At 42.8% G+C, this 576,716-nt stretch overlaps 1 protein-coding gene across 2 annotated transcripts; it reads right to left on the reverse strand.

Annotated features, from left to right (window-relative positions):
* Window positions 1–103,316: 103,316 nt before the first annotated feature.
* Window positions 103,317–385,779, reverse strand: TRPC4 (transient receptor potential cation channel subfamily C member 4). Of its 2 annotated transcripts, XM_070741812.1 has the most exons (11): window positions 385,580–385,779; window positions 366,189–366,593; window positions 335,874–336,392; window positions 335,006–335,342; window positions 327,674–327,813; window positions 310,857–311,170; window positions 289,738–289,933; window positions 250,002–250,196; window positions 117,712–117,753; window positions 104,363–104,452; window positions 103,317–104,167 (listed from the first exon to the last, which is right to left on the reverse strand). In XM_070741812.1, the coding sequence occupies exons 2-11, from the start codon at window positions 366,564–366,566 to the stop codon at window positions 103,478–103,480; spliced, it is 2,901 nt and encodes a 966-aa protein (XP_070597913.1). In that variant the 5' UTR covers window positions 366,567–366,593; window positions 385,580–385,779; the 3' UTR covers window positions 103,317–103,477. The 2 variants fall into 2 exon arrangements, with proteins under 2 accessions (XP_070597913.1, XP_070597914.1); XM_070741813.1 differs by lacking the exon at window positions 117,712–117,753.
* Window positions 385,780–576,716: the final 190,937 nt, after the last annotated feature.

Raw genomic sequence — 576,716 nt, forward strand, 5'->3', positions numbered from 1 at the left:
AAAGTCTCTTTCCCTGTGCCCACATGTCCATAACATGGTTCAATCAATCCACTGTTCCAACTGGAGATGCCTCCCAGTCACGCCTCTCTAGGTACAGGCTGAATGTCCTTGACTCCCAGGGAAAGAATATTGTTATAGCTAAACATCTCTACCAACTCCAACTCCTCCTCCCATTTCCCCAGAGCACTAAGTGTGGCAGATCCAAAGAAAAAGATGGCCTCCAGGGCTGACAACACCCCTGTCTGAGATTATCCAGTCTCGCAGCCCTTGAAGCCTTCATATGCTGCACAAAATCTTGCTAGAGTATGTGTAAAGCAGATTTTGGGGCAAGCTGCAAATGTACTTGCTAAGAGAAAAGGTTGGTGACAACTTAGATCACTGTTCCCAGAAATTTCTGGTAGCTCAACATTTTCTTCCAGGGTGCTTTGGGGTTGGTAACTGGCTGCAGTAACCCTGGCATCTTTCTTTTTTAAAAAATATTTTTTATTTACAAGACTATATACAAAGACATAACAACATATAAACATCAATATACAATATACAATAACAACGGAAAATACATTTAAAAGGTTGGACGGGTGAACAGCAGATCTATGATAATAAGTTGTACTATGAATATTCTCAATATCCTGATATAGTATAGTTAAATAATTACATTGTACATAAATAAAAGATAAAGTTGAGTATGAAATAGCAGAAAAATTATAAATAGATAGGTTTGGCTTTCGTAAATATCATATTTCATTCTTTTACTAAAAATAGAATAAACACCAGACTGTTATTTTTTATACATACAATCACAACTGTTAGTTAATCAGATTTTCTTCTCTCTTTTTTTCCTAGAAAGAGTCCCAGCAATGATAAAAGACAGAATCTTCGTTATTTCTAAGTTCCATAGTTAGTTTGGTCATTTCTGCGCAGCTTCTAATCTTTTCTAATATTAGTCCATCATGTGGCATGTCATTATTTTTCCACCATTGTGCGAATGCTAGTCTGGCCGCTGTAGTAATATGTATAACTAGATAGATTTGATTTTTTTTCAAATTTTGTCTTATAATACCCAAGAGGAAACATTCTGGAGTTTTATCTATCTCTATGTTGAGGATTTCATCTAGCCACATTCCTATTTTTTTCCAGTATGCCTGGGATTTTTTGCATTGTCACCATAGGTGAAAGTATGTACCTTGTTCCTTTAAACATTTCCAGCAGGTGGGAGATAGTTTCTTGTCTACTTTCGCTAATTTTACAGAGCTAATGTGCCATCTATAATACATTTTAATTAAATTTTCTTTATATGGAATGGCTAGTGTCATTTTAAAGTTCCTGCTCCACATAAGTTGCCATTCATCAGAGTGAATTTCATGTTTCAGATCTAGATTCCATTTTTTAATATTAGTTTTAACTTTAGTTGTGTCTAGATTGTTAATTGTTAAACAGCAATAAAAAATTTTAATTAGTTTTTCCTGTGGACCAGTGAATATTTTATCTAACATATTGTCTTTTTCAATACCTGGTGTGTGTTTATGTTTTGAAAATTTAGATTGAATTTGAAGGTATTCCCACCACTCTGTCTTCTGGCCTATGGTTTCCAATTCTAGTCTTGACTTAATTTCTCCATTATGGTCCATTATATCTTTATATCTTATTATAATATTCCTTTTTTGTAGATTAGGGTGAACATAAGCTTCTAAGGGTATATACCAAGTTGGGATTCCTTTATAGAATCATGTCCTAATTTTTAACCAGATATTAAAGAGGGATTTTCTAATAAGGTGATTAGTAAAGTATTTATGGATTTTTAATCTATTTTCTAATGGATAGAAATGCCAGCCTCTAGGCTTAGTAATCTGGTATTAGTCAGAAGTATCCATTCTTGTAACCATACTAACGATGCGGCATTATAATATTCCTTCCAAATCGGCACGGCAAGACCTCCTTCTTCCTTCCTGTCCTGCATATATTTGAGCATTTATTTTGCCAAATAAAGTTACTTGTCATTTGATTTAGTTTTATAAAGTAGTCATGGTCTAAATAAATCGGAATTATTTGGAAGAGGAATAAAATTTTTGGTAAGACGCTCATTTTGATTGCTGCGATTCTTCCTAGTAATGACAGCTATAGTTTTACCCATTTCTCTATGTCCGTTTTTATTTTTATTTTATTTTTATTTTTACATTTAATTTGTCGTAGTTATCTTCTTTTAAACTTTGAGTCTTTGAGGTCAAATTAATACCTAAATATTTTTGGTTATTCGAATGTTTAGTTTTTCAGATAGGGTAGTTTTTTGAGTTTCCTTTATATTTTTAACTAGAATTTGAGTTTTAAGTTTGTTAATTTTTAGTCCTGCCACACTGCCATATTCATCTAAAATTTTGATCAAAATTGGGCCAGAGTTCAGCGGATCTTCTATAATAAATACTAGGTCATCCGCGAACGGAGTTAGCCGTACCAGGGGAACGAGGGATCGTTGCTTAATAACGATCCCTTGTTCTGGCTCCGTGAGCCCAATCTTGGGTACTGGTGATGAGTGTAACTCTAGCCCTGGGCTCAGGTTGCTGCTGCTTAATGCCAGGTCGGTGGTAAATAAAGCTCTCCTCATCCAGGATCTGATCCTGGATGAGGAGGCCGACCTGGCATGTATTACTGAAACCTGGCTGGGCCCAGAGGGAGGTGTTCCTCTCTCTGAAATTTGCCCAGTCGGGTTTCAGATATGGCATCAACCTCGACCCCAGGGAAGAAGGGGAGGAGTGGCTATTATAGCCAGGGAGAGCTTTTGCCTACGTAGACTCATTGCTCCGGAAATTGCGGGTTGCGAGTCACTCTTGATGAAGTTGGACTTAGGGGTTCAGGTGGGCTTATTTCTCACGTACCTGCCTCCCAGATGCGTGTCAAAAGCCCTGCCTGTGCTACTCGAGGAGGTAGCCGGGTTGGCGGTGGAGTTCCCCGGACTTATTGTCCTGGGGGACTTCAACCTGCTGTCACTCAGCGAAACCTCTGGGTTGGCACAGGAGTTCATGGCCACCATGACAGCCATGGACCTGACTCAAGTAGTTCAGGGTCCGACTCACGAGGGAGGGCACGCACCTGACATGGTATTCCTTTCCGAGCAATTGAGTAATGGTCTGAGACTAAGGGGCTTAGAAGCATTGCCTTTGTCATGGTCAGACCATTTTCTACTACGGCTTGACTTCCTGGCGCCAATCCTTCCCCGCAGGGAGGCGAAACCAATTAAGATGTTCCGCCCCAGACGCCTGATGGACCCAGAGGGCTTTCAGACGGCGCTTGGGGTTATTCCAGAGGCACTCGTCCACAGTTCGGCAGAGTCCCTTGCGGAAGCCTGGAACAAGGCTGCAGCGGAGGCTCTTGACCGGATTGCGCCTTTGCAACCTCTCCGTGGCGCTAGACCCCGTAGAGCTCCATGGTTCAACGAGGAGCTCCGGGAGTTGAAACGCCAGAAGAGACGTCTAGAGAAGCGATGGAGGAAGAGTACGTCTGAATCTGATCGAACACTTGTAAGAGCTTTTATTAAGACTTACAAAGTGGCGCTCAAGGCGACAAGATGCGCGTGCCATGCCGCCTTGATTGCATCAGCGGAATCCCGTCCGGCCCCGCTGTTTAGGGTGACCTGCTCCCTTCTTAATCAGAGGGGAGTTGGGGAGCCCTTGCAGAGCAGTGCCGAGGATTGTAACACGTCTTTCGCTGATAAAATCGCTCAGATCTGGGTATATAATGGCTTCTGTTGGTGAAATCCATTTTGGGATGCAGAGGTAGTGGGTTTTTTTAATGAAGTGCCAGGTGTTAATTAAGGTTTTTCGGATGTAGTGTGATCTGAAATATGTTGGTATTTTATCTATGTCTGTCATCAGAAACTTGTGCCACCCGGATTGAAGGTCATAGCCTTCAAGTGTTAATATTCTAGAATTTTTAAGTATTATCCATTCTTTCAGTAGGTTTACAATTGAGGCATGGTAGTATAGTTCCATGTTTGGTAACCCAAATCCACCCCTTGACCTATGGTCTTGTAGGTCCTTAAGTTTTATCCTGGCCTTTTTTTTTGTCCATATGAATTTGCGAATTTTTTTGTGTAAGTTTTTGAAAAAGGTCCTATTTAGTTTAATGGGTGCAGTTTGGAAAAGGTATAGAAATCTAGGAAGTATATTGCTTTTAATTACAGCAATTTTCCCCATTATAGAGAGTGGGAGTTTCGACCATCTGCAAAAATCTTTGTCCATTTCATTGATTAATTTATCGTAATTGTCTTTCTTGATAGTGCTGGAATTTGCGGTAATCCATAATCCTAAGTATTTAACTTTTTTGGCGGTTTTTATTTTAGTGGATTCTTCTAATTTCGATATCTGCTGTTTTGTCATATTTTTTGTTATCATTTTTGTTTTTTCTCTATTAATTTTTAATCCAGCAATCTCTCCAAATTTATTTATTTCATTAATTAGGATAGGTGCAGATTTTAAGGGGTCTTGTACAATGAACACCATGTCATCAGCAAAAGCTTGAAGTTTATAGTGTTCATTTTTAATTTTTAATCCTTGGATTTCCTTATTGTGTCTTATTTTTTTGTCTTATTTTATTTAGTAGAACTTCTAGTGAAAAGATAAAAATCGGGGGCTAAGGGACAGCCCTGCCTCACTCCTTTTTTTATACTTATTGTTTCTGTCATATCATTGTTTATCAGTATTTTGGCTGTTTGTGTTGAGTATATAGTTTTAATGAGTTCTGTAAATTTATTACCAAATTGCATTGACGCTATTTGTGTTGTAAAGAATTGCCAGTATAAACTATCAAAAGCTTTCTGTAGATCTACGAATAGGAATGCTACTGGTTTATCTATGTTTTTATCGTAGTATTCTAAAGAGTCCAAAATAATCCTTGTGTTTGTTGTTATGTTTCTTGCCGGAAGGAAGCCATTTTGGTCTGTATGTATTCTAACAGTTAATATTCGTTTAAATCTTTCGGCTATGATGGATGCAAAGATTTTATAATCTGAGTTAAGCAGGGATATTGGACGATAATTTTGAATGTGAGCTCTATTTTGTGTATCTTTAGGTATTAAAGTTATGTAGGCCTCGTTCCAGGAGGAAGGAAGTTTTGGACCCTCGAGAATTTCATTAACAAGGGGTAACATTATAGGCTCCAGAATTTCTTGAAATTGTTTATAGAATTCGGCAGGTATACCGTCTGTGCCCGGGGTTTTATTATTTTTTTGTTTTGTAATTGCACTAGTTAGTTCCATTGATGTTATTTTGTCATTTAGCATATCCTGATCTTCCTTATTTATTTTTTCTGTATTTTCTAAGTTCTTGAATAGATTATTTATTAATTGTTCATTTACGTCATCTTTTTTATATAATTCCTCAAAGAAAGATTTAATTATTTGTTTTTTATCTCTGAGTGTTGTTTTTAAAGCATCTGTATGATCATATAATGCCTCTATAATTTTATCTGCTTTTTGGTGAGCGAGTTTTGAGGCTAACCATCACCCAGGTTTGTTTGCAAATTCAAAGTGCTTTTGTTTGGCAATCCTTAATTTATGTGAGAGTTCTTCTTGAGTTTGCAGGTTTATGTAATGTTTTGTAATATTCAATTCTCCTAAAATTTCGGCGTTGTCTGGTTTCATTTGTAGGGTTTTTTCAAGGTTCTGAAGTTTTATTTTTAGTGTGGATAGGCTGTTTTGTTTCTGTTTTTTCTTTTTATTTTGGTATGCATTAACCCCTGATAAAATTATAACATACGACCAACTACTAAACGAAAATAATGAACTAATCTCTAAGCAAAAACTCATGGAAAAAGGTATTAAAGTAGATTGGTTACACTACCTACAAATAAAATCAAAATATAATGAAGATAAGAACAAATCAGACTTCCAAAAAAATAACCCCCTCGATAAAATAATTTTTGGTCCACAAAAAAAGCAAATATCAAATATATACAATATCCTCCTTCAACACGATACTGTTGAAGAAATAGTTAAAGGAACTATGATAGCATGGTCACAAAACTTTGGGTACACAATTTATTTAAACGAATGGGAAAAAATTTGGACTGCTAACTATAAATTAACGATGGCAACCTCATATAAGGAAAACCATTATAAAATGTTCTACAGATGGCACTTGCCACCTGCTAGACTTGCAAAAATGTATCCAAATCTATCACCATTATGTTGGAAATGCAGAGAAAAACCAGATACATATTACCACACCTGGTGGACATGTGAAACCACCCAAAAATATTGGGGAAAAATTAAAACTATACTAGAACAAATTACTTCTCAGACTATCCATGCGAAACCCGAACTATTTCTACTAGGAATCACAAGACAAAATTTTAGTAAAGAAAACAGATATATTATAATCCATATTATTACAGCCGCACGGATTTTATATGCACAATTTTGGAAGCAAGAAAAAAACCCAACTACTCTATCACTCGATTAAAATAATGGAATGCGCAGAAATGTCCAAACTAACAATGGAACTGCAAAACAAGGATGAGACAGATTTCTACAAAGCTTGGGATAAATGGTACCTCTGGTTAAAAAAAAGGAATTATCTAAAAATTATTCATCAAGAAAAATATCAAACAAAAACAACTTGAAAAAATAGCAATTTACATCACAAATCATAACATCAAATTGAAACAACAAACTGTAAACATCGATCGACACGAACTCCAACTTTACAAAGAAAATAAACCCCTAAATGAATTATATACAGTGGTACCTCGAGATACGAGTTTAATTCGTTCCGGACCTGGGCTCTTAAGTCGAGCAGCTCTTATCTCGAACGACTTTTCCCCATAGGAATTAATGTAAATAATTTTAATTGGTTCCAGCCCTCAAAAAACTCACAAAGTTAGTCTAAATTATGCAGAAAGACAAGTTTTTAATGAAGAAATGTACATGTACATATAAATGAATAATGAAGTTTCTTTCACTTAACTTGTAAACTTTCTTAAACTTTTAAATTTACATATGTTCAACTTCTCTGCCACCCAATCATGTAGGACAGAGGTCCCCAACCCTTTTTGCACCAGGGACCGGCTTTAAGCGATCAAGAGAGGAATGGGTGAATGAATGGACGGAGGGTGGGAAGGAAGGAAAGAAAGAAAGGGGGAAGGGACAGGAACAGAGGAAGGAAGCAAGGAAACTTATGAAAGGGGAGAGTAAGAGAGGAATGAGTGAAGGGAGGGAGGGAGGGAAGAAGGTGGGAAGGAGAAAGAAAAGAAGAAATAGAGGAAGGGAAGGTAAAAGAGAGAAAGAAAAAGAGCAAGAAAGAAAGCTGCAAGCACCCCCCCGAACCCCCCAGGCCGGCTGCAACCTTTTAAAACACGCGCGCCGCTTCGCAGCTGTCTCCTGAAGCCGAACGCGGAAGTTAGCGTTTGGCTTCAGGAGACAGCTCCTTGGCGCTTGTATCTCGAATTTGGGCTTGTAAGTAGAACAAAAATATCTCTCCCCTCCCAGCTCTTATCTCGAGTTGCTCTTAAGTAGAGCAGCTCTTATGTCGGGGTTCCACTGTATATTGGCACTAAAAACTACTTTCAAAACATATTGATAAAGCCTTAGGGTAAAACACACCAACTACGAGCTCAAACTACAGGCCACAAATCATGAAAGACCCAGCTCTAACGCTGGTTTTCGCTTCTCTATCCCCCCCTTCTTTTCCCTATCCCCCTTCCTTCTATATCTACTTCCCTCCCTTCACAACCCCCTTCTCCCACTCCCCAATTACTACATAAGTAGAGTGTAAAAAATGTACAATATGCATATCTCTTTTGTCTTTCTGTATTTGGTTTTTATTGTATATATTTAATAAATTTATTTTCAAAATCGCTCAGATCTGGGCCGACCTCGACTCCAAATGGAAAACAGAGTCGACTGACAAAGAGTCAGTCAAGGTGACTGGGGCACGTACTCATCCACCTGTCTGGGAAGAGTTTGATCTGGTGACACCTGATGAAGTGGACAAGGCCATTGGATCTGTGAGTTCCGCCACCTGTTTACTGGATCCGTGTCCCTCCTGGTTGGTCTCGGCCAGCAGGGAGGTGACATGGAGATTACCAACGCTTCCTTGGGGAGGGGAGTTTTTCCAACACTCTATAAAGAGGCGCTCGTGCGCCCCCTCCTCAAGAAGCCTTCCCTGGACCCAGCCGTACTTAATAACTATCGTCCAGTCTCCAACCTTCCCTTTATGGGGAAGGTTGTTGAGAAGGTGGTGGTGCTCCAGCTCCAGCGGTCCTTGGAAGAAGCCGATTATCTATGTTCCCAGCAGTCGGGTTTCAGGCCCGGTTACATCACGGAAACTGCTTTGGTCGCGTTGATGGATGATCTCTGGCGGGCCCGGGACAGGGGTTTATCCTCTGTCCTGGTGCTCCTTGACCTCTCAGCGGCTTTCGATACCATCGACCATGGTATCCTCCTGCGCCGGCTGGAGGGGTTGGGAGTGGGAGGCACTGTTCTTCAGTGGTTCTCCTCCTACCTCTCCGGTTGGTTGCAGTTGGTGTTAGTGGGGGGTCAGAGGCCGACTCCGAGGTCTCTCCGAGGTCTCTGCCTCAGGGGTCAGTCCTCTCCCCCCTGCTATTTAATATCTACATGAAACCGCTGGGTGAGATCATCCAAGGGCATGGGGTGAGGTATCATCAGTACGCTGATGATACCCAGCTTTACATCTCCACCCCATGTCCAGTCAACGAAGCAGCGGAAGTGATGTGCCGGTGTCTGGAGGCTGTTGGGGCCTGGATGGGTGTCAACAGACTCAAACTCAACCCGGATAAGACGGAGTGGCTGTGGGTTTTGCCTCCCAAGGACAATTCCATCTGTCCGTCCATTACCCTGGGGAGGGGAATTATTGACCCCCTTGGAGAGGGTCCGCAACTTGGGCGTCCTCCTCGATCCACAGCTCACTTTAGAGAACCATCTTTCAGCTGTGGCGAGGGGGGCGTTTGCCCAGGTTCGCCTGGTGCACCAGTTGCAGCCCTATCTGGACCGGGACTCATTGCTCACAGTCACTCATGCCCTCATCACCTCGAGGTTCAACTACTGTAATGCTCTCTACATGGGGCTACCTTTGAAAAGTGTTCGGAAACTTCAGATTGTGCAGAATGCAGCTGCGAGAGCAGTCATGGGCTTACCTAGGTATGCCCATGTTTCGCCATCACTCCGCAGTCTGCATTGGCTGCCGATCAATTTCCGGTCACAATTCAAAGTGTTGGTTATGACCTTTAAAGCCCTTCATGGCACTGGACCAGAATATCTCCGAGACCGCCTCCTGCCGCACGAATCCCAGCGACCGATTAGGTCCCACAGAGTGGGCCTTCTCCGGGTCCCGTCAACTAAACAATGTCGGTTGGCGGGCCCCAGGGGAAGAGCCTTCTCTGTGGCGGCCCCGACTCTCTGGAACCAACTCCCCCCAGAGATTAGAACTGCCCCTACTCTCCCTGCCTTCCGTAAACTCCTTAAAACCCACCTTTGCCGTCAGGCATGGGGAAACTAAAACACCTCCCCCGGGCATGTACAATTTATGCATGGTATGTTTGTGTGTGTGTGTGTGTTAGTATATTGGGATTCTTTTTAAACTTTTTAAATATTTAAATTTATTTGGATTTGTTACGATTTGTTGTGTCTTGTTGTGAGCCGCCCTGAGTCTGCGGAGAGGGGCGGCATACAAATCTAAATAATAAATAAATAATAATAAATAAATAAATGTATATGATTCTTTTTTACAATTTAGTCCCTTTATCTGTTCATTTTTCCTAACAATTCTAGTAAGGACTTCCAACATTAATATAAAAAGTAAGGGGGAGAGAGGACAGCCTTGTCTTGTGCCTTTACTAATATTAACTCTAGTTGTTACATCTCCATTTATGGGCAGACTGTTGGGTATATATGGCTCTAATTGCGTTTATGAAATTCTTACCAAAATCCATGTATTCCAATTGTTTGAGCATAAAATTCCAGGAAACATTGTCGAAGGCCTTTTTGGCATCGAGAAAGATTACAGCCACCTGTTTTTCATTATGGACTTCATAACATTCAAGGATGTCTATTATCGTCCTTATATTATTTCTTAGTTGCCTGCCTGGAAGGAAGCCATTTTGGTCCGGATGTATAAAATAATTTAAGTATCTTTTGATCCTGTTTGCTAATATGGAGGTAAATATTTTATAGTCCACGTTTAGTAACGAAATAGGCCTATAATTTGAAATTTCCATCGGGTCGGTATCTTTTTTTGCTATTAAAGCCAAATTGGCATCAATCCAGATCAATGGTATTTTGCCTTTCTCTAAAGCATCATTATATACTTCTAATAAAATCTCTATTGCTTTATCTGGTAAAATTTTATATAGTTCCAATGGAAGACTGTCCAGACCTGGTGCTTTATTTATATTTTGTTTTTTAATTGTCTCTTTTAGTTCTGTAATTGAGATTTCTTTATTTAACAGTTCTTTAGTTTCATTTGAAATCTTAGGGAGATTGGCCTGGTTGAATAGCTCTAAAAAAAATTGATTTTGACTTTCATCATTTCCCCTTTCTTGATTTTCATATAATTTGCTATAAAAATCTCTGGCAATTTGTTTCCCCCCCCCCACCAAATCATGGCATAGTTCTTCTTTTGTTTTAAGGCAATTTATTAGTTTCTTTTCTTTTTGTTTCTTAAGTTTGTTTGCTAGCCATTTTCTGGGTTTGTTAGCATTTTCAAAGTTAAATTGTTTGGTGCTTTTTATTTGTTGGGCTAGTTTTTCATTATCGAGCAGGTTTAATTGGTGCTTTGTCCAAGACATTTTCTCTTTTATATCACTATTTTGTGGATATTTTTGGAATTCTTCTTCTAGTACTCTATATTCTTCTTCCAAATTTTCGGTTTTTACTCTTTTTCTTTTATAAACCTTGGCCATGTATGAAATTGTAATTCCCCTAATCACAGCTTTAGCTGTATCCCATAGGTTTTGGAAGTTAGTGTGTTCTTTTAAGTTCTCTTGGAAGAAGAGATTTATTTCTTTTTCTAGTTTTTGTTTGAAGTCTTCATATTTTAAAATCGATTTTTGAAATGTCCATCTATATCCCTTTTTTTGACCTTGCCAGATTACTCTTAATATGTTATGATCAGATATCAAGTTTGGCTCTATCTCAATTGTTTCTATTTGTGTATTAAGTACAGTCGTTGCCCAAAACATGTCTATTAGAATAATGGGTACATTTTTTAATTTGCCATTTCCTTTTTCTCCAACAATCCTTAAGTTTAAAGTCCTTGACTAATTCAAAAAAAGAGTTTGGGAGAGTTCTCTTATTTTGTTTTGCTTTCCCTCCATTTTTATAGTCCAGATCTTTATTAATTATTCCATTAAAGTCTCCCATCATGCAAATGTTTTCTTTAGCATGTTCTCTAACTATCGTCTGCAGGTTTTTGTAAAATTTATCTTGGCCTTCATTTGGGGCATACAGGTTAATTAAAGTTATAATTTCTTTATCTTTCTGGATTTCGACTATAAGGATCCTCCCTTCTGAATCTTTATATTTTAAACTAGCTTGGATATTTGGGTTGATATAAAAAATCACACCTCTTTTCTTTTCTTGTGCTAATGATGAAAAAAGATTTCCTAATTTATCTCTTTTTAGTAGATATTCAAATTTACTTTTTATGTGAACTTCTTGTAGCGCAATTATATCTAAGTTCTTTTTGGATAGTTTATTAAGGAGTTTTTTCCTTTTGCTTGGCGAGTTTAAGCCATTTATATTAACAGAATAAAGTTCCAGTCCTGATTTTATTTTATTTTTGCGGAGCACTGTCGTGCCTATCTATATTTGGGTATAGTTGCTCTTGTACTTCTAGTTTCTTTTGAGCCTTCTGCGTAGCCATCTTTCCTGTCATCTTTTTTCTCTTTGTCAATTGTCACGTGTTTATTCCTTTCCTGGTCTTCTAGTCTTTCTATTGTAGTTGAGGGGTCATTTGTTTCAGTTAAGTATCTTGTGTCTAGTGCTCGGTCTTCGTTAAAGTGTTTTCCGTAAAATTCTTCTGCCTTATCAATCAAGTCAATTTTTATTTTCTTGTCTTGCCATGTCACCAGAATTCCTTCTGGGACTAACCACTTGAAGATAATAATGTTGTGTCTAGTTAGTTTGGCAGACAAAAAAGCATAGGGTTTGCATAGGTCTCTGACCCGTTTCGGAACCTGTTTTAGGATCATTAATTGTCTCCCCCTATATTCTATGGGGTCTTCTCTGGCCCTATGAAGAATTTCGTCTCTGACTGATTTTTTAATTAATTTAATATGTACTTCTACAATTTATGAATGGTATGTTTGTATGCATGATTTGTTTTTAAAATAAGGGTTTTTAGCTGTTTTAGTATTGGATTGTCGCATGTTGTTTTTACCACTGTTGTTAGCCGCCCCGAGTCTACGGAGTGGGGCGGCATAGAAATCCAATAAATAAATAAATTTATTCTGTACACCTCATCAAGCTCATTAAGCATTTCTTCCTTCTCAGTTCCTAAGGCTTTAGATAAAATGTCTGTCATTATGTCAGGAAGGTCCTCACTTTTTTTCTTCTTTTAAATTTTGAAATCAAAGGTAATGGTTAGCTTTCTCTGTTTCTAATTGGATTACTGTACTTTCTAGGTCCCTATTCGCCTGTAATAATTTATCGTTTATTTCTTCCATGCGTTTATGGTCTTGTTCTAGTTTATCCTCTAATTCCTGGATTTTTTGTTCATGTTTAAGAATCTGTTGTTGAAATATTTCGTGTTTATTGTCCATGTTTTGCATTTTTTCTTTTAGTTCAGTGGTGTCATTCCTAACTTCTCCAATTTCCTTTTTGATGTCATGATGATTTTTAGTCATTATATCCTGCATTTGTAGAAGCATTTGTTGTAAATCTATAAAAGAATTAGATCTTTTCCTAGGGAGCATATCCTGTAAGGATCTTTGGGTGGAGGGACTAGGTATAGCAGATGTAGATTGGTTTATCACCCACCTCCCTGAACCAAGCCTAGCTAAATTAGACAGGCTAGTAATTTTAAATAATTTCCAACTAGTTTTTTTGTGGGTCCTTCCACAATTTTAAGAAGAATTATAGTTTAAGTCTTAATCTCAGGATAATATGGCTTTAGTAGAAAGTTAATATTATAAATGTTGATATTATCACTTTATGAAATAAGTTCAAGTTCAATTCTTACATTAAATAGAGATTAAGAAAAGTCAAAGTGGGAGGAGAGTTGAGAGATAAAGAATTAGAGAAAGAAGTTTATTTACACTCAGGCTTTCAGTAAATGCACTCCAGAGAAGTAAAGAGGAAAAGAGGAAGGAAAGGAGAGAGGGAAAGAGAAATATTTAAACTTTTCTTCTTTTTTATTTCTGAAAACAATAAAGATACTTTATAAAAAAAAATAAACTTAGAGAAAGACCTTTATAATATAATATAACAGACTTATTAATTCAATTCTATATCAATCATTTCAAAGGTAGAAGATATATCAACAGTTTTTTAGGTATTTAGAGTGGATTTCTAAATTTACCAAAAATTAAAATATATTGACAGTTATATATTAGAGAGAAATTAGACTATTAATTAATTTTTCTAAAATGTTGATATGCAGTTTTAACAATTCATTGCGGGATAGGACTTAAGTAGCGCAATTAGTTAGTTAATATGTTCTATAAGTAAATTAATAAGCTTAATCTATTTATTAGTCTATTAAACAATTTCTAAAATACTAGAATATGGCTACTAAGTATATATTCTATCTTATTCAATATAAGCTATATAATTAACATAGCTATAGTCAATATAGCTATGTTAAATATATAGATCAATTTTACAGTTTTACAATTTAACTGACAGTGAATACTGATGTTGTATTAATATATATATGAATTTATAATATATATATATTGTTAAGATTTTTTTAATGTATATATAGGAGTCAGTTCTTACAAATAGTATATGTATATGTGTATATATATGTGTGTGTGTGTGTGTGTATGTATATATATATAAACTTCCCTTGTCCAGCACATTAAAAAAACAGGACATGAATTGACTTCAAAAAAACTAAATTACTTTCCAAAACAGAACACGTATATAAAAGAATAATCATGGAAGCCATAGAGATAGAAAAACACCCCCTCAGCATGAATAAACGTGATGACACGTCCCGCCTACCAGAAATTTGGAAACCAGCCCTAAACAAAAAAAAAATCATAATCATCACCATGTCAATCCTTCAACTAAATGTGATTCCACCAACTAATCAAATCACTAAAACATAGCCACCCAATCTACTTGCTACATTCAAACCAAATCTCCACCACCACCACTATTTATAAGAAACAAATGGCAGTTGCAAACAAACTATATCTACAGCAGCACGAAGCTTACAACTTCAGCCTGATGATGGTGAATGTGATTTCACCGAAACGTCGCACAGACACTCAAAATATTACACGGGGCAAAACCCGAACTCAGAACAATCTACATATATATATATATATTTGTATTGCCAAAAAATTAAATACTCATACCAGTGCGTGATTTAACAATATTCAGTGATGAAGATAGTCAAAAAAGAAAAGAAACATAGGCAAAAAAAAATAGGAAGTGATCAGTTGAAGTAAATATGTAGTAGAACAAAGTCCAGAAGGTTCTAAAGAGTTCCTGCAAGTTCAGTGAATTATTTAAGGTCTCTTTCAGTTCTTATCTTCTATATGTTAACGCTCAATAGCAGTACCCTGGCATCTTTCCAGGGCAGCCTTTTGCTGCTGCACACACTGGAGAGCTAGCAACATATTGTTCTATATCCTTCATGTTGGTCCACCATAATTAATGTTTTATTAAATGGATGGTTCTGACAAACTCAAAGTATCCCACAGATTTTGATTCATGGCTTAAGTATAGGATGGATAGCCATTGGCTTTCGGGCACATAGAGTTGATTTCTCACCCAAGCGAGGCCATTATTTGTCTGATTGGTGGTGGGTGAACCAATTATCACAAGTTAAGGATGTTTTCAGTACCTGTATGAAATTGTTAATCATTTGAGACATTACCTTAGTCTGTGATCTCATCTCAGAGCTTCTCACAGACCTGCCAGCTACATGGAGGGAATGACTGAGTTAATATCAATAGCACTTAGACTTATATACCACTTTACAGTGCTTTACAGTCCTCTATATGGAGTCATCATATTGCTCTCTGTACAGAGTCAGCATATTGCCCCCAGCATCCTCTTTGGTGGTGTTGTACTGTGGTAGTCTGGAGGTGGCATCCACCAAGAAATTATTTCTCCTGGATAAATAGCATAGGGTGAAATTGAAATGATTAAAATACTGCACCCACCATACTTGTTTTGGAGATAGCTTTTGATGTGTTTTAAATGCCTTTATATTCCTGTGGTCCATATACACCACCTTGCTATCTTCCAAAAAATGTCTCTAGTTGAGAAGTGGCCACTAGGCTTCCTTTTTCCAGACTGCTCACCTGCACTCCTTGTCCGAGAGCTTTTGGGAGCTGCAGGGTCCCTTCTTTATTTTTCTATATGAGAACAACCCCCACTGCTACATCACTAGTATCAGTCTGGATGACAAAATGTACATTGGGGTATGGGTTCTCAAGGATGGGTTCTGTAGCAAACAAGCATTTAAGCTTCTTGAAAGCTGCTTGGCATGCTATAGACCATTTAAATAGTTGAGATTTCTCCTCTTTATTTTCAGGAGATTGATGATTGGGAGGGCTATTTGGAGGAAAGAGAGGACAAACTTGATAAAAGCAAAGCTGAGGAAGCTATTCAGTTGTTTCTGGGTGCTTGGGGTTTCTCATTCTAATACAGCATTCACTTTCTCAGGGTCCATTTCTACTTCATGAAAAATTTGGTAGCTTAAATAGTCTATTTTACTTTTATGGAACTCACAGTTGGACAGTTTCACATACAGCTGTGCAGCACATAGTTTTTTCCAGTACTTCTCTGACTTCTGTGTTCTTCCGAAGACCACTGTTAATAATAAAGGCTTGCTAAATGCAGAGATTTGTAAAAACAAAACATCTTTATTTTTCTTCCTTCTGTTACACACTGCATCATGTGGGCACGTGGCGCTCTCTTATCTCAGTTTTTAGTAGTCAAGGCAACATCAAAATCATCAAAGCATTCCACAAGTCATTCTAAAGTTTATGGCTAGGCAGCGTTAGCCCAGGGTAATAAAAACACATAAAGCAAAGCTTAATTTCGGAGCCGCTGAAAGACACCTCCATATTTCTTAATAGCAGATTGAGAACTCCACCCTTCTCTTCCGCTGACACCTGTTCTCCACTGCACTGCTACAGAGAGTCCAATGTGGGTTATTCTTCAGCCTCATTGGCAGGGACTGAGTTAAAAATTAACATATTTATTATGTCCTGCCCCTTAGCTGCCCCATTAGGTCAGTCTTAAAAACTCAGTCATAGTGTAGGGACTGTGAGTTTGTTCTCTGCAATAAAGTCTAATTATTTGGGGTTTTTTTTCTTGTTTTCACAGGTCCAACGACCGAAATATCAGATGAACAGAGGATCGAGAGAGCCACTGCCCTCTGGGGCATTGCTCTCCATCGCTTCACTCCCTGAGAGGCTTCTTCTCTCCGGAAGCATAGCCTTGATGACAGGGATCGCTGGCTTTGGGTCCCTGACGTTCGCGATCAGACCCCCCTCCCCCCTCCCAGCGACAATGAACTGGCCGTCAGAGAAAACAAGTCCGGATCAGCTGTTTGGCGGCTACGTTTATTTTCATAGTTTGACGGCCGTCGGGGTGAGAGAGAGGGAGGCCGAACAGAGCTAACATTACTGACATCAAGAGTTGGTATTTTCATGTCACCCTTACCCGCCCGAAGTTGCACCCGCCATTTTGGGGGCGTTTCCGGGCAAAATGAATCCACGGGCTCCTTACAATAGCGCCAGCCATGTTGGATTCCAAGTTTATTGCCCACGTCATCAAGCATTTCACTTAGGTGTTTCTATGGCAACTGGGCTGAGGGCCAACCTCCCTGGCTAGGCAGCGACCAGCAATAGGGAGACCGGGAAATGACAGGCAGGCAAGAGCCTCAAGGAGGCTCGCGGGCACACCCACATCGCCATTTTGCCAGCGTTCTCGGCACGAACAAGTGAGGCACTTTTTTCTCTCCGGTGGTTTTTACCTGTGAATACATTATTTTCATAATGTCGCAGTCTCAAACAAAATCAAGTGGTTAAAGAGAAGGGAAAGGACCATGCCTCCAAGACAAAAAGTAAGACCTCCCAATCCTCTACAGCTCTGAAAGAGGCAGAGAAAAAAAATCAAGGCCCTTGAAGCCCAACTGGAGGTAGCACGAAACAGGCCCAGGACCAGCCCATCGCTTAGTGCCCTCCCTACCCAACAACTGAGTCCCTCAGCCCCAGCTACCCTGTCATCATTACCTTATGAAAGGCTCAATAGGCAAGGAGATCTGTCCCCAGATCGTCCTCTAAGCGCCCCCTTACTCTCGGAAGGGGCCCAAAGACCGGACTGGACCAGGCCATCATCACAGTCTTGGCAACAATTTGCCCAGCCCCCCCCCCCCCCCCGCACCAGCAACATTTACTCCAACTGCAGCAGGATTTCGTGGCCCTATGGATTCTTGGCAAACCATGTCCTCATCACTGCAGGACATGATTGTCTCAGCCTATTCACAAGGCATTGCGCTTGGGGCACAACAGCGCCCACTCCAGGTCCCACCACGGACCAGTCGCCAAGACCTCTGGGCAGCACCAGATCCACCCCCCTCTCAGCATGACTCCTTCCAGGAGGACCAGATGCCAAGAGAGGCTGCCACAGAACTGGAAGATGATCTTTCCGATGATGAAAGGAACCTGCCTGAGCAACCTACTTTGGCTGCTCTCTTTAAACCATTCCTCTACCGCATCCTACTAAAAAAGGCAAAACAAGCGATGACATTAGAGACCACAGAAAAATCAGCAGGTCAATCTGTAGGCATTCTACCTGCTGCCCGACTCCTTACGTACCTCAGCCAGATTCGGAGCACATTCCCTCATCTCCCATCTTTGCTGACAACATAAAAAGGTCTTGGCAACACGCAGCCGCAGCACTGGGACCTGCGATAGATAAGAAGTTTTACACCTTCGACCCGGACATAGAAGGGCAGGACATAATAAATATGTTAATTTTTAACTCAGTCCCTGCCAATGAGGCTGAAGAATAACCCACATTGGACTCTCCTCGCAGTGCATCGAGAAGACCGTTCAGGTAAGTCCAACGGTCCTTCTGGTTTCTGATAGAACTTTAGCTATTAAAAATAACTCTTCCGGGTGAGGATCAAGCCGCGCTGGGAGGACGGGGATAGAGCTCCGTCCCCGTTGCTTCCTTTTTTCACGTTGGGGGATCGCCGTTTGCGATTTAATTGAGCTTGGAGGGCTCAATCTGGAACGGGGTCGCCTGGTCCCAAGGGGTGGATCGCCCACACCCCGGAGGGTGAGGATAACCCCGCAGCCCCAAACAATGAAGAACTGCACCTCCGTTCCAGCTGGGACGCAGCCATAGCGGCTTGCTCATGAAGGAGGAAGCACAAGTATTCAAATAGAAGTCAATAGAATAAATATCATCAGAAAAGAAGAGTAAGCACAGAATAAGGTATATTCTTTTGGATTTCATAACATTAAGGAAAATAAAAGAACTTGAAATAAACAAGGTGAACAAAGAAAAGTTTTTTTCATTAAGAATTATATCCTTGGGCATAAACTTAAGCTACAACCGGATCTACTTTTCTATTTTTTCTCCAAACCATTTACTGTTTTATATTTCAACGAACTTTAATATCTCACTTAATATCTCACATCTTTATTTATTTATTTTATTTATTTATTAGATTTGTATGCTGCCCCTCTCCGCAGACTCGGGGCAGCTCACAACAGTGATAAAAAACAATATATATTGACAAATCTAATAATTTAAAATCTAAAATAGCAATTGTACATTTAAAAAATCTAAAAATAAGGAACCCCAATACAAAAACATACATACAGTCATATCATGCACTAAAACTACATAGGCAGGGGGAGATGTCTCAGTTCCCCCACGCTTGATGACAGAGGTGGGTTTTGAGGAGTTTACAAAAGGCAAGGAGGATAGGGGCAGTTCTAATCTCTGGAGGGAGCTGATTCCAGAGGGTTGGAGCCACAGAGAAGGCTCTTCCCCTGGGTCCCGCCAGACGACATTGTTTAGTCAACAGGACCCAGAGAAGGCCAACTCTGTGGGACCTGACCGGTCGCTGGGATTCGTGCGGCAGAAGGTGGTCTCGCAGGTATCCTGGTCTGGTGCCATGAAGGGCTTTATAGGTAATAACCAACACTTTGAATTGTGACCAGAAACTGATCGGCAACCAGTTCAGACTGCGGGCATATTTGGAAAAGCCCATGATTGCTCTCGCAGCTGTATTCTGCATGATCTGAAGTTTCCAAACATTCTTCAAAGGTAGCCCCATGTAGAGAGCGTTACAGTAGTCGAGCCTTGAGGTGATGAGGGCATGAGTGACTGTGAGCAATGACTCCTGGTCCAAATAGGGCCGCAACTGGTGCACCAGGCGAACCTGGGCATCCACCCCCCTCGCCACAGCTGAAAGATGTTTCTCTAATGTGAGCTGTGGATCGAGGAGGACGTCCAAGTTGCGGACCCTCTCTGAGGGGGTCATTAATTCCCCCCTCAGGGTGATGGACGGACAGATGGAATTGTCCTTGGGAGGCAAAACCCACAGCCACTCCGTCTTATCAGGGTTGAGTTTGAGTCTGTTGACACCCATCCAGGCCCCAACAGCCTCCAGACACCAGCACATCACTTCCACTGCTTCGTTCTGGACATGGGGTGGAGATGTAAAGCTGGTTATCATCTGCATACTGATGATACCTCACCCCATGCCCTTGGATGATCTCACCCAGCGGTTTCATGTATATACTAAATAGCAGGGGGGAGAGGACCGACCCCTGAGGCACCCCACAAGGGAGAGACCTCAGGGTTGACCTCTGACCCCCACTAACACCGACTGCGACCAACCGGAGAGGTAGGAGGAGAACCACCGGAGAACAGTACCTCCCACTCCCAACCCCTCCAGTTGGCGCAGAAGGATACCATGGCCGATGGTATCGAAAGCCACTGAGAGGTCAAGAAGCACCAGGACAGAGGATAAACCCCTGTCCTGGGCCCGCCAGAGATCATCCATCAATGCGACCAAAGCAGTTTCCATGCTGTAGCCGGGCCTGAAACCTGACTGCTGAGGACCTAGATAATCGGCTTCTTCCAAGGACCGCTGGAGCGCCACCACCTTCTCGACAACCTTCCCCATAAAGGGAAGGTTGGAGACTGGACGATAGTTATTAAATATGGCTGGGTCCAGGGAAGGCATCTTGAGGAGGTGGCGCACAAGTGCCTCCTTATAAGGAGCTGGAAAGGACCCCCTCCCCAAGGAGGCGTTGACAATCTCCTGGACCCAGCTCCGTGTCACCTCCCTGCTGGCTGAAACCAGCCAGGAGGGACACGGATCCAGTAAACAGGTGGCAGAACTCACAGCTCCAATGGCCTTGTCCACTTCATCAGGTGTCACCAGATCAAACTCTTCCCAGACAGATGGACAAGTACAGGCCCCAGTCACTTCGACTGACTCATTGTCAGTCAACTCTGCAATCCAATCGAAGTCGAGGTCCGCCCGGATCTGAGCGATTTTATCAGCGAAAAATGTGTTAAAGTCCTCGGCACTACTCTGTAAGGGCTCCCCAACTCCCCCCTGGTTAAGAAGGGAGCGGGTCACCCTAAAGAGAGTGGCCGGGCGAGATTCCGCTGATGCAATCAAAGCGGCATGGTACGCGCATCTTGCCGCCTTGAGCGCCACTTTGTAAGTTTTAATAAAAGCTCTTACAAGTGTTCGATCAGATTCAGACTTACTCTTCCTCCATCGCTTCTCTAGACGTCTCTTCTGGCGTTTCAACTCCCGGAGCTCCTCGTTGAATCATGGAGCTCTATGGGGTCTAGTGCCGCGGAGAGGTTGCAACGGCACAATCTGGTCAAGAGCCTCTGCTGCAGCCTTGTTCCAGGCCTCAGCAAGAGACTCAGCCGAACTGTGGACGAGTGTATCTGGAATAACCCCAAGCGCCCTCTGAAAGCCCTCTGGGTCCATCAGGCGTCTGGGGCGGAACATCCTAATTGGTTCCGCCTCCCTGTGGGGAAGGATTGCAGCCAGGAAGTTAAGCCGCAGTAGAAAATGGTCTGACCATGACACCCCTGGAAAGAATAACAAAATTGTTTTGTAATAGGGAATGAAATTTAAACAAAAGGGGAATTTAACCGACTGAAAATACTATATATTTAATGATTTCCGGTTTCAGAAGAATAATGCCATTTTAAAAGAATATCATGCACAATTTGGATTAAAAATTAATGCTCGACTTTGGAAAGCACTGATCAATTTTTGACGAGATAAATTAACCTGATTTAATTTGATTTTACTGCATAAAACGGACTTTTGAGATTTAGATGAATTTGTAGAAGGACTTTTTACAAGCGGCTGCAGCGTAAGGATTAAATGGACTAAATGGACTAAAAACCTTTCTCTACTTTTTATTGTTCATTTTTTCTTCCTTTTCTTTCTTTCTTTTTTTTTTTGCAGATTGTGGACTGAAGATTGATTTTAAGCTATTCTTTTGGATTTTGCCTTTGACTTTCTTTTAAGGATTAAAAAACAATTGTGAACTTGACAACGTAAAAATAGAACGAAGAATAAGAATAAGGATTAAAGGACTTAAGAAGGACCTAAGAAGAACTAATTTTTTTTTAAAAAAAACACCTTATTTTTTCTTTTTGCTACGTCTGGAATTACTTATATTGAATATATTATTCAAGCATTTACTGACTTCCTTTTTCTCTTTTTACATTTTCCCCTCTCCTTTGTTATATCTCATATAGGGGTTTTTTTCTTTCCATTATAGATTCTTAAGTTATGATGTGCTAGATTTTTAATTTCCCTCCTCTTGATCTGGTATACCCCCAAATTTACATAGTCAGATTGTTCCTTATAGGATTAAGATTTACCACTAATTGATTAATTATATAACATTGTATCTTTTTTCTCCTCTTCTATTCTTTTTTTATATCTCCTTTAATTTTATCTTATTTAATCTCATTTTTTATTTTTATTTTATTTTTTTCCTTCCTTTAATTTTCTTATATATATATACAGTATATATATATATATATATATATGTAGATTGTTCTGAGTTCGGGTTTTAAAAATTTCGTGGATAAGTGTATTGATAGATATTTGACTTATTGATGTGTAAACAATGAATTCAGAGTGTGTTCTAAAAAATTATAGACATAGGTTTTTTTAATTAAGCTTTTTTCTCTTGCTGGATTACTTATTAGTATTTTCTTTTTTATTGTCTTGTCCTTTTATTATATTACTAATTAGTTTGACTATAGTTGTTTTAAATAACATAACTTTATTATTAACTAAAATAGAAAGTAAGTTAAGATACTATATAACAAATTTGATGCTAGGTTGAAAATCTCTGGAGACATGAGAGGTTCTTCTAGGATGCAAAGTACGACTACCATCACAACAACAACAAAAAAACAGAAATCCACCCCAACTTCTACCCCAAAGGTATCCCCAGTATCATCTCCACTACAACAAAGATCAATAACAACAATGTTGGCCAACGATAAAGAAAAAGAAAAGGAGAAAACTATGACAGAACCAAACTTTCAGACTATTCAAGATACCTTGGCCACTATCCAAGACTTCATGCAGAAAACTAAAATCTCAATGGACACAAATAGAGAAGAAGTGAAAAAATATCTGGAAGAAATGAAAAATGAGATAGGAGATCTGAAAATTGAAATGGGTGACCTCAAAACTGATACGGGAGATGTAAAAGGAAGTATGAATGAGATGGATGGAAACATAAAAGTTATACAACAAAATTTACATGAGAATGAAAAAAGAATGAAAAAATGGAAGATAAAGTAGAGGATGTAGGACAAAAGATGGAAGAATACGAAGAACATAGTTACGTAATCAACAGAGGCTTCGATGAAGCAATAACCAATCTGGAACTACGATCTGCCTCACATGGATTGAGATTTCAAAATATAAGTGAGGAGAAGGAGGAAGATTTTACAGCAAAAATGGCAGAGATAATAGGAGAAATTTTACAAATGGACCCACAAGAACTTATAAGAGAGATAGATGAAATTTATAGAGTGCAGACCGGCTATGCACGGACGCACAACTTAGCAAGAGAGGTCCACATTAAGTTCTCCAGGAGAATAATTAGAGATGATGTTTTAAAACAGGCAAGAAATCAAACTTGGAAACATAAAGGGAAAGATATTATAATTTTGAAACAAGTTCCAAAAAGAGTAAGAGAAAGCAGAAGAGAATATTGCAGAATGCAGTTGCGAGAGCAATCATGGGCTTTCCCAAATATGCCCATGTTACACCAACACTCTGCAGTCTGCATTGGTTGCCGATCAGTTTCCAGTCACAATTCAAAGTGTTGGTTATGACCTATAAAGCCCTTCATGGCACCGGACCATATTATCTCAGGGACCGCCTTCTGCTGCACGAATCCCAGCGACCAGTTAGGTCCCACAGAGTGGGTCTTCTCCAGGTCCCGTCAACTAAACAATGCCACTTGGCGGGACCCGGGGGAAGAGCCTTTTCTGTGGCGGCCCCAGCCCTCTGGAACCAACTCCCCCCCAGAGATTAGAATTGCCCCCACCCTCCTTGCCTTTCATAAGCTACTTAAAACCCACCTCTGCCGCCAGGCCTTTAAAGTTTCATGTCTGTATGTATGTTTGGTTTTTATATTAATGGGTTTTTAATCATTTTTAGTATTTATTGGATTATTATTGTACATTGTTTTATTATTGCTGTTAGCCGCCCCGAGTCTCCGGAGAGGAGCGGCATACAAATCCAATAAATAAATAAATATTACTTCCTTACAAGTGTATTAATAAAAGAAAACATAGCTTTCCCATGGTTGGTACCAGAAGGACTCTCCTTATTTTGGCAAGGATCGAGAATCAAGATAGAGAATGTAGAAGAAGCAAGAGCCTTTTTTGCACAAAGTGGACTGAACAGAACAGAACAACCACATAAAGAATCCAAAGATAAAGAATAAGAACAGAGGGCTGCCTGTAAAGAGAGGGAGGAAATACAAGATGTCAGAACCACCACAAAATCAACAAGAATTGCTGTTCGGTAGTAGACTATGAGAACCCAAAGAAACAAAAAAAATACTATAAATAGAGATGTCACAAGATCTAAAAATCTTTTCAATCAATGTAAATGAATTGAATAATCCCAGGAAAAGAAATCAAATATTGACTAAACTCAAAAAACAAAGAGCACAAATAATTTTTCTACAAGACGTTCATATTAAAAAATCAAATAGAAAATTACTCAAACCAAAGTTAGGGAAAATTTATACAAGCTTAGCAGATCAAAAAAAAGAGGTGTGGCAATGTATATTGACAAAACAATGGAGTCAAAACAAATATATAGCGATTGTGAAGGTAGAATTTTAATTGTACAATTAGACTTGGAACCAAAATGACAACCAAAAACAATTTTACAAGGAATTACATGATAAAATAATAGAATTATCAATAGAAAATATGATAATAATAGGTGATTTTAATGCAATTTCAAACAGTCAAAGGGGGAAAGAAAGAAAAGAAAAAAAGGTAATTTTACCCACAACTTTCTGGAAAATGAGCAGAGAATTATTATTAAAAGATGTATGGCGCAAATGCCATCCACAAAATAAACAATACACCTTCTACTCAAACCCCCACAAAATTTGGACTAGGATAGACATGGCCTGGGCACCAGCATACACAATGGAAAAGATTAGGGACATCGAAATAGAAACTAACAGTTGGGCAGACGATAATCCATTAGTTATATACTGGAAAGGTAAGGAAAAACCTAACAATTGGCATATGAATAGAAATGTTTTGCATGACCCTGAATATAAAGAATGGATGGAAAAAGAATTGGAATTTTTTTAAAATAAACAAAAATAATGATACAACCCCACAAAATCTTTGGGATACAACAAAGGCATATATTTGGGGTCTGACTATCAGTGTTCCCTCTAATTTTTTTTCGGTGTGGGCGGAAAAGTATAGTGTCTGAGCGACAGTCCCTTTGGGACTGGGCGGCATAGAAGTCCTAAATAAATAAATAAATTATATTTCTTTTTATTAAAAGAAATTAATAATAAAACAAAAGCAAAATCTATTACTATTAAAATTAAAAAAACCAGCAAAACTAAAAACACAACTATTAATAAATCCATGCTTTAAAATCTTCATTTCTTAAATATTTATCATAGTATTATAGTAACTATAGTAACTATGAAAATCTATCTGAACACCAATGCATCAATTAATACATTTCCATATTTACTTTTCTATAATTTCATTCAATATTTCCAAGCTCAATTACTTTTCAGGCACTTAGCATTTACTATTATTAACTTTCATCAATCCTCTACATTTCCAAGTATATTTTAAATTCATAATGCAAACTCATAAAACCATACTGTACATATCATAAACCCCTTATTTATCCTATGTATCTTCCATTAATTTTACCTATGTAATTCTATATAGTTCTAAAATTCTAATCCAATTTTACAAATTAATACATCCTAATATTAAACAACAAAATTAAATTAAAAACAAAACATAAACATATATGAATTTCAGACTTCTTCCCCCCCTTCTAAATAGTACATTCCCATTTTGTATTCTTTTGAAATATCCTGGGCACCAGGGTATTACCAGAGGAGCAGCTGTGGTTCCCATCTTAAAAAAAAAAAGGATGGGGACAAATCCAGAAACTATAGATGAATCAGCTTGACATCAATATCTGGGAAGATCATTGAGAAGATAATCAGGCAACACCTAAAAGCAAGCAAAGTTATAACCAGAAGCCAACACAGGTTTGTCAAACATGGTTCAAACAAATCTTATTCCATTCTTTCATGACAAAGTGATTAAATTAATGAACCAGCAAAATGTGCCCATAGTATATTTGGAGTTCAATAAAGCTTTTGACAAAGTAGATCACAAACTACTTTTTGCTAAGCTAGAAAAAGATGGGATAGACAGCATCACTCCCAGATGAATTTGCAAGTGGCAGACAAAGCGCACTCAACACAGCTCTTAATAGAAGTACATCTACATGTTTATGTTTGTTTATTTGTTTATTTAGATTTGTATGCCGCCCCTCTCCGCATACTCGGGGCGGCTCACAACAGAATAACAAAAAACAATTTACAACAAATCTAAATTTCTACTAAAAACATTTTAAAAACCCCATTTTCTAAACACACATACATACACACATGCCATTCATAAATTGTATATGCCCGGGGGAGATGTCTCAGTTCCCCCATGCCTGACGACACAGGTGGGTCTTAAGGAGCTTACGAAAGGCAAGGAGAGTAGGGGCAGTTCTAATCTTCGGGGGGAGAGTTGGTTCCAGAGGGTCGGGGCCGCCACAGAGAAGGCTCTTCCCCTGGGGCCCGCCAACCGACATTGTTTAGTTGACGGGACACGGAGAAGGCCCACTCTGTGGGATCTAATCGGTCGCTGGGATTCGTGCGGCAGCAGGCAGTCTCGGAGATATTCTGGTCCAGTGCCATGCAGGGCTTTAAAGGTCATAACCATGCTGTAGCTGGGCCTGAATCCAGATTGCTGAGGGGCTACATAATCGGCTTCTTCCAAGGACCGCTGCAGTTGGAGTGTCACCACCTTCTCAACAACCTTCCCCATAAACAGAAGGTTGGAGACTGGACGGTAGTTATTAAGCACGGCTAGGTCCAGGGAAGGCTTCTTGATGAGGGGGCGCACAAGTGCCTCCTTATAAGGAGCTGAAAAGGACCCCCTCCCCAAAGAGGCATTGACAATCTCCTAGACCCAGCTCGGTTTCACCTCTCAGCTGGCCGAAACCAACCAAGAGGGACACGGATCCAGTAAACAGGTGCCATAACTCACAGCTCCAATGGCCTTCTCCACTTCATCACATGTCACCAAGTCAAACTCCTCCCAGACCGGTGGACAAAGATGTTTAGCCCCAGTCACCTCAACTGACTTGTCAGCCGATACTGCTATACAATTGGAGTCGAGGTCCGCCCAGATCCGAGCGACTTTATCAGCGAAAAATGAGTTAAATTCCTTGGCACTGCCCTGCAAGGGCTCCCCAACTCCCTCCTGATTTAGAAGGGAGCAGGTCACCCTAAACAGAGCAGCCAGGCGGGATTCTGCTGATGCAATCAAGGCGGCATTTTGCCGCCTTGAGTGTCACTTTGTAGGTCTTAATAAAAGCTCTTACAACTGTTCGGTCGGATTTGGACTTACTCTTTCTCCATCGCTTCTCTAGACGTCTCTTCTGGCGTTTCAACTCCCGGAGCTCCTCGTTGAACCATGGAGCTCTATGGGGTCTAGTGCCACAGAGGGGTCGCAAAGGCGCAATTTGGTCAAGAGCGTCCGCTGCAGCTTTGTTCCAAGCCTCAGCAATCCACCGAACTGTGGATGAGTTTCTCTGGAATAACCCCACGCGCCTTCTGAAAGCCCTCTGGGTCCATCAGGCGTCTGGGGTGGAACATCCTAATCGGTTCCACCTCCCTGCAGGGAAGGATTGGAGTCAGGATGTCAAGCTGTAGTAGAAAATGGTCTGACCATGACAAAGGCAACACTTCTAAGCCCCTTAGTCTCAGACCATTACTCAATTTGCTCAGAGAGGAATACCATGTTGGGTGTGTGCCCCCCCCTCATGAGTTGGATCCTGTACTACTTGAGTCAGGTCCATGGCTGTCATGGTGGCCATGAACTCCTGCGCTAACCCAGAGGTTTCACCAAGCGACGGTAGGTTAATGTCCCCCAAGACAATAAGTCTGGAGAAACCCCACCGCCAGCCCGGCTGCCTCCTCGAACAGCACAGGCAGGGCTGTTGACATGCAGCTGGGAGGCAGCTCTGTGAGCAACAAGCCCACCTGAACCTCTAAGTCCAACTTCATTAGGAGGGACTCACATCCTGCAATCTCTGGAGCAATGAGTCTACGCAGGCAAAGGTTCTCCCTGGCTATAATAGCCACTCCTCCCCCCCTTCCCTGAGATCATGGCTGATGCCATATCTGAAACCTGGCTGGGAAAATTTCAGAGAGAGGAACTCCTCCCTCTGGGCCCAGCCAGGTTTCAGTTACACATGCCAGGTCGGCCTCCTCATCCAGGATCAAATCCCGGATGAGGAGAGCTTTATTTACCACCGACCTGGCATTGAGTAGCAACAACTTGAGTCCAGGGCCAGAGTTACACTCATCGCTAGTACCCTGGGTGGAGTTCACAGAGACGGAACGAGGGATCATTATTAAGCAGTGATCTCTCATTCCCCTGGAACGGCTAGTTCTGTTGCTCCCGCCATATCTGCCTCTCCCCAGCAACACTGGAATATTCCGACCCTCTGACACCCCAGAGATCGGTGCCTCCTCCCCTCCCAGCTCTCTCTCATCAGGTGGGCCATATAAATCATTCATATCATGCATAATCCCACCCATCCCATTCGTACCACTCACTCATTCCATACATACTATTACACCTACCCCAATTATCCATCAATTAAAAATTAAAAATCTAGATATTACTACAAAAAATTAATATTAAAAAGTCTAAAAAGTTAATATTAAAATTAAAAGGTTAAAAGATTAAGAAATAGATTAAAAGATTCATTAATCAGTAATAGTCAATTAGTCTAAAATCAGTTCTATATAAAATATAATCAAACAATTAGTCATTCCAGGTCAGTAGATAGACAATGTCTTCCATTAGGTCTTAAATCTGCTATATATCAAATCATCCACCAGGGGCACAGTTCCTCTGTAACGTTCTTCAAAAAGAGTGGGAAGATGGAGATGGGAGAGGAGGCGGCGGGGGGGAAATGACAGGCAAGCTCTAATACTGGCTGCTACCCCCAGTCAATCAGCCTTGATGATTAGGCAGTTCAGCACATTGATCGCTTCCTTCCCCAGCACTGGTCGTTCTCCCTCCATTCTCTCACCAGTCAACTCCCTCAGTCCATATGGTGGTCCTCAGCCAGCCTCGGCTTCCTTCCTCCGTTCCACTGTCCACCCGTTTCCTTTGTCCCGTCCCCCCCCGGGCACGGGCAGCTCTCACTCACCGGAGCCATACAGGGGAATGGGTTGTTGTTCCTTGCCCAGCATCATCGGCAGCCATCACCAGCCGCAATCCCTGGCTGTTAGATCTCCTCAGTTGCCCTCCGATGACGACAGCAGACCGCTCACACTGTTCTGCATCCTCTGTGTCCTCGGCTCCACTCAATGAGCAAATTTGTCCCATTCACCACTCTAATCTCCGCTCCATTGCCTCCATCACCTTAACCCCCGTCGCTCCCACTCCCTGGTGCTGTGCACAGTTCACGGCAGGATCTTTCTGCCATTAATTCTTTCCCTCGGCATCAAGGAGCGGCATCGAGGAGCGGCCGCCATCTTCCGCGCCCCAGCTGATCTTCTTGGCCAGCTTCTCGGCGTTGTTGTCCCGGCGCCCCCAGAGCAAGATAGCAGCATTTATGTTCTGAGACCCCAAACGAAGGGCCCAGCAGCAAAGAAGTGAGTGCAATAATGTGTATAGGATAAATGATTGGTGTGAGTGGGGTGGATGGGATGGGTGGAGTTATGGCATGGATGAGATGATTGGAAATGGTATGAATGATATATTTGGCCCAACTGATGCTGGAGAGGCAGGAGGGGAGGGGGCACCGATCTCTGGAGTGGCAGAGGGTCAGAATATCCCGGTGTTGCTGGGGAGAGGCAGATATGGTGGGAGCTATGGAGTTAGCCATTCCAGGAGAATGAGGGATCGCTGTCTAATAACGATTCCTTGTTCTGGTTCCGTGAGCTCAACCCTGGACACTAGTGACGAGTGTAAGTCTGGCCCTGGGCTCAGGTTGCTGCTGGCTGAGGCCTGGAACAAGGCTGCAGTGGAGGCCCTTGACCGAATTGCGCTGCAGCGACCTCTCCGCGGCACTAGACCCCGTAGAGCTTCATGGTTCAACGAGGAGCTCCGGGAGTTGAAACGCCAGAAGAAACGTCTAGAGAAGCAATGGAGGAAGAGTAAGTCCGAATCCGATCGAACACTTGTAAGAGCTCATATTATGACTTACAAAGTGGCGCTCAAGGCGGCAAGATGCGTGTATCATGCCGCCTTGATTGCATCAGCAGAATCCCACCCAGCCACTTTGTTTAGGGTAACCCGCTCCCTTCTTAACCAGGGGGGAGTTGGGGAGCCCTTGCAGAGTAGTGCCAAGGATTTTAACACGTTTTTCGCTGATAAAATCGCTCGGATTCGAGCGGACCTCGACTCCATTTGTAAAACAGTCGACTGACAACGAGTCAGTTGAGGTGACTGGGGCTAAACGTCTTTGTCCATCTGTTTGGGAGGAGTTTGACTTGGTGACACCTGATGAAGTGGACAAGGCCATTGGAGCTGTGAGTTCTGCCACCTATCTACTGGATCCGTGTCCCTCTTGGAGCTGGGTCCAGGAGATTGTCAACACCTCCTTGGGGAGGGGGTCCTTTCTGGCTCCTTATAAGGAGGCACTTGTGCGCCCCCTCCTCAAGAAGCCTTCCCTGGACCCAGCCATGCTCAATAACTACCGTCCAGTCTCCAACCTTCCCTTTATGGGGAAGGTTGTTGAGAAGGTGTTGGCATTTCAACTCCAGCGGTCCTTGGAAGAAGCCGATTATCTAGGTCCTCAGCAGTCTGGATTCAGGCCCGGCTACAGCACGGAAACTGCTTTGGTCGCGTTGATGGATGATCTCTGGCGGGCCCAGGACAGGGGCTTGTCCTCTGTCCTGGTGCTTCTTGACCTCTCAGAGGCTTTCGATACCATCGACCATGTTATCCTTCTGCACCGGCTGGAGGGGTTGGGAGTGGGAGACACTATTCTTCAGTGGTTCTCCTCCTACCTCTCTGGTCGGTCGCAATCGGTGTTAGTGGGGGGTCAGAGGTTGACCCCTGGATCTCTCCCTTGTGGGGTGCCTCGGGTCAGTCCTCTCCCCCCTGCTTTTTAATATCTACATCAAACCGCTGGGTGAGATCATTTAAGGGCATGGGGTGAGGTATCATCAATATGCCGATGATACCCAGTTATACATATTCTCCCCATGTCCAGCCAACGAAGCTGTGGAAGTGATGTGCCGGTGCATGGAGGCTGTTGGGGCCTGGATGAGTGTCAACAAACTCAAACTCAACCCCAAGGACAATTCCATCTGTCCGTCCATTACCCTGGGGGGAGAATCACTGACCCCCTCAGAGAAGGTTAGCAACTTGGGCGTCCTCCTCGATCCACAGCTCACATTCCAGAAACATGTTTCAGCTGTGGTGAGGGGGTGTTCACCCAGGTTCGGCTTGTGCACGAGTTGCGACCCTACTTGGACCAGGAGTCACTGCTCACAGTCACTCATGCCGTCATCACCTCGAGGCTCGACTACTGTAACGCTCTCTACATGGGGCTACTTTTGAAAAATGTTCGGAAACTTCAGATCGTGCAGAATGCAGCTGCGAGAGCAATCATGGGCTTTCCCAAATATGCCCATGTTACACCAACACTCTGCAGTCTGCATTGGTTGCCGATCAGTTTCCGGTCACAATTCAAAGTGTTTGTTATGACCTATAAAGCCCTTCATGGCACCGGACCAGATTATCTCAGGGACCTCCTTCTGCTGCATGAATCCCAGCGACCAGTTAGGTCCCACAGAGTGGATCTTCTCCGGGTCCCGTCAACTAAACAATGTCGCTTGGCGGGACCCAGGGGAAAATGCCTTCTCTGTGGCGGCCCCGGCCCTCTGGAACCAACTCCCCCCAGAGATTAGAATTGCCCCCACCCTCCTTGCCTTTCGTAAGCTACTTAAAACCCACCTCTGCCGTCAGGCATGGGGGAATTGAGATCCTCTTTCCCCTAGGCCTTTACAATTCTATGCATGGTATATATGTATGTATGTTTGGTTTTTATATTAATGGGTTTTTAATCGTTTTTAGTATTAGATTACTATTGTACACTGTTTTATTGTTGCTGTTAGCCGCCCCGATTCTCCGGAGAGGGGCAGCATACAAATCCAATAAATAAATAAAATAAATAAATAAAGAAGACATGGGCAGCAACCGGCCCAGAATGAGTCATTGTTTGGGGTCCTCTACACAATCTCAGAGGGGCGGCAGATCCACCATCCTCTCGCCACTCAGACCGGAACCGGGGCGTGTATAACAGCTGCCATTTCTGCTGTTACCGTGTCAGCTACGAGGATTCAAAACACAGCTCTTTCGCAGAGCTTCTCCCTCGGTAGGCACACGGATGGAATCCTCTGGCATTAAGGGACCCACTGATGTAAGTAGAAACCCTGGAACAAACCTGACTAAACTGAAAGATGTTCTACCGTTGTTCTCGGCGGTGGAGCTCTCCTTTCTTCCTCCAGTAGGCTCTCCACCGGAACCGGGGGGGAAAAGGTATATCCCATTTTGGACTCTCCTTAGCAGCACATTGGAGAAGTACCGTTGACTTACCTGAATGGTCTTCTCGATGTGCTGTGTGGAGAGTCCAAGCCCACCTGGCCTGTTTGGCCCAGGGTCGCAGCTTCATTGTGTTGTTTATTCTTCTTGTTAATAAAGTTCTTTGTTGACTTTCACTATGCCTTTGTTTACAACTGACCTTCTGAGAAGCTAGGGGATGTTAATTAATTAAATATTTAAATTTAAACTCAGTCCCTACCAATCAGACTGAAGTATGACCCATGTTGGACTCTCCACGCAGCGCATTGAGAAGACCATTCAGATAAGTCAACGGTACTTTTCCAGTGAAATCATTAGGGGCCACTTTGGGTTCCTAAAAATATTGCACCTAGCGCAGAGGCAGTTCTGGTGGCCAAGATGAGAGCAGAAGTTGAAGACTATGTAAGGAGCCTGTGCCACTAGGAAACATAGACCCGACAAACCTCCTGGGTTGCTGCAGCAAGTCGCCAACTCCAGTAGATCCTAGGAAAAAATAGCCATGGATTTCATTGTGGAACTCCCCTAGAGCATGGATAATAGAGTTATTTCGATTGTTGTTGATTTATTCTCTAAACAAGCTCATTTCATCTGGCTAAGCTATTCCTAAAACACATTTACATATTGCATGGAGTCCCCCATAGAATCATATCAGATGGGGGGGGGGAGTTTCCAGTTCATGGCCAGATTCTGGAGAGAATTCATTTGCGCCATTGGCTCCACCAAGAATTTAGCTCAGCTTTCCACCCTTCCACTAATGGAGCTGCTGAAAAGGCTAATGCCCTAGTGGAACAATACCTCATATGTTATATGGGCTACCTGCAGGACAATTGGGCTGAACTACTGCCTTTTGCAGAAGAAGAGTACAACCACTCAATACACAGCTGCATGGGACTAACTCCTTTCCAGGTCATCAGTGGACAAGATTTTGTCCCCCTGCCTGAACTACCTACAGAACCTCCCTGGTCCATAACATTGACAGAGTGGATGGAGAAACTAAAGAAAGGATGGGAGGACACCAAGAAGGTGCTTGTTGAGTCAGCAGAAGCCTACAAGGACCAAGCAGACAAACATTGATCACTCCAATCCCCTTTTATAATAGGGAATAAGGATTAATGTAAGGATTTTCTGTCAACCAAGTACATTCGGTTAAAACTGCCTAGCAAAAACCTAGGCCCAAAATTTCTAGGCCCTTTTCCAATTGTGAAAGTGATCAACCCGGTCACATTGCAGCTTGCATTACCTAGAATCCTAGGAAAAATCCACCCTGTATTCGACTGCAGCCTGCTTAAACCAGTGGTTGGATCCAACATTCGGCCACATACACAGCCCCCCCCTTCCCTGTAGTAATGAAACTATGAGGTGAAAAAGATTTTGGATTCCTGCATTTTCCGGGGTCAATTACAATACTTAATTCATTGGAAGGGGGCTACCTGGGTTAAGAGTCAGGATTCCATGAAAAATACCCAACCAAGCCTAAGGGTCCCCCAAGGGGGGGGGGGAAGAAGGGGTTAAAAGTGATATTAATCCCCGTGTGTTTTATTCTATTGTTTCAGGAGTTGCTGCTTCTTTGCGATTGGGGGCCACCTGTCAGGCCAAAGCCATCATTTCGAGTTAGAGACTTTGGCCTGCCACTGTAGAATAGTATCATGGGAACTGTGAGGGGTAGTTGCATGAGGGAGAAAGTTACTAGCCACAATAAATTCCTTTTTTAAGAGTCCAAGATCATCGTTTGTTCTGCAGCAGCTGATGTAAGGAGGAGGTCGGTGTAATCCCTGCACTCAGACTGGTCCTTATGATGAACTTGTGGGTGTGGGGATGGGGGGGGATGAACCTTAACCTGGGTGGAGTACTGGAAGGAAGTTAGTATCAGGATGGCAACAGTGTGACCAACATAGCTCTGGTAATAAATCGAATCTTGGATGAGAGGTTTGGACTGGAATCTAATTTATTTCTCAGATGCTATTTGGGGTGCTGACACTTGGCATAGGTTTCTAGTTTGTATCATGACTCTTGAATCTTGCATCGTCACTCCTGAATCTTGACTCCAGTTTCCAGTTGGCATCATGACTCCTGAATCTTGACTCCTGTGTTTCCAGTTTGCATTGTCGTTACTGAATCTTCCATGGTTCCAGTTTGCACTCCAGCCCAGATCTGGTTTCTTGCATTGTGGTTTCTGAATCTTGACTCCTGTGTGACCAGTTTGCATTCCAATCTTATTTCTTGCAAACATGGCTTCTGAACCTTGACTTCAGCGTTTCCACTTTGCAGTCCAGTACAGATCTTGCATCTTGTATTTTCTAGTTTGGGGACTTGTGCCAAGTACAATGACTTGCCAATTATCTCTTGGACTTTGGCCAGCTGTTAAGATAGTGAATTAACAACTCGGTTTTTTTTTAACAAAGTGGTTTCTGCCTATCTTGTTCTGCATGCATGTCTAAGAAGTTATTATGAGATTTTCCTTTACTGACTAAAACAAACTGTGGGTGTTTGTGTGTTGCATAATTATTTGGGGCTTGGCACTGGGGCAGAACTCCTTTGGAGTTAGTCCAGGGCACCCGAACCATGGTGGTGCTGTGGTTAGAATGCAGCACTGCAGGCTACATCTGCTGATCATCAGTTGCCAGCAGTTTGGTAGATTCAATCTCACTAGGCTCAAGGGTGACTTATCCTTCCACCCTTCCAAAGTGGGTAAAATGGGGACCCAGATATGTAGGGGGCAATATATGCTGACTCTGTAAACCACTTAGAGAGGGCTGTAAAGTACTGTGAAGCAGTATATAGATCTAAATGCTCATGCTATTTCATATATAGGCTGAAATCCCATTCAAAAAGAAAAGTTCGATTTTGAGACAGATCTCCATTTGAAAAGCAGACATGTATTCATGTTCTCCCAGGCTATGAGAAGCAGAACAAAAACAAAAACCCAATTTTCAGGATCCAATGCTTCTCTAAGTAGATAGCTCAAGGCATATTTAGGCAGAACTACCATTCAGAAAGAAAAGTTCAACATTGAGACAATTTTATTGTACATCTTTCATGGCCAAATCGTATTGAATGGTATGTGTTGATTGGATTGTTGAGTCATGGGTTTTAATTGGGGTTATTGTTTTAATTTACATTTGACTTTTTATCGTATATTTATTTTTATATTGTTGTAAGCCGCCCTGAGTCCTCAGGGATTGGGCAGCATAGAAGTCGAATTAATGCTGCTGCTGCTGATGAGGATGATGATGAGGATGATGATGAGGATGATGATGATGATGATGATGATGATTATTATTATTATTATTATTATTATGTCAATACAACACAGCAAACAAGATCACTATGCTGGATTTTGTATTTCATCACCAGTCAGGCGCTTCCCAAGCACCTAGGACTGCATGATGTAGTGGTGAATTATGTGTGCCAGTCCCAGTAAAGCGGCCTTTTGCAATCAAGATGTCTTAGGTTTAGGTTTAGGTTTATTGGATTTATATGCCGCCCCTCTCCGCAAACTCGGGGCGGCTCACAACAATAATTAAAAAACAGTACACAATACCAAATCCAATGCCCACCCATCCAGTTCCAATTTAAATTAATAATCTCATAAAAAACAGTATATATAAAAAACAGGCACACAGTCAATCAATCAACAAAACAACATGGGCAAGGGGGAGGTGTTTTAGTTCCCCCATGCCTGACGGCAAAGGTGGGTCTTAAGGAGTTTACGAAAGGCAGGGAGGGTGGGGGCAATCCTAATCTCAGGGGGGAGCTGGTTCCAGAGGGTCGGGCCCCCCACAGAGAAGGCTCTTCCCCTGGGTCCCACCAGACGACATTGTTTAGTCGACGGGACCCGGAGAAGGCCAACTCTGTGGGACCTAACCGGTCGCTGGGATTCGTGCGGCAGGAGGCGGTCCCGAAGATATTCTGGTCCGGTGCCATGAAGGGCTTTATAGGTCATAACCAACACTTTGAATTGTGACCATAAACTGATCGGCAGCCAATGCAGACTGCGGAGTGTTGGAGTGATATGGGCATACTTGGAGAAGCCCATAATTGCTCTCGCAGCTGCATTCTGCACGATCTGAAGTTTCCGAACACTTTTCAAAGGTAGCCCCATGTAGAGAGCGTTACAGTAGTCGAGCCTCGAGGTGATGAGGGCATGAGTGACTGTGAGCAATGACTCCCGGTCCAAATAGGGCCGCAACTGGCGCACCAAGCGAACCTGGGCAAACGCCCCCCTCGCCACAGCTGAAAGGTGTTTTTCTAATGTGAGCTGTGGATCGAGGAGGACGCCCAAGTTGTGGACCCTCTCTGAGGGGGTCAATAATTCCCCCCCCCAGGGTAATGGACGGACAGATAGAATTGTCCTTGGGAGGCAAAACCCACAGCCACTCCGTCTTGTCTGGGTTGAGTTTGAGTTTGTTGACACCCATCCAGGCCCCAACAACCTCCAGGCACCGGCACATCACTTCCACTGCTTCGTTGACTGGACATGGGGTGGAGATGTACAACTGGGTATCATCGGCATATTGATGATACCTCACACCATGCCCTTGGATGATCTCACCCAGCGGTTTCATGTAGATATTAAATAGCAGGGGGGAGAGGACCGACCCCTGAGGCACCCCACAATGGAGAAACCTTGGGGTCGACCTCTGACCCCCCACTAACACCGACTGCGACCGACCGGAGAGGTAGGAGGAGAACCACTGAAGAACAGTGCCTCCCACTCCCAACCCCTCCAGCCGGCGCAGAAGGATACCATGGTCAATGGTATCGAAAGCCGCTGAGAGGTCAAGGAGCACCAGGACAGAGGACAAGCCCCTGTCCCGGGCCCGCCAGAGATCATCCATCAACGCGACCAAAGCAGTTTCCGTGCTGTAGCCGGGCCTGAATCCAGACTGCTGAGGACCTAGATAATCGGCTTCATCCAAGGACCGCTGGAGTTGAAGTGCCACCACCTTCTCAACAACCTTCTCCATGAAGGGAAGGTTGGAGACTGGACGGTAGTTATTAAGCACGGCTGGGTCCAGGGAATGCTTCTTGAGGAGGGGGCACACAACCGCCTCCTTATAAAGTGGCGGAAAGGACCCCCTCCCCAAGGAGGCGTTGACAATCTCCTGGACCCAGCTCCGTGTCACCCCTCGACTGGCCGAAACCAGCCAAGAGGGACACGGATCCAGTAATCAGGTGGCGGAACTCACAGCTCCAATGGCCTTGTCCACTTCATCAGGTGTCACCAAGTCAAACTCCTCCCAGACAGATGGACAAAGACGTTTAGCCCCAGTCACCTCGACTGACTCATTGTCAGTCGACTCTGTTTCACAATTGGAGTCGAGGTCCGCTCGGATCCGGGCGATTTTATCAGCGAAAAATGTGTTAAAATCCTCGGCACTACTCTGCAAGGGCTCCCCAACTCCCCTCTGATTAAGAAGGGAGCGGGTTACCCTAAACAGAGCGGCCGGGCGGGATTCCGCTGATGCAATCAAGGCGGCATGATACGCGCATCTTGCCGTCTTGAGCGCCACTTTATAAGTCTTAATATGAGCTCTTACATCTGTTCGATCGGATTCGGACTTACTCTTCCTCCATCGCTTCTCCAGACGTCTCTTCTGGCGCTTCAACACCCGGAGCTCCTCGTTGAACCATGGAGCTCTACGGGGTCTAGTGCCGCGGAGAGGTCGCAACGGCGCAATCCGGTGAAGAGCCTCCCCTGTAGCCTTGTTCCAGGCCTCAGCAAGAGACTCTGCCGAACTGTGGACAAGTGTATCTGGAATAACCCCAAGCGCCATCTGGAAGCCTTCTGGATCCATCAGGCGTCTGGGGCGGAACCTCCTAATTGGTTCCGCCTCCCTGCGGGGAAGGATTGGAGCCAGGAAGTTAAGCCGCAGTAGGAAATGATCTGACCACGACAAAGGCAACACTTCTAAGCCCCTTAATCTCAGATCATTACTCAGTTGCTCAGAGAGGAATATCATATCGGGTGCGCGCCCACCCTCGTGAGTCGGACCCTGAACTACTTGAGTCAGGTCCATGGCTGTCATGGTGGCTATGAACTCCTGTGCCAGTCCAGAGGAACCGCCGAGCGACGGCAGATTGAAGTCCCCCAGGACGATAAGTCCGGGGAACTCCACCGCCAGCCCGGCCACCTCCTCGAGCAGCACTGGCAGGGCTGTTGACACGCAGCTGGGAGGCAGGTACGTGAGTAACAAGCCCACCTGAACCCCTAAGTCCAACTTCACCAGGAGGGACTCGCAACCCGCAACCTCTGGAGCAATGAGCCTACGCAGGCCAAGACTCTCCCTGGCTATAATAGCCACTCCTCCCCCCCTTCCCTGGGGTTGAGGTTGGTGCGATATCCGAAACCCAGCTGGGCAAATTTCAGAGAGAGGAACTCCTCCCTCCGGGCCCAGCCAGGTTTCGGTCACACAAGCAGGTCGGCCTCCTCATCCAGGATCAGATCCCGGATGAGGAGAGCTTTATTTACCACCGACCTGGCATTGAGTAGCAACAACTTGAGCCCAGGGCCAGAATTACACTCATCACCAGTGCTTTGAGTTAAGCTCATGGAGCCTGAAGAAGGGATCGCTACTAAGCAGCGATTCCTCCTTCCCCTGGAACGGCTAGCTCCATGGCTTCCGCCATACCTGCCTCTCCCCAGCAAGACCGGGATATTTTGACCCTCTGCCACCCCAGAGATAAGTGTCCCCTCCCCTCCTGCCCCTCCAGCGTCAGGTGTGCCAAAAATTCCATTCATGTCATATTCATTCATTCCATACATATTATAATCCCTCCCACCCACTCCATTCCATCTATCACCCCCCTCCCATTCATTTTCATTCACAGTATTCCATTCATTCCAATAATTACTAAAATAGTCCCATTCATTCATGCCATCACTACCATCCTCCCATCCACTTAAAAATCCCCACAATAATTTAATTAAAAAGAGTTAATATAAAATTAATAGGGTCATATTATTAAAATATTAATTATTAAAAATATAGATAAATATAAGTAATAAAAATAAAAATATAGGTAGAAGATATTTCAACTGGTCAGTTAATTAATCAATTAAGCCAAGTTCATATAGATATCATCCAGTCTAAAAAGGTGAGTCTGAGGGATGTATGATGTTATTAGTAGGACAAACAGTCCTGAGTATAAACTCTGTCCTCTGTCCTCCCAGGTTTTCTCTTTGCCACTGTCGTTATCAGCTTTCTCACCTCCACAACACCCCCGGTCTCTCATGGGTCGCCCCAAATGTCTACCAGTACCTCTGCTGTTATTTGAGAGGTATCTCTGTATCTCCTGGTCTTCAGTTATAGCATCCAGCAGCCACAAGGTTTTCATACTGTCAATTTCAATCTGGCAGTTTCTTTCTCACAATCTCCTTGTTCACTATAATGGCAGACCCTCCTTCTTCCAGGCACTCCAGCACCGAGTATGTCCACCGCAAAGCCCTCCGACGTCAAGCGTGCCCACCATGTAACCACTCGGCGTCCAGCGTCTATCCGGTAGATCCCGTTGTTTTTGGGAACGTCCTGCTGTTGTGGGGGACGTTTTCCTCCATCTACTTTCCTCCTCAGCCCGTGCACAGTCGGCCCAGCATGCTTGCCCTGAGCATTCACACACTCGCTCGCTCCTTCTCAGTCCCTCTCCACCTCTCCTTTTCCACCTCTGTCCGTGTCAGTATGAGTCAATGCTGGGCGGCAACCCCCACTCTTCTTATCTGCCAGCCCCCGGGTTGAGCCTCAATGTAATTGCAACAATACAGCTCACCCCACTGCAGAATGCTCTTAAAAAGTGTGGATTCAGGGCAGAATCAAGCCAGCTCGGTCACGATCGCCATTTTCCGAGCCCCAGCTGATCGGGGCTCCCAGCTTTCTCACAGCAGGAAATAAAGAGAAAAGCACTGCCGAGACACAAGGTAACACGATCCTCCGAAACGGGAGAGTCTAATCCTTCTGAACTATCTGTTGTTTTTCAAAATTAACTGAAAAATTTCCCTATATTTGATCTTAATGCCGTAGTCCAGCGGAGCAGCAGTCTCTTCCCTCCCTCCTGCTATTCAACCGGAACCGGATATAACTTGTGTGTTATGTTTCAAAATTTGGTCAGTCAGAAGTCCCACAGTAGTTTTGTTTGATCATTTTCAACCACTTTTTCTGGCTTATGATCCCACCCAGTTCTTTGCCCCTATAGCTGGCACATGTTCCAGTGGATCATGTCTATGCTTATAGTCAGTCTGTGCAATCTTTTTGCAGCAGCTGATTATGTGATCGATTGTTTCATCTGTTTCTTTACAGAGTCTGCACTTTGGATCGTCTGTTGATTTTTCAATTCTGGCTTTGACAGTATTCGTCCTAATGGCCTGTTCTTGTGCAGCCAGTATTAGTCCTTCTGTCTCCTTTTTGAGTGTTCCACTTGTAAGCCATGACCAAGTCTTTTCTTTATCCACTTTGCCTTCAATCTTCTCCAAGAACTGGCCATGCAATGCTTTGTTCCGCCAACTGTCCATACGACATTCAGTTACAGTTTTTCTGTACTGGTCCTTAGTTTGCTTCACCTTGAGAAGCTTCCTATTGTTGACCTCCATCAACACTGACTGTTTGCTCTCCTTCACATAGTCAGCTAATGCATGCTTCTCTTCTTCCACTGTCTGCTTCACTTGCAAAAGTCCTCTGCCACCTATTTTCCTTGGTAAATATAGCCTGTCCACATCACTGCGGGGGTGTAGTGCATGATGGATTGTCATTAATTTTCTGGTTTCCCTGTCCAGGTTGTCCAGCTCTGCTTGAGTCCAGTTCACTATGCCAGCTGTGTATCTAATGACAGGTATGGCCCAAGTATTTATAGCCTTGATAGTGTTGCCACCATTCAGTTTGCTCTTCAAAAATTTTTCTGGTCCTCTGGATGTACACTTTGCTGATCACAGTTTTCACATGACCATGCTTGATACTATCCAGTTGCAAGATGCCCAAGTATCTGTAGGCTTCTGGCTGGTGGCACTTGATGGTTTGACCAATTGACATTTCAATGCCCTCACTTTCAGTGATTTTCCCCCTTTTCAGCGCCACTATGGCATATTTATCTAGGCCAAACTCCATGCTGATGTCATTGCTGAAGATTCACACAGTGTTGGTTAGTGACTGTATCTCAGTTTCTCATTTTCCATACAACTACAGGTCATCCATGTACAGCAGGTGTGAAATTTTGGGTGAATTCCTAGCAGTTTGGTAGCCTAGGTTTGTTTTCTGTTGGATGAGTGACAGCGGGATTATAGCGATGATGAATAGCAATGGGGACAAAGAGTCCCCCTGGAAGATGCCCCTTCTGATGTTGATCAGTCCATAGCTTTCATTCCCAACAAAAAGCTCAGTCTTCCAATATTTCATCGCCTTTTCTATGAATTTCCTGATGTTTTCATTGACTCCAATGACTTCCAGGCATTTTATGATCCAGCTGTGTGGCAATGAGTCAAAGGCTTTCTTTTAGTCAATCCAGGTCATGTTTTCCTGTTCTTACAGTTCTCCAAAATCATTTTATCAATTAGGAGTTGGTCTTTCATACATCATCATCATCATCATTATTTGAAAAGCTCACATGTATTCATGTTCTCACAGGCCACAAAAAGCAGAAAAACACTTGTTTTCAAAACCCAATGTTTCCCTGAGCAGATAGCCCATAATCACGTATTCATATTCTCCCAGGCCAGAATCAGAAAAACTATTTTTCAACACCCAATGCTTCCCTGTGGAAATGTCCAAGGAATATATATAGGTTTAAATCCCAATCAGAAAGAAAAGTTCAATTTTGAGTTCCAATTTGAAAAGCAGAGATGCATTCCTGTTCTCCCAGGCTATGAGAAGCAAAACAAAAACAAAACCCCACATTTCAGGATCCAATGCTTTCCTAAGTAGATAGCCTAATATCTGTTCAATACTGAGGGCAAGCTCCAATTTGAAAAACAATCACGTAAACATGTACTCTCAGACCAGGAGAAGCAGAAACACCACACACTAGCCAGAAGATTCAGAAAAACAACTTCATTCAATGCTTCCCTATTGAGTTAGTGTAAGGCATATATAGGCTGAAATTCCATTCAGAGAGAAAATTTCAATTTTGAGAGAGAGCTTCCATTTAAAAAAAAACACATATTCATGGGATATACACATATACACATGGGGCTGTCTTTGAAAAACATTTGGAAACTCCAGTTGGTTCAAAAGGCAGCCACGTGAGCCATGGTGGGTGTACCAAGATACACCCACCTCACTCCAACTCTCTGTGGACTGCATTGGTTGCCAGTCGGCCTCCAAGTGCAATTCAAGGTGTTGGTTTTCACCTTTAAACTCCTACATGGCTTAGGGCCAGACTACTTACAGAACTGCCTTCTACCTCATACTTCGCTACGACCAATAAGGGCCCACAAAACTGGCCTTCTCCAGCTCCTGTCCGCCAAACAATGTTGGTTTGCGAGACCTCAATGAAGGACCTTCTCTCTGGTAGTTCTGACACTTTGCAACCAACTGCCTCTGGAGATCTCCACCCTAAAGGGCTTCCGGAAAACCATCACGAATGAGTGTATGTATAGCTTTTGGGGGTTATATTGTATTTTCTACTGTTTTGTTGTATTTGTTGTTCTTACTTATTTTACATTGTTGGTAGTTATGATCATTACTGTAAGCCAGCCAGAGTCTGATTGGAGTTGGGTGGCAGATAAATCCCATAAATAAATAATAAATAAATAAATGTTCTCCCAGGTCACAAAAAGCAGAAAAACAGCTTCTTTTCGAAATCCAAGCTCCCATATATTCATGTTCTCCCAGACCAGGAGAATTAGAAAAACAACTATTTTTCTTTTCTTTTTTTTAAATTTCTTTTTATTGTTTTCATAAGTACATATATCACATTTTGTTTGTTCAGTTTACAGATTTTTCAAGATCAGTTGTTTCCAGTGAAGGACTACCAAAACTTTTACTACCACACTGTGGGTGTGGCTTATGCAGGACCTCCATTTTCACTACCCCACTGTGTGTGTCCCCCGTCCCCGTCCGGGCAGCAGCCCACCCCTGGTTATTCCTCTGTTGAGTTAGTCCAAAGCATGTCTTGGGAGAATGCCCTTTAATGAAGAATACTTCAATTTTAAGAAAGTTGCAATTTGAAAAACAGACATGTATTCATGTTTTCCCAGGCCAGTAGATGGTTTGGATGGTTTCCTGAGGAGTTAGCGCAAGGCATATTCTTATGACTCAGGTGGACAAGATTAGGCAGGCCTCCTGAGTCTTATTTCCTCTGGAAAGGGTTAAACAATTGACACACACACACACACCACTGACTGGTCAGGCTCCACCTTCAGTCCCCCAAACAACAGCCTATAAATTACCAAACCAGTCCAAAAAGCAGAAGTTCAGACAGAAAGCAAGGGCAGGGCTCAGAGCAAGGCAAATGTCCAAGACAAGAAACAGTTTGCCCAAAGGGGCACAGTGAAACAATAGGCAAATGCAATTCACAAACAAGGGCACAATTCAAACAAAAAGATCAAGAGCATTTCTGGAAACAAGATGGTCCAAGACAAGGCAGGAAAAGGCAAGAAAAGCCCTAAAAAGAAGGCAAAACCAATCTTTGAAACAAAGCAGTCTAAGTCATAGCTGAATGAGTACAATCTGAAAACAAACACATATTTCTGGAAAAAGGGCCTTCTCGCAGCGTTATTCTCCAGGTGAACCTTGTGAGGAGTTGTGGGGTACCCTCCTCCCAGCTACTTGGGTCACCCTGCGCTGACTTTGCCTTCTCTCCAAATATTCACATATTCATGTTCCACTGGCTCTGGAAAGCATAAAAATCACTTCATTTTCTATCCAAGCTTTCCCTGAGGAGTTAGTCCAAGGCATCTCTCAGTATAACTCAATTCAGCTAGAAAATGTTTTATGTAGAACTTAGATTTGGAAAAGAAATACCTTCATGTTCCCCTGAGTCTGGGAAGCCAAAAAACCACTTCATTTTAATTTCTGAGCTTTCTCTTGCAGCCATATCTCAGAATTGATGGTAGACCTTTTGAAAAGCAAACACATATTGTTGTTCCCCTGGCTTTGGAAAGCTTAAAAACCATTTTTGATATTTCCCTAAGGAGTTAGCCCAAGGCTTGTCTAAGCATTGGTGGTAGAACTCAATTCAACCAGAAAACTTGGGTTTTTGCACAGAGCTCAGGGGGGTTTTTTGGGGGGGGGGGGTATTTAAGCTAAATGGTCTAGCTCAGGGGTCCCCAAACTTTTTACACAGTGGGCCAGTTCATTGTCCCTCGGACTGCTGGAGGGCCAGACTATAAAATAAACTATGAACAAATCTCTATGCACACTGCACATACCTTATTTTAAAGTAAAAAAACAAAATGGGAACATATTTTTTAGAGGGGGAGAGAAGTCTGAAATTCATATACCGTATAAGACATGTGTATAAGATGCACCGGTGTATAAGGCGCACCTAGATTTTAGAGGAGGAAAACAAGGAAAAAAGTATTCTGAACCAAATGGTGCAATATTACATTATTTAATAAAATACCATTGTAGCAGAATAATTTTTACAACAATGTATGCTGTTTAAAACCATGTACACTCTTTAAAACCATGTATGCTTTTAAAAACCGTGTACACTTTTTACAAACTTCAAACTTGACAGCTTTAAGACTTATTGACTTCAACTCCTAGAATTCCTCATTCAATCATGCTACCTCAGGAATGGGAGCTGAAGTCCACAAGCCTTAAACTTGCCAGGTTTGAAGACCCTTACACTCCTAACCCCTAACTCAGAGGTTTTCAAATTTGACAGCTTTAAGACTTGTGGACTTCAACTCCCAGATTTCCTCCTTCAGTCACAAGCCTTAAACTTGCCAGGTTTGAAGACCCTTGTACTCCTAACTCAGGGGGTCTTCCAACTTGGAAGTTGGTCTTCAAACCTGTCAGGCAGCTTGCTTCAGGCAGGGGAAGCAGTGGCGGCTCCTCAGATAAAGGCTTTTTCCAGTGGCACCCAGCAGCGGCTTTTCTGAGTGATCAGCAGCAGCGGTAGCAGCTTTCCTATTTTGCAAGCTGGGGAAGGAAAAGTGGGTGCTCTCGATCTCTACACATGAGACAAACCTACCAAGGGAGAGAGGCACCCACGTGACAGAAGATAGAAGCTCGGCTTTCCCCCATGCTGTGAAAGCAAGCATGGGGGAAAGCTGAGCTTCTGTCCTCCATTGTGTGGGCGCCTCTCTCCCTTGGTAGGTTTGTCTTGCATGTACAGATCGAGAGCACCCACCTTTCCTTTCCCCTCCCGGCCTCCGAAGAGAGCAGTGTGGCGCTTGCAATGAGAGCCATTTCGGTTGCCCTCCCCATTGCGACCCTTGCATGCTTAGAAAAGGTGCTGCCGCTGCCGCTGACCCACCCCACTTGCACAAAAGGCAGGATCCGAGGAAGCGGCAGCTGTAAGATTGGGAGCCTCGCGCCAAACGTTACCGCGGGAATGAGTTGGTGCCTAAGTCAGCTCGGCAAGTGCTGGTTTTTGAGTCTTTTGGGATGGTGGGGGTTGTGGTGAAAGACTGACCTGCAGCCCTAACTAGCGCACAGCTTGCTGGGAGGAATCGGTGCTGAATTCCTTGCTGAATTCAGCGCGGATCTTTTTTTATTTGTATCCTTGGGGAGAGGAGCCTGCAAGCAGGTCCAGGAGTCTATAATAAGGGATTGCAGAGAGGCGGCTTCCCACCACTGGACTACGGGAAAGCAGCTACCACCACTGCTGGCCGCAATCTTCGGCCAGGCAAAAGATGCGGCGGCGGATGTTCTTAGGCGTCCTCCAGCGCTGCCGTGTCTTTTGCCTGTGAGAAGAATGTTGGAAGCGCCTCTGTTCTCCCCACCCCAATAGAAGACCGTTGGTACTAAACGGAGAGAAAAGCGCTTTTGTAGCACAGGATGAAATGGGGAGGGAGGGGTGAGATGTCCCCAAGGCTGCCCATCTGCAGATCAGCTGTTGGGCGGGAGAAACGACGCCGGCTCTACCATGCGGGGTTTGAAAAACTTGCACAGAGTTTGTTGAACAGTGGCCAGGAGCACAGGTTGCAGACACTGTCACGCTGTAGGTTGACAGCCTCCAAAGACATTAAGAAACATCCTGTAGTTAAATGGTTAACTCTGTTTGTTAATGTAGCTCCTCCCTTTCTATGACGTAACACTGCTTTGCTCACTTCCTCCCTCATGCAGGAAGAGAAGCTGCAGCCATACTTCTCTTCTTAGTTGTTAAGATGTGAAGACATGTTTTTATGCCGCTCCAGGCAATATAATCTTTTTTTACTTTTTCTAATAAAAGTTAACTTTGTTCTAAAAATGCTTGCTTGTAACTTAATCGACCTCCGGGAAACCTCACTTCAGCTCTAACAGGCTGATTTCTCTCAGTGAGCTCCTCTTCCCGTCATGGTAAGCATCGGGCGGTTTATACCTACCTGAGCTACTGGGCGCACCCAAATGCCGGCTAAACGGAAGAAAAATAGACTTTTCTCCCAGAGCTTCATTGATGAAATTTATGAAGATCAGCTAGCTGACCTCAAATTCCTCATCCACACTTCGGAAGAGAAAAGAAACCTCATCATTTCTGAACAGCATTTGCTGGAAGCTCTTCAAGCGGCTGATTCTCATCAAACTGTAAGTCATATTTCTTACATGATTGAGAAGGGGGATAAAGAAAGTAAAACTGTCATGGGAATCCCCATAGAAAGTTCTTCTGCCCAACTAAGTGAGGAAGAAGGAGAGGACACCCTTGTCGCCTCCCAAAGCCTGAGCTTTCAATCATCAAGCCTTCCATTAAAGGCAACTGCTAAAACAAAGCACCTTGATGATGAAGTGTCTCAAACTTCCAACAAAAGCAGGCAGACTCCCTCAGATCTTGATAGGCTAGAGGGAATGATTGCTAAGCTTGAGAGTGAAATCCGTGATTTAGAATCATTCTGTATTCATTTGGATAATCTACCTGGAAGGAAAACTGTGCAGCAGCTAGATTCTTATGAATGTTATTTGCAAGAAGTAACAGCTTCTAGAAAGGAATTGAGAGACTTGAGAAAATTGCAGTTTAAACTTTTAACTGATCAAATGGGATTTGTTTCTATTGCAAACTCCGAGCATGCGCAAATCAAGACTACTGATAGCATTAGAATTCCATTGTCCTCTGTAGCTCAAAGCCATCATGCGCAATTCGATCAGAATACTGCCACATATACAATCTCAAAAAGGCCTTTGTCTGCTGAAATCCAGACTGAACATGCGCCGATTATCTCTCACTATTTTCCTGCTGCATTTCGGCCAGATAACTCCATGCTGGAATGCCAGAGGAGGGGGGTCACTTCCCCCACCGAAGCAGCTGCAGAAACTTACAGTGCAGCAGCGGCCTCTAGTGGATGGCATGGCTATAAATCAAAGCCAATTCCTGAAGTTAAAGATTTTTCTCAATCTTTTACAAATGAGATGCTTAATCAATCTTTTGTTAAGCCAAGATTCTCACAGGCATCCCAGGCTGCCCAGATGCAACGGGACAGACCTCCACAAGTTCCAGCAACCACTGTACCGCAACAGAGACCACCAGTCCTCACTCCTCATCTGCCACAACCAGCCCAGGCTCCTCAACCTGCTGTCTTGCCACCGGCTATTGTGCCTCAAGCGCAACAGCCACCAGCAGCCATGCCAGCTGCATCTACAAGGCAAGCTATCACCTCATCAGTTCTGAAAGGTGAGTCAATGTTGAAGGGGAATGGACACAATTATAGAATATGGCTCCATAAGATGAGACTGCTCTTACTCACACATCAGATAGACCATATGGTTTTTAATCCACCAGTAAGGCGTTGGACTGAAGAAGAAAGAGAGGCGGACATAAAAGCCACGCTCCTCATTCTTATGTCTATTGACTCTGATTTATCAGTCAGGTACTCACCTGATATTACTTCTGCTGAGTTACTTGAGTCACTCGATGGGTTGTTCAGGCCTATTTCAGAAGAAGGCAACTTCCTTCTGCTATCACAATTCCATAGTGCCAAATTTAAGTCTGGGGATGAAATTGCTCCACATCTGTCCAAGATGTTATCAATGCACAAGGACTTAACGGAGCGGGGCTACAACATGGACTTTTTGCAAGTCAATGCAGCCATCATAAATTCCCTTGGCTCTGAATGGAAGGAGGCAGTTTTCAAATTTAACAGCTTCCCATTGGCCCATAGAACTACACAGAGACTCTGTAACATGCTAATTGAAGAAGGTTTTCTGCACACTAGGCTTAGACCAATGTCAGCTGCATACAAACCTACCTTGGCCAAGAGCGGTCAACAGAAAAGTAACACACCGAGATACACACGCCAGAAGCAATCTAAGAAAGATGACACTCAGAAATCCCAATCCAGTGATTTGCAAAGTGTTCAATCTGGCGAATCTGAATCTCCCACATATCCAACACAACCCAAAGGGGTGCAAAAGAAAGGATCCAGAGGAAGAGGCTCCGGAGGTGCCAAGTCAACTCCAAAAGACTCCAAAGGTGAGAAACGTGTTCATGTTAACACTCTCCTCCTCAACACTGTTCCTGACAAGAGTCCACAGTACGACATTCGTCACTTATGGACATTGAACAGTGGAGCAGCCATGCACATCGCATACCAGAAGGGATTCTTCACCGAGCTCCACCAGACAGATGTCAAAGAGGTGGTTGGAGTAGCAGAATATCTCTGCAAAGTGGAAGGAGAAGGAACTATCTATGTCAAAGAACTGGACAGACACATCTCACGTGTTTTCTACGTTCCAAGTGCCAAGAACAACATTCTCAGCGTGTACCGCCTGAATGAAGAATTAGGAACTACAGTAACCCAAGAACTTTCAGAAGCTTACATTATGAGGGATGGCAAAATCCTTGCCACTGGTATCCCTATTAGAGGTGTTTACTATTTAAAACCTAAACCTCCACCTAAGGGTGATGTAAGTATAAAAGTTCCAAAGGGCGAAAGCACAGGTCCAGAGAGAAAACCTGGTGCCACTATAGATCCAGAGGCTCATAAAGCCAATGAAGTCTCCGAGGTTCCTAATGCTATTTCTAATGTTAAACCTGTATTAACAAACAAATCTTTCATTCCAGGTGTATTCACAGATGGCACCGTCGCTTGGGCCATGCATCTTATCCAGTTTTAGCAAAGATGCCTGAGTTTGTGAATGGTTTTAAAGTTGATGGTGATTGCAAAGTTCATCTTGACTGTAAGGTGTGCAACTCAGCCAAATCTCATGTGGCTCCAGTCGCAAAGTTTGCCCTTCGATTGTCCACACGCATTTTTGAATTGGTCCATACCGACGTTGTCGGTCCATTTCGGCCTACTAAAGGTAACAGTAAGTATTTCTTAACTATTGTTGACAATTACTCACAATATGGTTTTGTGTTTCTAATAAAACAGAAATCTGAGGCGTTCCAGGTCTTTAAAGACTTTGCTGCAGAGGTACTTACCCAATACGATGTCTGGATCAAGCGAATTCAAAGTGACCGTGGTGGAGAATTTATGTCTCAACAGTTCCATGGATGGATGAAAAGGAATGGAATCCGTCAACAGACGTCTCCTCACTCGCCTCCTCAGAATGGTATTGCAGAGAGAAGAAATGGCATTTTGCAGACAATGTTTCGTTGTCTCCTTGAGGATGCAGGCATAGACTTTTCATATTGGGGCGAAGCATTAAGGTATGCTAATTACATTGTTAACAGAACATGGAGTAGCGTTATACAAGGGACTCCTTATTACTTGCTTCATGCAAAGAAGCCTGATGTTCAAAACATCCACATTTTTTGTTGTTATGCCACTGTTAACATTCCACTTGACCAAAGAAGAAAAGGAGGTCCTGTGTCAGAAAGAATGAGATTCATTGGCTTTGATGAAAGCTCTAAGTACTACAAATTTGCTGACACTTACCATAGAGCTGTTATTTCCAATTCAGCCAAATTTGAGGAAGACACTAATTGGTCCAGTATACATAGTAATGATACTTCAGTTTATTTTCCTAAGGATGACACAGACGGTGCGGCGAAACCTGATTCCCAGGCAGCTGTTCCAGATGATCCTGATGTTCCAGATGATGAACAGTCTTCAACAGTCACAGAGGAAATCCCTGATGATGAACTTGGAGACGGAGATGATGCTGAACAATGGACCAAGGTTCCTAGGCGTTCAAAGAGAACCACCAAAGGAACTCCTCTAAAGAGATATGCACAGCAAGTATCTCAATCTCATTTTTCTTTCTTGTGTAACAATCTTACACTTCCACCTGAACATTTTCATCAGATAAGACTTTTACCTGAATCTGAACAAGAGAAGTGGTATGAGGCTATGGAACATGAACTGGACTGTTTAAAGAAACTTAAGGTGTTCCAACAGGTGGAGCCTCCAACAGACAAGAAAATTATTGGCACACGTTGGGTATACAGAGTCAAACAAAAACCTAATGAAGGAAAGCTGTACAAAGCTAGACTCGTAGCTCAAGGATTTTCACAAATTTATCCAGATGACTACACTGATACATTTTCACCCACTGTCAGAAATGAAAGTGTCAAAATTGCCCTGATCACTGCTATTGCTTTGAACTTAGAGGTTTTTCAGTTCGATGTAGAGACTGCCTATCTGAACGCTGATCTGAATGAAGAGATCTATGTCAAGAGTGCTCCCGGGTTCCAGGACCGAGAAGGTGATGTCTGGTACCTGCACAAAAGTCTCTATGAAACAGAGCGCCCTCATGTGGTACCGCTGCCTCATTCAAAAGCTAAATTTAATGGGCTTTATTAAGTCCGTCTCAGATGAATGTGTGTTCACAAAAGGGCAAGGTAAGGTTTATGAAATTGTTCTTGTTTATGTTGATGATATTGTTTACATTGGTCCCAACAAACGCATGAGTGAAACTTTTGCTAAGGGTCTTGAGAAACATTTCACTTTAAAAAGCCTAGGGCATATTAATGATTATCTAGGTGTTCAGATTGAGAAAACTGAGAAGGGGTTCTCTCTTTCGCAAGAAAGTAAGGTTGACCAGCTTTTGCAGAATTGTAATATGTCTGATGCGAACACTTGTCGTTCTCCTATGCAGACTGATTTTTACAGGTTAGCCCAAGAAGAACATCCTGAGTTTGAGAACCAAACGCTGTATCGGTCAGTGATTGGATCGCTATTGTACATCAGCAGTTGGACAAGACCTGACATTTCACTGAGCGTGAATCTACTGTCCAGATACGTTGGCCAAGCGACTACATTTCATTGGTCTTGCATAAAGAGACTGTTGAGATACATGAAGCTTACAAAGGACATGAAGTTGTTCCTTGAGCTGAAACATGATAAGTACCCTGAAGTGATTTGCTACGCAGATGCTGACTGGGCTGTTGATGTAGAAACACGAAAAAGTACTTCTGGTTACATACTGTTTTTAAATGGTTGTCCTATCTTTTGGAAAGTTAGGAAACAGAAGTTTATTTCTTGCTCTTCAACTGAGGCTGAATATGCATGTGTTTCTGATTGTTGTAATGCATTAACCTCTGTTTCTGCTCTCATTGATAGTATTTGGGAATGTCCAAAGAAACCAATTGTTATCATGGAAGATAATGTTTCAGTTACATACATTACTGAAGCTGAATGTGTTGGAGCTCGTTCACGGCACATTGACATCCGGTATAGAAATACCAGAGAGAGTGTGAAAGAAGGATTCGTGAAAATACAGTATGTGCCTACTACTGAACAGATCGCTGACCTGCTGAATAAGCCGTTGCCAGCTGACCAACATGAATACCTCTCCAAGAAAATGTGCCTTAAGTGAACTGATGTCTTGATGTCCCTCATGTCTCTGATGGCTGCCAAAGAAGGGGTGTCACGCTGTGGGTTGACAGCCTCCAAAGACATTAAGAAACATCCTGTAGTTAAATGGTTAACTCTGTTTGTTAATGTAGCTCCTCCCTTTCTATGATGTAACACTGCTTTGCTCACTTCCTCCCTCACGCAGGAAGAGAAGCTGCAGCCATACTTCTCTTCTTAGTTGTTAAGATGTGAAGACATGTTTTTATGCCGCTCCAGGCAATATAATCTTTTTTTACTTTTTCTAATAAAAGTTAACTTCCTTCTAAAAATGCCTGCCTGTAGCTTAATGCCATCGACCTCTGGGAAACCTCACTTCAGCTCTAACAGGCTGATTTCTCTCAGTGAGTTCCTCTTCCCATCAGACACATCCTGTGCTCCTGTCACTCACCCACGGGCTGGATAAATGGCCTCAGTTTGGGGACCACTGGTCTAGCTTATAAACCACTTCATTTTCAGATCCAAGCTTTCCCTGAGGAATTAGCTCAAGGCATATCTCAGAATTGGTGGCAGAACTCAACTGAGCCAGAAAAACTTTCACTAAGAGCTCAGATTTGAGAAACAAATATAATGTTGCTTCCCTGGCTCTGGAAAGCTTAAAAACTATTTCCTTTTCGGAGCCAAACTTTCCCTGAGGAGTTAGACTAAGGTATACCTCAGAATTGGGAGTAGAACTTAATTCACCTAGAAAACTTGAGTTTTGACCCTGAGCTCAGATTCAAGAAAAGCATATTCATATTAGCACCAGCTCCTACTGAGTTGCAAGCTCTTTTATTGTTACTCTCTGAGAAGAATGTTTTTCAAACCCTGTCTTTGTAAGTTTTTTTTTCATTCTCTTTTTAAAAAAAAATATTTTTATTGATTTTTTCAAAGTAACAAACACAACAAACAAAACATATAACACTTAATGGAGCTACAGTCGCTCCACTCAAAGTAGAAGTCTTCATATAAAAGTATAAAAATTATCTATAAAATACATATTGTTATTAGAGTAAAAAATTCAATCTTAATATAAATCTAAATCAGTATCAAAATTTATAAAGATATATATGAAAAGGAAAAAGTTTTAATGAAAAGACAAAGAGAAAAAAAAGGAAGAAAGAGAAAAAGGATGAAAGAAATGTGTATTTGTACTAATAATTACCATCTTATACAATTCTAGTACTAAATTCAAATATGCAAAATAATATAGTAACACACTCATCTCTTATTCCTTGTTTCCCACCAGATATATACCTTCTGCCAGATATCATAAAATTCTGATTCTTCTTGATTATTTAACCGTCTCGTCATCATATCTAATTCGGCACAGTCTAAGATGTTCTTAAAAATATCTGTTTCTTTTGGAATCTCACTATCTTTCCATTTTTGTGCAAAAACTAACCTAGCTGCTACTAATATATGAACTATTAAATAATATATGTCTTTTTTATATTTATAATTTGATATACCCAATTAAAAAAATTCTGGTGCTTTCTTGATATCTAATTGAGTTATTGCTTTCAGCCATTTTTCTATCATGTTCCAGTACTCTTTAGCTTTTGGGCACGTCCACCAACAGTGATAATAGCTACCTATTTCTATTTTACATTTCCAGCAATTAGGCGAATTAGTTTGGTACATTTTTGCGATTCTACTTGGTGGTAAGTGCCATCTATAAAACATCTTGATCTGGTTTTCTTTATAGGCAATTGACTTTGTTATTTTCCAGTTATACGTCCAGACCTTTCCCCAGGTATTCAGATCTATCTCTCTATTTAAATTTCTACACCAACTAATCATGTTGTCCTTTAATATCCATTCTATATTTTTACTATTAATCAGAAATTTATATGTTTTCCCTATCAATTTTCTTTGATCTGTGGTTAATAATTTACCTAATATATTATTATCCTTCCTAAGTATATATGTTGTTTTATCTTTATGAAATCTCGACTTGATCTGTGTATATTGCCACCAGTCTATTGCCAGACCCGATTCCAGCAGTTCCTGCTTTGTTTTCAAATTCCACTGATTATCTACTAAATCTTTATATCTCCAGATCTTATCCTCTTGTAATAAATTTGGAAAAGTTATGGCTTCAATGGGAGATATCCATTCCGGCATGACTAAAAAGTGATCTTTTTTAACCTCATTCCAAACATCTATAAGTGCTTTCCTAATGATATATCTTTTGAAGTAGGAATGTATTTTATACTTTTCATACCATATAAAGGCGTGCCATCCTAACATTAAATCATGTCCTTCTAAATTTAGTAATCTTCTGTTTTGTAAAGTAAGCCATTCTTTGGTCCAAGTCAAAGTTGCGGCTTGATAATATAACTTCCAATTTGGACAGGCAAGGCCTCCTCGTTCTTTTATATCTTCTAAAGCACTCTGTCTTATTCTAGGTTTTTTGTCTTGCCATATAAATTTTTTTGTTATTCTATTTAACTCTATAAAAAAATCTTTCCCTGGGTTAATTGGAATTACTTGAAATACAAATAGAACTTTGGGTAAAATATTCATTTTGATTGTGGAAATCCTACCTAGTAGAGACAATTGCAAATTGCTCCAGGTCTTTAAATCATTTTTGATTTGTTTTAAAAGTTTAGTATAATTATCTTCTTTTAATGTCATAGATTTTGCTGTTATCCAAATACCTAAATACTTAACTTTTTTTGTTATTTTCATATTTGATTTTGTTTCTAGTTGTTGAATCTGAGAATCTATCATGTTTTTAGTTAATATGTGTGTCTTATTTTTATTTATTTTCAAACCGGCCAACGTTCCGTATTCTTCTAACTGATCTATTAACTTTAAAATAGAGTTTAATGGATCTTCTAATATAAAAACAACATCGTCAGCGAAAGCCTGTAGTTTATATATTTCTTTCTTGATTTGTAAACCTTTTATATTTTTATCTTTCCTTATCTTTATCAATAAAACTTCTAGTGATAGAATAAATAATAATGGAGAGATAGGACAACCTTGTCTAACGCCTTTTTGTATTTCAAATTTTTCTGTTTGGTCATTATTTAAAATATTTTTTGCTGTTTGAGCAGAGTATATGGCATCGATTATATTAAAAAATTTGGTTCCAAAGTTCATTTTGTTAAGTAATAATTTCATAAATAGCCAATCCACATTATCGAATGCTTTTTGTGCATCTAAAAATATTAATGCCATTTGTTTTCCGGGGTGCTGTTCATAATATTCTAATATATTTATGATTGCTCTCATATTATTTTTAATCTGTCTATTTGGAAGAAACCCATTTTGATCCTCATGTATTAATCCAGACATAATATTTTTAAATCTATAAGCGTATACTGAAACAAAAATTTTATAATCCACATTTAATAATGAAATTGGTCTATAGTTTTGGATTTTTTCTCTCTTAGTATCGGATTTATGTATTAAAGTTATTAATGCTTCAGACCATGTTTTGGGAATTTTGCCATCTAATATTATATTATTAAATGTTTCTAACATATTTGTTATAAGTATGTTACTGTTTAGTTTATAAAACTCCGCAGGTATAGCATCTGGGCCGGTGGCCTTGTTATTTTTCTGACATTTAAGTGCTTGCTGTAGTTCTATCATGGTAAATGGTGAATTTAATTTCTGTTGCTGGTCTTCAGTTAAGACAGGTAAGTCTATTGAACTTAGGAAGTTGAAGACTTCATCTTCAATTTTATCTTCTTTTTGATATAAATTTTTATAAAATTCTAAGGCAATTGCTCTTTTCCTCAATTCTATGTTTAAGTATGCCTTTACTATCTTCTAGTTTTTTTATTATTTTTGCCTCTTTTTGGTTCCTTAGTTTAAATGCTAACCAGCACCCTGGTTTGTTAGCATGCTCAAAATATTCTTGTTTAGCCTGTTTAATTTTTTCAGCTACCTGTTCTTGTTCTATTAAATTTATTTTGTGTTTAAGTAGCTCTCTTTTCTTTTTATTCTCATCTTCACCTTGATTATTTTGTAATATTATTTCTAAGTCTTTTAATTCTGTCCTCAATTTTTGAAGTTGACATTTCTTTTCTTTATTTTTTTTGCTGTATAAGATATTGTTAATCCACGTATATAAGCTTTTACTGTATCCCATAAATTTTGTGCAGTAGTATCTATATTATTATTTAAATTGAAAAAGATTTGCAATTCTTTTTCTATCCAATCTTTATATTGAGAGTCTCGTAAAATGTTTCTGTTCATTCTCCAATATCTTGGTTTTTTACTTCCCTTCCAAGTAATTGTCAATGGATTGTGATCCGCCCAATCATTTAATTCGATTTCAACATTTGAAACATACTCAGAGATCTGAGTTGAAATCCATACCATATCTATTCTAGTCCATATTTTGTGCGGATTCGGAAAAAAAGTATATTGTTTATCTGTGGGGTGGCGCTCTCACCATAAATCTTGTAATATTAATTCTGACTTAAGTTTCCAAAAAGTTACAGGCAGAATCATTTTCTTTTTTTAATTTTTCTTATTACCTGAATAGTCCATTTTACTATCAGCTATTGCATTAAAGTCTCCGATTATGATCATATTATCAACAGATAATTCTGTTATTTTCTCATGTAGTTCTTTGTAGAATAATTTTTGATTTTCATTTGGAGCATAAATCGAAATAATGACGAGAGGTCCTGTTTCTAGGTTTATTTGTAAAATTAAAATTCTACCATCATCATCACTATAGAGTTGTTTGACCTCAATCATTTCATCAATATATACCGCTATACCTCTCCTTTTTTTCACAGCTAGACTGGTAAACAAATTACCTAATTTGGAATTACATAGTAAATCTCTATTCGTATTTTTAATATGAACTTCTTGTAAAATCATAATTTGAGCTCTTAGTTTTTTAAGTTTTGAAAATATTTGTTTTCTTTTTCTTGGGTGATTCAATCCATTTACATTTACAGAGAAAATTTTTAAGTCTGAGTACATTTCTGTTAATAGTACTTTTTAGCTTCTCTAGGTTCTCGAGGTCTAGTACTTAGTACCAATTCTTCTTGTGATTGAGATTGCTTGTTCTTAGGGTCTTGAGTTACTTCCTCCTCCCTTGTGGTTGCTCCCCTTTCCTCTCCTCCTGCTCCAATTTCTTTATATAATATATCATGCCTACTCAGTCCAAATTGTTCATAAAAGACTCTTGCTTCTTCGACTGTTTCTATTTTTATTCTGGATCTTTGCCAAAAAAAAGAAAGAAATTCCTTCTGGAATCAACCATCTGAAAATTATTTTTTCTTTAATTAGAATTCTCGTTAGGAAGTAATATTCCCTCCTGCTTTCACGAACTCTTCTTGGTATCTGTTTTAATATTATGATGTCTTTACCTCCATATTTTAAACTTTCGTCTCTTGACCAGTGCAGGATGTCATCTCTTGCGGTTTTCCTAATAAATTTGATGTGTACTTCCCTTGGTAAGTTGTGTTTTCTCGCATAGCTAGTTGAAACTCTGTAAATTTTGTCAATCTCTTTGATTACATCCTGAGGATCCATCTGTAGAATTTCACCCACTATTTCAGCCATTTTTGAGCCTAAGTTTTCATCTTTTTCTTCGTGCACATTTTGGAACCTCAGCCTGTGTGAGGTTCGTTGTAATTCAAGATTGGTGATGGCTTCATCAAATCTTCTGTTAGCCACTATACTGTGATCCTCGAATTTATCCATTCTCTTTTCGGCTTTCTCTATTTTGTCGTCCACCTTGTTCTTCCATTGTTCATTTTCTTTTAAGGTTTGTTGCATCGCTTCAATTTTCCCGTCCATTGCTTGGACACTTCCTTTCACATTTTCCATCTCAGACTTCAAGTTGCTCATTTCTGCTTTTATACCTTCATAGTGTTTCTGGGCCTCTTCCCGTGCATCATCTCTGTTAGCTTGTATAGAAACTTGAAGCAAGGCCAGTGTATCTTGAATAGTCTGCAGAGTTGGTTGTGCTGAAGCTTTTTCTTTTTCTTTCTCCTTGGCCAGCATACTTGTTATTGTTCTTTGTGGGAGAGAGGGTGGCGATGGAGAAGGGGAGCTTTGTGGTGTAGCAGTTGGAGTTGTAGATTGCTTCTTTGAAGTTTTTATAATGGTCGAGATGGTGGACATCTTCGACGCTTTTCTGAGTCTTCTGAAATCTGTGAGTTTTAATCTTTTCCAAAGTGGCATCAATTTAATAGTCGTTCAATCTTTAGTATTACTATTATAAAATTAATATTAATATTAAAATTCAGTGAAAACAATAAAACAGAAAGATTTAAGAAAGAGGGGAAAAAAGGTACAAGGAAGAATATATCAACAATATAGCAATGTATCAATATATCTAATAGTGTTCAAAATACCTTCAATGTTATGTAAAATCAATTTCAGTTAAAAAGAAAAAAGAAATGTGTAGTTATAGTATCAAATAGTTTCAAATAGTTTCAAATAACTAAATCTCTAATAAGCACTTACTTAAAATCTATTTAAAATAAGAATAAGAAAATCTATTTAAAATATTTAAAAGAATAAATCCCCCCCAAAAAAAGAGGAGGAAAAGAAGAGAAAAAAGGAAAAAGTGCAAATCTACTTTAAAAAATAGAGAAAACAATTAAAAGAACAATTAATAAAACACTTACAATTCTATATATATATTGTATCAATCTAAACAATCTTAAAACCTAAGAAAAAAAGAATAAAGAAAAAAAACACGAAAGATAAAGAAACACACAGGTAATATCAAAAAATATATAAAAAGGGGATAAAGAGGTACGGGGGGCAATCAAACAAGGGAGGGAGGAAGAAGGAAATTTAGCAATTCATTTGTAGACTTAGAAGGAGAGAAAAAAAATCCAAAATGTATTTAAATTCTTTAGTTGCTCAGTGTTCAAAGTTCCAATATCATTTAATTCATTTGATATTTGTAAGTCCAGTTCCAAAAATACCAAAAAAATACCAAAAATAATAAAAAGAAAAAGGCAGACAGATTTTAGTTCCAAATCGTCCAAATAATCCAAATAGTAATTCAAAGAAGTCCAAATAATAATCCAATTGGTTCCAATAGTCCAAGTAAATAATCCAAATGGCACTTTAATTTCAGGTAGAAAAAAAGAATATCTTCATTAGTAATGCTTCTCAGAAACCAGTCAAAAAGAGAAAAGCCAGAAGTAATGTTCTACAATACAAACAGAATATAATATAATATTCAAAAAGGAAAAAAGAAAAAAAATGATAATAATAATAAAGGAAAAGGAAAAAAGAGGAAGAAGAATCAATTTAACGTAACCAAAACTAGTCCGGCAGCTCCTTTGTTCTTAAAATATTAATCCTCCATCTTGGATATTAGATCTTATTTCTTTCTATGTTGCAATCAAACACTACAAACGTCTCATACGCAGTCCACTTCAAGGCAAAAAGTAAAAAAGAGTATTATATATAACTTAGACAATTTTTACTCCCTCGATTTCGATGGTAAGGAAAAAACCTTCCAGGAATAACGTTTAAAAAAAAAGTTTTAGATTGGTGATTTTTTTTTCTTTTTGCCACTTTAAATTACGTAAGCTACAGCCATTTCCGCTTTCTTGAAGTCCGCTCACGTAGGCAGAAATTTCTTTTGTTTAATCTTCTTCGCCTTACTTCTAATAAATTCAATTATTTATTTATTTATTCTTTTTATGGGGAGTAATATTCACAATACCTTTATCTCACTCTTTTTGACTTCTTCGATCTTTCTTTGTACTTCCTCTTTGTGGAGTCACCGCTATGGCCGGGCGCTGAAAGAATCCGGTCCCGGATCTTTGCGCTGGCACTGCGGGGCAATCCTGCACCTGGGGGTAGCGGCGGGCACCCCCTCCGACGCAGAAAAGCCCCCTGTTCTTGATCGGGCTCTTCATGCCCGATCGCACCGCTGGAAACGCGACCGCCAAAGCAAAAACGGAGGTCTGGGGACGGAGCTCCGTCGCCAGCCTCCCGACATGGCTTGCAGCCACCGGAAGTCCTTTTTTTTTTTTCCCCCATTCTCTACTTGCTTCAAATGTTTCTTTCCAGCCCTGACCAGGTGCTAACAATGTTCCTGTCTTACCATCTTGCAAGCACTTTTTTTTTCTTTTTTTAGGGGGTGGTGGTGGTTATAAATGTTTTATTTTTTCTCCACACTTTACAGAAATTCACAATTCTTAATTATAACTCTTACTTATATACCATATTTTTCAGAGTATAAGACACACCTTTTTCCTCACTGAAAGAGGCTGAAAATTCAGGTGCGTTTTATACTCTGAATGCAGCTTTTTTCAAAGCTTCTTTTCCCCAGCCCTAACTAGGTGCTAGCAATTTTCCCAGCACTTATCTTGCAGGTTCTTTTATTATTACTGTCTGTGAAGAATGTTTTCCAAACTCTAAGTCTTTGCAGAGTTTTTTTCATTACTCTAACTTGCTCCAAGTAAGTTTCTTTCCATCCCTAACCAGCTGCTAACAATGTTCCCCGCTCTTACTGGCTTGAAAGCTCTTTCATTGTTACTCTCTGCTAAGACTAGACTAAAGATGCTGGCCAGATGATTTTCTCTATTTTCCTCCCCAAAAACCAAGGTGTGTCTTACACTTCCCCCAAAATTGTATCTATTTTGTTTTGGTATAAATGATTTATCTTATGCTACCTCCTTAATTTTGTCATCTGGATTTCAATGATTGTTTTCTTTTTTTCATTTGGGTTCAAAACTCTATTACCTATCAAAATTTATATTTTCTATTTGCTTTTTTCTACTAAATGTATGCCATAGTGCTTCAGTCCATTTCTTATATCCTTACTTATCTCATTCATGTTTTTTAACCCGCATTTTAATATAACTGCCCTTTAAGAGGAAAATTTACTTCTCTTCAAACAACAAAAAACATATCATATATATTTTATATATATTAGCTATTTCATGCCTTAAATCTAATTATAACAATAGCACTATAGGTGAAAAACAAAAATTATTATCAAGAGTTTAAATTGCATTATCTTCTTTCTGTGCTTATGCATTATATCATTTATTTCCTTTTGCAAATATATCATCCCTCTGGCGGGACCAGGACAGGGGCTTGTCCTCTGTCCTGGTGCTTCTTGACCTCTCAACAGCTTTCGATACCATTGACCATGGTATCCTTCTGCGCCGGCTGGAGGGGTTGGGAGTGGGACGCACTGTTCTCCAGTGGTTCTCCTCCTACCTCTCCGATTGGTCACAGTCGGTGTTAGTGGGAGGTCAGAGGTTGACCTCTAGGTCTCTCCCTTGTGGGGTGCCTCAGGGGTTGGTCCTCTCCCCCCTGCTATTTAATATCTACATCAAACTGCTGGGTGAGATCATCCAAGGACATGGGGTGAGGTATCATCAGTATACTGATGATACCCAGTTATACATCTCCATCTAATGTCCAGTCAACGAAGCAGTGGAAGTGATGTGCCAGTGCCTGGAGGCTGTTGGGGTCTGGATGGCTGTCAACAGGCTCAAACTCAACCCAGACAAGACAGAGTGGCTGTGGATCTTGCCTCCCAAGGACAATTCCATCTGTCTGTCCATTACCCTGGGGGGAGGAATTATTGACCCCCTCAAAGAGGGTTCGCAACTTGGGTATCCTCCTTGATCTACAGCTAACATTGGAACACCATCTTTCAGCTGTGGTGAGGAGAGCGTTTGCCCAGGTTTGCCTGGTGCACCAGTTCCGGCCCTATTTGGACAGGGAGTCATTGCTCACAGTCTCTCATGCCCTCATCACCTCGAGGTTCGATTACTGAAATGCTCGCTACATGGGGCTATCTTTGAAAAGTGTTCGGAAACTTCAGATCGTGCAGAATGCGGCCGCAAGAGCCATCGTGGGGGTTTCCAGATTCGCCGACGTTTCTAGAACACTCCGTGGCCTGCACTGGCTGCCGATCAGTTTCCGGTCACAATTCAAAGTGTTGGTTATGACCTTTAAAGCCCTACATGGCATTGAACCAGAGTACCTCCGGAACCACCCGCTACCGCACAAATCCCAGCGACCAATAAGGTCCCACGGAGTTGGCCTTCTCCGGGTCCTGTCGACTAAATAATGTCATTTGGCGGGCCCCAGGAGAAGAGCCTTCTCTGTGGTGGCCCTGGCCCTCTGGAATCAACTCCCTCTGGAGATTTGAACTGCCCCCACCCTCCTTGTCTTTCGTAAATTACTCAAGACTCACCTATATCGCCAGGCATGGGGGAAATGAGACACCTCCCCCAGGCTTTTATATTTTATGTTTGGTATGTATGTGTTGTTTGGTTTTAAATGATGGGGCTTTATATATTTTTTCTCTTTTAATATTAGATTTGTTCCATTGTAACATTGTTTTTATTATTGTTGTGATCCGCCCCAAGTCTTCAGAGAGGGGCGGCATACAAATCTAATAAATTATTATTATTATTATTATTATTATTTCAAATTTAGCAAATCATAATTATAACATAACATATTTTTCTATTTATTTTTCACTGAAAGGATCTTCCATTGTCAATCCTAATATAATAATCTTCCCTAATCTATTTTTCCACTGATCATCTCAGTGTGATAGTCTTCCCTCATCAAGTCTCCGGAGAGGGGCGGCATACAAATCCAAATAATAAATAAATAAATAAATAAATAAATAAATAAATTTATTTTCACTGTCTTTCCTAATATAATTATCTTCCCCAATCTATTCAGTTAAAATCCCAGATACTTCCCAAAATGTTAATCATACTCTATATTGTTTATTCTTCCCAAATTAGTCCTCCTTTAATAATCATCAATAATAATCAATAATAATCCTTATTATATCAATTTTCCCTTTCCCCCTGCTTCTCTTTTATATTATAATTCCTATTATAATAATCTAATAGGTCAGATAATAAATTCAAATTTATATCTACAGATCCATTTAAAAAGCCTTATACAATTATAAATTTATCATTGTCCAAATCTTCTTCCACCTGCTCCTTCTTCTTTCAGCTTTTTAAAAATTTATTGTTTAAATTTACCAAGTACCTGCTACATTTTCTCAATGTGATTTTAGTATTGGAAATAAGGTCTATCTCACAATTCAATTAAGCGTTAAATTCAAATTTATCTCTATATGTCCATTTAACAATCTTATACATTTATAGCTTTATCATTGTCCAAATCTCCTTCCACATGCTCCTTATTTTAGCTTTGATTTTATTTTCTTGCTTTTGTTTTTAAAATGCTTACTGCCCTTTCTCAGTTCAGATTCTGTGCTGCAAATAAAATGTGTAATATCCACAAAGTTAAATGTAATATTGCATATATTTCTGTAATTCTGTAGAATAATCCTTCTGGAACAATGTAAATTCTCCTCTTCAAAGTGTCTCCAGATGGAAATAATTAGAAGACTTCCGTGTGAAGCTCGGATCGCGCTGGGTGGACGGAGACATCGCTCCATCTCTGTTCTTCTCTTTTCATCGTTGCAGGGCGCAATTTGCACTTTGTTCGGGTCCGGAGGGCCCAGCATTGACCAGGGGGTCTCCTGGATTCCTAGGGGCAGAACGCCACTGCCCCGAAGGGTAAGGAAAACCCCACAGCTGCAGCATGAAGAACCGTGCCCCGGCATATGCAGCATTGCGGCCATAGCGATCCATTCACGGAGGAAGAACAAGAATTGAAAACAGAAGTCAACAATAAGAAGATCAACAGAAAGAAGAGAAAGATTTAAGCACTAAACGAGGTAAAATTTTGGAATCATTAAAAAAAAAGCAAAGAACTTGAACCGAAAAGGTGAACAGTGGAAAGTTTATTTTCCAGAATCAGACCCTTCCACAAAAAGTAAGAAACGGCTGGATCTACTTTCCTTTGTTTAACTGCCTAGTTCTTTAAACAAAAAACAATAAAGAGACAATCATATACTTTAATTATTACACTTTGGGTTCTGATTTTGATAATTATTTACTGATCTCCTTCAATATAAACTATCCAGATTCTATAAAATGAACTTTTATAAACTTGTCTGAGATCCTGATAAACTCCAATTAGGACTATTTTAAAAGGAACTGTGGCACATGGATTAAATTTTTCTTAAGAACTTATACATCAATGAATTGAATACTAACTTTCCAATTTTTTAATTTTCAATTTGATTGCACCTGACTTTTTCGTGTAAGAAGGATTTTGATGACTTGGAGGTTTTCACAGAGGGACTATTTTATAAATGACAACAACACAAGGATTAAACAGGACAAAATGGACTAAAGTTTTTCCTTTTTTGCTATTTCTTTTTACTTTCTATTTGAAATATTTCTGTTCCCATGTTTTTCCCTTTTCCTCCCTCTTGATTTGGTATACCCCATAAATCTACAATACATTTTAGATTATATTTTATATTTACTCTCTTCTTTTTTTTATCCTTTACTCCTTTTATATATAGAACAATTCCAGTGTAAAGCGTTTTTGATTTAGATTGTATTTTAAAACTAGTGTTATAACCCTCCCTGTAATTAATCTTTTTCTCTCTTTTTAATCTTATCTCTTTTATTTTATAACCCTTTACTTTTTAAAATTACACTGTTCATCAATAATATTGGGATTCCTTGTTTGATTGTATTGCCTCTTTGATTGTTGTTTGATGTATTGTTGTCCCTTCTTATTGCATAATTAAATAGTCTGAATAATTTAAATTTATAGAGGTTTTTAATCTTGTTATTAATTGAAAAGCAAAGTAAATCAAGATATTACATAATAGTCTGTAAATCTCTGAGACATGAAAGGTTCTTTCAGGGCCCAAAATGTGACTTCTGTTACAACAACAACCCGAAAACAAACATCCACTCCAACTTCAACTCCTACTCCAAAAGCATCCCCTACATCATCACCATTACAACAAAGATCAATAACAACAATGCTTGCCAAAGAAAAAGAAAAGGAGAAAACTCCGATAGAGCTGGAATAACCCCAACCGCCTTCTAAAAACCCTCTGAATCCATCAGGCGTCTGGGACGGAACAATCTAATCGGTTCCGCCTCCCTGCGGGGAAGGATTGGAGCCAGGAAGTCAAGACGCAATAGAAAATGGTCTGACCATGACAAAGGCAACACTTCTAAGCCTCTTAGTCTCAGACCATTACTCAATTGCTCAGAGAGGAATACCAAGTCAGGTGCGTGCCCCCCCTCATGAATCGGACCCTGTACTACTTGGGTCAGGTCCATGGCTGTCATGGTGGCCATGAACTCCTGTGCCAGTCCAGAGGCTCCGCCGAGTGATGGCAGGTTAAAGTCCCCCAAGACAATAAGTCTGGGGAACCCCACCGCCAACCCGGCTACCTCCTCGAGTAGCACAGGCAGGGCTTGTGACACGTAGCTGGGAGACAGGTATGTGAGAAACAAGCCCACCTGAACCCCTAAGTCCAACTTCACCAGGAGGGACTCGCAGCCCGCAATCTCTGGAGCAATGAGTCTATACAGGCAAACGCTCTCCCTGGATATAATAGCCACTCCTCCCCCCCCTTCCCTGGGGTCGAGGCTGATGCCATATCTGAAACCCGGCTGGGCAAATTTCAGAGAGAGGAACTCCTCCCTCCGGGCCCAGCCAGGTTTCAGTTACACATGCCAGGTCGGCCTCCTCATCCAGGATCAAATCCCGGAAGAGGAGAGCTTTGTTTACTGTTGTGTTTGGCCCTGGGCCAGCCATTGCTCCCACAGATGGGAGAGACGCGGCACAAAGTGAATGCGAAAGCCTGGCTGGCAGCCAGGAAGATGTGGCAGACAGCCAGGAAGATGTGGCAGACAGCCAGGAAGACGTGGCAGACAGCCAGGGGGATGAGGCCACTGGGACGCAGGATTCATCAGACAGCCCAGGGGATTTGGCATGCAGTCCCTCAGACAGTCTTTCGTCCCTGGGTTCTTCTGCTGTGGGGAGGTGGGTCACTTTGACGCTCCTGCTCAACAGTTCCAAGCAACCCTGCTGGGAAATGACCAGAGCCCAGCCTAGTGGAAACATTAGGTCAGGCAGGCACCAAGCCCAGTTCCAGTTCTACAGAGAGGACCCTGGACCCACGAGACAACTGATTCTAGCAACCAAGATATTGCTTACCAATCAGACCCAAGCCACCCCAGCACACACCTTGGTGGATTTTGGAGCCACCACCAACTTATGGATGAGGCCTTCTCTCATCAGCACGCTTTACTGTTGTGCCCAAACTACTCATGATTGTTGAGACAATTAATGGTCATGTGTTACTCCTCAAGAAGCCCTCCCTGGACCCAGCTGTGCTTAATAACTACCGTCCAGTCTCCAACATTCCCTTTATGGGGAAGGTTGTTGAGAAGGTGGTGGCACTCCAGCTCCAGCGGTCCTTGGAAGAAGCCGATTATCTAGGTCCCCAGCAGTCGGGTTTCAGGCCCGGTTACAGCACGGAAACCGCTTTGGTCGCGTTGATGGATGATCTCTGGCGGGCCCGGGACAGGGGTTTATCCTCTGTCCTGGTGCTCCTTGACCTCTCAGCGGCTTTCGATACCACCGACCATGGTATCCTTCTGCGCCGGCTGGAGGGGTTGGGAGTGGGAGGCACTGTTCTTCAGTGGTCCTCCTCCTACCTCTCTGGCCGGTTGCAGTCGGTGTTAGTGGGGGGACAGAGGTCGACTCCTAGGTCTCTCCCTTGTGGGGTGCCTCAGGGGTCGGTCCTCTCCCCCCTGCTATTTAACATCTACATGAAACCACTGGGTGAGATCATCCAAGGACATGGGGTGAGGTATCATCAATATGCCGATGATACCCAGCTTTACATCTCCACCCCATGCCCAGTCAACGAAGCGGTGGAAGTGATGTGCCGGTGCCTGGAGGCTGTTGGGGCCTGGATGGGTGTCAACAGACTCAAACTCAACCCGGATAAGATGGAGTGGCTGTGGGTTTTGCCTCCCAAGGACAACTCCATCTGTCCGTCCATTACCCTGGGGGGGGAATTATTGACCCCCTCAGAGAGGGTCCGCAACTTGGGCGTCCTCCTCGATCCACAGCTCACATTAGAACAACATCTCGCAGCTGTGGCGAGGGGGACGTTTGCCCAGGTTCGCCTGGTGCACCAGTTGCGGCCCTATCTGGACCGGGACTCACTGCTCACAGTCACTCATGCCCTCATCACCTCGAGGTTCGACTACTGTAATGCTCTCTACATGGGGCTACCTTTGAAAAGTGTTCGGAAACTCCAGATCGTGCAGAATGCAGCTGCGAGAGCAGTCATGGGCTTACCCAGGTATGCCCATGTTTCACCATCACTCCGCAGTCTGCACTGGCTGCCGATCAGTTTCCGGTCACAATTCAAAGTGTTGGTTATGACCTTTAAAGCCCTTCATGGCACTGGACCAGAATATCTCCGAGACCGCCTCCTGCCGCACGAATCCCAGCGACCAATTAGGTCCCACAGAGTGGGCCTTCTCCGGGTCCCGTCAACTAAGCAATGTCGGTTGGCGGGCCCCAGGGGAAGAGCCTTCTCTGTGGCGGCACCGGCCCTCTGGAACCAACTCCCCCCCGGAGATTAGAACTGCCCCTACTCTTCCTGCCTTCCACAAACTTCTTAAAACCCACCTTTGCCGTCAGGCATGAGGGAATTGAAACATCCCCCCCCCCTGGGCACGTTGAATTTATATATGGTATGCTTGTGTGTGAGTCTGTTAGTTTGTGGGGTTTTTTAAATCTTTAAAATTTTAAATTGTTGATTACTTATGATTTGTCTTTTACATGTTGTGAGCCGCCCCGAGTCTTCGGAGAGGGGCGGCATACAAATCCAAGTAATAAATAAAATAAATAATAAATAAATACTGTCTGGACCTATCAAATTTATGATCCAACCTCTATGCCTGATCATCGGACAACAGGAACAGGCTGTCTAGTTTTATGTCACCAAAGGACTTCATTTCCCCTTGGTCCTTAGCCTGGCCTGGATGAGAACTCATGACCCTTATATTGTATGGTCACAGAATTGTGTGTAATTGCAGTGTGTGGACCACATACGTCAAATCATCTTGCTGGCTGACCTCTTGGACTTTGCAGATGTGTTTAACAAGAAAGAGGCAAACCAGTTGCCCATGCACCAATCTTATGACTTTGCCATTGATTTGCTACCAAACGCCTAGCTTCCAGGGAGACGCCTTTACTCCATGTCAGAGCCCGAATTGGCCGCGTTAAGGACTTTTTAGATAATTACCCATGTGTCGCCAAGGATTTTTTGAAGAGGTTTTTAAAAGTTGATAGAAACCCCCCAAAACTCCCTTAAACTTCTTAAAAAGTGGATAGAAAGGAAGAGAAATTAAAGGAGAATAAAGAGAGGTGAAGAAAAATGTTTGGAAAAGGTGGATGCTGCTGGATGCCGTAGGATTCTGAAATTGGAAAACAGTGAGTAAAACACAAAGAAAAGATGGCGGAGGAAGGAGCCAACCCAGGGGAAGGCATGGAAGGAAAGATAGATAAATTGTTACTGATATTTGGTTCTATGGAGGAGAGATTTAAAGCGATGGGATGTGCATCCAGGGGCCTTATTAATAATGTGCAAGGGCTTAAAAAGCAAAAAGAGAAAATTAAAATAATTGAAAAAGAAATGAAAGACAAAGTTAGAAGGGCCAATGATATAACAAAACAGCAAAACTGCAGACTTGCCAATTTAAAAGATCACCAGAGGGGACGGAACTTATGCTTCTGTGGTTTTAAGCAGGGCTTTGGAGAAGGGATGAGATTACCTGAAGCAATTCAACAATGGTTCAAAGCAAATGATGTGGACATTGATGTAGATGATATAGAGAGGGCTCACGGGAATATCAGCTGCAAAGACGCGCAAAGACAAAGAGACGTTGTTGATTTTGCAAGTGAAAGGAAGGCTGAAAAGCTTTATAAACATTTGAGAAGCATCACAGATCTTAAGCAGGATGAAAATGAGGTAAGGGTTTTTATCCGCCCAACTCCCTAGTGACTCTAGATGGCTCACAACCAAAAATATAAAACATCTAAAAACAGTTGAAATTTTTTTTCAATATAACAGTTAAACCAATGCATAAAATTATGGCTGGATCTCGATGGTTACAACATCAGATCAATGGCCCCAAGCCTGCCAGAAAAGTCAAATCTTTACTGCTTTCCAGAAGGCCAGTAGGGTGGGGGTAATCCGGATCTGTAAGAAACGTATAGGGCCTAGACATACAATCACTCTTCTAACGTACTGAACTTCCGAACCTTGGTTTGAGGAATAGCAGGTCTTGCCAAACAGGAGGAAACATGACTATGTTTGGATATAAAATTCTTAGGAACGATGTCCATGATGAAATATGGTGGAATAACAGAAAAACAACTCCATATATGGACAAACAATGGACAGAAAGAAGGGGGGTAAGAAACCTATATAAGATGATCCTTATAGTTGGGTACTTTACCTTCAGAGGGACACAGGTACCCTTCCCGTGACCTCTCCAGGTCCTTGTATGATCATGTCGGTCAAATGTGTTCTATGTTTTAAAAATCTGTCTATATTTTCTGTATTATGTTGTTAATAAAGACTTTTGCTTTTATTCTCTTGGTCTGGGGAATATTTCTAACAGGATCTCAGGAGGTAACTGGTTTCAGATAGTCGGAGCAGCCACAGAGAAGGGCCTCCCACATGGACCCACCAGCTGACACTGTTTAGCTGACAGGACCCAGAGAAGACCAACTCTCTGGGCCTTTACTGGTCGCTGGGAGCTATGTGGTAGAAGGCTGTCTTGAAGATAGTCTGGCCCTAAGCCATGTAGGGTTTTAAAGGTAATGGCCAACACCTTGAATTGTGTCCAGAGGCCAATCGGGAACCAGTCCAGTCTGCGGAGGATTGGTGTAATGTTGGTGTACTTAGGTGCACCCATAACAGCTTGTGTGGCTGTATTTTGGACAAACTGAAGTCTTTCAGATCACAGAGAAGGAGGAGAGAAAGGTAGCACTTTTTAAGACATTTTGTATTTTTTGAATTCAAGGAGGTTGGGCAGATATTGCTGGCTGTAAGGGACAATTTTATTGGCAGTTTGAGTTCAAGCTGTGAGGGACAATTTTATTGGCAACTTGAGTTTAAGCACAGACCACTCACAGATTAGTCTGTGGCAGGACTAGATTGGGAAGGATAAAAAGGAGGGGAAAGACATTTTAAATCGCACTTTCAGATCACGGAGATGGAGGAGAGAAAGTTAGTGCTTTTTAAGACATTTTGTATTTTTTTAATTCAAGGAGATTGGGCAGATATTACTGTCTGTAAGGGACAATTTTATTGGCAGTTTGAGTTCAAGCACAGACCACTCACAGATTAGGCTGGGGCGGGACTAGATTGGAAAGGATAAAAAGGAGGGGAAAGCCATTTTAAATTGCACTTTCATTATATAACTATATCATATAACTATAAACCAAAATCAGCAAAGTTTGGTAGTGATAAGGGTTGTTGATTTTCTTGCTAAGTACAGTAATACCTTGTCTTACGAACTTAATTGGTTCCGGGAGGAGGTTCGTAAGGCGAAAAGTTTGTAAGAGAAAACAATGTTTCCCATAGGAAATAATGTAAAATCAATTAATGTGTGCAAGCAACACCCCCCCCCCCCCCGCAAAAATGGTGCTCTGCTGGGTGCCGCAGCCCAGCTGTCACCTTTTGAAACAGCCGGGCGCTTCTCAGCATTCTCCTGAATGCCGAACCAGGAAGTTCAGCAAAAGTTTGAGTTCGGGAGGCCGCCAAGAAGCTGCGCCGCCTGGCTGTCACCTTTTGAAATAGCCGGGGGGCTTCTCGGCATTCCTCCGAATGCCGAACCCGAACTTTTGCCGAACTTCCGGGTTCAGCGTTCGGGAGGCCGCCAAGAAGCCCCACTGCCCAGCTGTCACCTTTTGAAACAGCTGGGGGCTTCTCAGCGTTCTCCCAAACGCTGAACCTGGACGTTCGGTAAAAGTTTGGGTTCGGGGTTTGGGTTCGGGAGGCTGCCGAGAAGCCTCGGCACCTGGCTGTCACCTTGCCAGAAGAGCCACGTAGCTGTCGGCCGGTCGGGAGGCTCAAATGGAGGTGGGGAATCCCAATAGGGAATTCCATGGACGGAGCTTTGACGTCATGAAGATATCCTTCCTGGCCAGCCAAAACGTAGACTCCAGGAAGGACGTCTCCGTGATGTCAAAGCTCCACCCATGGAATTCCCTATTGGGATTCCCCACCTCCGTTTGAGCCTCCCGACCGGCCGACAAGGTGACAGCCAGGTGGCAGGGCTTCTCAGCGGCCTCCCAAACCCAAACGCCAAAAGTAATGTTGCAGCACCACCTAGTGACCAATTTAAGCAATTGTCCAAATGGAATCCATCGCCAAACCTCTGCTCCCTACACACCAACTCATAATGGAGTGATAGAACGACAACAAGGTGTTTTACAGACTGTTTCATTGTCTTTTAGAATATGGTAATCTCAACAATTTCTATTGGGGTGAAGCATTGAGGTATGCCAATTACATTGTTAACCGTATTTGGAGCAGTGTTATAAATCAAACTCCTTTTTACATGATGCACGGATACAAGCCTGATATCTGAAACCTCCACATTTTTGGCTCGTATGCCATGGTCAACATTCCAGTGGTCCAGAGAACGAAAGGAGGTCCAGTAGCAGAAAGACTGAGATTTATAGGTTTTGATCAAAGTTCTAAGTATTATAAGTTTGCTGATTCTAATCATAAAGTTGTTGTTTCTAATTCAGCTAAATTTGAAGAAGATACAGATTGGTCCAGAATCCATAGTAATGACACTTCAGTTTACTTTCCCAGAGATGATATCAAAGGTACAGCGCAACCTGATGACCCAGATTCTCAGGCAGTTTTTCCAGATGTTGTTTCTCCAAAAGATAAAGTACAGTCTTCACGAGTCGCGGATGATGTTCCTAGTGATGAAGTTGGAGACGGAGATGACCAAGATGAAGGTTGGACTACAGTTCTAAGACGTTCCAAGAGAACCACAAAAGGAGTTCCTCCAAAGAGATACCAACAGCAAATATCACAAAAATCTTTTCCTTTTCTTTGCAACAATGTTACAATTCCTCCTGAAAATTTTTCTCAAATAAGACATTTACCTGAGTCTCAGCAAGAAAAATGGTATGAGGCAATGGAAATTGAACTGGACTGTTTAAAGAAACTTAAGTTGTTTACACATGTTGAGCCTCCAACGAACAAGAAGATTATTGGTACTCGATGGGTCTACAGAATTAAACAAAAACCAAATGGTGAGAAAATATACAAAGCGAGATTAATAGCACAAGGTTACTCCCAAGTTTATCCTGAAGATTACACAGATACGTTTTCACCTACAGTTAAAAATGAAAGTCTTAAAATTGCTTTAACCACAGGTATTGCTTTGAATTGAGAAGTATTCCAATTTGATGTTGAGACTGCTTATCTGAACGCTGATTTAAATGAAGAGATCTACGTCAAAGGTGCACCAGGTTTCCAGGATCGAGAAGGAGATGTCTGGTTCCTGCAAAGAAGTCTTTATGGTTTGAAACAATCTGCTCTAATGTGGCATAGATGTCTCATTGACAAGCTAAATTCAATGGGCTTTATTAAGTCCGATTCTGATGAATTCGTGTTTACAAAATGGCAAGGTAATATTTATGAAATCAGACTTGTGTACATTGATGACATTGTGTACATTGGTCCAAACAAACACATGAGTGAAGTTTTTGCAAAAGGTTTAGAGAGACACTTTACATTGAAAAGCTTAGGACACATTCATGATTACCTAGGTGTTCGGATTGAAAAAACTCAGAAGGGGTTTAGCCTCTCACAAGAAAACAAAATTGATCAACTTTTGCAAAATTGCTACATGATTGACGCACACCCATGTCGCTCTCCAATGCAAACAGATTTTTACAACTTGACACAACAGAGTAGTCCTGAATTTGAAGATCAAACACTTTATTGTTCAGTCATTGGGTCACTGTTATACATTAGCAGTTGGACAAGACACAACATTTCACTTAGTGTTAATCTTTTGTCACGGTACGTTGGCAAAGCAACTAAATTTCATTGGACATGCATAAAGAGATTGCTGAGATACATGAAGCACACAAAAGACATGAAATTGTTCTTAGAACCAGAACACAACAAGTTTCCTCAGTTAATTTGTTACGCAGACTCTGATTGGGCAGGTGACAAAGAAACACGAAAAAGTACTTCAGGTTACATAATGTTTTTAAATGGTTGTCCAATTTATTGGAAAGTTAGAAAGCAGAATTTTATCTCTTGTTCTTCTACTGAGTAAGAATATGCCTGCATTTCTGACTGTTGCAATGCTTTAACCTGTGTTTCTGCTCTTGTTGATAGTATTTGGAGTGATCCTATGAAACCAATTGTAATAATGGAGGACAATATTTCCGTTACCTTCATATCTGAAACTGAATATGTGGGAGCGTGTTCACGGCACATCGACATAAGATATAAGAATGTGCCTTATGTGAACAATGTCACTGAAAACTGTCAAAGAAGGGGTGTCATGCTGTATATTGACAGCCACTCAGAGACATTCAGTAATGAAACAGTTAACTAATGTGTGCCTTATTAGATCCTCCTATTATGATGCAATATCCTGCCAATCTCACTCAACTTCCTCTCTTTTTCTCCTTCTAGAATCTCCATGATGTAAGACGTATATGTTATGTTGTCCCTCGAGACAATATTTTATTTGTTTATTTCTGTTTTTTTAAATAAATATCTTGCTTGAAAGAAAATGACTAAGGCTTTTATCCATCGATCTCTGCGGAGTTAAGGTCCTAACAGACTTTAACTTTTTCTACAAACCGCGACAGAAATTGCCAAATCTGTAAAGAAGGGGGATAAAACCTTCTTCAGATATGTTAGTGATAGGAAGAAGAAAAACTGCAGCATCATGAAGCTTAGTACCGGGAATAATACATGCATTGATGGGAATAAGGAGATCGCTGACCATTTCAATAGCTACTTCTGTTCAGTTTTCTCAAAAGACACCTTACAATATAATACTTCCAGCTGTACAGATTCAGTTCCAGCGATCTTAGAAGCCGATGTCTTAGAAGAACTTGAACGATTAAAGATAAATAAGGCAATGGGTCCAGATGGCATCCACCCCAGAGTTCTTAAAGAACTCAGATTTATCATTGCTATCCCCCTGACTGATTTGTTTAACCAATACCTGTTAACAGGAGATGTTCCTGAGGATTGGAGAATGGCCAGTGTTGTGCCTATCCACAAGAAGGGCAGTAGAGAAGAAGCTGGTAACTACAGGCCAGTTAGCTTGACATCAGTTATAGTTAAAATGATGGAGACTCTACTCAAAAACAGGATAAATCAGCACCTGAAAAACAATAACTTATTGGACCCAAATCAGCATGGCTTTACTGAAGGCAAATCATGTCAGACTAATCTCATTGATTTTTTTGACTATGTCACAAAGGTGTTGGATCCAGGTGGTGCTGTGGATATTGCCTATCTGGACTTCATCAAAACCTTTGATACAGTTCCACATAATGAGATAAATTAGTGAAGATTGGACTTAATCCCTGGATAGTTCAGTGGATTTGCAGCTGGCTGAAGCGTAGACATCAGAGAGTTATTGTTAATGGTGAGTATTCTGAGCAGAGACAGGTTACAAGCGGTGTGCCACAAGGATCTGTTCTGGGTCCTATTCTTTTTAATATGTTTGTGAGTGACATAGGGGAAGGTTTGGTAGGGAAGGTTTGCCTATTTGCCGATGACTCTAAAGTGTGCAATAGGGTAGATATTCCTGGAGGCGTCTGTAATATGGTAAATGATTTAGCTTTACTAGATAAATGGTCAAAGCAATGGTAACTGCAGTTTAATGTTTCCAAATGTAAAAGGAATCCTCAATCTGAGTATTGTATTGTCAGTTTTGTGTTAGCAAAAACTTCAGAAGAGAAGGATTTAGGGGTAGTGATTTCTGACAGTCTCAAAATGGATGAGCAGTGTGGTTGGGCGGTAGGGAAAGCAAGTAGGATACTTGGCTGCATAGCTAGAGGTATAACAAGCAGGAAGAGGGAGATTGTGATCCCGCTATATAGAGCGCTGGTAAGACCACATTTGGAATAGTATTGTGTTCAGTTTTGGAGACCTCACCTACAAAAAGATATTGACAAAATTGAACGGGTCCAAAGACGGGCTACAAGAATGGTGGAAGGCCTTAAGCATAAAACATATCAGGAAAGACTTAATGAACTCAATCTGTATAGTCTGGAGGACAGAAGGAAAAAGGGGGACATGATCGAAACATTTAAATATGTCAAAGGGTTAAATAAGGTTCAGGAGGGAAGTGTTTTTAATAGGAAAGTGAACACAAGAACAAGGGGAGACAATCTGAAGTTAGTTGAGGGAAAGATCAAAAGCAACATAAGAAAATATTATTTTACTGAAAGAGTAGTAGATCCTTGGAACAAACTTCCAGCAGACGTGGTTGGTAAATCCACAGTAACATGTCTGGGATAAACATATTACCATCCTAAGATAAAATACAAAAAATAGTATAAGGGCAGACTAGATGGATCATGAGGTCTTTTTCTGCCATCAGTCTTCTTTGTTTCTATGTTTCTATGTTTGAACACTCTTCAGGGGTAGCCCCATTTAGAGCTTGTTGCAGTAATCCAGCCGTGAGATGACAAGAGCATGAGTGACTGTGAGAAGAACCTCCTGATCCAAGTAGGGCTGCAATTGGTGCAATAAGTGAACCTGTGCAAAGGTTCCCTCTAGCTACAGCTGTCAAACGTTGCCCTAATCCAGTGTTTTTGAACCTTTTTTCTCCAGGGGAACTCTTTGGTATCGTCAAATTTCTGACGGAGCCCTGGTTGAAAAACACTGCATTAAGCTGTACATCCTGAAGCTGAAATAGAATTCTTTTATTGGCCAAGTATGATTGGACACACAAGGAATTTGTCTTTGGTGTGTATGCTCTCAGTGTACACAAAAAAGATACATTTGTCAAGAATCCTATGACACAATGATTGCCATAGGAGTCAAATAAGCAATCAAGAAACATGGGTAGGCCCATGACTGCTCTCGCAGCTGCATTCTGCACGATCTGAAGTTTCCGAACACTTTTCAAAGGTAGCCCCTCTTCCTGCCCTCTCAGGCTCTGAGTGTGAGAGGAGTAGTAGGGCATGCTGTCTTACAGTGCCCTGCTCAGGGAAAAGGGAGATAATGAGTTGGCTGCTTGGCCAAGCATGGCGTTGTGTACACAGGGATGGGAAGGAGACATAAGGAGGAGCAGGAGAGAATCTTGTGGTGCTGGAGCATGCGTCTTCCTCTTTGTCCTTCTCCTGCCGCTGCAGCCCACGCTTTGGCCCCGCTGCTGCAGCAAGGGGCTAGAGGGGCACTGCTCCTGCTGTCGGCACCAATGTTGCCACCACTGCCACTTCTCCTCCTGCTTGGCAGCTGCTGCAGTCACAGAACCCCTGGTTGACCCTTGGGTTCCATGGAACCCTGGTTGAAAAACACTGGTCTAATCTTAGCTGTGAGTCTAGGTTGAAGCTGAATGAATGGTTTTTTAATGCTTTAGCCTTTTAAGAATGGTTTTAGATTAGTTATTTATATTAATTGGATTTCAGATGTCTTATTGTATATTGTTTTTTTAATATGTTGGGAGCTGCCCCAAGTCTACGGAGAGGGGAGGCATATAAGTTCAATTAATAAATAAAATAAATAAAAATAACAAATTGTGAACCTGTTCTGAGGGGGGTAATTTTCCCCCTGCCAGAACCAAGATGGACAGTCAATATTGTCTTTCGGAGGCAATACCCACAGCTACTCGGTCTTGTCAGGGTTAAGTCTGAGCCTGTTAACTCCCATCCAGACCCTCACAGTATCCAGGCACCAGCACAGTATCCACTGCTTCACTGAACTGACACGGGTAGAGATACATAACTGGGTGTCATCACCATATTGCTGATACCTCATCCCATGTCATTGGATGATCTCATCCAGTGGTCCCATGTAGATGTTAAATAGGAGAGGACCAAACCCTGAGGCACCCTCAAAAGAGGGGTCTGGGGGTCAGCCTCTGTCCTCTTACCAACAGTGACTGTGACCGGACAGAGAGATAGGAGAACCAGCATATCACAGTGCTTTCTACTCCCAACTCCATTAGTTGTTGCAAAACGATGTTGCTGAGAGGTCAAGTAGCACCAAGATAGAGGAATGACCCCAATCTCAGGCTCACCAGAAATCATCTATCAGAGTGACCAAAGTAGTTTCCATGCTGTAGCCAGGTCTGAGGTCCAATCGAAAGGGGTCTAGACCAGTGATGGTGAAACTTTTTTGGTTTGCATGGCAAAAGTGGTGTGTGGGAGTGTGCTAGCATACATGCATGTGCCCACACCCCTTCCTTTCCCCCGCATGTGCACTCCCTGCATTGCCCCCCACATATATGTACAGGCCTTTCCAAAGCCTGTTAGGCACTGGTGGGTTCATACCGGTGTGGTCCAGAGTGCCGCACCAGTAGGAAACTACTGATGTAAACTTTGGTGATTTTTTCTGGCATCTCTATGTTGGAAGAAATCCTCCAGCCTGCCTTCATTTTAATGTCTTCATCCGAAGCACAGTTGAGAAGCTCCTTCTCAGGAGATGCTGGGGAAAAAATTGCCAAATATTGCATCAGTGGGTTCCCACTGGTGCAGCACTCCGGACCACACCAGTATAAACCCACCATTGCTGGTAAGTGAAAAAAATGCCCAAAGAGGCAAACCAGAAATGCGTTTTTTAGAACTTCCAGTTTGTCCATTGGGGGATTTCTTTGCCTTGGGGCTTCAGGAAAGCTTCCCTGAATGATCCAGAGGACAAAATGGCCTTTTCATGCATGCTGGAGCTGAAACCTGGAAAAGTCTCATGTACCCTTCCATATGGCTGCATGTGCCAACTGTGGCACATGTGCCATAGGCTCGCCATTACGAATCTAGATAATCAGTTTCATCCAATGACCATAGGAGCTGGAGTGCTACCACTTTCTCTACAACTTTTCCCATAAAGGGTACGTTGGAGACTGGACAAAAGTTCCTTAATTCAGCTGTACCCAGGGAAGGCTTTTTGAGAAGGGGCCTCACAATCACTTCCTTTAATGGTTGCGGGAAGGACTCCTCCCTCAAGGAGGTGTTAACCAAAGCCTGGAGCCAGCCTTGTGTCACCTCCCTGCTGGCCAAAACCAACAAGGAGGGGCAAGGAGAAAATCTTGTTCCAGGGTTCGGTTGCTGCCTGAATGGGGAGGAACACAGTGAGGTAGTGAAAATGGAGCTCCATCCCAGAGCAGTGTTCCCTCTAAGGCACGCAGCGTGCTATAGTGCGCAGGTCTTTAGCGCTCAGCTCGGGAATTTTAAATTCCAGCGCAGAGGACCTTCCCCTCGGCTCCCTGCTTTGGCATCGGCGGCCAGGGTCGAGGCTGCCCCGGCTCTGATAACTACCCGTGCGGCATCAGAGGAGGCATTAGCCTCCTCCCCCACCGCCACGCTGGGGGCTGTCCCTTGGAGCTGGGGGCGATGGGCCCGGCCTCAGCCTACTCGGCCCCAGTGTGGCTGAACCGCGGGGCAGAGTAGGCGGTGGTGGCTGCTGCTGCTCCGGGCCCATCCATGAGCTTCTCACACTGGGACTGCCCCCTGCAGCCGGGGCAATGGGCCCAGCCTTGACCTACTTGGCCAAAGCACAGGGTGTAGTAAGCGGTGGCAGCGGCTGCTCCGGGCCGATCCATGAGCTTTCTTTCCTCCCACACTGCTGTGCTGGGGTCTGTCCCCCCGCCAGGTTCCCTCCACCGCCCAATCCCGGTATTGGAGCCCAGAGCAACGTGCCCAGCCTCGGCCTACTCAGCCCTGAACGTCACCTCCTCTCCCGCCACTGCACTGGGGGCTGCCCGCCACCACCATTGGATCTCCTCCACCACCAAAGATGAGTACGAGATGGTGGCAGTCCGCATCAAGAGCATGGTCCCAGCCACCGTTGGAGGTGATTTTTAACTGAGTGAAATTCTTAATTCTGGTTCCTCTTCATTTCCCGCTTTGGCATATTAGGCTGTTTCAATTCCTTCTGTTTTCTAAATCTTTCCGATTTGGATGCTCTTGGCTTTCCCCTTTTTATATTTGTAAGTTCATTTTTTAAAAATCTCATTTCTGCACAAACACAGGGGTCGGAAGGCACTCTAGTGCACTTATGCATGCTAAACAGGTAGGAAGAGGGGGCAAGAGGGGGTGAGAGAAAGAGGGGGGTGTCAGATTATAAGTGATTAATCACAGCCCGCGTGAGCTGCAATGAATCTAATCCGGAGGCAATGAATAAAGTTACAGAAAAGGATTCAAAATGAAGTTACTTTTATTAATAAAACAATAAATCAGCTATGCCTGGTCACAGGCTTCTGCTATGCATCTACATTGCTTGAGAGTTAAAAGCAAGATGGGGATTTTTCTCCTTCATCAGGAGAAGAGGAAGTGATGCTGGCTATCTAGACAGGATTTACATCATAATGGGCGGAGATAAATTAACATACATTGAGTTAACTATTTAATTACTGAATGTCTCTGAATGTCTCTGGGGCTGGCAATACACAGCGTGACGGGGAGAGAGAAAGGGGGAGAGAGAAAGAGGGGGGAGGAAGAAGGGGCAGAGAGAAAGGGAGCAAGTGGGGGAGAGAGAAAGATAAACAGAGAAAGAAAGCAAGAGAGAGAGAGTGAGGAAGGAAGAAAGGGAGAAATGAAGGCAAAAAGGGGGGGGGAAAGAAATTAGAAAATGATTGAGGCAGGGAATGAGAGGAAAGAGAGAAACAAAAGAGAGAGAGAAGTGACTCTTGATTTAAATCATATGGTAAAAAGCACCCAAATAACAACAGAAAAAAAACCCCAGCCCTCACCTGTTTTTGGAAATGGTTCAAGAATTCACACACACACATACAAGGGGGGAAGAGACAGGGATGGAAAAAGAGATGAGAATTGAGAGAGGGAAGGAATGAGAGAAAAAGGGAGGAAGAGGGAGAAATTAGAAACAAATGAAAGAGAAAAGGGGGAGAGATAGGAGAGGTACCCAGAAATGAGAACAGTGGTAGAAATTCGAGGAGGGGTGATTGATTATTAAATATGGATTGACTATGGAATATTGGTAAAATGTATATTTAGGTGTTGTTTAATATTAGGATTTATTAATTCATAAAATTGGATTAGAATTTTAGAACTATATAGAATTACATAGGTAAAATTAATGGAAGATACATATGATAAATAAGGGGTTTGTGATATGTACTATATGATTTTATGACTTTGCATTATGAATTTAAAATATACTTGGAAATGTAGAGGATTGATGAAAGTTGATAATAGTAAATGGTAAATGCCTGAAAATTAATTGCGCTTGGAAATATTGAATGAAATTATAGAAAAGTATAATTTATGGAAATATATTAATTGATGCATTGGTGTTCAGATAGATTTTCATAGTAGTACTAGATTACTATAATACTATGATAAATATTTAAGAAATGAAGATTTTAAAGAATGGGTTTATTAATAATTGTGTTTTTGGTTTTGCTGGTTGTTTTAGTTTTAATAGTAATAGATTTTGGTTTTGTTTTATTATTAATTTATTTTAATAAAAAAGAAGGGAATTTCCCCCCCAATTTATTTATTTGTTTATTTGTTTATTTATTTATTTATACTTCTATGCCGCCCAGTCCCGAAGGACTGTCGCTCAGACACTATACTTTTCCCCCACACCGAAAAAAATTAGAGGGAACACTGTCCCAGAGCACCCAATTTGCACTGAAAGATGTTGAATGAAAATGCAGGGCATCCTGCATAAGCCACACCCACACTGTGGTTGTAAAATTTTTGGTAGCCCTTCACTGCCTTGTTCACATTGTCAGGAGTCACAGGATCAAATTCATCCCACACAATAGGACTAAGACCTACCCCTGTCAACTTGGTCAGAATTGCCCATTCAGAGTAAGATAAGTAAACTTGTTATAAGAAAACTATTAGAGCACAACTGGAAATGGAATATAGAAAATTAGAAAAGAAGTTACAACTATACTTAGTTGTAAATAGAAGTTTTTTCTATTTCTACTAGTTTTTTCTCATCATTCCTATCATCCTTTTCCTCCCTCTTAGGACTGTATGACTGGAACTTGTTGCTTGTATCCTAAGATTTTTATTAATATAGATTGTTTCTTAATTGCTTATTTGACCCCTATGACAATCATTAAGTGTTGTACCACATGATTCTTGACAAATGTATCTTTTTCTTTTATGTACACTGAGACCATAGGCACCAAGACAAATTCCTTGTGTGTCCAATCACACTTGGCCAATAAAGAATTCTATAAAGAATTCTATATCCGCAAGACTTGAAAACACAAGAAATGACGGACTTGAAGAAACATACATACATGATAGAAAATGAAGAGGTTGCAAGAAATATTAAATTATCAAATCAGAACTTTTATGAATATCAGAATAAACTGGGAAGATGGTTGGCTTATAAAATGAGGAAAGAAGAATAGATAAAATGGATAAAACAATTAGAAAATGAAGAGGGAGAATTACAACATAATGAAGAAAATAATAGGAAATAGTATGGAGATATTGTAAAAAATTATATAAACAAGAGAAAACACGATGAAAAAATATGTCAATATTTGAAAAGGCAGAGTCACCTAAAATGCCAGAAAAACATTTTAAATAGCCTTGAAGAAAAGTTACAATGATGGAATTGGTGGAAACTATTAAGAAACAGAAAAATGGGAAATTACTAGGGCCAGATGGATTACCAGCAGAAGGTTATAAAATCTTTGAGGAAGTATTTGGATTGGTAAATGCTGGATTTATTTAATGAATTGATCTTAGAAGTTAAAATCCCAGAGACATGGACAGAGGCTTTTATTACTTTGATAATAATAATGGCGATAAGAAGAAGAAGAAGTTATGGACATACAAAAAGTCAAAATTATATACCTATTTCATTATTGAATGTGGATGATAAAATATTTGTATCCATAATAGCGAATAAGCTCAAAAGACTTAATGAATTTATTCAGATGGATCAAAATGGATTTCTTCCCAAAAGACAGATAAGATATAAAATGCATATAATCTTAAATATCATAGAGTACTATGAAAAACATTCTGAGAAGCAAATGGTTTTAATGTTCTTTTATTTTAATTATCTTTAAAATATTATTTTATTTCTTTTATTTAAATTATTAAATGCGCAGAAAGCATTTGATAATTTAAATTGGCAGTTTATGAATAGATAATTACAGTATATGGACTTTGGGGCAAGATTTTTAGGTGTTATATATGCAATTTCTACTAAACAAACATCAAGAATAATAATAAATGGAGAAATGACTGATGAAGTTGATATTGCCAGAAGAACAGGGCAAGGATACCCATTATCTCCACTGTGGTTTATTTTGATGTTAGATATATTAAATAGGATTGTAAGATATGACAGAGAGATTACAGGATTTAAAATCAGAAAAGAAGAATATAAACTGCAAGTATTTGCAGATGATTTAGTGTTTATACTTAAAAATCTACTAATTTCAGGATTAAAACTCTTGTATCAAATTGAAAATTATGGAGAGGTGGCTGGATTGAAAATAAATAAAAGATTAAAATGATTGTAAAAAATATGCCAGAAAAATAAAAAATGGAACTGACAGAAGTTCTAGATATACAAATAATAAAAAGTGAGATATTTGGGGATCCAACTATCAGCAAGGGGTTTAACACTTAAAGACAACAATTATTTGAAATTTAAAAAACAGATTGAGAAAGACTTGGAAAAATGGAAAAATCTCCAACTGTCATTAATGGCCAGAATTGCATTGATTAAGATGAACATCTTACCACACGTACTTTTCTTATTCTCGATGATACCAATAAAACTAGATTTTAAACATTATTTAATGAGATTAACAAAATAATATCACATTTTATTTGGTTTGAAAATATTACAGAACATTATCAAGCACAGCAATGACATGGATTAAGGAATGGATTCTGCTTAGAAACAAAAGATTTTTAATACTAGAAGGACATGACTTGCAAATTAAATTAAATTAAAACAAATTAAATTAAAACCAAGACCCAAAACCATCCCACCATACAATTCACCATCAACCATGAACAACCCACCATAAACCTCAACCCTCAAACAACTACCGCTCAAATCCATCCTAACTACCTGCCCATCTCCAACCAAAACCAACTCCCATTCAACCAAGACTAGGAATGCACGCCCCTTACTTCCTCATCATCAACCACTTCTAACATTAAATGTAAACTAATAAACCCAAGAAGCATTGCTAACAAAATACCTGAACTCCTTCTCCTACTAAAAACCACCAAATTTGACATCATGGTTAACTACATCCCTTCCCGACTCCATTATCACTACAAAAGACTACCACATTTTCTGATCTGATCATGCAACCCATAGAGGAGGTGGAATTGCAATCTTCTACAAGAAATCACTCAACATAAAGCAACTCCAAGTTAAGCAAGAACTTTACCTCCCTGAAACTATTATCTGTGAACTAACCTCAGACACCACGCTCCGCTTCCTCCTATTCTATAGAGCCCCTGATTATGACATTTCAAACATGAACAAGTTAACCTCACTACTAACGTGGGCAACCTCCTACCAACATCCCCTCATATTTCTTGGCAACCTAAACCTACCACATATTAACTGGTCCCTAAATGAATGCACAACTGAACCCATTCACTCAATCCTCTACAATGCTATCACTAGTCTAGGGCTAGTGCAACTAGTTACTGACAACACCAGACTCAACAACTGCCTAGACCTCATCTTCTGCAACAGTTTACACTCAATTTATGGACTCCAAGTAAGAGAACCTTTTTCTAACAGTGACCACAGCACAATCAACTTTTGCCTCAACGTACATCCTCTCATAAACAACACCAAAAGCAGAACAACCAATTTCAACTTTAAGAAGGCCAATTATGACAACATAGACTCTGACCTCTCATCTCTTGATTGGAACACAATATTCTCCAGCTGTATCACTGTAGATGACTATTACAATAAATTTCTGCTCGAGATCCAAAGAGTCATAAAATCACATGTACCGCTAATATACACCAAAAACAAGATAAATAAATTACCCATAAAAATAAGAAAGCTACAATCCAGAGAAAGATTACTTTGGGGTAAAAACAAAACAGGCTATGTTGCAAACTTTAAAAACCAACTCTATCTATCGGACCTGACGGACTATGTGCATACTTCTTTAAAAAACTCTCCTCAACTCTGGCTAAACCCCTAAGCATAATTTTCAAAATATCTTCTACAACTAGCTCCCTACCTAAACTCTGGTCTCTGGCTACGATCATCCCTATTTTCAAAAAGGGTGATCCGAGTAATGTTGAAAATTATAGACCAATCTCCTTGACCTGCGTCACTTGCAAAGTCATGGAATCCATCATTAACCAATCCATTACACTCCACCTTGAAACAAATAATCTACTTTCCAACAAACAATTTGGTTTCAGAAAAAAATTATCCTGCATCCTGCAATTTTTACAGTGCAAAAACATATGGACTACCCAAATTGACTAGGGTAAATCAATTGATGCAATCTACATAGACTTTTGCAAAGCCTTTGATTCAGTAGTTCATGACAAACTCCACAATTGGATATCAGCGTTCCTGTCAAACAGACAACAGGTGGTCAAAATAGGTAATGCCATATCTAATCCTGCTCCAGTTAACAGTGGCGTTCCCCAAGGCAGTGTCCTAGGACCTACTCTCTTTATACTCTACATAAATGATCTCTGTGACAATATTACAAGCAATTGTGTTCTCTTTGCTGATGATGTTAAGCTATTTAATACCTCTGATCAATGTTCCCTCTAATTTTTTTTCTGTGTGGGCGGAAAAGTATAGTGTCTGAGCGGCAGTCTCTTTGGGACTGGGCGGCATAGAAGTATAAACAAACAAACAAATAAATAAATAAATAAATTGGGGAAAAATTCCCTTCCTTTTTATTAAAAGAAATTAATAATAAAACAAAATCTTTGCCAGCCTCCACACTTTATTCGCTTCCTGTCCTCAACTCCAACACCCTGCTCTGTTGCACGGTCTTGGACCGGTTGTGTGGGGGGTAGTTTTTGGGTGCACGACCACATGGCCATGCGCCTTAGAGGGAACATTGCCTCCAATAATACTTCTACCCTTCAAAAGGACCTTGACCATGTAGCTGAATGGTCTAACAACTGGCAATTGCAAATCTCATCCAACAAATGCTCTGCAGTTTTTCAGCTTCCCTTTCACTGAAAACTGCCTTAAGATCCCAATATTCCCTGTGGATTTTTTCCTCGCCTGCAATTTTCTCCACTGGGAGGGGGGGGAGCTTTCCTTCCCAATTCTGCCAGTACAAATCCCAGTTCCTCTTTCCTCTTGTAGGAGATCGTGACTGCTCCAGTATGCCAGTTTACTTGTGGATTCCATTTCTGTAGCCAGGGAAGTCCCAAAATGATTGCGCTATCAAGCACAGGTCCCACAATGAATTGCATAGTCTCTTGGTGGGTGCCCATGGTCATAATTAAAGTCCCTGTCTCCTGAGTGGAGGGCTTCCCCCCTGCTATAGTTCCATCCAGCTGGGTGAAAGACATGGGGTCCCTTAATTTCTTGAGTTTGAGGCCCAAACTCTCCGCCACCTCAGGGGACATCAAATTCCTGGTGCAGCCCGAATCCAGTAGGGCTACCATGCTTCCCCTCGTCCCCCCATTCAGGTCCCTTATAGTTAGGGGAATGTATACACAGCTGGGGGGGACTTACCTAGAAGGCTTCTTCCGGCTCGCTTTCCAGGATGTTAGGACGATCTGGAGATCCCAACTCCTCCCTTTTTGGGGGGGGGCGACCTCTACAGTTTCCTTTCCACTTTTGGCAGCCTCTGGGGATTTCTTAATCCGTTGCTCTGACTTTTCCCCGCCACTAGGTGTCACCTTCGGCACAGGTTTGGCAAAGCATTCCGCAGCTGGGTGACCTTTTTCCCCACAATGGAAACATGCTGTAGATTTTGGCTTGTCTGGGAATTTTCGGGGTGTTTTCTTCAGGATCCTCTCTCCCCTGAGGGGGGGGGCTTTTCTCCCGTTGGCTTCTCTGGAGATCTATCTCCACCTCTGCCGCCAGCTCGAACCATCTGCTAAGGTTTCTAGGGGTTGCTCTGCCTCTGCAATGCCGGTAAACCTCATCATCCAACCTATCTATGTAGTATCCCATCAGAATATTCATTGGGTATGAGTTCACATAAGCCATCAGTTCCCTGAACTCCTGTGTGTATTCAGTAACTGTTCTCCCTCCCTGCTTCAGGGTTTTCAGCTTTGATCTAGCTTTCCTCTCCGCCTGGAGATCCTCAAAACGCGCTCTGAGTGCTGTCATAAGCTGATCAAAATTCCTGAGGACGGGGTCTCTCCTCTCACGCAATGACGCCATCCAATTTGCGGCTTCGGCATCCAACGCCCGGGTCACCACCCTAACCCGGGTTGGGTCATTGGGGAATTCATCCTCATAATCTTCCATGTATTGATTTACATGGGCCAGGAAATACCTCAGCCCTGCCGGCGCTCCATCGTAACGCTGGGTGAAGGGGGGGGCGGTTGGGGCCTTGCTTCTTCGAGCTTCCCCCCTCTGTGCAGGGCGTCTTGGGCTCATGGGGCTTTGGCCTCTGGGGGGGGAGGGCTCTGGGCGGCTGCCTTTTGACGCTGTTCCCCCTGGCCTGAGGGTCCTGGCATCTGATCCTCCTCCCCGTCTTCCTCACTCAGAACGACTTTTAGGGAAGCCTGACTTTTCTTTTCCACCACTGACAGGACATCCCTAATTCCTGAAACCAATTCTGTCAGTAGATTTTCTTCCTGGTTAACCACCCACTTCTCCTTACTTTTCTTTTTCCGATGTGTCACATTTGCATCCGTATCTCTCATTCCCTCTCCAAGGAGACCTTCTGAGTCTACCCCGATGGACCATCATGGAACCCGTCTGACAGGATCGTCTCCTCTGAGGTCTAATGTTTCCTCTTTCTCCAGGCTAAGGGGGTCCGGGCTCTTAAGAGCAACTTCTTCTGAAGTCACCCCCTCACTTTCATTTCGAGACATTTTTTGCCAGTCCCTGGTAGATTGCTCTCCAGGAGTGACTGTTAAGGCAGACTTTGCTTAATGTTAAGGCTGTCAGTCAGAATTCAGACAAATAAAACTCAGAGTCCTTTCATTTAAGGTTCAAAGTGAATTTTTCAAAATCAGAATTTGAAGCATCAAAAGCAAAACAAAGTCTGAAGAAAACGGCGTGTACCCCACATACTAAAAACCCTTTTTCCACCCTCATGTTGGGCATCTGCCCAATCTCCATTGTCCAGACACATCAGGTGGTCCAAGATGCTCCTCCCAGGCTTCTCAGGAATTTGCCCATCTAACGGTCTCTGCGGACACTTGGGAAATAGAAACTTATCCTAACAAAACTTTTCTCCTCCTGCACACTTTCCAACCCCCCTTGATAGCTACCCCTCCCCGTCTCTCTGACAACCAAGCAAAGAATGCAGCAGCAGGAAGTGCAGGTTGACAGTTATATTGCCAGAAAAAAATTAATAAAGAAGAAATGTATGCATGTAATAACAGCTGCTAAAATAGTGTATGTGCAAAATTGGAAATTGAACAGAATACCTTCGGAGAGAGAAGTGCTTAAGAAGATAATGGACTGTGCCGAAATGAATAGATTGACAATGAAAATTAAACATAAGGAGGATTCAGAATTCTATAAAGTTTGGGTAAAATTTTATGATTGGTTTGAAGAAGAATATAAAGACTCAATTACTAAATTTAAAATGAATGGGATAAAAGAGGTTGTGAAACAATTGGTGTATTATTTCGATGATGAAAGTAAACAGAGGAGTAGACATCAGATAAATAACATATACTTAAGGATAAAATATAAATAGAATGAATACAGTCATACCTCGTCTTACGAACCTAATTGGTTCCAGGGGGAGGTTCGTAAGACGAAAGGTTCGTAAGACGAAACATTGTTTCCCATAGGAAACAATGTAAAGTCAATTAATCTGTGCAACCAAAAAAAAACCCCCGCAAAAAACCGCTGCCACCCGGCTGTCACCTTTTAAAACAGCCTGGGGGCTTCTCAGCAACCACCCGAACGCCGAACGCCAAACCCAAACTTCCGGGTTCGGTGTTCGGGAGGCTGCCGAGAAGCCCCCAGACTGTTTTAAAAGGTGACAGCCGGGCGGCGGGGCTTCCCAGCAGCCTCCGAACGCCGAACACGGAAGTTCGGGTTTGCCGTTCGGCTTCGGGAGGCTGCTGGGAAGCCGCCCGGCTGTTTTAAAAGGTGACAGCCAGGCTGGAGGGCTTCCCAGCAGCCTCCCGAACCCGGAACTTTTGCCGAACTTCCAGGTTCGGGGTTCGGGAGGCTGCTGGGAAGCCCCCCAGCCCGGCTGTCACCTTTTAAAACAGCCGGGGGGCTTCCCAGCAGCCGCCGAACACCGAACGCGGAAGTTCGGGTTTGGCCTTTGGCTTCGGGAGGCTGCTGGGAAGCCGCCCGGCTGTTTTAAAAGGTTGTAGCCGGGCTGGGGGGCTTCCCAGCAGCCTCCAGAACCCCGAACTTTTGCCGAACTTCTGGGTTCGGGGTTCGGGAGGCTGCTGGGAAGCCCCCCAGCCCGGCTGTCACCTTTTAAAACAGCCCGGGGGGCTTCCCAGAAGCCGCCGAACGCCGAGAGCGGAAGTTCGGGTTTGGCGTTCAGCTTTGGGAGTTTGAGTTTGAGTTTAATCAGATTTGTATGCCGCCCCTCTCCGCAGACTCGGGGCGGCTCACAGCAACACAATACAATGTAAAACAAATCTAATATTTAAGTTAATTTAAAAAACACCACAAATTAAAACCAATCATACATACTAGCGTACCATGCATAAATTTTATAAGCCTAGGGGGAGGGAATATGTCAATTCCCCCATGCCTGATGACAGAGGTGGGTTTTAAGGAGCTTACAAAAGGCTAGGAGGGTGGGGGGAGTTGGTTCCAAAGGGTTGGGGCCACCACAGAGAAGGCTCTTCCCCTGGGTCCCGCCAAACGACATTGTTTAGTTGATGGGACCCGGAGAAGGCCAACTCTGTGGGACCTAACTGGTCGCTGGGATTCGTGCGGCAGAAGGCGGTCCCGGAGATATTCTGGTCCAGTGCCATGAAGGGCTTTATAGGTCATAACCAACACTTTGAATTGTGACCGGAAACTGATCGGCAACCAATGCAGACTGCGGAGTGTTGGTGTGACATGGGCATATTTAGGAAAGCCCATGATAGCTCTCGCACTGCATTCTGCACGATCTGAAGTTTCCGAACACTTTTCAAAGGTAGCCCCATGTAGAGAGCATTACAGTAGTCGAGCCTTGAGGTGATGAGGGCATGAGTGACTGTGAGCAGTGACTCCCGGTCCAAATAGGGCCGCAACTGGTGCACCAGGCGAACCTGGGCAAACGCCCCCCTCGCTCCAGCTGAAAGATGTTTCTCTAATGTGAGCTGTGGATCGAGGAGGATGCCCAAGTTGCAAACCCTCTCTGAGGGGGTTAGTGACTCCCCCCCCCAGGATGATGGATGGACAGAAGGAATTGTCCTTGGGAGGCAAAACCCACAGCCATTCCGTCTTGTCTGGGTTGAGCTTGAGTCTGTTGACACCCATCCAGACCCCAACAGCCTCCAGGCACTGGCACAACACTTCCACTGCTTCGCTGACTGGACATGGGGTGCAGATGTACAGCTGGGTATCATCTGCATACTGATGATACCTCACACCATGCCCTTGGATGATCTCACCCAGTGGTTTCATGTAGATATTAAATAGTAGGGGGGGAGAGGACCGACCCCTGAGGCACCCCACAAGGGAGTAACCTAGAGGTCGACCTCTGACCCCCCACTAACACCGACTGCGACCGACCAGATAGGTAGGAGGAGAACCACTGAAGGACAGTGCCTCCCACTCCCAACCCCTCCAGCCGGCGCAGAAGGATACCATGGTCAATGGTATCGAAAGCCGCTGAGAGGTCAAGAAGCACCAGGACAGAGGATAAACCCCTGTCCCGGGCCCGCCAGAGATCATCCATCAGCGCGACCAAAGCAGTTTCCGTGCTGTAGCCGGGCCTGAATCCTGACTGCTGAGAACCTAGATAATCGGATTCTTCCAAGGACCGCTTGAGCTGGAGCGCCACCACCTTCTCAACAACCTTCCCCATAAAGGGAAGGTTGGAGACTGGTCGATAGTTATTGAGAATGGCTGGGTCCAGGGAAGGCTTCTTGAGGAGGGGGCGCACAAGTGCCTCCTTGTAGGGATCCAGAAAGGACCCCCTCCCCAAAGAAGCGTTGACAATCTCCTGGACCCAGCTCCGTGTCACCTCCTTGCTGGCCGAAACCAGCCAGGAGGGACACGGATCCAGTAAACAGGTGGCGGAACTCACAGCTCCAATGGCCTTGTCCACTTCATCAGGTGTCACCAGATCAAACTCTCCCCAGACAGGTGGACAAGTACGTGCCCCAGTCACCTCAACTGACTCATTGTCAGTCGACTCTGTATTCCAATTAGAGTCGAGGTCCGCTCGGATCCGGGCGATTTTATCAGCGAAAAATGTGTTAAAATCCTCGGCACTACTCTGCAAGGGCTCCCCAACTGTGAGCAGTGACTCCCAGTCCAAATAGGGCCGCAACTGGTGCACCAGGCGAACCTGGGTGAATGCCCTCCTCCCACAGCCAAAAGAAGTTGTTTTAATGTTAGCTGTGGATCAAGGAGGATGCCCAAGTTGCAGCCCCTCTACAAGGGGGGTCAGTAATTCCCCCTCCCCCAGGGTAATGGACAGACAGATGGAATTGTCCTTGGGAGGCAAAACCCACAGCCACTCCATCTTGTCAGGGTTGAGTTTGAGCTTGTTGACACCCATCCAGACCCCAACAGCCTCCAGGCACTGGCACAACACTTCCACTGCTTCGCTGACTGGACATGGGGTGGAGATGTACAGCTGGGTATCATCAGCATACTGATGATACCTCACCCCATGCTCCTGGATAATCTCACCCAGCAGTTTCATGTAGATATTAAATATCAGGGGGGGAGAGGACCAACCCCTGAGGCACCCCACAAGGGAGAGACCTAGAGGTCGATTTTTGACCCCCCACCAACACCGACTGCGACCAACCGGAGAGGTAGGAGGAGAACCACTGAAGAACAGTGCCCCCCACTCCCAACCCCTCAACCAGCGCAGAAGAATACCATGGTCAATGATATCAAAAGCCACTGAGAGGTCAAGAAGCACCAGGACAGAGGATAAACCCCAGTCCTGGGCCCACCAGAGATCATCCATCAGCGCGACCAAAGCAGTTTCCATGCTGTAGCCGGGCCTGAATCCTGACTGTTGAGGGCCTAGGTAATTGATGTGGAAGTCAAGATGGCAATGAGGGTGGACGTATAACCACATAGCAGGAGACGGAGAACAGAAAAAAGACGGAAATAACCAGGGAGAAAAGACTGCATTACCAGAAAAAAAGGTAAAGGGATAAAAGGATAGATATCCCACCTTCAACTACAATGAAAGATAAACTGCAAAGCAGCTCTCAGAGACTTGGAGGCATCAGGAGTGGCGGTGGATAAGAAGAGACGGAAGAGACGGATGGCGGTGGATAAGCAGAGACGGAAGAGATGGGAAGGGAAGGAGGGAGCGCCAATTTTAAAACCACAAACGGCAGGGGAGATAACTTGTGCTCGAGGCCAGTTGCCCAGCCGATTCCTCCCGACACCAGGCAGACTCCTCAATCCCTTCAGAATCTTCAGTGACCCCCCCAGCAACCCTACACCCTGCTGCTTCTACTAAAGAGCCATGGTGCTGCAAATTCCCCCCCCCCCAGCCTCTACAGCCCTCCGGTAACCTCCCCAGAGCCCCAACGCCCAGCTGACAAGACCGCGAGGCCAGGCATATTCCCCCGGATTTTCTTGAACCTTCCGACCCCCAGCTGATCCCTCCCAGGAGCGGCGACATCCCCAAAGCCTTGGAGCACCTCCGCCACCCCTGCAGAGCCCCGATGCCTAGCTGATTCCTCCCAAGAGTGGGGAGGACAGGCAGATTCCCCCGGAGCCTCGGAGCCCGCCAGCAACCTCCTCAGAGCCCCCAACACCCAGCTAATTACCCCACCTTCATAGCAGCAAGGGATTCCCCCTCCAGCCCCAACGCGACTTCTAAGGACCCAAGGAAACTGACTGGTCGCCATTGCAGCAAGCAGACCATGTGGACGATCAAGGATTCAAGAGATCATGTGACCCTGCTAAAGAACCCGGCAGTGTCAATCAGAAACCTACAACCCCTGCAAAACTTGTCCTGAACTCACCAGCGTCCTCCCAACCAAGCTACACATACACTAGGTCCCCCTAAAGAAAAGCACGAGAAGATGCAAGTGACAAATAACAACTAATTCAAAAACAACTAACAATAAATAAATCTACAACAACCAAAAGGCAACTAAAGCACAATAAAAAGACATCAACAGCACCGGCCTGAACACCACCAGACACAACTGGACACTGAACCCCAGCTAACCAAGATATAACTCTCGACCACACCCCCACACTCTTACACCCCTCACACCACACTTGCACACACCCTGAAAATATGCCTAGCAAACTAAAAGCAGAACTGTCACCACTGCATTCTACCACACCCACCCTGAAACTTACCACACACATGAAGAATTACCTACACACAGAGAGAGAAGATGCATCAACCATGCACATGGAAGACCTACCCCCCCTCAAGCAAAGATGAAGACGGAACTGACTGTATGGTGTGCTGTAGATTGTGCTCCATGTACACACTCCTCCCCTCAAACCTCCAAAACTATACTTGCAATAAATGCAAACTTATCCAATTACTTGAAGAAAAAATCGAAAACTTAGAGAAAAACCTAAAAACTCTGAAACACCAACACCAAAATGAGAAAGACCAACATACTCCCAACAAAGCCAACACCTCAGAGGAGCAAAGCCGAATCAAAACCCCCGAGGTAGCAAATGGCTGGACACACATCAATCAAAGAAGAAAAAAAGAAACAAAACACCAAACCTCCACCAACTCCAACCCACCTCCTCCCAACCCCACTGCCTACAAGCTACAAATATTCAATACTCTTGGCACAAGAAAACCAGCAAACTTCTGATAAGGAACCACCAAGAACCAAGCACAACACAACAACACCAAATGCCTCCACAACAAAAGCTAAATCCCCCCCCTAACCCAACCAAAAAGAATAGGAGAGTACTGGTAATTGGAGACTCAATCCTCAGAGGAACTGAACCTGCCATCTGCAGACCTGACAATCAATCAAGAGAAGTGTGCTGCCTCCCTGGAGCTAAAATCTCTGATATAACGCAAAACCTTACCAAAATATTAAATCCCACTGACTACTACTCCCTACTGGTGATCCATGTGGGAACCAACGACACAGGGAAAGACATGAATCAAATAATGAAAGACTACGCCACTTGGGCTACACAGTCAAAAAGATAGGTGTACAGGTTGTTTTTTCTTCCATTCTACCCACAAGAGGACGACACCTGCCAGAGAACACAAAAGCCCGCAAATAAACCACTGGCTAAGGGGATGGTTTCGCCAAAGTAACTTTGGCTTCCTCGACCACGGCCTACAATATCTCCAAGAAGGGCTTCTAGCAAGAGATGGGCTACACCTCACTAGAGCTGGGAAGAACTTCCTAGGTAATCGACTAGCCCAACTTATCAGGAGGGCTTTAAACTAGTTCCGAGAAGGGCAGGTGACCAAACTAAGAGACTGAACAATGAACAAAATAAGGAAGAGGAACAAGTCAAGCCTACAAGCAAATCAGAGGATTATTTATTTATTTATTTATTTATTTATTTATTTATTTATTTATTTATTTATTTATTTATTTATTAATAGAGTTGAAAGGGACCGTTAGGTCATCGAGTCCAACCCCCTGCCTGAGCAGGAAACCCTACAGCACCCCAGCCAAATGGAAGTCCAATCTCCTCTTGAAGGTGTCCAGAGTTGGGGAGTTCACCACCTCCCCTGGCAGGCAGTTCCATTGGTTGATCGGTCTGACCATCAGGAAGTTCTTCCTTATTTCCAGGTTGAATCTCTCCTTGGTCAGCTTCCAACCATTGTTCCTCGTCCGGCCCTCCGGTGCCCTGGGGAATAAAGAGACCCCCTCCTCACCGTGGCAACCCCTCAAGTATCTGTAAACTGCTATCATGTCCCCTCTAGACCTTCTTTTTTCTAGGCTGTCCATGCCCAGTTCTCTCAATTAAAAATGTCTACCCAGATTTAGACACAAACACTAATGCACAAAGCCTAGGGAACAAAGAGGATGAACTGGAATTACTAATGCACGAGGGCCAATACAATCTAATTGGAATTACAGAAACCTGGTGGGATGAAACACACAACTGGAACATGCAGATAAAGTGTTACAGCCTCTTCAAGAAAAATACGTCAAATAAGAAAGGAGGTGGAGTTGCACTATACGTAAAAGACCACTACACTGCCACAGAGCTATACCCAACCAAAGAAGACAACCCCCTAGAAATCATATTGGTCAACATAAAAGAAAAGAAGTGCAACACCACAATTGGAGTATACTACAGACCACCCAACCAAACAGACACAATGGACAACCTCTTAACAAGCCAACTAACAGAAATATGCAACAAACACAGCACAACAATAATGGGGGATTTCAACTACCCTGACATCAACTGGAAAACAAACTCAGCACCAAGAGGAAAGTCTGCTAGATTTCTCTCCAGTCTCACTGATAATTTTCTAGCCCAAAAATCTGAAACAGGAACCAGAGGGACTGCAATACTAGACCTAATACTAACAGGGAAGAAACAATAGAGAAAATAGAAGAAGGGATCCTGGGTGAGAGTGACCATGTCATCCTAAAATTCAACATCGTGCAATCACTAACTGCTATACCCAACACCACTAGAGTCCCAGTCTTCAGAAAAGCAGACTTTAACAAGCTCAGAGTGAACCTGGAAAAAAAACCCTGGAAGGAACTTCTAAAGAGTAAAACCACACAGGAAGCCTGGGAGGCCCTAAAAAACACTATCATAGAAGTCCAAAACAATACAATCCCCATGAAAAAGAAAAGCAGGAAAACTAAAATGAAAACAGCATGGCTAAACAAAGAACTCGCAGACAACATAAAAGACAAAAAGACCAAATACAAAAAATGGAAAGAAGGACTCATAACCAAAGTGGAATATCAGCAAACAGCCAAAACCTGCAAACAAAAAATATAAACAGCAAAGGCCCAACATGAACAATACCAAAGACAACAAAAAAAGTTTCTTCCAGCACATAAACAACAAGAAGAAAATCAAGGAAATAGTCACTACACTAAAAAACAAAGACAGTAATGAAATCATAGATAACAGAAACAAAGCACAGCTGCTCAATGCCTACTTTGCATCAGTCTTCACACAAAATGGAACCACCTACCAACCTACCTGCAAGTCAACTGCAATAAATACCCCTGGAACTGAACTCAACATAGACAAAAACACAATAAGGGACTACTTGTGGGAGCTCAATGAGTATAAATTGCCAGGACCAGATGGACTACACCCGAGAGTCCTAAAAGAACTAGCAGACACTATTGCGGAACCACTACTCCTTATCTATAAAAAATCCTGGACCACTGGAGACCTTCTGGAAGACTGGAAATGAGCTGATATAGTCCCCATCCACAAAAAAGGTAAAAAGACTGACCCAGGCAACTACAGACCAATCAGGCTGACTTCTATACCTGGAAAAATGCTGGAAAAAATAATTAAAAAACAGCTTTGCCACTACCTAGAAACAAACAACATTATATTCAACAGCCAGCACGGGTTTGTCAGAAACAAATCATGCCAAACCAACCTCATATAATTTTTCAACACCATAGCCAAATCAGTGGACCAACACAATGCAGTAGACGTCATATACTTGAACTTCAGGAAAGCTAAAAAAGCTTGATAAAGTTGATCAAAATCTCCTAATCCACAAATTAGAAAAAAACGGGGTAGATTACAACACACGCAGATGGATAAACAGTTGGCTGACCAACCGCACGCAATGGCTCCAAATCCACCTGGAAGAAGGTAGGCAGTGGGATACCACAGTGTTCTGTCCTGGGCCCTGTACTCTTCAATATTTTCATCAATGATCTGGACAAGGGAGTAGAAGGGGAACTAATCAAATTCACAGACGACACCAAGCTGGCCGGGGTAGCCAACACCCTAGAGCAGTGTTTCCCAACCTTTTTTGAACCGCGGCACATTATTCATATTTTCAAAATTCTGGGGAACACTGAACGGGGGGGGGGGGGGGGCGGGAGGGCTAAAGAAAAGTTTGGACAAAAAAAATATCTCTTCCTCTATTTCTCCCTCCCTCTATCTCTCTCTTCCTTCCTTCCCTTCTTTCTCTCTCTCCATCCCTCTTTCTTTCTTTCTTCCTCTCTTTTTTGCTCTCTTTCTCTCTCCCTCCTTCCCTCCCACTATGTCTTTCCCTTTCCCTCCTTCCCCCCTCTCTTTCTCTTTCTCTCTTGCTTTCTTTCCCTCTCTTTCTCTTTCTTTCTTTCTCTCTCATTCTCTCTCCCCTCCTTTTTCTCTCTCGTTCACCACGCCGGCAACAGAGAGAAAAGGAAAGAGAGAGAGAGAGCCGGAGAGAGAGTGGAGGGCGCCGTTGTCTTCGCCTCCGCCCGCCGGCTCTGCAGCTAAGAGGCAGCAGCCATCAGCTCCCTCGCCCTCCCAGACGTCCCCAGCGCCCGGCCACGCACCGCCTCTCGTTAGCCCGGCCGACTTTTCCCTGCTGCCATTTTCTCTTCATGGCGCAAAGCCACACAGTCCTGGACTCCCGGATCGCTCGTATCTCCAGCCAGAAAGCCGGCTGCACGGAAAAGCATCACGCTTTTTCAATGCGCGGCGCTTTCCTGGGCAGATGGATTTGCTGACCGGAGAAGCGAGCGATCCAGGAGTCTGGGACTGTGTGGCTTTGCGCCATGAAGAGAAAATGGCTCCGGCAGCAGGGAAAAGTCGGCCGTTTTCTCTTCATGGCGCAAAGCCACACAGTCCCGGACTCCCGGATTGCTAGCTCCAAGGCAGGAGGCGGCGGAGGAGAGGGGGCGGATTGTGCCTCAAGGCAGGAGGCGGCAGCGGTGGAGAGGGGGCAGATCGCGCCCCAAGACAGGAGGCGGCGGCGGAGGAGAGTGGGCGGATCGAGCGGGCAATGGGGCAGGGCGGAGAAGCCAGGGGCGTGTTTGGCCGGAGGCACCGTGGGGAGGTAGGGGCGGCCGCAGCTCCCTTTACTCCTACTGCCGCACTTCCCCGCCCCTGCCTCCTTTTTCCCGCCTTCCTTCTTTGGGGCCCAGCAGGAGAGCGCCGAAAACAGCAGTAGCCGGGGGACAGCTGCGAGTGGGAGCTCAAGGTCTGAGGTACCGGCGGTCCGGCACCGGCAGCGCCCCGCCCAGCTGGAGCTTCCCTAGGAGCTTTGCGGCACACCTGACCGTGTCTCGCGGCACACTAGTGTGCCGCGGCACACCGGTTGGGAAACGCTGCCCTAGAGGACAGGCTCAAAATACAGAAAGATCTAGGCAGATTAACACTCCGGGCTCACATTAACAAAATGATGCTCCACATCAACAAGAGCAATGTCCTTCACCTAGGTAAAAAAAAAACTAGACACACATACAGCCTGGGAGAAACCCTACTTAGCAGAAGCGACTGCAAAAGAGATCTTGGAGTCTTGGTGGATAATCAACTAAACATGAGCCAGCAATGTGCAGCAATGGCCCAAAAAGCCAACACTATCCTAAGCTGTATCTACAGGGGGATACACTCCAAGACCAGGGAAGTATTAATACCACTCTACTATGCCCTGCTCAGACCACATCTGGAGTACTGCATCAAGTTCTGGTCACCACACTTCAAAAGAGACATTGAAACTCTGGAGAAGGTGCAGAAAAGAGCAACCAAAATGATTAGGGGACTTGAAACCAAGACTTACGAAGAGAGATTGCGGGAACTGGGCATGGATAGCCTAGAGAAAAGGAGGGCCAGAGGGGACATGATAGTAGTATACAGGTATATGAGGGGTTGCCACAGCGAGGAAGGGGGTCACTCTATTCTCCAGAGCACCAGAGGGCCGGACGAGAAACAACGGCTGGAAGCTGACCAAGGAGAGATTCAACCTAGAAATAAGGAAGAACTTCCTGACGGTCAGAGCGATCAATCAGTGGAACAACCTGCCTGCGGAGGTTGTGAACTCCCCAACTCTGGACACTTTCAAGAGGAGATTCGACTGCCACTTGACTGGGGTTCTATAGGATTCCTGCTCAGGCAGGGGGTTTGACTTGATGACCTGCATGGTCCCTTTCAACTATAATAAATAAGTAAGTAAGTAAGTAGTTAGTAAGTAAGTAAGTAAGTAAGTAAGTAAGTAAGTAAGTAAGTAAGTAAGTAAGTAAGTAAGTAAGTAAGTAAATAAATAATTGGCTTCTTCCAAGGACCATTGGAGCTGGGGCGACACCACCTTCTCGACAACCTTCTCCATAAAGGAAAGTTTGGAGACTGGACGATAGTTGTTAAGTATAGCTGGGTCCAGGAAAGGCTTCATGAGGAGGGGGCACACAAGTGCCTCCTTGTAGGGAGCCAGAAAGGACCCCCTCCCCAAAGAGGCATTGACAATCTGCTGGACCCAGCTCTGTGTCACCTCCCTACTGGCCGAAACTAACCTGGAGGGACATGGATCCAGTAAACAGGTGGCGGAATTCACAGCTCCAATGGCCTTGTCCACTTCATCAGGTGTCACCAAATCAAACTCCTCCCAGACAGATGGACAAGAATGGGCCCCAGTCACCTCGACTGACTCATTGTCAGTCGACTCTATGCATTATCTTTGCTTTGGGATGGGGTGGAAGTGAGGTTTTTGCAATATCTTTGCTCTGGAATGGGGTGGAAAGGAGGATTTTTTTTTTCACCACCCTTCCAGGGTGGCTTTAGCTTCTTTCAGAACCCTTTAATGTGGAGAACTTAGTGTGGGAGTGTGGAGATCCAGTTCCTTATGACTGATATTGCCACGATGTCAGTCGAAAGTCATCAATTCCAGCTTTATGTGGAGGCTGTGGCCAATGTTCCCTCTAATTTTTTTTTGGTGTGGGAGGAAAAGTATAGTATCTGAGTGGCAGTCCCCTTGGGACTGGGCAGCATAGAAGTATGTATGTATGTATGTATGTATGTATGTATGTATGTATGTATGAATGAATGAATGAATGAATGAATGAATGAATAAATAAATAAATGTTGTGGTTAGCTCTGGCCCTGCTCCTGCCCCAAGGACTGTGGATGTAGGGGAGACATCCACATGCTGCAGGCCTGTTTTATCCCCGGTGGAATCTGCTGATGAAGGCTACTCTGACCAAGAAGACATGAGTGACAGGGAGGAGGAGAGTGTGGCAGACAGCTCAGAAGGAGATCAATTATCTAGCGCCTCCTTGGATTCAGAACAAGAGTTAATGATACAGCCACGCATGCGGAGAGCGATGCATAGGCAACAACAACTGAGAGATTATTATCAAAGAAAATGAGGCCACCTGTGGTTGGGTAGGGCTGTGGTAATTAGTGAGGCTGCTATAAATAGCAGCCCGTGGGTTTGGCCATTGTGAAGGATTATCTGATCGTTGTGTTTCATGACTGCTTTGCTGACTTTGATCTTTGTGTGCTGATTTCCCCCGCTTTAAAACTAACCCAGAGCAAAGTGTGTTTCACTTTGTGAAAGGAAAAGGACTGTGAATTGCCTCACAGCTGCAAGCTAAGTATCACAGAACTGATAAGGGACTTGTACAAATTACCAATTTGTTTGCAGACGAGTGCTCTTTGCTATACAAAAAGAGTGCTCTGTTTATTTGCATTTTCGGTATAAAGAACATTGTTTTGAATTTTCAAACGTGTGTTTGTCTGAAATTGTATCTGTGCATTTTTGGGAGGATTCTACCAGAGAGCTCAACAGAACAAATAAATAAGGAAAGAAATTAATAAAAAAACAAACAAAATCCATTACTATTAAAAATAAAACAACCAGGAAAACCAAAAACATAACTATTAATAAAAACAGGCGAGGGCTGGGTTTTTTTCTCTGTTATTATTTAAGTGCTTTTACCATATGCTTCAAATCAAGAGTCACTTCTCTCTCTGTTTCTCTCTTTCCTGTCATTCTCTGCCTCAATCATTTTCTCATTTCTCTTTTTTTCTCCCATTTTCTCTCTCTCTCTCTTCCTTCCACTCTTCTCTCTCTCTTGCTTCTTCTCTCTCACTCTCTCTCACTCTCTTCCTTCCTCTCTCATCTCTCTCTTTCTTTCTTTCTTTCTTTCTTGCTCTCTCTCACTCTCTCTCCCTTCCTCTCTTCTCTCTCTTTCTTTCTCTCTGTCTCTTTCTCTCTCTCCCCCTCTTGCTCCTCTCTCTTTTTCTCACTTTCTCTCTCTTGTTTTCTTTCTCTCTCTCTTGCTTTCTCTCTCACTCTTTCTCCCTTGTTTTCTTTCTCTCACACACTTTCTCTCTCTTGTTCTCTCTCTCTTGCTATCTCTCTTTCTCTCCCCCTCTTTCTCTTGCTCACTCTCTTTCTCACTTTCTCTCTATCTTGCTCTATCTGTTGCTCTCACTTTCTCTCGTTCTCTCTCCGTTCTTCTCACAGCAAAGGCCAGTGAAGGTGATTTTCAATGTCGGGCGCGCAGGCACGCACGCTCCCCATCCCCCTGCCAGTCCGCCCGGAACATTCAAAATAATGTTCCAGGCAGACTGGCAGGGGGATGGGGAGCGTGCGCGCCCATGCGGCCGACATTGAAAATCACCTTTGCTGGCCTCCGCTGTGAGAAGAATGCCTGCCCCGCCTCTCCTGCAGCCCCCTCGCTGACAGCCTGGGACGAAAGCGCTCTCGGAGAAGGGACTGCGAGAGGGGCAGGGCAGATGTTCCCAAAGTGCTCGGAGCGGCTAGCTGCAGGAGGAGCCGCACCCCAAGGCGGGAAGTGGAGGAGGAGAAAGAGAGGCAGATTGGGCGGGTGGGCGGGGGGCAGCAGTGAGAAGCCAGGGGCATGAAGGGGCCGGAGGCGCTGGGGGGGGGGGCGGCCGCGGCTCCTTCCGCACCCTTGGAAAAGGGTGTGCGGGGGGGTGTTTTGGGGGGTGCGCACACATGCGCGCAGCCTAGAGTGAACAGTGGCTGTGGTTGAAGGCATTTTCTTTATGAAAGGAACAGATTGTGAAACTAAATATCCTTTCACAGGGGTCAGATGCTTGATTAGTATTACTTCAGATAAGCATTTTCTCTTCTAGGGTGGATAAATGCCCCCATTTCTTTGCTTATATGGGGGCTTTCTTATAACAAGTTTCCAAATAACTGAAAAATCAGAATTGAAAAAGGTGGCTACTTCATGTTGTCCCTACTAAGAAAAATCTGGAAATGATCAATTACTAAAAATAAAAATTCTAATGTTCTCAATAAGATATCTTTTCAACATTTTATATCCTTCTAGCAGTACTTTCCAATCACAGATGCCATCAACCAAGTTTGGGTAATGGCAACAATATGATTATTTTTCCTCTTGTACTAAGATCTTGTACTAAGAATTGAAAAAGGTTGCTGCCTCTACTAAGGAAAATTGTTATTAACTAATTTGAAAATATAATTTTCCATTAAACTCATTAATTCATCTATTTTTAATTGACATCCAAAAACTGAATAATAGCAATGATTATTTGAGCTGTTAAAGAGTAATTATTAGCAAGCAAATTTATATCTCCTTTAAAATTACCTCTATTATAGACAATATGCTCTCCTCTATCTACTATTAAAATCTAATTTTCAGAGGAAGGACAATCATCCAGTTCTAATGAGAATAAGAATTTTTAATAAAGGTTACAAGGTGGGAAGGAGAAGGAAAGGGGTGAGAGGTGGGATTCAGCAGGTTCTGACCAGTTTGAATAACCAGCAGTGGAAGATTTGAGTAGTTCTCATTAGAACTGGATGATTGCCCTTCCTCTGAAAATTAGATTTTAATAGTAGATCTTTGTCTAGCCCCACCCAATCTATTCCTTGCGTCCTGAGTCTCAGCTGATTGAGAGAAAATGGGGATTTAGCGGTAATCTTCCCTTGGAACGGGGAGGGAATGGAGATGTTATAGTATTCTTCCCCATAACTAATGCTATGGCTTGGTGCCACGCCCACCAAGCCATAACATTAGCAATATCATTTAGATTTATATACCACTTCACAGTGCTTTACAGCCCTCTCTAAGCTTTTTACAGAGAGTAAGCATATTGCCCCCAACAATCTGGGTCCTCATTTTACCAACCTTGGAAGAATGGAAGGCTGAGTCAACCTTGAGCCTACTGAGATTTAACTGCCAAACTGCTGGCAGCCAGTAAGCAGCAGAAGTAGCTTGCAGTACTGTACTGCACTCTAACCACTGTGCCACCAAGGCTCCCACCAAGCTACACCACTCCCACCAAGCCGCTCCCACAGAATCGGTAGTAAAAAAATTGAATCCCACCTCTGATACATACTATACTCCATATTGGTTCACACTTTTATTAAGCTATGTTTATTTGCATAGAAAAATATTTACTAACTATAGGCATCAACTATCACAGAGAAAATGTTTTTTAATTCAAATTGAAAAATATATCTATAAATCTGTGTTTGTTGCAACAATACAAGACTATCAGACAGTCCTGCTTAATAAAATATGTAAAAGTAATTGTGAAAACAAAAATGAGTTACATTCTCAGGCATCAGAAAAGATTTTTCTGTTTATTTTTTGTCACAGAATTATATTACAATATTTTGTCCTACAGTTTTTGAGTATTCTAATACTATATTTGGTAGGTTGGTTTAAATATTTCTGCTTCAAAGGATTTTACAATTTATACATACTTTTACAGGTTCTACCTGTTTTCATCACAACCTTGTCATATAGCTGCTGTGAATATTTATTTCTTCCTTTATGATGCTGATGTCTTGCTCTCTGTTTAGCAAATCACTTTCTCTGGGAAAATCTGAGCCCTGCCCCTTGGTGGTTTTCCAGTCAGAAAGAGCAGTGTTCTTATTCAGCCTAGAGTTGAAAGCCTCCTTTCTACCTTGATTATTACTGGGAATTGTGCACTTTGCTCTGAGATCCTGCTTGTTTAGCTCACTGTTCACAGCCAATGATTTATCTCCCATTTTAATTACTTTCTTATGTTCTTCTGCTGGGTGATGGGAAATTTCTTCAGAAATTGAATAAATTTTATTAGTACCATGCTCAGAAGAGCTATTATTTGATTGCCTATGAAACAACCTAAGCTTCTTTACATCAGCTACAAAATTTACTTTCTTTTGTTTTTCCTTTGTGGACTCAGTTGGCATCATTGCTGACCCATTGCTTTGGTTGTGTGCTTTTGCTCTTGGGTGAATCATTGTAGTTATTTTGAAAAGACTGAGGTTTTTCTTCCTGATTTTTTCATTTCCTCCACTTTCACTTCCTTCATCAGATTCTGTCAAAGAGGAGACTTCTGTGCTAGTTTTATTGTGTTGTAAATTAGCCAATTTGTTTCCTTTTAAAAGGCCCAATACTTCAAAGCGAAAACTGGAAATATCTTGCTTTAATTCCTGAAGAGATAGAAGAAAATAAATGTTGCATGCTACTTAAAAAAACCTGTATTAGAAAATGAGTTGTTTTGAAAGATTGATTGAACAATTATTAATAACATTATATATTAATAATTTAAAGTTATACATTAAACAGGTCTCATTTGAAACTTTGCAAATTGTTGATGTAAAATTGTTCATTATATGAACAGTTACCTTAAAATTCTCTTCTGTTAGTCCCTCTTCAGTTTTAGCATCTCTTATCATTGCTGCTACGTATCTCTTAACCAAATTCCTCATCACCTCCTGAAATAAAAGTACAATGTTGTCAAGATTGTTTATTAGTATTTAATTAACATGACAGTTGTTCTGAAAAGTCCAAGTGGTGAACCTCTATGGCTCTTCATCACACCGGCAAGGGAATTTTTGTTGCCTCAGTATTGTCTTCCATGTCCTAAAGATTAGGATATCTGTAGAGATTCTCAGTCATCCAAGGTCATGCTTATTTCAGGAGGCAATTGGACTTTTTTGTTTTTTTCTCTTTGAAGACATTTTGTTTCACATCCAAAAAGCTTCTTCAGCTCTGATAGGATAATGGGGAATGGAAGGATTTATACATATTTCCATTCCCCACTATTCTGTCAGAGCTGAAGAATCTTCTTGGATCTAAAGTGAAATGTTTTCGAGGGGAAAAAAAGAAAGTACAGTTCCTCCTGAAAAAAAACTTTAGGATAAAGATTGGGACATAGCTAATTATGATTGGTAGAACAGAGTGCAATATTTATTATCATCTGCTGAAAAATACTCTTGCAGAAATCAAAAGACAAAGTGTTCCCCAATCTACCTTATCATAGTGAATAAAAGATGAATAGCTCTCTGTCTCTCCTGATGTTCAGCTTTAATTATACTAGGTTGTGCACAAAGCAGTGACAAAATGCACTTGAGTATTACATGTGTAGCAAGGATTTTTCAATTCCTTTGTTATAATTTACATAATAGGAGGCATATTCAGGTATATTTACTGCCTTCAGTTATTTATAAAAATAATAAAGGTGGGATATCAATACATAAAAAAATAAAATGAAGTTAAAATCAAGATAACATCTTCTTGACTCTTGATCTTTGCACACTGCAAATATAGATATGTTAAATTAGGACTGGAATTCATAGTCATATTTTGCCATTACTATTTAAATATATCATAGCATTTAGTGACTATCTTTTAAATAACCACATGTTGATAGGCTTATGGGATAGGCTCATTTATTTATTTAAGGTCTCTTATCAATAAGGGTCCTAAAATAACATTTGTCTAATTAGACAAATATGCTTTTTAAGGGATTTTTGAAAATAGGCTTAAAATGTTTCCATCTGTCGCTACTACTGACCACTTTTAATAAAAAGAATATCTTTAAGATGTTCTTCCATTAAAAGTAATCAGTGGCATCCATGGATGAAGACATTTTTCAAATATATCTTTTAAAAGCACATTCAGATTTGTTTTTTAAAAATAAAAATGTTTTTCTCAAAGAAATACTTCAATTTTTTTTATTTTAAAATTAAATTTTTTAACAAGTAGCCTAAATCCGCAAAGATGTCATCAGGAAAGCTAAGGCTCATAATGAGCTAAAACTTGCAACAAATTTCAGAAATAATAATTAGTAATCATTCAAAGTTATAACAGCATTGAAAAAAAGAGACGTGCCTATTTTTAACACCTACAATCACTGCAGCATCCTTGTTGTCATGTGATCAAAATTCAGATTATTGGCAACTTACTTTGATAATTGCAGAGTCATGTGATCATTTTTTGCGACCTTATGAGAAGCAAGGTCAAAGAAGAAGCCAAATTTAGTTAACAACTATGATACTAACTTAACAATGTAGTAATTCATTTAACAACTGTGGCAACAGTCATTATAAAATGGGGGGAAACTCACTTGTCTTGCTTAGCAATGCAAATATTGGGGTCAATTGTGATTGGAAGTCAAGGACTACCTACATTCATAATGCATTTTTCACTTTCAAAGAAATCCAGTTGAAATTTACCACCAAATACATTGTCATACACTGTCATCTCACATCTGCATTCTTCTTCTATTTGGTGCCAGTCTGCATGGACCCTGTGGGGAGGGGGCAATGTGTCTGCATGTACAAATACAATCAAGATATGAAAAGGATGCTAAAATACATGGTTTTTATAAAGAAACAACAGAATAGGATTCTAATAGGAACTGATGAGAAACTAAAAAAATGTATATTTACTGAGCGGAAGAAGAGCAAGTAAAGGAAACAATAGAAGTGTGGGCTAAAACCTTTGGTTATGCTATAAAATTGGATAAATAGCAAAAGTTGTGGGATAGAAATTATAAATTAACAATATCTATTATGTATAAAGAAAACTTATACAAAATGTTTTAGAGATGGCACTTCCCACCAGCAAGATGTTTAAAGATATATCTGCTTATCGTTAGAAGTATAATCAGATCCTGCGCTTGTATTACCACATGTGGTGGACATGCCCAAAGGATACTGGACAAAAATACATACCTAGATAGAAAAAATGATAAAGGAACATATAGAGCTAAAATTAGAAATATTTGTTGGGTATTGTACTAGAAAAATATAATAAAGGGAATATGTAATTATTACTACATGTGTTAACAGAGGCTAGAATTGTATTTGCACAACATTGGAAAGGTGTGGAACTCTCTATAGAAATTAAAGAGAAGGAAGACATGGAAAAATGTGAAATATAGGATTTGTTTTCTCGATGGTTAGCTAATAGAAACAAGTTAGAACATTTAAAATTACAAGAGAAGTACTAACTTTACTATGATGGCTTAATCTGATATGTTTATTATTAATAATTAGTATCAATATTGATATAGTATTGATGATTAGCATCAATAATTAATTAATATTATGATGAGAGAATACTGTTATTATATGACTACTGCTAATTAATATTATTATTATTATTATTGCTCAAACTAATTATAATCAGACAACACACTGTTTATATAGACGTCGAAACTGTTATTGCTATAACTAACGATTGCTATATCTATATAGATATAGCAAAAAATTTTAAAAAATCTCTCAGCCCTGGGAGCAGAGCTTGAGACTGGCCAGGAATCAGCAACCTGTCCCTTCTCCACCCCAACCGGTGGTATTGATGGGCATGGGACAAGGAGCTGTGGGTCCTTCATGGGTGGCTGTCCCCTCTCCGGCAACCACAGGGCTTCCTGCAGCAGTAGCAGTAGGAATCAGCACCATTGATGGTGGGATTGCCACCTGGCTACATATAAAGTTGGGCAAGTGCCGCTGGCAGGGAAAATGAAAGTGAAGCCAGTTGATGCAGTAGCTGAAAGAGAGCAAGCAGAACCAAACATCCCAAAAGAATATCAAGATTGAGCAGAAGTAATTAGTGAGAGATAATTGACTTGCTCTCTCTTTATGGCCTGCACAATTGACATACTGCCTGGGGCCAAAATTAAAGTTATTTATTTATTTATTTATTTATTTATTTATTTATTTATTTATTTATTCATTTACTTACTTACTTACTTACTTATTTATATGCCGCCCCTCTCCGACAACTCTGGGTGGCTTATAACATATAAAAGAAACAATGGTATACAATAGTTAATCCAATTAATTAAATTAAATAAGCTAATCTTATTAAATCCCAATTTAATTAAAATCAATCATACCCATTCCAGCAACAATCACACATGACATTCGTCGGCCAGGGCCTAAGATCTAATCGCCCCAAGCCTGTTGGTATAAATGATGGGGATGGGGACAGTGCAAATCTATGGGGGGAGCTGATTCCAGAGGGCTGGGCCCCCCACAGAGAAGGCTCTTCCCCTAGGCCCCACTAAGCAACATTGTCTAGTTGACAGGTCCTGGAGAAGGCCAACTCTATGGGATCTAACCATTTGCTGGGACTCATACGACAAAAGGCTACCCCACAAGTAATCTGATCCAATGTCATGTAGAACTTTATAGGTCATTACCAATACTTTGAATTGTGTCCAGAAGCCAATCGGCAACCAATGCAGACCACAGAAATTTGGAGAGACCTGGCCATATCTAGGAAGGCCAATGACTGCTCACGTGGCTGCATTTTGCACGATTTGTAGTTTCTGAACACTTTTCAAAGGTAGCCTCATGCAGTAGTCAAACTTCGAGGTGATAAGGGCATGAGCTACTGTGAGTAGAGACTTCCTGTCCAAATAGGGCTGCAACTGCTGCACCAGGTGAACTTGGGCAAACATTCCCCTTGCCACAGCCGAAAGATGATGGTCCAAAGTCAGCTGTGGATCGAGGAGACCCAAGTTGCGGACCTTCTCTGAGGGGGTCAAAAGCTCGCCCTCCAGAGTAACAGATGGACAGATGGAATTGTCCTTGAGAGGGAGGACCCGCAGCCATTCCATCTTGTCGGGGTTGAGTCTGAGTCTGTTAACACCCTAACAGCCTCCAGACACTGGCACATCACTTCCACTGCTTCACTGAGAGGATACGGGGTGGAGATGTATAGCTGAGTATCATCAGCGTACTGATGGTAACTCACACTGTGCCTTCAGATGATCTCACCCAGCGGTTTCATGTAGATATTAACAGCAGGGGGGAGAGGCCCAACCCCTGTGGAACCCCACAAGGGAGGAACCTAAGAGTCAACCTCTGATCCCCTGCTAACACTGACTGTGACCAACCAGAAAGGTAGGAGTGGGAGCCATAAAACGGTGGCTCCCACTCTCAACCCCTCCAGCTGGTGCAGAAGGATACCATGGTTTATGGTATTGAAAGCCGCTGAAAGGTCAAGAAGCACCAGGATAGAGGATAAACCCTTATCCCAGGCCTGCCACAGATCATCCATCAGCGCGACCAAAGCAGTTTCCATGCTGTAGCCGGGTGTGAATCCTGACTGTTGAGGGCCCAGATAATTGGCTTCATCCAATGACCGTTGGAGCTGGAGCTGGGGTGACAGCATCTTCTCAACAACCTTCCCCATGAAGGGAAGGTTGGAGACCAGACAATAGTTATGAAGTACAGCTTAATATACTCAGTACATATACTCAATGACTTAGAGGGAGATGGGGGAATCTAGGATCTTCCTGGATAAAAATCTATCCAGTGGCTTAATCCACCCAGCGAAGTCCAGAGTGATGGTCCCAGTGTTCTTCAAAGAGTAGAAAAATGGGTCTCTGAAATTATGTGTGGATTTTTGGGGAATGGGGGTCTGCATAGAAAATATATACCTGCTTCCCCTTTTGAAGGACATGCTGAGATAGCTATCCAAGGGGAAGGTGTTCACCAAGATGGATTTGAGGGAAGCATACTATCAAGGGAAGAGTAAGGAGGGAGTTGAATGGAAGACAGCTTAGGGTGCTTGAAATTCCGTGTGATGTCCTTTGGGCTGCAGAGATCACCCACAGAATTCATATAGCTCATAAATGAGGTACTGCATGAGCAATACACAAAGGGATGCTGTATCTGATGAGATTCTCATTTATTCTAAAACACTGGAAAATCATATGACATTAGTGTGGGAAGTACTGAAGAAGCTATGCCAAACAATCCCATTGTGATGTGACTTCCATAAAACTAGCTTGGGTTATTGGGGTACTGAGTGTCCAATGAGGGAGGGAGTCTTGTAGCGTGAAAAGAATCTTGGGAGCTGAGATCGACCTGTGGAAGACCAAAATTACCAGTCAGATCATTGAAGACTTCTGGGTGCAGATGCCACTCCATGTGGTTGACTTCCAACCTGGATGTTGGACTCCTCAGAGATGTGAGCAGCCAAATAGAGAGGAGGAGATGCTCTGCTCATAGTCTTTTTGCCCCCCACAAGAGAGAATGAGATTTTGTACCCCCCTGCCTGTTGATGTGGGCCTTTGCGCTCATGTTGTCTGTGAGCACCAGGATGTGTTTGCCAGAATCCGAGGAGCAGAGCTGGCTAAGGGCCAGGAATATGGCCTGTAATTCTAAACTGTTGATGCTGTGGCAAGCTTCCACCTCAGTCCAATGAGCTGAACCATAGTGTTCTGGGAGTGAGGCTCCCAAACCAATAGGCTGGCGTCCATGATTATAGTGAGCCCCTCCAGCTCATGGAAAAGGCACCCCCTTGAGCAGTGATGGTGAACCCTTTTTTCCTTGGGTGCCAAAAGAGCATGGGTGTGTGCTATTGCGCAGGCATGAGTGCCCACATCCACAATTCAATGCGTGGGGAGGCCCTCTGGAGGCTGGAAACAGTCTGTTTCCTAACTTCTGATGAGCTCAGTAGGCTTATGTTTCACCCTCCCCAGGCTCCAAAAGCTTCACTGGAGTGGGGGAGGGTAAAATGCCCTTCCCCATTCCCCAGAGGCCCTCTGGAAGCCAAAAATGCCCTTTTAGAGCCTCTGTGTGAGCCAAAAATCAGCTGGCAGGCACACACATGCATGTTGGAGCTGAGATAGGGCAACAGCTCGTGTGCCAGGAAATATGTCTCAGCATGCCACCTAAGGCTCCCGTGCCATAGGTTCGCCATCACAACCCTAAAGAAAGCTCCTGAGGATCACCAGAGGAGGGAATTTCATACTTCTGATGGGAGGGAAACCTTCACTAATGAGAAGGTTTTCCCCAACCACTGAAATGGCAGCAGAAACCATTGAAGTCCCTGGAGTGTAAATGTGCCCAAGGAATTATTGCTATGCACAAGATCACTTTTCCCAGAAGCATACAGAGAGTTTGCAGGGAAACCCAGCATTGAGTCTGGACTGCAGAGATTGATTGTCTGATGCTGCCTTGTTGCTCCTGGGAAAGATAAACCCTACACTCCAGAGAGTTCACAACTGCTCCCACGTGGTTCAACTGCATGAGAGGAGATAGGTGACTTTTCTCCAAATTAATGGAAAACCCCAGATGCCTGAGAGTGAATAGGGTAGCCTGGATGTCCCACACTACTTGAGGCCTGGATGGAGCCTGAATCAAGATAGCATTGGATGTGAATCAGGACACCCCTGAGGTGGGCCATCATGACCAACAGGACTTTGGTAAAGACCTTGGGGGCTGAGGATAGACCAAATGGAAGAGCAACATATTGGGAGAGCACACCTGCATTGTAAAACTGGAGATATTAATAATGAGCCGATCAAATCAGAATATGCAGGTGCACTTCAGTGAGGTCTATCAAGACTAAGAAACTTCCCTCCTAATGCTACTAAGGATTGTAGCCAAAGAGTGCATTTTAAACCACCTGTAGCAAACAAGACGGTTGAGACATTTTAGATCAAGAATCACCCTCCCCCCCAAGGATTTGGGGATCACAAAAAGAATGGAATAATACCCCTGTCCAATTTGGTCTGCAGGAACCTTTTGGATGGCTTTTATGTCCAGAAGGTGTGTGATAGCTGAATTCATGAGAACTCATTTAGTGGGATTCCTGCAGATTGGACAACATAGAAAAAACCCGTGGGTGGGTGAGTGGGAGAGATAAATTCAATGGAGAGACCTGATTGAATAGTCTCTATAATGCAGGCATCTGATGTAATCTCTTCCCATCTGTCCACATAAAGGGCCAGTTGACCACTGATGGGAGGTCAGATGGAGAAAAGATGAGAACCACCAGACTAGATTGAAGAGGACCTGCCCAATGATGCATGCCCTGCACGATGTCTTGACTGATGGCTGCAGATATAATGGCCTACATCTCAGCTGACATCCGTGAACCCTGGAGACTAGAAGAACCAGGTTGAGCAGTGGTAACTGAGGAAGTGAAAGCAACAGAAATCTCCTCCTGGGCAGAGGTCTCTGTCATGGCTGCTGCGAACCCCGCAGGCATTCCCCAAACCTACAAAGGGGTAACCTGGACACGATGCTGGTCCAACGATCAGTAGGCAATGCAGAAACAGGGGACAGTGTCGGGGCCTCCTCGCTACTTGGTCGAAGATTGGGTGCCTTGCCTGCATGAGGACACAACTTTTCTAGTACTCTATCTCTCAGCAGTTTTTGATCCCCAGTCTGACGATGAAGGCTGTGGGAATCTTTACAAGAGCTGGAAGGACCAAATTTGTCTGGATTGGCTACTGGCCAAGGGGTATGCTTTGATTTGCAGGTGTGCTTGCCACCATTTTTGGTCTTGTCAGGCTTGCCTGCTTGAGAGATCATGATGAAAGCAGGTCAGATTGGAAAACACACTTCCCCTGAATTCTGTTGAAAAGTGATGACAAGATTATCCCTTGAATTCATTAAAGTTAACATTATATAATCATTCATGCATACTGTCTTTTTTCCCCTTTTTGCTTTGTGTTTGTTTTTTCATTTTTCATTTTGAATTAATAAATTGATTTGTTGGTGCCTGCTGAATGGTCTTAGCAAGGCAGCAATCTGAGCCAGTAAGCAAAGGAGAACCAGCCACGGTTTGGCAACAGCATATAAAGCCATTAACTGTAGCAATACTGAATGCCATAGAAGCTCCAAACAGAAAGACAGTCTCAAACAGTATTAAGCAGGTTGTCCAGCTGGGGTGATTTAGAAGTTTGACCCCTGTTCTGCCAGCGTGTTTCAACTGCCCGTAATTACAGAATAATTAGTCCAGGAAGACACACACCACATGATAAAAGGAAAAGACAAAGGTTTTTATAAACAGAAAAACAGAAACAGCTCCCCTTTTAAATGTCAAAGGGATTTTCTGGTACACACAAGGCACAGGTTAAATGCAATCCAATTGCTCACCCAATAACTGGGAAATTGAGTCCAATTCTAAATTCCAGAGAGTCCACACACAATCTTGAACAGCACAAAAACCATGATCTTGACGAAACAATGAATCAGATAAACTGCCATGAGGCTAAAACACCAAGCTGCGCTTTTATATGTAGCACTAATTACAGCAGCCCCACCCAACCACAGGTGGCCTCATTTTCTCTTGTAATAATCCTTCAGTTGTTGTCTCCTATGCATCACTCTACATATGCGTGGATGTGTCATTAATTCTTGTTCAGAATCCAGGGATGATACAGATGATTGATCTCCTCCTGGGCTGTCTGCCAAACTCCCCTCTTCCCTGTCACTCACGCTTCCTTGGTCAGAGGAGGCTTTGTCGGCAGATTCCATCGGGAGCAAAACAGGCCTGCGGCATGTGGATGTTTCCCCCACATCTACCTGCACATTCCTTGGGGCAGGAGCTGGGCCAGAGCTAACCACAACAGCCCCTAAACAAGGCAGGCATGAGAAGCAAAAGAGTGAAAACACCACATGGTAACCTGCGCCTATTGATATTTCCAGATTGCCTCACCAATGTGGTAGTTTCCAAAATGGCGGCCTCAGACTCACCCATTTTTAAAATAGTGGCTGCAAGCTCACCTGGCTTCAAAATAGCATCCATGACATCACCTGCTTTCAAAATGGCACCTGTGAGCTTTCTAGCCCTTAAAATGGCATCTGCACTTGGCCATGAGGTTAGAGGATGAAAAACAGCTTCACTTGAAAGACTTTGCCTGCACACTTAACTAATTTCAATGTGGAGAATTAAACTCCAATGGTCAAAAAGTCCACATAGGACCGCAGCTGATAGGGCTGGGTTCCCCCAGTTTCCAGATTTAGAGAACAAGCTGCAACACATACTTTGAGTGAATAAAACTCCTCCAACCACCTTAGTAGTCTCAATTGAAAGCACTCTTCAGCAAGGCTCCCTTCAGCAAGAAAAAAACCTTTAAACTTCCATCCTCTGATAAATGGAGAGATTAAATCCAGCAACAGCATGGAAGGCCAAAAATAAATTACATAAGTTTGAACAAATGATTAAGCAGAATTTGATAGGATTCTACAAATCCTACATATTCTAAATCCTTCTCTGAGTGGATAATTCCTTGAGTGGATATTTCTAATTCAACTACAAATCAATCTATTTGATAGGACAAGGAAGAAATTTTATTGCAATATGACAATGTTACAGTCTTACATCTATAACTAGAGTACTGCATCCAGTTTGGCTCACCACACTACAAAAAAGATATTGAAACTCTAGAGAAAGTGCAGAAGAGAGCAACCAGGATGATAAGGGGACTGGAAACTAAAACATACTAAGAGAGGTTGCAGCAATTGGGATGGACAGTCTAGCGAAAAGAAGAACCAGTGGTGACATTATACCAGTGTCCCAATACTTAAGGGGCTGCCAGAGAGAGGAGGGGATCAGCAGCAGAAGGCCAAATGAGGAATAATGGATATAACTTGACCAAGGAGAGATTCAACCTGGAAATAAGGAGGAACTTTCTGACACTGTTCACTGTAAGCTGCATGCGTGCGCATGCGCATGCCCCAAAATATCCCCGGCGCACCCTTTTCCACGGGCGTGCACTCCCCATACCCCTGCCAGCCCATGGGGGGGCGGGGGGGCGCCGGCAGTAGACATGGGTGGAAGGAAAGGGAGCCGCGGCTGCCCCTGCCTCCCCACAGTGCCTCCGGCCCCTTTGCGTCCCTGGCCTCATGGCGCTGCCCCCCGCCTGCCCGATCCACCCCCTCTCGGCTTTCTCCTCCTCCGCCTCCTGCCTTGGGGCACGACTTCTCCCACGGCGTTTGCTGTAGCGGCTGCGGCTTCTCCTCCTCATCCACGCTCCCAGCCAGGGGGCTGAGAGAGAGGGTTTTCTCCGCGCACTTAAGGAATGCCCGCCCCACCCCACTTGCAGCCCCTTCGCTGAGAACGTTTTCATCCCGGACTTTCAGCAAGGGGGCTGCAGTAGAGCCAGGGCAGGCATTCCCGAAGTGCTCGGAGAAAGCGCTCTCGCAGCCCCCTCGCTGACAGAGAGAGAGCAACAGACAGAGCAAGATGGAAAGAGAGAGGGAGAGAGAAAGTAAGTGAGAAAGAGAGAGGGGGGAGAGAGAGATAGCAAGAGAGAGAACAAGGGAAAGAAAGCAAGAGAGATAGAAAGAAAGAGTGAGAGAGAAAGAAAGAAAGAAAGAAAGCAATAGAGAGAGAGAGAAAGAAAAGAAAAGAGAAAGAGTGAGAAAGAAAGAGAGAGAGAGAGAGCAACAGACAGAGCGACATAGAAAGAGGGAGAGAGAAAGTGAGAAAAAAAGAGGGAGAGCAAGATGGGGAGAGAGAAAGAGAGAGAAATGACTCTTGATTTAAAGCATATGGTAAAAAGCACCCAAATAATAACAGAGAAAAAAAACCCCAGCCGTGTGTGTGTGTGTGTGTGTGTGTGCACGTGAACTCTTGAACCATTTCCAATAGCCCTCACCTGTTATTGGAAATGGTTCAAGAGTTCACACACACACACACAAGGGGGGAGGAGACAGGGATAGAAAAAGAGGAGAAGTTAGTAATAATAGTAATAGATTTTGGTTTTGTTTTATTATTAATTTCTTTTAATAAAAAAGAAGAGAATTTTTCTATTTATTTATTTATTTATTTATTCATTCATTCATTCATTCATTCATTCATTCATTCATTCTTCTATGCCACCCAGACCCAAAGGGACTGCCGCTCAGACACTATACTTTTCCGCCCACACCGAAAAAAAATTAGAGGGAACATTGCTTTCTGACAATGAGAGCAATCAACCAGTAGAACAGCTTGCCTGCAGAGGTTGTAAGCGCTCCAACACTTGAGACTTTCAAAGGGATATTGGACTTTCATTTGTCCAAAATAGTGTAGGAACTCCCGCTTGAGTGAGGGGTTGGACTAGATTACCTACAAGGTCCGTTCCAACTCTAAATCTCTCATGAGCCATCCTAGAAGCTATTGTAAATATAGATCTCATTGTCTTATACCATTGCCATACAGTTCAGATGTACTTCTACCTTTTCTCAAAATTTGTGAGCATCTTTTTGACTCCCAGAAGGGACAGTAAGGGACAAAGTATGGAGTTTTATTTTTATTTATTTTATTTTATTTATTTATTTTGTCATTCAAATATAGTATTGTATTGTAGTATGTTTAACATAATATAAGGATAAAGTAGAGATAGAAAAGATAAAAAAGACATTAGGACAGGAATGGTAGGTACAAAGGTGCACTTATGCACACCCCTTTGAGTTCATTATTAGTTCTTCATAATGGCTCTAAGAAACTTGCCCATTACTAAAAGAAGAGTGTAATGAATGGTAGGGAAAAATGCAGTTAATACAAATACTCATTCCAAGGATTTACCCCCCTATTTCATATATTAACAATCTATATTTAAACTAAAGTAATAGAGTTGGAACTATTTCATTCCTCATTCCTCTTTGACGAAGTAATAACATTAGTGGACCAGAGGAATGCTGTTGATATAATTTACTTGGATTTCAGTAAGTCATTCAATAAAATAAACCACAACCTACAATTTGATAAGACAGAAAAATGTGGGTTAGACAGCATCACTAACAGATAGATTCGTAATTGACTGAACAACTGCACTCAACATTCAATGGAACTGCATCTACATGGAAGAAAGTATTCAACGGGGTACCCCAATGTTCTGTTTTAGGCCCAGTACTCTTCAAAATCTTCATTGATGATTTGGACAAGGGGATAGATGGGAAACTCATCAAACTAGCATACAACACCAAGCTGGCAGGAATGCTCCAGAAGACAGGCTTAAGATACAGAAAGATCTTGACAGACTTAATCATTGGGTGCTATCTAACAAAATGAAATTCAATGGTGAAAAAAGTAAGTTTCTACATTTAATAAAAAAACCAAAATGCATGAGTACAGTATATCTCACACAATAGTAGTAACCATGAGAGGAATCTTGGAGTCCTAGTGGACAATCATTTAAATATGAGCCAGCAGTGTGCTACAGCTGCCAAAAAAAGCCAACACAGGCTGCATGCAGAGGATAGAATCAAGTTCATATGAAGTGTTAATACTACTTTATAATGCCTTAGAAAGGCCACACTTAGAATACTGCATCCAGTTTTGGTCACCACAATGTAAAAAAGATGTTGAGACTTGGAGTGCAGAGAAGAGCAACAAAGATGATTAGAGGACTGGCTGCAGGAACTGGGCATGTCCAGTTTAATGAAAAAAGGACTAGGGGTGACATGATAGCAGTGTTCCAATATCTCACGGCTTGCCACAAAGAAAAGGGAGACAAGCTATTTTCAAAGCAAGACAAGAGGCAATGGGTGGAAACTAATCAAGGAGAGAAGCAACCTAGAACTAAGAATACTTTTTTTGATAGACCGATTAATCAGTGGAACAAACTGCCTCCAGAAGTGTGAATGCTCCAACACTGGAAGATTTTAAGAAGAGGTTGAACAACTATTTATCTGAAATGGCATAAGGTTTCCTGCCTAAGCTATGGGTTGAACTAGAAGACCTCCAAGGTCCCTTCAAACTTCCATTCCATTCCATTGTTTTATCTTAAATTTCTTGTATAAATATATGCCCATCAAATGAAATAATTCTATCTTTTACCAGAAAATGTATTTTTCTCAGTATCTGAGTCCTTCGGGAGTGGGCAGCATACAAATTTAATTAATTAATTAATAAATAATAAGTCTAAACTCTAGTGACATAATGTCAAATGCATCTGACTTTGTGACAGTAATCAATTAAATTGTACAGGACAAAATAAGAAATTTGTCACCTGATACTGATGGTGTCTTCTCAAATTATCTGCTGCACGTCTCTGAAAATGAAAAACATGTCATAAATTGGTACATACGAGCAGACGAAATGATCAATAGGTCCCATATGTTTTCGTGAAAACTGAGTTTGATCTTTGTAATATTTTAATCAAAACTTTCAAAGAGGGACAATTCTCTAATATGGCATGCTGAGCAGTAATGGTGGCTAACGAATAGCCGAATAGCTAAAGCAGGTTTCTTAGCATTCAGCTTCCTAGATCGAATAGGAGCGGCTAGGGAATGACTAAAGATGACTCTTAGATCAGGGGTGTCCAAATGTTTGGACCTCAGGGAACACCAACGTCATAATTTTAAAGTTGTATATGGCTTAGGACCAAACTATATCTGGGATTGCCTCCTACCTCCTAACTCCCAGTAGGCCTGGGAGCTGTGAATACTATCATCTGTCACAGCCGAATTGCATTGATCGGATAGATATGTATATTTGGTTGATTAGATTGTTGTGGATTTATAATAGGATTTTATTCTTTTTATTATTTTAATGTGTTTAGTATTAATATTGACTTCTTCTATTATTGTATTATATTGTGTTTTTATATTGTTGTAAGCCGCCCTGAGTCCCACGGGATTGGGTGACATAGAAGTCAAATAAATGAATAAATAAATAAATAATTTTAAATCCCACAGACCACCAAATTCATAATTTAAAATCCCATGGAACCTAATTCATAATGTTATGTCCTGCAGGCCACTAATATGATTTTTTTTAAAAAAAAAATTAAATACATTTGTAAAATAATGATAAGAGAACTTCCATTTTATTAATATGAAATGCACCTACTTAACATAACAAAATTATAAATACTTATTTAATCTTAACAAAATCTTTAAAAGTTGTTTAATTGTAACAAAACTATTAAAGGTAGTACACATTAAAAAATAAGTGAAGCTTATTTGATGGTGGCTTGCTGCTTGCTGCTTGCAGTCAGCCCCATATTCCAGAGCTGTAACTGTCATATTTTTTACAGTCAAGTTTGGAGCAGTTAATATTAAGTTTAAATCTGTTGTGTGCTCTTGTGTTGTTGCGGGTTTTTTTAAATAATATTTTTATTGGTTTTGCACATTTGTATATAACATAAAACAAACATAAGACAGTGCACAGTGCATGTGCCCATCACCAGATTGACAATACCCACCACCACCACCAATTAGGGGGGTTCAAATATTTACTAGTTTATTTCCTTTATTTCCTTAGCTCTAATTTGCATTTGTTTACTATTCAAAGAGTGATTGTAATTTATTTTTCACATTTTCATCACAAATTCTACTCAACATATAATCTTTCACCTTATTCCATCGTACCATCAGCTGCTCCAATTTGTTTTCATCAAAATTGTTTAATCTTATTTCCATGATTTCAAAATGAATGTGTTCCACCATGTACCGGCACCAATTCTGTAATGTCCATTTTTTAGACTCTTTCCAACCCAATACCACTACCGCTTGAGCACCTTCCAATGCTGCAGTTTTTATTTCTTTGAAGTCTCTTAATTCTCTTTGTTTAACTAATATCACTATTTCTTTTGTAATTATCCACTTAATATTTAATTAACATTTTATTTATTTCATTCTGCACTTCCTTCCAAAATTTCTGAACTTCGACACACTCCCAGAACATATGCATAAAGATTCCTTTCTTTTGGCAACCATGCCAACAATTACTTTTCTCTTTCCTCTGGAAGTGTGAAAGTTGTGCTGGTGTATAGTACCATTTGTGTAAAATTTTTCTTCTCATCTCTCTAACTCTTGTATTCTTAATTTTATGTATGTTTTCTACTATTTCTTTCATTTCTGTTTCATCGATTTGTAAATCGTTTTGCCAGCATCTTGTCAAGCCTTTTATTACTCCCTCTTCCACTTGTAATAACATTCTGTATATATTACTTGCCTGTGCTTTTGTATCATTAATCTTTTCTTTTAATATTTTCTCTAAGCAATTTTCTTCTCTCAAAAAGACTTCTTTATTCTCATTTTTGTTTAAATATTTACATATTGCATTAATCTGCAGCCATTTCTGTTGACCCAACCACCATTCCAACCGAGCTCTGTTAACTTTTCCATCCTTCTCATATAATTGTTCTATTCTCATTATCCCTTTATAATTTAATTCTGCTTAAGTTAACGTCATTATTTGCATTCAATACGTGCAATGTTGATAATTTTGAGTTTCTAATTCCCAATTTCCCCTGCCATTTTGACCATATTTCTTTTTTTTTTTTTTGGAAAAAGTTTATTAAATATTTACAATAAAATCACACAACTACAATACATATAATACAACAATACATACAGAAAGATTTAAATAGAAAAAAGAAAAAAGGTGAGTAAAAAGAGAGATAGGTGTGAAAGAAAGTAAAAAAGAGAGTAAAGCATTCTGCTTTATCTATTACATTTTTGATATCGTTATTTACATTTAAACTACTCTAAGAGTAGTGAATTTGATATGCAGCTTAAGTCTGATCCATAAAGGAAAATCTTCCTTTTATTGCTTTGTTATACATCGGTTACATAAATACATTTCCAATTCTTCATGTCATTTTGTCAATCATATATCCGTCTTGTTTCAATGGTATAATGATGCTATGGTATATTAATGTATATAAATAGTATTTAAGTTTATTACTTTTGAATTTGGTATTGGGGTTCCTGATTTTAACCTAGATTAATTGAATTTTTATTCTAATTTATTTTTTGCAACCCAGATATACCACCTGTCCCAGCTTTTATGGAAGTCTTCCATGTCCTTATTTTGCAATTCATAGGTCAATTTTGTCATTTCAACTACCTGGTACACTTTAGTTATCACATTGTAAATTGTGGGTGTGAGTTCCTCCTTCCAACATTGAGCATACGTGATTCTAGCCGCCGTTGTGATATGCAATACAGTGGAACCCCGACATAAGAGCTGCTCTACTTAAGAGCAACTCGAGATAAGAGCTGGGAGGGGAGAGATATTTTTGTTCTACTTACAAGCCCAAATTCGAGATACAAGCGCCAAGGAGCTGTCTCCTGAAGCCAAACGCTAACTTCCGCGTTCGGCTTCAGGAGACAGCTGCGAAGCGGCGCGCGTGTTTTAAAAGTTTGCAGCCGGCCTGGGGGGCTCGGGGGGGGGGTGCTTGCAGCTTTCTTTCTTGCTCTTTTTCTTTCTCTCTTTTACCTTCCCTTCCTCTATTTCTTCTTTTCTTTCTCCTTCCCACCTTCTTCCCTCCCTCCCTCCCTTCACTCATTCCTCTCTTATTCTCCCCTTTCATAAGTTTCCTTGCTTCCTTCCTCTGTTCCTGTCCCTTCCCCCTTTCTTTCTTTCTTTCTTTCTTTCTTTCTTGCTCTTTTTCTTTCTCTCTTTTACCTTCCCTTCCTCTATTTCTTCTTTTCTTTCTCCTTCCCACCTCCTTCCCTCCCTCCCTCCCTTCACTCATTCCTCTCTTACTCTCCCCTTTCATAAGTTTCCTTGCTTCCTTCCTCTGTTCCTGTCCCTTCCCTCTTTCCTTCCTTCCCACCCTCCGTCCATTCATTCACCCATTCCTCTCTTGATCGCTTAAAGCCGGTCCCTGGTGCAAAAAGGGTTGGGGACCTCTGTCCTACAGGATTGGGTGGCAGAGAAGTTGAACATATGTAAATTTAAAAGTTTAAGAAAGTTTACAAGTTAAGTGAAAGAAACTTCATTATTCATTTATATGTACATGTACATTTCTTCATTAAAAACATGCCTTTCTGCATAATTTAGACTAACTTTGTGAGTTTTTTGAGGGCTGGAACCAATTAAAATTATTTACATTAATTCCTATGGGGAAAAGTCATTCGAGATAAGAGCTGCTCGACTTAAGAGCCCAGGTCCGGAACGAATTAAACTCGTATCTCGAGGTACCACTGTATTACGTGTCTGTCATGCTTTGTAAAATGTTGCCTGAATATTCCCAATAAAAAAAGTTCTGGTCTTATGTTTATTTCCTTCCTTATAATTCCTTCAATCATGTTTCTAATTTTCCCCCAAAATTGCTTGACTGATGGGCATGTCCACCACATGTGATAGTAAGTGCCTGGTTTTTCCTGACACTTCCAGCAGATGGGGGAGAGTTTTGGGTACATCTTAGACAGGCGGGCTGGGGGGAGGTGCCATCTGTAGAACATCTTGTATATATTCTCCTTGTATGGGATTGAAAGTGTTATTTTATAATTGTTTACCCAAATTTTTTCCCAGTCTGGTAAATTTATCGTATAGCCGAAATTTTGCCCCCAGGCTATCATGTTACCTTTTACTTCCTCCTCGGCAAGTTCTTGGTAGAGCAGATATTTGTATATGTTAGAAATTTGTTTCTCATCTGTGCCCAATAGAATTTTATCAAATGCACCAATTTTTTGGAATCCTTGCCTTTCTCTGTCCTCTTTATATTTAGATCTAATTTGGTAGTATTGGATCCAATCCAGTTTGATCCCTTTGTCCTGGAGGTCTGATTTGGAGATTAGTATGTCATTTTCATTTAATAATTGATCATATGTTATCTTATTTTTTTAAATCATTGTTTTGGGGTATGTTATGGCCTTGTTTGGTGAGAGCCATCTTGGTGTCTGCAAGTATTGAGACTTTTGCACTGATTGCCACGTTTCTATTAAACTTTTTCTCATGAAATGCTGTTTGAAATGTGTGAGCAATTTGCCCTTTTCCCCAATTAAGTATGAGTGCCATCCAAATTCAAGGTTATAGCCTTCCAAGGCTAGTATTCTAAAACTGCTTTCAGAGGGTCGGTTAAACTATTAATTTCTATTTTACTCCATTTTTAAAATAATAATTCATTATTTATATTGCTGATCTCATTTTCCAATTTCATTCACTCCCCCCCCCCCCAATAACTGCAGTTCTATTAATCTTTCTATTTGAAATGCTTCCCTATATAACTCTAAGCTCAGGCTCCCCCACCCCCCTCTTTCTCATTGGCAAACTATTGGCAATTCTATTAGGATTTTTTTAATAACCAAACTCCTAAATATTTCATTTTTTTCCATCCTAATTTCAATACTGAAAATTTTCGTATCTTGATTTGCTCTTTAGGACCTGTATTTAAGCAAATCATCTCTGATTTCTCTATATTAACTGAAAGACCCAATTGATCTTTAAATTCCTGAAGTAAAACCATTATTCTTTTCATCATTTCAATTGGGGTTTCAGTCAATACTACAGTGATCCCCCGGTTATTGCGTCCCCGACCATTGCGAACAGGCTAATTTGCGATTTTTCAACCCGGAAGTCAAAACACCATCTGCGCATGCGTGCCCTTTTTTCTATGGGCACGCATGCGTACATGGCGCCGGGCAGATCAGCTGCTGGGCGGCTTCCCTGGGTCTTCCCCCTCTTACTGGCGGGAGGGCGAAGCCCCCCCCAGCACCCGTTCGCCCGCCGTTCGCCCGGCCACCCGCCGTTCGCCACTCGCCCGCCCTTCGCCCGGCCACCTGCCGTTCGCCCCGCCGCTCGCCCGCCCTTCGCCCTTCGCCCGGGAAGTTCGCCAGGAGTCAGCGGAGAAGCGGCGCGCCTGTTTTAAAACGATCGGAGCCGGCCTGGGAGGGCTTTCCAGCAACCCCCGAGCCCCCAACCCGGGCTCGGGGGTTGCTGGAAAGCCCACCCAGGCCGGCTCCGATCGTTTTAAAACAGGCGCGCCGCTTCTCCGCTGACTCCTAAAGCGGGGAAGTTCGCCAGGAGTCAGCGGAGAAGCGGCGCGCCTGTTTTAAAACGATCGGAGCCGGCCTGGGGGATCGGAGCCGGCCTGGGGGGGCTTTCCCTTTCAGGGCGGGCGAGCGGCGGGCGCGGCAGCAGCGAGGAGTTTGCGTGGGCGGCGGGGAAACCCCAATCTTCGGCTCCTCGCTGCTGGGAAGTAAAAACACCATCTGCGCATGCGCAGATGGTGTTTTTACTTCCGCAGCGCTACTTCGCGAAAACCCGCTCGTTGCGGGGGGTCCTGGAACGGAACCCCCGCAATGATCGGGGGATCACTGTATAGCATAATCTGCAAAAAGATTTAATTTTAATTCAAGTTTTCCTATTTGGTAACCTCTCCAGTCCTTGTCGTTTCTAATTTTATTTGCTAAGACTTCAATTGCCAATGCAAATAGCATTGGGGATAGTGGATAGCCCTGCTTAGTTCCATTTTGGATTTTAGCCTTCTCTGTTCTATTTCCATTTACCCTAATATATGCCATATTATCCTTATAAATTGCTCTTATAATTTGACAAAAATTATCTCCCATATTTAAGTCCTTACACAACTAAAACAAATAATTATGGTTAACTTTATCAAAAGCTTTATACACATCTAACTTTAAAATACATAATTTCCTTTTGGTAGTGGTAGCATGGTGTAACGCATTAACAACGTTTCTAATTGGTTCATAAATCTTTCTTCCTTTAACAAATCCATATTGATCTTCTCCAATTATCTTTGGTAAAATATTTTCTATCCTATTTGCCAATATTTTCATAAATATTTTGTAATCCTGATTAAATAAACTGATGGGACGATAGGAACCTGGATCCATTAAATCGCGATCCGGCTTTGGGATAGTTATGATCTCCAAGGTCTTCCATGACTGTGGAATATCAAAGGTTTGGAAAACATTATTAAACAATTTCTCCAGATGCGGTAACAATTCATTCATATAAGTCTTATAATATTCACCAGTAAAACCATCCGGGCCTGGAGCCTTAGCAGATTTTAGCCCTTTAATAACTCTAGATATTTCATCCTTTGTTATCTTTGCATTTAATATTTGTCTATCTTCTTCCGTTAGTTTCTCCTTAACTTCTATAGTTTGCATTATGACTTGTTCTTTTTTATATAAATTTTCATTAAAATATTTCATTATTTTTTCCAGTTCAATATTGCTACGTTTTATTTCACCATCCTTATTGTTTAAAGCAGGGATACAAGATTTCTCCTTTCTTTTTTTCAAATAATGTACCATTTGTTTCATTGATTTGTTCCCCCATCCCATAATTCTCTGTTTTACAATTGTCTTCATTTTATTCCATTGCTGCTCGTCAAGAAATTTCAGTTTCTTTTTCTTAATTAGTAATAAGTTATTCCAATCTCTATTTCTTGTAATTCTCAGACTCTCTTGAATTAAATCTATTTCTTTAATTATTTTTTCTCTTTCTACTTCCCATCTTTTTTTAATGTTTCAGTACTAATACAGTTGCCTCTCATGAAAGCCTTATGTGCATCCCAAATTATTGTTTGCTTGATTTCTCCTGTATCATTTATGTTAAAAAATTCACAAATTGACTGAAACAACAGAGTTATATCTCCAAATCCTTTGTTGTCTGCTTAAATCACTGCTAATAATGGAGCATGATCTGATAACCAGATACTTTTAACTTCAGCTCTCTTGAGATGTATATTCCCCATTTTATTCATTAGAATATAATCAATACAACTGAATTTATTATGTCTTGCTGATAAAAACGTATCCCTATTTGCCATGTTTGCATGGAGGTCCAACATATTAATTTTATTTAAGTGCAACTTTTTCTTTCCCCTCTTTTCTGTTGTTAATTCCAAATTAAAATCTCCTGCAAGGATCACTATGCCTTCTGCAAAGTTATCTAACTTACGTTTTACATTCATTATGAATTGCTTTGTATTTACATTTGGAGCATAAATTACTGCTAAGGTTATCACCTTATAATTTATTTCCCCTTAATGAATAACATTCTTCCATCTTTATCACTTTTAATATGAGTTAACTCAAAAGGAACTCTTTGATGAATAAGTATTGCTACCCCTCTGCTTTTTGTATTCCCCCGAGACTCATAAATTCATTTCCAATCACTATTGTTAACTAATTTATATGATCTTTTCCTTCCTTTGTGAGTTTCTGATAAAAACAAAAAATCAACTCTACTATCCCTGGCCAACTTCATAATTCTGTAACTTTTTTTTGCAACGCCATTCCATTCACGTTTAGTGACATTAAAATCCTTTCACCCATTATACATACTTTTAAGTGTATTTCCCCCTCCTGCAAAACAGAGCCTAATGGAAAATTCTTTGTTAATTATCTTAAACCCCCACCCTAGTACTCCTTCCCCTGCTCCCCCCAAAAGGGGGTCAACAAAAAGAAAATCCGTTGATCCGAAGAGGCACCCATGGATTTGCTAACCCACTAAGGACGCTCCCAACATTTCCCCTTTAAGAACAGTAAAGAACCCCCCCCTCCTTCCCCCTTTTCTCCCTGTTAATTAGAAGAGAATACACAAAGAAGCAAATCAACTGAGAACAATAATACCACTTTAACAATTCAGTTCTTATTTCTTCTTTTGATGCGTGGTTCTGGGTTCTTCTTTCTTCTCTTTCTCCTGGAGTAACGCCAATTCCTTTTATAAACCCGCAATCTCCATCTTTCTCACGTTGGTCTACGATGCAGAGTGGTTCAGCTGTAAACAAATCCTGAATCAGATCTTCAGTTCCTCTCCCTCCTTCCGCTCTGACTATCTCCTTTGCTGGCGATGCCTGCTGGTTTAAATTCAGATCAATCCCCAGTTGCTGGAGCATTTCCCCCCCTCCTCCAAAGATCTTGCTTGAAGAACTTTTGTATCTTTAAAAACCATTATCGTAGCCGGATGCTTCCAGGTAAAGTAAACTCCATTTTGAAATAGAAGATTCGCGATAGGTCTCAATTGGTTTCTTGCCTGCAGTGTCTGAGCAGAAAGATCCTTTAAAATGTGTATTGGAGTGCCTTTATAATGTAGATTTGAAATTTGCTTCAATTCTCTGTAGATCTCAGCAGCCCTCCTTTCCGAGATAAATCTCACAATGATATCTCTCTGGTTGCCTGGATTCCAAGGGCTGAAAACCCATTGAGCTCTTTCAAATTCATTTAAATCAGCTTTGATCTTATTTTCCTGAAGCCACTGATGGATCGCTTGAATAAGTCTTTTGCTTTCAGCAAAGTCTTGTTTAAAACCTCTTAAATGTAAGTTAGATCTCCTTTGTCCATCTTCCAAATTATTTACATGTAACTCATGATGGCTTTTCCCCTCCTCTAGTTTCGCAATCCTCCCATCCTGTGATTTAGACTGGTCTTTTAACTCCTTAACTCCTGCACTCACTGCCATTTGCATCTCTTTAAGTTGTTGTCCCATATTTGCAAATGCCATTAAAAGTGAATCCATTTTTTCCCCCAAATCAGGAGTAGTCACCATTTTCTCTTTGTTCTCTTTTTTACTCACAGTTTAAAACGATGACTTTCTAGTTGCTTCTCTTTTGAGATGATCCAAGCACGTTTTCGAGATCTCGATTTGATTCTCCCTCTCAATCCACTTTTTGCCAAGTCTGAGAGGGTTATCAGGGGTTAATATTTACTTTTCCAATTCACATTTAAGAGCGTCCCCATAGAGGCGTCTAACTCAGTCGACGCATGCGCAAATCCCCTTGTGTTGTTGTGATTGAAGCTGAAGTAGTCGCCGACAGGCAGGACATTGCAGCATATGATCTTGTGGGCAATACTTAGATCTTGTTTAAGGCATCTTAGTTCTAAACTTTCTAGGCCCAGGATTGAAAGTCTAGTCTCGTAGGGTATTCTATTTTGAGTGGAGGAGTGAAGGGCTCTTCTGGTGAAGTATCTTTGGACATTTTCAAGGGTGTTAATTTCTGAGATGCGATATGGGTTCCAAACAGATGAGCTGTATTCAAGGATGGGTCTGGCAAAAGTTTTGTAAGCTCTGGTAAGTAGTGTGAGATTGCCAGAGCAGAAGCTACGTAGGATTAGGTTTACAATTCTTGAAGTCTTGAAGTTTCTAGATGGAGAGTAATTGATTTGTTTATAATTGATTCCATGACTTTGCATGGGCCGCAGCATAGTGAAATTGGTCTGTAGTTATCGACAAGAGAGGGGTCTCCTTTTTTGAAGATGGGGACGACCATTGCTTTCGACCATAGCTTAGGAAGTGTGCTGGTTCTGAAGGATTTTTCAAAAATTATGCTTAGTGGTTCAGCTATGGCAGAAGAGAGCTTTTTTAGGAAGTAAGCACATAGACCACCTGTTCCGACTGATAGAGAAGGTTTAAGGTCACTTAATGCTTTTTCAACTTGGTCTTCAGTGAAGTCTACTGGGTTAAGTTGTTGAGGGAGGTGCGATTGATGAAATTGGGGGATGAGCCATTGCTGTTAACAAAGACAGAGCCAAAGAAAGAGTTGAGAAGGATGGCTTATATATAAAATATATATAAAATATAGGAGAGACAATTGGACAGGGGACGGAAGGCACACTAGTGCACTTATGCTCGCCCCTTACTGACCTCTAAGGCAGAGGTCCCCAACCTTTTTTGCACCAGGGACCGGCTTTCAGCTAGACCAGTTTTCCATGGCCCGGTGGGGGGGGGAGCTAGCTGTCAGCGGCGCCGTAAAAGGGGCGATCAAGAGAGGAATGGGTGAATGAATGGACGGAGGGTGGGAAGGAAGGAAGGAAAGAGGGAAGGTACAGGAACAGAAGAAGGGTGCAAAGAAGCAAAGAAAGGTGTGAAAGGGGAGAGTAAGAGAGGAAGGAGTGAAAGAAGGGAATGAGGGAGGAAAGAAGGGAGGAAGGAAAAGGAAAGCAAGAAATGGAGGGAGGAAAGGAAGGGAGGAAAGGAAGGAAGGAAGGAAGAAAGAAGGAAAGAGGGAAGGGACAGGAACAGAGGAAGGAAGCAAGGAAACTTATGAAAGGGGAGAGTAAGAGAGGAAGGACTGGAGGGAGGGAGGGAAGAAGGTAGGAAGGAGAAAGAAAAGAAATAGAGGAAGGAAAGGTAAAAGAGAGAAAGAAAAAGAGCAAGAAAGAAAGAAAGAGAAAGAAAGAAAGAAAGAAAGAAAGAAAGAAAGGCAACTTCAAAGAAAGGCTCACTGAGCATCTCTCACTCTCTCTCTCTTTCTATCCCTCTTTCTTTCTTTCTCTTCCTTTCTCTCTCTCCTCTTCCTTTATCTCCTCTTTCTCTCCCCCCTCTCTCTTTCTCTCTCTCTCCCTCTCTTTTTCTCTCTTCTTCTCACTTTCTCTCTCTTGTTTTCTTTCTGTCTCTTTTGCTTTCTCTCTCTCTCACTCTTTCTCTCTTGTTTTGTTTCTCACGCTCTTTCTCTCTCTTGTTCTCTCTCTCTTGCTATCTCTTTCTCTCCCCCCCTTTCTCTCACTCTCTCTTTCTCACTTTCTCTCTATCTTGCTGTCTGTTGCTTTCACTCACTCTCGTTCTCTCTCCGTTCTTCTCAGCGGTGACGCGCGCACGCCCTGCCCGCCTCACATTTGCCGAGAGGACTTTCGCCCCGGGCTCTCAGCAAGGGGGTTTGCATGAGAGGAGGGGCCGGCGGAAGGTGATATTCAATGTCGGGGGCGCATGAGCGGTTTTGCGCGCGCTCCCTATCTCCCTGCTAGCCCACTCGGAATACGTATTCAAAATAAGAAAAGCCTTTGCCGGCGAAGGCTTTTCTTATTTTGAATACAGTATTCCGAGTGGGCTAGCAGGGAGATAGGGAGCGCGCGCAAAACCGCCCATTCGCCCCCGACATTGAATATCACCTTCCGCCGGCCCCGCCTCTCATGCAGCCCCCTTGCTGAGAGCCCGGGGCGAAAGTCCTCTCGGCAAATGTGAGGCGGGCAGGGCGTGCGTTCCGGGTGCGGGAGGAGCTGCGGTGAAAGGCAGGAGGTGGCAGAGGAGCAGAGGGGGCAAATCGGGCGGGCGGTGGGCAGCGCGGAAAGGCCGAGGGGGCCCTGGCGCCGCGGACCGGCTGAAAACCCCCAACGGCCCGGTCCCGGTCCGCGGACCGGCGGTTGGAGACCCCTGCTCTAAGGAATCTGGAGAAGTCAACCGTGGAAAGTCTAAGGGAAAAACGTTGGGGGTTGGGGGTTGACACCACGGAGTCTGGTAATGAGTTCCATGCTTCAACAACTCAATTGCTAAAGTCATATTTTTTACAGTCAAGTTTGGAGTGGTTGATATTAAGTTTGAACCTGTTGCGTGCTCTTGTGTTATTGCGATTGAAGCTGAAGTAGTTGTTGACAGGCAGGATGTTGCAGCATATGATCTTGTGGGAAATACTTAGATCATGTTTAAGGCATCATAGTTCTAAGTTTTCTAGACCCAGGATTGTAAGTCTAGTTTCGTAGGGTATTCTGTTTCGAGTGGTGGAGTGAAGGGCTCTTCTGGTGAAGTATCGTTGGACTTTTTCCAGGGTGTTGATGTCCGAAATTCGGTGTGGGTTCCAGACAGGTGAGCTGTATTCGAAGATGGGTCTGGCGAAAGTTTTGTAAGCTCTGGTGAGTAGTGTGAGATTGCCAGAGCAGAAGCTACATAGGATCAGGTTGACAATTTTAGAAGCCTTTTTGGCGATATTGTTGCAGTGGGATTTGGCACTTAGGTAATTTGATATTAGTATTCCAAGGTCTTTTACTGCGTGGGGGTTGTTTGTCAGATTTTGTTTATTTAGTTTGTATATGAGGTTCAGATTTTTTTTGCTGATGTGGAGAACAGAGCATTTGCTAGATGATATTTGAAGTTGCCAAGTGTTAGACCAATCTGAGATGAAGTCAAGGTCTTTTTGGAGAATAGTTGTGTTGTCTGTGGCATTGAAAAGTTTTACATGGTCGGCAAAAAGAACACAGTTGCTTATGATATGATCACAGAGGTCGTTGATGGAGAGAATGAAAAGAGTAGGTCCTATTACGCTGCCTTGGGAACACCACTTTTAACAGGGATGGGGGTGGAAATGGTGCTTCCAATTTTGACAACTTGTTGTCTGTTTAACAGGAATGCTGTAATCCAGCTGTGGAGGAATCCTGAGATGCCATAGGATTTAAGTTTTAGGAGTAGTTTGTCATGGACCACTAAATCAAAGGCTTTACGGAAGTCAATATAAATTGCATCAATAGATTTTCCTTGATCTAGGTGGGTAGTCCATATGTTTTTGCAGTGAAGTAGTTGTAGGTTGCAGGATAATTTCCTTCTGCATTCAAATTGTTTGTTAGAGAGTAGATTATTAGATTCTAAGTGAAGAGTAATTTATTGATTTATAATTGATTCCATGACTTTACATGAGACGCAGCATAGTGATCTTGGTCTGTAGTTATCGACGAGAGAAGGATCCCCTTTTTTGAAGATGGGGATGACTAGTGCTTTTAACCATAGCTTGGGAAGTGTGCTGGTCCTGAAGGATTTTTGGAATATAATGCTTAGAGGTTCGGCTATAGCAGAAGAAAGCTGTTTTAGGAAGTATGCACAAAGACTGTCAGGTCCGACTGATAGGGAAGGTTTGAGATCTTGTATTGCTTTTTCAATGCAGTCTACAGTGAAGTCAATTTGGGTTTGGTCGTTGAGTGGGTTAGAGGTGCGATTTGTGAAGATGGGGGATGTGCCGTTACTGTTAACAAAGACAGAGCCAAAGAAAGAGTTGAAAAGTTGGCTTTGGATGGACCATCATGGTATTCTTTGTTGTTGGGTCCAATGAAAGGTGGGATAGGTCTAGACATCTTTGAATTTGTTGTTGACGAAGTTCTAGAAGGCACAGTTAGATTTAGTGCGGAGGAAGTTTTCCTCTTGTTTGCTATGATAGTTGAGACATTCTGCTTTTATTCGGTGGCATATGCTTTTGTAGCGGCTTTTGAAGTTGGTTACTTGGCCTTTTTTGTTTTTACACCAGAGAGATCTTTTTTTTGTTTGTAGTTTCCTTATTGAGACAGGGAAATTATTTTTCCTTTTACCTTCGGTTGATGTTAATGGTACATGTAGTCTGATAAGTCTTTTAATTAGAGTAAGAATGTGTTGTAGAGATCATCAATAGTGTTGCAGTTTGAAAATAAAGTTTGCCAGTTAAGAATTGAGAGATTGGCATCTATGAGTTCATAGTTGGCTTTCCTGAAATTGTACTTAGGTGTCTCATTGTTCAGATGGGTGTCAGGTTGGTATAGATTGAGATTGAAGTTAATCATACTATGATCGCTGTTGGAAAAGGGTTCCTTTACATGCAATCCATAGATAGCGCTTTTGCTATTACAGAATATGAGGTCAAGACAGTTGTTGAGTCTAGTATTGTTTGATACTAATTGGTCAAGTCCCAGGCTGGTGACGTCATTGAATAAAGTAGTATGGATTGATTCTGTGCTACATTCATTTAGGGTCCAGTTGATGTGTGGTAGGTTGAGATCACCAAGGAAGATAGTGGGGAAGATAGCAGGAGGTTGCTCACGTTAGTAGTGAAGCTAATTTGGTTGCATGGGTGATGTCATAGTCAGGAGCTCGGTAGCATAGTAGGAAGCGGAGTGTGTTATTCAGGGAAAGATCACATATAATGGTTTCAGGGAGGATAAGATCATGTGCAATTTGGATGTTTTTTAGATTGAGTGTTTTTTTAATAGAATATAGCTACACCGCCTCCTCTGTGGGATTCTCGGTCAGATCGGAAAACAAGGTAGTTATTTGATGTGATGATGGAGTTAGGATAGGATGAATTTAGCCATGTTTCACAGACAAAGATTATGTCAAATATGTTGGTGTTTAGTAATAGGAGGAATTCAGACAACTTGTTGGTTATACTTCTTGCATTGATTAGTTTACATTTAAAATTGATTTTGGGTTCAGGATTGAAATAGGGTTGAGTTGGATTGAAATTGGATTGTCTTGAAGTAGTAAGGGGGGCGCTTCCCTATTCATGGCTGGAAGTGTTAGGGATGTCCGTTTGCTGGTGAGGAATGGTAGGGATAGAAGTGTGGGATGGCTGAAAAATGAAGGGAGGGTTGTGGGTCTTGGTTTTGATGCATTCAGTGCGGTAATCTATGTATAGGTTAGTTTCACCAAGATCTTGACGTCTCTTAAGTTCGGCCCGAAGTTCATGAGAGCGGATGCGTTGAAGTAGAGATAGATCTGGTCTGGATCTAAGTTTCCTGTAGTTGGTGTTATTTCTGACGATGGAGTTCATAGTCTTGATGAACTGTTGTTTGGTAGTTTTACTTTTACAAACAACTCTACAGAATCGGGGAGCCATTGATCCATCACTGTACCTGTTCTGTCTGGGTCACTCCGGAAGCCAAAAGTAACCCAAAAAGAGAATCCAGACACACTGGTAAAAGGCAAAGGCAGTTTATAAAATTCAAGAAAAACACAGGTAACAGAAAATGTCCTTACAAACAGGAAAACTCTGTATCTTCAAATATATCCACGAAGGCAAAAGTCCATGCAGCAATACAGGATTCTTGCTGCCAAGACGAGGCTGTAGATAGCAGACCTACACCTCCCACGGGTCTTCCAAACTGCTGGGCCACAAGCCAGGAACAGAGACGTCAAGAACAAAGCAGGTCACCATAACTCCAACTGATAACACTCCACATAGCTTCAAGGGCTTGCCTGCCTTTTAAACCCTGCTAAGGAGGACCACACCCAAGCCCAGCTGTTCCTAATTCAGTGCTGATAATACTTCTTTAATTGCTCCTTTCTTTGATCTGAACGTCTCTGTCGCATGTCAATGACGGCTTGTGCTTCATCACCTAATGACTCCAAGCTACTGGCTGGGGAGAGGGCCCCCCCGGGGCTCTCATGCTGTTCTCCTTCATCCCATTCTTGACTTTCCTCTCCCCCGTCCGACTGCTCAGCCCCCTCCTCTTCGCTGTCATCCTCCTCCGGGCATGGAGCCAGCAGAGACACAGCCGGTCCCTGAGCAGCCTCAGGCTGAACCACAACATGTACCTAAGTACAGGGCCGTTTCTAGTGACCTCTAAGATATCATCAGGGACAATTGTTCGAGGATGTTGGCTGCGAATGATGTTACGTACACTTGCTACATCAGATTCCCCATTTTCCTCGAGGCCAAATAGGATGGCATTCTGTTGCTTTTGTTCATGCTCCATGGCATCTTTAACGAGGGTAGAGATGTCGGCAGTTGGGTTTGGAGGTAGTGGATGTGGAGGCCTTGGTGGAGAATAAACTGGTGGTGGTGGAGTGGTGTAGGGTTTGGTGGTTTAGCATTTATCAAATCTTGGATGTTTTTTTCTATGGAGGCAAGCCGAGGTTAGATGTTTTCTATGTATGCTTGTTGTGTTTTAGAGAATGCTATTAGGGTGAGGATGTAATCAGATGAGTAGCTGAAGGAGTCAGGTTTTGGAATACAAGATGGGCAGAAAAAGTAGAACAAGGAATTATCTTGAAGAAAAGCCGCAATATGTTTATTTTTGTTGAGGCAGGTATGATGAGCTGCTTTGTTGCAGGAGTGACATTTTTTAGATCCTTCTTGTACATTAATTGAATCATTGCATTTAAAGCAAAGGTTGCTGGAGTTATCAGGATTATTTTCCTGGGAGTTTTGGGACTTTTTTTTAGCTGGCATATCTGGGCACAGGATTATTGTTTGCTGATATAGCTTTATTGCTATACAGTGATCCCTCGATTATAGCGGGGGTTACGTTCCAAGACCTCCCGCGATAATCGATTTTCCGCGGTATAGTGGTGCGGAAGTAAAAACACCATCTGCACATGCGCGGGGAGGTGGATTCGCCGCCCCCACCAGCCCGATCTCCCTCTGGTGGCTGGGGAGGTGGATTCACCGCCCCCACCAGCCCGATCTCCCTCGTGGCTGGGGAGGTGGATTCGCCGCCCCCACCAGCCCAATCTCCCTCCGGTGGCTGGGGAGGTGGATTCGCCGCCTCGCTTCGCCTCAGCTGCTGCCCGCTGCCTTCATCTTCTCCCCAAACTCCTCCTTCCCCGCCCAAGCAGCCACCGCAGTCGAGCGCGTGAGCGATGCAGGGCAGCCCAATGCCGCCGGGAGGGGAATCCAAGCCGGTGGCTGGGGACGCGGATCCACTGCCCTTGCAGCCCAATCTCCCTCTGTGGGGGGGGCGACGAACCGACGATCGGGGGCTGTCCGTCCCTGTTGGGTGGTGCAGGGCAGGCATAGGGAGGGAGAGAAAGGAAAGGGAGGGAGAGAAAATTGAATGAAGGAGGGAGAGAAAGAAAGAGTAAGAGGTAGAAAGGATAGAGAAAAAGGAAGAGAAAGGGAGAGAGAAGTGACTCTTGGTGATGACGCATGACGTCATCGGGTGGGAAAAACCGTGGTATAGCAAAAAAACCGTGGAGTATTTTTTAATTATTATTTTTTGAAAAACCGTGGTATAGCGTTTCGCGAAAATCGAGACCGCGAAAATCGAGGGATCACTGTATAGCGATTGGATAGAATATAGATATATATATATCTGAAAATGTGATTGATAGGATCCTTCATAACCACTAGGGGGAGCTGGAGCGTTGCTGCCAGATTAAGTGACTTTTCAAGTTGTTAGAAGCTTTCACTTCCGAGACCACAGGAAGTCTCTTGGTTTTTGTTAAATTGATGAACCACGTGGTAATGGAGGACTCCTAATACAGCTACTGAAGCAGGACAGTTTCAGAATCCTGAATTGGGTTTTGGGAAGGCTCAGGCGTTTGCAGAGTCAGTTGGCTCCTAACGCTGTTGAAATGAGCTGCAGGAGGCTGATAGCTCTTCGCAGATCTCAGAGCTGGAGACTCGTCTGCACTTCTTTGCAAGCTCCCAGGTAACTTTGTTGGGCTTATTGGAGTCAGTTGTGCAGCACTGGATAGGGAATAGGGCTCTTGGCGGTTCACCTTTCACCCACCCTGTTGTATCCTGTAATGGCTACCTTGTATCTCTGTAAATAGTTTGTTCCTTGCTAAAGCGCTGTCTGAGCTGGAAATCAGGAAGTCGCTCCTGATTGGCTCAGACGCGCCCTGCCCTTGCTTTGGCGGGAACCGCAAATGTATAAAAGAAGCGGTTTCTCCCAAGCAGAGCAGACGGTACTCGCTGAAAGTCACTTACCTATGCTGAGCTGAATAAAAGTACCGTTCTAACCAACCCTGCCTCTGGGTTTACTTCACACCCAAATTAAATCGCAGGGCTGGGGAATCGGCTGTGCCTGGGAACTCTGCAGGACTTTAAGAATCAGACGGGAATCTGGCTTTTAAAATCAGCTGGGAAGCACTGGGGAACGCCTGGGCGGAATAGGGCTTCAGGGGATTATGAATCAGGCTTCAGAGGTTTGAATCAGGCTTCTGATGTTTTCAAATCAGCTGGGAAGCTGGGATCGGGCTACGGTGAGATGAATTAAACAGTTGAGAAGTGGGAATGTACCTTTGTTATGTCCTGTAGCCTTGTGATTGCTTTGTAGTCTAGCGGTTGTTTGTTGAGCCTCCTGGGATTTCAGAATCGTTGCTTGATAGTAAGGGAGTTCATTTACTTCTTTTCAGATTTTTCCTGTCTCTGAATTGGGTTTTATAACTTTTTAAAAGACTTTACTATACCTAGTGAAGTGACTATGCATCTCACTCAAATCGCCATCTTGGAATCACTTTTAATTTGGTTCTTATTTTTAAACTTAACTGACTGGTTGAAGACTGATTTACTCTAACTTCCTGCTGGATGTTAATATTTGTCTGTGAAATACTTTCACTTTCCATATGGAAACTAACAGCAACTTTCTGAATAGTGAAACTGACCAAATTGTACTTACCTCTACAGCAGGGGTGTCAAACTTTTTATTTTATTGTATTTATTTATTTTGTCCAATACACAATAATACACAATGAAGCTTATAGAGGATATAGTAGAGAAGATATAGGAGATATAGGAGAGACTATAGGATGGGACGGAAGGCACTCTAATGCACTTATGCTCGCCCCTTACTGACCTCTTAGGAATCTGGAGAGGTCAACTGTGGATAGTCTAAGGGTAAAGTGTTGGGGGTTAGGGGATGACACTACAGAGTCCAGTAATGAGTTCCACACTTCAACAACTCGATTACTAAAGTCATATTTTTTACGGAGTGGTTAATATTAAGCTTGAATCTGTTGTGTGCTCTTGTGTTGTTGTGGTTGAAGCTGAAGTAGTCTTTGATAAGCAGGACATTGCAGCATATTATCTTGTGGGCAATACTTAGATCATGTTTAAGGCATCGTAGTGCTAAGTTTTCAAGACCCAGGATTATAAATCTAGTTTCGTAGGGTATTCTGTTTCGGGTAGAGGAGTAAAGGGCTCTTCTGGTGAAGTATCTTTGGACATTTTCGAGGGTGTTAATGTCAGAAATGTGGCATGGGTTCCAAACATATGAGCTGTATTCTAGGATGGGTCTGGTGAAAGTTTTGTAAGCTCTGGTAAGTAGTGTGAGATTTCTAGAGCAGAAGCTACGTAGGATTAGATTAACAACTCTTGAGGCCTTCTTGGTGATGTTGTTGCAGTGGGCTTTGGCACTTAGATTTTATTGAGGGCCACATCAGGACTGTGGTTGACCTCGGGGGGGGAGGCTGGTGGGCATGGCCAATTGGGTAGGCTTGATGTCACTTACTAAGCATGGGCAAGTGTGTGTGTGTGGTTGACTTGGGATGGCTGACTTGGGATGGAAGTAATACTGGCTAACAATGTGGGGACAGCTAAGTCCATGAGCACACATACATTCCAAATTTGGGGACTTTTATTCTGATAGGAAAGAGAGGTCTTTATCCTCGAGCCCAGGTATGATTGGCAATTTCTAAGCTCAGATGTGGATAAAAGTCTCCAAAAGTCAGAGACTTTTGTGTGTGAGTGAGTGTGTGTGTGCACACACAACACACCAAAGGAGATGTTCTTCTCCCAGTCCCAGACATCATTGGCATTTCCATGTCTGATGCACCCTTGCAACCAAGGAAGAGACAGAGGATGTCCCTGTTGTATGTGGAAAGTTTGCAGGAATCAGTTTTCTCCGAGTCCAACTTCTGCCTTGACAGATCTCTGGAGATCAAGAGGACGCAGCAGGGTAGCAGTGCTCCTGGTCCTGCTTGAGGGAGGGAATGCCTGTTTCCAATTATGAGTAGTAAGGACGCTAGCTTGTCGGGGCAGCCTTCCCTCATACTGCTTCCCACCATCCCTTCCTCTCTCCAGAGATCTTTCAAGGTAGAAGTTGGACTCGGAGGAAACTGCTACCTGCAAACTTTCACTACATCAGCATTATGGTTGTGCTCAAAGGCCTGGTTACACGTAAGACTATTGTACCATATTAGTTCAGAAGTATATTCAGAAGCCGAGGAGAACATTGTGAAGGCTGCCGGCTTGTGACGAGGTTTGCAGAGACTGAATGGTGGCGGTATGGCTGTGCGGTGTTACGGAAGGACTGGAGGACTAGAGATGTCGCCCAACAACTGCAGAGACATGGGGAAGAGGCTAGGCTGAACATCGAGAGCCGAGCGGTACTGTTGAGACAGAGGGGCCGAGATCGGTGGCTGAAGCATAGAGAGAGAGCTAAAAAGCCTGCCTCAGAGACTTTGGAAGACAGAACTCATATAGTTAGGAGAACCCAGATAAAGACCTGAGAGTGCCAGCCTGTGGCAGGGGCTGGCACCAAAAACCTGAATAACAATACGCTAGGACTTTTTCCTGAACATCTTTCCCCTGAACATCCCCCCCCCAAAAAATTCACCTTTTACAATTGATGTTGTATTGCTGACTTGATGGACAATTGATCTTTAATTACTTCCTATATTTTTAGCACTTTAGAACTTTGCACTTTACCAATTTTTAATAATTAATATGTTATTCTTTTAAGATCTTAAGAGTAACTTAATGCAATTTGATATTCTAGTTTAGATTAATTGATGCTTATATTAACTATTAATAAGAATTTATATAGAGTTTTTAAATTAATTATTAATATTTTAACTAATTTATTGTAGGTTTTTTTTTAATTAGATGGATTATTGGAGTGGCTGTGATAATATGTGTGATATGAATGACTGTTATGGGTGGGTTGGGTAGGATTTTGGTATGGATGAAACAAATGAAAATGGTATGAATGATTTAATTAGTGTACCTGACACTGGAGAGGCAGGAGGGGAGGGGGCACTGATGTCTGGGGTGGCGGAGGGTCAGAATATCTTGGGGAGAATAGGCAGATATGGCAGGGACCACAGAGCTAACCATTCCAGGGAAACGAGGGATCGCTGCTTAATAATGATCCCTTGTTCTGGCTCTGTGAGCCCATCCTTGGGTACTGGTGATGAGTATAATTCTGGCCCAGGGCTCAAGCTGCTGCTACTCAATGCCAGGTCAGTGGTAAATAAAGCTCTCCTCATCCGGGATTTAATCCTGGATGAGGAGGCCGACCTGGCTTGTGTAACAGAAACCTGGCTGGGCCCGAAGGGAGGAGTTCCTCTCTCTGAAATTTGCCCAGACGGATTTCAGATATGGCATCAGCCCCTACCCCAGGGAAGGGGTGGAGGAGTGGCTATTATAGCCACGGAGAGCCTTGGCCTGCGTAAACTCATTGCTCCAAAGATTGTGGGTTGCGAGTCCCTCCTTGTGAAGCTTCCTCCTTCCTCCTTCTAAGCCCCTAGTCTCAAACCATTACTCAATTGCTCAGAGAGGAATACCATGTCGGATGTGTGGCCCCCTCATGAGTCGGACCCTGTACTACTTGAATCAGGTCCATGGCTGTCATGGTGGCCATGAACTCCTGCGCTAGCCCAGAGGTTTCACCGAGTGATGGTAGGTTAAAGTCCCCCAAGACAATCAGTCTGGGGAACCCTACTGCCAGCCCGGCTACCTCCTCAAGCACCACAGGCAGGTCTGTTGACACGCAGCTGGGAGGCAGGTACGTGAGCAACAAGCCCACCTGAACCCCTAAGTCCAACTTCACCAGGAGGGACTCACAACCCGCAATCTCTGGAGCAATGAGTCTACGCAGGCAAAGGCTCTCCCTGGCTATGATAGCCACTCCTTCCTCCCTTCCCTGGGGTTGAGGCTGATGCCATACCTGAAACCCGGCTGGGCAGATTTCAGAGAGGAACTCCTCCCTTCAGGCCCAGCCAGGTTTCAGTCACATATGCCAGGTCGGCCTCCTTCTCCAGGATCAGATCCCGGATGAGGAGAGTTTTATTTACCACTGATCTGGCATTGAGTAGCAGCAGCCTGAGCCCAGGGCCAGGATTACACTCATCACCAGTATCCTGGGCTGAGCTCATGGAGCCGGAACAAGGGATCGCTATTAAGCAGCGATCCCTCCTTCCCCTGGAATGGCTAGCTCCGTGGCTCCCGCCATATCTACCTCTTCCCAGCAGCACAGGGATATTCTGACCCTCTGCCACCCCAGAGATAGGTGCCCCCTCCTCTTCTGCTTCTCCAACGTCAGGTGGGCCAAATATGTCATTCATACTATTCCCATCTACCTCATCCATACCATAATCCCACCTATCCCACCCATTCCACCCATACCAATTATTCATTCCAAACATATTACTACACCCGCCCCAATTATCCATCAATTAACCCCCCCAATAATTTAATTAAAATATAGATTAAATTAATAATAGTTAAAACACTAATAAAAAATAAGTAAAATATATATAAAATATAAAACTCATAATAAATTAGTATCAATGAATGTAAAATCAGTTCTTAGTCACTAGTGCAAATTCATCAGTCAATCAATCAATCCAGGTATAATGTCCTCTATAGATCTTCCATAAGGTCTTAGAGTCTTAAAGTCTGCTATCTTATACGATCTTCCCACTAGGAGCGCAGTTCTTCTGTGATCTTTCGTAGTAAATAGGAAGTTGGGGGAGGGGAGATGACAAAAGATGACAAAGCAAGAATTAAACATTGATTAATACCCCCAGTCTAATTAGCCTTGATGTTCCTAGGCAGTTCATTCCATCATTCTCACCCCCGACACTAGTCACTCTGGTCGCTCTAGTCCATTGTTATAATATCAGCCAATGCCTTCTACTCCACGGGGCAGCCCCAACTCACCTCAGCCATCTTTCTGCTCTTGCTGGCAGTCTGTCTCCTTCATCCCCATTCGTCCCCCTCGGCACCAGCAGCTCTCACCCACTGGTGCCATGCAGGGGACTGGGTCATTGCTCCTAGTTGTTCCTCGCTCACCATATCTCCGCAGACATCCTCTGATGCTGACAGCAGGTCGCTCCCACCAGCTTAGATCCTCGGTGTCTTTGGCCTCACAATGCAGGTGAATTTGCCTCGGTCTTGGTGCTGGTCTCTGCTTCGTTCCATCACCCCTTCGCCTCCACTGCCTTAGCACTGGTCACTCTCACTCACCGGTGCCGCACCGAGAGGCTTGGTTCGGTCATGGCTCGGTTCTCTCAGCTCTCCCAACTCCTTCCTTTTCGGTGTTCAGCATCCGGGAGCAGCCACTATCTTCCGCACCCCAGCTGATCACCCTGCTGAACTCTCTCGGTGCCGCAGTCCCTGGCGCCCCCATAAACAGCATGGTAACACTCAATTTCGAACCCCCAAAACGGGGGACACAGCGGCAGATAGACCTCGGACAATATCCAGCCTGGGTAGATTCGACTCCGATTGGATAACAGAGTCAACTGACAATGAATCAGTCGAGGTGACTGGGGCCCGTACTTGTCCATCTGTCTGGGAAGAGATTGATCTGGTGACACCTGATGAAGTGGACAAGGCCACTGGAGCTGTGAGTTCTGCCACCTGTTTACTGGATCCATGTCCCTCCTGGCTGGTTTTGGCTAGCAGGGAGGTGACATGGAGCTGGGTCCAGGAGATTGTCAATGCTTCTCTGGGCAGGGGGTCCTTCCCAGCTCTCTACATGGAGGCACTTGTGTGCCCCCTCCTTAAGCAGCCGTCCCTGGACGCAGCCATTCTCAACAACTATCGTCCAGTATTCAACCTTCCTTTATGGTTGCTGAGAAGGTTGCTGAGAAGGTGGTGGTGCTCCAGCTCCAGCGGTCCTTGGAAGAAGCCGATTATCTAGGCCCTTAATAGTCAGGTTTCAGGCGTGGCTATAACATAGAAACTGCTTTGGTCGCATTGATGGATGATCTCTGGAAGGTCTGGGATAGGGGTTTATCCTCTGTCCTGGTGCTACTTGACCTCTCAGCCACTTTTGATACCATCGACCATGGTATCCTTCTGCACCGGCTGGAGGGGTTGGGAGTGGGAGGCACTGTTTTACAGTGGTTCTCCTCCTACCTCTCCGGTCGGTCGCAGTCGGTGTTAGTGGGGGGTCAGAGGTCGACCTCTAGGTCTCTCCCTTGTGGGGTGCCTCAGGGGTCGTTCCTCTCTCCCCTGCTATTTAATATCTACATGAAACCGCTGGGCGAGATCATCCAAGGGCATGGGATGAGGTATCACCAGTATGCGGATGATACCTAGTTATACATCTCCACCCCATGTCCAGTCAACGAAGCAGTGGATGTGATGTGCCGGTGCCTGGAGGCTGTTGGGGTCTGGATGGCTGTCAACAGACTCAAACTCAACCCTGATAAGATGGAGTGGCTGTGGGTTTTGCCTTCCAAGGACAATTCCATCTGTCTGTCCATTACCCTGGGGGGGGAACATTGACCCCCCTCAGAGAGGGTCCCCAACTTGGGCGTCCTCCTCGATCCACAGCTCACATTAAAGAAACATCTTTCAGCTGTGGCGAGGGGGGCGTTTGCCCAGATTCGCCTGGTGCACCAGTTGCGGCCCTATTTGGACCGGGAGTCACTGCTCACAGTCACACATGCCCTCATCACCTCGAGGCTCGACTACTGTAACGTTCTCTACATGGGGCTACCTTTGAAGAATGTGCGGAAACTTCAGATCATGCAGAATGCAGCTATGAGATCAATCATGGGCTTCCCCAGGTATGCCCATATTACAACAACACTCCGCAGTTTGTATTGGTTGCCGATCAGTTTCCGGTCACAATTTAAAGTGTTGGTTATGACCTAATAAAGCCCTTCATGGCATCGAATCAGAATAACTTTGGGACCGCCTTCTGTCGCACAAATCTCAGTGACTGGTTAGTTCCCACAGAGTTGGCCTTCTCCGGGTCTTGTCGACAAAACAATGTTGTCTGCCGGGACCAAGGGGAAGAGCCTTCTCTGTGGTCGCCCCGACCCTCTGGAATCAACTCCCCCCAGAGATTAGGATTGCCCCCACCCTCCTTGTCTTTCGTAAGCTCCTTAAAACCCACCTCTGTCGTCAGGCATGGGGAAATTGATTCCCCTGGGGTGTTTCCATTTTATGTATGGTTTGTATGAGATGTATGATTGTCTTTTATATTAAGGGTTTTAAACTGTTTTAATTATTGGATTTGTACTGTTTTGGTTGTTGTGAGCCACCCTGAGTCTACAGAGAGGGGCAGCAGACAAATCTAATAAATAATAATAATAATAATAATGAGCCCCACTGATGGGTACGCCTTGTCGTGGTAGTGGGGCTTGTGTGCTTCAATGAAACTGAGAACTGTCCCGGCAGTAGTGTAAACTACTGATAGGTCTAACCTTGCTGGAGTGGTCAAAGCAGAGGAGCCAGACTAAACGTACCTAACCCATTTAAACTAACAGAAAGACAAAACAAAAATAAGTCCATACTGGCTCGGTCGTCGCCCAGGATAAAAAGGACGGTGGTGGCTGCTGTGGAACCTGGGCACCCATCGACAAATGAGCTACAGGAACAAAACAAACAAAGCTTACAAATCAAAAAGCGGCAGAAATTCTCAATGTCGGAGAATCACACAATCATGAAGTGTTATTACAACTCGGAGCCTGAAAAACGTGGATGTCAAAGACGGATGTACCAATTATGGAAACAAGAACATGCAGACTCAAAAATAACGGAACTTCGACTGGCCGATCAGTGACGACTCATAATCAGTGAAGTCGAATTAGAAGAAATACAGAAAATTTGTAAAATAGAAACACCAAAATCTGATCTGGCACCAGTAGAATCTCCAGTAAGATCTGGAGTCACTGCAGAACTGGAACCTGATGAAAACTTGGAAAGACAGCAAGACGCTGCAGATGAGACACTTGGCACTATAACTCAAAGGCAGCAAGAACTGAAAGACCAAATACTTGCTCGTGCAGGGTCCAAGGCAGAGCGAAAGAGATTGCCAGCCTTAAAAAACATAAGCAAGAAACGACTTGTCCCACTGATGGAAGATATTAACTCTGCACTTGCAACTGTCAATGTAACTTCAATTGAAGAATTGAATCAGCTTGCCTACAGTACAGCTGTGATAGTAACTGAAGAACTAGGGTTACTGCAATAGAAACCAATTGGAAAACCAACTGGAAAACCAAAATGGAAAATCCGACTAGAACTGAAAATCAAAAGCTTGAGATCAGATGCAAGTAACTCATTATGGAACAGAAACTGAACAATCAGAAGATCAAAGACTATTTGACAAAAAAGTACTGGCTTAGTACAAGAAAGATCGAGGAAGCTCTGGAAATTGTAAAGCAGCAGATAATAGGCTTGGGGGGAACTGAACTACCCTTTTCCCCCTAGGCCTATACAATTTATGCATGGTATGTTTGTGTGTATGTTTGGTTTTAATAAGGGTTTTTTAATTATTTTAAACATTAGATTTGTTACATGCTGTTTATTATTGTTGTTAGCCGCCCCGAGTCTATGGAGAGAGGGGGCATACAAATCTAATAAATAAATAAATAAATAAATAAATAAATAAATAAATAAATAAATAACGACAGCCAGGAAAATTGAGCGATATGAAGTTAGGATCACCCAGTACAGGCAGAATCAAACATTTCAATCCAACCAGAGGCAGTTCTACCAGAACCTGCATCAGCAAACAGGTAAGAAAATTGAAAAGCCAGAGGTGAAAATAACAGCAAAATTCTGGAAAGATCTCTGGGACATCAAAAAGGACTATAACAAAACAGCTGGGTGGATAAAGGAGTTTGAGAAAAAATTCTCAAAGAGCAATATGCAGCAGCTGGAAATAACAGCTGAAATGATTGCAAAAAGAATGAAGAAAGTAAAGAACTGGACATCCCCTGGCACTGATCAGGTGCATGGTTTTTGGCTGAAATACCTGACCAGCCTGCATGCAAAAATGGCTGAATTGTTCAACAAAATGCTGCAGACAGGAAATATCAGTGAATGGCTTACAACTGGCAGAACATATTTAATACAGAAAGACCCAGCGAAAGGAACCATACCAGGAAACTACAGGCCAATAACATGTTTGCCGACCATGCTCAAACTTCTGACAGGTATCATAGCTGACAGAATTCAGGACTACCTAGAAGAAAAGGACATCATGCCAGTGGAGCAAAAGGGCAATAAAAGACGAAGCAGAGGTATGAAAGACCAGCTCCTAATTGATAAAATGATTTCAGAAAACTGTAAGAACAGGAAAATAAACCTATACATGACCTGGATTGACTACAAGAAAGCCTTTGACCCATTGCAACACAGCTGGATCATAAAATGCCTAGAAGTCATTGGAGTCAGTGAAAACATCAGGAAATTCATAGAAAAGGCGATGAAATTTTGGAAGACTGAGCTTTTTGTTGGGAATGAAAGCTATGGAGTGATCAACATCAGAAGGGGCATCTTCCAGGGGGACTCTTTGTCCCCATTGTTATTCATCATTGCTATAATCCCACTGTCACTCATCCAACAGAAAACAAACCTAGGCTACCAAACTGCTAGGAATTCACCCAAAATTTCACACCTGCTGTAGATGGATGAACTGAAGTTGTACGAAAAATCAGAAACTGAGATAGAGTCACTAACCAACACTGCGAATCTTCAGCAATGACATCAGCATGGAGTTTGGCCTGGATAAATGTGCCACAGTGGCACTGAAAAAAGGGGAAATCACTGAAAGTGGGGGCATTGAAATGTCAAATGATCAAACCATCAAGTGCCACCAGCCAGAATCCTACAGATACTTGGGCATCTTGCAACTGGATAATATCAAGCATGGCCATGTGAAAACTGTGATCAGCAAAGAGTACATCCAGAGGACCAGAGAAATTTTTGAAGAGCAAACTGAATGGTGGCAACACTATCAAGGCTATAAATACTTGGGCCATACCTGTCATTAGATACACAGCTGGCATAGTGAACTGGACTCAAGCAGAGCTGGACAACTTGTACCGGAAAACCAGAAAATTAATGACGATCCATCATGCACTACACCCCCGCAGTGACGTTGACAAGGAAAATAGGCGGAAGAGGACTTTTGCAAGTGAAACAGACAGTGGAAGAAGAGAAGCATGCATTAGTTGATTATGTGAAGGAGAGCAAAGAGTCAGCGTTGATGGAGGTCAACAATATGAAGCTTCTCAAGGTGAAGCAAACTAAGGACTAGTACAGAAAAACTGTAACTCAATGTTGTATGGACAGTTGGCGGAACAAAGCATTGCATGGCCAGTTCTTGGAGAAGATTGAAGGCAAAGTGGATAAAGAAAAGACCTGGTCATGGCTTACAAGTGGAACACTCAAAAAGGAGACAGAAGGATTAATATTGGTGGCACAATAACAGGCCATTAGAACAAATGCTGTCAAAGCCAGAATTGAAAAATCAACAGACGATCCAAAGTGCAGACTCTGTAAAGAAACAGATGAAACAATCAATCACATACTCACCTGCTGCAAAAAGATCCCACAGACTGACTACAAGCATAGACACGATGCTGGGGCACAGATGATCCACTGGAACCTGTGCCGGAACTACCATTTACCAGTGGCAAAGAACTGGTGGGATCATCAGCCCGAAAAAGTGGTCGAAAATGAGGAAGCAAAACTACTGTGGGATTTCCAACTTCAGACTGACCGAATTCTGAAGCATAACACACCAGACATTGTGATCGTGGAGAAAAAGAAAGTATGGATCATCGACATTGCAATCCCAGGGGACAGCAGAATTGAGGAGAAGCAGCTAGAGAAATTAGTGAAATACGAAGATCTAAAAATCGAGCTGCAACGACTCTGGCATAAGCCAGCAAAAGTGGTCCCAGTGGTACTTGGCACGCTGGGTGCAGTGCCAAAGGATCTCAGCGGACATTTGAAAACCATTGGAATTGACAAAATCTCCATCTGTCAATTGCAAAAGGCCGCTTTACTGGGATCGGCAAACATAATTCGCCGCTACATCACACAGTCCTAGGTGCTTCGGAAGCGCCCGACTGGTGATGAAATACAATAATAGTAGTAGTAGTAGTAGTAGTAGTAGTAATAATAATAATAATAATAATAATAATAAAAGCAAATTTAAAACAAAGAACAAATGTATGTTTGTTATGCAAAAACAAATTTAAAACAAAGCAAAAACATAAGCCTTTTAGTTTTCTCTCTCTCTCATGCTGCTTTGTCTGAGCTGGATGCTTGGCATCTTTTATTGGCTACATGTTCATCCATGTTAGGTTCCGAGTTAGTGAGATTTTCAGGATACAGTGAAGATGTGCATCAATGTGTGCGTTTTTGTTCACTCTCATCACAGAAAATTTGCTTACACAGGTATGTACTGTACTTCCAAACATACACAGCATTTGAGCAGCTTGTAGGCAGAGTTACGGCATCATTTCAGGGATGAAATTGTGTGGGCCCTATTTTGCCTGAAGTGTGCTGGAGTTCTATCAGCTCCATCAGCATGTTTACATGTTTACATGATTGAAAATAGAGAATATTTACATTTTGTTTCCTTTTTTTTCTGTTCTCAAATTGACTGAAATTTAAGTTTAATAATTAAGTAAGAAATGTAGATAAGTATTAATTAGTTAAATGTTAGATGAGCTGAAATAATTTTTAAATTTGGGATTAGGTAAATGTACTATTTAGAGGGGGGAAGAAGTCTGAAATTTGTATATGTTTATGTTTTGTTTTTAATTTTCTTTTGTTAACATCTGATTGGTTATACAATATTTTCTTGGTTTATACAAAAATCTATAAAGAAAGAAGGAAGCACTTTGGCATAATGGTTAATAAGTTTCCCTCTTTTCCCTTTCTCTCATTCCTTTTCCTCTCCCAGGTACATCTCCCTCTCCCCCCTTCTATCTCTCATTTGTTTCTCCTCCCTTTTTGCTCTCGTTTCTCTCACTTTCATTTCTGTTTTTCTCTCTCTTTCCTCTCCCTTTTTCTTTCTTTTGTTGTAATCCAGAAGCAAGGGGTGCAGGACCCCAGAGAGGGTGGCAGTGGCCATTTTGTTTAATAATCTTGCCACCGCGGGGAGCCCTTCTACACATTCTACCTCTATGGACACATGGCTGGGCTGCCCAGAGGAAAGCGGCAGCTTCTGGCCGAGGAACCCATGGTGCCGGCCGCCGGCTTGGAGGAAGGCGCCAGCGGTAGACACAGGTGGTGGGAGGAGAGGGAGTTGCGGCTGCCCCTGGCACTGCCTACTGCGGATGGGCAGGTGCCGAGCCTCCTGGTTGTGGCTGCTGGGAGAGATTCTCCGGCTCCACCTTTCTCTTTAAAGTTTGGGGTGGAGCGCTCAGCCTTCCTCCCACCCCAGGAGCGCATGGCAGGCTGACACTGGAACAAGGCGAGCACAGCAGTTGGGAGGTTGCTGTCGGGGCAGCAGGGCCCACTGATGTCAAGCCCTGCGCCAGCCAGTAAACCCAGCTGTCGAAGGAAGCGGCATGCTTTTCAAATGCACGCTTTTCAAATGCGCCGCTTCCTCAGGCAGCCAGCTTTGCTGGCTGGTGCAGGGCTTGACACCAGCATGTCCCTGCTACCCTGACAGCAACCTCCTGACCGCCATGCTCGCCTTGTGTTGTGGGCGGGGGGCGGCTGCTTGCAAACCCCTCACCTCCACCGTCTCCTCTCCCACCGCCCCGCTGCCTGAGCCCATGTAGAAGGTCGCTTTTGCAAAAGGTAGGCAAAAAAAAAGTGAGAGGGGGGAAGGAAGGAAGAGAGAGAAAGAAAGAGGGGGAGAAAGAGAGGGAGAGAGAAAGGGAGGGGAGGGAGGGAAGGAAGGGAGAGAAAGAAAGAAAGAAAGAAAAGAGAGAGAGAGAGAAAGGAAAAGAAAGGAAAGGAAGAAAGCGGAAGGAAGCGAGAGAGAGGGAGAGAAATAAAATCAAAATCTATTGGCATTTTGATATTGATAGAGTTGCCCCATTCCGAGGTCACTGTTATAGATACACAGTATTTTATTTTGAAATTCTCTGAGGCAAAATATGGTGGGTTTTTTAAAAACCAAAATTTCTTTACTGCATATTAAGATCAGCAAAACAATATCAATCATCCAATTTCTTAATATGCTTTAATTTTCATGTCTCTCAGCTGTGTAAAAACATTTGGTAGCTTATAATTAAAAAGAAAAATAACAAATATCAAAAGAAAAATGCAGGCTATTGAAAAACAACATGGTAGAAATTTGAGGAGGGATGATTGATTATTAAATATGGATTGACTATGCAATGATAGTAAAAAATATATTTAGATGTTTAATATTAGGATGTATTAATTTGTAAAATTGGATTAGAATTTTAGAACTATATAGAATTACATAGTTAAAATTAATGGAAGATACATAGGATACGTAAGGGGTTTATGATATGCACTGTATGATTTTATAATTTTGCTTTATGAATTTAAAATATACTTGGAAATGTAGAAGATTGATGAAAGTTAATAATAGTAAATACTAAGTGCCTGAAAATTAATTGAGCTAGGAAATATTGAATGAAGTTATAGAAAAGTAAATATGGAAATATATTAATTGATGCATTGGCATTCAGATAGATTTTCATAGTATTATTAGACTACTATTGTTAAGTATGTGTAACTCAGTGTAAATAAGTTGAAAAAAGTTGAAAGCTCCTGATTGGCTAAGACGCTGACAGTTGGGTTTCGGCGGGAAGCCTAAGTGTATAAAAGGAGCATCTGACACTGTGTAAAATCAGACGCGTTCCTTGCTGGAGTCACTTGTCAAAAAGAGCTGAATAAAGGAACCGTTTTAAAAGCCCGAGCTGCCTCAGACTTTTCACTGGCGACGTCGGACGGTCGAACCTTCGCTCTCCACCATGGACAACTTGCCTGTCGGAAGAGCTCCTGACTTCTTCGACCCAGAGAAATCCACATGGGACAACTATATATCGAAATTCGACATCTTCCTAGAAGCTGCGGGCATGAAGGACGCCGACAGCGACAGGAAGAGAGCGATCTTCCTGAATTATTGCGGCTCAGAGATATACGATCTCGCCCAGACTTTGACAGATCCGCTACTGGCAAACTCCGTGACTTGGGATGCCTTGAAAACCAAGCTCGCCGCCCACTTCAAGCCGACCAAACCGGCCATCGTTTTCCTGCATCAATTCTCTAGAATGAGCCAGCTCGACACCGAATCTATCAATCAATATGCCACCCGTCTTCGCACCGTGCTGTCAAAGTGCAAATTTGACAACCCAGAAGCCCGGCTCATCGATGCCTTGATATTCGGTATGAAGAATGCAGCTGTCAGAAATAAGCTCCTCACAGAAGATGAGCCTTCTCTACAAACCATAATCAAGACGGCTCAAACAGCTGAAATCTCCGAAGCTGACGCCAAAGAACTCAAGCAAAATGACAAGAAGGAGGTCGTTGCAAAGATCGACTCTCAACCTTCCCAAGCCGAGTCTTCAGACGACCACGGTCTACCTGCCACCACCGAGGACAACTGCTTCCTGCTCCAACATGACTCCTCGAGGCCACCGAGACAACCTCGTCCCGTCTTCCCCTGCTCCGACTGCCGAGGGAACCATCCGCGCCTGAAGTGCCCTTTCCGGGACTCCATCTGCCGCCGATGCAACCGACGGGGGCACATCGCTGAAGCCTGCAGAGCCCCCATGCCAGAGGACTCCTTCTCTGCTCAGCGTCCTCCTCATTTCCAGGGTCAACCAGCCCAGCCGCGCGACAACCAAAACCATCGTTTTCCTGGCCACAGAAACAACGCAAACTCCAACCGAGACTACACACGAGGTAACTTTGACAATTCAATTAATAGCACGGTAACAAAAAACGCGAGCAAAATTGTGATTTCACTACTCCTTAACAAAAAACCGTGCCAGATGGAACTAGACACTGGGTCTAGATTTACAATAATGCCTTGGGAGTAACTAAAATTATATATGCCTCATCTTACCCAAGCTGATCTAAAGCCAGCTGCTCTGGTTATTAAGGATTTTCAAGGGGGAATTATTCCTGTATTGGGGAAAATTGATGTACTAATCTTGTTTAAATGTGTAAACTGTATGCTACCTTTAATTGTGGTCTCGGGAGCTAGGCACTCCCTTTTGGGGTTACAGTGGATGGCTCCCTTGGGAATTGAAATCTCTGGTATTTACAATGTCAGTGTACCAGGAATTCCTAACTTCCTACAGGAGTTTCCTGATGTCTTTAGCTCCACCTTGGGGTCTTACAATGGCCCACCTATATCTTTTTCCTTAGACCCTAAAGTTCCCCCTGTACGGCTTAAACCTCGGAGGGTTCCCCTACCTCTCCTCCCAAAACTAGATCAACAACTAGATAAACTTATAGGTCAAGGCATCTTGGTCCCCGTTGACCAAGCACCTTGGGAAACTCCCATAGTGACTCCTTTAAAGCCTGATGGCTCACTAAGGGTTTGCGCTGACTACAAGTCAACGCTTAATAAGGCCCTACAGCACCATCCTTACCCTATTCCAATGGTTCAACAATTGCTTCATTCCCTGGGGGAAGGGAAAGTATTTGCTAAAATCGATTTGGCCTAGGCTTATCAACAGTTACCTGTCGATGAGCCAACCGCCCTTGCACAGACAATTGTCACACACAGAGGTGCATTCAAATGCACAAGGCTGCAGTTCGGGGTGAGTGTAGCCCCTGGAATCTTCCAGAGCCTTATGGAAAGGCTGTTAGCAGGGATAAAAGGCGCAATCCCTTACTTTGACGACATCTTAATTTCAGGGGAAAGTCAACTTCAGTTAAACCAAAGAATTAGCGAGGTTTTAAAAAGGCTACAGCAAAAGGGCCTTAGAATCAAACCAGATAAATGTGTTTGGGGTACCCACAGTGTAGAGTTTTTAGGCTATAGAATTGATGGAGAGGGCATCCATCCAACACCAGACAAGATAAAAGCCATTAGAGAAGCCCCAGAGCCCCAAAACAAAACAGAATTACAGGCATTTTTGGGCCTTCTAAATTTCTATTCTGTTTTTTTAAAACAGAAAGCAACAGCAGCCGAGCCTCTCCACAAATTGCTACAGAAGGGAACTCCTTGGACCTGGGGGAGAACTGAGCGCGAAGCTTTTACACAAATAAAAAACCTTTTAACATCAAACAGTGTAGTAGTCCAATATAGCACCTTGCTACCAGTAAGACTAACATGCGATGTGTCACCATATGGGGTCGGCGTCTAATGCCGAGCGGAATTACAGCCAATTAGACAAAGAGGCTTTAGCCCTAGTAGCCGGAGTTAAAAAATTCCACAATTATATTTTTGGTCGAAAATTTGAATTAATAACAGACCATAAACCTTTATTAGGTCTTTTAGCACCAAATAAACCCACACCTTCTTTTATGTCACCACGTCTAATTAGGTGGGCTATATTTTTAGCAGGATATAATTATGAACTTAAGCATAAGGGAGGAAAATAAATTAATCACGCAGATGGCCTAAGTAGATGCCCCATGACAATAGCCGTAGAAGATCCAGCCCCAGCTGCTGATGTATTAATTTTAGAATTAGAAGAAAATCCAATAACGACCGCTAAAGAAGTAGCTGAGCACACTCAACAAGACCCATTGTTACAGAAAGTGGTTAACTGTGTATTAAGGGGATGGCCTAACGAAAACCTGGGAGATGATTTGAAAGATTTTAAAAGCAAGAGACTAGAACTGTCTTATCTGAGAGGGTGCCTTTTGTGGGGAGACAGAGTCATCATTCCTTCTAGCTTAAAGAACAAAGTTTTAAAATTATTGCATATGGGGCATCCTGGTATCGTGAGAATGAAGAGCTTGGCCAGGGGACACTTATGGTGGCCAGGGCTGGATGCAGAAATTGAAAAATGGGTAGCCACTTGTGATCCATGTCAGGAGTCTAGGCCAACCCCCCCAGAACAACACCAATGTAATGGGAACAGCCAAGGGGACCATGGTCAAGAATTCATATCGATTTTGCAGGCCCAATTGGGTCACAGTATTTTTTGATTGTTGTAGATGCATATTCTAAGTGGGTAGAGATTATTGCTATGAGTAACATCACCACTAGTGCCACCATTAAGGCCCTGCGCCGTCTATTTGCCACACATGGCTGCCCTGACATATTGGTGTCAGATAATGGTCCCCAATTGACAGCCAGACAACTGGAACTATTTTTAGATCAATTAGGGGTCAGGCACACCCTCATCTCACCTTACTCCCCCTGGGCTAATGGATTGGCAGAGAGGTATGTGCGTGTGGCAAAGGAAGCCTTGCGCAAGTCAGGTCCAGGGGAGGTGCAAAAACACCTTGACCAATTCTTGTTGACTCAGCACATCACCCCAAACGCTACCACTCAAAAGAGCCCTGCTGAGATCCTGATGGGGAGAAAATTGAGTTCCCCAATAGATAGACTCCATCCTATGTATTGTGAAAATAAAAGTATTGTTGTAAACCCAGAAAGAAACTTGTATTTAGGACAAAGTGTATTTGCAAAGAACTTTGATGGTGGACTTAATTGGTTAAAAGGGACAATTGTACAACAAACCGCGCCAAAGACTTCTATGTCCGTTTGGACGATGGCCGAGTGTGGAAAAGGCACATCGACCATTTACGAAGGCGCCAAGAGTCCACACCTGTATCCAACATCGCAAAGACCCGAGACACTAACTTGGATTATTCCCCCTCGCTAGACTACAACGCACAGACTATGCAACAAAATTTAATGGACTTGCAAATCGACTCACCGAGTCTACGGTCTTCATCCAGCGATGTTGAGCCATCCTCATCGGAGGTCGGCGTTGTGCCTGCAGACTCGACACTGGGGGGCCTTACGCAGCCACAGCCCTGGACTACCAGTGGAGAAGCTAGCGAGCCAACCTCCTCTTCGGCCGATTGCCAGGACTCGAATGATCTGCGCAGGTCCGAAAGGATTGCACGCAGACCAAGCCGATTGGAGGACTTTGTCACATGGCTTTCTGTATGAAACTGGTTTTTTTGACTAAGGAGGGAGGGGTGTTAAGTATGTGTAACTCAGTGTAAATAAGTTGAAAAAAGTTGAAAGCTCTTGATTGGCTAAGACGCTGACAGTTGGGTTTCGGCGGGAAGCCTAAGTGTATAAAAGGAGCGTCTGACACTGTGTAAAATCAGACGCGTTCCTTGCTGGAGTCACTTGTCAAAAAGAGCTGAATAAAGGAACCGTTTTAAAAGCCGGAGCTGCCTCAGACTTTTCAACTATAATACTATGATAAATATTTAAGAAATGAATATTTTAAAGCATGGATTTATTAATAGTTGTGTTTTTGCTTTTGCTGGTTGTTTTAGTTTTAATAGTAATAGATTTTGGTTTGGTTTTATTATTAATTTCTTTTAATAAAAAAGAAGAGTTTTTTTTCCTAATTAGGAAAAATTTATATAAGGGTTTTTTGTTTCTTTTAAGAAGAATGTATAAGAAGGAGGAGTAGGCATGATGGCCTATCTGGATTCATAAGAGGATAATGATAATGATATTAATTGAAATATAAAATAACAGAAGGGACCTTATTCTGCCCCAGCACAAGCCCCAAATAATTACGCAATAAGTTGTCTTGGGTGACATCTGTGGAAAAAAATCAGGTGCTCAGGCATGAATTTTTACTTACTTACTTACTTACTTACTTATTTAGATTTCTATGCTGCCCAGTGCTGAAGGGACTGCCGCTCAGACACTATACTTTTCTGCCCACACTGAAAAAAAATTAGAGGGAACATTGTAAGGTGGTAGTAAGATCCTACATCGTCCTTGCATTTCCAGCAAGTTGGTGGTATAGATGTCAACATTTTAGCAAGGCGAGCTGGGGGAAGGCACTGTCTATAAAACATTTTATAAAAATTTTCTTTATAATTTGATGCTTGGATTAATTTATAATTTAGTGACCAAATTTCCCCCCATTCTGTTAGATTTACTGGATGGCCGAAATTTTGGGCCCAGGCAATCATATTGCCTTTATCTTCATCAAGAAGTTCTAATTTTAATAAGAAACTATATAGTTTGTCTGCACCCATTAAAATTTTATCTAGCATGTTTATTTTTTGGAAACCGTATTTCATCTTATCTTTATTGTATTTCGATTGAAATGTAACCAGTCTAAGTTTATAGCTTTTTTTAAAAAAAGTATTTCTTTTGAAATTAGTTGCTCTTTTTCATCCATTAATAAATTGTACGTTATGATTTTATTTGGATCTAAGGTGGAATATGGCTTCTGTTGGGGTGAACCATCTGGGTATTTGGATGTAGTGGTTTTTTCTTATTTGGGTCCATACCTCTAGTAAACATTTTCTGAAATGGTGTTGTCTGAAATGTGAATATTCTTTGTCCTTATCCCCCAAAAGAAAAGCATGCCAACCCATATGTAAACCAGAGCCTTCAAGGGTTAAAATTCTTGTGTTTCTAAGAAGAATCCATTCCCCCAACCAAGTTAGGGCTGCTGCTTTGTAATATATTTCCCAATCCAGTCCATCTCCGATAGTGTGGTCTTGCATTAGTTTTAGTTTTGTTCTTGCTTTCCTTTTCAACCAAATGAATTTACGAATTAGTCTGTTTAAGTTGGTGAAGAAAATTTTATTCAACTTGATTGGAATAGTCTGAAAAAGAAATAATATTTTCAGAATAATATTTATTTTTATGACCGCTGCTCTACCCATCAGGAAGAGCTGAAGCCTAGACCATAGTTCTTGATCCTTGCTTATTTTCTGGATCAGGTTACCATACGTAGCTGTCTTTTTAAAAGAGATTTACTTTTTGCAGAGATTATGATTCCTAAATACACTGCTCAAAAAAAATAAAGGGAACACTTAAACCAGTGTTTTTCAACCAGTGTGCCGCGGCACACTAGTGTGCCGTGAGATATGGTCAGGTGTGCCGCGAAGCTCAGAGAGAGAAAGAAAGCAAGAGAGAGAGAAAGCAAGAGAAAGAAAGAAAGCAAGAGAGAGAAAGAAAGCAAGAGAGAGAGAAAGAAAGCAAGAGAAAGAGAGAAAGAAAGCAAGAGAGAGAAAGAGTGTGAGAGAGAAAGAGAACAAGAGAGAGAGAAAGAAAGCAAGAGAGAGAGAAAGAGAACAAGAGAAAGAAAGCAAGAGAGAGAGAAAGAGAGAGAAAGAAAGCAAGAGAGAGAGAAAGAGAGGGAGGGAAGGAGAGAGAGAGAAAGACACAGAGGGAGGTAGGGAAGGAGAGAGAAAGAGAGGAAGGAAGAGAAAGAAAGAGGGATGGAGAGAGAGGAAGAAAGAGGAAGGGAGAGAGAAATAGAGTGAAAGGGAGGAAGAGAGAAAATATTTTTGTCCAAACTTTTTTTTAGCCCCCCACCCCACCCCGCTCAATGTGCCCCAGGGTTTCATAAATGTAAAAAATGTGCCGCGGCTCAAAAAAGGTTGAAAATCACTGACTTAAACAACACAATATAACTCCAAATAAATCAGACTTCTATGAAATCAAACTGTCCACTTAGGAAGCAACATTGATTGACAATCAATTCCACATGAATGAATATTTCATTCATTCATATCTAGCATGCGTTATTTGAGTGCTCCCTTTATTTTTTGAGCAGTATATTTTACTGTTTTAGCTACTTTAAGACCTAATTGGGTTTCTAAATTAAGATTTTGGTTGGGAGTCATATTTTGAGTTATTATCTTTGCTTTGGCCATGTTGATTTTTAAGCCTGCCACTTTGCTGAATTTTTCAATCTCGTTAATTATATTTAAGGCCATTTCTAGAGAATCCTCTACAAAATGGATTGCGCATGTGCCGAATTGAATTCTAGGGGCTTCACCTCTAGCTCTGAACTAATATATTATGTAAAGGGAATTCTCTCCCTTAAAAATATTATAAATCCTTCTTGAAGAAGTACAGGAGGAACAGGAATCTATGGACATCAAAGAGAATTTAAAGATTTATGTTTTTAAGCAAAGATGGAGATTCTTTTGCTATAACAAGGGAGTGATAAGTGAGTACAATAAATCTTAAAATGGCGGAGGGAGGGAAAGAAGATTCAAGCTTAGCGAACGTTGAAAAAAAACTGGATAAATTGTTGGACATCTGTTCTGGATTTGAGCAGAGATTTATTAAAGTGGAGTCAACAATTGGAAATCTGGCTTCGGAAGTTAAATTGATTAAAAAGGAGCAGGAATCTTCAGCTGGAAAGATACAGAGAGTTGAAAAACAAGCAAAGGATCATGATGAATTAATTAAACAAATGAATTATAGAATTGCTAATCTGGAGGACCGTCAGAGGAGAAGAAATTTGCGTCTGCGTGGGTTCAGTTTGGACTTTGCCTCTGGTTCAAACTTAATGGAAGCAGTATCTGCTTGGATAAATAAGCAAGCTGGTGTTCAAGTCGGCTCGGAAGATATATTACGTGTGCATTGGGCTGCTCCATGAAGAAACAAGGAGAGGCAAAGAGACATTGTTATGGCTTTGGTCAGTGAAAAAAAAGTGGAGACTGTTTACAAGTCTTTGAAGAGTTCTGCTTGCCTTAAACAAGATCGAAACGTGATAAGAATTCTGAGGGATCTCTCTTGGGAAACTTTGAGAGCGAGAGCTGCCTTATGCCCAATTTCAAGCTGTTTATATCAAAGTGGAAAAAAGTTTACTTGGGGGTTTCCAGCTGCTATTTTGGTGTTCCAAGAAAATAAAATGTACAGGGCATGTACATTGGAGGAGGGAAAGGCTTTATTGGATCAACTGGGAATAAAGTTTGAAGAAGCTGGAGCACAAGGAACTATGAGGGACACGAAAGAAGCAGAGGAAGGAGAGGATTTTTTTGACAGTCGTAGTACCCCAGACAATGAGGAAAGACAAAGGGAAGAGCAGCTGAAGGAGTTAACCGGGCAGGTGGAGGTCATTAGAAGAGAGCAGAGAAAAACACGAGCTCAGCATGAGAAGAAAGCTAGAAAGTGACCTTGTTTTGCTTTCCTTATCTTTTTGTATTTTTTTTTCTTGGAGATGTTTTTGGATTCTTGTATATCTGTTATTTGGTGGGGGAAGTTTAAGGGGGGGAAAAGGGGTTAAAGAAGTTAAAGTTAAAGAAGGAATTATCTAAAAGAGAAAGGAGGGTGGGAGGGGAATATTTCTCTTTTATTACAACTAAAAGTGGTTGAAATGGACAAGGGTTTTTCTTGTCCTCCCCTCCTTTGATGGGGGGAGCACAGGGGGAGGCATGTTGCGGGGGGTTACAGGGGTAAGGAAAGGGGAAAAATTAAACCAAGGGCACAACAAGAGGGGAAAAGGGTTGTTTTGTTATATTATGATTGAGTGTAAGATAATGGTTTTAAATGTGAATGGTTTGGGATCGGATTTGAAACGTTTTAGGCATTATTAAGGATGGCTAAGCAATATAAGGCAGATATTATGATTCTGACAGAAACACATAAAAGATGGGGAGGAAGGGATAAATTGATTAATTATAGAAATTGGAAATGGGTGTTTGAATCTAGAGGAATGCAAAACAGTAGAGGTACAGTGATTGTTATTCATCAGAGGGTTAATTTTGAAGAGGTTGGAATTCAGAAAGACAGAGAAGGAAGGTGGATATTTGTTAAAGGGAAAATAAATCAAAAGAAGCTGACATTAGCAGCAATTTATGCCCCAAATACGAAAACAAAACAATTTATAATAAATACTAAGAGGAAGTTAGACATCTTTATGGAGGGCTCAACTTTTTTCGCAGGAGATTTCAATATGCAATTAACAAATGGTATTGGAAACAGTAGGACGTTACATTTAAACAGACTTAATATGGTGGATCTTCATGCAGATATTTCAAACAGAAGTACATATTATTCAGCAAGATATCATACATTTAGCTGCATAGCTTATATATTAATGAATAGGGGGGGCGGCAATATACAAGTTAAAAAAGTAGATATTAAAAGTATTTGGTTATCAGATCATGCCCCACTATTGGCAGAATTGGAAATAGGTCAGGAACGCAATCAAAGAATTTGGTGATATACAGTGATCTCTCGGTTAGCGCGGGGGTTACGTTCCAAGACCTCCCGCGCTAACCGATTTCCACGTTATATTGGATGCGGAAGTAAAACCACCATCTGCGCATGTGCGCCATTTTTTTTTCATGGCCGCACATGCGCAGATGGTGGAGTTTGCGTGTGGGCGGAGGGGAAGACCAAGGGAAGATTCCTTCAGCCGCCCAACAGCTGATCTGCTCCGCAGCACGGAAGCAGCGAGGAGCCGAAGATGGGGTAAAGGCAAAGGGGAAACCCCATCTTCGGCTCCTCGCTGCTGCCGCGCTGCGGAGCGGATCAGGTGTTGGGCGGCTGAAGGAACCTTCCCTTGGTCTTCCCGCTTGCCGCTTGCCAGTCCACACACGCCCCCCTGGATGAGCCGGCCACAGGGGCGAGGGGTGGGGATGAAGGGGCAGGACTTCCCGGGCGGAAGGCATGCTCGGCTCTGCCGCTCCAGCCCCTTTCGGCCGAGCCTCCCCGGCCAAGCAGCCAGGGAAGTCGAGCCAGGCGTGGCGGCGGCAGCGCTGCTTCTCCGGTCGCCCGGTCCTCTCCTGCCTCCTGCGCCGATGTTCCCCGCTGCGACAGAAGGCAGTCGCTTGGCTAGGGAGGCTCGGCCGAAAGGGGCTGGAGCGGCAGAGCCGAGCACGCCTTCCGCCCGGGAAGTCCTGCCCCTTCATCCCCACCCCTCGCCCCTGTGGTCGGCGGGGATGAAAGGGCAGGACTCCCTGGGTGGAAGGCGTGCTCGGCTCTGCCGCTCCAGCCCCTTTCGGCCGAGCCTCCCTAGCCAAGCGACTGCCTTCCGTCGCAGCGGGGAACATCGGCGCAGGAGGCAGGAGAGGACCGGGCGACCGGAGAAGCAGCGCTGCCGCCGCCACGCCTGGCTCGACTTCCCTGGCTGCTTGGCCGGGGAGGCTCGGCCGAAAGGGGCTGGAGCGGCAGAGCCGAGCACGCCTTCCACCCAGGGAGTCCTGCCCTTTCATCCCCGCCGACCACAGGGGCGAGGGGTGGGGATGAAGGGGCAGGACTTCCCGGGCGGAAGGCGTGCTCGGCTCTGCCGCTCCAGCCCCTTTCGGCCGAGCCTCCCCGGCCAAGCGGCAGCCTTCCACCGGGAGGCTCAGCATTCCGTCAGTCGTAGCGCTGGCTGTCAACTTTTCTTTTTAGCACTGGGGAGGCAAGTCAGCTCCTGCCCAGTTTTAAAAAGAAAAGTTGACAGCCAGAGATTGTTCCGCTGCCGCCAGCATGGCCTGGCTGGCAGCGGAAGATGTAACGGAGCCCACGGGGGATTCGCCTTCCTCCCACCCGCAGCCGAGACTGATTGTGGGCTCCTTCGCAACCTCGGAGAGCTTCCGGGGCATGAAAGCTCACGAAAACCAGGAAGCTCTCCGAGGTTGCGAAGGAGCCCACGATCAGTCGGCTGCCGGCGGGAGGAAAGCGAATGCCACGGGGCTGGGCTCGGCTCTCCCCTCGGCTCCCCCCCTTACCAGCCCCGCCGCGGAAGGCTCCATTCTGTTCCCTGCCGGCCCGATTGAGCGGCCGGCGGTCTCCATTCAGGGAACAGAATAAAAAAAAAATTATTTTTTAATATTTTATTTTTTTAAATAATATTTTTTGAAAAACCGCGTTGCAGCGTTTCGCGCTAATCGAGAACGCGCAAGTCGAGGGACCACTGTAATGCAGTTGTAACTGCTAGTGAACAAGATAAAGATAAATTGCAAATAGAGTTATGTGAATATTTTAAAATTAATTATGTGGGTGGTATTAAACAATCAATTGTGTGGGATGCATGTAAGGCTTTTATGAGGGGACAATATATATGTATGGAAGCAGATATTAGGAAGAAGTGGGGTAGAGAAATAGAAAGGGAAAGGAAGATAAGGGAAATAGATTTGATACAAGAGCAGTTAAGATTAACTAAAAGTAGAGATTGGAATAGTTTATTGAAATTGAAAAAGAAACAATTGATGGTGTATGATGAGATCAAATGGAACAAGATGAGAATGATGATGCAACAAGAAATACAGAGCTGGGGGACAAAATCAATGCAGCAAATGGCCAGATATCTGAAGAAGAGGAAAGAAAAATCATGTATTTTAGCATTGAGAGACTCTAAAATACTTTATTATTAATTTTCCATAAAAATCACACACAAACATACAAACACTTAACATGTAATAGGGATTACAATTACCCCTCTCATCTTAGAAGTCAATTTTTAATACAGAAAAAGAATATATTCTTAATTCATTAACTCAACATATTAATCTAAGTGAAAAGAAGAATTTTGTTCAAACATTATAATAACATAAAATTAATTTAATAAAAAATAAAAAAGAAGAAAATATAAAATCATTCTAATATATTAATACTTTCCCATAACATTTAATTTTTCTTTTTCTTTTTATCTATCCACATATAAACTTTATTCCAAATAATATAAAATTCAGATTCTTCTTGATTATTCAACCGTCTTGTCATCATATCCATCTCTGCACAGTCTAGAATTTTCTTTATTACATCTTCTTCTTTGGGAGTATTTTCTCCCTTCCAATTTTGTGCATAAACTATCGTGGCCGCTATTAAAATATGAATAGCTAAGTAAAAAATATCTTTTTTACATTTCTGCTTAGTTATACCTAACAGATAAAATTCTGGGGTTTTTTCTATTTATTGTGTTACGATCTCTTTTAACATTTTTTCTATCATTTCCCAATATATCTTAGCTTTATTGCAAGCCCACCATTGACGGTAATAAGAACCTATTTCTCATTTTGGGGACATATTAGGGAACATTTTGGCAATTCTATTTGGTGGGAGATGCCACCTATAAAATATCTTAATTTGGTTTTCTTTTAATGAAACTGATTTCGTCATTTTCCAATTTGTGATCCAAACTTTCTCCCAAGTTTCAACATCAATTTCTCTGCCTATATTTTTGCACCAACTTATCATATTGTCTTTTAAAGTCAGATCTATATTGTTGTATTCAATCATATATTTATATGCTTTCCCTATTAGTTTCTTTTGATTTGTAGTTAATAAACTACCTAAAAAGTTTTTACTCTTATTAAATATGTATATTTTACTATCTCTTTGAAATTTAGACTGTATCTGAATATATTGCCACCAATCTATTTTAAACCCTTCTTCTTGTAAGTTATATCTTGATTTTAATTTCATTTGCTCATCTAGTAATTCTTTATATTTTGGTATCTTTCTTTCCTGCATCAAATTGGGGTGGCAAATTGACTGTAATGGAGATATCGAGTCTGGAATAGTTAAAAAGTGATCTTTCTTTATATCTTTCCAGACTTCTAATAAATACTTTCTTATTGTATGTCTTTTAAAATAGGAATGTGTTTTATCTTTGTCATACCAAATAAAGGCATGCCATCTGTTCTCTCTGGGTCACTCCGGAAGCTATGACCAACCCGAAAAGATAAGCCAGACACACCGGTTGAATCCAAACACAGTTTTATAATGGTAAAGAGAAAAGAAGCCAACAGAAAATGTCCTTACAGATCAGGAAAACACTGGAACTCCAAATAGATACACGAAGGCAATTGTTCATACAGAAACACAGGATCCTTGATGCCAGACGAGGCTGTTGTGCTAACAGACATACACCTCCCACCAATCTTCAAGGCTGCTGGGCCACAAGCCAGGAACAAAAACGCTGAGAGAAAATGCAGATAACACCAACTCCCCTTTGATAACACTCCATGCTGCCGGAATGGTTCTCATGCCTTATAAACCCTTCCCTGCTAATGAGGACCACACCCAACCCCCTGGTGTTCTCATTCACCGCTAATAATATCTACGCAATTGATCTCTCCTTTGAGCTATGTGTCTCTGCCGCATACTAATGATAGCTTGTGCGTCATCATCCAGGGACTCCAGAGTCACAGCTACTTGCTTGAGAGAGCCCTTCCCCAGGGCTCCCAGGCCTTGCATCACCTGCACTTTCATGACTGCTATCTGCACTGTCTGACTGCCAAGAACTCTCCTCTCCGCTCTCAGCCTCCCCCGGGCATGGAGCCAGCAGAGACGCAGCTGGTCTTTGATCTGGCTCAGGCTGAACCACAACACCATCCAAGCATCAAATCATGACCTTCCAGGTTTAATATTCTTTTATTTTCTAATGTTACCCATTCTTTAATCCAAGTTAAGGCGGCTGCCTGATAATATAATTTCCAATTGGGTAGTGCAAACCCTCCTCTTTCCTTTATATCTTCTAATATACTTAACTTTATTCTTGCCCTGCCATACAAATTTTTTAACTATTGTTGTTAAATCCTTAAAAAACTGGATTTATAGGTAAAACCTGAAATAGGAACAGCATCTTAGGTAAGACATTCATCTTGATAGTTGCTGTTCTCCCCATAAAAGATAGTTTTAAGTTATTCCAAATTTCTAAGTCTTTTTTAATTTCTTCAATCACTTTTATATAATTATCATTTTTTAACAATATAGTTTTAGATGTAATCCAAATTCCCAAATACTTTACTTTCTTTATTATCTTCATGTCTGTGATACTTTCTAGTCATCTTTCCTGCAATTCTGTCATGTTTTTAACTATAAGTTGTGTCTTATTTCTATTTATTTTTAAACCTGCTACTTTACCGTATTCTTCTATCGTTTCAATCAAAATTGGTAATGTTGTCATAGGATTTTCTATTATAAAAGTCAAATCGTCTGCATATGCTTGTACTTTGTATGTTTCTTTCCCAATAGTTAGTCCCTGTATTTTACTATTTGCTTTTATCTTTATCAATAATGCTCCCAGGGATAAAATAAACAGTAAAGGTGATATCAGACATCCCTGTCTCACTCCTTTAAAAATTTCAATTTTTTCCAATTATTCATTATTTAATATAATTTGTGTTGTTTGTTTTGAATATATAGCATCAGAGACTCCGGGGGAAGCCTTTTTTGGAGGAGGTCTCCTGAAGCTGACGGTCCCCTGGAGGGGTCTCGAGTGTGCAAGGAAGGACAGCTGACGGGAGGAGAGAGCGTGCACCGAGAGGAAAGGAGAGAGGGGAGAAAGAGGGGCGACGTCTGAAATTGCCCTCCCCCCACTGCATAGACCCGAGACGCCAAGGAGCTGTATGGTGGGAGCACCCGGCGCTGGAGGGACTATGGAGGAATGAACTAGTGGGAGGAAGGAGAGGAAAGAAAGAGGAAGGAGGAAAGAGGAACTGAGACTGAGGCAGTGCCTGAAGCTCGCCCTACTGAGCCCACATGGAGTTTCTATTAAGACCTCATAAGACTGCAGAGGGTCTGGAGACCTGGAAGCATTGTAAGAGCAGAGGAGTGGAAGTGACTGAGAACCCAGAGAAAGACCTGAGAGTGCCAGCCAGTGGCAGTGGCTGGCACCAAAAACTTAACAACAATATGCCAAGATTTCTCCCTCAACAATATTTCCCTCCTGATCAATTCTTTTTTCCCCCAGAACTCACCTTTAAGAACTGGTGTCAGTATTGCTGGCTTGATGGATAGTTGATTTTCAATTATTTCCTATATTTTTAGCACTTTAGAACCTTGCACTTTACCAACTTTAATTCATAGCTAAGCCTTGATTTTATACTATTAACTATTAATCTATGAACTTTTTTTATTCTCTATTTTATATTGTGATATATATTAATAGTATTTTAATTATTATTAATTTAATTCATTTTAATATTGCTAGGGGGTTTCGTAATTAATGGATGATTGGGGTAGATATGGGACGAATGATTGGTATGAATGTAATGGTTGGGGCGGGTGGGATTATGGTATGAATGTGATAAATGGAAACAGTATGAATGATAGACTTGGCCCACCTGACGCCGGAGAGGCAGGAGGGGAGGGGGCACTAATCTCTGGGGTGACAGAGGGTCAGAATATTCCGGTGTTGCTGGGGAGAGGCAGATATGGCGGGGGCCACAGAGTTAGCCGTTCCAGGGGAACGAGGGACCGTTGCTTAATAACGGTCCCTTGTTCTGGCTCTGTGAGCTCAATCTTGGGTACTGGTGATGAGTGTAATTCTGGCCCTGGGCTCAGGTTGCTGCTGCTTAATGCCAGGTCGGTGGTAAATAAAGCTCTCCTCATCCGGGACTTAATCCTGGATGAGGAGGCCGACCTGGCATGTGTTACTGAAACCTGGCTGGGCCCAGAGGGAGGAGTTCCTCTCTCTGAAATTTGCCCAGCTGGGTTTCAGATATGGCATCAACCTCGACCCCAGGGAAGGGGGGGGGAGGAGTGGCTATTATAGCCAGGGAGTGCCTTTGCCTACGTGGACTCATTGCTCCAGAGATTGCGGGTTGTGAGTCTCTCTTGATGAAGTTGGACTTAGGGGTTCAGGTGGGCTTGTTTCTCATGTACCTGCCTCCCAGCTGCGTGTCAAAAGCCCTGCCTGTGCTACTCGAGGAGGTAGCCGGGTTGGCGGTGGAGTTCCCCAGACTTATTGTCTTGGGGGACTTCAATCTGCCGTCACTCGGCGAAGCCTCTGGACTGGCACAGGAGTTCATGGCCACCATGGCAACCATGGACCTGACTCAAGTAATACAGGGTCCGACTCACGAGGGAGGACACGCACCCAACATGGTATTCCTCTCTGAGCAATTGAGCAATGGTCTGAGACTAAGGGGCTTAGAAGTGTTGCCTTTGTCATGGTCAGACCATTTTCTACTACGGCTTGACTTCCTGGCTCCAATCCTTCCCCGCAGGGAGGCGGAACCAATCAAGATGTTCCGCCCCAGACACCTGATGGACCCAGAGGGCTTTCAGACGGCGCTTGGGGTTATTCCAGATGCACTCATCCACAGTTCGGCGGAGTCTCTTGCGGAAGCCTGGAACAAGGCTGCAGCGGAGGCTCTTGATCGGATTGCGCCTTTGCGACCTCTCCATGGCGCTAGACCCCGTAGAGCTCCATGCTTCAACGAGGAGCTCCGGGAGTTGAAACGCCAGAAGAGACGTCTAGAGAAGCGATGGAGGAAGAGTAAGTCTGAATCTGATCGAACACTTGTAAGAGCGTTTATTAAGACTTACAAAGTGGCGCTCAAGGCGGCAAGATGTGCGTACCATGCCGCCTTGATTGCATCAGCGGAATCTCGCCCGGCCGCTCTGTTTAGGGTGACCCGCTCCCTTCTTAATCAGGGGGGAGTTGGGGAGCCCTTGCAGAGTAGTGCCGAGGATTTTAACACGTTTTTTGCTGATAAAATCGCTCAGATCCAGGCGGACCTCGACTCCAATTGGAAAACAGAGTCGGCTGACAACGAGTCAGTTGAGGTGACTGGGGCCCGTACTTGTCCACCTGTCTGGGAAGAGTTTGATCTGGTGACACCTGATGAAGTGGACAAGGCCATTGGAGCTGTGAGTTCCGCCACCTGTCTACTGGATCCGTGTCCCTCCTGGCTGGTTTCGGCCAGCAGAGAGGTGACACAGAACTGGGTCCAGGAAATTATCAACGCTTCCTTGGGGAGGGGATCCTTTCCATCATCCTATAAAGAGGCGCTCGTGCGCCCCCTCCTCAAGAAGCCTTCACTGGACCCAGCCGTACTTAATAACTACCGGCCAGTCTCCAACCTTCCCTTTATGGGGAAGGTTGTCGAGAAGGTGGTGGCACTCCAGCTCCAGCGATCCTTGGAAGAAGCCGATTATCTAGGTTCCCAGCAGTCGGGTTTCAGGCCCAGTTACAGCACGGAAACTGCTTTGGTCGCATTGATGGATGATCTCTGGTGGGCCCGGGACAGAGGTTTATCCTCTGTCCTGGTGCTTCTTGACCTCTCAGCGGCTTTCGATACCATCGACCATGGTATCCTTCTGCACTGGCTGGAGGGGTTGGGGGTGGGAGGCATTGTTCTTCAGTGGTTCTCCTCCTACCTCTCCGGTCGGTCGCAGTCGGTGTTAGTGGGGGGTCAGAGGTCGACTCCGAGGTCTCTCCCTTGTGGGGTGCCTCAGGGGTCGGTCCTTTTCCCCCTGCTATTCAATATCTACATGAAACCGCTGGGTGAGATCATCCAAGGGCATGGGGTGAGGTATCATCAGTACGCTGATGATACCCAGCTTTACATCTCCACCCCATGTCCAGTCAACGAAGCAGTGGAAGTGATGTGCCGGTGTCTGGAGGCTGTTGGGGCCTGGATGGGTGCCAACAGACTCAAACTCAACCCGGATAAGACGGAGTGGCTGTGGGTTTTGCCTCCCAAGGACAATTCCATCTGTCATTACCCTGGGGGGGGAATTATTGACCCCCTCGGAGAGGGTCCGCAACTTGGGCGTCCTCCTCGATCCACAGCTCACATTAGAGAACCATCTTTCAGCTTTGGCGAGGGGGGCGTTTGCCCAGGTTCACCTGGTGCACCAGTTGCGACCCTATCTGGACCGGGACTCACTGCTCACAGTCACTCATGCCCTCATCACCTCGAGGTTCGACTACTGTAATGCTCTCTACATGGGGCTACCTTTGAAAAGTGTTCGGAAACTTCAGATCGTGCAGAATGCAGCTGCAAGAGCAGTCATGGGCCTACCTAGGTATGCCCATGTTTCACCAACACTCCGCAGTCTGCATTGGTTGCCGATCAACTTCCGGTCACAATTCAAAGTGTTGGTTATGACCTTTAAAGCCCTTCATGGCACTGGACCAGAATATCTCCGAGACCGCCTGCTGCCGCACGAATCCCAGCGACCGATTAGGTCCCACAGAGTGGGCCTTCTCCGGGTCCCATCAACTAAACAATGTCGGTTGGCGGGCCCCAGGGGAAGAGCCTTCTCTGTGGCGGCCCCGACCCTCTGGAACCAACTCCCCCCAGAGATTAGAACTGCCCCTACTCTCCTTGCCTTTCGTAAGCTCCTTAAGACCCACCTGTGTCGTCAGGCATGGGGGAACTGAGACATCTCCCCCGGGCATATACAATTTATGAATGGTATGTGTGTATGTATGTGTGTTTAGAAAATGGGGTTTTTAAAATGTTTTTAGTAGAAATTTAGATTTGTTATAAATTGTTTTTCACTTTGTTGTGAGCCGCCCCGAGTCTGCGGAGAGGGGCGGCATACAAATCTAAATAAATAAATAAATAAATAAATAAAAATAATAAATAAATTTACAAATTTGGTGCCGAATCTCATTTTGTTCAATTGCATTTTGATAAATGTCCAGTCTACATTTTCGAAGGCTTTTTTGGTGTCTAAAAACATTAATGACATTTGTTTTCCTGGATATTGTTCATAATATTCTAGCGTGTTGATGATCATTCTAAGGTTGTTTTTTATTTGTCTACCCAGTAAAAACCCATTTTGGTCTTGGTGTATTTTCTCTTCTAAAATCTTTTTAAGTCTTTCTGCATAAATGGAAGTAAATATTTTATAATCCACGTTTAATAATGATATAGGTCTATAGTTTTGTATCTTATCTTTATCTGTTCTGGATTTATGAATTAATGTTATTAAAGATTCAGACCAAGATTTTGGGATTTTACCGTCCATTAAACTTTCATTAAAGATTTCCAACATATTATTCATTATTACTTCACTTTCTATTTTGTACCACTGACGGTATGACGTCAGGTTCAGTTGCTTTGTTATTCTTTTGCTTTTTAATGGTTATTTGCAATTCTTTTATTGTAATTGGGCTATCTAATCCTGCTTGTTGTTCTTCCGTTAATTGGGTAAGTCTAAAGAGTCCAAATACTTAAAAATCTCATCTTATTTTATTTCCTCTTTCTTATATAATTCTTTGTAAAAATCCTGTACTATTTTTGCTTTTTCATCAAATCTATATTTTTTCATACCTTTGTTATCTACTAGTTCTTTAATTATTTTTGATTGCCTATACTTTCTTAGTTTATATGCAAGCCATCTTCCTGTTTTATTAGCATGTTCAAAATATTGCTGTTTAGCCCTTTTGATTTTCTCTGCTATTTGATTTTGTTTAATGAGATTTATTTTATGCTTGGCTAATTCCATTTTTCTTTTAGTCTCACTATCTTTAGAGTTATGTTGCAATACTAGCTCTGTTTTAATTCTCTAACTAATTGTTCGTATTGTATCTTCTTTTCTTTATTTTTTTTAGCTGTATAGGAAATCGTTAATCCCCTAATATATGCCTTGGCGGCGTCCCATAGATTTTGAAAGGAGGTTTCTGAGTTTTTATTAATTTTTTAAAAAAATTCTAGTTACTTATTTATTTATTTATTTATTTATTTATTGGATTTGTATGCCGCCCCTCTCCGTAGACTCTTTTTTTATCCATTCCTTATATTGATTATCTCTTATAATGTTCCTGTTCATCTGCCAATTCGTATGTTTCTTATAATTTTTCCATTATATCACTATAGGGCTATGATCCGCCCATGTATTTGTATCAATCTCAATTTCTCTAATTTGTTCTGTGGTTGTTTTCAAGGCCCAAGCCATTGGGCCAAATTTTATGGGGGTTAGAATAGAACGTATATTGCCTAGTTAAATGATGTCTTTCCCTCCAAATGTCATTTAATAGTAGCTCAGATCTCATTTTTAGAAAAGTAGTTGGCAAAATGTTTTTCTTTTTCTTGTATTTTCCCCCCCCGGAATGGTCTAATGATCTATTAGAAATTGCATTAAAATCACCAATTATAATCATATTTTCAATGTTCAGCTCATTTATCTTTTGATGTAATTGTTTATTAAATGTCATTTGATTTTCATTTGGAGCATAGATAGAAACAATAACAAGAGGTTTCATGCCTATATTTACCTGTACAATTAATATTCTACCCTCCTGGTCTGCATATAATTGTTTGGAGTTTATTGAATTTTAAATATAAATTGCTATGCCTCTTTCTTTGGTTCGCCAAACTAGCGTACATATTTCCAATTTTAGAATTCAATAATAATTTTCTATTTGTCTTTTTGATGTGTACTTCTTGTAATATCAGTATTTGTGCTTTTTGTTTTCTAAGTTTAGAAAATATTTGATTTCTTTTTCTCAGTTCATTTAGTCCATTTACATTTACTGAAAATATTTTCAGATCTTCTAATGTAGTCATTTGTAGTATTTCTTGGGATCTTTAGATTTGTGCTGCGGTTGTTTTCTTCTTGCTCCTAGTTCCTCCTCCTTCCCCTGGGTGGTGCTAGTCTCTTCTTCTTTTCTTGCAGATATTTCCTTCATTGGTTGTTCAAATTTACGTATTCCACTTGTTTCATAAAATTGTCTAGCATCTTCAAGGTTTTCTATTTTTACTCTTTGTGATTGCCAGTAGAGGGAAAGTCCTTCTGGAATGAGCCAATGGAAGGTTATATTTTCTTTGATTAAAATCTTAGTTAAGAAGTAATAATCCCTCCTATTTTCTCTTACTCTTCTTGGGACTTTCTTCAATATTGTGATTTCTTTTCCTTTGTCATGTAATTTTTCATTTCTTGTCCACTTCAAAATATCATCTCTTATAGTTTTTTTCATGAATTTAATGTGGACTTCTCTCGGTAAATTGTGTCTTCGTACATAGCTAGTTTGCACTCTGTAAACTTCGTCGATTTCTTTTATTAGTTCCAAAGGATCTACCTGTAGAATTCCTCCAATTATTTCCGCCATTTTTGTTTGTAGATCTTCATCCTTTTCTTCCATTATGTTCTGAAATCTCAAGCCACAAGAAGCAAGTTGTATTTCTAGGTGCGTAATTGATTCGTCGTATCTTTTATTGGAGAAGTCCAATCTATGTTCGAAGTCATCCATTCTTTGTTCTACTTTATCAATTTTCCCCTCTACCATCTTAATTCTTTGTTCATTTTCTTTCAGGGTCTGTTGTATTTCAGCAACTTTCTCATCAACTTCTTTCATCTTCTCTTTCATCTCGCCAGTGTCTGCTTTCATCTCTCCAGTATCTGCTTTTAATTCTGCTATTTCCGCCTTTAATTCTTCACATTGTTGGTTCACTTCATTTTGAAATTTTAACATAAATTATTTAATTGCATTCAATGTTTCCTGTATTGTAGGTTGTGTTTGCACTTTCTCTCTCTCTTTTTCTTTGGCTGACATACTTGCGGTTGCACTTTTGTGTACTGGTGATGGCAGCGGTGAAACTTGTGCAGATGTTGAAGAAGTTAAAGTTTGTTTTTTAATAGTCTTTGTGTATGTGGATGTACTCGACATCCTATTTATGTCGCTAGGTAATATTTATTTGTAGTGATTTTAATTATGTATATAAAATTAAATTAAGTTGTTCTTTTTCCGAATTGCCCTAATCTTGTTTTATAAATTTAGAAAAACCCAATAAACTCCAAACCAGTCAAAATTTACAAGTTAATATCTAATTGAGAAAATTTTGTTTATAATACCAGAAGACTAATTATATAACAAAGTTAAAAAGTAAGAAGAGCTTGTATATATATTACCCACTTAGAGAATAATGATTGACTTTTTAATGCTTTAACAAAAATGAGCTTGGTTCTAATTTTTACATCTGTAAATATAAATTACCAAGTTAATCTCCAGACCAGTTATAATCTTAACTAAAATAATAGAAAAAATAAAATAAAATAAAACTTATTTTATAATTATCAATCAATATTGTTTTATATTCCACTCTTACAAAAAAGAAAACAAGAATTATATCACTTTAATGGAAATGTAGACTTAATAGTTTATAGTTTATATTAATAAGTGTACAGTATGTATTTACTAGGGAAAAAGCCAGTAAAACTAGAAAAAGGAATCCAAGAACAAGAAAGAAATAATGTAGAGTAAAGGATAAAGTAAAAACAGAAAAAACTTTTGATCAATACTATTCAAACTAAAGGAACTTAATTCAGTTTATTTAAAATATCTTATTTAAATTTAAATGTGTAAATTTTTTTACTGCAGTTTAAGAGCTATAAAACACCACACCAAGGGGAAGGGAGGAATTTAAAATTAGTAATTCATTGTTCCAATTAATTTTATACAATAATAATAAAAAACCACCAACCAGTATATAAAAAGAAAAAAGAAGCAAAGAAAGAAGATCAATATATCAATATTATACTTATAATTTCCAAGTTAAATATGAAGATCTTTCGTTGATTGAAGATTTGAATTTAAAGTTCTCTTCTAAAATCCATTTAATCTCAATAGTTTATATTCCAGAAATAGCTCCAAAATAAATCTCAAAGTCAAACTGTAATTGTAAATGTAATTATATTCCGAAAAGTGTTTCAAAACCAATAGTAGCAGTCCAGAATTATCTTCTATAACAAAGCCTTTATATGCCAATTAGTCCTTAAACCCAGATGCAATAATTATAATCCAATAGTTCTGTCCAATAGTATGAAAATTAATTGTAATCCAATTTCGAATTTAAGTTTTTAAGAGATATCCTTCCGAACAATAGAAGTGATAGAGAAAAAAGATCTTTCCTTTTGCAGATGGTATTACGAATAATCCACAGAATCCAGAAAATCCAAGACAACAGAAATAGTCAGTCGGTGCAATTTCTTCTTTATTTTCTTTATTCCTTTATCAATTATGATCACAGATTTTATTCCTTTATTTTATTTCTAAAAGTAAAGACATGAAACAAAATCCTTCTGCTACAAATGTAAGAAAGAAGAGCCCGGGTTTCGTCGTTGTTTTAAAATTCCTCTTGCAACAAAATTTGAGATTTTTAGGTTTTTAAAGTTTTAAATCTTATGGCTCTCACCCCCTAGAAGCCTCTTCGGAGGTGAGAGTTTAATGTCTAGATCTTAAATTCAACTTTAATATTTAAGAAAACAAAAAAGAAAATTAGTTCCGACCATGAAATCTCTTCAGCATAGGGATATGATTCCTTTCCCTCCAGAGCTTTGGCGACAGCTCCTTGGGTTCAGGGAAACCCCCTGTTCTGAGATCGGTCCATCCGGGCCCGATCTGATCGCTGGGGGTGACCTTTGGAGGGGTAGAAGGAGCCTCGGGGAGAGAGCTTTGCCCTGGAGCCTCTGCTGCAGCCCTGGTCCAAATTGGAAGTCTGCATTGAGGGACTCTAGTGGAGTAATTAGATATGGTAACGAGCAGCTAGAGAAGATAATGGGGAAATATTATGAAGATTTGTATAAAGAGGAGCAAGTTTAGATAGGAGTCCTCAAGGTTGGGAAAATAGTAAGTGAAGAAGATAAACAAATTTTGAATGCAGAAATTACACAAGATGAAATTGCTAGAGTAATTAAAGGGTTAAAACAAGCCAAAGGACTGGGCCCTGATGGGTTTACAGGGGAATTTTATAAAACTTACGTGAATGTATTGCTGCCGTATTTGGGGAAACTGTTCAATAATATATTGTTAAATCGTGATATCCTGCAGACATGGAAGCTTTCAGAAATTGTTACTATTCCAAAGATGGGTCGAGATTTAAGAGAGCCTGGGTCCTACCGTCCAATCAGTTTGGCAAATCAAGATTATAAAATATTTATGAAAATATTGGCAAATAGATTAGAAAATATTTCACCAAAAATAATTGAAGAGGATCAATATGGATTCATGAAGGGAAGGAAAATAAGCGAACCGATTAGAAATGTAATAAATGTGATGCACCATGCTACCGTTACTAAAAGAAAATTGGGAATTTTGAAATTAGATGTGTATAAAGCCTTTGATAAAGTTAACCATAGCTATTTTTATAAATTATGTAAGGAACTAAATATGGGGGGGGGGAAATTTTGGGAAATTATAAAAGAGATTTATAAAGGGAATGAAGCATATATATGAATGAAAGAACGCAGAGTATTAAAATATTAAACGGCACCAAGCAGTGATGTCCTTTATCTCCAAAATTATTTGTAATAGCAATAGAGATCTTAGCTAATAAGGTAAGACAAGATAACACCTGAGCAGGGTATAGAATAGGGGAATTAGAAATGAAAATAAATTTATTTGCAGACGATGCAATTATATTGACCCAGACCCCAATGGAGATGATTAAAGGTATAACAAATATTTTACAAGAGTTTAAACAGGAATTGGGACTGTCAGTTAATATGGAAAAATCAGAGATTATGTGTTTAAATATAGGTCCAAGAGAGCAGATAGAAATTAGGAAAGAATCAGGGTTGAAATTAGGACTAAAAAAATTAAATATTTGGGGATTTGGTTATTGAAAAACCCAGCGAAAATTGAGGAGGTGAATTATAGATTAATATGGAGGAAAATGTTGAAACAGATGAGGAGCTAGAAAGAGAAAAAGATAAGGAGACTCTCTAAAATAAGAGCTTTAAAATGATGATAGCTCCCAAAATGATGTACCTATTTCAGCATTTAAGTTTAAACAGTGGGACAAAAAACTTAATTACTGGATTGAAGAAGATAAGAGACCAAGAATAAAGAAAAAGTGGTTAATTGCGAACGAAAAAGAGGGGGGGGTGGAGAGTTCCTTTTTTGGAGCTGTATAGGGAAGCTTTTCAAATGGAAAGGTTAATGGAGTTGGAACTATGTGAAAACAAATGAATGAAATTGGAAAAACAGATAAATGGGATGAAGAATAGAGAATTAATTTTTACAAAGTGGAACAGGAGCGACGTAGGTAAATTAATAGGTCCCATGAAAGGGACTATGGAAATTTGGAAAAAATGGCAGGGGAAAATAAACTGTCATCGCTTTATGTAATAAATAGAGATAATGAAATGAATTTACATAGGGTTATAGGAGAGTTGAAGGGAAGAGGGATAACTAAGATAGAACAGTTATATGAGAAGGATGGCAGGCCAAGTAGAAACCGTATAGAATGGTGGTTAGGTAAGGGAAGATGGCTACAAATAAATGCAATATGTAAATATCTTAATGAAAGGGAGAATAAAGAAGTACTATTGAGGGAGGAGACAGGGTTAGAGAAAATAATAAGAGAAAAAGGTGAGGGTATAAAAGCGCAAGCAACCAATATATATAAGTTGCTAGTGCAGTCAAACGGGGACACGATTGAAGGACTGACTAAATGGTGGCAAAATGAGATACAAGTAGAGGTACAAGAGATGGAAAATACAGTAGAAAATATAAGGAAAATTAAAAATACAAGAATTAGGGAAATGAGAAGGAAAATATTATATAAGTGGTATTTTACTCCCGTTCAACTCGCACACTTTCAGCAGAATGTCAGGGGTATTTGTTGGCACAGGTGTCAAGATAAAGGAGTATTTATGCATATGTTTTGGGAATGCCCAATAGTGCAGGAATTTTGGCAAAAAGTGCAAGAGGACATTAATAGAATGCTAAACATACAATGGACAATCACTAAGGAAATGGCAGTACTAGTTAAAAACAATGCGATGGGAGAATTTAGAGAAATAAAACAAGCAGCAATAGAAAGTGCTCAGGTGGTAATAATTTTGGGTTGGAAGGATGCGACAAAATGGCCAATGTGAAATTGGTATAGGTACATGGTGGACCATATTCAATTTGAAATTATGGATAAAAGGATAAATTTGGATAATGAAACTGAATTGAGACAACTGATGGGACGGTGGGACAAGGTAATATGATGAGTAGAATCCGAGACCAAGCTACAAGAAATAAATTGGAATCACTCTATAATATGTAAATAGATATATTGCTCTTGGGTCAAAGTGGATTATATATGAAACACCCCCGATTTGGTGGTGGGGTATGTGTGTGTGTGTCGGGGTGCTGGGCACATTTCACTATGCACTGTTTTATGTTATATTTTAAACCTGTTAAAAATTAATTTAAAATTTTTTTTTTAAAAAAAGAGAATCCTCTACAATGAAAACCAAATCATAGGCGAAGGCTTGGAGTTTGTATTCCTCCTTTTTAACTTTTAATCCTTTTATAGTAAAATTACTTCTTATATTTCTTAATAGAGTTTCAAGTGCCAGTATGAATATTAATGAGGCCGGGGGCACCCCTGCCGAACTCCCTTTTCCGTTTATTTTGTCAGTTAGATCTCTATTTATGATAACTTTAGCTGTCTGGTCAGTGTAAATTGCTTTATTTGTCCAGATGAAGTTTTCTCCAAAGTTCATTAGTTCTAGCTGGGATTTGAAGTATTGCCAATTCAGGTTGTCGAACGCCTTTTGGGCATTGACAAAAATAAGAGCAGCTTGCTTATCTATGCCTATATTATAATACTCTGTTGAATTTATTATTATTATTGTGTTATTTCTAATATATCGGTTTTGTAGAAAGCCATTTTGGTTCAATACTATTTTAAGTTGATTTGCTAGTATTCCTGCTAATATTTTAGAATCTGTGTTCAAGAGGGCTATGGGTCTGTAGTTTTGTATTTGATCCTTTTCTGTTCATCTTTGAGAATAAGTGTTATAAAAGCCTCTTTCCAGATTTCTGGAATCTTTCCTTTCTCTAAAACTGAATTACCGTATTTTTGGTGTATAAGACGCACCGATGTATAGGACACACCTAAATTTTAGAGGAGGAAAACAAGGAAAAATGTATTCTGAACTAAATGGTGTAATATTAAATAGTAATAGTAACCTCTTCAGCCACGATTGGGTGGGTTTTGTGGCTCCCAGTGTTTTCTCTGGGAAATGTCTCCCTTCCTTCCTTCCTTCCCTCCCTCCTTCCTTCCTCTCCACTTCTCTCTTTCCCTCCCTCTCTCTTTCCCTTTTCTTTCTCTCCACTTCTCTCTCTCTCTCTCTTCTTTCTCTCTCATTCTCTCCCTCCTACTTCCTCTCATTTGTGTACCTTTTCCTCTCTCCCCCTTCACTCTCTCATTTGTTTCTCTCTCCCCCTTTTTGCTCTCATTTCTCTCACTTTCATTTCTGTTTTCTCTCCTTCCTCTCCCTCTCCATTTTTCTTTCTCTCCCCTTCTTTCTCTCATTTGTTTCCCTCTTCTCCCTCTCTCATTCTCTCTCTCTCTCTTTCTCTCTCTCTCAATCTTTCTCTCATTTCTCTATTCCTTCTCTGATTTGCCTCTATTTCCATGTCTTTTCTGGCATGCAGACATGTGGCTTGAAAGGGCGCTTTTTCCTTTGGCTCATCAGTGCAATCGCAGGGCGACAAGCCTGGCAGCAAGGGGGATGCATGTGGTGCATCCCCGGTGATGGTGGAGAAGCCGCCAAAGCCAGAGACGACCCCCCCCAACACCGAGCTCCTGGGATCGCAGTAAAAAAGTGTGTCTTATACACCAAAAAATACGGTAAACAGTTCTAGCATAACAGAGTCCAATGAGTTAGGCAAATAGCTCTTGCTTTCCTGGATGCTCAGAAAGCATTCGACAATGTTAATTGGCAATATTTAAATGAGTTAATCAAATAATTAAAATTAGGTAACAGATTTGAAAAAATTATTAAAAATATATATACCACTCAAAAGGCCAGGGCAATAATAAATGGAGATACCACAAAACCAATTCTTATAGAAAAAGGAGTATGCCAAGGCTGTCCAATGTCACCCTTATTATTTATATTGACACAAGAATTACTATTAAACAAAATAAGAAGCAATAAAAACATAAAAGGAATTAAAATCAAGGAAGAAGAATACAAATTGCAAGCATATGCGGATGACATGGGTTTTTTTTTGGAAGAACCAACAAGTTCCGGCCCAGAGTTAATTAAAGAAATAGAAAATTTTGGCAAATTTGCAGGATTAAAAATAAATAAACAAAAAACAATGTTAATGACAAAAAAAAGAGCACATGACAAATTAAGAAATTAGAGGAAACTACGAAACTCCAAACTACAAAAAAACCTAAATACCTAGGATTAATACTAACTAACAAAACAATAACTCTTAAAAAAGATAATTATGATAAACTATTGCAAGAAACTAAAAAAAACCTTAGAAAAGTGGAAATACCTACAAATTTCAATGTTAGGCAGAATTGCTGTAATAAAAATGAATATTCTTCCTAAATTTTTATACCTTTTTCAGACAGCCCCGATCAACTTAGAACAAAAATATTTTAAAGAAATTAATAAAGTTATCTCCAAATTTATTTGGCAAAATAAAAAGCCAAGAATCAAATATGTGTATCTCCAAGATAATAAAAGCAGAGGAGGCCTAGGGCTCCCAGATCTAAAACTATACTACAATGCGGCGAGCCTAATTTGGATAAAGGATTGGATAAACTTAAAAAATAAGAGAATACTTGTATTAGAAGGCCATGATTTACAAATAGGTTGGCATGCGCATTTATGGAAAGATAAATCACAAAAACAAACTATATTTAACAGACACTTGATTAGAAAATCATTACTAAAAACTTGGTACGAAATTAAAGTGAAACACTATAATAAAATCCCAAGATGGCTGTCCACTATGGAAGCCATCATCTACCCAAATTTGATAGATGTAACTAAAAACATTAAATACACAGATATTTTACACCCAAACGGAGAACTCAAAACCAGACAAGAACTGGAAATATTAAACCATAAAATGGACTGGTGGACATATGCACAAATAGAATCTAGATTCAAGAAAGACAGTCAAACCCCCGGTATTGAAAACTCTATGAAAGCACTAGATAAGATTTTAATAGGGAATGAAAATAAACAGATAACTAGAATATACCAAATACTTCTTGAACAGGAAAGAATAAAAGAGACAACTAAAAAAACTATGACAGCATGGGAAAAAAACTTGCAACACGAGATACACATAGCAGACTGGGAAAAAACATGGATTACAATATCCAAAATAACTCTCTCAGCAGCATATAAGGAAAATTATTATAAACTTTTCTACAGATGGTATATCCCACCAGTTAGATTAGCAAAGATTTACCCAACATTATCAGACACATGTTGGAAGTGTAAAAACGAAAGAGGGACTTTTTTTCACATGTGGTGGTCATGTCCGAAAATACAAAAAATCTGGAAAACAACTCATACCTGGCTCTCAGAGATTACAAAAGAGGAAATAGAATTTACCCTGGAAGCTATGCTATTAGGAATCTGGAGAAAGCACTATTCAAAACAAACACTGCTTCTTATGACCCATATAAACACTGCAACAAGAATTGTGATAGCACAATTCTGGAAGAACGACCAGACCTCAACGGAAAATTTAATTATAGATAAAATATATACCTGTGTGGAGATGGACGAAATCACTAATTCAATCAAGGGAAACAAAATCATGGAATGAAAATGAACATGGCAAAAATGGCATGAATGGGTTCAAAAGAGAATGTAGAAATAATATAATATGAAGCAACAGTACAATTGAAACAAACCACAGCTGCCTTGTAAATAGTTTTATTTATCATTTAGTGAATGTAATAAATATTAGAAAATAAATGTACAAAGTTTAATGTACACAATGGAATATAATAGGTAAAAAAAAACCTACTATAAGAACGTTAATCTGTAAAACAGAATAAATTGTGAGTTGAATTATATGTGAAAACTTAATAAAGAAATTTTGGAAGAAAAAAAACAGAGTCCAATGAGTTATGGATGTTTTTGTAAACTTGAAATGGAATCTCATCAGGACCGGGGGTTTTTGTTATTTTTTTTTGTTTGTTCAATGTATTTCTCAATTCCATTAGAGTGATCTTGTTGTTAAGCATTTCCCTGTCATCTTCAGTAATAATTGGTAAATTACTCTGAATTAAATAATTGTTAATTTGGTCTTCATTTATTTCTTCTTTCTTATAGAGTTTTGTGTAAAATTCATAAACTATGTCTTTTTTATTTTCGATAGTCAATTGTCTCTCACCTCTCTGGTCTGTTAACACATCAATATTTCGATCAATTTTTTGTTTTGCAATTTTATGAGCAAGCCATCTTCCCAGTTTATTTGCATATTGGAAGTATCTTTATTTCGCCCCTTTTATTTTTTGGACTAGTTCCTCCTGGGTTTGTAGGTTAATGTTATGCCTAAGTATAGTACAGTTTTCTAGTTTGTTAGTACAGCAGATCTTTCTTTAGCTTATTTTCAAATTTATTTAGTTCCATCATCAAAGTGTAAATTTTCTCTTTCCCCCCCTTGTTACGATTAGCTAAGTAGGCAATCGAAAATCCCCTGATATAGTCCTTTCTGGTGTCCCAAAGGTTCTGGATAGAGATGGCTTTATTGTGATTTATTTGAAAAAATACCTCCAACTCCTTTTCCATCATATTAATAAAAATTTTCTCTTTGGCTATTGATTGGTTTGGTGATGACCTTTTGTTAGTATGTATTAGTTGTTCCATCCAATGTAAAGTTAAAGGACAGTGATAAGCCCATGTGTTTACAAGGATCTCTGATTGGGTTATTTTGAATTAGAGGTCCATATGCACCCAAGCCATATCAATTCTAGACCATGATTTATGTGGGTAAGAAAAGAAAGTATAAGATTTAGTAGATGGTTGGTGGATACGCCAAATATCTTTCAGTTGAAATTTCTCTGCCATGTTTTTAAATGATGTCGGGAGGAGTTTCCTAGATTTTCTCTTGTAATCTTGTAATTTCTCCCTTGTAATCCATTTTTCTGTTGACTATTGCATTAAAGTCACCTATGAGTAAAAGATTCTCCCATTTTATTTCAAGAATTTTATAGCAAAAAAGGTTGATTGATTTGTGTTAGGAGTGTACCCCCCTGACTGATCCCTGTTAACAGGAGATGTTCCTGAGGATTGGAGAATGGCCAGCGTTGTGCCTATCCACAAGAAGGGCAGTAGAGATGAAGCTGGTAACTACAGGCCAGTTAGCTTGACATCAGTTGTAGTTAAAATGATGGAGACTCTACTCAAAAAGAGGATAAATCAGCATCTAAAAAACAATAACTTATTGGACCCAAATCAGCATGGCTTTACTGAAGGCAAATCGTGTCAGACTAATCTCATTGAGTTCTTTGACTATGTCACAAAGGTGTTGGATCAAGGTGGTGCCGTGGATATTGCCTATCTGGACTTCAGCAAAGCCTTTGATACGGTTCCACATAAAGAGCTGATAGATAAATTAGTGAAGATTGGACTTAATCCCTGGATAGTTCAGTGGATTTCAAGCTGGCTGAAGCATAGACATCAGAGAGTTATTGTTAATGGCGAGTATTCTGAGCAGAGTCAGGTTACAAGCGGTGTGCCACAAGGGTCTGTTCTGGGTCCTATTCTTTTTAATATGTTTGTGAGTGACATAGGGGAAGGTTTGGTAGGGAAGGTTTGCCTATTTGCCGATGACTCTAAAGTGTGCAATAGGGTTGATATTCCTGGAGGGGTCTGTAATATGGTAAATGATTTAGCGTTACTAGATAAATGGTCAAAGCAATGGAAACTGCAGTTTAATGTTTCCAAATGTAAAATAATGCACTTGGGGAAAAGGAATCCTAAATCTGAGTATTTCATTGGCAGTTCTGTGTTAGCAAAAACTTCAGAAGAGAAGGATTTAGGGGTAGTGATTTCTGACAGTCTCAAAATGGGTGAACAGTGTGGTCGGGCGGTAGGAAAGGCAAGTAGGATGCTTGGCTGCATAGCTAGGGGTATAACAAGCAGGAAGAGGGAGATTGTGATCCCCTTATATAGAGCGCTGGTGAGACCACATTTGGAGTACTGTGTTCAGTTCTAGAGACCTCACCTACAAAAAGATATTGACAAAATTGAACGGGTCCAAAGACGGGCTACAAGAATGGTGGAAGGTCTGAAGTATAAAACGTATCAGGAAAGACTGAATGAACTCAATCTGTATAGTCTGGAAGACAGAAGGAAAAGGGGGGACATGATCGAAACATTTAAATATGTTAAAGGGTTAAATAGGGTTCAGGAGGGAAGTGTTTTTAACAGGAAAGTGAACACAAGAACAAGGGGACACAATCTGAAGTTAGTTGGGGGAAAGATCAAAGGCAACATGAGAAAATATTATTTTACTGAAAGAGTAGTAGATCCTTGGAACAAACTTCCAGCAGACGTGGTTGGGAAATCCACAGTAACTGAATTTAAACATGCCTGGGATAAACATATATCCATCCTAAGATAAAATACAGGAAATAGTAAAAGGGCAGACTAGATGGACCAAGAGGTCTTTTTCTGCCGTCAGTCTTCTATGTTTCTATGTTTCTATGTATACGGCTACAATTGTGTGTTTGGATGTTATAAAAATCTACGTAGTAAGCTCTACCTTCTTCATCTGAATAGATTAATTTGGGATTTGATGTAAATAACTATACCCTATTTTTTGACTGGTGCTGAGGAGACAAAGAATCTTCCTAGTTTAAAATATTCCAAAATCTGGCAGTTGTTCAGCCAGCTTATGACACAAGCCTTCAATTAAAGGTAAAAATAACCAAAGCAAAATGCAATAATAGTTTCTTTATCTAAAACAAAATAGAAGCAAAAGTCCCTTTTTAAATTCAAAGGGATTTCTTGTAAACAGAGCTCACTTGAATGCAGCAAGATAACAAAGACAAGTAAACACCAGGCAATTAAACAGTAACTGTGAAATTCGACACAGCCAGAAGTCTTCAGTTGTTGTAAAACTCACAATGATTTATGGCCAAAGTCCTGAAATCCAAACAGAGTCCTGAGAACAAATCCTGAAACGGCAAGTCAAAGACCAACAAATACGATCACATAATCTTCCACACTGCGAGGCCGGCACGCTGCAAATTTAACAGCAGCCCTAATTACTTGAACCCCACCCAATCACAGGTGGATTCAATTATCTCCTGTAATACTCTACACATGTGTGGGTCTATCATTGTTTCTTCATCAGAATCTAACGAAGATAATGAGGATTGGCTTCTTCCTGGGCAGTCTGCCAAGCCCCCTCATCCATCTCACTGACACTTTCTTCTCCAGGGGATAATTCACTGGCCGACTCTGTCAGCAGCAAAATAGGCCTGTGACATTTGGATGTTTCCCCCACCTCCACCTCCACAGTCCTTGGGGCAGGACCTGGGCCAGAGCTAACCACAACAGCAGTGGTCTTTTTTAACATGAGTTTCTTGTAGACAGACAATTGTAGAATTAAGTCTTTGAATTTTGTGGTATATCTTTTTCCTTTTATTTGGTGAGTTAAGGCCATTAGCATTTAATGATAGTAAGCTTATTTCTTCTATTGTGTCTGCAATGTGCTGTTTTTGTTTAGTTCCCTCTCCTAGTTGCTGTTTTAGATCTTGTTGTTGCGCCTTGTGCTGCATTGTCTTTTGATGGTTTCGTTTCTTCATTCTGAGGTGTATCAGTTTGAGATAGTAAATCTTCTGAACTTAATTCTTCCTGACTTACACCCTCTTTCTCTGTCCCCTCTTTGGAATCTTGAACTTCAATTTCTTTAATATAAAGGTTGAAGAATTCTCTTGCCTCCTCAGTTGACTTAATCCTGTGTTTCTTGTCAAGAAAGGTAATCAGCATTCCCTCAGGCATTATCCAACAAAACAAGATTCTGTGTTTGTTTAGACGTGAAGAAAGAAATTGATAAGGATGCCTTTTTTCTCTGATGCGCCTGGGGATTTGTTTTAAAACAATTATGTCTTTTCCTCTAAAATTAACTGTGCTCTCTCTCGCCAAATTATAAACTTCATTTCTAGCAATTTTCTTCGTGAAACGAACATGGACCTTTCTTGGATGTTTGTTTCTCTGGGCACAGCTTGTGGAAACCCTGTATATTTCATCAATTTCCTTGAAGACTCTCTGGGGTATGGAATAACCACAATGATCTCTGACATAATTTCTGGGAGGCTTTCTTCCTTAAGCTCTGGTACGTTTTGAAATCTCAAATAGAAGTTGTTTTTTTCAAGTTCCATATTTAAAACGGCCTCTTCCAATTCTCGATTAACTGTGGGAGCTTTATTTTCAACTACGCCATGTCTTATTTCCAATTTCTCCATTTTGTCTTCTATTGTTTTAATCCTTTGCACACTATTAGTCAGAATTTCCTGAATTAATTCAATTTTATTGTCCATTCTACTGGCCCTTTCATCCATTTTTTTAATATCTTCCCCCATCTCTCCCAGATTACCATTCATCACTTCATAATTCCTATCAATTGATTGTTGCATACGGAGCATCAATTCTTGCAAAGAAGCTAGGGTTATCAAGGAAGCTTGGGGGTTTGTGGTTGTACTTTCAATAGGTCGTTGGCTTGAAGGGGTCATTGGAGAAGATGATGTAGGAGTCTTTTTTACAACTTTAGAGAGGATCATTTGAATAAAGGTCAACATTTTGTAAAGTTTCCAGAGGTGGAAACAGTTAACCATATATGTTCCTATAAAGTTGTAAAACGTTTAGGAAAAAAGAGAAAGGAAAAAAGTTCCTGTCCCTTTAAGAAGAGAGAAGTACTTTTAGCAGGAGATATTTCACTATATTAAGAAAGAAAAGTACACAGTAAAACTGTCTATGATCCTCCCGAGACACATCTAAGAGTTAATAATTATAAATATTTCTAAAAAAGAATTGATTTCAATACAGGAGATATCTAATTCCTCAAACAAAAGAGTTAAAAAAGGGGGAAGGAAAAGTAGATAGAGAGGAGGAATTAATTACCATATTTTTCAGTGTATAAGATACACCGGTGTTGTGGTTAGCTCTGGCCCAGCTCCTGCCCCAAGGAATGTGGAGGTGGATATGGGGGAGACATCCACATGCCACAGGCCTGTTTTGCTCCCAGTAGAATCTGCCGACGAAGTCTCCTCTGACCAAGGAAGTGTGAGTGACAGGGAAGAGGGAAGTTTGGCAGACAGCCCAGGAGGAGATCAGTCATCTATATCATCCCTGGATTCTGAACAAGAATTAATGACACATCCGCGCATGCATAGAGTGATGCATAGGAGACAACAACTGAAGGATTATTACAAGAGAAAATGAGGCCACCTGTGGTTGGGTGGGGCTGCTGTAATTAGTGCTACAGATAAAAGTGCAGCCTCGTGTTTTAGCCTCATGGGAGTTTATCTGATTCATTGTTTCGTCAAGATCGTGGGTTTTGATGTTCAGGATTGTGTGTGTGAACTCTCTGGACTTTAGAATTGGACTCAATTTCCCAGTTATTGGGTGAGCAATTGGACTGCATTTAACCTGTGCCTTGTGTGTACCAGAAAATCCCTTTGACATTTAAAAAGGGAGCTATTTCTGTTTTTCTGTTTATAAAAACTTTTGGGTTTTCCTTTTATTGTGTGGTGTGTGTCTTCCTGGACTAATTAACCTGTAATTACGGGCGGTTGAGACACACCAGCAGAACAGAATAAACTGCCATCAACCCCCAGACGCATACCGTTCCAGAGTGAAGGGTGTTGGATTGTTTGCTTCTCTTTTTCCGGCATTTATCTGATCATGGCTGCTGGTATGGCAGAAATGCAAGCAGTCTTCGAGGCTTTGCAGTTGGAAATCCAAGCATTAATGCTGACAGTGCAGCAGTTACAGAACCAGGTGGAGATATTATCTCAGCAGCCTGTCATTCCACAGTGCAGCCAGCAGCTCCTGCCTCACAGCTACTACCAAGGAGGAAATGTTTTGTGGCTCTGCCTGAAAAATTCTGGGGTGACAGATGCCTGTTTGCAGCTTTCTTTAATCAAGTGCAGTTGTTTATTAATGCACAACTGCCCCATTTTCCAAGAGATGCAGAGAACGTAGCGTTCCTCTGCAGTTTGTTGGCCGGCTTCCTGGGTGTCTCCATTGCTGGAAAGTGATGATCCGATACTGCAGTATTATACTGCCTTTTGCACCCAGTTGCGACGGCAGTTTTCGGATCCAGTGTGGGAGCAGATGGCCACGAGGGCATTGAAACAGCTGAAACAAGGTTGGTGCCCATTAGTGGAATATTTAAGTGACTTTCATAGCCTCAGTGGACAGGTGCAGTGGAATGAGGCTGCCTTGATGGAAGCGTTTCAGGATGGCTTGTCAGAGATTATGCTTGATGAGGTGGTGCAACATTGTTTGGCCACTGAGGCTTGGCTGCCGGCTCGAGAGGTGCGCCAGGCTGGGCGGTCCTCCCCCGCATTTCAGGCGTCATACCAGTGCCTGTTCCACAGCAGGGGGTGTCCGCTATGTCCATGGCAACCCCAGTTCCTGTACCCCGTTGCTTCCTGCCTGCCCTGCCTCCTCGTCTAGTGGATTGTGCCCCTGCCAGGGAGCCCATGAATTTTGTGTGACCCCGTTTGTCCCCAGAGGAGAGAGCAACAGGCCGTTGCTTCTATTGAGGGGGGGGGCAGGTCATTTCACGATGCCTGTCCCTGAAAATGAAGGAGCACGGTTGCTGCCATGGTTTCGAATCCTCCCAGTCCTCCTGTTGCCACGCTGACTCTTGCAGGACAGCTCCCAGAGTCGTCAACTCATGTGCCCACCATAGTTCCAGATTCCTTGATGGCTGTCTCCATGCCCCTGGTTTGCCCACCGGATGTGCAGTCGGGAAACGAGGGTGGCCCTGCTTGGTGACAACGCTAGGTTGGGCTGGCATTTCATTGGTTAAGGATTCTTTGGATAATGACCCTGGAACATACTGTCACCTCACGATTAATGTCAAGCTCCTGGTGGATCAGCGTACTCAATTGATTTCTGCTCCTGCCCTCGTGGATTCGGGGGCCACCACGAATTTCCAGGATGAGGAGTTTGCACAGAGACATTTGTTGCCCTTGTGTCCTGTGAGTCCTCCGTTGACTGTATAAACCATTGATGGGCAGGTGTTGTTGTCTGGGCCCATCTGTTTCCAGAGCTTGCCGGTGCGGATCAGCATCAGGACTCATGAGGAGGCTTTACAATTTTATGTCACGCGGGGCCTCAATTTCCCTCTTGTTTTGGGGTTGTCATGGTTACGGGCACATGATCCTCAGGTGGTGTGGTCACAGAACAGCGTCACGTTTTCCAGTTTACAATGTGTAGACCACCATCATCATGTTTGTGCCTCGCAAGGGCCCATTATCCCTGCAGCAGTGTTACCGGAGGGCCTCGCTAAGTTTGTGGATGTCTTTAATGAAAAAGAGGTGGAATGCATAACGCTGCATTGCCCGTATGATTGTGCCATAGAACTGTTACCCGATGCCAAGTTGCCGGCTGGTCATTTGTACTCTATGTCAGAACCTGAATTAGTGGCCCTCAAGGACTTCATAGATAAAAATCTAGCCAAAGTGTTCATCTGGCCATCGACCTCCCCATTATCAGCACCCGTCTTGTTTGTTAAAAAAAAGACTGAGGACTTACGTCTGTGTTGTTACTACCGGCGCCTGAATGCCATTACGGTGCACAATCGCTATCCCTTGCCACTGATTCAGGAATTAATGGAACATTTACGAGCTGCCACTGTTTTTCCCAAGATAGACATACGCAGCGCTTACAATTTGGCCAGGGGACAATAAGGCCAGGGGATGAGTGGAAAACAGCGTCTGGCACCCGATACGGACATTTTGAGTATACAGTGATGCCTTTTGGCCTCACAAATGCCCCAGCTGTTTTCTAGCATTTGATGAACGATGTATTCCGGGACATGTTGGACCATTTTGTGGGCATATATCTGGATGACATTTTAGTGTACTCCCCCTCCAAGTCTAGTCATTTGGGACATTTGCACCGGGTTCTGCTCCAGTTGAGAGAACATCGTCTATATGCTAAGCTGGAGAAGTGCCAGTTTTTGCAGACCACCATAGAATTTTTATGTCATGTCATTTCTCCAGGGGGCATAGCCATGGACCTGGGCAAGGTGTCAGCACTAAAAACCTGGCAACACCCAAGGAGAGTCAAGGATGTGCAGAGGGTGTTGGGGTTTGCAGACTACTATTGCACATTCATACCGGGTTTGCCCAGTTGACCATGCCTCTCACCTGGTTGTTGCAAAAACGGGTCTCGTTTCAGTGGGGTGAGGTGGAGCAGCGGTCTTTTATAGCTCTTAAGGGACGCTTTCATGAAAGAGCCCTTGTTGCAGCATTCAGATCCATGTCAGCCGTTTGTTGTCGAGACCGATGCCTCTGATGTTGCCGTCAGCGCTGTATTTCTATAGGCCTGTCCCAAAGGTGGCACCTTGTTTCCATGTCCTACCACTCCAGAAAATTCACACCCTCAGAAAGAAACTACATGATCTGGGAAAAGGAACTTTTTGCAGTCAAGTCGGCATTCGAGACATGGAGACATCATCTCCAGGGCACCCGGCATCAGGTAGAGGTCAGGACTAACCATCAAAATTTGGAGTACCTGCAAACGGACCGAAAGTTGAACCAATGACAGATACGTTGGTTGTTCCTTTTTGCAAGGTTCAACTTTCGGACCCGGTATACCCCCAGCTTCCAGAATCCCAGAGTGGATGCTTTGTCTAGGAAACCAGAGTTTCTGCATCCGAAAGAGCCGGCCCCATTACAGACAATCTTGCCAGCGGAAGCGCTGGCTGCTACCAGGACCCCTTCGACTTGCCGAGGCGTATCCGTGAGATGCAGTGGGGGGATGGGTTTGTGGCACAGCGGGTGAGGGAGATGGTGCCCAATTCTCCCTGGACATTTGCTGAGGGACTGCTCCGGTACCGGGGGCAGTTGTACATCCCAGCAGGGCCGCTTCATAGATTGATTCTGTCCCAATGCCATGACAATCCTGCGGCTGGTCATTTTGGCTTGTTTAAAACCTTGGACTTAGTGACTCGAACATTTTTGTGGCTGCGAATCCAAGATGACGTTCACTCGTATGTTGCCACATGTGAACGGTGTCATGCGGCCAAGTCAGCCCCAGGGCACAGCCAGGATTATTACAGCCATTACCAACGCCCACGAGGCCGTGGGGAGTTGTGTCCATGGACTTTGTCACACACTTGCCCCCCTCGGTGTGGTTCACCACAGTCATGGTGGTGATGGACAAGTTGACAAAAATGGTCCATTTCATCCCCTGTCGCAAAGTCCTCACATCCCATGACACCGCTAAATTGTTTTTGCAACATGTCTTCCGGATCCATGGACTTCCAGATCGAGTTGTGTCGGACCAAGGAACTCAGTTCACAGCACGGTTCTGGAAAGAGCTTATGTCTGCTTTACAGGTCCAAGTGTGTCATGCTTCGACCCAGCACCCTCAGACTGATGGGGGAACAGAAAAAAACATTGGAATTTTGGAACAATACCTGCAGTGCTTTGTGTCAGACCGGCAGGCTGATTGGTCACGTTTCCTCCCGGTAGCGAGTTTGCATTTAATAACTCCCGGCATACCTCCATAAGACTCACGCCATTTTATGCAAACTATGGCTTCCATCCCCGGTTTTTCCCTTTAACCCTGTTAGATTCCCCAGTGCCCGCAGCAGAGGATTTCTTATCGGAACTGCAAGCGGTTCATGAGATGGTAAAGCGGTATTTGATTAAGGCCAAAGAGGACTACAAAGGCGTGGTGGACCGGTCCCGGTGAGACGTCCCCCTGTTGGCTGTTGGTGACCAGGTGTGGTTATGCACCAAACACATTGTTTCGGAATTACCTCGACGTAAACTGGATCCACATTTCATGGGCCCTTTCCCGATTGAGAAGGTCACCAATCTGGTGGCCTATCGGCTTACTTTGCCTGTCAATCTGGGTGTTCACCCCGTTTTTCACTGGGATTCCTGTTGGGTGGACGATAGTTTTCAATATCTTGTGCAATGGGTGGAGGGTGAGCCTGACAATTGTTCGTGGATGGAGGCTGCCCTGGTTGATGCTCCCGTCCTTGTCCAGGTGTTTCATGCACAATTGCCACAGAAACCTCATCCCTTGCACTGGAGCCAGGGGAGTAGCCTTCCAGGAGGGGATGGTGTTGTGGTTAGCTCTGGCCCAGCTCCTGCCCCAAGGAATGTGCAGGTGGATGTGGGAGAGACATCCACATGCTGCAGGCCTGCTTTTCTCCCAGTAGAATCTGCCGACGAAGTCTCCTCTGACCAAGGAAGTGTGAGTGACAGGGAAGTGGGGAGATTGGCAGACAGCCCAGGAGGAGATCAGTCATCTATATCATCCCTGGATTCTGAACAAGAATTAATGACACATCCACGCATGCATAGAATGATGCATAGGAGACAACAACTGAAGGCTTATTACAAGAGAAAATGAGGCCACCTGAGGTTGGGTGGGGCTGCTGTAATTAGTGCTACAGATAAAAGTGCAGCCTCGTATTTTAGCCTCATGGGAGTTTATCTGATTCATTGTTTCGTCAAGATCGTGGGTTTTGATGTTCAGGATTGTGTGTGTGGACTCTCTGGACTTTAGAATTGGACTCAATTTCCCAGTTACTGGGTGAGCAATTGGACTGCATTTAACCTGTGCCTTGTGTGTACCAGAAAATCCCTTTGACATTTAAAAAGGGAGCTGTTTCTGTTTTTCTGTTTATAAAAACTTTTGGGTTTTCCTTTTATCAGGTGGTGTGTGTCTTCCTTGACTAATTAACCTGTAATTACGGGCGGTTGAGACATGCCGGCAGAACAACCGGTATATAAGACGCACCCAGATTTTAGAGGAGGAAAACAAGGAGAAAATTATTCTGAACCAAATGGTGTAGTATTATATTGTTTAACAAAAGACCAGTGTAGCAGAATACTTTTTACAACCATGTAAATTTTTTACAAACTTCAAATTTCACAGTTTCAAGATTTGTGGACTTCAACTCCCAGAAATCCTCTACCAGTCATGCTAGCTCAGGAATGGGCGTTGAAGTCCACAAGCCTTAAATTTGCCAGGTTTGTAGACCCTTGCACCCCTAACCCCTAACTCAGGAGTCTTCAAACTTGACAGCTTTAAGACTAGTGGACTTCAACTCCCAGAATTCCTCCACCAGTCATGCTAGCTCAGGAATCGGAGTTGAGGTTCACAAGTCTTAAACTTGCCAGGTTTGAAGACCCTTGCACCCCTAACCCCCAACTCAGGGGTCTTCAAACTTGACATCTTTAAGAGTAGTGGATTTCAACTCCCAGAATTCCTCCTCTAGTCATGTTAGATGGGGCAATTAGAAGGCAAAAAGAGCCCCATTATTGTGAAAAATGGGCCGGTTTTCACCCATTTTTTCACAAAAAATGAAGCATTTTTGCCTCCCCCCCAGTCCCCAAGAGCTGTCTACAGGATCCCCAGACCCCTTCCCCAACCCCATTTTTGCAAAAAAAAAACCCCAGGTGAAAATGGCTGATTTTTTCCAAAAACGAAGGCCTTTTTGCCATTCCCCAGTCCCCATAAGCTGTTTGTAGGATCACCAGATTCCTTCCCCAACCCCATTTTTGCAACCCCCCCCAAAAACCCGTGAAAAACGGCCTGTTGTTTTGCAAAAACTGAGGCATTTTTGCCATTCCCCAGTGCCCAGAAGCTCTCTGCCAGTGGGGGGGCCCTTCAGGCAGCAATCAGCAGGCTCAGTAAGTCTGTGGAGGAGAGCCAACCTATCTGCTGCCACCGACTAACTAGCAACTCATCTCGGCATATCTGCATGATGGACGGGGAAAATGAAGAAGTGCAGTGATCTGCCTGGGTTGGTTTGTAGGATGGAAGAAGATACCTCCTGTTCTGTAATGCTCTCTTATTTTTTAAAAAAGTTTACAGTCAGATCTTTCCCCTCCTTTTCTTCTTCTGCCGTGTGTGGACAGAGTTTGCCTCCTTTTGCTTTGTGTGAATAGCCGATCCCGCGTCCATGTGGCAGGCAGGCTGAACCACCTTGCTTTACATTTGAGCATGTTTCGGAACAGGCGAGATAAAGGCGTGGGGTTGGGATATACTCGTAACTGAGGTTTTTTTAATGGTTTACCAAATGACCCTGCAAACCATTTGCTTTCTTTAAAAACAGAACAATCGGTTGATTAACTGGGATGCAGGAAGGCAGAATAGGTATCATCGTGCAAAGACAGCTGCAACTCAAGAGTTGGATTCTTTTTTTTTTTAAAGATAATTTTAAACATTAAAATTCATCCTGTATACTGTAGCTAGCAGCGGCGACAGTGACTCCTCACAGGCTTTGTAGGAATGGCGGTGGCAGCAACTCTTTCTTCACAGCTTTCTCATGTTTTGGTGGCCACGGTGGCAGCCAGCCACCAAATCATGTGAAAAGCCACGGCTGCAGGATATGGAAAGGCTGCTGCCACCACTGCTGACTGCTGTCCAACTCCCCCCCATGTAACATTCAGTGTATAAGATGCACCCAGTTTTTGACATACTTTTTAAAGGTAAAAATGTGTGTCTTATACACCGAAAAATATGACAGAAAGAGTAATTATATTTTAAAGAATCTTAAGTCAAATTAAGAAATCTGTAAATATACTATAAAATCTACAACAAAATTAATCAGTAATCAGAAAGCAATAATCTAAAAAGCAATAAAGAACAATGAGAAAAATAAATGTATCAGAATCTATAGAATAAATGTCAGTGTCTTTGATTATAAAATTAGATCTATTAAGACAGTTAATAATATATTACTTTAAGAGATAATAACCTGGGGACGACATGAAATTAGAATTAAATATTAAGTTAAATTTAAATATTAAATATTTAAATGTTAAATTATTAGATATAAGTACAGGAATATGATTTGAAGCTGCCAAACTCCTGGAACACAATAGTAAATGAAGTATCTCTACACAATCTGTTGTGAGTCCAATTTATAACATTTTGTTACGTTATTTCAGATTTCAAGTTTCAGATTCACCTTTTCATTCATAGAGATTTGTTTTTTTGTAACCAGTCCGCAACAATCCCAGTCTTTGAAGAACTTTACAAAAAGTTTTAAAATAAAGAAGAGTAATGCAGTAGAGAAAGGGTAGTAGAAAGGTAGTAAGGGTGATGAAAATAAAAGTCCCGAAACTGATAAAGTTATTAGATTATTAGATTTCATTCTTTGGAGTCCTTCTGGTTTGCTGATTCAGGGGCCGACTTCACCCACCAATGACTTTACCATAAACTTCCACTTCCAATCCACACTTTCAAAAGCCCTCTTGCCCATCATTGCCAAAGTTCCAGTTCATATCTCTCTTTTCTTCTAAACAATCTTTTTGTCCCAGAGTCAAACTAGATGTTTTCAGATCGTCTTCACGCTCCTTCCAATCTCTTTCCGATCGAATTTCAATGGCCGCCACTTAATCCTTGGAACGTCGGTGTAATCCACAACAAAGAGTCAATTGAAGTCGCACCAGGCACTTTATTTTTTTAAAAAAAATATTTTTATTGATTTTATAATATAAAACATGCACACAACATATAACAAGTACTCAGTGATTAGTGCCCACCACCAATGTTCCCTCTAATTTTTTTTCAGTGTGGGCAGAAAAGTATAGTATCTGAGCGGCACATTTTCATGCCTGAGCACAGATGTCACCCAAGACAACCTGTTGCGTAATTACCGTATTTTTCGATGTATAAGACGCAACGGTGTATAAGACACACTGAGATTTTAGAGGAGGAAAACAAGGAGAAAAGTATTCTGAACCAAATGGTGTAGTATTATATTGTTTAATAAAATACCAGTGTAGCAGAATACTTTTTACACCATGTATACTTTTAGTATACTAAAGACACTCTTTAACTCTTTTGACTTGGATCTCTGCAGACTTGATGTAACCATCATTGCTATGAGCATGTTTATATTATAATATACTGCATATTAGCACCCACATCCTGAAAAAAACCTTGGGCTCCTGTAGCCATGAGTTTGGAACCCAAACATTTGTACCTCGGTTTAAAAAGGCAGAATAGGGCGCAGGTGGGCATACTAAATTATCCCCCCTCCCTCGAACTGCCTCATGGAATTCCAAAATTCTTAGTAATCGGTCAGCCACATCTAAAATAGTCTTGCCAATTATTCACCACCATTAGAAAGCTGCCAATTTTCCTGCCATGGGTGCATGGGGGGGGGGAGAGAAAGAGGGATTCCTAGGTGGAGGAAAGCAGCAGCTCACTTCCCAGCCAGCAAGATTGCCTCGAAGCACCCGCCAGCAACTCACCCGTCCCTGCAGCTGAGGAATGATGAGCCACTTCTTCTGCCTGCCCAACTTATAAGTGCTAAAGGGATGTTACTTCCAACATGGGTGGATGAAGTACGTGAACATATGCCATTCCAAAATCTCAAAAGAAGGCTGGAAAAAGGTCCCAGGCGAATCTAGTCAGCTCCATATTGTGTCTTGTCAGAGAGGGCAGCCAGGTCATTCGTGCTGCTTCAAAATTCCATGCCTCACTTAGGGCAGGGAAGGACACGAGAGCGGGGATGGGAGACCCACAATCACTGCCCCTGGTGGGTTCAGCCTTCCTGGCCCACTCGGCATACCAATTTGGCAGGGGATGGGGGGAGTTGGTTGGTGGTGAGCAGCAGCGGCGGCAGCCTTTCTCAGCTGGAGGCCAGCTGCTCGGCCCCAGGGATTGGCGGGGCACCGGGCATTCGGAGGAGAGGGCGCCAGCTTCAGAATTCATGAGTTTCCCTCCCCATGAAGCCAAAAAGGGTGGCGGTCAGTAGCTGCCGCATCTCCTGGCCCCTGCCACAGCTCGCTTTTCAGCCTTTTGGAGGAGAGGGTGCCAGCTTGGAATTCGTGAGCTTCCCTCCCCGTGAAGCCGAAAAGGGTCGCAATCAGAAGCAGATGGCTTTCTCAGCTGGAAATCCCAGGCTGGAAATCCCAGGCTACACTGAACATTGCATGGGGTGAGGGGGAGTTGGGTGGTGATCAGCGGTGGCAGCCTTTCTTGACTGGAGGCTGGTGGTTCACTGCTGACCACCGCCCATGTTCCTTCAGCCACTCACTCTTGGCTGGATGGATGGCTCCTTCCTACCTGTAGCAACAGCACCCATCCCCCATGCCCCTACCTGCTGACATCCTTGCCGCCCAGACCCAGTGAAGCCAGGTTATTGCCGCCACCTCTGCCTCCACTCAGGGAGCCACCGTGGTCGAGCTGAGTGAGAGGAAAAGGCACAGCAACCACAGTGGCTCCCTGAGTGGAGGCAGAGGCGGCAGCAATAACCTCTATGGCCATGTGGCTGGACTGCCCAGAGGAAAGCAGCAGCTCCCACCCGAGGAACCACAGCGACGGCCGGCAGCTTGGCAGGAGGTGCCAGCGGTAGACACAGGTGGTGAGAGGAGAGGGAGCCACCACAGATGGGGTGATGCTGAGCCTTCTGGTTGCAGTTGCTGGGAGAGACTCTCCATGCTCAGCCTCCCCCCTCAGGCGCACAGCGGGCTGGCAATGGAACAGGGAGGACATTCGGAGGAGGAAAGCGGAAGACTTCGCCAGCGGAAGACTTCCTCACACTTTCCTTGTTGCTCCCCCCGCCAACTCCGACACCTGACTCCTCTGCGCAGCCTTGGAAAAGACTGGATGGGGGGTTGTTTTTGTTTGCGTGGCCATGCACCCCACACCTTAAAGGGAACATTGCCTGCCACCAGACAACATTCGTACCCGTCCACCAAAAAGGGGACATATTTTGTATATACCATTTTAACTCAAGAGCAATATGTCTATTTACATATTATAAAGTGATTCCAATTTATTCCTTGTAGCTTGGTCTCGAATTCTACTGACCATATATCCTCTTACCTTGTCTCATCATCCCATCAGTTCCCGCAGATCATAGGCTAATCTCGGTGCAGTTATTATATGGATGATCAGGTAGTATTTTGATTTTACGTATTGCCCTCTAACAAGCCCTAGAAGATAGGTCTCTTGTTTTAATTCTAAATTGAATTGCAGTATATCTTTTATCCATCCTTTAATTTTCAGCTAATAATTACGTGCCTGGGGGCATAGCCACTACAGGTGATAGTAAGTTCCAAAATCTTTTTTACATTTCCAGCATATGGGATCTATATTAGGATAGATCTTAGCCAACCTGGCGGGAGCATAATGACATCGGTAAAACATCTTATAGAGGTTTTTCTTATATGGTACCGATAATGTTAATTTATAGTTTTCTTTCCACAGTTTTGTCCATTCTTCTAAGTGAATTGGATACCCAAAATTCTTCATCCATGCCAACATGATGTCTTTTATTGTTTCTTCTAAGTTATCAAATTTTATTAAATAATTATACATTTTCGTTACAAATTTTGTGGGTGGGCCTAATAAAATTTTGTCTATTATATTTAATTTAGGGCTTATTCCATATTCTTCAGAATCAATTTCATATCTATATTGAAGTTGTATATATGGAAACCAATCTATATGTTTCCCTTCAGCTTCTAAAATTTGTCTAGAGTTAAGGTTACCATCCTCATCTAACAGTTCATCATATGTTCTCACTTTAGTATTTCCTAGGACATTCGGGTATATCAAGGCTTCCATGGTGGAAAACTGTTCTGCCGGCTTCTAGTACAAGCCTCCAATGAAAAGGAAATTGGTTCAAAACAGACACACACATGCAGTAGAAGTCCAGTAAATGTTTTTTTATCTCAACAAAAGAAAAGCAAAACTCCCTTTTAGAATTCAAAGGGATTTCTTGTATACACAAGGCAGTAATGCATTACAGTCCGATAGCAAGGCAAGCAATAAATCAGCAATAAGCCAGTACTGTGAAGTTCGGCACAAATACTGTTTGTTCCAGATGTGGCAAAAACTTACAAGGATTTCTTTTCTCAAACTCTGTGACTCCCAACGACTACGATCAGATAATCTCCACGCTGCTAAGCCCACACGCTGCCAATTTAACAGCTGCTATAATTACATGAGCCCCACCCAACCACAGGTGGATTCTCTATTGCCTGTAATATTTCTTCAGTAGTTCTCTCCTATGAATAACTCTATGCATGCGTGGGTCTAGCAATTCATCATCCGAATCTACCGAAGATAATGGAGATTGGCTTCCTGGGCTGTCTGCCAAGCCCCTCTCTTCCAAGTCACCTCCACCTTCTTCTTCCGAGGAACCTTCACTACCTGACTCTGTCGGCAATAAAACAGGCTTATGACATTTTGATGTTTCCCCTGCATCCACCTCCACATTCCTTGGGGCAGGAGCTGGGCCAGAAATAACCACAACAGATAACCACCTTGGTATTTCTATAAAGTGTTTATTTTTGATTTTCCTCCAAATGAATAGTAAGTGTTGTGTAAGGTACCTCTTATTGTGTGTTGTTGGAATTGTGTGTGTTTGATATTCTTTTTTTCCCAAAGGTGGGCATGCCATCCTTCTTGTAGATTATAACCTTCTAATTTGAGAATTCTTTGATTATTGAGTGTGATCCAATCCTTAATCCGTAAGAGGCTGGCTGAATAGTAGTAAGTTTCAAGATCAGGTAGGCCGAAGCCCCCCGCCTCTCATTTGTCAACCAGATTTTTATATTTAATTCTTGGCTTTCTCCCTGCCCATATGAACTTTGATATAACTCTATTAATTTCTTTGAAGACTTCTTTTTCTAATTTAATTGGAGCCGTTTGGAATAGGTAAAGCCATCGGGGAAGAATATTTGATTTTATAATTGCGATTCTGCCAAGAAGCGATAATTGTATTTTACCCCATTTTCTAGGTCTTCTTTTGTGTTGCATTTTATATAATTATCTTCTTTTAATGATGAGTATCTAGCTGTGAGCCATAAGCCTAAGTATTTAATTCTCTTTATTGCTTGCAATCCTGAAATTTGTACTAGTTCCTTTATCTGTGCTTGAGTGCAATTTTTGGGTAAGAATGTAGTTTTAGTTTTGTTAATTTTTAAACCTGCGCCTTCCCAAATAGTTTTAATTCCTTTAACAGATTGGTTATTGATGATTTTAGTTCTTCAAGGAAGAATACCAAGTCATCCGCAAAAGCTTGGGTTTTGTAAATTTCTTTATTAATTTTGGTGCCTTTAATATTCGGGTTGTTTCTAATTTGGTTAAGTAATACTTCAAGTGATAATATAAATAATAGGGGTGATAAAGGGCAGCCTTGTCTTACGCCTTTACAAATTTTAAGTTCATCAGTCAAGTCACCATTTACCTTCACCCTCGCCCTTTGATTAGTATACATGGCATCAATCATTTTTTCAAATTTAGAACCAAATTTCATAATTGTAATTTGCTGTTTTAAAAAGTCACAATTTAAGTTGTTGAAGGCTTTTTGTGCATCTAGAAAAAGCATGGCCAATTGTTTATCACTGTTACCTTCGTAAAATTCTAATATGTTTAGAACTATTCTAGTATTGTTTCTGATTTGTCATGTGTGTAGAAATCCATTTTGATTGGAATGAATAGTTTTGTTTAAGATTTTTTTTATCCTTTCTGCAATAATTGTCGTAAAAATTTGGTAATCCACATTTAATAGTGAAATTGGTCTATAATTTTTAATTTGATTTGGGTCTGTATTGTTTTTATGAATTAATGTCATGTAGGTTTCTTCCCAGGATATTGGGTAGATTGTTGTTTGTAGGATTTCATTATAAACTTCCAACATCAAATCTCCTATAATATCAATCGTGGCCTTATAAAATTCACCAGGAAAACCATCCGGTCCAGGTGTTTTATTATTTTTCTGCTTCAACACTGCAAATAATAGTTCCTCTTTAGTTATTAATTTTATTAATCTAATATTTTTGGCAATTTCATCTTGCTCCATTAAATTTAGCCTGTGTCTCGTCAAAATTTTTTCTGCTATAAATTTTGAATTTTGTGGGCACTTTTGTAATTCTTTTTCTATTTGTTTTAATTTATCTAATAAATTCTTTTACTGCAGTCCTTTCTCTTTGTTACTTTTTGCTAGATAGGAGATTGTCACCCCTCTTTGGAAGGCTTTTGCCACATCCCATAGGTTCTGAACACTTATATCCTGATTTTTGTTTTCCCTGATAAACATTTCCATTTCTTTTTAAATCTGATTTATGTAGTGCTGTTCTTTTAATATTTTAGTATTCAAAGTCCAATTTCTAAACTTTTTTCTTTCTCCTTTCCAAGTTACTTTCAGAGGATTTTGGTCAGCCCATTTATTTGTCCCTATTTCTATTGTAGTTATCAAGTTTAGTAATTTTTTATTTGCCCACACCATGTCAATGACCAGGATCTGTGTGGCCAAGAAAAAAAGTATATTCTTGTGCCTCTGGATTATGCTTCTGCCAGCAATCACCTAAATTAAGCTCATAACACATTTCATGGAAGTTTTTGGTATCTGTTTTATAGTCTTTTTTGGAAGACACAATCCCATTGAAATCTCCAATTAGGCACATGTCCTGGTAATTTGTTTCTATTATTTTTTGGTGAAGGTCTTGAAATTTTTTTTCCTGTTCTTTATTTGGAGCATATATTATTACCAGAAGTATCTGTGTGAAATGAATCCTTATTGAAATCATCAAAATCCTACCTTTAGCATCCGCATAAATTTTTTCTGCTTCTATCTCTCTCTTAATATAGATAGCAATACCTCTTTTTTTGTTTTTTTCCAGGGCAGTAAACAATTGGCCCAATTTTTCTTGTTTCAAAATTTTCTCATTTTGGCGATTTATGTGGACTTCCTGTAAACAATGTCCAAATTTTGTTTCAAAAGTTTGGCAAATACATTTTTCCGTTTTCTGTCCAAATTCAATCCATTAATGTTTATTGATATTAAATTTATGAATTGATCCATTACTGTTTGTGTTATTACTTGTGTAGCTGCCTCCTATTTATTCTGTTTTCTTTCTGAGCTCTTGTTCTAATGCTTTCTATCTCTTGTTCCTTTTCCTCAATAGTTTCCCTTTTCTCTGTTTCAGTGTCCTCTAAAATTTGTTCTTCTTGACTTTTACTTTCCAATTCTTTCCCCTCCTCTGACATAAGCTGTTCATAAAAGTCTTTTGCCATTTCTAAGTTTTAAATCTTAAATCTCTTTCCCTGCCATGACACCAAGCTGGCAGGGATAGCCAACACCCTTGAGGACAGGCTCAGAGTACAAGAAGACCTAGACAGACTATCACAGTGGGCCCATACCAACAAAATGAGGTTCAACACCGACAAATGCAGAGTCCTCCACCTCAGCAAAAAGAACCCCAGACATACATACAGTCTGGGAGATACCCCACTCAACAGTAGTGACTGCGAAAGAGATCTTGGAGTCTTGGTGGACAATCAACTAAACATGAGTCAGCAATGTGCAGCAGCAGCCAAAAAAGCCAACTCAATCCTAAGCTGCATCAACAGAGGAATACGCTCCAAGACCAGGGAAGTACTAATACCACTCTACTATGCCCTGGTCAGACCCCACCTGGAGTACTGCATCCAATTTTGGTCACCTCACTACAAAAAAGACATCGAAACTCTGGAGAAGGTGCAAAAAAGAGCAACCAAAATGATTAGGGGACTCGAAACCAAGACTTACGAAGAGAGATTGAGAGAACTGGGCATGGACAGCCTAGAAAAAAGAAGGTCTAGAGGGGACATGATAGCAGTTTACAGATACTTGAGGGGTTGCCACGGTGAGGAGGGGGTCTCTTTATTCCCCAGGGCACCAGAGGGCCGGACGAGGAACAATGGTTGGAAGCTGACCAAGGAGAGATTCAACCTGGAAATAAGGAAGAACTTCCTGACGGTCAGAGCGATCAACCAATGGAACTGCCTGCCAGGGGAGGTGGTGAACTCCCCAACTCTGGACACCTTCAAGAGGAGATTGGACTTCCATTTGGCTCGGGTGCTGTAGGGTTTCCTGCTCAGGCAGGGGGTTGGACTCGATGACCGAACGGTCCCTTTCAACTCTATTAATAAATAAATAAATAAAATCATTCCTTCAGGAATCAACCATCTGAACAGGATTTTTCGTTTGTTAAGTTGGTTTGCCAATGGGCGGTAGTCCCTCCTGTTATCTCTCAATCTTTTAGGTATTTGCTTCAGAATCCTTATTTCCTTTCCTTTATAGGTTATAGTTTCTTCTTTTGCTGCCTTAAGTATTTCATTACAAAATTCTTTTCTCATGCATCTTACATTTACCTCCCTTGGTAATTTGTTTCTTCGTGCATAGTGTGTGTATACTCGGTACACTTTGTCCAGCCCATTCATTACCTCTTGTTTGTCCTTCTCCTTCTCATTATTTCACCCAAATTTTCTTCTTTGTTCTCCGTTATGTTCTGAAAACATAGATAGAACACTGCTTGATCTAATTCCAGATTCAGAATTGAATTTTCCAGTTTGTGGTTTAGCATCATCATTTTTTGGTCTACTGCTATTACTGCCTTTTCAGTCTGTTGTGTCTTTTTCTCCACTACTTCTATCCTTTGTTCATTTTTTTCCAAAGTTTGTTGCAGGTTACTAATTCTACTGTCAACCTTCTGTATGTCCTCTCTCACATTTTCATAGTTTCGATCCATTTTTTCTTGCATCTTCATCATTGTTTCCTGGATTGCCAATAGGGTTGCCTGCACTGACTGAGTTTGACCTCCCGCCTTTTCTGCCATCAGCATACTATCTAATGATCTTTGGGTTGAGGGGGAAGCTGTTGACAAAACTGGGTTTGATGTTGTTTTCTTGGATAGTTTTTGAATGATTGCTGTATTAGACATCTTAAAGATATTATAGAGGTCACTAAAAATCTTTTTTTCTATAGCAAGATCTACTTAAGTTTCTCTTTCTTTGGAAAAAAATTGGTTATGATATTATGTTTGTACAAAGCTTAATAGTAATACAATAGGTTATCCAAAGGGAATATGCATTTCTTAAACAAAAACAATATCAACAATTAATATCAACAATTTATCTCCAAATGTCTCTGTGTAACTCTATAATATATATTAATATAATTATCTTATATAAAGTTTGCCTTACTAATGCTTCTAATAATAACCTTAATATACTATTATTACTATATTTTCTATATGATCTTATTCTATAATAATATTTAGATAATATCTATCGAAAGAGAGGAGAATAGAATAAGAGGAAAAAGTCAAAAAGTAGGATTTCAAAGCTATCTATTGTTCTGTCTGGATCCCTCCAGAAGCCAACACCAACCCAAAAAAGAAGCCAGACACACTGGTAAAAAGCAAAGGCAGTTTATATAAGTCAAAGCAAACACAGGTAACAAAAACTGTCCTTCCAAATAGGAACACGCTGGAACTTCACAGATGTTTCACGAAGGCCATGAAATAAGACAGGATACTGGCTGTCAAAAACAACGTTGGAGATAACAAACCTACGCCTCCCCCAAGTCTTCTAGATTTCTAGGCCACAAGCCAAGATCAGAGACGCCGAGATACAGAGCAGGGTCACAGAACTTCCATTCGATAACGCTCCACAAGGCTGTAAGGGCTGGCCTGCCTTTTTCAACCCTGCTGAGGAGAACCACACCCAAACCCAGCTGTTGCCAATTCAATGATGCAAATACCTTTCTAATTGGTCCTGTCTCAGAGCAGCACGTCACTGTCTCATGTCTATTATGGCCTGTGCTTCCTCATCCAGTGAGTCCAGGCTACTGGCTGAGGAGAGCCCCCCTCGGGCTCTCAGGCTGCTCTCCCTCCTCCTCTTCCTGACTTTCCTCTCCCCCGTCTGCCTGTTCCTCCCCCTCCTGTTCACTGTCCTCCTCCTCCAGGCATGGATCCAGCAGAGACGCAGCCGGTCACTGAGGAGACTCAGGCTGAATCACAACATCTATTAAGTGTGTTCAAATATAAATTAATGTAATTATGCATTCGAGGTATTCATATACTTATATGCTATTTAGCCCAGGAATCAAATCTTAATAATCCACAAAATTCTTCTTCCAGTTGTTGTTCTTTGGAAGTAGGAGAAGTTTAAATGCTTAAACAACAAGTCTAGTTAATTTATGTAGATCAAAGTTGAAATGAAGTGAGACCAGACAAGCACTCGGTAGACGGTTCCTTTATTAGCTCTTTTTGAAAGTGACATTCAGCATGGAACTCGTCTGAGCTGTCAGTGGAAAATACAGCTCTATTTATACTATTTGTGGCTTGCGCCAAAAGGAACTGTCATGCGTCTGAGCCAATCAGACGCGACCTTGTTTTATTTACATTTTCTGCCCGGAGACAGCATTTCTCCTCAGTTAAACTCATAGACTTAACACCCCTCCCTCCTTAGTTCGTAGCAATGTCAATCAGTGAGCCATGTGATGTAATCCTCCAATCTGCTTGGTCTGTGCGAGGCTCGCTCTGACCTGCGCAGATCATTCGAGTCCGGAATTTCAATGGTGGAGGTCGGTTCACTGCTAGCTCCTGAGTGCGGCTGGGCCCGAGTTGGGGCTCTGGCCGGCTGAGTCGAGCATGCAGGCCCGGTACCGACCTCTGAAGATGAAGATGGCTCGATGTCGCCGGAGGACCTTTCCTGTCTTGGTGAGTCCATTTGCAAATCCAACAAATCAGGCTGTGTACAAAAGTCTGCTTGGGGGGAAGAGTTTACGTTAGCGGTTTGCTCATTGTTTGATTCAATGCGCCCACGCAAATGATTAATGTGCCATTTCCATATGCGGCTATCCTCCAGTTGTACAAAATATGTTTTTGGAGCGGTTTGTTGTATTATTTTCTCCTTGATCCAATTTAAACCCCCATCAAAAGTTTTAGCAAATACATTTTGACCAAGGTACAAATTCCTTTCAGGTGGTACAGATATAAAATCATTACAATTAGTAGTACAATACCGAGGGTGCAACCTGTCCAGGGGGGACCTTAGTTTCCTACCCATTAAGATTTCTGCAGGACTCCTATGTGTAATGGAGTTGGGTGTAATGTGTTGCATTAACAAAAATTGGTCTAAATTTTGCTGTATTTCTCCTGGGCCTGCCCTGCGCAATGCTTCCTTTGCTACGCGAACATATCGTTCTGCCAGACCATTAGCCCATGGTGAGTAAGGGGATATGAGTGCGTGTCTGACCCCCAAATTGCTCAGAAACATTTCAAATTGTCTGGCTGTTAATTGTGGCCCATTATCAGAGACCAGTATATCTGGACATCCATGAGTTGCAAACAAATGGTACAAAGCTTTTATAGTGGCACATGTGGTTATATTATGCATGGCTATTATTTCCACCCATTTAGAGAAAGCGTCTACCACAATCAGGAAGTACTGAGACCCCATTGGGCCTGCGAAGTCGATGTGTAACCTTGACCATGGCCCAGTGGGTTTCTCCCATTCTACTGGAGTAGTTTTAGGGGGGTTAGGTCGTGACTCCTGGCATGGGTCACATTTGGCTACCCACTGTTCAATGTCGGTATCCAGGCCTGGCCACCACAAATGTCCCCTGGCCAAATCCTTCATCCTGACAATACCAGGATGGCCCACATGCAACATAATGAGCACCTTTTGTTTTAGACTATCAGGGATGACCACTCTATCACCCCATAATACACAACCCTTCATGTATGACAACTCTAACCTCTTGGTCTTAAAATCTGTTAACCCTGCTTCCTCAGGGTCTCCATGCCAACCCTTCTGTATACAATTGATGACCCTTTGCAGAATTGGGTCTTTTTTGGTGTGCTCAGCCACCTCTTTGGCTGTAGTCAGAGGGTTTTCTTCAAAATCTAAAAGCAATACATCTTCTGATGGGGCTGGGTCTTCAACTAATTCTGCCATAGGGCACCTACTTAGGCCATCTGCATGATTTATTGACTTTCCCCCCTTATGGATTAGTTCATATTAGTAACCCGAGAGGAACAATGCCCACCTAATTAATCTGGGGGACATGAAAGGAGGTGTAGGCTTGTTAGAAGCCAGAAGACCTAATAGAGGCTTGTGATCAGTGATTAATTCAAACCTCCTCCCAAAAAGATAGTTATGGAATTTTTTTACACTTGCTACTAAAGCTAAAGCGTCTTTGTCCAGTTGGCTATAGTTCCTTTCAGAAGAGGTCATTGTTCTAGAGAAAAAGGCGATTGGGGCTTCTGTATTATTAGGCATTACATGAGCCAATACCCCGCCCACCCCATAAGCTGAAGCGTCGCACGTAAGCCTTATGGGCAATACTGAACTATATTGAACCACCACGCTTTTGGAGGTCAACAATTGTTTAATTTGACAAAAAGCTTCACGTTCAGGTATGCCCCAGGTCCAGGGAATTCCCTTCTGAAGCAGCTGGTGTAGGGGTTCTGTTGCTGTTGCCTTCTGTTTCAAAAAGATAGAGTAAAAATTAAGAAGGCCTAAAAATGCTTGTAATTCCGTCTTATTGCTTGGTTTGGGTGCTTCTGTTATAGCTTTTAATTTTTCTGTAGTGGGGTGGATGCCGTTACCATCTATCCTATAGCCTAGGAATTCCACACTTGTAGTCCCCCATACACATTTATTTGATTTGACCCTTAATCCCTTAGATTGTAGCCTCTGCAATACTTCCCTGATCCTTTGATTTAGTTGTGACTGGGTTTGACCTGAAATAAGTATATCATCAAAGTAGGGGATAGTTCCCTCAATACCTGCCAATAAACGCTCCATCAAGCTTTGAAATATGCCGGGGGCTATGCTGACACCAAATTGTAGTCTGATGCATTTAAAGGCACCCTTATGGGTCACAATGGTTTGCGCCAGAGATGTAGGCTCATCGACCGGAAGTTGTTGGTATGCTTGTGCGAGGTCGATTTTTGCAAAAACTCTCCCCTCCCCTAGGGAATGAAGGAGTTGCTGGACCACCGGAATTGGATAAGGGTGGTGTTGGAGGGCTTTGTTTAGCGTTGATTTATAGTCCGCACAGACCCTTAAAGAGCCATCCGGTTTTAGTGGCGTGACTATGGGCGTTTCCCATGTCCCTTGCTCAACAGGGACTAGTATGCCTTGAGCTATGAGCTTATCTAGTTGCTGGTCTAGTTTGGGCAGAAGCGGTAAAGGTACCCTTCGGGGTTTGAGTCTGACCGGGGGAAACTTAGGGTCTATAGAAAAAGAGATAGGGGCCCCTTTATAAGTACCCAATGTGGGGCTAAATACCTCAGGAAATTCTAGTACAAAGTTTGGAACATCTTCATTAGAGTTAACCGTACAAATTCCCGCAATTTCAATGCCCAAAGGGCACATCCAAGTTAAAACAAGGAGAGAGTGTTTAGCCCCTGCAACCACAACAAGTGGAAGTGAACATTTAACATTTTTAAATTGGACAGGTACATTCACTTCTCCTAAAACAGGTATAATATTTCCCTGAAAATCTCTAATTACCAATGCAGTTTGCGTTAAATCAGATTTAAGAAGATTAGGCATGTAAATCTTAAACTTTTCCCAAGGCATAATAGAGTATTTTGACCCTGTGTCCAGTTCCAGATTGCAAGGTTTGCCATTGAGGAGCAGTGAAATTACAATTTTGCTCCCATGCTTTGTATTTGCGCAATTTATGTAAAGTTGTGCGTTACCTCTTGAGTAGTCGCGGTTAGCGGTTGCGTAGTTTCTGCGGTTGGAGCCTCTGGAAAATCTGTTGTCCCGCGGTTGCTGTGCCTGGGTGGTGTATCTCTGTGGCCAAGGAGTGGAGAAGGACTCCTCGGGTAGGGGGGCTCTGCAAGCCTCGGCGATGTGGCCGCGCCGGTTGCAGCGGTGGCAGATGGCGTCCCGGAAAGGGCAGCGTTGTCGTGGGTGGTTTCCTCGGCAGCCGGAGCAGGGGGTGGAGGGGCGAGGGTATCTGGGTTGTCTGGATGGATCAGTCGGCACCAGGAGACAGTTGTTGTCGGCGCTGGCTGGTGGGCTGAGGTCGTCTGCAGGCTCGGCTTGGAAATCAGAAGAGGCGATTTTGGAGACGGTTTCTTTTTTCTCGTGCTCTTTAAGCTCTTTGGCGGTGGTGGCGGCGACCTGGGCGGTTTGAGCCAACTTAATCACATCCTGGAGTGTAGGCTCGTCCTCGGTGAGGAGCTTATTATGGACTGTGGCGTTTTTCATCCCAAAAATAAGAGCGTCGGTCAGGCGAGCTTCCGGGCTGTCAAACTTGCACTTTGACAGCACCGTTCGAAGTCGCGTGGCGAATTGGTTGATCGACTCGGAGTCCTGTTGTGCCATTCTGGAAAATTGGTGTCTGTAGACCACGGCCGGCTTCGTGGGCTTGAAATGATTCGCGAGTCTTGCTTGTAGGTCGTCCCATGGAACGGATTTCGCCGGGAGCGGGTCGGTCAGAGTTTGAACGAGGTCGAAGATTTTGGGACCGCAATAGTTGAGGAAAATAGCCCGCTTTCTGTCGGCTTCGGCATCTCCCATTCCTGCCGCTTCGAGGAAGATCTCGAATTTTGCCATGTAGGCGTCCCACGATGACTTTTCGGGATCGAAATAGTCAGGAGCCCGGCCGATCTGGAGATTGCTCATTCTGCACGCATGGTTTCTTCGGTTCTCGTCGCCAGTGAAATGAAGTGAGACCAGACAAGCACTCGGTAGACGGTTCCCTTATTAGCTCTTTTTGAAAGTGACATTCAGCATGGAACTCGTCTGAGCTGTCAGTGGAAAATACAGCTCTATTTATACTATTTGTGGCTCGCGCCAAAAGGAACTGTCATGCGTCTGAGCCAATCAGATGCGACCTTGTTTTATTTACATTTTCTGCCCGGAGACAGCATTTCTCCTCAGTTAAACTCATAGACTTAACAAAAGTCTTAGTAGTAATGAAAGTAGGAAAAGTTTAAATGCTTAACCAAGTCTAGTTAATATATGTGGATCAAAGTCTTAGTAGTCCATTAAATTCTTCTTCCAGTTGTTATTCTTCTTTAGAAGTAAGAGAAATTTGACTGCTTAAACAACAAGTCTAGTCAATTTATGTTACAATTTAACACTTACACTCTATTATGTTTCAAACTGAGTCTGTTGCATCAGCCAGATCTGACGTTCTTTTAGGGAGGGGGAGTACTTTCTTCTTCTCCACTTTCTCTCAGTCTTAACTTTCACAGTTTAAGATCCCCTTTTACCAGCCAAAACAGTCCAGTCTCTCTCCACCTTCCCTGCTTTTACTCTGGTTTATTCTATCTTGCCTGATAAAGGTCTTCCTTTTACTCCACTCTGCTCCACTCACTCTCAGTTATTGTAGCTGTCATATTTAACAATATGCACCTCCTTCCTCGTCACTTCGCTCCGATCGCAGCCATCTCTGTCTTCTCTGTCTCTGCCGTCTCCACAGCTGTCTCTGGTCTGCCAAAACTATTCCTACTTCGCTCTGCTCCACTCCACTCGCCCTCCAGGGATTCCTTTATTCTCCGCTTGCAATACACACTTTTCTGCTTCACTTGCAATACACACTTTCCTTATTGTCACCTCTCACTTTACTGTCTCCGATCAATCTCTCCAGCAAGAAAATTGAGAGTCCCAGTCGTTTCCAGGATCAAATCACTCAAATCACTTTCGTGTAAAGTAGTTTATAATAGGTAAGCTCTCTCCTTCCAGCCACAATTCTCAAGCTTCCTGACACGGTGACATCTTATCTCTGTTTCTCTCACCGCTTATCGGCTATTAGCAATGTGGGGTTTTCCCCTCTGTTTTGAGCACAGTTCATGTACCTCTTAAGAGATTCAGTGTTTTCAGTCAGAGTTACCTTCAATCACGTCTATCGATTGTGTTGTTTACTTGCCGATTCATTCAGGAATGCAAAAATCTCGCTTCTTCCACTGTTACTGGAGCTGTCACAGTACTGAAGCAATCAGCATCGCTGACTGCGCTCCCCTTTTCGGAGTTGCAAGCTAAGTCCTTGCTTCGTGTTTGGTGATTGCCTTTCACCAAAATGCTCGCTAGAAGCTTTACTTTCTCATCTACCTCTCCGGGGATGATAAGCCCTGGTATGGGTCTCCGATTGCAGGGGATTCGGGCTAAAAGAGCAGAGCCCTGTTCTCTTCCACCTGCTCGCTGTGGCTCCACCCCGGAAGCTTCCCCTTCATTATTTTTTAAGTTTGCTGCCTCATCCTGTAGTTGGTGTATCATCCTACTCTCTTTCTTTTTTCAGTTTGTATGCCAACCATCTGCCTGGCTTATTTGCATTTTTTTTTAAAAAGCTGTTTCATAAATCTAATACTTTCTGCATGTTCTGCTTTTTCTATCCTATTTAATTTGTGTTTTTTTAGTGTTAATGTCTCATTTATTTGTTCATCTCCTGCTTTTGTTTGAAGTTATTTTCTAGTTGTTTTATTTTATCCAATAGACTATTTTGTTATTTCCATTTTTTAAAAATTCTTTCTTGCAGTATATAGTGTTGTAATCCCTCTGGTATAGGCCATCATTGTATCCCATAGATTTTGTAATGAGGTGGTTTGCTTTTTGTTCTCCTCAAAAAACAAAGTTACCATATTTTTCGGAGTATAAGATGCATCGGAGTATAAAACGCCTCTTAGTTTTGGGAGAGGAAAACAAGGAAAAAAAATTCTGCCTCTGCCTCCCAGCAATTTGCCTCCCAGCAAACAGTACAGATGGTATACACTGCTGCATATTTCTGTGCATGTGTGCCTGACCCATAGAAAGAGCAAAGAATTGGAGAAATGTACATTATGGCAGTATATTAATGCTAGAAAGTTTTCTTAAATGTGGTCATACTAACTCCTCCCAGTTATTTAAATAGATGTACTCCAAACATGACTCAGTCAGGGTTTAACTCAGCTGCCTTATCTTAATACTAAAACAGGACACTATTACATTTCAGACTATACTTGTACAGATACTGTTAAAACTGATGTGGCTTTCTGGAAGTATACATTATTCTCTACAATTTAAAAAAAGATACAAAAGCACTAGGCCTCTTCAGATCAAGCATTTATTTTTAAAAGCGTCTTCATTTTGTTAAGTTGTTTAGAACATATTCAGCCGGCGTATGCCACACGCCTTCAATTAAAGGGAGATTTAGCCAAACAGACACACACATGAAAGAATGCAATTGAATGTTCTTTATCCAAACAAAAAAGAAGCAAAACTCCCTTTTAAACTTCAAAGGGATTTCTTGTACAAACAAGGCACTCTTGAATACAGACAGATAACGGAGTCCAGCAATAAATTTATTTATTTATTTATTTATTACTTAGATTTGTATGCCGCCCCTCTCCGAAGACTCCAAATCCAAGCAATAAACCAGTAACTGTGAAGTTTGTCATAGCTACTGTTGTTCAGACATGATAAACACTCACAACGTCTTTATATTCCAAAGTCCGGGAACCCAAACAAAGTCCTGAGCACAATCCAGAAACAGCAAGGCACAATCCAAACCCATGCAATCAGATATTCTTCCACACTGCGAGACCTGCATGCTGCCAATTTATCAGCAGTCCTAATTACTTGAACCCCACCCAAACACAGGTGGACTCAATTATCTTCTGTAATACTTTTGAAGCTGTTCTCTCCTATGCATAGTTCTATGCATGCATGGGTCTATCATTATTTTCTCATCCGAATCTAATGAAGATAAGGATTGGCTTCTCCCTGGGCTGTCTGCCAAGCCCCCCTCATCCATCCCACTGACACTTCCTTCTTCAGAGGATAATTCACTGTCTGACTCTGTCGGCAGCAAAATAGGCCTGTGACATTTGGATGTTTCCCCCACCTCCACCTCCACAGTCCTTGGGGAAGGAGCTGGGCCAGAGCTAACCACAACAGAACAATAATGAAGCAGTCTTTAAAAAATAAGTCTTATAACTTGAACATTCTACAGACATTTATAGTTATTGACTTACTTCCTTGTATCCAGTTTCAGCAGCCTGATTAGTACAAGAAAATAAAACTCTAGCTCTGCCTCCCAGCAATTTGCCTCCTTGCAGCTTTAGTTTCACCTTCAGTTTCAGTACGTGGCCTGACTGCAGCTTCAATCAGCTGAGGGTTGGGAAGCTGATAATCAGTTGCTTGGCTTAAGAGGCTCTGTTCTGTTTGGTGCAAGGAGGTAAATTGCTGGGAGGCAAAAGCCAAAAGGTGGGGGTGGCTGTATGGGACGACCGTTTGGGATATAAGATGCACCCAAGTTAAATGTTGCATCGTATATTCTGAAAAATATGGTAATTCTTTATTATCATTTGTGGATATTCATTATCTTGCAAAATGTGTGTATTAAGTGTCCATCTATTATTTCCCTTTATTTGGCCTCTCCATGTTATTACCAAAGGATTGTGGTCAGCCACTGTGATGTCATTGGGGTCTTTAGAGCTTCTAAATCTTTGTTATCAGTCCAGGCTTTAAAAGGGATCTTACTTTCTTCTGGGAGATTTTATATTTTGTTCATAGTGAGACGTGCATAAGTGCACCAGCGTGCCTTCCATCCTCTGTCCTAATGTATCTCTCTTACTAGCATCATGTATATAAATATTGTTATATCTTTGAATACTATCAATTCACACTTGACAAAATAAATAAATAAAATAAATAAATATTTCAACAATGGATGTGATGGGGCAACCCGTTGGCATCATGGTGGGAATGCCTGAAGGATAGTGGAGCTCTGCTGGGCTCCGTGAAATGCAGCTGGCAACTGCTTGCTGGGAGACCCTATGGAATAATGGTGAAGGAAGGAGAGGCACTTCATTGATCATGAGGAAACCATAATTTCCTCATTGATCCAAAGAAAGCTCTCCCAAATGGCAGCAGGGATGACAGCCATTTTGATCAGTCACAAGCTGGGACAACCAGGACACTAAGATCTTGTGCTGAAGCGGTCCATGGACAGAGCAGTGAAACTGGGTGAGATAACAAAAGAGACATTGAAACTCTGGAGAAGGTGCAAAAAAGAGCAACCAAGATGATTAAGGGACTGGAAATCAAGACTTACGAAGAGAGACTGAGGGAACTGGGCATGGATAGCCTAGAGAAAAGGAGGGCCAGAGCGGACATGATAGTAGTCTACAAGTATACGAGGGGATGTCACAGAGAGGAGGGGATCACTTTATTCTCCAGGGCACCATGAGGAACAATGGCTGGAAGCTGACCAAGGAGAGATTCAACATGGAGATAAGGAGGAACTTCTTGACGGTCAGAGCGATCAACCAATGGAACAACCTACCAGCAGACGTTGTGAACTCCAACACTCTGGACATTTTTAAGAGAAGATTGAACTGTCACTTGACTGGTGTGCTAAAGGGTTCCTGCTTGGGCAGGGGGTTGAACTTGATGGCCTTCATGGTCCCTTTCAACTCTAACAATAAATAAATAAATAAATAAATAAAATAACTTTCAACTTCTACCTTAGAGATTTAACCCAAGTAAAAAATAGCAAAAACAAAAACAAACAAACAAAAACAATCTCCTGAGGTCAAGAAAGTGGCAGTTGGATTTATGAAGAAGGAAACTGCTTTTCTAAACTCTATCTTTAGCCCCCCTGATTGTTTGACAATCAGCTGTTTTGACTTTTACACTCTGTTGAATGCTGGAATTGGGAGAAGGGGAGCCATCTACTGGAGGAAGATTACTGCAATGTGGGAAACAAGTGAAAGTGATTAAAGGAAAGAAAGGAAACAACACCTGGAAGGCTATTTGACCTTGACTTTATCTTAGTAGTGTTTTGGATGCTTGGAAATATTTAGTGAGCTTTTTGAAGTTTTTTAAGGCAAACTGAACTGTAAATACTAAAACTTAATTGAAACTGTTCATTGTATTTGAAAGATTTGAGGAAACCTGTTGGGCCAAGTTGGATTTGGTTTACTAACATTATGTGATAGATCATCCTGTGAGGCAAAAAAGGAGTTTCTTACAGGAATCAGTATTTACGAAAATGTGACAAAGAATCATAAAGAGATGATGGGATTGTTCAAGGTTTAAGATGTAAATGTAGAACACCCTCAACAAATTGGTGGGAAAAAGATCCGGGGTGGAATTGAATTACCTTCCCTACCGGTTCACAAATATTAACATGTGCGTACCCCTGCACCCTATTTTGCATCTAGCAGTCCTCCCTGCAGCCTCCTGGGACCCCATTGCTGCTCACCCTTGGATGTGCACACACACCGATACACTTCCCCCTCCCCCCCGTGCATGCACATAGGCCTCACTGAAGCCTCCATACTTCTGATAGGTCCATTGGGCTCTTTTTCACTCTCCCCAGGAAAGCTTCCTGAAGCCTGAGGAGAGTGAAAAAACAGCCAAACAGGCCAACCGGAAGTTCAGAAACAAACTTCTGGCTGGGCAGTTGGGACTGTTTTTCACAATTCCCAGGCTTCAGGAGGCTTTCCTGAACTCTAGAGAAAGTGAAAATGGCTGAACAGAAGGCCAAAAGCTGACATTGGGCAATGCTTTTTGTGCTCTCAGATATGGCTCTACATGCCACTTATGGCTTGTGTGCCATAGGTTTGTCATCACTATTAAAAGTGATAAATCATAGTCATAGTCAGCATAAAAATACATTCATCATAAATCATAACATATAACACTTTGTGACAGTCATAGGTTCTTAAATAAGCAATCAACATAAATCATGCTAAAAAACTAAATAAAACAATATAAATCATAAAAATATAAGCAACAAAGTTAGAGTCACAAGTAGAATAGGAGATTTCTTAAAGATGAGAAAAAGAATAGTAAGAATAGTAATAAAGTATTACTAAATAATTTGACAATGTTGTGATAATTAGTTGTTTAGCAGAGTGATGGCATTGGGTTTGGGGGGGGAAGGTGACTGTCCTTGAACCTTGCAACGTTAAACACTCAAAGAGCCATTTGGACCAGTTTCCCAGAACTCAGACATTCCCCACTGAATACCGAATATCCCTAGAACTTAAATTTTTAGAACTTGATACTACTTTGCTGAATGACTAATTAATGAATTTGAGTTACCTCCTATATTCCTAATATTTTAATAATTAATATGTATATTTTAGTACTAATTTTAGATTAATTTGATATCTACTAGTATTAATTATTAATGGGGTTTGTATTATTAATGTTTTAGTAATTAATGTTTTTTGGCTGATTTATTGGGTTTTTTTAAATGGTGGATAACTGGGGTGGGTAGGGTGATATGTATGACACGAATGAGTGGGGTGGGGGGATGGTATGTATGAGACAAATGGGAATAGTATGAATGTAGAATTTAGCCCACCTGGTGGTTGAGAGGCAGGAGGGATGGGGGTGTCTATCTCTGGCAGAGGGCAAAAATATTCTGGTGCTGCTGGGGAGAGGCAGATATGGCGGGAGCCATGGGACAGGCCATTCTGGAGCAAGAAGGGATCACTGCCTGAAAGTAATCCCTTGTTCCAGCCCCATGAGCAAAACCCTAGATACTGGTGACAAGTGTAATCTGGGCCCTGGGCTCAAGCTGCTGCCAGGTCAGTGGTAAATAAAGCTCTCCTCATTCGGGATTTGACCCTGGATGAGGAGGCCAACCTGGTATGTGTGACTGAAACCTGGCTGGGTCCGGAGGGAGGAGTTCCTCTCTCTGAAATTTACCCAGCCAGGTTTCATCAGCCGCGACCCCAAGGAAGGGTGGGAGGAATGGCTATCATAGCCAAGGAGACTTTTTGCCTACGTAGACTCGCTCCCGAGATTGCGGGTTGTGAGTCCCTCTTAGTGAAGTTGGACGTAGGGGTTCAGGAGGGCTTGTTGCTCACGTGCCTGCCTCCCAGCTGCGTGTCAACAGCCTTGCATGTGCTGCTTGAGGAGATGGCCGGGTTAGCAGTGGAGTTCCCTGGACTTATTGTCCTGGGGGACTTCAATCTATTGTCACTCAGGGTTAGCACATGAGTTCATGGCCACCATGACAGCCATGGACCTGACTTAAGTAGTTCAGGGTCCGACTCATGAGAGGGGGCACGCACCCGACATGATATTTCTCTCGGAGCAACTGAGTAATGGTCTGAGTCTAAGGGGCTTAGACATTTTGCTTTTGTCATAGTCAGACCATTTTCTACTATGGCTTGACTTCATGGCTCCAATCCCCCCCCCCCCCCGCAGGGAGGTGGAACCGACTAGGTGGTTCCGCCCTAGACGCCTAATGGATCCAGAAGATTTTCAGAGGGCGCTTGGGGTTATGCCCGATTCACTCGTCCACAGTTTGGCAGAGTCTCTTGACATGGCCTGGAACAGGGCTGCAACGGAGGCTCTTGACCAGATTGCGCCGTTGCGACCTCTCTGTGGCACTAGACCCTGTAGAGCTCCTTGGTTTACCGAGGAACTCTGGGAGTTAAAACACCAGAAGAGACATCTAGAGAAGGGGTGGAGGAAAAAAAAAGTGTTTGTGTCCGATCAAATACTTATAAGAGCTCATATTAAGACATACAAAATGGCGCTCAAGGCGGAAAGATGTGCATATCATGCTGCCTAGATTGCATCAGCGGAATCTCACCCGGCTGCTCTGTTTAGGGTAACCCACTCCCTTCTAAATCAGGGGGGAGTTGGGGAACCGTTGCAGAGCAGTGCCGAGGATTTTAACACATTTTTCACTGATAAAAACTCTCAGATCCAGACGGACCTTCACTCTGATTGGATAGCAGAGTCGGCTGACAATGAGTCAGTCAAGGTGACTAGAGCTTGTCATTGTCCACCTGTTTGGGAGGAGTTTGATCTGGTGACACCTGATGAAGTGGACAAGGCCATTGGAGCTGTGAGTTCCGCCACCTGTTTACTGGATCCGTGACCGTCTTGGCTGGTTTCGGCCAGCAGAGGTGACACGGAGCTGGGTCCAGGAGATTGTCAACGCTTCTTTGAGGAGGGGGTCCTTTCTGGCTCCCTACAATGAGGCACTTGTGCGCCCCCTTCTCAAGAAGCCTTCCCTTGACCGAGCCATACTTAACAAGTATCGTCCAGTCTCCAACCTTCCTTTATGGGGAAGGTTGTTGAGAAGATGGTGTCGCTCCAGCTCCAATGGTCCTTAAAAGAAACCGATTATCTAGGCCCTCAACAGTCAGGATTCAGGCCCGGCTACAGCATGGAAATTGGTTTGGTCACGCTGATGGATGATCTCTGGTGGGCCCGGGACAGGGGCTTGTCCTCTGTCCTGGTGCTCCTTGACCTCTCAGCGGCTTTCGATACCATCGACCATGGTATCCTTCTGAACCGACTGGAGGGGTTGGGAGTGGGAGGCACTGTTCTACAGTGGTTCTCCTCCTACCTCTCCAGTCGGTCACAGTTGGTGTTAGTTGGAGGTCAGAGGTCAACCTCTAGGTCTCTCCCTTGTGGGGTGCCTCGGGGTCGGTCCTCTCCCCCTTACTTTTTAATATTTACATGAAACCGCTGGGTGAGATCATTCAAGGGCATGGGGTGGGGTATCATCAATATGCTGATTATTAATTAATTTATTTATTGGATTTGTATGCCGCCCCTCTCCATAGACTCAAGGCGGCTAACAGCAATAATAACAATAACAATCCAATACTAAAAATGATTAAAAACCCATTAATATAAAAAGCCAAAGCTACAAACAGACATACCATGCATAAAATTGTAAAGGCATAGGGGGAAAGAGCATCTCAATTCCCCCATGCCTGGTGGCAGAAGTGGGTTTTAAGTAGCTTACGAAAGGCAAGGAGGGTGGGGGCAATTCTAATCTCTGGCGGAAGTTGGTTCCAGAGGGCCGGGGCCGCCACAGAGAAGGCTCTTCCCCTGGGTCCCGCCAAGCGGCATTGTTTAGTTGACAGGACCTGGAGAAGACCCACTCTGTGGGACCTAACTGGTCGCTGGGATTCGTGCAGCAGAAGGCGGTCCCTGAGATAATCTGGTTCGGTGCCATGAAGGGCTTTATAGGTCATAACCAACACTTTGAATTGTGACCGGAAATTGATCGACAACCAATGCAGACTGCAGAGTGTTGATGTAACATGGGCATATTTGGGAAAGCCCATGATTGCTCTTGCAGCTGCATTCTGCACAATCTGAAGTTTCTGAACACTTTTCAAAGGTAGCGAGGTAGAGAGTGTTACAGTAGTCAAGCCTCGAGGTGATGAGGGCATGAGTGACTGTGAGCAGTGACTCCCGGTCCAGATAGGGTCGCAACTGGTACACTAGGCAAACCTGGACGAAGGCCCTTCCTCGCCACAGCTGAAAGGTGTTTCTCTAATGTGAGCTGTGGATGGGGGAGGACGTCCAAGTTGCGAACCCTCTCTGAGGGGGTCAATGATTCTCCCCCCAGGGTAATGGATGGACAGATGGAATTGTCCTTGGGAGGCAAGACCCACAGCCACTCGGTCTTGTCTGGGTTGAGTTTGAGTTTGTTGACACCCATCCAGGCCCTAACAGCCTCCAGGCACTGGCACATCACTTCCACTGCTTCGTTGACTGGACATGGGGTGGAGATGTATAACTGGGTATCATCGGCGTATTGATGATACCTCACCCCATGCCCTTGAATGATCTCACCCAGCGGTTTCATATAGATATTAAATAGCAGGGGGGAGAGGACCGACCCCTGAGGCACCCCACAAGGGAGAGACCTAGAGATCGACCTCTGACCCCCCACTAACACCGACTGCGACCGACCGGAGAGGTAGGAGGAGAACCACTGGAGAACAGTGCCTCCCAGTCCCAACACCTCGAGCCAGCACAGAAGGATACCATGGTCGATGATATCGAAAACCGCTGAGAGGTCAAGGAGCACCAGGACAGAGGACAAGCCCCTGTCCCTGTCCCACCAGAGATCATCTATCAACGCAACCAAAGCAGTTTCCGTGCTATAGCCAGGCCTGAATCCAGACTGTTGAAGACCTAGATAATCGGCTTCTTCCAAGGACCGCTGGAGTTGAAGCGCCACCACCTTCTCAACAACCTTCCCCATAAAGGGAAGGTTGGAGACTGGACGGTAGTTATTAAGGACGGCTTGGTCCAGGGAAGGCTTCTTGAGGAGGGGGCGCACAAGTGCCTCCTTATAAAGGGCCAGAAAGGACCCCCTCCCCAAGGAGGCATTGACAATCTCCTGGACCCAGCTCCGCGTCACCTCTCGGCTGGCCGAAACCAACCAAGAGGGACACGCATCCAGTAAACAGGTGGCGAAACTCACAGCTCCAATGGCCTTGTCTACTTCATAAGGTGTCACCAAGTCAAACTCCTCCCAGACAGATGGACAAAGACATTTAGCCCCAGTCATCGCGACTGACTTGTTGTCAGTCGACTCTGTTTTACAATTGGAGTCGAGGTCCGCTCGGATCCGAGCGATTTTATCAGCGAAAAACATGTTAAAATCCTCGGCACTGCTCTGCAAGGGCTCCCCAATTCCCCCTCGATTAAGAAGGGAGCGGGTTACCCTAAACAGAGCGGCCGGGTGAGATTCCGCTGATGCAATCAAAGCGGCATGATAAGCGCATTTTGCCGCTTTGAGCGCCACTTTGTACGTCTTAATATGAGCTCTTACAAGTGTTCGATCGGATTTGGACTTACTCTTCCTCCATCGCTTGTCTAGATGTCTCTTCTGGCATTTCAACTCCCGGAGCTCCTCATTGAACCATGGAGCTCTACGGGGTGTAGTGCTGCGGAGAGGTCGCAGCGGCGGAATTCGGTCAAGGGCCTCCGCTGCCGGCTTGTTCCAGGCCTCAGCCAGAGACTCTGCCGAGCTGTGGACGAGTGCATCTGGAATAACCCCAAGCACCTTCTGAAAGCCCTCTGGGTCCATCAGGCATCTGGGGCGGGGAAGGATTGGAGCCAGGAAGTCAAGCCGCAGTAGAAAATGGTCTGACCATGACAAAGGCAACACTTCTAAGCCCCTTAGTCTCAGACCATTGCTCAGTTTCTCAGAGAGGAATACCATGTCGGGTGCGTGCCCCCCCTCGTGAGTCGGACCCTGTACTACTTGGGTCAGGTCCATGGCTGCCATGGTGGCCATGAACTCCTGTGCCAGTCCAGAGGATTTGCCGAGCGACGGCAGGTTGAGGTCCCCCAAGACAATAAGTCTGGGGAACCCCACCGCCAGCCCGGCTACCTCCTCGAGTAGCACAGGCAGGGCTTGGGCCACGCAGCTGGGAGGCAGGTTCGTGAGAAACAAGCCCACCTGAACCCCTAAGTCCAACTTCACCAGGAGGGACTCGCAACCCACAATCTCCGGAGCAACGAGTCTACGCAGGCAAAGGCTCTCCCTGGCTATAATTGCCACTCCTCCCCCCCTTCCCTGGGGTCGAGGTTGATGCCATTAAATCCTGGATGAGGAGAGCTTTATTTACCACTGACCTGGCATTAAGTAGCAGCAACCTGAGCCCAGGGCCAGAATTACACACGTCACCAGTATTCTGGGCTGAGCTCATGGAACCGGAACAAGGGATCATTATTAAACAACGATCCCTCCTTCCCCTGGAATGGCTAGCTCTGTGACTCCTGCCATATCTGCCTCTCCCCAGCAACACCGAAATATCCTGACCCTCTGTCCCCCCAGAGATAGATGTCTCCCCCCCTCCTGCCTCTCCAGCGCCAGGTAGGCCAAATATATTATTTACATCGTTCCCATTCATCTCACCCATATTGTGACCCCACCCATCCCACCCATCCCATCCATACCAATCATTCACTCCATACATACTACACCCACCCCAATTATCCATCACTAAACCCCCCCAATAATTTAGTTAAAATATAAATCAATTTATAGTTAAATTACTAAAGATTAAAATACTAATAAAAAGATAATAGATACAAATAAAAAATATAGAATATATAAAATATAGATAATAGTGCGGTAATTCAATTGATTAAAATGAATTCAATCAGCAGCATATAAAAGTGTATATATATATAGAATATAGGAATATAGGAAATTGGTCAGCAGCAAAGTCATATCAGTTCTCAGTTACTAAGTTCTGGATTTTTTGGGACATTAATTCCATGTCCCAAAAAAAGGGCAAAAGAGGGTGGGGTTGGGGAATGTCCCAGTCCTGGATAAGGAGTCTCCTCTTGATGGTACCCGATTCTGCCTGCGGCTCCTTGGCTCCCCCCGGTCGCTGGTCTGCACCTTCCATTGGTGTCGCTGAACTCCAAGTGACATTTCCGCATCTCCCTTTGCCAAACAGCACTGTAGGACCTCCAAACGCTCACAACACAGCCTCGGTGCTGCCCCGACATCCTCCTCAGCTCCTCTCCCCTCGTGGACCTCATTCTCGGCAACAACAATCGTCCCGGCCTCTCCACGCTGGCCCTTCAATTGGCAGACCCTCCAGCGCTGGGCGCTCCCGCCAACAGCGCACCAGCGTCCCAGGCCCACCTCCAGCACCTCCAGCCAACACAATCCACGACACTCGTCTCTAGTTCTCTCGCTTCTCATTCTCTCGCCTCTCGTTCTTTTCACCTCATTCCTCCACATAAGTCAGTTCTCAGTGGCGGCTGCCATTTTCCACAGCCCAGCTGATCGGGATCTGGCTCTTCCATGGCTGGTAAAGTTCTTAGCTGGCACACAGAAGTGTCGAGTGGGGGCTCCAAAGGCAGGGATAACTCACCCCACAAGAATTTCCAGAAGCAAGTTCGCTGTCACAATCAAATCCCCCCTATATTCTAGATGTTTCACCCATCATCCGAGGAGCTGCAGCCTCCTCCCTCCTCCTGCTTCCCCACCAGAACCGGAAATACCCAGTTATACATCTCCACCCCATGTCCACTCAGTGAAGCAGTGGAAGTGATGTGCCAGTGCCTGGAGGGTGTTAGGTTCTGGATGGGTGTCAACAGGCTCAAACTCAACCCTGACAAGACAGAGTAGCTGTGGGTTTTGATCCCAAGGACAATCCCATCAGTCCGTCCATTATCCTGGGGGGGGGGGAATCTTTGACCCCCTTGCAGAGGGTTCGCAACTTGGGCGTCCTCCTCGATCCACAGCTAACATTAGAGCATCATATTTCGGATGTGGCAAGGAGGGCGTTTGCATAGGTTCGCCTGGTGCACCAGTTGCGACCCTCTTTGGACAGGGAGTCATTGCTGACAGTCGCTCATGCTCTCATCACCTTGAGGTTCGACTATTGCAACACTCTCTACATGGGGCTACCTTTGAAGAGTGTTTGGAAAAACCAGATTGTGCAGAATGTGGTCGCAAGAGCTATCATGGGGCTCCCTAGATTTGCCCATGTCTCGTCAACACTCCTTGGCCTGCATTGGTTGCCGATTAGTTTCTGGTCACAATTCAAAGTGTTGGTAATGACTTATAAAGCCCTACATGGCATCGGACCAGAATACCTTCAGAACCGTCTTCTGCCGCACAAATCCCAGCGACCGATAAGGTCCCACAGAGTTGGCCTTCTCCAGGTCCTGTCAACTAAACAATGTCATCTGACAAGCCCCGGGGAAGAGCCTTCTCTGTGGTGGCCCTGGCCCTCTATAATCAACTCCCTTGGAGATCAGAACTGCCCCCACCCTCCTTGCCTTTCATAAGCTACTGAAGACCCACCTATGTCGTCAAGCATGGGGAAATTGAGATACCCCTGGGTTTATATTGTTTATGTATGGTATGATTGCATGGTTTTAATAATGGGTTTTTAGATGTCTTTTAAATATATTGGATTTGTTACACTGTTGTTATCGTCGTGAGTCGCTCCGACTCTTCAGAGAGGGAAGGGATACAAATCTAATAAATTATTTATGATTATTATTATTATTATTATGTCAGTACAACACAGCAAACGAGATCACTATGCTGGATTTCATATTTCATCATCAGTCGGGCGCTTCCCAAGCACGTAGGACTGCGTGATGTAGCGGTGAATTATGTTTGCCGATCCCAGTAAAGCAGCCTTTTGCAATTGACAGATGGAGATTTTGTCAATTCCAATGGTTTTCAAATGTCCACTGAGATCCTTTGGTACTGTGCCCAGTGTGCCAAGTACCACTGGGACCACTTTCACTGGCTTATGCCAGAGTCGTTGCAGCTCGATTTTTAGATCTTCGTATTTCACTAATTTCTCTAGCTGCTTCTCCTCAAATCTGCTGTCTCCTGGGATTGCGATGTCGATGATCTATATTTTCTTTTTCTCCACGATCACAATGTCTGGTGTGTTATGCTTCAGAATTCGGTCAGTCGGAAGTGGGAAATCCATAGTAGTTTTGCTTGCTCATTTTCGACCACTTTTTCGGGCTTATGATCCCACCAGTTTTTTGCCACTGGTAAATGGTAGTTCCGACACAAGTTCCAGTGGATCATCTGTGCCACAGCATCATGTCTGTGCTTGTAGTCAGTCTGTGCGATCTTTTTGCAACAGCTGAGTATGTGATCGATTGTTTCATCTGTTTATTTACAGAGTCTACACTTTGGATCGTCTGTTGATTTTTCAATTCTGGCTTTGACAGCATTTGTTCTAATGGCCTGTTCTTATGCCGCTAGTATTAGTCCTTCTGTCTCCTTTTTGAGTGTTCCACTTGTAAGCCATGACCAGGTCTTTTCTGTATCCACTTTGCCTTCAATCTTCTCCAAAAACTGTCCATGCAATGCTTTGTTCCGCCAACTGTCCATACGACATTGAGTTACATTTTTTCTGTACTGTTCCTTAGTTTGCTTCACCTTGAGAAGCTTCTTATTGTTGACCTCCATCAACGCTGACTCTTTGCTCCCCTTTACCTAGTCAGCTAATGCATGCTTCTCTTCTTCTACTGTCTGCTTCACTTGCAAAAGTCCTCTGCCATCTATTTTCCTTGGTAAATACAGCCTGTCAACGTCGCTGCGGGGGTGTAGTGCATGATAGATCGTCATTAATTTTCTGGTTTTCCTGTCCAGGTTGTCCAGCTCTGCTTGAGTCCAGTTCACTATGCCAGCTGTGTATCTAATGACAGGTATGGCCCACGTATTTATAGCCTTGATAGTGTTGCCACCATTCAGTTTGCTCTTCAAAAATTTTCTGGTCCTCTGGATGTACTCTTTGCTGATCACAGTTTTCACATGGCCATGCTTGATATTATCCAGTTGCAAGATGCCCAAGTATCTGTAGGCTTCTGGCTGGTGACACTTGATGGTTTGACCATTTGGCATTTCAATGCCCTCACTTTCAGTGATTTTCCCCTTTTTCAGTGCCACTGTGGCACATTTATCCAGGCCAAACTCCATGATGATGTCATTGCTGATTTTCCGTACAACTTCAGGTCGTCCATATACAGCAGGTGTGAAATTTTTGGTGAATTCCTAGCAGTTTAGTAGTCTAGGTTTTTTTTTCTGTAGGATGAGTGACAGCGGGATTATAGTGATGATGAATAGCAATGGGGACAAAGAGTCCCCTGGAAGATGCCCCTACTGATGTTGATCAGTCCATAGCTTTCATTCCCAACAAAAAGCTCAGTCTTCCAATATTTCATCGCCTTTTCTATGAATTTCCGGATGTTTTCACTGACTCCATGATCCAGCTGTGTGGCAATGAGTCAAAGGCTTTCTTGTAGTCAATCCAGGTCATGTATAGGTTTGTTTTCCTGTTCTTACAGTTCTCCGAAATCATTTTATCAATTAGGAGCTGCTCTTTCATACCTCTACTTTGTCTTTTATTGCCCTCAATCACGCCCTCGGAAAGAAACTACATGATCTGGGAAAAGGAACTTTTTGCAGTCAAGTCGGCATTTGAGACATGGCGACATCATCTCGAGGGTGCCCGGCATCAGGTAGAGGTCAGGACTGACCATAAAAACTTGGAGTACCTGCAAACAGCCCGAACGTTGAACCAACGACAGATACGTTGGTCGTTCTTTTTCGCAAGGTTCAACTTTCAACACACCCAACTTCCAGAATCCCAGAGCGGATGCTTTGTCTAGGAAACCTGAGTTTCTGCATCTGAAAGAGCCGGCCCCTTTACAGACAATCTTGCCAGCAGCAGCGCTGGCTGCTACCCAGGATCCCGTTGACTTGCAGAGGCGTATCCGTGAGATGCAGCGGGGGGATGGGTTTGTGGCACAGCAAGTGAGGGAGATGGTGCCCAATTCTCCCTGGACATTTTCTGAGGGACTGCTCCGGTACCAGGGGCAGTTGTACGTCCCAGCAGGGCCGCATCGCGAATTGATTCTGTCCCAATGCCATGACAGTCCTGCGGCGGGTCATTTTGGCTTGTTTAAAACCTTGGACTTAGTGACTTGATGATGTTCACTCGTATGTTGCCACATGTGAACAGTGTTGTGCAGCCAAGTCAGCCACAGGGGCCCCACCAGGATTATTACAGCCATTGCCAACGCCCACGAGGCCATGGGGAGCTGTGTCCATGGACTTTGTCACACACTTGCCCTCCTCATTGCGGTTCACCACAGTCATGGTGGTGATGGACATGTTGACAAAAATGGTCCATTTCATCCCCTGTCACAAGATACGCACATCCCATGCCCCCACTAAATTGTTTTTGCAACATGTCTTTCGGATCCATGGACTTCCAGATCGAGTTGTGTCGGACCGAGGAACTCAGTTCACAGAATGCTTCTGGAAAGAGCTTATGTCTGCTTTGCAGGTTCAAGTGTGTCTTGCTTCGATCCAGCACCCTCAGACTGATGGGGGAACAGAAAAAACCATTGGCATTCTGGAACAATACCTGCGGTGCTTTGTGTCCGACCAGCAGGCTGATTGGTCACGTTTCCTCCTTCCTCAGACTGATGGGGGAACAGAAAAAACCATTGGCATTCTGGAACAATACCTGCGGTGCTTTGTGTCCGACCAGCAGGCTGATTGGTCACGTTTCCTCCTGGTAGCGGAGTTTGCTTTCAATAACTCCCGGCATACGTCCATAAGACTCACACCCTTTTATGGTAACTAGGGCTTCCATCACCGGTTTTTCCCGTTAACCCTGTTAGATTCCCCGTTCCCCGCAGCAGAGGACTTCTTATCGGAACTGCACGCGGTTCATGAGATAGTGAAGCGGTATTTAATTAAGGCCAAAGAGGATTAGAAACAGGTGGCGGACCAGTCTCGGCGAGACGTCCCCCCGTTGGCTGTTGGTGACCAGGTGTGGTTATCCACTAAACACATCGCTTCAGAATTACCGCGACATAAACTGGATCCATGCTTCATGGCCCGTTTCCCGATTGAGAAAGTCATCAATCCGGTGGCCTTTCGGCTTACGTTGCCCACCAAACTGCGGGTTCACCCAGTTTTCCACCGTTCCCTTTTGGTACCTGTTTCTCCTGAGTGCCCCCTTCATCCCAGTGTCCCTTTGTTGCCTGCCTCCTGTGTTCGGGATCATTTGTCCGAGGTCATGGTCCATGCCATCTGGGACTCCCTTTGGGTGGACGATTGTTTTCAATATCTTGTGCAATGGGTGGAGGGTGAGCCTGACAATTGTTCATGGGTGGAGGCTGTCCTGGTTGATGCTCCCGTCCTCATCCAAGTATTTTATACCCAATTTCCCCAGAAACCTCATTCCTTGCGCTGGAGCCAGGGGAGGGTCCTTCCAGGAGGGGATGGTTTTGTGGTTAGCTCTGGCCCAGCTCCTGCCCCAAGGACTGTGGATGTGGGGGAAACATCCAAATGCTGCAGGCCTGTTTTGCCCCTGGTGGAATCTGCTGATGAAGGCTCTTCTGACCAAGAAGACAGGAGTGACAGGGAGGAGGAGAGTGTGGCAGACAGCTCAGAAGGAGATCAATTATCTAGCTCCTCCTTGGATTCAGAACAAGAGTTAATGATACAGCCACACATGCGGAGAGCGATGCATAGGCAACAACAACTGAGAGATTATCAAAGAAAATGAGGCCACCTGTGGTTGAGTGGGGCTGTGGTAATTAGTGAGGCTGCTATAAATAGCAGCCTATGGGTTTGGCCATTGTGGAGGATTATCTGATCATTGTGTTTTGTGACTGCTTTACTGACTTTGACCTTTTTGTGTGCTGATTTTTCCCCACTTTGAAACTAAACCAGAGCAAAGTGTGTTTCACTTTGTGAAAGAAGAAGGACTGTGAATTTGCCTCACAGCTGCAAGCTAAGTATCACAGAACTGATAAGGGACTTGTACAAATTACCAGTTTGTTTGGAGACAAGTGCTCTTTCCTATACCAAAAGAGGGCTTAGTTTAAGTGAATTTTCATTATAAAGAACATTGATTTGAATTTTCAAACGTGTGTGTGTCTGAAATTTGTACCTGTGAATTTTTGGGAGGAGTCTACCAGAGAGCCTGACAGAACACACTCCCACCTCTCTCTATCTCTCTCTCTCCCTTCCTTCCTCCCTCTCTCCCTCTCCCCCACTCACCACCATTACATCCCCACCCCCAAGGAATAACTGTAAGGAACTCTAAGTCTCTGGAAAGTTACAAAAACAAACCTTGGGTTACAAAAAGAGTGACTTTCAATGCCATGAAGTTGCCTCGAAGGGAACAGATGGAGCTAAATCTCTCTCTTTCTTTCTGCCCGACTGCAGCAGGAAAAGGCAGGCAGCTCCCCCCCTCATCTCTCTTTCATATTTCTCTTTCTCCCTCTCTCATGCGTACATGTATGTGTGCTCATATGCGCGTGCAGAAGTTCCTTGTTGAACCATTTCCAAAAACAGGCAAGGGTTGGTTAGGGTTTCTTTTTTTGCTAATGTTGTTCTTTCTTCTTCTTTGGGTGCTTTTTACCAGATTTAAATAAGGAGTCATTTCAGGTTGCCAGATAAATGAAGCTCAGTGTCGGTCCGAGGGTGCCACCATCTTATTTTTTAAAAATGGATTTTTTTGGGGGGGGGATTTGAGGGGATTTCCCCCCCTGTTTTTTCTTCTTCTACACATGCACAGTAGCCATGTTTCTGGCATTGTACATGCGGTCACCATCTTTCTTTTTTGCTTGTTTGGGCATGTGTGTATATTTTTTTAAAAAAATTGAAAATTTTATCCTGTTTTTTCCCCCTGCACATGTACAGAAGCCAAGTTTCCAGCACTGTGCATTCTCTCTAGAATCTGGCTGTGAATTGGACCCCCCGATCTGATATGATTTTGCGGGAGACTCCATGCAAAGTGTCTGGCTGTCGCCATGTTGTTTTTGGCTTTGGGGGGGGGATTTTTTCCGATTATTTTGCCACTGTGTGGCCATGCAGCATGGAAGGAAGCTGAAATAAATTAGCCTCAGGTGCTCAAGGGTTAACCGGTTTATTTTCCAAGGTCTAAGAATAACATTGCTTTTAGCCGCTACTAAGTAATCAGGTGTGAATTGCGAGCGGCGTTTGGGTTCCAGTATTTATACTCCTTTTTCCCACCTGAATGCAGGCTCACAGTTAAACAAAACTCCCGCGCAAACAAAACAGCCAATCAATTTCAAACATTCACATTTGAACTATTTACATTTAACCCATGTACAGTGAACCCTCGAGTTTCGCGTCCTCAAGGATCGCGAAAGGGCTATTTCGCTAGTTTTCAACCCGGAAGTAAACTCCACCATCTGCGCATGCGTGCCCTTCCACGCATGCGTAGATGGTGGAGTTTCCCCGCCGGGCAGAGGCTTCCCTGGGTCTTCCCCCTCTTTCTCTATGTTGCTTCTTCCTCTCTCACACTCTCTTCCTCCCTCTCTCATCTCTTTCTTTCCTTCTCTCTCTTTCTCTATCTCTCCCCCTCTTGCTCTCGAGCGGCCGCCTAGCAGCTGATCTGCTCGGCAGCGCAGCAGCAGCGAGGAGCCGAAGATCTTCGGCTCCTCGCTGGTGCTGCGCTGCCGAGCAGATCAGCTGCTAGGCGGACGAAGGAACCTTCCCTGGGTCTTCCCCGCCCGGATCTTCGGCTCCTCGCTGCAGCCGCGCGCCCCTCGCCTTCGCCTCACCTGGCGGGCGAAGGAGGGCGCAGCTCCGGCCGCTCGCCTCGGAGCCGGTCTGCCTCACTGCCTCCAGTCCGCGGCAATTCCCCTCAGCACGCTGCCGGATCCAGCGGGGGAGGGGGGGAAGCGAAGGCGCGGCGATGGGCAAGGGCTGCCAGTGAGCCTTCTCCGTCCCTTTCCTGCTGCACCGGTCTGGGGCCAAGTGGGCGGGGGGCGGCCGGGACCTCGCCTGTCTCCGCCGCCCGCATCGCCCCTCCGGCGGGCCGGCCTCCCCCGCCCGCCTCTGCTGCAGCCGCCACCGCCTCCCCGACTGGCACAAAAGGGCCCCGCCCGCCCCGCCCCGAAGCTTACCTTGCGGCGGGATTCCCTCCCCCCGCAGCCAAAACTAAAAGCCTGTCTCTTTTTTTTCTTGCGGCGAGCCAAGCCGTTTCTCTCTCGACCACAGCCGAGCTTCCCTCGGCCCCCTTTGGCCCCGTCGCCTCCTCCCCGCCTGCCTTTCCTCGCCAAGCGCACGAAAAAAAAGAGAGAAGGCTTCTACCAGAAGCGGGTGATGGTGGAGGAGCTCCGAAAGCTGGCTAGCGGCTTTTCCCCCGCAAGAGATCCTTCATGCCCCTGCCCGCCGTCCCCGGCTTCTGGTAGAAGCCTTCTCTCTTTTTTTTCGTGCGCTTGCAGCAGAGGCGGGCGGGGGAGGCCGGCCCGCCGGAGGGGCGATGCGGGCGGCGGAGACAGGCGAGGTCCCGGCCGCCCCCCGCCCACTTGGCCCCAGACCGGTGCAGCAGGAAAGGGACGGAGAAGGCTCCGTCAGGTGAGGCGAAGGCGAGGGGCGCGCGGCTGCAGCGAGGGAAAGTGAAATGCCGGCGGCTCTAGCAGCTGCTACGAGCGGCATTTCACCTTCCCTCCCAGGCAAAAAGATGCCGGCATTCTGGGCTGATGGGGTTGGACTTCCCAGGCGGAAGGCGTGCCCCGGCATCTTTTTGCCTGGGAGGGAAAGTGAAATGCCGGCGGCTCTAGCAGCTGCTACGAGCGGCATTTCACTTTCCCTCCCAGGCAAAAAGATGCGGGGAGAGGGGCACGCCTTCCGCCTGGGAAGTCCGACCCCATCAGCCCAGAATGCCGGCATCTTTTTGCCTGGGAGGGAAGGTGAAATGCCGCTCCTAGCAGCTGCTAGAGCCACCGGCATTTCACTTTCCCTCCCAGGCAAAAAGATGCCGGCATTCTGGGATGATGGGGCCGGACTTCCCAGGCGGAAGGCGTGCCCCGGCATCTTTTTGCCTGGGAGGGAAAGTGAAATGCCGGCGGCTCTAGCAGCTGCTACGAGCGGCATTTCACTTTCCCTCCCAGGCAAAAAGATGCGGGGAGAGGGGCACGCCTTCCGCCTGGGAAGTCCGACCCCATCAGCCCAGAATGCCGGCATCTTTTTGCCTGGGAGGGAAGGTGAAATGCCGCTCGTAGTGTGGGCGCGCGCGCGCGCGCGGGGCCCCCAGCTTCGCTTCCCAGGTGGGAAGCGGCCCCAGCAATGGCGTGGGCGGGCGGCGCGCGCGCGCGGGGAAACCCCAGGCGCGAGCAACGGGGTGGGCGGGCGAAGGGCGGTGGAAGTAAAAACACCATCTGCGCATGTGCAGATGGTGTTTTTACTTCCGCACCGCTACTTCGCGAAAAATCGATCATCGCTTGGGGTCCTGGAACGGAACCCTCGCGATGATCGAGGGTTCACTGTATTAGTGAACCAAATAGCATTCTGAGAAATAAATAATTTCCACGCCTGTGCTTCTCTTAGCGTATGATTTATTAACAGCCAAGTCTGGATTCGACTTGGATCATTCCAACTCTGAATCCCTTAGATTACATTTATTTATTTTTATTTGTTTGTTTGTTTTGTCCAATACACAATAATACACAATGAGGGTTATAGAGGATATAATCAAGAAGAATGTATTAAAAGGGGAATAGAGAGAAAATAAAGGAGTGAAATATAACTATGAGACAATAGCAGAAAAAGATATAGGTATAGAAGAGAAGATATAGGAGATATAAGAGAGACAATAGGACAGTGGACGATAGGCACTCTGGTGCACTTATGTATGCCCCTTACTAACCTCTTAGGAACTTGGTGAGGTCAATAGTGGATAGTCTAAGGGTAAAGTGTTGGGGGTTAGGGGATGATACTACAGAGTCTGGTAGTGAATTCCACACTGCGACAACTCGATTACTAAAGTCGTATTTTTTACTGTCAAGTTTGGAACGGTTAATATTAAGCTTGTATCTGTTGTGGGCTCTTGTGTTGTTGTGGTTGAAGCTGAAGTAGTCTTTCACAGGCAGGATGTTGGAGCATATGATCTTGTGGGCAATACTTAGATCATGTTTGAGGCATCTTAGTTCTAAGCTTTCTAGACCCAGGATTGTAAGCCTAGTTTCATAGGGTGTTCTGTTACGGGTAAAGGAGTGAAGAGCTCTTCTGGTGAAGTATTTCTGGACATTTTCGAGGGTATTAATGTCAGAAATGCGGTATGGGTTCCAAACAGATGAGGTATATTCTAGGATGGGTCTGGTGAAAGTTTTGTAAGCTCTGGTAAGTAGTGTGAGATTGCCAGAGCGGAAGCTACATAGGATTAGATTAACAACTCTTAAAGCCTTCTTGGCGATGTTGTTGCAATGGGCTTTGGCACTTAAGTCTTTAGTTATTAGTACTCTGAGGTCCTTGACCGAGTGGGGATTATGTGTGATAATTTGTTGATTCAGTTTGTATTTGGAGTTTTGATTCTTTTTGCCGATGTGAAGGACAGAGCATTTGCTGGTTGAGATTTGGAGTTGCCAGATGTTAGACCAATCAGAAAAAGAGTCTATGTCTTTTTGGAGAGAAGTTGTGTTATCGGTGGGATTGAAGAGTTTTACATCATCTGCAAAGAGAACACAGTTGCTTGTGATGAGATCGCAAACGTCATTTATGTAGAGAATAAAGAGGGTTGGTCCCAGAACACTACCTTGGGGGACACCGCTTTTAACAGTGACAGGGGTAGATATGGTGCTTCCTATTTTAACCACTTGTTGTCTGTTTAACAGGAATGCTGTAATCCATCTGTGCAGGGATCCTGAGATGCCATAGGATTTGAGTTTTAGAAGTAGTTTGTCGTGGATCACTAAATCGAAGGCGTTGCAGAAGTCAATATAAATTGCATCTACAGATTTTTCTTGATCAAGATGAGTTGTCCATATGTTTTTGCAGTGGAGGAGCTGCAGGTTGCAGGATAGTTTTTTTCTGAATCCAAATTGTTTGTTAGAGAGCAGATTATTTATTTATATATATATTTATTTATTTTATTTATTATTAGAGTTGAAAGGGACCTTACAGGTCATCGAGTTCAACCCCCTGCCTGAGCAGGAAATCCTACATCACCCCAGCCAAATGGCAGTCCAATCTCCTCTTGAAAGTGTCCAAAGTTGGGGAGTCCACAACCTCCACTGGCAGGCCATTCCACTGGTTGATTGCTCTCACTGTCAGGAAATTCTTTCTTATCTCCAGGTTGAATCTTTCCTTGGTCAGTTTCCAACCGTTGTCCCTCGTCCAGCCCTCTGGTGCCCTGGAAAACAGTGTGTCCCCCTCCTCTCTGTGGCAACCCCTCAAGTACCTGTATACAGCTATCATGTCCCCCCTAGCCCTTCTTTTTACTAGACTATCCATGCCCAGTTCCAGCAACCTTTCCTCATATGACCTGGTCTCTAGTCCCTTTATCATTTTAGTTGCTCTTTTCTGCACCCTCTCTAGAGTCTTTTTTGAAGTGTGGTGACCAAAACTGGATGCAATACTCCAGGTGCGGTCTGACCAGGGCTTTATAGAGTGGTATTATTACCTCTCTGGTCTTGGAGTGTATCCCCCTGTTCATGCAGCTTAGGATTGTGTTGGCTTTTTAAGCTGCTGCTGCACATTGCTGGCCCATGTTTAGCTGGTTATCCACTAAGACTCCAAGATCCCTTTCACAGTCACTCATGGTGAATGTGGTTTCGCCTAATTTGTATGCATGTTTTGGGATTTTTTTACCTAGGTGCAGGATCTTACTCTTCTCTACATTGAACTTCATTTTGTTCATTTCAGCCCACTGTACAAGTCTGTCTAGATCTTTTTGAATTCTGTGTCTATCCTCTGGGGTGTTGGCCACTCCTGCCAGCTAAGTGTCATCTGCGAATTTAATTAATTCCCCCTCTATTCCCTCGTCTAGGTCGTTGATAAATATGTTGAAGAGTACTGGGCCGAGGACTGATCCCTGTGGTACCCCGCTGCCTACCTCTTTCCATGTAGTCCAGTTGAGGGCTACTTGTTGGGTGCAATTGGTCAGCCAGTTTTCAATCCATCTTGTGTTACTGTCAATTCCACTCTTCTTTACTTTGGAGAGTAGAAGGTTGTGGTCCACCTTGTCGAATGCTTTGCTAAAGTCTAAGTATATTATGTCCACTGCATTTCTCTGGTCAATTGATTTGGTCACAGTGTCGAAAAATGAATGAGGTTGGTTTGGCATGATTTGTTTCTGACGAATCCGTGTTGGCTGGTGGTTATTACATTGTTCGATTCAAGGTGGTGGCAGATCTGTTTCTTGATTATCTTTTCCAATATTTTCCCGGGAATAGACGTTAGGCTGATTGGTCTATAGTTTCCTGGGTCTGTTTTTTTGCCTTTTTTGTAAATAGGGACCATGTCGGCTCATTTCCAATCATCTGGTAGGTCTCCTGTGGTCCAGGATTTTTGAAAGATGTGGTACAGAGATTCAGTGATGACATCGGCTAGCTCCTTTAGGACTCTGGGGTGCAGGCCATCTGGTCCTGGTGATTTGTACTCATTCAGTTCCAATAGGTGGTCTCTTACTGTATTTCTATTAAAGTAGTGTTTTGTTCCAATTTTGATTTCTGCAGCTGTGATACAACCTCGTTGTTTTGTTGTTTCTTTGTGCGTGAAAACAGATGCAAAAAAGGTGTTGAGCAGTTCTGCTTTCTCTTTATTGTCCGTTACTTCTGTGCCGTCTCCTCTTTCTAACGGACCGACTGCTTCCTTGATTTTTTGGGGGTGTTTATGTGTTGGAAGAAGCTTTTTTTATTGTCTTGGACCTTTGTTGCTAGGCTTAGTTCCTACTGGGCTTTTGCTGTCCTGATTTTTTCTTTGCAGATTCTGGTCGTTTGTTGGTATTCTGCCTTGGTTATGTGCCCTTCTTTCCATTTTTTGTATTTGTCTTTTTTTTCCCATTCAGTTTGTTTGTTAGGTCCTTGTGTAGCCAAGCTGGTTTCCTTTTGGATTTTGGGTATTTTGGGTAGCATTGTTTTGGGCTTTTGTGATCGTGGTTTTTAAGATTTCCCAAGCTTCTTGCATGGTTTTGCCTTTTAGGATCTAAGGGATCACTCTCAAGTTTTCTCTTAGTTTATTGAAGTCTGCTTTTTTAAAATCTGGGATTTTGGTGTTGTTGGGTCTAGTTGATCGTGTTGATATTATATTGTATTTGAGAATGCTTTGGTCACTTTCACCCAGCACTCCATCTGTTTTGACCCCAGTGATCACTTCTCTGTTTGTGAGAATTAGGTCCAGTGTAGCTGCCCCTCTAGTTCCTTCCTCTACTTTTTGGACTATGAAGTTGTCTGCTAGGCATGTCAGAAATTTGTTTGATTTTTCGCTTGGTGCAGAATTATTTTTCCAATTTATGTCCAGGTAGTTAAAGTCTCCCATTATTACTGTGTTGTTTTTCTTGCATACAAATGTAATAAATAAATAAATAAAAAATAATAATAATAAATAAATAAATATATATATATGTGTGTCAGTTGGTTGTTGAAAAGGCTGTCCATTGTTTCTGTTTGGTTTGGTAGTCTGTAGTACACGCCAATTGTTGTATTGCACTTTTTTTCTTCTTTGATGTTGACCCATAAGCTTTCTAGAAGGTTTTCTTCTTTTGTAGTTTGTATCTCAGTGACATTGTAGTGGTCTTTTATGTACCGTGCAACTGCACCTCCTTTTTTGTGTGATCCGGTTTTTTTGAATAGTTTGTATCCTTTGATCTGTATACTATTCCAATTGTGTGTATAGTCCCACCAAGTTTCGGTGATTCCAACTATGTCATATTTGCCTTTGTGGATTAGAATTTCTAGTTCACCCTGTTTGTTCCCTAGGCTTTGTGCATTGGTATAGAGGCATTTGAATTCTTTGTGTCTGTTTTTGGGAGGGCCCTGGGTGATTTCTGGTTGGTATTTGTGAGTGTCTCCCTTCCCATTTTGGTTTGTTGTTGACCCTGCTTGCTGAGGGGTCCTGATTGGCATTAGGTTCTGGAATATGAATGCCCACCCCACACAGTGTTAGTTTAAAGCCCTTCTGATGAGTTGGACTAGACAGTTTCCAAGGACATTCTTCCCGGTCTTAGTGAGGTGTGACCCGTCCCTAGCTAGAAGCCCATCCTGGAGAAAGTGTAGTCCATGACCTAGAAATCCAAAGTTTCTTTGGCGGCACCAACCTTTTAGCCAGTGGTTCAACTGTAGAATTTTTCGTTCTCTTGTTGGGTTCCGTCCTCTTGTTGGTAGTATGGACGAAAAAACTACCTGTGCACCCATATCTTTGACTTTCTTGCCCAGTTGGTCGTAGTCCCTCATTGTTGTTTCTAGGTCTTTTGCTGTGTTGTTTGTTCCCACATGGAATGTTATTAGGGGGTAGTAGTCTGTGGGCTTTATTAGTTTCTAGGTGGAGAGTAATTGATTGATTTATAATTGATTCCATGACTTTACATGAGACACAGCATAGTGATATGGGTCTGTAGTTATCGACAACAGAGGGGTCTCCTTTTTTGAAGATGGGGATGACCATAGCTTTTGACCATAGTTTGGGAAGCGTGATGATTCTGAAGCATTTTTTGAAGATTATGTTGAGTGGTTCAGCTATAGCACAAGAGAGCTTTTTTAGCAAGTATACACATAGGCCATCTGGTCCGACTGATAGAGAGGGTTTAAGGTCATGTAATGCTTTTTCAACTCGGTCTTCACTGAAGTCTATTTGGGTTAGGTCATTGAGAGAGTTTGTGGTGCGAGAGATGAATTTGGGGATGAGCTATTGCTGTTGGCAAAGACAGAGCCAAATAATGAATTCAGGAGTTTAGCTTTGGATGAATCCTTGGGAGCCATTCCCGCAATGCTGGAGCACCACCAGGGGCTCGGTAAATATAAGTCTATGTCTATATTGTCCGGTTCATGGTGTCTTTGTTGACTTGGCCATCGGGTTGATCTCCCTGTGGGGAGTGAACTGGTACAGTCCAGGTTAATGTTCAAAGTTTGTTGTTGTCGGAGGGTGGCCACTTCCAGGCACCTCCTTAAATGATCAATGTGCCGTTTCCAAGTGCGATCATCCTCCAAAATGATGGTATATGTTTTTGGAGCAGTTTGTTGTACAACAGTCCCCTTAAGCCAGTTCAAACACCCATCAAAATTTCTAGCATACACAGTCTGTCCCACAGACAAGGATCTTTCAGGAGATACATGTAATTTTTCTTAATTTCACAATATGATGGATGTAGTCTGTCTAATAGAGACCTCAGCTTTCTATCCATTAATAGTTCAGATGGACTTTTGTTGGTTACTGAATTTGGAGTGATATGGCGTGTTCTGCCAGCATGTCCCAACCGCCCATAATTACAGGGTAATTAGTCCAGACACACACCACACGATAGAAGGAAAACAAAAGGTATTTATCAACAGAAAAGCAGAAACAACTCCCTTTTTAAATGTCAAAGGGATTTTCTGGCACACACAAGGCACAGGTTAAATGCAATCCAATTTCTCACCCAGTAACTGGGAAATTGAGTCAAATTCCAAAATCCAGAAATTCCACACACAGTCTTCAACAGGGAAACAACAAACCACAATCTTGACGAAACTATGAATCAGATAAACTTCCACGAGGCTAAACCAGCACTCTGCTCTTTTTATCTGTAGCACTAATTACAGCAGCCCAACCCAACTACAGGTGGCCTCAATTATCTCCTGTAATAATCCTTCAGTTGTTCTCTCCTATGCATCACTCTACGCATGTGTGAGTCCATCATAAGTTCTTGTTCAGAATCCAGGGATGATTAGGACGATTGATCTCCTCCTGGGCTGTCTGCCAAACTCCCCTCATCCCTGTACTCACACTTCCTTCATCAGAGGAGACTTCGTCGGCAAATTCTATCGGGAGCAAAACAGGCCTGTGTCATGTGGATGTTTTCCCCACATCCACCTCCACATTCCTTGGGGCAGGAGCTGGGCCAGAGCTAAACACAACATGGCGTGAGAGCAATATTTGATCTAAGCGCTCTTGTATTTCACCTGGTTCTGACCTTTTGATGGTCTCCTTAGCCACTCTTGCATATCTTTCCACTTGCCCATTGAACCAGGGGGAATTAGGTTAATTGAGTGCATGTCTTATGCCTAACTGGTCTTTAAAAAGTTCCATTTGCCTTGATGTAAACTGTGGCCCATTATCAGATACCACCACATCTGGGCATTCATGAATTGCAAATAAACAACGCAAAGCCTTGATGGTGGCACATGTAGTACTCCCCATTACTATAATTTCAACCCATTTAGAATAAGCATCTACTACTACTGCACTGGCTGCCGATCAGTTTCTGGTCACAATTCAAAGTGTTGGTAATGACCTATAAAGCCCTACATGGCATTGGACCAGAATACCTCCGAGACTGTCTTCTGCTGCACAAATCCCAGCGACTGATAAGGTCCCACAAAGTTGGCCTTCTCCGGGTCCCATTGACTAAACAATGTCATCTGGCAGGCCCCAGGGGAAGAGCTTTCTCTGTGGTGGCCCCGGCCCTCTGGAATCAACTACCCCCAGAGATCAGAACTGCCCCCACCCTCCTTGTCTTTCGTAAATTGCTTAAGACCCACCTATACCGCTAGGCATGAGGGAATTGAGACATTTCCCCCCTAGGCTTATATAGTTTTATGTATGGTATGCTTGTGTTTTTATATGTATATGTATGGTTTTATATAATGAGCTTTTATATATTTCCCTTCTTTTAAATATTAGATTTGTTTATTGTATGCTGTTTCTTACTATTGTGAGCCGCCCTGAGTCTGCGGAGAGGGGCGGCATACAAATCTAATAAATAATAATAATAATAATAATAATAATAATAATAATAATAACTATTATTATCCTCATCCTCATCCTCATCCTCATCATCATTTTAAAAAGTGAGACTCAATTGGGCCTGCATAATCAATATTGCTGTGTTTGCTTAGAAACAGCCGGCCGGTTAGTGCCGTGCGATTGGCGTCCCTATCCAAGGTTCTGATAGGGCGCTTTCCATAGTTACTTTGTAAGCGGGAAAGTTACTGTGTATTGATTGGTTCCTGCCTCAGCCTGCGGTGCTATATAACTCTGTATGTATTTGAATGTTCTCTCTAAGCCTGTACCTGCCTTGCTGGCATGCATTCCGTATTAAATCTATCTGTTATCTAAGGCCTCCTCTGTTTTACTGGCGACGAGGATTCTAGCCATTTCTTCGGAGAATTCTATGCTTGGACTCTGTAAGTAAGTGAAAATGTCAGTGCAGCTTACTTTCGCCCCCTTCAATCCCCAAGGGGAGACGTGGGATTCCTATGTCGCCCGTTTCGATTGCTTCTTAATCTCCAATGGGTACACAGAAATTTCCGGAGATAGGAAAAGATCATATTTCCTGGGGTTTTGGGGCCCCGAGATGTTTGAAACTGCCCGCGCATTGTTTGCCCCTACTTCGATCCACGACGTGTCTTGGGAGGACTTTTTAAAAACATTGCAGGACCATTATGCCCCAGCTCCCTCACGGTGTGCACGGCGCTATAAATTTTACCAGCGGAACCAAGCCGAGGGGGAGTCTATAAACGACTATGTGGCCGCCCTTCGCCGAGCGGCATTGTATTGCGAATTCGCTGATCTGAATGATTACCTCCTGGACAGGCTTGTAATTGGGGTGAGAGATGGTCATCTTAAGCGGCGTCTCCTGGCCATTAGGGATCTGACATTCCAAGCGGTGCTAGCGGAGGCTCGTGCGTTTGAGCTGTCAATGCAGTCGCTGGCAGCCATGGACAGCGCCGTGAATGTCACCCGCAAGAGTGCTGTTTCCACGGATAAGGCCACCGTTCTTCCTGAAGAGGAAGGCAGTCATGAGGCAGAGGAGGAGGAGGTGTGCAAATTGGCAGTGAATAGAAACCGAGATGCTCCTTCTACACGTCCCCGGCCACCCCAGTCGCCTTGTCAGGGTTGTGGGGGTAATCATCTGAGGTCCTCCTGCCCTTCCCGTGATTCCGTGTGTTGGCACTGCGGTGCCAAAGGACACCTTTCCAGGGTCTGCCGTTCTCGCAGAGTTTCCACAGCCGCGACCCGGGAGCAACGGGAGCCCCAAAGTTTCAACCCCCGATGGCAGAGGAAATTCCCTTCAAACCGGCGTGAGGATTGCAACGCTATCTATAGCCGGCCACGTTTGGCTACCACTTTTGTGAAGGAGATGTCTAATTCAGCGGAAAAGATCTCGTTGGAGGTCCAGTTGGGAACTTCGAGGTGCCCAATGCAAGTGGACACTGGATCTGCCCACTCCTTAGTTTCGTGGGCAACATTGAAGCGCTGTCTCCCAGCTATCAGCAGAGGTCGCCTGTCTCCATGTGCTGTGCAACTGAAAGACTATCAAGGGACACCAATTCCTATTTTGGGGGAGGGTCGTTTCCCAGTCCGTTTCAAAACTTTTGTGGGCAAATTGCCTCTGATTGTAATTAATGGGCCGTTCTCTAACCTTTTAGGATTGGACTGGTTCAAGGCTTTGGGACTCTCTGTAATTGGGGTAAATGCTGTCAGTGATATGGGAAGGTTTGAGGTTCTGGCACGGGAATTTCCAACAGTATTTGATGGTCAGTTGGGCTATTATACGGGAACCCCGATTTCATTTGGTTTAAACCCACAAGAACCGGCGGTTCGTTTAAAAGCCTGCCGGGTGCCCATTCCCCTTCGGCCGAAAGTGGATGAGGAGCTGGATAGGCTGATTGCCCAGGGGGTGCTAGAACCGGTGGATCAGGCAAAATGGGAAACCCCGGTGGTTATTGCTTTCAAGGGGGATGGGGGAATTAGGCTGTGTGGGGACTACAAATGTTCCATTAACAAAGCGTTGGCACATCACTCATATCCGCTGCCAGTGGTGCAACAGCTGCTGCATACCTTGGGAAAGGGTCGGGTGTTCGCGAAGCTTGACCTTTCTCAGGCTTATCAGCAGCTTCCCGTCGACCCCCTAGCTGCAGAAGCGCAGTCAATCATCACCCACCGGGGGGTCTTCAAGTGTCACCGTTTACAATTTGGGGTCTCCATTGCCCCAGGACTATTCCAGGGCCTGATGGAAAGGTTGCTATATGGGCTCGAAGGAACTGTGCCATATTTTGATGACGTCCTGGTGTCAGGGAGTTCCACAGACGAGTTGATGGCACGAGTAAGAAAGGTTTTGTCCAAGTTTAGGGACGCGGGGCTTAAACTAAAGGAAAAGAAGTGTGTCTTTGGTGTCCCGAGGGTGGAATTCCTGGGTTTTATTGTGGATGGAGAGGGAATTCACCCTACCCCTGAAAAGACACGGGCGATTAGGGACGCCCCCAGGCCACGATCCAAGGCTGAGCTGCAAGCCTTTTTGGGACTCTTAAATTTTTACGCGGTTTTTATTCCGCATAAGGCGTCGGTGGCCGAACCTTTGCACCGTCTTTTGGACAAGCACTCAAACTGGCACTGGGGAAGCAGGGAGGAATTGGCATTCAACGGGGTCAAGGCAATACTTTTGTCCAACAATGTGCTGGCCCAATACTCACCAGGATTACCTTTAATATTGACCTGTGACGCTTCACAGCACGGGGTGGGCGCTGTCCTCAGCCACAGATTGCCCAATGGAGCTGAAGCCCCTCTGGCATTTTTCTCTCGCACGTTGGCTACGGCAGAGAGGAATTATGGGCATATAGACAAAAAGGCGCTGGCACTCATTGCAGGGGTCAAGCAGTTCCACGATTACCTATATGGGCGGCATTTCGAATTGGTTACAGACCACCAACCATTGCTGGGGCTTTTGTTTGGCAGCCGTCAAAGTCCAGTGGTCCTTTCACCCAGAATGTCACGCTGGATCGTCTTTTTAGCGAACTACAATTATACACTGACCTATAAGCCTGGACGCCACATAGCACACGCTGATGCCCTGAGCAGATGTCCGCTGCCAGATGTTCTTGTCGACCCTGCTCCGGCGTGCTCTGTGTTCGCTCTATCTGAGAGTGCTATTCCTATTTCTGCAACCGAGGTAGCTGCAGTAACTGGTCGAGATGCCATTCTGTCCCAAGTAAGGCAATGGGTGTTAAGGGGATGGCCATCTGCAGTCCCCGCAGACATATTTGTTCCATTTTTTAGATGCCAATCGGAGTTCTCTGTAGAGAAGGGGGTGGTGCTGCGAGGTAGCAGGGTGGTAGTTCCAGAAACCTTGCGCAGCCAGGTGTTGGCACTATTGCACAGGGGTCACCCAGGCATAGTGCGCACGAAGAGCTTAGCTCGTGACTATGTTTGGTGGCCAGGGTTGGACAAGGCGGTAGAGCTGAGGGTGGCAGGTTGTGCTGCGTGCCAGGAAAGTCGTCCTTTCCCTCCTCGGGCCGAGCCGCTGGTTTGGGAACCGCCAGCAGGACCTTGGGCTCGCATACACATTGATTTAGCCGGTCCCTTTATGGGACAGACCTTCCTAATAGTCGTGGATGCCCATTCGAAATGGGTGGAGGTTGTCCAGCTTAGGTCTACCTGCGCTCAGGCGATCATAGATGCCCTACTGACTTTATGTGCTACGCATGGGTTCCCCGACCTCCTCGTCTCGGACAACGGTCCCCAGTTCACAGCAGTGCAGTTTGAGTCATTCTTAGCATCTGCTGGCGTCAGACATGCGTTGAGCTCGCCGTGGCATCCGGCTAGTAATGGCCAGGCGGAACGGGCAGTTAGGTCTGTAAAAGACGCCCTTAAAAGGATGCCGCAAGGTTCTTGGCAGGAAAGGCTAGCAGATTTGTTGCTAGCGCAACATTCCACCCCCTGTGTGGCCACGGGCAAAACCCCGGCTGAATTATTGATGGGTCGCAAGCTCCGAATCATTTTAGACAGACTGCACCCGTGGTATTCCCAAACTGTCCAGTGGCCAGTAACCCCGGCCAGACAGGTAAAGATAGGAAATACTGTTTTCGTTAGATCATACTCAGGGGGACGGAATTGGGAAAAGGGAAGAGTAAGCAGGGAACTGGGGCCTCGGTCTTTCGAAATCGAACTTTTGGATGGTAGGATTTGGAAGAGGCATTTGGACCAGATCCGAATTGACAGGGCGAGCGACCTCTGAGGGGAAAGAGATCGTGAGCAGACTGGATCGGCTCACAGTGAGTTACTGCTGCCCGCAAGGATGTCGGGGGAAAACGCCTCCACAGAGTCATTAAGGGGTGAGGAAATTCCGGATTCTGAAGAGGGAGTACAAGAACCAAATTCGGAAAGGGTTTCAGAGCCGGCGGTCATGCCTCGGCGCTCTGAGAGAGTGCGCTACAAACCGGCATATTTAAAGGACTATGTATGTGTCAATCAAGGGGTTAGGAGTGCTGTGTTTGCTTAGAAACAGCCGGCCGGTTAGTGCCGTGTGATTGGCATCCCTATCCAAGGTTCTGATAGGGCGCTTTCCATAGTTACTTTGTAAGCGGGAAAGTTACTGTGTATTGATTGGTTCCTGCCTCAGCCTGCGGTGCTATATAACTCTGTATGTATTTGAATGTTCTCTCTAAGCCTGTACCTGCCTTGCTGGCATGCATTCCGTATTAAATCTATCTGTTATCTAAGGCCTCCTCTGTTTTAAATATGAATCCTAGACCAAGGCCCTTTTGGTTCTTCCCACTCCCCTGAGGTGGTTCTAGGAGGATTTGGTCTGGACTCTTGGCAGGGATCACATGTGGCTACCCACTTTTCAATGTCAGAATCTAGGCCTGGCCACCATAGGTGTCCTCTGGCCAGGCTCTTCATTCAAACTACTCCAGAGTGACTCCTATGCAACATTTGCAGAACTCTATTTCTCAAAACTGATGGGATTATAATTCTGTCTCCCCACAAAATACAACCCCACAAATATGACAATTCTTTTTGTTTGTTCCTGAATTCTTTTGTTACAACATCTGTAGACCCTTCAGGCCATCCCCTCAAAATATAGATAGCAACCTTTTGTAAAATGGGGTCTTGCCTTGTGCTCTCAGCCTTGTGCTTTCTTTGGCTGTGGTCAATGGTTGTTCATCTAATTCTATTAACAATGTGTCAGAAACTGGAGCGGGGTCTCCTACATTTTGGAGCCCTGGGCTTCAGCTGAGGCCATCAGCATGATTAATTTCTTTTCCCCCTTTATGCTTAAGAGTATAATTGTATCCTGCTAAAAATATAGTCCATGTAATTAACCTGGGTGACATAAATGGAGGAGTGGGTTTATCTTCAGCTAATAATCCTAACAGGGGTTCATGGTCAGTTACTAACTCAAATGGCCAAAAATATAATTATGAAATTTCTTGACTCCAGCCACCAAGGCTAGAGCCTCCTTATATAACTGGCTATAATTTCTTTCTGCTCCTGAAAGTGTTCTAGAAAAATAAACTATTGGGGCCTCTGTTCCATTTGGTTATATATGGGCCAGCACGGCTCCCACCCCATATGGGGAAGCATCGCATGTTAATCTCACTGGTAAAATTGTGCTATATTGAACCACTACACTCTTTGATGATAACAATTCTTTTATTTTAAGAAATGATAGGCATTCTGTTTTACCCCAATTCCATGGTGTTCCTTTCTGTAGGAATCTGTGGAGTGGTTCAGCTGCTGTGACCTTCTGTTTCAAAAAAAACAGAGTAAAAGTTTAGGAGGCCTAAAAATGCCTGGAGTTCTGATTTGTTTTGGGGTTCAGGTGCTTCTTTTATAGCTTTGATTTTCTTTCTTGGGTGGGGTGTATCCCTTCACTGTCTATTCTGTAATCAAAGAATTCCACACTGTCAGTTCTCCACACACACTTCTCTGCCTTGATTTTGAGGCCTTTCTGTTGGAGTCTCTTTAATACTTCTCTTATCCTTTGATTCAACTGGTTTTGGTTTTCTCCTGAGATTAACATGTCATCAAAATATGGAATACAGTGATCCCCCAGGTATTGCGATCCCGATCATTGCGAACGGGCTAATTCGCGATTTTTCAGCAATTGCTACCATCTCGATCATTGCGAAACGCTATACAGGCTATATCGCGATTTTTTTTTTAAAAAAAAGTTAAAAATACGTGCGCGGTTTTTCCCGCCCGAACTGACCAAACTGACGTGTAGCATTGCTGGTTGGCTGAAATCTCGGCCAATCAGCTTTGCCATTGCAATAAGTTTGCCCGGCAATGGTGATACAGCAAAATTTCAGCCAATCACCGTTGTCATTGCTGATGGACAGAAATCTCGGCCAATCAGTGTTGTTTGCTCAGCTTTGCTTTGCTTTGAAACTTGCAACTTTTGCAGCCGTTTCTTGGAGCTTGCGTGTCTTGCATCTGTGTCTTGGAGTTGTGTCTTGGAGCTGTGTCTTGGAGTTGTGTCTTGGAGCTGTGTCTTGGAGTTGTGTCTTGGATCTGTTTCTTGGATCTGTTTCTTGGAGCTCTTTGTGAAGACTTCGTGGAAGATGGCACCTAAACGTTGCACCCGGAGTGGAGCCGGCGATGCTAAAAAGACCCGGAAGATGCTGACAATCAAGGAGAAGATTGAACTTTTGGACATGCTGAAAGCGGGACGTTCTAATGTACAGGTTGGTCGGCATTATGGGATCAACGAATCGACTGTGCGATACATTAGGAAAGAGGAGAAGAAGATAAGGCAAACTTCTCTGATATCATTCAACAAGGCTGCAAAAAGAATAGTGACGCCTAGAAACAAACGCCTTATGAAGATGGAAGCTGCTTTGTCTGTGTGGGTACAAGACTGCCGCAAAAAGAGCATTGCTTTGGATACCAACACCATAAGGACCAAGGCACAGCAATTGTACAACCGTCTTGAAGACACAGAAGGAGGCGATGCAGATGAGGGAAACACAGGTAAGGGCTGGGGTTTTTTATTCTGTCATTACATACTGTATTTAAGTGTTTTTTAAGGAAGGAGGGAGGGAGGGAGGGAGGGAAGGAGGGAGGGATGGAAGGAAGGAAGGAGGGAGAGAAGGGAAGGATGGAAGGAGGGAGGGATGGATGGAAGGAGGGAGGGAGGGAGAGAAGGATGGAAGGAGGGAGGGATGGATGGAAGGAGGGAGGGAGGGATGGAAGGAGGGAGGGATGGATGGAAGGAGGGAGGGAGGGATGGATGGAAGGAGGGAGGGATGGAAGGAGGGAGGGATGTTAGGAGGGAGGGAGAGAAGGGAAGGAAGGAGGGAGGGAGGGAGAGAAGGATGGAAGGAGGGAGGGATGGATGGAAGGAGGGAGGGATGGAAGGAGGGAGGGATGTTAGGAGGGAGGGAGAGAAGGGAAGGAAGGAGGGAGGGAGGGAGAGAAGGATGGAAGGAGGGAGGGATGGATGGAAGGAGGGAGGGATGGAAGGACTGTATGCTTTCATTCAAGTCACTTCTCTCTCCCTTTCCTGTCATTCTCTGTAGATGAAGGGGCTGTTGACTCTGAAGACCCCCAGCCATCAACATCTTCTGCTTCTTCAGCCCCAGCCACATTCACAGCAAGCAAAGGGTGGTTTGACAGATTCCAATGGCGCTATGGCCTGAAGAGTGTGTAATTGCATGGAGAAGCTGCCTCAGCAGATACAGGTGCAGCTGAAAACTTTGTCCGGCGCACGTTTAAAGATCTAATTGCAGAAGGGGGCTACCTTCCAGAACAGGTGTTCAACATGGACGAAACAGGCCTGTTCTGGAAGAGGATGCCTTCACGGACTTTCTTGATGCAAGATGAAGCCAAAGCCCCTGGCTTTAAGGCCATGAAAGATCGGGTGACTTTGATCATGTGTGGGAATGCAGCAGGCTTTTTGCTGAAGCCAGGGCTAATTTATAAGTCACGAAATCCAAGAGCCCTCAAGAACAGAAATAAGAATGCATTGCCAGTGTACTGGATGCATAATCCTAAAGCATGGATTACAAAACCCCTCACGCGGGACTGGTTTCATCAGTGTTTCATCCCACAGGTGCAGGTTTATTTGGCTGCCAAAGGACTCGATTTCAAAGTGCTTCTCCTAATGGACAATGCTGGAGGCCATGATGATCTGGCACATGAACATGATGGGGTGCAAGTCGAATTCTTGCCACCAAACACCACATCGCTTATCCAGCCGATGGATCAAGGTATTATCCGCGCATTTAAGGCACTGTACACGCGCAATTCTCTTGGAAGCATCGTGGAAGCAATGGATGCTGATCAAAACTTCACATTGAAGGCCTACTGGCGTCAGTACACAATTGCATCTTGTCTGAAGAACATTCAGAGTGCCTTAATGGATATGAAGTCACAGACAATGAATGCCTGCTGGAGGAAATTGTGGCCAGAAGTGGTGAATTATCACAGGGGATTTGCTCCCGAAGAAATTCAAGATGCTGCAGTCCAGAACTCTGTGAAGCTGGCACAGGCACTGGGTGGAGAAGGCTTCGTTGACATGACACCAGAGGAAGTCAATGGTTTGCTTGATGAGCATGGCCTACCGCTGACAGACAAAGATCTGGAGGAGCTGACCAGGTCAGCGAGTGAAGAAGAGGAGGGAGCTGAAGAATCTGAGGAAGAAGAAGATGTTGGCCTAACGCTTGAGCGGCTTGCAGAAATGAACAGAACTGCTGCACAGCTGCAACGCATGGCGGAACTTTGGGATCCCAACATGACTCGCTCTATACACTTTAAGGCCTCCCTTGACAACACCATTGCACCATACAGAGCCATGTTAGCCAAGCAAAAGAAAACGCGCCAACAACTGCCCATAACTATGTTTGTCACGAAAACCAAGAGGTCTGCCACAACATCACCTGCAGCGTCCATTGTAGACATGGTGATAGAAGAAGATCCCGATTTATCCTAGTTATGCTAACCTCCCCCCAAAAATGTAAAAATGTAAATAAATATTGTTATTGTTTATATCAGGATGACTAAGTGTGTTATTCAATGTGTACAGTACAGGTACAGGTAGAGGTACAGTACAGTACAGTACATTAAGGGGATGGGAAATGGGCTGGGGTTTTTTATTCTGTCATTGTTTGGGTGCTTTTTACGAAAGGAAGGAGGGATGGAAGGAGGGAGGGATGGAAGGAGGGAGGGATGGAAGGAGGACATGAGGGCCAAAAAACCCAGGTTCAAATTGGAATGGGAAATCATAAGTGACAAGTGTTCTCACTGAGAGCTAGCAGCTTGAGAGGGCAAAAAAACCCAGGTTCAAATCGGAATGGGAAATCATAAGTGACAAGTGTTCTCACTGAGAGCTAGCAGCTTGAGAGGGCAAAAAAAACCAGGTTCAAATCGGAATGGGAAATCATAAGTGACAAGTGTTCTCACTGAGAGCTAGCAGCTTGAGAGGGCAAAAAAAACCAGGTTCAAATCGGAATGGGAAATCATAAGTGACAAGTGTTCTCACTGAGAGCTAGCAGCTTGAGAGGGCAAAAAAAAACCAGGTTCAAATCGGAATGGGAAATCATAAGTGACAAGTGTTCTCACTAAGAGCTAGCAGCTTGAGAGGGCAAAAAAACCCAGGTTCAAATCGGAATGGGAAATCATAAGTGACAAGTGTTCTCACTGAGAGCTAGCAGCTTGAGAGGGCAAAAAAAAAAACCAGGTTCAAATCGGAATGGGAAATCATAAGTGACAAGTGTTCTCACTGAGAGCTAGCAGCTTGAGAGGGCAAAAAAAACCAGGTTCAAATCGGAATGGGAAATCATAAGTGACAAGTGTTCTCACTGAGAGCTAGCAGCTTGAGAGGGCAAAAAAAACCAGGTTCAAATCGGAATGGGAAATCATAAGTGACAAGTGTTCTCACTGAGAGCTAGCAACTTGAGAGGGCAAAAAAACCCAGGTTCAAATTGGAATGGGAAATCATAAGTGACAAGTGTTCTCACTGAGAGCTAGCAGCTTGAGAGGGCAAAAAAACCCAGGTTCAAATTGGACTGGAGGGGGTGGCCGGCATGAAAAATAACCATTGCCAGCCTCCGAACTGCCGTCGTCCCACCGTCTGCGCATGCGCGGCCTTAAAACAAACAAACAAAAAAAATCACGCATGCGCAGATGGTGTTTTTACTTCCGCAGCGCTACTTCGCGAAAACCCGCTCATTGCGAGGGGTCCTGGAACGGAACCCTCGCAATAATCGGGGGATCACTGTAGTTCCTTTAAGGCCAAAAGGTGGCCTCTCCATCAGGCTCTGGAATATTCCTGGGGTCACACTGACTCCAAATTGTAATCTTGTGAACTTAAAACCACCCCTGTGGGTCACAATCGTTTGTGCTAAGGCTGTCTTTTCATCCACTGGCAGTTGCTGATATGCCTGTGCTAAATCTAATTTGGCAAATACTCCCCCCCCCCGGGAATGAAGCAACTGCTGTACCACAGGGATTGGATAGGAATAGTGCTGTAGAGCCTTATTTAATCAGCACATACTCTCAAAGATCCATCAGGCTTTAATGGTGTGACTATAGGAGTTTCCCATGGGGTGTGATCAACAGGAACTAAAATACCTTGGGCAATTAATTTGTCGATCTGTTGATCTAATTTTGGTAATAGTGGTAAATGGACTTTGCAAGGTTTAAGTCTTAATGGTGGTATTTTAGGATCTAATGAAAACGAGATAGGTGGTCCCTTGTAAGATCCTAATGTGGGGTTGAATACTTCAGGAAATTCTTGGATAAAGTCTGCATAAGCAGTTTGTGACAGTTTGTTTACCCCAGTAACCTCAATACCTAGAGGTATCATCCATTCTAATCCCAAAAGGGTGTGTTTAGTCCTTGGCACCACTATTAAAGGCAATTGACATTTTACATTTTTAAAAGACACAGGTTCCATAGCTTTACCCAATACTGGAATTACCCCACCTTGAAAGTCTCGAATTAAAGCTTTACAGGCTCCAGGTGAGCCTTTTGTACAGCGAGCATATATAGCTTAAGCTTTTCCCATGGCATGATGGAATATTTGGACCCCATGTCCAATTCCATTTGGCACAGTTGGTTATTAATGAACATAGGTACAGTGATCTTTTTAAAAAAAATATACTTTATTAATTTATACAAAAAGGAATAAAACGGGGGGAAAGGGAAATGGGGATACAGAAAAAAGAAGGTAGGAAGGGAGTGGGGTAAACAGTATTATTATATCACAGCTTATATATATTACAGTATTATTATATCACAGCTTATATATATTATTGTATATACATTTCAGATATTTGTCCATATGTAAATATTTCGTATTGAGAGTTCTTGTTTAAATATTTTATAGCTGTAGTATTTGGTAACCCAACAATAATGTGGGAAAATAAATGATAAAAAGGGAGAAAAAAGAGAGAAAAAAAAGGAGAGAGAGAGAAGAGAAAGAGAAGAGAAATAGGAAAGTAAGAAATATTACCTGCAACCAAGCAGGCGTTTAAGTTGTGACGACTTAGATGAATTATATTTGTTGTTTTTGTTAGTGAAAGTTTATCATAAGTTGTGATATTAGTACATTTCTAGTAGTTATCAAATGGATTGAACTCAGATAGGGATTGAATTGTTTTTGGTCCGTTTTTTGGTTATACGTTTCTTAATTTTAGTTTATGTTAAGCGATTTTGATTATTTTTTGGTTTGTCATCTTTAGAGTTGGATAGCCATCTGAACCATTTCTCCCAGGCCTTGTAGAACTCTGAATCATTTTTGTTTTGAATTTCCATTGTTAATTTTGTTAGTTCTGCGCATTCCATAATTTTACTAATGATAGTTAGATTTGTCGGGATGTCTTCTTTTTTCCAATGTTGTGCATAAGTTAGTCTAGCGGCCGTTAGTATTTGGATAGTGAGGTATCTGTCTTCTTTACTAAATTTCTGTCTAAAAATGCCCAGAAGAAATAACTCTGGTTTAATTATGATCTTTGTCAATATGACTTGGTCCATTATTCTTTTAATTTGTGTCCAGAACTTTTGGGCGTATGTACAGGTCCACCACATATGATAATATGTTCCCTGGTTTTTTTTACATTTCCAACATAAAGAAGATACGTTTGGGTACATTTTAGAAAGCCTAGCTGGTGGAAGGTGCCATCTGTATATCATTTTGTAAAGATTTTCTTTATAGGAGACAGCCAGCATCATTTTAGAGTTAATTGTGTATATTTTTTCCCATTCCGTAAGTGTTATTGTGTATCCAAAGTTTTGTGTCCATGCAATCATTGACCCTTTCACTTGTTCCTCTATGGTATCCTGTTTAAACAAATAGGTATCTAGTTTAGAGATCATTTTTATATTGGGTCCAAATATTATTAAATCGATAGGGTTTGTATTTTGAAAGCCAAATGTACTTTTGTGTTGTTTATATTTTGTGTTTATTTGTATGTATGTAAACCAGTCTATGGGTATTCCATTATCTTGTAGTTGTTGTCTAGTGAGGATATTATCATCGGGATCTAATAATTTAGAGTAAGTTATTATTTTTGGTACTGAAAGGGGGGTCTGGTACGTGATAGATTAATTGGGGGATAGCCATTTTGGAATTGCTAAGAAGTAGCTTTTTTATCTGTTGCCATGTCGATATTAGTATATTTCTAATATGATGATTTTAAAGTGTTTTGGAATTTTATTTGGTTCCACCATTAAGAATGTATGCCATCCTGATTGTAAGTTAAATCCTTCTATTGAAAGTAATCTTGTATTTTGTAATATTATCCAATCTTTAATTTTAGTTAAAATAGTGGCTTGGTAGTAAAGATAAAAGTTGGGGAGCCCAAAGCCTCCCCTTGATCTGTGATCTTGCAAGTTTTTTAGTTTTATTCTTGCCTTTTTTTTCCTCCAGATGAATATTCTAATCATTTTATGCAATTGTTCAAAAAATGATTTATTTAACTTAATTGGAGCTACCTGAAATAAATATAGGTATCTGGGAAGAACGTTTGATTTTATTGCTGCGATTTTACCCATCAATGATAATTTTAAATTTGTCCATCTATTTAAATCTTTTTGTGTGTCCTGTGTGAGTTTGTCATAATTATCTTTTTTCAGAGTATTGTTGTTCGCTGAGATTGTGATGCCCAAATATTTGGTTTTTTTCACTATTTTTATATTAAGGGTTTGTTCCAACATTGAGTTTTGTTCTATTGTCATGTTTTTGGTGATAATTTGAGTTTTATCAAGGTTGATTTTAAGACCGGTTATTTCCCCAAATCTATGGATTTCACTCATTAGAATGTGGGCTGATTTAAGGGGGTCTTGGATTATAAGTACTATATCGTCTGCGAACGCTTGAATTTTGAAATGTTCCTTTTTTTATTTTAAGTCCATTTATTTGTTTGTTGTTTCTTATATTTTTAAAAAATGTTTCCATAGCTAATATGAAAATTAGAGGTGCTAAAGGGCATCCCTGGCGTACTCCTCTTGTTATTGTTATTTCTTCTGTGATGGCTTTATTGAAAAGTATTTTTGCTGTTTGTTGGGAGTAAATAGATTTTATTAAGTTAATAAAATTATCTCCAAATTTCATGTGTTGGATTTGTAATATAAAATATTCCCAATAAAGGGAATCGAAGGCTTTTTTCAGGTCAATAAACATGAGTGCCACTGGTTTATCGCGATTTTCGTTGTAGTATTCTATGGTATTGAGTATAATTCGGGTATTATTGCTTATATTTCTTTTTGGTAAGAATCCATTTTGGTCCGGTTGTTTTGGCAGAACAACCTTCTGCCTCCCATCTATATTTCAATTGCCACATTGTCCAACCAAGTCAAGTTAGTTAAAGGCAATGTCAGTGAGTCATATCCTGATTAAATATACATGTCAAACAAATGATCAAATGATCCAACTATCAGAAAATAGTCTGGAAGAATTCTGGATTCTTGAGATATACTTTAACTATTTTTCACTATCTTCAATATAAATAAACAAAATTATATTTTGGATAATACTTCCACTATGTATAGACCTAAGGCAGTTGCTTACATGCTTTGAAAAAGTCTTATTTTAAATTACCATTATTCAAGAGACTTTTTGGCATTGTCAAAAAGCAGAAATATACATTTTTCTAGCTTCTGTAGGTAAGATCCATTCTCATAAGGATAAGAAAGAAAATGGGTAATTTTGCTTACCCCAATGGTTCCAAAGCTTTTGTTTTTTGTTTTAATGTTTTGTCTGCATAGTCGTCTCCACAGCCATCTTAGCAAATACCATAGAGATTTTGGACTTGGTATAACATTGAAAGGGGTGGGCAAAGTTCCTCCTTCTTCAAAGTAACTCATCCATAGCTTTGTACGAGCAAATTTCCATTCAATATCTGCATGATCCTGAATATATAAAACATGAAAGATAAGATTTTTAGCAAGATAACACTATTAAAAATAAAAATAACAGAAGAATTAAAATCCAACATTCATCTATATTGATTTTTATACTGTCCATCACCTTTTCTTATTAGCAACTTGTCATGTTTTAAAGTAATAATAATGACTGAACAGGTGGATAAAAATGCAAAATCTAATCTAAATGTCTGGTTGATCATGTGACCAATCACAATATTAATAAGACAAAGGAGATATTTAACTAAATACAGTGGTACCTCATCTTACGAACGCCTCTTCTAACGAACTTTTCAAGATACGAACCCGGTGTTTAAGATTTTTTTGCCTCTTCTTCCGAACTATTTTCACCTTACGAATCCTTTTTTGAAGAAAGAAAAGGGAGAGGCAGCTTGGAGGAGTAAAGATTTTGCATGCTTGCAAAGGCACTGAAACGGTATCTTTTTAAGAAAGAAAAGGGAGGGGCAGCTTGGAGGAGTAAAGTTTTTGCATGCTTGCAAAGGCACTGAAACGGTGTCTTTTTAAGAAAGAAAAGGGAGGGGCAGCTTGGAGGGGTAAAGATTTTGCATGCTTGCAAAGGCACTGAAACGGTGTCTTTTTAAGAAAGAAAAGGGAGGGGCAGCTTGGAGGAATAAAGATTTTGCATGCTTGCAAAGGCACTGAAACGGTGTCTTTTGAAGAAAGAAAAGGGAGGGGTGCCCCCCTTGCCTTTCTTCCTTCCCACTCACCCTTTAGCCTAGCCTTGCTTCTTCCACCCGCCCCCTTTAGCTGCTCCTCCCTGCCCTCTGTTCGCCTCCCTTCTAAAGTTTGGGATTTTCCTGAAGGATTTGCATGCATTATTTGCTTTTACATTGATTCCTATGGGAAACATTGTTTCATCTTATGAACTTTTAACCTTACGAACCTTCTCCTGGAACCAATTAAGTTCGGATGATGAGGTACCACTGTACGTATTTTCACAATACACTTTTTTTGATTTTTTTCTATTTAACCTATATAATTATGTACAGTGTTCCCTCAATTTTCGTGGGTGCAAACTTCGCGAATAGTCTATACCACAGTTTTTCAAAAAATATTAATTAAAAAATACTTTGCGGGGTTTTTTTCTATACCATGGTTTTTCCCGCCCAATGATGTCATACGTCATTGCCAAACTAATAATTTTTGCAAATAAATAACAAAAAAAAATTATTGTTAATAAATAATTATGTTTATAATTATCAGGATCACTGTCTTATTCAATGGTGAGTACCAGTAATAATGGTGAGTAAATGGTTGTTAAGGGAATGGGAAATGGTAATTTAGGGGTTTAAAATGTTAAGAGATGACTTGTGATACTGTTCATAACCAAAAATGTTATATTTACTTCCGTATCTCTACTTCGCGGAAATTTGACTTTCGCGGGTGGTCTCGGAACGCATCCCCCGTGAACATTGTATTCTTACCCACATAGTCATAATGAAACTGTCAACTTTGAAATGGATGGATTTATCTATCTATCTATCTGCCTGCCTGCCTGCCTGCCTACCTACCTACCGACCTACCTACCGACCTATCTCTATCTATCTATCTATCTATCTATCTATCTATCTATCTATCTATCTATCTATCTATCTATCTATCTAGGCACTCTGGGTGGCTTCCAACCAAAGATATAACATCCAAATATACTAAAAACCTATAAAACAATTCAAAAACAATTAAAATAAAACAGTGAAAACCATGCATACCATTTATGGCCAGATCTTGATGGTTACCATAATCAGATTAAAGGCCCCAGGCCTGCCGGAAAAGCCACTTTCTGGAAGGCCAGTAGGGTGGGGGTAGTCTGGATCTCAGGAGGTAACTGGTTCCAGAGAGTCAGAGCAGCCACAGAGAAGGCTCTCCCCCATGGAGGGGGAGAGGAGCTCTGGAATGTCAAACTAGATATCAACAATCTACTACAACAGCCTACTATGGACCAGATATCAACAACCTATTATCAACAACCTTCCCTTCCCAACAAATGTTCTTTAGTTTTGCTGGATCCAGGGAAGGCTTTTTGAGGAGGGGCCTCACAACTGCCACCTTTAATGGTTGTGGGACAAACCCCTCCCTCAAGGAGGCATTGACCAAAACCTGGAGCCAACCTCGTGACACCTCCCTCCTGGACAAAACCAGCCAGGAGGGGCACAGGTCCAACAAACTGATGGAGGAACTCATCGCTCCCATAACTTTGTCCACTTCCTTTGGAGTTCTGGGCTCAAATTCATCCCACACCTAGGACTAAGATCTGCCCCTGCCATCACTGCCTGCATTACCCAATCAGAGTCCAGGTCCGTCCGAATCTGGGAAACTTTATCTGACAGAAACTGTGTAAATTCCACAGCTTTGCTGTGCAAATGTTCCTCCACTCCCTCTACCTAAAGGAGAGAGCAAATCACCCTAAAAAGGGTGTCTGGGTGCAAGTCAGCAGATGCAATAAATGAGAAAAAATGTGAACATTTTGCCACCCATATTGCCACTAAATAAGACCTAATAAAGGTTGTTAGTAGTGTTCAGTCAGATTCGAAGTTACTGGTCCTCCAGCATTGCTCTACATGTCTCTTTTGGCATTTAGCTCCCGGAGCTCATTGGTGAACCAGGGAGCTTGCCTGGATCCACTGGCACAGATAGATCACAAAGGTGCAATCCAATGCCCCAGATACCACCCTATTCCAGGCAACTACTAGGGACTCAGATAGACCATAGACAAGGGATTTGGGTATCTCCCCTAGCTCCTTCTGGAACCCCTCTGGGTCTATTAGGCATCTGGAGTGGAACCACTTAATCGATTCCGCCTCCCTTTGATGGAGGAATAGTACCTTGAAGTCTAACTTCAGCAGGAAACGATCTGACCATGACAAGGAAGTAACTACTATGCCTAATCTCAAATCATCTCTCCACTGCCCCAAGAAAAACTTTAGGTCAACCATGTGACACCCCCCCCCATGAATCGGACCCTGAACTACTTGGATCAGGTCCATAGTTGTCATGATAGCCATGAACTCCTGAGCTGCATCAGAGGATTCACCAAGCAATGCCAAGTTAAAGACCCCCAGCACCATGGGCCTGGGGAACTCCACCACCAGTCCGGTTACCACTTCTAGCAGCACAAGCAAGGCCATTGAACACAGCTGGGAGCCAGGTACCATCAGCAATAGACCTAACTGAACCCATGAGTCCAACCTCAGGAGGAGGGACTCACACCAATATTCCATCAGGAACCGGCAGCGCAGTGTTTTCTGAAGCCATACAGTCAAGAGCCGGTGCAGAGAACCACAGGTGGGTCCCAAAGTTTCCCAGGTTGCCATGCCCAGCCCCACCCCTCCGCTCCCTTTTTTCCCCACCCATCAGAGGCGCCACTTCCTTCTCTCCAGGCAACCCCTTTAAACACGCTCCCTCCCCCCAACAGCTTCAGCCCTTCCCCCTCAAAGGGTCCTTGTCAAGGGGCATGCGGGGCAGTTGAGAACCAGTCCCAGCTCACCAAGCAACAAGAGCATGCTTATTTATTTATTTATTTATTATTTAGATTTGTATGCCGCCCCTCTCCGCGAACTCGGGGCGGCTCACAACAAAAATATAAACAATCGTACAAATCCAAATAGATTCAATAAATTTAAGTATTTAAAATAGTTTAAAAAAAGAACCCCACTATATTAACAAGCACACACACAAACATACCATACATAAATTGTACGTGGCCAGGGGAGGTGTTTCACTTCCCCCATGCCTGACGACAAAGGTGGGTTTTAAGAACTTTACGGAAGGCAGGGAGTGTAGGGGCAGTTCTAATCTCCGGGGGGAGTTGGTTCCAGAGAGCCGGGGCCGCCACAGAGAAGGCTCTTCCCCTGGGGCCCGCCAACCGACATTGTTTAGTTGACGGGACCCGGAGAAGGCCCATTCTGTGGGACCTAATAGGTCGCTGGGATTCGTGCGGCAGGAGGCGGTCTCGGAGATATTCTGGTCCGATGCCATGAAGGGCTTTAAAGGTCATAACCAACACTTTGAATTGTGACCGGAAATTGATAGGCAGCCAATGCAGACTGCGGAGTGATGGTGAAACATGGGCATACCTAGGTAAGCCCATGACTGCTCTCGCAGCTCCATTCTACACGATCTGAAGTTTCCGAACACTTTTCAAAGGTAGCCCCATGTAGAGAGCGTTACAGTAGTCGAATCTCGAGGTGATGAGGGCGTGAGTGACTGTGAGCAATGAATCCCGGTCCAGATAGGGCCGCAACTGGTGCACCAGGCGAACCTGGGCAAACGCCCCCCTCGCCACAGCTGAGAGGTGGTTTTCTAATGTGAGCTGTGGATCGAGGAGGATGCCCAAGTTGCGGACCCTCTCTGAGGGGGTCAATAATCCCCCCTCAGGGTAATGGACGACAGATGGAATTGTCCTTGGGAGGCAAAACCCACAGCCACTCCGTCTTATCCGGGTTGAGCTTGAGTCTGTTGACACCCATCCAGGTCCCAACAGCCTCCAGGCACTGGCACATCACTTCCACCGCTTCTTTGACTAGACATGGGGTGGAGATGTAAAGCTGGGTATCATCGGCATATTGATGATACCTCACCCCATGTCCTTGGATGATCTCACCCAGCGGTTTCATGTAGATGTTAAATAGCAAGGGGGAGAGGACCGACCCCTGAGGCACCCCACAAGGGAGAGACCTCGGAGCCGACCTCTGACCCCCCACTAACACCAACTGCGACCGGCCAGAGAGGTAGGAGGAGAACCACTGAAGAACAATGCCTCCCACCCCCAGCCCCTCCAACCGGTGCAGAAGGATACCATGGTCGATGGTATCGAAAGCCGCTGAGAGATCGAGGAGCACCAGGACAGAGGATAAACCCCTGTCCCGGGCCCGCCAGAGATCATCCATCAATGCGACCAAAGCGGTTTCCGTGCTGTAACCGGGCCTGAAACCCGACTGCCGGGGACCTAGATAATCAGCTTCTTCCAAGGGCCGTTGGAGCTGGAGTGCCACCACCTTCTCGACAACCTTCCCCATAAAGGGAAGGTTGGAGACTGGACGATAGTTGTTAAGTACGGCTGGGTCCAGGGAGGGCTTCTTGAGGAGGGGGCGCACGAGCGCTTCTTTATAGAGTGATGGAAAAACTCCCCTCCCCAAGGAAGCGTTGGTAATCTCCTGGGCCCAGCTCCGTGTCACCTCCCTGCTGGCCGAGACCAACCAGGAGGGACACGGATCCAGTAGACAGGTGGCGGAACTCACAGCTCCAATGGCCTTGTCCACTTCATCAGGTGTCACCAGATCAAACTCTTCCCAGACAGGTGGACAAGTACGTGCCCCAGTCACCTCGACTGACTCGTTGTCAGTCGACTCTGTTTTACAATTGGAGTCGAGGTCGGTCCGGATCTGAGCGACTTTATCAGCGAAAAATGTGTTAAACTCCTCGGCACTACTCTGCAAGGGCTCCCCAACTCCCCCCTGGTTAAGAAGGTGGTGGGTCACCCTAAACAGAGCGTCCGGGCGGGATTCCGCTGATGCAATCAAGGCGGCATGGTACGCGCATCTTGCTGCCTTGAGCGCCACTTTGTAAGTCTTAATAAAAGCTCTTACAAGTGTTCGATCAGATTCAGACCTACTCTTCCTCCATCGCTTCTCTAGACGTCTCTTTTGGCGTTTCAACTCCCGGAGCTCCTCGTTGAACCATGGGGCTCTACGGGGTCTAGCGCCACGGAGAGGTCGCTGCAGCGCAATCCGGTCAAGAGCCTCCGCAGCAGCCATATTCCAGGCCTCCGCAAGGGACTCCGCCGAACTGTGGATGAGTGCCTCTGGAATAACCCCAAGCTCCATCTGAAAGCCCTCTGGGTCCATCAGGCATCTGGGGCGGAACATCTTCATTGGTTCCGCCTCCCTGCGGGGAAGGATTGTAGCCAGGAAGTCAAGCCGTAGTAGGAAATGGTCTGACCATGACAAAGGCAATGCTTCTAAGCCCCTTAGTCTCAGACCATTACTCAATTGCTCGGAAAGGAATACCATGTCAGGTGCGTGCCCTCCCTCGTGAGTCGGACCCTGTACTACTTGAGTCAGGTCCATGGCTGTCATGGTGGCCATGAACTCCTGTGCCAACCCAGAGGTTTCGCCGAGTGACGGCAGGTTGAAGTCCCCCAGGACAATGAGTCCGGGGAACTCCACTGCCAACCCGGCTACCTCCTCGAGTAGCACAGGCAGGGCTTTTGACACGCAGCTGGGAGGCAGGTACGTGAGAAATAAGCCCACCTGGACCCCTAAGTCCAACTTCAGCAAGAGAGACTCGCAACCCGCAATTTCTGGAGCAATGAGCCTACGCAGGCAAAGGCTCTCCCTGGCTATAATAGCCACTCCTCCCCCCCTTCCCTGGGGTCGAGGTTGATGCCATATCTGAAACCCGGCTGGGCAAATTTCAGAGAGAGGAACACCTCCCTCCGGGCCCAGCCAGGTTTCAGTAATACAAGCCAGGTCGGCCTCCTCATCCAGGATCAGGTCCCGGATGAGGAGAGCTTTATTTACCACCGACCTGGCATTAAGCAGCAGCAACCTGAGTCCAGGGCCAGAGTTACACTTATCACCAGTACCCAAGATTGGGCTCACAGAGCCAGAACAAGGGACCGTTATTAAGCAACGGTCCCTCGTTCCCCTGGAACGGCTAGCTCTGTGACCCCCGCCATATCTGCCTCTCCCCAGCAACACAGGGATATTCCGACCCTCTGCCACCCCAGAGATCGGTGCCCCTTCCCCTCCCGCCTCTCCGGCGTCAGGTGGCCCAAATATCTCATTCATACTATTCCCATTCACCCCTTCCCTGACATAACCCCACCCACTCCAGCCATCGCACTCATACCAATCATTCATCCCATACATGTCATTACACCCACTCCAATTATACATCAGTTAAACCCCCCCAATCAATTAAAAATAGATTAAATATTGCAAATATGTAAGATATAAATATAAATCTAAGTAAGTTAATAAGATAAAAAGTTAATAAGTTAATAAAATAGTATATAAAAAATAAAATATAAAATATAAAATCAGATCTTAATTGATATCAATCCTCGGTCAATCAACCAATCCAGGTCCGAAATCCTCTATAGATCTTCCATATAGTCTCAGAGTCTTAAAAGTCTGCTGTGTTTTTTCTATAGTCTTGCCACTAGGGGGCGCAGTTCTTCCATGATCTTAATAATAGTTGAGGGGATGAGAAGATGATGAAAATAGGAAAATGGTGGAAGTGAAAGTGGTGAAGGGGGGGGGGAGATGACAGTAATGACAAAATAGGAATTAAACAATAAACAATATCCCCAGTCTAATTAGCCATGATGATTCTAGGCAGTTAATTCCATAATTCTCACCCCCTCTAGTTCTTCAGGTCACAATTAGTCTCTGTGGGCACTCATACATTAGTCTCTGTGGGCACTCATACTGGGCGTCTGTCTCCTTTATTCCATCTTTATCCCCCCCCTTGGCACCAGCAGCTCTCACCCACTGGTGCCATACGGGAGGGGGGGGGGTGTTACTTCTGGATATTCCTCACCCAACCAGGTGTCCTCCACCACCGACTGCAGGTCGCTCCCATCGGCAGCCCTTTATTCATTGGCCCTTAACCGGAGGGTGGGGGGAAAAAGCTCAGTTCCTCTTTCACCTGAAAAAGAAACATTTGCCATACCTGGGAAGATTGTTTTGTGTGTGTGTGAAGTGAACAGAGGCGGCTTTGCAGCAAGGAGGCTTTTTATCAGAAAAGGCGAAACCTAAGCGGGGAGCTGCAAAGACGGTCTGCGGGAGTTGGTTCCCCTCCCTGGTTGGGCTTTTGAAGATGGCAAGCCTTTCTACTTCCTGGGCCTGCTCCAGACCCAGCAGCAAAGAGTCACATTCCAGGCAGCTGCATGGGGCCTCCAGGTGGCAGGGACAAGGTGGGCACATTGCTGAGTTAGCCGGTCCCGGCAGAGAAGTTAAAAGGTGCAACTGCTGAGGCAGCTCTGGTGGCTTCCCCTCGAAGAGCATCAGTGCCAGGAATGTCACGTCCACACCCCAGGAGCCCGCTGCCACCGCCGCTGCCATCACCATCTCAGCCAGGGCTGGCTCCCCTTGTTCCTGCCACCCAGAGGCAGCTGCTTGGAATGCAAGATTTTGCTCCTGCGAAGAACCAGGAAAGGTGTCCCCTCAGCACATCTTGGGAGTCCTGCGGGGTGGGGGTGGGCTGGCCAGAGATAGATTTCGCAGAAGCAAAAGACTTCTGTCTTTTGCTTCTGCGAAATCTCTCTCTGGCTGGGCTCCGCCCCCACAGGACTCCCAAGATGCGCCGAGGGGATGCCCGGCCCCCAGGATCCCTGGCCCCAAGCCCAAGTGTTGGTCCTGTACCTTGGACTCCCTTTCCACGTCAGCTCCCAGCAAAGCCCAGGCTGCCTTGGGGGGGCCCTCAGCAGCTTCTTCTACACCCTAAAATGTGAAGGCGAAACCCCGAGCACAGGAGAGGAGTCGATCATGCATGGCTAGGGGTAAAACCAGGAAGTTCTGTGTGAAAATGGAGGATAACCTTAGAAGAAGTGGGGCAGGCTGCTGGCTGGTTCCCAGAGAGACAGAGACGGAGGCAGAGAGATGAGAGGGGAAAAGAGAGGGGGGGGACAGAGGAAATGATGGAAAGAATGAGGGAGGGATAGAACAAACAAATGTGAGAGAGAAGGGGAGAGAAGGAAAAAGAGAGGGAAGAGAAAAACAGAAATGAAAGGGAGAGAGTGAGAGAAATTAGAGCAAAAAGGGGAGAAAAAAGGCAGAAAATGAGAAGAAAGAGAAACAAAAGAGAGAGAGAAGTGACTCTTGATTTAAAGCATATGGTAAAAAGCATCCAAAGAATAAGAGAGAAAAAACCCCCAGCCCTCACCTGTTTTTGGAAATGGTTAGAGTGTATAAACATACACACACAAGGGGGGAGGAGGCAGGGATGGAAAAAGAGAGGGGAAGTGAGAGGGGGAAGGAATGAGAGAAAAAGGGAGGAAGAGGGAGAATTGAGAAAGAAATGAGAGAGAAAAGGGGGAGAGAGAGGGAAAGAGAGGGAAAGAGGGAGGGTACCCAGAAATGGGAGAGTGGTAGAAATTTGAGGAGGGATGATTGATTATTAAATATGGATTGACTATGGAATGATGCTAAAAGATATATTTAGGTGTTATTTAATATTAGGATGTATTAATTCGTAAAATTGGATTAGAATTTTAGAACTATATAGAATTACATAGGTAAAATTAATGGAAGATACATATGATAAATAAGGGGTTTATGATATGTACTGTATGATTTTATGAATTTGCATTATGAATTTAAAATATACTTGGAAATGTAAAAGATTGATGAAAGTTAATAATAGTAAACGCTAAGTGCCTGAAAATTAATTGAGCTTGGAAATATTGAACGAAATTATAGAAAAGTAAATATGAAAATATATTAATTGATGCATTGGTGTTCAGATAGATTTTCATAGTATTATTAGATTACTATAATACTATGAAAAATATTTTAAGAAATGAAGATTTTAAAGCATGGATTTATTAATAGTTGTGTTTTTGGTTTTGCTGGTTGTTTTAGTTTTAATAATAATAGATTTTGGTTTGGTTTTATTATTCATTTCTTTTAATAAAAAAGAAGGGGATTTTTTCCCTATTACTGTATATACTTGAGTATAAGCCGACCCGAGCATAAGCCGAGGCACCAGTTTTTGCCACAAAAACCTGGGAAAACTTATTGACCCGAGTATAAGCCGAGGTGAGAAAATGCAGTGGCTACTGGTAACGTATAAAAATGGAAACCAATAAAAATACATTAATTGAGACATCAGTAGATTAAATGTTTTAGAATATTTATTTTAAAGAAAACCAAAATTAGCTCTGTAAATTTAAAAGAGGGTAAACGAAAGCAATCTGGTAGTAACAATAAATTAAAAAGTAAAAAAAGTAGCTCAATCAGCAACCAAGCTAAAACCTATTTCTAACCCTAACCCAGGCTCTTTAAACTTGACAGTTTTAAGACTAGTGGACTTCAACTCCCAGAATTCCTGCACCAGCCATGCTACTTCAGGAGTAGGAGTTGAAGTCCACAAGCCTTAATCTTTCCAGGTTTGAAGACTCTTGCATTTTTAACCCTAACCCATGGGTCTTTAAACTTGACAGTTTTAAGACTAGTGGACTTCAACTCCCAGAATTCCTGCACCAGCCATGCTACTTCAGGAGTAGGAGTTGAAGTCCACAAGCCTTAATCTTTCCAGGTTTGAAGACTCTTGCATTTTTAACCCTAACCCATGGGTCTTTAAACTTGACAGTTTTAAGACTAGTGGACTTCAACTCCCAGAATTCCTGCACCAGCCATGCTACTTCAGGAGTAGGAGTTGAAGTCCACAAGCCCTAATTTTTCCAGGTTTGAAGACTCTTGCATTTCTAACCCTAACCCAGGGCTCTTTAAACTTGACAGTTTTAAGACTAGTGGACTTCAACTCCCAGAATTCCTGCACCAGCCATGCTACTTCAGGAGTAGGAGTTGAAGTCCACAAGCCCTAATTTTTCCAGGTTTGAAGACTCTTGCATTTTTAACCCTAACCCATGGGTCTTTAAACTTGACAGTTTTAAGACTAGTGGAGTTCAACTCCCAGAATTCCTGCACCAGCCATGCTATTTCAGGGGTAGGAGTTGAAGTCCACAAGCCCTAATTTTTCCAGGTTTGAAGACTCTTGCATTTCTAACCCTAACCCAGGGCTCTTTAAACTTGAGTTTTTAGAAGTCTGGAGAGAGTTCATGCTGTTCCCCCCCATCTTTAGCTTGCTGGCTGGCTCGTTGGCTTGATCTCCCACCCCTGATCCTCCCTCCTCCTCGTCTCCCTTTATTGCCCCATGTGTTGTGCAGGGAAGCAGATTTGCTAAAGAGATCCACTTGGGATGGCAACAGGGAAAGGAGGAAGTGGAGAGCCAGAATAGCCCACAGCCGCGGAGGAGGAGGAAAGGAAAGAGCTGCCCTCCTCCTCCTTCTCCTCCTTCCCCTGCTGCCGTACCAAGTGGATCTCTGTAACAAATCTGCTTCTCTCTCTGGCTGGAGGCTTCTAAAGCCTGGAGAGAGTTCATGCCGTCCCGCCCCCCCCCCCCTTTAGCTTGCTGGCTCTCTCCTCCGTCTCCCTTTATTGTCCATTGTGTTGTGCAGGGAAGCAGATTTGCTAAAGAGATCCACTTGGGACGGCAACAGGGAAATGAGGCGGAGGAGAGCCAGAATAGCCCACAGCCGCAGGGGGGGGGAGGAGGAGGAAAGGAAAGAGCTATCCTCCTCCTCCTTCTCCTCCTTCCCCTGCTGCCGTACCAAGTGGATCTCTGTAACAAATCTGCTTCTCTCTCCGGCTGGAGGCTTCTAAATCCTGGAGAGAGTTCATGCCGTCCCAGTCCTCCCCGTTTAGCTTGCTGGTGGGGTGCCCTCTTGTGGTGATCTGGCGCCCTCTTGTGGTGACTCGAGTATAAGCTGAGGTCGGGTTTTCCAGCCCATTTTTGGGGCTGGAAAACTTGGCTTATACTCGAGTATATACGGTAATTAGGAAAAAGTTGTATAAGGGGTTTTTGTTTCTTTTAAGAAGAATGTATAAGAAGGAGTAGACATGATGGTCTATCTGGATTTATAAGAGGATAATATTAATTGAAATATAAAATAACAGAATAACATAGTGGGAAGGGACCTTATTCTGCCCCAGTACCGAGCCCCAAATAATTACGCAACAAGTTGTCTTGGATGACTTCTGTGCTCAGACATGAAAATGTGCTGCTCAGACACTATACTTTTCCGCCCACACTGAAAAAAAATTAGAGGGAACATTGATTCACACCCAACAATCTCCAGAGCAGCAAGGAAGAAGACTCTTGCATGCTAGAATTGCCACTCCTCCACCCCTTCCCTGGGGTCGCGACTGATGCCATACTTGAAATCCATCTGAGCACATCTCTGAGAGGGGGACATCCCCCTCCTACCCCAGCCAGGTCTCAGTTATACATGACAGGTCGGCTCATTCCTCCATGATTAGATCACGAAGAAGGGGACATTCCTTGAAATAAGTCCCACTCTGAAAATAAGCCCCCCCCAATACTTTCCTGGGAAAGGGGGGGCATGCCAGGAGCTGCTCTTTCTCTGGTGGACACTATGTTGGCCAGGACAGCAAGAGCAAGTGAGAGGCAGGTGCATACACACCCCGCAGGACTAGCTCAGCTCATCTGGGCTCTGCCTACGTCAGTTTGAAACATGCTCCTGCCTGCAAAGCACAGGAGGTGAGCATCAATCTTTTATCACAGGCAGGAGCACATTTCAAACTGATATAGGCAGAGCCGAGATGAACTGAGCTACCATTGTCCCACAAGGTGTGTGTGTGTACCCACCTCTCACTTCCTCTTCCTCTCACTCTCCTGGCCAAAAGAGTGCCCACTGGAGAAAGAGTGACTCCTGGCCGCAAGAGTGAAAACAACGACAGGCGAGCGTGCACACATCCTACAGGACTAGCTCAGCTCATCTGGGCTCTGCCTACATCAGTTTGAAATGCGCTCCTGCATGTGAAGAACAGGAGGTGAGCATCGATCCCTTCATCACAGTCAGGAGAACGTTTCAAAACGCAGCTGAAGGCAGCCCAGAGCAGCTAAGACAGTCCAGCAAGTGAGGGAGGTGATGGTGGGAAGTGGAGCTAAAGGGGCAGTGACAGAGATGTCTGCAGGGCTTGCTGCACTTGTGGGCTCACAAACAGAGCACATTTCAAACTGACATAGGTAGAGCCCAGATGAGCGCAGGGCTTGAGAAGCAGATGTCCCTGTCAGGTGGCTGTTCTTGCAGGGCATTCACATGCACTTCCCTCACCTGCATTCCCTGTCTGAAGGATAGGAGGAGGGAGGTGGAGGGTGGCCCAAGCCAGCAAGCAAGTGAGGAAGGTGACGGCAGGTGGCGGAGCTGAAGGAGCTGTGACAGGGACATCTGCTTCTCAAGCTCTGCACTCATCTGGGCTCTGCCTATGTTAGCTGGAAATGCGCTCCTGTTTGCAAGCCCAGTAGCACAGGGCCTGAGAAGCAGATGTCCCTGTTGCTGCTCTTTCAGCTCCACCTCCCATCACCACCTCCCTTGCATGCTGGCTCAGGCCTTTTCATCTGCCACCTCCCTCCCCATAATCTTCAGGTGGAGAATGCAGGTGAGGGAGGTGCATTCAAATGCCCTGCAGAAACAGTCACCCATTCCTTGGTGCTGTGTACAGATTCTCCTCCACCTCTAGCTCTCAAGTGAAACAGGAGGGGTAGAAGACACTCTATCGGGCTGCATAAGAAAGCTGAGCTGACAGCCAAACCTCTAGCCAAGCTGAGCTGCACTTCCTTGTCTTTTCCAAACATGCTGAATACAAGAAATCTTTCTCTCTTCAGAACTCCACCAGAAATGAATGTTTGTGAAACTCTTGGAATGAAAGGGGAAAGATTCCTTGCATTCAGCCAAAAGGGTCTTTCTGGTGCTTTGTCTTATACACACTCTTTTCTCCTCCTCACTGCTGAGAGAGAAGGGGATGTGAGAAAGAGGGGGACAAGGAACTGTGCGCCCAGCTGCTTCTGCCACTGAGCTCAGCTAGAAGTTTGGCTGTCAGCTCTTCCTCAGGCAGCCCTCAAAAATTTCTTACCCCTATGCTTCAATCGACAGCCAGAGGTGGGTCAGTGGACATAATACCAGGAATATGATGGAGCTACAAGTCCCATGTGGAATGTGCATCTCGTGGCCTGCTCTCCCCCACCTGACCTGCCACCCCCAAATTCCATCCCACCGTGAGATGCATCATCCTAGCTGACACTTGTACCGGTACCTCCGTTGCATTTCTCAGAGTTATCCAGAATAGCCTGTTCTTTAAAAATATGTCTCGTGAGTTTGAGAGGTTAGATTGAACTCATGAGATCTTTTCTTTTAGAACGGGCTGCCCTATGACATAATGCTGAGGAACATGCTGAAGGTACAAGTGTCAGGCAACATTTATGAGCATGATTCAGTCTTTTAAAAGTTCAGGGAATATTTTTCTCTGCTGCAAAGTTATCAGATAATCTTCTGAGTCCTTTGGGAGTGGGCGGCCTAGAAGTCAAATAAACAAACAAACAAACAAGCACACACACAAACAATCAAATAAATAAATAAAGGTGCCAGTTTCAGAGCTATCGGCATTCCAGCAAGATAAAAGAGGCAATGAATCATAGGGTATAAAAACCAGCTCACCACATTCTGACAGGCATGCAGATTCTAGCAGGGAACTTTTGCAAAGCAGAAATCAGGTCTTTAGAGGGGCCTTTTCTAGAATCCCAGATCTAACACAACATCCATGAAATTGAAACTCCACCCAGAATTTCCCAATATTCTTTTCTTTTATACCTGCTGGGAGTGGTGAGCAAACTCCATAGAGTTAAAGCTACCAATTACTTCCTTTTACCATACAAGTGTTGTTGTCTGCTTTGTAACCTTCTGAATGTAGCATCTAAGAGTCGCTCATCCTAATGTCTCCTTCATCCTCTGACTTGGACCAAACCCCCATTGACATATCTGACACCTCTGGTGGTTCCTCGGGTTCATTCAGGTCTATTTTCCCCTCACTCTCACTCTCTGCATCAGTTGGCAACCCCACTGGCCCAGGGTATCTAGAGGGGCCAGGCTCATCCTCCTCCATATCTAACATTACCAGAGGTGGACAAGGAGCACTCACAACACTATTCCCCCCCCCCGCAGGCCCCTTCCTCTGGGTCTTTTGGAGGGGGTGTGCTTTGGAAGGAAAGTGCATATGAAAATCAAGATCAGGTCAGAGGCATCAATGTCCTGAGCATCTACTCAAATGTAATTGTCAGGCCCACCCCCAGTCCACTCAACCAGATATTGAAACGGTCTTTGAGCCATCAGGAATCTTGGATGCTGGCAATGTCCAATTTGGGCAGAAGAACATCTACCTTGTGCAAAGGGCCTGGAACACTATGAACGATGAAACACAGGATGCACATGAAGAGAGCTTGGCAAGGTCAGATGATAGGTCACCGGATTGATGACCTTTTCTACAGGGAAAGGTCCCAAGAAGCATTGATCAAACTTGTGACATGGTTTCTCCAAAGACAAATACTTGGTTGAGAGCCAAATTCGATCTCCAACAGTCAATGGTGGGGTTTCCCCCTGGGAGTGGTCTGCAAATCTCTTGCAGTCTTATTTAATTTTATTCAGAGAATGCTTGACCATCTCATGGAAGGAGCTCAGACAAGTAGTCTTTGGCAATGGGAACTGGAAAGTCCAGGAGCGTGAATGGAAAGAAACTGGGATGATAGCTGTAATTGGCAAAAAAATGGTGTGGTTTGAGTGGAAGTGTGCTGGGATTTGTTAAAAGTGAACTCAGCTCTGGAGAGGTATTTTGCCCAATATTTCTATTGGTCATGGACAACACACTGCAAGTACTACTCCAGGATGTCAGTCATTTTCTCTGTACCCCTATCAGTCTCTGAGTGATGCGTGGATGCCAAGCAGACTTGGAACTGTAGAACTGACATGAGTTCTTTCCAGAACTTAGCAGTGAATTGGGTTTCTCAGTTTGATACCACTCTGTCAGGCAGACCATGTAGCCAGAAGATATGCTGAATGAATAGCTGGGCAGTGACCTTAGCTGTTGATATTCTTCAACAGGGAATGAAATGTACCATCTTGGTCAGCATGTTCACCACCACAAGCACGGCCGTGAAACCGGCAGAGACAGGTAAACATGTCAGGAAATCCATGGAAATAGCCCCCCAAGGTTTTACTGGCATCGGCAAAGGTTGGAACCGTCCAGGAAGGGCTCCTGTGGCTGTCTTGGCTTGGCAACAATGAACACAAGAGTTCATATAGGAGTGGACATCATAGTGAAGTCTAGGCCACTAGAAAATCCAAGACACTAGGTACAGAGACCAAAATGTCTGGCTGCAGGGTTGTCATGGCACTGGTTCTGGATTAGGCCACAAAATGGGCCCGCTGGAAAATACAACAGGTCTTTGAAATGTATCAGGCCTTCGGAAAATGTCCAAGGTGAATCAGGGCTAATTTCTCACTTCCATTGCTCTATGAAGTCATCTTGTCGTTGTGCTACCCAAATCTGTCCTCATAGATCTACTGGATCATGCACAGCTGTGATCAACTTGAAAGGCAGAATGATACAAAGCAGCAACGGTTCCTTGCTTTGGAGGTTTGCAGGAAAAGGTACCTGCTTGCTTGTTGTTCCATTTTGGGATGTAGGTGACTCTGAAGTTTAATCTGGCAAAGAAAAAAGACCAATGCATCTGATGCTGATTCAGTTTTCTGGTGGTTTGTAGGAACTCCAAGTTTTTGTGGTCAGTTTTCACTTCTATTTGGTAATAAACTCCCTCAAGGTGGTGTCTCCAGTTCTCAAACACAGACTTGATGGCTAACATCTCCTTCTCCCAAATGGTGTAGTGGCGCTGGGATGAGTTTAGCTTCCTGGAATAATAAGCACACAGGAACAAGGTGATGTGTCTGAACATCTGAGGCATCAGCCTCTACCACAAAGGGATGACAAGGGTCTGGATACTTGAGGATGGGTTGCTGCATGAAAGCTTTTTTCAGGATTAGGAATGCTTGCTGCTTGGCATCGCACCATTGGAACTTAATTCTCTTTGTCAGGAACTGGATGAGGGGCACAGTTAAGGTGGCAAATCTTGGGGTGAATGTTCGGTAATAGTTCACAAATCCCAGGAATCTCTGGACATTTTTCACCCAACATGGGGGTTGCCACGTTTGCAAGGCCTCAAGTTTGCCGGGTTCCATGATAGTGCCTTGGGGAGAAATAACATGTCCCAGGAACTCAATGGAGGTCTGGTGAAACTGACATTTCTCTAGCTTGGCATCAGACATTTCAGGAATTGTCGTAAATTATGAAGATGACTTGCGCACGAGGGGGAGTAAATCAGGATGTCATCAAGGTAAACCAACAGAAATTGGACAAATAGGTCTCAGAAGATTTCATTCATTAAATGTTGGAAAACAGCATTGGTAAGTCCAAAGGGCATAACCCTATATTCGAAATGGCCATACCAGATCCCGAACACGGTCTTCCACTCATTCCCCTTTTGGATGCATATCGGGTTGTAGGCACCTTGCAGATTGATCTTGGTGAAGATGGTTGCCAATCGAAGATGCTCCATGAGTTCAGGGATCAAAGGCAAAGGGTACCATTTGCGCACTGTAATGGCATTCAACTTTCAATACTCACAGCATAAGCACAAATCCACAGTTTTCTTTTTCACAAACAGCACTGACATGGACAAAGGTGGTGAGGAAGGATGGATGTAACCCCTGGCCAGGTTTTTGTCCAAAAAGTCTTTTAACACAGCAACTCAGGCTCCGACATTGAGTAAAGGCATCCCCCCGAGAGTTTGGCATTTGGTAGCAAGTCAATAGCATAATCATATGTTTGGTGCAGGGGCAATTAGTCCGCTTCTTTCTCACTAAACACATTGGCAAAGTCTGAGAGGTCTGCCGGAAATGTGATCTGGACAATGTGGACCCAGCCAAGGTGAAGGCTGTACTTGATCAGCAAGCTCCCCCCCCCCCCCCACACAAACAATTGCAGAGTTTCTTAGGATTTACAAACGTCTATTTTTTTTTTGAAAATAAATTTATTGAATATATACAATAAAAACAAGATACAGAAAGACAAAAGGGATATGCATACTGTACATTTTAACATTTACAATCTACTTATGTAGTAATTGGGGGGTGAGAGAAGGTTAGGGGGTTGGGAAGGGAGGGAAGTAGATATAGGAGGAAGGGGGATAGGAAAAAGGGGCAAAGAAGGAGGGGGGGATAAAGAAGCGAAAACCAGCATTAGAGCTGGGTCTTTCATGATTTGCGGCCTGTAGTTTGAGCTCGTAGTTGGTGTGTTTTACCCTAAGGTTTTATCGATATGTTTTGAATGTAGTTTTTAGTGCCAATATGTATAAGTGTTTTAGGGGTTTATTTTCTTTGTAAAATTGAAGTCCGTGTCGATCGATGTTTACAGTTTGTTGCTTCAATTTGATGTTATGATTTGTGATGTAGGTTGCTAATTTTTCAAGTTGTTTTTGTTGGATATTTTTCTTGATGAATAATTTTTAGATAATTCCTTTTTTTTAACCAGAGGTACCATTTATCCCAAGCTTTGTAGAAATCTGTCTCATCCTTGTTTTGCAGTTCCATTGTTAGTTTGGACATTTCTGCGCATTCCATTATTTTAATCAAGAGTGATAGAGCAGTTGGGTTTTTTTCTTGTTTCCAAAATTGTGCATATAAAATCCGTGCGGCTGTAATAATGTGGATTATAATATATCTGTTTTCTTTACTAAAATTTTGTCTTATGATTCCTAGTAAAAATAGTTCGGGTTTCGCATGGATGATCTGAGAAGTAATTTGTTCTAGCATAGTTTTGATTTTCCCCCAATATTTTTGCGTGGTTTCACATGTCCACCAGATGTGGTAATATGTACCTGGTTTTTCTCTGCACTTCCAACATAATGGTGATAGATTTGGATACATTTTTGCAAGTCTAGCAGGTGGCGAGTGCCATCTGTAGAACATTTTATAATGGTTTTCCTTATATGAGGTTGCCATCGTTAGTTTATAGTTAGCAGTCCAAATTTTTTCCCATTTGTTTAAATAAATTGTGTACCCAAAGTTTTGTGACCACGCTATCATAGTTCCTTTTAACTATTTTTTCAACAGTATCGTGTTGGAGGAGGATATTGTATATATTTGATATTTGCTTTTTTTGTGGACCAAAAATTATCTTATCGAGGGGGTTGTTTTTTTGGAAGCCTGATTTGTTCTTATCTTCATTATATTTTGATTTTATTTGTAGGTAGTGTAACCAATCTACTTTAATACCTTTTTCCATGAGTTTTTGCTTAGGGATTAGATCATTATTTTCGTTTAGTAGTTGGTCGTATGTTATAATTTTATCAGGGGTTAAAGCATTCGGGTATATAATGGCTTCTGTTGGGGAAATCCATTTTGGGATGCAGAGGTAATGGTTTTTTTAAATGAAGTGCCAGGTGTTAATTAAGGTTTTTCGGATGTAGTGTGATCTGAAATATGTTGGTATTTTATCTATGTCTGTCATCAGAAACTTATGCCACCCGGATTGAAGGTCATAGCCTTCAAGTGTTAATATTCTAGAATTTTTAAGTATTATCCATTCTTTCAGTAGGTTTACAATTGAGGCATGGTAGTATAGTTCCATGTTTGGTAACCCAAATCCACCCCTTGACCTATGGTCTTGTAGGTCTTTAAGTTTTATCCTGGCCTTTTTTTTTGTCCATATAAATTTGCGAATTTTTTTGTGTAAGTTTTTGAAAAAGGTCCTGTTTAGTTTAATGGGTGCAGTTTGGAAAAGGTATAGAAATCTAGGGAGTACAGTGGAACCTCAACATACGAGCAGCTCTACGTATGAGCTACTCGAGATAAGAGCTTGGAAGGGAGCGACATTTTTGTTCGATTCCTGAGCTCACATCCGGGATACGAGCCGAGAGGAGCCGCGCCCCCCTGACGCTTTCGGCAGCTTCCGAAGACGCTGGAAGGAAGGAAGGCAAGCCAGCGCCCGGCTCCTCTCGGCTCGTTTCCCAGCACTTGGTAAGCGGAGAGGCGTTCGCCTCCCCTGCCGCCCCACTCTGGGGGTCCTTGGCTTCTGCTTGGAGGTGGGGGGATCCGAACGGTGGCAGGGGGACTGTCGCCGGCAAAGCCTTTTGTTTTTTTTAATTCCGAGGGGCCTAGCAGGGAGATCGGGAGCGCGCGCAACCGCCCGTGCACCCCCGACATTTCCAGCACCCCCCCGAACCCCCAACCCGGGCTCGGGGGTTGCTAGAAAGCTCCCCCAGGCCGGCTGCGATCTTTTCAAACATGCGCACCGCCTCTCCGCTGACTCCTAAAGCCGGGAAGTTCGCCAGGAGTCAGCGGAGAGGCGGTGCGCCTGTCTGAAAAGATCGCAGCCGGCCTGGGGGAGCTTTCTAGCAACCCCCGAGCGCTAGAAAGCTCCCCCAGGCCGGCTGCGATCTTTTCAAACATGCGCATCGCCTCTCCGCTAACTCCTAAAGCCGGGAAGTTCGCCAGGAGTCAGCGGAGAGGCGGTGCGCCTGTTTGAAAAGATCGCAGCCCGCCTGGGGGAGCTTTCTAGCAACCCCCGAGCCCCCAACCCGGCTGCGATCTTTTAAAACCTCTGGAGGATCCCCATCCTGGGCGGAGCAGCCTGAGAGAGCCGCAACACACCGACACACGCGCGGCTCTCTCTCCATTCTTCTCTTTCCCCGGATCGCTTGCTTCCCCGGCCAGCAAGCCGGCTGCCTGGGAAAGCAAGCGATCCGGGGAAAGAGAAGAATGGAGAGAGAGCCGCGCGTGTGTCGCGGCTCTCTCAGGCTGCTCCGCCCGGGATGGGGATCCTCCGGAGGGGCGCACGGGAAGGGCTTAAGCCGCCGCCTTTTCCCTTCCCCTTCGGAGCCCGAGAGGGGGAAAGAGAAGAATGGAGAGAGAGCCGCGACACACCGACACACGCGCGGCTCTCTCTCCATTCTTCTCTTTCCCCCTCTCGGGCTCCGAAGGGGAAGGGAAAAGGCGGCGGCTTCTCTTTCCCCCTCTCGGGCTCCGAAGGGGAAGGGGAAAGGCGGCGGCTTCTCTTTTCACCTCTCGGGCTCCGAAGGGGAAGGGAAAAGGCGGCGGCTTAAGCCCTTCCCGTGCGCCCCTCCGGAGGATCCCCATCCCGGGTGGAGCAGCCTGAGAGCCGCGACACACGCGCGGCTCTTTCCATTCTTCTCTTTCCCGCTAAATCCTGTGGCAGCAAACATGCTTTGGGGGTTTGGCTGGGGGGGAGAGAGTTAGGAAGGTCCTACTTCTTCTCCCCCCCAGCCAAACCCCCAAAGCATATTTGCTGCCACAGGATCTAGCGGCGAAGGGACGTGAAGGAATGGAAAGCTGAAACAGCCCCGTTTCAGCTTTCCATTCCTTCACGTCCCTTCGCCGCTAGATCCTGTGGCAGCAAACATGCTTTGGGGGTTTGGCTGGGGGGGAGAAGAAGTAGGACCTTCCTAACTCTCTCCCCCCCAGCCAAACCCCCAAAGCATGTTTGCTGCCACAGGATTTAGCGGCGAAGGACTTCCGGTTTCGCTGAGGACCGCAGCGGAGTCTCTTGGCAGGGCTCTGCCTTGAGACCCCTTCAACCCTCCCAGAGGTCGCTCCAACGCGATCGGATTGAGTCCGGATGGCTCGATCCTAGAACAGGGGATTCCCCTCTGTCCGGAGAGCCATCGCCGAGGCTCCGGGGACAGAGGGTTCATCCTGTAGCTCTGGTGCAGGGAGCACCGGTCCTCTTTCGAGAGGACACGGCCATTGCGATCCCACCTAACCAGCGGGAAGCAAGAAACATCAGAAAGTAAAAGGCAGAGAAATTAAACAACTCTATCTGAAAAGGGAATACCTCAAAAGAAGCTACAATTAAGGTAAAAAATTTCTATGTTCCATGTTAAGTAAGAAGATCGAAATACAAGAAAACGGAGAATTGAGAGCTTAAACGAAGGCGAAAGAGAAAGTTGTTAAAACAACATTGTATCCAGGCGCGATTTAACAGCCGGAACTTATTCTTAACACTTTCACTTATTTGGAACTGTAAAATTTCTGCAAACAAGGGGATCCAGAGGATTTTAAAAATGACACACTAAAGGATTTATTATATACAAAATGATATTATTTGGTTGAAAATTTTTTCTTTTCCCTTTTTGAAGTAATTGGTTACGAAACATTGCAAAAATGAAGTCCGGGCTGGGATTATTCTAGCGGAAGGATCAGGACTGCTCATTATCTATTTACAATTTTTGAATAACTATATATAAAGAAAAAAAAACTCTTTTCCTATACTTGAGATTCTCAAAATTTGGACTATCTGATTGACATCACTTGGATTATTTCGTTGGAGTATTTCGTTTGGATTTCGTTTGGATTAATAGCGGTTTTGGATTAACAGCAGTTTCGTTGGATTTACAGCGGAGAGTTTTTCCTGGGCTGTGAGAGACGGACCGACTTCATTTTAACTTTGTGAAATTAAACTGCATTTGTTTGGAAAAAGCTTTATAAACTTTTAAAAGACTATATTCTTCTTCAAATTACGGAATACCCTTGCAGCTTTTATTGAGGTGTTTCTGACAACAAATTAGATCTTCAATCAAATCATCTTATTAGAATTGGAATATTAATAATTGTTTTTTTCTTTTTGCGTTTTTCCTCTGATAACTTTAACGTTTGAATTTCAATTTTACATTACATTATATTATAATTAATCTTGGTTTTGTTTATGCATTGCTAAATTTTTGGTCTTTGGGTTCCTGTTCCTCCTTAATTGAACAATAATTTTTAACTTTGATTGCCCCCCTTCCCATATTCTCTTTTTTTTTCTCTTTGTTTGCATTCACCTTCTCTTTCTGCTGACTTTCCTTTTTATTTCTTCTGCTGTGCTAAACCAACCTCTTTTCTTCTTTTTTCCTCTCTTTCTTTTCTCTTCTTGATATAAATTTTGGCTTTAGAGCAATAAGAATTAATAAGTTGAGCATTAATTAGCTATATTTTATATTTTGAATTCTAATTGTATTTGAAATTGAGCCTTTTATTTGAATTGGAATCCTTATTGTTATTAACTTAGTACAACTGTTACGGTGGGTTTGGAATTTATAGTATTTGTCTACGTACTGCCAACATAAAATAACATTAAATTTAAATTTGAAAATGTCAAGTACTTCCACCCATACTAAAACAATCAAGAAGCAGACAACTGTTGTTTCTTCTCCGCAAAGTTCACCCCATCCATCCCCCGCACAGCCGGTTTTATCAGCAACTATGTTTACCAAGGAAAAAGACAGAGAAAAACAACCTTCCCTGGCTTCAATCCAAGAGACATTAACTACATTAAATGACTTTAATGTTACAATCCCAACGAGATGCAACTCAACAGAGAGATGAAATTAAAGCAGAGATGGCTGAAATGAAGGTGGATAGACCAGATGAAGGAGATCAAACAAGCTTTGCAAGATAATGAAGAACGAATGAAGGCAGTGGAAGAAAAGGCGGAAAAGGTGGAGAAAAGAATTGGTCATCTAAAGGACAAAGCTGCTTCACGTTACAGAGGGTATGATGAATCAATCACACATCTGGAAATGCAACGTGCGTCATATGGACTTCGATTTCAAAATGTAATAGAAGAAAAAGATGAAGATTTAAAGGCCATTATGGCTGACATTATTGGGAAAATCCTCCAGATGGACCCACTTGACATAAAAAAAGAAATTGATGAAGTCTTCAGAATATCTAACAGCTACATACGCCGTTTTAATCTTCCACGAGAGATTCACATCAAATTTGTAAGAAAAAGCTTGAGAGATGACATACTGCATTGGTCAAGAGCGGGTCAATTACAACACCAAGGCAAAGAAATAAAAATATTAAAACAAATTCCGAGACGTGTTCGAGAGACCAGAAGAGACTATCATTTCTTGACCAAACTTTTGATTAAAGAAAATATAACTTTTCGCTGGCTTATTCCACAAGGACTATCATTGACATGGAAATCAACAAGATATAAGTTGGAGAATTTAGACCAAGCAAGAGACTTTTATGAAAACAGTGGAATAAGCGAAATGGAACAGTTAACAAAAGAACTGGAAGCAATGCAGGCTGAAGCCATGGGGGCATTCACCCAAGCGGAGGAGCAGGACCATGGGGCCAGAAGAAAGCAACCTCAACGCGAAACCAAGAAATACAACAAATGACTACATTGAGAGATCTAAAAATCTTCTCAGTAAATGTCAATGGACTTAATGAACCAAAGAAAAGAAAACAAATGTTTTCCAAAATTAAGAACCAAAAAGCTCAAATTGTGATACTCCAAGAAGTACATATAAAAAAAAGCAATCAGAATTTATTGTTAAATAATAAAATTGGAAATATGTATGCTGCATTAGCAGATCAAAGGAAAAGAGGAGTGGCAATGTATGTTGAGAGCTCTATAAATTCCAAACAATTATTTAGTGATAATGAAGGTAGAATTTTGATTGTCCAGGTTGATATTGAACCCAAACCTCTTGCTATTGTTTCTATATATGCCCCAAATGATGATCAAACTACATTTTACGAAAAATTACATCAAAAAATTATAGAGTTAAATTTGGAAAATATGTTAATTATTGGAGATTTTAATGCTATAACAAATAGACAATTAGACCATTCGGGGGTGAAGAAAAGTTGTAAAAAGAAAAAAAAGAATTTATTGCCCTCCACTTTTCAAAAAATGAAAGCAGAATTGTTATTGAATGACATTTGGAGGGAAAGACATCCTCATAGAAGGCAATATACTTTTTACTCAAACCCCCACAAAATTTGGACTAGAATAGATATGGTGTGGGCTCCCAAAACAACAGCAGAATATATACAAGAGGTAGAAATAGATGTTAATACTTGGGCGGACCACAATCCAGTTATAGTTTATATGAGAAATATTAAAAAGTATTATAATTGGCAAATGAATAGAAATATTTTGAAAGAGAAAGAGTATAAAGAATGGATTGAAAAGGAATTAAAAATATTTTTTGAAATTAATAAAAATACAGACACCACTCCACAGAACTTATGGGATGCGACTAAAGCATACATAAGAGGATTAACAATATCTTATACTGCAAAATATAATAAAGAAAGAAAAAGAAAATATGAACAATTAATAAATGAACTAAAACAATTAGAGTCTTTATCACAACAAAATGTGAAAAATAAAGATTTGGGGGAAAAAATAAATTTAATTAAACATAAAATTAGATTACAAGAACAAAACCAGATATTGGAAAAAATAAAAAGAGCTAAGCAACAATATTTTGAGCATGCTAATAAACCAGGCAGATGGTTAGCATATAAATTGAGAAAACAGAGACAATCTAAATTAATTAGACAGTTAGAAGATAAAGATGGAACAATAAAGCATGATTCAGAGGAAAAAGCAAATATAGTTCAGAATTTTTTAAAAGAATTGTACAAAGATGACAATATTGAAGAAGAAGTAGTATTTAAATATCTAGAGAGTGCAGAGCTACCACAAATAACAGAAGAGCAACAAGAAAAGATGGAGAGTCCAATAACAATGGAAGAACTCCTCACAGTTATTAAAAAGCAGAAAAATAATAAAGCCACGGGGCCGGACGCTATTCCAGCAGAGTGGTATAAAATAGAAAATGAAGTATTAAGAAATAATATGTTGCAAATTTTTAACGAATGTAGAGTAGATGGTAAAATTCCTAAATCATGGTCGGAATCTTTGATAACTTTAATTCATAAACCAGATACAGCAAAAGAAAAAATTAAAAACTATAGACCAATATCTTTATTGAATGTAGATTATAAAATTTTTATAGCAATATATGCAGATAGGTTGAAAACTGTAATAAATAGCAAAATTCATCCAGACCAAAATGGCTTCCTTCCAGGTAGACAAATCAAAAATAATCTTAGAACAATCATCAATGTACTAGAGTACTAGGAGCAATACTCAGATAAAACATTATCTTTAATGTTCCTAGATGCCTAAAAAGCTTTTGATAACGTGAATTGGACATTTATAAAGATGCAATTAAATAAAATGAGATTCGGCCCCAAATTTGTCAATTTAATAGATGCTATTTCTTCAGAACAAACGACAAAAATTATATTAAATAATGAGCAATTAGAAGCGTTTAAAATAAATAAAGGAGTGCGGCAAGGATGTCCCATCTCACCTCTCCTTTTTATTATGACTTTAGAAACACTCTTAATAAAAATAAGAGCAGACCCAAAGATAAAGGGCTTAACAGTTAGAAAAGAGACATATAAAGTCCAGGCTTTTGCAGATGATTTGACTTTTATAATGGAAGATCCGTTAGTTACAGCACCAAGATTAATCCAAACAATAGAACAATATGGTAAGGTAGCAGGTTTGAAAATAAATAAAAATAAAACAAAAATTATAACTAAAAACATGAGTAAAATACAAGAAAGTAATTTAGAATGTATTACTGGAATGCAAATAGTTAAAAAAGTAAAGTACTTGGGAATATGGCTAACAGCTAAAACAATAACATTAAAAAATGATAACTACATAAAATTAATTAATGAAATCAAAAAGGATTTAGAAATATGGAATAATTTAAAAATATCATTTTTGGGAAGAATTGCCACGATTAAGATGAATATCTTACCTAAGGTATTATTTTTATTTCAAGTGATCCCAATTAATCCAGGGGCAATTTTTTTAAAAAATCTAACAAATGTGGTTAAAAAATTTTTATGGCAAGGGAAAAAAGCAAGAATTAAGATAAATATGTTAGAAGATATAAAAGAGAGGGGGGGTTTCGCCCTCCCAAACTGGAAATTATACTATCAGGCAGCCGCTTTAACATGGATTAAAAATTGGATAACTTTAGAGGATACAAGAACATCAAAATTAGAAGGACATGATCTTATGCTTGGCTGGCACACATTTGTTTGGTATGATAAAGATAAAAATCATTCTTATTTTAAAAGACATACGTTGAGAAAATATTTATTTGGCGTTTGGAAAGATATAAAGAAAAACCACTTTTTAACAATCCCGGATTGGGTTACCCCCTTGGATACAATAATACACCCAAACTCTATTAATGATACAAGAAATATAAGATATAAAGACTTGTTAGATAACCAAATGAAATTGAAATCTAGAATTAAATTACAAGATGAAGGGATACAAATTGATTGGTGGCACTACGCACAGATTAGATCCAGATATCAGAAAGACAGTATACTTTACATATTTAATAAAAGTAAAAATCTGTTAAGTGACTTAATTACTAAAAATCAAAATAGGGTAATTGGAAAAATATATAAATATTTGATTACTCATAAGAATATTGAGTTAACATTAAAAGATAGTATGATACACTGGTGTAGAAACATAGGTAAAGAAATTGATTTAGATACATGGGAGAAAGTTTGGATGTGTAATTGGAAGATGACAAAGTCAGTTTCTATGAAAGAGAACCAAATTAAAATGTTCTATAGATGGCATCTTCCACCAAGTAGAATAGCAAAAATGTTCCCAAAGACATCACCCTTATGCTGGAAATGTAAGAAAGAAATAGGATCCTACTACCACCAATGGTGGACATGTAGTAAAGCTAAAATGTATTGGAAAATGATTGAGAAAATGACAAAAGAGATTACAAAGCAGAAAATAGATTTCACCCCGGAGTTTTGTTTGCTAGGAATTACTAACCAAAATTACAAAAAAGAAATTTTGTATTTGATTATACATATTTTTACAGCGGCAAGGATTATCTACGCGCAAAATTGGAAAGGGGAAGATATCCCCAAAGAAGAGGGAGTTATTGCAAAAATATTAGACTGCGCGGAAATGGACATGATGACAAGACGCTTGAATGATCAGGAAGAAACCAAATTTTATGAAACATGGAACAATGTTTATGAATGGATAGATAAGAATAAAAAATAAAGAAAGAAGAGTAATAATTATAGATACTTTAGATAATTTTTTCTCATTGAAATTTATATTAGATTTAGTTTATATAGATAGAATAGAAATTTGTTTTTTTAAGATTTTTTGACTTGAAATTAGTTAGAAATTTTTATATGATATTAATTTTTTTTTCTCTATTAGACATTTTTTGTATTAGTAGCATCGAATTAGATATTCAATCGTGTATTCCTTTTTCTGTATCTGCATTTATACTTTTGAGAAGAGCAGGGATGATACATCCCTACATTGTATGTTAAATGTTTGTAAGTCTGTATGTTATTTTAAAGAAAATTAATAAAAAAATATTGGAGGGGGAAAAAAAAAGGATTTAGCGGCGAAGTGACGTGGATGGATGGAAAGCTGAAACCGGGCTGTTTCAGCTTTCCATTCCTTCACGTCCCTTCGCCGCTAGATCCTGTGGCAGCAAACATGCTTTGGGGGTTTGGCGGGGGGGGGGGAGAAGAAGTAGGACCTTCCTAACTCTCTCTCCCCCAGCCAAACCCCCAAAGCATGTTTGCTGCCACAGGATTTAGCGGCGAAGTGACGTGGATGGATGGAAAGCTGAAACGGGGCTGTTTCAGCTTTCCATTCCTTCACGTCCCTTCACCGCTAGATCCTGTGGCAGCAAACATGCTTTGGGGGTTTGGCTGGGGGGGAGAAGAAGTAGGACCTTCCTAACTCTCTCCCCCCCAGCCAAACCCCCAAAGCATGTTTGCTGCCACAGGATTTAGCGGGAAAGAGAAGAATGGAGAGAGAGCCGCGCGTGTGTCGCGGCTCTCAGGCTGCTCCGCCCGGGATGGGGATCCTCCGGAGGGGCGCACGGGAAGGGCTTAAGCCGCCGCCTTTTCCCTTCCCCTTTGGAGCCCGAGAGGTGAAAAGAGAAGCCGCCGCCTTTTCCCTTCCCCTTCGGAGCCCGAGAGGGGGAAAGAGAAGCCGCCGCCTTTTCCCTTCCCCTTTGGAGCCCGAGAGGGGGAAAGAGAAGAATGGAGAGAGAGCCGCGCGTGTGTCGGTGTGTCGCGGCTCTCTCTCCATTCTTCTCTTTCCCCCTCTCGGGCTCCGAAGGGGAAGGGAAAAGGCGGCGGCTTAAGCCCTTCCCTGTGCTTCGGAAGCCGCTGACGCGCCCCTCTGACGGTGTTCGGCGGCTTCCGAAGCACAGGGAAAGGCATTGAAAAGGCGCGAAAAGGTCCAGGAGGGGGAGAGAAAGAGAAAGAGAGAGGGGGGAGAGAAAGAGAGGGATAGAAAGAGAGAGAGAATGAGAGATGCTCAGTGAGCCTTTCTTTGAAGTTGCCTTTCTTTCTTTCTTGCTCTTTTTCTTTCTCTCTTTTACCTTCCCTTCCTCTTTCTTCTTTTCTTTCTCCTTCCCACCTTCTATCCTCCCTCCCTCCCTTCACTCATTCCTCTCTTACTCTCCCCTTTCATAAGTTTCCTTGCTTCCTTCCTCTGTTCCTGTCCCTTCCCCCTTTCTTTCTTTCTTTCTTGCTCTTTTTCTTTCTCTCTTTTACCTTCCCTTCCTCTATTTCTTCTTTTCTTTCTCCTTCCCACCTTCTTCCCTCCCTCCCTCCCTTCACTCATTCCTCTCTTACTCTCCCCTTTCATAAGTTTCCTTCCTTCCTTCCTCTGTTCCTGTCCCTTCCCTCTTCCCTTCCTTCCTTCCCACCCTCCGTCCATTCATTCACCCATTCCTCTCTTGATCGCTTAAAGCCGGTCCCTGCTGCAAAAAGGGTTGGGGACCTCTGTCCTACAGGATTGGGTGGCAGAGAAGTTGAACATATGTAAATTTAAAAGTTTAAGAAAGTTTACAAGTTAAGTGAAAGAAACTTCATTATTCATTTATATGTACATGTACATTTCTTCATTAAAAACATGTATTTTTGCATAATTTAGACTAACTTTGTGAGTTTTTTGAGGGCTGGAACCAATTAAAATTATTTACATTAATTCCTATGGGGAAAAGTCGTTCGAGATAAGAGCTGCTCGACTTAAGAGCCCAGGTCCGGAACGAATTAAACTCTTATCTCGAGGTACCACTGTATATTGCTTTTAATTACAGCAATTTTCCCCATTATAGAGAGTGGGAGTTTCGACCATCTGCAAAAATCTTTGTCCATTTCATTGATTAGTTTATCGTAATTGACTTTCTTGATAGTAGTGCAATTTGTGGTAATCCATAGTCCTAAGTATTTAACTTTTTTGGCGGTTTTTATTTTAGTGGATTCTTCTAATTTCAATATCTGCTGTTTTGTCATATTTTTTGTTATCATTTTTGTTTTTTCTCTATTGATTTTTAGTCCAGCAATCTCTCCAAATTTATTTATTTCATTAATTAGGATAGGTGCAGATTTTAAGGGGTCTTGTACAATGAACACCATGTCATCAGCAAAAGCTTGAAGTTTATAGTGTTCATTTTTAATTTTTAATCCTTGGATTTCCTTGTTGTGTCTTATTTTATTTAGTAGAACTTCTAGTGCAAAGATAAAAATCAGGGGGGCTAAGGGACAGCCCTGCCTCACTCCTTTTTTTATACTTATTGTTTCTGTCATATCATTGTTTATCAGTATTTTGGCTGTTTGTATTGAGTATATAGTTTTAATGAGTTCTGTAAATTTATTACCAAGTTGCATTGACGCTATTTGCGTTGTAAAGAATTGCCAGTATAAACTATCAAAAGCTTTCTGTAGATCTACGAATAGGAATGCTACTGATTTATCTAATCCTTGTGTTTGTTGTTATGTTTCTTGCCGGAAGGAAGCCATTTTGGTCTGTATGTATTCTAACAGTTAATATTCGTTTAAATCTTTCGGCTATGATGGATGCAAAAATTTTATAATCTGAGTTAAGCAGGGATATTGGGTGATAATTTTGAATGTAAGCTCTATTTTGTCTATCTTTAGGTATTAAAGTTATGTAGGCCTCGTTCCAGGAGGAAGGAAGTTTTGAACCCTCGAGAATTTCATTAACAAGGGGTAACATTATAGGCTCCAGAATTTCTTGAAATTGTTTGTAGAATTCGGCAGGTATACCGTCTGTGCCTGGGGTTTTATTATTTTTTTGTTTTGTAATTGCATTAGTTAGTTCTATTGATGTTATTTTGTCATTTAGCATATCCTGATCTTCCTTATTTATTTTTTCTGTGTTTCTAAGTTCTTGAATAGATTATTTATTAGTTGTTCATTTACGTCATCTTTTTTATATAATTCCTCAAAGAAAGATTTAATTATTTGTTTTTTATCGCTGAGTGTTGTTTTTAAAGCATCTGTATGATCATATAATGCCTCTATAATTTTATCTGCTTTTTGGTGAGCGAGTTTTGAGGCTAACCATTGCCCAGGTTTGTTTGCAAATTCAAAGTGCTTTTGTTTGGCAATCCTTAATTTATGTGAGAGTTCTTCTTGAGTTTGCAGGTTTATGTAATGTTTTGTAATATTCAATTCTCCTAAAATTTCGGCGTTGTCTGGTTTCATTTGTAGGGTTTTTTTGAGGTTCTGAAGTTTTATTTTTAGTGTAGATAGGCTGTTTTGTTTCTGTTTTTTCTTTTTATTTTGGTATGCAATATAGGTTCCTCGCACATAAGCTTTCATTGTGTCCCATAGGTTTTGTATGGAAGTGTTACCATCATTGTTAATTTGGAGAAACTCACCCAATTGTTGTTTTAGCATTTTTTGAAAGTTTTCTTCTTTAAATATTGTTTGGTTCATAGTCCATCGTCTTGAATAGTTATTAGTTGAATCTCTCCATTTCAACAATATGGGGTTATGATCTGCCCAGGAGTTTGGAAGTATTTGTATGTCTGTTACTTCATTAATAAATTCTAAATCCGCCCAGGCCATATCAATGCGGGACCATGACTTGTGAGGGGAAGAGAAAAAGGTATATTGCCTATTATTTGGGTTAAAGTGACGCCATATGTCTTTTAGAGCTAGTTCAGTTGTAAGTTGTTCAAAGGTTGTTGGTAGTTGTTTTCTTTTTTTCATTTGCTTAGTGCTTTTATGGTCCTTTTTCCTATCTAATATTGCATTGAAGTCGCCTATTATTATTATATTTGTCAAGTTTAATTCCGTAATTTTTTGATGTAGTTTTGCATAAAAAGTGGATTGATTTATTGTGGGAGCATAGATTGCAATTATATGTATTTTCTTTGTTCCTGATGTGATTTGTACTATTAATATCTGTCCATTGTCATTGGTGTAAATTAGTTGGGGATTGAGTTTAGATTTAATGTATAGTACTACTCCTCTTTTCTTGACTTGGGCAAGGGATGAGAAGATTTCTCCAAGCTTGGGATGGTTTAGGATTAGTTGGTCTTGTTTTCTTACATGCGTTTCCTGGAGACAGATTATATCTACTTTTTGTTGTTCAATTTTGTGGAATGTTTTTTTTCTTTTACTAGGAGAGTTGAGGCCGTTAATATTAATAGAAAGAAGTCTTATTTCATTGTTCTGTAAAGTTTTTTTGAGATGTAGGTTAGTTTGCTGGTTCTCTTCTTTTCTCCTTTCTCGCCTCCGCTTGAGATCTTGTTGTTGGGCCATCTCTGCCATGTTCTTCCGTTAAATTAAATCCAGTTTCCTTATCTGCAAGGATGTCTTCAGAGCTGTTTTCATCCGGGCTAGATTTGTCTTTTAATTCATGTTCCCTAATACATTCCTCATTCACCTTTCTAATAACTTGATCGTAAAAGTCCCTTGCATCTTCTATCGAGGTTATTTTGTATTTGAGATAAGCATGCCCTCAGGTGTCAGCCATCTAAATGGTATCTTGTTTCTGTTGAGTTTATTAGCTAGGGTTTGATAGGGTTTCCGCTTTTCACGCACTCGTCTGGGAACTTGACGAAGAACTATAATCTCTTTTCCTTTATAAGATGGAGGATTTTCCTTTGACATATTGTAGATTTCATCTCTTATAGTACGCTTAGTGAATCTAATATGTACTTCTCTGGGTAGGCGATTTCTTTTTGCGTAACTTGTAGATAATATGTAAATTTCATCCATTTGTTGATACATTTCCTGTGGGGTTTTATTTGTGATGGGTGCAAGAATTTCTGACATAATCTGAGGCAGGTTCTCTTCACTTGATTCGCTAATATTCTGGAACCTCAAGAAGAATGCTGATTTTTCAAGCTCAAGATTTAAAATGGCCTCTTCCAGATTTTTATTGATATATTCTGTTCTACTTTCTGCGTATTGTAACCTGGTTTCCATTCTATCATTTTGTTCCTCAATTTTTTGAATTTTTTTCATCATTCTGTGTGAGGGTTCCATGCATCATCGCAATCTTCTCATCAAGCTGTCCAACACGATCGTCAATTTTCTTGATCTCTTCCTTGATATCTTCCTTCATTGCACCCATCATTAATTCATACTTACGATCCATTGATTTCTGCATATTAAACATTATCTCTTGTAGGGAGGCTAAGGTAATGGGTGCAACTTGGTCTGATTGTGCAGCTGATGTTTTGTCAGTAGACGAGTTTTCTAAGTTACGCTGATTGGTTGGGGTTGAAGATTGAGGTGTTGCCTTCTTCCAAGCTTTAGTAATTGTATTTGTGTTAGTAGATGACATTTTGTTTTATGGGAATGTCAGATAGAGTATAATAAAGGTTACAAAAATGTTAGTTTTCACTTGTACTCAATGTATTCAATATTATTATATTATTGATTTATATTATTCTTAGGAAAATAACGTATAATAAATGTATAATAGGATAATTTATAATAAACTTATGATAGGCTCTATATTCCAATTCTTAAGACTCAAAAAATGTCAAATATACAGTTCTGTATCAGTATCTCCTAAGTATTATTAATGTTCTAAATACAGATATTCAAGTGAGTTAGAATATGTCAGAATAATTAAGTAAGTAATAGATAGTGGAAAATAACTTTCAATTAATAGTTAATAGTTATACTAGTTAAATACAGTTGTTTAAGTTATAGTATTTGTATTAATAGATAAGCGAATAGATAGATAATAAATAGATAGATTAACACACCGGCATATATGTATATAAGTCAATAAATAGATTATTAGTTTAGATATAAATCAATAAGTAAATAAGTAAATCTAGCTCAGTAAATCAATTAATTAATTCAATTAATTCATAGGTTCAATAGGTCTCTAATATTGATGACAATCTAACAGTATAAAATATTATCAATGGCAATATATCAGTGTAATGACAAGATATCAGTATAAAATGTTATCAAAAATCAAACAGTCAAAGGGTTATTCTCAACAATGCAGCAAGCCACATATAAAGTATTCAAAAAAGAATGGTAATTGAAATTGAAATTGGAGAGAGAAAAAAAAAGTACAGAAATATTCAGGGGTGATAAGGGAGACAATAATAATAAAGGGCAAATAAGAAACGAAGGACGTTTTCTTCCCTTTTCTTCCCTGTTCTTTTTCTCTCTTCTTGGGCTGATGCAATAGTGCTGAGTCACGATTCACAGTTCAGTCTCTAGCGATCTCTATGTTTAAGGAATCTCTGACGCTCTCCGACAGTTTATCAGCAAGGGAACAGCGTTGTAGGTTTAATAGGGAATCAAAGTTCAGAGTTGTAGTTTTTTGTTTGTTTTCTAACAACTGGAACAACAATGCAAAGTCAATACACGATCAAAAGTGAGGTGGAATAGTAGGATTCGACAAAAGGGGGGAGATGAATAGGAGGGTAAAAGAAAAGAAAAGAAAGGGATTAGATATATAAAAAGAAAAAACCTCCGATTTTTTTTTTAAGCTTGTCACCGACTCAGTTTGTTCTAATCCACTTAAGTCTGTCCAAAACTTCCTCTTACCATCAAGACATCCAAAAACTTTCTGTCCCCCGAGTGTTGTGTATCACACGTTGTTTCCAATCTATTACTGCAAAATCACAAGCAGAATCCAGCAGAAATGTTCAGTTGGTATATAGTTTTCAATACATCTGCTCGGTCTGCCTATCCTTGTTTGTTCTCTGCCGCCATCAGCCAATTTAAATAGAACGCAGTCACCGCTTTTCTCAAGGGTTTTGGCACTCTTCCTTAACAATACAGGGACACAACAGGTTGTCTTTCATCCGTTATTATCCACAAACAACGATCGATCAAAAGAAGTCTCTTCGCTGAATCCACTCCAAAAGCTTTCACCGCCGCCCTCTCACAGCTTCCTTAATGGAGTTGGTGCGTCACAGCTTCAGGCCGATCTGCAGATCGGTTCTTCGTGCGCTGGCAAAAAGGGTTTCCCTGCTTCCCGTTGGGCACGCCGACCTCCATCAGGTACACAAGGAGTTCCTCTACTAAATCACCGTCTCTCCAGGTCGGTGATCGCCGTTAAGCACCAAAAAAACCGCACGAAAGGCCAGGACAACCCCCGGAGAACGGAGAGCTGGCTGGTGACAGCTTGATGCCAAAAACCGGAAGTCCGCCATCAGCCAATTTAATAAGAACGCAGTCGCCGCTTTTCTCAAGGGTTTTGGCACTCTTCCTTAACAATACAAGGACACAACAGGGGTCTTTCATCCGTTATTATCCACAAACAACGATCGATCAAAAGAAATATCTTCGCTGAATCCACTCCAAACTTCTATTGACAGTTCATTTCAGCTTTCACTGAAGTTGCTTTGCCCTTAACTGAACTCCTAAAAACTGGTTCTACCCCTACTAAGTCCAAACCTTCTCAGCGAATTAGATGGACAATGGAATGCCAAAAGGCTTTCAAAGGCCTAAAATGACTTTTTGCAAAGGAGCCAATCCTGCAACACCCAGACCCAATGTGAAAGTTTGTGATTAAGTCAGATGCCAGTGGTGTGGCTGTAGCGGCTGTGTTGCTACAAGAGAATGGTGAAGGACAGCTGTTGCCATGTGCATACATTTTCAAAAAGCTGAACCCCACCAAAAGGAGATGGGCCATAAGGGAGAAGGAAGCTCTTGCTATTCGAGTGGCATAGGAGGCATGGAGACATTTCCTAGAGGGTGGACCAATTCCTTTTGAGGTGTGGACTGATCATAAGAACCTCGAGGTGTTAAAAACCCCTCAGAAGCTTTCTCCTAAGCAAGTATAATGGGCCTAATACTTCAAATTATTCACACTGAAGCACATCCAGTCTGGGAAGAATCTGCTTGTGGATGCTTTGTTGCGAAAACCCCAGTACAACAGCCAAAGAGAGGAAGAAATCTTCCCAATCGTCCCATGCTTCCCTTCATCTTCGGAACCTAAAAAGAAGGCTGCACTTGTCCACACTCGAGGCTAGACAAAGAAAAAGAGTGGGATTATATATGCCTGCCAGCCTGCGAGTAGAAATTCTCCAATGGAGTCATGACTCCAGACTAGGAGGTCACTTCGGGTTCCTGAAAACATTGCACCTACTACAGAGACAGTTCTGGTGGCCTAGGAGGTGAGCAGAAGTCAAAGATTGTGTGAAAAGTTGTGCCATCTCTGCCACTGGGAAACATAGGCCTGGAAAACCTCCAGAGTTGTTGCAGCAAGTCGCCAACCCTAGCAGGCCCTGGGAAAAGATAGCAATGGATTTTATCATGGAACTCCTCGAGAGCAAGGGGAACACCATTATTTGAACTGTCATCAATTTGTTTTCCAAATAAGCTCATTTCATTGCTTGTTCGGGACTGCCCACAGCCAGATATCTGGCTAAGTTATTCCTAAAACACATTTACAGGTTGCATGGAGTCCCCTGTAGAATCATATCAGAGGGTGCAATTCACCGCCAAGTTCTGGAGAGAATTCGTCCATACCATTGGTTCCACCCAAGGACTTAGCTCTGCATTCCACCCTGCTATGAATGGAGCAGTTGAGAGACCTAACTCCCTAGTCGAACAATAATTCCAATGTTACTTGAGTTACCAACAAACCAATTGGGCTGAACTACTGCCTTTTGCAGAAGTAGTGTACAACAACTCCATACACAGCAGTATGGGACTAGCTCCTTTCCAGGTCACCAGTGGACAAGATTTTGTTCCCATACCTATAGAACCTCCCTCATCCATCACAATGGTGGAGTGGATGGAGGAAATGAAGAGAGGATGGGAGGACACCAAGAAGGCGCTGATAGAGGCAGTGAAAGCCTACAAGAATGAAGCAGACAAACACTGATCTCCTCAGCCCACTTTTAAAGTAGGAGATAAAGGTTTCCTGTCAACCAAATACATTTGGCTAAGGCTGCCTAGCAAAAAGCTAGGCCCAAAAGTTTTAGGCCCTTTAGGCCAATTGTGAAAGTAACCAACCCAGACATGGTGCAGCTTGCATTGCCTAGAATCCTAGGGAGGATCCACCCCGTATTTCACTGCTGCCTGCTAAAGCCAGTGATCGGGTCTAACATTAAGCCACATGCACAGTCACCCCCTCCCCCAGTAGTAATACAGGGGGAAACTCACGATGAAATGAAAAAAAATTAGATTCCTGTATTTTCCGAGGCAAACTGGAAAATACGGGAAGGGGTACCCCCTGTCAGAAGCAACCTGGGTTAAGATCCATGATGTCAAGGCTGATAGATTAATTAAGCAGTTTCATGAAACTTACCCAGCCAAACCAAAGTATCCCCTGGGGGGTGATTTAACTGATATTAACCCCTATATGTTTATTCTATTTTTCCAAGAGATGGTTCTTTGCGAAGGGGGACTGCTGTCAGGCTGAAGCCATCATGTGGAGTTAGAGATTTCGGCCTGACACAGTAATAAAACATAAGGGGGGTTGGGAGGAGTAGTGAGTAGTCAGTAGGAAAATTACTAGACACAACCATAGGTTCCTTTTTCCGAGCCAAGGTCACCTTTTGTTCTGCCTCAACTGAAGAGAAGAGGAAGTTGATAAACCCCTGCACATGGACTGGCTCTTGTGATGAACTTGTGGGTGTGGGGATGTAAGATGAACTTTAACTTAGGTGAAATTCTGGGAAATATTCACAATTGGAATGGTTATGGCGTAACCAACATGGTTCTGTTAATAAATTGAGCTCTGATTTAGAGAATTGGACTGGGACTTGATTAATTTCTCACATGCTATTTGGAGCGCTGACAACGAGGATTGTGAGTTCTTAGCCAGGCTAAGCCGAGGACTGAGGGAAAACGAAGTCCTTTGGTAACATAGAATTGGATGGCCTCCTCATGTTGTCCGATGGCCAGGTATACGGGCTGAGTCATGAACTTGATGGGTCTGGATAGCAGAGTATGACCATCGATTGTCTCGACTATCATGGGGGGGTTGACTGGGCACAAGGGTATAGCATGGAGATGAACAAAGGCCTCATCCATGAAATTTGTGGTGGCTCCAGAATCCACCAAGGTAAAGGTATGGTGGAAGGGCTTGGGTATGTTTCTTAAGAATTACTTTGGTTGCTAGAATCAGGTGTCTCAGGGGTCCAGGATCCTCCTTTGCAAAACTGGAACTTGGCTTGGAGCCTGCCCAAACCAGTGTTTCCATTAAACTAGGCTCTGGTTGTTTCCTGGCAGAGTTGCCTAGAACTGTTGAGCTGGACCATGGGCTGGAATAGGAAGAGGAACTGCTGCACCATGTCTCTTTTGGGGACAAGAGATGGCAAAGTGACCCACCTCCCTGCAGTGCAGCCATAAACCTTCAGCTCGGCATCTGGCTTTCTCAGCTTCTGTCAGGTGAGATCTGGTGGTACTGAGATCCATTGGCTCACCTCTGGCAATGAATGCTGGATGACCCACAGGGTATGAAGGTGGCATCTGGAAGATACGTCTTGGTGCAGGATTGGGTGGATTGACAGCTGTGGTCTGGATTCCCCAGTGAGGAGCCGGGATTGGTCTGTTGCAAACAATCCAATGTAGGAGGACTAGCAGAATGCATGAGCTCAGTCACTATCTTGGCAGACATTCCATCTTGGAACATCTCCATGAGAGCACCATCATTTGTATGCCGCCCCGAGTCTACGGAGAGGGGCGGCATACAAATCTAATCATTAATAATAAATAATAATAATAATTTAATGGGTGACTTACATGACGGAAGTCTGCAATGTAATCTGCCACACATCTGGAACCTTGTTTTAACTGACGTAATTGTCTGGTGGCATTCTGAATGCAAAGGAGATCAGCAAATTCACACTGCATCAGCTGACAGAATCCTGCATAATCCCCTAAAATAGGACCTTGCTGGCCCATCAAAGGAGAGGCCCATTCTGAAGCTGGGCCAATTAATGAATTCAAGATAAAAGCTACTTCCAGCAAGATAAGACAGGCAATGAATCATAGGGTATAAAAATCAGCTCACGACATTCTGACAGGCATGCAGATTCTAGCAGAGAACTTTTGCAAAGCACAAATCAGTCTTTATGGGGGCCTTTTCTAAATCCCACAGTGGCCATGCAATTAACGTTAAAACTCCACCCAGAATTTCCCAAGATCCTTTTCTTTTATACCTGCTGGGAGTGGTCAGCAAACCCCATAGAGTTAAAGCTACAAATTTATTTATTAATTACTTTATTAATCGGATTTATATGCTGCCCCTCTCCGAGGACTCTCCTTTTACTTCCTTTTACCATACAAGTATTGTTGTCTGCTTTGTAACCTCCTGAATCTAGCATATAAGTGTGGCTCATCCACTCTAATGTCTCCTTTATCCTCTGGCTTGGACTAATCCCCCATTGATATATCTACCACATCTGGTGGTTCCTCGGGTTCATCCAGGTCTATTTCTTCCTCACTCTCACTCTGTGCATCAGCTGACAAAACCACTTGCCCAAGGTATCCAGAGGGGCCTGGTTCATCCTCCTCCAAATCTAACATTACCAGTGGTGGACAAGGAGCGCTCACAACAGCTACCAACATGATTCTGATAATAAATTGGAACTTGGAAGAAATAAAAGATTTGGACTCTGATTTATTTCTCAGATGTTATCTGAGAACTAAAATTGTAAACATACAAAAAATCATTGTCAACATTTCAGAATAAAAAGCAAAATATGAAGTACTCACAGCAATAAGCTGGTAGGAATTGTTCATCATGGCTATCAACATATTAAGCAGGACCACCAGTGAGATGACATTATAGGTGCCAAACATAGTGGCTCCAACAAACTCAGTAAATTCATGTCGAGCTTTAACATTGGTCACATACAGATTGATGAGTCCAAAGACTGACCAAAATAATGACTGGAGCGTTTCAAATAAACTGGAAAAGAAAACAAACAAAAAAGCAGCAAAGAATCATTATCACAACTTATTCCAGGTGGCTAGAGCCCCACAGATATAAAGTATTAAAATGTAGCTATTGTTTTTAAATGAAATATTATTTCATCATAAATTAAACAAGCCAATTCAATTAGACAAAATTAAAAGAACAGAAAGTTCTTCTCTACAAATTCACTATGACAGCCACTTTTGTTGCTCTTAATCAGGAAAATGCACAGGATGACAATATAAGAATACAATGCAAGCTTTACCAGAAAATGCAGGGAAGTGCATGCTGGTGGGCTGCCAATATTAATGGCAGACTGATACTTATTGTAATATTTAATTCCAGTTTACTTTTATCGCTGCTAAAATCATTTGCGAATATCAACTTTCATATTTTGGCTAATTAAATATTGCCAATGCAATAGTTTTTCACAACACTAAAAATAATATTTAAAGCATGACTGTATATACCCTTTTGGGTCATTGTTTCAGAACTCAACATAACTAAAATCATAGTAAGAGAACACCTGAGAGATTGAGTACAAATCACCAGGACCAGGTGGACTATACCCCAGAGTCCTAAAAGAACTACCTAGAAACAAACAAGATAATAACCAACAGCCAATATGGGTTTGTCAGAACTAAATCATGCCAACCAATCTCATATCATTTTTCAACGCCATAACCAAATCAGTAGACCAGCGTAATGCTATAGACCTAATATACTTGGACTTTAGTAAAGCTTTTGATAAAGTAGACCACAAACTACTACTCTACAAATTGGAAAAAAAGTGGGATAGACTACAACACATGTAGATGGATTAACAGTTGGCTGACCAACTGCACCCAACGAATAGTCCTCAATGGTTCCAAATCCACATGGAAGGCGGTAGGCAGCGGGGTACCTCAGGGTTCAGTCCTGGGCCCAGTGCTCTTCAACGTATTCATCACCGACCTAGATGAGGGAATAGAGGGGGAACTAATCAAATTTGCAGACGACACCAAGCTGGCGAGGGTAGCCAATACCCCATAGGATAGGCTCAAAATACAGAAAGATCTAGATAAATTAGTACTATGGGCTCAAACTAACAAAATGAAATTTAATGTTGAAAAAAGCAAAATCTTATATATAGGTAAGAAAAACCTAAGACACACATAAAAATTGGGAGAAACCACACTTAACAGCAGCGACTGTGAGAAAGATCTTGAAGTTTTGGTGGATAACCAACTAAATATGAGCCATCAATGTGCAGCGGCGGCTAAAAAAGCCAACACAATCTTAAGCTGCATCAACAGGGGGATATATTCCAAGACTAAGGAGGTATTAATACCACTCTATAATGCTCTAGTCAGACCACACCTAGAGTACTGCATTCAATTTTGGTCACAGCACTTCAAAAAGGACATTGAAACTCCAGATAAAGTATAGAAAAGAGCAACTAAAATTATAAGGGGACTGGATAGAGTTAAAGAAAATAATAAGAGAAAAAAGTGAGGGTACCATGGCGCAAGCAAGTAATACATATAATATGTTAGTGCAGTCAGATGGGTATGTGACCCAAGGATTGACTAAATGGTGGCAGAGTGAAATACAAGTAGATGTGCAAGAGATGAAGAATATAGTGGAGAATATAAGGAAAATTAAGAATACAAGGGTTAGAGAAATGAGAAGGAAAATATTACATAAGTGGTATTACACACCCGTTCAACTTGCATATTTCCAGCAGAATGTTAAAAATACTTGTTGGCATGGGTGTCAAGATAAAGGAATGCTTTGGGAATGCCTGGTAGTGCAGAACTTTTGGCAAAAAGTGCAAGAGGATATTAATAGGATGTTAAATATACGATGGATAATTACCAAGGAAATGGCAGTATTAGTTAAAAGCAATGCGATGGGAGAATTTAGAGAAATAAAACAAGCAGCGTAAGGAAGCACTCAGGTGGTAATAGTCTTGGGTTGGAAGGATGTGACAAAATGGACAATGCAAAATTGGTACTGGTACTTGGTAGATCATATTCAACTTGAGATTATGGACAAAAGGATGAATTCGGTTAATGAAATTGATTTGTGACAACTGATGGGGCGATGGGACAAGGTAAGACAATATATTCTACAATATTAGTAGAATCTGAGACCAAGCTACAAGGAATAAATTGGAATCACTTTATAATATGTAAATAGAGACATTGCTCTTTAGTTAAAATGGTATATATAAGAAACACCCCCAGTTGGGTGGTGGGGTGTGAATGTTTGTCTGGTGGTGGGCACCAATCACTGAGCACTTGTTGTATGTTGTGTGTGTGTTTTATATTTTATATTTTAAAATCAATTTTAAAAAGTAATTAAAAAAAGAAATTTTTGCTGGCTTCTTCATTGAGTTTCCTTGAAGGAATTTGGCAGGGAGCACCTTTCCTTCCAGCAGGTAAATTACTGTTGTGGGGTGAAGAAGAAGCAAAAGATTGCAAAATTGGCTAGAAACTGTCACAGACTGTTGAAAATGAAGATCATGTGACAAAAGCAACAATGCAGCTATGCAGTAGCACTAAAGCAGCCACAACTTTCCCAAATTTCTTATCCTTAGGTGTTAGAGCTTCTGAATTTTGGACATTTTCAGTAATTTAGTCCATTTGAGGTACATTGGTTCAAATGTTTTTGCCTTACGATGCACTGTTTTGCTTAATTAAAGATCATGGCAACTGAAATAGTGCCTCTGGAACAGGATATCCTTTCCAAATAATTTAATCCATACACCATTGTTGTGGTTAGCTCTGGCCCAGCTCCTGCCCCAAGGAATGTGCAGGTGGATGTGGGGGAAACATCCACATGCCACAGGCCTGTTTTGCTCCCAACAGAATCTGTCAACGAAGTCTCCTCTGATTAAGGAAGCGTGAGTGACAGGGAAGAGGAGAGTTTGGCAGAAAGCCCAGGAGGAGATCAATCTTCCTTATCATCCCTGGATTCTGAACAAGAACTTATGACAGACCCACGCATGCGGAGAGTGATGCATAAAAGAGAACAACTGAAGGATTATTACAGGAGATAAGTGAGGCCACCTGTGGTTGGGTGGGGCTGCTGTAATTAGTGCTACAGATAAAAAGAGCAGCATGCTGATTTAGCCTTGTGGAAGTTTATCTGATTCATAGTTTCATCAAGATCGTGGTTTTGCTGTTTCTCTGTTCAAGATTGTATGTGGACTTTCTGGATTTTGGAATTTGGACTCAATTTCCCAGTTACTGGGTGAGAAATTGGATTGCATTTAACCTGTGCCTTGTGTGTACCAGAAAATCCCTTTGACATTTAAAAAGGGAGTTTTTTCTGCTTTTCTGTTGCTAAAGACTTTTGGTTTTCCTTCTATCGTGTGGTGTGTGTCTTTCTGGACTAATTACCCTGTAATTACGGGCGGTTGGGACATGCCGGCAGAACACACCATTTAACATTAGTGATTAGTTATCACTCAAGTCAATTTTCCTGTAAGTGGAAAAGAGCTATTCAGGGGCAAATGTCATGCATTTTGTAACTTGTTAATTAACATGTCAAGTCTCCAAGGAACATGTCCCAAATAATAAAGTCCAAGGCATCCATTTTCCTTTTAAAATCCATTTATTAGGAACACATTAAATTAGCATACAGTTCTGCAGCTTTGAGTTTCTTTAAAACTTCCCTGACCAGAGTTATATGTTCCTCTAGAGACTCTGAATAAATTAAAATGTCATCTAGGTAGATCAAGCATCCTTTAAATAAATGTTAATGCAATACCTCATTGATCAGTTGCATGAAAACTCCTGGCGCCCCCTGCAGGCCAAAAGGGAGTACCCTAAATTGGAAGCATCCCAGGGGAGTGTTGAAAGCAGTTTTCCACTCATCTCCATTCTTTATCCGCACCCGGTAGTATGCTTCGTGTAAGTCCAATTTTGTGAAAAACTTCCCCTTCGCCAGATAAGTTAACATGTCCTTCATAAGGGGCAGGGGATACACATTGTGCGTACAAATGGCGTTTAAGTTTCTATAGTCAGCCACTAAGCAAGGCGAGCCATTTTTCTTCTCCCTGAACATGATGGGGGCTGCCATTTGAGGCCTGGCTGGTTCTATGAATCCCCTTTCCAAATTTTTATCAATGAAGCGCCGTAATTCAGTCAATTCCCCTGGAATTAATGAGTACATCCGGGGGTTTGGCAATTTCGCCCCGGGCGCTATATCAATACTATAGTCTGTGGCCCTGTGGGGAGGCAGTTTGTTGGCTTCCTTCTTGCTGAACACTGCTTTTAGATCCCAGTATTCTCTGGGGATTTTTAACTCGCCTGCAATTTTCTCCACTGGGGGGGACCTTTCTTCCCCAACTCGGCCATTAGAAACCCTTGTTCCTCTTTCCCCTTGTAGGATATCGTGACTGATCCAGTGCACCAGTTTACTTCTGGATTCCACTTCCGCAACCAGGGGAGTCCCAAAATGACTGCGCTATCCAGCACAGGTCCCACAATAAATTGCATAGACTCTTGCTGGGAGCCCATGGTAATTATTAAAGTCCCTGTCTCCTGAGTAGAGGGTTTCCCCCCTCCTATGGTTCCATCCATTTGGGTGAAAGAAATGGGGTCCCTTAATTTCTTGAGTTTGAGGCCCAAACTCTCTGCCACCTCAGGGGACATCAAATTCCTGGTGCAGCCCGAATCCAGTAGGGCTACCATACTCCCCCTCATCCCCCCGTTCGGGTCCCTTAAAGTTAGGTGAATGTATACGCAACCGGGGGGGCTTACCGAGAAGGCTTCTTCCGGTTCACTTTCCAGGATGCTAGGACGATCCGGAGATCCCAACTCCTCCCTTTTTGGGAGGGAGACCCCTATGGTTTCCTTTCCACTTTTGGCAGCCTCTGAGGATTTCTTAATCCGTTGCTCCGACTTTTCTCCGCCACCAGGTGTCACCCTCGGCACAGGTTTGGCAAAGCATTCTGCAGCCCAATGGCCTTTTTTCCCACACTGGAAAGAGGCTGTAGATTTGGGCTTGTCTGGGAAACTTCGGGGCATTTTCTTCATGACCCTCTCTTCCCTATGGGGGGGGGGGATTTCATCCCGTTGGTTACGCTGGAGATCTATCTCCACCTCTGCTGCCAACTCGAACCATCTCCTAAGGTTTCTAGGGATTGCTGTACCTCTGCAATGCCGGCAAACTTCGTCATCTAAGCCATCCATGTAGTATTCCATCAGAATATTCATTGGGTAAGAGCTCACATAAGCCATCAGTTCCCTGAACTCCTGGGTGTATTCAGTAACTGATCTTCCTCCCTGTTTTAGGATCTTCAGCTTTGATCTAGCTTTCCTCTCCACTTGGAGATCCTCAAAGCGTGCTCTGAGTGCTGTCATAAACTGATAAAAATTCCTGAGGACGGGGTCTCTCATGCAATGACACCATCCAATTTGCGGCTTCCGCATCCAATGCCCGGGTCTCCACCCTAACCTGGGCTGGGTCATTGGGGAATTCATCATCATAATCTTCCATGTACTGATTTACATGAGCCAGGAAATACCTCAACCCTGCCGGCGCTCCATCGCAACACTGGGTGAAGGGGGGGCACTTGGGGCCTTGCTTCTGTGGGCTCCCCCCTCTGTGCAGGACATCTTGGGCTCACGGGGCTTTGGCCTCGGGGGGGGGAGGGCTCTGGGTGGCTGCCTGTTGACGCTGTTTTCCCTGGCCCGAGGGTCCTGGCATTTGATCCTCCTCCCCCTCTTCCTCACTAAGGAGAGGTTTTAGGGAAGCCTGACTTTTCTTTTCCACTGCTGACAGGACTAGTTCTGTCAGTAGATTCCCTTCCTGGTTAACCACCCATCTCTCCTTACTTTTCTTTTTACGATGTGTCACATTTGCATCCAAATCTCTGCTTCCCTCTTCAAGGAGGCCTTTTGATCCTACCCCGATAGACCATTGTGGAATCCGTCTGGCAGGATCATCTCTGCTGAAGTCAGATGTTTCCTCTTTCTCCACGCTGAGGGGTCCCTGGCTCTTAAGAGCAATTTCTTCTTCCGAGGTTAACCCTTCGCTCTCACATCAGGACATCTTTTGCCAGTCCCTGGTAGATTTCTCTCCAGGAGTGACTGTTAAGGCAGACTTTGCTTAATGTCAGATGCTGCCAGTCAGAATTCAGACAAATAAAACTCAGAGTCCTTTCATTTAAGGTTCAAAGTGAATTTATCAAAATCAGAACTTTAAACATCAAAAGCAAAGCAAAGTCTGAATAAAATGGTGCGTAACCCACATACTACATCCCCATATTTCACCCCCCTGTTGGGCATCCACCCAATTTTCATTGTCCAGACACATCAGGTGGTCCAAGATGCTCCTCCCGGGCTTCTCAGGAATTTGTCCGTCTAACGGTCTCCTCCAAACCTGGGAAAACGAAACTTAACAAAACTTTCCTCCTGCTGCACACTTCCCAATCCCCCTTATTCTCTACCCCTCCCCGTCTCTATGACAACCAAGCAAAGAATGCTGCAGCAGCAGGCAGTGCAGGTTGACAGGCTGACACCTGGGGCACTGACTGATCCTCAACTGGCAACTCCTGTGAAGGAGGCCACTCCACCAGGTTCCCAGAAGATGCTGAGAGAATATCGTAATTTAGAGAGGGTGTTTAGCAAGGAAAAATGTAATGACACACCACCACCAGTCGAAGGACTGCATGATAGAATTTGAGCGAGGTGCAACACTCCCGAAGCCGAAGATATATTCCATCTCCCCAAAGGAACTGAAAGAACTGAGGAGGTATATCAATGACAATTTGGAGAGGGGGTTCATCCAATCGGCAAAATTGAGGGTTGCCACCCTGATGCTATTCAAGGAGAAGAAAGACAGTGTATGTGTGTCAGATTATGTATTGACTTCTGGGGATTGAATGTGGTGTGTGTGCAGAACACCTACACCCTTCCCCTCATGAAAGACTTGTTGAACCACATGTCCAAAGGCAAGATATTTATCAAGCTAGATTTGAGAGAAACATACTATCACATCCAAATCAGAGAGGGAGATGAATGGAAAACTGCATTCAACTGCCTGCTGAGAAGCTTCCAATTCAAGGTAATGCCTTTTTAGCTGCAGGGAGCCAGTTTTCATGCAGTATATCAATGAGGTGTTCCACCTCCACCTTGTACAAGGGGATGCTTGTCTATTTAGATGATATTCTCATCTTTACTGAAATGCTGGAAAGAGCATGTGAAACTAGCGCAACAAATCTTGAAAAAACTCCTAGCCACCAAATTACATGTGAAACTTTCCAAATGCAAGTTCCACAAGACTTCACTAGACTATTTGGGATACTATATCTCCAAGGACGGGATCAAGATGGACCCAGAAAAGGCGAGAGCAGTACTTGATTGTGTTGAGATTTATTCCTGATTGAGAGAGCTAATCAGAACATGATTAGTCAATGAATCTTATCTGGTGACTCAGTCACCAATCAAAGTGAAGTGTTGACTGAGCATATCCAAAAACTGAGAAAGAAGAAGGGTGTGGTTTAACCAGTTTTCCATTGTACTTTGTTGTGAAAACATTTCTTGCCATGTGGTCTGTGAAGGAACATGTGGTATTATAGAAATCTTTTGTTATCATTATAAAAGGTTATTTGAATCAGCAAAATGCAGTCATTTGTGAAGCTTCTGATTTATTTTGCTACACATAATGCGACTGGTTATGGGCAATGTTACCTCTAACCCATGCGGCTGCACACCCCAAAAAACTTTCTGTGCAGCCTTTTCTAAGGCTGCGCAACAGGAGCTGCCGGCCGCCCCTGGCCGCCATGGATGTGCCAGTGCCAAGCCTCCCTTCCCCCCGCCCCAGGCGTCTCCAGCCCCCTTGCACACCTGGCCTCCCGTGCTGCCTGCCCAATCCGCCCCTCTCTCCGGCTTTCTCCTCCTCCACCTCCCACCTTGGGGCGCGGCTCCTCCTGCAGCGGTGGCGGCTATGGCTTCTCCTCCACCCAGTGGGTGGGAAAGGATGTCATTGACTCATTATTATTATTATTATTATTATTATTATTATTATTATTATTATTATTACTACTACTACTATTATTATTTATTAGATTTGTATGCCACCCCTGTCCGAGGACTCGGAGCGCCTCACAACAAGCAATACATATAAAAATCCAATATTAAAACCAATTTTTAAAAACCCTTATAAAAAACAATCATACAATCCAGACAAACCATACGTAAATCGAAACAGCTAGGGGTATGTCAATTTCCCCATGCCTGGTGACATAGATGGGTTTTCAGGAGTTTGCAAAAGGCAAGGAGGGTAGGTGCCATCCTAATCTCCGGGGGGAGTTGATTCCAGAGGGCCAGGGCAGACACAGAGAAGGCTCTTCCCCTGGGTCCCGCCAGACGACACTGTTTTGTCGACGGGACCCGGGGTAGGCCAACTTTGTGGGACCTAATCGGTCACTGGGATTCATGCGGCAGAAGGTGGTCCCGGAAGTATTCTGGTCCGATGACACGTAGGGCTTTATAGGTCATAACCAACACTTTGAATTGTGACCGGAAACTGATCGACAGCCAGTGCAGGCTGTGGAGTGTTGTTTTTTTTAAAATAAGTTTTAAAATATAATTTTATTTACAAATATACAAAACATAAAAAGAATATTCAAAACAGGTAACATTTAGATCTTAGTATAGTGTAATGTATAACAGTTTATAAACATATAAACTTATAGAAGAAGAGAAGCATGCATTAGCTGACTATGTGAAGGGGAGCAAAGAGTCAGCATTGATGGAGGTCAACAATAGGAAGCTTCTCAAGGTGAAGCAAACTAAGGACCAGTACAGAAAAAATGTAACACAATGTCGTATGGACTGTTGGCAGAACAAAGCATTACATGGACAGTTCTTGGAGAAGATTGAAGGCAAAGTGGATAAAGAAAAGACCTGGTCATAGCTTACAAGTGGAACACTCAAAAAGGAGACAGAAGGACTAATACTGGCGGCACAAGAACAGGCCATTAGAACAAATGCTGTCAAAGCCAGAATTGAAAAATCAACAGATGATCCAAAGTGCAGACTCTGTAAAGAAACAGATGAAACAATCGATCACATACTCAGTTGCTGCAAAAAGATTGCACAGACTGACTACAAGCATAGACATGATGCTGTGGCACAGATGATCCACTGGAACTTGTGCCGGAACTACCATTTACCAGTGGCAAAGAACTAGTGGGATCATAAGCCCGAAAAAGTGGTTGAAAATAAGCAAGCAAAACTACTGTGGGACTTCCGACTTCAGACTGACCGAATTCTGAAGCATAACACACCAGACATTGTGATCGTGGAGAAAAAGAAAGTATGGATCATTGACATCGCAATCCATGGAGACAGCAGAATTGAGGAGAAGCAGCTAGAGAAATTAGTGAAATACGAAGATCTAAAAATCGAGCTGCAACGACTCTGGCATAAGCCAGTGAAAGTGGTCCCAGTGGTACTTGGCACGCTGGGCGCAGTACCAAAGGATCTCAGCGGACATTTGAAAACCATCGGAATTGACAAAATCTCCATCTGTCAATTGCAAAAGGCCGCTTTACTGGGATCGGCAAACATAATTCGCCGCTACATCACGCAGTCCTAGGTGCTTGGGAAGTGCCCGACTTGTGATGAAATACGAAATCCAGCATAGTGATCTCGTTTGCTGTGTTGTACTGACATAATAATAATAATGGAGATCGATGAAACTTACAGAATTCAAACTAACTACGTAGACACCAACTCCCCCCTTCTCTCTCTTATTTGTTTCTCCTCCCTTTTTGCTCTCATTTCTTAATTTTTATTATTTCTCTCACCTTCCTTTCTGTTTTTCTCTCGCTTTGATATCTCTTTTGCTTTCTCTCAGGCTGCAGGATTGGGGCAGGGGCTGATGGCCCATAGGGGGCATGCTGCTGCACTTATGCACACCCTGTGTTGGCTGAGGATGATGGGCATCGTAGTCCTCCTCCTCGTGGACACCGCCCTCAAGCTTTTCCCCTGGGAAAAGGGGCGCCAGGATCAGTGGGAGGCGGGCAGCTCCAGGGCGTAGGGCCAGTTCCCTCCCTCCCAAGAGCCTGGCTATGCACCCGCCCCACCAAGCGAGCCAGCCCGACGAACGGACGTGCAACAGGAGGGGAAAAGCCCCCCCGCCTCCTTATCCGCTCCGAGAGGAAATAGATTCCCATTTGTCCTTCTTTGCAAGCCACCTTAATGGAGCCAAGAGGGAGGTCTGCCCTCAGAGTGATGCCTCCGGACAACGCACTAGCCCCCCCACTGCAGCCATTCACCATTTGTAGAAAGCAATGCAAGCAGGGCTCCAGGGAAGGAATCCCGGTTCTCGGGGAGGGGCTCTCTTCATCCACCTCCTGCCACTAATGGCCGTAATTTTGTTGCTTGCATCCTTATGATTTATACTGACTGATTGATAACATGATTGATTGCTTATTTGTACCCGGAGAGTTGTACCTTATGATTCTTGATGAATGTCTCTTTTCTTTTATGTACACTGAGAGCATATGCAGCAAGACAGATTCCTTGTGTGTCCAATCACATGTGGTCAATAAAAAAACTCTATTCTTCCCCCAGCAGAAGCAGACAAGGTCTGCTGCTCCTGCGCTGCACTAGGTGGGATGGAGCTGGCTTCCTTGTGGTGGTTCCTCTTTAGTGCCTCCGTTGCTTCTTGGGCTTTGCACGGAGCCAAGAGAGGTAATTTCCTCCTCCAAGAAGGGAAAGAAAAAAGAAAAAGGCCCTTCTGCCACGGGCCTTTTTGAGTGTCACCTGCTTTTCCTCAGCTGCCGCCGCATGTCACTTGCCCAGGCAGGCATTTCTCATGGGGTCCCTGCCAGCAGTGCCCCCATTTTGGATGCTCGTGGCAACTAGCTGCCCCCATCCAAACTGGGTGTGGTGCTGACAGGGCCCCTGCGAGAAATGCCCTCCGCCGGGTAAGCGTGGCAGCAGCTGAGGGGAAGCAGAAGGCCGTCCCTCAGTGCTCGAGAAAGCCTGTGGGGCGGCCTTGATCAGTGCAAGGCAGCTGGCCTCCATCAGCCCCCCACCCCAATCTTCTGCCTTCTGAGGTCGCAGGGGAGGTGGGCGCATGCAACGGCAGCCCCAGACAGAGCGGGAGAAGCTGGGGCTTTCTCCCCCACTGACAGCTTGGGAGGGGCAGATCAGCTGTCGGGTGGGGAGAAACGGCGCCGGCTCTGCGTGGGCTTGGAAAACTCTGCACCGTCTTGCATGCACCACAGCACACTGTGCAGGTTAGAGGGAACATTGCCCACAACTCATTTTCAAGAATAGATATGACATGGCTAAATAAAGGATTGTACAAAAAAATTAAATCGGTTGATATAGAACCAAATACATAGGCAGACCTCAATCCACTGAAGATCATTTGGCAGGGAGAAATGAAGGATTATAGGAGGTAGACTCTGTATATTGATTAGCTTCAGGATAAAAATTATTTAAGGATAATTAAAAGACAGCTAGACTTATTTTTAGTAGAAAATAAGAAATAACCCATCTCCATACAAATACTTTGGGATACACTAAAGGCATATGTGAGAGGCTTAACAATAGCCTACATAGTCAAAAAAAGAAAGGAGGAGAGGGAAGAATATAATCAACATTTAAATAAGATTAAAACTTTAGAAAGGAACTTACAACAAGATCCAACCAATAATAAGACACTAAACTTGTTAAAGGAAGCCAGACACAAAGTAAATATTATCGATTAATAAGAACACGATAGAAATATAAAGCAATCTAAACAAATATACTTTGAAACGGCTAACAAACCAGGCAGATGGCTCTCTCAAAAGATTAAAAAGAGTAAAAGTGATAGACTACTATGTCAATTAGTAGATAAAATTGACTGGTTCAACACATGGAACAACAGAAAAAAGAAATCACATTTGATTACTATAAAAACTTATACAAACAAGACCCAGTAGAAATTTCAAAAACAACAAAATATCTAACTGAAAATAATACTATAGAAATTGAGGATTCAGATAGATGAATGTTAAATGGTAAGATCCAGGAACTCCAACAAACCTTAAAAAGACAAAAGAACAACAAATCATCAGGTCCAGATGGCTTCCCAGGTGAATTTTATAAAAAGATTAACAAAACTTTTGAACCCACCCTTATAGAAGTACATAATGAAATTCTGGAGCAAGGTAAAATACCTGACACATGGAGGGAATCATATATCATTGTAATTACAAAAGAAGGTCTTGAGAAAGATAAAATACAGAATTATAGACCCATATTGTTGTTAAACGCAGACTATAAGATCTTTATGTCAATACTGGCAGAAAGAACAAAAAAAGTTTTAAATAAAATAATAAATACAGACCAAAGCGGTTTCTTACCACAAAGACAAATAAAACAATGCACTAGAACATTCTGGAATATTGTGAGGTACATCCAGGGAGGCAAGTTGCTCTTGCCTTCCTGGACGCACAGAAGGTGTTTGACAATGTTGACATCTAATGGATTGTGGGCTATATACGATGTGTCCGCAGGTGGCTGGTAAGGCCTATGTGGACATGAAATGTTCTGCCACATGTTGGGAAGACATGTGTGGGCACCATTGTCACAGCATTTGCATTTGCAGCCCTGGCTTTGCGGAGTGCTCACTTCTCTACTGCTCTGAATGTTCTTCTGGCCTCAGATGTCTAGCAGCCTTGGTGGGTCAGCATGTGCCATGTTGGTCGATCTTGTGTCAGGGTTTCCCAGGAAGTGGTGTCAATATCGAGGGACTTGAAGAAGGCTTTCAATGTGTCTCTGTAATGTTTCCTTTGTCCCTCATGCAATTACTTTCCTTTAGAAAGCTCACCATAGAGGAGCTGTTTAGGGACCTGATGGTCTGGCATTCTAGCAACATGGACTGCCCTGTGTGTCTGGACTTTCTTCAGCAGGGTGGGAATTGATATCAGGCCTGCTCTGGAGAGGACCACAGTGTCAGGCACCTTATCCCGCCACTGGATCCTCAGAATTCTATGGAGGCACATTATGTGGAAGTGGTACAATTGCCTACCATATCTCCTGTATACAGTCCAAATCTCACTGGCATACAACAGGGTAGTTAGCACTATTGCTTGGTAGATTTTGAGCTTTGTAGCAAGGCTTATTCCATGTTGGTTCCACACATTGGTCATTAGTCTGCCAAATACAGAGCTTGCCTTGATGATTCTGCAGTTGACCTCAATGAAAATTGTCACTGTACGGGGGAGGATGCTGCCAAGGTATGTAAATTGGTCCATTGCTTGTAGCTTTTGTCCCTTTACTGTGATGGTGGGCTCTTTGTATTTGGCTTTTGGAGCTGGATGTTGCATCACTTTGGTCTTCTTTATGAAGGAGACCAAAGTTATTCCATGCTGCTGCAAAATTATCCTGCTCTGATCCAAAATACAGGGCACAGTCATCCACAAAGAGAAGGTCACGTAGCACAGTCTTCTTTATCTTGATGACAGCCTGGAGTCTTCACAGTTTCCCATCAGTCCTGTATCTCAGGCTAACTCCCAAGGAACTGTTCTGGAAGGCATCTGATAGCATGGCTGAGACCATTATGCTGAACAAGGTCAGTGCCAACAGACACTCTTGCTTGACGCTGTTTGTGACAGAAAAGGCCTCTGAAGCTTCTCCATTGTCCAGCACATGGGCCATCATGCCATCGTGTAATTGACGTACCATCATGATGAATCAATCAGGGCACCAAAATTTTGACCTGATGCACCACAGGCCTTCACGACTGACACTGTCAAATGCCTTAGTGAGATCCATGAAGTTCACAATTCTGCTCTTGATACTTCTCTTGGAATTGTCAGGTTGCAAAGATCATGTCCACAGTGCCATGCTTTTTGCAGAAACCGCACTGTGCTTCGGGTAATAGATCCTGTTCCGGATAGTCAGTCAGGTGGTTCAACAACACTCATGCAAAGATTTTGCCTGCAATGGAAAGCAGTGAAATTCTTCTATGATTATCACAGACCTTTCCTCTTGTAGAAGTGTATGATGGATGCATCTTTAAGCTCCTGAGGAATGGTTCCTTGATTCCAGAAAGACTGGAACATCTGAATGAGTTTATTGACAAGCACTGCAGCCCCATCCTTATAGATCTCTGCTGGTATCACATCAGATCCTGGGGCCTTGCCACTGGACAGCTGATTGATGGCCTGTAGGGTTTCAGTCTTTGATGGTGGGGAGTCCAAGCTGTGGTTGATGTCCATCTGGGGCAATCTGTCAATTGCCTCATTGTTGAGGAAGATGGGTGGTTCAATGCAGATTGAAAGTGCTTGGCCCAACACTGTAGAATCAGGGTCAGTGATGAGAGTTGCATCAGCTGTGTCCATTAGAGGGGAGCTCCCTGAGGGCTGATGTCCATACACAGATCTGAGGGCTTCATAGAATCGTTTAACATTGTTTCTATCAGCAAACTTCTGAATTTCGTCAGCTTTCTTACTCAACCAAAGTCCTTGGAGAGGGGCGGCATGCAAATCTAATAAATAAATAAAGGAAGCCTATGCAGTCCACTGGGCTCTTGTCTCCTGGAGACATTTTCTTAAAGGGAGGAAAGTGCCTTTCGAGGTCTGGACATCACAACAAAATCTCTTAAAAACCCTATGCCTTATCAAGAAAACCTCAATTTGATAGTCGTCCATGCCATCATTCTATCCACACAACAGGGAGCACAAGTCACCACCAGGGGCCAATCCAGATGGCCATCTGATTCTGGATGGGACAAATTGACACTAGCACTGAAAACTGCACTTCCAGCTGACCCCTGGCTCACAGATAATAAAGATGTCTTCACCATAAGGGATGGGCTAGCATGGAAGGAATCTAAGCTATATAACCTTGCCAGCTTGAGACTAGAAGTGCTATAGCGCAGCCATGACTCAAAGCTGACCGACCATTTCAGGTTCCTGAAAACCCTGCTAGGAGACAGTTCTGGTGGCCAAAGATGAAGGCAGATGTGGAAGACTACATAAAAAGCTGTGCCATTTGTGCTCCCATGAAGATGAGACCAGAAAAGCCCCCTGGACTCCTCCAACAAATAGCAAGCCCCAGCAGACCTTGGGAGGAAATTGCAAGTTTGCTAAAGCCAGCAGTCAGATCGAGGTTAAGGCTACAGACCCAGCCAGTTCCCAAACCTATAGTGGTGCAATGGGAAACACATTAGGGAGAAAAAGAATTCTAGACTCTAGATCTGTGATGCCAAACTTATCACATGCGTGCCAAAGGTGGCACGCGGAGCAATATCTGCTCCACTCTAGCATGCATGTGTAAACCAGCCAGCTGATTTTTGGCTCATATGGAGGAGGATGTTTTTAGCCTTCAGAAGGTCTCCAGGGGGAAAGCCTCTGGAGCCTGGGGAGGGTAAGAAACAGGTCTATGGGGCCCACCGGAAGTCAGGAAATGGTGGAACAGAGGAGGGGGAGTTGTGCATGTATGCATGGGGTAGTGCAGTGCAGGTGTCCCACACAGTTGCGTGGGGAGTGAGGCATGCAGAGGGCAATTGAATTATCAGTACAGGCACACTGTTGGCACCTGAGGGGAAAAAAAGGTTCACCATCACTGCTCTAGATTGTTTAAAGGGCAATTACAGTACTTAGTTCATTGGAAAGAGTACCTTTTGTCTGAAGTATTTGGGTTAAAAGCTGGGATTTAAAGGCAAAGAGATTAGTGAAGCAATTCCATGATAAATATCCTGATAAGCCAAAAGGTCCTCCTGTAGAGGAGAAGAGGTTATTAAGTAATATTAAGTAATATTAGTAAGTAATGTTAAGTAATATTAGTTAACCCCGTGTTGCTTTCATTTCACAGTTTGATCAGATGCGAGGGGGAGGTGCCATATTTAGTGCTGTGGAAAACTGGGAGGGAGGTGTATGGAGCTGGGGAGATATATAGTCATAATATTCCTTTCTCCAAGAGTCAAGAACATTCTTAGAGTTCCCATTGCCGGGGGGGAGAAGGGGTGGGGTCTGATTGCCGCAGCAGCGGGGATTATTCCCTCTCTCTTGGGAATGTCCCTGAGTTCCCATTGCCCTGGGGTTCTGGTCCTTTTGGACCAGACTGGATCTCTTCTGCAGGGAGAGTGATGCATGGGATGCTGCCAGAGGCCTGGCAGGGGCTGGCATGCCCCACCGGGTGAACTGGCTTGTCTCGCACTGGCTGTGGTGAAGCTGGAGAGGCAGCCATGCCTGAGCCAACACAGCTGCGGAGACAACGCAACGCCAGGATGGTAGCTGAACGATTACGATTGGAAAGAGAATTGGAGGAGTTACTTACAGAGGGAAAGAAGGGATTTCCTGGCTATGGTGGTAAGAAGAGAGTTCCTGAATGGGATTTTAGACTTTTGTTTTTGCACTTGGTTGCTGGACAGAGATAAAATGGCCTGAGATTGAAGAAGGCAGGTATCTGTGCAACGTGGCATTTCAGGGGAAGCTTTGAAAAGTAGCGAATTGCCCATCATTTGATTCTTTCTAGCTATCTAAATGGTCTTTGAAATTTGCCTTTTGGAATTTGGAATCTTAAATCTCTGCTGTGGAAGCTTTATTTTTCTTTTCTTATATAAACAAAGAGAAAAGATTTGGAAAATTGATTATCTATCGATATCGGGTGGCCAGAGGAAATATCATTATATGTTATATAAACATTGTTATATATTATATAAACATTGTTATATTTTTAAAGACTTTGACATTTTGGCTATGAGAAGTTGGATTAGTTAATGCATGGAAGGAAGAAAATATTCAACATGTAATAGACTGAACTGAACTGAACTGATCTGATCTGATTGGACTGTTCGATTTGACTAAAATTACATTTGGACTGCCTGATTTGACTGAAATCACATAAACAATATAATTTGAAATTAAATAATTTTAAGAATTAAATACTTTTTAAAAAATCCAGAAGATATTAAAATCTATCAGCACTTTCTTTTTCTCTTTTCTCTTCTCTCACAAAGTTATAAATTATAAAAAGAATTGAGTATGCATAATGAATTGAATTTATTAATATTTTAATCTTTAAAAAATATATTTATTAATTATTAACAAAACAACAAAAAGTATTCACAATAAGGACATAGACAAAACCAGAAACAAAACATAACCTATATGAACGTATAACTAACTTAAACACTCAATGTTTAATGTTTGCCAACCTACTTGTTGGCATTGCTGCTACAGCTTTCTAACTGTTGTTTTCTGTATTATTTACAAAAATCTTGACAGTGTTAATTTCACACTTATATCTAATATAAAAAAAGAATAACAGGAAGTAACAAGATTGCTGACGATAATAGATTTGACTATGTTATAGATGTTTAAGACTTTAAGTATTTTTTTTGGTTGACCCAATCGTACTATCTATTCCAGGTTTGGTAGAATTCTGTGTTGTCTTTTTGTTGAATTTCCATTGTCATTTTATTCATCTCCGCAATTTCATAAATTTTATTTATTAAATTTAGTATTGATGGGACATTATTTGATTTCCATGTTTGCGCAAAGGCGATTCTGGCCACTGTGATTATATGAATTATTAGGTATTGATCCTCTTTTGATATTTTTTGCCTGATAATTCCAAGCATGTATAGTTCTGGTTTCAGAGGAATTTGTAAAATGGTTATTTGTTCTAAATAGTTTTTAATTTTACTCCAAAATTTTTTGGCCATTGGACAGGTCCACCATGTATGGTAATACGTTCCGATTTTCTTTTGGCATTTCCAACATTTTGGTGATATATTTGGATACATTTTAGATAATCAAACAGGTGGAAAATGCCACATGTAAAACATTTTGTAAATATTTTCTTTATAGGTGGATGATATTGTTAGTTTGTAATTAACAGTCCATATTTTCTCCCATTCGTATATGTTAATAGTATAGCCAAAATTTTGTGCCTATGCTATCATTTAACAATTAAGAAGATGTTTATATAACTTTGAGACTAATTTTTCTTCTGAGCCAAATAGTATTTTATCTAGTTGGTTTTTTGGTTGGAATCCTGTTTTCTTATCTTAACTATTTTATTTGTAAGTAGTGAATCCAATCTATGGCAATATTTTAATCTTATACAAACATATAAGCAAGTGATATAAAGTGTAAAATGGAAGAACTGTACAAGAGGAGAAAATTTAATGGCTTATGAATAAGAAAATTGAAAATAGCTCTGATTATTGTGCGTAATATAGATGAGATATTTGATAATGATTATGATTATTTTTGGATGATTTTCTTTTTCTCTTTTCTTTTCTTTTTTGAATTATAAATTGCCTATCTGATTTATGGTGATAAATAAAGTAGGAGGAAGGGGGAAAAGAAAAGGGAGGAGTAGGATTAATATGGGATAATAATTAGAACTAATTATGCTAGGCATCATAAGGAAAGACAGATTAAACAAGGAAGAGTTAAAATGAATAGATTAGGGAAGATTATCACACTGAATTCAATAGTGGAGATATTTAGAAGTAGGGATAATATATAGATTAGAGAAATATATAGATTAGGGAAGATTATGACATTGCTATGACAGTGACACATAGAATAGGGAAGATAATTACACTGGGATTGGCAGTGGAATTTATAGATTAGGGAAGACTATCACACTAAGAACGGCAGTGGAAAATATCTAAATTAGGGAAGAATACTAATACATTGGCCTTTTTTAATGGAAGATACTTTTCGCACAAAATAATGGAATAATAATGATTATTATTTATTTTGATCTGTTAAAGTAGAAACAATATACTGATATAATGAAAGAAGTGAAAGAAATGAATTGAGTAGGAAATACATTTTAAAATTGGTTGCCGATCAGTTTCCGGTCACAATTCAAAGTGTTGGTTATGACCTATAAAGCCCTTCATGGCATCGGACCAGAATATCTCCGAGACTGCCTTCTGCCGCACAAATCCCAGCAACCAGTTAGGTCCCACAGAGTTGGCCTTCTCCAAGTCCCGTCAACTAAACAATGTTGTCTGGCAGGACCCAGGGAAATAGCCTTCTCTGTGGTGGCCCCGACCCTCTGCAACCAGTTCCCCCCAGAGATTAGAATTGCCCCCACCTTCCTTGCCTTTCGCAAACATCTCCCCCAGGCTTATATAGTTTTATGTATGGTATGGTTGTATGTTTTTAAAATAATTTATACTGCCACAAAAAAGAACATTCTCCCCTGCACCCAGAGGCGTGTGACTGGGAGGCATTTCCAGTAGGGACAGTGCCATGATTAGACCATGTGATGGACTTGTGGATGCTGGGGCAGGTTCTTGGACTTTCTTTTGGATGGGGAAAACCAGGAAGCTTTCAGATTCAGGTTTTCCCAGATATGCCAATACGACATCTCTAATAAAATGGAATTTTGAGGAACTTCAAGCCTTGGAGTCTTCTTTTGTTGGGTGAGGGTGTTACTTGGAACCCAACTTGTAGTCAGGATAACTTTAGTATCTGAATCAATTTGACCATCTCAAAATCATGCTTTGGCATCATTGTAAAAAATGCCTTTAACTATTATTTTTGAGGCCATACTAAAATTAAAGTTAAAGCCTAAATAAGTAATCTGTCAACACCCCAAATAGCATCTGAGAAGCAAATCATCTTCCAGTCCGTTTCTCTCTCATAAGGTTTGATTTATTATCAGAGCCATGTTGGTCATGCTACTGCCTTTCTGATACTAACTTCTTTCCAGTACCCCACCCAGGTTAAGGTTCATCCCACATCCCCACATCCACAAGTTCATCACGAGGACCAGTCTGAGTGCTGGGATTCCACCGACTTCCTCTTTTCTTCAGTTGATGCAGAACAAAAGATGACCTTGGGCTCTAACAAAGGAATGTGTTGTGGCTAGTAACTTTCCCTCTCATACAATTCCCCTAAGACTACTATTGTGGCAGGCCAAAGTCTCTAACTCCATATCATGGCTTCGGCCTGACATAATCATTGTAACATTCACAAACTGGAACTATTTATTTATTTATTTTATTTATTCATTTCTTATGCCGACCAATTTTTATGTCGCCCAAATAAAAGAGGAGGTGGAGTTGCACTACATATAAGAAATAACTACAGAAAGACAGCACAACAATAATGAAAATCATCTTGAATGCATTTGGATCAATATTAAAGGGGGTGGGGGAAATAACATTGCCATAGGTCTATACTATAGGCCACCCAACCAAACAGAGGAAGTAGATGAACTTTTTGCTAGTCATGTAGCAGGTATATGTAAGGAAGCACATCACAATAATAATTGGTTTTTTAAATTATTTATTCAAATTTTTTTTAATGCCGCCCTTCTCCTTAGACTCAGGGTGGCTTACAACATGTTAGCAATAGCACTTTTTAACAGAGCCAGCATACTGCCCCCACAATCTGGGTCCTCATTTTACCCACCTTGGAAGGATGGAAGGCTGGTGATCAGATTTGAACCGCTGACCTACAGATCTACAGTCAGCTTCAGTGGCCTGCACTACAGCACTCTACCTGCTGCACCTCCCCAGCTCTAATTCAATTAATCATGGCACTTTCTTTCCATTGGCCAGTGGAATGAATACCTCTTGCATAATTTAAATAGGGAGATGGGCAGTGCCTAAATTGATAAATAAATTAAACATAAATTTAAAAATACTGATTCCTGTTCCTTTGTAAGATTGTTGTATCCTAAAGTGACTTCATCAGCACCAACATTTCAGAATTTCAGCATTGTTTATACTGTCACTTATTTAACTTTGGCTTTCATACATTTTTCACTTTATAGTATTAATACTGCAAAATGATTATGATAGAAACTTTTAAAATATCATGCTATCTTCCCAAGAAGATTCCCTATCATTGCTATTATGAGAAAGGAAATAGGATGCAGATAAAATATTCATTTTAAAACATGCTATAAAATAAGGTTTTTAAAGTATAACTTACGTTGAAAATGCATTATTTTGATTTTCACAGCGTATTCCTTTGCAGCGATCAGGTTCATTTGTTTCATAATAAAAATATAGCTGGTTAAGTCCATTTGCAAAAGCTAGCAGTACAAGACAATAGATGAACAGAAATTTTAAAATATCCAGTAGCATTCTTCCAAGAGAGATCTGCAGTGGTCCCAAGTGAGAATTTGCAGTGAATAATGATATTAAACGCAAAGAACTAAAAATATTTGCAATAGCAAATAGAGCCTCTGCAACCAGTGTTGGATGCCACATATCCCAGCTCTGTCTTGCAAGCAGTCCACTGTACTGTAAACAAAATAATGAGAGAATATTAACAAGTCTTCCTCTATTGTAGCAGACATTTAAATGACAGTTTAATTTTTTTTATGAATTCAAGAATATGTCCAAAACAAAGCTCGCTCATTTATTTATTTATTTTTATTTATTTATTTATTAGATTTGTATGCTGCCCCTCTCCGAAGACTCATCCATCCATCCATCCATCCATCCATCCAAAATATAGTGCCGCATCTTTCAGACAACTCTGGTCAGCATATTTTTGCTGATAATGAAAATGATTATACAGTATATACCTTAGTTTTCGGTGTATAAGACGGACCTTTTTACTTCAAAAAAGTGTGTCAAAAACTGGGTGCATCCTATACACTGAATGTTGCTGAAGTCGCCTGGCAGCCCTTGGCAGGAGGTCAGCGTCTCAGCCCTGGGGATGCCCCCAAAGGTGGGAGATTGGAGTGGGGGCTGATGGAGCCCAGCCCCCACCCGTGGGATGATCAGCACCGCACCGCGGGCCTCCTCTGTGGCTGGATGCGCCGAGGGGAATCCCCCTCACAAGCAGCTCCCAGAAGCTCCACTCTCCACCCAGCAGCAAAGCGTTGCCTTCCAGGGTGGCAGGAACAAGGGGAGCATCTTCCCCTGAGTTAGCTGGTCTCGGCGGAGACAGTGGCAATGGCGGCAGCTTCCCTTCGAGGAGCAGCAGCAGCACCATGAATGTCACGTCCATGCCCCCCACGCCGCCACTACCAGTGCCTCCGCCGGGACTGGCTAACTCAGGGGCACGTCCTCCTCGTTCCTGCCACCCGGAAGGAGCTGCTTGCAAGGAGGATTCCCCTCAGTGCATCCAGCCGAAGAGGAGGCCTGCGGTGCAGCACTGATCATCCCGTGGGAGGGGCTCGGCTCCATTAGCCCCCACTCCAATCTCCAGCCTTTGGGGGCATCTCCAGGGTTGAGTTGCCTGCCTCTGAGGGAAAGATTGAGAGAGAGAATGAGAGAGGGAGAAGAGGGAAACAAATGCAAGAGAAGGGGAGAGGAAGAAAAAAGGGAGAGGAAGAAGAAAGAGAGAGAAAAACAGAAATGAAAGTGAGAGAAATGAGATCAAAAAATGGGGAGAGAGTGAAACAAATGAGAGCAAGAAGGGAGAGAGAGAGGGAGAGGTACACAGAAATGAGAGAGACCTGGAGAGAGAATGAGAGAGAGGGAAAAGAGAGAGAAAGAAGTGGAGAGAGAAAGAAAAGGAAAAGAGAGAGGGAGGGAAAGAGAGGAAGGAAGGAAGAAGTGAGGGAAGGAAAGAAGGAAAGAAGACATTTCCCACAGAAAACACCAGGAGCCACAAACCCATCCCCTCATGGCTGGAGTGGTTACTATTACACTGCACACCAAGACAACTAGACACAAGAACAGTTTTTTCTTGAATGCCATCACTCTACTAAACAAATAATTCCCTCAACACTGCCAAACCTTTTACTAAGTCTGCACTACTATTACTACTGATTTATGCTAACATACCACAATCTAATCATGCAACACTTGGGAGGTGAAAAAAAGGTTTCTAAGGTTTTGTAAAAAGTTAAATGGGTGGAAGCCTATGGTTTTCTGTGGGCAAAAGATTCTACAAGGCAGGTACTGCCCCGGAAATGGAATACTCCCCAATAAATTAAATGAAATTTGGGGAAAGGCATTGGTTAGTGATGTGACCACCCCATCTGACCTGATAGCACAGATAGCACAGATGAGGAACAACGGCTGGAAGCTGACCAAGGAAAGATTCAACCTAGAAGTAAGGAAGAACTTCCTGACGGTCAGAGCGATCAACCAGTGGAACCACCTACTTGCGGAGGTTGTGAACTCCCTAACTCTGGACACTTTCAAGAGGAGATTGGACTGCCACTTGGCTGGGGTGCTTTAGGATTCCTGCTCAGGCAGGGAGTTGGACTTGATGACCTGCATTGTCCCTTTCAACTCTTACAATCAATCAATCAATCAATCAATCAATCAATAAAATAAATCACTTAGAGAGGGCTGTGAAAGATATTGGAATGGGACTTTTAGTCTCCTCCACTTGGCCGAGCCTGTTACATCCCCAGCCTTCCAGGCATTGGTTGCTGTCTTTTCTCCCTGGCCCTTTAGCTGAATGGGTCTCAAAAGCACTTTCACCCTGGCCTTCTACATGCAGTTCAAAGTGCTGGTCACCATCTTTAAAGGAATGTCACAGGATGGGTTACCTGTAGGACTGCCTTTCCCTAAGGACATATATCTGTGGGGTCTAGGACTTTTAGACACTTGGCCGAACCTGTTCCGTCCCCAGCCTTCCACCTCCCAGACATTGGTTGCTGCCTTTTCTCCCTGGCCCTTTTGCCGAACGGGTCTCAAAAGCACTTTTGCCCTGGCCTTTTCGACACAGGGGACACTTGGCTGCTAGCCAATCAGAGGGTTCATTATTTTTCATTCCCTTCAATGTCTGGAAGCAGCCTTTTCTGGAGAAGGATATTTTAATTAAATTAAATATTTTAATTTGTGTGTGCAGTGTGTTTATTATTTCCTTATCAAGAGACATTATTTTAGAAGCTCTTTTTTCTCAGCTTTGAAGTTTTGACAGTCTTAAATTAACTTTATTGCGTCTTAAGCCTGGGGGAGAGGCAGAGGTGCGCGTCCGGCTTCCGCAATGACAGCAGGTGAGCGAGCCCATGGAGGTGGGTTGGGCAGGCTTTTGCCTCTCCACCCACCCCAGCCATCCACCTCCCAGTCCTGGCAATGACAGGCAGGTTCCACGAGGAGGTGATGAGGAGGAGGAGGAAAGGGAGGACGAAGAGGGCTGGCCACGGGGCTGGGTGCAGTCCTGTGGCAGTCCCCGATCTGGATTTCTTCAATTTCCCCTCTCCGTCGCTCACTTGTGCTCTGACAGCTGAGGCACTGTCAGAAAGGAGCAGAAGCAGCTCTAGTAGCAGTGGCACTGACCGCTAGAGCGCGTTGGCAATGCTTTTAATGGTGATAGCCAAATCAAACTGAACCTTCACCAGCTCACCTGCCCCCCTCACCGCATGGCCGTGGCCGTTGCTCCCCTCCCAGGGCAGCCCGGCAATTTCACACCCCAAAGAGAAGGCCATTATCCCCTCCCAAGCTGACACAAAAAGGGGTCACACGCAGCTGCAGCAGCCTGGGTGCTATTAAAGAGGGAGGCTGCTGAGCGCAGCATGCTTGCCATTCCCCAGCTCGGACCTCCAGGAAATGTTTGGCTGCAAACGCAGCCAGTGTCACCCCGTGATAAAGGGCTTACTCGCCACGGAACGGAAAGGTGAGGCTGTCCCAGAGAAAGCAATTGCCCACGGTCTCCTCTCCCTCCCTCCCCAGCGCTGCTAATTCGTTGCCTGCCTTCTTTTGCTCCCTCCTTTTGATCATTGGGATATGAAAGATTGGGAATCTCTCTGTATGTGTGTGTGTGTGTGGTGGCAAGAGAAAGGGCCCCTCCAAATAAAAAAATGCAGCATAAATCTCCGAAGCATGTGACGCTGGGAGGAGAAAGTTTGGCTCTCCTCTGCGATCAATTGCAGCCCGGTGGCTACAAAAGACAAAAGGATTACTTTGAGCTGCCTGCTTCTGTCCCAGATGCTTTCTGGAAAAGGTTGCAAAATGTCTCTCAACAATTCCCCAACCAGGGCCGTGTTGGCATGATTTGTTAAGAGTTAAGCTGGGACGGGAGCAAATGTGGGAAGAAGGAGGGAAGGAAGAAAGGCGGGCAACAAATTAGTTGTGCTGGGGAGGAAGGGAGGGAGGGAGACTGCGGCCGATTGCTTTCTCTGGGGAAGCTTCGCCTTTCCATTACGGAAGCCTCTTTCTCCTGGAGAAAGCGATCACCCGTGGTCTCGCTCCCTCCCTCCCTCCTTCCCTCCCCTGCCCAGCGCCCCTAAATCATTGTTCGCCTTCCTTCCTTTCTTTCCATACTTACTTATTTACTTATTTCTTTCCGTCTTTTTCCTTCCTTTCTTTTCCTTCCTTTTCTTCCTTTCTTTTCTTTACTTTTCTTCCTTTCCTTTCCTTCTTTCCTTTGTTTTCTTCCTTCTTTCCTTCCCCCCCTTCCCCCTGATCCTCCCTCCTCCTCCGGCTCCCACCCTCCCAAACTTCCCTCTCTGGTTGGCTCTGGGCCAGTCCTGCAACAGGGAATTTGGACGTTGGTTTAGGGGAATCCTCAGTTTCACAGAGACTTGTAATATTGCCAGCAGTTTCTGATAGTGAAGATTCATTGCCAGGTCAGATGGTGAGGAAGTAGAATCAGAGGGAGAGATGGGTGCAGCCAGCCCATTAGTTAATGACCCCATTAGTGAGTCATCAGACTTGGAGGAGGATCGATGGATATATGCCCGAATGCGCAGGCTCATGGCTAGAAAGGACCAACTGTGCAGATATTGTCAGAGATAAGGGAGAACACCTGTTGCTGAGGCAATTAGGTTAATGGGATTGATGATAAATTACGGGCATTGGGGAGTGTGCATATGGGCGTTTATTCATTTGGAGAAGGATCGTTGCCATGGTTTGGACTATTTCAGGATTTCTGTTGATTCTTTGGACGATACAGTTAATTCTTATGGACTCAAAGAAGGGGGAGTTGTGAGAAATCACAGCTGTCTTAATTTGTTCTCTTTTGTTCCTGCTTTTGACCACATTCCAAGACTGTAATCTGGGTGAGAGAAATTTGACTCTGCTTAAACGTGCTTTTAGCACTGTTTCAGATAACTACTTTTATTTCTTCTGGCCGGTGTGTGTGTGTTTGACTTTGCATTCCTCTCTCACTGGGGGCTATTAAAGGAGGGGCAACCGACATGAACTCTCTCTCTCCAGGCTTTAGAAGCCCCCAGCCAGAGTGAGAAAAAAGATGGCAGGAGGAAGAGGCAAGGGGGATGGACTTGGGGGGGGGGAGAAGCACCCCAGAAAGGAGGAGGAAAGGGGGAAAGAGAGAAAGAAAAAAAAGAAGCAATGGGGTTTAATAATAAATAGCAAGGGATTGTGTATGTGTATGTCGAGCTCTCTATTGCACTGGGCTTTGGCATGCATGTAAAAGTAGGAATCATGGGGTAGGGAAAGTGGCTGGGTTGGTAAAGGGGGTAGGAGGACGGGGAGCACAAAAAGGAAGGTAGTGGACACATTAAAAAGTGAATAACCTTCTCCCTCTTTTGCAGCCGACAGCAAAAGAGGAGAGCAAAGCTGAGCGCAGGAGAGAAGACGCTGATTTTGGGGGAAGGAAGGAAAGAAGAGGGGGTATGTATGTGAGAGAGTGAGAGAGAGCAAACGCGTGGTTGCATGAGTGCGTGGAGGGTGCATGTGTGAGTGAGGAGTGTGCGTGTGTGGTTTTTGTTTGGTTCCTTTCAACCACTAACACCCCCGCCCACCCCATCTCCCTCTTGCTCCTTCTCTTTCTCTCCCCTCCCTCTCCTCCTCTTGAGTTCCCCCACCCCGCTGTTTCTCTTCCAGTTTCAGCCAAGCTGAAACACCTGTCTGGCATCTAAATGGTAAGATATCCATATAGTTATTGTGAGGCGGCCGTCCCTTTGAAAATTTTCCCCCATAGGGAGAGCCTAAATCTCAGGGTGGAAGCAATCGCACACCCAAAAAGGCGATGATCCCAAGGATGTTCCCAAGGCTCCCATACCATCCCTCCCATAACTTGCCCATCAACCACCCCAAAAATCAATGGAATGATCAGAGTTGGGACACCAGAGAGACAGACTCATGACAGACAGACACTGCACCCAGCCCCGTGGCCTCTTCACCCTCCCTTTCTTCTTCCTCCTCCTCCTCCTTCTTACGGAACCTACCTGGTGCTTCCAGGAAAAAAAATGCAATAAAGCTAATTTAAGACTGTCAAAACTTCAAAGCTGAGAAAAAAGAGCTTCTAAAATAATGTCTCTTGATAAGGAAATAATAAACACACTGTACACACAAATTAAAATATTTAATTTAATTAAAATATCCTTCTCCAGAAAAGGCTGCTTCCAGACTTTGAAGGGAATGAAAAATAATGAACCCTCTGATTGGCTAGCAGCCAAGTGTCCCCTGTGTCGAAAAGGCCAGGGCAAAAGTGCTTTTGAGACCCGTTCGGCAAAAGGGCCAGGGAGAAAAGGCAGCAACCAATGTCTGGGGGGTGGAAGGCTGGGGATGGAACAGGTTCGGCCAAGTGTCTAAAAGTCCTAGACCCCACAGATATATGTCCTTAGGGAAAGGCAGTCCTACAGGTAACCCATCCTGTGACATTCCTTTAAAGATGATGACCAGCACTTTGAACTGCATGTAGAAAGAAACTGGAAATCAGCACAGATCATACAACAGAGATGGGCAAATATATGTGTTGTGGTTAGCTCTGGCCCAGCTCCTGCCCCAAGGACTGTGGATGTGGGGGAGACATCACCATGCTGCAGGCCTGTTTTGCCCCTGGTGGAATCTGCTGATGAAGGCTCCTCTGACCAAGAAGACATGAGTGACAGGGAGGAGGAGAGTGTGGCAGACAGCTCAGAAGGAGATCAATTATCTAGCTCCTCCTTGGATTCAGAACAAGAGTTAATGATACAGCCACGCATGCGGAGAGCATAGGCAGCAACAACTGAGGGATTATTATCAAAGAAAATGAGGCCACCTGTGGTTGGGTGGGGCTGTGGTCATTAGTGAGGCTGCTATAAATAGCAGCCTGTGGGTTTGGCCATTGTGGAGGATTATCTGATCGTTGTGTTTTGTGACTGCTTTACTGACTTTGACTTTTTGTGTGCTGATTTTTCCCCGCTTTGAAACTAAACCAGAGCAAAGTGTGTTTCACTTTGTGAAAGAAGGACTGTGAATTGCCTCACAGCTGCAAGCTAAGTATCACAGAACTGATAAGGGACTTGTACAAATTACCAGTTTGGTTGGAGATGAGTGCTCTTTGCTATACCAAAAGAGGGCTTAGTTTAAGTGAATTTTCATTATAAAGAACATTGTTTTGAATTTTCAAACGTGTGTGTGTGTCTGAAATTTGTACCTGTGAATTTTTGGGAGGATTCTACCAGAGAGCCGGACAGAACAATATGGGGCTCACTTTGCATAATGCTGCATTCTGGACCAATTAAAGCTTTTGGGTGGCCTTCAAGGGCAATCCCATGTAATATAAATATACAGAAGATCCCCTGATATCAGGCCAGCATTTAATAGATTTAAATAAGATAAGATTAAAATGATAACCAAAAACAAGACCAAAAAAAAAGACTTTTAAAAAAGGTTAAACATTCAAATGACAAAAATATTTAGGAATTAATCTAACTGCAAGAAACATAACATTAAAAAAATTATGATAGATTAAATGAAAAAATAAAAAGTGACTTAGACATATGGGCAAAATTACAGCATTTCCTCATGAGAAGAATTGCTTTTGTTAAAATGAATGTTTTACCAAAAATTATTTTTCTATTCCAAACAATCCCAATAAAACTGTAATAGGACTATTTCACAAATCTAAACAAGATAATAAGTAAATTCAGATGGCAACATAAAAAACCTAGAATAAAATTAAAGCTATTACAGGAATTGAAAAATAGAGGTAGACTAGGATTGCCTGACTGGAAAGGATATTATGTAGAATTGATGTGGGCCAAAAATTGTATGAAACTAGAAAACACAAAATTGCTAGAATTAGAAAGTCATGATTTACAGACGGATTGGCATTCCTTTTTATGGGATGGCAAACATACAGCACATCAATATTTTATGAACCATCACATAAGAGGTGACTGGGGCACGTACTTATCCACCTGTCTGGGAAGGGTTTGATCTGGTGACACCTGATGAAGTGGACAAGGCCATTGGAGCTGTGAGTTCTGAAACCTGCTTACTGGATCCGTGTCCCTCCTGGCTGGTTTCGGCCAGCAGGGAGGTGACACAGAGCTGGGTCCAGGAGATTGTCAATGCCTCCTTGGGGAGGGGGTCCATTCCGGCTCCTTATAAGGAGGCCCTTTGCGCCCCCTCCTCAAGAAGCCTTTCCTGGATCCAGCCGTGCTTAATAACTACCGTCCAGTCTCCAACCTTCCCTTTATGGGGAAGGTTGTCGAGAAGGCGGTGGCGCTCCAACTCCAGCAGTTCTTGGAAGAAGCCGATTATCTAGGTCCCCAGCAGTCTGGATTCAGGCCCGGTTACAGCACGGAAACTGCTTTGGTTGCGTTGATGGATGATCTCTGGCGGGCCTGGGACAGGGGCTTGTCCTCTGTCCTGGTGCTTCTTGACCTCTCAGCGGCTTTCGATACCATTGACCATGGTATCCTTCTGCACCGGCTGGAGGGGTTGGGAGTGGGAGGCACTGTTTTCCAGTGGTTCTCCTCCTACCTCTCCGGTCGGTCGCAGTCGGTGTTAGTGGGGGGGTCAGAGGTCGACCTCGAGGTTACTCCTTTGTGGGGTGCCTCAGGGGTTGGTCCTGTCCCCCGCTATTCAATATCTACATGAAACCGCTGGGTGAGATCATCCAGGGGCATGGGGTGAGGTATCTTTAGTATGCGGATGATACCCAGTTATATGTCTCCACCCCATGTCCAGTCAACAAAGCAGTGGAAGTGATATGCCGGTGCCTGGAGGCTGTTGGGGTCTGGATAGGTGTCAACAGATTCAAACTCAACCCGGATAAGATGGAGTGGCTGTGGGTTCTGCCTCCCAGTGACAATTCCATCTGTCCATCCATAACCCTAGGGGGGGAATTATTGATCCCCCTCAGAGAGGGTCCACAACTTGGGCGTCCTCCTTGATCCACAGCTCACATTAGAGAAACATCTTTCAGCTGTGGCAAGGAGGGGGGCCTTTGCCCAGGTTCGCCTGGTGCACCCTATCTGGACCGGGACTCACTGCTCACAGTCCCTCATGCCCTCATCACCTCGAGGTTCGACTACTGTAATGCTCTCTACATGGGGCTACCTTTGAAAAGTGTTCGGAAACGTCAGATCGTGCAGAATGCAGCTGCGAGAGCAATCATGGGCTTCCCAAGGTATGCCCATGTTACACCAACACTCCGCAGTCTGCATTGGTTGCTGATCAATTTCCGGTCACAATTCAAAGTGTTGAATTCATGGCATCAGACCAGAATATCTCTGGGACCGCCTTCTGCCGCACGAATCCCAGCGACCGGTTAGGTCCCACAGAGCTAGCCTTCTCCGGGTCGTGTCGACTAAACAATGTCGTTTGGCAGGACCCAGGAGAAGAGCCTTCTCTGTGGCGGCCCCAACCCTCTGGAACAAGCTCCCCCCGGAGATCAGAACTGCCCCCACCCTCCTTGCCTTTTGTAAAGTTCTTAAAACCCATCTCTGCCGTCAGGCATGGGGGAACTGAGACATCTCCCCCGGGCCTATACAGTTTATACATGGTATGTTTGTGTGTATGCTTGCTTTTAATAATGGTTTTTTTTAAAAAAAAATTATTAGATTTGTTCTTACATTGTCTTTGTTATTGTTGTGAGCTGCCCCGAGTCTATGGAGAGGGGCGGCATACAAATCTAATAAATAATAATAATAATAATAATAATAATAATAATAATATCCCTTTTAAGTGTTTGCTTAAGAAGCAAATTTATAGAGATATTTTGCACAGGTTCTCACCTATAGAAGCATGCCTTAAAAAAATAGGAGACCAGTAACAAATAAAGATTTGATGAAGGGATTGGTAAAAACAAGTCTAGAATTAAAAAAGGGGATAGATTTTGAATCGAGGGAATATCTACAAGCAAGAACAAGATATGACAAAGATTAAGAGAGAACGGGAAATAAAAAGTAAAATAGCACTAGATAAAATTATAAAATTAGGGCCAGAAAACAAAACGATTCAAAAACTATATTACTATCTGTTAGAGTACAAAATGGAAACAGAACAAGTAAAAGATAATATGGTCAAAAGGGCTCAGGATTTTGGGTATACTATTGATTTAAATGAATGGCAACAAATTTGGGATAGAAATAGGAAATGGACATTAGCAACATCTTATCAAGAGAACTGGTATAAGATATTTTTCAGATGGCACATAACCCCTATCCAACTTGCAAATATTAAGTATGAACCAAAATGCTGGAAATGCAAAAAAGAACAAGGCACTTATTATCATATATGGTGGGTTGTGAAAAAGTTAAAATTTATTGGGATAGAATTAAGGGGTGGTTAGAAGAAAATTTAGACAAGAAAATAGAGGAAAAAATCCAAACTTTTAAAAATTGGAGATAGCAAGGGAGAAATTTGGAAAAAAAACAATTATATTTGATCCTGCATATAACTTCACCTGCAAGATTAACTTCCACACAATCATGGAAAAATAATAATTTATGATAAGAAGAGATTATCAAAAAAATAATGTGTGCTGAAATTGATAAATTAACACAGGAATTAAAAAACATAGATGACTCAGACTACTATAAATGCTGGGATAGGTTTTATCATTGAATGGGGGGAGAGATACACAATCAGAATAACGGAACAAATGATTGATAAGAAAGAAAATTAAAATACCCTTGGGAAAAGGGGAAATAGGAAAGATCTTTTTGAGAGAATAATGTATAGAAAATGTAAATAATTTGTAAATATTAATTCTTTACTAATGAACAAGCATTAAATAAGTATTACGAGAAATGTAAAACAGATCTGTCATGTAATGTCCATTGTTTTTAAATGTTTTTTGTTTGTTATGTGTTTGTAAATAAAAATTAATATAAAAATAAAATAAAAAGGGCAGTCCCATGTAGAATCCATTGCAGTAATCCAGACAGGAGGTGACCAAAATATGGGTGACCACGGGCAAGGCCTCTTGATACAGGAAAGGATACAACTCGCACATCGGAGAAAGGCCACTCTTGCTATGGCTGCCATCTAGTCCTCAAGCAGAACCATGAGTCCAGGAGGACCCCCTAATTGCACATCAGTTCAGTTGGGAGAAGTAGCACCCCATCCAGAGTCAAAGATAAATGGGAGGGGAGCGCAAAAACCCACTGGCATTCTGTCTTTCCAGGGTTGAGTTGGTCAGATCCTCTCCATCCAGACCCTTACAGCTCCAGACACTTTTCCAGCACCTACATAGCATAACCTCTCTGGCTAGGGGTGAAGATGTATAATTGGGTATCATCAGCATACAATAATACCAAACTCCACATCAATGGAAGACCTCTCCTAGCTCTTGTAGACATTGAAAAAAAGTGACAAGAGGTTCAGGTCCTCACATAGGGTTTGACATCTCCTCTCTTACCAACATCCAACCATGGAGGAAGGAGGAGGACCACTTTAACACAACGTTTCCCACTCCCAAGCTCTGAAGCCAGTCCAGAAGGATGCAATGGTTAATGGTATTGAAAGCCGATGAAGGGACATTTCTGGTAGCATGGTTGCATTTCTATCCCAGGCTCCCTAAAGGTCATCAACAAGTGTGACCAGTACATTTTAGGTGTTAGGCCCTGGTCTTAACCCAAACTGAAGAGTCCACTTCATTCAAGGTCTTTTGTAGCTCTGCTCCAACCATCCTCTCAACAATATGAAATTTCTCCATTATTGTGAGGTTGAAGGGTTATCTCTTGAGAAGGGACATACCACTGTCTCCTTCAAGGCAGACAGTGCCATCCATTCCTGCAGAGAGATATTAATCACCACTTGGACTCAACCACATGCCACCTCCTGGGGCATGGATCCAGAACACAGGCAGCTCAACTCACAGTTTCAAGGACTGTCTCCAGTTCCTCAAGGGTAACTGGCTTGAACAACTCCCCGATAATAAGGTTCTGGTATGTCTCCATTATGTCCAAGCAGCTTGCCCAGCCAGAGTCCAACTCTGATTGAAGTTGAACAGCATTATCTAAAAGATGCTGAGAATATTCTTGCAAGGGTTCCCCCAGTTCCTCCTTACCTAGAAGAGATCTGGTTATGTGAAAGAGGGCTCCTGGTTGGCTAAGAGCAAGAGAAATAATAATACTTTGGCATTCTTATCACCACAAGATAGAGCCCAATGCAGGCTTTTACCTGTGCTTGATTGGCCTCACCCCAGCACTCTAGATGTCTCTTATGTTGCTTCATCTCTCTGAGCTACTTTGTGTGCCATGGGGCTTGTTCTGGTTTCTGGTAGAACTTTGGCTATTACAAATAACTCTTACTAAATGCAGTACTTCATAAACAAAGAAACTCCATATTTATTCTCTTCCCTTCCATATTCAAAATATAGTTCATACTAGACTTCCGGTTTGACGTCACGTCGTGGCGGAGCGGTCTCCGAAAGCTTTCGGGATCGTTCTCCGTTTTCCAGCCTTTTGGCCTGCCATTTAGGCAGTTGCAGCCTGGAGGGATGAGCAACTTGAAGGGGAACTCTCCGTGCACCTGTAGCGGTAAGGCAACCCCTCGGGGGGGGGGTGGAGAAACGCCCGGGGCCGGGGCTGAAGAGATCGGCTTGTGCCGATCCAGAGACGTGGCTGCCCGACATCTTATAGGAAGCTAGAAGAGCAGCTAATATAGGCCAAGTATCGGGGAAAGATTTATTGAAAGAGATGGTATAGTGGCTGGATAAGAGTGGTTTGTGCTTGGAGAGATTGAGAAGGTTTTTGAATGGTGAGCTCTTGCTGCGAACGAGAAGATTAACCAGTTTTGGAGAACTTTGGAGAATCTACTGTGGCGGCCATAATCGAGTGTGGAGAGAGGAGACGGGGGCTGTATTGTGTACAAAGTGGATCAGAGCCGAGGGTGGAAACCCAGCAGGATCTTCCCCCCCCTGTAATTTGGTTTTCGTGGTGGAGTGAATAACATCGGAGCGGACCAGCAGCAAGAGCAAGGTGGATTTTCTTATCGAAAGTGGATGGTGGTTTGTGGAAGTTTGTGGAAGTAAGAGAAAGAGGGATACTTGGAGCGGCCTAGAGTGACTTTGCAAACCAGAAGCCTGTGCTAACAAGTGGATAAATTAGCACAGGTAATACTTGGAATATTTGGATATCTTTGGAACATTTGGAATCATTTGGATGTATTTGATGTAAAACAGCTTTGGGAAAATATAAATTACAAATCAATCAAAGACCTGTGCACAGTTTGGTAAGAACTTTTTGGCAACTTTATAGCTCTACAACTTCGTATAATTCTTCTTGACTTTTTTTTGAAGACAGAAGATAGAAGATAAAAGATATGAAAGCTATGTAAAGCTATATAAAATTACTGTCTGAAATATAATTATAGACTTTATTGCTTTACTTCAACTTTCCTTGCCCTTTCCTTTTCTATTTTTCCTTTTTTGTTATTTATCATTAGGCTTTAAAAATAATAACAGAACCCCCCCCCAGCTGTTTGTGTGTGTGTGTGATCTCTTGAACCATTTCCAATAGCACACCTGTTATTGGAAATGGTTCAAGAGTTCACACACACACACACATACACACACACAAGGGGGAAGGAGACAGGGATGGAAAAAGAGAAGATAGTAATAATAGTAATAGATTTTGGTTTTGTTTTATTATTAATTTATTTTAATAAAAAAGAAGGGAACTTATTTATTTATTTATTTATTTACTTACTTACTTACTTACTTACTTACTTACTTACTTACTTACTTACTTACTTACTTACTTATTTATTTACTTATTTACTTATTTATTTATACTTCTATGTCGCCCAGTCCCAAAAGGACTGCCGCTCAGACACTATACTTTTCCGCCCACACCGAAAAAAAATTAGAGGGAACATTGACCACCAGGCTTGAAACCTTAGGCTTGGACAACCTAGAAGTATGCCATCTATGGTCCGGCTTCAATGTAGCACACAAAATTATCTACTACAACATATTACCTATGAATGACCACTTCAGCTTGAACCGCAATAATACATGAGCACACAATTTCAAGGTAAATGGCTCCAAACTTGATTGCAGAAAATATGACTTCAGTAACAGCTTGATTAATGCCTGGAATACAGTTCCTGACTCTGTTGTTATATCCCCAAACCTCCATAACATAAACTGTCTACTGTTGACCTCACCCCATCCCTGTCCTACTGTCTTCATTTTTGTACCCATTGGCCTCTGCCTCCCAGCAATTTACCTCCTTGCACCAAACAGAACAGAGCGTCTTAAACCAAGCAACTGATTATCAGCTTCCCAACCCTCAGCTGATTGAAGCTGCAGGCAGGCCACGTACTGAAACTGAAGGTGAAACTAAAGCTGCAAGGAGGTAAATTGCTGGGAGGCAGAGGCAGAGTTTTATTTTCTTGTACTAATCAGATTGCTGAAACTGGATGCAAGGAAGTAAGTCAATAACTATAAATGTCTGTAGAATGTTCAAGTTATAAGACTTATTTTTTAAAGACTGCTTTATTATTGTTCTAAACAACTTAACAAAATGAAGATGCTTTTAAAAATAAATGCTTGATCTGAAGAGGCCTTTTGTATCTTCTTTTAAATTGCAGAGAATAATGTATACTTCCAGAAAGCCACATCAATTTTAACAGCATCTGTACAAGTATAGCCTGAAATGTAACAGCATCTTGTTTAGTATTAAGATAAGGCAGCTGAGTTAATTAATTAATTAATTAATTATTAGATTTGTATGAAGCCCCTCTCCGAGGATTCGGAGCGGCTCACAACAAATAAAACATCATATACAAATCCAATGTTAAAACAGTCTTTAAAAAAACCCTATTAAAAACAGTCATACAACCCAAACACACCATCCATAAAATCAAAGGCAGCTAAGGATATATCAGTTCCTCCATGCCTGGCGACATAAATGAGTTTTTCAAAGTTTGCAAAAGGCAAGGATGGTGGGGGCAGTCCTAATCTCCGGGGGGAGCTGATTCCAGAGGGCCAGGGCCACCACAGAGAAGGCTCTTCCCCTGGGTCCCGCCAGACGGCATTGTTTTGTCGACGGGACTCAGAAAAGGCCAACTCTGTGGGACCTAATCGGTTGCTGGGATTTGTGCGGCAGCAGGCGGTCCTGGAGGTATTCTGGTCTGATGCCATGTAGGGCTTTATAGGTCATAACCAACACAGGAAATTATTTTCATTTTTCATCACAGGGACTTAGAAGATTGATTATAGATATGAATCATCACATATGTTTGGTTTCATTTCTATCATTTTTGATGCCTGAAATATGGAATGTCTAATATAAAACAGTGAGAAAGATGGCTGTGTCACATCTTATAAGTAATAACATAAAACTGATCACTGGAAGAAATTAATCATATATACACATGGTACAGTGGTACCTCTACCTAAGAATGCTTCTACTTAAGAACTTTTCTAGATAAGAACTGGGTGTTCAAGATTTTTTTGCCTCTTCTTAAAAACCTGAGCCCGGAAAAATTTCCCAGGAAATTTGAAAGCGGTATGAAGGCCCGGCAAATTTCCTGCCATTTCCCCTTTAATCCAGGCCATCTCGGGCTAAACTGGGCTGCCAGAGGAGCCATTCGGTGGCACTTAAGGAGGCTTTGGCAGTCCAGAGCAAACAAAGCATTTTTCTTTCTCTGGGTGGTTGGAGACCACCTCTGCCAGCGCCCAGAGAAAATAAACACTCCCTTCGCTCTGGGCAGCCCAGAGTGAATGGAGCATTTTCCTTTCTCTGGGTGCTTGAAGAGGGAATAAACCACTTCACTCTGGTGACTTCCTCGCCATGCCTCCCATACACTCGACGCGAGGTTGCCTCCCAGAGCATCTGGATGCAGAAAGGCAAAAGGGGGCGCTTCACTCCAGTCAGATCAACTCAGCTTCAGCCAAACCAAGGAGTCACCACAGTGAAGGAAAGGCTCCGGCTACAAAGTGAGCGAGTGAGAGGGGAGCCCTTCAGCATGGGAAGGAAGAGGAAGCAGATAGCAGCACCTCACCTCACCTTCTTCCTTTGGCAGCGACTGTCCTCCTCCTCTTCCCACCCTAATTCCGAGCTGTTATTTCTTTCCTAATGGATTTGCACACAGTATTTGCTTTTACATTGATTCCTATGGGAAAAATTGCTTCTACTTACAACTTTTCTACTTAAGAACCTGGTCACAGAATGAATTAAGTTCTTAAGTTGAGGTACCACTGTACATGAAATCATTAAATGGGTTTTCTAACTTGTATGCCAATATAGAAGAGATGCAGAGTTAGTTGATTTCTATAAACATAAAGTGGCAATTTCCTACATTTCTTGGTCCTAGACATTGGATGTCTAAATAAACGTAATATATTTAGGTTTATATACTTAAAAGAATCTGTAACCTGAAATTGTGAGCACGTACCAATAGTCCTTGTTTAGCAATTACCTCATTTAGAGACAGTTCAGAGTGATGAAAAAGTAACTTTATAATCAGTCCTTACATTTACAACTTTCACAGGTTTGTAAATCAAAGGAAAGCTGAAATAATATCACAAGAACAGTTGTGGTTTCACTTAGTGACTGTTTTGCTTAATGATCAAGTTGTGAGCCCCAACTGTGATAGTTAAACATGCATTATTTGTATTTACATGGATTAAGAAGAATAGATATGGAATTAAATACATTCAAAGAAAATGTCAAACATCTAGTATTTGTTAGGGTTTGTTACCTTTGAAAATGCAACTATTTTCAGTGATATTGTTGCCAGATATAGAGAGTTCATAACAAAATCCATCAGATTCCACCAGTCATGAATGTAATCTTGCAGGCCACCATCCCACATTTGTTTAATTTCACCCCAAATAAATCCTATAAATATAAAAAGCAAATATTAATTACATAACTAATAAGTAATCATTTTATAGTTTTAAGTTCTAATGATTAATTATAGTTAATTATAATTCTATATAATTATCGAACTATAATGTAATTATAGTTCTAATTATTTCAGTTTCCATAATGAATAGAATCAGGGTTGCAGAAATATACATAGCTATTAAACTGCAGCAAAGAGCTACAAAAAATTCTAACTAGATGTTTGCAAACCAGATCTAATAACCTCAGCCATAGAAAGTTGCCTAGCATCAGTGGCTTCTGTTAAACTTGCAGTGCCATCTGTTTCACTCCCACTGGTTTAAGACTGGCCCAAGAGACAGATCAAAAACAATATGGGAATGATCTTAATTGGAATATTATAAACAACAGCTGGGAAAACAAATGGTGTTGATCTTTCTAAATGCACAGAAAGCATTTGATAATGTAAGCTGGCAATTTATGTTATTACAACTAAAATTTATGCACTTGGTGAGAGATTTTTTAACATGATCAAGGCAATATATCACAAGCAAATGGCAAAGGTGATGGTAAATGGAAATATGACAGAGAACTTTAATATAAGAAAGGCACAAGACAAGGATGTCCACTATCTCTTTTACTATTTATATTGACATTGGAAGTGTTAAATAGAAATATTAGATAAAATATAGAAATTAAAACTATGGAAATAAAAAAGGAACAATAAAAATTACTGGTATTCACAAATGATTTGGTCTTTATCTTGGAAGATTCACAACAAAATGGACTTAAATTATTTTGGAAAATAAAAGAATATTGCAGGACTGAAAATAAAGAAAAAGCCAAAATAATAGTTAAAAATGTTACAGACACACAGAAAAAACAGCTAATGAACTGATGGCAAACTGTGTAACTATTAAAGAAGATAACCATTATAAACTGGTGAAACAAATCAAAATAGATTTGGAGAAGTGGAAAAACCTGCAACTGTCATTGATGGGAAGAATAACTACTATAAAAATGAATATTTTGCCAAGATTATTATATTTATTTCAAGCAATACCGATAAAACTGGGGAAGGGGGAAATATTTTGAAGAATGAAATAAAACAATATTAAGATATTTTGCAAGAGAAAAAAGCATGGATAAATTTGAAAATGTTGCAAGATTCAAAAAACACATGAGGTATTGTACTTACAAAAGATTATACAAAAGATTATTGACTTTGGAGAGACATGATCTCCAGTTGCTCTGGCACTTTTTTTTATGGTAGGGAAAAAAACAAAATACATACCATATTTTTCAGTACATAAGATTCACCGGTGTATAAGAAGCACCTAGATTTTAGAGGAGGAAAACAAGGAAAAAAGTATTCTGAACCAAATGGTGTACTATTATATTGTTTAATAAAATGCCAGTGTGGCAGAATACTTTTTATAACCATGTATACTTTTTAAAACCATGTGCACTTTTTAAAACCATGTACACTTTTTACAAACTTCAAACTTGACATCTTCAAGACTGTGGACTTCAACTCCCAGAATTCCTCCAACAGTCACGCTAGCTCAGAAATGGGACTTGAAGTCTGCAAGCCTTAAACTTGCCAAGTTTGAAGACCCTTGCACTCCTAACCTCTAACTTAGGGATCTTCAAACTTGACAGCTTCAAGACTGTGGACGTCCACTCCCAGAATTCCTCCACCAGTCATGCTAGCTCAGAAATGAGAGTTGAAGTCTACAAGCCTTAAACTTGCCAGGTTTGAAGACCCTTGCACTCCTAACCCCTAACTCAAACAAACAAACTAACAAGGACATTTTATTTTGTTAGTTGTTAGTCACAGAAATGGCTAGTGATAGAATCATATACAATTACAGTTCCCTGCTGAGGTTGCCTTAATATTACTACTATACCATGAGGTTTTCAAAGACTCCCTCTCTTGACCATTCCAATTTTCACAATTGAAGTACTGTAGATGGAAATATATGGTGAACTCCCAGGGTACAGCAGAATTGAGGAGAAGCAGCTAGAGAAATTAGTGAAATACGAAGATCTAAAAATCGAGTTGCAATGACTCTGGCATAAGCCAGTGAAAGTGGTCCCAGTGGTACTTGGCACGTTGGGTGCAGTGCCAAAGGATCTCAGCGGACATTTGAAAACCATCAAAATTGACAAAATCTCCATCTGTCAATTGCAAAAGGCCTCGTTACTGGGATCGGCAAACATAATTCGCCGCTACATCACTCAGTCCTAGGTGCTTGGGAAATGCCCGACTGGTGATGAAATACGAAATCTAGCATAGTGATCTCGTTTGCTGTGTTGCATTGAAATAATAATAATAATAATAATAATAATAATAATAATAATAATAATAATATCAAAAGTGCAGACTCTGTAAAGAAACAGATGAAACAATCGATCACATACTCAGCTGCTGCAAAAAGATCACACACTGACTACAAGCATAGGCATGATGCTGTGGCACAGATGATCCACTGGAACTTGTGCCGGAACTACTATTTGCCAGTGGCAAAGAACTGGTAGGATCATAAGCCCAAAAAAGTGGTCGAAAATGAGCAAGCAAAACTACTGTGGGACTTCCGACTTCAGACTGACCGAATTCTGAAGCATGACACACCAGACATCCTGACTGTGGAGAAAAAGAAAGTATGGATTATCGACATCGCAATCCCAGGGGACAGCAGAATTGAGGAGAAGCAGCTAGAGAAATGAGTGAAATACGAAGATCTAAAAACTGAGCTGCAACGACTCTGGCATAAGCCAGTGAAAGTGGTCCCAGTGGTAATTGGCACGCTGGGCACAGTGCCAAAGGATCTCAGCGGACATTTGAAAACCATCGGAATTGACAAAATCTCCACCTGTCAATTGCAATAGGCCACTTTACTGGGATCAGCAAGCATAATTTGCCGCTACATCACTCAGTCTTAGGTGCTTGGGAAGCGCCCAACTGGTGATGAAATATGAAATCCAGCATAGTGATCTCGTTTTCTGTGTTGTATTGACACAATAATAAAATAATAATAATAATAATAATAATAATAATAATAATAATAATAATCCAATTGGAGTCAAAGTCCATCTGAATCTGAGCGACTTTATCAGCGAAAAATGAGTTAAAATCCTCGGCACTGGTCTGCAAGTGTTCTCCTACTGCCCTCTAATTGAGAAGGGAGCGAGTCACCCTGAACAGAGCGGCCAGGTGGGATTCCGCTGATGCATTCAAGGCGGCATGATACGCGCATCTTGCCACATTGAGCGCCACTTTGTAAGTCTTAATATAAGCTCTTACAAGTGTTTGATCAGACTCAGACTTATTTTTCCTCCACCGCTTCTCCAGACGTCTCTTCTGGCATTTCAACACCTGGAGTTCCTCGGAGTGCACCGTGGACTAGTGCCGCAGAGAGGTCACAATGGTGCAATCCGGTCAAGAGCCTCCATCGCAGCCTTGTTCCAGGCCACAGGAAGAGGCTCTGCCGAACTGTGCACAAATGAATCTGGCAAAACCCCAAGCGCCCTCTGAAAGCCCTCTGGGTCCATCAGGTGTCTGGGGCGGAACCACCTAGTTGGTTCCGCCTCCCTGCAGGGGAGGATTGGAGCCTCCATTTCAAGCCGTAGTAGAAAATGGTCTGACCATGACAAAGGCAGAACATCTAAGCCCCTTAGTCTCAGACCATTACTCAATTGCTCTGAGAGAAATATCATGTTGGGTGCGTGCCCCCTCTCATGAGTCAGACCCTGAACTACTTGAGTCAGGTCCATGGCTGTCATGGTGGCCATTAACTCCTGTGCCAACCCAGAGGATTAAAGTCCCCCAAGATAATGAGTCTGGGGAACCCCACCGCCAACCCGGCTACCTCCTCAAGCAGCACAGGCAGGGCTGTTAACATGCAGCTGGGAGGCAGGTACGTGAGCAACAAGCCCACCTGAACCCCTAAGTCCAACTTCATAAGAAGGGACTCACAACCTGCAATCTCAGTAGCAATGAGTCTACGTAGGTAAAAAGTCTCCTTGGCTATAATAGCCACTCCTCCCCCCCACTTCCCTGGGGTCGAGGCTGATGCCATACCTGAAACCCGGCTGGGCAAATTTCAGAGAGAGGAACTTCTCCCTCTGGGCCCAGCCAGGTTTCAGTCACACATACCCTGTCGACCTCCTTCTCCAGGATCAAGTCCTGGATGAGGAGAGCTTTATTAAACACTGACCTGGCATTGAGTAGCAGCAGCTTGAGCCCAGGGCCCAGATTACACTCATCACCAGTACCCCAGGTTGAGGTCATGGGGCTGGAACAAGGGATCACTTTCAGGCACTCTTCTCTGCACTTTTTCTAGAATCTCAACATTCTTTTTGCATCGTGGTGATCAAAACTGAATGCAGTATTCCAAGTGTGGCCTTACACATAGTATCATAGTGAGATGCCACAGATTTCACTTCCAGGCTCAAAACAGTAAGAAACTCCCCCCCCCCCCCCCTATGGAAAATGATGGAAACTGTCACAAAAAAGATATATTGAGATACTTGCTTTTGTAATAAATGTTGGGCTTAGTCAGATTTACTGATATTGCTTTTGGACAGTAAATATAGTTTCCTGAACAAAATTGTTGATAAGCTGTCTCAGACAGTTCTCTTAAAATAGAGCTCTTATAAAATTGAACGTTAAGTAATATGCTAATTTACATTTCCAAATTTGAACTGGAGGAGTCAGCAAATGTATGATACTTTAGTGACTAGACCAATATTTAACAAGATACTTAGTATATTCCACTGCTAGTTGGCATTTATAAGCCAAAGAAACATGCAAACAATTGTAGCCTTCTGTTAGAATGAAGCCTTCTGTGAATGTGATATACTAGTTGGGAGCAAATATATTTTTAAAATCTATTATTTCCACTCATTTCTTCCCTTGCACATCGGCTAATCTAAGTATGCCTATTTGTAGTCTTCTGTTCTTTAAATTATTGATCATGCTAATTTCAATTGGAATCTTTGTATGCTAGTGATGTCAATAATTAGGCAACCAGAATAACAGAATAACTTAGTGGGAAGGGATCTTATTCTGTCCCAGCACCGAGCCCCAAATAATTATGCAATGTTGTCTTGGGTAACATCTGTGAAAAAGAATCAGGGGCTCAGGCATGAAAATTGATGTATTTATGTATGTATGTATGTATGTATGTATGTATGTATGTATGTATGTATGTATATGTGTATGTATATATCTATGTATCTATGTATGTATTTATTTAAACTTCTGTCACCCAATCCTGAAGGCTGCTCAGACACTATACTTTTCTGCCCACACCGAAAAGAAATTAGAGGGAACATTGCTGCCCAAGTGGTAGATGTATAATGGCCTTGAACTTCAGATGCAGCTTTGTGGCTGCATCTGCTCTCTCATGAATCCACCCCTCCCAAGTTTCCATCTGTTCCCTTATAAAATCACCACTCCCTAGTTTCCATAAACATCGGGCCTTCTACAGATAGTGTGGCAAGCTGTTGATTTATCACCAACTTCTGCACTGGCTTGACACCAAGAATATGGCAGCATTGATGGAAAACTCTGGAGATTAATCTATCAAGTGAGCTGCAGATATTTCATTTCAGATTTTGGAAATGGATTGCATGAAGGGTAGGGTATCTTAGAAATATCTAAAGTCAATTCCTGTTGTAGATAGCATTTACACACATCTTTTAAAATATTTTTAAAAAATATTAAGGCAAAGAAGCTCCCTTGAGTTGGCAACACCCACCCAGTCACATGATAACCAGCCACGTGCACCAGCCACATGACCAACCATGCCTACCCAGCCATGCCCACCTAGTCACATGACAACCTAGTCATGCCACCCAGTCACATGACCACCCAACCATGCCCACAGAACGAGTAGTAAAAAAAAATGAATTACAACTGGTATAACATTAAATTTAAATGAAGATACGTCCAACCTTTTTGCTATCAGTTTGAGGGCAGAAGTCCTTCTCACCTATTTGAATTTGTATGTTTTTATTTTTTTATTTTTCATTTTAAAAAAACCTGCCACAGGCCCCAGGTTCAAAAATTAAAGCTGCAGTGCGAGCAGAATAAGGGATTGGGAAAACTTAATGAAACAGCATGTTCATTTTTCAAGGAAGAAAGGACATTAAAAGGAAAAAAAGTTGTCTATTCTTCTAAAAACAGCTTGTAACTTGTCTGGAGTTGCTCCAACAGTGAAATGGATGACCTATAAATATAATACACAAAGAAAGATTCCATTCCAAGAGGCACTAATTATTTCAGTTCCCATTCTCTCCAATGTGGCTGGTTTTTTCCTCCCAAGCACTTGGGAATAAAGAATAGAGAATATTATTTATTTATTTATATGTAGCATAAAAACATGTGACACATACAGAATATAGTTTGTCGGCTATGAATAAATTAACTGCCTTGGAAATGACCCTGGTTTGGGTCAAGAGGCAAAAAAGGAGCTGTGATGTTCCTTCAATATACCAGGGTGATTTGACACAAAACACATGCAACCCCTCCCTGGTACAGAGCCGAAGGGATTGGATACTGTAGCCTAGAGGTTAATTCTCTGCATTACAAGGCCAAGGTTGCAAGTTTAAGTCCCAGTGAGGGTATGGCTAGCTGATGAGGCCAGAATAAGGCCGAAATAGATCTATCCTAGTCTCCCTTAATTTTCAAATTCAGCAAAAACATGTCACACACACAGACACACATATATACCCAGTTCTAAAATATATAATAAAGTTATGAAATTGTTAAGGATTAACAATTACAATTTTGAACTGATTGCTGAAACTATCATTAACAAAAGAAAACACTTGACTGAATACATTTGTTTGTCATTATAACTCTTAATTGGTATTCAGCATGTTTTGGATATAAATATTACACTGGGATAGGAATAAGAAAATGATTGAGTTACACCAGTTTCTGCTAGCTCTTTAAAAATAATTTTGATTTGAATTTAATGTTATTGTCCTGAATGGCTACAAGTGTATTGTTGAACTAATGCTGGCATGTAATTAAAATTTGATATATTCCAATGATGTGCATCAGCTTTCTCTTGTGTGAGTCAGTTACTCCAAATACAAATATTAAATAACTAAATCAAGTACTATACATTTGCTTTACCTTTATACTTTATATTTATAAATATTTATATTTTACTTTATATTACTTTATATTTACCCAAGACCCATGGTAAGATCATCCATTCAACGATGGTTGGTGGCGGCCCTTGCATATTCAGATCTGACCTGTCAATATGCTGAGAGGCAAGTAGAAGAAGAAACAAGAAAGTCAAATAGGAGGCAGTGTGGCAGATGAATTTGATGAATGGCTTCCTGATGAACAGTCCCAATCGGCTCTTGGGAGCTATCAAGTAGCAGACAGAGAATGCAGGAAAAAGGAATCCAACAATGATGCAAGTCAGCATCTTCACAGCCCAGTGGTGTCTCCTCCAGCCTGGAAACTCATCATACCAACGAGAGGCAAGTAGCTGTTGACAGTTTGGTTGGGCAACAAACTAACATGAAATAAAAGAAATAATAAAAGCTCTTTTATTTAGTAAATTCTTATTTACAAAATGTTAACATGCAAAAAGAAATTAAAGAGATTTAACTGTATTTTTACTAGATGAAATTCCTTGTACATTAAAGTACACAATCATTAGGTATTAAAATTAAAGACAAAAAAAATTGTTCTCTGGTATAGCTCATATTTATTATACTTATCCTCATCTAAGATGAACTTTTTTGCTTATAGTTATAGTTATATAGTTATGTAGTCATAGAAAGTGAAAGGTAAAGGTATTCATGTGGGTCTAACTCAAGGCAGGAAACATATCCTACACACCTTTCTCCTGTTTTCCTCACAACAACTTTTTCAATATTTCAATGCCCACTAGAATCTAAAACTTACAATGTTAATTTAAAAGTGAAAGATAATGAAATCATGAAGAATAGAGGATCTCAGCTGCATTTGGTCTTATTTAGGAAGCATGTTATCTCACTCATTATTGTAATAAAATCCACTAACATTTTATCTGTATACCTACCTCTTTTTGACGGTATTTTATAGCCAGTTTTAATCTTGCCAAATCATTTTCACTCTGCTCTTCTAGTAGACTGTTATCATCTCTGTAATTAAGAATAATTTCCAACTCTCTTGAACTTCGAGTCTGATCCAATAAATCTTTTGCAAACTGCTTGCACTGTTGCGACAATTCTTCATATTCAGATTTAAACTCATTTTCCACTTTGCTCAGTTCTTGAAGTTCCCAACTTAATTGGAATGCTGTAAGAAATGGGTCCTCACTTGATAAAGCAATTAAAGATGGGCTTGCAAGAGCCTTGTAGATATTTAGTCTGGATCGGGAATGGCGAAGGCTATCCACATCAGAACTGGAGACACATTCCACACAGTTACAGCGAACTTCATGTGGTCTGGGAACAGACACACCTTTCTGAACTAAAAGTTTTATAATTTCATAATTGTTTGTATGGGCAGCCAAGATAATGGGCGTTATGTCTGGTGTAAATTCAGAAAATTGTGTATCCAGTAATGTGGGTGGTACCTGTGGGGATGGGAAAGGAACACTATTCATTCATTCATACATTCATTCATTCACTCACTCACTCACTAACTCACTCACCATACTTATAATGACATATTTACAGAGTAAAATATGTACACAGGTAATCCTTTTGTAGCAACTATCTGCAATTACAATACTGATGAAAAAGTTAAATTTTCAACAAATCCTTGCTACCCTGTTTCCCCGATAGTAAGACACCCCCGATTGTAAGACGTATCGGGGGTTTCAGGGGGGTCGGCTAATATAAGCCGTACCCCGAAAGTAAGACATATGTCTTACTTTCGGGGAAACACGGGGGTATTGCCGCCTCCCTCTCATCTAGCTGCCTTCCTTTTTTAAGCGGGAAGAAGGGCGCGCTTTCTCTGCCTTCTTCCGGGACTGGGGAGGGGAGCTGTGAGGGAGGCGGCCTGCTGAGGCCCAGCCCGCCGGGGAGTTTGGCTGATGGAAGGACGAAGCCAGACTGCTAAGCTTCAGCTCGTTAGAGGGAGCTGTCGGCCGGAGACGGCGGGGCTTGCTGCAGCGAGCGACCTGCTCCTGCCTTCGCTTTCGCCTCCTCGAGAGCCAGTGAAACTTGCCGGCGTAGCCGAGTTAGCCGCAGGGAGGAAAGAGGCGGCGTCGAGGGGTCACGGCGCAGCCTCTCCACGGCAGTCGAGGTGGGCGAGGGCCCTGCCTTGGTGGCCGCGGGTTGCCACCATTATGAACCCGGCGGGCTCCTCAGAAACGGCCCTGCAAGGGAAGCCGCCCGGCCAGAGGTAGGAAAGTCCCCACCCATCCTTTGCCCGTGTCTCGAAGAGGGGAAGAGAAGGGACTGTGGTGATGGTGTTGGGGGGGTGCGAGATAAGTGAGGGAGCCTTGAAACCGCTTGTCGCCTTCACTTCCACGGGGCTTTTGAGGGAAATAACAGTCCCTCCTGGGGGAGAAGCAGGGGACAGGCTCTCGGAGCCCTTGAAAGCCCCCCCCCTTTCCACCCCTTGTCGCCCGAGACGAGGTCGGGGCGCTTCCTTCCCATTGGCGCTCTCTTCAGATCCTCCTCCCCTCGCTCTGGGTGAGCAGCGCAGCGTGGCGGCGGTGATGGAGGAGGAGGAAGAGGAGGAGAACGAGGGCGGCTGTCGCCCTTGAGGAGGCTGCCCTGGAGCCCTGAGGTTGAACTTGGAAAAGGGCTCATGAGGCTCCTGTCCCGCGGCTGCCCTTCTGGACTCTGGGGAGATGCCGCCTTCAGGAACGCGACCCTTTCAATTTTTTTCCAATATAAGACATACCCCGAAAGTAAGACATAGTGGGGCTTTTGGGGATAAAAAGAAAGTAAGACACTGTCTTACTTTCGGGGAAACACGGTATTATAATCTTTACAAGTCCATAAAGCAATGGAAAGTTGTAGCAAGCATAGTTTCATTTATATATCAATTTGCCATTCCCAATTGTGGTCATGAAACAAGGCTTAACTGTATAATCCCTTGGGGGGGGGAGTTCAAATGAAGGAAGTTTTCAGTGTATTGCTGGCTGCAAACATGAAATTGAGAGACTTTAAAAACTATTTAAAATGTGAGGGAAGTGGGCTGAATCAAGAGTTTGGATGAAGCCCCCTTCCTTCACATTTAAAATATTTTTAAAAGTGTCTCAATTTCATTTTTGCAGCCAGCAATACACTGAAAACTTCCTTCATTTGAACCCCCCCCCCAAGGGATTATACAGTTAAGCCTTGTTTCATGACCACAATTGGGAATGGCAACTTGATACCTAAATGAAACTATGCTTGCTACAACTTTCCTTTGCTTTATGGACTTGTAAAGATTATAATATGCAAGGAGGCTAAGGATATTTGAGGAAAGCTGAGAAAGAATCTGCGGAAAGCTGTTTTACTTACCTTAAAGTTTTCTTTTTAAAGCATCCAGTTCATTTTCCCAACAGATGTGTTTGAAGTTTTTAAATTGCATGATATATAGTGTAGTTAGTCTCAAATTATCTTATGTTACATGTATATACCTTCCAATGTTCTGCCCCAACTAAGAATGTAGCAAAACACACAGTTTGTTCGAATCTATTTTTAATCAAGAACCAACTATTAATAACTGTCTTAGTGGAGGTCTCTCTCTCTCACACACACACACACTGTTTAGTCATCATCAACAGTTGGCATAAGTTCAGAAAGTCTTAAATCACTGAAGAGTAATTAGTCTTCCATGGCTCACAACAAAATGCCCAGGAATTGTCTTCAAATAATAGACCAAATCTGATAAACAAAGTAGAGATTTTCCAGACACCGAACCACACGAATTCCAAACATTGTTTCCTGCAGAGATTCAACTGGACTAGGACTAGAAACCAAGACATAAGACATACGAAGAGAGATTGCTGGAACTGGGCATGGATAGCCTAGAGAAAAGAAGGGGCTGGAGGGACATGATAGCAGTCTACAGATACTTGAGGGGTTGCCACAGAGAGAAGGGGGTCACACTGTTTTCCAGAGCACCAGAGGGCCGGACGAGGAACAACGGTTGGAAGCTGACCAAGGAGAGATTCAACCTGGAGATAAGAACTTCCTGACGGTCAGAGCGATCAAACAGTGGAATGACCTGCCAGCGGAGGTTGTGAACTCCCCAACTCTGGACGTTTTCAAGAGGAGATTGGACTGCCATTTGGCTGTGGAGGCTTAGGATTTCCTGCTTGGGCAGGGGGTTGGACTCGATGGCCTGCAAGGTCCCTTTCAACTCTAATAATAATAATAAATAAAACTGTTCGGCTTTCCTTAAGTAAAAGAGAAACATTAGGACAGGGGATGGAAGGCACACTGGTGCACTTATGCATGCCCCTTACTGACCTTTTAGGAATCGAGAAAAGTCAACAGTGGATAGTCTAAGGATAAAGTTTGGAGGTTAGGTGATGATACTACAGAGTCAGGTAATGAGTTCCATGCATTAACTACTTGGTTACTAAAGTCGTATTTCCTGCAGTTGAGTTTGGAGCAGTTTACTTTAAGTTTGTATCTGTTGTGTGCTCTGTGCTGTTGTGGTTTAAACTGAAGTAGTCACTGACAGAAAGGACATTGTAGCAGATGATTTTATGGGCTATGTTTAGGTCATGTTTAAGGCAACATAGTTCTAAGCTTTCTAAACCTAGGATTGTAAGTCTAGTTGCAGAGGGTATTTTGTTGTGAGTAGAAGAGTGCAGGGCTATTCTAGTAAAGTATCTCTGGACATTTTCTAGAGTGTTTATGTCCAAAATGCGGTGTGGGTTCCAGACAGATGAGCTGTATTCAAGGATTGGTCTGGGGAAAGTTTTGTATGCTCTGGTTAGTAGTGTGAGATTACCAGAGTAGAAACTACATAGGATTAGATTAACAACTCCTGAAGCCTTTGTGGCAATGTTGTTGCAGTGAGCTTTGGCACTTAGGTTATTTGATATGAGTATTCCAAGTATTCTTTTACAGAGTTAGGGTTGTCTGTAAGGTCTTGTTTATTCAGCTTGTATTTGGTGTTCTGATTCTTTTTGTCAATTTTTTGGTTGAGATTTCCGAGTTGCCAGATGTTTAACCATTCAGACACAATGTCAATGTGTTTTTGGAGAGTAGCTGTGTTATTGGTGGTGTTGAAAAGTTTTACATTGTCAGCAAAGAGAACACAGTTGCTTGTAATACGATCACAAAGGTCATTTATATTAGCCCCAAGTCTTATTCCCAAAGAGATCCCCTCTGGAGTAACCACTCCTGCCTTTTGGCAGCAATATGTTTGTACATTAAGAAGAGGAGAAGCCTCTTCTTCCTCATCACTACAATGAGGTGCTGGAGGTTCCTAAGGCCCTGGCTGAACCTCTGCTTCTGGCACTGAGTCCTTTCCAGCCTCCTCACTGCCTGACTCAGGTGCATCACCAAGTCAATCTTCTCTCAAATGGGATCCGCTATGGGCTACTGGTGAGCCATTACACCCAACTTCCAGGAACTCTGGGAATTACCTGGGTAATTTTATCTCATTTTTACTAGCCCAGTGCTGCTATGTACTTCAGTGTGGAGTGTTTCTGTTTGGGTTACAGGGGGCACCTACAATATTCATGCAGTTGATAAATGAGGTCCTGCATGAACACCTGTACAAAGGGTTGTAGGTATATCTGACACAGAAACAAAAAGCAAGTATAGTGGTACCTCTACTTAAGAATGTCTCTATCTAAGAACTTTTCTAAATAAGAACCGGGTATTTAAGATCTTTTTGCCTTTTGCCTCTACTTAAGAATCATTTTCTACTTAAGAACCCGAGCCCAGAAAAATTTCCAGGGAAATTTGAGAGCGGCACGAAGGCCCAGCCAGTTTCCTGCCATTCCCCCTTTAATCCTGGCCATCTGGGCTGCCACAGGAGTCTTTTGGTGACGCTTAAGGAGGTTTGGCCGTCCAGAGTGAACGAAGCATTTTCCTTTCTCTGGGCACTTGGGCAGGGAATGAACCTCTGCTAGCGCCCAGAGAAAAGAAATGCTCCCTTCGGTCTGGACAGCCAAGGAGTCACCACAGCGAAGGAAAGGCGCCGACTACAAAGCGAGAGGAGAGGGGAGCCATTCAGTATGGGAAGGAAGAGGCAGCAGGTAGCAGCAGCAGCAACCAGTATATGGAAGGCAGTGTATGGGAGGCAGCCTCGTGCCGGGTGTATTGGAGGCACGTGCTCCTCCTCGCTGCCTCAGAGTTCTTCTTCTTTTTTTTAAGCCTTAAAGTTTTGAATTTTTTTATTCCCCTCACCTCACCTCTTCCTTCGGTAGCGACTGTCCTCCTCCTCCTCCTCCTCCCACCCAAATTTCAAGCTTTTATTTCTTTCCTAATGGGTTTGCACACATTATTTGCTTTTACATTGATTCCTATGGGAAAAATTGCTTCTACTTAAGAACGTTTCTACTTAAGAACCTGGTCACGGAATGAATTAAGTTCTTAAGTAGAGGGACCACTGCATGTGAAACTGGTCAAACCTGTCCTACAGAAGCTCCAGGGTGCTAAATTGTATGCCAAATTGTTTAAATGTGAGTTCCACCAAGACAAGGTTGACTATCTGGGGTATTGAATCTCCCATGGATACAGGATACAGAAAAAGTAGGAACAGTGCTGGAATAGGCATCACCATGCACTAGGAAGCATCTATAAAGCTTCCTAAGGTCCACCAATTTCTACAGTTTATCCCTTTTTGTGTGTAGATAGCACTTCTCATTATGAACTTGTTGAAAACAAAGGGCAGGGACAAGCCTAAACCCATATAATCACTGAAATGGACTATGGGGTGCCTAGTGGTACTTGAAAAACTCATTTTCCCCCTGAACCAATGCCCAAGCACCCAAATCCTGACAATCTGAATGGAACTGACATTCAGGCAGACACAAATGATGTAGTTGTAGGGCCTGTGCTGATGGAAAAAATGGGCAAGGCCAGTTACAAATGTGTCCTTACATGTCCAAAAAGCCAACCAAAACTTAACAATGCAGGGGGAGCAAGAGGCTTGTGCCATTAGGTGGGTCCTCTTCTTCTGGAGTCATTTCTTAGAGGGAAGTAAAATCCCTTTCAAGGTATTAACTGATCACAAAACCCTGGAAACTCTAAAAACCCATTGAAAACTCTCTCCTAAGCAGGCATGATGGACCCCATACTTTCAGTGATTCAACTTTACTCTATGCTACTTGCCAGGTGGGTAAATTTGCTTGCTGATGCTTTGTTGAGGATCATCTCTAAATCAGTAGTAGTAAAACCTATGTTTCCATTACACCAACTGGCCACCCAACTGACCATTCATTCATTCATTCATTCATTCATTTATTTAGTCCAATACACAATAATACACAATGGAGGTTATAGAGGATATAGTAGAGCAGAAATATGAGATATAGGAGAGACTATAGGACAGGGGACGGAAGGCACTCTAGTGCGCTTATGTACGCCCCTTACTGACCTCTTAGGAATCTGGAGAGGTCAACCGTGGGTAGTCTAAGGGTAAAATGTTGGGGGTTAGAGGATGATACTACAGAGTCCGGTAATGAGTTCCACGCTTCAACAACCCGATTACTAAAGTCATATTTTTTACAGTCTAGTTTGGAGCGGTTAATGATAAGCTTGAATCTGTTGTGTGCTCTTGTGTTGTTGTGGTTGAAGCTGAAGTAGTCTTTGACAGGCAGGACATTGCAACATATGATCTTGTGAGCAATACTTAGATCATGTTTAAGGCGTCGTAGTTCTAAGCTTTCAAGACCCAGGATTGTAAGTCTAGTCTCGTAGGGTATTCTGTTTCAAGTGAAGGAATGAAGGGCTCTTGTGAAGTATCTTTGAACATTTTCAAGGGTGTTAATGTCTGAGATGTGATATGGATTCCAAGAAGATGAGCTGTATTCGAGGATGGGTCTGGCAAAAGTTTTGTAAGCTCTGGTAAGCAGTGTGAGATTTCCAGAGCAGAAACTACGTAGGATTAGATTAACAAATCTTGAGGCCTTCTTAGCGATGTGGTTGCAGTGGGCTTTGGCATTTAGATCTTTAGATATTAGTATCCGGAGGTCCTTGACCGAGTGGGGATTATCTGTGATTATTTTTTTATTAAGTTTGTATTTAAAGTTCTGATTCTTTTTGCCGATGTGTAGGACAGAGCATTTGCTGGTTGAAATTTGGAGTTGCCATGTGTTGGACCAGTCAGAAACTGAGTCTAGGTCTTTTTGTAGGGTAGTTGTGTTATCAGTGGTGTTGAAAAGTTTTACATTGTCTGCAAAAAGAACACAGTTGTTTGTGATGAGGTCGCAAAGGTCGTTGATGTAGAGAATGAAGAGTGTAGGTCCGAGGTCCCAGTACGCTACCATGGGGGACACTGCTTTTAACAGGGATGGGTGTGGATATGGAGCTTCCTATTTTGACCACTTGTTGCCTGTTAGACAAAAATGCAGTAATCCAGCTGTGGAGGGATACTGAGATGCCATAGGATTTGAGTTTTTGAAGTAGTTTGTCATGGACCACTGAATCAAAGGCTTTGGAGAAGTCAATATAAATTGCATCTATAGATTTCCCTTGATCAAGATGAGTTGTCCATATGTTTTTGCAGTGAAGGAGCTGTAGATTGCAGGATAGTTTTTTTTCTGAATCCAAATTGTTTGTTAGAGAGCAGATTATTAGTTTCTAGGTGGAGAGTAATTGATTGGTTTATAATTGATTCCATAACTTTACATGGGATGCACCATTGCTTTTGACCATATCTTAGGAAGTGTGCTGGTACTGAAGGATTTTTCAAAAATTATGCTTAGTGGTCTAGCGATAGCAGAAGAGAGCTTTTTTAGGAAGTATGTACATAGACCATCTGGACTGACTGATAGGGAAGGTTTAAGGTCATGTAATGCTTTTTTGACTCGGTCTTCAGTGAAGTCTATTTGGGTTAGGTCATTGAGAGTGTTTGAGGTGCGAGTGATGAATTTGGGGGATGAGCCGTTGCTGTTGACAAAGACAGAGCCAAAGAATGAATTGAGAAGGTTAGCTTTAGATGAATCATCGTGGTATTCTTTGTTGTTGGGTCCTTTGAGAGGAGGGATAGGTCTAGAATCCTTGAGTTTGTTGTTGACAAAGTTGTAGAAGGCACGATTGGATTTGGTGCGTAGAAGGTTTTCTTCTTGTATGCTGTGGTAGTTGAGACATTCTGCTTTTATTTGTTTGCATATGCTTTTATAATGGCTTTTGAAGTTTATTACTTGTCCTTTTTTGTTTTTATGCCAGATATATTTTTTTTTAATTGTAATTTTCTTATTGACAGCACAAAAGGAAAAGATGCCAGTGGATGATACTGCAGCAGCTGCTTATTAATAATGCTGCATTTAATAATGACAACTGGTTTAACAGCCATAAAAGTGTTTGTTCTATTCAGGATGGACTGGCTTGGGTGTGGGGCAATGTTTTTCTTTCTTGAATTCTGAATGGAGGCACATCTGACAGGCAAGTTATATTAACCCACCAGTCAAAGACTTACTATGACTTGAAACTGGTGGGATACTTTGGGTTTATCAAAACCCTACACATCATAAAAAGGCAATTTTGGTTGCCTTCCCTCAAAAAAGACATTGAAAGCTATGTTTTCAAATGCCCTATTTGTGCTTTAGCAAAGCAAAGACAAGGACACCAGGTCTCCTCCAAACCATAGTGTCAGGGTTCCGGATAGCATCCAAACTTAAGTCAGAGTCCAAATCAAAGTATTCCTCAAAGTTCCAATTTATTGCCAGAGCCATTCTGGCATCTACAGTGGGAAACCCAAATCTAACACTTCCAAAGTGGTAAATGGAAATCCAGTTGAAATGGAAATCCAGTTGAAAGTTCACATTCCTCACCCCCTCCAAACTTATCACGTTGCCCATTCAGGTTGTGAAAGCATGGCAACTCCTCCTTCTGCTTCTACCCAGGTGGTGGACAAAGGATGGCCTTGAATGTCAGGCCAGCCTTTGAATTCACATATTAACCTTGAAAAAGCTTTATGGCTGCATCTGCTCCCTCATGAAAATCACCCCTCCCAAATTTCCATAAACATCAGGCCTTCTACTGATAGTGTGGTGAGCTGTTAATTTTTCTCCCAACTTCTGCACCAGCTCAACAGGCGGCCTCCCCTCTAGAAAAAAGAGTATCCTGCAGTGGAGAGACAGAGAGATCACTCCCTCCCCCAGTGGGACCCTTTGGCTTACCTGGGTATTTGCCATGGAATTGTTTAACTAATCTATCTGCTTTCACTTTCCAACTTTCACCCATTGAGAGAGGCATCAGTCAGAGGAGAGGAGGAGAAGGACAGGAATTATCTGCAGCATTCAACAAAGCCCACGTCAGCTGCCCGGGCCATTAAAATAGCTATGGCTGCTTTGTTCTTTAGTCGTTCTACTCTTATTTGGCTGCACTAATTGCAAGAAAGCCTTCCATATGAGGAATGTGGGCTCCGTTTTGACATTACTAAGATCCTTGCAGTCATTGAATACTTGACAGAGGCCAATCTAAATGTGGCAAAATTTGCCTCCAGCGCTCTGGAGGCCAATATTACCTTTCATCACTTATTACGACTCAGTCCATGGCAGGCCAATCTCCACTCCAAATGGAGATTGGCATTGGCTACCTTTAAAAGATCAAGCCTCTTTGGGGAGGTGTTAGAGCCATTTCTTATGGAGACAAAGGACAATTGTAAGGATTGTCCTTCCAATTATTCAGTGGATTGCAGATCTGTCCCCTATTTTTCTCCCTCTCAGGACATGGGTAGCTATTGTTGACAATACTGTCAGCCTTTTCCCCAGTCTTCCAATTCTCACCGGGAGGGGTCCTCCTTTCAGAATAGAGGCCATAGGCCAGCACTCCGTGAGGGACCTAGGGGAAGAGCCTTCCCTGTGGCAGCCCCAGCCCTTTGGAACCAACTTCCTCCAGAGATTCGCACTGCCCCTACCCTCTAAAGACCTATCTTTGCCGAAAGACTTGGAGCCGCTAAGACCAACATCTAGCTCCGGCCAATAGATGAATTCATGTTTGATTGCCTGAATATGAGGTGACTGGTTTTTTTAAAAGAAATTGGGGTTTTAGTATGTTTTTTAAATTTAGATTTCTATATATTATGTATTATTTCTTGTGAGCAATCCTGAGTCTGAAAAATAGGGCGGCACAGAAATTTAATTAATTAATTGATTGATTGGATTTGTATGCCGCCCCTCTCCAAGGACTTGGGGCGGCTCACAACATATCAGAAGAACATAGCAAATACATCTAAAAATCCAATTAATGTAACTTTAAAAACTCCAATATAGTTTTAAAATATTCATCACCATTCACTCCACAAAACATACTAAGACACTCATTGGTCAGGAGGCTAGGATCTAAAGGCCCCAGGCCTGGCAGCTTAAATAGGTCTTTAAACTTTTACGGAAGGCAAGGAGGGTGGGGGCAGTGCGAATCTCTGGGGGAAGCTGATTCCAGAGGGCTGGGGCCCCCACAGAGAAGGCTCTTCCTCTAGGCCCCACCAAACAAGGAGGTCGACTCTGTGGGACCTGAGACCGGGCGCTGGGATTTGTGTGGCAGAACGCAGTCTCGGAGGTAATCTGGCCCGATGCCATGTAGGGCTTTGTTGGTCATAGCCAACACTTTGAATTGCGTTTGGAAACTAATCGGCAGCCAATGCAATCCACAAAGTGATGGTGAAATACGGGTATGCCTTGGAAGGCCCATAACCACTTGTGTGGCTGCATTTTGGACGATTTGAAGTTTCTGAACACTCTTTAAAGGTAGCCCCATGTAGAGAGCATTGCAGTAGTCGAATTTTGAGGGGATAAGGGCATGAGTGACCATGAGCAAAGACTCCGTCCAAATAGGGCCGCAACTGGTGCACCAGGCGAACCTGGGCAAACGCCCCCCTAGCCACAGCCAAAAGATGGTATTCTAAAGTCAGCTGTGGATTGAGCAGGCCCAAGTTGCGGACCGTCTCTGAGGGGCCATCAATTTCCCCCCAGACTAATGGACGGAGAGATGGACGTGTCCTTGGGAGGCATTACCCACAGCCACTCCATCTTGTCTGGATTGAGCTTGAGACTTTTGGCACACATCGAGAACCTGACAGTCTCCAGACATCAGCACATTACTTCCATTGCTTCACTGAGTGGACACGGGGTGGAGATGTATAGCTGAGTATTATCAGTATACTGGTGGTAACTCACCCCATGCCCTTGGATGATCTCAGCCAGCGGTTTCATGTAGATATTAAATAGCAGGGGGGAGAGAACCGACCCCTGAAGTACCCCACAAGTTAGGGAGCTGGGAGTCGACCTCTGACCCCCCACTAACACTGACTGCAACTGACCGGAGGAGGAGAACCACTGTAGAATGGTGCCTTCCACTCCCAACCCCTCCAGTCAGCGCAGAAGGATACAATGGTCGATGGTATTGAAAGCTGCTGAGAAGTCAAGGAGCATCAGGACAGACGATAAACCCTGGTTCCGGGCCTGCCACAGATCATCCATCAGTGCGACCAAAGCAGTTTCCATGACTGTCGAGGGCCAGATAAATGATGGTCATGCTTCCCATTCCCATTCGTATTCCCATTGGACACCTGGGTTCTGCAGACCATCAGACTATGCCTCAGGTTGGAATTTCTATGCACCCCTCTCCCACACAGCCAGTTCCTTCAATGCCCAGGAACCAGCAGAGGCACCTGCTCATGGTACAAGAGATCTAGCATTTGCTGGACATTCATGCTATAGAGCGAGTACCACAGGGCCAAGAGGGAACAGGATTTTATTCTTTCATCTTCCTTGTTTCAAAAATTTTTTGGGGAGGTGGTGGTGGAGGGGAATCCTCAACCTGAAGTGCCTAAACTGTTACGTGAGATACAGGCGGTTCAAGATGCAGTCCCTCAAAATCATGCTGGGCTGCATCAGAGACCAGGACTTTTTGACATTGGTAGACCTCAAGGAGGCCTACCTCCACATTCCCATTCTTCCCAACCACAGACATTATCTGTGGTTCCTGTTCTCCAGATGACATTTTAAATACCACACTATGCTCTTTGGAATCTCTTCGGCTCTAAGGACATTCACGAAAATCCTCAGTACTTGCAGCCTCCATCAGAACACTGCCCATCAGGATTCAGTGCTATCTTGATGATATATTCTGTTGTCAGACGAGGAAGGGGTGCAACAGATTCAGCACTCCGCTGGTGGACCTCTTTGCCTAGCCAGCCAATGCACAGGTCCCCAAATTTTCCTCTAGGTTCCCAGCTCTGGGAGCAGAATGGGTCAAAGCTCTACACAGCCCCTGGCTCCTCTACGCCTTCTCTCCCCTCCCTCTCATCCACAGCATGATACAGAAGGTGCTGGAGGAGTGGGCAGAAGTCATCCGCATCACATCATATTGGCCTCATTGCTCCTGATTCACAGATCTCTCGAGAGCCCAGCCTTGGAGGATCCCTGATGCTCAGCCAATATGAATGTTTTTTTCATTTATCAGTTCCTAAAAATGTGTGCCAACCAGTTTGGAGGTCAAAGCCTTCCAAGGTTAAGACTTGAGTTTTTTAGGAGTATCCAATCTTGTGTCCATTTAAGAATCGCGACTTGGTAATACAGTTCGAAGTTTGGTAGACCAAAACCTCCTCTGCTTCTATGGTCCTGTAATAACTTTAATTTGATTCTTTTTTTAACCAGATAAATTTACTAATTTTTTTGTTCAAATTGGTGAAAAAAGGTTTTTGGAAGTTTTATTGGGATGACTTGAAACAGGAATAATAGTTTAGGAAGAGTGTTCCCTTTGATTGTGGCAATTTTACCCATTAGAGATAGCGAAATTTTAGACCATCTATTGAAATCTTTTTGAATATTTTCAACTAGAGTGTCGTAATTTTCTTTTCTTATTGAGCTGCAGTTTGCTGTGATTGTTAAACCTAAATATCTGATTTTTTTTTACTATCTTTATTTTTAATAGATTTTCTAATTCAGTATTTTGTACTTGAGACATGTTTTTGTTATTATTTTCAAATAATATTATATTATTTATATATGTATTATATAATAATACATCAAATATGTATTATTATTATTTTTATTTATTTTTAACCCAGTTATTTCTGCAAATGTTTCATTTTCCTTAATCAAATTTTTACTTCCTTCAATGGGGTCTTCCACAATGAAAACCATATCGTCCGCAAAGGCTTGGACCCTGAACTCTTCCTTTCTTATTTTTAAGCCCTTGATTTCTTCTTTATCTCATTTTTATTTTTATCGTTTCCAAGGCTACGATAAATATCAGAGGTGCCAAAGGGCAACCTTGACAGATACCTTTCCTTATATTGATTTGAGAAATGATCTCATTATTTAAGGTAATTTTAGCTGATTGTTTAGAATAAATTGATTTTATTAAGTTTATAAAATTATCTCCAAATTTCATTTCCTCGAGCTGGTTTATAAAGAATTTCCAATAAATACTATCAAAAGCTTTCTGAATACTCACAAAAATTAACCTGAATTGTTTATCTATTCTTTTGTTGTAAAATTCCAATATATCCAAAATGATTCTTGTATTGTTTGAAATATTTAATCCCGGAAGGAAGCTGTTCTGTTCAGGGTGTATGATTTTATTTAATTTAAAAAAAAATCTCTCTGCCATGATGGAAGCCAATAATTTGTAGTTTGAGTTCAATAAGGATATGGGTCTATAATTTTGTATATAATGAGTATCTGTATCTTCCTTTGGGATTAATGTGATATATGCTTCCTTCCATGAATTTGGCAGGTTTCCGGTTTCTAAGATGTTATTATAAAGTTCCAACAGTATAGGCTCAAATGCCTCGTGCATTTTTTAATAAATTTCAATAGGGATACCGTCCGGTCCAGGGGATTTATTATTTTTCTGTTTGTTTAGGGTGTTTCTTAACTCTATGTTACTTATTTTATTGTTTAGCATTTGTCTATCTTCTTTGGATATAGTTAGTAAATATAGGTTTGCTATATAGTTGTTTATCGAGTCTGAATTAGGGTTTCCTGCATTATAAAGTTCCTCATAAAAGGCTTGGGGGACCTGTTTCTTATCATTATTTGTTTTTAGTTCACCATTTTGCATCGTATAACGCATTTATTGTTCTGTCTGCTTTTTGTTTTGCTAATTTGTGGGACAACCACCTTTCTGGCTTATTTCCAAATTAAAAAAATGTTTGCTTTACTTCCTTTATTTTACAAGCGAGTTCCTCTTGGGTTATTAAATTTATTTTATGCTTTACTAAATTTAATTGTCGTAATATTTTATTGTTTTCTGGTTTATTTTGGAGGTCTTTCTCAAGTTTTCCTAATTCAATGTTTAAAGTTTTTAAGGTATTTTATTTTTGTTTTTTCTTTTTTGATGAATAAGCAATTGTTATGCCTCGAAGATATGCCTTCATTGTGTCCCAAACATTTTGAAGAGAGGTATTCCCATCGTTATTTGTCTGATATAATAAATTTATTTCTTTTACCATGGTTTCATTGTAGTTCTTATCTTTGGTAAGTGTCAGGTTTAAAGTCCATCTTTGATTTGTTTTTCTGCTTAAATCTCACCATTTTAAGAATACAGGGAGAGGGGTGGCATACAAATCTAATAAATAATAAGTTGTGACCTGCCCATGCATTGGGTAAGATTTCTATGTTTGTAATGTCATTTATTAATCCTATACTGGCCCACGCCATATCTATTCTTGACCATGATTTGAAAGGGTGGGAATAGAATGTATATTGCCTATTGTGGGATAGAAATATCTCCAAACATCTTTTATCTTGCATTCTGATTTCAGTGTATCAAATGTTGCTGGCAGTTCCTTCCTCCATTTATATTTTTTGGGACTCTTATAGTCTTTATTTCTATCACTTACTGTGTTGAAATCGCCAATTATAAGTATATCATCTGTAGAAATTTCCTGTATTTTTTGATGTAAGTTAAGAAAAAAGGAAGATTGTTAATTGAAGAAGCATATATTACAATTATTATTTTATTGCCATTTTGTATTTGTAATATCACAATTCTTCCATTTTCATCATTATAAATTAATTTTTGATTAAATTTCTTTTTTACATATACAGCTACACCTCTTTTCTTAACTGAAGACAGAGACATAAAGACAGCCCCCAACCTAGGGAAGGATAGTACATCAGCTTGTTGTTTTTAATGTGGGTCTCTTGAAGACAAATTATATCTAAATTTTGATTAATCAATTTGTGATTTTTTTCCTTTTTTGCAGGGAGTTTAATCTGCTAATGTTTATTGACAAAAGTTTTATTCCATCTTCTTGATTTTCAATTAGCAAATTCTCTTGTTTTTTTCTTTTTTGGCTTCTGCTCTTGCCCTGGTTGTAGGTCCTTGTTGCTTGCTTTCATCTTGGCTTTCCATCAGTCTGTCTTCTTTGTCCAATAAATTTTCCTCAGAGTTTGATAACTCGAGATGTTCTTTATCTCTCTCCCTGTCTTCCTTTCTTTCTTGGTCTTCTATATTTTTAATATGATGAGCAAAGAATTCCTTTGCTTCATCCTCGGTGGTAATTTTGTATTTTTTATCCAGTAAGTTTATAACCATTCCTTCCGGAACTAGCCATCTAAAGGGTATCTTGTGTCTGTTAGATTTTGTTGATAAGTGATGATATTTACTTCTTTTTCCCCTCACTCTTTGGGGAATTTGTCACAGCACTATTATTTCTCTTCCTCTGAAGGTAAGTGTATTATCTTTGGCAAGGTTGTATATTTAATCTCTGACAGATCTTTTTGTAAAGCGAACATGAATTTCCCCTTGGGAGTCGATTTCTTCAGGCAAAGCCCGTACTAACTCTGTACTATGACTTCTGATACTTCCTGCACTGTTCTCTCTGTTATGATTGCTAATAAATCAAAAATAATCTGGGGTAGATTTTCATCTCTTGACTCCTCAACATTTTGAAATCTTAAAAAGAAAGCTGCCTTCTCAAGTTCCAGATTTATAATTGCCTCTTTGAGGGATTTATTTACAGATTCAGTTGTACTTTCTGTAAATTGCAGCCTTGTCTCTATTCTTTTGTTGTGTTCCTCAATTTTTTTGTATTTTTTGCTTATTAGCTCCAATTGTGTCTTGAATAGCTTCCATCCTAGCATCTAGCCGATCTACCCTTTCATCAATTTTTAAAATTTCTTCCTTAGTCCCTGTCAAAGTTTCACAATTTTAGTCTATCGACTCTTGCATCCTGATCATCATTTCTTGTATTGCTGTCAAAGTTGAAAGAGTCTGTGCATCCTGCTGTCCTGTTGTCTTATCACTGGGAGTTTGAGGAGTTGATGGGGGTGCAGTTGTTTTCTTCCATTGCTTACTTATCACTGAAGGAACGTTTGTTGATATTTTCAAGATTTCTAAATGGTTCTACAATTACCATGCATGAAAAAACATTTAACAGGTTTCAATCTAAACACCTTTACAGCTTCTATTTATTGTACTTTAAATCTTCAGGCAAAAGTTAGGGAAAAAAAGAAAGAAAAAGAAAGGAAGAAAGAAAAAAGAAAAAGGAAGAAAGGAGATAAATTTTAGAGTTACAGAGAAAAAAATCAAGGAAAACTTTACCTAGACTACTTATAAAGGACTCTGGTCAATTAATAACTTATTTAGGTAGATTTAATCAAATTTTATACTAATTTGTAGTAAGACCGGTATGTTAGTTGATAAAAATACCCAAGTAGTTAATAGTAATTAATATAATTATCAGTTTTCACATTTAACAAAATGAATAATAATTTAGTAAAATAAACAATTTATCACTTAATCAATCTTGAGTCAAAATTTGAGGTTCAAAGTTCAAAGTCCAAAAGCAAAGTTCAAAAAAACCTTTTTTAAACACTTTCTGGATTCCAAGTTCCAAATTCCAATTTCTTCCAGTTTCTTCTATTGAACAGAACAAACTATAGATTTGCAGTTCACAGTTTATAGATAAAATTCTCAATTGACAGTATACAATCTAAGTCAGTTCAAATCAGGACTATTATTTTTATATTCTTCTTACTTCTTTCAGTCAACAGGAAAGGGTTCAAAAAAAGGAAAGTTCAAAAAGAGTTCAGAATTGTGTTCATTTATGTCATTTGTGTCAACAGTCAAGAATAAAGTACCAATGAGAGTTCAAAATTTATTCTTTAGACACTTTGCCAATTTTTCAAGGTTCTTCTTATTAAAGAGAATAAATCATACATTCACTGTTCACAATTTGTAGCTAAAGTTCTCAGTTCACAATATATTCTTCTTACCAATCTATTTTAATCATACAGCTTCACACATGAAAAAGGTTCGGAGTACAAAATGGAAACGGAAATAGTTAAAGGAAACATGATTAGTTGGGCTAAAAATGTAGGACATAATATATATTTAGAACAATGGAAATTAATGTGGAAAAATATTAAAATAGCGAAATCTGTTCCATATAAAGAAAATATCCAAAAAATGTTCTACAGATGGCATTTAGCACCAGCCAGACTAGCCAAGATATATCCAAACCTGAAACCAAATTGTTATATAATTTTTAACCATCTCCCACCGCCTCATTGTTGCTGCTAATTTCCCTTCATTATAATTATGTAGTCTAATTTCCATAATTTCATAGTGAATGTGATCCACCATATATTTGCACCAATTTTTTATCGTCCATTTATTGTCATCTTTCCACCCAAGCACTATAGTTGCCTGGGCACTTTCTATAGCTGCAATTTTGATTTCTTCCTATTCTTTTACCTCACTATTTTTAATCAATAATGCTGCTTCCTTAGTTATTTTCCAATTACCATTTGTAATTTTGTTCACTTCCATTTGTATTAAATTTTTGAACTTTCTTACATTCCCAAAACATATGCATAAATACTCCTTTTTCCTTGTACCCATGCCAACAATTTCCTTTCTTCGTTGTTTGAAAACGTGCTAATTGTACTGCTGTATAACATTTATGTAATATTTTTCTTCTCATCTCTGTTATTCTTGTATTTTTAATTTTTTTAATATTTTCAATTATACCCTCCATATCCCATTCATCAATTTCTAATTCGTCCTGCCAATATCTCGTCAATCCTTTTACTACTTGTTCTTCCACTTGTAATAATTCTCTCTATATATTACCTGTTTGTGCTTTTATATTCTTGCACTTATCCCTTAATATCTTTTCTAAACTTGTTTCTTGTCTCATAAATATTTCTTTGTTTTCTCTTTTACTTAAATATGTACTTATCGCATTGGTTTGTAACCAGTTTTGTTGTCCCAGGCACCTCTCTATTTCGTTTCTATTAATTCTTCCGTCCCTTTCATATAACTGTTCTATTCTCTGTATCCCTTTCCTCCTTAGTTCCCATATTATCTTTGTGAGGTTACTTTCTTTCTTTGTATTTATCACATGCAGCGTTGCTAATTTAGAGTTTGTCATTTTCAATTTATCTTGCCATTTCATCCAACTCTCTATTATCGCTTTAGTAGGATCTTGTAGTCTATTTATTTCTACCTTATTCCATTTCCTAAATAATAATTCCTGATTCTTAATATCATTAATTTCTTTCTCTAATTCTACCCATGGTTTTTCCTCTAATAATTGTAATTCCATTAGCCTATCAATATGATATGCGTCCCTATAATACTCCAAGTTTGGATTTCCCCAACCTCCCTCGTCCTCCGTTGCTATCAGCCATTTTTTTTACATTCTTGGTCTTTTATTACCTTCTATCCACACATTCAATTTAGTATCCCATTCTCTTATCTTTCTTATTGGGAAGGTTCCATGCATTAATTGTAAAATATATAGCATTTTTGGGATAATCATCATCTTTAAAGCTCTTAATTTAGCCAATCTTCTCAAATTTTTATTTTTCCAATTCTTAATTTGTTTCTGAATTTTTTTCCATATTAAATTATAATTAAATTCCACCATTTTCCCCAGGTTCTTTAATAACCATACTCCTAAATATTTCATTTTCTTGCTACCCAGTTTTAAACCCGATACCTTCCGTATTTCAATTTGTTCTTTAGGCCCTGTATTTAAACAAATGATTTCTGATTTTTCCATATTCACTCTTAACCCTGATTGGTTGTTAAACTCCTGAAGTATTGTAATCATTCTTTTAATCATATCTATTGGTGTTTCTGTGACTATTATAGCATCATCTGCAAATAAATTTAATTTTAATTCCATACTTCCTATTTGATATCCCTTCCATTGTATATCTTTTCTAATTTTATTTGCCAATGTTTCAATTGCCATTGCAAAAAGCATCGGGGATACTGGGCATCCCTGCTTAGTCCCATTATTTATTTCTATTTTCTCCGTTCTATTTCCATTCACTCGAACATAGGCTATGTTGTCCTTGTATATTTCTTTTATTATTTGACAAAACCCTTTCCCCATATTCAAACTATTGCATAATTGGAACAAATACTCATGATTTATTTTATCAAAAGCTTTGTAAACATCTAACTTTAGTAATCCCATTTTCCTTTTAATTTTGGTGGCATGGTGCAGCACATTCACTATATTTCTAATTGGCTCATATATTCTTCTCCCTTTTATAAAACCATACTGGTCTTTCCCAATTATCCTTGGCAATATATTTTCCAACCAATTTGCTAAAATTTTCATAAAAATTTTATAATCTTGATTTAGCAGACTAATTGGGCGGTAGGAACCTGGTTCTTTTAAGTCTCGACCTGGTTTAGGAATTGTTACAATTTCAGACACCTTTCATGTTTGTGGAACATCTAATGTTATGAGGATATTGTTATACAGTTTCTCCAAATGCGGTAATAGAATTTCTATACTGTATACGTTTTATAATATTCACCTGTAAATCCATTGGGGCCTGGTGCTTTACCGGGTTTTAACCCTTTTACCACTTTAATTATTTCATCCCTTGTTATATTTGCATTTAACATTTGTCTTTCTTCCTCATTCAGCCTTTCTTTAACCTCTATTTCTTGTAACATAACATGTTCTTTTTCATATAATTTTGCATAAAATTCTCTTATTACATTTTCTACTTCTCTGTTACCATATTTCATTACCCCATCCTTATCCTTCAAACCATTTATTATTAATTTTTCTTTTCTTTTTTTTAAGGTATTTTGCCATTTGTAATGCTGATTTCTTCCCCCATATTTCAATTCTCTGTTTCACTGCTATTCTCATATTATTCCAATTTTCTTCCTCTATGTCCTTTAATTGTCTTTGTTTAAGTTTTAACAAGTCATTCCATTCTTTATTTCTGGTTATTCTCAAATTTTCTCTTATTGATTCTATTTCCCTTATTCTTTTTCCCTTTCCATCCCCCAACTTTTTCTGATATAAGACTCCATACTAATTAGATTACCCCTAATAACTGCCTTCTTCGTGTCCCAGATAACTGATTGTCTCATTCCATCATTTTGATTTATTTCATAAAATTCCTGAATATCTTTCTGAATTTTTTCCTTATTTTCTTCACTTACTGAGACAATTGTGTTACATCTCCAAATTCTTTCTCTACCAGTAGGGTCTATCTTTATAACTGCCGTTATAACTGCATGATCAGATATCCAATTACTTTTGATTTCTGCCCTTTTAACTTGGATATTTCCTGTTTTGTTCATGAATATATAATCAATACAACTAAACTTATTGTGTCTTTTCTTTGTTATTAGCTGTTATTTCTACATTGAAATCCCCAGCAAATATCACCATCCCCTCTGAAAATAAATCCAGTTTACGTTTTGCATTCATAATAAATTGTTTAGCATTTACATTTGGAGCATATATTACCGCTAATGTTATCATCTTTTGATTCATTTTTCCTTTTACAAATAATAATCTTCCTTCTTTATCCCCTTTTGTTTGTATCACCTGAAAAACATTTCTTTGATTTATTAATATGGCCACTCCTTTACAGGTTGTCTCTCCTCTACACTCAAAAATATGTTTCCATTCTTTACTCTCAATCAGTTTATCCGTTTTTTCCTTCCCTTATGAGTTTCAGTAAGAAATAAGAAATCCACATGGTTTTCTTTCGCTAATTTCAATAGTCTATATCTTTTCACAGGCGATGCTAAACCATTTATATTCAGTGCCATAATTGTTTGATCACCCATAATATTTCCATTTAACCTTTTTCCCTCTTGCAACCCAGAGTTCTGTTAATTTTTTCATTTTTATTAAAGATTCCCCCCACCCAGGTGCCTCCCCCTGAGTTTCTCTCACAAGGAGAGAAGAGCGGAAAAAACATCCGCTGCTTTGGCTAGGCACCTTAAGGGGTGTGGTTCCACCGAAGCTAATGCCCCCCCCAAACACCCTTTTAAAGTTGGAAATAAAACCCCACCCTCCCCTCCCCAAGTCTCCCTTAATTTGATTAAAGTTAAAGCAGATATTAAATTGGAACAGACCTCAACTTTTTTCCCCTTAATATGTAAAACCATTTAAACAGTTAAAACAGAGATTTTTATGAACATTTCATCAGTGGAATCTCGCCCGGCTGCTCTGTTTAGGGTGACCCACTCCCTTCTAAATCAGGGGGGAGTTGGGGAGCCCTTGCAGGGTAATGCCAAGGAATTTAACTAGTTTTTCGCTGATAAAGTTGCTTGGATCCAGGCGGACCTCGACTCCAATTGTATAGCAGTATCGGCTGACAATGAGTTAGTCGAGGTGACTGGGGCTAAACGTCTTTGTCCATCTATCTGGGAGGACTTTGGCTTGGAGACACCTGATGAAGTGGACAAGGCCATTGGAGCTGTGATTTCCACCACCTGTCTACTGGATCTATGTCCCTCTTGGTTGGTTTTGGCCAGTCGAGAGGTGACATGGAGCTGGGTCCAGGAGATTGTCAATGCCTCCTTGGGGAGGGGGTCCTTTCCAGCTCCTTATAAGGAGGCACTTGTGCGCCCCTCCTCAAGAAGCCTTCCCTGGACCCAGCCATGCTTAATAACTACTGTCCAGTCTCCAACCTTCCCTTTATGGGGAAGGTTGTTGAGAAGGTGGTGGCGCTCCAACTCCAGCGGTCCTTGGATTCAGGCCCGGCTACAGCATGGAAACTGCTTTGGTCGCATTGATGGATGATCTCTGGCGGGCCCCGGACAGGGGCATGTCCTCTGGCCTTGTGCTTCTTGACCTCTCAGCAGCTTTCGATACCATCGACCATGGTATCCTTCCACACCGGCTGGAGGGGTTGGGATTGGGAGGCACTGTTCTCCAGTGGTTCTCCTCCTACCTCTCTGGTCGGTCGTAGTCGGTGTTAGTGGGGGGTCAGAGGTCGACCTCTAGGTCTCTCCCTTGTGGGGTGCCTCAGGGGTCGGTCCTCTCCCCCCTGCTATTCAATATCTACATGAAACTGCTGGGTGAGATCATCCAAGGGCATGGGGTGAGGTATCATCAATATGCCGATGATACCCAGTTATACATCTCCACCCCATGTCCAGTCAATGAAGCAGTGGAAGTGATGTGCCAGTGCCTGGAGGCTGTTGGGGCCTGGATGGGTGTCAACAAACTCAAACTCAACCCAGACAAGACGGAGTGGCTGTGGGTCTTGCCTCCCAAGGACAATTCCATCTGTCCGTCCATCACTCTGGTGGGGGTAACTATTGACCCCCTCAGAGAGGGTTCGCAACTTGGGCATCCCCCTCAATCCATAGCTGACATTGGAACATCATCTTTCAGCTGTGCTGAGGAGGGCGTTTGCCCAGGTTCACCTGGTGCACCAGTTGCGGCCCTTTTTGGACAGGGAGTCATTACCCACAGTTGCTTATGCCCTCATCACCTCGAGGTTCAATTACTGCAAAGCTCTCTACATGGGGCTACCTCTGAAAAGTGTTCGGAAACTTCAGATCATGCAGAACGCGGCCGCAAGAGCCATTGTGAGGCTTCCTAGATTCGCCCACAACTCTACAACTCTGGCCTGCACTGGCTGCCGATCAATTTCCGGTCACAATTCAAAGTGTTGGTTATGACCTTTAAGGCCCTACATGGCATTGGACCAGAGTACCTCAGGAACCGCCTGCTATCGCACGAATCCCAGTGACTGATAAGGTTCCACAGAGTTGGCCTTCTCCGGGTCCCGTCGACTAAACAATGTCATTTGGTGGGCCCCAGGGGAAGAGCCTTCTCTGTGGCGGCCCCAGCCCTCTGGAATCAACTCCCCCCGAAGATTAGAACTGCCCCCACCCTCCTTGTCTTTTGTAAACTACTCAAGACTCACTTATACCGCCAGGCATGTGGGAGTTGAGACACCTTTCCCCCAGGCTTTTTTATACTTTGTTTTATGTTTGGTATGAATGTGCTGTTTGGTTTTTATTACTGTTGTGAGCCGCTCCAAGTCTTCGGAGAGGGGCGGCATACAAATCTAATAAATAAATTTAAAAAAAATATTGCCCACCCTCTTCATTAATATATAATCAATGCAACTAAATGTATGATATCTTGCTGAATAGTAAGTGCCTCTATTTGGTATATCTGCATGGAGATCCACCATATTAAGTCTATTTAAGTGTAACATCCTACTATTTCTGATCCCATTTGTTAATTGCATATTGAAATCTCCTGCCAAAAACGTTGTGTCCTCCATAAAGTTATCCAACTTCCTCTTTGTATTTATTATAAATAGTTTTGTTTTGCATTCGGGGCATAAATTGCTGCCAATGTCAACTTCTTTTGATTAATTTTCCCTTTAACAAACAACCACCTCCCTTCTCTATCTTTCTGAACTCCAACCTCTTCAAATAGAACCCTGAGATGAATAAGAATCACTGTGCCTCTACTATTTTGCGTTCCTCAAGATTCATATACCCATTTCTAATTTCTATCATTAACCAATTTATTCCTTCCTCCCCGTCTTTTATGTGTTTCTGTCAAAATCATAATATCCACCTTGTTTTGCTTATCCATCCTCAATATCATGTAATGTTTCAAATCTGATCCCAAACCATTCACATTTAAAAGCATTATAGTACACTCATTCATAATACACGAGAACAACCCTTTCTCCCTCTTGTTTTGCTCTTGGTTTAGTTATTTTCCCCTTGCTCACCCCAAGTCACCCCCCAAAGTGCCTCCCCCCATGCTCCCCCCACCAAGAAGGGGGAGGACAAGAAAAACCCTTGTCCAGTCATGAGGCATTTCTACTGATTACGTTCCCACGCTGCTGAGCTCCACTTGCAACCACTTTTTAATATAATTAGAGAAAAAATTCCCCTCCCACCCTCCCTTATCCATTTGAATAATACCTTCTTTTACTGTTTTTACTTCTTTTACCTTTTTTCCCTTCTCCCCCAAACATCTCCAAGGGGAGACAGCAGAATCAATTTCAACTCTTCATTTCTTCACTTTCTTCTCATGCTAGGCTCTTGTTCTTCTCTGCTCCCTTCTAATGGCCTCCACCTGCCCCATCAACTCCTTCAGCTGCTCCTCCCTTTGCCTTTCCTCCTCGTCTGGGGTACAGCGACCGCTGAAATAATCTTCTCCTTCTTCTGTTCCTTGTGGCTTTCCAACTGCTCTGCTCCCCCCTCCTTCTGCTCCTTGTGCTCTGCTTTCTCCAAACTCAATACCCAGTTGGTTCAATAGTGCCTTTCCCTCCTCCAATGATTGTGCTCTAAACATCTTATTTTCCTGGACGACCAAAATGGCAGCTGGAAAATCCCAGGTAAACTTTTTTCCACTTTGATATAGACGGCTTGAAATTGGGCGTAAAGCAGCTCTCGCTCTCAAAGTTTCCCAGGAGAGATCTCTAAGAACTCTTATCTTGTTTCCATCTTGATTAAAGCTGGCACAACTTTTCAAATACTTATAGATAATATCAGCTTTCTTCTCACTGGCCAAGGCCATGGCAATGTCTCTTTGCCTCTCCTAGTTTCTATGTGAAACGCCCCAATGAACACGCACTATGTCATCAAAAACAACTTGGGCGCCCTGCCCTTTCATCCAACCAAGAATTGCTTCAGCTAATTTCAAGCCTGGAGCAAAATCTGGTCTAAAACTACGCAGACGTAAATTTCTTCTCCTTTGACGATCTTCCAAATTGGCAGGTCTATAATTCAATTGCTTACAAATCTCATCCTGACTTTTAACTTGTTGCTCTAAATTCTGAATTTTTTCAGCTGACTCATCTGCTCCTTTTTTAACTGTTTTAATATCTAAGGAAATATTTCCCAACAGTTTCCACTCGCACAAATATTTGTTCAAAACCAGTAACAATCTGAAGCAATTGATCCAGTTTTGTTTCAATTTTCCCAAGGCTAGGGTCAGCCCCTTCAGCCATTTTATTAAGATTTATTGTACTCACTTCTTGACAGTGAAAGAAGATCTGTCTTCCCTTAAAACCGCAAATCTTAGATTCTCTTTGAACTTCTATAAATGCTCTATGCCTCTGCTTATTTTCAAGAAAAATGTATGATGTTTTGAGGGAGACTTTGCCCTTTGTTCAATTTATCACATTGGAGCTCGCATGAGTGCATCTAGAAAAGTCTGTGATGCACGCGTAATCTCAATTATCTGTGCATTCTCTTCTGTTAGGAGTCCTAGGTGTTTGTTGCTTGTGATCAGTGGAGTTGGGAGGGAGTGGGTTGGAATTGATAGTGGTTTTGTATTTGGTTTGTATTTCCTTCTCTGGGTGACATGTGTCCAGCCATTTTCATTCTCTGGGGGGTTGATTCTGTTTTGCTCCTCTGAGATGTTGGTTCTGCTAGGTGTTTGTTGGTCTTTCTCATTTTGATGTTTGAGTTTCAGAGTTTTTAGGTTTTTCTCTAGGTTTTCTATTTTTTCCTCAAGTAGTTAGATTAATTTACATTTGTTGCATGTAAAGTTTAGGTTTGAAGGCAAAAGTGTGTACATGGAATACAATCTGCAAATCACCATGGAGTCAGTTCCTTCCTCAGTCTTCTGTGTGGTGGGTCTGTCTTCTATGTGTGTGGTTGGTACTTCTTCTGGGTGTGTGGTTATTTTGTCTTCCATGTGTGTGGTTAGTTGCAAGGTGGGTGTGGGAGAGTAGAATGAAGGAAGTTGTGCTTGTAGTTTGTTAGGTTCTTTTGTAGGGTGTTTGTAGGTATTTTGCAAGATGAGTGTTTGAGTGTGATGGGAGAGCTGTATCCTGGTTGGGTGGGGGTTCAGTTATAATATTTGCGGTCCATTAGGTGCACGGGCCGCTATCTCCTCCTCTACTTATTCAAACTCACAGTCCTTTGGCAGTTGCTCTTTCCCCAGCCTCTGTAAATTCAAACTGATTGGGGGATGGCAATTTCCCTCCTTTCTCCTCCTTTTCTTATTTAAACTCACAGCCCCCTGGCAGTTGCTCTTTCCTCAGCCTCTGTAAATATAAATTGATTGGAGGATGGCAATTTCCCTCCTTTCTCCTCCTCTACTTATTCAAACTCACAGCAATCTGGCAGTTGCTCTTTCCTCAGCCTCTGTAAATATAAACTGATTGGAGGATGGCAATTTCCCTCCCTTTTCCTCCTCTACTTATTCAAACTCACAGTCCTTTGGCAATTGCTCTTTCCCCAGCCTCTGTAAATTCAAACTGATTGGAGGATGGCAATTTCCCTCCTTTCTCCTCCTTTTCTTATTCAAACTCACAGCCCCCTGGCAGTTGCTCTTTCCTCAGCCTATGTAAATTCAAACTGATTGGAGGATGGCAATTTCTCCTCCTCTTCTCTATTTGGGTCTTTTTCCATGTAAGGTTGTTTCAATATGTTAAAGGGTTAAATAAGGTCCAGGAGGGAAGTGTTTTTAATAGGAAAGTGAACACAAGAACAAGGGGACACAATATGAAGTTAGTTGGGGGAAAGATCAAAAGCAACATGAGAAAATGTTATTTTACTGAAAGAGTAGTAGATCCTTGGAACAAACTTCCAGCAGACGTGGTATATAAATCCACAGTAACTGAATTTAAACATGCCTGGGATAAACATATATCCATCCTAATGGTAGGTTATGGTCTACTTTGTCAAAAACCTTATTGAAGTCCAAGTAAACCATTCCCCTGGTCCACTAATTTTGTCACTTTGTCAAAGAATGCTATAAGATTAGTTTGGCATGATCTGTTTTTGACAAACCCATGTTGGCTTTTGGTTATTACTTTCTTTGTTTCTAGGTATTTTATGATTTGTTGCTTGATTATCTTTTCCAAAATCTTCCTTGGTATTGAGGTCAGGCTGATAGGTCTGTAGTTTCCTGGATCTGTTTTTTTCCCTTGAAGATGGGAAGTATATCAGCTCTTCTCCAGTCCTCTGGCAGTTCCCTGGTGCTCCAGGATCTTTGAAAGATATAGTTCAGTGGTTCTGAGCTCTCATCTGCCAGTTCCTTGAGAACATTGAGGTGACCCCTATGACAATCATTAAGTGTTGTATCACATGATTCTTGACAAATGTATCCATTTCTTTTATGTACACTGAGAGCATATGCACCAAGACAAATTCCTTGTGTGTCCAATCACACTTGGCTAATAAAGAATTCTATCTATTCTATCTAATCCATCTGGTTCTGGTGATTTGAATTCATCTAGTGTAGACAGGTGTTTCTTTACCATTTTTCCCTATTTTACCTTGTGTTCCTAATAGGTTTTTTGTTTTTGATAGGTTGGACTGTTTTTCCCTTTGTGTAAAGACAGATGCTGTGTTGAGTAGCTCTGCTTTCTCCCTGCTGCTTGTCACCTTCTTGCCACTTTCTCCCTTGAATGGACCAATTGTTTCCTTGACTTTTTTTCTTATTTTTAATATTTTGGAAGAAGCTTTTTTTGTTACTTTTTACTCTTGTTGCAAGCCTTTGTTCATTGTGAGCATTAGCTTTCCTCATTTCATCTTTACAGGTTCAGACTATTTGCTGGTATTCTGACTTAATTATTTCCCCTTCTTTCCACTTTTTATATTTGTCCTTTTATGTCTTTCAATTTGTCGAAGAGTTCTTTATGCAGCCATGCTAGTTTCTTTTGTGACCTATTATTTTTCTTCTTCATTGATATAGTCTGGGGTTTTATAATCTCACTTTTCAAAATTTCCCAGGTTCTTGAGTTGTTTTCTCCTTGAGGATTCTAATGCATGGAATCTTTCCAAAGTTCTTTCTAAGTTTATTGAAATTAGCTCTCTTCAAGTCCAAGACTCTAGTTTGACTTTGTTCAACATAATGTTGAATTCCAATATAGCACGATCACTTGCTGCCAAGGTTCCTGTAGCTTCAACACCTTTTATCATTTCATCTCTGTTAGTGAGAATTAAGTCCAATATGGTTGACCCCCTTGTTCCCTTCTCTACTTTTTGGGTAACAAAGTTGTTAAGAACCTGTTGGATCTTCCACTTGGTGCAGAATATGTCTCCCATTTGACGTCAGGGTAATTAGAGCCGAGGTGGCGCAGCAGGTAAAGTGCAGCACTGGAGGCCACTAAAGCTAACTGTAGGTTTGTAGGTCAGCGGTTCAAATCTCATCACCGGCTCAAGGTTGACTCAGCCTTTCATCCTTCCGAGATGGGTGAAATGAGGACCTGGATTGTGGGGGCAATATGCTGGCTCTGTTAAAAAATGCTATGTTGTAAGCCGCCCTGAGTCTAAGGTGAAGGGTGGCATTAAAAAAAAAGGAATAAATAATTTAAAAAAACAATTATTATTGTGATGTGCTTCCTTACATACCTTAGTTAGCTGACTAGCAAAAAAATCATTTACTTCCTCTGTTTGGTTGGGTGGCCTATTGTCAGCTTCATCCCACCAAGTTTCCCTCTAATTTTTTTTCCGGTGTGGGCGGAAAAGTATAGTGTCTGAGCGACAGTCCCTTTGGGACTGGGCGGCATAGAAGAATAAATAAATAAATAAATAAGAAAAAAATTCCCTTCTTTATTAAAAGAAATTAATAATAAAACAAAACAAAAATCTATTTTATTACTATCTTCTCCTATTTTTCCATTCCTATCTCCTCCCCCCTTGTGTGTGTGTGTGTGTGAACTCTTGAACCATTTCCAATAACAGGTGAGCTATTGGAAATGGTTCAAGAGTTCACACACACACACACACACACACACACACACACACAAACGGCTGGGGTTTTTTTTCTCTGTTATTATTTGGGTGCTTTTTACCATATGCTTTAAATCAAGAGTCATTTCTCTCTCTTTCTCTCTCCACCTCTTGCTCTCTCTCTCTCTCTCTCTTTCTCTCTCTCGTTTTCTTTCTCTCTTTTGCTTTCTTTCTCTCTCACTCTTTCTATCTCTCTTGCTTTTTTTCTCTTCTCTCTCTTGCTATCTCTCTCTCACCCCCTTTCATCTCTCTCTCTCTTTCTCTCTTGTTTTCTTTCTCTCTATCTATTGCTTTCTTTCTCTTCTCTCTCTTGCTATCTCTCTCTTCCCCCCTTTCTCTCAGCAGCGACATTGGGCAGTAGCCGTGGGGCGGCGGCAGGGTGATCAACTGTGAGGTGGAGCTCCGGAACGGAGGCACCGACAGTGAGGGACTGCGAGAGCGCTTTCTCTGAGCGCTTCGGGAACACCTGCCCTGCCTCTACTGCAGCCCCCTTGCTGGAAGTCTGGGACGAAAGCACCCCCAGCGAGGGGCTGCGAGAGGGGCGGGGCAGGCATTCCCGAAGCACACAGAGAAAGACCTCTCTCGCAGCCCCCTGGCTGGGAGCGCTTTCGTCCCGAGAAGCCGCAGCCGCCGCAGAAGAAGTCACGCCCCAAGGCAGGAGGCGGCAGAGGAGAGGGGGCAGATCAGGCGGGCAGGGGCAGGGCCGAGAGGCCAGCGGCGCGAGGGGGCCAGAGGCACCATGGGGAGGCAGGGGCGGCCGCGGCTTCCTTCCCTTCTACTGCCGGCACTTCCCTGCTCTTGCTGCCCCCCGCGGGCTGGCAGGGGGATGGGGAGCGTGCACCCATGGAAAAGGGTGCGTGGGGGGGTATTTTGGGGCGCGCGCGCACGCGTGCAGCTTACAGGGAATGCTGATGGCAACTATATAATATCTTCCCTCATTTACTTGAATTTCTAATTCACCCTGTTTACTCCTCATACTCTGTGCGTTGGTTCTGACAAATAATCTTATTCATTATTTTTAATGGGAAAGATTTAAGGATTTAAGTAAAAAATGGGTACATAATCTTTCTTTCTTTTCATGCTTCTCTCTGTAATCTGATTATTTATTTAGCCACATTGGGGGTTATGATCAATGAAATAATTATCAAGACAAAGCAGCAGCATAGTAAAATAGTACTGAATCTTTCATTTAAATACTCCACATTATCAACCTTCATGAGTTACTGTCGCTCTCAAGCCTATTGATTCAAATACACTTGATCTATTTCTTTGGAATAGTTGACAGAAATGAATGCTCACTCATAAACTGGAATCCTCACTCAAAAACCAGATACCTGTTTTTCCCCGCTGGGCTTCTTGTGATTGAGTAGTAGCTCAACTGCACCAACCACCTCTTTCCTTATGGCATGTAGTAGAGCATCTCCAACATAGACATTAAAGCTCAAGAGCAACTCTATGAACTCCAAGTTTTCATTTTCTATTGCAATGAGAAGAGCTGTTCTTCCAAGAGGATCAATGCAATTAATATTGATCTTGAAATAAATTTCTGCTTCTTCCAAGACTTGCTTCACACTGGCATAATCTCCTTTTTCTACAGCATTCAAATAGGCTTTCTCAGCAGGGGAGAGTTCAGATTCAGCTCGTACGATACGAAGAGGGATGCGATCTCTGTAAGGGGCATTGATGCTTCTCTTATAATAGAACTGGGCCATAGTTTAAACAACCCTCGCCATGTATTTCTGCAAGAGATTAGAAAGAAATCGTCAGTTGCATGCTCAAGGAATATAGCATTGTGAATACACTATGGCTGTAGCAGCCCAATTCCATTAAAAATAGTGTTTAGCAGTAGGAAGAAAAAAACAAAAACACCCTTCCCCCATATGGAATGAATGCTAATGTTCAAACTCTTTTAAGTTTTTGTATCTACTAGTAACATTTCTTGAATGAGAAATATATAAATATTCCCAAGGATTTTACTTGTTAATTAAATTTCCTTGAAAAATCTTGGGTAAAAGAGGTGAAGCAATGTCATACCTTCTGGAACAAGACCCCTCCATTCAAAAAAATCTGTACGGCTCCCACGTTATATACTTTTCCATAAGGACATGAATAACTGATTGTTCCCCAAGGCTTTGGATTAAGATGGATATTGTGGGATATATTTTTGTCCGTGATTTTATACATAGTAATCCAATCTTATTTTGTTTTGTATTATGTTTTTATTATTTATTATATTGTAATCTGCCATACTTGGTTTGGAGTTACATGGCACTGAAATTTAAGAGATAATTTTAAATTATCTGTAAAAAGATTCAAGTTAAACATCCTGTTTAAAAAAATATATTATGAACTCAGGAAAACTGATATTTACAATTGTATTAAAAACCTAATCTATAACTGTTAAAGAAAATGAACTATATTCAACTATATTTACTTCATTGTAATATTTTTAATAAAATATATGATTTAGTACACAGTACATACTCAAGTAAAAGATTATAAGGCATGAATCCTCGGAGAGGGGTGGCATACAAATCCAATGAAATAAATGAATCAAATGAATGAATGAATGAATGAATGAATGAATGAATGAATATCTTGGTTTATTTTTGGATTTAATGAGTAGGGCTTAGAAATTGTGTTTCATTCGAAATTCTTCCACTACTTCTGTCTATAGAATATCCATTAAGGGCAGAAAGACAAAATTTCTCAGGTCCACAGAGTTGGCCTTCTCCAGGTCCCATTAACCAGGCAATGCCGTCTGGCAGGGCCTAGGGGAAGATACTTCTCTGTGGCAGCCCTAGCCCTCCCAGTCTACCATAAGGCCTTAAATTTTAAAAACACATCTCAGCCAGCAGGCTTGGGGCCATTGAAATTTTAACATCTATCCCACCCCATGAACGAATGATAGGATGAATGTGGATGATTGGTTTTTAAATATATTGAGGTTTTAGAATTTCTTACATGTTTTGTATTTACTCGTGAGCCGCCCTTAGTCTCAGGAGAAGAGGGGCATTGAAATATAATAAGTAGGTAGGTAGGTAGGTAGGTAGGTAAGCAAGCAAGCAAGAAAGAAAGTAAGTAATAAAATGCTAGGATATACTGGGAAATGGTTCTGAGAGGAATAACATGGTGAGGAATTCTAACAGGATTATGACAATTTTAGGTGGTTCCACCCCAGGCGTCTGATGGACCCAGAAAGCTTTCAAAGGGCACTTGGGGTATTATCGGATTTGCTTATACACAATTCAGTGGAGTCCCTGGTAATGGCCTGGAATACAGACATGGCAAGGGCTCTAGACCAGATTGCACCTTTGTGACTCTCTATGGCAGCAGACCCAAGAGATCTCCTTGGTTTACGAAGGAATTCAGCGGGATGAACCAACTCCCCCAAGAGATTAGAACTGCCTCCACCCTCCTTGCCTCTTGTAAGCTATTAAAGACCCACCTATGTCATCAGGCATGGGGAAGCTGAGTCCCTGGGTTATATTATTTATGTATGGTATGAGTGTGTTGTATGGTTTTTAAATAATGGGTTTTAGATTTATTTTAATGTATTAGATTTGTTACATTGTTGTTATTGTTGTGAGCCGCCCCGAGTTTTTGGAGAGGGGCGGCATATAAATCAAATAAATTTTTATTTTTAATGATGATGATGATGACGATGATGACGATGATGAAGTGCCAGAAGAGACGTTTAGAGAAGCATTGGAGAGAAAGTAAATCTGGATCTGAACAAACACTTCTAAATTCTTACTTTAAGACTTATCAAGTGGCACTCAAGGTGACAAGATGCATGTATCATTCCACCTTGATTGCATCAGCGGAATCTCGCCTAGCCACTCTGTTCAGGATGACTCGCTCCCTCGAGGAGGGAGGAGGGAGGGAGTGGAAGAACCCTTACAGGGCAGTGCTGAGGAATTCAATGAGTTCATCGCAGATAAAATTGCTCAGATCTGGATGGACCTTGACTCCGATTGGAATTGGAATGTGACTCAAGGTGACAGGGGCTCATCATAGTCCTATTGTATGGAAGGAGTTGTCCTGTTGTATGGCACTTCATCTGGCAATGCCTGATGAAGTAGACAAGGCCATGGGAGCTGTGAGCTCCACCACCTGTTTATGTCCCATGTCCCTCCTGGATAGTTTTGGACAGCAGGGAGGTGACACGGAGCTGGGTCCAGGAGGTTATCAATGCTTCTTTGAGGGAGGGGTACCTTTTGTCACCCTCACTATGTTTCAACTCTGTACACACTTCAGTTGCCATGAGAAATGGGGGGTGGGATATGGGATTTGGGATGGGAAGATTCTGGAGGCCCTGATAAGTTTTGTTTTCCTAGCAAAGGCCAGGATAACTTTTGCTTTCCTGGAAAGCAGGTGACCAGAAAAAGACAATTAGAAGATGCATTCCAAAAGTGTGACATGGTGGTAAAGATGTATCCACCTGACAAAGACAGACAATGGGGGGCAAGTGGGATTTTTTGATATGAGCTATTGTTGTGTCTTTTTCTTCAGTCTTTGCTTTGCTCTTGTTGCTTTCAGTACTGATTTAATAAAATTCACTTTTGAAGTTCAAAATGGACTCTGAGTTTTATTTTTCTTTTTTAAAAAAAATATACTTTATTTATAAATATAATGAGAAAGGGGAAAAAAGGGAAGGAAAGGGGAAAAAGGAAAATGGGAAGGATGGAGGGGGAAAAAAGAAAGGGGTACAAAGTCAGGCAATTAGGATAGGGCGTATAGTTATACATTGTAAGATATAAATTTTAGTACATATATTTCTTGGAAGAGATACTATATTTCTTAAACGTTGTAAGTAAACATAAACATCAAACTTTTTAGTGGAGATGTTATATTTCTTAAACCTTATAAATAAACAGTGAGTAAGCAGTAAATAAAGAGAGTGAAAATTTCCCTAAGGTTATAGTAGTAAATGTTGTATTTCTTTTAACATGTATTAAGTAATAACAAGTTAGTAAAAATATTTCTAAGTTAAAGGAATAAGAAGAGATACGGGAAGAGGATAGATGAAAGAAAAGAAAGAATAGAAAAGAGAAAAAAAGGAAAAGAAAGATCTGTGCTTAGCGCAGACGTTTTCAGGGACGACTTGTGTCTGGAAGTAGTGTGAGGAGTATATGAATAGTATGGTAAATATGTTGTATGTGTTATATGTGTTGGTGAAAGTTGTTAGTGTTTTAATGTGTATTGAGTTGGTTGAAAGACAGATAAAAAGAGATATGGTAAATTTTATTGCAAATTAATTGGTTTTTGGCACTCAATTTTTTAATTGGTTTTAAAATGATTTGAGCGTTCGGAGGTAAGATATAGTTAATAGTTTGATAAAATAGTGGTTTTACAATAGATAATTTTGGTATTTTTTTTGAGAAACCCATTTGTACCAATTTTCCCATATTTCATAATATTCTGAATCTTTTTTATTTTGTGTTTCCATTGCTGTTTTTGACATTTCAGCACATTCTATGATTTTTGTGATTATTACAAATAAAGAAGGTAATTGGTCTCGTTTCCAAAAGAGGGCGTACGATATTCTAGCTGCTGTTATAATTTGTAGGATAAGATATTTTTGTGGTTTAGTGAGGTTTTGTCTAAATATACCTAGAAGGTAAAGCTCGGGTTTAAGTGGCAATTTAATTGACATGACTTGGTCAATTAAGTTTTGGATGGTTGTCCAGTATTTTTCCGCAAGTGGGCATGTCCACCATGTGTGGTAATATGTTCCCGGTTTTATTTTACATTTCCAGCAGGTGGGTGAAAAGTTGGGGAACATTTTGGATATTCTTGCTGGGGCCAAATGCCATCGATAAAACATTTTTATTTGATTCTCTTTATAAGACATTGCTGTTGTCATTTTGTAGTTTAGTGTCCATGTTTTCTCCCATTCGATTAAGTTGATCGTGTACCCAAAATTTTGAGCCCAGGCTATCATACAGCCTTTCACTTGTTCTTCACAGTTTTCTTGTGTTAGTAAGTAATTATATAATTTAGAGATCATTTGGGGGGGGGGGGCGAAAAGAATTGTATCTATCACATTATCATTTTGGAATCCAAATTGTTTTTTGTGTTGTTCGTATTTTAATTTAATTTGTAAATATGTTAACCAGTCTATGTTTGTTCCTTGATCGTTCAATTGTTGTTTGGATATGAGAGCATCTGATTTATCAAGTAATTGTTGGTATCTCAAAATTTTGGTGTGGGAGAAAAGATTAGGAAAAATTAGTAATTCATTGGGAGATGTCCATTTGGGTATTGAAATATAGTAATTTTTCTTAATCGTGAACCAAATTGTTATTAACGTTTTACGTAAATAATGATTTTTAAAGTATTTAGGTATTTTGTGGTAGTCCATTGTTAGGAAAGCGTGCCACCCAGCAAGAAGATCGAAACCTTCTAGAGTTAGGAGTCTTGTATTTTTGAGAGTGATCCAGTCTTTTATCATTGTTAGTATTGTGGCTTGATAATAAATGAAGAAATCAGGGAGTCCAAGTCCGCCCTTAGATCTATGATCTTGAAGGTTTTTCAGTTTTATTCTGGCCTTTTTCTTTGTCCAAATGAATTTCTTTATTTGTTTATGTAGAGAGTTAAAGAAAGATTTGTTCAAATTTATTGGGGCAACTTGAAATAGATAGAGAAACCTTGGAAGAATATTCGATTTTATAGCAAATATTTTCCCCATAAGGGATAGGTTTAGTTTCGACCATCTATTGAAATCTTGTTGTGTTTCTTTAAGAAGTTGTTCATAATTATCTTTTTTAATCGTGGAATAATTTGAGGCCATCCATATTCCTAAATATTTAATTTTTTTAGTAGTTTTAATTTTAATTAATTCTTCCAAGGAAAGTACATCTTTTGGTATCATATTTTTTGTCAAAATTTGGGTTTTATTCTTATTAATTTGCAGACCGGATATTTCACCAAATTTGTGTATTTCGCCGAATAAAGTGAGTGCTGTTTGTATGGGGTCTTGTAAGATAAATACAATGTCGTCCGCAAAGGCCTGTAATTTGTAATGTTCTTTTTTAATCATGATGCCCTGAATTTGTGTATTGTTTCTTATGGTTTTCAGGAATGTTTCTATAGCCAGAATAAAAATGAGTGGGGCCAAAGGGCATCCTTGGCGCACGCCTTTTGTTATAGAAATTGTATCTGTAATGTCATTATTGAAAAGGATTTTAGCCGATTGGGTAGTGTAAATGGTTTTAATTAAGTTAAGAAATTTGGAGCCGAAATTCATGTGTTCAATTTGATTTATGAGATAATGCCACTGAAGACTATCGAAAGCTTTTTTTAGATCCATAAATATTAGTGCAATTGTTTTATCATAGTTTTTGTCGTAATATTCGATAGTATTCAGTATCATTCTTGTGTTTGTGGAAATATTTCTTGATGGTAAGAATCCGTTTTGATCTGGGTGGATAATTTTGTTTAGTATGTTTTTTAGCCTGTCCGCAATTATCGATGTGAATATTTTATAGTCGGTATTGAGTAGTGCTATTGGTCTATAATTCTCCAGAAGATGTCTATTTTGGGTGTCTTTGGGGATAAGAGTTATGTAGGCTTCGGACCAGGACATAGGTAATTTTGCATACGAGAGTGCGTTGTTATAAATATCTAAAAGTATAGGTGCCATTGTTTCAAGGTGATATTTGTAGAATTCGGATGGGATTCCATCTGGCCCTGGGGTTTTATTGTTTTTTTTTTTTGTTTATTGCAGCTTCAATTTCTGAGATGGAGATTGACTTATTTAGGAGTGTTCTTTGATCATCTGTTATCAGTGTTTTTTGTTCATTTGTTTGTAGGTAATTCAATAGTAAATCAGCATCCAGATTTGAAGCTTTATAAAGTTGTTGGTAAAAATCTTGGATAACTTGTTTTTTGTCAGAGTTAGTTGTTTTTAAATGTCCGGAGGAGTCGGCTAAGGCATCTATATTTCTATCTAATTTTTGATGGGCTAGTTTAAGTGATAGCCAGCGGCCTGGTTTGTTGGCAAATTCAAAGTATGTTTGTTTTGCAATTTTAATTTTTTGGGCTATGTGTTGTTGTTTTATTAAATTTATTTCGTGTTTGATCGTTTTTGTTTCAAGTAGAATTATATTGTTTTTAGGGTCGTTGTGGAGTGCTTTTTCGGCGTGTTGAAGAGATATATTTAATTTGTGCAGTTGAGCATGTTTTTCTTTATTCTTGTTTGCGGTATAAGAGATGTAAATGCCGCGTATATAGGCTTTGGTGGCGTCCCACGCTATTTCATTAGGTATCTCACCATTGAAGTTGATTTTAATAAATGGAGGAATATCGTTTTGTATTTTGTGTTGAAATTGTTTTTGATTAATAACTGGTGAATACATCGACCATCTATGAAGAGTATTGTGAGTAATGTCTCTTATTGTCAATAGTAAGGGATTATGGTCTGCCCAAGTTGTATTAAGTATTTGAATGTCAATAATTTGATTTATGATTTCTATGTTGGACCAAGCCATGTCAATACGTGAACAGGTTTTGTGGGGAGGAGGAAAAAAAGTGTATTGTGTAGTTTCTGGGTAAAAGTATCTCCAAATGTCTTTTAAGGCAAATTCATAGATTGTTTGTTTGAAGGTTGAAGGGATAGTATTGCGGGTACGATGCTTAGAGTTGCCTTTGTAATCTTTGTTTATATCTAATATTGCGTTGAAATCTCCAATTATTACAAAATTACTCAGATCTAATTCTAATATTTTTTTATGCAAGTTCTTAAAGTAAGTAGATTGCTTAACGGATGGTGCATATATTGTTATTATAGTTATTGTTTTCTTGTTTTGTAATTTTATTTGAACAATTAATAGTTGGCCATTGTTGTCAGTGTATATTAATTTGGGAGAGAAGGTTTTTCTAACATATAGGGTTAGGGTTATGTTCAGATAGTTTGTGGAATATTTTTTGTCTCTTTTTATGTGAATTCAAACCGTTTATATTGGTTGAGAATAATGTAATTTTAGTTTGTTTATTGTTGAGGTGTGACTTCCTTGGGTTTTTCTCTTCTTGCTTCTGTTCTTGCCCGGGTGATTGCTCCTTGTCTGGTTGATTCGCCATCCTGGTTTTGGGATTCTTTGTCCTTGTCTGGAAGGTTGTCATCAGAAGTGCTTTCTTCGGTTGGAAGAGTATCTCTGGTATCAAGTTCTTTCAGAGTAGTTTGGTCCGTTTTCAAAATGTGGGCATAGAAATCTCTGGCGTCCTCGTGTGAAGAAATTTTGTATTTTTTGTCCAGAAGTGTGATTGTCATTCCTTCTGGTATGAGCCACCTGAATTGTATGCCTTCTTTATTTAGCTTGGTTGCTAATGTTTGATATGGTTTGCGCTTCTCCCTCACCCGTCTTGGGATTTGGCGAAGAACTACGATGTCTCGGCCTTGATGTGTGACTGGATTATCTTTGGAGGCGTTGTAGATTTCATCCCTCGTTCTCCTTTTAAGGAAGCATACATGCACCTCTCTGGGGAGTCTATTTCTTCTGGCATATGAGGTGGAGAGTCGATAGACCTCGTCCAGTTGCGTAAGAATTTCTTCGGCAGCTTTGCCAGTAATTTTTACTATTATTGTTGCCATTGTAGCGGGGAGGTCTTGTTGGTCGGTTTCAGTTATATTTTGAAAGCGTAAGAAGAAGGCTGATTTTTCAAGTTCCAAATTTATGAGGGATTCTTCCAGAGATTTATTAATGTGTTCTGCCCTAGCTTCTGAGAATTGAAATCTGGTATCCATCCTATTAGTTAGGTCTTCAATGGTGGTTATTCTTTCTGTATTTTTCGTGACAGTTTCGTGGACAACTTCCATTTGATCTTCCAGGTTGGTCGTACGTTCGTCAAGGTGACCCGCATGGTCCTGAATTTTCCTAATGTCCTCCTTCATTTCTCCCATCGTTCCTTTTAAGGATTCAAAGTTAGTGTCTAATGAGTCTTGCATCTTAATCATCATCTCAAATAAGGAGTTTAGTGTTATAGTTGGGGTCACCTGTGATGACTGTTGAAGAGATGTTTTGTCTGAGAGTTCTGGAGGGCGTTGTTGGGTTGAGGTTGGAGTTGCTGGTTGATTAGAATTTTTCTTCCATGATTTCATTAAAGTTGGTTGGTTTGAAGTAGACATTTTTGTATTAGGCAAAAGTCGTAATGATAGTTATATAAAATGTATAAATGGTAGAGTATGTATATGGTGTAATAAAAAAGTAATTGATTTAGGGTAGTTGAGGTAGAATAGAAAGTTATAGTATATATATTAGAGCTTTAAGAATGAAGTTAATGAAATAATATTATTAGGGGAATATCAAAGTTTGTTACACTTAGGAGGAGAGGAAAAAAGACTTATATTAAGGTTTCAAACAGTCAAAGAATTGATAGTTAGTTTAGTATGGTAAATATAGTCCAAATAGAGTTATCTTCTATAATAATTCAATATAAGAGAAAATAATAATTCAATAATTCAATAATTCAATATAAAGGAAAAGCAATCAATCAAGTAATCAATTAATCAATTAAATCTATTAAATCCTGGCACATTAAATTGCTATATATTGCAGTTTATAGATCAGTTAAATAGGTCTAGGTCTTATTTGAGATTAATTAAAGATAGTTAGTAATAAGGTCTAGAATCTAAAGTTAATATAGAATAAATCTGTCAAATCACAATATAGGCTAGTTAAATAAATCAGTAATTAGGGTGTAAATATCAGAGTATCTTAGGTGTTGCACAGTTAAATATACATGTTTTTTACAATATTTTAATCAGTAGTAATTCTATGTTTGTATATTGGTATTGGTATTAATAATATATTAAAGTAAAAAGGAACCAAGAATCAGAAATTCAAAAATCGAAAGTACAGTTCAATTCATTAATCCCAAAAGTCAGTAGAGGTTAGGACAGTATTTCTATAGATCGTTGATTCAGAATGTCAGGTGGGGTGAGTAATATTAATTTCCAGTGATTTCAGTTCTGGTAAGTCTTTAGTAAGCAGGTATAAAGTCAAGGAGGTGGAATCAAACTTTAGTCTTGGTGAAATGGAAATTGCAGGTGCTGCAAGGTTCCAAGATGAAGAAGAGAAAGAGTAAGGAAGTTAGCAGATTCTTCAAAGGTTTTAATGTCCAAATGTCCAAAAATGTCCAAAAAGAGGTGAGAAAAAAATATGAATCCACAAGTATAAAATTGGAGAGAAAATTAATCCACAAATATAAAATTGAAGAGAGAAACAAAAGAAAAAAAGAGCAAAAAGATAGATTTTATTTATTTATTTAATAAGGGGTAAAAAAAAGGGGGGGGGAGGAAAATTGGCAAAAAAGGGGGGAAGGGTATGGAGAATGAGGATAAATGGTAAATGGGGTAGATGGGATTAGGGTCTTCCGGATGGTCTTTCAGTTCTCAACTGCTTTACTCCTTTCCAAATAGTCAGGATGTTATCTCAAAGACAAATAGAGGTTGTATTTTTTGGGGGGTTGAAACTTTCTCCTACCTTCAAACATGTTACTTTAACCTTCTCCCTTGCAAGTTTCAAAGTGAAGTCAATAAAGCTGGGGCGAGTTGGGATCACGAACAGGCTAAGTGGAAATATCTCTCTATAAACCCTCAAGTAATTTCCGCAGAGTCATCACCGCCACCATCGCCAGATGTAAATGCAGATGACAGATCGAAGTCGCCGCCTCCTGAGGAACCTCAGACTCAAAATGAGTCGGGATGATGATCTTCGCAAAGGGAAATTCCACTCATAAGCCACAAATTCCAAAAAACCGTCCTGAATCCTTCTGCAGCAAGCAATAGCAACCCCAAAAGTATTTGTCGTTTCCGCGGCTTCCAAAGTAAAGCAGAGCGCGGCGCTTCCGGATCAGTAGGAAAAAGCCGATCTCTTCGGTCGACGATCTGGGGGATACCCCGCTTCCCGGGGGGTCCGCCGAGCACCCCCGGGTGCGCAAGAACTTCCCCTCAAAGACCTTGGGCTCTACGGGTCCGTGGTCGCCCAATAGGGCTATCGTTCAACACGAAAGGCCAGATGTAACCCGGAGAACCGGGAAACACACAGCAACAGCGCTACACCACAACCGGAAGTCCGAGTTTTATTTTTCTTAAAGTCCGATTGAAGCAGCTGACATTAAGCAAAGACTGCAGTGAATATACCGGAGATTTATTTTTCTACCGAGGGGACTGAGCAGAAAGTCCTAACAGGGGAGCGGAGAGGAGCAGTCAGAAAAAGATACTGGCTTGGTGAGCCCTTCCCCTCCCCCACTTCAAAAAGAGGAAGACTGGAGACAGCGTGGAGCCGACCAGCTTCAGGCCAAGCAGCCGCGGAGTGCACCCAGGTTGTCGGAGTAAGTCGCACTTCTGAAGATGAACCCTTCTTTTCTAATGCAAATGTCACTCAGTGTTCCCTCTAATATTTTTTTTTGGGGGGGGGGGCGCGGAAAAGTATAGTGTCTGAGCGGCAGTCCCTTCGGGACTGGGCGGCACAGAAATAAATAAATAAACAAACAAACAAACAAATAAACAAAAAACCCACCCTGTTTTGCCTCAGAGAATTTCAAAATAAAATACTGCACTGTGTGTCTATAACAGTGAGCTCATAATAGGGAAACTCTATCAATATCAAAATGCCACTTAAATAGTTGAGCTAGTTTCAAACTAGATTTTGATTTTCTTTCTCTCTTCCTCACTCCCATTCTTTTTCTTTCTCTTTTCCTTCCTCTCTTTTTTCTATCTGTTTCTCTCTCTTCCTCTCTTCCTCTCTCTCTCCTTCCCTCTCACTCTTTCCCTCTTGGCTTCTGGGCAGGTTTGGAAAACTCTGAGTTGATGATGATTTTTAAGTGAGCGATTGCTCACTGCTCAGCTTAGAGGGAACTATGCCTGCCATAAGAAACAAAAGAAAGAATGGGAAGAGGTGAGCCAGGAGGGGCTACTCTTAGCAGAGCTAGTGACAGCATCAAAGAGGTCCTACAAATAGTGGAGAAAAAGAACCGTCGAGTCTTAGCTGGCTCAAAAAGTGAGGATGAGGGAGAAGACATGTACAATTTATGTATGGTATGTTTGTGTGTGTGCTTGTTAGTATATTGGGGTTCTTTTTAAACTTTTTTAAATATTTAAATTTATTTAGATTTGTTACAATTTGTTTATGCCTTGTTGTGAGCCGCCCCGAGTCCGCGGAGAGGGGCGGCATACAAATCTAAATAATAAATAATAATAAATAAATAAGACGAGCTCCCAGAAGGCCCTTCAGGAAAGGGAGTGCAGCAACCCAGCCCCCCCTCCAGTGCAGGCCTAACGGGCAGGAGGGGGATCTCGCAGGCGGCGAGTGCCAGACGCCCTCACCTAGCCTGGAAGTATGATGGCTTGCCCAGGGCCTTAAGACATTTCTTAGCACAAGTTTACCAATATATGGAAGATTACAAAGGGGATTTTCCCAATGACCTGGCCCGGGAGAGAGTGGTGACCTGAGTCATTGAGGGAAAAGTAGCTGATTGGATGGTTTGCTGCATGAACAGAGAGACCCCTCCCTGAGGAATTTTGATGAACTTATGACAGCCCTTAGAGTGTGTTTCAAAGACCCCTTAGCGGAGAGGAAGGCTAGAAACAAAATAAAAAACCTGAAGCAAGGCGGGAGATCGGTGGGTGAATATACCCAAGAGTTTTGGGAATTGATGTCTTACGTGAGCACGTACCCAATGGAGATCCTCATGGATTACTACATGGATGGCCTAACTGATGAAATCTATCAACACTGCAAAGTGAGAGCATTTCCTAAAGACCTCAGTCGATGGTTCCAGCTGGCAGAGGAGGTGGAGATCGACCTTGAAAAGTTCCACTCCAGGGGTAGAACGAGGCCCAAGGAAAAGTGGCAGATTGGGGCTGGAGAAGCCTAGACCAACAGCCTGTTTCCGATGCGGGAAAGAGGGCCATCAGGCAGCGGAGTGCCTTGCAAAACCTGTGTCGAGGGTAAACCCTACTGGCGGCAAGAAAATGGAGCACCACACCGCAAAACCCCCAGATGCATGACGGCAAGGAAAGGAGACTGTAGAGGTTGCCCCCCAAAAGGGGAGTAGCTGGGTCCTGCAGTCTGCCTGCTCATCGAAGACATTGAGCCTGAGCAGGCTGTTTCGGTAAGTCCCCCCCCCCAGATCTTTATACATCCCCCTCACACTGCGGGACCCAACGGGGGGGGGACAAGAGGTAATATGTCAGTTCTTTTGGATTTGGGATGCACCAGGAATCTTATGTGCTCAGAGATAGCGGAGAAAATGGGCCATGAAAGACCCCATCTCTTTTACTCAGTTGTATGGGTTGATGGCTGGGGGAAAACCAGCCACACATGAGACTGACCCCCTAATTATGACAATGGGGTCCCATCAGGAGACTATACTGTGATTTCTTCCAGTCACCTCTTCATTTTGCACCAGAGTCATTCCTTGTCAAGTAAAGGGTTGCAAAATGCTGAGTCAGCATTTTGCAACCCTTTACTTGAGGTCTCCCAGAATTCCCAATTTTTAGTCTTTTGAACTAAAATTTTGCACAGCATAGTTTTATACCATAAAGAAACTATGTGCCAAATTTCATCAAAATCTGGAATGGTAAGGTCCACTTGACACGGAATGACTCTGGTGCAAAATGCAGAGATGACTGGAAAAAATCACAGAGCAAAAAATAAGATTTAAAACAGGAATTGTTCTTATTAGGAATACTGGACTAAAAAATGAGAAAGAAACTTCAATTTATTATATTATGGATACTCACTGCAGCTAGAATTATTTTCGTACAAAACTGTAAACGAAGTAACATACCCTCAGTGATACTTGAATGCACTCAAATGGACAAAATGACCATGGAGTTAAAAGGGAGAGATGATTCCGACTCTTATGAAGTATTGAATAAAATGTATAGTTAGCTTGAAAATAGATGTAAATATAAATGTATATAAGCTGTAGATATGAATAATTGGTATCTTTAGAATTGTTAAGATACTATAGCTGTGATGGCAAATCTGGGACACGCAGAGCCTTCTCTGTGGGCATGTGCACCATCACCAGTTGCTCTTCTGGTTTCCAGTCATTTTGGGTCATTTTTCAGAGTATAAGATGCACTCTTTTCCTCCCTAAAAGAGGATGTGTCTTATACTCTGAATGTAGCTTTTTTCAGCCATAACTAGCTGTTAACGATCTTCCCTTGCATGCTCTTTCATTGTTTCTCTCTGTGAAGAATGTTTTCCAAGCCCTAAGTCTTTGCAGGTTTTTTTTTCATTGCTCTAACTTGCTCCAAATAAGTTTCTTTTCAGGTGCTAATGATGTTACCAGCTCTTACTGTCTTGCAAGCTCTTTCATTGTTACTCTCTGCGAAGAATGTTTTCCAAGCCCTAAGACTTTCCAGGGTTTTTTCCCATTGGTCTAACTTGCTCCAAATGTTTCTTTCCAGCCCTAACCAGGTGCTTACAATGTTCCCAGCTCTTACCCGCGTGCAAGCTCTTTCATTGTTACTCTCTGCAAAGAATGCTTTTTAAGCTCTAAGTCTTTGCAGAGTTTTTTCCATTGCTCTACTTGCTCCAAATGTTTCTTTTCAGGTGCTAATGATGTTCCCAGCTCTTACTGGTTTTCAAGCTGTTTTACTGTTACTCTCTTTGAATAAAGTTTTTTAAAGCACTAACCAGGGGATAAAATAATGTGCTGGCTAAGGAGGATAGCCTTAGCCGATTCTTTTCCCTATTTTCCTACCCAAAAACTAAGCTGCATCTTATATTCTGATGAGTCTTATACTCTGAAAAATATGGTATGTATGCCGATATGGAAAGCTGTAAAATGATCCTAAATGGCATATATGTTTTTTCTGTATTTGTGGTTGTTTTTTATGTTGTTTTTAAAGATAAAATTGTTTCATAAAATTTATTTTAAAAAATTCATGTCATGACCTTTATGTAATTGAAATGATACATCATGGGATAACAATTTTTGAATTAAGGTACCTCAAATGAGCTAACTTGCAAAAAGTGCCCAAAATTGAGAAGTCATGCCAGGACATGAAGAAATTTGGGGATGTTGAGACTGCTTCAGCGCTACTAGCTGCTACTACATGCTCTTCATTTTCAATATTTCATGACAATTTTCCAGACAGTTTCACAATCCCTTGCTCCCTCTGTCCCCCAATAGCAGCCACTTACCTACCTGCTGGGAAGAATAAAGGGAGATTTCTAAGGCTAATTGTGATTTTATTTCCATTGTTCCACTAATTTGAAATATGTTTCATTCGGACTGATTCTGTTTTCCCTAGTGCCAGGGTTACTTTTTAGAACTGGATCTATAAAAGCTCAATATTTTAGAATCATAAGAAGTCTGAAGTGTATATTTAAACTACAAATAATGGCTGTGGAAAACTTGGCCATCTGGCAAGTCACCCTGATTTCCCCAAAGAGGCACTGGCCAAAATTACTATTCCTGGGAACCCCACAAGATGACTAACCCAGGACCCACAGCTTTATGACAAAGGCCAAAACCGGCAGGCCAGTGAATATGCCCCACAACCTGGGGTAAACTATGTCAGAGTAAACCAGGTGAGAAGTGAGAACAATCCACCAATCTGCATTACTGTAGCTGTGGAGGGCTCTCCCTGTAATATGCAAATAGATATCAAGTTGTCAATCACGATCGTGTCCTGGGAAACTGCCAAGAGAGCCATGCCTAACCTCACCCCAAGTCAACTAAGGATGCAGTCTGTGAGAATTGCAGATTGTCAAGGCAACCAAATTCCAGTTTTGGGAACCAAAAAGGTTCTCATGCAATACAATGACCAAGAAGCTAGCCTGCCACTGACCATTGCCCACGACCACATCCCTGGTTGGGCCGAGACTGGTTCAGGACCTCATGCATGAAAGTGATCAAAAATGAGAAGACAATAAATGTGACCATTTTGGAGGGCTGCGAGGACCTGCTGCGGGAATTCCAGGATGCATTCGACCCAGCGCTGGGCACATATGTGAGCACCCCTATTTCTTTTAGACCCCCAACCAATAAGATAAAGCCCCTGCAGGGTTCCCTTTGCATTAAAGCCATTTATAGACAAGGAGTTAGATGTGCTAATAGAGCAAAGAATCTTAGAACCAGTTGATCGTGCAAAATGGGAAACCCCCATAGTACCAATACTAAAGAGCGATGGATCTGTGCACATATGTGCTAGCTATAAATGCACATTGAAAAAGGCCCTGCAGCAAAGTGCATACTTGTAGTCCAACAATTATTACACACAATAGGCCCGGGTGCCATCTTTGCAAAACTGGACCTTGCACAGGTGTATCAGCAACTTACTACTGATTGCGAGACTGCGGAGGCCCAAATGATAGTTACCTACTGTGGGGCCTTTAAATGTAACAAGCTCCAATTTGGTATTAGTGTAGCCCCAGGAATTTTTCAAGGAATAATGGAGCAGATTTTAAACAAAGTACCTGATATAGTGCCCTATTTTGATGATGTACTCATCACTGCCAAAGATATTAACCAATTAAGGGAAAGACTGCGAGAAGTGCTCGCACAATTCCGAGTTGCAGGACTGCAAGCTAAGGCAAGCAATAGCCAGATAGGAGTCTCAGAAGTAGAATTCTTGGGGTACCGGATTGATGGTTCTGGCCTGCACTCCCCCAAGGACAAGCTCAGGGCCATTAGAGAGGCTCTGATGCCCACTAAGCATTTCAAGCATTTCTAGGGCTACTTAATTTTTACAGCATGTTACTGAAAAAAAAGCTAATGTTATGAGGCCTCTACACAAGTGCTGTCAAAAAGCTTTCCCTGGTTTCCTGATCCAATTTAGTGAGACTCTGCCAGAGGTGTTGGTGTGCAATGCATCAACTTTTGGGGTGGGAGCTGTATTGAGCCACAGACTGCCAGATGGCCAGGAAGTCCCCATTTCTCCAAGACTCTTTTGGGCGCTGAGAGAAATTATGGTCAAATTGATTGGGAAGCCTTTGCTGCTGTTGCCGGAGTAAAATGTATTCACAAGTATCGGTACGGAAAGCATTTTGAGCTGGTCACTGACCATCAGCCCTTCTTAGGGCTCCTAGTGAGGAACAAGCCAATGCCAGATGCTCTGCCCCCGAGAATGCTGAGATGGTATTTATTACTTACTGCCTCCTCATATACACTGAAATACTGTGCGGGCAGGGCCATGGATAACTCCAATGGTTGAGCCGCTGCCCCTTGCCAGACTTGGTGGATGACCCCATTCTGGGTGTCCCGATACTTTTAATCAACATTGCAGGGCCAGGGCTAATCACAGTGGCAGGCATTGCAGCTGAAACAAAAAAAGACGCTGAAAACTCCGTACTATTTTGAGCTGGGTGAGGAGGAGGTGGTCACAAGAGTTGTTTAAGCCCGACCAACTTTTGCAAAAAGACAAATTGAAATAGTGATTCAAGAGGGGTGTCTTTTATGGGGTGATCATGTCCTAGCTCCTCTGTCAATATGAGAGGATATACTAAGGCCTCTACATGAGGGGCACCAAGGGGATGAAGGCACTGGCATGGAACTATGTGTGGTGGCCCAGCATGGACAAACATAGAGGTCTGGGTCGCAAGGTGTACTCCATGCCAGAAATGTCAAGCACTCTCCCCAAGGTCACCTGTGTATGAATGGGAACAACCCAGGGCCCCCTTGTTCACACATATATTTGGATTTTGTAGATCCATTCCATGGGCAAACATCTCTAATAGTAGTCAACGCATACTCCAAATGGTTGGAAGTAGCATGGATACCTAGCACGACAACAGAAGCAGTTATCAAGGTTTTAAGGAAATTATTCACCACACATGGGTTGCTAGTATGGCTAGTGTGACCACACTAGCCATACGAGTGTCTGACAATGGGCTACAACTAACATCAACACTATTTGAAGGGTTTTTAGCAGGCCTGGGGATTAAACACACATTGATCACTCCCTTCAACAGCTAGTGGAACAAACCATAAGAACTACAAAGGAGGCATTAGGTTGAATAGGCCCAGGGGATTGGCAAGCCCAAATCGACAAACTCCTAGCAACACAACACATAACTCCTAGTACAACTACAGGCAAAAACCCTGCCAAACTTCTGATGGGCCAGAAGCTCCGGTCTGTCCTCAACAGATTGCAAACAAATTATTGGAATAAAACAAAAATTCCTATAACAGAGGGGATCAGAATATGCCAAATAACCACCACCACCCTATACACAAGAAACTTCACCACAGGGTCCCTATGGCTACCTGGGAAAGTCTTGGAAATAACAGGCCCCAAATCCTACATAATAGGCCTGGGGGATGGCTGCAAATGGCGGCGACATAGAGATCAGTTACGCAACTGCTGGCCATTAAACACTGACTGGGAGCTAGTCCCACCCCAAGTATGTTCTCCCTACAGCTATGACTAAATCCTGGGAGCCAGTTCACTTAGCTGTCGATTTGGAAGTGCCATCCAGCAACAGCTATGAGTCCAGTCCAGCAAATTCCAAGATCTTGTCCAAGCCATTCCAGAAGGTTCCAGAGAGGGAGCCAGAGAGAGAAAACGCATCCTCTCCAGCTCCAGCCAATGACCCGATTGAACTGCAAAGGTCAGTTAGAGCTGTAACACTCCCTAGGTATCTCAATGATTACATATACAAAATTATGTGCTGAACTAAGAATGGATGGATGTTATGTACTGAAGAAGCTGGGAAGTTTTCACTCCCGTCCCACAGGGAAGGAAAGTAGGAAAATTCTGGTTGGCTCCCTGCCGGATTGGCTCTCTATATAAATCCCCTGGCCTTTTGTATACTGCTGCTGGAAGTTACTCCCTGTAACTGAATAAAGAGCTGAAGTACCAATTTCCTGTCTCTTCGGTATCAAAACCCAACACTTACTCTTAAGCAAAATAATCCAACTTGATGTTAGAACAGAACGATTCATTCTGCAGCAATTAAAAGGATCTATACCTACCAAAACACATGGAAAACCCAAGTAGCTGAGGCATCCAGTTCTTTGTTTAATGCATACTCTTTAAGATGTCAAAAATAAAATAAAATAAAGCAGTCAACTTGAAATGGATATACAGACCATTTGCTGCAATATATAAGGTATTTGCTAGTAGCATGTAACAAAAATACACTCTTAAAAAGATAGCAAATATAACGTTATCTGAGACAATTGTCCACAAATTTGAGTTCCATATTATCTTAGTTTTCTCAATATTAATTGACATATTTGTTTGACCAGATTAAAAATTCAAAATAAAATCCATTTTTATTAAGATTAAAGGAAAACATAGGAGCTAAATTCTAACAACAAAAATCTTCATTCAGATCGTCTGAAAACATCATCTCCCTCTCCAAATTCGATTAAGGTTCTGTTGCAAAGATGGGATGCCTGTGGAATAGTTTCTACATGGGCTCAAGTGCATTCTCAATTTCTAGTCTTATTTCAGGGTTGAGCACCATCACTAAAAAGAAAATACCTATTACACTCTTCTTTATTACAGAAATTTAAACTGCACAGTATAAAGGTGGGGCTGCAGTATAGTGAATGGGTTTCTCTGTTAAAAGCATTATACCAACTGAGCATGAATATTTACGGTCAACTTCAACTTTCTCCCTTTTTTCGAAAATTCCCTTCCAAAGGCACACTACTGCCTTCAAAACGCAAAACCCTTTCCCGAGGGACAAAAAGCGGCCCTCTCTCACTCTACCTACGTGTCGACATTCGAAAGAAAATAAAAAAAATTACTCACTGGCAGTAAAAACTAGAAATCGACTGAGCAACACAGCTGCATTTTTCCAGAGCTTGCACCTCCTTCCCTGCCTGCCAAATCTGTCGGCTTCGAGGTGTTCCCAAATTCGCACTGCCCTGTCCCAGAGAATCTCTGTAGTAGACTATTACTATCGTGACTGAGCAGCCTCTGATTGCGACTCTTGCGCCTTCTTCTTGCTCTCGCCTTCGCGCAACAGATGGGGAGGAGCAATTGCTTCTGCTCAAGGGAGGAAGCCCGCGCCGGCTCCTGAGCGTAGAAAAGGTAAGTCCGCTCGTCTTAGCACCAGAGCTTCGGGAGAAGAATTCTTGCAACCGTAGTTCTGATAGCTGAAGACTGAAGACTTCGCTGAGAGGCGCACTTGGACGGCGAAAGGAAGCGTTGTATTTCAGGCGCCCTCTTCAGGCTCAAAGAAGCATAGCTTCGCTTCAACTCCTGAAGAGAAAAGGTAAAGCGTCCGCTCCCGCGTTACAGAACTCACTTCCGCCTTTGGATCTAGGTGTGGTGGCTATCTGCCTGATCTCCCTCTAGGATGTCGCTCGATGCTTTGAATCCCTAGTGATTTTAAAAGGCTGCTCAGAAACCAGGATATTCCGTATTGATGCCGTGATATGGAAAGGTACTTCGAGAGCCAGGCTTGAACGACAGAAGCCTTATTGGGACTTCCTTGTCTCTGCAGCCTCCACACTTCACACCCACGGGAAGAAAATGAGTTCAGCTCTGTTTCATGTCTCGTCGCGGCTTTCTTTTTTCGAGCTTATTTGCTTTTTAAACTTGGTAGTAACACGTTTTGAGGAACAAAATACATCCATCTATCTTGAATAGCAAACGCTATTTTTGTAGTGAGTCGGGAGCTGGGTATCTTTCCTTCTGATAGCAGAATAAACAATCATTTTGTCATGATCTCATGAAGTTGTCTGTTCTCATCTCCAGCTTAAAGCCACCCAAGTAGTATTTCCCTCATCTCCCAGCCTAGTGTTCCACGGTAGACCAGCTTTCTTGGAGTTGTTTAATCAGGCAATGGTGGAGGGCAGGGGCTGGAAAGAGTTCAGTTCTTGGGCATTTTATGCTCCTGTGTATGCTCTGGTTTTGGGGCATTGCCAGTGAAGGGCTACCATTTTTTTTTTACTACCACACTGTGGGCGTGGCTTATGCAGGACACCCTGCATTTTGTTTCAACATCTTACAGTGCAAATTGGGTGCTCTGGGGTGGAGCTCCATTTTCGCTACCCCACTGCGTTCCCCCATTGGGGGAGTAGCCCACCCCTGGGCATTGCTCTCCATGGCCATTTTGGCTTGGATTGTGGGAATCAACAGAAGCCTTATATCTGCCAATGCATTTATTTGTGGAACTGGTGCTTTCTTTAAGGCTTATTATGTATCTAACAAACATAAAACCTGGATTAAATGCTTGTTTCCATGAGCTTCAGATTTGATGAATTGCAGATATTTAAATTAAACCATGAAAAATAGATGGATTCTGGCAGCTTTGTATTAGCTGCATTACAGAATTTTGCATAGCAGTTTTTAATTTTATTTTCACTTATGTAATATAGAAAGAATCATAAGACACTCCCCATTGACTCTACCTTCCCTAGAGAAGGTGACAAAAAAGCCATGCTTAGGATTTAGATGACCTCTTAAAAGCAGCCCCGTCTTGCCTCTCCAATTTTTCCAAAAAAGCAGGAACTGAAACTGCAGTGGTTCCTAAGATATTTTATTGCAAGATTTGTGATAACAAGAAATCTAAGCAAGAACTGAATTTTATCATTTAAAACAAGCTATTTAAAGCAATGCTAATCAAACTGCTCCTAAACTACATTAAGGTGTATTAAGGTGGTGAAGCAGGGATGACGGCCAGTGGCAGAATATACTGAAGAGTTCCAGGACCTCGCATGTGAACTGACCAGAAGACATCTTAGTAAGCTGTTTCAAGGATGGGTTGAGTTATGATCTATATAATGTCTGTGTGTCCAGAGGTGCACCAAATCACCTGCATGAGTGGTATCTCACAGCCAAAGAAGCAGAGATCAACATGGCCAGAAACCAGTACTGGGGGGGGGTGAGCATAGAAGAAATCCCCCCCAATGAAAGCAGGAGCCCTTCAAAAGGCAAAACACCTTTTCTCCTAAACCCTCAACCTGTTTCAAGTGCGGAAAGGAAGGGCACTGAGCTGCTAAGTGTCATTCTCAAACATCTCCCTGGAAACTAGAATCCTCGATGGGGGAGTGACCAGTGAAGCCGGCACCACATGGGAGAGAAACTGCCTTGAAGATCAGCGAGATGATAGGACCCCCATCTCCCCCATCTTTGGAGAGAACATTCCAGCATTTCTTTTAAAAGAAAAATATGTTTTATTAATTTTTCAAAAAACAGACATAACAAACATAATATACAACATTTAGTGGAGCTACAGTCGCTCTGCTCAAAGTAGAAGTCATCATCATAATCATAAAAGAAAAATTTCATCTATAAATTCCGGCATTTCAAGGGGAGGAAGCAAATTTGTTTGGAAGTGATCCAGAGGATGAACCATCAGTATGCAAACCAATTGAACCTCTTACCCTCTCTTTAAGACTATTTATCCCAAACCAAGATAGAGAATTAAATATCTCAGCATTAGAGGATTCAAAGTGCATCTGATGCTTGATCAGCCCAAACCTAATAAGGGAATTGGGAATCAAAGTGAGAAAGCATCTCCCACCAAATAGAATTGCCAAATGTTTCCAAACACATCCCCAAAATGCTGGAAATGTAAAAAGGAAATAGGTTCCTACTATCATCAATGGTGGACTTGCAATAAAGTCAAGACATATTGGAAAATGATAGAAAAAATGTTAAAAGAGATTACATTATAAGAGATAGAAAAAACCCCAGAATTTTATTTGTTAGGCATAACTAAGCAGAAATATAAAAAAGATATTTTTTTATTTAGTTGTACATATTTTAACAGCAGCCAGGATAGTCTACGCACAAAATTGGAAGGGGGAAAGTATCCCCAAAAAAGAAGACGTAGTTAAAAAAAAATTGCATTGTGCAGAGATGGATATGATGACAATAAGGCTGAATGACCAAGAAGAATCTGATTTTTATATTATTTGGAATATAGTTTATAAGTGGATAGATAAAAATTAAAATTAAATATTATGAGAAATGTATGAATATATTGAAATGACTTTAGAATTTTTTTCTTTTGATTAATTCAAATTTACTTTATGTTTTAACAAATCCATTTTCCTTTTTACCTTGTTATCATATGTATTACTTTGTAATACTAATTCTAAGTCATTTAATTCTTTCTCTAATTGTTGATATTGTTTCTTTTTCTCTTTGGTTTTTTTTTTTGTTGTAAAAGAAATTGTCAGACCCCGAATATAGGCCTTAGTTGTAGCCCATAAATTTTGTGGTGTTGTTTCTGCATTTTTGTTTATTCTGGAAAAGGTTTCTAATTCTCTTTCCATCCATTCAGCATATTGGGGGTCTCGTAAGAACCTGGTCATGGAACGAATTAAGTTATAAGTAGAAGTACCACTGTATATACATCAATACATATACTTTAAGAATATGTCAATAATGGGGAAGGGGTGTGGCCAAATTCCCAGCAGCGCAAAGTTCCCCACTCTCTGTGGGGAACCCTGAATCTCAACTATTTGGAGACGTTGGAACCAATTGGTTCCAGGTCAGATCTGCCCTAGAGGGGCAGTGAAGAAGAGAGGCATCTTTCTGGGACCTGGGGAAGCTTGCAAATCTGCCAGTCTCTCGGCCAGCAACTGAAGAAGATGACTCTGTCATCATTAGCTGGGATGGTCATAAATGAACGGATTGTTTGAAGAGATCATGGATTTCCCGGGTGATAAGATCTAACCATCTGTGCGGGAGAGAGGTGAAGAAGTACTGAAGATGGTGAGTATTTGGCTGATATAACAATTAAAAGAAGAAAATTAAAGTTTAAAGGGGGACAAAAGAAGCTTCAAAATGAAGAGAGCGGCTATCTAGCAATTTAAAAAATCGTAGAGTGATTTAAAGGAACGAGATTGAAAGCCCATTTCTGAAGTTTTTTCTATAATAGACTTAATGGAAAGTAAAATACTGGACAAATAAGAACCTGCAAAAAACAACTTAGCCGTGCTAAGTGGATTCAAAATATAGAAATATAGAAACATGGAAACTTACTTTTCTTTTTAAAAAGGGAGCTGCTTTGTTATATTGAGAAATGAAAGAGTTGGTTAAAGGAAAATTCTGTAATAAGGGAAACAAAAGAGGAAATGGAGACATGACTAGTAACTTGAAAGACTATAGACAGTTTCCAGTCACCACTCCAGAACCACCCTGGAGAGGTGGTGAAGAAGAGAGACACCATTGGTGACCTGGATGGGGTGGTAAACCTCCCAGGAAGCTGACAGAGAACTCTCGACTAGCAGCGCTGGAATCGGCCTTTTAAAGCCATCCAAGCTGTGGTGGCCAAAAATGGTCTGAGTGAGTTGTTTGAAGATTGGAATTCATCTGGGGAGAATAATAATTTCTAGTGCTGGAGAGAAGAGCAGAGACTGAAAGTTTTGGTGAGTCTTTTTTATTGCTGGAAAGAAGCCTTGGATTTTTTAAAAAATGATCTTTATTGAGTTTGACAAAAATAGAAAAAGAAAGGGTAAGACAAAATAAGTCTACAGTAATTAGGTTGTATATCATAACATTTTAAGTCTATAATAATAATAATAATAATAATAATAATAATTAATAATTAATAATTAATAATAATAATAATAATAATAATAATAATAATTTATTAGATTTGTATGCCGCCCCTCTCTGAAGACTCGGGACGGCTCACAACAGCAATAAAAACAGTATAACAATGGGACAAATCTAGCAATAAAATATATAAAAACCCCAACAATTAAAAACCATGCAGCACATACACACCAAACGTGAAATATAATAAGCCTGGGGGAGATGTCTTAGTTCCCCCATGCCTGGCAATATAGGTGGGTCTTGAGTAACTTGCGAAAGACAAGGAGGGTAGGGGCCATTCTGATCTCCGGGGGGAGTTGATTCTAGAGGGCCAGGGCCGCCACAGAGAAGGCTCTTCCCTTGGAGCCCGCCAAATGACATTCGACGGGACCCGGAGAAGGCCAACTCTGTGGGACCTTATCGGTTGCTGGGATTCGTGCGGTAGAAGGCGGTTCCGGAGGTATTCTGGTCCAATGCCATGTAGGGCTTTAAAGGTCATTACCAACACTTTGAATTGTGACCGGAAACTGATTGGCAGCCAGTGCAGGCCACGGAGTGTTGTGGAAACGTGGGCAAATCTAGGAAGCCCCACAATAGCTCTCGCGGCTGCATTCTGCACGATCTGAAGTTTCCAAACACTTTTCAAAGGTAGCCCCATGTAGAGAGCATTGCAGTAATCGAACCTCGAGGTGATAAGGGCATGAGCGACTGTGAGCAATGACTCGCTGTCCAAGTAGGGCCGCAACTGGTGCACCAGGCGAACCTGGGCAAACGCCCTGGCCACAGCCGAGAGATGATGTTCCAATGTTAGCTGTGAATCGAAGAGGATGCCCAAGTTGCGAACCCTCTCTGAGGGGGTCAATAATTTTCCCCCGCAAGGTAATGGATGGACAGATGGAGTTGTCCTTGGGAGGTAAAACCCACAGCCACTCCGTCTTGTCTGGATTGATATTTAAAGAATGTTCAATAATAAGGAAGGAAGTAGAGAAAAAGTAAGTAAGAAAGAAAAAAGAATAGAAAGGGAAAATTACACTGAGGGGAAGTAGAGTTGAGGGAGGGGGTATAGGAAATAGGTAAAGAAGGACCAGCAACTTGGCTGGTGCTACGGCTCAATACGACATAAATTTAGAGAATGTAGTTGGTGTATGAAGTCCCATCTTATTACTTTGAGGATACATACTAGGTTTTTGGGGGTGGGGGGTGGGGAGTAGATGATTTTGATCTTCCAATGTTGCAAGTAAGGTATTTACTGTATGTATTGATAATAAAGCAGTGGTTGAAATTTATCATTCATTCATTAAAAAGTTAATTTGCTGGATTATCTTCTTTTTGTAAAATTTGCAAATATTTTCTTCTCCTTAACCAAATGTACCACTTGTCCCAGGCTTGGAAGAAATCTGTATCTTCCCGATTTTGTATTTCCATAGTCAGTTTGGACATTTCTGCATAGTCCATAACTTTAATTAAAAGATTTAGCATAGTTGGTGTTCTTTCTTGTTTCCAATACTGCGCATACAAAACTCTTGTGGCAGTTAGAATGTGAATCATAATATAATAGTCTTCCTTGTTAATATTTCATCTGGATCTTCCCAATAGGAATAGTTCTGGTTTTAGAGGGATAGCTAGAGAGGTAATTTGTTCTATAATTATTTTAATTTTTTGCCAGTAGGCTTTAGCAATTTCACACATCCACCAGGCGTGATAATAGGTTCCGTTTTTTTCTTTACATTTCCAGCATTTTGGGGACATATTTGGGTAGATTTTGGCAAGTCTAGCTGGAGGCAAGTGCCATCTTTAAGACATTTTATATTGATTCTCTTTCTGGGTGGTGGCCATTGTATATTTGTAATTTATAGTCCAAATTTTTTCCCCATTCATTCAAATGAATAGTATATCCAAAATTTTCACCCCAAGCAATCATTGAAATTTTAATGGATTCTTCAATAGTGTCCTGCTGCAATAGGTTATTATATATGTTAGATATTCTTTTCTTGTGTGGGCCAAATAAAATCTTGTCTAGTGTATTGGTTTTTTTGGAATCCAAATTTGTTTTTATGTTTATTGTAGATGGTTTGTATTTGAATATACAGTATTGGTACCATAGTTCCCTCTAAGCTGAGCAGTGAGCAATTGCTCACTTAAAAATCATCATCAACTCAGAGTTTTCCAAACCTGCCCAGAAGCCGAGAGGGAAAGAGTGAGAGGGAAGGAGAGAGAGAGGAAGAGAGGAAGAGAGAGAAACAGATAGAAAAAAGAGAGGAAGGAAAAGAGAAAGAAAAAGAATGGGAGTAAGGAAGAGAGAAAGAAAATAAAAATCTAGTTTGAAACTAGCTCAACTATTTAAGTGGCATTTTGATATTGACAGAGTTGCCCTATTATGAGCTCACTGTTATAGACACACAGTACAGTATTTTATTTTGAAATTCTCTGAGGCAAAACAGGGTGGGTTTTTTGTTTGTTTGTTTGTTTGTTTATCTATTTATCTATTTATCTATCTATCTATCTATCTATCTATTTATCTATTTATCTATTTATCTATTTATTATTTCTGTGCCGCCCAGTCCCGAAAGGACTGCCGCTCAGACACTATACTTTTCCGCCCACCCCCCAAAAAATTAGAGGGAACACTGATTGGTACCAGTCAAAATTAAATCCCACTTCTAAGAGATTTTGTTTAGAAATTAAAGCATTGTTAGTATCTAGTAAGTGCTCATAAGTTATTATCTTATTAAGAGGGAGGACGTTGGGGTAGGTAACGACTTCGATTGGGGATATCCATTTTGGGATGGATAGGTAATAGTTCTTCCTTATGTGTTGCCAAACATCAATTAAGGCTTTATGGATATAATGTTGTTTAAAATATAAGGGTATTTTGTGGGGGTCTGTTGTTAAGAAGGCATGCCATCCCGTCAAAAGGTCATGACCTTCTAATACGAATAATCTTCTGTTTTTGAGTGTTATCCATTCTCTAATTGGATTAAGAATTGAGGCTTTATAATATAACTCCATATTTGGAAGTCCAAATCCCCCTCTTGTGCAATGATCATGAAGACATTTGATTTTTATCCTCGCCTTTTTCTTGGACCAAATGAAATTGCAGAATTTCTTGCGCAGAGAATCGAAAAAGGATTTATTTAATTTTATTGGGGCAGTTTGGAATAAGTACAGAAAACGTGGAAGTATGTTTGATTTAATTGTAGCAATTCTCCCCATTAAAGAGAGAGGAAGCTTTGTCTATCTGATGAGGTCTTTGTCTATATCATTAGTAAGTTTATCGTAATTATCTTTTTTAATTGTGCTACAATTTGCCGTTATCTATAATCCTAAATATTTGATTTTTTTTGTAGATTTAAGTTTAGATATTTGTTCAAGTTTGTTTATTTGGTTGAGTGTCATATTTGTCTTTGTTTATCTTTAAGCCAGCCACAGTACCAAACTTCTCCATTTCTTTTATCAGGTTTATAGTTGATTTTAATGGATCTTGTAATATAAAGACCATGTCATCCGCAAACACTTGGACTTTGAATTGTTCCTGTTTAATTTTAAGACCTCGAATTTCACTATGATCTTTTTCTCTCCAAATGGATAAACTCCCACACCAAGAGGCAACAATGCTGGCAATTTATCAGCAGCCCCATTAGCCTAATTGCCCCAGCCACAGGTTTTCTCCCTTATTTCCTATAATACTTGCACAGTTGTTTCTTCCTTGACATCAACTTGCGTCTGCAAACATCCATGAATGCCTCCTCTTCTGAATCTAACAATGATAATGATGATGATTCACTAATGTGGTAATTAGCTAATGGGCTGCCTGTAATTACCTCCTCCATCGATCCTACCTCACTTCCAGAATCTTTCCCTGACACAGACGCTTCACTGTCGGAAGCTGTTGGCAGTAAAACCAGCCTCTGATAATATGAGGATTCTCCCACATCAACCCCCACAGTCCTTGGAGCAGGAGCTGGTCCAGAGCCAACCACAACAGAAGTAAGCAACTATGAAAAGTTGGTAGCTCTTTTGAAGGAATGTCGCAAAGAGTTAAAAGAAGTTAAAAAAAAGTTTCTCCAGGTCTTGACAGAATATTCCTAGTAGGAAGCATTCCGGGGTTTTCTTTAATTTGATTCCCAGAATTTCATCTAACCAGCTTCCGATTTCCCCCCAAAAGACTTTGGCCTTATCACATTCCCACCATAAATGATAGTATGTGCCATATTCTTTCTTGCATTTCCAACATTTAGAAGACAGCTTTCTATCTATTTTGGCTAGTTTGGCAGGTGTTGTGTGTCATCTATAGAACACTTTTATCCAATTCTCTTTATAGTCTGTTACTAGCGTTAATTTATAATTTCTATCCCAAATTAATTGCCATTCCTCTGACTCTATATCTTGTCTAAAATTCTGATTCCATTTTTTCTTTGTTCACCTTTATTTTTGTATTTTCTGTCTTTTGGGGTAATAAGCAACAATAAAGTTTCTTGATTGATTTTTCTTGTGTTCCTAATAGTATCTTTTCTAGTATCTTTTCTTTTTCAATTCCTGGTTCTTTCTCTTTCTTAACATATCTTGTTTTGATCTGGAGGTATTCCCACTATTCTAATTTTATACCTTCATTTTCTAATTCTATTCTAGTTTTAATATTCCCATTTTCTTTTATCATATTTTTATATCTTACTATTTTACCCGTTTTTCTTAAATTTGGATGGACAAAGGCTTCTAATAAATAGGGAAGCCTTTGTAAATAGGGACCACGTCAGCTCATTTCTAATTGTCTCACCTACCAGACGATTGGAAACGAGCTGACGTGGTCCCTATTTACAAAAAAGGCAAAAAAAACCAGGAAACCCAGGAAACTACAGACTGATACAGACTAATATCTATTCCTGGGAAAATACTAGAAAAGATAATCAAGAAACAGATCTGTCATCACCTTGAATCAAACAACATAATAACCACCAGCCAACATGGAACAAATCATGCCAAACCAACCTCATTTCATTCTTCGACACTGTGACCAAATCAATTGACCAGAGAAATGCAGGGGACTAATATACCTAGACTTCGACAAGATGGACCACTACCTACTACTCTCCAAAGTGAAGAAGAGTGGGATCGACAGTAACACAACAAGATGGATTGAAAACTGGCTGACCAATCGCACCCAACGAGTAGTCCTCAATGGGACTAAATTCACATGGAAAGAGGTAGGCAGCAGGGTACCACAGGGATCAGTCCTAGACCCAGTACTCTTTAACATATATATCAATGACCTAGATGAGGGAATAGAGGGGGAATTAATTAAATTTGCAGATGACACCAAGCTGGTGGGAGTGGCCAATACCCTAGAGGATAGGGTCAGGATACAGAAAGATCTAGACAGACTTGTACAGTGGGCCCAAACAAACAAAATGAAGTTCAATGTAGAGAAAAGTAAAATCCTGCACTTAGGTAAAAAGAAACCCAAAACATACATACAAACTGGGCAAAACCACACTCACCATAAGTGACTGTGAAAGGGATCTTGGAGTCTTGGTGGATAACAAACTAAACATGAGCCAGCAATGTGTAGCAGCGGCTAAAAAAGCCAACACAATCCTAAGATGCATGAACAGGGGGATACACTCCAAGACTAGAGAGATAATAATACCACTCTATAATGCCCTGGTGAGACCGCACCTGGAGTATTGCATCCAGTTCTGGTCACCACAGTTCAAAAGAGACATAGAGACTCTGGAAAGGGTGCAGAAAAGAGCAACTAAAATGATAAGGGGACTAGAGACCAGGTCGTACGAAGAGAGATTGCTGGAACTGGGCATGGATAGTCTAATAAAAAGAAGTGCCAGGGGGGACATGATAGCTGTACACAGGTACTTAAGGGGTTGCCATGGAGAGGAGGGGGTCACACTATTTTCCAGGGCACCAGAGGGCCGGAAGAGGAACAACAGTTGGAAGCTGACAAAGGAGAGATTCAACCTGGAGATAAGGAAGAACTTCCTGATGGTCAGAGCGATCAACCAGTGGAACGGCCTGCCAGTGGAGGTTGTCAATGCCCCAACTCTGGAAGTTTTCAAGAGGAGACTGGACTGCTATCTGGCTGGGGAGGTGTAGAGTTTCCTGCCTGAGCAGGGGGTTGGACTTGATGATCTGTAAGGTCCCTTTCAACATACATACATACATACATACATACATACATACATACATACATACATACATACGCAAACCAAATTGGGATAGCCCTATAAGTCTGTTTTTTAATTTTTAGCCAAATGTTCAGAAGTGAGTTTCTAAACAAGTGGTTTGTGAAATATTTATGTGTTCTAGGTCTCTTGTCCCACAGATATGAATGCCATCCTGATTGAAGGTCACAGCCTTCTAGGTCAAGCAATCTAGTTTTATCTAGCTATATCCAGTCCTTGATCCAAGTTAGGACCGATGCATTATAATTCTCCTTCCAGTCTGGTAGGTCCAAGCCACTGTTCTCTTTTGTTTCTTGTAAATATTTTAGCCGAATTCTAGGTCACTTGTTTTGCCATATAAATTTACTGACTAGTCTATTTAAATTTGTAAAGTAATCTTGTTTTAATTTTATAGATATAGTTTGAAACAGAAAGAGGATTTTAGAGAGAATATTCATTTTAATCGTTGCAATCTTTTCCATAAAGAAGAGTTGTAACTTCCCCAATTTCTCTAGGTCTTTTTAAATTTTATCATTTAGTTTATCATAATTGTCTTCTTTTAGATTTATAGATTTTGCTGTTAAATTGATCCCTAGGTATTTTATCCTCTTTGTTATTTGAATATTTAATTTTATAGTTAATCTTTCTTTTTGTTCCTCATTCATATTGTTGACTATCATTTTAGTTTTTAGTTTTTTTATTTTTAGTCCTGCCACCTTTCCAAATTTCTCTAAGATATCCAATAATTTAGGACCAGATTCCAAAGGATCTTCTAGAATAAAAATTTGTACATTTCTTTTTTACTTTTCAAACCCTTTATCTCTTTATTGCTTCTGACTATTCTGGTGAGTACTTCTAAGGTTAAAATAAACAGAAGGGGTGAGAGTGGACATCCTTGTCGCATTCCATTTTTAATTTCAATTTTAAGGGTTACCTCTACGTTGACTATGATATAAGCAAATTGTTCTGTGTAAATAGCTCTAATTGCTCTTAAAAACTGCTGCCCAAAATCCATAAAATCTAGTTGTATTAACATAAAATCCCATAGAACATTGTCGAATGCCTTTTGGGCATCTGTAAAAATTAAAACGGCTTGCTTCTCACTGTGGCATTCATAATATTCTAAAGCATCAATTATGATTCTTAAATTATTTCTTAACTGTCTTCTAGGTAAGGACCCATTTTGATCAACAGTTATAAATTTGTTTAAATATCCCTTAATTCTATTTGGCAATATTGAACTAAAAATTTTGTAATCAATATTCAAAAGTGAGATAGGTCTATAATTCAATATTAGAGTCTGATGCATGTCTTTTTTAGATAATAAAGCTATATTAGCATCTTTCCATGATGTTGGTAATTTCACTTCTTCTAATAGTACATTATAGACCTCTAATAATGTCTCATCCATGTCTTCCAACATTTCTTTTTAAAATTCTATTGGGAGACCATCTGGTCTCGGAGCTTTATTATTTTTTTGCATCTTAATGGTTTCTCTTAATTCTGTTAATTATATCTGTTTATTTAATAATTCTTTAGTTTCTTCCAGAACTTTTGGGAGATTGGACATTTCAAAGATAGTTTGAATAGTTTTCTCCTGTTCTTCCTTATCAAAGTTATTATTATTTCCATATAGATTATTGTAAAAATTTCAAACAATCTGGGTTTTTTTTTTGTCTAAATCATGGCAAGTTTCCCCTTCTTCAGTTTTGGGGCAAATAATCATTTTCTTTTCTCTCTGCTTTTTGTTCTGGTTTCTGGTAGAATTTTAGCTATTACAGATACATTTTACTAAATGCAGTATTTCATAAACAAAGAAACTCCATCTTTATTCTCTTCCTTCCGTATTCAAAATACACTTCATACTAGCACATTGCTTGTTCTCCCGTTATCTCTCCTAATTAAATTCCTTTTGCATTCCTCCCAGCCTCCTCTGTTCACCAAGATTTATGTACTCACAGCACGATTCAAAAACAGCAGAAATGACTATAAAATAACACAGAAAGAGTTTTCCCCTCGTCAGGGTCCCTCTCCTCCCCTGGAGCAAAATTAGGGTGATGTTTATCAGGAAAATGAACATGAAAGTTAGCAATCAAAGCAGGAGCATCAAAGTAATGAGCATCCATCCAAACAGTGGTGTCAGGCCCGCCTCCTGGTATTGGAAACGGTCATTGAGCCAATGAGAGTCCCGGATGCTACTAATGTCCAAGCGTCGTAGTGGAATGCGAAGGGCGGTGTCCAAATGGGAGGGAGCAGGACCAGCAAGGCCTGGGAGTGGGGCCCAAAGTGGAGAGTCAGGGGAGACTGGCAGCAATAGTGAGAGATGAAAAATGGGATGCACCCGCATGGAAGAAGGTAGAGTCAAACAGTATGTGACAGGATTGATGTCCTTTTCGACAGGGAAAGGGCCAATGAAACGTTGATCCAGCTTACGTTGAGGTTCAGAAGAAAGGTATTTGGTAGAAAGCCAAACTTGATCGCCAACAGTCAATGGGGGAGTGTCTCTGCGGGAACAGTCGGCAAAGCATTTGTAGTCTTCTTTGGCTTGAGTTAAGGAACGTTGGATGAGTTGGTGAATGGCACATAACTCGTTGAGAAAATCACCAGCAAGTGGAAACAGCGAATCAGCAGGAGTGAGCGAAAACAAGCGGGGATGGAACCCGTAGGTGGCGCAGAATGGTGTGGTCTGGGTAGAGGTATGTTCAGAGTTATTAAAGGTGAACTCAGCTACAGAGATATATTTGGACCAATCGGTTTGTCTGTCGTGAACGAAACAACGGAGGTATTGTTGCAGGATGCCAATAACTTTTTCTGTGCCCCCATCGGTTTGGGGGTGATGGGTATATGCCAGGGAAATCTTGACTTGGAGAGAGGTCATGAGTTCTTTCCAGAATTGGGCGGTGAATTGTGGACCATGGTCGGAGATGATGGTGTTGGGTAATCCATGGAGGCGGAAGATGTTTTGGATAAATAGGTGAGCTGTGATTTTGGCTGTAGGGATTCAACGACAAGGGATGAAATGAGCCATCTTGGTTAACATGTCTACTACCACAAATATAGCAGTGAACCCTTGGGAAACAGGTAAGCAGGTGAGGAAGTCCATAGAAATGGTACCCCAGGGTCTTTCAGGTGTAGGTAAAGGTTGCAATAATCCCAGAGGGGGGCCGGTGGCGGCTTTGGCTTGGCGACAACAGATACATGAGTTAACGTAGGTACTGACATCATGGCGGAGTCTGGGCCACCAAAAGGTACGAGAAATGAGGCGTAGGGTTTTGAAGAGGCCAAAATGGCCAGCGGTGGGATTATCGTGACACTGGTTGAGGATGAGACCTCGGAGTGGACCTGCGTGAACGTAGAGCAGGTCACGGTAGTGGAGCAAGTCCTCAGCAATGGTCCATGGAGAATCAGGTTCTAGATCTTGTTTCCTTTGGGTGACAAAGGGGTCCTGGCATTGCGCTTCTCAAATTCTGTCGCAAAGATCTATCGCAGTGTGGGTGGCTGCGATCAACGCGAGAGGCAGAATGGTATGAAGCGACACAGGTTCGTAGTTTTGGGTGTATTCAGGTTTGCGAGACTGCGTCGGCTTGTTTGTTGTCCCACTTAGAAATGTAGGTAATGCAGAAGTCAAATCTGGCAAAGAAGAAGGACCATCGGATTTGTCTCTGGCTTAGCTTCCTGGCAGTTTGGAGAAATTCCAAGTTTTTGTGGTCAGTTCTGACCTGTACTTGGTGACAGGCTCCTTCCAGGCGATTTTGCCAGGTCTCAAAAGCAGTCTTCATGGCTAAAAGTTCCTTTTCCCAAATCATATAGTTCTGTTCAGGAGGTTTTAATTTCCTAGAATAATAGGCACAGGGAACTAAAGGTCCACCGTCTTGGCATTGTTGGAGAAGTACAGCTCCTACTCCAATGTCGGAGGTGTCGGCTTCGATGATAAGTGGACGGCAGGGATTAGGGTATTGGAGAATAGGTTCTTGCATGAAAGCTTTTTTGAGATTAAAAAAGGCCCGTTGTTCTTTGGTGCCCCATTGAAATGGAACGTTTTTCTGGAGAAGGCGAGTGAGGGGTGCAGTCAAGGTGGCAAAGTTAGGGATGAAGGTTCGGTAGTAGTTGACAAAACCCAGAAATCATTGGACATCTTTGGCTCGAGCTAGTGGTTGCCATGTTTGCAAGGCGTCGAGTTTTTTGGTGTCCATGGCGATGCCTTGAGGGGAAATGACATGGCCTAAGAAGCTGATGGCCGTTTGAAAAAAATTGGCATTTTTCTAACTGCATAAAGGTGGTGTTGTCGGAGGCGTTGGAATACTTGTCATAAGTGGTGTAGGTGAGTTTCTGGTGAAGGAGAGTATATCAAAATGTCATCAATGTAGACAATCATGAAGTGCTCAATAAAGTCTTTAAAGATCTCATTCATAAAATGTTGGAATACTGCAGGGGCATTGGTAAGTCCAAAAGGCATGACAGTGAATTCAAAATGGCCATAGCGGGTGGCAAAGGCGGCCTTCCATTCATCGTCTTGACGGATGCGAATGAGGTTGTAGGCACCTCGTAAGTCGATTTTGGTGAAAATGGTTGCTGTATGAAGGCGGTCCATGAGTTCCGAGATTAAAGGGAGAGGGTAGCGGTTGCGAATGGTAATGAAATTGAGTCCCATGCTCTCTACATGGGGCTACATTGGGCCCCATGCTACATTGAGCCCCATGCTCTCTACATGGGGCTACCTTTGAAAAGTGTTCGGAAACTCCAGATCATGCAGAATGCGGCCGCGAGAGCTATCGTGGGGGCTACCTAGATTCGCCCATATTTCTCCAACACTCCGTGGCCTACACTGGCTGCCAATTAGTTTCTGGTCACAATTCAAAGTGTTGGCAATGACCTATAAAACTCAATAGGGCATTGGACCAGAATACTTCTGGAACCATTTTCTGCCACACGAATCCCAGTGACCAATAAGGTCCCACATAGTTGGCCTTCTCTGGGTCCCATTGACTAAACAATGTCATCTGGTGGGCCCCAGTGGAAGAGCCTTCCCTGTGGCAGCCCCGGCCCTCTGGAATCAACTCCCCCCAGAGAGTAGAACTGCCTCCATCCCCCTTGCCTTTTGTAAATTGCTTAAGACCCACTTATGTCACCAGGCATGGGGGAATTGAGATATCCCCCAGGCTTATATAGTTTATGTGTGGTATGATTGTGCTGTATGGTTTTAATGATGAGTTTTAGATGTTTTTAAATATTAGATTTGTTATATTGTTATTATTATTGTTCTGAGCCACCCCGAGTCTGCGGAGAGTGGCGGCATACAAATCTAATAAATTATTATTATTATTATTATTATTATTATTATTATTATTGTCTGGATTGAGTCTGAGTCTGTTGGCACCCATCCATACCCTGACAGCCTCCAGACACCAGCACATCACTTCCACTGCTTCGTTGAGTGGACATGGGGTGGAGATGTACAGCTGAGTATCATCAGCGTACTGATGGTAACTCACCCCATGCCCTTGGATGATCTCACCCAGTGGTTTCATGTAGATATTAAACAGCAGGAGGGGAGGACTGACCCCTAAGGAACCCCACAAGGTAGGGATCTAGGAGTCAACCTCTGACCCCCCCCCCCGCTAACACCAACTGTGACTGACCATAGAGGTAGGAGGAGAACCACCATGCCTCCCACTTCCAACCCCTCCAGTCGATGCAGAAGGATACCATGATCGATGGTATTGAAAGCCGCTGAGAGGTCAAGAAGCATCAGGGCAGAGGATAAACCCCTGTCCCAGGCCCACCAGAGATCATCCCACCAGCATGACCAAAGCAATTTCCGTACTTTAGGTAGGTTTGAATCCTGTCTGCCAAGGGCCTAGATAATTGGCTTCTTCCAAGGAATGCTGGAGCTGGAGCAACATTACCTTCTCAACAACCTTCCCCATGAAGGGAAGGTTGGAGACAGGACAATAGTTGTTAAATACGGCTGGGTCCAGGGAAGGTTTCTTGAAGAGGGGATGCATAAGGGCCTCCTTGTACGGAACTGGAAAGGACCCCTCCCTCAAAGAAGTATTGGTAATCTCCTGGACCCAGCTTTGTGTCACATCTCTGCTGGCCAAAACCAGCCAGGAGGGGCACGAGTCCAATAAACAGGTGGCGGAACTCACAGCTCCAATGGCCTTGTCCACTTCTTCAGGTGTACCAGGTCAAACTCACTCCAAACAGGTGGACCAAGACGAGTCCCTGTCACCTCGACTGACTTGTTGTCAATTGACTCTGTACTCCAATGGGAGTCAAGATCAGTCCAGATCTGAGAGATTTTATCTGTGAAAAACTTATTAAAGGCATCGGCAGTACCATGCAAGGGCTCCCCAACTCCCCCCTGGTTAAGGGAGCGAGTCACCCTAAACAGGGTGGTTGGGCAGAATTCCGCAAATGCAATCAGGCCAACATTATAAGCATGTCTTGTTGACCTGATTGCCACTTTGTAAATCTTAATATGAGCTTTTACAAGTGTTCAGTCAGATTCGTATCTGGTCTTTCTCCAATGCTTCCCCAGACTTCTCTTCTGGCGTTTCATTCCCTGGAGCTCCTCGGTAAACCAAGGAGACCTCTAGGGTCTGTAGCCAGAGAGAAATCGCAAAGGCGCAATTCGGTGTAGTGCCTCCATCGCAGCCATATTCCAGGCTGCAGCACGAGACTCTGGTTAACTGTATATAAGTGAATCCGGAAAAACCCCAAGTGCCCTTTGAAAGGCTTTTTGGATCCATCAGGTATCTGGGGCAGAACCTCTTAATCGGTTCCGCCTCCCTGTGGGGAAGGATTGGAGCCTTAAAATCAAGCTCCAATAGTAAATGAATGTCTTAAAGTGTCCGTGTTTCGAGGAGCTCTGCTCCACACCATCCACTCGGCCCCACAGCTGGCTCTGCCCACCATTAAATGTTGATTTTTCTATGAGCCATTTATTATGGTCAAAATAGGGGTTTAAAAAAATGAATTCAAGGAAGAGGAGGAAGCATTATAGCTTGAACTTAAGAAGCAGGAGAAACAATAAATTGGCTGAGAAGTTAAGATACAATGGTTAATTTGGTATAATAATCTGAAATTAATTGGTAGGGTTCCCAGATGACAAAACTAGATTTTTTTTCATTGGAGATAGCACTAGAGAAATAACGCATATTCATAATATGGTATTAGGCTGGTATATTTAAAATACAGAATAATAAACATAGAATGATATAAAGCAATAATAATAATAATAATAATAATAATAATAATAATAATCATCATCATCATCATCATCTGAGGTGGCGCAGTGGGTAGAGTGCAGTACTGCAGGCCACTAAAGCTGACTGCTAGATCTCTTCCAGAGGTAGATACAACTGTGCCAGCAATAAACCTGTAGGCGGTTTTGCTTGGTTTTTTTATTTTATTTTTTAATTTTAGAACATAAACAAGAGACTACAAAGCAATCACAAGGCTACAGGACATAACAAAGGTACGTTCCCACTTCTCAATTGTTTAATTCATCTCACCATAGCCCAATCCCAGCTTCCCAGCTGATTTAAAAACATCAGAAGCCTGATTCAAACCTCTGAAGTCTGATTCATAAACCTCTGAAGCTCTATTCCGCCCAGGCGTTCCCCAGTGCTTCCCAGCTGATTTTAAAAGCCAGATTCCCATCTGATTCTTAAAGTCCTGCACAGTTCCCAGGCACAGCCGATTCCCCAGCCCTGCAATTTAATTTGGGTGGGTGAAAGGTGAACCGCCAAGAGCCCTATTCCCTATCCAGCGCTGCACAACTGACTCCAATAAGCCCAACAAAGTTACCTGGGAGCTTGCAAAGAAGTGCAGACGAGTCTCCAGCTCTGAGATCTGCGAAGAGCTATCAGCCTCCTGCAGCTCATTTCAACAGCGTTAGGAGCCAACTGACTCTGCAAACGCCTGAGCCTTCCCAAAAGCCGATTCAGGATTCTGAAACTGTCCTGCTTCAGTAGCAGCATTAGGAGTCCTCCATTACCACATGGTTCATCAATTTAACAAAGACCAAGAGAATTGTCTCGGAAGTGAAAGTTTCTATCAACTTGAAAAGTCAATCTGGCAGCAATGCTCCAGCTCCCCCTAGTGGTTATGAAGGATCCTAGCAATCACATTTTCAGATACAGTGATCCCCCGGTTATTGCGTCCCCGACCATTGCGAACAGGGTAATTCGCGATTTTTCAACCCGGAAGTAAACTCCACCATCTGCGCATGCGTGCCCTTCCACGCATGCATAGATGGTGGAGTTTCCCCGCCGGGCAGAGGCTTCCCTGGGTCTTCGGCTCCTCGCTGGTGCTGCGCTGCCGAGCAGATCAGCTGCTAGGCGGACCAAGGAACCTTCCCTGGGTCTTCCCCGCCCGGATCTTCGGCTCCTCGCTGCAGCCGCGCGCCCCTCGCCTTCGCCTCACCTGGCGGGCGAAGGAGGGCGCAGCTCCGGCCGCTCGCCTCGGAGCCGGTCTGCCTCACTGCCTCCAGTCCGCGGCAATTCCCCTCAGCACGCTGCCGGATCCAGCGGGGGAGGGGGGGAAGCGAAGGCGCGGCGATGGGCAAGGGCTGCCAGTGAGCCTTCTCCGTCCCTTTCCTGCTGCACCGGTCTGGGGCCAAGTGGGCGGGGGGCGGCCGGGACCTCGCCTGTCTCCGCCGCCCGCATCGCCCCTCCGGCGGGCCGGCCTCCCCCGCCCGCCTCTGCTGCAGCCGCCACCGCCTCCCCGACTGGCACAAAAGGGCCCCGCCCGCCCCGCCCCGAAGCTTACCTTGCGGCGGGATTCCCTCCCCCCGCAGCCAAAACTAAAAGCCTGTCTCTTTTTTTTCTTGCGGCGAGCCCAAGCCGTTTCTCTCTCGACCGCAGCCGAGCTTCCCTCGGCCCCCTTTGGCCCCGTCGCCTCCTCCCCGCCTGCCTTTCCTCGCCAAGCGCACGAAAAAAAAGAGAGAAGGCTTCTACCAGAAGCGGGTGATGGCGGAGGAGCTCCGAAAGCTGGCTAGCGGCTTTTCCCCCGCAAGAGATCCTTCATGCCCCTGCCCGCCGTTCCCGGCTTCTGGTAGAAGCCTTCTCTCTTTTTTTTCGTGCGCTTGGCGAGGAAAGGCAGGCGGGGAGGAGGCGACGGGGCCAAAGGGGGCCGAGGGAAGCTCGGCTGCGGTCGAGAGGGGAACGGCTTGGGCTCGCCGCAAGAAAAAAAAGAGACAGGCTTTGAGTTTTGGCTGCGGGGGAGGGAGTTAGGAAAGTCCTACTTCTCTCCCCGCAGCCAAAGGCGTGCCCCTCTCCCCGGCATCTTTTTGCCTGGGAGGGAAAGTGAAATGCCGCTCGTAGCAGCTGCTAGAGCCGCCGGCATTTCACTTTGCCTCCCAGGCAAAAAGATGCCGGCATTCTGGGATGATGGGGCCGGACTTCCCAGGCGGAAGGCGTGCCCCTCTCCCCGGCATCTTTTTGCCTGGGAGGGAAAGTGAAATGTCGGCGGCTCTAGCAGCTGCTACGAGCGGCATTTCACTTTCCCTCCCAGGCAAAAAGATGCGGGGAGAGGGGCACGCCTTCCGCCTGGGAAGTCCGACCCCATCAACCCAGAATGCCGGCATCTTTTTGCCTGGGAGGGAAAGTGAAATGCCGCTCGTAGCAGCTGCTAGAGCCGCCGGCATTTCACTTTGCCTCCCAGGCAAAAAGATGCCGGCATTCTGGGATGATGGGGCCGGACTTCCCAGGCGGAAGGCGTGCCCCTCTCCCCGGCATCTTTTTGCCTGGGAGGGAAAGTGAAATGTCGGCGGCTCTAGCAGCTGCTACGAGCGGCATTTCACTTTCCCTCCCAGGCAAAAATATGCGGGGAGAGGGGCACGCCTTCCGCCTGGGAAGTCCGACCCCATCAACCCAGAATGCCGGCATCTTTTTGCCTGGGAGGGAAGGTGAAATGCCGCTTGTAGCGTGGGCGGGCGCGCGCGCGGGGACCCCAGCTTCGCTTCCCAGCTGGGAAGCGGCCCCAGCAATGGCGTGGGCGGGCAGGCGCGCGCGCGGGGAAACCCCAGGCGCAAGCAACGGGGTGGGCGGGCGAAGGGCGGTGGAAGTAAAAACACCATCTGCGCATGTGCAGATGGTGTTTTTACTTCCGCAGCGCTACTTCGCGAAAACCCGCTCGTTGCGGGGGGTCCTGGAACGGAACCCTCGCAACGAGCGGGGGATCACTGTATATCTATACTCTACCCAATTGCTATATAGCAATAAAAGCTATATCAGCAAACAATAATCCTGTGCCCAGATATGCCAGCTAAAAAAAGTCCCAAAACTCCCAGGAAAATAATCCTGATAACTCCAGCAACCTTTGCTTTAAATGCAATGACTCAATTAATATACAAGAAGGATCTAAAAAATGTCACTCCTGCAACAAAGCCTGCCTTACCTGCCTTAACATAATACCTGCCTTAACATAAATAAACATATCGCGGCTTTTCTTCAAGATAATTCCTCGTTCTACTATTTCTGCCCATCTTGTATTCCAAAACCTGACTCCTTCAGCAACTCATCTGATTACATCCTCACCCTAATAGCATTCTCTAAAACACAACAAGCATACATAGAAAACATCAAACCTCAGCTTGCCTCCCTAGAAAAAACCATCAAAGATTTGATAAATGCTAAACCACCAAAACAAATACCCTACACCACTCCACCACCACCAGTTTATTCTCCACCAAGGCCTCCACATCCGCTACCTCCAAACCCAACTGCCCTCGTTAAGGATGCCTTGGAGCGTGAATAAAAGCGACAGAATGCCATCTTATTTGGCCTCAAGGAAAATGGGAAATCTGATCTAGCCAACATCCTCGAACAATTGTCCCTGATGACATCTTAGAGGTCACTATAAACGGCCCTGTACTTAGGTACAGTGATGGATCAATGGCTCCCTGATTTTGTAGAGTTGTTTGTAAAAGTGAAACTACCAAACAACAGTTCATCAAGACTATGAACTCCATCGCCAGAAATAACACCAACTACAGCAAACTTAGATCCAGACCTGATCTATCTCTACTTCAACGCATCCGCTCTCATTAACTTAGGGCCGAACTTAAGAGATGTCAAGATCTTGGTGAAACTAACCTATACATAGATTACCGCACTGAATGCATCAAAACCAAGACCCACAACCCTCCCTTCATTTTTCAGCCATCCCACACTTCTGTCCCTACCATCCCTCACCAGCAAACGGAAATCCCTAACATTTCCAGCCATGAATAGGGAAGCGCCCCCCTTACTACTTCAAGACAACCCTATTTCAATCCAGAACCCAAAATCAATCTTAAATGTAAACTAATCAATGCAAGAAGTATAACCAACAAGTTGTCTGAATTCCTCCTATTACTAAACACCAAAACATATTTGACATAATCTTTGTCTGTGAAACATGGCTAAATTCATCCTATCCTGACTCCATCATCACATCAAATAACTACCTTGTTTTCCGATCTGACCGAGAATCCCACAGAGGAGGCGGTGTAGCTATATTCTATTAAAAAACACTCAATCTAAAAAACATCCAAATTGCACATGATCTTATCCTCCCTGAAACCATTATATATGATCTTTCCCTGAATAACACACTCCGCTTCCTACTATACTACCGAGCTCCTGACTACAACATCACCCATGCAACCAAATTAGCTTCACTACTAACGTGGGCAACCTCCTGCTCCTACCCCACTATCTTCCTTGGTGATCTCAACCTACCACACATCAACTGGACCCTAAATGAATGCAGCACGGAACCAATCCATACTACTTTATTCAATGACGTCATCAGCCTGGGACTTGACCAATTAGTATCAAACAATACTAGACTCAACAACTGTCTTGACCTCATATTCTGTAATAGCAAAAGCGCTATCTATGGATTGCATGTAAAGGAACCCTTTTCCAACAGCGATCATAGTATGACTAACTTCAATTTCAATCTATACCAACCTAACACCCATCTGAATAATGAGACACCTAAGTACAATTTCAGGAAAGCCAACTATGAACTCATAGATGCCAATCTCTCAATTCTTAACTGGCAAACTTTATTTTCAAACTGCAACACTATTGATGATCTCTACAACACATTCTTACTCCAAATTAAAAGACTTATCAGACTACATGTACCACTAACATTAATCGAAGGTAAAAGGAAAAATAATTTATCTGTCTCAATAAGGAAACTACAAACAAAAAAAAGATCTCTCTGGCGTAAAAACAAAAAAGGCCAAGTAACCAACTTCAAAAGCCGCTACAAAAGCATATGCCAGCGAATAAAAGCAGAATGTCTCAACCATCATAGCAAACGAGGAAAACCTCCTTCGCATTAAATCTAACTGTGCCTTCTACAACTTTGTCAACAACAAACTCAAAGACTCTAGAGCTATCCCACCTCTCATTGGACCCAACAACAAAGAATACCATGATGGTCCATCCAAAGCCAACCTCTTCAACTCTTTCTTTGGCTCTGTCTTTGTCAACAGTAACGGCGCATCCCCCATCTTCACAAATCGCACCTCTAACCCACTCAACGACCAAACCCAAATCGACTTCACTGTAGACTGCGTTGAAAAAGCAATACGAGATCTCAAACCTTCCCTATCAGTCAGACCTGACAGTCTTTGTGCATACTTCCTAAAACAACTTTCCTCTGCTATAGCCGAACCTCTAAGCATTATATTCCAAAAATCCTTCAGGACCAGCACACTTCCCAAGCTATGGTTAAAAGCATCCCCATCTTCAAAAAAGGAGATCCTTCTCTCGTTGATAACTACAGACCAATATCACTATGCTGCGTCTCATGTAAAGTCATGGAATCAATTATAAATCAATCAATTACTCTTCACTTAGAATCTAATAACCTACTCTCTAACAAACAATTTGTATTCAGAAGGAAATTATCCTGCAACCTACAACTACTTCACTGCAAAAACATATGGACTACCCACCTAGAGCAAGGAAAATCTATTGATGCAATTTATATCGACTTCTGCAAAGCCTTTGATTCAGTGGTCCATGACAAACTACTCCTAAAACTTAAATCCTATGGCATCTCAGGATTCCTCCACAGTTGGATTACAGCATTCCTGTCAAACAGACAACAAGTTGTCAAAATTGGAAGCACCATTTCCACCCCCGTCCCTGTTAAAAGTGGTGTTCCCCAAGGCAGCGTACTAGTATCTACTCTTTTCATTCTCTACATCAATGACCTCTGCGATCATATCATAAGCAACTGTGTTCTTTTTGCCGATGATGTAAAACTTTTCAATACCACTGACAACACAACTATTCTCCAAAAAGACCTTGACTTCATCTCAAATTGGTCTAACACTTGGCAACTTCAAATACCATCTAACAAATGCTCTGTTCTCCACATCGGCAAAAAGAATCCAAACCTCGTATACAAACTAAATAAACAAAATCTGACAAACAACCCCCACGCAGTAAAAGACCTTGGAATACTAATATCAAATGACCTAAGTGCCAAAGGCCACTGCAACAATATCACCAAAAAGGCTTCTAAAATTGTCAACCTGATCCTACGTAGCTTCTGCTCCGGCAATCTCACACTACTCACCAGAACTTACAAAACTTTCGCCAGACCCATCCTCGAATACAGCTCACCTGTCTGGAACCCACACCGAATTTTGGACATCAACACCCTAGAAAAGGTCCAATGATACTTCACCAGAAGAGCCCTTCACTCTACCACTCGAAACAGAATACCCTACGAAACTAGACTTACAATCCTGGGTCTAGAAAGCTTAGAACTACGATGCCTTAAACACAAGAACATGCAACAGGTTCAAACTTAATATCAACCACTCCAAACTTGACTGTAAAAAATATGACTTTAGCAATCGAGTTGTTGAAGCGTGGAACTCATTACCAGACTCCATGGTGTCAACCCCCAACATTTTTCCCTTAGACTTTCCATGGTTGACCTTTCCAGATTCCTTAGAGGTCAGTAAGGGGCGAGCATAAGTGCACTAGTGTGCCTTCCGTCCCCTGTCCAATTTTCTCTCCTATATTTTATATATCTTTTCTCCCATTCATATATCCTTTCCTCTACTCTTCATTGATGTATTCTATTCTCATATCTCTTCTTCTATCCCTTCCCTGATATTTACTACTACACGTTTTTATTCTCTTCAACTTTCAATTAGTATTGGATAAAATAAACAAATAAATAAATAAATCTGCAGGTCAGCGGTTCAAATCTTATCACCGGGTCAAGATTGACTCAGCCTTCCATCCTTCCAAGGTGGGTAAAATGAGGACCTGGATTGTGGGGGCAATATGCTGGCTCTGTTAAAAAATTATGTTACTAACATGTTGTAAGCCGCCCTGAGTCTAAGAAGAAGGGCGGCATTAAAAAAATTGAATAAATAAATAAATACATAAATAAGTACATTTATTTTATTTTATATAGCTGCCCCAAGTCTTCGGAGAGGGGCGGCATACAAACCTAATAAATAATTTTAAAAATAAATTTTAGGAGGGTACATCATTAGATTAAAAGTGACGAAGAAAACATCAGTCTATCAATTATGATATGAGTAATGAGAAACACTTAGGTGAAGGTAAAAGAAGGAGGAAGGGGAAGTAGAAAGTGAAGTGAGAGTAGAAGAGAGGAGAGAGAAGTGGAAGAACTCCAAAGAGGGAGAGAAGATGGGTTGAGAGAAAGAAGAGGAGGAGAGATGGAGTAAGAAAGTAGGAAGAGGAGAGAAAGCTAGAGATGGGGAGAGGAAAAGACAGACTGAAGAAAAGGAATGGAGAATTAGTGCAAAAGAGGATACTGTTTTATGATTGATTGACTTAAAATGAATGTATATGTATATCATTGATTATTTCAAGTTAGGTGTATAGTGATGTATGTATGAAGTTTGTGCAGAATTTTTTTTTAAAAAAAATTAAAAGATAGATTACTTATGGTACGGAATCTCTCACCAGGAGGTGGGAATGGATCCAGCAGTCCTTGAATGAGAAATGCCCCATACTAGCAAAAATTGCAGAGTTATCCCCTTTTTTACTTGACAGTTACAAATCTTTTTTAAAAAAAACCAAGGGAGTAAATAAACTGAAACCCAGCCAACCATTGAATTGGACTATGGATTGCCAAGCAGCATTTCAAAAACTGAAAAAAATATTTTCAGCTGAACCTGTATTAAATCACCCAGACACAGAGAAACCAATTGTAATCCAGGTTGATGCCAGTGATGTGGCAGTTGTTGCTGTTTTACTCCAGGAAAATGAAGAAGGCAAATTATAACCATGTGCCTACACCTCTAGGAAGTTAACTGAAACTGAACAGAGATGGGCAATATGGGAAAAGGAAGCTTTTGCAGTTAGGTCAGCACTTCTAACTTGGAGACAATTTCTTGGTAAAATACCTTTCCAAGTATGGACCGACCACAAGAACTTGGAAACACTCAAAAACCCATGGAAAATGTCTCCAAACAAGTCCTTTGGGCATAGTACTTCCAATGCTATAATTTCATTTTGAAGTATTTACTAGGCAGGAAAATCTTTTTGGCAGATGCCTTCTCCAGACTACTGCAATACAACAATATCAAGGTGGAAATAGTTAAGCCCATGAACTCAACCTCCCATTTAGTGGCTAACATTGTCACATGCTCTCAGGCAAAGAATAACCCCTCCATTTTAGACAATGTCACCACCACAGATTTTAAAAAGTCTTAGAAATGGATGAGTGGTTTAGTGCCAATAAACATATTTGCATAATAAAAGAAGGGTTAGCTTTGGTGGGAAATAAACTGTATGTTCCCAGGGAAAGGCTAAGAATTATGCAAGCTTGTCACGATTCCAAATTACCTGGTCAATTTGGTTTTGTAAAAACATTACATTTACTGAAACAGCAATTCTGGTGACCACTATTCCCTCTAAGGTGCGTGGCCGCACACCGAAAAATGAACCGTCGTGCAGCATTTTCCAATGCTGCGCAGTGGAGCTGGGTGCCGTCTCTCCCTGCCTGACAGCTGTAACCGGCGATGCCTGATCCACCCTCCCAAGACCAGATTCCCGTGGGCTTAGAGCCCTACCCGGCTTCTCTGGGGTCCACTCTGGGGACCATGCCCACCCCTGCCAATCCTCTGGCCACTCTTTCTCCATGACGGGGGCATCACAGTTTCTGGAGCTGCAGCCCCCACATGGCCCTAGAAACAAGAGGCACGGGGAGCCCCCGCCTGCCATCCTCCCCGGAAGGAAGCTCTTGCTGTTGCTTTGACTGGCTCCCTGGCATAGTTCCCAGACAGCCCCAAGGAGGCTTCTAAAAGATGAGACAGTAGGAATAGGGAGAGAATCTCCATTCATGCCATCGCACAAACATAAACAGAGACTGAGAGAGAGTGAGAAACATAGATAGAGAGAGACAGGGAGAGGGACAGACGGAGGCAGCGAGGCGAGAGGGAAAGCGAAGGGGGAAGTGAGAAGGGGAGGGAATGTGAGAGAAAGAGAAAAGGAAAAAGAGAAAAATGAAAAATGGGGGAAAGAACAAGAGAGAGGAAAAAGAAACAAATGAGAGAAGGGGAGAGAAGGAAAAAGAGGGAGGGGGAAGAGAAAAACAATTGAAAGGGAGAGAGTGAGAGAGAAATGAGAGCAAAAGGAGAAGAAAAAGAGAAATGAGAAAATGATTGAGGCAGAGAATGAGAAGAAAGAGAGAGAGAGAGAAAAAAGAGTGAACTGATTCTTGATTTCAATCATATGGTTAAAAAGCGCCCAAAGAAGAAGAGAGAGAAAAATCCAGCCCTCACTTTTACTTTGAACTAGTTTGCTGAACCCAAACTTTTTTTAAAAATTCAGGTGCCAAACCCGAACTTCGTTGGGTTCGCCCAACACTATAGGGAAGTAGGAGAGAGAAACATGACTGTTTCTCTGCTGCTTCATAATAGAATTCATTTAAAGACTGTCAGCTATTGCTCACTATTTTTGAGTTTCTATGCAATAATTTGCCACTTGCGCAGCTTAAAAGATAAAAGAAACTTCTCTCTGTGATACTTCTCCATGGGCACCTAAGCCAACCACACTTTAAGAATAACGATTGATGGTAGTTTCCCTGATGGTGAGTAATGCTGGGTACACAAATATAATTCATTATATTTAACTTTTTGTTTTTCTGATCCTATTTTTTAAAAAAAAGCAACATTGCATAATGAAACATTTTTTGCCTTCTCTTCCTGGGATATAATGATTATTACTGATGCTAAATAAATGTTATTTGGCTCCAGGAATTAAAGTAGGTAGGCTTCTTGGATACTTCATTATTTCCTTCCAGATTTGTGTAATTTAGAGCATGAAGCCAATAGATCTATGGCAATTATACAAAATAATAACCATACTCTTTGAAATTATAGTGGAGTGGTGCTTACATTTTCACTTACATTTTGTAGGCTGAGCAGTTAACTCAGAACAGGATGTAGGAGCTTTTCTACTGAATCTATTTTGGTCTGTAGCATTAATAAAATTTCTTTCTAGCCTTTTAAAGGGAAAGAGAGAAGAGCTTTGGGCAGTTCTATTTTAAAATTACTTCTGATTCCAAAGCTTCAAAACAGTGGTGGGTTCCCACCCATATATGTATGTATGCATGCATGCATGTATGTATGTATGTATGTATGTATGTATGTATGTATGTATTGCATGTTTTTGCTGAATTTTTAAAATTAAGGGAGACTAGGATAGTGCTATTTTGGCCTTGTTCTGACCTCATCAGCTAGCCATACCCTTACTGGGATTTGATCCTGGGGCTTCTGTAAGGCTATGCCTAGCTGATGAGGCCAGAACGCTATCCTAGTCTCCCTTAATTTTAAAAATTCAGCAAAAACATGTGATACATACAGAATATAGTTTGTCGGCTATGTATAAATTAACTGCCTTGAAATGGCCCTGGCTTGGGCCCAGAGGCAAAAAGGAACTGAGACATTCCTTCAATATACCAGGGTGATCCGACAGAAACACACGCACACGCACACACACACACACACACACACACACACACAGCGTTCCAAATTATTATGCAAATGATATTTATCAAGTTCAATGGATGCAAGAATTGTGAAGGTGATATCGAAGAAGAGTTCCTATGTTATCATGTAACTAGGAACTCTTGGAAGAGTTCCTATGTTATCTTGTAACTCAGTTAGGATGTTTTGGATTGAAAGAGCTTTTGATTTCAGACAATGTGACCTCCTAATGCTGCAAATTCAACAAATGACCATTTTCAGTTGTTTAAAATGTATAAATGTTTTGAAACTCTGTTGTACATAATTATTTGGAATTGTGCATTTTGAGTTTTTTTAATTTTGAAGACTATACTGTTATCATTGGGAGGTTTGTTCAATAAAATTTGATTTATACTCTAAACGGGTAATGACTTTTATTATATTGACTGTCATTTGCATCAACTATTTAGGAAAATCAAAGATAAATATCACTTGCATAATAATTTGTAATGCAGTGTGTACACACAGAGATACATACATACAGTGGTAACTCTACTTAAGAACTTAATTCATTCTGTGACCAGGTTCTTAAGTAGAAAAGGTTGTAAGTAGAAGCAATTTTTCCCATAGGAATCAATGTAAAAGCAAATAATGTGTGCAAACCCATTAGGAAAGAAATAAAAGCTCACAATTTGGGTGGGAGGAGGTAGGAGAAAGAAGAGGAGGAGGAAAGTTGCTGCCAAAGGAAGATGAGGTGAAAAGATGAGGTGATCAAAAGAATCCAAAACTTGAAGGCTTAAAAATAAAAAAGAGGGACTCTTAGGCAGCAAAGAGGAGCACACACCTCCCATACACCCAGCGTGAGGCTGCCTCCCATACACTTTGCCAGAGAGAGAAACGCAGGTGGGCAATAGAGGGGAACCTCCCGCTCCTTTGACCGAAAGACAGCTGCTGCTGCTGCTGCTACCTGTTTCCTCTTCCTTCCTATGCTGAAGGGCTCCCCTCTCTTCTAGCTCACTCGCTTTGTAGCCGGCACCTTTCCTTCACTGTGGTTACTCCTCAGTTTGGCTGAAGCCGAGTTGATCTGGCTGGGGTGAAGTGCCCCCTTTTGCCTTTCTGCACGAGGATGATTCAGGAGGCAACCTCGCACCGGATAGATAGGAGGCAGCGTGAGGGAGTCACCAGAGCAAAGTGGTTTATTCCCTCTCCAAGCACCCAGAGAAAGGAAGACACTCCGCTCTGTGCTGCCAAGAGCAAAGGGAGCATTTCTTTTCTCTGGGTGCTGGCAGAGGTTTATTCCCTCTCCAAGTGCCAGAGAAAGGAAAAAGCTTCGTTCGCTCTGGACTGCCAAAGCCTCCTTAAGCATCATTGAAAGGCTCCTTTGGCAGCCTTCATGCCGCTCTCAAATTTCCTGGGAAATTTTTCTGACCTCGGGTTTTTAAGTAGAAAATGGAGATAAAAAAAATCTTGAACACCTGGTTCTTATCTAGAAAAGCTCTTAAGTAGAGGCGTTCTTAAATAGAGGTACCACTGTATGTATGCATGTGTGTGTGTGCATATATATATATATGTATCAAATGTTTATATATATATATACAGTGATCCCCCGCTCGTTGCGAGGGTTCCGTTCCAGGACCCCCCGCAACGAGCGGGTTTTCGCGAAGTAGCGCTGCGGAAGTAAAAACACCATCTGCGCATGTGCAGATGATGTTTTTAACTTCCGCAGCGCTAGCGAGGAGCCGAAGATTGGGGGCGGCATGGGGGGCTCGCTAGCACCCCCCGAACCCCCAACCCAGGTTTGGGGGGGTGCTAGCGAGCCCCCCATGTCGGCGGGGACCTTTTAAAACACCCGCGCGGCTTTCCAATGAGTCCCGAAGACACGTTTGTCTTCGGGACTCATTGGAAAGCTCCGATCGTTTTAAAACAGTTGCGCCGTTCTCCGCTGACTCCTAAAGCGGGGTGCGAAATGACTTGGAGGAATGGGAAGCTGAAACCGGCCGATTTGGACTTCCCATTCCTCCAAGTCACTTCGCCGCTCGTGTCCTGGCTAAACCGGGCAGCAGGAGACAGGCTTTGAGTTTTGGCTGCGGGGCGAGGGAGTTAGGAAAGTCCTACTTCTCCCCCCGCAGCCAAAAACTCAAAGCCTGTCTCCTGCTGCCCGGTTTAGCCAGGACACGAGCGGCGAAATGACTTGGAGGAATGTGAAGCTGAAACCGTCCGGTTTCAGCTTCCCATTCCTCCAAGTCATTTTGCACCCCGCTTTAGGGCGACAGGCGGTGGGCTGGGAGCCGCAGGCGAAAGGAGCTCGGGCATTGTTCTCCGGACCCCGCCTGCAGCCCTTTCCCTCTCCAGGCTGCGGGCGGGGTCCGGAGAACAATGCCCGAGCTCCTTTCGCCTGCGGCTCCCAGCCCACCGCCTGTCGCCCGGTTTAGCCAGGACACGAGCGGCGAAATGACTTGGAGGAATGTGAAGCTGAAACCGGACGGTTTCAGCTTCCCATTCCTCCAAGTCATTTCGCACCCCGCTTTAGGGCGACAGGCGGTGGGCTGGGAGCCGCAGGCGAAAGGAGCTCGGGCATTGTTCTCCGGACCCCGCCCGCGGCCCTTTCCCTCTCCAGGCTGCGGGCGGGGTCCGGAGAACAATGCCCGAGCTCCTTTCGCCTGCGGCTCCCAGCCCACCGCCTGTCGCCCGGTTTAGCCAGGAAAAGCGGGGTGCGAAATGACTTGGAGGAATGGGAAGCTGAAACCGGACGGTTTCAGCTTCACATTCCTCCAAGTCATTTCGCCGCTCGTGTCCTGGCTAAACCGGGCAGCAGGAGACAGGCGGTGGTCCGGGGGGCGCTGGCTCTCGGCACTTTCGAGCTGAGTCCGGGAGCGAATTCGCTCCCGGACTCAGCTCAAAAGCGCCAAGAACGAACGGCAAGGAACGGCTTGTCCACGCCGTTCATTCTCGCCGCTTTCGAGCTGAATCCGGGAGCGAATTCGCTCCCGGATTCAGCTCGAAAGCGCCGAGAACGAACGGCAAGGAACGGCTTTTCCACGCCGTTCATTCTCGCCGCTTTCGAGCTGAATCCGGGAGCGAATTCGCTCCCGGATTCAGCTCGAAAGCGCCGAGAACGAACGGCAAGGAACGGCTTTTCCACGCCGTTCATTCTCGCCGCTTTCGAGCTGAATCCGGGAGCGAATTCGCTCCCGGATTCAGCTCGAAAGCGCCGAGAACGAACGGCAAGGAACGGCTTTTCCACGCCGTTCATTCTCGCCGCTTTCGAGCTGAATCCGGGAGCGAATTCGCTCCCGGATTCAGCTCGAAAGCGCCGAGAACGAACGGCAAGGAACGGCTTTTCCACGCCGTTCATTCTCGCCGCTTTCGAGCTGAATCCGGGAGCGAATTCGCTCCCGGATTCAGCTCGAAAGCGCCGAGAACGAACGGCAAGGAACGGCTTTTCCACGCCGTTCATTCTCGCCGCTTTCGAGCTGAATCCGGGAGCGAATTCGCTCCCGGATTCAGCTCGAAAGCGCCGAGAACGAACGGCAAGGAACGGCTTTTCCACGCCGTTCATTCTCGCCGCTTTCGAGCTGAATCCGGAAGCGAATTCGCTCCCGGATTCAGCTCGAAAGCGGCGAGAACGAACGGCAAGGAACGGCTTTTCCACGCCGTTCATTCTCGCCGCTTTCGAGCTGAATCCGGGAGCGAATTCGCTCCCGGATTCAGCTCGAAAGCGGCGAGAACGAACGGCAAGGAACGGCTTTTCCACGCCGTTCATTCTCGCCGCTTTCGAGCTGAATCCGGGAGCGAATTTGCTCCCGGATTCAGCTCGAAAGCGGCGAGAATGAACGGCGTGGAAAAGCCGTTCCTTGCCGTTCGTTCTCGGCGCTTTCGAGCTGAGTCTGGGAGCGAATTCGCTCCCGGACTCAGCTCGAAAGCGCCGAGAATGAACGGCGTGGGCGGGCGAAGGGCGGGCGGCAGCGAGGAGTTTGCGTGGGCGGTGGGGAAACTCCTCGCTGACGCCAGCAAGAGGGGGAAGACTCAGGGAAGCCGCCCAGCAGCTGATCTCCCGGTTGCCATCTACGCATGCGTGCCCACGGGCACGCATGCGTAGATGGTATTTTGACTTCCGGGTTGAAAAATAGCGAAGTACCCTGTTCGCAATGGTTGGGGACGCAATAAACGGGGGATCACTGTATACACAACTTGCTTGCCCCTAAAACAATTTAGTCATCATTATAAACTAGACAGTTATGACTCGGCTGAGGTGTCCTTTACACTGACAGTGCTTCAGAGTGTTTATTCCACTCTGGGATCCTGGGACCTGTCCGATTTCCACCCATAGAAAACTAAGCTGATTATCTAGGTCCTCAACAGACTGGATTCAGGCCCGGCTACAGCACGGAAACTGCTTTGGTTGCGTTGATGGATGATCTCTGGTGGGCCCAGGACAGGGGCTTGTCCTCTTTCCTGGTGCTTCTTGACCTCTCAGCGGCTTTCAATACCATCGACCATGGTATCCTTCTGCGCCAGCTGGAGGGGTTGGGAGTGGGAGGCACTGTTCTCCAGTGGTTCTCCTCCTACCTCTGCGGTCAGTCACAGTCGGTGTTAGTGGGGATCACAGGTCGATCTCTAGGTCTCTCCCTTGTGGGATGCCTCAGGGGTCGGTCCTCTCCCCCCTGCTATTCAATATCTACATGAAACCACTAGGTGAGATCATCCAAGGACATGGAATGAGGTATCATCAATACACCGATGATACCCAGTTATACATCTCCACCCCATGTCCAGTCAACGAAGCAGTGGAAGTGATGTGCCAGTGCCTGGAGGCTGGGGCCTGGATGGGTGTCAACAAACTCAAGCTCAACCCAGACAAGACGGAGTGGCTGTGGGTCTTGCCTCCCAAGGACAATTCCATCTGTCTGTCCATTACCCGGGGGGTGGGGAACTACTGACCCTCTCAGAGAGGGTTGGCAACTTGGGCGTCCTCCTCGATCCATAGCTGACACTGGAACATCATCTTTCGGCTGTGGCGAGGAGGGCGTTTGCCCAGGTTCGCCTGGTGCACCAGTTGCGGCCCTATTTGAACAGGGAGTCATTGCTCACAGTCGCTCATGCCCTCATCACCTCGAGGTTCGATTACTGCAATGCTCTCTACATGGGGCTACCTTTGAAAAGTGTTTGGAAACTTCAGATCATGCAGAACACAGCCACGAGAGCCATCGTGGGGCTTCCAAGATTTGCCCATGTTTCTACAACATTCCGTGGCTTGCATTGGCTGCCGATCAGTTTCTGGTCACAATTCAAAGTGTTGGTTATGACCTTTAAAGCCCTACATGGCATTGGACCAGAATACCTCCGGAACTGCCTTCTACCACACGAATCCCAGCAACTGATAAGGTCCCACAGAGTTGGCCTTCTCCGGGTCCCATGGACTAAACAATGTCATTTGGCGGACCCCAGGGGAAGAGCCTTCTCTGTGGCGGCCCCAGAATCAACTCCCCCCGGAGATTAGAACTGCCCCCACCCTCCCTGTCTTTCGTAAACTACTCAAGACTCACTTATACCACCAGGCATGGGGGAGCTTAGACACCTTTTCCCCCAGGCTTTTTAATATTGTGTTTTATGTTTGGTATGAATGTGTTGTTTGGGGTTTTTAAAAATATGATAGGGTTTTATATGCTTTTTAATATTAGATTTGTTCTACTGTAATATTGTTTTTATTATTGTTGTGAGCTGTCCCGAGTCTTTGGAGAGGGGCGGCATACAAATCTAATAAATTATTATTATTATTATTATTATTAAATTTTATTATTATTATTATTATTATTATTATTATTATTATTATTATTATTATTAAAATGGTGCCTCCCACTCCCAGCTCCTCCAGTCAGCGCAGAAGGATACCATAGTCGATGGTATCGAAAGCTGCTGAGAGATCACGAAGCACCAGGATAGAGGATAAACCCCTATCCCGAGCCCATCAGAGATTATCCATCAGCACATCCAAAGCAGTTTCCATGCTATAGCCAGGCCTGAATCCTGATTGTTGAGGGCCCAGATAATTGGTTTCATCCAAGGACCATTGGAGCTGGAGCAACACCACCTTCTCAACAATCCTCTCCGTGAAGGGAAGGTTGAAGACAGGACGATAGTTGTTAAATACGGCTGGATCCAGGGAAAGTTTCTTGAGGAGGGTGTGCACAAGTGCCTCCATGTAGGGAGTCAGAAAAGACCCCTCCCTCAATGAAGCATTGGTAATATCCTGGACCCAGCTTCATGTCACCTCCCTGCTGGCCGAAACCAACCAGGAGGGACACTGGTCCAATAAGCATGTGGTGAAACTCACATCTCCAATGGCCTTGTCCATATTATTATTATTATTATTATTATTATTATTATTATTATTATTATTATTATTATTAAGACTTATATGCCACCCCTCTCCGAAGACTCGGGGTGGCTCACAGAACATCAGGTGTTACCAGGTCAAACTCCCTCCAAACAGATGGACTAGGACAAGCCCCTGTAACCTCAACTGACTCATTGTTAGCTGACATGGCATTCTAATTGGCGATTTTATCTGTGAAAAACTTATTAACATCCTCAGTACTACCCTGCAAGGGTTCATCCACTCCACCCTGGTTAAGGAGGGAACGAATCACACTAAACAGGGCGACTGGGCGAGATTCCGCAGTCATAATCAGGCCAACATTGTATGCACATCTTGTCAACTTGATTGCCACTTTGTAAATTTCCATATGAGCTTTTACAAGTAATAAATGGTCATTCCAAATAAACACTGCAGCTGAAAAACATTTACAGAAGTTGTTTTTCCTTAGTAAGGTTATGTAGTATATCTGAACTGTGTATTATATATGAGCAAAATAAATGTTCAAATCACTATTTATTTATTTATTTTATTCGACTTCTATGCTGCCCAATCCTGAAGAACTCAGGGCAGCTTCAAAAATATAAAAAAGATATAAATATAATAAAAAGAAGTCAAATATAAATATCTAAAACTATAAACCCCAGTTAAAAAATCCACCACTGAAACAATCCAATCAACACACATGCATAAGATTCAATACAATTCGGCCATGACAGATGTCAAATTCATGGCCTGCAGATTTTCACAGCCTTTCAGTAGGGTGGGAGCAGTACAGACATTGGAGGGGAGTTGGTTCCATAGAGCCAAGGCGACCACAGAGAAGGCTCTCCCCTGTGGTCCCACCAATTTGCATTACTTAGTCGATGGGACCTGGAGAAGGCCAACCCTGTGTGATCTTATTGGTCTTGGTACGTGGCAGGAGATGGTCCCATAGATAGTCTGGCCCTAAGCCATGTAGGGCTTTATAGGAAATAATCAACACCTTGAATTGTGACCAGAGACTAATTGGTAGCCAGTGCAGCTCGCGGAGAGTAGATATTATATGTGTGTACCAAAGTACACCCATGACAGCTCCTGCGGCTGCATTCTGGATTATCTACAGTCTCCAAACACTTTTCAAGGATAGCACCATGTAGAGCGCATTGCAATTATCCAGATGAGAGGTAATGGGTGCCTGAGTGACTGTGCGTAAAGTCTCCTGGTCCAAATAGGGCTGCAACTGGTATACCAGGCAAACCTGGGCAAAAGTCCCCCTGGCTAAAGCCGAGAGATGGTGATCAAGGCTCAGCTGTGAATCCAGGAGGACACCCAAGTTGCAGACCTTGTCTGAGGGGGTCATTGCACCCCCAAAAAACAATGGACAGCAGATAGGAGGAAATGCCCATAACCCCTTGGTCTTGTCTGGGTTAAGCTTATGCCTGTTGACTCCCATCCAGATCCCTACAAGCTTCCAGACACCAGCACATCACTCTCTCTGCACTCTTTACAGAATCTCAACATCTTTTTTCATTTAGTGACCAAAACTACATGCAGTATTCTAAGTATGGTCTTACTAAGGCTTTATAAATAGCATTTAGCAATAGCATTAAACTTATATACCACTTCATAGTGCTGCATAGTGCTTAACCTCTCTAAGTGGAAGAAAGGATGGAAGGCTTGAGCCAGTGGTGAGATTTGAACTGTTGAACTATAGCTAGCAGTTAGCTGAAGTAGCCTGCAGTGCTGCACTCTAATCACTGCGCCACTCGGGCTCTTAAAGTATCTTAAAATGATACTAATACATTACGTAATCTTGATTCTATCCCTCTGTTACTCCTAGATTGCATTGGCTTTTTTGACATCTGCTGCACATTACTGGCTCACATTTATGTGATTGTCCACTACAAGATCCCTCTCACAGTTGCTACTAAGGCAGGTTTCACCTAATTTGTACTTGTGCAGTTGGTTTTTCTTGCCCGTGTAAAAATTTCATTTTGTTAGATAGGGCCCTGTCTATCAGGATTATTCTGGATCTTGAGCCAATCTTCTGGAATATTGACTATTCCTTCAGTGTAGTGTCATTTGATGAATTCCCCATCTATTCCCTCATTTAGATCATTTATAATGATATTGAAGAGTACTGAGCCCAAAATAGAACCTTGGAGTACCTCTATGTGGATAGAATTCTGTTAATGACTACGCATTGACTATGGTTTGTTACACAGTACAAACTTTACAGTTTGGTGATGTGATATGTATCCCACATTTTTCTAGCTTACCAAGAAGTAGGTTGTCTACACTGTCATATTGCCTTATTGAAATCTAAGTTTATTATGTCCACAGCTTTTAACTGGTCCACTAATTTAGACACTTTGCCAAAGAATGTACCAGTAATAAGATTTGTTTGGCATGATCTGTTTTTGATGAATCGGTGTTGGCACCTGGCAATATCTTTGTTTTCTTCAAGGTGTTCACAGATATCTATCTTGATTATCTTTTTTTGGAATCTTGCCTGGTATTGATGTCAGCCTGATTGATCAATAGTTTCCTGGGTCTGGATTTTTTCATGTTTGGAAGATGGGAACCACACAGGTGTGGATTGCTGTTACCTGCTGCTAACGGTGTGCCGTGCACGCAGCATGAGAACTCTCGCATTCGTGTGCATGCTGTGCACACATGCATTCCCGCATTCCCAGTGTGATTTTGTTTCCATGCATGCGCAGGAAGCAAAAATGTGCTGAAATCTCATACATGCCTGTGTCCCCTCACAAATTCTGCTTCTGTGCATGCGCAGCAAGCAAAAAAGACCCAAAATTAAAGAAAAAAGATGGTGCCTGAAGTACTGGCACTAGAGTGGTTGCATGCAAATTGTGCAATCTGGTGGCTGCTACTGGTACATTCGCCTACTGCACTGATAGCAACCCACCACTAGAACCACATTGTCTAGTCCTCAAGTAATTTCCGGGTGCTCCACGAACTACAAAGGATATGGTACAACAGTTGCAAGATCACATCCGCCAGTTCCTTCAGAACTTTGGGATGGATGTAAGCTGTCTGGACCTGGTGATTTGAATAATTGAGGGTGGGCAAATGTTCTCTTACCCTTTTCTTGCTTATTTTTATTTGTTTTTCTAGTCTTTTTTACTGCTCTGTTTTTAGAACGTTGGATTGTATTTTCTTTTTGTGTGAAGACAGATGCAAAGAATGAATTAAGCAATTCTGCTTTCTGTCTATTGTCTGTTACTTCCTCACCATCTTATCTCATTCATGGACCAATTCTTTTACCTCCAGTTCTCAACCAACTCAACATCATTTCTAAATCCATATCCACTGCATCTTGATTGATTGAACCTCAGTTTGGGTGTACTTCTCCCAATCCAAAAATCCAAGTTCTGTTTCAGGTCATTGACAAAGGTGATTCCCCTAGTCTCAATGCCATACTCAATGTAAATCCAAATTGAAAGAGTCCAGATAACCCAGACATAACATCTCCAGAGCTCTATCTATTGAACCATTAGATAAAAAAAACCATATAAAGAAATAAAGTATCACTTTCCTTGAGAAGAATAAAAGTCAAGGAGCCCTTTAAAATACAGTAAGAAAATCTTGAGTTCTTGCAGGAAAGTCTCCTTCCAAAGGTACGTGATATTTTGAAAAAGCTGTTTGCACTTTCCAGATACCTCTCTTGTTTGGTAATGATAGATCATAATCATAGAAAAATATTGAATTGTTCCGTTAAAAATGTAGTTTGCCTCCAAATGGGACCCTCCTGAATTGCATGAGACACAGTGAATGCGCTAATTCTTTTGGTGTTTGAGATAACAAAAGTGCAAGCAGAGAAGTATAGACCTGATGGATGCAACAGTTTTGTGTATTACGTTGTCTGCATCTGCCACAGCCCTGCGAAATACATTTGTGAAATGCAAACAAGAACACTTATCTAATCCCATTGGTGACACAAACTCTTTTGATCTGGGATTTTTAAATTTCTCTCTCATGAAAACACAGGCAAAATGCTGTATGAAAACTATTTCTCTTCTCAGTTCACTAAAATATGGGGGGTAAAGCAGGCTTCATCTCACTTGCTCCATCAACATCCCATCTTACTCTTTAGTTTGAGAGCAAAAAGAATCAGCAAGATATTGCCTGTTGAAAGAATGTAAGTGCTTTCAATGAAGGGGTGAGGAGGAGGGGGGAAAGCTGTGGAATTAGAATGATTTTAAACAACAAAAATAGTGCCCTTTAGACATTTTCCATGGTGTCTAAATATATAGAATACTAGAAAATGTGCGTGGGAAAAGAACAGGCAGTCCTTTAGTTCTAAATCAGAAAGAAAAATTAATGCTTTCTGCATTTGTAAAATCATTTTGCCCTCCCTTACGCCTTTATTTCTGTAGTTGAAAAATAAGCTGAGACTATATACATTCCTCATTTTTGGAGAAAGGGTGTACAAACTGGAGACTTGACAGGCAGCTATATTCACCAACATAATGGAGGCATGTATAAAGGCAGTTGTAAGGACTCCCAATCTGAGAGTATTCCTACAAAAAGAAGAAGATGAGGGAAATCTTCAAAGAAATCCAAGTTTATAGGTATCTGCAAAATAAAATTTCCCTCCTGGAAATCATTTTCATAAATTTGTCTACTTTGTTAAAAACTAATAATGGGCTTACAAAATTGAACATAATCTGCCAAGCTGGTAAATTTAATGGTTAGGTGATAGATTCATCTGCAACATAGCATATATAGACTTTGTTCTCAGTCCCAATAAATAATAGCCATAGCAATAACTGAACTTAAATTTATATACTGCTTCAGGTTGCTGTACAGCCCTCTCTAAGTGGTTTACAGAGTCAGCATATTGTCTCCAACCATCTGAGTCCTCAATTTACCAACATTGGAAGAATGGAAGGCTGAGTCAACCTTGAGCCAATGAAAATCGAAAAGCCAGCTGTTGGAATAATTCACCTGCAATAATGCGTTCTAACCACTGCACCATCATGGCTCAGTGGCTCATGACTACACATTTTCCCAGGAAGAATAATAATTTCTCTTATTCCTTGAATAGAGGAATTCAGTTTATTTCCTAATCTTTTCAGAATTATGATATTCTGAAAATTAGAGAGATTGGCCATATATTGTATAATAAGTAATTTAGTATATTTGAATATATGCAACAGTGCTGAAAAGAAATCAGCATGGAATGGAGAAACTGTTTAAAACTAGGTAGTGAGGGAAATGTTTCCTTTGTGGCAACACCAACAATATGGAAATTGAGTGCTCCAAAGTAAAGAAACTGCTGGCAAGAAATAAGAAATCAAGGAAACGGTCTACTACAGAGAGAAGACTGCAAGGAAGTAACAGACAACACACAGAGAGAAAGCAGAGCTGTTTAAATCATTGTTATGAATGTAAAACACTCCCTATCTGCATACTGGCCGCAGATTGGTTTAGGTGCGGCTGGGAAATTCAAGCTGCTGTCAAGTCGCACCTCCAAAGGAAAAAACTTTTGAAAGGTTTTTTTAAAGTTTTTTTAAAAACCTTTTTAAAAAGGTTTTTTTAAATGTTTAGCTTTAGCTTTCTGTATCCTATCTGTTTCTTGCATTTCCAGCAGGTGTCATTTAATCTTTGCGAGTCTTGATGGGGGCATGTACCATCAGTAAAAAGGTTTATAGAAGTTTTCTTTATAGGCAGCTGACAATATAATTTTGCATACAGTATTCCATGATTTTTCCCAGTCAGCTTATTATATATTATGTTGGACATACCTCTGGGACCGCCTTCTGCCGCACGAATCCCAGCGGTCGATTAGGTCCCACAGTGTTGGCCTTCTCCGGGTCCCATCGACTAAACAATGTCGTCTGGCGGGACCCAGGGGAAGAGCCTTCTCTGTTGTGGCCCTGGCCCTCTGGAACAAACTCCCCCCAGAGATTAGGACTGTCCCCACCTTCCTCGCCTTTTGTAAGTCCTTAAAGGTTAATTGTTGCCGCCAGGCATGGGGAAATTGATACATCCCCCAATTGTCAAGGTTGGTGTATTGTTTGATTGGATTGTGTGTTTATTTTATTATAAGGGTTTTAAATTGTATTTTTTAAAAATTGGATTTGTACACTGTTTATGTTGTTGTGAGCCGCCCCAAGTCTTTGGAGAGGGGCGGCATACAAATCTAATAAATTATTATGATTGCGATTGTGATTGTGATTCTTCTTCTTCTTTTATTTATTTATTTATTTATTAATTTATTATTATTATTATTTATTTTTATTTATTTTATTACTTAGATTTGTATGCCGCCCCTCTCCGAAGACTCGGGGCGGCTCACACCACGTGGAAACAAATCATAAATAATCTGACAATTTAAAAATATTAAAGATTTAAAAAAGACCCCATATACTAACAGACATACACACAAGCATACCATACATAAATTAAACATGCCCAGGGGAAGATGTTTCAGTTCCCCCATGCCTGACGGCAAAGGTGGGTTTTAAGGAGTTTACGGAAGGCAGGAAGAGTAGGGGCAGTTCTAATCTCCGGGGGGAGTTGGTTCCAGAGGGCTGGTGCCGCCACAGAGAAGGCTCTTCCCCTGGGGCCCGCCAATAGACATTGTTTAGTTGACGGGACCCGGAGAAGGCCCACTCTGTGGGACCTAATCGGTCGCTGGGATTCCTGCGGCAGGAGGCGGTCTCGGAGATATTCTGGTCCAATGCCATGAAGGGCTTTAAAGGTCATAACCAACACTTTGAATTGTGACCGGAAACTGATCGGCAGCCAATGCAGACTGCGGAGTGATGGTGAAACATGGGCATATCTAGGTAAGCCCATGACTGCTCTCGCAGCTGCATTCTGCACGATCTGAAGTTTCCGAACACTTTTCAAAGGTAACCCCATGTAGAGAGCATTACAGTAGTCGAACCTCGAGGTGATGAGGGCATGAGTGACTGTGAGCAATGAGTCCCGGTCCAGATAGGGCCGCAACTGGTGCACCAGGCGAACCTGGGCAAACGCCCCCCTCGCCACAGCTGAGAGATGTTTTTCTAATGTGAGCTGTGGATCGAGGAGGACGCCCAAGTTGCGGACCCTCTCTGAGGGGGTCAATAATTCCCCCCCCAGGGTGATGGACGGACAGATGGAGTTGTCCTTGGGAGGCAAAACCCACAGCCACTCCGTCTTATCCGGGTTGAGCTTGAGTCTGTTGACACCCATCCAGGCCCCAACAGCCTCCAGGCACCGGCACATCACTTCCACCGCTTCGTTGACTGGGCATGGGGTGGAGATGTAAATCTGGGTATCATCCGCATATTGATGATACCTCACCCCATGTCCTTGGATGATCTCGCCCAGCGGTTTCATGTAGATGTTGAATAGCAGGGGGGAGAGGACCGACCCCTGAGGCACCCCACAAGGGAGAAACCTAGGAGTCGACCTCTGACCCCCCACTAACACCGACTGCGACCGGCCAGAGAGGTAGGAGGAGAACCACTGAAGGACAGTGCCTCCCACCCCCAACCCCTCCAGCCGGTGCAGAAGGATACCATGGTCGATGGTATCGAAAGCCGCTGAGAGGTCAAGGAGCACCAGGACAGAGGATAAACCCCTGTCCCGGGCCCGCCAGAGATCATCCATCAACGCGACCAAAGCAGTTTCCGTGCTGTAACCGGGCCTGAAACCCGACTGCTGGGGACCTAGATAATCGGCTTCTTCCAAGGACCGCTGGAGCTGGAGTGCCACCACCTTCTCGACAACCTTCCCCATAAAGGGAAGGTTGGAGACTGGACGATAGTTGTTAAGCACAGCTGGGTCCAGGGAGGGCTTCTTGAGGAGGGGGCGCACGAGCGCTTCTTTATAGAGTGATGGAAAAACTCCCCTCCCCAAGGAAGCGTTGATAATCTCCTGGGCCCAGCTCCGCGTCACCTCCCTGCTGGCCGAAACCAACCAGGAGGGACACAGATCCAGTAAACAGGTGGCAGAACTCACAGCTCCAATGGCCTTGTCCACTTCATCAGGTGTCACCAGATCAAACTCTTCCCAGACAGGTGGACAAGTACGTGCCCCAGTCACCTCGACTGACTCGTTGTCAGTCGACTCTGTTTCACAATTGGAGTCGAGGTCGGCCCGGATCCGAGCGACTTTATCAGCGAAAAACGTGTTAAAATCCTCGGCACTACTCTGCAAGGGCTCCCCAACTCCCCCCTGGTTAAGAAGGGAGCGGGTCACCCTAAACAGAGCAGCCGGGCGGGATTCCGCTGATGCAATCAAGGCGGCATGGTACGCGCATCTTGCCGCCTTGAGCGCCACTTTGTAAGTCTTAATAAAAGCTCTTACAAGTGTTCGGTCGGATTCAGACCTACTCTTCCTCCATCGCTTCTCTAGACGTCTCTTCTGGCGTTTCAACTCCCGAAGCTCCTCGTTGAACCATGGAGCTCTACGGGGTCTAGCGCCTTGGAGAGGTCGCAAAGGCGCAATCCGGTCAAGAGCCTCCGCTGCGGCCTTGTTCCAGGCTTCCGCAAGAGACTCTGCCGAACTGTGGACAAGTGCCTCTGGTATAACCCCAAGCGCCATCTGAAAGCCCTCTGGGTCCATCAGGCGTCTGGGGCGGAACATCTTAATTGGTTCCGCCTCCCTGCGGGGAAGGATTGGAGCCAGGAAGTCAAGCCGTAGTAGGAAATGGTCTGACCATGACAAAGGCAACGCATCTAAGCCCCTTAGTCTCAGACCATTACTCAGTTGTTCGGAAAGGAATACCATGTCAGGTGCGTGCCCTCCCTCGTGAGTCGGACCCTGTACTACTTGAGTCAGGTCCATGGCTGTCATGGTGGCCATGAACTCCTGTGCCAACCCAGAGGTTTCGCCGAGTGACGGCAGGTTGAAGTCCCCCAGGACAATAAGTCCGGGGAACTCCACTGCCAACCCGGCTACCTCCTCGAATAGCACAGGCAGGGCTTTTGACACGCAGCTGGGAGGCAGGTACGTGAGAAATAAGCCCACCTGAACCCCTAAGTCCAACTTATCATCATTAATATTAAAATATTATTTATTATTATTATAGTCAAAGTATCAATACCGGGGGCTTCTTTATCTTTATTATATCTGGATTTTATTTGTAAGTATATCCACCAGTCTATCTTACTGTTTTGTAGTTCGAGTTCTTGCCTTGTTTTTAAGTCTCTGTTTGGATGTAAAATGTCCTTATATTTTAAAATTTTTATGGGATCGATCAGATTCAGGTAGACGATAGCTTCCATGGTGGATAACCATCTGGGGATTTTTATATAATGTTTCTTTTTAATTTCATTCCAGATTTTTAATAAAGTTTTTCTGATTAAATGTCTATTGAATATGGATTGTGGTTTAGCTTCATCCTTCCAGAGATGGGCGTGCCAAACCATCTGTAGATCATGCCCTTCTAGAGTCAGAACCCTTTTGTTTGAGAGATTGATCCACTCTTTTATCCAGGTTAAACCAGCAGCATTGTAGTATAGTTTTAGATCTGGAAGTCCTAGTCCTCCCCTGTTTTTATTATCTTGAAGATATGCAAGTTTTATTCTGGGTTTTTGGTTTTGCCAAATGAATTTTGAAATAGTTTTATTAATTTCCCTATTTTTTTTTATTTATGCTAATAGGGGAGGTCTGAAAAAGGTATAAAAATTTTGGAAGAATTTTCATTTTTATTACTGCTGTTCTGCCTAAAAAAGATATTTGTAGGTTCCCCCATTTTTCAAAGTTAGTTTTAGTTTCCTGCGTGAATCTCTCATAATTATCCTTTTTGATAGATGAGACCTTATTGGCAATTATTAATCCTAAATATTTATCCTTGTTGGTAATTTGAGGATTTGTAACTTTTTCTAGTTCTTTAACCTGTTTTGAGGTCATATTTTTTGTCATGAGTTTTGTTTTCTGTTTGTTAATTTTTAGTCCCAAAAATTAACTAAATATCTCAATTTTCCTAATTAGTTCTGGGCCTGTGCTTATCGTATCTTCTAGGAAGAATACAACATCGTCAGCATATGCCTGTAATTTGCATTCTTTTTTATATTGATACCTTTTACTTTTTCATTATTCCAAATTTTATTTAATAATATTTCTTGTGATAAAATAAACAGAAGAGGCGACATTGGCTAGCCTTGGCAGACCTCTTTTTCAATGGGGAATAAATTTGTCATGTCATTGTTTATTATCAACCTGGCAGACTGACGTCAATATTCCCTCTAAGCTGCATGGGCGTGTGCCCGCACAGCCATCAGGAACCCCCCACGCACTAACATTTGAAGTGGCGCAAAGCCGCGCAGTCCCGGATCGCTTGCTCACCTCTTCCTGGCTACGATCGCTAAGATCTGCCATAGAGGAAAAAGATCCAGAGGGGTGAGGGGTGAAGTGACCAAGGATAGAGGGGATGGGGATCCCAGGCTAGGGATGGCATGCGCGGGGAGGGTTGTGTGGGTTTAAAAGGCTGAAAAAAGGAGTCACTTGCTTTTTTTTAACTGCTTGGTTAAAAACTTGGGCTCCCCCCACGTGGCTGGGAGTTCCACGGGGGCGGAGCCTGGCCAGAGAGAGATTTTGCAGAAGCAAAAGACTTCTCTCTGGCTGGGCTCCACCCCTGCGGGATTTCCAAGATCTGCCGAGGGGACACCTTGACCCCAGGATCCCTGGCCCCAACCCCAAGTGCCTTGGACTCGCTTTCCAAGCCAGCCCTCAGCAAAGCCCAGGCTGCATGGGGGTGGTGGGGTGGGGGAGGGGAGCTCATCTCCGGCCAGGCGACGGCAAGTTCCTCCCGCTGTGGGGTTCACGCGATGCAACTCCGGTTGGTCTCCTTCTCCCCACCTTCCTCCCCCACATGGCGGTGTTATGGCCTCTTGCTGGGGAGCAGAAGGGTCCATTGCTTGAAGGTCAGCGCAGACATTAATTAATGCTTAAAAAATTAATGCTTTCTGCATTTGTAAAATCATTTTGCCCTCCCTTACGCCTTTATTTCTGTAGTTGAAAAATAAGCTGAGACTATATACATTCCTCATTTTTGGAGAAAGGGTGTACAAACTGGAGACTTGACAGGCAGCTATATTCACCAACATAATGGAGGCATGTATAAAGGCAGTTGTAAGGACTCCCAATCTGAGAGTATTCCTACAAAAAGAAGAAGATGAGGGAAATCTTCAAAGAAATCCAAGTTTATAGGTATCTGCAAAATAAAATTTCCCTCCTGGAAATCATTTTCATAAATTTGTCTACTTTGTTAAAAACTAATAATGGGCTTACAAAATTGAACATAATCTGCCAAGCTGGTAAATTTAATGGTTAGGTGATAGATTCATCTGCAACATAGCATATATAGACTTTGTTCTCAGTCCCAATAAATAATAGCCATAGCAATAACTGAACTTAAATTTATATACTGCTTCAGGTTGCTGTACAGCCCTCTCTAAGTGGTTTACAGAGTCAGCATATTGTCTCCAACCATCTGAGTCCTCAATTTACCAACATTGGAAGAATGGAAGGCTGAGTCAACCTTGAGCCAATGAAAATCGAAAAGCCAGCTGTTGGAATAATTCACCTGCAATAATGCGTTCTAACCACTGCACCATCATGGCTCAGTGGCTCATGACTACACATTTTCCCAGGAAGAATAATAATTTCTCTTATTCCTTGAATAGAGGAATTCAGTTTATTTCCTAATCTTTTCAGAATTATGATATTCTGAAAATTAGAGAGATTGGCCATATATTGTATAATAAGTAATTTAGTATATTTGAATATATGCAACAGTGCTGAAAAGAAATCAGCATGGAATGGAGAAACTGTTTAAAACTAGGTAGTGAGGGAAATGTTTCCTTTGTGGCAACACCAACAATATGGAAATTGAGTGCTCCAAAGTAAAGAAACTGCTGGCAAGAAATAAGAAATCAAGGAAACGGTCTACTACAGAGAGAAGACTGCAAGGAAGTAACAGACAACACACAGAGAGAAAGCAGAGCTGTTTAAATCATTGTTATGAATGTAAAACACTCCCTATCTGCATACTGGCCGCAGATTGGTTTAGGTGCGGCTGGGAAATTCAAGCTGCTGTCAAGTCGCACCTCCAAAGGAAAAAACTTTTGAAAGGTTTTTTTAAAGTTTTTTTAAAAACCTTTTTAAAAAGGTTTTTTTAAATGTTTAGCTTTAGCTTTCTGTATCCTATCTGTTTCTTGCATTTCCAGCAGGTGTCATTTAATCTTTGCGAGTCTTGATGGGGGCATGTACCATCAGTAAAAAGGTTTATAGAAGTTTTCTTTATAGGCAGCTGACAATATAATTTTGCATACAGTATTCCATGATTTTTCCCAGTCAGCTTATTATATATTATGTTGGACATACCTCTGGGACCGCCTTCTGCCGCACGAATCCCAGCGGTCGATTAGGTCCCACAGTGTTGGCCTTCTCCGGGTCCCATCGACTAAACAATGTCGTCTGGCGGGACCCAGGGGAAGAGCCTTCTCTGTTGTGGCCCTGGCCCTCTGGAACAAACTCCCCCCAGAGATTAGGACTGTCCCCACCTTCCTCGCCTTTTGTAAGTCCTTAAAGGTTAATTGTTGCCGCCAGGCATGGGGAAATTGATACATCCCCCAATTGTCAAGGTTGGTGTATTGTTTGATTGGATTGTGTGTTTATTTTATTATAAGGGTTTTAAATTGTATTTTTTAAAAATTGGATTTGTACACTGTTTATGTTGTTGTGAGCCGCCCCAAGTCTTTGGAGAGGGGCGGCATACAAATCTAATAAATTATTATGATTGCGATTGTGATTGTGATTCTTCTTCTTCTTTTATTTATTTATTTATTTATTAATTTATTATTATTATTATTTATTTTTATTTATTTTATTACTTAGATTTGTATGCCGCCCCTCTCCGAAGACTCGGGGCGGCTCACACCACGTGGAAACAAATCATAAATAATCTGACAATTTAAAAATATTAAAGATTTAAAAAAGACCCCATATACTAACAGACATACACACAAGCATACCATACATAAATTAAACATGCCCAGGGGAAGATGTTTCAGTTCCCCCATGCCTGACGGCAAAGGTGGGTTTTAAGGAGTTTACGGAAGGCAGGAAGAGTAGGGGCAGTTCTAATCTCCGGGGGGAGTTGGTTCCAGAGGGCTGGTGCCGCCACAGAGAAGGCTCTTCCCCTGGGGCCCGCCAATAGACATTGTTTAGTTGACGGGACCCGGAGAAGGCCCACTCTGTGGGACCTAATCGGTCGCTGGGATTCCTGCGGCAGGAGGCGGTCTCGGAGATATTCTGGTCCAATGCCATGAAGGGCTTTAAAGGTCATAACCAACACTTTGAATTGTGACCGGAAACTGATCGGCAGCCAATGCAGACTGCGGAGTGATGGTGAAACATGGGCATATCTAGGTAAGCCCATGACTGCTCTCGCAGCTGCATTCTGCACGATCTGAAGTTTCCGAACACTTTTCAAAGGTAACCCCATGTAGAGAGCATTACAGTAGTCGAACCTCGAGGTGATGAGGGCATGAGTGACTGTGAGCAATGAGTCCCGGTCCAGATAGGGCCGCAACTGGTGCACCAGGCGAACCTGGGCAAACGCCCCCCTCGCCACAGCTGAGAGATGTTTTTCTAATGTGAGCTGTGGATCGAGGAGGACGCCCAAGTTGCGGACCCTCTCTGAGGGGGTCAATAATTCCCCCCCCAGGGTGATGGACGGACAGATGGAGTTGTCCTTGGGAGGCAAAACCCACAGCCACTCCGTCTTATCCGGGTTGAGCTTGAGTCTGTTGACACCCATCCAGGCCCCAACAGCCTCCAGGCACCGGCACATCACTTCCACCGCTTCGTTGACTGGGCATGGGGTGGAGATGTAAATCTGGGTATCATCCGCATATTGATGATACCTCACCCCATGTCCTTGGATGATCTCGCCCAGCGGTTTCATGTAGATGTTGAATAGCAGGGGGGAGAGGACCGACCCCTGAGGCACCCCACAAGGGAGAAACCTAGGAGTCGACCTCTGACCCCCCACTAACACCGACTGCGACCGGCCAGAGAGGTAGGAGGAGAACCACTGAAGGACAGTGCCTCCCACCCCCAACCCCTCCAGCCGGTGCAGAAGGATACCATGGTCGATGGTATCGAAAGCCGCTGAGAGGTCAAGGAGCACCAGGACAGAGGATAAACCCCTGTCCCGGGCCCGCCAGAGATCATCCATCAACGCGACCAAAGCAGTTTCCGTGCTGTAACCGGGCCTGAAACCCGACTGCTGGGGACCTAGATAATCGGCTTCTTCCAAGGACCGCTGGAGCTGGAGTGCCACCACCTTCTCGACAACCTTCCCCATAAAGGGAAGGTTGGAGACTGGACGATAGTTGTTAAGCACAGCTGGGTCCAGGGAGGGCTTCTTGAGGAGGGGGCGCACGAGCGCTTCTTTATAGAGTGATGGAAAAACTCCCCTCCCCAAGGAAGCGTTGATAATCTCCTGGGCCCAGCTCCGCGTCACCTCCCTGCTGGCCGAAACCAACCAGGAGGGACACAGATCCAGTAAACAGGTGGCAGAACTCACAGCTCCAATGGCCTTGTCCACTTCATCAGGTGTCACCAGATCAAACTCTTCCCAGACAGGTGGACAAGTACGTGCCCCAGTCACCTCGACTGACTCGTTGTCAGTCGACTCTGTTTCACAATTGGAGTCGAGGTCGGCCCGGATCCGAGCGACTTTATCAGCGAAAAACGTGTTAAAATCCTCGGCACTACTCTGCAAGGGCTCCCCAACTCCCCCCTGGTTAAGAAGGGAGCGGGTCACCCTAAACAGAGCAGCCGGGCGGGATTCCGCTGATGCAATCAAGGCGGCATGGTACGCGCATCTTGCCGCCTTGAGCGCCACTTTGTAAGTCTTAATAAAAGCTCTTACAAGTGTTCGGTCGGATTCAGACCTACTCTTCCTCCATCGCTTCTCTAGACGTCTCTTCTGGCGTTTCAACTCCCGAAGCTCCTCGTTGAACCATGGAGCTCTACGGGGTCTAGCGCCTTGGAGAGGTCGCAAAGGCGCAATCCGGTCAAGAGCCTCCGCTGCGGCCTTGTTCCAGGCTTCCGCAAGAGACTCTGCCGAACTGTGGACAAGTGCCTCTGGTATAACCCCAAGCGCCATCTGAAAGCCCTCTGGGTCCATCAGGCGTCTGGGGCGGAACATCTTAATTGGTTCCGCCTCCCTGCGGGGAAGGATTGGAGCCAGGAAGTCAAGCCGTAGTAGGAAATGGTCTGACCATGACAAAGGCAACGCATCTAAGCCCCTTAGTCTCAGACCATTACTCAGTTGTTCGGAAAGGAATACCATGTCAGGTGCGTGCCCTCCCTCGTGAGTCGGACCCTGTACTACTTGAGTCAGGTCCATGGCTGTCATGGTGGCCATGAACTCCTGTGCCAACCCAGAGGTTTCGCCGAGTGACGGCAGGTTGAAGTCCCCCAGGACAATAAGTCCGGGGAACTCCACTGCCAACCCGGCTACCTCCTCGAATAGCACAGGCAGGGCTTTTGACACGCAGCTGGGAGGCAGGTACGTGAGAAATAAGCCCACCTGAACCCCTAAGTCCAACTTATCATCATTAATATTAAAATATTATTTATTATTATTATAGTCAAAGTATCAATACCGGGGGCTTCTTTATCTTTATTATATCTGGATTTTATTTGTAAGTATATCCACCAGTCTATCTTACTGTTTTGTAGTTCGAGTTCTTGCCTTGTTTTTAAGTCTCTGTTTGGATGTAAAATGTCCTTATATTTTAAAATTTTTATGGGATCGATCAGATTCAGGTAGACGATAGCTTCCATGGTGGATAACCATCTGGGGATTTTTATATAATGTTTCTTTTTAATTTCATTCCAGATTTTTAATAAAGTTTTTCTGATTAAATGTCTATTGAATATGGATTGTGGTTTAGCTTCATCCTTCCAGAGATGGGCGTGCCAAACCATCTGTAGATCATGCCCTTCTAGAGTCAGAACCCTTTTGTTTGAGAGATTGATCCACTCTTTTATCCAGGTTAAACCAGCAGCATTGTAGTATAGTTTTAGATCTGGAAGTCCTAGTCCTCCCCTGTTTTTATTATCTTGAAGATATGCAAGTTTTATTCTGGGTTTTTGGTTTTGCCAAATGAATTTTGAAATAGTTTTATTAATTTCCCTATTTTTTTTTATTTATGCTAATAGGGGAGGTCTGAAAAAGGTATAAAAATTTTGGAAGAATTTTCATTTTTATTACTGCTGTTCTGCCTAAAAAAGATATTTGTAGGTTCCCCCATTTTTCAAAGTTAGTTTTAGTTTCCTGCGTGAATCTCTCATAATTATCCTTTTTGATAGATGAGACCTTATTGGCAATTATTAATCCTAAATATTTATCCTTGTTGGTAATTTGAGGATTTGTAACTTTTTCTAGTTCTTTAACCTGTTTTGAGGTCATATTTTTTGTCATGAGTTTTGTTTTCTGTTTGTTAATTTTTAGTCCCAAAAATTAACTAAATATCTCAATTTTCCTAATTAGTTCTGGGCCTGTGCTTATCGTATCTTCTAGGAAGAATACAACATCGTCAGCATATGCCTGTAATTTGCATTCTTTTTTATATTGATACCTTTTACTTTTTCATTATTCCAAATTTTATTTAATAATATTTCTTGTGATAAAATAAACAGAAGAGGCGACATTGGCTAGCCTTGGCAGACCTCTTTTTCAATGGGGAATAAATTTGTCATGTCATTGTTTATTATCAACCTGGCAGACTGACGTCAATATTCCCTCTAAGCTGCATGGGCGTGTGCCCGCACAGCCATCAGGAACCCCCCACGCACTAACATTTGAAGTGGCGCAAAGCCGCGCAGTCCCGGATCGCTTGCTCACCTCTTCCTGGCTACGATCGCTAAGATCTGCCATAGAGGAAAAAGATCCAGAGGGGTGAGGGGTGAAGTGACCAAGGATAGAGGGGATGGGGATCCCAGGCTAGGGATGGCATGCGCGGGGAGGGTTGTGTGGGTTTAAAAGGCTGAAAAAAGGAGTCACTTGCTTTTTTTTAACTGCTTGGTTAAAAACTTGGGCTCCCCCCACGTGGCTGGGAGTTCCACGGGGGCGGAGCCTGGCCAGAGAGAGATTTTGCAGAAGCAAAAGACTTCTCTCTGGCTGGGCTCCACCCCTGCGGGATTTCCAAGATCTGCCGAGGGGACACCTTGACCCCAGGATCCCTGGCCCCAACCCCAAGTGCCTTGGACTCGCTTTCCAAGCCAGCCCTCAGCAAAGCCCAGGCTGCATGGGGGTGGTGGGGTGGGGGAGGGGAGCTCATCTCCGGCCAGGCGACGGCAAGTTCCTCCCGCTGTGGGGTTCACGCGATGCAACTCCGGTTGGTCTCCTTCTCCCCACCTTCCTCCCCCACATGGCGGTGTTATGGCCTCTTGCTGGGGAGCAGAAGGGTCCATTGCTTGAAGGTCAGCGCAGACAATGGGAGGAGTCGTGAAACTTCGGGGCGGGGTTGTCTTGGCCAAAGGGCAAAAAGGCAAAAGGGGCTGGAGCTGAATGCCTGGCAGCACGTCTCTTCCCCACCCCATTTCCCTCCAACACGTCCAGGATCCAGACCCCTCACCACAGTCCCCCCCCCATTTCGGAACCAGTGGAATCTGCTCCAGGACAATCCCTCCTTTATTTCTTTATCGGTCAAGTGTGATTGCATCCACAAACAGTGTACAAGATCGACAGCATTGTAAGCAGCCATTGTTCTTTCCTGTTCCTGACAGTACTTGTCTCCTTTCTCTCTTTTGGCACATGCCCTGCATTGCAAAAGCCATGCCTGCAGAGTGAGTCTTTAAAAACAAGATCATTTCAAAGCCACTTTTTGGGGGGGCTTGGATTGGAAAGAATGCCAGCCGGTGGAGCAGAAATGCCCCGACCTGGATTTCCCTGTGTGGAATTGATTGAATAAATTTGCAAAACGAATGACCCGCTTCGCTCCCGTTACAGTCCTTCCGAGATCGCCTTGGGTAGCTCTCTCTCTCTCTCTTTGCCACACATACAGCCCACCGCCTTTCCCAGTGCCAGCGTATTATATATTTACTAGCCCCAGATATGCTTTGGATACGCCTCCTTGGCTGAGGATTGGCTCCAAATGCAGAAGGTCCGGACCGCCTCTTGGGTGAGACTTGTACCAATGAGAAGCGCCTTGGCCCTTGATGGACGTGCAACCTTCCAATAAGCAGCGACTGCGACCCGGATTTGTCAGCGAAGAGCTAAGGCTATAAAAGCAGGAGCGGAGGGGGGATTAACTTCATTCTAACTGTACAAGTGGGAAGCTGCAGGGAGGAACCAGAGAAGCAGGCAGGCCTGAAAAACAATAGAATAGAATAGAATAGAATTCTTTATTGGTCAAGTGTGATTGGATACACAAGGAATTTGTCTTTGGTGTATATGCTCTCAGTGTACATAAAAGAAAATATACATTTGTCAAGAATCATGTGGTACAACACTTAATGATTGTCATAGGGGTCAAATAAGCAATGAAAAAACAATCAAGAGAGAGAGAGAAGAGAGAAAGAGAAGAGAGAGAAAGAGAGAAGAGGAGAGAAGAGAAAGAGAGAGAAGAGAGGGAGAAGAGGGAGAGAGAGAAGAAGAGAGAAAAAAGAGAGAAAAAGAAAAAAGAAAAGGGAAAGAGAGGGAGGGAGGGAAAGAGACAAGGGGGAGGAAGGAAGGAGAAATGAAGGAAGGAAGGAGGAAGAATGAAGGATCGTCTGACAAGCAACTGCAGGGATTCACTTAATGACTGTTGCAAGAAAGGTGGTAAAGTGAGGCAGAACTCACTTAATAACCGTCTTACTCAGGAGATAGAAACGTTGGCCTCCATTGAGGTCAGAACAGAAGTCGAGGATTATCTCTCTGACCAGTGCATCTTTTAGAAGCAGATCAGAAGTCCATTTTGAAGCTCCACAGAAAACATCTAGGGGGGAAGGCAGGTTGTCCTCGACTTACAATGGTTCATTTACTGACTATTCAAAGTCGCAATGGCCCTGAAAAAAGTGACTTATGCCCCTTTTTCACACTTACGACCTTCTCAGCAGCCCAATGATCGCAGGATCAAAACTTTGCTGCCGTTTAATATTTATGACCGTTGCTGTGTGTCCTGAGGTCACGTGACCCCCTTTTGTTTCTAACCGATCCATGCCCAGGCATGAAAATGTGCCACTCAGACATTATACTTTTCCGCCCACACCGAAAAAAATTAGATATATGTTGTATATATGTTGTGAATTATATTTTCAAAATTGTTGCCCAGTTTTAGATCTCTAATTATTTCTAATAGATATTGCCAACTGACTTTGTCAAACGCCTTCTGCGCGTCCAGGAAGGCAAGAGCAATTTGCCTCCCTGGATGTGCCTCACAATATTTCAGAATGTCTAATACCGTTCTAGTCCATTGTTTTATTTGTATTTTATTATTTTATTTAAGACTTTTTTTTGTTCTTATAGTCTGCGTTTAACAACGATATGGGTCTATAATTTTGTATTTTATCTTTCTCAAGCCCTTCTTTTGGGATTACTGTAATATATGATTCCCTCCATGTGTTGGGTATTTTAGCTTGCTCCAGAATTTTGTTATATACTTCTATAAGAATGGGTTCAAAAGTTTGATTGTTCTTTTTATAAAATTCGCCTGGCAATCCATCAGTGCCTGGTGATTTATTATTCTTTTGTCTTTTCAGAGCTTGTTGGAGTTCCTGGATGGTGATATTATCGTTTAGCTTCAAAGTAAACTGCATGCGCACACATGCGCGCACCCCCAAATACCCCCCCACGCACCCTTTTCCAAGGGCGCACACTTCCCATTCCCCTGCCAGCCCATGGGGGGGCAGGGGTGGGGAGGTGCCGGCAGTAGACATGGATGGAAGGAAAGGGAGCCGCGGCCACCCCCGCCTCCTCACGGTGCCTCTGGCCCCCTCACGCCCCTGGCCTCTCAACGCTGCCCCCTCTCCAGCTTTCTCCTCCTCTGCCTCCCACCTTGGGGTGCGACTACTCCCTCGGCAATGGCTGCAGCGACGTAGCGGCTGAAGCTTTTCCTCCTCCTCCTCATCCGTGCTCCCAGCCAGGGGGCTGCGAGAGGGTTTTCTCCGCGCGCTTCGGGAATGCCCGCCCCACCCCTCTCACAGCTCTTTGCTGGGAGTGCTTTCGTCCCGGACTTTCAGCAAGGGGGGTGCAGTAGAGGCAGGGCAGGCATTCCCGAAGCACTCGGAGAAAGCGCTCTTGCAGCCCCCTCGCTGACAGAGAGAGAGAGCAACAGACAGAGCAAGATAGAAAGAGAGAGGGAGAAAGAAAGTAAGTGAGAGAGAGAGAGAGAAAGAGGGGGGAGAGAGAGATAGCAAGAGAGAGAACAAGAGAAAGAAAGTAAGAGAGAGAGAGAGAGAGAGAGAAAGAAAGAAAATGAGAGACAGTGAGAGAGCAACAGACAGAGCGAGATAGAAAGAGGGAGAGAGAAAGTGAGAAAAAGAGAGAGAGCAAGAGGGGGAGAGAGAGAGAGAGAGAAAGAGAGAGAAATGACTCTTGATTTAAAGCATATTGTAAAAAGCACCCAAATAATAACAGAGGGAAAAAAACCCAGCCTCGTGTGTGTGTGTGTGTGTGTGTGTGTGTGAACTCTTGAACCATTTCCAATAGCCCTCATCTGTTATTGGAAATGGTTCAAGAGTTCACACACACACACATGCACAAGCAGGGAGGAGACAGGGATAGAAAAAGAGAAGATAGTAATAATAGTAATAGATTTTGGTTTTGTTTTATTATTAATTTCTTTTAATTAAAAAAAGGGATTTATTTATTTATTTATTTGTTTGTTTGTTTATTTATACTTTTAGGCTGCCCAGTCCCAAAGGGACTGCCGCTCAGACACTATATTTTTCCGCCCTCACTGAAAAAAAATTAGAGGGAACATTGTTTAGCATTAGTCTATCTAATCATCAATTTGTAATGTGTTATTTTCATTTAGGTATTTTGTTGTTTTTAAAGTTTCTACTGGATCTTGTTTGCACAGGTTTTTATAGAAATCAAATGTTATTTCTTTTTTCTGTTGTTCCGTATGTTGAACCAATCTGTTTTTGTCTACTAATTGGTGAAGTAGTCTGTCACTTTTACTCTTTTTGATCTTTTGAGAGAGTCATCTACGTGGCTTATTAGCTGTTTTGAAATATATTTGTTTAGTTTGCTAATGTGTTCTTGTTGATCGATAATATTTACTCTGTGTCTGGCTTCCCTCAACAGATTTAGTGTCTTTTTATTTGTTGGATTTTGTTGTAGGTTCCTTTCCAGAATTTGGATCTCATTTAAATAATGATTATATTCCACTCTCTCCTCCTTTTTTCTTTTAACTGTATAAGCTATTGTTAGGCCTCTCATGTATGCCTTTAATGTATCCCAGAGTATTTGAATTGAGGTAGGTTGTTTCTTATTTTCTACTAAGAATTAATCTATCTCTCTTTTAATCATCTTTATATAGTTTTCATCCTGCAGCAGGTCTGTATTCAGAGTCCACCTCCTATAATCTTTCATTTCCCCCTGCCATATAATCTTGAGTTGATTGTGATCAGCCCACGTATTTGGTTCCATATTAACCAATTTTATTTTTTTATACAATCCTTTATTTAGCCAAACCATGTCTATTCTGGAGAAGGAGTTGTGAGGCATTGAGTAAAATGTAAATTGTATTTCTTTAAGGTGCCTTAATCTCCAGATATCTATAAAATCTAATTCATCTGCCATTTTGTTGAATATGGAAGGTAAGGTTGTTCTCTTAGTTTTAGTTGCACTCCCTGCTTTATAATCCAGTTTTGGGTCCACTAACCCATTATAGTCCCCTATTATACAAATGTTTTTGGGATCAATTTGGAGAAGAATTTTGTGTATCTTTTTATAGAATTGTTTCTGTTTTTGATTTGGATCATAAATATTAGCTAATATTACTTTCTCTCCTTTAAATTCAATTTCAGTGATTATGTATCTACCCTTTGGGGTAGAACTTTATTTCTTTAAGTTTTAGCTCTTTGTTCACATAGGTGGCCACACCTCTTTTTTTAATCTAATGACGCATATAACTCCCTCAATTTAGAGTATTCCAAATATTTATTGTGAGATTGTTTAATATGTACTTCCTGTAAACATATTATTTGAACTTTTTGGTTTAATAATTTTGAAAACACTTTTTTTCCATTTGTAGCCATTTTTAAGACCATTGATGTTTATTGAGATTAGTTTGATTTCTGGAAATATCTAGTTTGAGGTTTTCTTCTCAAGACTTTTTTGCTCTTTGTGACCTAGTCTTGGTTACTTCCTCTCTGTCCTTAGCCTTTTCTCCTTCCACTGCTCTTATTTCTTCTTTGCTTCTTTTGCTTCATTATCTGAATCAATTTCGTCTTCTTTACTTGATTCTAATCTTTCTCTGCTTTCTAGTTCCAGCTCTAAGCCTGCTATTTGTCCATAAATTTCTTGCGCCTTTTTGGGAGTATCCACTTTCACCCTTCTACCTTCTAAATTTATCATCATTCCTTCTGGGATAGTCCATCTAAATGTGATATCTTTTTTGTTTAACAGTGTTGCTAGATTTTTGTAGTCTCTTCTTAGTTCTTAGCACAGCTGGTTAAGACACCAATTAGAGGGGAGAATATTCTAGTTTTAGTTTTTACGAATGGGAATTGGGTTTCAGAAGTCAAGGTGGCAGAAAATTTAGGTTGCAGTGACCATCTATGCTTGTGGTTTTATGTAAAAACTGATTGTGAGCAATCCTATACTGCAACCAAAGTATTGGATTTCAGAAAAACAAATTTTAATGCAATGGGAGAATATTTAAATAATGAATTAAAGTGGAGGGATAAAATGGCAGGAGCGAGCACCCAGTGGACTGTATTAAAAAAGGCCATCTTAAAAGCCACAGTACTATATTTAAGACAAATAACTAAAGGTAAAAGGAAGAAGAAACCGCTATGGTTTAGCAATGATGTAAGGGCTATAGTCAATGAAAAAAAGGCTGCCTATAGGAGGTATAAAGAGTCTGCAAGTATAGCTGATAGAGAGGTGTATAAAATGAGACAGAAGGAGGCGAAACAGATAATATATGCTGCTAAAGCCTCAAAAGAGGAAGAAATTGCCAAATCTGTAAAGTAGGGGGATAAAACCTTCTTCAGATAGGATGATAGGAAGAAGAAAAACTGCATCACAAAGCTTAGTACCAGGAATAATACATGCATTGATGGGAATAAGGAGATCACTGACCATTTCAATAGCTACTTCTGTTCAGTTTTCTCAAAAGACACCTTACAAAATAATACTATAGAGGGATATAGCATTGCTTCCAGCTGTACGGATTCAGCTCCAGTGGCAATGGGTCCAGATGGCATCCACCCCAGAGTTCTTAAAGAACTCAGATCTGTCATTGCTACCCCCCTGACTGATTTGTTCAACTAATCCCTGTTAACAGGAGATGTTCCTGAGGATTGGAGAATGGCCAGTGTTGTGCCTATCCACAAGAAGGGCAGTAGGGAAGAAGCTGGTAACTACAGGCCAGTTAGCTTGACATCAGTTATAGTTAAAATGATGGAGACTCTACTCAAAAAGAGGATAAATCAGCACCTAAAAAACAATAACTTATTGGACCCAAATCAGCATGGCTTTACTGAAGGCAAATCATGTCAGACTAATCTCATTGATTTCTTTGACTATGTCACAAAGGTGTTGGATCAAACTAGTGCCGTGGATATTGCCTGGACTTCAGCAAAGCCTTTGATACAGTTCCACATAAAGAGCTGATAGATAAATTAGTGAAGATTGGACTTAATCCCTGGATGGTTCAGTGGATTTCAAGCTGGCTGAAGCATAGACATCAGAGAGTTATTGTTAATGGTGAGTATTCTGAGCAGAGACAGGTTACAAGCGGTGTGCCACAAGAGTCTGTTCTGGGACCTATTCTTTTTAATATGTTTGTGAGTGACATAGGGGAAGGTTTGGTAGGGAAGGTTTGCCTATTTACCGATGACTCTAAAGTGTGCAATAGGGTTGATATTCCTGCAGGCATCTGTAATATGGTAAATGATTTAGCTTTACTAGATAAATGGTCAAAGCAATGGAAACTGCAGTTTAATGTTTCCAAATGTAAAATAATACACTTGGGGAAAAGGAATCCTTAATCTGAGTATTGCATTGGCAGTTCTGTGTTAGCAAAAACTTCAGAAGAGAAGGATTTAGGGGTAGTGATTTCTGACAGTCTCAAAATGGGTGAGCAGTGTGGTTGGGCGGTAGGAAAAGCAAGTAGGATGCTTGGCTGCATAGCTAGAGGTATAACAAGCAGGAAGAGGGAGATTGTGATCCTCTAATATAGAGCGCTGGTGAGACCACATTTGGAATACTGTACTGTGTTCAGTTCTGGAGATCTCACCTACAAAAAGATATTGACAAAATTGAACGGGTCCAAAGACGGGCTACAAGAATGGTGGAAGGTGTTAAGCATAAAACGTATCAGGAAAGACTTAATGAACTCAATCTGTATAGTCTTGAGGACAGAAGAAAAAGGGGGGACATGATCGAAACATTTAAATATGTTAAAGGGTTAAATAGGGTTCAGGAGGGAAGTGTTTTTAACAGGAAAGTGAACACAAGAACAAGGGGACACAATCTGAAGTTAGTTGGGGGGAAGATCAAAAGCAACATGAGAAAATATTATTTTACTGAAAGAGTAGTAGATCCCTGGAACAAACTTCCAGCAGACGTGGTTGGTAAATCCACAGTAACTGAGTTTAAACATGCCTGGGATAAACATATATCCATTGTAAGATAAAATACAGGAAATAGTATAAGGGCAGACTAGATGGACCATGATATCTTTTTCTGCCATCAGTCTTCTATGTTTCTATGTCTCTGAATGCTACACTACTGATGACTACTACAACACATTCCTACTCGAAATGAAAATTATCATCAGACTTCATGTACCTCTAACATATACCATAAACAAAAAAAAAATAACCTCCCCATCTCAATAAGAAAATTACAAACAAGAAAAAAATATCACTGGAGGAAAAACAAAAAAGGACAAGTTTCCAACTTCAAAAGCCAATATAAAAGTATTTGCAATCAAATAAAAGCCGAATGCCTTAACTACTACAGCAAACAAGAGGAAAACCTCCTACGCACCAAATATAATAGAGCTTTCAACAACTTTGTCAACAATAAACTCAAAGTCTCTAGACCTATCCCACCTCTCAAAGGACCCAACAACAAAGAATACCAACCTCCTCAACTCTTTATTTGGCTCTGTCTTTGTTAACAGCAATGGCTCATCCCCCAATTTCATCAATCGCACCTCAAACTCCCTCAACGACCTAACCCAAGTAGACTTCACTGAAGACCGAGTCAAAAAAGCATTATGTGACTTTAAACCTTCTCTATCAGTCGGACCAGATGGTCTATGTGCTTTCTTCCTAAAAAAAGTTCTCTTCTGCCATAGCTGAAACACTAAGCATAATTTTCAAAAAATCCTTCAGAACCAGCACACTTCTTGATCTATGGTCGAAAGCAATGGTCAACCCCATCTTCAAAAAAGGAGACCCCTCTCTTGTCGATAACTATGGACCAATTTCACTATGCTGCGTCCCATGCAAAGTCATGGAATCAATTATAAACAAATCAATTACTTTCCATCTAGAAACTAATAATTTGCTCTCTAACAAACAATTTGGTTTCATAAAAAAACTATCCTGCAACCTGCAGCTCCTCCACTGCAAAAATATATGGACAACTCATCTAGATCAAGGGAAATCTGTGGATGCAATTTATATCGACTTCTGCAAAGCCTTTGATTCAGTGGTCCACGACAAACTACTCCTAAAACTCAAATCCTATGGCATCTCAGGATCCCTCCATAGCTGGATTACAGCATTCCTGTCAAACAGACAACAAGTGGTCAAAATAGGAAGCACCATATCCACCCCCATCCCAGTTAAAAGCGGTGTTCCCCAAGGTAGTGTACTGGGACCAACGCTCTTCATTCTCTACATCAATGACATTTGCGATTACATCGCAAGCAACTGTATCCTCTTCACCGACACTGTAAAACTCTTCAACACCACCGATAACACAACTACTCTCCAAAAAGACCTGAACTCTGTTTCTGAGTGGTCTAACACATGGCAACTCCAAATCTCAACTAGCAAATGTTCTGTCCTACACATTGGGAAGAAGAATCTGAACTCCAAATACGAACTGAATAATCAAATTATCACAGATAATCCCCACTTGGTTAAAGACCTTGATATACTAATAACAAAAGATTTAAGTTCCAAAGCCCACTGCAACAACATAGCCAAGAAGGCTTCAAGACTTGTAAACCTAATCCTACGTAGCTTCTGCTTTGGCAATCTCACACTACTTACCAGAGCTTACAAACCTTTTGCCAGACCCATCCTCGAATACAGCTCATCTGTTTGGAACCCATATCGCATCTCAGACATTAACATCCTTGAAAATGTCCAAAGATACTTTACCAGAAGAGCCCTTCACTCCTCCACTCGAAACAGAATACCCTACGAGACTAGACTTTCAATCCTGGGCCTAGAAAGCTTAGAACACCTTAAACAAGATCTAAGTATTGCCCGCAAGATCATATGCTGCAACGTCCTGCCTGTTAGTGACTACTTCAGCTTCAACCACAACAACACAAGAGCACACAACAGATTTAAACTTAATATTAACCACTCCAAACTTGACTGTAAAAAATATGACTTCAGTAACCGAGTTTTTCTATTCTTTCTTAGATATATTTTACTATGAGTATCTCCTCTATAAACTTCATCATGTATTTTACTATGTGTATATATACCCACTAAAACCTTCATTGTGTATTGGACAAAATAAATAAATAAATAAATAAAATAAAATAAAATTAGACTTTGCAACTTTGGGACTAAAGGACTTCCAGGGGAACGGGATTCCAATGTTGGGGCAAGTGGGGGTACGTGTAGTTTTTAATAATTATGCGGTAACCTTACCTTTAATAGTGGTGGATGGTCTCAAGCATACATTACTGGGTTTAGAATGGCTGAAACCACTAGGCATTGAAATAACGGGCCTTCACAAGAAGCCAGTAATGTTGATTTTGTTAAAGAATTTCCAGAGGTATTCTCAACAGAATTAGGCAGATATAATAGTGCACCAATCTCTTTTAATCTAGATCCAACAATACCTCCATTAAGAGTAAAACCATGCAGAGTGCCATCACCATTGCTTCCTAAGCTAGATGCACAATTAGGCAAACTAATAGCACAGGGAATACTAGTACTGGTAGATTATTCACCCTGGGAAACCCCTATAGTGACACCCTTAAACCAGATGGATACATAAGAGTCTTTGCCAATTATAAATCAACCTTAAACAGGGCGCTATAATACAACACTTATCCCATTCCGGTTGTCCAACATTTGTTACATTCACTAGGAAATGGGTCAATATTTGCCAAACTAGATTTAGCACAAGCCTACCAGCAACTCTCGGTAGATGAGAAAACAGCATAAGCCCAGTCCATTATTACACATAGGGGAGCCTTTAACTGCACAAGACTCCAATTTGGAGTCAGTGTGGCTCCAGGAATTTTTCAAAGCCTGATGGAAAGACTGTTAAACGGACTCCCAGGAGTGGTACCATATTTCAATGACATTTTAATCTTGGGAGAAACACACACACAACTCACACAAATAATAAGGGAAGTTTTTAAAAGGTTTCAAGACAAGGGACTGAGACTGAGAGCAGATAAATGCTCGTGGGGTGTCCCCAGTGTAGAATTCTTAGGATTCAAAATAGACAACAAAGAAGAAAAACTTAAAGCCATACAAAATGCCCCAGACCCCGGGAAACAAGACACAGTTGCAGGAATTCCTAGGACTGTTAAACTTTTACTCTGTTTTTTTAAAACAGAAAACCACGGCAGCAGAGCCCCTCCATAGATTACTACAGAAAGGAGCCAGCTGGACATGGGTAGGAAAGGAACAGGACGCATTCAAGGCAATAAGAAACCTTTTGTCTTCTAACAGTGTAGTGATTCAATACAATGCGACCTTGCCCTTAAGGCTAACCTGTGATGCTTCCCCCTATGGAGTAGGTACAATTCTTAGCCACATATTTCCGGATGAAAAAGAGGCTCCTATAGCCTTCTTTTCCAGAATCGTATACCCTGCAGAGAGGAACTATAGCCAAATTGACAAAGAAGCATTAGCCATGGCAGGAGTAAAGAAATTTCATGAATATCTGTATGATCATAAACCCCTATTAGGGCTATTAGCAGAAAACAAAGCCACATCTGCCTTTATATCCTCTAGAATGTCCAGGTGGGCAATCTTCCTTTCAGACTAAAATTACATCTTAAAACATCGGGGGGGGGGGGATGAGGAGATCAGCCATGCAGATGCCCTGAGTCGTCATCCGGAAACTTAATGATCCTGCAGCAGCAGCAGATATATTGTTACTAGATTTAGACAATTGTCCAAGTGTAACAGCTGAGGAAGTGGCTAAGGAAACACAAAAGGACAAGACACTGCACACCATAGCAAATTACATACTCAAGGGGTGGGCAGAAGGAACACTAGCAAAAGATATCAGAATTTATAAAAACAAATAAATGGAACTATCTGTGTTAAAAGGCTGCAAATTGTGGGGACACAGGGTAGTCATTCCTACAAGCCTCAGGAAAAGGTGTAATGCAGAGCAGAGGCGGTGCGCAAGGGCCCCCTTGCCACAACTGCCTGGTACCTCCGTGAGGCTCAGGCCATTTTTACCCAGACTGTAAAGGGACGGGGCTGGAGAGGAGAGGAGTCATGGGAGGCTGCGGTTTGAGTTGGGGCCTCTTCGGGATTCTGAATTGAACTGTTGAATCATTGTCCTTATCCCTAAAAGCCAGGTAGCCTGTCCAGGTCTGGCTGAACAACCCAGACGTTTAAAAGAGGAGTGATTCAAAATGCCAGAGCAGGAGAAGGGCTGCCATTTGGGACAGGGAGGGAGAGAGAAACAGCCAAGGACCTTTACTCGGGAGCAAGTGGATGGAGGGATTGTACACTGGAGAAATGTGCAGAAGGTGTCTCTCCTCTGCTCACAACTAGAAGTGTCCTAGGCAGCCTGTTCAATGCACCAAGATTTTTCCCCCCGCCCATCTTTATTAGGCGAAACTCGAATAGTGCCCGAAGGTTGAGAATACGACCGTTGGAGCCTCATTAATAAATAGCTTTTCAAGATCAAAATGCGAGGTGGCCTCATTGTCTCCTTTTTCTTTCTTGTGGACGACTTTAAGCCTTGGCAAAGCTAAAGGGTTTCACTGCTGAGTCCTTGGAAAGGAAGGACCCATCTGCAAACTCACCATGCCCGTTTCCCGGCGAGTAAAAATGCTGGGTAATTCGCCGAATGCCGCTACCACACTGGAGGGAGGACAGAAAGGGAGGAAAAGGCATAATGCAGAGCAGAGGCGGAGCACAAGGGCCCCCTTGGCACAGCTGTCTGGTGCCTGCATGAGGCTTGGGCCATTCCCAAGCCATTCCTCTGGTGACTCTTTACCAGTCAAGCATTGGTGATGGTGGTGGTGGCATTCGGCAGGCTACCCGGTGTTTTACCCGCCCTTGGCTCCCTCCCTCTCTGGCCTTTGGCGGTGGACCTAAATGCCCATGGCAGTCACTGCCTTGAGCCACTTGCAGGGCGCCGTGGGCAGGCAGTAGTTCTGGAGGCACAGCCACCTAAGGACTCCTTGGGCACTGCTCTCTTGGCCGCCACAGCAGAAGCGACCGCAGGGTGTGTGTGAGGTGAATCATGCACTCTCTCCCTGAAGGGAAACTAATGGCAGGGAAACTAATGGACACTGACTGCAGGGGACTTCCATCCCTTCCCTCACCCCAAGACTTTCTCATGTCCTGGGGGAACTTTCACCTAGGATAGGGACCAAGTCTATTTTTTATTTTTTTCATTATACCTAATAAAAATAATTCTGGTGTTTTCTTTATGTCCTGTAAAGTAATTTCTTTTATCTACTTTTCTATTATATTCCAATATGATTTAGTTTTGTGGCAAGTCCACCATTGAGGGTAAAAAGAGCCCTATTTCTCATTTACACTTCCAGCAATTTGGGGACATGTTAGGAAACATCTTTGCAATTCTGTTTGGTGGCAGATGCCACCTATAAAACATCTTAATTTGATTTTCTTTTAATGAGACTGATTTTGTCATTTTCTAATTGAATATCCAAACTTTCTCCCAGGTTTGTAAGTCAATTTCTCTTCCTAAATTTTTGCACCAACTTATCATATTATCTTTCAGAGTCTGATCTATGTTTTTATATCCTATCATGTATTTATATCTTTTCCCTATTAATTTACTCTGATTTGTAATTAACAGATTTCCTAAGATGTTTTTGCTCTTTCTAAATGAATATATTTTGATCCCTTTTTTGTATCTAGTCTGTATCTGAATATATTGTGACCAATCTATTGTTATTTCCTCATCCTGTAATTTTTGTCTTGATTTTAATTTCATTTGGTCGTCTATTAAGTCTTTGTATTTTAGTATCTTCCTTTCCTGGATTAAATTAGGGTGGCAAATCACATCTAATGGGGAGATCCATTCTGGGATAGTTAGAAAATGGTCTTTCTTTATATCTTTCCAAACCTCTAGTAAATATTTTCTTATTATATGTTTCTTAAAATAGGAATGTGTTTTGTCCTTCTCATACCAAATAAAGGCATGCCAGCCAAGCATAAAATTATGACCTTCCAAATTTAATGTTCTTCTATTTTCTAATGTTATCCAATCTTTAATCCAAGATAAAGCTGCAGCCTGATAATACGTCTTCCAATTAGGTAATGCAAATCCTCCTCTTTCTTTTATGTCATCTAATGTACTTAATTGTATTCTTGCTTTCTTTCCTTGCCATATAAACTTCCTGACTATTGTTGTTGAAATTCTCCCTATAAAAGATAATTTCAAATTATTCCATATTTCTAAATCTTTTCTGATTTCACCAATAAGTTTCATATAATTGTCATTTTTAAAGATATAGTTTTAGATGTAATCCAAATTCCTAAATATTTCACTTTTTAAACTATCTTCATGTCTATAATACATTCTAATTGTCTTTTCTAATCATAGACATAGCAGGAAAAGTAACCAACATAATAAAACCCATGGACTATTACCCCCTACTATTACTCCACGTAGGAACAAATGACACAAAAAGAACTTTAAAAACAATACAGAATGTCTATGAACAGCTAGGCAAGAACATCAAAAACCAAGGTGTGCAAGTAGTCTTTTTATCCACACTGCCAACAAGAGGACAGCACCCAGCAAGGAAACAGAATCCTACAAGTAAACCACTATTTAAAGGGTTGGTGTTGCCAAAAAACCCTTTAGATTCCTGGACTATGGACTACTACTACCTCCAAGATGGATTATTGGCAAGGGACTTCACAAAGACCAGGAAGAATGTCTTTGGAAAAAGACTGGCCCAACTTGTCAGGAGGGCTTTAAACTAGAATTGCGAAGGGAGGGTGACCAATCTACAGGATTCCTGGGACCCAACTCCAAGCATGGGCCCCAAGCAAATAAAATAAATATTGAACCAAAAAGGGATGGGGAAGAAAATAAACTCAAACACCAAATAAAAGACAAAAAACACCCACAAACAGGCACAAATGTATGACAAAGTCAGAATAACAGAAACTTGGTGGGATGAATCACACAATTGGAACATACAGATAAAAGGATACAAGCTTTAAAAAAAAAACCAGATCACACAAAAAGGAGGTGGTGTTGCACTGTATATAAAGGACCACTTTGTAGCTAAAGAGCTACAAGTTACCAAGGTATAAAAGCCATTAAAATGCATATGGGTCAACATAATAGAAAAAATAACAAAATAACATAGAAGTTTGTTATAAACTGCCAAATCAAACAGAACAACGGACACCTATTTAAAAACCAGCTAAAGAAGATTTGCAAGAAAAACAACATAGTAATAATAGGAGACTTCAACTATCCGGACACCAACTGAAAAACCAACTCAGCACCAAGCAAGAAATTCAACAGATTCCTAACCAGCCTACCTGACAACTTCATTGCCCCCAAAATGGAGGAGGGAACTAGAGGGGCAGCCATACTGGATTTAATACTTACAAACAAAGAAGAAACAATAAGAGGAGTCAAAGCTGTGGGAACACTGGGTGAGAGTGACCATATAATACTAAAATTCAGCATAATGCAAACACAAATAACTGAATATAACAACACCAATATCGCAGACCTTTAAAAAGCCAAATTCAACAAACTCGGAGAAAACTTGGGAAAGATCCCTTGGATCAAAGTAGTAACGTAGTGATGGCGAACCTTTTTTTGGTTCACGTGCCAAAAGGGCTGTGTGTGGGGGGAGGTGCTAGCATGTGTGATGTGTCCACACCCCTTCCCTCCCCCGTGCATGTACACACTGCTGCGCTTCCCCTCCCCCACATGCACACAGGCCTTTCTGAAGCCTGGTAGATGAAAGAAATAGCCCAACAGCCAAACTGCAAATTCAGAAAAACGCACTTCCGTTTTGCTGTTGAGCTGTTTTTTGCACTCTGGAGGATTCAGGGAAGCAGGAGCTATCTCTGTTTCCCACCCCCTACCCCTTAGCTGGCTGAGGAATGGAGATAGCTTCTGCCATCTGTTCCCTTCTTTCCTCAGCTGCCAGAAAAGCTGTAAACATGCAGCAAGCTTTCCAGAATGAAGACGATAGGAGGAATAAAAGCTTTCCTTTCAATTGCTCTCTCACACGCATGTGCAACAAGGTAGAGGTAGAAGCCATCGAGAGCAGGAGTTGGGTGAAACTGCATTTCCCAAGGCTGAAAATCAGCTGTCCATACGCACAAGCATGCTGGAGCTGACATAGGGCACGTCTTGCGTGCCCTCTGATATGGCTCTGTGTGCCACCTCTGGCATGCGTGCTGTAGGCTCACCATCATAGTACTAAAGGGTAAAACAACTCAATAATAATAATAATAAATAATTTAATAATATATTAGATTTGTATTCCGGCCCTCTCCAAAGACTCCAAAGAAGCTTGGGAGATTCTGAAAAACACGATCATAAAAGCTCAGAACATCATAATACCGATGAGTAGTGTTGGGCGAATCCAACTTGCATAGTTCGGGTTCATGCAGAACTATGCAGTGTTCGGCATACCGAACCCAAACCCGGATTTTTTTAAAAGTCCGTGTTCAGGTTTGGCGTTCGTTCAAACACCCCGGTGGGTGGGAGGTGGAGGTGGGGAGGGCTCTGACTCAGCGAAGCTGGCTGAGGAACTCTGGGAGTTGAAGTCCACACACTCTAAAGTGAGGTTGGCTGGCTGAGAACCCCCCCCCATCTGTGGGAAATCCACGCTTCCCCTCCCTCTTTGTGCTCCAATGGTCCGGATTTCCTCTGCCTTTTTAAAGCCTTCCTCCTCTTGTCTCCCGCCTCCCTCCCAGCTTCCCAACTGGCCGACAGCTCCCCGGCGTTTGCCTTCCTCTGCCACCACCGGTGCCCAGCTCCTCCTCCTCTGAAGATGACAGCCGGGTGGTGGTGCGGAGGCTGGGAGAGTGGGGTGGATTCCCCTCTGCCTGCTGCCATGCCCCTCCCCTTTCCAAAGAGCACCAGGGTGAGCTAAGGCTGCCCTGGGCAATGGGCGCAACAGGGGGGGAGAGCCGCGCCGCTTCCGAGCCCAAAATTTCCCCGCCTTGGGAATGGCACTGAGAGCAAAAGGAGGCGGGGAATCCCATTTGCTTGCCACCCACAATGGGATTCCGGAGGTGGGGTTTTGACGTCACGGAGGCACCTTCCTGGTCCGTAGCTTTATTTCTTCAACTCCCCTGTTTTGGCCCCGGCCAGGAAGGAGTCTCCGTGGCATCAAAGTCCTGCTCCTGGAATCCCATCATGGGCGGAAAGCAAATGGGATTCCCCACCTCCTTTTGCTTACAGCGCCATTCCCAAGGCGGGGGATTTTTGGGCTCGGAGGCAGCGCAGTTCTCCCCCCCCCCGTTGCACTCCAAAGAGCGCTGGGGTGAACTAAGGCTGCCCTGGGTAATGGATGCAACATGGGGGAGAGCCACGACGCCTCCCAGCCCAAAATTTCCCCGCCTCAGGAATGGCACTGCAAGCAAAAGGAGGCGGGCTGCTTTGGTGGAAGATGGCAGCGGTTGGGGGTTGGGGATTGGGGTTCAGGTTCGGCAAACTTACCTGAACTCCGCTGCGAGTTCGGCCGAACCCACCAAACCTGAACTTTGATGGGTTCGCCCAACACTATTGATGAGGAAAACAAAAAATCCAAAAGGAAACTCTTATGTCCTGAGTTTCCTTGGTGGGAAAATACTGTTAGTTGATTGGTGTTATGTCCTGGGTTTACCTGGTGGGAAAATAGTGCTAGTTGATTGGTTAACCACGCCTGGCAGCAAGCATATAAATAGCTGCCAGGCATGGCCTCGTGTTGTTAGGTTACTGGTTCTGTTCTCAAGTCTGTTGCTTGCCAGAATAAAGTAAGAGTTGGACTTCGGCCTGGCGTTAATTCCTTTCTCTTTCCGGAGACATTTTAGAAACCAGCATGGTTGCACAAAGATATCACCAACAAACTGAATGAAAAAAAAAAGATAAATACCTCCAAGGTCCCTTCCAACTCTTATTCTGTTATTCAAGTTTCTAAAGCTTTCTCATTCTTCTTTCCTATTTTTCCTTTTCTACCCAAGTTTGATCTTGCAGCTGCAGAATGTGAGCCAGACTTATCCAGGCTCACATCACAGGAATCTATATAAGATTTTGTCAGAAGAACACATGTATATAATATGATCTGTATGCTGTAATTAAATTATTCAAGCATAAAAATAACTAACAAAATGTACACAAGATAATTACTATAATTTACCAAACACAAAGAGCCAATTATTGGCTGCAGTTTGCACATTTACAGTTATTGTCAAGAATCCATTTAATTTGTATAAATAGATCTTTTTACAGCTATTTTTGCAATATTATATAACTAATTGTAAATCCTACTTTATGTATAGTGAGATATAGATTTTCAACAGAAATTTTGAACAGAATATATACAGTATTTATTTTATTAATTGGATTAATATGTCCTCTCCGAGGCAGCTTACAACATATTAAAAAAAAAATCCCGAAGTATATAGATTTTGAGCATATTCACCGGAATTCTTTTGATTACCAGAAGCTATCAGTAGCTGAACTTGTTCAAGTCAGATTTATTCTTTGTTACCAATACTGGGATTTTTTTTCCAGTTGAAATGGGAGCAGTGAATAGAATTAGTTCTCCAATGCACTGCTGCAGAGACTCCAACATGGGTAATACTCTAGCCTGATTGGCTAGGGACTGAGTTAATTATAATAATTATAGATAGCTCCACCCTATCGGTGCCCCACCACCTCAGTCTTTAAAAACTCAGTCGTAGTGTAGGGACTTGAGTTGGTTTTCTCTAAGAATATAGTTGTTATAATAAATATTTTTCATTATGCTTAACCTTTTCTTTTTTTGTCTCTCTTTGTCTCCCTTGCAGATCCTGACAAGAAGAAGAGGAATTCAGGCTTCGACCCTCTGTGGGTACAGCCTGCATCACTTCTATCTCCTCAGGGCCCCTGCTCTCCGAGAGCACTACCCAGAGGTTAGCTGCCAAGTACCTAGGTGGGTCCCTGACCTCAGTGGCCATACCCAGGAGCCTAGTGGTCAACTTGCAGCGGTCCACCCTCTAAGGTCCCCAGCCTCCAAGGCTATACATTATGGTGAGGTATGTGGGGATTAAAATCTGCATCCACCGCAGACCTCCTCCCCAAAAATTAACAACTCACCCCCCTTCCTCAAGGCCCCATCTTGGGCTAACGATGGGGCTGGCTGAGCTCGGCCTTCGAACTGCCGAGGAAAGTAAAGGCAAAGAGGAAGCCTCGCCGAGCGCCGGCAAGGACTGGAGCATTTTCGCTCCTTGGCCAAGCGCCAAACTGCCTCCCAGCTGATCGGCATGAGGCGCAACGCCCCCCCCCCTCGCCGTGACATTCGCCAGCACGCTGGGAGGATCGGAAGAATCGCCATCTGTCTGGCTTCTAGCATGCCAGGCTGGCTTCCAGAAGAGAAATGGAAGCTCATTTGGAGCTTCAGGAGGCGCCAAACAATTGCGCCCACCATTTTTGGAGCCTAGTTTGTCACACCCATCATTTTGCGACCGGGAAAGTGGCGCCCGCCATTTTGTGTGAGGGGGTGTGGCCTTCTGGAGGCAGCAACAGGGACTCAACCAATCGGAGTCCATATTCAGTGGCGTGGTCCAATCTAACCAATTGCAGGCTGGTAGGTGGGATTCCTCCCACTGAGCCATATCGAGCAGCCATTGTTGTCCGAGACTCTCGGTGAATGCCTACTGTTTAACAGCTTGTCTGATTAGCAGAGATCACCCTTCTCAAATAGTCAGTGTCATATTGAACTGTGAGTAAAGAATATAATGGCTGATCCCTCATCTGAGGTTAATGTTCCTTCAGTAGCCAGTGGTGCTAAAGGGGAGGACCCTAAGAACAAAGATAAAGGGCTCCCCTCAAAGGCCAAAGCCAAATCTTCCCTTTCTAGCCTCAAAGAAGCTGAGAAAAAAATTAAGGCACTTGAGGCACAGCTGGAGGCCACCCAGAGGCAGGCATCGCTGCATCAAACTCCCATAATTCAGCAAGCCCCACCAAGCCAGGCCTTTCCTTCATGGTTCCCTTCTAGCTCCCCAAGGGCAAATACAGGATCAGTGATGTCTGCTTACAGCATGGATCTGTCTCCAGATCGACAGACAGCACCACACCTCCCCTCTGAGGTGAGAGCAGACAGGTATCCTGGGGCTACAGAACTACCATCTGCCACAGCCCAATCATGTTATCAGCATGAACCTCAATATCCCTCTGCCACCTTTACACCATCTGCAGCAGGGCTACGTTCTAATGAGGTCTGGCAGACCATGCCACCGGCTCTGCAAGACATGCTGACCAGTACCTATTCACAAGACATGACTGTGGGAGCACAGCAGAGGCCCATGCAGGCGAGAGCAAGAAGGGACATGTGGTCAGCCCCATCACTTCAAGACTCAATGATGGAGGAGGAGGAGACCGCTAGTGACCCAGATCGCGAGTTGTCAGAGGATGAGAACCCCCCGCCAGAGCAACCTGTGTCCATCTCCCTCTTTATTTATTTATTTTTATAATTTTTTTATTAATTTTCTTAAAATAAACAGACACACATACAAACATTAAACATATAGTGGGGGTGCATTTCCCCCGCTTCTCTTGAAAGTATACATTCAAGTACAGAAAAAGAATACATAATTGAATATATGTTAAATGTTAAAAGGTCTAGTAAATTTGGGTTAAAGTTTTACAAATCTTAAGTACTATGTAAATTTAAGGTAAAGTTCTTAATATATTGCTTATACGTAAACTAATATACCATAGTCATCAAAAAATACCTTTAATCTAGTTTTAACTACTATACTAATATACCATAGTCATCAAACAAAACATTTAAACTAATTTCAACTACTATACGTATATAAACCAAAGTTCTTAATGTGTTACTTGTACATAAACTACTGTATCATAATCATCAAACAATACATTTAAACTAATATTAATATTGTTATCACCTAGGTAAAAACAAATACAAAAAATTAACTAAAGATAAATTTGTATATCTTATTTTTTCTTATCTATCCATTTATAAACATTGTTCCATGTTTCATAGAATTTAGTATCTTCTTGATCATTTAATCGTCTTGTCATCATGTCCATTTCAGCGCAATCTAATATTTTAAGTATAACTTCTTCTTCCTTGGGGATTTCTTCCCCCTTCCAATTTTGCGCATATATTATTCTAGCCGCAGTTAATATGTGTATAATTAAGTAAAGAATTTCTTTCTTATAAGTCTGGTTGGTAATTCCTAATAAATAGAATTCCGGGGTATTTTCTATATCTTGCTTTACTATTTCTTTTATTATTTTCTCTATCATCTTCCAGTATATTTTAGCTTTACCACATGTCCACCATTGATGGTAATAAGTTCCTATTTCATTCTTGCATTTCCAACATAGTGGGGATGTTTTGGGAAACATTTTTGCTATCCTATTTGGTGGGAGATGCCACCTGTAGAACATTTTAATTTGGTTTTCTTTTAATGAGACTGATTTGGTCATTTTCCAATTGTTAATCCAAACTTTCTCCCATGTGTCTATGTCTATTTCCTTGCCAATATTTCTACACCATCTTATCATAGTATCTTTTAAAGTCAACTCTATGTTTTTATGAGCAATGAGGAATTTATATATTTTACCTATCATTTTTATTGGATTAGTAGTAATTAGATTACTTAACAAATTTTTACTTTTGTTAAAAATATAAAGAGTTTTATCCTTCTGGTATCTAGATCGAATCTGGGCATAATGCCACCAGTCTATTATTATCCCTTCTTCTTGTAATTTAATCCTAGATTTTAACTTCATCTGGTCATTTAGTAATTCTTTATATCTAAAAGATATTTTCTTGTCTTTTATAGACTTTGGATGCGTTATTGCTTCTAGGGGGGCAAGCCATTCTGGGATATTTAAAAAGTGATTTTTCTTTATGTCTTTCCAAACCTCTAGTAGATACTTCCTTAATGTATGTCTTTTAAAATATGAGTGGTTTTTTTCCTTGTCGTACCATATAAATGCATGCCATCCAAGCATAAGATCATGTCCTTCTAAATTTAATATTCTTTTGTTCTCTAGAGTTATCCAATCTCTAACCCATGTTAATGCGGCAGCCTGATAATATAATTTCCAATTTGGAAGGCCAAATCCTCCTCTTTCTTTGATATCTTCTAGGCAGTTTATTTTTATCCTTGCTTTTTTCCCTTGCCATATAAATTTTTTAACTAGATTTGTCAAAGTTTTAAAAAAGATTCCCCCTGGGTTTATTGGAATTACCTGGAAAAGAAATAAGACCTTAGGTAGAATATTCATCTTAATTGTTGCCACTCTTCCTAGAAATGATATTTTCAGATTATTCCATATTGCTAAATCTTTTTTAATTTCTGTTAGTAACTTTGTGTAGTTATCATTTGTTAATGTTATTGTTTTCGCTGTTAGATTTATTCCTAGGTATTTTACTTTTTTAACAATCTTTATTCCAGAAATGCTTTCTAGTTTGGTTTCTTGTGTTTTATTCATATTTTTAGTTAAAAAATGTGTTTTACTTTTGTTTATCTTTAGACCTGCTACCTTTCCATATTGTTCAATAGCTTGCAGTAATGTGGGGACTGTTGTTATCGGTTCTTCAATTATAAACGTTAAGTCATCTGCAAAGGCTTGGACTTTATAAGTTTCGTCTCCTACAGTTAGACCTTTTATTTTAGGGTCTGCTCTTATTTTAATTAATAGAGTTTCAAGAATCATAATAAATAACAATGGTGATATAGGGCAACCTTGACAAACTCCCTTATTTATATCAAGTGTTGGTAGTTGGTTATTGTTCAATATTATATTGGTTGTTTGTTTTGAATATATAGTATCTATTAAATTAACAAATTTTGGGCCAAATCTCATTTTATTTAATTGCATTTTTATAAATATCCAATTGACGTTATCAAAGGCCTTTTGGGCATCTAGAAACATTAAGGATGCTGTCTTACCTGGATATTGTTCGTAGTACTCTAGTGTGTTTATAACTGTTCTAAGATTATTTTTAATTTGTCTCCCTGGTAAAAACCCATTTTGATCTTGGTGTATTATTCCATTTATGACTCTTTTAAGTCTGTCTGCATAAATAGCAATAAATATCTTGTAGTCTACATTTAATAATGATATAGGCCTATAATTTTTAATTTTTTCTGGGTCTGTACCCGGTTTGTGTATTAAAGTTGTTAGTGATTCTGACCAAGATTTAGGAATTTTGCCCTCGAGTCTACATAGATTGAAAGTTTCTAACATGTGGTTTCTTATTATTTCATTTTCTATCTTGTACCATTCTGCCGGTATGGCGTCTGGGCCTGTGGCCTTATTACTTTTCTGTTTTTTGATTGTTATTAGGAGTTCTTCCATTGTTATTGGTCCATCCATGGTGGCCTGTTGGTCCTCTGTTATTTGTGGTAATTTTGAAGATTGTAAATAGTTAAAGACTTCATCTTCGCTAACATTATCTTTAGCATATAGATCTTTATAAAAATTATACACAATGTCTGCCTTTCCTTCTGTATCATATTTTATTGTACCATCTTTATCTTCTAGTTTTTTAATTAATTTTGATTGACTCTGTTTTCTAAGTTTATATGCTAGCCATCTGCCTGGTTTGTTTGCATGTTCAAAATAGTGTTGCTTTGCTCTTTTAATTTTTTCAGTTATTTGATTTTGTTCTATGATTCTAATTTTATGTTTAATTACATTTATTTCTGTTTTTAAATCTCTATTCTTAATATGTTGCTGCGATAAAAATTCTAATTGTTTTAATTCATTTATTAATTGTACATACTTTAATTTGTTTTCCTTGTTATATTTTGCTGTGTAGGATATTGTTAATCCTCTTATGTAGGCTTTAACTGTATCCCATAAGTTCTGTGGAGTGGTGTCTGAGTTTTTGTTAATTTCAAAAAATATTTTTAATTCTTTTTCGATCCAATCCTTATATTTCTTATCATTTAAGATGTTTCTATTCATCCGCCAGTTATTCTGTTTGTTATTCATTCTCATAGAGACCACTATTGGATTGTGATCAGCCCATGTATTGACATCTATCTCGACCTCTTTTATTTGTTCTGCGACCATTTTTGGTGCCCACATCATGTCTATTCTTGTCCAAATTTTGTGGGGGTTGGAATAGAAGGTATATTGTCTCTTATGAGGGTGTCTTTCCCTCCAGATATCATTTAACAATAGTTCCGCTTTCATTTTTTGAAAAGTACTAGGTAGCAAATTCCTTCTTGTTTTTTTACTTTTTTTCCTTTTATTGTTACCTCCCCCCCCCTGAATGGTCTAGTTGTCTGTTTGCAATGGCATTAAAATCACCTATTATTAATACATTTTCAATAGCTAGTTCTATTATTGTTTGGTGTAGATTTTTATAAAATGTCATTTGATCTTCATTAGGGGCATAAATAGAAACAATAACTAGAGGTCTAGGTTCAATATCAACTTGTACAATCAATATTCTACCCTCATTATCCTTAAATATTTGTTTGGAATTTATAGAATTCTCAACATACATCACTACACCTCTTTTTTTTTTGATCTGCTAATGCAGCATACATTTTTCCAATTTTGGGATTCAACAGTAATTTTTGGTTATTTTTTTAAATATGCACTTCTTGTAATATTGCAATTTGAGCATTTTGATTTCTGATTTTAGAAAAGATTTGTTTCCTTTTCCTTGGTTCATTAAGTCCATTGACGTTTACAGAAAAGATTTTTAAATCTTTACTTATTGTCATTTAGTAGGTTTTTTGGTTTCTCGCTGAGGTTGAACTCTTCTGGCACCTTGGTCCTGCTCTATTATCTGAGCAGTAGCCCCCAGATCTTCTTCTTGTTGGATTGCTGGTTTTTCCCCTGGTTGCTGTTGTATTGGTTGTTGTTGGACCACTTGTTGTTTAGTTGTATAGTCCAGGTGGCTGATGCCACTGTTTTCAAAGAAGTACATAGCTTGGTCTACGTTTTCCAATTTGTATCTTGTGGAATGCCAAGTCAGAGAAAGGCCTTGTGGAATAAGCCAACGGAAAGTTATATTTTCTTTGATCAAAATTCTAGTTAGAAAGTGATAGTCTCTTCTGCTTTCTCTGATGCTTCTGGGAACTTGTTTTAATATTTTTATTTCAACTCCTTGGTGTTGGAGTTTGGAGTTTCTTGACCAGTGGAGTATGTCATATCGCAAAGCTTTTCTTGTGAACTTGATGTGTATCTCTCTCGGGAGGTTGTGACGACGAATGTAACTATTCGAAGTTCTGTAAACTTCATCGATTTCTTTCAGTAGTGCTGTGGGATCCTCTTGGAGTATTCCTCCAATAGTTTCAGCCATAGTCATTTTTAAATCTTCATCTTTTTCCTCTTTTATATTCTGAAATCTTAATCCATACGAAGCACGTTGCATCTCCAACTGAGTGATTGATTCATCATATCTTCTGTATCTTGCATCAGCTCTCCCTTCAAGGTAGTCCATTCTTTTTTCAGTTTTGTCAGATTTCTCTTCAACTTTTTTAACTCGGTCATCACTTTCTTGTAATGTTTGTTGCATCTCCTTTATCTGGTCTTTCATCTCTCCCATGTCAACTTTCAATTGAGCCATCTCCGTTTTAAATTCTGCCAGCTCTGATTTTATAGCTTCTCTTTGTTGTGTTGCGTCCTCTTTTATAGCCTCTCGTTCTTGAGATTTAAACATAAAGTCTTTCAAAGTATTTAAAGTTTCTTGTAGTGTTGCAAAATTGGACTGCATTGTTTTATCTTTGTCTTTGTCCTTGGTAGACATGGTGAACACCTGGTGCGACGGGGAAGGATGCGGTGACCCTTGTGGGGAGGGGATTGTTGCTGTAGTTTGTTTTTTGACCGTTTTAACAAAGGTTGAGGTACTTGACATTATCAAATTTGAATCCACTATTTGAAATTTAAATTACTTTCAATTTATATGTAGTAAAAGGAAAAGAATTCCTATAAATTCCAAATCTGTTCAATTTATCTTGTTAGCAATTTCCCTTCAAATATAACTATATGTATCAATCCAATTACTAACAAAATTCAAAATATATTGTTATTTTTAAGACTTTAAATATGCAATACCAAAAAGACCAGGTGTAAAACTTTTAAAAATAAGAGGGAAATAAGAGCTAAAAAGAAGTAGTCTAATAAGAGGACAGAATAGATAAAAGAAAAGATGAAATATTAGCAATTCATAAAAAATAAAAGAAAGCATAGAGAAGGAAAATTATGGGAGAAAAAAGGGAGGGGGAGAGAGGAAAGAAGAAAAAATTAGTAAAAAGAGTGGAGAAAATTATTCTAGGGGAGGAAAAAAAGAAGGAGGTGATATTTTAATTCCACTAATTAAAATAGAGCAGGGAGCCAAGGTTTATTAACAATGCATATGTTTCAAATCAATTTTCTTTTAAAAATAGCAGTGCACAGAAAAAAAAAGAAAAAAAAAGAATCTAAAAGAGATCAGGGAAGAAAATAGTTATTCAAAAGACAAAATATCAGTATTATATACTTATGTTCTTCTTATAGGTCGAGTAGTTGTGCTGGGAAGTAAGGGATGTAAATCCAAGTGTCAAGGAATAAAGTTATGTTTAGTTCCAATTTCAAATTCAAAGGCAAAATCAAATTAAGAGTTTTCGTTTGCTTAGAATAAAGTCAGTTTATTTTCCAAGTTCAAGACAGAAGCAGAGAAGCAAATCCTAAGATGGAGTCAGGTTAAGTTTCGTACAGCAAGGCAGATGTTAAAAAGTTCTCAGCAGATAATCCAAAAACGATCGGCAAGTAATCCAAAGACGATCAGCAAGTAATCCAAATAGGTTAATCCAGAAGTAAATAATCCAAAAGAAAGATTGAATAGACTCTTTGTGATCTAATGTTTCAGTTCCTTCTATTTTCCATTTATTTTGTAATTATTGCGTTATTTCATTATTGTAAAAAAGCAACAAGATGAGAAAAAAGGCAGCAAAGCTGTGTTCCTCCGCTGTCAGAATTTAAGCCCGGAACACTATAATTTTAACGATCTAAAAAAAACGAATTCTAATCATCATTGCAGATTTCCTTTAGCAATTTAAATTTTCTATATAGTCATATCAAATTTAAATTATTTTATTAATCCATAGAGTAGGGAAAATATTTTTTAAGTTCCAAAGTTCAAGTTCAAGATGGAAAAAACGAAAGTGAAAAAATTAGATTCGGCTGTTATTTGCGGATGAATCAAAAAAAAAGAAATAACTTTCACCTTCGCCTTATTGAGAAGAAAAAAACTTTCACTTGAAACTTTCGCTGCGATCAAATCTTCTGGTTTTAAACATGAAACAAAAGAGTTTTTTTTACCTTAGGTCTCTTTATCTGTTGTATTCCTTTTCGGTCAGATAAGTTGCAATACTTTCACTTCTTAAACTTTTCTTGCTTCCCGCTGGGTGAGGGGAGAAAGCGCTGGCCGAATCTTCCTAGGCAAGGAAGATCGGTTCTCCCGTCTCCGAAGCTGCGGGGCGAACCGCTGCCTCCGGAGCTTCAGCGACGGCTCCTCGGGCAGAGGGGAGCCCCCTGTTCTGGGATCGGGCCATCCGAGCCCGATCCGATCGTGATTTGTGACCTTCGGAGGGGGTAGAAGGGATCTCGGGGCAAAGCGCTGCCAAAGAGATCCCGCTGCGGTCTCCTCCAGACCGGAAGCCTATCGTCCATCTCCCTCTTTAAACCGGCTTTCTTTGATCCACTATTAAGAAAGGCCAAACTGATCACTACCATCAACGCCTCCTCAAAACCATCAGAGGCGGCCGCAGGGCTGCAGCCAGCGGCCAGGTTGTTTTTAGAGCCTCAGATTCCTTCAAGGCACATACCGTCTTCACAGATTTTCGTGGCAAACGTAAAGCACCCGTGGCAACACCTGGCAGCGGTGCAAGGGCCGACGGTAATGGAGCACAAGTTCTACACCTTCGACCCTGAGGTGGAAGAGCTGCTGCAATTTCCCACTGTGGATCAACCTGTGGCCAGCCTGGTCTCCAATGCGGTGGTACCATCGGAGCTGGCAGATGGATTAAAGCCAGATGATAGAAGATCAGAGAACCTAATCCGCAAGATGCATCAGATGGCATCTTGGGCGCTGAGGGCGACATCGGCAGCCTCGTTCATGAACAGGGCTTGTGTTCTCTGGCTTGAGGAGATGCTAGCAAAGGTCGGTCCTGAAGAAGGATGCCTTAGACAAGACTTGAATAAACTTATACTAGCATCCAAATTCTCCGCGGACGCTACCCTTACAGCAGCCAAGTTTGCTTCTAGGGCAATGGCCACGACTTTATCATCCAGACGCATGCTATGGCTACGTTCTTGGCAGGCGGATGCCAAGTCGAAGTGGCGACTGGCTTCAGCTCCTTTCAAGGGAGGGCAACTATTCGGAGATTCCTTAGATAAAGTCCTTGTGGAAGACAAGGACAAAAAGAAGGTATTGCCGCGGTCCACCCGATGCACGGAAAGACGTCAGAACCCCTTTTGCCGGCAGCCCTTTCGTCAAGGGGGCTACCAGGATCCGAATGTGGCAAACCCTCAATTTCCAAGACCCTATTACCAAGGGGGTTATAACCAAGGAAATTTCAGAGGAGGGTTTAACAGTAGGAGCAGACAGCAGTACCAGCAGTCCAGAAAACACTTCAAATTCAACAATCAGAAGGGGTTTAAGGGACAAAAGTGACTTACGAGGGGATACTCCTATCGGGGGACAGCTTCAAGCCTTCTCCGACACTTGGGGAGATATCACCAGCAACTTGTGGGCACTTGCAGTTGTGTCACAAGGCCTCCGTATCAACTTTCTCAGAGTTCCCCCACAGCGATTTATACAATGCCCAGAATGCCATTGCATTCAAAAGAGGGCACTTCTGATACAAGAGGTACAACACCTAATCGAAATTGGCGCTATAGAACCAGTTCCACCAAGGGAAAGAGGTCAGGGATACTATTCCATAGTCTTTGTGGTGCCAAAAGCCTCTGGGGGGTGCAGGCTAATTCTCAACCTGAAGCAGCTAAACTTATATGTAAGGTACCTGAGATTCAAGATGCACTCCCTACGCATCATCCTCGCCGCCATAAGACAGGGCGATTGGCTGACCTCAATAGACATCAAAGAGGCATACCTCCATGTTCCAGTTCATCCGGAACATCGGAAATACCTCAGGTTCTGCTTCAACAACCATCATTTTCAATACCATGCGATGCCCTTCGGCCTCTCATCCGCACCAAGAACATTCACCAAGCTACTGGACATCTTAACTGCGTCCCTCAGAGCACGTTCAGTCTGTCTTTTAGCATATCTGGACGACATTGTCATCCTCTCCATGGACCCAACACAAGCGCAGGACGATCTTCAACTAACCATCCGGACGCTACAATAACATGGGTTTACAATAAATCTTCCCAAAAGCCACCTGTCACCTACTACGTGCCTACCACATCTGGGCACTACGATAAACACGTGGGAAGGCAAGGTGTACCTGTCAGAGGATCGGGTGTGGAAGATCCGAGCTATGGTCACCCTGCTCAGGCGCAAGAAGACAGTAACTCTGGCCTTTCTGTCTCAAGTGTTGGGAACGTTTGTCTCATGTATAGACATAGTTCCGTGGGCACGTTTCCACACCAGACCCTTGCAATGGTTCCTGTTACCTTTCCAGCGGAACAGGGCCAGTCATTCCAACCATATGGTCACTCCAACCAGGAAAGTCCGACTCTCCCTGCCCTGGTGGCAATCAGGGGCTCTTCTACAAGGTACCCCTTTCCTGAAGCAGGAGGAGATCACCATCACCTCGGATGTGAGTCTCACAGGTTGGGGGGCACATGTCGAAACACAAGTGGCCCAGGGACTCTGGTCACAACAGGACTTGACAGAGGTAAATATAAATTTTCTGGAATTAAAGGCTGTTTTTCTAGCTCTACAGGCCTTCCAATCACTATGTCAGGGGAAACACGTGATGATCCTGACGGACAATGTGGCTACTTGATCCCACATAAACCATCAGGGTGGGACGAGGTCCAACAGATTGATGGATCAGGCAGAGACACTGATGCCGAGCACATATCTGGCGTGGACAACATACAAGCCAACTGGCTCAGCCGGTCGACCATTCATCCATCAGAGTGGAGGCTGAGCACAGAGACTTTCCAAATCATCGTCAACAGATTTGGTATGCCACTGGTGGATATGTTTGCCACCCCACAGAACTCTCAACTACCACGGTTCTATTCCTGCTTCCCCTCTCAGGGAGCAGAGGGTGTCAACTCCCTGAGGTCCAGGTGGCCACAAGGCCTTTTGTATGTGTTTCCACCGATATCCCTCATCTCCAGAGTTATTGCCAAGCTCATCTGGGAACGGGCAGAGGCGCTTTTCGTGGCTCCGTACTGGCCTCGTCGGCCATGGTTTGCCGACCTCATGGACCTGGCGATTTCACCACCTTGGCGCCTCCCGATTCACCAAGTCTCCCTCAGCCAGGGGTCAGTGATCCATCCGGACCCTCAATGGTGGAAACTGACTGTTTGGCACTTGAGGGGGACCGAATGAGGCGTGCCTCATTACCGGACAATGTAGTCACTACTATTCAGGCAGCACGTAGGCCGTCGACTACAAGGATCTACCAAGCCACTTGGGCGGCTTTCTGCCAGTTCTGTGTCGGCATTCAGGTAGACCCGCAGGAATCTTCAGTGGTAACTGTCCTACAATTCTTACAATTTGGTCTTGACAAAGGGCTAGCGCCTAACACATTACGGTGACAAGTTGCAGCTATTTCTACTATACGGAAGTTGGATTTCTGGAAGCCCATCTCATGCCATCCATGGATTAGGGATTTTTTAAAAGGGGTCTCCAATTTGAGACCACCAGTGGTACACAGATTTCCAACGTGGGGCCTACCTTCAGTTCTACAAGCGTTGTCTGCACCAGCCTTTGAGCCGTTGAGACAAATATCATTAAAATTGTCCTGGAAAACAGCCTTTTTGGTGGCTATAACATCGGCCAGGAGGGTGTCAGAGCTAGCAGCCCTCTCGGTCAGACCAGATCTGTGCATGTTCCATCCTAATAGGGTTGTATTGCGACTTGATCTGACATTCCTACCTAAAGTCAACACGCTTTTTCATAGATCAAAAGAGCTAATTGTACCAGACTTTTGTACTCACGGGACACATCCCTCGGAGTTGCGCTGGCACAAGCTGGATGTGCGGCGTGCACTCAAGATATATATAAGAAGAACAGCCTCACATCGCAAAACAGAAGCCTTGTTTGTCTCGTTTAGTCCTTCATCTATGGGATGTAAGGTCTCTTCCCAGGCAATTAGTCGCTGGGTACGTGCTTGTATTGTAAAGGCTTATGAAGCGCAGTCTTTACAGGTACCAAAGGGTATCACTGCCCATTCAACGAGAAGCGCGGCAACATCAGCAGCATGGTCTTCACAGGCTCCTCTGGAGGACATTTGTAGGGCAGCTACGTGGACTAATCCAGATACCTTTATTCGCCACTACAAACTGGATTAATTTGGTTCCACTGAAGCGGCCTTTGGATGGAGGGTACTACAGAGGGTGTGTGAATCAGAGGCGCCCCTGGTCCGGCCGTTGCCCACCCTATCATCTTGAGCTTGGGTATATCCCATGTTGGACTCTCCGCAGCAGTGCATTGGAGAAGGACCGTTGAACTTACCTGAATGGTCTTCTTGATGCACTGCAAGGAGAGTCCAAACCCAACCCGGTCTATTGGCCCAGGGGCTCACTGTTTGTTTCTGGTTATATTGTTGGGTTAATAAATTGTGGTTATTTCACACTACTCCTTTGTTTTTATTGACTGAGGTGGTGGGGCACCGATAGGGTGGAGCTATCTATAATTATTATAATTAACTCAGTCCCTAGCCAATCAGGCTAGAGTATTACCCATGTTGGACTCTCCTCGCAGTGCATCGAGAAGACAGTTCAGGTAAGTTCAATGGTCCATCTACTGAACCTAAATGGCCATAGCTTATGTAATAGTCTTATACATTTTGGGATATGAATATAGCTATGCTTATATATGTCCAGAAGTATTCATGGTTTGCATCCTAATATTTAAAAATCAATCATTTGCTGAATCAGTCAGAATTTTTAAAGATATTTCCTACAACAGAAGTTGAACAATTTGAAAGTCACATCTGACCCTCAAAAGCTTTTGTATTTTACCTTGGCCCAGGGGTGTGCTACTGCCTGAATTGGGGGGGGGACACAGTGGCATAGTGAAAATGGAACTCCACCCCAGAGCACCCAAAGAAAGAAAGAAAATGCAGGGTGCCCTGCATAAGCCATGCCCACAGTGTGTTAGTAAAAATTTTGGTAGCCCTTCACTGTCTTGGCCCCATCTATGTGTGATGTGACCCCTTGCATGACATAAAGGCCTTGACCTCAGAATGCATTCGACTCTCATAAGAACTGATTTACCAGGAAAGCTCCATATTAGAAAATAAACAAGGAGACACAGTTATCAACAATTAATGAAGGATGGTTGCACATGAATGTTTATCATGTTCTTGTCTGATTCATAGAATTTAGGAGTGATGGTAATATGTTTCAGATTTAATCTTATGTGCACTGTTCCTTTTATCTTTTTAAAATCAAAATAACCAATTCAGGAAAACAAAATGGAATAGCTGCACAATGTCTTCTCATGGGTTGGCTATTAAGATATGAGTTCTGTGGAAAATTAATACAAAATGTTCTGTGAATTAAATACAGAAAAGACAAACTACATAATAACTTACAAATATTTTTTAATCAAAGCCACAATTATATTATTATTTTTGCCAAGTAGAGTAAGATAGTGATAATGATGCTACTGCTGAAATTATAACCATGGAAACAGCTAATCTGTAGCATTCATGTTAGCCCAGGAGAGAAAAGCAAATATCAAAATGTGTGCATCTATTGAATACCAATAGCATTTAGATTGATTTTTTTGAGAGGCCACATTTTATTGAGACAATGAACTTAGGGAGCTTTAGAACAGCCATTTCTGGGCAGGCTGTCTCATACTTTATGACTTTCAGATGTGCTTGTGGATAATTATAGTTCGACTCATCGAAAGGGCAACCTTGTTGCATTAGAAATGAACCTCACCTTTTAACATATAAATTTAAATGTAAAAAATAAAAAAAATATTCTTAGAAACCCCCAGTGATGGAGCATCCACAACGTCTGAAAGCTATTGCACTAATTGTCTGCTAAAATAAACTCTTGATCACTGGCTTATCATGAAAATATTTCTGCATCCAGCTACTTGTATTCTGTGAGAAGTCAGCATTCAAGGATGCAAATCTCAGCTCTGCCTTCTTTTCTACACTCTGTTGTCCTTGCTGGCATCCTTCCCTGGAGTCTGCAGAGAGGGGCGGCATATACATCTAATAAATTATTATTATTAATAATTATCCTTGTTTGTTTGTTTATTTCATTTAGTCATTTTGTCAAGCATGTATTAAATAACAGATACAGTAGTCCCTCACCTATCGCTGGTGTTATGTTCCAGAGCTGGCCGCGATAGGTGAAATCCGCGATGGGGAATTTATCGACTGATAGTACTTATTTAAGTATTTATATTGTAATTGTTTGGTAAGTTTTCATTGTTTTAAGTGTTTATAAACCCTTCCCACACAGTATTTATTTTAGATACAGTATTTAAATACAGTATTTACAATTTTAGATATATTTTTTTTAAAAAAAACTTGCCGATCGAGTTCGGCGGGCTGTTTAAATCTGCCGATCGACTTCCTCAGAAAGCCGCGATGAAGTGAAGCCGCAGTAGGTGAAGCGCGGTATAGCGAGGGACTACTGTATAAGTATAAATATGGTTATCAATACACGAAATGGATACAAATAAAAGGAGACATTAAGATAGGGATGGTATGCAAGTTGTGCGTTTATGCACGCCCTTTGCAGACCTCTTAGGAATAGGTTGAGGTCAACAGTAGGTAGCCTAAGACAGTGATGGCGAACCTATGGCATATGTGCCACAGGTGGCACACGGAGCCATATCTGAGGGCATGTGAGGTGTTGCCCTATGTCGGCTCATTTTCGGCCTTCTCTTTGGCCATTTTTGCTCTCTCCACAGTGAAGACAGCCCAACAGGCTAACCTGAAGTTCACTTGTGTGCTTACCCCCAGTTTCCGTTTTGTTGTCAGAGGTCTTCATGAACTTCTTCGGCTTTGGACAGTTGCAGCCAGGCCTCTCACATCTGAGCCCATTTCATCTGCAGCCAGCAAGAGTTTCCTGAAGGCCTCTGAATCTGCTTTGTTATCGGGAACAAGTTTTCCACAGGAAAAAATGTTTTAATAGAACTGCAAACCGCGGCACCTTGCTTCTTGTCCTTGTTACTGTTCCAATAGTCTAATCTTTTGGTTCAGGTACGTTCCAGCTTAATCCAATAAACAGAGTTAAAGCTATAATGTGGCTGGCCAAGGAAAATTAGCTGAGGGGGATAATAGGAAAGAGAACAATTGGAAAACAGGAAAGGCAAAGCTAAAAATGAATTTAACAAGAGGAAAGCTAAAAATGAATTGAATAAGCGAAAATATGTAAGATGTGGTCAGGAAGAATGTAACATCATAGTACCTTAGCCAATGGGGAACAAGGAGGGATGGGGTAGCCAGAACAGAGTTGTATAAAGAAGGGGATATTTTATTTTATTTTATTTTATTATTTTATTTTATTAATTTATTATTTTATTTTATTATTTTTTATTATTTATTATTTATTTTATTTTATTTTATTTTATTTTATTTTATTATTTTATTTTATTTATTTTATTTTATTTTATTTTATTTTATTTCATTTCATTTCATTTTATTTCATTATTGCTTGTCATACAAATATAGTATTGTAGTAACGTAAGTATAAAGTAGAGATAGAAAAGATAAAAAGACATTAGGACAGGGATGGTAGGTATGAAGGTGCACTTATGCATGACTCTTACAGACCTCTTAGAAAAGGGGAGAGGCCTATTGTAGATAATGTAAGGTTGAAGATTTTGGGATTGGGGAGGAAACAACAGAGTCCGGTAGTAAATTCCAGGCATTGACCACTCTATTGCTGAAATCGTATTTTCTGCAGTCTAGTTTGGAGCAATTTACATTTTGTTTGTATCTATTGCGTGCTCTTGTGTTATTGTTGTTAAAGGTGAAATAGTCGCTAACAGGGAGTACATTGTGACGTATGATTTTATGAATAACAGTTAAATCAGAGGCGGAGTAGCTGTAAATTTTCTAAATGTAGTCTAGAGCAGTGATTTTCAACCTTTTTTGAGCCGCGGCACATTTTTTACATTTATAAAATCCTGGGGCACACCACCAACCAAAATGACACAAATCTAATAAATAAATACAGTAATACCTCATGATACGAACTTAATTGGTGCAAGGAGGAGGTTCGTAAGACGAAAGGTTCGTAAGACGAAACATTGTTTCCCATAGGAAATAATTTAAAGTCAATTAATCCGTGCAACCAAAAAAACCCCCCCGCAAAAAACCGGCGTTCGGCGACTGCTGGGAAGCCGCGCGGCTGTTTTAAAAGGTGACAGCCGGCCTGGGGGGCTTCCCAGAACCCCCCCGAACCCTGAACCCGGAAGTTCGGCAAAGGTTCGTGGTTCGGGGGGGTGCTGGGAAGCCCCCCAGGCCGGCTGTGACCTTTTAAAACAGCCGCACGGCTTCCCAGCTGTCTCCCGAAGCCGAACGCCAAACCCGAACTTCCGCGTTCGGCGTTCGGAGACAGCTGGGAAGCCACATGGCTGTTTTAAAAAGTCACAGCCGGCCTGGGGGGATTCCCAGCACCCCCCCGAACCCCAAACCCGGAAGTTCGGCAAAGGTTCGGGGTTCGGGGGGGTGCTGGGAGAGAGGGAAGGACGAAGAGAAGGACGGATCAGGCGGGCGGGGACAGCCACAAGTGGAAGCCTCAGCCCTGGAGCTCCCACTTGCAGAAGCTGCCCCTCCCCCGGCTATTGCCTGCCGCCTTTATTAGCGACGAGAAGTCATGGGCGCGAGGGGGCCGACTTTCAAAGCAACCTTTGTCGGCCTCCCGAGGAGGGTGCCAATAGCGGCGGTGGCGGGTAATAGCCGGGGGGCGGCTTCTGCAAGTGGGAGCTCCAGGGCTGAGGCTTCCACTTGCGGCTGTCCCCGCCCGCCTGATCCGTCCTTCTCTTCGGCTTTCTTGGGGCGCGGCTCCTCCCACAGCGGTGGCTGCAGCGGCACTGGCGATCCGGCCGCTAGCTGCTCCGAGCGCTGTGGGAACGCCCACCCCTCTCACAGTCCCGTCCCGGGCTGTCAGTAAAGGGGCTGCTTCCCATCCCCCTGCCAGCTTGCTCAGAACGTTCAAACTAAGGAAAATCTTCGCCGGCCTCCACAGAGAAGAAAGGAAGAGAGAGAACGAGAGAGAGTTCCCACTTGCAGGAGCCGCCTCACGGCACACCTGACCATGTCTCGCAGCACACTAGTGTGCCGCGGCACACCGGTTGAAAAACACTGGTCTAGAGGAGTAAGGTAATTTGTTGCATGAGGAGGCATGGAGGACTCTTCTTGTGAAGTATTTCTGGACTCCTTCAATTGTATTAATGTCTGTTATGCAGTGTGGATTCCATACAGGTGAGCTGTATTCAAGGATTGGTCTGACAAATGATTTGTATGCTCTGGTTAGTAGATCAGTGTTTCTATAGAAGAAGCTGCATAGAATTAGGTTTGTGACTCTTAGTGCCTTTTTGCAATGCTGTTGTAGTGGGCTCTGGCACTTAGGTCATTGGAAATGAGTACTCCAAGGTCTTTGATTGAGTGAGGGTCCTCTGTGAGTTCAGTTTGTCCAAGTGTGTATTTGTGTTCAGATTCTTTTTACAATGTGTAGGGCAGAGCATTTGTTAGATGAGATTTGGAGTTGCCAGTTGTTAGGCCATTCAGCTACATGGTCAAAGTCCTTTTGAAGAGTAGAAGTATTATCGGAGGTATTAAATAGTTTAACATCATCAGCAAAGAGAACACAATTACTTGTAATATTGTCACAGAGATCATTTATGTAGAGTATAAAGAGAGTGGGTCCTAGGACACTGCCTTGGGGAACGCCACTGTTAACTGGAGTTAACACCTGCCCCGCCCCTCTCACAGTCCCTTCACTGAGAGCACTTTTGTCCCAGGCTGTCAGTGAAGGGGCTGCAGGAGAGGTGGGGCAGGCATTCTTTTCACAGTGGAGGGCGGCGAAGGTGATTTGGAATGTCGGGCACGTGTGTGCACATGCTTCCCATCCCCCTGCCAGCCCACCCGGAACATTCAAAATAAGAAAAACCTTCACCAGCCTCCACAGAGAAGAAAGGAAGAGGGAGAAAGAGAGAACAAGAGAGAGAGCAACAGACAGAGCGAGATAGAGAGAAAGTGAGAAAGAGAGAGAGAGCGAAAGAGGGAAGAGAGAGAGATAGCAAGAGAGAGACAACAAGAGAGAAAGCATGAGAGAGAGAAAGAAAGCAAGAGAGAGAGAGAGAAAGCAAGAGAGAGAGAGAGAAAGCAAGAGAGAGAGAGAGAAAGAAAACAAGAGAGAGAAAGAGAGAGAGAGAAAGAGGGGGAGAGAGAGAGAAAGAGAAAGAAAGCAAGAGAGAGAGCAGAGAGAGAGCAAGAAAGAGAGAGAGAGAGGAAGGGAGTGAGAGAGAGAGAGAGGAAGAAAGCAAGAGACAGAGAAAGAGAGAAGAGTGGAAGGAAGAGAGAGAGAGAAATGATAGAAAAAGGGGGAGAAAAAAGAGAAATGAGAAAATGATTGAGGCAGAAAATGACAGGAAAGAGAGAAACAGAGAGAGAAGTGACTCTTGATTTTAAAGCACATGGTAAAAAGCAGTTAAATAATAACAGAGGGAAAAAACCAGCCCTCACCTGTTTTTGGAAATGGTTCAAGAGTTCACATACAAACACATACACACAGGGGGGAGAGGAGGTAGGGATGGAAAAAGAGAGAAGTGAGAGAGGGAAGGAATGGGAGAAAAAGGGAGGAAGAGGGAGAAATTAGAAACAAATGAGAGAGAACAGGGGGAGAGACAGGAGAGGTACCCAGAAATGAGAACAGTGGTAGAAATTTGAGGAGGGATGATTGATTATTAAATATGGATTGACTATGGAATATTGGTAAAAGATATATATAGGAGTTGTTTAATATTAGGATGTATTAATTTTAAAAATTGGATTAGAATTTTAGAACTATATAGAATTACATAGGTAAAATTAATGGAAGATACATATGATAAATAAGGGGTTTATGATATGTACTGTATGATTTTATAAGTTTGCATTATGAATTTAAAATATACTTGGAAATGTAGAAGATTGATGTAAGTTAATAATAGTAAATGCCAAGTGCCTGAAAATTAATTGAGCTTGGAAATATTGAATGAAATTATAGAAAGGTATAATTTATGGAAATATATTAATTGATGCATTGGTGTTCAGGTAGATTACTAGATTAGTATAATACTATGATAAATATTTAAGAAATGAAAATTTTAAAGCATAGATTTATTAATAGTTGTGTTTTTGGTTTTGCTGGTTGTTTTAGTTTTAATAGTAATAGATTTTGGTTTTGTTTTATTCTTAATTTCTTTTAATAAAAAAGAAGGGATTCCCCCCCTATTTATTTATTTATTTATTTATTTATACTTCTATGCCACCCAGTCCCAAAGGGACTGCCGCTCAGACACTATACTTTTTCGCCCACACTGGAAAAAAAAATAGAGGGAACATTGGTTGGGGTGCGAATAGGAAATGCTGTGTATGAGCCATTAATGTTCTCAAAGACAGAGCTGAAGAAGTTGTTAGAGGTTGGCTTTAATTGTTTCATCGATATACTCTTTGTCATTTGGTCCCATAAGTAGTGGGATGGATCTAGAGTCTTTAGGTTTGTTGTTTACAAAGTTATAGAAGGTACGAGTAGATTTCGTGCATAGGAGGTTTTCTTCTTGTTTGATGTGATAGTTGGTACATTCAGTCTTTATTTGATGACATAAATTTTTATAATGGTTTTTAAAGTTTGCAACATAGCCTGTTTTGTTTTTACACCAAAGTAATCTTTTTTTGGATTGTAGCTTTCTTATTTTTATAGGTAATTTATTTCTCTTGATTTTGGTGTATATTAGAGGTACATGTAATTTTATCACTCTTTGGATTTTGAGCAGAAATATATTAAAATAGTCATCTACAGTGATTCAGCTGGAGAATATTGTGTTCCAATCAAGAGATGAGAGGTGAGATTCTATGTTGTCATAATTGGCCTTTTAAAACTTGAAATTGGTTGTTCCGTTTTTGGGGTTGTTTATGAAAGGATATACGTTTAGGCAAAAGTCGATTATGAGAGGATGTATGTTGAGGCAAAAGTCGATTGTGCTGTGGTCACTGTTAGAAAAGGGTTCTCTTACTTGGAGTCCATAAATTGAGTGTAAACTGTTGCAGAATATGAGGTCCAAGTAGTTGTTGAGTCAGGTGTTGTCAGTAACTAGTTGATTGATTGATTGATTGATTGATTGATTGATTGATTGGTTGGTTGGTTGGTTGGTTGGTTGGTTGATTGATTGATTGATTGATGGGACTTATATGCCACCCCTCTCTGTGGACTTGGAGCAGCTTACAACATTTTGATAAAAAGATACAATATATAAAACATTTCTAAGCCAATTAATAGAATAGTTAATTTAAAATTTATCTGTAACAAATTTGCACTAGTCCTAGACTAGTGATAGTATTGTAAAGGGTTGATTAAATGGGTTCAATTGTGCATTCATTTAGGGACCAGTTAATATGTGGTAGGTTTAGATCGCCAAGAAATATGAGGGGATGTTGGTAAAAGGTTGCCCACATTAGTAGTGAGGTTAACTTGTTCGCATGTGAGATGTCATAGTCAGGGACTCTATAGCATAGGAGGAAGCACAGTGTGGCGTCTGAGTGGTTCACAGATGATAGTTTCAGGGAGATAAAGTTCTTGCTTAACTTGGATTTACTTTAGGTTGAGTGATTTCTTGTAGAAGATTGCAACTCCACCTCCTCTACGGGTTTCGCGATCAGATCGAAAAATATGGTAGTCATTTGTAGTGATAATGGAGTTGGGGAAGGATGCAATTAACCATGTTTCACATATAAAATGATGTCAAATTTGGCAGTTTTTAGTAAGAGAAAGAGTTTGGGGATTTTGTTAGCAATACTTGTTGAGTTTATTAGTTTACATTTAATGTTAGAAGTGGTTGATGATGAGGAAGTAAGGGGCATGGATTCGTAGTCTTGGTTGATTGGGAGTTGGATTTGGTTGGAGATGGGTAGGTAGTTGGGATGGATTTGAGCGATAGTTGTTCGGGGGTTGAGGTTTATGGTGGGTTGTTCTTGGTTGATGGTGAATTGTATGCTGGGATGGTTTTGGATGATGGAGTTTGGAGGGTTGGATGGTGGGATGTGGGTTTTGGTTTTAATGCAGCCAGCTCGGTAGTCGATGTCTTGACATTTTTTGAGTTCTGCATGAAGTTCTCAGGATTGGATTCTTTGCAATATGGATAAGTCCCATTTGCACAAAGATTTTTGGGGTTGGAGTCACTTTGATTAATGGAATTTATAATATTGATGAATTTATGTTTGCCAATTTTGTTTTTGCAGATGGCTGCAGAATTGAGGGGCTGCCAAGCTGTCTCTGTATTTGAATTTGCGGCCATCTCTGGACACTATGATGATTTCATCCGTAGGGAATACTAGTGCAATGATATTGCGGATCTTGTTGATATCAGGTTCATTAGTGATTTCCAGGCCAAATAGGATGACATTGTTACGAGTTTTTTCCCCTTTCAAGATTGTCTTTGATTAGTAAGGATATGTTATTTGGGTGATTGGTGGATTGATGATGGGGTGATTGACGTGGTTGCTTGAATGGTAGAGGTAGTGGATGATGGGTTATTGGTTGAGGTGGAGGTTGTTGATGGGCATAGTTCCCTCTAAGCTGAGCAGTGAGCAATCACTCACTTAAAAATCATCATTAACTCAGAATTTTCCAAACCTGCCCAGAAGCCGAGAGGGAAAGAGTGAGAGGGAAGGAGAGAGAGAGGAAGAGAGAGAAACAGATAGAAAAAAGAGAGGAAGGAAAAGAGAAAGAAAAAGAATGAGAGTAAGGAAGAGAGAAAGAAAATCAAAATCTAGTTTGAAACTAGCTCAACTATTTAAGTGGCATTTTGATATTGATAGAGTTGCCCTATTATGAGCTCACTGTTATAGACACACAGTATTTATTTATTTATTTATTTATTTATTATTTCTGTGCCGCCCAGTCCCGAAGGGACTGCCGCTCAGACACTATACTTTTCCGCCCACCCCCCAAAAAATTAGAGGGAACACTGTTGATGGGTTATTGAATTTCTGTTTGCCTATACTGTGATTTTGTTGTCCAAGGATGTGAAGCATGCTTGTATCCATGCTTCAATATGTGCTTCCATGGACTCAATGTATTCTTTTTGTGAGGATAGGTTTGTTTCGAGGTTGTGAAATTTATTGGACATGGTGATTAGTTCATTTAGCTTGGGTAGACGTTGGGCAAAAATGAATAAAAGTGGGAGCTTTTTCAAGGAAGTTGTTTCTGTTTTTGTTTATTTCCTGGCAGGAGTTGTGGGCATAATTAGAGCGCATTTGGCATTTGTTACATTCTTCTATGTCAAAAGTAGGTTTGTTGCATTTGTAGCAAAAAGTATCTTTGGTAGAGGTATCTTCCATTTAGGGATGTTTATAAGTGGAGTTTTTTTATTTTTTGTTTGGTATGGTTGATGACAGGGGAGTAGAAATCGCTTGGATCAGGGATGAAGAGGATAGGTAAGGCTTTGTCTTCTTTACTCAGTTGATCACTTTTGATTTTCTGAGGCTTGGGGAGGACTTATGCAATCATGGGCAGTTTTCATTGTTCTCTTGGGAGCTACATGGACTTTAAATGGTGGCTGGTTTAGGGATGATTAAGTTTTACAGCTGGGTTTTGGGGTTCTTGTTTATTTATTGGTTAATTAGTTTGTATTAATATGTTTTATTTTGAGTACAGGCACTTCCAGAGTTGTTTAGTGCTTCAGGAAAGTTTTTCAGTTACCAGCTGAATCCCAGGTTAATTAAGACTATTTCCCTAAGTCCGTTTGGAATGCTAATGTTGTTACTGGCTGGGTTCAGCTGAGAATAGGCTTGCTGGCTTTGAGGATTACTGTGAGAATCCCAGGTTATGTGAGATTATTTGAGATTCAAATTAACATCAATCATAGGCATAGCTTACACTTAGTGAAGGACAGAAGTAAAGGCTGGCTTTTAAATTGCAGTTGCGATGGCTGGTTGCTATAAAATCTTGGCTTTTAAAACATACTATACGTTCAGGGGGGCTTTTCCCTTATTTTCTAAACTCTTGGTTGGGTTTATGACTTCCTGCTCTCTGGGCCTCTTTACAACCTGGTTGTCTTGGTGATCTCTGGAATTTTTACAATGCCTCGTGGCTGATGCGAAAGGAAAGTTGCTTTTAAATCTTAAGCATGCGTTACCTAACAATCACTTCAACTTTACTTAAGCAGTTTTTGAGGAAACAAAGTGTTTGTGGAGAGAGGCAAAAACTCTGAGGTTTGTAGATCAAGCAAATAGTTGAAACAGGCAAGAACAATGGCTTTTAAATGTAAACATGCCCCACTTCTTACCCTAGCAGATTAGAGCAATACTTTTTAAAGGCAGTAGCTGGGAAGGAAGTGGGTATGAAAATCCTCTCTGTGAAAATCCTCTCTGGACTAAAAGGATTCAGGCAAGTGTCGTTTGTTTATGGAGGCCATTTCGCAGATGTTTCATGGTTGCCGAAGGCTACAGGGAGGCTACAAGTAGACAGCTGGGCATCTAAGGCTGTGAGGAGGTATCAGCGGCTCTCTATTTCTTTTCCTACTGTGAAAGTCCTCTCCCGTCCCTGTATTTTCTGCTTAAGCATGCTCTTCATGATAGTTTAAGCTTGTTTTATTAACTTAAATGGTCTCTACCTGTCCCACAGGAAAGCTTCAATCATCCCCACTTACCCTTTGATCAGGATAGCTGAATGTAGAGATGGGCTTATAAGGATCCAAAGGTTTTCTTCTTAGCTGAGCTTTGTGGAGGCCTTCTGCTAGAAGTCCTTCAAGGTAGGAGTCTGTGGGCGCTTCTTCAGTAGTTGTTTTAGTATTTTTCGTTGTTTTAAATACTTTGGATATGTCTTTTCCCTACTTTGTTTATCAAGGCCTTTCCACGATGGAACTAGGTGTGTGCCTTTGTCGCCATGAAGACAAGATAAGGGGAGTTCTTCTGCCCTTGGAGGTGAAGATTTTCACACAGAGAAAATATACTGCTCAAAAAATAAAGGGAACATTCAAATAACACATCATTGAATATTTCATTTACCCAACTATTCCTTTTTCCCCCCCAGTTCCGGTGCGAGCGGTGAGTAGATGGAGGATTTGCCGCTCCTCTGAGACAATGGCAAAGATCATCAAAAAATGAATCAATCCAGACCCAACTTGTCTGATTCCTTCTGGCTTTGCAACCCTCCGTGTTTGGGGGATTAAAATCAAATGCTGCTGTGTTGCTTTGTGTGGCGCCAGGGACAATAGCCCCGAGAAATTGCATGGGTGATCAGCTGGGGAGCGGAAAATGGTGGCCGCTCCTGGACACCAAACATTGAGATGGAAAGAAGTGAGCTGGAGAGAAGTGAGTGGGGAACAACCCGGAGAACAAACCGACCCTCTTAGCAAGGCACCAGGAAGTGAGAGTTACTGGTACCGAAGTGACAGAGGTGCGAAGATGACAGAGCGGAGGCCAGCACCGAGGCGGGGATGAATCTGCCTGCTTGTGAGACTGAGGACGCCGAGGGTACAGGCCGGTGGGAGCGGTCGGCTCTCAGCACCGGAGGTCGTTTGCGGAGACTGGAGGAGCTAAGGATACCAGCTAGTAGGTGAAGAACAGTAGCCCAATCCCCTGTACGACACCAGTAAGTAAGAGCTACTGGTGCCGAGGGGGATGGAGACAGATGGCCAGAATGTGCAGGAAGGAGGCTGAGGTGAGTTGGAGCTGCCCCGTGGAGTGGAGCATTGGCTGGGATTGGACTGAAAGAACAGAGCGGCCAGAGTTGGGGGAGAGTGAACAATGGGAACTGAATTGCTGAAGACCATCAAGGCCAGCCAAATTGGGGGTACTAGCTAATGTTAAGATCTTTGCTTTGTCATCGTCCCCCCTCCTCCCCCCCACTTCCATCTTCATTATTCCCTATCAAATACCATTGAAGAACTGTGCCCCTAGTGGAAGATCCTATAACACAACAGACTTAAAGAAGGATTTATAGTAGACACTATTATCATCCTGAACTGGATTGACTGATTGACTGATTAATTTTGAACTATTGATTTAAGAACTGATTTTTATATTAACTGATCTTAATTATATGATTGTCTCAGTTTGATTCATAATTGACTGGTTAACCTTTTTAAATTAATTTTTTAATTCTTATATTTATTTATTTATTTATTTATTTATTACTTAGATTTGTATGCCGCCCCTCTCCGAAGACTCGGGGCGGCTCACAACATGTAAAAAACAAATCATAAGCAATCAGACAGATGTAAAATATTTAAATATTTAAAAAACCCCATATGCTAACAGTCACACACACAGACATACCATGCATAAATTAAACGTGCCCAGGGGGAGATGTTTCAGTTCCCCCATGCCTGACGGCAAAGGTGGGTTTTAAGGAGTTTACGGAAGGCAGGAAGAGTAGGGGCAGTTCTAATCTCCGGGGGGAGTTGGTTCCAGAGGGCCGGGGCCGCCACAGAGAAGGCTCTTCCCCTGGGGCCCGCCAACCGACATTGTTTAGTTGACGGGACCCAGAGAAGGCCCACTCTGTGGGACCTAATCGGTCGCTGGGATTCGTGCGGCAGGAGGCGGTCTCGGAGATATTCTGGTCCGATGCCATGAAGGGCTTTAAAGGTCATAACCAACACTTTGAATTGTGACCGGAAATTGATCGGCAACCAATGCAGACTGCGGAGTGATGGTGAAACATGGGCATACCTAGGTAGGCCCATGACTGCTCTCGCAGCTGCATTTTGCACGATCTGAAGTTTCCGAACACTTTTCAAAGGTAGCCCCATGTAGAGAGCATTACAGTAGTCGAACCTCGAGGTGATGAGGGCATGAGTGACTGTGAGCAATGAGTCCCGGTCCAGATAGGGCCGCAACTGGTGCACCAGGCGAACCTGGGCAAACGCCCCCCCTCGCCACAGCTGAAAGATGTTGTTCTAATGTGAGCTGTGGATCGAGGAGGACGCCCAAGTTGCAGACCCTCTCTGAGGGGGTCAATAATTCCCCCCCCAGGGTGATGGACGGACAGATGGGATTGTCCTTGGGAGGCAGAACCCACAGCCACTCCGTCTTATCCGGGTTGAGCTTGAGTCTGTTGACACCCATCCAGGCCCCAACAGCCTCCAGGCACCGGCACATCACTTCCACCGCTTCGTTGACTGGGCATGGGGTGGAGATGTAAAGCTGGGTATCATCCGCATATTGATGATACCTCACCCCATGTCCTTGGATGATCTCGCCCAGCGGTTTCATGTAGATGTTGAATAGCAGGGGGGAGAGGACCGACCCCTGAGGCACCCCACAAGGGAGAAACCTAGGAGTCGACCTCTGGCCCCCCACTAACACCGACTGCGACCGGCCAGAGAGGTAGGAGGAGAACCACTGAAGGACAGTGCCTCCCACTCCCAACCCCTCCAGCCGGTGCAGAAGGATACCATATACTTTTAAACTAATTTATTGGGGGGTAATTTTAGTGATGGATATTTGGGATTGGATGGAAGGTATGTATGAAATGGATGGAATGAATGATTGGGTTAGCTTGCCTGGCGATGTAGACGCAGGAGGGATGGGAGAACTTATTTCTGGGGTGGAAGAGGGCCAGAACATCCCAGTGCTGCTGGGGAGAGGCAGATATGGTGGGAGACATGGGGCAAGATGTTCCAGGGGAACGAGGGAACGCTATTTGAAAGTGATTCCTTGTTCCGGCCCCATGGACTCAACCCGGGGCCCTGGTGATGAGTGTAATCCGGGACCTGGTCTCAGGCTGCTGCTGCTCAATGCCAGGTTGGTTGTGAACAAGGCTCACCTTATCTGGGATTTAGTCCTGGAGGAGGAGGCCGACCTGGTATGTGTGACTGAAATCTGGCTGGGCCCAGAGGGAGGAGTTCCTCTCTCTGAAATATGCCCAGCTGGGTTTCAGGTATGGCATCAGCCACGACCCCAGGGAAAGGGGGGAGGAGTAGCTATTATAGACAAGGAGACTATTAGCCTACGCAGACTCGCTGCTCCTGAGATTGCGGGCTGTGAGTCCCTCCTTGTGAAGTTGGACCTAGGGGTTCAGGTGGGCCTGTTGCTCGTATACCTGCCTCTCAGCTGCATGTCAACAGCCCTGCCTGTGCTGCTCGAGGAGGTAGCCAGGCTGGCAGTAGAGTTCCCCAGATTCATTGTCTTGGGGGTCATGAATCTGCTGTCACTTGGCGAATCCTCTAAACTGGCACAGGAGTTAATGGCCACTATGACAGCCATGGACCTGACCCAAGTAGTTGAGGGTTGGACTCACAAGTGGGGGCACGCGCCTGACATGATATTTCTCTCAGAGCAGCTGAGTGATGGTCTGAGACTAAGGGGCTTAGATGTGTTGCCTTTGTCATGGTCAGACTATTTCCTGCTGCGGCTCAACTTCAAGGCTCCAATCCTCCCCCACAGGGAGGCGGAACCGACTAAGTGGTTCTGCTCCAGGCGTCTGATGGACCCAGAAGGCTTTCAGAGGGCACTTGGGGTTTTACCGGATTCACTTCTGCACAGTTCAGTGGAGTCTCTTGCTGTGGCCTGGAATAAGGATGCAGCGGAGGCTCTGGACTGGATTGTGCTGTTGCGACCTCTCTCTGGCACTAGACCCTGGAGGGCTCCTTGGTTTACCGAGGAACTCCAGGTGTTGAAATGCCAGAAGAGACGTCTAGAAAAGCGGTGGAGGAAAAGTAAATCTGAATCTGACCAAACACTTGTAAGAGCTCATATTAAGACTTACAAAGTGGCGCTGAAGGCGGCAAGATGTGCGTATCATGCCACATTGATTGCATTAGCAAAATCCTGCCTGGCCACCCTGTTCAGGGTAACCCGCTCCCTTCTTAATCAGGGGGGAATTGGGGAGCCCCTGAAGGGTAGAACCAAGGAGTTTAACTTGTTTTTCGCTGATAAAGTTGCTCAGTTTCGGACGGACCTTGACTCCAACTGGACAGCAGTGTTGATTGACAACAAGTCAGTTGAGGTGACTGGGGCCTATCCTTGTCCATCTGTCTGGGAGGAGTTTGATCTGGTGACACCTGATGAAGTGGACAAGGCCATTGGAGCTGTGAGTTCCACCACCTGTTTCCTGGATCCGTGTCCCTCCTGGTTGGTCTCGCCCAGCAGGGAGGTGACACGGAGCTGGGTCCAGGAGATTGTCAATGCTTCTTTGAGGAAGGGGTCCTTTCCGACTCCCTACAAGGAGGCACTTGTGCGTCCCCTCCTCAAGAAGCCTTCCCTGGACCCAGCCATTCTTAACAACTATCGTCCAGTCTCCAACCTTCCCTTTATGTTGCGAAGGTGGTGGCGCTCCAACTTTAGCAGTCCTCAACAGTCAGGATTCAGGCCCAGCTACAGCACAGAAACTGCTTTGGTCACGCTGATGGATGATCTCTGGCAGGCCTGGGAAAGGGGCTTGTCCTCTGTCCTGGTGCTTCTCGACCTCTCAGCGGCTTTCGATACCATTGACCATGGTATCCTTCTGCGCCGGCTGGAGGGGATGGGAGTGGGGGGCACTGTTTTACAGTGGTTCTCCTCCTACCTCTCCGGTCAGTCGCAGTCGGTCTTAGTGGGGGGTCAGAGGTCAACCTCTAGGTTGCTCCCTTGTGGGGTGCCTCAGGGGTCGGTCCTCTCCCCACTGCTATTCGATATCTACATGAAACCTCTGGGGGAAATCATCCAAGGGCATGGGGTGAGGTATCATCAGTACGCTGAAGATAACCAGCTGTACATCTCCACCCCATGTCCAGTCAGTGAAGCAGTGGAAGTGATGTGCCTGGAGGCCAAACTCAACCCTGACAAGACGGAGTGGCTGTGGGTTTTGCCTCCCAAGGAAATACCATCTGTCCGTCCATCACTTTGGGGGGGGGAATTATTGACCCCCCCCTCAGAGAGGGTCCACAACTTGGGCGTCCTCCTCATTAGAGCACCATCTTTCAGCTGTGGCGAGGAGGGCGTTTGCCCAGGTTCGCCTGGTGCACCAGTTGCGGCCCTATTTGGACCAGGAGTCAATTCTCATAGTCACTCATGCCCTCCTCACCTCAAGATTCGACTATTGCAAAGCTCTCTACATGGGGCTACCTTTGAAGAGTGTTCAGAAACTTCAGATCGTGCAGAATGTGGCCGCGAGAGCAATCGTGGGCCTCACCAAATATGCCCATATCTCAACAACACTCTGCGGCTTGCACTTGCTGTCGATCAATTTCCGATCACAATTCAAAGTCTTGGTTGTGACCTACAAAGCCTTACATGGCATCGGACCAGAATACCCCCGAGACCGCCTTCTGCCGCATGAATCCCAGTGGCCGATTAGGTCCCACAGAGTTGGCCTTCTTTGGGTCCCATTGGCTAAACAATGTCTTCTGGTGGGACCCAGGGGAAGAGCCTTCTCTGTGGCAGCTCCGGCCCTCTGGAACCAACTCCCCCCAGAGATTAGGACTTCCCCCACCCTCCTCACATTTCCTAAGTTATTAAAAGCTCATCTTTGCCACCAGGCATGGGGAAACTAACACACACCCCAATTGTCAAGGCTGGTGTATGGTTTGATTGGTTATGTGATTATTTTATTTTATTATAAGGGTTTTAAATTGTATTTTAAAATTGGATTTGTACACTGTTTATGTTGTTATGAGCTGCCCCGAGTCCTTATTATGATAATGATGATGATGATGTCAGTACAACAGAGAAAATGAGATCACTATGCTGGATTTCGTATTTCATCACCAGTCGGGCGCTTCCCAAGCACCTAGGACTGCGTGATGTAGCGGCGAATTATGTTTGCTGATCCCAGTAAAGCAGCCTTTTGCAATTGACAGATGGAGATTTTGTCAATTCCAATGGTTTTCAAATGTCCGCTGAGATCCTTTGGCACTGTGCCCAGCGTGCCTAGTACCACTGGGACCACTTTCACGGGCTTATGCTAGAGTCGTTGCATCTCGATTTTTAGATCTTCGTATTTCACTAATTTCTCTAGCTGCTTCTCCTCAATTCTGCCACAGCTTTGCCACAGCATCATGTCTATGCTTGTAGTCAGTCTGTGCGATATTTTTGCAGCAGCTGAGTATGTGATCGATTGTTTCATCTGTTGAGTATGTGATTGATTGTTTCATCTGTTTCTTTACAGAGTCTGAACTTTGGATCGTCTGTTGATTTTTCAATTCTGGCTTTGACAGCATTTGTTCTAATGGCCTGTTCTTGTGCCGCCAGTATTAGACCTTCTGTCTCCTTTTTGAGTGTTCCACTTGTAAGCCATGACCAGGTCTTTTCTTTATCCACTTTGCCTTCAATCTTCTCCAAGAGCTGCCCATGCAATGCTTTGTTACGCCAACTGTCCATACGACATTGAGTTACAGTTTTTCTGTACTGGTCCTTAGTTTGCTTCACCTTGAGAAGCTTCCTATTGTTGACCTCCATCAACTCTGACTCTTTGCTCTCCCTCACATAGCTAATGCATGCTTCTCCTCTTCCACTGTCTGCTTCACTTGCAAAAGTCCTCTGCCGCCTATTTTCCTTGGTAACTACAGCCTGTCAACATCACTGCGGGGGTGTAGTGCATGATGGATCATCATTAATTTTCTGGTTTTCCTGTCCAGGTTGTCCAGCTCTGCTTGAGTCCAGTTCACTGTGCCAGCTGTGTATCTAATGACAAGTATGACCCACATATTTATAGCCTTGATAGTGATGCCACCATTCAGTTTGCTCTTCAAAATTTTTCTGGTCCTCTGGATGTACAGTTTTTGCATGGCCATGCTTGATATTATTCAGTTGCAAGATGCACAAGTATCTGTAGGCTTCTAGCTGGTGGCACTTGATGGTTTGACCATTTGGCATTTCAATGCCCTCACTTTCAGTGATTTCCCCCTTTTTCAGTGCCACTGTGGCACATTTATCCAGGCCAAATTCCATGCTGATGTCATTGCTAAAGATTCGCACAGTGTTGGTTAGTGACTGTATCTCAGTTTCTGATTTTCCATACAACTTCAGGTCATCCATATACAGCAGGTGTGAAATTTTTGGTGAATTCCTAGCAGTTTGGTAGCCTAGGTTTGTTTTCTGTAGGATGAGTGAGAGCGGGATTATAGCGATGATGAATAGCAATGGGGACAAAGAGTCCCCCTGGAAGATGCCCCCTCTGATGTTGATCAGTCCATAGCTTTCATTCCCAACAAAAAGCTCAGTCTTCCAATATTTCATCGCCTTTTCTATGAATTTCCTGATGTTTTCATTGACTCCAATGACTTCCAGGCATTTTATGATCCAGCTGTGTGGCAATGAGTCAAAGGCTTTCTTGTAGTCAATCCAGATCACGTATAGGTTTGTTTTCCTGTTCTTACAGTTCTCCGAAATCATTTTATCAATTAGGAGCTGGTCTTTTGTACCTCTACTTCGTCTTTTATTGCCCTTTTGCTCCACTGGCATGATGTCATTCTCCACTGCACTGCTCAGAGAGTACAATGTGGTTATTCTTCAGCCTCATTGGCAGGGACTGAGTTAAAAATTAACATATTTATTATGTCCCGCCCACCACTGCCTTGTCAGGTCAGTCTTAAAAACTCATAGTGTAGGGACTGTGAGTTTCTTCTCCAGAGAGAATAAAGGAAATATTGTCTTATTTTTCTCTTTTAACTATTCTTTCTTCTTTATTTATAGGAAGAAGAGGAATTCCTCCAGGAAGACTGAGAACCACTGCCCTCCGGGGTATTGTTCTCCACCACTTCAATCCCTGAGAGGCCTCTGCTCTCCGGAGTATTGCCTTGAAGACAGGGATCGTTACTCTTGGGTCCCTGACGTCCGCGATCAGCCCCCCCACCCACCGCTGCTGCCGCCGCTGCCAAAGTGCTCCTGACCAGAAGGAAGCAAACAACAATTTCTTTACTCCTTTATTCCTGGAACCTCGGCAGCTGTTAGGCGGCTCAACCGGGGCTATATATATCTCCATGATGACGCGGCTGACAATCGGGGGAGCGGCAAATACAAGGACCAAGGTGGAGAACCTCTGCGAGGATTTCTAGCCGCCCAAGGTTCTGCCCGCCATTTTGGGGGCAGCGACTGAGTCCTTTGGCAGTTTCGAGGCTCTGGATGCCTCTGCCATTTTGGGGACCAAATTTCCCGTCTCTCTGCATGATGTCATTGGAAACAATTTGGGGGAATGAGTAAGCTAATTCTTACGATAGCCGCCATGTTGGAAAGGGGAGTGTCACCATGACATTATAAGTCCTTGCCCAGTTCTCAGTCAATCGTAGGAGCAGAATTGATGACATGTTCCTTAGGGGACAGATTGCATTCATTTTGACATTTTGGCTTACTGCATGTGCCACGGCTGTTCTTCGCATAAGAATTCTGTGAGTGTTATTTCACCCCACGATGTCTCAGCAACAGAGTAACCCTAGTGAGCCAACTGCCCCGGCAGTAGCCAAGGGAAAGGAGAAGGGCCATAGCTCCAAACCTAAGGGGAAAAGCTCTCAATCCTCTGCAGCCTTAAAAGAAGCAGAGAAAAAGATCAGAGCCCTTGAGGCCCAACTAGAGTTGTCCAGACCGAGATAGGGGCCTAGTCCAACAACCAGTTCTATTCCACCTCACCAGCAGAGTCAATTAACTACATCGGTTGCCTTTGAAGGACCCTCCCTGCCTACAGTAGGGGATCTCTCCCCTGACCACCCTTTGACTGCTCCTATACCATCTGAGGGCATACAAAGACCTGAGTGGACTAGACCACCGGCCCAATCATGGTCTCAATCATCTCAACCTGCAGCAGCTACCTTTACTCCAACTGCAGCAGGCCTTAGGGGTCCCATGGACAATTGGAAGACCATGTCGCCATTATTACAAGATATGATAGCATCTGCATATTCACAAGGCATCGCGGTTGGTGCCCAACAGTGCCCATCTCCATTACCACCTCATGCCAGTAAGCAGGACCTTTGGGCAGCCCCCACTCCTGTCCCATCCGTGCATGATTCCTTTCAGGAGAACCATGGCCAAAGAGAGATGCCCACTGATCCAGATGAGGAACTATCTGAGGATGAGGCCAACCTGCCTGACCAGCCCTCCTTGGCTGGACTTTTCAAACCATCTCTCTATAGAGTACTATTAAATAAGGCTAAGACCACATTGATTCTAGATAACACAGAGAAACCAGCAGGCCAAGAGGTGGGCATCATGCCAGCGGCCAGACTTATTAATGAGCCTCAGAAGAAGTCAGAGCCCATTCCTTCTGTGCCTATTTTTGCTGAAAATATTAAGAGGCCTTGGCAACAGCCTGCAGCAGCTTTGGGGCCCTCAGCATTAGACAAGAAGTTCTATTCCTTTGATCCAGAGGTAGAGGATCTGCTTCAGTACCCCTCGGTAGGCACTCCGGTCACAGCACTGATTTCTAATGCAGTAGTACCGTCAGACATGGCTGACGGTTTGAAACCTGACAATAGAAAGGCAGAGAATTTCATCAGGAAGATGCATCAACTATCCGCCTGGTCCTTAAGGGCAGCATCAGCTGCATCCTTTTTTAATAGGGCCGCAATCCTGTGGCTACAGGATATCCTTCCTAGACTGGGTCCACAGGACACGCGGCTTCGCCAAGACATCAACAAACTCATGGCCACCACTGAGTTCTCTGTGGACGCCACTTTAGCAGCAGCAAGATTTTCATCCCGGGCAATGGCAACCAATCTCTCTGCTAGGCATTTACTGTGGCTTCGTTCATGGCAGGCAGACACCAAATCGAAATGGCACCTGGCCATTCATCCTTACCAGGGGGCTAAACTCTTTGGGGAGTCCTTAGATTCAGTTCTAATCGAGGATAAGGATAAGAAGAAGGTCTTACCTAGGACAGCTAGGAGACAGGAAAGACGGGGAACTCTATACTTTTGAAGGCAGCCCTTTCGATCAGATCCCCCCACGGGCCAGGGCCTACGGACAAGGGGCCTATGCCCAACCAGCTTATAGGTTGGAACGAGTGAACTATGGGGACAAAAGTTGCCAATTCCAACAACCCTGCAGATCCTTTAGGGGTGGTAACAGGGGGGGATACCGCAGACAAAAGTGACTCCTTTCATGAGATTCCCATTGGTGGCCGCCTGCAATTCTTCACCGAATTTTGGGGAACTATATCCACCGACACATGGGCCTTGGAGACAGTGGGACAAGACCTACGAATCAACTTCTTACAAGCCCCACCAAACAGATTCATCCAATGCCCAGCACAGACACATCCTCAAAAGCAGGCTCTGGTTTTCCAAGAGGTCCAACATCTTTTGGATATTGGGGCAATAGAACCAGTGCCTACATCGCAGAGGGGACAAGGGTTCTACTCCATAGTCTTCGTAGTTCCCAAGACATCCAGCAGATGCCGATTAATACTCAACCTCAGACAATTAAACATCTACATCCAATATCAGAGGTTCAAGATGCATTCTTTACACACCATCCTAGCATCTATCCGCCATCAGGACTGGATGACCTCCATCGACCTCAAGGAGGCGTATCTACACGTATCAGTCCATCCAGAGCATCGACGATTCCTACGTTTCTGCATCCAAGACCAGCACTGTTACCAAACTCTTAGACATGCTAACAGCAGATCTCAGGACGCGCTCTATACGCCTCCTTGCATATCTGGACGATATAATTATCCTCTCGAGAAGCCCTCACCAGGCCAGACGAGATCTGGCACAGACGTTAGAGGCCTTGGAGAGTGCCGGTTTCACGATCAATCACGACAAAAGCCAGCTTCAACCAACCAGGTGCCTGCTCCATCTAGGCACCATGATAGACTCTTCATCAGGCATGGTCTATCTCTCATTAGAGAGGCAACAGAAAATAAGGGCCCTGATAGTCTCAATACAACACCGCAGCAGGATACCCCTGGCACTTCTGTCACACCTGTTAGGGATGTTCATATCTTGCATAAACATAGTACCGTGGGCCCGACTACATGCTCGTCTGCTGCAGTGGCTCCTACTTCCCTTCCAGAGGGCACGACTAAGCAATTCCAGGCACCAAGTGCACCTGACGACAACAGTTCGCCGTTCTCTACCTTGGTGGACATCCACTGCCCTAGCCAAGGGTTCTCCCTTTCTGCACCATCAGGAGGTGACCATTACCACCGACGCAAGCTTCTCCGGCTGGGGAGCACATTCTGGAGATTAGGTGGCACAGGGCACATGGTCGATGCAGGACTTGGCAGACCTCAACATCAACCTGCTGGAATTACGAGCAGTATTCAGAGCGCTGCAGACGTTTGCAGAGACGGTAGAGGGACAACATGTCTTAGTATTGACGGACAACATAGCAACAAGGGCACATGTGAATCACCAAGGGGGCACGAAGTCAGACCGCCTGATGCAGGAGGCCCATGCCCTGATGTCTTGGGCAGAGAGGCACCTGGCCTCGATTCGTACGGAACACATTTCGGGTTCGGAAAACACTCAAGCAGATTGGTTGAGCCGAACAACCATAGGCCCAGGGGAATGGTCTCTGAACCCGGAGGTGTTCCAGGACATTGTTTACTGATACGGCAGAACAGAGGTGGACTTATTCGCCTCTCAACACAAGAACCAGGTTCCACGGTTTTACTCCTGCTTCCCATCTCCAAGGGCAGAGCGAGTCAATGCTCGTCTGTCACCATGGCCGAGGGGACTTCTATACGCCTTCCCCCCGGTCTGCCTGATACCCAGAGTAGTCTCCAATATCATCTTGGAGGGAGCGGAGGTACTCCTAGTAGCCCCATTTTGGTCCAGACGCCCATGGTTCGCAGACCTGATGGACTTATCAGTCTCTCGTCCATGGAGAATCCCTCTCCACCGGATCCACTTGACTCAGGGGTCAATAGTTCACCTAGAGCCTCAGTGGTGGAGACTTGCCATGTGGCGATTGAAGGGGACCGCATGAGGGAGAAGCATGTTCCTGAGAAGGTAATCCACACCATACAAGCCACACGACGCCCCTCGACTACGCGCATATATCAAGCTACCTGGGCAGCTTATTGCAGATTTTGTAGGACTCAGGGAGTTCCACCTAGTTCGTCTTCAGTGCTACACTTGTTAGACTTCCTCCAGAAGGGCCTTTACGAAGGGTTAACCCCGAACACTTTACGCAGACAAGTGGCAGCTATAGCCACAGTCCTACAACCAGACCCCCTTCGCCCAATTTCACATCATCCATGGATCAAGGATTTTCTCCGGGGAGCATCAAATCTGTCTCCACCAGTTATTCACCGCTTCCCCTCCTGGGATTTGCCTTTGGTCCTACAAGCTCTTACAGGGCCTCCCTTCGAGCCCTTGAGGGAGGTTCCTCTTCGCATCCTTTCCGTTAAGGTGGCCTTCTTGGTGGCCATAACCTCAGCTCGCAGAGTATCAGAGCCCTGTCAGTCCGCCCAGACTTGTGCGTTTTCCACCCGGACAGGGTAACTCTGTGTTTAGATCCAAGCTTCTTGACCAAAATCAATACTAGGTTCCACAGGTCCCAGGACATAGTTCTGTCAGATTTTTGTACACATGGCTCCCATCCATCGGAGCTCCGTTGGCATAAGATTGATGTTCACAGAGCAGTTAAGATATATGTTTGCCGTTCAGACACCTTTAGGAGATCAGAAGCACTTTTCGTATCATTTCTCCCGGCGTCCATGGGGAGGAAGGTATCAGCCAAGACAATTAGCAGGTGGATTCGCGCCTGCATTATTGAAGCTTATAAATCAAGATCCATACCCTTGCCAGCTCGGGTCACAGCCCACTCCACTAGGAGTGCAGCTACTACAGCAGCTTGGACCACTCAGGCCCCAATCGAGGACATTCGTAGGGCCGAGACTTGGTCAGCCCCCATGACTTTTATAAGACACTATTGCTTAGATTCATTTGCCTCAGCAGAGGCAGCCTTCAGCAGAAGAGTGCTGCAACGGGTTTGTGCTTCAACGCCCCTGGTCCAGCCTATCCCACCCTAAGTTGGTTGCTTGGGTATATCCCACATTGGACTCTCTGAGCAGTGCAGTGGAGAAGGACCGTTGAACTTACCTGAATGGTCTTCTCGCTGCACTGCAAGGAGAGTCCAAACCCGCCCGGCTTATTGGCCCAGGGGCAAGGTCTTGTTAGCATTAATAGTTAAGATTTTACTTAATAAAGTTTGATTCCTTTCACTATTCCTTCATTTTTTATTGACTGACCTGACAAGGCAGTGGTGGGCGGGACATAATAAATATGTTAATTTTTAACTCAGTCCCTGCCAATGAGGCTGAAGAATAACCACATTGGACTCTCCTCGCAGTCCAGCGAGAAGACCATTCAGGTAAGTTCAACGGTCCTTTTCTTCTAGGTAGTCCTGAATTCTGTCAGCTATGATACCTGTCAGCAGTTTGAGCATGGTCGGCAAACATGTTATTGGCCTGTAGTTTCCTGGTATGGCTCCTTTCGCTGCGTCTTTCTGGATTAAATATGTTCTGCCAGTTGTAAGCCATTCACTAATATTTTCTGTCTGCAGCATTTTGTTGAACAATACGGCCATTTTTGCATGCAGGCTGGTCAGGTATTTTAGCCAAAAACCATGCACCTGATCAGTGCCAGGGGATGTCCAGTTCTTTACCCTCTTCACTCTTTCTATAATCATTTCAGCTGTTATTTCCAGCTGCTGCATATTGCTCCCTGAGAATTCCTTCTCAAACTCCTTTATCCACCCAGCAGTCCTGTTATAGTTCTTTTCAACCTCCCAGAGATCTTTCCAGAACTTTATTGTTATTTTCACCTCTGGCTTTTCAATTTTCTTATGTGTTTGCTGATGCAGGTTATTATTATTATTATTATTATTATTATTATTATTATTATTATTATTATCATTATCATTATCATTATCATTATCATTATCATTATTATTATTATTATTATTATTATTATTATTATGTTTATGTTAATACAACACATCAAACGAGATCACTATGCTGGATTTCGTATTTCATCACCAGTCGGGTGCTTCCCAAGCACCTAGGACTGCATGATGTAGCAATGAATTATGTTTGCCCATCCCAGTAAAGCGGCCTTTTGCAATGGACAGATGGAGATTTTGTCAATTCCAATGGTTTTCAAATGTCCGCTGAGATCCTTTGGCACTGCGCCCAGCATGCCAAGTACCACTGCGACCACTTTCACGGGCTTATGCCAGAGTTGTTGCAGCTCAATTTTTAGATCTTCGTATTTTACTAATTTCTCTAGCTGCTTCTCCTCAATTCTGCTGTCTCCTGAGATTGCGATGTCGATGATCCATACTTTCTTTTTCTCCACAATCAGGATGTTTGGTGTGTTATGCTTCAGAATTCGGTCAGCCTGAAGTCAGAAGTCCCACAGCAGTTTTGCTTGCTCATTTTCGACCACTTTTTCAGGCTTATGATCCCACCAGTTCTTTGTCACTGATAAATGGTAGTTCTGGCACAAGTTCCACTGGATCATCTGTGCCCCAGCATCGTGTCTATGCTTGTAGTCAGTCTGTGCGATCTTTTTGCAGCAGCTGAGTATGTGATCGATTGTTTCATCTGTTTCTTTACAGAGTCTGCACTTTGGATCATCTGTTGATTTTCAATTCTGGCTTTGACATCATCTGTTCTAATGGCCTGTTCTTGTGCCGCCAGTGTTAGTCCTTCTGTCTCCTTTTTCAGTATTCCACTTGTTAGCCATGACTAGGTCTTTTCATTATTATTATTATTATTATTATTATTATTACACAACAGCATGTGAAATTGACTGTCAATCAGCGTTGCTTCCTAAGTGGACAGTTTGATTTCACAGAAGTTTGATTTACTTGAAGTTATATTTTGTTTTTTAAGTGTTCCCTTTACACTTAAACTACTTTGAATTTGTGTTACATAATTATCTAATGCTACCACATTTCTCTTTTTTTCCTACCTTCCAATTTCTAATTATTTTACATCACTTTCAAATAATTATCTATAATTATCTATTTTAACTGTTTTTACTTTCAATCCATTCATAAAATTTCAATCCATTCATAAAATTTTATAATATTCTTTAATTATCATATGTGGTGGACTTGTAGAGAAGCCAAAAAATACTGGACAGAAATTCAACATTGGATTGAAAAGATATTGAAAAAGACTATTGAATTAAAATCTGAAATATTTTTGTTAGGTATTTTACCAGAAAAATTCAACAAAGATGTTCTCTGGTGACATATGCCAACTGGATCATTCTTTGTCAAGTGGACCAAGTGTCCCCACTCGACCACCTTCAATTTCAATGAAACTTTGCACATATTTTCCTTATGGTATTAAACTGAGGTGTGCAACATTTTTAGGATATGGACCTAAAATTTTGCACACCTCAGTTTTATACCATAATGAATATATGTGCAAAGTTTAATTGAAACTGAAGGTGGTCAAGTGGGGAAAACTGCTCCACTTGACAAAGAATGACCCATCTATAAAACATCTTATACATATTCTCTTTAAATGCTGTTGACATCATCATTTTATAATTTATCTCCCATAATTTCTGCCACCTATCTATATCTATTGTATAACCTATATTCGTCATCCATTTTATCATAGTCTCTTTGACTTGTTCAAATTCTAATTCAATGGACAACAAATAATTATTTTAAAAAAATATCAAATTTTTATCTGGACCAAATAAAATTTAATCCAATTTTGTTTTTTCAAGGTTAATTCCTTCTGCTTTGGTATCATTTTCATATCTTGCTTGTAATTATATACTCATGTACCAGTCTATTTTTATACCTTACTTTTCTAATTTTGCTGTTGATTTTAACTTATTTGTCTGAAATATTATATTCCTATATCTTGAAATATTATTCCAATCTATTCTACTGGGGTGAGTCAAAACTTCTATTGTTGAAATCCAGTATAATACTTTTGAATAATGTTTATTTTTCATTTTTCCCCAAATTGCAAATAACGAGTTCCTTATACTATGTCTCTGGAAGTAGCTATGTATTTTTTATCTCTCATACCACACAAATGCATGCCATCCTATTTGTAAGTCATGTTCTTCTAACACCATAAGTCTTTTATTTCTGAGCTTAATCTATTCCTTAAACCATGTTATTGCTGTGGCTTGGTAGTAGAGCTCCCAATTTGGAAGTCCAAACCCACCTCATATTCTAAGATTTTGCAACATTTTTAAACTAATCCTCAGTATTTCCCCATGCCAAATAAATTTTGTTATTGTTTTATCAATTTTAATTGGTATTGTTGAAATGAGAAAAAGTAAACATGGCAATATATTCATCTTAATCAATGCAATTCTACACATCATTGATAGTTGAAGAGTTTTCCATTTCTCCAGACCCTTCTCAATCTGTTTTTAAGCTTCATATAATTATCTTCTTTAAGTGTTGAACATCTTGCTGACATTTGGATCCCCAAATATCTCACTTTTTTCACAATCTATATATCCAAAAGTGTTTTAGTTCCATTTTTTGGTTCTAAATCATGTTCTTTACAATCAAATGATATTATTAATTTTAAGTCCTACAACTTCTCCATAACTGTCTACATGAAATAAAAGCTTCAGTCCTGATCTAAGTGGATCCTCAAATATAAAAACCAGATCATTCACAAATGATTGCAATTTATATTCTTCATCTCTTATTTTAAGTCCTGTAATCTCCTTATTCACTCTTATATTTCTATTTAATACTTCTAATGTCAAAATAAATAACAATGGTGATAGTAGGCATCCTTGCCTTGTTTCTTCAGCAATCTCAACCTTATCAGTCATTTCTCCATTTATTGTTATCCTTGCTGTATAGGAGCTATATTGCTCCTATAACATGAAGAAATCTTGCCTAAAATTCATATATTGTAATTGTCGATTTTAAAATCGACAAATGCTTCTTGTACATCTAAAAACATCAGTGCCATTTGTTTCTCTGGATGTTGTTCATAATATTCTATGAGTATCTAAGGCATATTATCCCTTATTTGTCTCTTAGGAAGAAAACCATTTTGATCTATGTGAATAAGTTCGTTCAAATATATTTTAAGTCTGTTAGCTATTATAGATACAAATATCTTATGGTCCACATTTAATAATGATATTGGCCTATAGTTTTTCACTTTTTGAATGTCTGTTCCTTCTTTCAGTATCAATGATATATAAGCCTCTGTCCAAGTATCCAGGATTTTAACTTCTATAATTACTTCATTAAATAGATCCACCACTACTAATCCAAATACTTCTTCAAAAGTTTTATAGACTTCAACTGGTAATCCATCTGGTCTCTGTATTTTTCCATTTTTCTGTTTCTTAATAGCTTCCAACAGTTCCATCATTGTAATTTTGCCATCCAGTGCTTCCCTACATGTTTTTGAAATTTTACGTAATTTTGTCTTTTCCAAATGCTGACATATTTTCTTATCATCAAATATCTCATTTATATAAATCTTTATAGTATAGTTTGGGTTAGGGTTAGGATACCTAGTCTCTCCTTGCCTCAAAGAGATACAATTTCCCTATCTATTTACCATTACCGAACATCCAAAATATACTATTTAATTCTATGTACCCTATTTTTTGGTGTATAAAACACACCGGTATATAAGAAGCACCTAGATTTTAGAGGAGGAAAACAAGGAAAAAGTACTCTGAACCAATTGGTGTAGTATTATATTGTTTAATAAAATACCAGTGTAGCAGAATACTTTTTAAAATCATGTATACTTTTTAAAACCATGTACACTTTTTACAAACTTCAAACTTGACAGCTTCAAGACTTGTGGACTTCAACTCATAGAATTCCTTCACCAGTCATACTAGCTCAGAAATGAGAGTGAAGACCACAGGCCTTAAACTTGCCAGGTTTGAAGACCCTTGTACTCTTAACCCCTAACTCAAACAAACAAACAAAACAAACAAACAAGGACAATTCATTTTGTTAGTTGTTTCTTTAGTCACAGAAATGGCTAGTGAACATTTACAATTACAGTTCCCTGCTGAGGTTGCCTTAATATTACTACTATACCATGAGGTTTTCAAAGACTCCCTCTCTTGACCACTCCAATTTTTACATTTGAAGTGTGAAGCTCCGGCCCAGCTCCTGTCCCAAACAATGTGGAGGTGGAGGTGGGGGAGACATCCACATGCCGCAGGCCTGTTTTGCTCCCAGTAGAATCTGCCGATGAAGTCTCCTCTGACCAAGGAAGTGTGAGTGACAGGGAAGAGGGGAGTTTGGCAGACAGCCCAGGAGGAGATCAGTCATCTGTATCATCTCTGGATTCTGAACAAGAATTAATGACACATCCACGCATGCGTAGAGTGATGCATAGGAGACAACAACTGAAGAATTATTACAAGAGAAAATGAGACCACCTCTGGTTGGGTAGGGCTGCTGTAATTAGTGCTACAGATAAAAGTGCAGCCTGGTGTTTTAGCCTCATGGCAGTTTATCTGATTCATTGTTTCGTCAAGATCGTGGTTTTTGCTCTTCAGGATTGTGTGTGTGGACTATCTGGACTTTAGAATTGGACTCAATTTCCCCGTTATTGGCTGAGCAATTAGACTGCATTTAGCCTGTGCCTTGTATGTACCAGAAAATCCCTTTGACATTTAAAAAGGGAGCTGTTTCTGTTTTTCTGTTTATAAAAACTTTTGGGTTTTCCTTTTATCATGTGGTGTGTGTCTTCCTGGACTAATTACCCTGTAATTACAGGCAGTTAAGACATGCCAGCAGAACAGAAGTGAATGGAAATATATGGTGATGATGATAAACCTGAAATATTCATTAAAAGGAGTGTTTCTAGAGCAGGGATCCCCAACATTGGCAACTTTTAAGACTTGTGGACTACAACTCCCTGAGTTCCTCAGCCACCTTTGCTGGCTGAGAAACTCTGGGAGTTGAAGTCCACAAGTCTTAAAGTTGCCAACATTGGAGACCCCTGGACCAGATCATCTACAGCAGAGGTCCCCAACCGCCGGTCCGCGGACCGGGACCGGGCCGTTGGGGCTTTTCAGCCGGTCCGCGGCGCCAGGGCCCCCTCGGCCTTTCCGCACCACCAGCGGCGCTCCCCCCGCCAGCCAGCCAAGCCCCGCGCCCGCCGGAACCGGCTCCTCGCTCTCCCCCCGCCGCCCGCCGCGTTTGCAGGAGGTGGGGAGGGTTGGGCGGCCCGCCAAGGCCAGGAGGGACGCCGCTGCCCCCACTTCCCTCTCTCCGCCCGCCGCTGCGCCTCCTTGACGCCGAGAGGAAATGCCGGCAAAGGCTTTCCTCAGCGGAGGCCGGCGAAGGTGATATTGAATGTCGGGGGAGAACGGGCGGTTGCGCGCGCTCCCTATCTCCCTGCTAGCCCTCTCGGAATATTCAAAATAAGAAAAACCTTTGCCGGCGAAGGCTTTTCTTATTTTGAATATTCCGAGTGGGCTAGCAGGGGGATAGGGAGCGCGCGCAACCGCCCGTTCTCCCCCGACATTCAATATCACCTTCGCCGGCCCCGCCTCTCCTGCAAACCCCCTTGCTGAGAGCCCGGGGCGAAAGTGCTCTCGCAAAGGTGAGGCGGGCAGGGCGTGCGCGCGTCATCGCTGAGAAGAACGGAGAGAGAACGAGAGTGAGTGAGAGCAACAGACAGCAAGATAGAGAGAAAGTGAGAAAGAGAGAGTGAGAAAGGGGGGGAGAGAAAGAGATAGCAAGAGAGAGAACAAGAGAGAGAAAGAGCGTGAGAAAGAAAACAAGAAAGAGTGAGAGAGAGAGAAAGCAAAAGAGACAGAAAGAAAACAAGAGAGAGAAAGTGAGAAGAAGAGAGAGAAAGAGGGGGAGAGAGAGAGAAAGAGAGAGGGGGGAGAGAGAGAAAGAGAGGGAGAGGGAGAAAGAGAGAGGGAGAGGGGGGAGAGATAGCAAGAGAGGGAGAGAGGGAAAGGGGGAGAGAGGGGGGAGAGAAAGAGAGAGGGAGAGAGAGAGGAGATAAAGGAAGAGGAGATAGAGAAAGGAAGAGAAAGAAAGAAAGAGGGATAGAAAGAGAGAGAGAGTGAGAGATGCTCAGTGAGCCTTTCTTTGAAGTTGCCTTTCTTTCTTTCTTTCTTTCTCTTTCTTGCTTTCTTTCTTGCTCTTTTTCTTTCTCTCTTTTACCTTCCCTTCCTCTATTTCTTCTTTTCTTTCTCCTTCCTACCTTCTTCCCTTACTCTCCCCTTTCATAAGTTTCCTTGCTTCCTTCCTCTGTTCCTGTCCCTTCCCCCTTTCTTTCTTTCTTTCCTTCCTTTCCTCCCTCCATTTCTTGTTTTCCTTTTCCTTCCTCCCTTCTTTCCTCCCTCATTTCCTTCTTTCACTCCTTCCTCTCTTACTCTCCCCTTTCACACCTTTCCTTGCTTCCTTTGCACCCTTCTTTTGTTCCTGTCCCTTCCCTCTTTCCTTCCTTCCTTCCCACCCTCCGTCCATTCATTCACCCATTCCTCTCTTGATTGCCCCTTTTACGGCGCCGCTGACAGCTAGCTCCCCCCCCCACCGGGCCATGGAAAACTGGTCTAGCTTAAAGCCGGTCCCTGGTGCAAAAAAGGTTGGGGACCTCTGATCTACAGTGCAGAGTCCCTTCCAACCCTTTCTCCCTCTGTGTGTTTGTGTGTGTGTGTGTCCTCATTCGAAGTGTAAAAACAAAACCTCATTTTCAAGACTTTTTAATTCCGTTTTGCCCGTCTTCCTTTGTTTCTCTCTCAGAGTTCAGTCGTGAGGTGCCAAAAATAAAACCCAAGTGTAAAAACTTCCATTGCTTTAAGGGCCACCTAAACAGCCATCCCCCCAAAGCTCGCTCGGCTTTAGGCTATTATTAATAGTATCCAAAGCTCTCCACAGCTCACCTCCCCCCGACACCTTATCAAAACCCCTTTTCCACCCTCCTTGGGAAAATGCCCAATCCCTAGTGACCATGACCATCAGGTGGATATATCTTCATCCCATGTCACATTTATGGAATGTACTTCTAACAGTCTCCTCCTGATACCAAAGAAAACAAAACATATCTCTCTTCATAGGGCTCCTGCTCTCTTCCCTCTCCCTCACCCCTTCTACTAACCCCTCCCCATTACTATTGGCAACCAAGCGTAGAGATGCAGCAACATGAGCAAAGATTGATATTTGGACCCCCTGGAACAGGGACTTTAGTCCTAAAAGAAGAGAAAAGAAGACAAAAAAAGGCAACAAATAATATAAAAATCAGGGTACTTTGCTCTAAACCAATCAATTTCCCTAGGGGCATTCATGTGTTTCTCTTCCACCCACTCAGCATGAGATGCAGGGAAATGTTTCCACACCACTAGGTACTGAATCTTCCCTCTATGCTTCCTAGAATCAAGAACTTGTTTAACCTCAAAATGTTGCTCTCCTTTGATGAGCAAAGGTGGAGGGGGATCTGCTTGAACAGGGCACAAGTCGGATGTGCATTCCGGTTTAAGTAAACTAACATGGAACACTGGGTGAATCTTCCTTAATGTTTTCAGCACATCCAACTTCATAGCTACCGAATTCACCACCTGCACAATTGGGAAAGGGCCCACATATTTGTCCCCCAACTTCTTTGACTTTTGAGTGGTCCTTAAGAACTTTGTGGATAGGTAAACTCTATCCCCCACTTTATAATCCACTGCAGCCCTCCTTTTCTTGTCAGCCTGCACCTTATGGGCATCATGAGCCTTATCCAGAGCCTTACAAGCTACTGGCCAATTTGCTTTCAACTGCATTACCCATTCCTTTAAAGAAGGATGTTTAAGCTCATCCTGGGTTAACTCCGGAATGGGTACAAAATCTTGGCCAGTTACCAAGTTAAAAGGAGTGAACCCTGTGCTACTATGCCAGTTGTTGTTGCCTGTGCCAGTTGTTATACGCAACCTCCACAAATGGTAAGAATTCGTTCTAATTATCCCGCTGATAATTCAAATAACACCGAAGGTACTGCTCTAGTACAGAGTTAGCCTGTTCACAACCACCATTCGTTTGAGGTGGGCGGGCTGAACTTAACTCCTGCTTGGTACCTATTAAACCCAAAAACTCTTTCCAAAAGTCAGAGGTGAATAGTACCCCTCGGTCTGAGATGACTCTCTCAGGAACTCCATGAAGATGATATACATGTTGTATGAACATTTTAGCTGGGGTTCTGGAAGTGGGGATCTTTGGGCAAGCCACAAAATGAACCTGTTTGGAAAATAGATCAGTAACAACCCAAATAACCGTATTTCCCCCACTTTCAGGTAAATCCACAATAAAATCCATAGAAATGTCTTTCCATGGTGCCCCGGGTCTCGCCACACTCTGCAACAGTCCTTGGGCCCAACCCAGGGGCCGCTTCACTGCTGCACAAACAGGGCAGCTTGCCACATAAGTCTCAATGTCCTTTTTCATGGAAGGCCACCAAAATTGCCTTCTCAATAGGTGCAGGGTCTTTAGGAATGCAAAGTGTCCAGCCACCTTTGAGTCATGGCCTCTCTGCTATATCACAGTCCTCATTGAAGCTGGAACATACACTATTGACCCTATCCACGCTAATCCAGCATGCTGAGTGCAATCCGTTTGATGAGTCTGGAACCAGTCATCCATTTCCAGAGTCTTCTGGAGTTCCGCAGCTAAATTGTCTGGAAGATCAGCCTTTCTGGAATTCTGCCCTCTGGTGATTGCCAGGCACACTTTTTGTTGTGCCCGGATCACCGGTTGGACTATCTCCAATCTACCACTGTTGTATTGTGGCAGCCTAGAGAGAGCGTCTGCCATGAAATTACTTCCCCCAGGTATGTAGCGCAACAAGAAGTTGAACCAGCTAAAATGTTGCCCCCATCTAGCTTGCTTGGGGGACAGTTTCCTGGGGTTTTTTAAAGCCTCTAAATTTTTGTGATCAGTCCACCCCTCAAAAGCTTGCTTCCATTGCAGGAAGGAGGGGCATCGCACCAAGAAAACTCCCGTGAGGCATCTAGGAAATGCCTCTAGGAAAGTAGGGCCCAGCGCACTGCAAATGCTTCCTTCTCCCATACCGCCCAGCAATGTTCCCTCTAATTTTTTTCCGGTGTGGGCGGAAAAGTATAGTGTCTGAGCGACGGGCGGAAAAGTATAGTGTCTGAGCGACAGTTCCTTTGGGACTGGGCGGCATAGAAGAATAAATAAATAAATACATAAATAAATACATAAATACATAAATAAATAAATAAGAAAAAAATTCCTTTTTTTATTAAAAGAAATTAATAATAAAACAAAACCAAATTCTATTTTATTACTATCTTCTCCTCTTTTTCCATCCCTGTCTCCTCCCCCCGTGTGTGTGAACTCTTGAACCATTTCCAATAACAGGTGAGCTATTGGAAATGGTTCAAGAGTTCACACACACACACACACACACACACAGCTGGGGTTTTTTTTCTCTGTTATTATTTGGGTGCTTTTTACCACATGCTTTAAATCAAGAGTCATTTCTGTCTCTTTCTCTCTCCCCCTCTTGCTCTCTCTCTCTTTCTCTCTCTCCCTCTTTCTCTCACATACACTCCTTTCCAATTTAAGGGAACAGAGAAAGTTTATAAAGGTAATTGGGCAGCTGTGGGGGGAGGAGAAGAGAAGAGAAAAGACAAGGATGCAACAAAGACGGCGATGCAACTTTCCCAAACAAGTTTAAACACGATGGGCGAATGAGTCCAGGGCGCTGCCGAAGACGGCGCAAAGGTGGCAGGAGAAACTGCCCCGCCAAGGTTTCCTTGAAACGTAGGGAGGGCTAACGCGGGATTTCATTGCAGGCTGACTTGGGGACGGTCAAAATAGTGTGTGTGTGTGTGTGTGTGTGTGTGTGTGTTTGAATGGGAACTGAAGCAAAAAAAATAGCGTTTTTCCTTTCTTGCCTTCCAACCGTCCTTCCTGCATCTATAAACACTATCTTCAAAACCAAACATTTTCAATCAATCAATCGTAAACTGGCATCCCTTTTCCATTCCATGTCTTCAGGCTGCCTTTTGCACTCCCCGCCTCTATCGTTCTCCCCCCCCTTCCTGCTTTCTTCCTCCTCCTCTCTTCCTCTTCTTTCCCTCCCTCCATGTATCTTCTCTCCCTCTTTCTACTTTCTTCCACTTTCTTTAAAAGGAGCATTTCGCTCGCTTCTACGCCAAGGAAGAGGCTGGGGGGGGGAGGGCGCGCCACAGCATCCTGTCTAGTCCAGCCATCTGACGGTCCCTTTCGGGTTCAGTAATCCACACACACACACACACCCAAAAAACTCCACGACCGAGCGAGCCTAACTAAGGCGCCTCTCGGCCGATCGCCTCACCCTCTTCCCTCGGAATCCGAGAGTCACGCGTTGCCTTTTGTTTTCTCTCTCTCTATTGCTTTCTTTCTCTTCTCTCCCTTGCTATCTCTCTCTCCTCCCCCTTTCTCTATCACTCTCTTTCTCACTTTCTCTCTATCTTGCTCTGACGTTCTCACTCTCGTTCTCCGGAGGCTGGCGAAAGTGATTTACAATGTCGGGCGAGCGGGCCGGCGCACGCTCTCCCCATCTCCCTGCCAACATTCAAAATAAGAAAACCCTTCGCTCTTACTTTTAATGTTCCGGGCGGGCGCGCAGGCAGGGAGATGGGGAGAGCGCGCGCCAGCCTGCGTGCCCGCCAGCCTCCGGAGAACATCTGCCCCACCTCTCTTGCAGCAGAGGAGAAAGAGAAGTGGAGTGGGCGAGCGGGCAGGCGGGCGGCAGCCGGCGCGCGCACCCGCCAGCCTCTGGAGAACGCCCGCTTCGCCTCTCTTGCAGCGGAGGAGAGAGGTGGAGCGTGCGAGCGTGCGTGCGAGTGGCAGCCGGCGCGCACACCCGCCAGCCTCCGGAGAATGCCCGCTTCGCCTCTCTTGCAGCGGAGGAGAAAGAGAGGCGAAGCGGGCGGGTGGGGGGCAGCCGGCGGGCGCGCAGGCAGGGAGATGGGAAGTGCGTGACCGAGGAAAAGGGTGCGCGCGGGGGTATTTTGGAGTGCGCGTGCGCTCACGTGTGCAGCTTACGGGGAACGGTGCCGCCCACCTATGTTCGGTTTCAGTGAGTTTCCTAGAAGTGTACACGTGGGGGTGAAGGTCCTGCTCTTCATCCCCTTGCAGTAGCACTGCTCCCACGGCCACATCACTTGCATCTACTTGAACTACAAAAGGCCGCTCCAAATCAGGGTGTTTGAGGATGGGCTCACTCACAAACAGTCTCTTTAACCTCTCAAAAGCCGCTTGACATTCCATGGTCCACTATAGTGGGCCATTCGGTTTAGGCTTACCTTCTCCCTTCGTTTTCAATAGATTCGTGATTGGCAGCACTATTTGGGAGAACGCTGGAATAAACTGTCGGTAGAAATTGGCAATTGTTTTCTAGTGCGTGGGGCCTCCCACTCCAGGACTGTCATCACCTTCTCAGGATCCATCTCCACCCCTTGGTGTGATATGCGGTAACCCAAATAGTCAATTTTACTCTGGTGAAATTCGCCCTTAGACAATTTCGCATATAGCTCTGCGGCTTTACATTTTTTCAGGACCTCCCTCACAAGGGTGACATGTTCCTCTAATGTCTCTGAAAATATTAATATGTCATCAAGATAGATAAAGACCACCTTATATAAATGTTCGTGCAACACCTCATTAATTAATTGCATGAAAACCCCTGGCGCCCCCTGTAGACCAAATGGGAGCACTCTAAATTGGAAACACCCTAAGGGAGTGTTGAAAGCTGTTTTCCATTCATCTCCTTCCTTGATGCGCACCATATAGTAAGACTCACACAAATCCAACTTCGTGAAGAACTTCCCCTTAGCCAAATAGATCAGCATATCTTTCATAAGTGGTAGGGGGTACACATTATGCATGCAAATGGTGTTCAGATTCTTATAGTCCACTACAAGACACAGAGACCAGTGTTCCCTCTAATTTTTTTTTTGGTGTGGGCAGAAAAGTATAGTGTCTGAATGAATGAATGAATGAATGAATGAATGGGAAAAAATTCCCTTCTTTTTTATTAAAAGAAATTAATAATAAAACCAAAACCAAAATCTATTACTACTTGTGTTCGGGCCTGGGCCAGCTGTGTGAGAGATGCGTCACAGAGTGATTGTGAAAGCCTGGCTGACAGTCAGGAAAACGTAGCAGACAGCCCAGAGGATGAGGCAGATGGTTTGGAGGAGTTGGCAGACAGCCCACAGGAACTGGCAGACAGCCCAGGGGATTTAGCAGGCAGCCTGTCGGATAGCCTCTCTTCTTTGGATTCGGATGCTGAACAGATAATCAATATGCATAGCCGTAGAGCAATGCAATGTAGGGCTCAATTAAGGGATTATCAACGGTGATTATGGTGTCACCTGTGTTTGGGCGTGGTCCACAGAATGAGGGCTGGGTGTGGTTCCCATAATGAGGGCTACAGTTACAAAAGGGAACAGAGGCAGAGGCAAACTGTGGATGTTTATCTGTGTGATTTGTGTGGCTTTGTGGTTCCTGCTTTGAAACCTCTGCTCTGTGCCTTTGGATTTCAACTCAGCATTGTAAGGCAAGTGGGAGTTGAAAACTCTGGGACTAGCTGCTGCTCTTGTGCCTCGAGAATTCAGAGAACTCCTGGAACATTTCTGCTACGTGAATTTTGTATTCGTTTGCTTTTTCATGAACTTTGTATCTAGCTGAATTTTCGCCTCGAACTGTGTTTTACTCCTGAAAATAAGGACAGTTTTCTTTAGCCTTTTCTTTTCTGATTAATACAATTTTGCTGATTAGCAATGCACATGTGTGTCTGACCTTCTTTCCTGAACCGCTAATTATCGCCTGAGCCTGGTCAGGCAGAACACTACTAAAACTAAAACAATCAGCAAAAACAAAAACACAACTATTAATAAATTCATGCTTTAAAATCTTCATTTCTTAAATATTTATAGTATTAGTAATCCAATAATATGAAAATCTATCTGAACACCAATGCATCAATTAATACATTTCTATATTTACTTTTCTATAATTTCATTCAATATTTCCAAGCTCAATTAATTTTCAGGACTTAGCATTTACTATTATTAACTTTCATCAATCTTCTACATTTCCAAGTATATTTTAAATTCATAATGCAAACTCATAAAATCATACAGTACATATCTTGCTTTCTTTCTCTCACACACACTCTCTCTCTCTCTTGCTTTCTTTCTCTTTCTCTCTTTCTTTCTCTCACCCCCCTCTTGCTACCTGTTCAATGGTGGTAGCAACAGCTGTCCCTCATTCATCCTCGGCGGCGAGGGGCAGCCCCCAGCATGGTGGTGGGGGACAAGGCAAAGCTCGGGGATGGGTTCCAGGCCTGTCACCCCCTGCAGCAACATTGAATTCAGCAGCGAGGGGACCCAGTGGCAGGGGGAAGCCCCCAGTGCGGCTGCAGGGGAGGAGGCGAAGCTGGCTGCCCGGGGAAGTGGTGCATTTGAAAAACGGGCCGTTTCTCTGGGCGCAGGCCTTGACGTCATTTCAAAGTCCTGCAGAGCTGCTGCTGAGGAGAAGGCGGAGGAGGAACACTGCTTTGCCGGTCCTGCTGGTGGTGGTGGTGGTGGCGGGTGGTTGTCAAGGGGGGGCCCTCCGCCACCCTCCTCTCTGAGCAACCATAGAAAACTGTGTGCCAGGCTTCATTTTTTTAGTGTGCTACAGCCCACTGCGCACCTTAGAGGGAACACTGACAGAGACCCATCTTTCTTCTCTCGGAACAGGATAGGGGCTGCCATTTGCAGCCTAACCGACTGAATAAAGCCCCTTGCTAGGTTCTTGTCAATGAACCTGTGCAGTTCCTCCAGTCCTCCAGGGTTTAAAGAATACATCTTTTGTTTCAGCAGTTTAACCCCAGGTAGCATCTCAATGCTACAATCTGTGGCCTGGTGGGGTGGTAGCTTATCTGCCTCCTTTTAGCTGAAAACTCCCTTGAGGTCCCAGTACTCTTTAGGGATTTTTTTCTCCCCTTCGATCTTTTCCATGCCGGGAGAGTTTCTCCGGACCAGTTCTGCTAGAACAAACACCAGTTCGTTCTTCCCTTGGTAGGTAACAGTCACGGCTCTGGTACACCAATTAATTTCAGGGTTCCACTTCCGCAACCACAGTAACCCCAAAATGACTGCATTATCCGGTAGGGGCCCAACAATAAATTGTATAGTCCCTTGGTGGGACCCCATTGTCATGATCAGAGTTCCAGTCTCATGTGTGGCTGGCTTCCCCCTGCCATCGACCCATCCAGTTGGGTAAATGAGATGGAGTCCCTCCGGCCTCACACCATGAGGCCCAAATTCTCCGCTACCTCTGGAGACATAAGATTCCTGGTACAGCCCAAATCCAAAAGGACTGACATAGTTCCCCTTGTCCCCCCCCATTGGGTCCCGCAGTGTGATGGGAATGTATATGCATCCTGGGGGGGGACTTACTGACACGGCTTCTTCAGGCTCGCTGTCCATGACAATCGGATGTGCCGGAGATCCCAACTCCTCCCCTTTTGGGGGGAGTGACCTCGACGGCCTCCTTCTCCATTCGCCCGGCATCTGGTGCGATGCCCCTCCTTCCCGCAACAGAAACAAGCTGTAGGCCTGGGTTTCTCGGAGCTTGATCTGGCACTTTTCCTCGAGCCCGGTTCCCCCCCAAGGGGGAACTCCTCTCCCGCTGGCACCTCAGGAGGTCAATCTCCACTTCCACTGCCAACTGGAACCATCTACTGAGGTTTCTAGGGGTTGTTCTAACTTGGCATCCATGTAGTACTCCATGAGGATTCCCATTGGGTACAAACTGACATAGGCCATCAGCTCACGAAACTCTTGGGTGTACTCCACTACTGATCTCCCTTCCTGTTTTAGGGTTTTCAGCTTGGTTCTGGCTTTTCTCTCTGCCAGAAGATCCTCAAAGCGTGCTCTAAGAGCCATCATAAACTCATTAAAATTCCTGAGGGCGGGGTCCCTTTGTTCATGGAGGGAAACCATCCAATCCACTGCTTTTCCATCAAGTGCGTAGGTGACCACCTTCAGAAGAGCTGGGTCATTTTGGAACTCATCCTCATAGTCCTCCATGTACTGATTTACTTGGGCCAAGAAATATCTCAGGCCTCCTGGTGCCCCATCGTATCACTGAGTGAAAGAAGGGGCATTAGGTGCTCTTTGCCTCTGAGCCTCCCCCCCTCTCTGCTATGTTCACCCAGGTGGGGGGGAATTTTGGCCTCACGCCAGAAGGGGGGCTTGGGTTGCTGCCCTCTGCTGCATTCCCTGCCCTGAGGGCCCAGCTGTATCTTGTCCTCCCCCTCCTCCTCACTCGTGGGGACTTTTAGATTCCTCTGACTTTTCTTCTCAACCATTGATAGGGCTTCCTTGATTCCCATTACAAGGTCGGCTAACAGACGGCCTTCCTGGCTGACACCCCTCCCCTTTTTTTCTTCTTTTGTCTCTTATCTTGGGTCTCATTTGCATCAGAAAACAGAGGCTCATCCTCAAATTATGCGACTTACTCTGACTCCTGTGCAATGTTCCCTGCACAATCCGGATGTGAAGGGTGGGGAGGAAGGAAAAGTGATGGCTCTGGCAACATGAGACTTTGACTTGGATGGCAGCTTCTGTCCTTGCTAAAGCCTAGCTGGCAACTCCCCTCAGCTGTCTGATTGGCAGCAGGCTGAACCAATTACAGCTCCTCCTCTACACAGAAAGGAGGCACTGGTAGAAGAGGCAGGAGGATAGAAGGGACTTTCAGAAGGAAGGTAAAGGGGATGAAAACACAATCTTTCTCTAAGGGGAGCCTCTTCAGGTGACTGTGGCTTTCTCTCCTGCTTAGAAATATTCCCTTATGTTAGCCAGGGAAGCTTGACTGAATCGGGTGCAATGATAAATGCATTGTTGCATAAGTTGTTACTGAAGACCCCCTAAAAAGAGGAAGCTCTGCCAGACAAAACTTAGTCTGGATGCTACTGGGCAATTGATAACATCTTGAATAAAAGCTAATAGTTCAGTTCCGGATAATCATGGTTTTGTAGAGCTATTTTAGTATGGGTTCAAATGTGATTTAGGAACTGAAATTGCCTCAGTTTGGAAAATGAGCAGAGAATACAATCCTGTTCTTTTTGTCAGTCTGTGAGCAGCTCCTAGTTACTATTACCTAGTTACCACCGATAACACAACTACTCTCCAAAAAGTCCTAGACTCTGTTTCTGATTGGTCTAACACATGGCAACTCCATATCTCAACCAGCAAATGCTCTGTCCTACACATCAGCAAAAAGAATCAAAACTCCAAATACAAACTGAATAATCAAATTATCACAGATAACCCCCATTGGGTTAAGGACCTCGGAGTACTAATTACAAAAGACCAAAAGTGTCAAAGCCCACTGCAACAACATCGCAAAGAAGGCTTCAAGAGTAGTTAATCTAATCCTATGTAGTTTCTGCTCTGGAAATCTCACACTACTTACCAGAGCATACAAAACTTTTGCCAGACCCATCCTAGAATACAGCTCATCTGTTTGGAACCCATACCACATCTCAGACATTAACACCCACAAAAATGTCCAGAGATACTTCACCAGAAGAGCCCTGCATTCCTCCTCCTGTAACAGAATACCGTATGAAACTAGACTTAGAATCCTGGGCCTAGAAAGCTTAGAACTAAGATGCCTTAAACATGATCTAAGTATAACCCACAAGATTATATGCTGCAATGTCCTGCCTGTCAACAACTACTTCAGCTTCAACCACAACAACAGATTCAAGCTCAATATTAACCGCTCCAAACTTCACTGTAAAAAATACAACTTTAGTCATAGAATTGTTGAAGCATGGAACTCATTACTGGACTCCGTAGTATCATCCCCTAACCCCCAACATTTTACCCTTAGACTGTCCACGGTTGACGTCTCCAGATTCCTAAGAGGTCAGTAAGGGGTGTGCATAAGTGCACTAGAGTGCCTTCCGACCCCTCTCCTATTGTCTCTCCTATATCCCATATATCTTTTCTTCTATCCCTATATCTTTCTTCTATTCTCTCATTGATTATTTTACCCTATATCTCTTCTATTCTTTCTCTAATTCTATTTCCTCGAAGGTGTCCTCTATTACCTTCATTGTGTATTATTGTGTATTGGACAAATTAAATAAATAAAATTAATAAAATAAAAATATAATATTAAATCTGCTCTCAAACAACCATGGGCAAAGCATTTCTTTCATTTTCTCTCTAACAGTAGTAAACAACAAGTGTTAGAAAAATATATGCATGAAAAATGCATCTATTCATATGATTGCCAGGCATAAAGTTCAAATTGAAGGCAATTTTACTTTTTAATTGTTAGTACTTGTGGTTGCCTCTGGCCCAGCTCCTGCCCCAGGGAATGTGGAGGTGGATGCAGGGGAAACTTCAACATGTCATAGGCCTGTGTTATTGTCGACAGAGTCAGTTCAGAGTTTAGTTTCCTCCGACAAAGAAGAAGGTGGGAGTGACTTGGAAGAGGGGGGCTTAGCACACAGCCCAGACAGTCAATCTCCATTATCTTCCATTGATTCGGATGAAGACATCTTGGACCCACGCAAGCGCAGAATTATGCATAGAAGAAATCAAGTAAGGACATATTACCGGAGATAAGAGAGGCCACTGTGTTTGGGTGGGGCTCCAGTAATTAGGGCTGCTGCTATAAATAGCAGCGTGTGGGTTTGGCCGTTGTGGAAGAGTATCTGATCGCAGTTCTTCAGGAATCGTGCCTTGACTTTGTTTGTTGATTTTTCATGTCTTTGAAACCAACGCAGAGCAAAGTGTATGGGTGTTTCACTTCGTGGAAGAAGAAGGGGTGTGAAGTTTCTTCACAGCTGCTAGCTAAGTACTTAAAGACTGTTTAAGGGAAATTGTACAGACTACCCGGTTGTTTTGGGACGAGTGCTCTTTGCAATACAAAAAGAGTGCTCAGTTTATTTTGAATTTTGTGATAAAGAACATTGTTTTGAATTTTCATACGTGTGTGTGTCTGAAATTTGTATTCTTGAATTTTCGGGAGGCTCCTACCAGAGAGCCTGGCAGAACAGTACTTTTCACGTCTGATGGATATGTCTAAGCACACTTAAGTCATATTATTAAGATTTGCTATTCATTTGGTTTAAAGAAAATACCTCAAACTGGAATGACTTTTTTTTCTTGCCTGACTTTTAATGTACAAGAATAGTCAAAGAGGTATTAGGATTAGGATTGGCCCCACCCTCCTTTCCCAGGCCTATATAGTTTATGTATAGTATGTTGTATGCATGTTTTTTAAATTATGGGTTTTTAACTTTGTAATATTAGATTTGTACTGTACATTGTTTTCTATTGCTGCTGTGAGCCACACCGAGTCTGCGGAGAGGGGCGGCATACAAATTTAATTAATAATAATAATAATAATAATAATAATAATAATAATAATAATAATTCTGTCTATATTTAATTTTATTTTTTTCAAATATTTTTATTAATTTTCAAATAAAAAGGGACAAACATTACAAACAAACAGAGAAAAACCAAACCAAACATATAACATATAGAGGAGCTACAATCGCTCCGCTCAGAAATAGAAGTCTTCATAATACAAAAAGGGAAAACTATTGTTAATTATATCAATTCAGAGAAATAAAAAATATCTATTACATTTGTCTATTTGTCTATTTATAAACATTTCAAACTAATAAAATTTGAAAATATGTAACCCTTCCCTGGTGCAGAGCTGAAGGGATTGGATACTGTAGCCTAGAGGATAATTCTCTGCCTTACAAGGCAAAGATTGCAGGTTCAAGTCCCAGTGGGTATGGCTAGCTGATGAGGCCAAAATAAGGCCGAAATATATCTATCCTAGTCTCCCTTAATCTTCAAATTCAGCAAAAAAACATGTGACACATACAGATAGAATTGTCGGCTATCAATAAAATTAACTGCCTTGGAAATGGCCCTGGGTTGGGCAGAGCGGCAAATAAGGAGCTGTGATGTTTCTTCAATACACCAGGGTGATTCAACACAAAAATATGTAACCCTTCGCTGGTGCAGAGCTGAAAGGATTGGATACTGTAGCCTAGAGGATAATTCTCTGCCTTACAAGGCAAAGGTTGCAGGTTCAAGTCCCAGTGGGTATGGCTAGCTGATGAGGCCAAAATAAGGCCGAAATAGATCTATCCTAGTCTCCCTTAATTTTCAAATTCAGCAAAAAAACATGTGATATATATATATGTGTGTGTGTGTGTGTGTGTGTGTGTGTTTGTTTTTGTAGATTTTCACGGGTGCAGGTATGACGGTCTTGGTATATTCGGGTTTCTTCCCGTGTAGGATTTGGAAATTTCTGGCGACGTTTCCCACTCGTCATCTTCAGGCTGGTGTTTCTGTCCTTGTTCTAAGGCGAACACTGCGAGACCTGAGCTGCCTTCCTTCTATAAATACTGGTGGCTGGGTGTGGTTTGATGGCTCAGCAATTGCCTGCTGTGTAGAAACTTCCTGGTGAGTCAGTGGGGTAACATCTGGGGTCGTTGATGTAGCTGAGGTATGCTGATTAGTTAATGGTTGTAGATTAGGCGTGATATCCTGAGTAGTTGGAACTTGCAGGCTACTTGATTGTTTTGCAATGTGTGTTCTGAGTCTGGTTTCTATGGCTGGGATACGTTTGAGGGCTGGTTTCCAGATGTCTGGTAAGCGGGAGGTATCATCCCGCTTGTTCATAGTTTGGGGATGTTTTTCTATCTTGATGGCTTCCATGATTATTCTTTTGCTGTAGTGTTCTGTTTGGGAAATTAATTTGGTACTGTCCAAATCAATTTCAGGTCCTGTAGTTTTGAAGTGTTGGAAAAGGGAGGAGGTTTTTTCTTTTTTCTTTAATGCATTTTTATGTTCTGCAACACGTGCATTTACTCTCCTGTTAGTTTGTCCAATATATGTGGCTGGGCAGATTTTACACGGTATTTTATAAACTCCCTGGTTTTCTAGTTGGATATTGTCTTTTGGGTTTCTTAGGATGTTGGCTATTTTTTAATCTATACCAAAGGCTGTCTTGATGTTGTGTTTGCGGAGAATTTTACTGATTTTATCTGTGGTGCCTTTGATGTAAGAGAGGAGGGCAATGCCATTGTCCTGTTCTGTGTCTTGGTTCTTGGGGGGTGTCTCTTTTTGGATTAAGTTGTTGATTGCTTCTCTTTGGAATCCATTGGAAATTAATACATTTGTGAGACTGTGTAATTCAGGTTCCAGGTGGTCTTTGTCGGCTAGGCGTTTGGTTCTGGAAATGAGGGTCTTGGCTATGGAATTGATCTGTGCAGGATGGTGGTGGGATTTTGCGTTCAAGTAGCGGTTGGTGTGTGTCTTCTTCTGGTAGACAGTATGTCCTAAGGAGCCATCGGGTTTTTTGTAGATTAGGACATCCAGGAAGGGAAGTTTGTTGTTGGTTTCTATTTCCATGGTGAATTGTATTTTGGGGTGTAGGCTGTTGAGATGTGTGAGAAAGCTGTCCAGTTTTTCTTTCCCATGTGGCCAAATTACGAAGGTGTCATCTACATATCTAAGCCAGAGTTTGGGTTTGTATTAAGATTTGTCCAAGGCGTTGGTTTCAAAATATTCCATGTATAAGTTTGCGATGACGGGTGACAGGGGTGATCCCATGGGGGCTCCTTCTATCTGTTTGTATCTTTGTCCATTGTGAATGAAGTATGTATTCATCAGGCAGTGGTTGGTCAGATCTAAGATGTGCTTCGGGGGGTTGTATTTGTTTTGGATGGCTGTCAGGGCTTCTTTGATAGGCACTTGGGTATATTGGACAAACTAACAGGACAGTAAATGCACTTGTTGCAGAACATAAGAATGCATTAAAGAAAAAAGAAAAAACCTCCTCCCTTTTCTAACACTTCAAAACTACAGGACATGAAATTGATTTTGACAGTACCAAATTAATTTCCCAAACAGAACATTACAGCAAAAGAATAATCATGGAAGCCATTGAGATAGAAAAACATCCCCAAAATATGAACAAGCGGGATGATACCTCCCGCTTACCAGACATCTGGAAACCAGCCCTCAAACGTATCCCAGCCATAGAAACCAGACTCAGAACACACATTGCAAAACAATCAAGTAGCCTGCAAGTTCCAACTACTCAGGATATCACGCCTAATCTACAACCATTAACTAATCAGCATACCTCAGCTACATCAATGACCCCAGATGTTACCCCACTGACTCACCAGGAAGTTTCTATACAGCAGGCAATTGCTGAGCCATCAAACCACCCCCAGCCACCAGTATTTATAGAAGGAAGGCAACTCAGGTCTTGCTGTGTTCACCCTAGAACAAGGACAGAAACACCAGCCTGAAGATGACGAGTGGGACCTTGTCGAAACGTTGCCAGAAATTTCCAAATCCTACATGGGAAGAAACCCGAATATACCAAGACCATCATACCTGTACCCGTGAAAATCTTTGAAAACACACACACACACACACACACACACACACACACACACACACACACACACACATATATATATATATATATATATATATATATATATATATATATAAGAATTTTTTTTATTAAGCATTCTTTTAATCCAACCAAATGTAGACCTTCTCCCATATTTTATAAAATTCTGATTCTTCTTGATTGTTTAACCGCCTTTTCATCATGTCCATCTCAGCACATTCAATAATTTTCTTAGTTACCTCCTCTTCTTTAGGGGTTTTGTCTGTGCAAGGACAATTCTGGCAGCTACTAAAATATGAGTTATTAAATAATAGATTTCTGTTTTATATTTATGATTTGTTATACCTAGTAGAAAAAATTCTGGAGTTTTCATAATTTCCTGTGAGGTGATTTCTCTAATCCATCTTTCTATATTGTTCCAAAAGAGTTTGGCTTTTTGGCAGGTCCACCACTGATGATGGTAAGAACCAATTTCTCTTTTACATCTCCAACAATTAGGAGATAAATTTGGAAACATTTTTGAAAGTCTATTAGGGGGTAGATGCCATCTATAAAACATCTTAATCTGGTTTTCTTTAAAGGAAACTGATTTAGTTATTTTCCAATTATATGACCAAAGCCTTTCCCATGTATCTAAATCTATTTCTTTTCCAAAATTTCTACACCAACTAATCATATTATCTTTTAGAATCAGACCAACAGTTTTGGAGCTCATCAAATACTTGTATGCTTTCCCAATCAATTTCGCATGATTTTTAATTAATAAATTCCCTAAAACATTATTATCTTTTCTAAATGTACACATTTTTATATCTTTTTGATGTCTAGACTGGATCTGAGCATATTGCAACCAATCTATTGTTATTCCTGGAACCAACTCCCCCCGGAGATCAGAACTGTCCCTACTCTTCCTGCCTTCCGTAAACTCCTCAAAACCCACCTTTGCCGTCAGGCATGGGGAAACTAAATATCTCCCCCTGGGCACGTTGAAGATATATATGGTATGCCTGTATGTGTGTATGTTAGTATTGGGGATTCTCTTAAACTTGTAATATTTTAATTAATTGGATTGTATTGGATTGTTTTCACTTGTTGTGAGCCGCCCCGAGTCTTCGGAGAGGGGCGGCATACAAATCCAAATAATAAAATAAATAAATAAATAAATTCCTACTTCCTGTAATTCTTGTCTTGTTTTTAATTTCATTTCCTCATCTAATAGATCCTTGTATTTCCATATCTTACCTTCTTGTGTTAGATTGGGGTGACATATTGCTTCGATTGGAGACATCCATTCTTGAATTGTTAAAAAGTGGTCTTTTTTATGTCGATCCATACTTTCAATAATGACTTTCTTATAATATGTCTCTTAAAATATGAATTGTCATACCAAACAAAGGCATGCCACCCTACCATTAAATCATGTCCCTCCAAATTCAGTAGTCTTCTATTTTCCAAGGTTAACCATTCCTTAATCCAAGATAAGGCTGCAGCCTGGTAATATAATTTCCAGTTTGGGAGAGCAAGCCCACCTCTTGCTTTTATATCTTCTAACGCACTTAGTTTTATTCTCGCTTTTCCCCCCTGCCATATAAATTTCTTAATAATCTTTGTTAATTCTTTAAAGAAATTTCTCCCAGGATTAATTGGAATTAACTGAAATAAGAACAATACTTTTGGGAGTATATTCATCTTAATAGTCAAAATTTTTCCCAATAGGGATATTTGTAAATTATTCCATAACTCTAAGTCCCTTCTAATTTGGCCTAGAAGTTTTGTATAATTATCATTTTTAATGACATAGATTTGGCAGTAATCCAAATACCTAGATACTTTACTTTCTTAGTTATTTTCATGTTTGTCAAATTTTCCAATTGTTTTATCTGTGGGTCTGTCATATTTTTAATTAACAATTGTGTCTTACTTTTATTAACTTTCAAACCTGCTACACACCCCTATTCTTGTATTTGTTCTGTTAGATTTGGTATTGAAATCAAAGGATTTTCTGTAATAAAAACGACATCATCAGCAAAGGCTTGAAGTTTGTAGGATTCTTTGCTAATCTCTAATCCTCTAATATTCTTATTTGCCCTTATTTTTATTAATAAGGTTTCCAGAGTTAAAATGAACAACGTGAGAGGGGACAGCCCTGTCTAACCCCTCTTTGTATCTCCAACCTTTTCATTTGATCATTATTTAATATAATTTTGGCTGTTTGGTTCAAATATATAGCATCTATTAAATTAATAAATTTGGTACCAAATTTCATTTTTTAAAATTGTAATTTCACAAAAGTCCAGTTGACGTTATTGAAAGCTTTCTTTGCATCCAAAAATACCAATGCCATTTGTTTTTCTGGATGTTGTTCATAAAATTCCAATGTATTAATAATTGTCCTCAAATTATTCTTTATTTGTCTACCCGGCAAAAATCCATTCTGATCTTCATGTATTATTTCATTTTTAAAAAATAAAAGTCTAAATGCATAGATCGAGACAAATATTTTGTAGTCTACATTTAATAGAGATATTGGTCTGTAATTTTGTATTTTATACTTTTCTGTTCCTGGCTTATGTATTAAAGTTATTAGGGCTTCTGACCAAGATCTTGGAATTTTACCATCTATTATAATCTTATTAAAAATCTCTAACATGTAAGTACATTACTATCTAATTTATAGAATTCAGTTGGTATGGTGTCTGGGCCTGTAGCTTTATTTATTTATTTATTTTCAAAATTTGTTGTAATTCTGCCATAGTAAATGGAGCATTAAGCCTTTTTTGTTGTTCTTTTAATTTAAGAATCTAAGAATCTCTTTTTTTATTTCTTCTTTCTTATATAACACTATTTCTTTTTTCCCCTCTGTTCTATGTCTTAGTGCTCCTTTACTATCTTCCAATTTCTTTATCATTTTAGATTCTCTATGTTTTCTCAATTTAAAAGCTAACCATTATCCCGGTTTATTTGCGTGTTCAAAATATTCCTGTTTTGCTCTTTTTATTTTTTCAGCTATTTGTTCTTGTTCAATCAAGTTTATTTTATGTTTTAACAGATCCATTTTCCTTTTTACCTTATTGTCATGTGGATTACTTTGTAGTACTGTTTGTAGTACTGTAGTACTGTTTTGAGGAATCTGAGCTTCAGGGGGTAATTTGCATACTCCTGGTGCATGCTGGGAAGAAGCTAAAAGCTCACCGCGAGGCAAAAGAACACCGGGTTTGCTGACCAGGGAAGCAGAGGAACTCACCACCCAGGAATCTGAGCTTCAGGGGGTAATTTGCATACTCCTGGTGCATGCTGGGAAGAAGCTAAAAGCTCACCGCGAGGCAAAAGAACACTGGGTTTGCTGACCAGGGAAGCAGAGGAAATCACCAACCCAGCAACAAGAGCAGATATGTCACCTCTGCACTCTCCCGCACCCACCCTGCAACCTACCACACACATAAAGAACAACACAGAGAGTGAGAGAGAAGATACACCAACCATGCACACAGAAGTCACTCCCCGAACAAGCATAGATGAAGATGGAACTGAATCCATGGTGTGCTGCAGTTTGTGCTCCGTGTACTCACTCCTCCCCTCGAACCTCCAAAACTTTACCTGCAACAAATGCAAACTCATCCAGCTACTTGAGGAAAAAAATCGAAAACCTAGAGAAAAACCTAACAACCCTGAAGCACCAACATCACAACGAGAAAATCCATCAGACTCCCAACAAAACCAACACCCCAGAGGAGCTAAGCCGAATCCACACCCCAGAAGCAGTAAATAGCTGGACACACATCACCCTAAGACGAAAAAACAAGCCTCCACCAACTCCAACCCTCCTCCTCCCAACCCCACTGCCTACAAGCAACAAATATTCAGTACTCTCGGAACAAGAAAACCTGCAAACATCTGACAAAGAACCACCAAGAACCAAGCACAACACAACTCCACCAAAAGCCTCAACAACAGAAGCTAACCTCCCTCACCCCAAGCCAGCCAAAAAGAAAAGGAGAGTACTGGTAATTGGAGACTCAATCCTCAGGGGAACTGAGCCTCCCATCTGCAGACCAGACAACCAATCTAGAGAGGTGTGCTGCCTCCCTGGAGCTAAAATCTCTGACATAACTGAAAACCTCACCAAAATACTCAAACCCACGGACTACTACCCACTATTGGTGATTCATGCGGGAATAAACGACACAGGGAAAGACATGAACCAAATTATGAAAGACTATGACCACTTGGGCAACACAATCAGAAAAACAGGTGCTCAGGTTGTTTTTTCCTCCATCCTCCCCACTAGAGGACGACACCCCGCCAGAGAACGCAAAATCCCGCAGATAAATCACTGGCTTAAAGGATGGTGTCGCCATAAGAACTTCGGCTTCCTCGACCATGGCCTGCACTATCTCCAAGAAGGGCTTCTAGCAAGCGACGGGCTACACCTCACTAGAGCAGGGAAGAACCTCCTAGGCAACCGACTAGCCCAACTCATCAGGAGGGCTTTAAACTAGCTCTGAGAGGGGAGGGTGACCAAACTATACGACAAAACACTGAACAAAACAAGGAAGGGGAACGGGACAAGCCTACAAACAAACCTGAGATTAAAAAATTTCTACCTGCAAACAAACACAAACATCTAAAATGCCTGTACACGAACGCACAAAGCTTGGGAAACAAACAGGACGAACTGGAATTATTAATACACGAGGACCAATATGATCTAATTGGAATCACAGAAACCTGGTGGGACGAAACACACGCCTGGAACACACAGATAATGGGTTACAACCTCTTCAAGAAGAACAGGTCAAACAAGAAAGGAGGAGGTGTTGCACTATACATCAAAGACCACTACACTGCCACAGAACTACATCCAACCAAAGATGATAACCCCCTAGAAATCATATGGGTCAACATAAAAGAAAAAAAGAGCAACACCACAATTGGAGTATACTACAGACCACCCAATCAAACAGACACAATGGACGACCTCTTCACATGCCAACTAACAGACATATGCAACAAACACAGCACGACAATAATGGGGGACTTCAACTACCCAGACATCAACTGGAAAACTAACTCAACACCAAGCGGAAAGTCTGCCAAATTTATTTCCAGTCTAGCTGACAACTTTCTAACCCAAAAAGTTGAAACAGGAACCAGAGGGAATGCTATATTAGACCTAATACTAACAAACAGGGAAGAAACAATAGAGGGAACAGAAGAAGAAGGGAAACTGGGAGAGAGCGACCATGTCATCCTCAAATTCAACATAGTGCAATCACTAGCTACTATACCCAACACCACTACAGTCCCAGACTTCAGAAAAGCGGACTTTAACAAGCTCAGAGCGAACCTTGAACAATGCCCCTGGTACGAACTCTTAGAAGGAAAAACCACTCAGGAAGCCTGGTTGATCCTAAAAAACAGCATCATAGACGCCCAAAACAACGCAATCCCCATGAAAAGGAAAAACAGGAAAACCAAAACTAAACCTGCATGGCTAAACAAAGCCCTCGCAGATGACATAAAAGGAAAAAAAGCTAAGTACAAACAATGGAAAGAAGGACTCATAACCAAAGCGGAATATCAGCAAACAGCCAGTTCCTGCAAACAAAAAATAAAAACAGCAAAGGCACAATATGAACAACACCTTGCAGCGGAAGTCAAAGACAACAAAAAAAGATTCTTCCAACACATCAATAATAAGAAGAAAATCAAAGAAACAATCGTCACACTAAAAAATGAAGAGGGTAGAGAAATCACAGACAGCAATAACCAAGCACAGCTATTCAACGCCTACTTTGCAACAGTCTTCACACAAAAGGGAACCTCCCTCCAACCAATCTGCAATTTAACAAACTGCCCCAGAACCGAACTCAACATAGACAAAAGCACAGTGAGGGACTACCTGAGGGAACTCAACGAATACAAATCACCAGGGCCAGACGGACTTCACCCCAAAGTCCTAAAAGAATTGGCAGACACCATAGCGGAACCACTCCTCCTCATCTACCAAATATCCTGGATCACTGGAGACCTACCAGAAGACTGGAAGCGAGCTGACGTAGTCCCCATCCACAAAAAAGGCAAAAAGACCGACCCAGGTAACTACAGACCAATCAGTCTGACCTCTATACCTGGAAAAATACTGGAGAAAATAATCAAAAAACAACTTACCCACTTCCTAGAAACAAACAAGATCATATCCAATAGCCAGCACGGATTCATCAGAAACAAATCATGCCAAACCAATCTCATATCATTTTTCAACACCATAACCAAGTCAGTTGACCAACGCAACTCAGTGGACCTCATATACTTGGACTTCAGTAAGGTTTCGATAAAGTCGACCACAATCTCCTAATCCACAAACTAGAAAAAAATGGAGTAGATTACTACACATGTAGATGGATAAACAGTTGGCTGACTAACCGCACCCAACGAGTTGTCCTCAACGGCACCAAATCCACATGGAAAAAAGTAGACAGTGGAGTACCACAGGGCTCTGTCCTGGGTCCTGTACTCTTTAACATCTTCATCAACGACCTGGACGAGGGAATAAAAGGGGAACTAATAAAATTTGCAGATGACACCAAGCTGGCGGGGGTAGCCAACACCCTTGAGGACAGGCTCAGAGTACAAGAAGACCTAGACAGACTATCACAGTGGGCCCATACCAACAAAATGAGGTTCAACACCGACAAATGCAGAGTCCTCCACCTCAGCAAAAAGAACCCTAGACATACATACAGCCTGGGAGATACCCCACTCAGCAGTAGTGACTGCGAAAGAGATCTTGGAGTCTTGGTGGACAATCAACTAAACATGAGTCAGCAATGTGCAGCAGCAGCCAAAAAAGCCAACTCAATCCTAAGCTGCATCAACAGAGGAATACGCTCCAAGACCAGGGAAGTACTAATACCACTCTACTATGCCCTGGTCAGACCCCACCTGGAGTACTGCATCCAATTCTGGTCACCTCACTACAAAAAAGACATCGAAACTCTGGAGAAGGTGCAAAAAAGAGCAACCAAAATGATTAGGGGACTCGAAACCAAGACTTACGAAGAGAGATTGAGCAAACTGGGCATGGACAGCCTAGAAAAAAGAAGGTCTAGAGGGGACATGATAGCAGTTTACAGATACTTGAGGGGTTGCCACGGTGAGGAGGGGGTCTCTTTATTCCCCAGGGCACCAGAGGGCCGGACGAGGAACAATGGTTGGAAGCTGACCAAGGAGAGATTCAACCTGGAAATAAGGAAGAACTTCAGAGCGATCAACCAATGGAACTGCCTGCCAGGGGAGATGGTGAACTCCCCAACTCTGGACACCTTCAAGAGGAGATTGGACTTCCATTTGGCTGGGGTGCTGTAGGGTTTCCTGCTCAGGCAGGGAGTTGGACTCGATGACCTAACGGTCCCTTTCAACTCTATTAATAAATAAATAAATAAATAAATAAATCTTTTAATTATTTCTCTAATTGTTCATATTGTTTCTTTTTTTCTTTATTTTTTTTTTGCCATATAAAAAATCATCAAACCCCAAATGTAAGTCTTAGTTGTATCCCATACATTTTGTGGGGTTGTTTCCGAGTTTTTATTAATTCTAAAAAAAGTTTCTAATTCTTTTTCCATCCATTCAGCATGTTGAGGATCTTGTAAAATATTTCTATTCATTTGCCAATTAATTTGTCTCTTATTTCCTTTCCAAAAAATTACTACCAGATTGTGATCTGCCCAACTGTTTGTTTCTATCTCAATATCTTTAATATGTTCAGAAATATGCACCGAAGCCCAAGCCATATCTATTCTTGTCAAAATTTTATGAGGATTTAAATAAAAAGCATACTGTTTAGTTAATGGGTGTCGCTCGCACCAGATATCTTTCAATAATAATTCTGCACTCATTTTCCTTTAGGAATCAGCCAGCGTAAGGTAATATTTTCTTTGATTAAAATTCTAGTCAGGAAATAGTATTCCCTCCTGCTTTCCCTAACTCTTTTTGGAACCTGTTTTAGGATTATAATTTATTTCCCTTTATAGTCCAGACTTTGGTTTCTTGTCCATTTTAAAATATCATCTCTTATAGTCTTTCTTATAAACTTGATATGGACCTCTCGGTAAATTATGTTTTCTGGCAAAGCTTGTCTGTACTCTATAAAGTTCATCAATTTCTTTTATCAGTTCCTGAGGATCAACCTGTAAGATCTCTTCTATAATCTCTGCCATTTTTAAACCTAACTCTTCGTCTTTTTCTTCTTTGATATTTTGAAATCTTAATCCATATGAAGCACATTGTAAATCTAAATGGGTTATTGCCTCGTCATATCCTCTGTTTATTGTACTGCTGCATTCCTCAAATTCTTCCATTTTCTGCTCTACTTTCTCCATTTTACCTTCAACCGTCTTAATCCTTTGGTCATTCTCTTTTAAGGTTTGTTGTATATCTTCAATTTTTACATCCATTTGTTTCATTCTTTCCTTCATTTCTCCTGTGTCAACTTTTAAATCTCCCATTTCAGCTTTCAAATCTCCCATTTTAGCTTTCAGATCTTCAAGTTGCTGTCTTGCTTCATTTCTATTGGCGTCAATAGAGATCTGAGTTTTCTGCATAAAATCTTGTATAACAGACAATGTATCTTGAATAGTTTGAAGAGTAGGATGTGTCGAGGCTTTTTCTTTCTTCTCTTTCTCTTTTGGTAACATACTTGTTATCGTTTTTTGTTGAGATGGAGATGCAGATGGAGACTCTGGTGAGGCCAACGATGAAGATGAAGTCTGTTTTTTAGAAGTCTTTATAATAGTAGAAGTACTTGACATATTAACTAAATTTTGAGACTTCCTTAGCCCTGTAATTAAATCCAAACTTTTCCAAAATGACATCCACTAAATAACTCAAAACTTTTAAAATTCACATTACTTAAATTAAATAATTTCTTACTTACTGTTATTTTATAAATAATTAACCATCAAACACAGATATATACTTAACATATATTTTGTTACTAAGAAAAAATTGTAATAGAAGAAGAATTTAAAAAATAAAGAATAAAAAATAAAAAAGACTTAATTATATCGATTGTATAAATCTTATGATACTCAATTACTTAGTTATTTGAATAATTATTTAAAGTAAAAAAGAAAGGCAAAGAGGGGCATTTCTAATCTCTGGGGGGAGTTGGTTTCAGAGGGCGGGGGCCATCACAGAGAAGGCTCTTCCCCTGGGTCGCGCCAAACGACATTGTTTAGTTGACGAGACTTGGAGAAGGCCCACTCTGTGGGACCTAACTGGTCGCTGGGATTAGTGCGACAGAAGGTGGTCCTGGAGATAATCTGGTTCGGTGCCATGAAGGGCTTTATAGGTCATAACCAACACTTTGAATTGTGACCGGAAACTGATCGGCAACCAATGCAGACAGCGGAGTGTTGGTGTGACATGGGCATATCTGGGAAAGCACATGATTGCTCTCGCAGCTGCATTCTGCACAATCTGAAGTTTCCGAACACTCTTCAAAGGTAGCCCCATGTAGACAGCATTACAGTAGTCGAGCCTCGGGGTGATGAGGGCATGAGTGACTGTGAGCAGTGACTCCCGGTCCAGATAGGGCCGCAACTGGTGCACCAGGCGAACCAGGGCAAACGCCCCCCTCGCCACAGCTGAAAGATGTTTCTCTAATCTGAGCTGTGGATTGAGGAGGACGCCCAAGTTGCAGACCCTCTCTGAGGGGGTTAGTGATTCCCCCCCCAGGGTGAGGGATGGACAGATGGAGTTGTCCTTGGGAGGCAAAACCCACAGCCACTCCGTCTTATCAGGGTTGAGTTTGAGCCTGTTGACACCCATCCAGACCCCAATAGCCTCCAGGCACCTGCACATCACTTCCACTGCTTCACTGACTGGACAAGGGGTGGAGATGTAAAGCTGGGTATCATCTGCATATTGATGATACCTCACCCCATGCCCTTGGATGATCTCACCCAGCGGTTTCATGTAGATATTAAATAGTAGGGGGGAGAGGACCAATCCCTGAGGTACCCCACAAGGGAGCAACCTAGAGGTTGACCACTGACCCCCCACTAACACTGACTGCGACTGACCGGAGAGGTAGGAGGAGAACCACTGGAGAACAGTGCCTCCCACTCCCAACCCCTCCTGCTGGCGCAGAAGGATACCATGGTCGATGGTATCAAAAGCCGCTGAGAGGTCAAGTAGCACCAGGACAGAGGATAAACCTCTGTCCCGGGCCCGCCAGAGATCATACATCAGAGCGACTAAAGCAGTTTCCATGCTGTACCTGGGCCTGAATCCTGACTGTTACTTTTACAACTTTTTTGATGATTGATATTAGTTACTGACATTTTATTCAGGGAAAATTAGATGGTACATTGTATTGTTTGAATGTATGTTGAGAGGAAAATTTAAAAAAATTTACACCCCCCCCCCAAAAAGTCCCTCCACCCCTCCATTCATTTCATTCTTCCTTCCTTCCTTGTTCCCTCTATTTCTTCTTCCTTCCTTCTTCCTTTCATTCCTTCCTTTTCCTTCCTTTTCCCTCCTTTTCTCCTTCTTTCCCTCCCTCCTTCCCACTTCTCTCTTCCCTCTCCCTTTTTTCCCCTTCTTTCTCATTTGTTTTTTCCCTCTCCCTCCCTCTTTCCCTCCATCATTTTCTCATTTTTCTCTTTTTCTCTCTCACATTCCCCCCCTCTCACTTGTTTTCTCTCCCTCTCTCTCTTGCTTTCTTTCTCTCTCTCTCCTTTTCTTCTCTCTTCCTTCCTCTCTTCTTTTTTTTCTGCCCTGCAACACACTGCGGGGCAGTCGGCTGCAAGCAGAAGCTCCAAGATGGGACCAAGAGCCGGGTTTTCTCGGGGCTGAATTGTTGCAGCCTCTGAGGCAGCCTCCGGGCAAAAGGATCTCCTCGGTGGGTGGCCTCGGAGGCTGCAGCAACGCAGCTCCAAAAAGGACCGGCTGTTGGTCCCTTGAAGCTGCCGCCACCCACTGTGGAGATCCCTTCACCCGAACGGAGGCGGCGGTGGCGGGTTCAAGGGACCAACAGCCAGTCCTTTTCGGTGCTGTGTTGCTGCAGCCTCCGAGGCCGCCCACTGAGGAGATCCCTTTGCCTGGAGGCGGCCTCGGAGGCGGCCTCGGAGGCGGCCTCGGAGGCTGCAACAATTCAGCCCCGAGAAAGACCAGCTCTTGGTCCTTTGAGCCCACCACCGCCGCCGCCACCACCTCTGTTCAGGCGAAAGGATCTCTCCAGTGGGCGGCAGCTTCAAGGGAACAACAGCCGGTCCTTTTCGGGGCTGCATTGCTGCAGCCTCCGAGGCTGCCCACCGAGGAGATCCCTTCACCCAGAGGCGGAGGCGGCCTCAGAGGCTGCAACAATTCAGCCCCGAGAAAGACCAGCTCTTGGTCCCTTGAGCCCGCTGCCGCCGCCTCCATTCTGGCGAAGGGATCTCCCCAGTGGGTGGCAGCAGCGGCAGCTTCAAGGGACCAACAGCCGGTCCTCATTGAGCTGAGCTTCCTTTGGCTTCCTTCGAGGCGGCAGGTGAACTTTGCAACTTTGCCTCGAAGGAAGCCAAAGGAAGCTCAGCTCAGGGGCGGGCCAGAAGGAGCTGCCGCCATCGCCTACTCCACCCCGCGCTTCGGCCGCACCGGGGCCAAGTAAGCCGAGGCTAGGCCCGTCGCCCCCGGCTCCAAGCACGGCGCCTGGGTGGCGGGCAAGAATCGGAGGGGCCTCGCTGTCACCTGGCCGGGGAAAAGCTCCCCTCCCTGCGATCCGGGACGGCGTGGCCGTTAACAAGTTAGTGCGTGTGGGAATCATGATGGCTTGTTTACTGCCTCCTCCAGATGCTCTTGCAGGGCTTCTGGAGGAGGAGGAGGCGGAAAGCCAGGGGGCAGGGAGGAAAGCAATTGGCCAATTTCTTTCTCGCCTTTAGGGAGATAAACTGTTGCTGCTCTGCCATAAGGTGCTTTCCTCCTCACCCCCTGGCTTTCCTCTTCCTTGCCGCCACTAGACGCTCAGCAGCAGAGTGGAGGGGAGATTCGGGAACTTAGTACTGTATATAGATGGTAAAATCTCGTACACTGCCGCGGGCCGGGTAAATGGCGTCAGCGGGCCGCATCCGGTCCGCAGGCCGTAGTTTGGGGACTGCTGGCCTAGATAATCGGCTTCTTCCAAGAACTGCTGGAGCTGGAACGCCACCAGCTTCTCAACAACCTTCCCCATGAAGGGAAGGTTGGAGACTGGGCGATAGTTGTTAAGAATGGCTGGGTTCAGGGAAGGCTTCTTGAGGAGGGGTTGCACAAGTGTCTCCTTGTAGGGATCCGGGAGGGACCCCCTCCCCAGAGAAGCATTGACAATCTCCTGGACCCAGCTCCGTGTCACCTTCCTGCTGGCCGAAATCAGCCAGGAGGGACACGGATCCAGAAAACAAGTGGCGGAACTCACAGCTACAATGGCCTTGTCCACTTCATCAGGTGTTACCAGATCAAACTCTATCCAGACAGATGGAGAAGTACAAGCCCCAGTCACCTCGACTGACTCGTTGTCAGTCGACACTGTTTCCCAATTGGAGTCGAGGTCCACCCGGATCTGAGCGATTTTATCAGTGAAAAATGTGTTAAAATCCTTGGCACTACTCTGCAAGGGCTCCCCAACTCCCCCCTGGTTAAGAAGGGAGCTGGTCACCCTAAACAGAGCAGCCGGGTGGGAATCCACTGATGCAATCAAGGCGGCATGATACGTGCATCTTGCCGCCTTGTGCGCCACTTTGTAAGTCTTAATGGGAGCTCTTACAAGTGTTCGATCGGATTCGGACTTACTCTTCCTCCATCGCTTCTCTAGACGTCTCTTCTGGCATTTCAACTCCCAGAGCTCCTCGTTGAACCATGGAACTCTACAGGGTCTAGTGCCATGGAGAGGTCGCAATGGCGCAATTCGGTCAAGAGCCTCTGCTGCAGCCTTGTTCCAGGCCTCAGCCAGAGACTCTGCCGAACTGTGGATGAGTGTATCTGGAATAACCCCAAGCACCTTCTGAAAACCCTCTGGATCCATCAGGCGTCTGGGGCAGAACAACCTAATCGGTTCTGCCTCCGTGCAGGAAAGGATTGGAGCCAGAAAGTGAAGCCGCAATAGGAAATGATCTGACCATGACAAAGGCAATACTTCTAAGCCTCTTAGCCTCAGATCATTACTCAATTGCTCAGAGAGGAATACCATGTCGGGTGCGTGCCCCCCCTCATGAGTCAGATCCTATACTATTTGCATCAGGTCCATGGCTGTCATGGTGGCCATGAACTCCTGTGCCAGTCCAGATGTTTCGCTGAGTGACAGCAGGTTAAAGTCCCCAAAGACAATAAGTCTGGGGAACCCCACCGCCAACCCGGCTACCTCCTCAAGTAGCACAGGCAGGGCTTGTGACACGCAGCTGGGAAGCAGGTATGTGAGAAACAAGCCCACCTGAACCCCTAAGTCCAACTTCACCAGGAGGGACTTGCAACCTGCAATCTCTGGAGCAACGAGTTTATGCAGGCAAAGGCTCTCCCTGGCTATAATAGCCACTCCCCCCCCCTTTCCTGGGGTCGAGGCTGATGCTATATCTGAAACCCGGGTGGGCAAATTTCAGAGAGAGGAACTCCTCCCTCCGAGCCCAGCCAGGTTTCAGTTACACATGCCAGGTCGGCCTCCTCATCCAAGATCAAATCCCGGATGAGGAGAGCTTTATTTACCACTGACCTGGCATTGAGTAGCAGCAGCTTGAGCCCAGGGCTAGAATTACACTCGCCACCAGTATTCTGGGTTCAGCTCACAGAGCCGGAACAAGGGATCGTTATTAAGCAGTGATCCATCCTTCCCCTGGAATGGCTCGCTCCGTGGCTCCCGCCATATCTGCCTCTCCCCAGCAACACCAGAATATTCTGACCCTCTGACCCCCCACAGATAGATGCCCTCACCCCTCCTCCCTCTCCAGCACCAGGTAGGCCAAATATATCATTTACATCATTCCCATTCACCTCACCCATATTATAACCCTTCCCACCCCACCCATCCCATCCATACTAATCATTCATTCCATACATACTACACCCACCCCAAATATCCATCCTTTTAAGAAACCCCCCAATAATTTAATTAAAAAGAAAGTTAAAACAAAATTAAAAATATTAATACTAATATTAATACTAAAAATCTAAAAATTAATTATTTAAAAAGATTAAGAAAATAAGATTAAGATTACTTTCCACTCGCTCCGGCAATTGAATCTGTCAACTTTCTCTCGTTCGCCTTACTTTCACTTTCTTTTGTTAAACTTATCTCGTAGAATCTTTAACTTTATGTATTTTATTCTTTTACCTTCTCTCCCTCCAGTGATCTATTTTCTCAGATGGACTTATTTTTTTAAAAATGCCTTCCTTCTTGGTGGTGATCGTGCTGCTATGACCAGACACCTGCCATGGCTGGAGTCCGGTTCTTCTTCCCTGGAGCTGCAAGGAGATCCCTTCCCTTCGGGGCAGTGGGGATCTGTTCCTCGGGTTCCAGGAAACCCCCTGTTCTCAAATCAGACCCTCTGAGTCTGATCCGACCGCTAAGATGCGACCTCCAGGTAGAAAAAGAAGGTGAGGGGATGGAGCTTCATCCCCTTCCTCCTGTCGCAACCGCTGCCACGCGGAAGCTCTCTATATCTGTATCTAATTTTATACAGAGATATTGAGATATTTTTGTGCTGAATTAGATTCAAGTAACAATTAAAATCAACTTGTCAATTTTTCAATTTGTGTGGTTTCAATTTCAATTTTCAATTTTGTATAGAAATTTTATTTCCAAACTTTGAACCAGAGGAATCAGCAAATGTATGATACTTAAGTGAGTAGACCGATATTTAGTTGGCATTTATAGCCAAAGAAACATGCAAACAATTGTAGCCTTCCATTAAAACGAAGCCTTCTGTGAACATAATATACTAGTTGGAAGTAAATATATCTTTTAAATCTATTATTTCCACTCATAAATTAGTCTGGTTAACAAATAAGATATAAATAAGCTTAACATGGTTTCTTCCCTTGCACATTGGCTGATCTAGGTTTACCTATTTATAGTCTTCTGTTCTTTAAATTATTGATCATGCTAATTTCAGTTGGAATCTTTGTATGCTAATAATGCCAATAATTAGGCAATGAGAATAACATAGTGGGAGGGGACCTTATTCTGCCCCAGCACTGAACCCCAAATAATCATGCAACATAGTTGTGCTGGGTGACATCTGTGAAAATAAATCAGGTGTTCAGACAAGAAAATGTGCCGCTCAGACACTATACTTTTCCACCTACACTGAAAAAAAATTAGAGGGAACATTGGTGGAGGGGGCGCTTGGTTTCGGTTTTTCTCTAGTTTTGCATGTTTTTTCCCCCATGCATTGTAAAAGTTGGATTCATCTTTTTCTTTTAATTCTAGTGTCATTTTGGACCTCTCTGCGTACTCCATAACTTTAATTATAAAACGTAGGGTTGTAGGGACTGTTTCCTTTTTCCAGTTTTGTGCATATAACAATCTGACAGCTGTTAAGAGTTAAGTGTCTATCTTCTTTTGTAAATTTTTGTCTAGCGATGTTTAATAGAAAATGTTCCAGTCTTAAGGTGATTGTTTGGGATATAATTTGCTCCAAGTACCTTTTGATTTTTCCCCAAAATTCTTTTGCAATTAGACAGGTCCACCATAAGTGGTAGTATGTCCCTGTTTCTCTCTTGCATTTCCAACAAATTGGCGATAGATTTGGGTACATTTTATAGAGTCGTGCTGGGGCAAGATGCCAACAGTAAAACATTTTATACATAGGGACTTCCGGTCTGGAGGAGACCGCAGCGGGATCTCTTTGGCAGCGCTCTGCCCTGAGATCCATTCTACCCCCTCCGAAGGTCGCAATCGCGATCGGATCGGGCTCGGATGGCCCGATCCCAGAACAGGGGCTCCCCTCTGCCCGAGGAGCCGTCGCTGAGACTCCGGAGGCAGCGGTTCGCCCCGCAGCTTCGGAGACGGGAGAACCGATCTTCCTTGCCTAGGAGGATCGGCCAGCGCTTTCTCCCCTCACCCAGTGGGAAGCAAGAAAAAGCTCAAGAAGTGAAAGTATCATAACTAATCTGACCGAAAAAGAATACACCAGATAAAGGACTTAAGGTAAAAAAAAAAAAAAAACCTCTTTTTGTTTCATGTTTAAAACCAGAAGACTTGATCGCTGCGAAAGTTCTAAGTGAAAGTTTTTTCCTTCTCAATAAGGCAAAGGTGAAAGTTTTTTCCTTTTTTTGGATTCACCCGCAAATAACAGCCGAATCTAATTTTTTCCCTTTCATTTTTCCCATCTTGAACTTGAACTTTGGAACTTAAAAAATATTTTTTTTACTCTATGGATTAATAAAATAATTCAAATTTGATATGACTATTTAGAAAATTTAAATTGCTAAAGGAAATTTGTAATGATGATTAGAATTTGTTTTTGATAGATCGTTAAAAATATAGTGTTCCGGGCTTAAATTCTGACAGCGGAGGAACACAGCTTTGCTGCCTTTTTTCTCATCTTGTTGTCTTTTTTCACAATAATGAAATAACGCAATAATTAGAAAATAAATGGAAAATAGAAGGAACTGAAACACTAGCTATTCAACCTTTCCTTTGGACTATTTACTCCTGGATTAACCTATTTGGATTACTTGCTGAGCGTCTTTGGATTATTTGCTGACTGCTTTTGGATTATTTGCTGAGAACTTTTCAACATCTGCCTTGCTGTACGAATTTTAACCTGACTCCATCTTGGGATTTGCTTCTCTGCTTCTGTCTTGAACTTGGAAAATAAACTGACTTCATTTTAAGCACAAGAAAACTATTAATTTGACTTTCCCTTTGAACTTGAAATTGGAATTAAACATAACTTTATCCTTTGATACTTGGATTTACATCCCTTACTCTTCAGCACAACTACTCGACCTATAAGAAGAACACAAGTATATAATACTGATATTGTGTTTTTTGAATAATTATTCTTTTTTTCCTGATCTCTCTGTGATTCTTTTCTTTCTCTTTTCTTCTGTGCACTGCTATTTTTAAAAGAAACCTGATTTGAAGCATATGCATTGTTAACAAACCTTGGTTCCCTGCTCTATTTTAACTAGCTGAATTAAAATATCACCTCATTTTTTTTCTTTCCCCTAGAATAATTCTCTCCACTCCTTTTACTAATTTTCTCTTCTCTCCTCTCTCCCTCTCCTTTTCTTCTTCCATAATTTTCCTTTTCTATGCTTTCTTTTATTTTTTATGAATAGCTAATAATTTTCCTTTCTTTTATTTATCCTGCCCTCTTACCAGACTACTTATTTTTAACTCTTACTTTTCTCTTATTTTTAAAAAAGTTTTACACCTGCTCCTTTTGGCATTGCATATTTAAAGTTTTAAAAATAACAATATACTTTGAATTTTGTTAGTACAGTGGAACCCCGACATAAGAGCTGCTCTACTTAAGAGCAACTCGAGATAAGAGCTGGGAGGGGAGAGATATTTTTGTTCTACTTACAAGCCCAAATTCGAGATACAAGCGCCAAGGAGCTGTCTCCTGAAGCCAAACGCTAACTTCCGCGTTCGGCTTCAGGAGACAGCTGCGAAGCGGCGCGCGTATTTTAAAAGGTTGCAGCCGGCCTGGGGGGCTCGGGGGGGTGCTTGCAGCTTTCTTTCTTGCTCTTTTTCTTTCTCTCTTTTACCTTCCCTTCCTCTATTTCTTCTTTTCTTTCTCCTTCCCACCTTCTTCCCTCCCTCCCTCCCTTCACTCATTCCTCTCTTACTCTCCCCTTTCATAAGTTTCCTTGCTTCCTTCCTCTGTTCCTGTCCCTTCCCCCTTTCTTTCTTTCTTTCTTTCTTTCTTGCTCTTTTTCTTTCTCTCTTTTACCTTCTCTTCCTCTATTTCTTCTTTTCTTTCTCCTTCCCACCTTCTTCCCTCCCTCCCTCCCTTCACTCATTCCTCTCTTACTCTCCCCTTTCATAAGTTTCCTTGCTTCCTTCCTCTGTTCCTGTCCCTTCCCTCTTTCCTTCCTTCCTTCCCACCCTCCGTCCATTCATTCACCCATTCCTCTCTTGATCGCTTAAAGCCGGTCCCTGGTGCAAAAAGGGTTGGGGACCTCTGTCCTACAGGATTGGGTGGCAGAGAAGTTGAACATATGTAAATTTAAAAGTTTAAGAAAGTTTACAAGTTAAGTGAAAGAAACTTCATTATTCATTTATATGTACATGTACATTTCTTCATTAAAAACATGTCTTTCTGCATAATTTAGACTAACTTTGTGAGTTTTTTGAGGGCTGGAACCAATTAAAATTATTTACATTAATTCCTATGGGGAAAAGTCGTTCGAGATAAGAGCTGCTCGACTTAAGAGCCCAGGTCCGGAACGAATTAAACTCGTATCTTGAGGTACCACTGTAATTGAATTGGTACATATAGTCATATTTCAAGGGAAATTGTTAACAAAATAGATTGAACAGATTTGGAATTTATAGGAATTCTTTTCCTTTTACTACATATAAATTGAAACTAATTTAAACTAATTTAAATTTTAAACAGTGGATTCAAATTTGATAATGTCAAGTACCTCAACCTTTGTTAAAACAGTTAAAAAACAAACTACAGCAACAATTCCCTCTCCACAAGGGTCACCGCATCCTTCCCCGTCGCACCAGGTGTTAACCATGTCTACCAAGGACAAAGACAAAGATAAAACAATGCAGTCTAATTTTGCAACACTACAAGAAACTTTAAATACTTTGAAGGACTTTATGTTTAAATCTCAAGAAGACGCTACCCAACAAAGAGAGGCCATAAAAGAGGATGCAACACAACAAAGAGAAGCTATAAAAGCAGACCTGGCAGAATTTAAAATGGAGATGGCTCAATTGAAAGTTGATATGGGAGAGATTAAAGACCAGATAAAGGAGATCCAACAAACACTACAAGAAAGTGATGACCGAGTTAAAAAAGTTGAAGAGAAATCTGACAAAAATGAAAAAAGAATGGACTACCTTGAAGGGAGAGCTGATGCAAGATACAGAAGATATGATGAATCAATCACTCAGTTGGAGATGCAACATGCTTCATATGGACTATGATTTCAGAATATAAAAGAGGAAAAAGATGAAGATTTAAAAATGACTATGGCTGAAACTATTGGAGGAATACTCCAAGAGGATCCCACAGCACTACTGAAAGAAATCGATGAAGTTTACAGAACTTCGAATAGTTACATTCGTCGCCACAACCTCCCAAGAGAGATACACATCAAATTCACAAGAAAAGCTTTGCGAGATGACATACTCCATTGGTCAAGAAACTCCAAACTCCAACATCAAGGAGTTGAAATAAAAATATTAAAACAAGTTCCAAGAAGCGTCAGAGAAAGCAGAAGAGATTACCACTTTCTAACTAGAATTTTGATCAAAGAAAATATAACTTACCATTGGCTTATTCCACAAGGTCTTTCTCTGACATGGCGCTCTACAAGATACAAATTGGAAAATGTAGAACAAGCTATGTACTTTTTTGAAAATAGTGGCATCAGCCGCCTGGACTATACAAATAAGCAACAAGTGGTTGAACAACAACCAGTTCAACAACAACCAGGGGAAAAATTAGCAACCCAGCAAGAAGAAGATCTGGGGGCTACTGCTCAGGTAATAGAGCAGGACCAAGGTGCCAGAAGAGTTCAACCTCAGCGAGAAACCAAAAAACCTACTAAATGACAATAAGTAAAGATTTAAAAATCTTTTCTGTAAACGTCAATGGACTTAATGAACCAAGGAAAAGGAAACAAATTTTTTCTAAAATTAGAAATCAAAATGCTCAAATTGCAATATTACAAGAAGTGCATATTAAAAAAAATAACCAAAAATTACTGTTGAATCCCAAAATTGGAAAAATGTATGCTGCATTAGCAGATCAAAAAAAAGAGGTGTAGTGATGTATGTTGAGAATTCTATAAATTCCAAACAAATATTTAAGGATAATGAGGGTAGAATATTGATTGTACAAGTTGATATTGAACCTAGACCTCTAGTTGTTGTTTCTATCTATGCTCCTAATGAAGATCAAATGACATTTTATAAAAATTTACATCAAACAATAATAGATCTAGCTATTGAAAATGTATTAATAATAGGTGATTTTAATGCTATCGTGAACAGACAATTAGACCATTCAGGGGGGGGGGGAGGTAACAATAAAAGGAAAAAAAGCAAAAAAAACAAGAAGGAATTTGCTACCTAGTACTTTTCAAAAAATGAAAGGGGAACTATTGTTAAATGATATTTGGAGGGAAAGACACCCCCATAAGAGACAATATACCTTCTACTCTAACCCCCATAAAATTTGGACAAGAATAGATATGGTATGGGCACCAAAAATGGTTGCAGAACAAATAATAGAGGTAGAGATAGACGTCAATACATGGGCCGACCACAATCCAATAGTGGTTTCTATGAGAATGAATAACAAACAGAACAACTGGCGGATGAATAGAAACATATTAAATGACAAGAAATATAAGGATTGGATCGAAAAGGAACTAAAAATATTTTTTGAAATCAACAAAACTTCAGATACCACTCCACAGAACTTATGGGATACAGTTAAAGCTTACATAAGAGGATTAACAATATCCTACATAGCAAAATATAACAAGGAAAACAAATTAAAGTATGTACAATTAATAAATGAATTAAAACAATTAGAATTTTTATCGCAGCAACACATCAAGAACAGAGACTTAAAAACAGAAATAAATGTAATTAAACATAAAATTAGAATCATAGAACAAAACCAAATAACTGAAAAAATTAAAAGAGCAAAGCAACACTATTTTGAACACGCAAATAAACCAGGCAGATGGCTAGCATATAAACTTAGAAAACAGAGCCAATCAAAATTAATTAAAAAACTAGAAGACAAAGATGGTACAATAAAATATGATACAGAAGGAAAGGCAGACATTGTGTATAATTTTTATAAAGATCTATATGCTAAAGATAATGTTAGCGAAGATGAAGTCTTTAACTATTTACAAGCTTCAAAATTACCACAAATAACAGAAGACCAACAGGCCACCATGGATGGACCAATAACAATGGAAGAACTCCTAACAACAATTAAAAAACAGAAAAGCAATAAGGCCACTGGCCCAGACGCCATACCGGCAGAATGGTACAAGATAGAAAATGAAACAATAAGAAACGACATGTTAGAAACTTTCAATCTATGTAGACTTGAGGGTAAAATTCCTAAATCTTGGTCAGAATCACTAACAACTTTAATACACAAACCGGGTACAGACCCAGAAAAAATTAAAAACTATAGGCCTATATCATTATTAAATGTAGATTACAAGATATTTATTGCTATTTAAGCAGACAGACTCAAAAGAGTTATAAATGGAATAATACACCAAGACCAAAATGGGTTTCTACCAGGGAGACAAATTAAAAATAATCTTAGAGTATTATGAACAATATCCAGGCAAGACAGCATCTTTAATGTTTCTAGACGCCCAAAAGGCCTTTCATAACGTCAATTGGATATTCATAAAAATGCAATTAAATAAAATGAGATTTGGCCCAAAATTTGTTAACTTAATAGATACTATATATTCAAAACAAACAACCAACATAATATTGAACAATAATCAATTACCAACACTTGATATAAATAAGGGAGTTCGTCAAGGTTGTCCTATATCACCATTGCTATTTATTATGATTCTTGAAACTCTATTAATTAAAATAAGAGCGGATCCTAAAATAAAAGGTTTAACTGTAGGAGATGAAACTTATAAAGTCCAAGCCTTTGCAGATGACTTAACGTTTATAATTGAAGAACCAATAACAACAGTTCCTACTTTACTGCAAGCTATTGAACAATATGGAAAGGTAGCAGGTTTAAAGATAAACAAAAGTAAAACACATTTTTTAACTAAAAATATGAACAAAACACAAGAAATCAAATTAGAAAGCATTTCTGGAATAAAGACTGTTAAAACAGTAAAATACCTAGGAATAAATCTAACAGCGAAAACAATAACATTAAAAAATGATAACTATATAAAATTACTAACAGAAATTAAAAAAGATTTAGTAATGTGGAATAACCTGAAAATATCATTTTTAGGAAGAGTTGCAACAATTAAGATGAATATTTTACCCAAGGTTTTATTTCTCTTCCAGGTAATTCCAATAAATCCAGGGGGAATCTTTTTTAAAACTTTGACAAACCTAGTTAAAAAATTTATATGGCAAGGGAAAAAAGCAAAGATAAAAATAAATTGTCTAGAAGATATCAAAGAAAGAGGAGGATTTGGCCTTCCAAATTGGAAATTATATTATCAGGATGCCGCATTAACATGGGTTAGAGATTGGATAACTCTAGAGAACAAAAGAATATTAAACTTAGAAGGACATGATCTCATGCTTGGATGGCATGCATTTGTATGGTACGACAAGGAAAAAAATCAGTCATATTTTAAAAGGCATACATTAAGGAAGTATCTACTAGAAGTCTGGAAAGACATAAAGAAAAATCACTTCTTAAATATCCCAGAATGGCTAGCCCCCCTAGAAGCAATAACGCATCCAAAGTCCATAAAAGACAAGAAAATATCTTATAGATATAAAGAACTACTAAACGACCAGATGAAGCTAAAATCTAGGATTAAATTACAAGAAGAAGGGATAATAATAGACTGGTGGCACTATGCCCAGATTCGATCTAGATACCAGAAGGATAAAACTCTTTATATTTTTAATAAAAGTAAAAATCTGTTAAGCAATCTAATTACTACTAATCCAATAAAAATGATAGGGAAAATATATAAATTCCTCATTGCTCATAAAAACATAGAGTTGACTTTAAAAGATACTATGATAAGATGGTGTAGAAATATTGGCAAGGAAATAGACATAGACACATGGGAGAAAGTTTGGATTAACAACTGGAAAATGACCAAATCAGTCTCATTAAAAGAAAACCAAATCAAAATGTTCTACAGATGGCATCTCCCACCAAATAGGATAGCAAAAATGTTTCCCAAAACATCCCCATTATGCTGGAAATGTAAGAAGGATATAGGAACCTATTACCATCAATGGTGGACACGTGGTAAAGCTAAAATATACTGGAAGATGATAGAGAAAATATTAAAAGAAATAGTAAAGCAAGATATAGATAATACCCCGGAATTCTACTTATTAGGAGTTACCAATCAGACTTACAAGAAAGAAATTCTTTACTTAATTATACACATATTAACTGCGGCTAGAATAATATATGCGCAAAATTGGAAGGGGGAGGAAATCCCCAAGGAAGAAGAAGTTATAGTTAAAATATTAGATTGCGCTGAAATGGACATGATGACAAGACGATTAAATGATCAAGAAGATACTAAATTTTATGAAACATGGAACAATGTTTATAAATGGATAGATAAGAAAAAATAAGATATATACATTTATTTTTAGTTAATTTTTTGTATTTGTTTTTACCTAGGTGATAACAATATTAATATTAGTTTAAATGTATTTTTTGATGATTATGATATAGTAGTTTATGTATAAGTAACATTAAGAATTTTGGTTTATATACGTATAGTAGTTGAAATTAGTTTAAATGTTTTGTTTGATGATTATGGTATATTAGTATAGTAGTTAAAACTACATTAAAGGTATTTTTTGATGACTATGCTATATTAGTTTACGTATAAGCAATATATTAAGAATTTCACCTAATATTTACATTGTACTTAAGATTTGTAAAACTTTAACCCAAAATTACTAGACCTTTTAACATTTAACATATATTCAATTATGTATTCTTTTTCTGTACTTGAATGTATACTTTCAAAAGAGGCGGGGGAAATACACCCCCACTTTATGTTTAATGTTTGTATGTGTGTCTGTTTATTTTATGAAAATTAATTAAAAAAAATTAAAAAAAACATTTTATACATAGGGCATTGCCAACATTAGTTTATAGTTTTTGTTCCATATTTTCTCCCATTCTACAAGGTTTATGGCATATCCAAAGTTTTGGGCTTAGGTATCATATTTTCTTTTACTTCTTCATAAACTCTGTCATAGCCAAGAAGAATGTTGTATATTCTGGATATTATTTTCTTCTCTAGGCCCAGACTGATCTTATTTAGATTGGTATTGCTTTGAAAACCATATTTTGTTTTATCTTCTTTGAATTTAGATCAATTAGCTACTTAGCTGAGTGATGGCATGCAGAGAAAAACTGTGTCTAAGTTGTTATGGTATGCTTTTTAATGTTGTTTTGAGGGTAGAAGTTGAAACAATTTATGTCCAGGATGTGAGGGGTCTGTAGATAATTTCACAGCCCTCTTTTTGCCTCGTTCAGAATACAGGTCCTGAATGGAAGGCAATTGTTTTTTCTGCAGTTCTAACTATCCTTTGAAGTTTCTGTGTGTCTTGTTTGGTTGCAGAGCCAAACAGTCTGTTTTCTGAGTTGGCACAGAAATAACATTTTTTGTTGTGCTTTTTTGATGTTAGGTGTCCATTTTCAGTCTTGAAATATGATAGAACCTAGAAACTTGAAGGTATCTACTGTTGATACTATGTTGTTTAGTATTATAAGGGGTGGTAGTATAGAAGTGTTTCTCCTAACATTTACTATCATTTCTGCAGTTTTTAGTGTGTTTAGTTCAAGATTATTCCGTTTGCACCACAAGGCTAGTTGTCCAACCTCTCATCTGTATGTAGATTCATCATTGTCTCGAATGAGATCTATCAGAGCTGCAGTCATTGGTATACAGGGAGAAGAGAAGGGGAGAGAGCACACAGCCCTGGGGGCACAGCCCTCTACAGGATGCCATTCCAGTAGAGAAATGGAGCTGCACACACACCACTGGCTGTGCATGCGCTGTGCATGCACAGCCAGCATGATTCTGGTAAAAATAAATGGCTATTCTCCCCTGCACTGCTCAGAGAGTCCAATGTGGGTTATTCTTCAGCCTCATTGGCAGGGACTGAGTTAAAAATTAACATATTTATTATGTCCCGCCCACCACTGCCCCATTAGGTCAGTCTTAAAAACTCAGTCATAGTGTACGGACTATGAGTTTTCTTCTCTAGTGAGAGAGAGAGAGAGAGAATTTGCCTATTTTTTCCTCCAACTAATGATTTTTTCCCTTTTCTCTACAGGAGGAGAAAGAGATTTCAAGAACTATGAGAGCCACTGCCCTCCGGGGTATTGCTCTCCAACTCTTCAATCCCTGAGAGGCCACTGCTCTCCAGAGTATTGCCTTGATGACAGGGATCGCTGGACTGGGGTCCCTGACACCCGTGATCAGAACCCGCCCCCACCGATCTCGGCTATTCTGTTATCCAGCGCAACAAGTGCCTCAGTATCGGAGCTTACCGATTAAGAGGAGCCCGCGGCATTCAAGGCATTCCCCGAAGAGGGAATCAGCTGTTTGGTGGCTCACCCCCTGCGGTCAGCAGCAAGAGAGGCCGATCAGGCCGACATCGAGGGACAAGGAGTCTGGTCCTCAGCCACTCACAAGGCGAGAGATAGATGACACGTTATTCAGGGGACACGAGTCTCACTCATTTTGCCATTTTGCCTTGCCTTGCAGGAGCCTTCTCTCTTAGCAACAGTACTCTGAGTGTTACTATTTCACTAATTATGTCTCAACCACCACAAGCCAACCCCAGCGAACCTGCGGCTTCCTCAAAAATGAAAGGGAAAGATAAAGGCCCTAGCTCCAAATCTAAAGGAAAAAGTTCTCAGACCTCAACTGCCCTAAAGGAGGCTGAGAAGAAAATCAGAGCCCTTGAGGCCCAGCTGGAAATGGCCAGACCAAGGCAAGAGCCTAGCCCATCAGCCAGCGTTATCCCTCATCAGCAAAGCCCTTTGGCCTCAACTACTTTCCCAACGCCAATCCCTGTTACCACCTCGTGGCAGCAGACAGGACCTTTGGGCAGCACCTGCATCTGCCCCTTCCTTAAATGATTCCTTCCACAAGGATCGTGGTTTGAGAGAGGTGCCCACAGATCCAGAGGATGAACTTTCTGAGGATGAGACCAATTTACCTGAACAGCCCGCCCTCGTGGGACTATTCAAAGCGTCTCTTTTTAGAGTCCTATTGAACAAAGCAAAGGCCACACTGACTTTAACAAACACAGAAAAGCTGACAGGCCAGGACGTGGGCATTTTGCCGGTGGCTAGACTTATTAATGAGCCTCAAAGGGAATCTGAACATATCCCTTCTGCTCCTATTTTTTCAGAAAATATTAAAAGGCCCTGGCAACAACCAGCAGCAGCCCTGGATCCCTCAGCATTGGACAAGAAATTTTATTCCTTCAATCCAGAGGTAGAGGATTTGCTTCAGTACCCCTCAGTGGATACCCATGTCACATCATTAATATCCAACACCTGAGTTCCATCGAATATGGCGGATGGCTTGAGGCCTGATGACAGGAAAGTGGAAAATCTGATTCGAAAAATGCATCAGCTATCTGCTTGGTCCTTAAGAGCAGCAACGGCTGCATCATTTTTTAATAGAGCCTCAATCCTATGGCTCCAGGAGATCCTCCCTAGGCGTGGCCCGGAGGACACTCGCCTCCGCCAGGACATCAACAAACTCATTGCCTCCACTGAGTTTTCTGCAGATGCCGCCTTAGCGGCAGCAAGGTTTTCATCCCGAGCAATGGCAACCAATCTTTCTACTCAATGTCTACTGTGACTCCGTTCGTAGCAGGCAGATGCAAAATCAAAGTCACGCCTGGCCACCGCTCCTTATCAGGGCTCCAAGCTCTTTGGGGAGTCATTAGACTCTGTCCTGATTGAGGACAAAGATAAGAAGAAGGTATTACCGAGGTCAGCAAGGAGGCAGGACAGACGTGGAGCTCCATACTTCCGAAGACAGTCCTTTTGGTCAGAAACATCCGCGTCGGAGTCCCCGGTCGCCAGGACCTATGGACAAGGGTCCTACACCCAACCACCTTATAGGTCAGACAGAACCAATTATGGGGATAGAAAACACCATTTCCAACAACCCCACAGACCCTTCTGGGGTGGGAGCAGAGGAGGATATCGCAGGCAGAAGTGACTCCACCCACGGGACGCCCATTGGTGGATGCCTGCAGTTCTTCACCGAATCTTGGGGAACTATATCCATCGACACATGGGCATTAGATACCGTGGCACACGGCCTACGGATAAACTTTTTACAAATCCCACCAAACAGATTAATGCAATGCCCAACACTGACACAGCCACGAAAGCAGTCTCTTCTTGTCCAGGAGGTCCAAAATCTTTTGGACATTGGGGCAATAGAAACAGTACCGACAACAGAGCAGGGACAAGGATTCTACTCCATTGTCTTTATAGTTCCCAAGGCATCTGGCGGATGTCGGCTAATTCTGAACCTGAAACAGCTAAACATTTACATCCGTTATCAAAGGTTCAAGATGCACTCCTTACACACGATCCTAGCATCTATTCGACATAAGGACTGGATAACCTCCATAGACCTCAAGGAGGCGTATCTACATGTACCGGTCCACCCACATCATCGACACTTTCTTTGTTTTTGCATCCAAGACCAACACTTCCAATACAGGGCCATGCCCTTCGGATTGTCCTCGGCCCCCAGAACCTTCACCAAACTCTTGGACGTCTTGACAGCCAACCTCAGAACGTGCTCCATACGCCTCCTTGCCTATCTGGACGACATAATTATTTTATCCAGAAGTCCACAACAAGCCAAGCGGAACCTGGCACAGACAATACAGTCTTTGGAAAAATGCAGGTTCACAATCAATTACGACAAAAGCCACCTACAACCGACCAGATGCCTACTACATCTAGGCACTACGATAGACTCATCAACTGGCATCGTTTATCTCTCATCACAGAGACAACAGAAAATAAGGACAATGGTAGCCTCAATACAACACTGCACCAAGGTTCCCTTAGCCTTACAATTGCAACTGCTGGGAGTGTTCATTTCATGCATAAACATTGTACCATGGGCTCGTCTGCACGCTCGCCCACTACAGTGGCTTCTCCTCCCCTTCCAGAGGACGAGGCTGAGCCACTCCAAACAACAAGTGCGCCTAACAACACCAGTTCGTCACTCCCTCCCTTGGTGGACATCGCCGGCCATAACCAGAGTCTCCCCCTTCCTCCATCATCGAGAGGTGACTATCACCACAGATGCGAGTCTCTCCGGCTGGGGAACACATTGCGGATCTCAGGTTGCCCAGGACCTGTGGTCGACAGAGGAATTGATGGACCCCAACATCAACTTGTTGGAGCTGCGAGCAGTTTTCAGAGCACTGCACACCTTTACGGACAGGATAGAAGGACAACACATCCTTATCTTAACAGACAATGTGGCAAAGAGGGCTCATATAAATCATCAGGGAGGCATGAAGTCGGGTCGCCTAATGCAGGAAGCCCATGCCTTGATGTCATGGGCCGAAGCGCACCTGGCCTCGATTCAGGCAGAGCACGTCTCAGGATCAGACAACACTCAGGCAGATTGGTTGAGCCGCACAACTATCGACCCAGGGGAATGGTCCCTGAACCCAGAGGTCTTCCAGGACATTGTTCACTGATACGGAGAACCAGAGGTGGACTTATTCACCACACACTACAACAACCAGGTGCCTCGGTTCTATTCCCGGTTTCCATCCCCGGGAGCCGACCGAGTCAACGCACTCCTCTCGCCATGGCCGAGAGGACTACTATATGCCTTTCCTCCAATCTGCTTGATACCCAGAGTAGTCTCCAAGATAGAAACATAGAAACATAGAAGTCTGACGGCAGAAAAAGATCTCATGGTCCATCTAGTCTGCCCTTATACTATTTTCTGTATTTTATCTTAGGATGGATATATGTTTATCCCAGGCATGTTTAAATTCAGTTACTGTGGATTTATCTACCACGCCTGCTGGAAGTTTGTTCCAAGGATCTACTACTCTTTCAGTAAAATAATATTTTCTCATGTTGCTTTTGATCTTTCCCCCAACTAACTTCAGATTGTGTCCCCTTGTTCTTGTGTTCACTTTCCTATTAAAAACACTTCCCTCCTGGACCTTATTTAACCCTTTAACATATTTAAATGTTTTGATCATGTCCCCCCTTTTCCTTCTGTCCTCCAGACTATACAGATTGAGTTCATTAAGTCTTTCCTGATACGTTTTATGCTTAAGACCTTCCACCATTCTTGTAGCCCGTCTTTGGACCCGTTCAATTTTGTCAATATCTTTTTGTAGGTGAGGTCTCCAGAACTGAACACAGTATTCCAAATGGGGTCTCACCAGCGCTCTATACAGCGGGATCACAATCTCCCTCTTCCTGCTTGTTATATCTCTAGCTATGCAGCCAAGCATCCTACTTGCTTTCCCTACCGCCTGACTGCACTGTTCACCCATTTTGAGACTGTCAGAAATCACTACCCCTAAATCCTTTTCTTCTGAAGTATTTGCTAACACAGAACTGCCAATACAATACTCAGATTGAGGATTCCTTTTCCCCAAGTGCATTATTTTACATTTGGAAACATTAAACTGCAGTTTCCATTGCTTTGACCATTTATCTAGTAAAGCTAAATCATTTACCATATTACAGACCCCTCCAGGAATATCAACCCTATTGCACACTTTAGAGTCATCGGCAAATAGGCAAACCTTCCCTACCAAACCTTCCCCTATGTCACTCACAAACATATTAAAAAGAATAGGACCCAGAACAGACCCTTGTGGCACACCGCTTGCAACCTGACTCTGCTCAGAATACTCGCCGTTAACAATAACTCTCTGATGTCTACGCTTCAGCCAGCTGCAAATCCATTGAACTATCCAGGGATTAAGTCCAATCTTCACTAATTTATCTATCAGCTCTTTATGTGGAACCGTATCAAAGGCTTTGCTGAAGTCCAGGTAGGCAATATCCACGGCACCACCTTCATCCAACACCTTTGTGTCATAGTCAAAGAAATCAATGAGATTAGTCTGACATGATTTACCTTCAGTAAAGCCATGCTGATTTGGGTCCAATAAGTTTTTGTTTTTTAGGTGCTGATTTATCCTCTTTTTGAGTAGAGTCTCCATCATTTTAACTACAACTGATGTCAAGCTAACTGGCCTGTAGTTACCAGCTTCTTCTCTACTGCCCTTCTTGTGGATAGGCACAACACTGGCCATTCTCCAATCCTCAGGAACTTCTCCTGTTAACAAGGATTGGTTAAACAAATCAGTCAGGGGGGTAGCAATGACAGATCTGAGTTCTTTAAGAAATCTGGGGTGGATGCCATCTGGACCCATTGCCTTATTTATCATTAATCATTCAAGTTCTTCTAAGACATTGGCTTCTAAGATCACTTGAGCTGAATCCGTACAGCTGGAAGCAATGCTACATCCCTCTATAGTATTATTTTGTAAGGTGTCTTTTGAGAAAACTGAACAGAAGTAGCTATTGAAATGGTCAGCGATCTCCTTATTCCCATTAATGCATGTATTATTCCCGGTACTAAGCTTCGTGATGCCGCAGTTTTTCTTCTTCTTATCACTAATATATCTGAAGAAGGTTATATCCCCCTTCTTTACAGATTTGGCAATTTCTTCCTCTTTTGAGGCTTTAGCAGCATATATTATCTGTTTCGCCTCCTTCTGTCTCATTTTATACACCTCTCTATCAGCTATACTTCCAGACTCTTTATACCTCCTATAGGCAGCCTTTTTTTTCATTGACTATAGCCCTTACATCATTGCTAAACCATAGCGGTTTCTTCTTCCTTTTACCTTTAGTTATTTGTCTTACATACAGTCCAGTGGCTTTTAAGATGGCCTTTTTTAATACAGTCCACTGGGTTCTCGCTCCTGCCATTTTATCCCTCCCCTTTAATTCATTATCTAAATATTCCCCCATTGCATTAAAATTTGTTTTTCTGAAATCCAATACTTTGGTTGCATTATGTTGCTCATGTTGTGAGCCGCCCCGAGTCTTCGGAGAGGGGCGGCATACAAATCCAAGTAATAAATAATAAATAAATAAAATTATAGGATTGCTCACAATGAGTTTCTACATCAAACCGCAAACATAGATGGTCACTGCAACCTAAATTTTCTCCCACCTTGACCTCTGAAACCCAATTCCCATTCGTAAAAACTAAATCTAGAATATTCTCCCCTCTAGTTGGTGTCTTAACCAGCTGTGCCAGAGCTGCTCCTGTAAAGGCCTCTACTATATTCTTACTTTTGCATGTAAGGGCACTGGGGATATTCCAGTCAACATCAGGCATGTTGAAATCACCCATAACCACAATATCTCCCTTTACTGCCATTTGGGTAATGTCATCCACCATATTGTTGTCATTTTTTATTTATTTTATTTATTATTTGGATTTGTATGCCGCCCCTCTCCGAAAACTCGGGGCGGCTCACAACAAGTGAAAAGACAATCCAATACATTAATCCAATTAATTAAAATATTATAAATTTAAGAAAAACCCCTATACTAACATACACACACACAAGCATACCATATATAAATTCAACGTGCCCAGGGGAAGATGTTTAGTTTCCCCATGCCTGACGGCAAAGGTGGGTTTTGAGGAGTTTACGGAAGGCAGGAAGAGTAGGGGCAGTTCTGATCTCCGGGGGGAGTTGGTTCCAGAGAGTCGGTGCCGCCACAGAGAAGGCTCTCCCCCTGGGGCCCGTCAACCGGCATTGTTTAGTTGACGGGACCCGGAGGAGGCCCACTCTGTGGGACCTAATCGGTCGCTGGGATTCGTGCGGCAGAAGGCAGTCTCGGAGATATTCTGGTCCAGTGCCATGAAGGGCTTTAAAGGTCATAACCAACACTTTGAATTGTGACCGGAAACTGATCGGCAGCCAATGCAGGCTGCGGAGTGATGGTGAAACATGGGCATACCTGGGTAAGCCCATGACTGCTCTCGCAGCTGCATTCTGCACGATCTGAAGTTTCCGAACACTTTTCAAAGGTAGCCCCATGTAGAGAGCATTACAGTAGTCAAACCTCGAGGTGATGAGGGCATGAGTGACTGTGAGCAATGAGTCCCGGTCCAGGTAGGGCCGCAACTGGTGCACCAGGCGAACCTGGGCAAACGCCCCCGTCGCCACAGCTGAAAGATGGTTCTCTAATGTGAGCTGTGGATCGAGGAGGACGCCCAAGTTGCGGACCCTCTCTGAGGGGGTCAGTAATTCCCCCCCCCAGGGTAATGGACGGACAGATGGGATTGTCCTTGGGAGGCAAAACCCACAGCCACTCTGTCTTATCCGGGTTGAGCTTGAGTCTGTTGACACCCATCCAGGCCCCAACAGCCTCCAGGCAGATGCACCACCACATCAACGTTATTACCTTTACTCACAGCCTTGACAATGTTTGTAATCCGCCTCCTGTCCCTGCTGGCAGTGGCCCCTGGGAGACACCTCATCTCCTTCACCACATCCTTACTCTGTCCCAAATCAACACCTCTAACAGTCGAATCACCCACAAGAAAATGTGTCCTCTTTTTATTTCTACTAACTGCACTTGATGGTTTGGTGATACTATGTACCTCACTTAGAACAACTTCCCCTTTGAACATCCCCTCATTCTCCGCCTGAGGGGCCTTGCTAATACCTACATACCTCCTCTCAGAATGAGCGGAGGTGCTCCTAGTCACTCCGTTCTGGCCCAGACAACCATGGTTCGTGGACCTCATGGACCTGTCAATCTCCCCTCCATGGAGGATCCCATACAGCAGGCTCTCCCTCACACAAGGATCAATAGTTCACCCAGATCCTCAGTGGTGGAGACTTGCTGTGTGGCAATTGAAGGGGACCACATGAGGAAGGAACACCTTCCGGAAAAAGTCATGCATACCATCCAAGCTGCTCGGTGGCCATTGACAACTCGCATATACCAAGCAACCTGGGCAGCTTACTGAAGGTTCTGCAGGACTCAAGGAGTCCCACCTTGTTCGTCTTCCATTCTTAACCTTCTAGACTTCCTACAGAAAGGGCTCGATGAAGGATTGACCCTCAACACTCTACGCAGGCAAGTGGCAGCTATAGCCATGGTCTTAAGACCAGATCCTCTCTGCCCAATTTCACATCACCCATGGGTAAAGGATTTTCTCCGGGGGGCCTCAAACCTTTCCCCACTGGTCATCCATCATTTCCCATCCTGGGATTTGTCTTTGGTCCTACAGGCTCTTACAGGACCTCCATTCGAACCACTAAGGGAGGTAATACTTCGCCTTTTATCAGTCAAGATGGCCTTCCTGGTGGCCATAACCTCAGCGCGCAGAGTATCAGAATTATCGGCGTTGTCAGTCCGTCCGGACCTCTGCGTTTTCCATCCGGACAGGGTAACTCTACCATTAGATCCCAGTTTCTTGACTAAGATCAACACTAGATTTCACAGGTCTCAGGACATAGTTCTGCCTGATTTTTGCACCCATGGATCACACCCATCAGAGCTCCGCTGGCATAAAGTAGACATTTGTAGAGCATTGAAGATATACGTATGCCGTACAAACACCTTCAGGAAATCGGAGGCATTATTTGTATCATTCCTCCCTGGATCCATGGGTAACAAGGTATCCACCAAGACAATCAGTAGATGGATCCACTCTTGCATCATAGAAGCATACAAGACACGTTCTACACCTTTACCAGATCGGGTCACAGCCCACTCCACCAGGAGTGCAGCCACTACTGCTGCCTGGACCACACAAGCTCCAATTGAGGACATTTGTTGGGCCACAACTTGGTCGGCCCCCACGACCTTCATAACACACTATCGTCTAGAGGCCTTCGCTTCAGCAGAAGCAGCCTTTGGCCGAAGAGTGCTGCAAAGGGTCTGTGCTCCGGCGCCCCTGGTCCAGCCTATCCTCCCCTAGTTCTGTTGCTTGGGTATATCCCACATTGGACTCTCCGAGCAGTGCAGGGGAGAAAGACCGTTGAACTTACCTGAACGGTCTTCTCGCTGCACTGTGAAGAGAGTCCAAATCCAACCCAGCTTATTTGGCCCAGGGGATCACTTCTCTGTTCTACCTTAGATAGTTTAATACTCTTAGGTTAATAAAATTGTTTACTTTCACTATTCCTCTGTTTTTATTGACTGACCTAATGGGGCCGTGGTGGGCGGGACATAATAAATATGTTAATTTTTAACTCAGTCCCTGCCAATGAGGCTGAAGAATAACCCACATTGGACTCTCCTCACAGTGCAGCGAGAAGACTGTTCAGGTAAGTTCAATGGTCCTTTTTGCCAAAATCTCCTTGCTGGAAGGACATTTGCTTGAGTGTTTGGCTGCTGCACATGCACAGCAGCCAAAGCTCGCTGCAGTGCCTAAGGTAGCAGCTGGGGCCAACAGCAACAGCAGCAGGCCTGAGCTCTGGCCACGTGACCTACTCCCTGCTCTTCCGCACCGCAGGCATCTCTTGGCATACATGGCGATGGCGCCATGAGTGAGTCATGGCCTTCGGGGGCAGCACTGTGCTCCTGAAGACCACGATTCGCTTGGGGTGCCATCGCCAAGGTGAGAGATGCCTGCAGCACAGAAGAGCAGAGAGCAGGCCGTGCAGCCAGAGCTCGGGGCTTCCTGGCCTGCTCCCTGCCATGCCGCGGCAGGGCTGCCGATAGACGGGTATTACTGGGAGGGGCATACCGGGCCCGGGGAAATTGAATAATGGGGGGGCGGCGCTTCTCCTGCTGAGCCCAGCTGCTGCGGCTGGAGGTGCGCCCGCTCTAGCGTTCCTTTCGGCCGGCCTCCGCCTGTGCAAAGTTTGGCTGCGAACTCGGAAGCGCCATCCCGCTGGCTGGCTGGCTAGCTGCTGCCTGGCCCCCTCCCTCCCGGAGGAGGGTCTCCCTCCGCACCACCAGCGGCGCTCCCCCCGCCAGCCAGCCAGCCAAGCCCCGCGCCTGCCGGAGCCGGCTCCTCGCTCTCCCCCCCACCGCCCGCCGCCTTTACAGGAGGTGGGGAGGGTCGGGCGGCCCGCCAAGGCCAGGAGGGACGCCGCTGCCCCCCCTTCCCTCTCTTTGCCCGCCGCTGCGCCTCCTTGACGCCGAGAGGAAATGCCCCGGGCGGGGGAGGCCGGGGGGGGCTCGGACCCGCCACGGAACCAGGCCCCCTCCGCCCGAAAAGCCGCCGCGGAAGACCGCGGAGAAGGCAGGCTAACTGAGGAGGGGGCTGGGGCGGGGGGTGCCTCGGTGCAGCAACCTGAGCAGGCAAGAGAGAGCAGAAAGTAGGGGCTGGGTGGGGGTCTGACCCGTGGGCGCTGGGGGGGCATGAAGTTCACCCCACTGGCGGTGACCGAGCCCAGACCAGCGGACTCCCGACAGAGCCCTGCGGCGGGAACGAAGCGAGTGGGGCGCTCCCCGCCCGGCTGCGGCTCTTGTAACTCGGCCCGGGATGGGTGTGACTCTACGGGCTGCCGTCGTCGGGGAAAGGGAGGGGAGGGGAGGGGAAGAGAGGGCCAGGAGGACACAGAAGGGAAGGGAAGGAAGGAAAAATAGGGAGGGCAGGAAGGGAAAGACGGAGGGGAAGGAAGGGGAAGAGGGAGGAGAAGGAAACAGGAAGAAGAGATAGGTTGGTTGGAATGAAGGAAGAAGGGAAAGAAGGAGAAAGGGGAAGGGAAGGAAGGAAGGAAAGGAAAAGAGGGAGGGAGAAAGGAAGGAAGGAGAGATAGGTTGATTGTAATTGAAAATTACAATTGAAAGTAATTGAAAATTACTTTCGCCAGCCTCTGGAGAACGAGAGAGAGAGTGAGAGCGATGACAGAACAAGATAGAGAGAAAGTGAGAGAGAGAGAGAGAGAGAGAAATAGGGGGAGAGAAAGATAGCAAGAGAAAGAGAACGAGAGATAGAAAGAGTGTGAGAGAGAAAGCAAGAGAGAGAGAGAAAGAAAACAAGAGAGGGAAAGTGAGAAAAAGAGAGAGAGAGAAAGAGGGGGAGAGAGAGAGAAAGAGAGAGAGATCAGAGAGGAAGGAAGAGTGAGAGAGAGGAAGAAAGCAAGATAGAGAAAGAGAGAGAGAAAGAAAGTAAGAGATGAGAGAGGAAGGAAGAGAGAGAGAGGAAGAAAGAAAGAGAGAGAGAGATGAGAGAGGAAGGAAGAGAGTGAGAGAGGAAGAAAGCAAGATAGAGAAAGAGAGAGAAAGAAAGAAAGAGAGAGAGGGGAAGAAAGCAAGATAGAGAAGGAGAGAGAGATAGAAACAGAGAGAGAGATGAGAGAGGAAGGAAGAGAGTGAGAGAGAGGAAGAAAGCAAGATAGAGAAAGAGAGAGAGAAGGAAAGAAAGAAAGAGATGAGAGAGGAAGGAAGAGAGTAAGAAAGAGGAAGAAAGCAAGATAGAGAAAGAAAGAAAGAAAGAGATGAGAGAGGAAGGGAGTGAGAGAAAGAGAAAGAAAGCAAGAGAGAGAAAGAGAAAGAGAAAGAAAGAAAGAAAGAGATGAGAGAGGAAGGAAGAGAGTGAAAAAGAGGAAGAAAGAGAGAGAGAGAGAAGAGTGGAAGGAAGAGAGAGAGAAATGATAGAAAAACAGGGAGAAAAAAAGAGAAATTAGAAAATGATTGAGGCAGAGAATGACAGAAAAGAGAGAGAAACAGAGAGAGAAGTGATTCTTGATTTAAAGCATATGGTAAAAGCACTTAAATAATAACAGAGAAAAAAAACCCAGCCCTCACCTGTTTTTATTAATAGTTTTGCTGGTTGTTTTAGTTTTAATAGTAATGGATTTTGGTTTTTTAAAATTAATTTTGACAAAATTGAACGGGTCCAAAGACGGGCTACAAGAATGGTGGAAGGTCTTAAGCATAAAACGTATCAGAAAAGACTTCATGAACTCAATCTGTATAGTCTGGAGGACAGAAGGAAAAGGGGGGACATGATCGAAACATTTAAATATGTTAAAGGGTTAAATAAGGTCCAGGAGAGAAGTGTTTTTAATAGGAAAGTGAACACAAGGACAAGGGGACACAATCTGAAGTTAGTTGGGGGAAAGATCAAAAGCAACCTGAGAAAACATTATTTCACTGAAAGAGTAGTAGATGCTTGGAACAAACTTCCAGCAGACGTGGTTGGTAAATCCACAGTATCTGAATTTAAACATGCCTGGGATAAACATATATCCATCCTAAGATAAAATACAGGAAATAGTATAAGGGCAGACTAGATGGACCATGAGGTCTTTTTCTGCCATCAGTCTTCTATGTTTCTATGTTTCTATTAATTTCTTTTAATAAAAAGGAAGGGATTTATTTATTTATTTATTTATTTATTTATTAATTATTTCTATGCCGCCCAGTCTATTTATTTATTTATTTATTTATTTGTTGGACTTGTATGCCGCCCCTCTCCGAAGACTCGGGGCGGCTCACAACATGTAAAAACAGTCACAACAATCCAATTAATTAAAATTTAACGATTTAAGAAAAGAAACCCCATATGATAACAGACACACACACAAGCATACCATGCATAAATTGACGTGCCCAGGGGAGATGTTTAGTTTCCCCATGCCTGACGACAAAGGTGGGTTTTGAGGAGTTTTCGGAAGGCAGGAAGAGTAGGGGCAGTTCTAATCTCTGGGGGGAGCTGGTTCCAGAGAGTTTTTCCTTATTTCCCGAGTTTTTCCTTATTTCCAGATTGCATTTCTTCTTGGTGAGGTTCCGCCCATTGCTTCTTGTACTACCTTCAGGTGGCATGGAGAATAAATAGATGCCATCTGCTCTGTGGCAGCCCTTTAAGGATTGGGAAACTACTATTATATTCCCCCTCAGTTTTCTATTTATTGAGTTAAACATACTCATTCTCTTAGCCCTTGTTCATAGGATTTAGCCTCTAGGCCAGGGGTGTCAAACTCAATTTCATTGAGGGCCACATCAGGGCTGTGTTTGACCTCAGAGTGCCGGGGGAGGGCTTCCCCAGGGTGTGTGGCCATGGTGGGCATGGCACCGGATTTGGGGGGCAGTAGTTTTAAAATGGCCGGGGGGGCCCAGACACTTAGGCTGCATGGGGCCCCAAAATTCCTGATGGTGGCCCTGTGCGAGGGAGAAGCCATTGCGCGAGCACCAGAGTGAGCCTCCAAATTTAAGGTAAAGCCAGATTGCTCACGTCAGAGGCACCGCTCATGGCATGGCAGGCGATAGGCAGAGCAGCAGAGCAGTGGAACAATGAGGCAGGTGGGGGCCAAGCAAACAGGCCACTCGCAGTGGAGCCACCACTCATGGTAGGTGGCGGAGTGTGCTGCTTACTGCAGAGCTGCCACAAGGGGCATGGCGAGCAGTGGTGTGGCAGTCACTTACCTTGTTTTCACTGATTTGGGGGCTATTTTGCTTCTGCACAACCATTGAAGCAAAAAAGCCAGAAATCTGTCTCACGACCACCAAAATTTTCTTATGGATAACCTGTTTGTGACCACTGCTCTATAGAATTCTGGCCTCATTCCATTCCATTGCAACAATCTGACTGTTTGCATGTGTGTATGTAAGAGAAAATGTATTAGCACAGTGCTTAGTTGCCTATTCAATAAAGGTCCGTACCTATTTTATATGCAGTGCTGCATCTCTGCTTCACAGACTGGAAATTAAGCATATCTGTGTTGCCTTGACAACTGGGCAATACTTCCTGTACTATGTTGCAGCATAACTCTGGAGAACATCCTGCCTATTAGGCAGACAACCCAGAAATATAGAAGAGAGCAGAAAACAATAACTAGCTTTGGCTAGTGGTTATACGGATTCACTTGCTTTGCAAAGATCTGTCTCCTCTCTGTTGTGGTTTCTTTGAGAGCAGGACAATTTCACTTCCCACATCCAATCCCATTGACTTGCAAACATTTTGTGTGGAGAAAGGAAGCTTCTGGGGCCATGTTCTTGCACAATAGAGAGGCTGGAGAAGAGACAGTTTGCTAGATCTTGACAAGATATGTGACCAGGTGTGGCAGGATGAGGGGAAGCAATTGTGGGGAGCATGAGATATTTCGGTGGGTTGGAGGAGGCCTTGGGTGGCCTTAAGCAGGTGGTCTGCTCCAGCCCTCCTCCCGTGGCCTTCCCCATTCTGAGATACCCCACGTGCACTTCTAACGGCTTCCACATTCGATTAGTGAATGCATAGGCAAAAACAGGGAGTTTTCACATTCATTTTCCATGAGTTACTCCATTGAATCCTTGGTTATGAATATAATTGGCAGGCTCCATTACATTCATAATTCGAGGGCTACCTGTACTGATAACAGAATAACAGAGCTGGAAAGGACTTTGGTCTTCTAGTTCAGCCTTTTGTTCAAGCAGGAGACCCTATATATCATTCCAGACAAGTGGCTGTCCAGTCTTGTCTTAAAAGCTTCCAATGATGGAGGACCTAACGATTTCTGAAGTCATGCTGTTCTACTGGTTAATTGTTCTCACTTTTAGGAAATGTCTCCTAAGTTCTAGGTTGTTTCTCTCCTTGATTGGTTTCCATTCATTTTTCTTATCTTGGCTTCTGATTCTATGGAAAAGAAGTTGACCCACTCTTCTTTGAGGCAGCTCCTCAAATATTGGAACACTGCTATCATTTCATCAATAGTTCTAGGCCCATCATTAGCAAGTGCTCTGACTCTCCCCAGAGGGATCTAGAATATCTGGTTAATTCCTTCCTCGATGGATTCCTCTCACAGGGTGTGGCTCCTGGAGCATTTTGAATGGCTTGAAGTGAGAAGTTATGCACTGTGCTCCCAACCTCTCTAAGTGAGATGGAGCTTAACACAACCCACTTTTACTTTTCCCAATTCAGAACCTGGCTGTGGAACTTGCACGGTGTTGGTGGCCCCTTTCTACTCAGCCAGGGATGACCATGGGATCGGATCCACACAGCAGGTCAAGCAGCAGGAGGGAGACAGCAGACAACAGACTGGGAAATGCTACAGATGTCAGCTGCCCCCCTCGCCAGCCTGCCTTCATGCTATTCCCTGCAGAGGGTATCGCCCCCCAGGCTGGGGATTCTATCCCAGCCAGGGATGAATCTAGTGCCAGTGGATGCCAGCACCATCTTCTCCACTTTTGGGGGGGATCATCATGACCTCAATATGCCTCACGATCCCAGCATAGCAGTGTTTAGCCAAACTACATAAGGAGAGAGCTGCTGAACTAAACGATGCAGAAGGTTTTGTTGAGCTGCTTCAGGCCAGATTTGAAGACCCTGGCTGAATCAATGAAAATGAACCCACAATAAAAGTGATGAAGCAAAGTAATGGATGAATAAAGGACTTTAGATGGATCGCAGGGAATCTAATGCATTGGCCGGACAGACTATTCTACACTATTTTAAAGAAGCCATTGATCAAAAAATCAGAATTGCCTGTGGCATCAGAGGAGTAACAGAACAGCTGCAAGACTGATACACCATGTCAATAGCTAAGGATAGAGAAATTCAACCACAGTGCAAACCCTTTACTGAGGAGTCCCCATGGAGAACTCTGGCTAGATGTCCTCTGAATAAACCTGCTGAGGCCCCTCCTGCTCAGCCCACAGGGATTATGCTACCATTATGGACAAGTGGGCCATCGGGCTTCCAAGTGTCTGGCACCCATGCTGGTTCCACAACAATGCCCCACCATGGCTGCCCGAGGGCTCCATTAAAGGGCTCCACTAAAGCCGCCAATTTGCCCAACAAGCTGTAAAGATTCCCTTCCCCATTGGAGAAAGCAAGGAACCTCTTGCCCAAGGAGCTCCTCCTGGTCAGGCTAATGACAAAGATGACTTGATGGTGAGTGCAACCACCCCACCCTTTTCAATTAAAGTGAAGTTGATGGTGCCTGAGACTGGTGAGCAAGGAGAAACAATAATAGATACCAGATGTCTAATTAGGCACCCAATCATTGAACAATTAGGAATAAAAACTAAAGCCCTAAAATGCTCAATTAAGTTTGAACAAATAGATGAAACATCAATTGGAGGAGCCCTAGCCACCCAAATTAGCTGGCCAGCAAATACGATTCCATGTGCCACCTGTGGACACCCATGCCATAGGTTTGCCATCACTGTCCTAGACTATTATGTAAGTCATTGTTGAGGAGTTCCTTATTTACTTGTTTCTTTGTATCCCATGTTTATTATTTTTACAAATAGCTCTCACTTTCTAGCATGGTGTCTTAACCACTAGACCACTAGGCTCTTTCAATATTGCTAAGACTGTCCCCCATCTGGAATTTTCATATTCTGACCAAACATTTAAATAGCTACTTGTCAGAACCAGATGAGGTAATATCAGCTCCAAAAAACCCAATGAACTGTAAAAGTTTTTGCTTTTCTCAAAAGAGATTGGCGTAATAAGAGCAAAGTTAAACAGCATTTCCAAACCTTGTTGTTTCTAAACAAATCTGGAGACTTTACCATAACCTTCTATCAGTCTTTATCGCAGTCCACTATTCCATCTTGTTTGAAGGCTTCCACCATTGTTCCGCTGCAAAGAGGTTCCCTATCAATAACCTCAACCAATGTTCCCTCTAATTTTTTTTCGGTGTGGGCGGAAAAGTATAGTGTCTGAGCAAGAGTCCCTTTGGGACTGGGCAGCATAGAAGTATAAATAAATGAATGAATGAATGAATGAATGAATGAATGAATGAATGAATGAACGAACGAACGAACGAACGAACGAATGAATGAATAAGAAAAAATTCCCTTTTTTTATTAAAAGAAATTAATAATAAAACAAAACCAAAATCTATTACTATTATTACTACCTTCTCTTTTTCCATCCCTGTCTCCTCCCCCCTTGTGTGTGTGTGTGTGTGTGTGTGTGTGTATGTGTGAACTCTTGAACCATTTCCAATAACAGGTGAGCTATTGGAAATGGTTCAAGAGTCCACACACACACACACACAAACGGCTGGGTTTTTTTCCTCTGTTATTATTTGGGTGCTTTTTACCATATGCTTTAAATCAAGAGTCATTTCTCTCTCTTTCTCTCTCCCCCTCTTGCTCTCTCTCTCTTTTTCTCACTTTCTCTCTCCCTCTCTTTCTCTCTCTCTCTCTTGTTTTCTTTCTCTCTTTCTATTGCTTTTCTCTCTCTCTCTTTCTTTCTATCTCTCTTTCTTTCTTTCTCTTCTCTCTCTTGCTATCTCTCCCCTCCTTTTTCTCTCTCTCTCTTTCTCACTTTCTCTCTCTCCCTCTCTCTGTCAGCGAGGGGGCTGCGAGAGCGCTTTCTCCGAGCGCTTCGGGAACACCTGCCCTGCCTCTACTGCAGCCCCCTTGCTGAAAGACCGGGATGAAAGCACTCCCAGTGAGGGGGGCTGCGAGAGGGGCGGGGCGGACATTTCTGAAGCGGACGGAGAAAGCCCTCTCTCGCAGCCCCCTGGCTGGGAGCGCTTTCATCCTGAGAAGCCGAAGCTGAAGCCGCCACCGCCGTGAGAGAAGTCGCGCCCCAAGGCAGGAGGTGGCGGAGGAGGAGAGGGGGCAGATCGGGCGGGCGGGGGGCAGGGCCGAGAGGCCAGGGGCGCGAGGGGGCCGGAGGCACCGTGGGGAGGCAGGGGCGGCCGTGGCTCCCTTTCCTCCTACTGCAGGCACCTCCCTGCCCCCGCACCCCCCCACAGGCTGGCAGGAGGATGGGGAGTGTGCGCCCAAGGAAAAGGGTGCGTAGGGGGGTATTTTGAGGGGGGCGCACATGCGCAGCTTACAGGCAACGCTGACCTCAACAATTACCAACCAGTGGCACTCACTCCTGTCATCATGAAGTGCTTTGAGAAATTGGTCTGCCAGAACATCATTACTCCGAGTCTTCGGAGAGGGGTGGCATACAAATCTAAGAAATAAATAAACAAATAAAATAAATTTGATAAACACCAGTTTGCATACAGAAGAAACAGACCTACAAAGGGTGCTATAGCCATCAGTCTACACACTGCAATGACTTGTTTGGAACAGACGGGGATAACTATGTAAGGATGCTTTTTGTAGATTTTTAGCTCTGCATTTAACATAAATCTAAGTCTAAGTAATAAATAATACTTCCAAATAGACTGCTATTTGAAATTATGGATCTTGGACTTTCTTATTAATCTGCCTTTGGATTATGGATTTCCTATCTGGCCACTCTCAGAGGGTCAGATTAGGTAATTGTATCTCTTCTGCCCTTATTCTTAACACTGGTACACCACAGGGTTACATGTTGAATCCCTTACTCTATACTCTTTATGTGCTTGACTGTATTCCCACTTATGCTAATAATACTATTACTAAATTTGCAGATGATACAACAGTGGTGGGACTCATCTCCAGGGGGGATGAGTCTGCCTATTGAGATGAGGGGGACTAGTTGCTTTTGTGGTGTGGAGATAATAGCTTGCACCTTAATACCAATAAGACCAAGGAGCTTATAGTGGATTATAGAAGGAATATAGAAGGAATAATCAGACATCCAGCCATGGGACCGAGTGGAGCAAGTGGCTAGTTTTAAGATTCTGGGTGATCATAAAATAACACCTAACCTGCAGTGCTCACTGTTCTGCCAGCGTGTGCCAACCGCCCGTAATTACAGGGTAATTAGTCCAAGCAGACACACACACATGATTGAATGCAAAAGAAATATTCTTTATCAACAGAAGAGAAGAAAAAACTCCCTTTTAAATTTCAAAGGGATTTCTTGTACAAACAATGCACAGTTTAAATGCAAACCAATTTCTAACCCAGTCACTGGGAAATTGAGTCCACTAATGTTCTCCAAACACTCACAATGAAGTATAATCCAGAGTCAAGGAATTCCACACACAGTCTTGAATACAAACAGGAAACAACAATCCACGATCTTGATGAAACTACGGTCAGATAATCCTCCACAATGGCCAAATTAGCACGTTGCTCTTTTATCAGCAGCTCTAATTACTAGAGGCCCACCCAAACACAGGTGGCCTCTCTTATCTCCTGTAATAATTCTTAAGTTGTTCTCTCCTATGCATAACTCTATTCATGCGTGGGTCAATCATACATTCCTCCTCTGAATCCAAAGAAGATAAGGAAGATAAGGAAGATTGATCTCCTCCTGGGCTGTCAACTAAGCCCCCCTCTTCCATCACACCCACACTTCCTTTGTCAGAGGGTACTTCGCTGGCAGATTCTGTCGGGAGCAAAACAGGCCTGTGGCATGTGGACGTTTCCCCCACATCCACATCCACATTCCTTGGGGCAGGAGCTGGGCCAGAGCTAACCACAACACCACCACCCCTGGAAGGCCCGTCCCCTGGCTCCAGTGCAAGGGATGGGGCTTCTGTGGAAATTGTTCATGAAAAGCCCGGACAAGGGCAGGAGCATCAACCAGGGCAGCCTCCACCCACGACCAAGATGTTGAAAACAATCGTCCACCCAACGGGAGTCCCAGATGGCATGGATCATGACCTCGGGCAGATGATCCTGAACACAGGGTGCAGGCAAAAGGGGGACACTGGGACGAAGTGGGCAATCTGGAGAAACCAAAAGGGAACGGTGGAGAACGGGGTGAACATGCAGGTTGTCAGGCAAAGTAACCCGATAGGCGACCGGATTGTTGACCTTCTCAATCGGGAAAGGTCCCATGAAGTGTGGATCCAGTTTACATTGAGGTAATTCCAAAGTGATGTGTTTGGTGGATAATCACACCTGGTCACCAACAGCCAACAGGGGGACATCTCGCCAGGACCGGTCCACCACCTGCTTGTAGTCCTCTTTGGCCTTAATCAAATACCGCTTCATCATCTCATGAACTGCTTGCAGTTCTGATAAGAAGTCCTTTGCTGCTGAGACCAGGGAATCTAACAGGGTTAATGGGAAAAACTGGGGATGGAAGCCATAGTTTGCATAAAATGGCATGAGTCTTATGGAGGTACGGCGGGAGTTATTAAATGCAAACTCCGCTACCGGGAAGAAACATGACCAATCAGCCTGCCGGTCTGACACAAAGCACTGCAGGTATTGTTCCAAAATGCCAATGGTTTTGTCTGTCCCACCATCTGTCTGAGGATGCTGGGTCGAAGCAAGACAAACCTGGACTTGTAAAGCAGACATAAGTTCTTTCCAGAACCGTGCCGTGAACTGAGGTCCTCGGTCTGACACAACCCGATCTGGAAGTCCATGGAGCCAGAATACATGCTGCAAAACAGTTGAGCAGTGACATGGGCTGTGAGTAACTGGCGACAGGGGATGAAATGGACCATTTTTGTCAACATGTCCATCACCACCATGACTGTGGTGAACCTCGACGAGAGGGGCAAGTGTGAGACAAAGTCCATGGACACAGCTCATTGCATTGGAAATGGCTGTAATAATCCTGGTGGGGCTCCTGGGGCTGACTTGGCTGCACGACACCATTCGCATGTGGCAAAATAGGAGTGAACGTCATCTTGGATTTGTGGCCACCAAAATGTTCGGGTCACTAAGTCCAAGGTTTTAAACAAGCCAAAATGACCCGCCACAGGATTGTCATGTCATTGAGACATAATCAATCTGCGAAGCGGCCCTGCTGGGTCGTACAACTGCCCCCGGTACCAGAGCAGTCCCTCAGCAAATGTCCAGGGAGAATTGGGCACCATCTCCCTCACCCACTGTGCCACAAACTCATCCCCCACTGCATCTCCCAGATACGCCTCCGCAAGTCGACAGGGTCCTGAGCAGCAGCCAACGCTTCCGCCAGCAAGATGGTTTGTAATGGGGCCGGGTCTTTCAGATGCAGAAACTCTGGTTTCCTAGACAAAGCATCCACCCTGGGATTCTGGAAACTGGGTGTGTACCGTATCCAAAAGTTGAACCTGGTGAAAAAGAAGGACCAGCGTATCTGTCGTTGTTTCAACTTTCAGGCCGTTTGCAGATACTCCAATTTTTTTTATCTGTCCTGACCTCTACCTGGTGCCATGCGCCCTCGAGATGATGTCTCCACATCTCAAAGGCCAACTTGACTGCCAGAAGTTCCTTTTCCCAGATCGTATAGTTTCTTTCCGAGGACGTGAGTTTTCTGGATTGGTAAGCACACGGAAACAAGGTACCACCTTTGGGATGGGCCTGTAGAACTACAGCACTGACGGCAACATCAGAGGCGTTGGTCTCAACAACAAATGACTGACATGGATCTGGATGCTGCAACAAGGACTCTTTCATGAAAGTGTCCTTAAGAGCTACAAAAGCCCGCTGCTCCTCCTCACCCCAGTGAAATGAGACCTGTTTCTGCAAAAAATGGGTGAGAGGCACGGTCAAATGGGCAAATCCTGGTATGAATGTGCGGTAATAATTCGCAAACCCCAACAATCTCTGCACATCCTTGACTCTCCTTGAGGGTTGCCAGGTCTTGAGTGCCGACACCTTGCCCGGGCCCATGGCTATGCCCCCTGGAGAAATGACATGTCCTAAAAATTCTATAGTGGTCTGCAGAAAATGACACTTCTCCAGCTTAGCATATAAACGCTGCTCTCTCAAACGGAGCAGAAACTGGCGCAAATGTCCAAAATGGCGGGACTTGAAGGGGGAGTACACCAAAATGTCATCCAGATATATGACCAAAAATGGTCTAACATGTCCCTGAATACATCGTTCATCAAATGCTGGAAAACATCTGGGGCATTTGTGAGTCCAAAGGGCATCACTGTATACTGAAAATACCCGTATCGGGTGCCAAACGCTGTTTTCCACTCATCCCCTGGCCTTATATGTACCAAATTATAAGCACTGCATAGGTCTATCTTGGAAAAAACAGTGGCAGCTCGTAAACGTTCCATTAATTCCGGGATTAGTGGCAAAGGATAGCGGTTGCACACTGTAATGGCATTCAGGCGCTGGAAATCACAGCACAGATGTAAGTCTCCAGTCTTTTTCTTGACAAACAAAACAGGCGCTGATAAAGGGCTGATGAATCCTTTGTCCAGATTTTTGTCTATGAAGTTCTTGAGGGCCACAAATTCGGGTTCTGACATAGAATATAATCAACCCGCCAGGAGCTTGGCATCGGGGAACAGTTCTATGGCACAATCATAAGGGCGATGCAGAGGCATCTGATCTGCCTCTTTTTCATTAAATACATCCACAAAGTCAGTGAGGCACTCCAGTAACACTGCAGCGGGAATTACAGCCCCTTGAATTGCACAAACAGGATGATGATGGTCCACACATTGTAGACTGGAAAACGTAACAATGTTCTGCAACTACACCACATGAGGATCATGTGTCCTTAACCACGACAACCCCAAAATGATAGGGAAATGGAGGCCCCGCGTGACGTAAAATTGTAACGCCTCCTCATGAGTTCCAATGCTGATCCGCACCAGCAAGGTCTGAAATTGGATGGGCCCAGACAACAACACCCGCCCATCTATTGTTTCTACAGTCAACGGGGGGTTCACAGGACACAAGGGCAACAAATGTCGCTGTGCGAACTCCGCATCCAGGAAATTCGTGGTAGTCCCCAAATCGATGAGGGCAAGAGCTGAAATCGATTGGGTACGATGAGCCACAAGGAGTTTGACATTAATCATGAGGTGATGGTGCGTTCCGGGGTCATTAGCCTTAGAATCTTTGGCTGATGAAATGCCAGCCCGATCTAGCATTGCTACCAAGCTGGGCTGCCCTCGTTTCCCGACTGTACAGCCGGCGGGGAAACCAAGGGGCATGGGAACCGCCAACAGGGAATCCGGGACTATGGTGGGAACACTGATTGAAGACTCTGGAAGCTGTCCTGCCAGGGTTGGTGTGGCAACAATAGGACCGGGAGGTGTTGGGACCGCGGCAGCAGCCGTGCTCCGTCATTTGCGAGGACAAGCATTGACGAAATGACCTGCCCCCCTGTAATAGTAGCACAGGCCTGTTGCACATTGATGTGCCCTCTCCTCCGGGGTCACGTGGGATCGAATGAAGCTCACATCCATGGGCTCTCCCTCGGGGACCCGATCCACCATGCGAGGAGGCAGGGCTGGCATGAAGCGATGGGGTACAGGAACCGGGATCTGCACTGGCATAGCAGACACCCCCTGCTGTGGAGCAGGCACTGGCGTGATGCCAGAAATGCGGGGGGAGGACCGCCCAGCCCGGTGCACCTCTCAAGCCAGCAGCCAAGCCTCAATGGCCAAACAGTGCTGCTCCAGCTCATCCAGGGTGCCCGGCAGCAGCTCATCAAGCATAGTCTCTGACAAGCCATCCAGAAACGCCTCCATCAAGGCGGCCTCATTCCACTGCACTTGTCCAATGAGGCTATGAAAGTCACTTAAATACTCCGCTAATGGGTGCGAGCCTTGTTTCAACTGCTTCAATGCCCTCGTGGCCGTCTGCTCCCACACCGGATCTGAAAACTGCCGGTGCAAGTGGCTGCAAAAGGTGGTATAATCTTGCAGTATCTGATCATCTCTGTCCAGAAAGGGAGACACCCAGGAAGCAGCAGGGCTGGCCAACAAACTGCAGAGGAAGGCCACCTTCTCTGCATCCTGTGGAAAATGGGGCAGTTGTGCATTAATAAATAACTGCACCTGGCTGAGGAAAGCTAAAAACATGTGTCTGTCACCCCAAACCTTTTCAGGCATGGCCACAAAGCATTTCCTCCTTGGTAGGGGCTGTGGAGCAGGAGCTGCTGGTTGAACCTGTGGAATGGCAGGCTGCTGAGATAAGATGTCCACCTGGTTCTGCAACTGAAGCACTGTCTGTATTAAGGCTTGAATCTTCATTCGCAAAGCATCAAACACTGTCTGCATTTTGGCCATGCCAGCAGCCATGATCAGATAAATGCCAGACAAAAGAGAAGCAGACAGTTCCAAAAACACCCCAACCTGAACGGTGTGTGTCTGGGGGGTGGAGGATTATTCTGTTCTGCCGGCATGTGCCAACCGCCTGTAATTACAGGGTAATTAGTCCAAGCAGACACACACACACGATTGAATGCAAAATAAATGTTCTTTCTCAACAGAAGAGAAGAAAAAATTCCCTTTTAAATTTCAAAGGGATTTCTTTTACAAACAATGCACAGTTTAAATGCAAACTGAGTCTGCGGAGAGGGGCGGCATACAAATCTAATAAATAAATAAAATAAATAAATGAATAAACCAGGGAAATTGAGTCCACTAATGTTCTCCAAACACTCACAATGAAGTATAATCCAGAGTCAAGGAATTCCACACACAGTCTTGAATACAAACAGGAAACAACAATCCACGGTCTTGATGAAACTACGATCAGATAATCCTCCACAATGGCCAAATTAGCACGTTGCTCTTTTATCAGCAGCTCTAATTACTGGAGCCCCACCCAAACACAGGTGGCCTCTCTTATCTCCTGTAATATTTCTTAAGTTGTTCTCTCCTATGCATAACTCTACTCATGCGTGGGTCAATCATACATTCCTCCTCTGAATCCAAAGAAGATAAGGAAGATAAGGAAGATTGATCTCCTCCTGGGCTGTCAGCCAAGCCCCCCTCTTCAATCACACCCACATTTCCTTCATCAGAGGATACTTTGCTGGCAGACTCTGTCGAGAGCAAAACAGGCCTGTGGCATGTGGATGTTTTCCCCACATCCACCTCCACATTCCTTGGGGCAGGAGCTGGGCCATAGCTAACCACAACACTCAAATTGCAGCACTGGTCAAAAGGGCCCAGCAAAGATTATACTACCTGAGACTGCTTCATGGACGGTCTGGAATGCAGTCCTGGTTGGAAAAATGGAGATGCACATGAATCTCTGCATCCCCATTGTGTGCAAGTGCGCACCTGAATAAGATCCAGCTTCTGCACATGCACAGGAAGCAAAATCTCATGTGAGGACCCTCATGTGCATGAGATTTCACCAATTTGGGGGCTTTTTTGCTTCCATGCAGACGCGGAAGCCGAGAAATTATCAAAAATTGGCAAAATCTCTCTTGCATTAGCATCCTCGTGTGAGATTTCACTTCCTGCACATGTGCAGAAGCCAAACCTCGCACTAGCGCATTCACCCACACTGGTCACCAGGAGCACACTGGTAGCACCGGTGATGAGGAGCCCTTCACTTCTGAGACTTCTCAGAAAACAACAACTAAATGAAAAAGTGCTGATGACCTTCTATCACTGCACCGTAGAGAGTATTTTAACTTACTGCACCTATGTATGGTTTGCCAACTGCACAGTGGCAGATAAGACATCACTCCAGAGGGTTAATGTCATTGCCCAGAGGGTCATTTATTTATTTAGTTCCATTTTTTTGCCACCCAACTCCCTAATGGCTCTGGGTGGCTGATTGGTTGTCCTCTTTCTTCTTTGAAAGAGCTGTATAGCTCCTGCTGCCTTAAGAAAGTTCAAAACATACTTAAAGATCCATCTCATCCTGGCACCCTTTTCTTGAACTATTACTGCCAGATGGTGTTCTGCCTGACTGGCTCAGGTAATGCATAATAGTCCAAGGAAAAGAAATCAAACACACACGTGCTCTGCTAATCAGCAAACCTGTATTAAATAAACAAAAAAGGGTTTACTCAAAACAGTTCTTAGTGTCCAAAAACAATGATAGTGCAAGGCTTACTTCAGCCGCATACAAAAACACAGGAAAAACAAACAAAGAAAACCTGGAATGAGCAAAGACGTTTCAGGAGTCCTTTTGAATCTTTGAAGCAAACAGCAAGTCCCAGAGTTTTCACCTCCCACTTGTCTGAAAAAGCGGGGTTGAAACTCCAATGGCACGGAACAGAAACTTCAGAGCAGGAACCACAAAATAACACAGATAAACAGCCACAGTTTGCCTTGGGCCTCTGTTCCCTTTTATCCCTTTAGCCCTCATTAAGGAAACCACACCCAGCCCTCAGTATAAGAACCACACCCAGCCCAGGTGCTACTATGATGACTTGTAATACTCCTTCAGTCGATCCCTTCTCTGCATAGCTCTTCTGCTACGCAGATCAATATATTGATCTGCAGAAGAATCCAGAGATGAAAGACTGTCTGAGGGACTGTATGCCAAATCCCCTGGGCTGTCTGCTGAATCCTGCGTACCAGTGGCCTCGTCCTCCTGGCTGTCTGCCACGTCTTCCTGGCTGTCTGCCACATCTTCCTGGCTGTCAGCCAGGCTTTCGCATTCAGTGTGTGCCGCGTCTCTCCCATCTGTGGGAGCAACGGCTGGCCCAGGCCCAAACACAACAGATGGTAGGATAATAAAAACAATAGGCTGAAAAACAGCTTCTCAGGGCAGTAACTATATTGAATTCTACCATAGAGTGCAATATTAGTTCAATATCAGTTTTCAATTCTGTTCAATATAGAATGTGAAGAATGTGTATTTGTGTGTTATTTTTATAATTATAATGTACACTGAAGATGGCATTTAATTTCATTTTACAAGGTACAATGATAGTAAAATAAACTAAACTAAAACTAAACTAAGCTAAGGTTTTTAATCCTGCAAAGCTCATGCATACACATATATGTATCTTGTGCTTTCATATATATGTATCTTATACATACTGTACATATATACAGTAGCATCTCAGTTATACATCCTTCAGATATCTGACACTCTGGATTATCCAGCATCGTGGCTGTAGGCATTTCCACGCCCCCCAGACACCCCCCCCAAACATGATAGCCATGACAGGGAAGCAAACTAGGAGGAGGGAAGCGAGCGAGCGAGTGAGAGAAAGCCGAGGAGGCAAGCGGGTGAGCAAGAGAGAGAGAGAGAGAGACGGGGATGGAAGTGGGGGGGAGAGAGAGATGGGGACAGAAGTGGGTGAGCGAGAAAGAGAGAGCCAGGGATGGAAGCAGGTGAGCAAGCGAGCGAGAGAGAGAGCCACGGATGAAAGCAGGTGAGCGAGAGAGAGAGAGAGACAGGGACAGAAGCAGGTGAGCTACAGAGAGAGACAGCTGAGGAGGGAAGCAAGCTAGAGAGAGAGAGAGAGGCAAGGAGGGAAGCAGTACAGTAGAGTATGGATTATCTGACATTTCGGCTATCCAACTATCAGCCCGCCCGTTTATGTTGGATAACTGAGACTGTACTGCAGCGGTCCCCAAACTACAGCTCGCGAGCCACATACGGCCAGCTCAGGCCATTTATCCTGCCCGCGGGTGAATGACAGTGCACCAGGTTTTACACCTCCTTCCAGTGCTACTAACAGTCCATTGCTGGGGGGCGGGGACCATGGCAGTTGGGAGATTGCTGTCGGGGCAGCAGGGGCCCGCTGATGTCAAGCCCTGCACCGGCCTGCAAAGCCAGCCGCCCAGGAAAGCAGTGCACTTTTCAAACGTGCACTTTTCAAATGTGCTGCATCCCTGGTGTTGTATATACTCCTGGTGAGTTGGAAAATGTTGAAGCGTTTGCAGATTCTGATTCAGATGGTGTTTATGAATTAGTGGCAGGTCCTGGGTTACAGGTGTCAGAACAGGTGGGAGGCCAGCCACAGGACATTGCTATGAGCCCAGATGCCAGTGAAGAAGAGACAGATAATAGATGGTTAAATCCGCATTTCAGAAGGGTGCAGAGACGCAGAGAAGAAGTGTCAGGGAAGAAATATTAAGGGGAGGAATGGGTTAATTACTTAAATGATTTATTCATCACATCTGGGTGCCAGCGGAGAAGAAGGGCAGAGTTTTCAATGTTGTAAATCCATCATGGACGTGTGTCAATATGGCTATTTAACAGATGTTTTTATTGCTTTGATCTAATGCAGCCTAGCCATCAATCTTAAGATAAGGGAGGAGGTCTAGAGAAAGGCTTTTGTGTCCTCTTACCGTGAAGGAATAAGAGGAAAGAATTTGACTGCCTGTAATGCATTTTGAATATGGAGGAAAGGAGAAATAAAGATTGAGTTTTTACTTATAAATCTCTGCATCCAGTAAGCATTATTTCCAATTAACCAAAGTTCCAACCAGAATCCAGAACACCTGGGCAGCCAGCTTTACTCGCCTCCGCCGGGCTTGACATCAGTGGGCCCCTGCTGCCCTGACAGCAACCCCCTGACCACTGTGCTCGCCTTGTGCCAGGGGGGCGGGGGGGCGCTTGCAAGCCCCTCACCTCCGCCACCCCGCTGCCTGAGCCTGTGTTGTTGGAAGATCTGGTGTCGCTTTTGCTAAAGGTAGGCAAAAAAGAGAGAGGGGGAAGGAAGGAAGATGGTGAAAGAAAGAGGGAGGGAGAAAGAGAGGGAGAGAGAAAGTGAGGGAGGCTGGCTGTGGGTGGGTTGGGTTTGTGGGAAGTGGCGGCAGCGACGGTGGCAGCAACAGCCAGAGGTGGTGGCATTGGGGCCCCCGAGGAAGGTGCAGCAGGTTGAGGTGAGGGCTGCGGCAGCAGTTGTTTCAACATGGCACCGCCGGTGGCAAAGGGGGAAAAAAAGGGCCAGGCACTGTTGTGGTTAGCTCTGGCCCAGCTCCTGCCCCAGGGAATGGGGAGGTGGATGCAGGGGAAAATTCAACATGTCACAGGCCTGTGTTATTGCCGAAAGAATCAGTTCAGAGTTTAGTTTCCTCAGACGAAGAAGAAGGTGGGAGTGACTCAGAAGAGGGGGGCTTGGCACACAGCCGAGGCAGTCAATCTCCCTTATCTTCCATTTATTCAGATGATGATGTTTTGGACCCACGCAAGCACAGAATTATGCGTAGAAGAGACCAAGTAAGTACATATTAGAGGAAATAAGTGAGGCCACCTGAGTTTGGGTGGGGCTCCAGTAATTAGGGCTGCTGCTATAAATAGCAGCATGTGGGTTTGGCGGTTGTGGAAGAATATCTGATCGCAGTTCATCAGGAATCCTGTGTTTTCTGGACTTGGTTGCTTTTTCACGCCTTTGAAAACAAAGCAGAGCAACGTGTGTGTGTGTGTATGTGTGTCTCACTTCGTTGGAAGAAGGGGTGTGAAGTTTCTTCACAGCTGCTAGCTAAGTACTTAATGACTGCTTAAGGGTAATTGTACAGACTATTGGGTTGTTTTGGGACAAGTGCTCTTTGCAATACAAAAAGAGTGCTTAGTTTATTTTGAATTTTGTGATAAAGAACATTGTTTTTAATTTTCAAACGTGTGTGTGCCTGAAATTTGTACCCTTGAATTTTCAGGAGGCTACTATCAGAGAGCCCGGCAGAACAGGCACCCCTGCTCTGTCCTTGCTGTAAGGTCTTCAATGAACAATATGGTGAAAAAAATATAGAGAAAAAATGGGAAGGCTGAATGGAGGAGAGAGGGAAGGGATAGCTGAGACTGGTGCTGACATGGGGAGGATGACGTGTGGCATTGGGGACACTTCTAAGCTGGTCCCTCCGGTTAAATAAAACAAAACAAGCCGGCGGTGACTCACGGGAGAAGAGAAAAAAAGAAGAAGAAGTCTTCTCTCGTTGAGAAAAAGGGAGGGAGGGAGGGAGAGAGAAAGAGAGGGGAGAAAGAGGGAGAGAGAAAGGGAGGGGAGGGAGGGAAGGAAGGAAGGGAGAGAAAGAAAGAGGGGGAAGGGAGAGAGAGAAAGAGAAAAAAGACTCACAGGAGAAGAGAAAAAAAAGGAGAAGTCTTCTCTCGTTGAGCACCCGCAGGCAACGTGAGGGGAATGGCAACCTTCGTGGAGGGACGAGGGTAGAAGGAGGGAGGAATAAGATGGAAGAGACTGAGGCTGCAACAAATGCACACAGAGAAACAGAAAAAAAAGAGGGAAGGGGGTCAGTCATGGTGTTGGCGTGCTCAGAGCCGCAGCGTGTTGCGGTCTTCAAACCCCTTCCTGACGAGAGGGAAAGTGGACGGCTCTACTGTGTCGAGAAAGGGATGGAGGAAGGAAGAGAGAGAGAAAGAGAGGGGAGAAAGAGGGAGAAAGGGAGGGGTGGGAGGGGTGGGAGGGGAGGAGGGAGGGAGAGAAAGAAAGAGGGGGAAGGGAGAGAGAGAAAGAGATAAAAGAGAGAGAGAAGTGACTCCTGATTTAAGCATATGGTAAAAAGCATCCAAATAATAACAGAGAAAAAAACTCACCTGTTTTTGGAAATGGTTCAAGAGTTCACACACACACACACACACACAGAGGCGGAGGAGACAGGGATGGAAAAAGAGAGGAGAAGTGAGAGGGGGAAGGAATGAGAGAAAAAAGGGAGGAAGAGGGAGAAATGAGAAACAAATGAGAGAGAACAGGGGGAGAGACAGGAGAGGTACCCAGAAATGAGAACAGTGGTAGAAATTTGAGGAGGGATGATTGATTATTAAATATGGATTGACTATGGAATATTGGTAAAAGATATATTTAGGTATTGTTTAATATTAGGATGTATTAATTTGTAAAATTGGCTTAGAATTTTAAAACTATATAGAATTACATAGGTAAAATTAATGGAAGATACATATGATAAACAAGGCGTTTATGATATGTACTGAATGATTTTATGAGTTTGCATTTTGAATTTAAAATATACTTGGAAATGTAGAAGATTGATGAAAGTTAATAATGGTAAATGCTAAGTGCCTTAAAAATTAATTGAGCTTGGAAATATTGAATGAAATTATACAAAAGTATAATTTATGGAAACATGTGCAGTGTGCATAGGGATTTTTTCATAAGTTTTTTTTATAGTCCGGCCCTCCAACAGTCTGAGGGACAGTGAACTGGCCCCCTGTGTAAAAAGTTTGGGGACCCCTGCTCTACTGTATGTATCTGTACATTGGTAAAATGGTAAATTGGTAAAATGTTTTATTAAAATCAAGAGATATTATAAATGTAGCATTGTCATAATCTATTAAAATACAGGTGGTACACACATATACAGTGATCTCTCGATTAGCGCGGGGGTTACGTTCCAAGACCTCCCGCGCTAACCGATTTCCGCGTTATACTGGATGCGGAAGTAAAAACCACCATCTGCGCATGTGTGCCATTTTTTCATGGCCGCACATGCGCAGATGGTGGAGTTTGCGTGTGGGCGGCGGGGAAGACCAAGGGAAGGTTCCTTCAGCCGCCCAACAGCTGATCTGCTCCGCAGCGCGGAAGCAGCGAGGATCCGAAGATGGGGTTTCCCCGTTGCCGCGCTGTAGAGCGGATCAGGTGTTGGGCGGCTGAAGGAACCTTCCCTTGGTCTTCCCGCCGCCCAGGCAAAGGGGAAACCCCTGGGCGGCGCTGGGGCCATGCGGAGCCGCTCATCTAGGGGGGCGTGGACCGGCAAGGTGCCCTCCGCTCTCTCTCTTTCTCTCCCTGTTACCGGTGTGGTATAAGAGAGAGAAAGAAAGAGAAAGGAGGGCGACTTGCCAGTCCACGCCCCCCTGGATGAGCGGCCCCGCATGGCCCCAGCGCCGGACTCCGTTGCCGAACGCCGAAACCGGAAGGGGCGAGGTGGGGGGGGGGAGAACGGGAGGCTCAGCATTCCGTCAGTCGCAGCGCTGGCTGTCAACTTTTCTTTTTAGCACTGGGGAGGCAAGTCAGCTCCTGCCCAGTTTTAAAAAGACAAGTTGACAGCCAGCGCTGCGGCTGACGGAATGCTGAGCTTCCCGTTCTCTCTCCGCCCCCTCGCCCCTTCGCCCCCCTGTGTTCCTAGGAGAAGTGCTGGTGAGGAGCAGAAGGTCTGTCTTGCCTCAATCCCCAGCACTTCTCCTAGGAACACAGGGAGGCGAAGGGGCGAGGGGGGGGAGAGAAAACGGGAGGCTCAGGAAGGGAGATCGGGAAGGAGCCCACGGTCAGTCGGCTGCGGGCGGGAGGAAGGCGATTGTTCCACTGCCGCCAGCATGGCCTGGCTGGCAGCGGAAGATGTAACGGAGCCCACGGGGGATTCGCCTTCCTCCCACCCGCAGCCGAGACTGATCGTGGGCTCCTTCGCAACCTCGGAGAGCTTCCAGGGCATGAAAGCTCACGAAAACCAGGAAGCTCTCCGAGGTTGCGAAGGAGCCCACGATCAGTCGGCTGCGGGCGGGAGGAAAGCGAATGCCACGGGGCTGGGCTCGGCTCCCCCCTCGGCTCCCCCCCTTACCAGCCCCGCCGCGGAAGGCTCCATTCTGTTCCCTGCCGGCCCGATTGAGCGGCCGGCGCCCCCTCCTCGGTGTCCCCGGCACCCAGCGTCCCCACGCCGCCTCCACCTCCCGGTAATGCGCCCGACCTCTGCCTCTCTCTTTTTCTCTCATATACCACGCCGGCAACAGGGAGAGAAAGAGAGAGAGAACTAGCGTGGACTTATTTTTTATTTTTTAATATTTTATTTTAATATTTTATTTTTTTAATTAATATTTTTTGAAAAACCGCGTTGCAGCGTTTCGCGCTAATCGAGACCGTGCTAATCGAGGGATCACTGTACAGTGATGGTCTCCTACAAGTACGGTCAGGTATGCAGAACCGATAGAAAAAAATGATTTTTTTTTCTTTTTTTCCCCTTCTGGTCTCTGGGTATGTTTTTACTATCACAGTAAATGAGGTTGAATGTGTATAATTTTAGAAGAGCTATGCATGCGTGTGAATGTATACATACACATTCAGTTTAAATACTAGAAAATGTATATTTTTGTGTGCCAGTGTGTAATATGTATGTACATATATGGCATATACAGTGATCCCCCGGTTATTGCGTCCCCGACCATTGCGAACAGGGTAATTTGCGATTTTTCAACCCGGAAGTCAAAACACCATCTGCGCATGCGTGCCCTTTTTTCTATGGGCACGCATGCGTAGATGGCGCCTGGCAGATCAGCTGCTGGGCGGCTTCCCTGGGTCTTCCCCCTCTTGCTGGCGGGAGGGCGAGCAGCGGGCATCAGCAAGGAGTTTCCCCACCACCCACGCAAACTCCTCGCTGCCGCCCGCCCTTCGCCCGCCCACACCGTTCATTCTCGCCGCTTTGGAGCTGAGTCCTGAAGCGAATTCGCTTCAGGACTCAGCTCCAAAGCGGCGAGAGCGAGCGCGGACAAGCCGTTCGCTGGCGCTAGCTCTCGCCGCTTTGGAGCTGAGTCCTGAAGCGAATTCGCTTCAGGACTCAGCTCCAAAGCGGCAAGAGCGAGCGCGGACAAGCCATTCGCTGGCGCTAGCTCTCGCCGCTTTGGAGCTGAGTCCTGAAGCGAATTTGCTTCAGGACTCAGCTCCAAAGCGGCGAGAGCGAGCGCGGACAAGCCGTTCGCTGGCGCTAGCTCTCGCCGCTTTGGAGCTGAGTCCTGAAGCGAATTCGCTTCAGGACTCAGCTCCAAAGCGGCGAGAGCGAGCGCGGACAAGCCGTTCGCTGGCGCTAGCTCTCGCCGCTTTGGAGCTGAGTCCTGAAGCGAATTTGCTTCAGGACTCAGCTCGAAAGCTGCGAGAGCGAGCGCCAGCGAACGGCTTGTCCGCCGCCTGCCTGCCCGCTAGCGAGGAGCCGAAGATTGGGGGCGGCGCGGCTGTTTTAAAACGTCGCCACCGGCATGGGGGGCTTGCCAGCACCCCCCGGACCCCCAACCCGGGTTTGGGGGGCTGCTAGGAAGCCCCCCATGCCGGCGGCGACATTTTAAAACAGCCGCGCCGCCCCCAATCTTCGGCTCCTCGCTAGCGCTGCGGAAATTAAAAACACCATCTGCACATGCGCAGATGGTGTTTTTACTTCCGCAGCACTACTTCGCGAAAACCCGCTCGTTGCGGGGGGTCCTGGAACGGAACCCTCGCAACGAGCGGGGGATCACTGTATATGTAGAATTAAATAGTATATTTTGGAAGTTCAGTAATAGTAAATAGATAGGGAAATTGTATCTCTTTGAGGCGAGGAGAGGCCAGGCACCCTAACCCTAACTAAAACCCTTCATGTGAGTGATGTCAAATTGGACACCTTTAAGCCACCCCCGGACACATGAGCGTCAGGCCATTCCCACCTGGTCACGTGGCTGGCAAGCCACACCCACAAAATAAGCCACACCCACAGTGTGGTAGTAAATTTTTTTGCAGTCCTTAACTGCACATATACCACCCCCCATGTGCCTCATATTCTATAGAAATATCCATCTTGACTGAAGGAAAGGGTAAACATTCAGTGCACTGTATTGTTGCCAAGGAAACTAAAGCTGAGGCAGTGCAGTGCAGTAGAATTAACAGAAATTCTCTTATCTATGGAAGATGGGTGAAATATATTGATATTGCCAATTTGTTTTCTTCATAGGGATCCAACATTCACTTTCAGGTTAGGCTACCAAAAATGGTCTAAAACCATTGTTTTCTGCTACTGGTTTCCATAATTTACTACAACTAAAAATTGAGATCTGGATTATATATAAGAACATAACATTGTATGCTGCCCAGAGTCACATCCAATGTTCCCTCTAATTTTTTTTCAATGTGAGCGGAAAAGTATAATGTCTGAGCAACACATTTTCATGCCTGGGCATGAATTGGTTAGAAATCTGGTCATTAAGTGAATATGGCTTCTCTCCCCCCCCCCCCCGGTTGTCTTTGCTTGTGAGACGATTGCAAAAGGGGGTCACGTGACCTCAGGACACAGCAACGGTCATAAATATGAAACGAAGGCCAAGTTTTGATCACACGATCATGGGGCTGCTGCAAAGGTCATAACCCCTTCCTTCCTTCCTTCCTTCCTTCCTTCCTTCCCACTTCTCTTTCCCTTTTCTTTCTTTCTCTTCACTTCTCTCTCTCTTTTCCCTCTTTCATCCACTCTCTCATTTTCTCCCTCCAGGTCACTCTCATTGCTGTGTACCTACTGAAATGTATCTTGCATGGGTTGCACTTGGAAGGCAATCAACTTTTCAAAGAGCTGGTTGGGCCTGGAGCACACTGTGATCTGCAGTGTTTTCCAGTTTGGGAGCTACGCTGAGTTCTCTGCACTGCCCAGAGTACAGGATGAGTTTGGGCAGGTAAGAGAAAGGTGCTTCTTCAAGAGGCAAAAAATCTTTGGTTGACTCAGCCTTCCATCCTTCCAAGGTCGATTAAATGAGGACCCAGATTGTTGGGGGCTATATGCATACTCTCTGTAATCTGCTTAGAGAGGGCTGTAAAGCCCTGTGAAGTGGCATATAAGTCAACCTGAAGAGGCTTCTTGGAGGAAAAGTGAGATCTCTTCAAAGAAAACCCAGAAAGTCCAGTTGACTCTAGAAGAAGCATCTTTGAGACAAGCATGACCTGGACGATTGAGAATCTCCACAGACATTAAGAAAAGCTTTCCTTTCTTTTAGGCATTTTCAGGCAAAAAATCACACAAGAAGACAGATACCTCACCATACAAATATTAACAGCTGCTAGAATTATATATGCACAATTTTGGAAACAGCACAATAAATATTATTATAAAAATCATGGAGTGAGCGGAAATGTCTAAAATGACAATGGAACTACAAAATAAAAATGACTCAGATTTCTACAAGGTTTGGGAGAAATGGTACCAATGGTTATTTAATAAAAAGTATAAGATAATTATTGAAAAGAAAAAAGAAATATCTTAAGTCTCTTCACGATTCTATTTGATAATAGACAACAATAAAAGGATAAGATTGCATACTGTTCGCATACAACTCAAAA

This window comes from Erythrolamprus reginae, chromosome 2, assembly GCF_031021105.1.
Source record: "Erythrolamprus reginae isolate rEryReg1 chromosome 2, rEryReg1.hap1, whole genome shotgun sequence".
Classification (NCBI taxonomy): domain Eukaryota; kingdom Metazoa; phylum Chordata; class Lepidosauria; order Squamata; family Dipsadidae; genus Erythrolamprus; species Erythrolamprus reginae.

What these genes read in the sequence shown, in the direction of transcription:
- TRPC4 (XM_070741812.1), bottom strand. Translation starts at nt 366,566, where the DNA reads ATGGCCCAGTTCTATTATAAGAGAAGCATCAATGCCCCTTACAGAGAT. An exon ending in AGCCCAGCGGGGAAAAACAG is followed by an intron (nt 336,393 to 366,188) that starts GTATCTGGTTTT and finishes CCATCCCCACAG; the next exon opens with GTACCACCCACATTACTGGA. An exon ending in AAAGCTTTGGAACCATTGGG is followed by an intron (nt 117,754 to 250,001) that starts GTAAGCAAAATT and finishes TTTCATTTTCAG; the next exon opens with AGACGTGCAGCAGATAATTT.